Genomic DNA, 462,722 nt, shown 5'->3' on the forward strand with positions numbered 1-462,722 from the left:
ACACACAGGGCTAGCAGTAAAGGGAGTAAAGTTGGAGTAAAGCTGGCGGAGTGAGTAAAGGTGCTTTGTCACAAGCAAACCTGATGGACCCATGTAAAGGTGGAAAGAGAAAACTGATTCTACAAAGCAGTCCTCTGACCTTCACATCCATACCTGAGGCATACACAAATATGTGCACTTATGATATTTTTTAAAGCCAGGTACGGTAACAAGTGCCAGTAATTCCATTACCAGGAAAAACAAAGACAAGGCTTCCTGGCTCCTTAACCTAGCCAATTGGTGAGGTCTAGGCTCCGTGAGAGCTCCTTTCTCAAAGAGCGAAATGAGGGAACTCAGCTGGCAGAGCGCCTGATAGTCATGAAGCCCTGGGTTTCACTTCTCTCCACAGATGGAGCGCGGCACACACACCTGTGCTTTCCGCACTCGGGAGATAGAGGTGAGACCATCAGGAGCTCGTGGCCATGCTCAGCGACAGTGCGTTTGAGGATAGCCTGGAGTGCATGAGACTGTCCCAGAACAAAACAAAAAATAAAGTAGGAAGCAGTGGAGAAAGATTCCTAACACTAGTTTCTGGCTACACATATGAGCATATATCCCCCCCCTCAAAGTACAAAAGAGTCTTCATCTAAGGCAGTGGCTCTCAACCTTCCTAAGGCTGCAACCCTCTAATCCCAACCATACATTGTTTCCTTGCTACTTTATAACTGCAGTTTTGCTACTGTTAAGAATCATAACGTAAACGTCTGCTGTGCAACCCCAAAGAGGTCATGACCTGCAGGTTGAGAACTGCTGATCTAAGTGTCCAGGAATATGCAGACGTGTACTCTTCTCATGTACACATGAGGCATTTACAGACATCGATCAGGAGCCTGGCCAGAGAGTGTGATCCAACCGTTACCGTTCTGGGGGAACTGGTACTCTGCTGATGGCAGCTTCCAACCGCATTGCAGTTAATCTAAATGCCAATAATATGATAGATGAGGCTCATAAAATTGGCTTTGAAAAGTAAAATACATACTCTAGTAATGACGGGTCGAAGCAGAGGTCACGGCAGCCTTGAGGGGTGCTTGGGGGTGCGTCCCAGGCCTTGTACAGCCCGGGTAAGTAGTGTACCACTGAGCTACAGCCCCATTGAGGGGTGCTTGGGGGTGAGTCCCAGGCCTTGTACAGCCTGGGTAAGTAGTGTGCTACTGAGCTACAGCCCCATTGAGGGGTGCTTAGGGGTGCATCCCAGGCCTTGTACAGCCCGGGTAAGTAGTGTGCCACTGAGCTACAGCCCCATTGAGGGTTGCTTGGGGGTGAGTCCCAGGCCTTGTACAGCCTGGGTAAGTAGTGTGCCACTGAGCTACAGCCCCATTGAGGGGTGCTTGGGGGTGCGTCCCAGGCCTTGTACAACCTGGGTAAGTAGTGTGCCACTGAGCTACAGCCCCAACCCCTGTAGCTGAAGTGAGAAAACATTAACATATACTTTACTGTGATCTCACACAGTAGGGAATGTTGACCAATGGAGATTAATAGAGGTGTGTGTGTGTGTGTGTGTGTGTGTGTGTGTGTGTGTGTGTAAAAGAGAGAGAGAGGGAGGAAGGGAGGGAGGGAGAGAGTGTGTCTCCTGTAGCCTAGACTGGCTTCAAACTCATTACATAGCCAAGATGACCTCTTGAACTAATTAATGATCCTCCCACCTTTAACCTCCCAAGCACTGGGATTACAGGAGTGTGCCATTTTGCCAAATATTATGAAAAAATGTATGCCAATAAGCGAAAATATAGAGGAAAACCTCAAATAGAAAGAACCCCAAAGCCTGCAGCAGGACAGCTAATTAAGCAGTCATCAAATATGTCCTTGTGAAGACAAGTTGCTTCGGCGCTCTCACGACGACCCCCAAGCATTCACACAGGGATTTCCACCCTCACACAAGGCAGGGGATGTGGGCGACATCAGGGAAATGGCTGCCTAAGAGCTCCCCAAATTTACCTCTTTGTAAGAGCAACTTGACTTCCGGTTTCCCTGTGAGATCTCACTGGAAAGCCTTCTCTTTAATTTCAACTGACAGAGCAACCCAAGGCTTAAACCTTCTCTCACAGGTATAAAAGAAAGTGTTTATAAAAAATTAAAATGAGGTTGGGTAGTGGTAGCGCACGCCTTTAATCCCAGCACTTGGGAGGCAGAGGCAGGCAGATCACTGTGAGTTCGAGGCCAGCCTGGTCTACAGAGCAAGTCCAGGACAGCCAAGGCTACACAGAGAAACCCTGTCTCGAAAAGCCAAAAAAAAAAAAAAATCAAATGAACAAATACAGTTCCTGGCTGCCTGGCTGGGGATGTGCTCCCATGGGGTTCAGCCCATGATTGGTGTGCGTGAGGCCATTGGTTCAATCCCCAGAACCAAGAAGAAGAAGTGCCCCGGCCCGCCGGGGTTCGACTAACGCTCGGGAGGAAATTTTTCCTGTATGGAGACAGAACACTAGACACGAAGAAGGGGGCAAGTCTGCATTCTGATCAAACCCCGTTCATTGAAAAATTTTGCCGAGTTTATATAGGCACAGAAGCATAGGGTATTTGCGTAAGCAAGGGTTGCTATGGATACCTAACTCTGGAATGCTCCAGCAGGTAGGTATCTACCTTTACAGCTGCTATAATTGCAGGAGAGAAATTCCAGGAAAGTCGTGAAGGAGCTGGTTAGTCAGGAAAAAGCTCCCAGAACTGCTGCTCACAGGCAGCTGGCCTTTAGTCTGCTCTTACCAGTAGTTCCACCGGAAAAGGAGTAGCTCAGGGGTCTAGAATGACCAGCCCCCACAATAAACCACAACAGGTGTCTAACTGCTGACCTACGACAAGGTCAGCTACTTTCTGGTGAATGGCAGACTTCTGGAGAAATGGGAACCTAGGTTCTGACAAGATGGCTGAACATTGGCCGTGTAGCCCATCCCCTACAGAGAAGAAATAAAGTTATGGCTGGCTGATCCTGTGGGCAACAGCAGGAGCAAATAATGGGCTAACTAAAAAGAAAAAGAAAGACAGGAGAATGTGGTGCCGTACGACCTGTCATGCCGTGAATGTGAGGGTCTCAGTTACTTTTCTGTCACTATGGTATAACATATTGACCAAAAAATGACTTATGGGAGAGAAGAGTCCATTGTGGAAGGGAGCAGTGACAGTAATCAGAGGCACAGTAGCGGGACCCTGAAGCCGAGAGCCTGAACCCTCAGCCACTGCCTGAGGAAGTGTTGACTCTCCAAGGCCGACCCCAGCAATGCATTTCCTCCAACAAGGCCGCTCCAGCTAGGCCTCCCCAAATAGCGCCAGCAAGGGAGCAACTGTTAATCAGTCCAGAGAAGTCACTAAACAAACTGCTAACTCCAGAGAGGGTGCAGAGACTGATTGTCACAGGAGCCATAGGTCATGAGCCGGACTCCTCAACTCCAAAAGCTGTTTGTTTCACTTTCTTATTCCTGTCTCCTCACTCCCATGCATCCTTGCTTGCTTTAGGAAAAAAGTATCCATCCATTCTAAAAGAAAAAAAAATTACTGTATTTTATCTTTATGTGTGTTGGTGTGAGGGCATCAGAACCCCTGGAAATAGATTTACAGCAGTTGTGAACTGCCACATGGGTGTGGGTCCTCTGAGGAACCATGGGGTTTCCTGTATATAATGTGATTTTTAACATTATAAAGTATGACTGATAAAGATGATACCCTATATAAACCACAGAGGTATTTGCATATTACCCGGTAAAGCTGCTGTGGGATTTTGATATTTATAGTATTCAGTGGATGTTTACGTCACACAGAACCGTTTCAAATAGTCCTTTACTAAAATAGGGCAGGTGAAAGAAGTGAGCCTATGTTTCTAGAGACTTGTTTGTGGCAATTTTTGTGTAATTATTTTGTATATATTAATTCTGTCTCTTAAAAACAGAGGTGGTTTAGCAGTTAGGGTTTTTACACTGCTCTTGCAGAGAACCTGAGTTCAGTTCCAGCACCCACACTGGGCAACTCACGAAGACTTCCACATGTGCACATACCCGCTGTGGTGGTTTGAGTGAGCTTGCGTCCCATCCCGAAGGCTCCTCTGTTTGAATGTTTGGTCCCTGGTTAATGGAACTGTATGGGGAAGGATTAGGAGGCGTGGCCTTGTTCGCTGGGGGTGGGGCTTCAAGGTTTCAAAAGTCAACAGTAGCCCCAGTATCTCACTTTTTTCTTTCTCTCTTTATCCCGCCACCCCCCTCCATGCTTTCAACTTATGGATTAAGATGTGAGCTCTCAGCTACTGCTCCAGCACCATGCCTGACTGCCCACTGCCATGCTCCCTTCTGCGATGGTCATGGACTCACCCGCTGACACTCTCAGCCAGCCTTGATTAAATGCTTTTTTTTTTTAATTACTTTGGTCAGAGTACCTCTTCACAGCAATAAAAAGAGTAATTAAGACACCCACAGGTATACATATATACACCTAATTTTAAAAATAACAAATGTTCTTGAGAGGAATAACTCATATGCAGTAAAGTACTTAAAATGCTTATTAGTGTGCACTTTGCAACGTTTTGAGCGCTGTAGCTCTGTGTGAGCCCGTCGTCAGACCAGGAACACACCTTGGCCCACCTCAGAAGTCTCCTTCCACGCTTTTGTCACCCTTCCCTTCCGCCCCTCCCCCCTCCCCAGGTCTGCTTCCTGCTTCTATAGATTTGTCCTCATGTTCTAGAGCTTTACATAACGGGGGCTGGACGTTCTCTGCCTTTTTTTTTTTTTTTTGACTCCTTTCAGACAACTCTTTGATGTCTTATACACATTTTGTGGTTGGAAAAAACAGGCTTACATAAGTTATATCCTGTAGTCACAGGGGGGTGGACCTGGGATCCCAACTGATTTTTGCCTCTTACTGGGTATGTGAAAGCAAAGCCTTCGGAGGCCAAATGAATTGCTCAGAGTTACTTACCAGTGAGCCGGCAAAGTAGGACAAAACCCACTGCGCTAGTCGCCTCTTAGCTATTGATGTGGCTTCTGGAAAAAGCATATGACTCATATCAGATTTCTCTGAGACTGTGCTTTCCGAAGTGTCAGCCACTATCTTGACCTTACGAATGGTCTCAGATAGAAAATCTAGTGTGGGAGGTAAGGGCTGCCTCTAACACAGTTGGCTTCAACCTTCAGAGCAGAGAAGTCAGTTTCTTTGGAAACTGTCTTTGATTTCCATCGGTTTCCTGTCTCCTTCGGGAAAGGACAGTTGTTGGGTTGAGTTTGGCCTCCTCGCCCTCCCACATCTCCCCACTTTCTTCTCTCCATCTTGTTTTCCTTCCTTCCTTCCTTTGTTGTATTTTTCTATTTCTATTTGCTCTATTTCTAAATTGCTCTATTTTATTTTTAAAGTACTTATTTTTATTTTTCATTTAAAATTGTGTGTGTGGTCAGACAGTGGTGGTGCACACCTGTAATCCCAGCACTCGGAGGCAGAGGCAGGCAGATCTCTGTGAGTTCAAGTCCAGCCTGGTCTACAAAGGTCAGCCAAGACTACACAGAGAAACATTTTCTGGAAAAAACCCAAAACCAACCAAGCAAACAAAAATAGAATTGGTGTGTGTGTGTGTGTGTGTGTGTGTGTGTGTGTGTGTGTGTGTGCGCGCACATGAGTGCAAGTGCTTGTGGAAGCCAGTAGAGGGCATCAGATCACTTGGAACTGGAGTTACAGGCAGTTGTGAGATGCTGAGAAGTGAAGCTGGTTCCTTTACAGAAACTGTAAGCATATGCCCTCTTATTCACGGAGCCGTCTCTCCAACACCTAGTTTTCTTAAAGAAATTAATCCCCATTTTCTCCTTCATTAGCCCTGCTTTATGCTCTAATTGGCCTAAACCATCAGAGTAATACATGAAACAGCAGCAAAAATATCTGTTCTATGATTCTGTAAAACAGCCGTGTTGTTACAGCTCAATTTCTGATTATTGTATTTGCTGAGCATACACACAGCTCTTTTTTGCTTTTCTATTGCTGCGATAAGGCGCCAGGCCCAAGGCAACTTAGGAAGCGTTTGATTTCGGGGTTAGAGTTGTTTGTTGGCTCAGTTTATTAACAATTAAACTTTATTATACAACCCAACTAGCATATACAAGAAGGAAAAAAAAAGGTTAAAGGGACAGAAGATTAAAACCTCCTGGAATCCTTCGGCAGGACGGGTCCTTAGGTGTCTCTGTCCCACGAGCTGGTCCAGTCCCTTCCTCTCTCTCCGCGCCTCTTCCTTCTCTCCTTCTACCTCTTGTTTTTCTCTCCCCCACCTTCCCAGTCATATGCAAAGGGCGGTCCCTTCTCCCTTCGAGGGTCAATTAGGAAAACAATAGCCACGGTGGAGTTCCTAGGTAGGCTTCCTGAATTCCAAGCCCAGGAAGGCTCCAAACAGTCTCTCACAAGGTATTCATGGTGTGCCCCAAGGGTAAAGCCCGTGAAGACTGCTTCCACCTGAGACAAAGCTTAATCTTTCCTACAGTTGTTTTTCTTGTAACTGTGACCAAATTCTCAATAAGACACTAGTTTGTGGAGGAAGGGTTTATTTTGGCTTACAGTTGGAAGGGATAGTCTATCACTGCAGGAAAGGCACCATGACGGCAACAGGAGGCAGCTGGTCACATTGTATCCACAGTGAGGAAGCAAAATGTGATGACTGAGTTCAGTCCAGGGCTCCAGTCCACGCAGTGCTGCAGCCGCATTTTAGAATGGGTCTTCCCAGCTCAGTTCCCCTAGCCGGGGTAATCCCAGGGGATTCGAAATCTCTGAGTTGACACAGAGTTGACATGGCATATTAATTGTCAGAAAGGTGAGGACAAGATCTCTACGGTGTGTGTGTGTGTGTGTGTGTGTGTGTGTGTGTGTGTGTGTGTGTGTTGTGTGTGTGTGTGTTGTGTGTGTGTATTTCTATTTGCTCTATTTCTAAATTGCTCTATTTTATTTTTAAAGTACTTATTTTTGTACTTATTTAAAGTACTTATTTTGTTGTGTGTGGTGTGTGTGTGGTGTGTGTGTATGTGTCTGGTGTGGTGTGTGTGTGAGGTGTGTGTGTGTGTATGTGTGTGTGTGTGTGGTGTCTGTGTGTGTGTGTGTGTGGTGTGTGTGTGGGGTGTGTGTGAATATATGTGTGTGTTGTGGTGTACTGTGTGTGTGTATATTAGGTGTGTATGTGGTGTGTGTGTGTGTGTGGTGTGTGTTAGGTGTGTGTGTATGTGTCTGGTGTGGTGTGTGTGTGAGGTGTGTATGTGTGGTGTATGTCTGAATATATGTGTGTGTTGTGGTGTACTGTGTGTGGTGTGTGTGTGTATATATTAGGTGTGTATGTGGTGTGTGTGTGGTGTGGTGTGTATGTGTGGTGTGGGGTGTGTGGGGTATGTGTGTGTTGTGGTGTGTATGTTAGGTGTATATGTGTGTTGTGGGTGTGTGTGTGTGTTGTGTGTATGTTAGGTGTGTGTTTGAGCCCACACACTAATACGCCATGCATGTTTGAGGTCAGAGATGAATTAACTCCATGCTGTTTGAGACAGCGCCACGTGTTCACCACTGTGTGCACCCAGCTCACCGACCCATCTTGCTGTAGAAGAGCTAGGATTGTTACAAACGCACATGGCTGTGTTAGGCCTTTTATGTGGGCTTTGGCCATCAGAACGCGGGTCTTCATCCTTTATAGGAAGCCATCTTCCCAACCTCCATCAGGGTGTTTTACACTGTATGTCTTATAAAACAATTTGAGCCATGTGCACCTGTCATGCCCTACATGTGCCGTGTTTAATGTCAGATACCACGTGTTTCAACAGAGCGCCTAGGACTTTAGCTAACTAGCCTGTCAATGATACTCATCGCCACCCCGTGAAGTATTTTAAGGAGCTAAAAGAAATGATGATAGCGCCCATATCATGAAACACAAGTTTATATTCCAGGGGAAATATGTCAGTGTGAACATTAATTGATACATGGAGCAGATCCATAAAAACCTAAGCCAGCAAGGAATCGCAATCGCCCTGCAGTCTGGTTATAGAAGCCTGAGATTCTTAGATTTACGCCCAGTAACTCAACCAAGTAAGAAGAAAGTAATAAAACAAATTTTAAGAGGAGGATGTGTGATAGGGAGCTAAGTCAGGCTCAATCCTTCTCCTGGAAAGTCGCAGGCTATAGAGCTGAGGTTGTATTTATGAGGCAGAAACAGCATTTTAAATCTTATTTTTTGGGGGGCAGGTAAGTGAACTGTATACATAGAACCTGGCAAATTTTAACAAAGAAATAAACAAAATGTAACCTTTGCAAGGAGGCATTTTATGACTCTCACACTTGCGAAACTTGCTTAGTCTCATTTTTGGTATTTCCAGCATTTGTGATATTATCTTTCATTTATTTGTTGGTTGGTTTGCCTTTATGTAGCATGCCAAGGCAAGGAGGTTAGACACAGGGCAAAATGTATATAGGTAACAAGAGACAATCCTATAGGGCATGCTGGAAGGAAGAAGCCAGAGTTCTCTGTTTCAAATACCCAACTGAGAGCCATAAAATCAAGAGATCAGAAGTGTGCTGTGAGCGTTAGGGCAAGAGGTGGGAAGTGTAATGTCCGTCCTAGTTCAGGTGGGATCTCCACTCCGTCTGACTTCAGTGACATTTCACTCCTCCAGAGATATCGAGTTCCTGGGTCTCTCTATTTTTGAACGTCCTACATTCTGTGAACACCAAGAAAGGAAGACACAGGCTGTGGAAATAGCTGAGGAGACCCACAGGCTTTTCAGTTACCTTGGTAATGTTACTTTACCTCCCCGAGTCTCACATGTCCCATGTGTAAAATGCACCTTCCACCCAGGGACCTCCTGGGACTCACGAAGGCCACGAATGTAGGTAATCCTTAGCAGCCAGGGAGGCTGTCCTCACTCCAGAGAAGAGAAAGTTCAGAAAGCAGTTGTAGATTGCTTCCATGGAGCCAATGAAGCCCGCACTTGCTCCAGGCCAACTCCTTTTCTTTATTTATTAGTTTTAAAGATATATTTCTTTTTATTTTATGTGTCTAGGTGTTTTTACCTTTGTGTATGTCTGTGTACTGTGTGTGCAGTGCCCATGGAGGCCAGAAGAGGGTAGCATCTAACCCTGGAAATGGAGTTACAAACGGTTGTGCACCACCACGAGGGTGCCGGGAACCGATCCTGGATCCTCTGGAAAAGCAACAAGTATTCTTAACTGCCGAGCCATCTCTCCAGCCCCAACTCCTCCCCTTCTTGCTTGATCTTTAGGATAGGCCGTGCTTCTCTGACTTCTGCAGAAGCTCTGTCAGGATTCTCGAAGCTTTCTCACAGAAGAACGTTGAATTCTGGAGAGGCCCTCTTCCTTTCTGTTGGCTCGCTCACACTGGCTTCCTCTCTTCTCTCTCTCTCTCTCTCTCTCTCTCTCTCTCTCTCTCTCTCTCTCTCTCTCTCTCTCTCTCTCTCTCTTCCGTGTGTGTGTGTGTGTGTGTGTGTCTGTGTGTCTGTGTGTCTGTGTGTGTGTGTCTGTGTAGAGGGATCCAGGGACACCTGCCCATCTTGTTATGTGGACATGTGAGTCCACCCAGTGCTTACAGCCCTCGCAGTTGCTTGGCACTGAGCAATCTCTCCAGACACTTAGGGGCCCAGATTCTAAGGCAGCAGAATAGGAGACAGGAATTCGATGTTCCCGGATGTATTGACAGAGCAGGGTCCAGGCAAAGCCTTTAAAGGAGGACGGGGGAGCAAAGCAAGGCCAGGAAAGAGCAGAGCCTGGGTGCATCCGTGTAAAGTCGGCCCTTGGCTGTGTCTGTAGAGGAAGGGCTCTTCCACATGTTGGTCACTGCAGGTCTTTCTTCTCTGAGACAAGGTGAGCAGTTTGTTACAGACTGCTTGTGAGGCACGGTGGGCTGTTTGTACCAGCAGACTCAGAGCTCTCAGTAAGAAATGGTTACTTTTACTTGGATTAAGAATTACCTCGGAGCCGGGCGTGGTGGCGCACGCCTTTAGTCCCAGCACTCGGGAGGCAGAGGCAGGTGGATCACTGTGAGTTTGAGGCCAGTCTGGTCTACAAAGTGAGTCCAGGACAGCCAAGGCTACCCAGAGAGACCCTGTCTCTAAAAACCAAAAAAAAAAAAAAAAAAAAAAAAAAAAGAATTACCTTGGGACTTGATAAAGCACACTTCTGCTTGTGTCTGAAAGGGTGTTTTCAGCGGTGGAGAATTACCGGACAAGATTTGTCCTGAATGTGGGTGGCACCATACAGGCTTGGAGCAATGGATGGAACAAGAAGAAAGTGAGGACGCCAACCACTCTCTGCTAGTCACTCTCTGCTTCCTGATCACCATCGTGGATAACTTTGCTAGGCCACAGCTCTTCCTGTTGTGACGTTCTGCCTCACCAGAGCCCAGAATCGAAGCAGCAGCTGATCGTGCTGGGGAGCCTCTGAAACTGTGAGCGGAAATAGAGAAGCCCTCCTTCAGACACTTTTTCTCAGGCAGTGCATCTCAGCAGTGGGAGGGCTCACACAGGGTGTGGGATTCGGCACACAGCCGGTGGATTCTTTTGGTCTCCAGCTCAACCCTCTGTGTGCCCTCTGTGGTGAAGCAGGTGTCCTAGTTTGCTGTGATGATGTGAGAGATCCTGGGCTACTGATGGTGGTGTCAGAGCAAGTCCTACAGGTGTACAGAGCTGGACAAGCAAATCCGTGCCAGAAATACAAGCCCGAGCCTTCTTCTCAGGGTGCCAATAGGGTCTCTCCTCTGAATTTCTGGTTCATGGTTTGTTTCCTTGAGCAGAGCCTTTCCTACATAGCCCTGGATTGAGGATCCCTCCTCCTCCTCCTCCTCTTCCTCCTCCTCTTCCTCCTCAGTCTCCAGGGGGCTAGGATTTTAGGAGCGTGTGCTGCTACACTCGGCTTGTAAGCCATCTCTCGACGTGCCTCAAATCTCTGTTCTCAGACAGTTCCGGTGCGATGGAACACTCCCATTTATATGTTTACATCTTAATTTCCGCCCTACCCTGTGTCTTCCCAAAGTGTCTAGGCTAGATGCTGTGTCCTGCTCACCCACTGGTTCAGTCAGGATGACTCAGATGGGCCAATGGCAGATTGGTAAAACTCCAATGTCTGCCCCCCCTTTTTTTTTTTAAAGGCAGAGATCAAATGACAACCTGTCCCTCTGTCCTTCAACTGTACTATGGTAACTGTACTATTTTTTAGTGTGTGTGTGTGTGTGTGTGTGTGTGTGTGTGTGTGTGTGTGAATCTGTTCACATGCATCATGTTGGGTCCTATGGAGCTGGAGTTACAGGCATTTGTGAGCAACTTGCCATAGGTGCTGTGAACCAACCCAGGTCCTCTAGAACCACAGGGAGAAGTGTTGAGCCAGCCCTCTAGCTCTGTTGTCCTCCATTGCTGTTCTGTTCTGTTCTGTTTTGAACTTGACACAAGCTTAAGTTATTGAGGAAGAATCTTGCTGAGAAAATGGCCCTGCCGTATTAGCGTCCAGGCAAGGCTGCTGTATTGGCATCCGGGCAAGGCTGCCGCATTGGTGTACAGGCAAGGCTGCTGTATTGGCGTATGGGCAAGGCTGCAGGGCATTTTCTTGATTGATTATTGGGGTAGAAGAGCCCAGACCATTGTGGGTGGTGCCACCTGTCAGCTGGCGGTTCTAGGTTTCATAAGAAAGCGGGCTGAATAATCCGTGAGGAGCAAGCCAGTAAGCAACACCCTCCATGGCCTCTGCCCCAGCTTCTGCCTCCAGGATCCTGGCTAAGAGTTCCTGACCTGACTCTTGGGGAAAAAATGGACGACAAGCTGTAAGAGGAAATAAACCCTTTCCTTTCCAAGTTGCTTTTGATCATGATGCTTCATTGAGGCAACAGAAACTATAACTAAGACAATTATGTATTTATCCCATGTATTACAACCCCTGCTTATGTCTGAAGGCTCCACAGCAAGGGCCTGCCTTGCTTTCTTTCTTCAGCAGGATCCTGCCATGGCTTAATGTATTCAGTGGTGCTCAGTAAGTGTCAGCTGGATTAATTTAGCTTCCTTCTTAGCCAGATGTCTGTAGAGGGTGGTATGAATGTTCTTAACTCATCCTCACTTTGAATAATTAACAATTCAATTGTCTTTCCTCATGCTAATTCTATAGTTGGGTTTGTTGCGTGTTTCATAGACAATATATGGAAATGAGACCCTTCACTTACCCCTCTGAGGACTTGGAAACGAAATTTACATGATAATTAAGAAAACTGTGTAAAGTGGATGCATTTCACCTGATGCTAGAGGGAAGCCAAGAGGCTGAGAATAAATATGTGACTGAAAAGTGGGGGTACTCAGAAGTTCAGTTGTACATGCCCCAGGCTCACCCCTGATGAGATCTGAACTTGGTTATAATACAGATGCTCATCCTATTATCATTCAGTCGGGGTTGTGAGAACCTTGTTTCAGCAGGGACCAGGCATCTCCAGGAGCTGGGAGTTTGCAAATTCTCTCCTTGCTTTGCCTTTGATTCCAGCACTTGTGAGGCATGCCAGCCAGATCTGTGAAAGTTCCAGGCCATCTGGGGCTACACAGTAAGATCTTGACTAAAAAAAAAAAGCCCAAAGTACTATCTTGTCAGGACCACAAGATCAACGGGAAAGGGGCGGCTTGCTGTGCAATCTGAAGATCTGAGTTTGGTCCCCAGATCCCACAATGGAAGGAGAGAAAGCAACTCTCAAAGTTGTCCTCTGACTTTCCAATACATACTGTGCATACATTTATACACACATTAATAATAATAATAATAATAATAATAATAATAATAATAATAATAATAGCCATCTTATCTTCTTCTTCTGACCCTTTAAACTTTTGGCTAACTTAAACTAAACATTGCTAGCACAGTAGTGAGCATAGTTATCTTCCATGTTAACTGTTAACTGGATACCTAAATTTTTAAGTTTAAATTGTTGCAAAGGATATAAGTTCCAGTGCAGCAGATAAAGCAAAACTAAGTCCCTCTTTTAAATAAGTTCAATTGAATGAATTGCTGTAGATGCCCCGTGCCATGTGTTTTTAAGATGGTTAAGCCAGCTCTCCATTAACAGTTTGAAATTTTTATATAGTCTCTTTTTAACTATTTCATGTTTCTATCCCATTTCACCTAGAAAGTTTTATCTCAATGTAATGTGTTTTTATGCCTGAAAGTCTTTTACTGGCTGTTCTAGCACAATATGCTGTGATAAATATTCCTCTACTTGTATATTGAAATTAAATTTTGTTTTTATTTCCTGTGTCCTCGGGCTTTAAGCATTTCAAAATATCTTACTGAGTTATTATCTCTAGGACATAATCAACTTATTATAAATATGTTACACATTTCATGGGTAACATGAAAAATAAAATTTTATTGAAAGATTAATGAGGCTACTTTTTAAAAATGGTTTATGCATTTGTGGATGAATAAAAGAATTGCTCTTGCCAGAAGGTTTGCTGTTACTGCTGTTGAGATAGTTATGACATTCACTTGATTCCTGTTTCTCTGCATTTAAGTAGAAGAGTAAGAAAACCTCTGACTCATCAAAAGAGTGCAAGGGACTCCAGAGTGGGTTTTCTGTAGCACGGGTCCTACCTTGTTTACCCCTGAGTTGTATTTCAAATGCCACAAGAGAATTTCACTTGGATGCCTGTCACCTTATAGCTTTTTTGTTCCACCTTCAGCTTTGCTAACAGCAAAGGGCTGGAAACCACTAGGTTTAGGAAATGCAGTCTTTTACTCTCTCACCTCCTCAGCTCTGTCTTGTTTGTTTGTTTGGTTGGCTGGTTCATTGGTTTTTGTTTTTTATTTTGCAAGATAGGGTTTTTCCTCTGTGTAGCCTTGGCTGTCCTGGACTCATTTTGTAGGCCAGGCTGGCCTCGAACTCACAAAGATCTACCTGCCTCTGCCTCCCGAGTGCTGGGATTATAGGTGTGCGCCACCACACCCCTGCTGTCCTGTCGATCTGTAATTTCACTCAGTAGTGTTAAGCTGACACTCAAGGCTTCGAGCTGTGGCCTTTCCTCAGCACAGGGAATGGGGGGAGGCATGGAAAGGAATGGGGGGCCGGTGTGGACTGGCACAGGGGATGGGGGGCACCCATGGAAAGGAATGGGGGGCTGGTGTGGACTGGCACAGGGGATAGGGGGCACCCATGGAAAGGAATGGGGGACGACTGGTAGGGACTGCGATCAACCTAACACCAACAGTTGCCAGGACTGACATTCAGGAAGGAATACTATGAAAAATGAGATCGCTCTTGGGCCAGGTGTGGAGGTGCACACCTTCAATCCCAGCATTCACGAAACAGGGCTAAATGGATCTCTGTGAGTTCGAGGCCAGCCTGTTCTACATAAAGAGTTCCCAGTCAGTCAGGGCTGCATAGTGAGACCTGGAAAAAAAAATTAGTGCCCATATCACTGCCTCTGTTGGAAAGTCTTGACTGTGAGCCCAGGGGTCCATGTTGCCCAGTCTGCAGACTCAGCTTTTATTACAGGTGGTGGTTTGGGTATGAACTGGGTGCTACACACAACAAGGTTTCCTACCAGAACCATTGTAAGTATAGCGTTCAGTGTCATTAATTGTGCAACATCTCCACTGTCTATCTCCAGAGCCCTTTTCATCTTGCAGAGCTGTAATTCTGTATCCACAAGACAGCAACTTACCAACTCCACTTCCCCCAGGCCCTGCAACAGAGTTACGTACATGCTTAATACAGCAGAGCGTGTGAGGCCAAGCCCTCTGGGAGGTTGCTGTTTACCTGATTTGGGGTTCTTTCTACAGACTCTTACAAAACTCAGTACCCAAATAAAATGCACATAGAATAATTCCATGAATCTAGGGAAGATTTTATTCTCACCACAGAAAAGAATGCAACATTTTGTAAGATTTTTTTCTAGGCCCCGCTTAATACTATCTGTGATGCATTTAACAGTCTCTAAAGTTTAGTCATGTTCACTTGTGCTAATAAAAATGTTCCAGATAATTGTTACCTACTTGTATTTTTTATTGGCTAGGAATAGAGCTCCTCCGGGCTGCCAGAAGAAAGTATACACACTGCATAGCTCAAACCACAAATAGATTCCCTTATAGTTCTGGACATTAGAAGTTTAAAATTAAGGTGTCAGCAAGGTCCTTAATTTGTGACGGTCTGTTCTGTACCTCTCTAGAAGTGTGTATGCGTGCCCCCCACACATGTACACCTGTGTGTGTGTGTGTGTGTGTGTGTGTGTGTGTGTGTGTGTGTAGTGTTGGAGCATGAACCTGGGACCTCACCCATGCTGGACAAATGCTCTACCACTGAGATACACCCACTTCCTGTGCCTAATTCTTCTTTTCTATTGATGGCTAGAAATCTTCAGTGTTTCTTGTTTTATAGGTCTGTAGTTTCTATCTTTTCCTCCTAGTAGGGAACAGAATAAGTCCTTAGTGAATGATATGCATGCACACACGCAGTTGTGCAAAAAACATCATTAAAAAAATCAACCCCATAGATTTAAATGTATAAACAAAACAAACTTTAAAAATGACTTTCAATTTATCAGAATAGGAAAGAAATATGATCTGGGCATAAACAATTTCCTTTTCTGACTTTTTCTATATATAGGTTTTTGTTGCTGGCTGGTTTGTTTGTTTCAGTTTTTTGGTTTTTTTGCTCTGTTCTGAGACAGGGTTTCAAGTGGCAGAGTCTAGCCTATAACTTCTGTCTCCCCTTCCTCACTTCCAAGATGCTGGCATTCCTGGCGTGCACCACTGCAACTGGCTAAAAAGGGCTTCCTGAAGAGTTTTTCTCACTGATGGAAAAGCAATAGTACAGAGCAAATGTGCTGAGAAAGTGCCTTGAGAATCTTAGCTTATGCAAGGAGGAAGGCCGCTCCTGGTTCACTTTGTTTCCCCTCAAACCCTAAGCATAGTGCTGCCTAAGGGAGTTAAAGGACACCAGGAAAAGCGTTGTTCAGGGCATTTTTGACTCAGCTCTTTTCTTGTAACAAGTAAGATACATATGGGCTGGAGTGTTGGCTCAGTTGTTAAGAGCACCTGTTCTTCAGAGGGCCCGGGTTCGATTCCCAGCACCCACACGGTGGCTCACAACCATCCGTAACTCCAGCCCTAGGGTGTCTGGTGCTCTCTTTTGGTTTCTGAGGGCATTAGGGATGCACAGACACGCCTGTAGGTGACACGCTTATAGACATACATTAACAAATAAAGCTAAAACACGTTGGGCTGGAGGGATGGCTCAGTGGGCAAGAGCACTTGTGCTTGCAGAGGACCTGGGCTTGATTTCCAGCAGCCACAAGGCAGCTAGCTCTTAGCTCTTTGTAACTTTGAGATTTCTCAAAGGACTCAAAGGCCTCTTCTGGCCTCTGTGGCACACACATATATAAATGCAGGCAAAATACCCACACACATATAAATAAAATAAAATAAAGGTGTTAAAGGTGCATGCGACACTGTATTCCATCTCCTCAAAAGTGTTACCTGGAGTGGGCATGGCGCACACAGCTGTGGTTCTAGCAGCTGAGCGTCTGAGGCCAGGAGCTTACTGTGAACTTGAATTCTCAGCCAGCCTGGGCTACGTAATGAGTTTTAGGCAAGCATGGATTTTATAAGTGAAAATGAGGTCAGCCAGGTATACACATAAAGACCTGGTCTCAAGAAACCAAACCCCAAACCCAAAAAACGTAAAATCAAATTGTTATCTGAGCCAAGAATGCACATTTTTATCATTTTAATGGAACTTGATATTTTTGTCCTCTCATTGATGGCTTTTATTTATTTGTTGTGTATAGAGTGTTCTGCATGTACACCTGCAGGCTGGAAGAGAGCACCAGGTCTCATTATAGATGGTTGTGAGCCACCATGTGGTTGCTGGGAATTGAACTCAGGACCTCTGGAAGAACAGACAGTGCTCTTAACCTCTGAGCCATCTCTCCAGCCTGTCATTGATGACTTTCTAGACAGCGTATGAACCTAGAATACAAGTACAGAAACTGGTTGACTAGCAAATGCGCTGCCCTTACTGTTCTCTATGCTGTACCCCTCCCCTTCACGTCACGGGAACTTTCTTCTCTGACAGTCCCTAGTACACAGGGGAATACAATGCTCTGGGACTCAGTATGTTTATGGGTGCTCTAACTGGGACCTGAGATTTCATAGTCTAAATAAGAGTTAGAATTATGTCTTGCAGAACCATTGGCTTGGAAACTATTTTCATGAGAAGTCATACCTCATTTGATTAAAATAAAGACAGAAAATCCAACCTCAAGGAAAACTCATTTGTCTTCTAAGAATAGCATTTCTGATAGTCAAAGAAATTAGAGGTGGAAAAATCAATTCAAGCTAATCTACCGGCTTGTCAGAAAGAGCTGCTCTCTGCAAAATATACTCTAGTTCTTTGTCCAGGTTAATTTTAAATGTCTCAAGGGATGGAGAACTTCTTACATCTCTTTGGAGTCTTTTCTTTTTTAATCTTATTGAAACTACTACCAATGTTTTCTAATATGAAACCTTCATGTTAAATTCCACTTATATACTATTTCTTTTAATCACACTTTGTTTTCCTATACTAATGCCATGTTCTTCCTGAATACAGTTTCTGTACTTTCAGTTACTCCTGACAAGACTATTTTCTCCTGTCTGATGGGGGGGGGGGGGGGAGGAAGAAAGGGGAGGAAGGGGAGAGAGATTTTCTACATAGTCATGGGCAGAGGCCAGAGGTTGTTTGATTTTTGGGATGGCTTTTTTCTTCTTTTATCTTTTTATGGTTTTTTGAGACTGAGTTTCTCGATGTAGCCTTGGTTATCCTAGACTGGCATTGTAGACCAGGCTGGCCTTGAACTCACAGTGATCTACCTGCCTCTGCCTCCCGAGTGCTGGGATTAAAGGCGTGCGCCACCACCACGCCGGACACCCCACCCCCTTTTTAAAAAGTTGCTTCATCACCTATGATATTCCTCTCTCTCTCCCTGTTCTAAAGGTATTTATATTTTTATTTTGTGTATCTTTTACCTGCATGTGTGTATGTGAACCGCCTGCACGCCTGGTGCTAGAGGAGGTCAGAAGAAGGCGCTGGATCCCAGGCTGGAGCCATGGATGACTGTGTGCCACCACGGGGTGCTGGGAACCAAACCCTGGTCCCGCGCAAGGGCATCAAGTCCTCTAACTGCCGAGCCATCATCTCTCCTTAAAATCCAAAGGAGCTGGGTGTGGTGACACGCTCCGTATTTCTAGCACTTGAGCTACTAAAACAGGAAAAGCGCCTGTCTGGGGAATAAAAACAGAAGCCGTGGTTCCCTCCACCCCCAAAAAAGGAAGAATAAAAAGAAATAAAAGAACATCCTATAAACAAATACGCAAAACAAATCCACGGAAGGTCTTTTTGTCCCCCCATCTTTTCCTTTCTTTTTCAGCCTCTGTAATGAGGTCCTTTGGAGTGTAGGATCTTTGTTGGGGACAGAGAGTGGAGACTATTAGCTTTTTCTTTGGTCAAGGAGGCTCTTAATTCCTTAGCAAATTGGCAATGTATTTCCTGCCTATCTCTAGTAGAAGGCTTTTTTTCTTATAAATGATTCTCAGTTCTTTTTAAAATACATCTTTTCAACGTTCTCCGTCTTAGACTCACCCTTTCTTTTTAATTACCTTTGCATGAATTTAGAATTGAGCATTTTTTTTAGGTCGCACTGTGTGATTTGTATTGTACCCCACTGAATATAAAGGCCATCTCCTTCCCCCCCACCACCCCCACTGACAAGATTCAAAGTCTTGGCCTTATCCAGGTAGAGGATTAGCCTTGAGGCACTGTGCACGCTGGTGCTCCCGACTGAAATTTCTGCTGTCTGCTGATAAGAGAAGCAAGGAACCCAGAAGAGCGAGGAGATAGCATGAGGCCTGAGGTAGAGACTGCGCTGAAGAGGAGAACATGAATTCTTTGCAGCCAGAGTCTGTTCATTAATATGCTAGCTCCTACAGTAACAGCTCCCAGTGACCCCGGGGAAGCCTGATGCTGTCTCGAAAGCTTTTGTACACTTTTAATTGAATTTCTACCAATTCTTGTGTAGAACTGTCTGCTACCATTGTTCAGAAACCAGGGACTTTTAACGACATTTCCTAAATATGTTTTCCAATAGTAAAATTCTGCAGAAGCTTTTGATTCATTTTCTTGCCAGAGTTGATCAGGGACTAAAACAAAAGTGGAAACGAAACAAATGAAACAGCAGAGCAACAACAAAATAAGAAAACAAAGCAAAACAAAACAAAAAAATCCTGCGTGGTCGGATCCCCTAGGAAAAGCGCTGTGTGTGTGATTCCTCGCAGGAAGCAATGCCTCATTGAGAGTGAACTTATCTCCTGCCTTGAAGAGATTTCACCCTGCTTTTGTCCCCAGTAGCTCAGTGACCTTCAGAAAGTCACCTAACTTGTCTGACAGCACTCTCTTCTGAAATAAAATCAAGGAACCACTGTTAGAAATTGAGACCCAACTGAGTTTGTGTTTGCATAATGTTTCAGTATATAGTACTATAAAATCTAACTTCTTGTACAAAAGGTTAAGTATTTATCTGTTCTGTTTGTTTGTTTGTTTCTGATGTGTGTGCACAAATGCTCACCCATGCTATGGGGTACATGTGGAAGCCACAGCACAAGTTGAAGGAGTTGGTTCTCTTGGGGGTCAAACTCAGGTTGTCAGCCTTGGCAATGTACAACCTTACCAACCGAGCCAGCTCACTTGCCCTAACTCCCTTTTATCTTTCTCTCATTTATTGAACAGGTGTGTGTTATCTGGAAAGAGGAGTTTACAGTGCCATGGAGAATGATGCAACATGCGACTGGATGGATAGTGAGCATGCTACAGAAACATTCGGCACACTCTGGAGTTAAAGAGGGAGCAGCTGGCTGGCACGGGAGACTCAGGGAAGAACTGGCCTAGGAGGAGCAGCTGGCTGGCATGGGAGACTCAGGGAAGAACTGGCCTAGGAGGAGCAGCTGGCTGGCATGGGAGACTCAGGGAAGAACTGGCCTAAGAGGAAAGTGACACGAAGAACTGGACAAGGTGAAGGAGGTAGAAGGGGGCCCTGGGCAAAGCCAGGAGTGCATTCCAGGCCCAGGGAGTAGCACAGCAAAGGCCTGTTGAAGCGTGGACGTTCATGGCCTGCTTGCCGATGGGTGATCAAGAACAGGCAAAGCATCATGGGTGAGTGACTGGGAGAGGGACGGAGGAGGCATTCCTTTCTCTTTGCAGGGCCTCACCTACTTAGATGACAACACAATGATGCACATGCTTTGGTTACTAGGGTTACCAGAAAAGAAAACCAAGTTTGAGGGAAGTTACTTGCCCAGAAACACCTACAAAAGGGCATGGTGCAGCGGGCGTTTCAACCTGGGTGGCTGAGTGCAGCATTTTCATTCTGTGAGCCTGGTGGCTTCCTTTCCTTAAAGCCCGTTTAGAGAAGAGATAATGCCTGACCTGGACCTTGGTGGGATGCTGCTCAATAAAGATGTATGCGCGTGAGGTCGGCCTGAGAAGGACGCCTATAAGACCAGACAGAGAGAAGCCATTTGGCGACCAGGCTTGCTCACCGGCAGGTGAGACTAGGAAAGGGTAGATAGAGGCTGTGGGAGAGGCGGCTGACCAGCGTGGGTAGAGGCTGCGGGAGAGGCGGCTGACCAGCGTGGGTAGAGGCTGCGGGAGAGGCGGCTGACCAGCGTGGGTAGAGGCTGCGGGAGAGGCGGCTGACCAGCGTGGGTAGCAGAGAAGGTAGAAACATGCATTTGCAACAAGAGGAATTGGCCATGCAAATAATAAAGAGTTAGAGTTAAGATTTTTATCCCGCGATTTGATCACTGCCCCTTGGTGGAGAGGTCCTGTGGGAACACAGATGTAGGGGATGCAGGGTTTCCAGATGAGACTTGATAGGCTGTGGTCAGATGGCAGGGGAGGAAGACTCCAAATAGAGTGGAAAGGGAGGGAGGCTGGGAACAGGAAGATAAGAGCGAGGGGGTACAATCGGGATATAATGTGAAATAATAATAATGAAGATGATGATGATGATGGTGATGATGATGATAATAATGATAATAATAATAATATCCTAAAGCAACATGAAGTTAAAATGTGCTTTAAAAGAAAATGACACCACCGGGTGTCTTTATTCTATCAGGATCTCTCCGGAAGCTTGAGGGAGGGGCTTAAGTAGAGAATGGTGAATGTCACCAAGGTCAGTCAGCAGGATTCTAAAATGGCCCACAGGAGGCCCAGGAGAACAGTGAGACTGGGGACAGGTATGGGGGCCTAGATCTGTGAGGCGGGCTGGACACGGGAGCACGTGGCGCTCGGTGACTCACGTGCTTAAGGAAACCGGAAAGCATGAAAACCGTTGAAATCTGCGCTTTAGAAACCCACGTAACAGGCAAAGTCATGAACTGAAATGGGAGCAGAAGAAAGGAACTCATCCAATGGGAGGCCTGCTAGGAGCTGCCCACAGGCTTTCATTAGTCCTCAACAGAGCCCCGAGCCAATGATTCAGATGCGCATTATATAGGTTAAAAAGGACACCCTCCCCCAACACAACACAACACAAAACAAAATATCAACAACAAAAAACCCTGTGAAGTCCCGTGGGTCACACGGCTGGTGGGAGCAGGTCTGCAAGATAAAGCCTCACCTCCAAAGTCCGTAATGTTTCCAGGACACTGTTGTGTACTCTGAAGGCAATCTTTACATAGATAAACAAAAGTGAGGCTTGGGGCATAGGCAGGGCACCCAGATATGTCCTCCTCGGAATAGTGCGGCATGAGGAGAGATGGAGGCCGGAGCTCCTGGGTAAAGAACAGTGTGGTCCCACAGCATTTTCTGCTCTGCTGGAGGTGGAGAGGTCGTGTATGTTCCTTGTCCAATACAGTCCTCACTTGAGAGGCTTGATGTGGGCCTGGTGTGCCTGAGGAACTGAAATATGGATTCTGATGGGTTATAATTAATTTTGAGATTATTTTCCTTCCTTCCTTTCTTTCTTTGATTCTTTTTTTTGAGACAGAATTTCTCTGTGTAACTGCTCTGGCTGACCTGGGACTCACTCTGTAGACTAGGCTGCCTTTGAACTCACAGAGATCCGCCTGCCTCTGCCTCTGTCTCCCCAGTGCCTGGATTCAAGGCATGTGTGACCACACCCAACTAAATTTGAGATTTGTAAGCCTATATGGTGCTGCCAGATGTAATCTTAATCTCAGTATTTGGGAGGCAAAGGCAGGTGGAGCTCTGTGAGTTTGAGAACAGCATGGTCAAAACAAACAATCGGTCAAACATCCCACCCCAAGCCTATGACCATATTGACCAGGGTTGGAGCCGCTAGCTGGGCACAGAGTGGCAACGGGGAGGCCTGACCTGGTCCTTGAGACATCAGGAGGTACAAAGATCATCTGCTTCATTTCCGCAGGTTAGACCAGGCCTAAGGTTAACCTCGTAATTCATTTATAGAGGCTGGCTGATTAAAACTTCTGTGAGTTCGAGGCCAGCCTGGCCTACTAATTGTGTCCAGGGTAGCCAAGGCTACACAGAGAAACCCTGTCTCAAAAAAACCAACCAACCAACCAACCAATCAATCAATCAAACTAACAAACAAAAAACCCCCAAACAAAAAACTTCTATGACTGAGGAAAGATTGGATTGTTGCAGTTACATGGCCCAGTTATAACTTTTCTTTTGGGCAATCTTTAGCCTAACAAATGGTCACTCCTTGTGCACCTCTGTGTCTGACCTAACATTCCAATAAACAGATGAAAACCTTTGAAATGCAGCAACTTAACAAACTGGCCCTACACCAATGGGGGAGGGGGCATGCTATCAGCCAGCGTGTGAGACCAATAGCTAAGATTTCCCCGTCTTGCTATAATATAATCACTTCTCTGATATTCTCACCATTGTATTTTGACTTAAAACTTTCTTTATTCTGTTAACCAACAACACAAAACAAAAAACAAAACAAAACAAAAAACCCCAACAACAAAAGAAAACAGTCTTCCCCCCTCCTGCCCCCCCCCCCCAAAAAAAAACCTTCATGAGACTTCTTTCTCATTGGAATGTTGTATTTGGGAAGACTCAAATTGATGTTCCTAGGACATCCTCACACATATTTTAACTCCAGAATAAGCCACCTCTTATTCCCTTTGAGTGTTTGTGTGGACACAGAAAAACAAACAAACCCCCAACAAAACAAAACAAAACAAAACAACAACAACAACAACAATAAAACCCAAAAGCAAAGCAAACCAACCAACCAGCAAAACACAAAAACCAACAGCAGAAAGAAGAAAAAGAGACCAAGAGTGGTGGCGCAAATCTATAATCCCAGAACTCAGGAGGCTGAAACAGGAGGATTGCCATGAATTTAAGGCCAGCCCAGTCTTCAAAGTGAGACCTTGTCTCAACAAACACACACATATGCAAACAAACATAAATAAATAAGAATAAAAATACGAAAGTTACACATCCCAGCCTCCTCAATGTTGAGATTACCTTCTTACATAAAACAAAAACATCAATCATTTTCTCCATACTTCTGTTTTTCTGTGTGTAGTGTTATTTAAGAGCACACGCATAGCTGGACATGGTGGCACACACCTATAATCCCAGGTCTCTAGTATTGGAGGTAGGAGAATGAGGAGTTCAAGGCTAGCCTCAGACACATAGTGAGCTTAAGTCCAGCCTGGCCACTGTAAGACCCTGTCTCAAAATAAAAACAAAAAACCCAACAAACCCCAACCAACCAACCAAACAAGAGTATAAGCACTAAACAAAATGCCTAGTTCAAATCCTAGTTGAACTCAGTTCTGCCTCCACACATGCTATGTCTTTCTTCAGTTAACTCACATGCAAAAGCCTAACTTCTCTATGAGTCGTGTGAGGATACACAGCACTCCTCTCTGGGTAATGTAAGGATACACTGCTCCTCCCTTGAGGGGCACTAACGAGGACTGAGTTAAACAAGCAATGTAAAATGTCTCGCCGGTGTCTGGTACACGCTCAGTGAAGCTGGCTGTTCTATAACCAGCACCTTGCGATGCCTTCCAACTTCACACCTCTGTGTTCTGACATTTATTCCACTCTGTTTTTTTTTTTTGCTTATAAAGAAGGTATTCTCTCAGATCTTTAAATGTCAGGACATCCTCAAAAGGAGCACACACCCATCAAGATAAAGAGGTAGCATTCTGGAGAGCTATTGTCTAGGGACTATTGCAAGCACGCATTTTGCACCCCCCCCCCTCTGAGACAGGGTCTTACTATGTAGCCCTGGCTAGTATGGAATTGCCTATGTAGACCAGGCTAGTCTTCAACTCATAGAGATCTGCCTGCCTCCGCTACCTGAGTGCTGGGCTTAAAGTTACAGTCACCACATGCAGCTTTGTTTTTAGTTTCCACACTGTGAAAGTATTTGGAATCATTACTGAAAGATTTTTGCTGTTTGGCTGACACACTTGGTGCCTAGTGTTTGGCCGTCTTAGAAGTGCTGGGTCGGTTGTTGGTTAAGGAACGTTCAGAACTTAATGGGATTCATTAGAAGGAGCAAGTAACAACGCGGCGTCCTTAGCTACCAAGGGTCTGTATTTTTAAACTTTTGGATTCAAACCCCAGCAGCATATTAATAAAACGCCCTGGTTGTGGATGCCTGTAATCCAGCGTTGGGGAGGGTGAGACAGGAGTTTCCTGGCCAGTGCCATCCCAGGTTTGCTTTTTGGTCTTTTCGACAGTCAAGTCCAGGCTAGTCTTGAATTCAGTGTCCTCCTGCCTCAGGCTCCCTAGTGCTGGGGCTGCTGGCCACTGCCACCACAGTAGGCCACTGGGCTCTTCTGGAAGGTATTGCCATCTCTGGGGCATAAAGGAGCAAATGCTTATGGAATCTAAGGTGCGGTGTAGGGTTGACTCCATAGTGTTCTTGCAAGTGTCCTTTCCACTAAAATTCCTTGAAACACTCACACCTCCCCTTAGGAGGACATCTGACCTTATGGAATTTATAGCGGGCAATTTATTTATTTATTTATTTTTATAGTGGGTAATTTTTTTTAATGCACTGTTCCCAGTGATTATTTCATACTTGATAAAAAAAAAAAACAAGCTCTCAGAATATTCTTGGAATAGTTCATTTCCTAAGAAAACAGTTCACGTGTGAGTCAGCACTAATGGGAAAAACCCACTCACAATAGCTATCAAAATTGCATGAGGTGGTAAAATGAGAAACGATTTTCTTTGTGAACTTAAACCGTGAGGTACAGAGAGGCCAATTACTTATTAATACCATGAATGTGCGGTGGCAGGCTCTCTCCAGCCCTGCTAAGACGCTGCTACACACTTAGTCAGGCAGGGTAGCTGGCAGTCCATTCCACCTTAAAGTTCCTCTCAGGGACAGAGAAGAAAATGTGGGTAGGATGCAGGAAGGAAGCAAAAGTCCAAGGCCTGCTTTCCAGTTCCGCTGGTCCTCCCTGGAAATAATTGAGGGAATTTGCTCCAGCAGCTGCAGGATGCTCCGTGGCCGGCCCTTCACTTTCTGGGCATCTAAGGATTCGGTTTGTCGGGAGGTGACTTCCCGACTTCTCCCTCAAGGGACGACAGGGGGAATAGAAGCCTGGGAAGAGGGAGATCGGGAAGGAGCAAGCGCGGAAGCATTTCCCCGGTGATCCAGGAGACCCTGCGGGTTTCCGGAAGGGTGATTGCATCAGGTGTGGAGCAAGGCGCCTCCTCCGCCCAACCTGGAGCGCACCGCGCCTGCGCGCCCCGCCCCGCCCCGCCGCCTCGGCTGTGGACTCCAGCGCGGGTTTTCCTGCGCGTCGGAGTAGACAGCCTAGAAGGGGCAGGCGCGGTTGACCTCGGAGCCCCAGAGAATCGTGTGGTGGGGTGGGCTCTGGACGTCGGCGGGCAGGGGATCGAGGCGGAAGGGGACTTTGGTATGGTAGCCTGCTGAGATGGCCGCGAGGACGCGCTGGATGGGCTTGGTTCATTTTCTCTGTCTGGGCCTGAAGGACACAGACTAAGAGTCTCAAGGCTCTCTGCAGTTTGTTTTTTCCCAAGTGGGTATTTATTTGGTCTCTAGGTCTCAACTGTCCATGGTTCACAGGCCAATCTTGGGCTGCAGAGGCTCAGTCCCAAGAGTGAACTTGCATAGATTTATGGGGATTTTTTTTTTGGTAGCAGTACTGTTGGCCTTCAGCGGAATCTGAGGGAAAATATTGATCATAGAAGAGGCTATAGGATGCAAGAGCCCAACGCACGGCGGTCCCTCCATTCTCAACTACCCAACTCTTTTACACGTCAACACCTTGTGTATGGAGATGGCAGAAGGGACGTAGAAACTATTCAAGGGATACCGGTCACCCTGCTGGACTGTAAACATCACGAAGGCAGGGCCTGGAATTTTTTTTCAACTTGCTCCTATTCCCAGGTCTAGTACGAGAACTTGCGGAGCTTCAATAAACTCAAGATATATGAAGAAAAAATGCAGGAAAAGAACAATGCCCACCTCCACTGTAGGGAGGATGTAGTCTGAGTTTATTATCTGAGGGAGAAGTGCGTTGGAAAAGAGCCATTACTTAGTAGTTACAATTATTTTCAGAGTTACCTTTCCCAAGGAGATAGTAGGTAACATTGTCTCTGACTATATACTGACACAACCAGTCATTCAGCCCGTGGGAAGGGGGCCTCCTATGTTGCTTCAACAACCTTCCCAGTCAGTCTGACCTAGGCATAAGTTTAACCGCCCTAGCTTGGTGAAGAACAAATTAAGGATGCCCAGGTGCCTGCAGTAGATCCACGTATTGGCTAACAAATCGGTAGCAGGCAGATTACGCATTTCCCTTTCGCAGGCGTGTGTCTCGCCCAGCGTCATCTTGCTGTGATTTTCCAGGGCAGGGATATTCCTGAGTGGCATATGTCTGGGCATGGGGCGGGTGTGTGTGTGGGGGAGTGGGTGGGTGGAAGGAGGTGAGGATACAGAAGGCAGGAGAAGTTTCACCTTTAACCGGTCAGCTGTCCTGGACGGCTGTTGGGCAACTCTCATCTGGGGATATTTTTCCATTCTAAAGGAACGCAGACCTATGGGAGAAGAGCCCCTCCCCCTCAACCCAACTCCCTTTTGGTACAGACCTACGCCCAGGTCACCAGGAGGGGGATACCCGGGCTGTCCCGCGCCCCCAGCCTCCAGGTGTGTCACCCTGGCGCACCCCGCCTCCCTGCTGTGCGGCAACCTGGCCTTCGCCACCTGCAGGGGTCGCCCTGGGAGCGCGGCCTGCCCCTCTTCCGCCGCGGCCCCACCCCCACGCCCCCCCCACCCCCCCCAGCCCGGCCCCGCCTTGTCGGATTCGCCCGGCTCCGCCAGGCCCCTGCGAGCCTTTCCTCGCGCAGCCGCCGCCAAAGCCTGGAGAAGTGGAATCTTGCCGCCGCTGCTCCCTGCGCGGGCCTCGCGGAGACGCACTGGGCATGCTCAGTCGCCGGAGCCAGTGCTGCTCTAAGTAGGAAGCTCGCGTGCTGCAGCCCGCAGCTGATTCCCGGCGCTCAGCGAGAGACGCTGGAGCCGATCGAAACGCCGCGCAGCGCCGGTGAGCCGGGCTTCCTTCCATGCCTTCAACCTGGGGATCCGGTGGGTGGGTGGGTGGGTGGTGAGGGTGGCCCGGAGTGCGGCGCCCGGGAGCCGGGCAGCGGGCGAGCCTGGCTGCTTGGCCCCCGTTCCACCCCCCCTCCAACCCGCAACGCCCCGGCTGCTGCTCGGTTTCTGGCGGTCCCCGCCACCCGCCTAGCCGCAGCCCCAGCCTGCCGCATCTGCAGCCGGCGCCCGCAGAGGAGTCTCCCGCTCGCCCGGCTCCCGCGCCTCAGGGCCGGTTCTCTAGCTGCCGGCTCGCCCTGTCACTCCTCTCCGCAGCCGGGGCTTGGGCTGGGCCGGGGCTGGGACACCGGAGACGCTGGGTTGTGCCCGGGCGGAGACTGCGGAGGGCAAAGTGCGGGTGGGCGCGGGCGACGAGCAGCGCACGCCCCCCTTGCCCTGGAACCGGCCTGTCCGCCCGGCGGCGCACTCTTCCCGGAGACTCAGAGAACCTGGCCAGTGTCTCTCCGGGTACTGAGAGCCCGGCTGGGCCAGAGGGGAGGAGGGGGCAAAGTTCCCGTCCCCTCTTGCCAAGCAGGGAGCATTTTAACTAGAAAATGGCTGTGTGCAGAGGGCCAGATCAGGAAAGCCGGTCATCGGGGTCCCGAACCCCCCAGTGGTGCCCGCTGGGAGGAATGGTGGTTCAGATGCCAGAAATGACATTTGAGCGACCGAAAAACTAGCTGGGCGGAGGGAGGGGTGCGGTGTCCCGTAGAAACAATGAGAGGTGGTCCGTCCTCCCCCCACCCACCCCGTCGTTGGTGGAGAGGTCTGGAAATAGAAGGTCAGACGCAAAAGGCCAAGGGAGTGTGGCGCTTAAAGAAAAAAAAAAATGGAGAAATCAGATGGAGAATTGGGACCGTTTTGTAGCGAGGTTCCGCACACACAGCTACTACTGTTCCACTAGGTTCTGGATGGTTTGAGTGATCGGAGAGGGCTCACATGGAGGAATTAGGTCAGTGTCTGAAGCCCAGTGGGCTCTTAGAGGGGCAGTTTTAAAAAGTCCTGTCACCGGCTTTGCTTTTAGCCTGGTGACTTAAATGAAAGTCATAAAGAAGCAGCGAAAAACCGATAACAACAATGCCATTTTAATTCCAAGAAATAAGAAACTTTGCGAGGCTGGTCCTTTTTGTTATTTCTTCATTTCACCGATTTAAGGATAAATTATGACAGTTGTTTTAGGATTTGGTCTCTTAAATATCTCTCTCTCTCTCTCTCTCTCTCTCTCTCTCTCTCTCTCTCTCTCTCTCTCTCTCTCTCTCTCTCCTTTGTCATGGCATTACAGATCCTTCCCTGAAATGGCCATGGTAGTAGTACCTGAATTTGAGTGGCTGACCTTGCGGAAACAGGACTCTCAAGGGGGTAGTTCATTTTGAACTTAGGAACAGGCTTTGTCTTGTTTTCAGTTTATATCTTGGAAGCGGAATTTGGGTTCCTCAGAATTTGGGGATTCTTAGCAGAATCTTAGAAATGTCACCTGTTTGGGAAAATGGTATTTGTCCTGAGGAGGGGAACCCCTCCCTACGGGGCAGGTAGAAATGTGGGGGGAAGGGGTGATGGTGGCACGAGTGTGAAGTGCTCCCATCTGTGGTGCTCCCGTCTGTGGTGCTCCCATCTGTGGTGCTCCCATCTGTGGGGCTCCCATCTGTGGTGTTCCCATCTGTGGTGCTCCCATCTGTGGGGCTCCCATCTGTGGGGCTCCCATCTGTGGCTGCGCGTGGGGGGTGGGGGGTATAGGGAGTGCCACAGGTGCAAGGTGGCTACCACTGTCCTTCTGAACTTGATGTGTTGTTAGAATGGTAGATGTCTGGAAAAAGTTCCCAGAAACAGAGCGCCACTTCACTTTTGTAAAAGGATTCAGGTTGAGGCCCCTTTTCTGGTGAAAGTGCTGCTGCTGTCCCCAAATGGATACTTTTAAACTATTCACCTTTAAGGAGCCGGCACAATCCTGCTTTCTGAAACTTCCTTAAAGAAGTAGTTGCAAAGCATGTAGAGCTACAATGTAACAGAGTAATATTTTATATTTAGTTTTACTATTATGAACACAGACTACAGCGTTGTCTAGGAAAAGACAAATATTATAGGAACACGTGTGTGTAAACAGTATTTTAGAGCAGTTATTTTGCATGTCATGTTTTTGTTTTATGAGGACATTTCCTGCCGGAGGAGAAACAGCAACAAATATTGGATTCTTTCTCTGTTGCAGCAGGAATGAACACTTCCCATGAGTATTAGAATTGTGTTCTGAAAAAAAAAAAAAAAGAATTGTGTTCTGCTGTTCACCTCGGGTAATGGGCATCTGCATTTACCTAAGAAAAATGGAATCTTTCCACGACTTTAAAAGAGACAATACCTTTGCAGTGTAACACCTTAAATGTCCAGAGACACTACAGTGTTTTATGAGACCTACAGCTACTTACTACACTAACTAGGCTCCTAGGATGTTTTGGAAAAATATTGTATTACTACTTATTATGTGGGTGATACTTTCCCTGCCTGTGTTAAGGAAACTAGCATTTGATTGATGGCTGTTACATGACAAAACTCATATTAAGCTCTTTACATACAGTGTCTTGTTTGTGGTGTGCACATGCATATATGTGCACACACACACACACAGGCTTGTCACGTGCACATGTGATGGTCAGAGGATTCTTTGGTGTAGGTCGTGGTACCTACACCTTTTTTAGATAAAATTTCCTCTTTGGTGTTGACTGCTCTGCATGCCAGGCTAGCTGGCCCGAGCCGTGAGGGCCAATCCTCTCTCTGCCTTTCGTCTTGTAAAAATACTGTGTTACCATACCTGCCTTTAATGACAGTCTCAGGCCCTCACCTTCGCGTGGTGAGTGCTTTGCCAATTGAGCCATCTCCTTAGCCCCTCATGTAGTATCTTTTGCCGATGGTATCTTGTCATGGCCCCTGTCCACCTTTGAGAGGTGGAGACTTTTGCTCTTGTAGCAATTTCACTGAGAAGTTTTCTCTCATAGGAGGAGAGCACTTCAGTGTGTGTTCCATTACTATTCCCTAAGCATTCTCTTGCAAGACATCTTTGATTCGTTGTTTAGGATTAGGCTTGATTAGAACAGCATGTCTTCAGAATGATAGGCACGCGTGTAAGAAGCCTCTGTACATAGTTTTAAAACTGTTTTGTGTTCATTTATTTTCAGCGTTGTTGTAGTACTAGCACATAGAATTAAACCTCAGGATGATAAGCCTGGATCACTCATTTCAGTGTTATCAGCTGGCGTTCTGCGTGATGATATGTGTTGATGACGTGTTTGCAGCTCTAATGGCTTGTCTGAGGCGGAGTGGCAGGCTGTAATGAAGGGTCTGGTAGGACTGGATAGAAAGGCCACCAAGCAGTGACTCCAAAGCCTTTGCTTCTGTGCCCTGCTCCTCCATTTACTCCAACTTTCTCTGTGACTTGGAGAAGTTGGTTTCCCCATTTGTAGAATGAGATTTGCAGTAGTATGTACCTTCCACCTAGTTTACTGAGTCCCTGGCCTGGTCCAGAGGCAGTCAGGGAGGGAGGAGTTCATGTAGAGTGTAGGTGAGGCTGGTTTTGTGCATCTCAGAGCCTGTACTGTCCTTGTTTTGTCTAATACAAGTTTCCTTCCTCCTATTGGGTTTTTTTTTTTCCTTTGCTCTAAAATAGTTTTCATAAACAAACTCTGTGTTCCTGTGTCCTTCTGAGGTAGAGCTGGGGTTAGGCTTGGCTATTAAGTAGATTTGGGGAAGTTATTTTAGCATCTTCTGAAGAGAGACTTTCTTCTTTTAGGCTCCCAGGTCATCTAGAAGATCCTGTGGGCTGCAGAGGCGGCATTCCGTGTCTGGACTGCTGGGTTCTGTCTTGTAGAATTTTAGCAGACCTTTCCATATTTTATCCTTCGCCTTCTGCCCTTAATGCGAGGCACAGCTCTTGGCCTTGGGAGCTGAATGGCACTGCCATGCACTGTGAGCATCTTCGCTGGCTGGTTACAGGTGTTGATGGTTGGCTGTCGCAGTCGTGCCAGCTAGACGGTAGTGGGACAGAGCACGTAGGGGACCTGTCCCGGTCCGAGTTATGCATGCTTTGCTTTCAGGATCCTCACAGAACTCAGCACCATTAATCGTTAAGTGAGGCAGGAGAGGGTGGCCAGAGTTACTGCACCACTTAAGTAATAGTGACGACAGTGACATCAGCGTCTCTGGCCTTCAGTGAGTATCTGGATTCTGAAACTCTGCTAGGAGCAAGGCTGGGACTGCAAACACAGGAAGGACAGGAAGTAGGGCAGACAAGGTAAGTCATCACCGTGTGGTGTGAAGACAAGGTAAGTCATCACCATGTGGTGTGAAGACCCGGGAGCCTGGGTCTCCTTAAAAGCACTGGAGGTCAGCTGACTAGCTAACTTACTAATTAACTGATCAGCTAACAACAAAAGACACAGACAAAACAAAGGGAAAAAAAATACCAATGTATAATTTCCTGGTATAGAGAATGTATAAAATGCAATGGGTTCACAGAGACAAAGGAGAGAGAACGTACGCAGGGGAAAACAATGGGTAGGAGATGCACTTTAAAGGTTTTCTTTATGTTAATGACTTGAGAGTGTGAGGAAGTTAGCCCGGTGTGCTCTTTTCCTCTTGTGGATGCTGCAGGATTTGCCTGCTGGGCAGTATCTGAAGTTTCTGAAGTTTAGTTATATTGGCAAGCCGGCTTCAGGAATGCTTGGAGTGGGAGGAAGTGTGCCTTTGTTATTTTTAGTTGACTAAAAAAAAAAAAAAAAAAAAAAGCAGAGTTTTGAACTGAGCTAACAGGAGGAGCGTGCATCCTGGAGGATGCAACTGGAGGATGCAACTGGAGGGGACTTTGCAGGGTTTTGGAGAGGAAGGGCGAGTTCCTTTGCTGGGGAAGGAAGGCTTGGTGTTGCTGGTGGGACAGGATGCAGCCTTTCCAATCCACTACCCCAGAAATCAGATCTTAATTTGTATGCATTGGAAAAGTGGATGCTTTGTGTATATATGCAAAGCACAGTGCAAGCCTGAGGGCTCAGAGAGCCCTCAGTGACATTTTCATTGTCCTCACTGCAGTGATAACAGTGATGATAAAGCCAGCGTTTTATTGGTGTTCAAATGAGAAGAGCTGTCTCTTTCTTTGAGATTATGCCCTTCCGATTTTGGGGCAAGAATCTTTTGTGAAGGGATGGGAATATTTTCATTTGGCAGCTTAATGATCCATGAAATTGCTAAATCTGGGAATCTGGTCTGGAGACCCAGAGTTCTGCCCTTGGGATTGAGTTAGTAACGAAGCCAGAGCAACACAGAGAGCTTGTGGGTGGGCTGGGGGTGGGGGTGGGGGTGGGGGGGTGGGGTGGGGCTGAGCCTTCCAGGAATGTCCAGTCACCCAAAGTCCCTAGGGCTGTGAGGGAACTCATTTTGGAAGTGCCCTGGGAACCAGCGAGTAGTTTTTTGAATTCTAGCCCAAGAGTGACAAGCAGAGTGCCAAGATGCAAGACAGGGGCCTGCGAGAGCAGACAGGGCGGGCGGCTGAGCCGTGAACTCCACAGGCAGGCCCTGAGATGCAGGCTTGGCATTTGCTTCGTTGTGTACGCAGGCCTCTCTCTGGCAGAACAACGTGCTTTTGCAATTTGGAGATGGTGATTCTAGGAATTGCTCTTGGAATCAAGACCATTGAATCAAGAATTGCTTAACAGTCTTCTTAGTGTGTGCCGCCCAACCCCCCAACCTCTGCCCCCCCAACCCCTGCCCCCCCCCGCCCAACCCCTCCCCCCTCCCCGTGCTATCACACCTTCCAGGATGAGCCTGAGTTGGTTAGAGGAAGGTGAAGCTTGGTTGGCCCCTGGAATTGATGCTTTTCACCTTTTTGGGGGGATGGTAGTGGTGGGATGGGGTGGTGGTGATGGTGGGGGTGGGGGTGGTGATGGTAGGGGTGGAGGAGGAGGTGGTGGTGTAGGTGGTGATAGCAGTGGGAGGGGTGGAGATGGTGGTGGAGGTGATGAGGTGGTGGAGGTGGTGGTGGTGGTGGTGGTGGTGATGGTGGTGGTGGTAGTGGTGTTACTATTTGTTTGGGGCAGAGGAAAAAAAGAGTGTCCAGGTTTGAAATAATAGTTTAACACAGTAAATAATGTGGTTCAGGCAACACTTTAGAAATCTGTGCTCAGTGGGGCTGGGAAGATGGCTCAGTTAGTAAAGTACTTGCCTTGTAAGCATGAGGACCCAAGTTCAGTTCTCAGCACCCACATAAAAGCTGAGCATTGTTCCTGTAGTCCAGCTCTGGAGAGGAGGAGACTGGGAGACCCACGGGGCTTGCTGGCCAGTCAGTCTAGCTGAGTAAGCAAGGTTCAGGCTCAGTGAGAGACCCTGCCTTTAAAAATAAGGGTGAGATCTGGGACGTGGTAGCACGCTTTTGATTCCAGTGCTAGAGAGGCAGAAGCAGGCAGATCTCTGAGTTCAAGGCCAGCCTGGTCCACAGAGTGAGTTCTGGGACAGCCAGGGCTACACAGAGAAACCCTGTCTCCAAAAGCCAGAGAGAGAGAGAGAGAGAGAGAGAGAGAGAGAGAGAGAGAGAGAGAGAGAATGACTGAGGAGCATGAGCAGTGTTGACCTCTAGCCTGCACGCACACATGAACACACGCAAACATGCACATGAAAATCCGTACTTTATCATCTATATGTCACTGATCATAACATTACTAACTTGGCCCCGGACCTCAATGAGCTCAGAGCTTCATAGCCATTGTGCCATCCAACCCTCAGAAAGCCCGCTCATATTTTAGAGGTAAGAAAGCTACGGTCTTTTCCAGTAGAGGCTGTACAGTGGCCATCCTGCTGTCCCGGACCGTCAGTCAGTGCTGAGGAGACCACTGGTTTCCAGGTGTAGGATGGAGCGGTGACATTTATTTATCAGGAGCCAGTTGTGTGCCTGGAGCTCTGACGGAAACATTTCACTGAACTCTTTGGGTATAAGCCTCATCTCCCATTTTACAGTTAACTGTGGTTCTGAAAAGTTAGACACTTTGCCCAGGCCCTGCACACATCTTTTCTTCTTGCCACCATACCTTTTCCCATTTGTTTTCAAAGCCCACGGTTAACTGGAGTCTGCCTGGTGGTGGCACAGCTATTTCGCCCTGGTTTTAGCCCTCAAGTGCATATTTTTCATCCGAACACAAATTGATCAGCAGGATCCAGATGTGACTGGCTGACATGTTGGAAACATGTTGCTCAGTGGACTCTCTGGCCGTATCCCAGGGAAGATTCCTTCTGTATGAAATACAAGGGGATCTGATTGGTCCTCACATGCTGGCACTGGGAAGCTGAACCATTGCATGTAGATTTCAGGGCCTCCTCAGCAGGCCCACGGCTGATCTGAGGTTCTGACTCTTGGAGCCTTGGCCTGAAACCATGGGAGATGGTCTGTTTCTTTGGGCACCCGGCTGTTGTTTACTGCTAACTGTGTTCTTAGCCTGGGGGCGGGGAGAGTGTCTTTGTTTACTTTGTTCAGTGGATTTTTGCTGTATAGAAAGGCCAGGCCACCTTCAACATTGAGTTTCTTGCATGGCTGGGCAGTACCATCTGTAGGTGGAAGTACTGTGCATAGCCAGGCAGTACTGTCTGTAGGTGGAAGTACTGTGTATAGCCCAGCAGTACCATCTGTAGGTGGAAGTACTGTGTATAGCCCAGCAGTACCATCTGTAGGTGGAAGTACTGTGTATAGCCCAGCAGTACCGTCTATAGGTGGACGTACTGTGTATAGCCCAGCAGTACCGTCTGTAGGTGGAAGTACTGTGTATAGCCAGGCAGTACCATCTATAGGTGGAAGTACTGTGTATAGCCAGGCAGTACCGTCTATAGGTGGAAGTACTGTGTGTAGCCAGATAGTACCATCTGTAGGTGGAAGTACTGTGTATAGCCAGGCAGTACCATCTGTAGGTGGAAGTACTGTGTATAGCCCGGCAGTACTGTCTCTAGGTGGAAGTACTGTGTATAGCCCGGCAGTACTATCTGTAGGTGGAAGTACTGTGTATAGCCCGGCAGTACCGTCTATAGGTGGAAGTACTGTGCATAGTCTGACAGTACTGTCTGTAGGTGGAAGTACTGTGCATAGCCAGGCAGTACTATCTGTAGGTGGAAGTACTGTGTATAGCCCAGCAGTTCCATCTGTAGGTGGAAGTACTGTGTATAGCCAGGCAGTACTGTCTGTAGGTGGAAGTACTGTGCATAGCCAGGCAGTACCATCTGTAGGTGGAAGTACTGTGCATAGCCAGGCAGTACCATCTGTAGGTGGAAGTACTGTGTATAGCCCTGCAGTACCGTCTGTAGGTGGAAGTACTGTGTATAGCCAGGCAGTACCGTCTGTAGGTGGAAGTACTGTGCATAGCCAGGCAGTACCATCTGTAGGTGGAAGTACTGTGTATAGCCAGGCAGTACCATCTGTAGGTGGAAGTACTGTGCATAGCCAGGCAGTACCATCTGTAGGTGGAAGTACTGTGTATAGCCCTGCAGTACCGTCTGTAGGTGGAAGTACTGTGTATAGCCAGGCAGTACCGTCTGTAGGTGGAAGTACTGTGTATAGCCCGGCAGTACTGTCTGTAGGTGGAAGTACTGTGTATAGCCTGGCAGTACCATCTGTAGGTGGAAGTACTGTGTATAGCCTGGCAGTACCATCTGTAGGTGGAAGTACTGTGTATAGCCTGGCAGTACCATCTGTAGGTGGAAGTACTGTGTAGCTGGGCAGCTTCAGTTTTGGTGCACTAATGCAGTGTCATTTGTGGACGGCCGTGGCTGAGGCCAGCTGAGTGCTCAGTTACTGGGGCCTGTATGCCACGAGGAGCACCTCTCAGCCCTGGAGTCTCTCTTCCTGCTGTCAGCACACAATTTCAGGTCCTCCCCAAGAAACCAGTTTCATATATGGCTCTCTAGGTCATCAGCGAAGCGAGACATTCCCCTGGTGACTCCCAGAAAGCCCATCTCCGCCTGCTCACTCCTTGTGCAGCAGGTGTTTATGGAAAACATAGTTGGTGCCAGGCACTGCGCCAGGTGCAGGGAGACAGCGTAATGTGCCAGACCTTGGTGGCAGGGTGCTGTCATGGAGGCCAGGTGGGGTTTCGCAGGAGAAAGGAAGCTGTCCCTCCTTTACAGAAGTGGGGAGCTGTGGCGAGGGGCACACCCTGGAACTTTCGGGGCTTGTCTCCACTCAACCCTCTGCGGTACCTGCTTTGGTGCACTGGGGGTAGGGGACACTTTTGCCCTGAAGGGCACATTTGGGCTGGGAGACATTTTGGCTTGACATTTCCGGGAGAACTGCTGGCCTTTGCAGATACAGAGTAGGGATGCTGTCGGCCAGTGTACAACGCACAGGGCAACCTTGCCCTGCAGAGAGTGCTTGGTGCTGAAAAAAAAAAAAGTCATACTCTTAGGGTCCTGGTATTGCTCTGTGTCCAGCAGTGACAGCCTTCTAGCTGAACACTGTAACTGTGCAGCGGGGCCCTGCCCTCACCTGCAGACAGGAGCGCTAAAGGTGTGTAGGTAACGCGGCTTGGGCATTTCAGGGCTCCATAGAGGGCAAAGGCTTAGACCACCACTTGGCAGGCAGCAAGACCTTACCCATCGTTAGTACTTTTGGTTTGCCACAGTTTGCCTTCTGACCCAAAGAGCGCATCTTTGGGGCGTCCCTAGCACTGCCCCCTGTGTGTACGACCTGGCTGTGTGTTTCTCCCATTCCTTTTCTCCTTATCGCCCCCTGTTCCTACCCCTGGATTCTAGGGCTCTCAGTAGCTTCTTCACCTTCTATCCCTTATTTCCCAGGGACCTGAATTTTATGCCCTTGGCAAGCCTTCCCCTAAAGGGCTGAGAGGGATATTTATGATTTTTCCTTAGCTCCATCTATTTTGGGAATGGTGAGAAAGCGGGAAGCAGGTCAGGGCGACTGTCGCGTTGCTCTCCTGATTGCCACCGCTTCCTCCGCCACGGGCTTCGGGATGGGAGGCGGTGGTAGCGCCTGCTTCTAAGCCTTCGCTCCACACCTACCAGCTCATCCCCCACGCTCAGTGCCTACCACTTCCAAAATAATCCAGTAATTGGGTCACAACATTATCTGCCTGCCAGGAATCATTTCTGAAAATCAAAGCAAAGACGCAGACTTCTATCAGTGAGATTTGAAACATCTCCACCTTCTGCTTTTACGGTCGTTCCCAAAATAGAAGTCGAGGAGAGCCGCCTTGTCATCTCGGTTAGGTAGCTGCCTCTTTGTGGCCTATAGCCGTGTCTTATTTTCACTTTTGCTAAAAGTATTTGGAGCCTTTAACAGGGAGATGAGCCTTTGCGGACACCATTCAAGGGAGCAAATTTACTGTTACATTTTTGTAATGGGGGTTCAGGTTTTGGATGCTGTCAACAGACTGTAGACAATGTAAGAAACTACCTCACGTGTCTTAGTTACTGTTCTATTGCTGTGAAGAGACACCCGCGATCAAGGCAGCTTATAAAAAGAAAGTATTTGTTCCCTGGATGGGGAGGAAGGACAGCAGGCTACCAAGAAGAGACTTGATACCCTATGAGTATGTACAGGGGGAGGAGGTCCCCCTCAGTCACAGTCATAGGGGAAGGGAGTAAGGGGAAAATGGGAGGGAGGGAGGAATGGGAGGATACAAGGGATGGGATAACAATTGAGATTTAATATGAATAAATTAATAAAATATATTTAAAAAGACTAAAAAAAAAAAGAAAACATTTAATTGGGGGCTTACTTACAGTTTAGAGGGTTAGTTCGTTAGCATCACGGCGGGAAGCAAGATGGCAGGTAGGTGAGGTTCTGGGGCAGTAGCTAACTAAGACCTTACATCTTTTCTGCTTTTCTGAAAGATGGAGGCAGAGACACAGAGAGACAGACAGAAACAGAGACAGACACAGAGAGAAAGACAGAGACAGAGACAGAGAGACCAAGAGAAACAGAGAAAGAGACAGAAATAGACAGGCGCTAGGCCTGGTGTAGGCTTTGAAGCCTCAAAGTCCACCCGCAGTACACACGTCCTCCAACAAGGCCACACCCCTTAATCCTTCCCAAATAATTCCATCAACTGGTGACCAAATATCAAAATATATGAGCCTGCGGGGGCCACTCTTGTCCAACCCATCACACTAAGGTATTTCATTTCTAATTCCATCCCCACAACTCTGGTCTTCTCTTGAATGAGAGTAATCACCTCTTAGCTTGCATCTCTTTGGCTTCTCAGAAGTTGGGTGCTGGTCGCAGTGCCTTGTGGTGAACCTGACCAGGATGGCCATCCTGCTGGCTCAGGAGCTCCCATTTATAGAGACAAGTTGACAGACAGCTCAGGAACCCGCTGCAATACGGTGTGGCGTTACCATCAGAGAAGCCCTCCGCTTCCCAGGCCAACTTTTGGTTGGGTTTCGGGTGTGTTCAGGCAAGTCCCAGCCCAGTCTGTTCCATGGTGCTCCCGCCACCTATGCCTCTGCTGTTGAAGTCACCACTTGTCTGCAGCCCCTGCGTGGAGCCCTGCCATTCCCCGCAGCCTCCAGTGTCTTCCTTCAGAGTTTGCAGTTGTTCTCCAAGTCTCTGGCTCACTTCTCCTCTGTGCTGTTTTTAAAACTCTCCGCAGGTGTGGGCAGGCCCATTCTGCACCTCCAGGGACTCCTGGCTGCCTGCAGGCTGAAGGTCCAGCTGCTTGGCGCTGTAGCCCGCCCCCCCTGCCCCCCCCCCCCCCCCGCAGTGATCTGCCTTCCCTCTCGTGCCCCGGACTTGCACACTACTGTTTGTACAATGTGCCACACATTCTTTGGCATTCGATAGAGGCCTTTTGTTGGCCGCATGCCTCCCTAAGGGACTGTTTTTCTTCTGTCTGATGTCGTCCTCCTACAGGAAGTCACTTACTCAATGCCCGCCTCACTGTGCATCAGTCGCCCCCGGGCTTGTGAAAACACATCGAACTAACTGGTCCTAGCCTCAGAGTTCCCTGCTCTGAGGTGTGGCTTGAGGAAAGCCTGTCTGCCTTTGTAATGATTTCCCAGGCAGGCTCCGTGCTGCTGGACTGGGCACACACCTGGAGAGCCACGTACATGATTCCGCAGGACGGGGCCAGGGCTTCTCCTGCTCCCATTGGAGGTCCCTCACACCCAAAGCCCATTTTAACCTTCATCTTTTTTTTTGCACCTTTTCCTGGCCTCTGTATGACTCTGTGGATCCTGGTGAGATAGTTCTGAGTCCCTCTGTGGTTGAGTTCCCAGTGTTGGAAGGAACACATTTTTTTTGCATCTGTTATCTCTGTTTGCTCTTCCAACTCCTCTTTCTCCTCCGTTTCCTCTCCCCTCCCCCACCCCTTCCTTCTCCTCAGAATTTATCGGCAATATGCTGTATTGCCTATGAATAAAGAGGTCAGTGGGAGTCTACATAGAAGGCACTTTCCTTTATTGTTACACATTCTAGAATGGTTTGGAGAGAACCTGTTGTTTCTAGAACATAGTTTCCCTTTACTTCTTCAGTGCGACTAATGTAGGAATAAAATTCGTCCAAAGGAAACGCAGAGGACATTTAATTTAGCAAATAAAATTGCACACACAAAGCCCTTTTATTTAAACACAAAACCACCAGATCACACTAAGCTGAAATTAAGTCATATTTTCATATTTAATTGAGAGCATACAGCCAAGTGTTTATCTCAGGTGAGGGGGAGGCTACTGTAGTATTTCCCTTACTTGGTCAGGTGTTTATAGTGCATATGTTTACTGAGCACATAGTCTTTTGATAGTAGGCCCTTTGAGCTGGTGTGGGGATTTATAAGATATTATGCTGTTTTTGATATAGCGGAAGTGAGGGGTACTTCCTTTTGGTACTCAGAGTTTCGTTGATAAAGGCATTTTAAAAGTGAACTCAAATAGAAGCACGGGGACAATTTTTATTAGCGTGCAAAAGAAAAACCCCAGGGCAGGCAAGCTGTAAACTTCATCTGCTGCCTGGAGAGGGGGGATGGGGCTGAGCAGGGAAGAATCCATGCCATTTACGGTGGCATGCAGGTCAGACACATGGCTGACAGGCAGCCACATGGGGTGTGTGTGTGTGTGTGTGTGTGTGTGTGTGTGTGTGTGTGTGTGTGTGTAGGCCTTAGAGAAAGTAAGGAAGCCCAGAAATGTTCGGGGAGTCGGGGGAGCCCGAAGTGTTAGGAAAAGCAGGCCTAGGAAGAAGAAAGGGGAAAATTAATCTTGCTTTGGCTGATTCAGAAAGGAGGGCCGACTTAGGACCCCACGGGTGGGGAGTCTGCGAAGGAAAAGTACAGTATTTCATTCAAGAATGAATTCCACTTGTCTCTTCAGCCTGCCTTAAAGTGAGCCCACCTTCCTAGGTCCTTTAGCCAAAGTGATTAAACTAGCCCACTTGAGGGTTAAGTCTCTTATCCAAGCCAGAGACTCTGTTTTCTTGACTAGGGGTTTTTCCTACTCTGACATCTTGCTAGGAAATGCCATGAAAAAGAAATAGATGAGAGCCTGGGGCCTAGAGTCCCTTTAGATCAGGTGGTGGGAGAGAGTGATGGTCTGTTATGTCCTGTGTGACAGGAAGTGAAGGCCATGTCAAGGGTCTAACCTGTCTATAGCGCACAACGCCGCGCACAATGAGCACACATAGTGCAAATTCAAAAGACCATATGAGAGAACTTAAATGAAAAAGCAAGTGTGACATGCAGAGGAGCCGCTCCAGGGCGGAAGAAGGCTTCAGCAGGACCTCCGCCTTCAGGGCTCCCCAACACACCTCCAGCCGTGCACACGGACTGTTCTCACCGTGTCATGGCGCCTGCTGCCTGGGTCTCAGCCCTAACACTGCTCCCATGATGTCTGAAATAGGCTGTTTCACCACCGGCTTGTTAGAAACAAAATGGTAAGAAACAATGTAACAGGCAAACAAAAGTGAAAGTGGACAGGGCAGTTCTGTGTGTGTGTGTGTGTGTGTGTGTGTGTGTGTGTGAGAGAGAGAGAGAGAGAGAGAGAGAGAGAGAGAGAGAGAGAGAGAGAGAGGTGTCCAGAACTCAGGTGTGGCCAGCAAGCACACTTGGCCAAGATGCTTTCTGTCTTTGCTCCCTTGATGTGGGTGCTGACTGTTTCTCTTCTGTGGCAGCTCAGCCTCACAATCTGATGAGGTTGGCCAAGCAACGGAAAGGGAAAAGGGAAGGAAGAGTTTAGAATTTAGAAATCCCATTTCTCATATACTTTTGCTTCACTTGGTTTAACAGATTGTAGGTTTTGACTTGAATTGAGGAAATGATGATGTCATTTCATCTTTTGGGTAGGCAGACACTGCTCTGGATGGCAGCTGACTAGGGAGAAGGCAGAGAGGAGGTGACCCGTGGCCTTCCAAGGGTGAGCATTAAGTTTGAGAGAACTAATCTTTTTCTCCCATTTGTCTTTTCGACACCTCCTTCTCTGCCTTTCTGTTTCTTTCTCACTCTTTTTCTTTCTTCTCCCCCTTGCTCAGAGCTGCTGGAACTAAACTCTTGTCTTCAGACCTCAGTTCACCAAGTGCCAGGATTACAGGCCGTCGGCTTTTGTATTATGTACCGTGCTCGGCTACAGGAACTGGCTTTTGGATTTGCTTTTAGTTGAAGTATGTTTAGCTTTGGTCTTTCTTGAAGTTAGAGGTGCAGGTGTTCTAAGTCAGCCATTTTGAACAGATGCATTTTCTGATAGCTAATGGTTCTCTGGCACAGCAAGCACAGAAGTGGCCAGGGGAGGGTGAGCTTGTGAGGGCTGCACGGCGAGTCTCAAGAAGAACATGTGTTAAGGTGTGGTGGTTAGCAGAGAGCCTGGAACCTTAAGTAACCTCAGCATTTGGGAGGCTGAGGCAGGAGGATCAAGAGTTACGGGACAGCCTGGCTACATGGTGAGAGTGAAAGAACTCTGGCTCAGTTGTCAGGCAGGTGAAGAGGCCCCGGCTCCTGCTGCACTCTCTTCTGCATAGTTTCCAGAAAGATACGGTGGGGTTTTACTTAGACAGGAATGACAGGAGCTGGAGGGAACAACCAGAGAAATAGTGTAAGGAGGGCAGAGAGGAGCAGCAGGACACAGAGGAGCAGCAGGGCAGAGAGGAGCAGCAGGGCAGAGAGGAGCAGCAGGGCAGAGAGGAGCAGCAGAGCATTGAGGAGGAGCAGGGCAGGGAGGAGGGAGCAGGGCAGGGAGGAGGGAGCAGGGCAGGGAGGAGAGAGCAGGGCAGGGAGGAGGGAGCAGGGCAGGGAGAAGGGGCAGGGCAGGGAGGAGGGAGGAGGGCAGGGAGGAGGGGCAGGGCAGGGAGGAGGGAGCAGGGCAGGGAGAAGGGGCAGGGCAGGGAGGAGGGAGGAGGGCAGGGAGGAGGGGCAGGGCAGGGAGGAGGGAGCAGGGCAGGGAGGAGGGAGCAGGGCAGGGAGAAGGGGCAGGGCAGGGAGGAGGGAGGAGGGCAGGGAGGAGAGATCAGGGCAGGGAGGAGGGAGCAGGGCAAGGAGAAGGGGCAGGGCAGGGAGGAGGGGCAGGGCAGGGAGGATGGAGCAGGGCAGGGAGGATGGAGCAGGGCAGGGAGGATGGAGCAGGGCAGGGAGGATGGAGCAGGGCAGGGAGGATGGAGCAGGGCAGGGAGGATGGAGCAGGGCAGGGAGGATGGAGCAGGGCAGGGAGGAAGGGCAGGGCAGGGAGGAGGGGCAGGGCAGGGAGGCTGGAGCAGGGCAGGGAGGATGGAGCAGGGCAAGGAGGCTGGAGCAGGGCAGGGAGGATGGAGCAGGGCAGGGAGGATGGAGCAGGGCAGGGAGGATGGAGCAGGGCAGGGAGGATGGAGCAGGGCAGGGAGGAGGGGCAGGGCAGGGAGGAGGGGCAGGGCAGGGAGGATGGAGCAGGGCAAGGAGGATGGAGCAGGGCAGGGAGGAGGGGCAGGGCAGGGAGGATGGAGCAGGGCAAGGAGGATGGAGCAGGGCAGGGAGGATGGAGCAGGGCAGGGAGGATGGAGCAGGGCAGGGAGGATGGAGCAGGGCAGGGAGGAGGGGCAGGGCAGGGAGGATGGAGCAGGGCAGGGAGGATGGAGCAGGGCAGGGAGGATGGAGCAGGGCAGGGAGGATGGAGCAGGGCAGGGAGGATGGAGCAGGGCAGGGAGGATGGAGCAGGGCAGGGAGGATGGAGCAGGGCAGGGAGGATGGAGCAGGGCAGGGAGGAGGGGCAGGGCAGGGAGGAGGGAGCAGGGCAGGGAGGAGGGGCAGGGCAGGGAGGAGGGGCAGGGCAGGGAGGATGGAGCAGGGCAGGGAGGATGGAGCAGGGCAGGGAGGAGGGGCAGGGCAGGGAGGAGGGAGCAGGGCAGGGAGGATGGAGCAGGGCAGGAGGCTGGCTCCTTTAGTGCAGGGCCTTGGATTTGGGTGGGTTGTGCTCTCGGGCCTCCAGCTGAGATACGTTTTCATGCTGTGTGCTTCTGAAGTGACAGGGGATCTGTCAGGGAGGACGATGGTGCTGGAGACAGTTACTATGGACAGGGTCCCTGTGTCCCACAGCTCCGAGGAGAGTCCCGCTGCCTTCATAGTTAATGCATTCCACTGATCTGGGCAGAGAAAAACATGAGCAGCGGTGCGGTGAAACGGAACTGCTGCTGTGCAGGGGCGGAGCGATGGGGTCAGTGTCGTTTTCTAAAAATGACTCCTCCCCCCCAGGAGTTGAGGTTATTTCTGCTAAGATAAATACAGGAAGTCCTACATTCCATCCACTAGTGGATCATCGCCTCACGGATCCCAGTCATCGCCGCTGCAGCTAGATTTAGCTCCATGTAAATCACCTCACTTTATCAGGCCTAGGTCCTTCCTGCTAGGTTTTTTTTTTTTTTTAAAGTCAAGTGTGGAGTTTCATTGAATTTTTATCCCCCCCCCTTGGTTCTGAGCACATGGGAATTGCAAGAAGGAAACAATGAAAACAACAACAACAACAACCACAACCACAACAACAAGAAGCCCCCAGAGCTCATTGGTCTATGGCATTATTACCTTTATTCCTATAAGAAAGCAGGGTTTTTGTTCAATGGGATTGTGCTGTTTCCTTTAGAGAGAGATAAGAGGGGATGGATGGCTGCATTCCGAGCTTATATAAAGTTTTGCTTAACAGTTGCTCCCGGGTGAGCATTCCTGAAGGTGTTGCCTTCCTTCTGCAGCGCTGGCCCTCAAACAATACCCGGCCGTCTTGCCAAGAACACGGTCCTGCTATCAGAGTGAAACTTAAGGCAGCTTTCCTTTATTTGTGTCATAGGAGAGCTGGGTGGGTGCAGGTTTTCATTAAAGCAAGCACCTTTATTTTTTTTCTTCACGTTGACCTTGAGATTAATTTAAAAATGCTTGGCTTTATGCCATTTTGATAGATGCTCATGTTAAAGAATGTGGTGGCGTGTCCCCACATGGCTGTTCCAAGGTGATGTAACCGTTAGCAGTTTGTTTGCATGAAGCCAGTGATAGGAGAGTGGATAGACCCAGAAATAAGCTCTGTGTCTGGGGAGGATGGTGGACAACTTAGTTGCCCTTCTGGCTCTTTCTCCCTTCCCAAGCTTTTGTATCCTTTTGATGACAAGAAGAGGAGTTAAATTATCATTGTGTGTCTCTCCTTGTTTCATCTGAAAGGCATGTCCTCAGGACTGTGTCTCAGGGACCAGCTGGGAACCAAAGAGCTAGCATCGTGCTAAGTGAAATAAGCCAACCACAAACCGCTTGTGGTTTTACTTACCTCCTAGAACAGTCAGTTCACAGAAGCAAACAGCAGACCTGGTTTGGATAGGGCTGGTGGACACTGGCGTTCTGTGGGACCAAGGTTTCATTTGGGAGGAAACATTCGGAGGACGGATGCTGCCGACAGTTGCACAGCAGTGGGAATGTACTTAATTCACTTAAAAGTGTGTGAAACAGAATTCTGGGGAGGAGTTAACGTCTTGGACTGAAGCTCCTGGGAGCATGTCCAAATCTGACGGTGGCCTGCATCTGGGTCTGTAAACCCTGAGGGCTGGGGAGGGGACAGATGCCTGCCACTTCGGCTTGACACCAGGTTCTGGTCTTATCACCACCTTTCTTTTGCTTGAAATTCACCATCATCCAGACTGGTCTGGGGGTGGGGGACTGTGATTGAGCATGATCTCATGGGGGCACATTTTGGTTGTATTATTACTAAGGTCCCCTGGAGAAGAGTTAGTTGGGTAAAAAATGAATGTTCATTGGCTCGTCCTTGAAAACCATGACAATTTCCTATTTATTCTGTCATATGCTTTTTCAGAGCCCAGGCTGCCTAAACTTTGGCCCATGTTCTTCTAAGGAAACCACAGGCTTTTGGTGCAGATGGATCTGGCCATCAGCTTGAGCTGTAGGAGCGAGAGCTTCTCCACCTGTGGGATGGATGCTGGCAGGCCGGCTAGGGGCCATGCCGGTGGGCGCGGCTGCTGTGGTCCAGTGAAACGTATGCTTGAGAGTGGCCATCAGCGTGGCCATCAATGTGGGCCATCAGCATGGCCATCACCATGGCCGTCACTGTGGCCATCAGTGTGGCCAGCATCCTCAGCTTCTCTTTTGATTTTTCAAGTTTTACTGTTCACATGGTCGTCAGGTGGATCAGTCCTTCTGTACTGACTGTACTTTTGTAATTGGGCTACCAATGGTGGGGCTTTTATCGAATTTATCCCTATGTAGGATTATAACAAAAGGACAGTTTTCTCTCTTTCTAAAGATTTATTTATTATTGTTTTACACGTATGAGCATGCGTGTCTGTGCAGCACTTTTGTGTTGCGCCTACCCATGAAGGCCAGAAGAGGGCATCAGGTTCCCTGGAGCTACAATTACGGATTGTTGCGAGCTGTGTCGATGCTGGGAATCACACCTAGGTCCTGTGGACGAGTGACCAGTTCTCCTCACCCTGATCAGGATTCCCCAGCCACAGCACAGATCCTTTAAAACGGCTCAGGGAAAGAGGTTTGTAATTGCTTTGTGTTCAGCCACCAGGTTTGGGTTTCTATTGTTTCCCTTGAAGACAATCAGAGCGCTACCACGAGTGTCGTGTCATGTCGTTTGATAGGCTTGGAGGACTGAGGGTTAGGGCGTGATCCTGCACGCTTGGCCAGCACGATGCTCTTGTGCCAATCCTTTGCACACTGTTGCCTTGGCTGGCTGGCAGCTCACTGTGTAACACAGGCTGGTTGTAAACTCGTGCCAACCCCTCTGCCTCAGCGTTAGCAACGTGAGCCACCATGCCCCTCTCTGCTTGTTCCTTAATTAAAATAAAATTACATTTACTTATTTTGTGTGTGTGTACCTCTGTCTCTGTCTCTCTGTCTCTCTTTCTCTGTGTCTCGCTTGCTCTGTCTCTCTCTTGTCTCTCTGTTCATCTCTCTGTCTCTGTTTCTCTGTCTCTGTCTCTGTCTGTCTGTCTGTGTCGTGTCTCTGTCTCTCTCTCTGTCTGTGTCTCTGTTTCTCTGTCTCTGTCTCTGTCTCTCTGTGTCTCTGTCTCTCTGTGTCTCTGTCTCTGTCTCTGTCTCTGTCTCTCTCTCTCTCTCTCTCTCTCTCTCTCTCTCTCTGTGTGTGTGTGTGTGTGTAGGTAGGTAGGAGGGAAGAAAACCTGTGACTGTCAGTTTTCTCTATCTACTGTGTGGGTCCTGGAGCTTGAGTTAAGGCTTTCAGGCTTGGTGGTAAACTCTTTCACCTTCTGAGTCATCCTTCTGGCCTTAATTTTCAAATTTAAAATAATTTACTTGCTGGTTTGTTTTGCATGTGTGCATGTGTACACATTTGCATGTTTGTAGGTGCATGTGTGTGGAGCCTTAAGCTAACATTGGGTATCTTTGAGTCACTATTGAGGCAGGGCCTCTCAGTTGAACTCAGAGCTTGCTGATTCAGCTAGCTTGGCAAGCCGGGCTTCTTGGCCCCATTTGCCTGAGTGCTCGGGATTTGAACTGTGGTCTTCACGCTTGCACAGGACATGCACTTTAGCCACCGAGCCATCTCCTTAGCCCCTACTTGGTTTTTTGAAACAAAGAAAATTCTCCAGTCTATGGAAGGTAATCTGTACTTTTAAAAGATGGAGTGTGTGTTGTGATGTTTTCTCTAGACACAAATCAAGGATTTCTGTAACCACAGAAGATTGTATCCTGAGGACCCGCTCTGCATGTGACAAAGGACAAGCCTGGCTACCAGGGAGAGTGGCTGGCAGCCTCAGACTGTTCTATAAATTTAATATGGTCTGAAAATTGCATTTCCTGTGGCATGGCAGTAAGAATTTACTTGCTGAACTATTCTGTGTTTTTTCCAGAGGAAAGCTGTTGCCCCAGTTACTTACTTATTTACTTTAAATGGAGGTCATGTTGTTTCTTCCAAAACTAATTTTGTTTGCCCTTTAGAATAACCTGTTAGTACTTTCGTTTGCATTTGAGTCAGGTTAATTAAGAGAATACAAGAATGCAAGTGGGAGGGTTGCGTTGAGAATTTGATTTTAGGACATGTTCAGACTCTGTGATGTCTGCTTTGCCTGCTGGCTGACCTGCTTTCAGAGTCCCCCTGTACCTTTCTCTCACGCCCGCAGCTCGTACCGTTCAGGTGATGTTTGACTGGGCTTTTTCTGTTAGTTATGCATGAGGTCAGCCTACAGAACCTTTTCAAAGACAGTTCCTGAGCAGTGGGTGGATTAATGATGATACACATCAAAGAATCCCCCCCCCCCCAATCTGCTTACGTGGCCAAAGTCTGAGTTCGCCTGTTGTAGAAATATTTTACTGTTTTCCTGGTGTCCAGAGAGAACCAGAGCATCCAGTTCATGGTGAATATGTTTCTCACAGTCCACAGTACAGTGGATGTCCAGCAAATGTACAGGTATGACACTGACTTCTCAAAGGACAGGAAAGCTCTCCCATTAAGAAAAAATTGGCCCAGCACTCTGGGAGGCAGAGGCAGTCGGATCTCTGTGAGTTCAAGGCCAGCCTGGTCTACAAAGCAAGTCTTAGGACAGCCAAGGCTACACAGAGAGACCCTGTCTCAAAATAAAATTAAAATAAATAAAATAAATAAAAAAAGAGTCCTGCCTATTTATTTAAGTAGTTGGGTACTTCCCTTTCCCCTGATGTTTATCAGGGTAACAACAGTGCTGATGTGCCGTGCCTGGAGCTCCAGCGTTGTCACCTCTTCTGAAGAAGCACTGGGCACATTGGTGAAGTTTATCATCAGTGTTCACAGAGCCGGGATCATCACAGGCGTGTTAACTGAGTACAGAGTAATCAACCTCTTTTGAGGCTTATGCAGCCCTGACTAGCCTTTCTATGTTGACCAGGCTGGCCTCAAATTCTCTGAGATCTACTTGGCTCTGCCTCTCAAGTGCTGGCATTAGCGGTTGCTCCATGCCCAGCCATCTTGTCAATTGATGAGCAGCTCAGAGATTTAGAGAGCGGGCAGAACCGTGGGCTTCTGTGCTGACCGTTTCAGGTGGCCGTACGTCACAGAGGAGCAAGATGAAAACACAGGAGAGAGAATCCTGGCATCTTTTTCTCGGGATATAGTACATACAAAGGAGATATCTCACCGGACAAAGCAAAATGAAAGATTTAAAGGTCGTGATTGCGCGAAGTAAGATGTGTATCCTTACGGCGCTATGAGAGCTGCCTCAGTTTCTTTTCCGTTACTGTGGATGAGACACCGCGGCCAAGCCAACTTGCCGAGGGAAATATTAAACTGAGTGTACAGTTTTAGAGAGTTAGAGTTCTTGGTGGTGCAGTGAAGACGTGGCAGCCGCTGAGCGCTCATGCCTTGTACGGGAGGCAGAGTGCACACTGGGAGTGGGGAGCCCTCCCTCATTGACACATCTCCTCAGCAAGGCCACGCCTCCTAGTCCTGCTGTCTTAGTCTGTGTTCTGTTGTTTCAAAGAGACACCATGACCACAGCAACTCGTTATAAGGGAAAACATTTCACTGGGGCTGGCTAAGAGTTTCAGAAGTTTACTCCATTGCTGTCATGGTGGGAGGCGTGGCAGCGTGCAGGCAGACACGGTGCTGGAGAGTTAGCCAAGTGTTCCATGTCCGGATCTGCAGGCTGATGGAAGAGAGAAACTCTAGGCTTGGAATACATTTTTTGAACCCACAAAGCCCACTCGCAGTGACACACTTTTTCCAACAAGGCCACGCCCCCTAATCCTTTCAAACAGTGCCACGCCCTTTGAGCCTATGGGGGCCACTTTCACTCAGACCACCACCTTCCCAAACAGTTCCACCAACTGGGACCAAGTATGACATAAAGGGACATGTGGACTTGCGGTGACTAGTCTTGGTTGTCAATTTGATTATATCTGGACTCCACTAAAACAGCAGGCAGCTGGCCGCGCCTCCGAGGGACGTTCTTGGTTGGGTCATTCGTGGTCAGGACTGACTTCTGGTGGCAGCCCACCTAAAAGAGCATGGAAGCAGGAAGCCTCTGCTTCTGCCCCACTTGTTGCCACTGCTGCTGGCGAGTTCATCTATCGGGCTGCTGAGGCATTCCTTCAATGACAGTAAAACTTACTATTTAAAGATTCTTACACTGACTGTAGACCACTTGGAACATCCAGCCCCAAAGACTGAACAACCACAGGACTCTCGGCCTTTCCGTCAGGAGACAGTCATTATTGGACTCGCCACAGCGCAGCCTTTAAGCCACTCCAACAACCCCCCAACACATGCACACATATGTATGTGTATATGTATGCATGCATGTGTAATATAAACACATGGATATTTACACACATGTATGCATATATGTATATGTATATAAACACAGATACACACGCATGTATGCATATATATTCATTATATCAAGTTATGTTCCTCTGGAGAATCCTAATACAGAGGCAGAGGCAGGAGGGTTACAAGTTCAAGGGTTTCCTGGACTGTATAGTGAGACCCTGTCTCAAAAAAAAAAATTAACTTGAACACTTTTTTTTTCTATATGTTGTATATTTTATGATGATGTCTTAAAAAAATAAGATGGAGAGGGACTGTGAGATACCTGGTATTGACCTCTAGTTTCCACGTGCAGGTGTACATACGTACACACATACATACGTACATATATACATATGTGCACATCTGCCTCAGGTATATCCTTACTCAGACACATAACACACACACACACACACACACACACACACACGCACTAAGTCTCAGTGACTCTATGTTGCCATTATAGAATGCTATTGACCACTAGTCACTGATAGAATTTGAAAGTGTCGCCCTATTGGGGAAAAGAGTAGCTCATGGTGACTAAGCAGAGCGGGAGAAGACGCTGAAATACCTCGTGTTCCAGTCGGCTTTCATTACATGGGAATTCTCATGGTGAAGAACATTTCTTATTTACTTAAAGCATGCTATGGTTTGCTTTCTTACTTATAGCGAGATCCCAGTGTCTCCAACCTTTAACACTGAGGTGCCGTAAGGGCCAGCAGATCTTAACGTCAGGAAGGTAACCGATTAGAGAAACAGCCACTTGTCTGGATCCCGGGGCTCATTTTTATAGTTAAACAGTTCAACAGTGTTGAACAGTTCTCTCTCCCAAGAAAATTCTTGGAAATCTGTTCTGGTTTTTGCTCTCTCTGAGCAAAGTATTTTATAGATGTAAAACAGGTAAGATGGGCCATACTGGATTAGCCTGGGGCACAGTGTGGGGTACTGCCTCCATGTGAGACACTGCAGGGGGATGGCTGTGGGGACACAGGGTCATAGTGTGGAGTACTGCCTCCATGTGAGACACTGCAGGGGGATGGCTGTGGAGACAGGGGCACAGTGTGGAGTACTGCCTCCATGTGAGACACTGCAGGGGGATGGCTGTGGAGACAGGGTCACAGTGTGGAGTACTGCCTCCATGTGAGACACTGCAGGGGGATGGCTGTGGAGACAGGGTCACAGTGTGGAGTACTGCCTCCATGTGAGACACTGCAGGGGGATGGCTGTGTGGGGACAGGGTCACAGTGTGGAGTACTGCCTCCATGTGAGACACTGCAGGGGGATAGCTGTGGAGACAGGGTCACAGTGTGGAGTACTGCCTCCATGTGAGACACTGCAGGGGGATGGCTGTGGAGACGGGTCACAGTGTGGAGTACTGCCTCCATGTGAGACACTGCAGGGGGATGGCTGTGTGGAGACGGGGTCACAGTGTGGAGTACTGCCGCCATGTGAGACACTGCAGGGGGATGGCTGTGTGGACACAGGGTCACAGTGTGGAGTACTGCCTCCATGTGAGACAGGCAAGGCAGGTAAGAGCAGGGAGGAGCTTCCCCTCAGGGCCCGGAGGAAGGGCTTCCCTGCCTGCACCTTGAGCCTCTGTAGCCCAGAAGGAAGCCAGCCACTCTGGAAAGGCCCTGGGGCAGGAACCTGCCCTCTTAGGCCCTTTAAGCACGCACTGTTTTGAAAGGGGAATAGTGCACCTTGTGGCATCTGGGTTTTAGAATTCACTCCGTCCCTCCGCTGGACCTCAGAGATGAACATGTCTGGGGAGCTCTGAGCACGGTTCTTATCGCAACTGACCTTGGTTGATGGTGAGATTTTAAAAAACCTTTTCTGCTGCCCACACATTTTCAGCACAGTGACACTGCGGAGACCTTCCTCTGTGGGGTTACTGTAAGGATCAACCGAGTTGAGATACAGTGCCGAGGATACAGAGATCTTGCTGGCTGTCCTCACACTACCAAAGGGATGCAGAGAGTTTCAGATTTGTGACTTCTCATGTCTTGATACATATGAAGAATGGGGAATTTGGGTGTGAATCAGATGTGGCCCTTTCTCGCCGAGATCTTGAGGTCAAGTCAGCAAGGATTTTTGTTTGTTTGTTTTTTCTATGCAAACTCTTAGTGAAATAGTATTTGAACCAAAAATATGGAGGTAGAAAGTAGAGCAGTGTGCTGCGAGTGTCAGGAAAGGCCCTTCAAGGTGGGTTTTGAGGGTTGAGTAGGAGTTTGCCAGGTAGGCAGCTAAGGAGGGCTATAATATCATGAGGGAGGGAACGGCTTCTGTGAATGGAAACCAGCAGTGAACACAATGTCGGGATCTCAGGATTCGAGCTCCGCTGCCTTCTGGGCTTTTCAGGCCTATATATCTTCATATTTTAAATAGGGATAAAAGGCTTTGCCGTGGAGGTGGGGGTCGGGTAGCAGTGTGATTAAATAAGCAGACTAACTTGAAATACTTAGATCAGTGTTTGGCCATAGTAAAATACCAGCTTAAAAAGATACCAGCTTTAGGGCTGTGGTTGTTATGAGAAGACCAGGGTTGGAAAACCACCGTTCACACTTCCGCCGACTTCAGTGGCTCTTGTGGGCTTGGATGCTGCCTTTTGCATCCTCAGCCCAGAGACTCTTCTTTCACCATTTGAATGTTGGTATTAGGAAGCGAAGAATGTTCGCAATGTATAATGTTTAAGTACAAGAAAGAGTATTAAAACAGGGCAGACATTGGCACAGGAGTGTGTACAGATTGCTGATTAGGCAAACAAACAAACAAACAAATAAATAAATAAATAAATAAAACCAACATATTGAGCCAACATGATCTTGTTTGTAAATCTGGCGAACCACCTGTGTTTTCAATTTAAAGGTGGTTTTGGTTTGTTGTTAATTGTCTCCCGATCATCCAGTGACGTCGTCCCCTGTTCAGAACCCAAGTAATTACAGACAAGAAGCACTGTAGCACCTCAGCCACAGGGATGGGGGAGGGGGCTCACCAGCCTGTGTCCAGAGGTGAAGGGAGTGGGATGGGATGGCCTTGGGAGTTGGCAAGCCACAGCGGCACACGCATGACCTCAGCCGTGGTCCCATCCCACACACATTATTTTTATTTTTGAAGAGGATGGCCACTTCCAGTTGTGTTTGCGTGTTTTAGTCGTAAAAGGAAAAATGTGTTCCTATGACAAGACTCAGACCAAAAAAGAAAAGAAAAGAAAAAGAAAAAGAAATCAAAAGTAACCACTATTGGGAATTATAGCATTTGGACCAAATAATTGTTAGCAGTTGGGGCAGCCTCCAGTTCTCCTCAGACTTGTGATCCCTCCTCCAGAGCATAAAATAGAATTGAGAAATTTAGCAGCTTCAGGGGCAACTAAGGCAGCATTGGGCACAGAGCTTGAGTTAGAAAGCTTTGGGGGAGGCGCGGAATTAAAATCACCCCTGAAAAGCAGGAACCACACAATCACAGTAAATTTTTTTACTTAAATTTTGTTGTTGTTGTTGTTGTTGAGACAGAGTCTTAGGTAGATGGGCTCACTTTTAGCTCACTATGAGTCACACTTGACCTTGAACTCTCTAGAACCTGTAGGATTGTCAGGGTCATCATGGTCATGGGGGTTGGGGGTGGGGGTGGGGGTGGGTCGGGGATGCCCGTGATCTTCTGCCTTCACCTCTCAAGGGCTGGGATTGCAGATGTATGGACCATGCCTGGCTGCGAGTGATTTTTCTTAAATTAGCTCACGACATTGGTGGTAGGAAGCAGCCAGGCTGAGACAGCCCATTTGTTCAGCCAGCCAGCTAGGTGCTGGGCATCTAGCAGATGCTTTGTGCAACATGGTCTGGAGATGTTGCCAGCCACAGTGGGCGACACACAGTATGGCAGCACGGGGCAGCACATAACTGAGCTGAAAAGCTGGACCAAGAGGACATGGATGAGCGGTCAGCTGGGAAGAGGAGGAACCATTCTATTTTATTACTTTTTCTTTTAAGAGAGGGTCTCATGTTGTCGCCCAGGCTGGCCTTGAATTCATGATCCCTTCGAAGCTCACACCGCTACATACGGTGAGCTAAGGATGGTACCTGAGTAAACGCAGGAAGTGATGAGCGCAGCCCAGGCAAGGGGCTGGAGAGCTGGTTGGTGATGAAGTTGAGAAGTCGGAAAGGAGGGGCTCAGCTCGTCAATGAGCTTTCCGGACTGTTAAGGCCACTGAGAGAGCCTTGCCTTTGATTCAAGATGGGATGTGAGGCCATTGAGGGTCCAGCAAGGGTAGCAATCCTGAACTTCTCAAGGATCACCTGGCACCTGTGGGGAGACGAGAAGAGGCTTGACTAGCGAGGGACCAGTGTGGGACCCTTCCACCCCCCACCCCCCGCCCCCCGCACTCTGGCTTCAGAGATGCTGAGGACTTGGATAAGGGTGGTAGCTGTGGACATGGTGAGAAATCGTTGTGTGTTGAGCATTTGTTGCAAGTAGAGCCCACGGGGTTTGTGCGTGGGTTGGATGTGGAGGGTGGCAGAAAGAGTGGAGGAGGGGTCAGGGTTTTATCCCAGTGGCTGGAGGAAGTGAGTGGCTACTCCAAATGCAGGCAGAGTGGAGCAGGTGTTGGGGGTCGTGGTGGAGATCTGGGTGAATCGCCTGTGACTCTGAGGCTTCCAGGTGAGGAGCGGGTTGGGAGCAGGAAGACCATTCGAGGAAGGAGTGTGACAAGAGCCCAGCCCGAGAGTCTCTGAAAGGTAGACTTGTGTAGAGCGGAAGTGGGGCCAGCGCTGCTGTGCACGGCCTGATTGCCTTCACTTCCCCGCTGTTGCGGTTCCCACCAGTGTCTTCATCCCTGTTGAGAGTCGCAAACACAGCTTCGCCTGATCTTGCGTGGGTGCATGCATGGGTTTGCTCTCCGTTTCCTTCTCCTTGCTCAGTCAGACTCCTCTACCCCGCCCGTGGCCTGTTCCTTCAGGCAGCTGCTGCAGTGGTAGCAACAGTGGTTCCGTATCCAGCCTGGGGCCCTAAGAGCCCTGCAGAAGCAGCGATGCAGGAAACTGCAGCCTCCACAACGAGCATGTTAGACTCGCTGATGAGAGCAGCCCTGGGGATTGCGGGTTTCCGTGTGGCAGTCGCAGGGACACCAGGGGAGGATGGCGGCCTAAGGGAAGACCCAAGGCTATGGTTGCTCAGCAGGCTTCACCTACGGACCGGACGGAGCCCTTCTAGATGGTGGCTGAGCAGCTTCAGGAGGGTGACGTAGGTAGTACCTAAGAAGGGGCGAGCAAGATGGCGTAGCCCATTAAAAGCACTTGCGTGACAAACCTGCAGGACCTCAGTTTGATCCCTGGGCACCAACGTGGTGAAAGGAGACACCCAACTCCTACAAGCTGTCCTTTGACCACCACATCAGTACTGTGGCACATTTACTACCTCCCCATAATAAATAAGTGAGCATAATTAATAAGAAAGTGCCAGAAACGGTCTGTCAGTCATACACTGTGGGCCAATTCCACCTGTTCTTTTTGGGGGAATCTTTATCGTCTTTTCCTAGGAAGAATGATTATTTTAAACAAACACACACTGACGTCTAGATAGGAGTATGGAGGGCAAACCGTTCGGCTTTATAAAACAGTTGAATGGAAAACCTAGCGTGCACCCAGCATTGCTTTGCTGCCCGACCGAAGCAGCTTCCTGGGGAAGTTTGTTTGGGCTGACAGTTCTAGTCCGTCAGAGTCGGGTGCAGCTCCGTGGCTGTTGCTGTGGTCCATGGCAGCAGGAGGTTGCGGTGGATCATTTAACAGAGTTGGAACTGCATCACATCGCCCTCAGTGACTTGCCCCCAGTGGTCTTTGTCCACCAGGTAGGCCCCACGTTGGAGAAGCGCAGGAGAGTAATGCCGCCAGCTGGAGATAGAGAATTTAAACAGGGGAGAGGTGGTAGAGGATGTTTCCCAGCTTAGTCATGCTGACTAATTCCTGCTTTTTCAAGGTTCAAGTCTGGTCTCTCACCAGTCAGGGTTCGCTGAGCACAGGCTCACTGCCACATCCACCTCTGGAGATTTGGTGATCTTCTGGAAAAGCCGAGGTTAATCATCTCCCATCTAAAGCAATTTCTGCAGCCTCAGGGGAACAGAACACCCCAAAGGCCCATCCCTACACCAGGTGGTGTGGTCTTGGGTGTAACCATCCATGCATCCATGCATCCATCCATCTATCCATCCATCCATCTATCCATCCATTCATCTGTTTATTTACTTGAGACGGAGTTTTATCATATAGCCTTGGTTGGCCTGGAACTCACTATGCAGACCGGATTGGCCTCAAACTCAAACCAAAGAGCCCCTCCTGCGTCTGCCCTCCATGTGCTGGGCTCACAGGTGTGTGCCACCTGTCCCGCCCACACAGTGGTTTTTGACTGGATATGCTCAGCTTTGGGCTGTGTTAATAGCTCCTTAATTGCAAATGGTAGGTAGGGGAAACCGACTTCATCTGGTTTGTTATTTCTGACACCCAGCTCTGCAGATGTTTGGTGCAGGATGCTCTCTCAGGGCCATGTGACCACTCTGAGCATCTGCCATCCCAGGCTGAGCAAGGTTGCGGGTTAGCACGGTGTCTGTAACCTCTTGCGTGCTCCTGGGGTTCCCAGAATCAGAAGTGTTTGGGGATGGCTAGGGTGTGTGATTGAGTCGGGACACTTATCTATCTAAGGCTCCTTGGCTGACCGCCCCACTCACCCAGTGATCCGACTTGGCAGGGCCTATCACATAAACAGTTTAAAAACTTCTGTGGTGTATATTTAAGTTTCCAAGATGATGTTACGGGAGACAGAAATAGTGAAGTGGTTACTATAGTGAAGCAGGTTAATTTCATCATATCCCATCGTTACCCAGTTTTAAATTTTGTTCTTGTGCCAAGACCAGCTTTAAACCCCCCTCCCCCGAAACTCTCGGCAGGAGTCCCAAAGACAGTACTACAGCGTCTTCCATACACTGCATCTCTGGGCTTGCTCGGGCTTTGTACTTGCTCCTTTGTAACCGACCCTTGGCCCACACGTTCCCGTTTCTTATTCCTGCTTCTTGTTTTGTGTCTCTGTGTATCGATTTTAGAAGGTTCCATGTATATAAATGCTATCGTGTAATGATTGTCTTTGTGTCTGGCTTACTTCATTGACGATGATTTCTTTCAGGTTTTATCTGCATTGTGGCGAACGGCAGCATCTCATTTTTAAAGGCTGAATACTATTCTGAATATAGATGCAATTTCTCTATCAGATCTTCATTATCCCCGTTGTGCAGTTATTGAGAGTGATGGAGCAGTGACTACTGGAGTGCAGATGGCCCTATGAAGTGGGGACTTTATTTCCTCGTGGCCATTTGGAAGAGTGTCTTCTCCTTTCTTTTTCCTTTTCTTTTTAAAGTCAGCTTCTCACCATGTAGCCTTGGCTGGCTTGGAACTCGCTACGTAGAGACTGAACTGGCCTCAAACTTGCAGTGGACCTCCTGCCTCTGCCTCACTCACATATGATAGGTTTACAGATAAGTGCCTCCAAGCCCAAATCCGATTTGGGCATTCCATGGATCGGGTGCCCCATACTGAAATTCTTGAGACCAGAACCATCTGTGACTTTGGAATATGTGCCTACGTGCAGGTGGGCTGCAGGGGCACCTTGAAGATAGACCTCTATCCAAACACATTTCTTCTCTTCTACACTTGTATGCGTGCATTGTGAGTGCACTTGCTGCAGACGTCGCATGAGGCTCGATGTGAGATTTTTCCACTTGAGCTCTCATGTCAGTATCCAGATATCCAAAGGAAGGGTGTTTAACCACGCTGTAGAACTTCCTTAGGAACTTCCAGACTGTTTTTCATAACCGTTGCTGCCATCCTCATTTTCAGCTGTACAGCAGTTCCCTTCCCCCACACCCTCACTGACGGTTGCTATCTTCTGACTGGAGACTAGTCGGGATGCACATGCACATTTCTGCAGGAATCCGAATGACGCCCCTTTCCGTACCTCTGGGCATCTTCTGTCTGTGGAGAGCCGTCCACTTGTATTGCTTGCATTTTTGTGAGCGGAATTATTTGTTTTTCTCCAATTGGACTCTTTATAAATATTGGGTATTAACACCTTATCAGATAATTGGATTGTGAATATTTTTCCCTCTCAGCAAGTTACTGTTTTGTTTTGTTTCACTTGCTGTGCACAGGCTATTTAGGATGACATGCCGTGTATTTATTTTGGCTTTTGTAGCCTGAGCTTTTGATTCGAGAGACATAAAAACGTTATTTTGCTGACGTCTAGAAGCTTCTCTGGGCTTTCTTCTAGGATTTTTCTGGCTTCAGGCTTAATATTTAGATGTCTAATCTATTTTGAGTTAATTTTTGTGTCAACTCTCAGACAAGGGTCCAGTGTCGTTCTGTGGCCTAAAGAAATCTCAGCGATTCATTTTCCCTATTGTGGCCTCCTCCTGGCCTCCTTGTCAAAATTAATTGACCATATTAGACGCTGCTGTTTCATCTCTCGTTTCATCTCTGTCTCCTTCTCCTTCTTTCTCCCTTTCCCTTTATCCCTCTGGATAAGGGCCAGAACGCAGTTTATTGGTGAAAGTGGGCAAGGGAGGAAAACACAGCTGTAGGTTGGTTCTCTCATCTCTTCACCCTGGTTTTCTGGTCTGGTGAGTGGCACGTCTCCTCAGTCAGAGCATCCGGCGTCCTGAGCTAGCCCTTAGCCCGATGCCTGAAGCCTCTCTGGTGTGACCTGACTCCGTGGGTCTCTGATGATGAGCACTCTCTAGGGACACATAATGGAAAAGACAATGCTGGGCTCAACCGCTCTATCCTTTACAGAAAGACAGAGCGGTGAGGGAAGGCTCAGGGAAGCCGGCCCACGCTGGCTGAGGCTTGGCCAGTCTTATCCTCTCTCTCCTCTCTTCTTTCTGGTTGTACAAGGATTTAACTCAGAGCCGCTCAGGCATTCTGTTGCTGAGCTACTTCTTCAGCCATTTTATTTTTATTTTGATATGGTTTGGCTAAGTTACCCAGCCTGGGCTTATATCCCAGCAGTAGCTCAGCAGTCACTGAACTTGTCATCCTCCTGCCTCAACTCTCTGAGCGGTTGGGTGTGTATAAGCCTGCACTGCTGGGCTTGTCTAGACTGTTCTCTCTCTCTCTCTCTCTCTCTCTCTCTCTCTCTCTCTCTCTCTCTCTGTCTCTCTCTCTCTGTCTCTCTCTCTGTCTCTCTCTGTCTCTCTCTGTCTCTCTCTCTCTCTGTCTCTGTCTCTCTCTGTCTCTCTCTGTCTCTGTCTCTCTCTCTCTCTCTCTCTCTCTCTCTCCCTCTCCCTCTCCCTCTCCCTCTCCCTCCCTTACCTGTCTCTGTCTCTCTCTGTATGTGTGTGTGTGTGATATTTCTGAAGTGTGATTGTGTTGTATCATCAGGCAGCAGTGACCAGAGAATTGTTTGGGAGAGGCATATTATTTCACTCTTTCTGTAGGGGGAGGCCGTGCTGGGAATCTAGCCTTGGCCCTTGGGAGCACTCTACTTCTAGGCTAACTCAGCCTTTAGTACTGTTTCTTTCTTTCTTTCTTCCTTCCCTCCTTCCTTTCTTTCTTTCTTCCTTCCTTTCTTCCTTCCTTCCTTCCTTCCTTTCTTCCTTCCTTCCTTTCTTTCTTTCTTCCTTCCTTCCTTCCTTTCTTCCTTTCTTTCCTCCTTCCTTCCTTCCTTCCTTCCTTCCTTTCTTTCTTCCTTCCTTCCTTCCTTTCTTAAGTCTGGGTCTCATTCTATGTGACTTAGGCTGGCCTCAAACTCATGGCAATGCTCCTGCATCAGCCTCCCAAAGGAGGCTTCACAACTACTGTGGCGGTTTCTTTTTATGTTGTTAATTTGACACAAACATAGACACAGCTAAGAAGGAACTACAATTGAGAAAATACCCCCGTAGGACTGGCCTACACGCAAGCCTGCGAGGCATAACCTTGATTAGTGACTGATTCGGGAGGGCCCAGCCCATTGTGGGTGGTGCCACACATGCCACCTGGTGGTGATGCTCTGCACATGTGGACCCTGGGGCATTAAAAAAGCAGGCTGAGCAAGCCAAGAGGAGCAAGCCAGTAAAACAGCACTTCTTCATGGCGTCTGCCTTGAGTATCCTGTCCTGAGCTCCCTGTGTGACGCTGTGTGTGACCTGGGAGTTATAAGATGAGGTAAACCATCTCTTCCCCAACATGCTTTTGATCATGATGTTTTACCACAGCAATAGAAATCCTAACGGAGATGACACCGCGTGTTTTTGTTGTTCTGAGCAGGGATCTTGTTCTGTAGCCTGGGGTGGCCTCTGACATCCCCTGAGCTTCCCACCTGAGCTTTCTGAGTGCTGCGATGACTGTGGCTATCAGTACGTGTAAAATGAAGATTAAGCACGCAAACCTTACATGTATAGCGTGATGCCTTTCCCCCTTATGTGTACAACTGTGGGGCTGTTACCCAGGTCAGTATGGCGCAGCGTTCTGCTTGCCCCATCCTAGAGCATACACTTCCCTCATCTTTATCATCAATGCTCAGCTCCCTCCCCCCTTTCAAACTACATCTAAACAGAACCATACCACATGCATTCTTTGTATCTTCTGCGTAGTCATCCATAGTTGTGGAGTTAGTAGTTTCTCCCTTTCCGTTGTTTGTAATACTCCGTCATGTGAATATATTTCAAATCATCCACATTATAGCCGGCGTTCAGTGTCCCAGTTCTGGCTGTTGGGAGAGATTTTCTTAGGGAGTCCCACGCATGCCCTTGGTGAGTGCTAACATGCGTGTCTGCTAGATATGTTCTTAGGAGTAGGGCTGCTGAGTCGAAAGACATGCGACATGCATGGGCCGTTTGCTTTAATCAAGTCACCCAAAGTGGTCTGTGCCAGTTCACACTCCACCAGCTGTGCACGTGGTAGGGCTGGCCGTCTGTCTCCTCTGCGGTTACCGTAAGCACCGCCGTCCTTGCAGGGTCTCTCATGCTGCTGTAGCCAAGATACCACAGACAGGTGACATTTCTCACAGCTTGCAGGCCGGGGCATCTAGGACCAGAGCCCTGGCAGATTTGAGTCCTGCTTTATGGCTCATCCGTGACTGTCTCTGACTCACAGGTGACTGTCTCTTCGCTATCTTCTCACCTGAAGAAAAGGACGGGAGCGCTCCAGCAGGGTTTGTTCCAGGACGCCGGTTCTTTCCATGGGGCCTTTCTGCTTTGAATCCAGTCATTTCCCAGCTGCCGTCTCTCTCGTAACCATTCTGCTGGGGGGTGGCTGGGATCACACGTGTTCGGTGGGGGTGACACAGACACCCAGGTCTATAAGCCTCCAGTGTGGGCCCCTCGGCTCTTTAAGAGCCTTTTACTACAGCTGCTTCTGGGAGGTTGGAGCGGCAAGCGCCAGTCTTTGAAATGGCTCTAGCGTGGCCGGTGTGAACCTGTAGGTCAGGACCTCTCTGGAGGTCAAATGACCCTTTCATAGGGGTCACCTAAGACCATGGGAAAACACAGATGTCTACATTACAAATCATAACTAGCAATTATAGTTATGAAGTAGCTACAAAAATAATGTTATGGTTGGGGGAGGGTCACTACAACATGAGGAACCGTAGTAACGGGTCTCAGCGGAAGGAAGGCTGAGGACCACTGATCTAGCGTCTCTTTTCTTTCTTTCTTTTTTCCCACACAGGTGTCTGTTTCTCCCTCACTTTGTGATGAGGGAGGACTGCTTGCAAATGGCTGTAGTTGGGTCTTTCTCCCTGGTTTTCTTTTCTCTAAGCTAGCCCCCACATGCCCCCCAGGAATGTAGAGATGCATAATTATAAGCACTAGTCACAATTTATAGGCACTCAGTATAAATTAAGCGGGACTCTAACTTGTAACTGCCTTTAATGTACAGTCCAAACTTGTTTGCACAAATGTACGTTGGAAAGAGTTAAGGAGTAATTTTTGTTTTATCGACTTGGTGATGCCATTTGGGGTTTGTGTGCACATTTATACATATCTACACACATGCACATGCATTTATTATACATATCTACACACATGCACATGCATTTGTTATACATATCTACATACATACATATGCATTTGTTATTCACTCTATGGTATAGTTTGGATTTCAAAAGTAGTGCATATGCAGACAGACAAATTTCGTGTCACAGAAATGAATGAGAACATTAGCTAAGACTCAGTTTAGATTTTAAAATTGTGATTGTTACTAATAACTTTTGGATGACGTCATGCCGTGTGTCTTGTGTGTGCTTGTATATAAGTCAACCCGTTTCCCGTTTAACTAATAAGGCATTTCCTGTTTAACTAATGAGAACCCCCCCCCCCAGGCTTATATGTTTGGGTACTTGGTCCTCAGTTGCTGGAAGTGTTTGGCAAGAATTAAGAGGTGTGGCCTTGTTGGGGAAGGTGTGTCACGGGGGGTGGGTTTTATGGTTTCTTTCTTTCTATTTATTTATTTATTTATGTTTTATTTATTTAAAAATTCTTTGGGGAGGTTGTGGTTTCAAATGACTTATGCCATTCCCAATGTGTTGTGTTTTCTGCTTCCTATGTATAGATCAGGATGTAAACTCTCAGCTTCTGCTCCAGGGCTGTGTTCTCACCATGATAGTGATGAACTTTTAACCCCGCGGAACCCTCTGGAAGCTCCAAATAAAACGCCCTTTTCTATAAGTTTCCTTAGATATTGGACTATTATCCCAGCAATAGAAAAGTGACCGTGTTAGCTATGGCCGTGGTGTGGTCTCTGCGGAGTTGGGCGACTTGTTGAAGGGACCGGGCTCTAGCTTCACAGCGCGTGGTCGTTGGACGAGGCTTCAGCTTGTGTACACTTGGCTCCCACTGGGCAGATGCTGACTGCCCCAGGGCCTGGAGGCGCAGCTGTGAGCGGTTACTGCTCCTGTTTCCCACGTTAGAGCGATGCTGCTGGTTTCAGTATAGAGCACAGCAGTGTACTAGAGAGCACAAAATGGCAACGTGAAACGGTCACCCGAAATCCCACCGATCTGACCGGTGTCCGCATTCGAATCTTTTGAAGGCAAAGAGCCGCCTCCTGTTACCCACCACGCCATTTTTGTTTCATTATATCGCCACCTCAGCAGCCAGATTTCTGTTTGAAGCTCATCTTTTTCCTGATTTCATTTCTTCTCTGTAGTTATTTGAATGCAAATACTTGGAATAACCTGAAAGGATGCAGTAAAATTCAAAATACCATTGTGACGTGATGCTGCCTCTGTCTGTGCAGAGTCTCTCATCTCAGTGATGAAACCGAGCCCTGTGCCTCTGTGTGTGTCGAGTACCTATTTATGTCTGTAATGATTCTCTACGACACAGTGCCCCCCGGTGCCCGGGGATCTGGAGTCCCCTGATCCATCATCACCTTGGGTTATGGTGAACACTTGATCCTTACCTGACAGGATCCTGTGGAGACCTACTGAGGTCATGCCGGAGCAGAGACAGTAGCACTTGTTAGCGATAACCGTAGTTATGGCAGTCTGTGTATGGTCTGCAGGAATTTATGCTAAATTGAACTTCAGCGCTGATGTTGATGGTGCTCTTCCAGGGTCTCATGGAATCTTTCGAGAAGGGTGAGGTTGTTGCCTAGTGGTGGCGTGGCGCTTTGATACTTCTTAGAGTCTGCTCGATGGCAAACAGGGTGCAGGACGAGCACATGCACACAGCCTGCAAAGCTGCTGCATACCAGACAGGTGAATAATGTACTAATTGTTATCCTACCTTGGAGAAAGTCTGGTAGAATTGTAGCTTCAGGCAGTAGGTGAGACCTGGCTTTTTAGGCTGGCCAAAAAGCAATTACTATTTTTAGTTCAATTTCTGCCCTTAAAAAAAAAAAGGGGGGGGTGTAGCCTCCCAGCCTCCCTGATCCTGGTTGCTCTTATGCATTTTAATTAGTGTTATCTTACTGCATTTCTGCCCTGAGGCTGAGTTAGTGGAAGATGTAATTTCAGAAAGCTGATGAAATTAGATAGGCCTGCCTGAGAAGACTGTTGCTCATGCTTGTGGTTGTAAAATATTTTGGTTCCATCTATAACAACAGGACATTGCTGTGCTAAGTCTGCTTCTCTTCGATCTGTGTGTCCATTGGTCACACATGGTCACAGGCCACCGAGACAGTGGGAATTCCGGTCCGGGGAGCAATTTTTGTTGGTGGTGTCTCATGCAAAGATATGCCAAAAGAGGAGACCAATCCACACACAGATCGCGCGCCCCTCCGCCAGTTTTACTACTTTGTAGTCAGACCTCACAGAGTCCTGATTGAATTGCTGTGAGAGATTTAACCACCTGACAGTCTGCTTTGCTTGGGTCTACACCAGGAACCAACTGCACGGCATGGAAAATACACTTTAAACCACTTGCCAGAACAGAATGCAGCTAAAGTGTTGGAGTAAAGTGAGAGGGGATTCTCCACAAAAAGATGTGCCCGGAGCACTTAGGGGGCCCAGGCAGGAAAAATGCCACACATTCAAAGCCAGTTAGGGGCTCCAGAGCAAGGCACTGCCTCAAATAGCTTGTCACTTCCCCTCCCCACCATGGGGAGAAAATGTTTAGGTGAGTGTTGACATAGGATAGTCAATAACAAGAAAACAGTGTTGCTTGTAATGATTAAATGCAGAGCAGTTGTCTCTTCAAGAGGACCATATAAGAAGCCACATAGCACTGAGTTGTAAATAGCATTATAATTGTCTTTCCAGCCTTAAATGTCTCGTCTTAATAATACCCCCTTCATGGAAGAAGCCAAGGCTCGGTGTGGGAAGAAATAGAGAGAATTATCAGGCAAGAAAGTGAACAGGGTGTGGTAGTCGCTGAGACAGGAGGAGAGTTCAGCCCGGACTAAATAGCAAACTTCAGGCCAGCCTGGACTACATAGGGAGATCCTGCTTCAAGAAAAACCAGACGCAAAAAGACAAACAGCCCAAAAAGACAGAAGAAGAGGAAAGAAAAAGGAACAGGAAGAAAAAGAAAATAAGTGATCTTCAGGAACTTTGCACACATTATTAATTATTATTATTATTTTATTTTCTTGTTCTCTCAAGTCAATAGCTAAGAGATGCTGGAAGCCTCCCTCATTCTGGTGCTGTGACGGTATGCGTGCCTTTGGCCTGTGATGACTCTATAGAGGCACATTTGTTATAGCGTGTTACTGTCTGCTTATCTGCTGAGCGAGATCAAGCCTTGCTCCCCCAACCCCCGCCTCTCCTTCCAGTATCCCATCCCCTCGTGATTTCCTGTTTCATATCAGATTTAGGCCTCAAAGTTAGAATGCAACATTCCTGATTCCAGTAAAGCTACAATCTGGTAGTATCAACGTTTCTCTAGTTTATTTGGATTTTTCAAATATTTATTGAGAAAATGTAATGGCAATAGCTGGAAAATTTCAAGCTAATAATTGAGAATCGACGTATAATATTTATTTATTCATAGGGCTAGAGGTCCTCACAGATGTCAGGCGAAGGGCTTTACTGCTGAGCTACATCCTTGCCTCTGACTCAGGCTTGAGAAAAGATCACATTGTTCTGTGGATAGCAGAGGGAGTGAAAGTAGAGCCACCATAAAAAGCCAGGTGACATGGGACGGAGCTGGGCTCAGGTGCTAGGGTTGGAAGTGGTGAGTGGACCGCTTGTGGACACCAGGTCCTGTTAGGGTTCCCTTGTTAAGGAGATGTGTAGAGGGTGACTGAGTGCACGCAAACTGGGAGCACAGGTAGCTGGAAGAACGGAGCTGCCCCTCAGGGAGTGTACTACTTAGTTTTTTTTTTTTTTGTCAATTTGACACAAGCTATGTATATAAAGTGACTGCATGATGCTCTCTCCACGGTATGGTTAAGGGGAAGGTTTTTAATGTAGATATGAGGGAGAGAACTGCCAGAGGCATCTGGAAAAGTCCAGAGAAGAGAGAGAAAGTACTGAATGTGGCCAGTAAGACTGGGCCTGGCCAGGGGCGGGGGCGGGGGCGGGGTCAAGGTGGGAGGAGCTCTGAGAGAGGAAGGCAGAGTGGACCCAGAGAGCAAAAGAGAGGACCAGGAGCGCAGAGCTGAACAGCAGAGTTCGGAGGAGGAATGCGGAGCTGGGGTTGGGGGGTCGGGTCGGGCGCCCCAGCTGGAGAGCTTTAGGAGAGAGGACGGAAGGGGCTGAGAAGAAGGCGGACTGTGAAATGTCGAGCAGGCAGGTACCTGTGGTGCTGAGGAGGTAGCCAGCCATGGGTCCCCTCTGCCAGCGATAAGGGAAATGACTCCTTAGGTGGAGGGGAACTGCCTTCGCATGTCTCTGAGGGATGCCGGGCCCAGCAGAATTTGGGGAGATGGCCTTTTCTTTGGATCAGACACTGTGGTCATCCGGGAAGAGGGACCCTCAACTGAGAAAACCCCGTCACAGTGCCCTGCCTGTAGGCAAACTTGTGGGGAATTTCCTTGAATAATGATTGACGACTGAGGGCTCTCGCTATCCCCCTCCCCCGCAGCAGTTCACTGTGGGTGGCGCCACCCCACTGAGTAAGTCAATACTCAGCATTCCTCTGCTTCAGGTATTTTTCTTCCCTCCCGCAACAGGCTGTAAATTGTAGGCTAAAATAAACTCTTCCCTTCCAGGTTGCTTTTGGTCATGGTGTTTATCACAGCAATGGAAAACAAACCAGGGGCGGTGAGGGAGTCGACGATTTGGTCTGTTTTCTGTTGCTACATCATAATTTAGGGTTGAATAATTTGTAAAGGAAGAAAAAAAAAAGGTTGGTAGGTTTCCTTTTATTTTTTTGGCTCCTGATTTTGGAGCCTGGAGTCCAGGACTGCGGTGGCAGCGGCATCAGCTCTGGGTTGGTGACGGCCTCCTGCTGTTTCCTGTCGTGGCGGAAGGGGGAAGGCAAGCCAGCATTTGGAAGAAAGAACTCCAGGGCCATAGAACAACCCACTCTTGGGGTAACTCATCCAGCCCCATGGGAGGGAAAGGTCATTCGCTTATGGAACTCCTCCCCCAGTGCTCACCCTCCTCCCCCAGTGCTCACCCTCCTCCCCCAGTGCTCACCCTGTATGCCCCACCTCCCACCTTGACCACACAGAGAGGTAAGCCTTAATATGACTTTTTTTTTGGGAGGACAAAGTGTTTTAATACCACAGCATCATAGTTTGAGAAGAAAGCATTTGGGGATAGTATAGTTGCACCTGTTAGGCCTTCTTGGAGAAACAGTGTGCAGGCGTTGGGTAGAGGAGGGATTCTGTCCAGTTTCAGCCAGTTTGGGACTTGTGAGTGTGTACAAGTTTTCAAAGCCAGAAGGCTGCCTGAGATCACCAAGGCAGAGAGTGGCCATAGCTAAATCTTCTACACGTGCACAGTGTCACTGCTGAGTCTAGAGGTGGGAGGAGACTAGAGGGGACCAGCAGAGAAGACCTGAGAAGGCGTCAGTGAGGTCCAAAGACAATGCACAGAGGAACCTTAGAGGCCACGGAGTCTACTTGTTATAAGGTAGTTGTCCAGAAAGATGTAGGTTCAGAGTGGCTGCTGGCTTTAGAAATGTGGAGGTCATTGGTGACGATCAGATTTGTTAGGATGTAGTGGTGAAAGCGATGGCAGGGAGGAAAAGTAGAGGCCACACATCTGGACAGCGTAGAGGCCACACATCTGGACAGCATAGAGGCTGTACATCTGGACAGCGTAGAGCACATCTGGACTGCTCTTGATTTCCGTTAGTGCATGGTTCCATGTCCATGCCTGCGAGGCCAGGCAGAGGATGCTAGGGAGAGCAGAAACCCCAGGGAAGCCCCTAGATCCTTGGGGTGGAATGCGTACCCCAGGCTCCCTGGTCCCTGTTCCCGCCCGGATAACTTCTGGCCAAAGTCTGTTCTCTCTGAAGCAGGTTTCCGTGGCTCTCCTCCCAAGAGGATGTTATACTGGGCTCCTGAGGGGTGAGGGAAAGAGCATTAGTGTTACATAGGATTAGCCATGGAGTCAGAAGGGAAGAAATGCATGCCTAAAGGGATTTGTAGCCAGCATTCACTTACACGTGAGAAAAGAGCACTGGGAAACTGTACATACTCAACGCCCCCAGTTAAGGTACTTTTCATTTTCCTTCTTCACATATTTTAAAACCAAGAGTTAAAGCAAACTGACCCACTCACCCTTGACCTTCTCTCGCTGTCACAGTTTTCTAAGGTAAAAACAAAGATCCCCAAAAGTGAAGCTGAACGCATAGACGTTTGGAAAGCTCTCTGCACCCGCCGGAGCTGAATATGAGTAACTATTAAGTTTGCTTTTATTGTCAACTTGACGCAGTCTAGAGTCATCTGAGCAGGAAGTCTCACTTGAGGGGTTGTCTCGATAAGATTGGCCCCCAGGGAGTGCCTGTGGGACATTGTTTTGGTTGTTAATCAATGTTAGGAAGGCCCAGCCCACCATGGGCGGCACCATCCTTAGGCTTGTGGTCTCTCGTGGATTGTAAAAGAAAAGCCATGGTCCTGTGATTGAGCCAGCAAGCGAGTGTTCCCTCTGTGGTCTCTGCTTCAAGGTCCTGTCCTGGCTTCTCTCAGTGATGGACTGACATAAGCCCTTCCCTTCCTCCCCCAAGTTGCTGTTGGCCACAGAGTTTTATCACAGCGACAGAGACGAAACTAGAGCAGTGACTTCCAGGAAGCATCACAGCGTGGCCAAGAGAATTAGTTGGTGATGGATGCTCTCGTACTTTTGGTGAGGGCAGCTATTTTAAGAGCACACCCATTCACTGAGAATTCATTGGAGCTGATTACACGCAGGATGAGAAGGACTTTTGGTATCATCGGTTGATTCTCCCCTTCTGGGTTCAGAGTCGGGAGAAGAGCAAGGGAACAGAAAGTGTTGAGAGCTTTTGGTGGGTGGGTGAACATTCCTATGAGGCCTCTCTCAAGGGTGTTCATGGCGGGGGGTGGGGGGGTGGGGGTGGGAAAGGGAGGAGTAAGAGGCCTGGAGCACATCTTCTGTAGCTCATAGAAGAGGTTTGAGTAGGTTTAACTCCCTCTTCAGAGACTGAAGCAGAGACCTACAGCATGACCTAGACACTCGGTAGCTACAGTGTGTGAAAGCTGTGATCCTGTAGCAGGCCGTGAAGTGGGGGAACCCATTTGCAGCGGTGCCCCCACGGGAACTCCTCAGTTTCCTTCTTTCTGAGAGAGATGTTGTATGTCTCCCTCTTCGCCTTCCCTGAGGTTGGTCTCTCAAATGCCGTATAGAAATTGGAGGTGTGGGCAAGACGGAGGCCCAGGGTCGGATTGTTTCTAGTTGTGTTGGGTGCCTTCCTGTCATGAAGACAGCTTTCTCCTGCTTCTGCAGTCTTATGGAACCAGCCACTAACTCTTTATAGTTCTTTTCTATGCTGTTATATGACTCTCTTTCTTCTTTTAAAGTCTCACTATATAGCTCTAGGTTATCTGGAACTCCATGTAGACCAAACTGGCCTCGAACTCACGGAGATCTGCCTTTGCCTGCCTCTCAGTGCTGGGGCTAAAGGCATATGCCACGTTGCCGTCTCCCACGGGACGTTTTGTTTTAATTATTTTTCCCCCTTGAGACAGGGCTTCATTCTGTAGCTCAGGCTGGCCTGAATTTTCTACCCATGACCGAGGCTGGCCTAGTTCTCCTGCCTCAGCCTACCAAGTGCTGGGATTAAGATATGAGCCGCATGCCTGACTTGGAAATTTTAAATAAAGCCAGCTGTGTTAAATATTTATGGACTCCTTTTTTTTTTTTTACTTGTTTAAAGTCTTTGGAGATTTACCCTTAGAGAATGTTAATATGGCAGTTATTGTGCATTGCATTTCTCGTACCAACACTTAATTGGCACCATATTTCATGAAGATGACTGCAGGTTTATTGCTGTTGTGGGTCTGTGCTGTATAATCCAGAGGCACAAGACCCTTCATCTGTTTCTGCTTTAATTGTGCGTGCTTTGAGGTGACAGGCTGAAGAAGGGCCCTTAACCATCTAGTGGCCGCGGTGGACAGGGGAGTGTTTTGGTAGAGCAGGTCTGGAGATGCCTGTGCCTATGGACATTGCTATGTTTCTTAACTGATGGTAGGTAAATCGAGTCTGTATGCCTTTTAAGTTTGTATGTACGGAGGTGAACGTACATGTCACCCCCAGAAGGAGGAGGAGGGGTCTTCTCATCAACCGCTGTCCCTGACAGTTGTCTCATAAAAGAGGGGGCGGGTATAGGTGGGCAGAAGGGGAGGGTAGAGGCTAAAGAGGCCGGAAGATAACAAGCAAGGCCTAAATATTTAATGGATTTAACTTGGGCAACAGAACCTTCTGGAAGGAACCGCAGACTAGGAATTAACACACTTGGTTCCTTGCCACTTCCTGAGACTGTGACTTTGGGTGACTCAGTGAACTTCAGCGTGTTGTTCCCTTGTCTGCCCTGCAGGCTGGGAGGTGGGGTGGGGGTTGAGGGGTGGGGCTGGGGGGGCAGGGGGAGGGGGGGCTTTATTGGGAAGCTTGGGACAGCAGTGTAGAAGAATGTTTAGCCATCTGTCAAAGGGCTCACGGGGTGTCGTGTGAGCCCTGGTAGAAGGTGAGGCCCCGTGCAGTGGGCCGCTCTCTGCAGCCACAGCTCCTGGCTGTCACTGTAGCACATAAGAAAGAGTGTCTAGTAATCTTCTAGAAATACCTGGTGGGGAAGGAGGCCAGGAGGCCCATCGGTAGTGTGGGGGTGGGGCACGGCTCAGCCGTGGGCTTTGACGTTCTTCCTGGAAACCGGCCTGTCTTTCCTAGGGAGTGAAGCCAAGTCACTGTAGGGAGATTAATCTCTCAGGATAACTATATAGAGATTGTAGTCAGGGGAAAGAGGTAAATAAGGTTATTCTCATAGTTACATTTTTAAAAACCCTTAGACTTTTAAATGTTTTATAGATTGAATGTCCCTTATCTGAAATGCTAGGGAATAGAAGTGTTTCAGGATTTTTGAGCTTTTCAGATTTTGGAATATTTTTATGGACTTTAGTGTTTGAATATTTCTAATTTAAAAATTCAAAGTTAAAAATAAAGCACCAGGAATCAATATTTATACATTTTGGTTATTTTTGGGAGGGTGTATGTTCAACCTGTTATTGTCTAATTGTTCAGTGTCATGTATGTACAGAATTCCACGTGGGGCTGAGATCCTGTCTGTTATCCTTACATGGTAGCCGAGGAACTGGAACCTCCCGGGGTGGGTGCTGGGGCTTGGGTGCCGGCCACGAGGCTTTACTGAGTGTTCCTCGGCTGTGCTCTCAGCCTTCCTTCCCAACACTAAGAGCTTAACCTTGCTAAGCAAGGACAAAGAAGCCGAAGTGAATCCTTTTGTCTAAGCATTCTTTCTTTCTTTCCTCTTTTTGAATCTTTATTTCAAAACCAAGTTTAAAATAATAATAATAATATTATTATTATTGTTGTTGTTGTTGTTGTCATTATTATTATTATTATTATTATTATTATTATTATTATTATTAATGGGGGACATCTCACTATGTCACCCTGGCTGGCCTGGAACTCACAATATAAAAGCAGGCTGACCTTGAACTTACAGAGAGCCACCTGTCCTCTCTACCTCTCAAGAGCTGTGATTAAAATGGAGTTCTCTCATGCCCAGTGGGAGAACCCATTTAAAAGAAAACCAAAAATTTATTTATTTATTTATTTATTTATTATGTCTACAGTGTTCTGTCTGTATGTACACCTACACACCAGAAGAGAGCACTAGATCTCATTATAGATGGTTGTGAGCCCCCAGGTGGTTGCTGGGAATTGAACTCAGGACCTTTGGAAGAGCAGCCAGTGCTCTCAACCTCTGAGCCATCTCTCCAGCCCCAGGCAAACCCGTTCTAAGACAGCAAAGATTTTGTAGTGAAGGCCTTGGCATCAGAGACGGGCTGCGTGGCTCTGTGCGTTCTCCTGGCTCTTGTAACTGGAACAAGCCCCTGTGCTGAGGTGTCGATCAGTGTCTGGTTCTGCTCACACACAGGTCTTAGGATAGTGTGCCCCAGCCAGCTCCCACTGCCTGGGAAGCTTGAGCTCAGGATCAGCTGGGAGTCTAATGTGGGCCAGGCGAGTCATCTAGGGGGTGGCATCTGTGGTGTGATCTCAGATTCGTCTTTGGGGGCCTCAAAAGGAGGTGGGCCTCTCCCACGAGGCCCTGGTACTAATGATTGCCACGGGAGCATTTTGGAGGTGCAGGCAAAGGAGGCACAGCTCCCTTATAACACCCAAGCAGCCTGGAGAGTTCCCTTAGAGTTTTAGGGAACTGACGGAGGCTAAACCATGATTTGTGGCTTTGACACTGAAAAGGATTTCAAATGTAACCAGTTTGTGAAGCAGAGCTGGAGATTTTGTTGAAGATACTGCACAAGGGTTAAGAGTCACGGAGACCCCGGAACATGGGTGTGGGCTTCTCAAGGACGTGTGACAGCTTATTCATCTATGTATATGTTTTAAGTGATGGTTACAGAGATGACAGCAGTTGCTGTCGTGGCCTGGGTGGTTCTGAGGTTGGCATCTGACAGGATTATTATTTGACCTTTGGGCTCGGCTTAGAAAAATGATGTTAACTCCGTGTTGTGTGTTGTGCGTACAGGTCATCCCCCAAGGGCGCTGCTTTAATTTATTTAGTATTGTTGACTGCTAACTGAGAAAATGGAAGTCCAGCCCTCAGGGAACCAAGGGAGGTAGATAGCGTCACCAAAAGCAGTATGAGATTCTCATGTAATGTCTGAGGAAAGAAACGAGACCCTACGTCAGGAGGCCGTGTGCAATGCAGGCTTCCGGCCTGGATCTCTGCTTAATGTAAATCTCCATATATGGAAGTAGTGTTAACTCTCCGTGGCAGCCGTGAGAGCAGACACTGTTGACTGGGCTGCAATCTTGCTTCTTAGCTGTTGAGAGGCTTTTCTCAGGCTCCCGGATGAGGGCCTCCTCTCTCCTTCCGGGCCTGGGCCCGGACCCCGTATAATTTCCTCATGTTTCCATCCTGCCTCAGGCAGAGCCACAGTTTGGGCAGATAGTGGCACCAGGGCATCCACCCAACATCTATACCATAGTTACTGTGAGTGTGAGGGTGTGTGTGTGTGTGTCTGTCTGTCTGTCTGTCTGTGTATTGTTTCCGTTCTAATGAATATGTGCAGTATGACGGACGGGGAAAGTTATATTGTTTTCCTTGTACTTTTAGTTTTCCTCGATTCAGGGTGTTTTAGGAAGAGAGCCTTCATGAGCCTCTCATCACATTTCCCATTTGTGTGGCTTAGTTTTCTTAGGTGCGTGCTGTAATCCCAGCAGTCAGGGAGGCGGAGGCCGGCAGATCTCTGTGAGTCCAGCGCACCCAAGGCTACACAGAGAAACCCTGTCTCAATAAACAACAACAACAGCAGCAGCAACAAAAGTAATCCTAGACTATAGGCCATTGTGGATACTCTACAAAAAGTCTAAAGTCAAACCAAAGTTAAACCCCAGCTTTAGATCAATTTGGTTTATGGCTCAGGGTTCCACATTTTTTGTTTTTGGTAGCAATAGTAAGAGAGATGTTTTCGATTGTGCTTTTGTTTTTTGACCTTCGGGCTCTGTCTGGAAAATGATGTTTTTTTCTGTGCTGTAGCCCAGGTTCACCCCCTGAGGATGGCCCTTTAACTTGTTTGACGCTGTTAACCGCTAACACCCACACTCTCCGCAGCAGAGGCCCGTGGACAGAATGCTACCAAGAAAGAGACACTGGCTTGCGGCTTCACAAAGAAAACAGTTGTCTGCATTTGGTTACGATCTCTTTTTGGACTCCTTATGTTGTCTTGACTGGTGCGGCGCTCCCCATGCATTCTGTTTTGTCTTTGTTTTATCACCAAACCATTTATATCTAAGTACAAGCCAGGGACCAGAGTCTCTTGTATGTTCTGTATGGGATTGTGTATTTGCAGTATGTGCTCTTTTGTCTGGGATTGTTAGGACAAGCAGCTGATCACTTATTCAAAGTGGAGACATGTAAAAAATGTTGCGTTCAGGGCTGGAGAGATGGCTCAGCTGTTAAGAGCAGTTGCTGCTCATGCTGAGGGGCACCCATGACCATCTGTACCTCCAGTTCCAGGGGCCTGATGCCCTCTTATGTAGTACACACACACATGCAGTCAAACACTCAAAATACACACACACACACACACACACACACACACACACACACACACACATATATTAAACATTACATTCATATCTGCTTTGCTGATTTCTGAGATAGGGCCCAGGTACGATAAGAGGTTCCTGTGTTAATTTTTGTGCAACCTACAACAGTGACGAAATGAAGCCTCTTAATTTTTAGTTTGGGTTGTTTCAAGGTTCGGTAAAATGTTAATGTCCCCGGCTAAAGCAGAGGAAGACAAATTTAGGCTAGCCTGGGCTACACAGCCAGTTTAGGCTAGCCTGGGCTACACAGCCAGTTTAGGCTAGCCTGGGCTACACAGCCAGTTCAAAGTCAGCCGCCCCCTCTCCCCCTCCTCCTTCCCTCCAACCAGCAAGCACAAAGTCCTGCTTCTTCAACTCCTAGAACCATAGAAAAAGAACCCTAAGATTCTTGTGAAACACCTTGACGGCAAAGCCTAGGTTCTTGCTTTGTCTTTTAGCTCTTGCCTCTGTCTCTCTGCCTCACACTGAATGTGATGGCAATTATTTTTGTGGTTCATTTTTATTGAGTTATTCCAAATCATTCAAGTGTTCAACTTCATTCCCATAGAAACATTAAATTTCCTGAACTAATATTTTACATCTTTATATAAACTGTACTGTGCTGATATATAATTAAATTATAAGAACAAGAGACATCTTCACCTTGGTTGTGTATGAGCACAGCTGACACAGGGAAGGAGACAGCTGGCTGCTGGGAGCACATTCCTGCTTCCCAACCTGCGTGTAGATCTTCCTGGTTTCCAATTGTCAGGAATGTGTACTTTTATAAGAACAAAACAAAACAAATCAAAGGCACAGAAAATGCAACCAACCTTAAACGTTAACTTTAGAGACAACAAATAAAAATACATTTCAGTAAAAATAGAAGCAGTATAATATTATGCAGAAAGATAACATTTGTTCACGTTCATTAAATGTGTGCAGTCATGAAATCACTATTGCACTGGTTAATTTTTTAATTTCCATTATAACTAAACAAAACGTTAGATCAAAAACAGATTATATCCCTGTCGAACGCCTTTATGCGTATTTCCAACACATGCCATTCTACCAATGAAGTTTTCTTGCAGATTGGTTTACTTCTTGCTCATTAAGCCCGTCTGCTGGAGGCTGGCTGGTTTGTAGCCCATCTCAGGGTTGAGCGCAGTGCACACTTGGGCTTGAGGTTTGGTGTAATAACTAACGTTCGTAGTAGAGGGCTTACAAAGGGACACCGAGGACAGTGAGACGCACATCTGGTGCAGTCAATGTGAAACTTTAAAGCAGCTTCACTCGGGATATCCGTCTGCGGCGCTATAGAGGCCTGATTCTTCCCAGTCCCCCTCAGGAGCCAGTGTCAGCAGATTATAAGGTTAGAAGAGCTTTCATCTTAAAAAAAAATTCCTGGTTTTAATAATTTTAAGTTACGTTTGACAAGCCAGCTTTTAATCTCTTATAATACAGTTGACAAACTAGCCTTACTGTGGTCACATGGTTCTTCGGAGCATGACTAGGTGATGGTTGGCCTCCTAGACACTCACTTGCAAGGTCAGTGGTGAGGGTTTGCTGTTCAGGGACATTCCTCCATCGTGGCTGTGGACCCTTTCGAATGCCCGCTCTCCGGTTATGTGCTTGCTTCAGCTGGTGGCAGTTTGCAGACTGGCACCCACCGGTGGTCCACAGGTGCGAGAGCCCTGTGCTCAGCGAGGGGCTGTTATTGAGGCATCGGTCACTGTTTCTCTCTAGGAAGCAGAGTGCGCCTCCGGCTAACCCGGCAGCGTGGTGAGGTGGAGGTTGCCTCAGAGACCCTGTGTTTTCAGAAGCCACAGCTTCCGCCAGAATGTTCATACCTTTCATGAGAGTCTTCAGCTCAACAAAGATTAGGGCCCTCACTACCAGGTGTGTTTGTATCGTGAGCCGTCTCTCTGTCTCTCTGTCTCTCTGTCTCTGTCTCTCTCTCTCTACCCTCCCCACTAAGGAACTGACATAGCTTTGAACTCTGCAGTAGATTCCCTGATACGTAGGAATCTGTCTGGTCACCTCCTGGGATGTTTCAATGTTTGATTCCTTCCTCCTTTTCCCCTTTGCCCAGATGGATTCCACTTTTGGCAGCTAAACAAACTCTTTGGGGGTGGGGGGCAGCTTCAAGACAGGGTTTCCCTGTGTAGTCTTGGCTGCCCTGAACTCAGTTTATAGACCAGGCTGACCTTTATCTCACAATGATCTGCCTACCTCTGCCTCTAAGCGCTGGGATTAAAGGCGTGCGCCACCGCACCTGGCCCAACATACTCTTAGAACAATTGGAGTATTTTCGTCTCTTATTTTAAACTAACTTTTACTTTTTAAAAGTAAATTAGACCCAATCTTTTAACCTGGAGTTTAAAAAAAGCACTATGAGCAAGGACTGTTTGTGCTAGTGGTAGTTTGTCTTGCTTTATTAGTGTATAGTTTAGACTTAAGCACTTTTAAGTTCTTCAAGTTGGCAAGTGAATCTCTAGCTACAGTTGAAATAGTTGCTGCTGACAGAGTGTTTAATGATTTAAGAAAAGGACGGAATGTCCTTGGAGTGGTAATAAGCAAGATTTTGAAAGAGAGACAGTAAATTCAGGCAGCAGAGTAAGCGAAGCTGTGCTGATGACTGAGTGTAGATTTATCTCTGTGAAAAGGAGCAGTGCGTTAATTTTAGAAGCGTTTCTTTTCTTAAGGCTACACCTTGCAATTGGAAGATTTTCAATACGTATCCTAAAATGAGCTGGCTTTGATAGTAAAAAGAAAGTATCATTGAGAAAAATGACAACTTGGCGTCTTTTGCCAGGCTGTCTTTTTTCCTCTCTCAGGTGAAAGAAAAATTCTCAGCACAGCCGAGGAAGTGGTTCTGATGTGCCTTAGCAGCTCTCCGGTCCTTGGTGCCTGTCCCTGCCTGGAAGTCTGTGGTCCAGCCAAGGCCATGGGCTCATGGTTGCAGCAGCCGAGGGACCCCTTTTGCATTCTGACCTTAGGCTTTCTCGTTTCACATTTTGGGTGGTTGATGGGTGGGCTCTGGCCCTCAGGTGCCTCTCTATTGACTCAGTGCAGAGCAGGGGCTTTATTCCAGTTTTGCAATTTCTGCCTCTTCCTCCTGCTCCTTTTCCTCCTCCACCTCCATGTTGGGCTGTAAATTTATCCTTGTTTGAGCTCTTTTTATGGAAAACTGAACATTTAAAATCTATATGTCTGTCTGTCTGTCTATCATCCATCCATCCATCTTTCCACCCCACTTGTTTTTTATGCTAGTCTTGCATAGGAGTGGTACACTCATGCCATACCTGAATACTGTCCTGCTTCAGAAATGTCTTTGCCAAACACATTAGTGTGGGTGGTTTGAACAAAAATGACTGCCACGGCCTCATGTCTTTGAAAGCTTGCTTCCCAGTTGGTGGACAGTTGGGAGGGATTAGGAGGTGTGGTCTTGTTGGAGGCGGTGTCAGGCCCAATGTCTGTCTGACTGTCATCGCCCCCCCTTCCCCCCCACACTTACTGCTCCAGCGCGGGGCCGGACAGTGCCTGTCTCTTTCCTGGCCTGATGTTCGTGGACTTAACCCTTGAAAGCTGTAAGCAGGCCCTCTCCATTCAATGCTTTCCTGCCTTGGTCATGGTGTTTCTTTACAACAATGCTGAAGTCTTTGAAGTGACCAAGGCTGGCTTAGGGGCTGTGTGCACAAGGGTTAGGGGTACTGGAGGAGGGGTTGGGGCAGCCAGGATGCCAGGCCATAGGAGAGTGTTGGGCTATATTTGATGCAGTGGGAAACTATGATAATGCTTGCAATAGGAAAGACGTGGATAGTTTTATATATAAATGTGTGTGTGTGTGTATTTGTTGTTGTTGTTGTTGTTGCTTTGTTTTGTTTTTTGAGACAAGGTTTCTCTGTGTAGCCTTGACTATCCTGGACTTGCTTTGTACACCAGGCTGGCCTCGAACTCACAGCTATCCACCTGCCTCTGCCTCTTGAGTACTGGGATTAAAGGCATGTGCCACCATGCCCGGCTTAGATTTATATTTTATAAGGCTCACTCAGGATCACTGGATAGAGGCTGTCAGGAAACCTCACAAAATGTGCCCACTTTAGATTGTCAACTCTTTTTTAAAATGGGGTTTCTTTGCGTGTATTAATTATACACATTGGTGGGTTTCTTTATGATATTTCTATAAATCTATATTAGTTGCTGTTCTATTTCTGTGAAGAGAGACTGTGACCAAGGAGCTTATGATAAAAAGCAATGAGTTGCAGGTTTGCTTAGAGTTTCAGAGGTTGCAGGCAGCAGGCAGCAGGCAGGCAGGTAGCAGGTAGCAGGCGGCAGGCAGGCAGGCAGGCAGGTAGCAGGCAGCAGGCAGCAGGCAGGCAGCAGGCAGGCAGGTAGCAGGCAGCAGGCAGCAGGCAGGCAGCAGGCAGGCAGGCAGGCAGGCAGGCAGGCAGCAGGCAGGCAGGCAGCAGGCAGGCAGGCAGCAGGCAGGCAGGTAGCAGGCAGGCAGGTAGCAGGCAGCAGGCAGCAGGCAGGCAGCAGGCAGGCAGGTAGCAGGCAGGCAGGCAGGCAGGCAGGCAGGCAGGCAGGCAGGCAGCAGGCAGGCAGGCAGGCAGGCAGGTAGCAGGCAGGCAGCAGGCAGGCAGGCAGGCAGGCAGGCAGGTAGCAGGTAGCAGGCGGCAGGCAGGCAGGCAGGTAGCAGGCAGCAGGCAGCAGGCAGCAGGCAGCAGGCAGCAGGCAGGCAGGTAGCAGGTAGCAGGCAGGCAGGCAGGTAGCAGGTAGCAGGCAGCAGGCAGGCAGGTAGCAGGTAGCAGGCAGGCAGGCAGGCAGGTAGCAGGCAGGCAGGCAGGCAGGCAGGTAGCAGGTAGCAGGCAGGTAGCAGGCAGCAGGCAGCAGGCAGGCAGGTAGCAGGTAGCAGGCGGCAGGCAGGCAGGCAGCAGGCAGGCAGGCAGCAGGCAGCCAGGCAGCAGGCAGGCAGGCAGCAGGCAGGCAGGCAGCAGGCAGCAGGTAGCAGGCAGGCAGCAGGTAGCAGGTAGCAGGCAGCAGGCAGCAGGCAGCAGGCAGCAGGCAGGCAGCAGGTAGCAGGTAGCAGGCAGCAGGCAGGCAGGCAGCAGGCAGGCAGCAGGTAGCAGGTAGCAGGCAGCAGGCAGCAGGCAGCAGGCAGCAGGCAGCAGGTAGCAAGTAGCAGGTAGCAGGCAGCAGGCAGCAGGCAGCAGGCAGGCAGCAGGCATCCATCCCCTGGGCTTGGATACTTAATTGTTTGAAAGAGCAGTTAGCCAAGCAGTTGGTGTGCATACATTCGGTTCTCCTTGCTCTTGAGCGTGGATGTGATGAGCTGCCTCAAAGTCCTCCCTGCCTTGCCTTCCCTGCTATAGACTCAGATCTGAGCTAAATTAGACTCTATCTCCCCGAATTTGCCTTTGTTGAGGAGACAGGGTCTTACTGTATAGCCCTGGATGGCCAGGAGCTGACTGTGTAGAATAGGCTGGCCTCCAGCTCAGAGATCCCTGCTTCTGCCTCTCAAGTGCTGGGATCAAAGGCCTTCACCACTGTGTCCGGCCCTAAGTTGCTTTTTGTCAAGATGTTTTGTCCCAGAAATAAAACTAGGCCTGTGTGTTTTTGTTTTAATTCAGTAAGTTTTATTAGGGCTCAAACCAAGGGCATGGCTAATGGGTTGTTTGCAGGAGCATGGCTACAACACTGAAGAGCCCCCTTACCCTACACCCCTCCCCAACCCCAGCAAGCATTTGCTGCCTGTCCAGCTTTCTGCCAAGCCTTTTTATTGAGTTGGTTCTAGTCTTGCCTCCTGAAAGCCTTTATTTCGCCTCCTATCATTGTATTTGTTCAGCAAGAGTCAAGAGTTTGCCTCAGTACCCTGCCTGCTTTCCAGGGTGATTGCCTTATTATAGGGCTTTGCTTTGTTTGGTCAGAGCTGTCTTCGTACCTTCGCAAGAAGCTATGAAACCCCAGTGTTCCTAGAGTTCCAGGCTTGCAGAGTGGCCGGTGACCTAGGTATGCAGGCTCCTCACCGCAGGCTGGGATCTGTGCAGAGTGGTCCGTGACCTAGGCATGCAGGCTCCTCACCGCAGGCTGGGATCTGTGCAGAGTGGTCCGTGACCTGGGCATGCAGGCTCCTCACCGCAGGCTGGGATCTGTGCAGAGTGGCCCGTGACCTGGGCATGCAGGCTCCTCACCGCAGGCTGGGATCTGTACAGAGTGGTCCGTGACCTGGGCATGCAGGCTCTTCACCACAGGCTGGGATCTGGCTCTAAGCTCTTTGAAAGCTTGGAAAATTCAGTCGTTTTACCTCAGCTAGCCTACATAATGATCAGACTCTGGGGGACAGGTTCTTGTTAACCTCAGTCCCAAGAGACTCATGTAAACTAAAAGGCCAGATGGCTAATGTCGAGCGAGCGGAGACTGGAGCTGACACGGGACGTGGCCGGGAGTTCCAGGTGCAGAGCTGCACTGGAGGCCAGATGAGGCTGTGGCTGCCTCTGCTGCTGACAGACAGGAACGCTGGGGAGCAGTTGTTACCAGCCTTGGTCAGGTTCCTGTGTCTCAGCCGCTCAGAACTCCCTCTTACTGTCCCGTATTATCTCGTTTCTGTTTCAAAACCTCTTAACCTTTCATTTTGCAAGACTTTCAGGCCTTCAAAGAAATAGCAGAAATAACATGAAGAATTCTGTATTTTTCAACCCAGGTCTTCTAAATGTTATCTTCTTCTTATAGAGCATTACACAGTTAGCTAAAATCAGAAAGTTGGCCTGGACATAATGTAATCATCTGTAAACCTTATTGAAAATCTGGCAGTCAAGCCGGGCGTGGTGGCGCACGCCTTTAATCCCAGCACTCGGGAGGCAGAGGCAGGCGGATCGCTGTGAGTTCGAGGCCAGCCTGGTCTACAAAGCGAGTCCAGGACAGCCAAGGCTACACAGAGAAACCCTGTCTCAAAAAACCAAAAACAAAAACAAAAACAAAAAAAAAAAAAGAAAATCTGGCAGTCATTTAATTATTAATGATGTTTTCCCAGCCTAAGATCTAGGTCAGGGTTAACTGTTCAATTGATCAGTTAATAATATTCATTATTATGTTAATAATAATAATAATTGTTGGTTGTCCTTTTAGTGTCCTATCCTTTGGAATGAGACCTCTGTTGGTCGGTTTACCTTGACACTTCTGAGGAGTACAGGCTAATTGCTTTGGAGAGTATCAGCTTAAGGTTTTTGCCCTTAACAAACATGGTTGTCCATGACCCTATGGACTGAATGAAGGTGATGTTTGTTTGTTTGTTTGTTTAATAGAGGGAGAGAGGGTGTCTCACTCTGTAGTACAGGCTAGCCTGGGACTTTAGATCTTCGTGCCTCAGCCTCCCAAGTACTGGGATTACAACACCTTGTTCCAGGGTGGCTCTGAAGTGATTTGTTTTTCAAACTGGATTGCTATTCTCTGTTTCAAACCATAACGGACTCCTTCTTCCTTCCAAATGGCTCGAGTACAATTGCATAAGGAGACATCGTATGTCTGGGGCCACCAGCGTTTAGGAGTGTGTAAGTGGGCACTGCTGTCATTTTAAGTGCTGCTGGTGCACATGTGCTTATAAAGGCGCATGCAGGGCCTTTGAGAACCCAAGGCAATGATGTGCTTGTTATCCAAATGGGCTAGGATGTTAATTTTCTAAATGCTTATAAAAATGAGAAGAGAAACTGAAAATCCCCACATTGCAGGCAGACCCCAGAGAAACCATCCCTGGATCTCTTTTAGGAAAGTTGGAATGGCTTTACTCATCCAATTACCTCACTATCGGGATTGACAGTATCCTGTTAAGAGCCTTAGAAGCTTCTTGGATTTGAACTGATTATTTAGGGTAGCTATACCCCACGGCCTGCTCACCCCAGTGTATAAATGAGATCCTAACTTAGAATAACCTCACTGTGTTTTAGGAGTGTCTTAGATTAAGAAAAGAAAACGAGGTACCATCTTTTTTTTTTAAATGCTCATTTCTAGTTCTCATTTTTTCCTGCATTCTTAAACCTGCAGTAGTATTTTCTTTCTTCCTATTCTTTTTTTTTTTTCAAATTCACCTAACAAAAGAAATCTGCAAAATTTCAGCACGAATACAGCGGCAGCCAGAGGTTGCCGAAATTCATCTTTGAGAACCATCAGGTGGAGGCGCCATGGAGAAAGTTTTGCTTCTCATCCATGCAGCTGTTTTGAAAGAACTCTTTTCTTTCCCACCTCTAAGCTGTCGGGTTTTGTTTGTTTGTTTTTTTTTTTTTCTATTTCTCCTTCTTGGAAACCGCAGTATGTCAAGCTCTGAGAACAATTTAGGAAAATGCAATTGCTCCTCAGCAGGATATTTGCTTATAGATAACTCATGTGGCTACAAACTGGCAGTCATTGAGAGGATGAACCGATGACGCGTGTGCCTGGGCTCGCTGTGGAGAGGAAGGCAACCCTTCGGGACGGCCATCTAATTGAGGGCTGTGAAGAGCCTCTATCTGATTATGTGGCTTTGAATGGTTTTTCCCCCTTCAGCTTCCCATGGCCGTGTGTGCTGTGCTTGGAGTCCTGTGTTCCCTTAGGGTGTCGCCTCATCGCTCCATTGGTATTCCCTGTGTGCCTGGCTTTGGCCCAGCACTGAGTTCATGTCCAGATAGAGTGGTTTTGACTTCATACGGCAGGCAAATCAGCTATACCAGGTTTAAGCAGTAAAGGAAAGGTGCCATTAGCCAACCTACCTTAAGAGGAGAGAAATGATAGCTGTTGAGTTGCTTGGTGCCCAGGCTAGTGACCTGAGTTCCACCTTCAGAAGCCACATGGTGAAAGGAGAGATCAGGCTCCCCAAAACTGTCCTGTCACTGTAGCACCTATGCACATTGCACACAAATATCGCCCCCTCAAATAAATAAAACATGTTTTTTTTTCATTTCATATATGTGTTTGTACATATGTGGATACATGTGTTGAGTGTATACGCCTGAGTGTGTATGCATGTAGTGACCCAAGGTTGATGTCATGACTCATCTTTGATAGTTCTTCCACCTAATTAACTGAGGCAGGTCTCTCAATCAAACACAGAGTGCCGATTTGTCTAGGCCGAGATCCCCTCGCTCTGTCATCTGAGACTGGGTTTAAGGCGGGTAGTGTTTACTGATCTAGTTGATGGTGTGAACCTGGGAGATCTGGGCCTAAAAATGAGGAGGGCTAAAGTCTCATGCAATAGCCGACTTTACTCAGAGCACCAGGAAATTGATACACTCTGAGGGTTAAGAAGAATCATGTGAGTAAGGTGTCCAGTCACAAGGCCAAACCACACGAGGCAAGAGCATGTTTGTCCATAGAGGCACATGAATCCCATCAGCTGAAGTGGACTCACTCCTATCCACTACACCTGGAGGAGCAAGAAAGTACATTCCAAGAACAATTCCGTGTTTTTAAAGAAACAGAGGCCACAGAACTCTTGTTTTCTTAAAAACGCTCTGACAGAATTTCCCCTTGCGTGCATAACTCCGTTCTTGGGCTGTGTTCCAATAGGCACCATGCCCACCTCATATGTATCTGAGTTCTGGGGACTCTGATGCTTGCCAGGCAGGCGCTGTACCGCCGAGCCATGTCCCCACTTCCCACCATAGTTTCAGAAAACAGAGGAGGACAGCCAAAGGTTCAGGTTCAAGTTTGATCAAGGCTCTGCTTTGATTTCTCTAAGTTTTCAGGTCAGGGCTTCTCAGGCCAGGAGGAGAATCTTCCCCCCTAATCACCTGGATATAGTGGTGCCACAGGCCTGTAATCTCCACAGTTTAGGAGGCAGAGACAGGAAAATGGAATTCAAGGTTAACATGGAATACGAAGTGAGACTTAGTCTCAGAAGAGTAGCAAACACAGTACAGAACACCACTTGTACAAAAAAAAAAAAAAAGGATTGCTAGCCAAACAAAAACAAACAAACAAACAACAAACACAGAACACACACAGAACACACACAGAACAAACACAAAACACACACAGAACAAACACAGAACAGACACACACTACCACCGCATCTGTGCTTCTAGTTCCTAATGTTTCAGTTCCCTACAGTCTGAAATACTAAATGAAAAATGCTAGAGACAGAAATTTCACGAACTTTAAATTATGTGCTGACACGAGTAGGAGACCGAAACCTTGAACAGCCCCAGTTGGTCCTCCTGGACTTGGGGTCGGCCGTGTCTAGCACGTCTACCCTGTATATATGTCCTGCTTGCTGAAAGTCAGCTTCCTGTAGCATGTCCGCACTGTGCGTGCTGCCCACCTGCTATGGGTCATCCCTCTGCTCAGCAAGCCCACATCGTATATGCTACCCGTATACTAAGCACCGAACAGCTTTCTTGGTTACCACGTTGACTGTTGCTATGGTAGGGTTTGTATTCAGGTAGTCCTTATTTTACTTAATAATCATCCCAAGGATGTAAGAAGAATGATGCTAGTCCTTTAGACATGCCACCAAAACACATATAAAGCAGGTAAAGGGGGGGGGAATATTAGCAACTTATTGTATAGAATTAGTAGGAATCACTCCTGTACCCACTGTTTCACAAATCTACTAGAAGTCTTAGAATATGTCCCCTGTGAACAAGGGTGCATTATTGTATAAGCCTAATATTTAGGATTCCTGAATTTAGCAGGTGTAAAGTTATTATGCCACACTACTGTAGGTGCTTCTGAGCCTAACCTTGCTGTAGACTGTTGGGAGGCACTGCATCTCCTGGCGGCTTTTATTCAGTGAGCTTCTCCTCAGTGTTGTAAGTTGCTTCTAGTGACATCCAGAATCGTGTGCAGCTTTCCCATCTGGGGAAAGAGTTTTTCCAGCTATTCCAAAGTGTTGAGTCATCTGCTAGCTCGGTTGTCTCAAAGTCTGGATCCAGACACTAGAAGGAATTGTCTCAGTTGAGGAGTTTTCTGGCCCGTGGACTTCTGCTAGGAGGTATGTGCTGCTAGGGATGGATGGCGAGGCACCCTTGCTTAAGCCTTGTCACTTCCGTAATGTGCTTGCATTCCCAACTTTTGTTTTTGTGTTGGCTCCTCTCAGTGAGGACTGACTTCTCCATATTTGTGAGGGGCTCCCAAGCAAGGAGGTGGTGGCCACAAAGCATTAGGCTGAGGACTGACGGTTGAAAAGACGGAGCCATGGCTCGAAAGTTCTAACTTTGGTCACTATTCTGGGCCTCCAGGAGAGAGAAGAGGGCAGAATGACTCAATCAGTTACCCGTCCATGATGGAACTTCCATAAAAGACCCCCTGAGCATGGGGTTGGGAGAACGTCTGAGAAGGTCACAGAACACCGGGGGCAAGCTCCGTCTATCCATTTGACTGTCCCTGGGTTGTAGCCTTTATGATAAATGGCTACGCCTGTGTTCCTCAGGGCGTGGTGCTGTTGTGGTGGATTATGGAGCCTGAAGAATTGCGACTCTAAATCTGTATTGAAGTCAGAAGTACCAGTGACTAGAGAAGGGCTGGAGCCTCAGTGGGGCTGGGGGTGGGGGCCTGGGGTGGGGGGAGGGGACGGGGAGGGAGAGGGGAAGGAGGAGGTTAGGTATGTGGCCTCACTCCTGAAGGCCATGGAATCTGGTTTCCATTCTAGGTAGTTGGTTTCAGAGTGCGACCGGGGTGGGGATGTCCACTTTAAGATGGAGAACTGGAGAGTCAACTAGGTCTCAGGACGTCCTTGAAAACCCTAGTGTTTAGTGGGGAACCAGGTAAGCGGCTTGCCGCTCTTCACACAGCTGCAAGTTGCAGGAGGGGGTTATTTACACTCTGGCTCTCAGACTGTCTCCTCAGCACGAGCGTCCTGTAGACATCTTAAGTAGTCAGGGAAAACGGAAATGGAATAGGGACTGCAATTCCTGGCTGATTGGCCCCTGGGCCAAACCAATAGGAAGGACCCCAGAGGGAAGACAGCGACAGTGCCAACTGAATGCCTGAAGGCAGAGGCAGGAGGAGGAAAGACACTCACCTGATTTTTTTTTTTAGTTGTGTGAAAAAGAAAGGATTTTCTTAGGATCAGTTATTGCTAGAACGTTGGCTATGGTTTGACCATGTCTCCAATGTCGGTGGTGGGCAACTCTCTACATATCAAAGTGAAAAGAAATGTTCACCTCCAGGGAATAATTCTAGATGTTTTACTTTCCTCTTTAACTTTTACTTTACACAGGACTTCAGGTCCTCTTCTTGCCAGCCCCACTTAGAGAACATTTCACACGGGTGTGATAAGCCACTTCCCTCACTGAAGCTCCAGCCTTTCCTGCCCCTTGCTCTCTCTTCACAAAAATCTTTTACCTAATGGCGCAGCTGCCAATTTTAAATATGCTAGAGGCATTCCGTCCCTAACCTTGTGGGAGCTATCTTTTATGCTGCAGTGATCTCGTTGGCCCAAATTATCTTTATCAACGTCCAGCTTAGGTCCCTCCTCATCCAGAAAATTCTTGAGGACCTTCTCAGATAAGTTCTCACCTTTGTGTCGGAATTGCCCTTATTAAGCGGTGTCTTTTTCACCTTGGGACATGAACCTGGCTTTTACTAGCACTCAGTGGGCACACACTGAGTTAATCAACAGTCCAGCGGGATTTATATTGCAAGGACTTGCAGATGGCATTTGGGAGGCTCAGATTGGGGTCCCTGTCCTTTGCTTGCTTGCCTGACTCAGAAGCAGGGAGGCAGAAGCAGGCAGATCTCTGTGAGTTCGAGGCCAGCTTGGTCTACAAAGTGAGTTCCAGGACAGCCGAGGCTCCACAGGGAAACCTTGTCTTGAAAAACCGGGTGGAGGTGGGGGTGGGTAAGAATTCAGGTCCTGTGGGGCAAGTTCAAGTCCCCCAACCAAAGATGCACCAGTGGACAATCCCTTCCTGACAGGCTTGTCCTAAAGATTAAGGGAGTTAATATATACAACTTGCTTCAAACAGTGTCTAGGACCCATCACCTTTAATTCCTCCACTTAACCTCCTCTGTCCCTCTCTGTCCCATCTTCCTTCCCTTCCTCCAGGCTAGGGTCATATTGGAAAATTCATTCCTGTCCTCTGGCAATAGGAAGGGACCACAGTACCAGCCTGTAGCTCTTCGGAGACCAGGTGCCCCACCCTTCCTTTGAGTGCTCACACAGTTCTTTGTTGGAGGGCTTTGCCTATTGGGGCCCTGGGGGTGGAGCTCCGGGCCTAGAAACCTGCCTACAGGCGCTTTTGGCTGCCCTGTCTAATTTCTAGCATTCTTACTTTGGCATCCTGCTTGCTGACTAGAGTGTTCTGTGGAGAGAAATGCTCTGGTTTCTCTGCTGTGGACCGGAATCAACTCCTCCAGTAAGGAGAGCGTACGGCAGGGGGAATGGGAGTGTGCTTGGTGTTCCTCAGCACTCTGACTAACGCCTTAGCCAGCAGCTGCTGTCATTTCCTCTCCAAGGTCTGCTGAGCTTCTCGGCCAGGCTGGCAGCACCTGTGAGGCCCTCCCTTCCCTTCCTCATGGCAGCCTGTCACCCTGCCATTGTATTCCTGCCCTGAGTCACCTGCTGGTCACCCTTGAAGTTTCCTCTTCCCTGGAGCAGCATCCTGTGAGCCCTTCCTAGTACTGTTCACTCTTAAGCCAGCTGCCTTCCCGTTTAACGCTCTTTCTTGATTCTTTCCTTTTCTTTGCTCACTTCTGTTTATTTTCTATTCATCGAGCTAGAAATCAGCTTGCAGGCTCTTCTTCTTTATTCCAGAATCTTTACACACACACACACACACACACACACACACACACACACACACACACACACTCTGGACAGGTGTGGTCATGATTGTTAGACTGGGTGGGGTGCAGGAAAAGCCAGGGTTCTCTTTTTCATCCCTAAGTGGTGAGTCTTTGGGAAAATTATTTTTATCTTCTTCCACTTTCATTTTTTAATTAAAAAAGTGGAAATCAAATTATCCTTTTCTTGGGGGCTATGAAATGCTGTGTTTTGACACCCATTTAGTCCAGTGAATCTTAGTTACTACTACTACTGTGTATATTGTGGTCTTTGAGCTCCGTAGTAAAGTAGCATTTTTTAAAATGTAGATTACTTTTATCTGACAATTTCTGGGAATTCATTCATATCGTGCCTTTTCTTCTTTTCGTTTTACGGGTGTGTGGGGGAGGGGGAAGGCAGGGTGGGTGGTGGGGATCTGAGGGCCACATCTGTCCTGAGTGTGGGGGAGGCAGGGTGAGTAGGGTGAGCTGAGGGCCACATCTGTCCTGAGTGTGGGGGAGGCAAGGTGAGTAGGGTGAGCTGAGGGCCACATCTGTCCTGAGTGTGGGGGAGGCAGGGTGAGTAGGGTGAGCTGAGGTCCACATCTGTCCTGAGTGTGGGGGAGGCAAGGTGAGTAGGGTGAGCTGAGGTCCACATCTGTCCTGAGTGTGGGGGAGGCAGGGGGAGTAGGGTGAGCTGAGGGCCACATCTGTCCTGAGTGTGGGGGAGGCAGGGTGAGTAGGGTGAGCTGAGGTCCACATCTGTCCTGAGTGTGGGGGAGGCAAGGTGAGTAGGGTGAGCTGAGGTCCACATCTGTCCTGAGTGTGGGGGAGGCAGGGGGAGTAGGGTGAGCTGAGGTCCACATCTGTCCTGAGTGTGGGGGAGGCAGGGGGAGTAGGGTGAGCTGAGGGCCACATCTGTCCTGAGTGTGGGGGAGGCAGGGTGAGTAGAGGTGAGCTGAGGGCCACATCTGTCCTGAGTGTGGGGGAGGCAAGGTGAGTAGAGGTGAGCTGAGGGCCACATCTGTCCTGAGTGTGGGGGAGGCAAGGTGAGTAGAGGTGAGCTGAGGGCCACATCTGTCCTGAGTGTGGGGGAGGCAGGGGGAGTAGGGTGAGCTGAGGGCCACATCTGTCCTGAGTGTGGGGGAGGCAGGGTGAGTAGGGTGAGCTGAGGTCCACATCTGTCCTGAGTGTGGGGGAGGCAAGGTGAGTAGGGTGAGCTGAGGTCCACATCTGTCCTGAGTGTGGGGGAGGCAAGGTGAGTAGGGTGCGCTGAGGGCCACATCTGTCCTGAGTGTGGGGGAGGCAGGGTGAGTAGAGGTGAGCTGAGGGCCACATCTGTCTGGGACAGATGCCGTGTTAAGGCTTGGGGACTGGGAGACTGAACCCAGAATTCCCTCTTGGAGGGGACAAGGAAGGGAGTGGCAGGTCCCTTTTTGCTTCTTAAAGCTCTGTCCCTGGTTCAGCATTCCAAGACTGAGGTGGGCTGGGAAGTGGGCAGGAGTTCCTTCACTCGTGTCCATTGTCCCTCGACCAGGAGGCATGACCAGGCCTCCTGAGCCTGTCATGGACCGGGTAGAATGGTACAGTGGGCAGACCCGCCTGGGATGGAATCTCTCCTCTGTTGGAGAACCTCTCCGCCTTTGTATATATAGTAACTACGGGGGGAAGTGACTGTCGGGAGGGGCGGCCGTGGGGAGCAGGGAAGCCATACAAAGGACCTGGCATGCCGTAGATGCCCATCTGGTTAGTGCTTTTCTGGCATAGCACGCGGGTCTGGGTCAGATTGTGGAAAGCTGCTGCTAAAGGCATTTCAGACAGCAGCAGACAGGTCGCAAAAAGGTGCTTTTTGTGGGTGATGGGTGGGTACCCTTTAGACCTCACCCTCCGTGAAGGCTCGTCTTGAAGAGTTCGGGCTTGCTTCTGTCTAGTTTTCTTATCTCCATTTGGGCATTGGAGTGGAGTAGCATCACTTCATCAAATGCACATTGTGGGCTCCAGACTAGACTGCTGCCTGTCCATGTACCGTTGTGAGAGGCTTCCCAGCCGTGCTGATACCTCTGTAGCTCAGTGTGTCTGCAGCATGAGTTCATGGGCAGCAGAGCTTCAACACGGGTCTCAGCGGTGTCGGTTTGAATGAGAATGAGCCCCGTAGGCTCGAATGTTTGACTCCTTGGTCCTCATTGGAGCTATCTTGGAAGGATTGGGAGGCGTGGCCATGCTTTTCTTCTCTTCCCCTTTCTTTCTCTTGGTTTTTGTTTTGGGTTGTTTTTTTTTTGTTGTTGTTGTTGTTTGTTTGTTTTTGTTTTGAAATGAGGTTTCTCTGTGTAGCCCTGGCTATCTTGAAACTTGCTTTGCAGACCAGGCTGGCCTTGAACCCACAGAGATCTGCCTGCCTCTGCCTCCTGACAGCTGGGATTAAAGGTGTGTGCCAGCACTTACTGACCAGGCTTTGAGATTTTAAAAGGCTGGCACCACCCTCGGCGTCTGTCTCTGCCTCCTGCTTGGGATCAAGATGTGAGCTGCCCCAGCTCCCTCATCATAGACTCCAGCCCTCTGAATCCTCAAGCCCACCAAGCCTTTTCTATTATCAGTTGCCTTGGTTGTGGTGTTCTGTCATAGCAGTAGAAAAGTAAGTAATGCGTCTGTATTCGTTACTCTTTTCTCACTGAGGCAGTACCCCAGGGAACAAGCTGAGGGACGGAGGATTTATCTGTGCTCACAGTTTCAGAGGGTTGACTCCACGGTTGCTTGGCCCCATTCCCTGCAGAGCACCATGGCCTGGGAGTGCACAGCAAAGTGGATTCTTCATGTCATCACTGTCAGAGGGTGGAGACCAAGGAAGGGGCTGGGGCAGCCGTAGCCCTCAAGGCTTGCCCCCAACTGGCCTAGTCCTGCTAGTTCCCACTTAAGGTTTATCAAAACCTTTCAAACGAGTGTCAGCAGCTCAGGACCAAGTGTTTAACATACGAGCCTTTGCTCTGGAGACGCTTCCTATTAGAAATGGATGTCTTCTTGGGTCTGTGGAGTCCTTTTGGGGTAAGACAGGAAGTGTGTACGCTTGTTATCTCTGGCTCAGTAAGAAGATGCAATGGTAGCAACAGCAACTCAGCGGCTTCTACATATGTTAATTTATTTAGTTCTTTTTGTTGTTGTTGTTGAGACAAGGTTTCTCTGTGTAGCCCTGGCTGTCCTGGACTCGCTTTGTAGACCAGGCTGGCCTCGAACTCGCAGAGATCCGCCTGCCTCTGCTGGGACTACAGGCGTGCACCACTGCACCCGGTGATTTATTTAGTTCTTTATAATGGTTCTACAAGTTGGGTGCTGTCACTCCTGTGGGATACACCCAAGGTCGCACTCCAGAATTGGTGCCCTCATCTCTGTTCATGTCCGCCTTTTTGATTTCACGTAGGATTGCCTAGGACATACGCTTTGGGGTGTGCAGCTTCCATCTGTGGGCCGTGGGAAGTTGGAAAAAGCTGGTAGCATAGCTCCTGTCTTATTCCTGAGTATATATACCCAGGCCCAGTCCAGGTTTCAGGAGGATGCTTGCCCATGCCCTAGGGACTGTGTGCTAGTGAGTCAGTGGGGCTGGTAGAACAAGTCTACAGCCTCTGCACTTTGTATTGCCTCTGTCCATTCTCTCACTGGTTGGTAAAGTGTTTGAGGTTAGTTTGTTCTCAGGGTTGTAACTGGGGGGGGGGGGATTTCTTGGCCTTCTTTTGTTGGACCCCATGGATAGATCAGACCCTCCTCACTCCCTTTTAGAAAGCCTAAGGCGAACGGCTCTTATTTTATATTGGGAGAGACCAGAATCTGGCCTCCGGGGCCAGTGTGCTTCAGCAAGCTTGGTGTTAGGCGTCAGTGACGGCATTCCATGTCGAGCCTGGGTACACGTGTATCAGATCTGCTTGCCCACATCAGAAAGCTGTGGAGTCCTCAAGCAGACGCAGCTGAGGTAAAAGGCCGTTACCGGGAGCCCTGGCTGGGTGCTGGCACTGTGTCCACTGTGTGCTCAGGTGTTTGAAGAATTTCATTCCTGATTTTTCCTCTGCAAAATGGATGTCACCGTCCCCATTTAAGTGACTTGGGGGGTTAATGATATAAAGCGTCCAGGACTTGAATCCATTCATCTCCGAATCTGGAGCCTGTTTCATAGTCGGATTCTCTTTCTCTGGGAAAGAACCTGTGTTTTCAGCCTCCCAGGAGACGTTCGCAAACAAATTCTTCCCTATTGTGACATGAAGATTTTCCTCTGGAATGAAATTAATAATGCTAAATGGTTTAAAATGAAAGAAGAAAAATGAATGAGCAAGCGAGTCAACGGATGAGTGAATGAAGACGGGTTAAGCGTTGGCGCAGGCATTACCCCGCCCCAGTGTACTCGTAACGTCATGGCTTTCACTCGAGGGCTTTTCATGTTGGACAGGATTCGTTTTTGTTGAAAATGATGTCACGTGCGGGGCATCAAGTTTCAAAATGTCTATATTCAGCTATGATTAATTCTTGACTTTCTAAGATGCCCCCAGTTGTGTTTCTATTTGCACCGTCATTTAAAGTCATTTCCCCAGCTGTACTGTCTAGTAGTTTTACTTGCAATATTGCTTGGTTTAAAGTGGCTAACGTGTGTAGTTTCTATAAGATTCAGGTTTCTTTGGAAAGGCCCTGAGAAGTCAATAAAGCTCTATGTATTAGTTTCTGAGTTGCTGACATGTGTAAGATGGACTTCCAGCAGGCTTTGCTCGGGAACGCGGGAGCCTGTATTCCCTGCTCGGTCATCGTCTGCGCCAGACGTGCCCGGAGCAGCAAGACCTGCCATACAGACTAGAATTCTACGCTGGTGGTGAAATGGACGAACTTGTCAGTTTCTTGAGTTCCTGCCATGTGCCTGACCCAGCCCCTGCTCCTGCTTTGACTTCACCTGCTTATGAGGCGATGTCTCCATGTCTGTGTTGAGTTGTTTTGAAGCATTTATAGCCACAACTCTCAGAATGGTTTATTAGACCAGAGTTAATATGGTCTCCCAACCGAAGTGTTAGCTTGGGTGGCGGGGTGTCTGCTGTCATCTTTAAGGCCACAGGCAGCTGGTGTCCCCCTCTGCCTCCCCACAGTAAGGCATACGCATGTGTGCTGTGACCAAGGGAAGGAGAGCAGAGTGTGTGTGTGTGTGTGTGTGTGTGTGTGTGTGTGTGTGTGACCAAGGGAAGGAAAGCAATGTATGTGTGTGTGTGACCAAGGGAAGGAAAGCAATGTGTGTGTGTGTGTGTGTGTGTGTGTGTGTGTGTGTGTGTGACTAAGGGAAGGAAAGCAATGCGTGTGTGTGACCAAGGGAAAGAAAGCAATATGTGTGTGTGTGTGTGTGTGTGTGTGTGTGTGTGTGTGTGTGTGAGAGACTAAGGGAAGGAAAGCAATGTGTGTGTGTGTGTGTGACCAAGGGAAAGAAAGCAATGTGTGTGTGTGTGTGTGTGACCAAGGGAAGGAAAGCAGTGTGTGTGTATGTGTGTGTGTGTGTGTGTGTGTGTGTGTGTGTGTGTGTGTGTGACCAAGGGAAAGAAAGCAATGTGTGTGTGTGCTGTGACCAAGGGAAGGACCGCCATAAGGTGCGGGCATATGAGCAAGTATGTTGCAAGAAGTTGCATCTTGGCAGCAAGTCTTTTAAAATGAACCCCTTAGAAGCTAAAGGGACTACAGTCCATAAAGAATAAGACATTAAGAGTTAAAAAAAAATGGTTACAAACTCCTTATACCCATTCAGAAAAAACCCAAACCAAACCAAAACAAAGCCCCACAGTGCTCCTCCATTCCTCCCCCTTCCCCGTCAGTGAGGAGTACTCACTGCTGGGCACATGTCTGTTGCCCAGTTGCCAGGGACGTGTTAGTTGATGGAGTCTAGTAGATGTGGGGGATGGGAGGAGCAGGATAAGCAGTCTTTGCCGTCATCCTTTATATCAGCAAGCACTTCTGTTGGAGGAAAGAGGACCAGTGCCTCCAAATGCTGATTCATGGTACACAAGACACGGAACTGGAGAACTGGGGGTACAGAGGGTACAAGGGGCACAAGGGGCACAGGGGACACAGGGGGTGCAGGGGACACAGGGGGCACAGGGGGCACAGAGGGTACAGTGGTGGAGCTCAGCAAAGAATTCCTTGCTTGAGCCGTTATTTCTCTCGTTTGTTTATGGAGAGTGTGACGAATGTGTCAAAGGAGGTAAAGCATATAAAGACCACTGTTCCCGAAGCCTCAGTAATTCATGCACCTCTTTATTTAAAGAAGAAAAGTCATCTCATAAATCCTCAGCAGTGAATAGTTTCATTATGATGTAGCTTAAACATCCCCGAACATAAAACTAGGTGCGTAGACTCGTGCTTCTGTCGCATATATAGCTATAAACCAACGGAAAATTTATAGAGTAAATTCAAACAAGAGTACAAACCAATAAAATTCAAATTAACATTAACTTATTGTGGCAGATAATTTTGTTTGACTAAATTTAAACCTCTCCTTGAAAGTGTGATTTTTGTTTCTGACCGCTGAAGTGCCTGCTCTGAGCGCCTCAGAGGCCTGGCCTCCCTTTCTTCCTCTGGAGCCTGAGCTTCCTTTGTGCCCTGTGCCTGCACTTAGTGTAATCCGTGATTTTTTTCTTATTTGGCCTTAAGAATTGAAATCATCACAGGTGATTTTAGTAACATCAGAACACACATACAAACCCACTTTTAACCGAGCAAGTATGCTCAAGGTTGTCCCTCAGCACTGCAAGCAGCAACGATGCCTTAAAGATTTATCCTTTTCTTTTTCTTCTGCTTTCAGAATTGTCACTCAAAAACAAAGGGGGCAGGGAGAGGGGCGAACTTTAGGAAAAAAGGCAACCTGATTTTACTATCTCTTGCCTTTACTAAGAAACTTCTTAAAGGGCTGTGTTTGGGGGCGAAGGCAGTGACTGCTCAGAGAAAGGCTGAAATGCAGAAAGCAATGCTGAGCGAGAAACTAGTAAATCTTCTTCAGGAAAATTCAAGTTTAAAAATTCACTTCGTCAGTGAAGTGAATTGCAAGGTATAAGTAGCTGGTGGCTGCTGTAATGAGCAGCACAAACGACGTGCATTTTCACTCAGAGTTCTGTCAGACAGTGCTCTTGTAGGCTGCTGGAGGGGGAGGACGCACTCGGACGGCCTTTAATGTGCGTTGGCTGTGAGACGCAGGTTTTTATTAATTTATTTATTTAAGGCCACCATGATATTTTAAAGAGAAGCAGTGCTATTTTAAAAAGCCAACTTTTCGCAAGACACATCTTGGTGTTGTGTTTAAATCGTGAAGACCGTGTCTGTGAGAATGGGGGTAATACTGAGGGTCACAGAAGCTCCTGAACTGCGGTGTGGATGTGAGGATGCAGAGACGTCAAGGGAGCTCCAGCTAGGTGTGCATAGTGTTTAGACATCTTGATGAAAGATGAGTGGATGTGTGGTGTGCTGATGGGAAAGGGGACTCACCAGAGCACAGGGGCTGCTGGGCCGGGCTGTCATTTGCAGTCACTCAGAAGGTTTGTATGAAGCGTGAGGCGGTCTGGATCTCGGAGACGTTTCTTGTTGGCATGAAGAGATGACTAGTGGAAATGACTCGAGGGAGAAAGATCTTGTTCTGGCTCCCAGTGTGATGGTTACAGTCTGTCTTGGTGGAGATGTCACGGGGGGGGGGGGGGGGCAGGAGCTTGAGGTGGCTTGCCACATTGTATCTCTGAGCTTATTCTGGGTCACAATCCCAGAGTACAACCTGTCATGGCGGGTCACAGTGAGTCATGGCAGGTCACGGCAGGGAGCCTGACAAGCCAGCTCGTTATCACACCAGGAAGCAGAGAGTGAGGAATGTGTGCTGCTAGCCAGCTCTCTTCTCCATTTATCCCTTCCAGATCCCAACCAAGGGGTAGCTACCAACAGTGGCTGGGCCTCCACACCTCAGGCATCACAGTCAACACAATCCCCTACAAGCCCTTCCAGAAGCCTCTCCCCCCAAATGATTCTGTTGCCATCTGTCAAGTTGACAATTCACTATAACCATCAATCACAACAGCCCACAGTTATGGTGTTTCTTCCCACTTCTGTCAGCCTGAACTAGACGATCCCCCTACAGGTGTGGCTGGAGGATAGCCTGATCTAAATAAAGCCCCCAAGGCTTGCCTTCTAGAGAATGGCTCTCAACCTTCCTAGTGCCGAGACCCTTTAACACAGCTCCTCACGTCGTGGCGACCCCCAACCATAAAATGATTTTCGTTGCTACTTCATATCTGTAATTCTGCTACTGTTATGAATTGCAGTGAATCTGATAACGCAGGATGGCTGATGTAGCTGAGCAGGAGTCACAGCCCACAGGTGGAGAACCGCCGTTCTGGGTGGTTCGAGGTCCTGCCAGCTTTACAGTCAGTACTGAACATCACAGGCTAGGCAAGGCTGCTTGAACACTTTCATATCCTGGGTGGCCAGGTGAGACGTTTGGAGAGGCGGTGGAGAACTTAAGGGAGGTGGCAGCTTGAGGGGGGGGGGCGGTGAGGAGGTGAGGTGCTGCAGAGATGGAGGAAGTGAGACCCTTGAACCTTGGGAGTCAGCGCCTGCTTGAGCTATTTAGGGGAGAAACACTGTAGTCACATAGCCCCAGTAAGTGTTCATGCCAGGGCACCTGGGAGCGCTCCGTGAGGGAATTGTATGTGGGCAGGGCTTTAGGGACTAACTCACAGTCTTCCTCTCTCCTCTACCTCAGCTACCCAGCCACTCAGGGTGGTAGATGGGCACTCTACCACCGAGCCGCGCCTCTGCCCACGCAGGGTGGTAGATGGGCACTCTACCACCGAGCCGCCTCTGCCCTTTAGTTAGAGATAACGGAAAGGATTACAGATCTGACTAAATATATCAGCATGTATGAGGTAGTCATTGCTTACTGTAAGGGTAGGATCCAGTTTCATGTAGATTTTCCTACCACCTTAAAGTAGTACTTGTCAGTCAGTACAAGTACTGACTGTGACATGTTAGACTGTGGTAGAAAAGATGGGGTTAGCTGCAAAGAGTTTATCTTATTGGCGGACCAAGAAAACCTGGAGGCTGATAGGACAGTTGAAGACCGCAGGCCCTTGATTTAAAAGCCGTGTAACAGGCAAGTCATCTGCTCACCCCATGCCTCAAAGTTGTTGTTCAAAATAGGCATCGTAATGGTACCCACAGCAGGGTGGGTGTGAATGAGAAACATGGCTGAGCAGCTCCTGTCACTACAGTACGAACAATTCAATACCTTTTTCTCCCACTAGTAAGCGTGGTAAGTTGTGAGGATGCATAGGTTCCCAGACATTGACCTTGACCTGCTGTGTCAGGCGGCCGGTGTAGTTTTGGGAGTCCTTGCTCTGGACTTCAGCAGTGTCTAAGTCAGTTTTTCCTTCCCCTTTTCTCCTCTTCCTTCTCCTCCATTTCTTCCTCCTCCTTCTCTTCCTCTTCCTCCTCCTCCATTTCTTCCTCCTCCTTCTCTTCCTCTTCCTCCTCCTCCACTTCCTCCTCTTCTTTTTTTTCAGTGTTGGGATCAGTCAAACCCAGAGCATCAAAAATGCTAAGCAAGCGATCTCACCCCTGGACCACCTCCCTGCCCTACATCTTGGCCACTTTTACTTGGACGTTTACTTTCTTCCTTGCTGTACCTGTTGAACACTGGCTCTCAGTGTTTCAGGTGTGTGGACCAGTATTAGTTTTAAATGCTAATGTGTGGGCATGTCATACCTTCTTTCTTTTTCACCAGCTCTCTTCCTTCCAACCCATATTGAATTTTTGGACAACAGAAATGACTATGTCTTGGGCAGCCTAGTTCTCAGGACTTTTTTTTTCTTAAATAAATTAAGAAAAACATATTTTTTAAAAATGGGAACTTTGCTAAGACAGCCATTTGGCATGTTAAAAATTGAACTTGAGTTTAGTTTCTAAAAATAAATTATATATATGTGTTTACTCTTTTAAAAATGTTCACAGGAAATGCTTCTAAAATAACTGATATGCCCCTTGTTAAAACTGGGCTTGTTATTGGATGGATTCCAGCTTGCTTTCTTTTTCCTTGGGAATGAGAGAGAGAATTTAGAGGAGTGTTGCACTGCATGTCAAAACACACACACACAGGCACGCACATGCACACGTGTGCACTATATTCTCTCTAATATGCCTTTCATAAAGTAGCAGCTATTTGATATATTGTAAAATGTGTCTTTTTTTTTTTTTTTTTTTTTTTTTTTTTTAAATATTTATTTATTTATTATGTATACAATGTTCTGTCTGCATGTGTGCCTGACCACCAGAAGAGGCCACCACAGATCTCGTTATAGATGGTTGTGAGCCACCATGTGGTTGCTGGGAATTGAACTTAGGACCTCTGGAAAATCAGACAGTGCTCTTAACCTCTGAGCCATCTCTCCAGCCCCGTAAAATGTGTCTTGAAGATTAAAATAAAAAATAAATTAATATCCACATTTTGACCAGGCAGAACATTATTGTTAACACTTTTGTTTGGAGATTTTGGGTTTTGTTTTGTTTTGTTTTAAATCAAGGTAAGCCGGCCTCAGTGGTGCTGCACACCTGTGATCCCAGCACTCGGGAAACAGAGGTAGGCAGATTGTTGTGAGTTCAAGGCCAGCCTGTCTACAAATTGAATCCAGGGCAGCCAAGGCTACACAATGAGATTTTGTCTCGAAAACACAAAAAGAAACAAACAAAAATTATTGTATTGTAACTGAAGCAGCATGTATGGGTCTATGTGTTCAGGACATGTATTTTACAGGTCACACGGATGAGGAGTGCCTGTAAAATTGCCTGTGTTACATGGGAACTATGTGCAAGGCCAAATCCCCAGCACCTACAGTGGTGCACCGTGACTGATAAACTAACGAGTTCCTAGCAATTAAACAACCCAAACTTTACAACCACATCCATCACCTTTTCACTGGTGAATGGTGTTAGGGACTTGTAAATCTCACATGACCCGATGCTAGTCTGGTAGCTGATTAGATACTGCCTGTGGTCACACTTATGTCTGTTTCGTTTGCATTTGTGACCCTCTTGAGTTTCACCAGGGTCATAGGTGTGGCTGCAGATTGGAGAGCATTCCTTGGAACCTGGCAGGTCACATGACTGAAAACAGTAACTCCCCGGTCCTAGCGTTCACCAGTGGCCAATAGTTCAGCAGCAAGGATAGACCCCCTTGAGCCCTTCACCCCCAGCCTGTGACTGATTATCAACAGGGCCAGCCTATGCTGGCCCAGTGCAGATAACGCAGTTGCTGTGAGTTTGTGATTGCAATGGCTGCCTGTGCCCAGAAGGTAGCATTTCATATCCGTCTCCCTTTCTTCTGGCTCTTGCCAGCTTCCCAACCCAGTCCTGCTATGCTCCCTGTCCCCTTTTTAGAGGATGCTATGCATGTCTAGTGTAGAGCTGAGCATCCGGCTGTCACGTATTCTGAGCACCTTGAGAAGACGGAGTCTGCCGTCACTTGCAGAGAGAAGCCGAGAACAGCATCTGTCTGTAGTGTAAAGATAAATAGTTAGCTACTATGCCAGCTCTGTTAAACAGTAGTAAGTTAATCACTGGGACCCATGGCTTCCCTAGCCATGAGTTCTTGACTTGCTTTACAGTACTAGGCATGGTTTCTCTTCTCTGGTGTGGGCCTCAAGTTTAGCCAGAGAGCAGCTGCTTACCCCATCCCGTTTGTGCCCCCATTGCACAAATAGGCTCATCTAGAAGGTTGTATGCTGCCTCGGAAGGAGCTTCATGTCCTTTGCTTGTGGTCATCTCCACGCATCATCTCGGGCAGCACTGGAGCCTCTTAGTAACTATTTGTTGACTGATAACGGTGCGTTACAGTTTCTGCGGTGCCTTCCTAGTTGGTTCCACTAACCAGTGCCTTCAGAGCCTGGCTGATAGCATCTCCCTGGTTTGATGAATGATGGCTCCAAGGGTTGGAGAGGCCGAGTTAGTTTTCTCAGAAGGTCTTGGGTCATAAGTGGCGGAGCTAGAGCTACAAGCTCCGCGGCTGTTGATTTCTGTACTCTTTAACAAACAGCCTTCGAGCATTAGTTAGCAGTGGCTTCCCTCTGCTCCCTGCCACTGGGACCCTCTCTATTTCAAACTGCGGCAGAGAGAGTTAAGACCGGAAGCATTTTCCGACTAGCATGCTGTCGTCACCAGTCACACACTCTTCTGGGTGCCAGGGTGGATCATTCACAGTAGTGACCTGTGCTGGGAACCTGTGATAATATTTCATCCGTCATCATGGTGTCAGAGCATTTAAACTAGCCCTCCTTTCAAACGACTTGTATTCTATCCCCACTCATTGGAAATATAAATTAATCAATACCAATAACCTAAGTCATTCCATCTATCTATCTCTTTATCTCCCCCTCTACATCTGTCTGTCTGTCTGTCTATGTATCTGTCTATCTATCTGTCTATCTATCTATCTATCTATCCATCCATCCATCCATCCATCATGTGTGTTTTTATGTACACATGCCCCTTTATGTACATAGAGGCTAGAGAAGATTGTACGTCCTCCTGTATCCTCCTCCAGCTGAACCTAAAGATGGGTTGGTGGCATCCCTCCTGTCTTTGTCCCCTTGACCCCCAGCACTGTGGTTACAGATGAACATGGCTACACATGCCTTTGCACGGATGCTGGCGATTTGAATTTAGGTCGTCAGGCAATGCTCATCAAGTGAGCCGTCACCCGAGCCCACAATCTTCAGCTCTTAAAAGCAGACTCTCACGGCTCGGAGAAGACTGATCTCTACCTATTCTTTCTTGTCTTGCATGTCTGGCCATTTTGAGATAGAAATTTAAGCAGTGATGAATTGGCTCTGCTGATGGTCCTGGAATCTGGCCCAGGAAGCCGAAATCTTCCATGCAACATCGGATGAGGAAGAGAAAACCGCTGGCCAACCAGTCAGAGAAAACCGCTGGCCAAACATTCAGACCCTCAAAAGAGTAGCGATACCTGGGTATACGTTTTGTGAGAGCTGTTTAGCTGTAGCCAAAAACCAAACGACACATAGCCCAAGACACCAAGCATTCAGGGTCCCTTATCTTACGTCATTCTCATTTTTATTTAATCATCTACTTGAGAAAGATAATGTGGTGACTCCGCCAAGATCCTGTCCGGTTTATGGTTGGCAGGCCAGAGTTCTTACCAGACTGCTAAATTTAAACAGTGTCATCCTCTGATAAATGACTGCAGGGCGTGACCAGAGCATGTCTCATCACACAGCTCTGGTGCTCTTGGAGGCCATGAACAGGAACCTCAGTCCGTTTGCTTGCCTGGGCTTTAGTGTTAGAGCTGAGGTGTTGAAGGGAACAGCCGCCGCCCCACGCTCTCTAGGTGCAGCTGTGGGAATGGATGGTGGTTAAGAGCACTTTTGGGTAGAAGGTAAGCTTTTTTCCCCCTTCTTTTTCATCCAGTGCCTGTCTTCTCAGTCCAGGCTGGACGGGGGAGTCCTTGTGCTCTGCTAGGGCTATGACAAAGCTGGGCCACATCATCCCTGGTGCTGCTCCCTGCTCTTCACAGTTGAGGCCTTTGTTATCCCATGACAAAGGATGCTGGGAAGGGCTCATTATGGGTCTTTCAGGGAGCATTTCTGAGTTGGCCATTGCTGTTCGTCCCCTTGCTCTTCAGGCCAGTCATGCTTGGTGAGACTCTTAGGCATCTGATGCACGTGGCATGAACCTTGTAGGGAGAAGGCTAACAGAGCAGAGGCGGTTCTGTTTCAAAGGCATAATTCTGAAAGAGAGGAAAAGCTACTCATTCTCCAAGATTGCATAGGTGATTTTATTTGTTTTTGTTTTTTTACAATCTTATTTCCTTCATTTTTCAAACTGCTAATGTCTTTCCCTAAAGATTTACATGGTTTTAGAGGTATAGGCCTAGGACTTGTTACCATAAATCACTTAGCCTTAAAACAGGTGAGCATGCGTCTTCCCTGTCTCTTGCAGGTGGCATGGTGCAGGCATGGTTTTATCTTGTTGAAAACCTTGGGTCTTTCTTGCTTTGAACTGGAGGGCTTGTGCTGTTATCAGCAAGGCCAGCACTAGGACCAGCGAGCTCTCAGCTTGACAGGCGGTTTCTGTTGAGGACACCTGCTGCCACTGCACAGTGCGGCCATTGTTCCTCTAGGAGGGCACTGTGGGCAGAACCACGGCATTCAAAGCCTGGAGTTGAGTCTTCTCTTCCTGCCTGAATTGCAATTTCAGTGGACAAACTCCTGTCTGTTCTAATTTTGCTGATCCAAATTTAACAGGTGTGTGTGTGTGTGCTCGCGCGTGCGTGTGCATGCATGTGTGTGCATGCGTGCGTGTGTATACATGTGCGTGTGTCACACACATGTTGCTTCTGAGAGTGCATGCTGAGTTGTCTCAGTGGTAGAAGGCGCTACGTACATGCAGGCTCAAAGTGGAAGCAAGTGAGCTGGGCTCAGATGCCCACTTCCTTGGTGTGTGGCAGAGGAAAAGCATTTGACCCCTCTGGGATGTCTAGAGAGAGATCACCGAGGCCCCTAGGATTAAGATTTTACCACTTTGCTCTGTGGTTTTTTTGGGGGGTGCTTAAGAGCATCCAGGGTAGCTGAAGGCCTTGGTACTGTGCAACAGCCAACACTTCTTAAGAAGGTGTTTTTTCGTTTTTGTTTTTGTTTTTGACCCACTTTGCTTTTTGGTTTTCCAAGACAGGGTTTCTCCGTGCAGCCTTGGCTGTCCTGGAACTCGCTCTGTAGACCAGGCTGGCCTCAAACTCAGAGATCCACCTGCCTCTCCCTCCCAAGTGCTGAGATTAAAGGTGTGTGCCACCGCTGCCTGGCTGAGGTGGTTTTAATTAAAGGACAATTGTGTAGCATACTAGTGAGAATGAAATTTGGATAGGATTTTCTGTCTGTCGTAACTTTGTGGAGTAGAATGAGAAAATAAGGAAGTTCTGTTTGTTTGTCGGCCCTAAAGTGTTACTGGACACTGGGGTTTGAATTTCTAAGTGAACTGCTTCAGTGGACCTGCTTAGGATCAGGAGTATTTCAGGTATCTAAATTTTTTTCTGATTTTGAGATATTTATATAAGGAGATATCTTAAGTATAGGCTTCAAGTATAAACAGAAAATTATCTCTGTTTCATAGTATGGTATCCATGTGCCCTAAAGGCAAATTTATGCAATATTTTGAAGAATTTTCTGCATCAAACAAAGTTTCATAGTGTGGAATTTTCCACTTGTGGTGCCATGTTGGCACTGAAAGCATTTCAGGTTTTAGAATATTTTTAATATTCACATCAGGGATGACCAGGCTGTACAGAGTTTAGATGAATAAATACTTTTATTAGTCTTTATTATTCAGATAAAAGGCAATTTACAGAGAAGGCTGTCCCATTCTTGTTTTGTTTTCTCCTACTCTTTTTTAAAATCCCTTAAAAAATTATAATTGTTGGAACCACATGTTAATCATATAAAACTGGAAAATATCAAAAAAGAAATATAAATATATTCTAGAAATGTCCTTCTTCATGCTTTGGTGTCTTTACCCTATTCCACGAGCTGTTCTACGCTCACACGATTGACTGTCTTGCATGTTTTGGTTTTGGGTCCTGGGTGTCAAGTAAAGTCAGAGCCGAATACGATTCCATGTTTGACGCGTTTGTGATGGGTTGATGGTTACTGTTCTGACTCACAGAAAGGAACTGTAGACTGGTCTCTGCAGCTAGCGTTGGTCCTGTTCCTCCTCGCATAGGCTTTCGGCATTTAGGATGTATAGATGTTGTAATAGCTACTAGGATAATTAATGCCGACACTTGAAGACGTCTTAATCTCTTAACCTCCTACTGCTCAACAATAGCTGTCAGGAAATTGTCTCATTTGCTCTTTCGGGGCCGAAGTCCTCAGTCCCAGCATTACTGAGCATCGGGTATTTTAACACCGTCTGTCCGAGTGCTTCGGCTCTGCAGTGATAGAGTAGATGCTGCCTTGCTTTTACGGAGACTCACATTTGAAAATACTTATGGACAGGGTATACATTTGAAAATACTTAAGGCTCATTTACTGAGGATTGGTTTTGCACAATAATTTCCCCTATTAGGAAACGAAAGATGATTAGTGTTGCCTTTGTTACGCAGCCCATAAAACTGAGGCCCTGTTCACACTGCGATGCAAATACAGTCTGATTCCTAAACTACACAAAGCTCTCTTTATGGCCTCTGCTTTGGTGTCTTTGTTGTGTCCTTTGAAGTTCTGAAATGTTTTTTGTGTTTGATTGAGATTAAATCTGGGTTTCATTTTGCTTTTCTGAAACATATTGAGCAAGTTAATTTTCTGTTTCAGTTCCTAAGGGGAATGACTCCAGGCCTCTGTGTCCCAGGCCTTGCCAGAACATTCCTGTGGTTTTCCATGGGGCAGATCAGCGTGTTCGTGAAATTTTACTTGTAGCTTGTGTCTTCCATGGTTAATTAAAACATCTGGCTTTAAAAATTTCCACAGCCTGGGCATTGCCAGTCAGAGACCCCTTTCTGTAAGGAGTCAATGCTTCATCCTCCTCTGCAGTAGGCTCAGCTTGTGTTTAGGGTACCTACAGGGGCGAACCGGCCTACTAACGGCGTCTTGCCTTTGCCTCTCCAGGTTGGAGTGTCTGTGAGGGAGCCGCCGCGCTCTCCAGTCAAGCATGCTGAGGTCGGATGTGCCCAGCCCTGGAATAGAAACCTTTGCCGGATGGAAAATCCATAAAAGAAAGCTCTTGTGAAAAGCTGACTCCGACGCGGACTCCAGTGCACCCAGGTTGGTGTTAAGGAAGGTGGCAGGAGAGAGCAGGTGTGGTTGGGAGCATGCTTTGTGGCTTTGTTCCCTGGAGCCAGTCCTCAAACCAGTTATCCGAGAGATTCCCAGGGAGGTATCCTGGCTGCTTTCTCAGTGTAATATGTTGTGCTCCTTCCTTTCCTCGTCCTTTGTCCCCTTTGTCCTTTCATCTCCCTTTTTTCTCTGGCAGAGAGGAACATCTTTGGTGCAATTATGGAAAAAGCTGCAGCCCAAGGCCACCCACAGCAGCCTCAGTAGTCTTAGGGAGAAAGCTGCGTCCTCACTCGTGACATTATTACTTCTCTAGGGTCATACTCGGATGGGTGGCTTGTCTCTCTTGGGGTACCTGGCTCTTCACACTTTGTTTGACAAAAAGTGTTAGTACTTTTATTTTTTTTCTCCACACAAAAAATTAATTTTCAGCAATGTGTGCATGTGGCATTAAGATATTCATATAGAAAGGAAATGCCTCCCCATAGGCTCTTAAGTAATAGTTTGTATATCAGGAGAATGGAACAATGTAAAATTCGTTCCGCAGAAGCGCATGCATGGAGGCAGGTACAGCAGGCAGCTGTCACTAGGAAGTGGGAACATGGACTGGCCTTGCTTACCCTGCCTCCTTTGTGAGTCACCCAGAATTCCCCTGGGCAATTACCCTGGCCTCGCTTGTAGCCTCTGTGAGGGGAGGACTCGCTGACTCACTCTGGGCATGTGACATGAGCCTATCCAGTCACCGTCACAGTGGTCAGTGTTTGGAGGCTGCAGCGCTGTCCCTGACACAAACTGAGAAGGGCCTTTCTCTTTTGTCTGTTCGCTGAGCTGCAGCTGCTGGAGGCAACTTTATGAGAAATAAGTGGACGAGGAGGATTCCGAAGATAGAGATGTGGCGAGGGGCAGAAGCTGCAAGCACATATATATATATGAATACATATGTACACAGAAATACATATACACTCGTCTGCAAGTATTCCCAGATACACATACACATGTACCCATACATATCTGCACACACATATGTACATGTATAAACATACACGCATACATATATACACACAGACACATATCTGTACATACCTATGTACATATAAACACACACATACACATGTATGCACACACATCTATATATATCACATATACACTTATACACAATACAAGTACACACGCACACACACACACACACATTTTAACACATTCACATAGACAGACACACATGTGCCTGCCTGCATGCTTGCACACATAACTTCTGCCCTCGAAATTAGTCCCAAAGCAGCATCCCCTGGTTCACTTTCTGTAAAGTGGGTCAGGTGACTATCACATCTAAGATATCCTGAGGTCTGAATGTGATATGACTGTGGGGTAGCCCGTGTTTTCTGAGGTTCGCAGTGCAGAGGGCAGGCCAGTGCAGAGCTGATGGGCACTGTGGAAGGATGGCTGGAGGCTGGCCAGGTTGAAAGCAGGCATGGAGCTCCGTTGCGCTGGGTGCTGGAAGGACAGATGGGACTTAAGTTTCAGGAACAGTTGAAAATCTATTTAACTCAATTACTTGCTTTTTGAGTCTAAGAGGAAGGCTTCCCAGAGCCTATACTTAGAGCAAATTGCTGATAAGGAAGATAATTCCTTATGCTAGGAGTGGTGTCTTATTTACTGTAAATACACCGGCTGGGGAGCAGCCAAATGAGAGGTTGTCAGGAAGCTGCCCAGAGTCTAACAGCCCAAGCTGAGCTGGGATGCTAGCCGGGACCGCTAGCCGGGATGCTAGCCGGGATGCCGCTCTCACCAGAACCTCAGTTGGCTTCCATTCCAGCCGATCCTAGCACGGCAGTGACATTTAAAGCTGTCTCCTCCCTACTCTGGTGAATATTAGACTTTATTTTCATTATTTGATTTTTTCCATATTAACATTACTTATTATAAAATCAGTAGACGTCTTTGGGTGGTAAGTTTAGGCTGTAAAAAAAAAATTGAGCAGAAAATAGTTTCCATATAATGGTTACTGCTTTGTTCCTGTTTATTATCTATGCTGTGTATTGTTTGGCACATTTGCTAGTACTGATATAATTCATTAAAGTCTGACATTTATATTAGGTTCACTCTTGGTGTTGTATCTTCTTCTTCTTCTTCTTCTTCTTCTTCTTCTTCTTCTTCTTCTTCTTCTTCTTCTTCTTATTTTTTGCTTTTTCTTTTTGTGTGGTTTGTATATTCTGCGGTATATTTTTTTTTCTTGTTGTTTTCTTTGTTTTGTTTTTTGTTTTTCAAGACAGGGCTTCTCTGTGTAGCCTTGGCTATCCTCCACTTGCTCCATAGACCAGGCTGTCCTTGAACTCACAGTGATCCACCTGCCTCTGCCTCCTGAGTGCTGGGATCACAGGTGTGCGCCACCGAGCCCGGCTAAGATGTAATTTCTTATGGAGGCAGTTTCTTAACTGAGGCTCTCTTTTCCCTGATGACTCCAGCTGCTGCCAACTTGAGTTGCATGCCCTACAGAGTTGTAATGTACATTTCAATTAATTCTAAATTACATCAATGTAAGAACTACGTATGTGTAATCTTTTTACTGATGATATCCTTAATGGCCAGAAAGTTTTGATTATAATGAAGTTCAGTTTCTTTCTTTCTTTCTTTTAAAGGCTCCCTCGCCTCTTCTCTGTCTCTGAATCTCTCTGTGGCAGACGCTAGCATGAAATTTGGTGTGTAGGGCTGGAGAGATGGCTCAGTGGTTAGGAGCACCGCCTGCTCTTCCAAGGTCGTGAGTTCAATTCCCAGCAACCATATGGTGGCTCATGGCCATCTGTGGTGTGATATGGCGCCCTCTTCTGGCTTGCAGGAGTACATGCAAGCAGAGCACTGTATACATAATAATAAATAAATCTTTAAAAAAAAAAAAAGAAAGAAAGAAATTTGGTGTGTAGTCTAAGCTGGCTTCAAACTTGGGATATTCCTGTCTCTGCCTCCAGAGAGCTGTGTTGCAGGCATGTGCCAGCATGTAAAGTTCACAGCTTTGATGTCATAAAACTCGTTGCTTTATCTAAGTTCACAGATACTCTTGTTGATATACTTTTTAAAGGAACTGTTAATGTTTTAGGCCTTACCTTTTAGTCTTTGATTCATTAGAGGTTAATTTTTATTTATGCTGGAAGTTCCAAACTACTGTTATTTTATTTTTTGCATATATATATATGCAATATATATATATATTCTAGCACCATTTGTCGAAAGAACTCTTTAATCCTTTGTTTGTCAGGATACAGTGTAGAAAATCAATTATTCACCAATGTACAGCTTCTTCTGAACTCAGTCTGTTTGGGTTTGTGATTATCCTGAGGCCAGTGCTTTTTATGGTGCAGCCTTTCCGTGAAAAAGATTTGAGAACTATACTCTTAGTGCAGCCCATTTCCTTAAAAAAAAAACCCAAACAAAACAAAACAAAAAGCAAACAAAACAAAACCCAAAGCAACAATAACAAAAACCCACCTCTTCTTGTCTTGGGGACCTTATTCCTGCATTTAAAAAAATTTTTATACTAGTGACTGTGAATTTTTCTTTGATATAATTATAAGACTCTGAGATGTAGGGGGCAACACCCAGCCCTTCTAGAACGCACCCTCTATACCTGCTGCTCTGTCTTACCTTCCTTTTTGGCACTGGGTATCGAACCCAACTTTTTCCGCATGCTGACCTAGGCTCTGTCGCAGTGCTGTGTTACTGTCAGAGCAGTACTTTGCTTTTCATGAAGGTGATAAGCAATCTGTCGCCCATTTTCTCTTTGATTAAAAACATCAAAATTTCCATGACTGCTACCTTAATCTTTTTTTTTTTTAAGCTGGAAAAAATATAGGCAGTGAGCATAACCCTAACCTGGTCTTTATTTTGATTTTTTTTTAAGCCGGGGGTGTGGGGGTATCTAAAGTCAGGGGTCCAGAAAGATTGATCCATTGAAGTTATATACAGTTACATTTGTGAAGCTTTCAGCCTGTAATAATTTGACCATCAACACAAAATCTGGCCACTGAGCCCATGTGAGAACTAAGAGTGAGGTCCCTTCTGTTCCCAGACAACACACTTGGTAAGCACGCTGATAGAGAGCTTGGAATATTCTATCTTCTGATACTTTGCTTATCTTTATACTTTTCATGTTAAATAATTTGAAATATAGGTTTCCTTTAAAAGCCGTGACAGATACCATATGTGAGTGACACGCAGTCAATGCTTATGTATTTTAATGTAATTACTGATAGAAGAACAAACAGTTCTTTCTGGATCCTGTACATATCTGAGATGAATAAAACATTTAGTCTGATTATACTGTTCCAGTAAGATCTATATTCTTACACGGTAACTATCCAAAGTGGAAATTTACAAATTAATTATGGGCTCAAAGAAGTATCGATTCCTAGGTTCATTCATAAGCAAAAGTAGCCTGTTGAATATTTTCACACGGACAATATTTAAACAAGTCATTGATATATAAAAAAAATGAACACCAGCACCATGCAAGCTTGCATTAGAAAATTGTTCTGTGCAATATGCCTGCCCAACCCCTTTTGAGAATGCAAGAAAATGTTTTTTATTATAACTGTCATGTAGCTGAGGCCATTCTGAGGACGAAATTTAGCGTCTCAGTAAACTATTCCATATTGGTTTCATAAGCTAAATTTTCCTGAGGATACTGAACTCTTGTAGAGTTAGTTACGGCTCTGCCTCTTTTTCTGGTTCAAGTGTCTGAGTGACGAGGGAAGCTGGACAGTAATTAGTGACTTTACCAGGATTCATCTTGGAAATAAAATGCCTGGAATGCCAGCCGCAGCTTTTGGGTTCTCAGTTCCTGACTCTCAAGAGAGGGTTGAAAATGGCCACTGATGTTGAGCAGGCATTTGCTTAGGAGAGATAAGGAAGGGATGCTGACTTGGAGCCAGTTATTAAAGTGTAATTCTTTTAAATTCCAGAGGAATGTGGTAAGGTGCGCTGTGGGAGTTCCAGGGGGGAAACAGAATGAGGCAGCCTTCAGTGGGAGACAGCCTGAGTGCAAACCCTTCCGGGCTTGGGGAGGGTATGCGCATGCTCGGAACATTCCGCTGAGCATGCCCAGTATGCACTTCTCGGTTCTGCTTTCTAAAACCATCCTATGAGGAGACAGCATTACCTTACTTTTTAAATGGCTACAGAAATCCAGCATTAGAGGTTTCAACTTGACTTTGTGGAAATCTTATATCTACTCATTTAAATTTGAATCCAGAGCTGGGCAAGTGGCTCAGAGGGTGAAGAGAAATGCCGCCAGACCTGATGGTTCAAGCCCCGAGAGCCCACGTGGTTGTAAGGAGAGAACTGGTTTCCTGTAAGTTGTTCTTGCTTTTGCTGGCTCTCTCTTTCACTGCCATTCTCGCACTCTCACACGAAGTAATCAGTAATTAAAACCGGGGTTCTTTTCCTCTCAAACCCCACGGCTTACCCTTGTAAGTAGAAGCGCCCTCTCAAAGCCGACTCTAGGTCTGTCTACACTTCTCTTACGTTTTAAAAATGCTAACTAGTGAGGTTTAAAGACTCAATAGCAGAATAAGATACTTTGGAACTTCCAGAGACAATGTTAAACGTGAGTGTAGGATAAGCCTGAAAAACTGGCCTCCTGCTAATTTTGATCAGTTAGCGGAAGGTGGAGGTGTCAGTGGGCGGAGCGTCGCAAGCATTTTTACCTGTGAGAAAGGCCTCATCCGACTCTCGGAGGTAAAATAAAAGCACAGAACGTGCTTAGAAGTCTCCCTGTGTTTCCTGGCTGAGGAGTGTGGCCCAGCCCTGTGCTCCATCAACCTGTTGGGAGGTGCCAGGGCGCCATGGCCATCAGCGGAATCGGATACTCCCAAGTAGCTGCTCAGACAAGGAAAGCCTATTCCTGGCTGCCCCCCCCCCCCACCTCCGGGACCCCACACCTTCTGTGGGGGCCTCAGCTTTCTCTGTGTTGACTGCAGTGGGAGCTGTCTAGAATTTGACAACGGCAGGGACCAAGATCTTTCCCTCCGATAGCCTGGGCCTGCTATGTACTATGTTTCTAGTTTCTAGCAGTTTCTGATGGCAGTGTTGTTAGTGATGTCAATCTCGCCCTTCCTTTCTTCCTGCTTTGTGTCTGCCTTTTAGGCTGTAGAAGCCACTGAAGTGAAAGCCGAGCTGCTTGGGACCCTTCTGGGAGCCCTGGTGACTGGCCACCGGCTCTGCAGGGAGCAGTGCGTGGCCAGGTTGACGGAGTCCTGTCTCTCACCAGCTTGACTTTGATGGCTCTGGCTTGCTTGGCTGTCCGTTTTGTGATGCAGCTGGACGCAAAGCAGCAGAGAGGGGACTGATGTGAGAATAAATCGCCATCGAAAACAGATGCTATGGGACCCCACGATTGCCAGCCATGTTACAAAAACGGGCTTGCTAGACTCCGTGCCAGGGCATTTGTGTAAGCGATACTGTAGCGTGTTTGCAGTGAATGAAGTCGGTCTGCTTGGGTGGTGAGCTACAAAGATCTGTAAGATACAAACACGCACATACAATGGAATGGGGTTTTGTAAATTCATGGGCTGCGAAACCCCGCCCCCTTTAAGGCATATATGCCGGCAATGTGCATTTTCCACCCATTAGTACTCCAGAATGTTTCTCTTTCCTCATTTTCTGTGTTGTTTGGATTTTCTAGCATGGCTACCTACCCCTTCCCCAGCTCCCTCCCTCTCTTCTTCCCTTACCCTTTCCCCTTTTTCTCACTACGTCATAAAATCCCGAGTATTTAAAAAAGAGAAAGATTTTTCCTTAGTGCTCATTTTTAGTCTTTCTTTTCTGTAAGTGCAGAGGAAGTAGGTGTGTGTGTGTGTGTGTGTGTGTGTGTGTGTGTGTGTGTGTAGAGGGGCAAAGTATATGTTAAGTCAGTAAGCATTGCCTCGGAAGCGTGTTAGGCAGAACATCGCGGGCCAGGTAGAATGCTCGCCTGTCTCCCTGACCCTCGCGAGGCCTGCTTGAAATCCTTAGCTCTCACCCACTGGAGCCAAGGAACACAAAGGGAATGGTATTTAGTTAACAGAGCTGCAGGACAGAGGAGCCCCATTGCTAGGCTGTACAGAGGAACCATCCTGCTCTGTTTGCTGTCAGAGCAGCTTAGCTTGAGCCCTGTTTGCTCTCTTGCCTGCAGAGCTTGGCTGGCTCTGGGAGGTCAGTCTGGAAAGCAGCAGAGCCTTTTGCTGAGAAAGGCCTGCCTGTTGGAACTCCAAGTATTGACTGATGCCCACATAAAGCCACTTTGGCTCTAAATGACTTCTGCATCCAGATTTTGCATTTTTCTTAATTAAAATCCCTAGAGAAAGATCCAAGGTCAAAGGGGGAGGTGGTGGCTCCCTTAAACTCCTGCAGCAGCGATGGCCGGACTTTCCTGTCACGAGGGTTCTCTTAACAGGCTGTGTAATTTTTTCTTTGGCATGGTTTTGGTCCTGATTTGAACATTGACATTTAATAATAGGTGTGAGGATGGTGTTTTCAGACTGTAGGCAGCGGGAGTCTGGAGAACAGACCACGGGCTCTCCTATACACACCCACGTGCCAAGAACTAATACTTGATGGTGCCATTTAAAACTCGGTGTGTGAGTTTTCTAATGTCAAAAGAACTTCAGAGACTTTTAAAATCCTAAAGTGGTTTGATAAATAGCTCATGTGACTTTCAGGTATGTTTGTTCATCTTTCTTTAGACTTCTGTATTAATACTTGATTTTTTTTCCACTTTAGTTGTATTGGGAGTTTTCTTTTTGAGGATATATTTATTTATTATTATATAATCAGTGTTCTGTCTGCATGTACTCCTGCAGGCCAGAAAAGGGCACCAGATTACATTATAGATGGTTGTGAGCCACCATGTGGTTGCTGGGAATCGAACTCAGGACCTTTGGAAGAACTGCCAGTGCTCTTAACCTCTGAGCCATCTCTCCAGCCCCCCGTGTTGGGAGCTTTGATCCCCTTGTTCTAACCACGTTAAGCCACAGTGCAGGAACTATAACGCATTAGGGAGCTTAAGGAGGGAGTTCACCAAACTCACGTGCATATAATTATTTGTGGTTATGATATAGAAGGTCACGAACAACACCGCAGCCACCTGAGATCCTGACGGAGAAAAGCTGGTCATGCTTCGGTAAACTCTGCTCTCTGTCATATCTGGTAATTTAAAAAATTCAAGGCAGCCAGTATCTCAACAGAAAATTGACACGTGAGCTGAGGTGTGCGGGAGAAGAGCGAGCGCAGCTTCCCCCGGCTCGGCTACCAAGCGAGGAAGTGCTAGCGTGGTGCAGCCTCCTTAGATTGCAAGGAGGACAGGAGTTTGGATTTTTATGTGACCAACATTAAAGAACACCATGCCGTTGCCAAATGACGTGCTTCCTCCATTGGTGCTCATTCCAAATCACTTCCGGTGCTGCAGGAGTCACGGGGCCTCAGTCTTGGCATGGTACATAGTGTGTGTGGGGTGTGTGTGTGGTGTGTGTGTCAGTCCTGGCATGGTACACAGTGTGTGTGTGTGTGTGTGTGTGTGTGCATGCGCGCGCGTAGTGGGTTAGTTGTGACATGCAGCAGTTGCAGGGGTAACCTTAATGCTGCGGTGGCTCAGGCTGAAATCTGAGCAAGGAGGGCATTAGCATGAGCAGAGCATTCTGGGAAGACTTCACAGAGGCCCACATCTACAGTCAGCTTCGAAGGGGCTGGAGGATCGTAAGGAGAGGGTCGCTGATAGAGGGGCGGACCACTGGAATGCAGAGGTAGGGTGATGGGAAGCTGTCCGAGGTCCTGGGGTGGGGGGAGAGCCAGGAGGCTGGCCTCGGCTTGGGGTCTTGGCAAAGGTTTGTGCTGAGTGAGAGCCATCCTGAGCAGTGGGTGCCACAGCGGCAGCCGCCGGCCACGGGCACTGCTGCTGTGTTTGGTAGTGTGAAGGGGGAGGAGAGAACTGAAAAGGGAAAGAGGCGAAGTGTGGCTCCCATAGCCATCTTGAATGAGAAGAATCTAAGCTGGGCTCAGTCATAGTCAGGGAGGACAAAGAAACGCAGGGTGTGGTGGCACACACCTGCAACCCCAGCACTCGGGGGACGAAGCAGGAAGAGCAAAAGTTCAAGGTTAACTGCACCCCCCGAAGGACGGATTTCCAACTTCTAGTCTGGCAGAAAACCTAGCCAACTTGACTTTCACAGTGTCTCCATACCACCACGGCCTGCCTGATGCCAGTGACCTCTTAGCTGACAGCTCTGACTTGATTCTCTCAATAGAACGGCCCTATCATCACTCAGGGCATGCATGACATTTCTTTTGAAACTTAGGGTAACTCTTCTTCCTCCTCATAGTAAAAGTTCTTATAATTGTCCGGAAGGTTCCAGGTGCCTGTGGCTCTTGACCTCTGACCTGGTCTGTGACACCCTTCCTTCTTGCTGACTGATCCAGCCATAGTGGCCTTGGGCTCAGTGGTCATATTTCTCCTGAGGGCCTTTGCACTGCCTGTTTCTCCTGCTTGCATCCTCGTCTCTGTCTGCACAGTCACACCCTCTCCTCCTTAAATCTTTGTTCTTGTTGAACCCTGCTTTTACTGACGTGTTGGAAACTGTGGACCTTCCTGACTGACATTCAGCCCCAGTTCCTTTCCCCTGTGGAATTTACCCCCTTCTAACACACTGAATTATATACTTACATCTTAAGTTAGTCTCTCTTCCCTCCTTTAAAATTATATGATATGTACTGCACATATTATATATATTTACATATACCCCCCCCCGGAATGTGTGCAAATATACCTTTATACGTATTCTAAAAGGCGGGGATTTTTCTTTGTTTTTGCATGCTGATATATTCCTGCCACCTCGAACGGTGCTCGCTGGGGTGCTCAGCAAATACTTACAGAAGGCCTGAATAAAGAGCTGTCGAGTGGCGCTTGAGGTCTACTGAGTGCTGGGCAGTTAAAATCTGAAGGGGGAGAAAGCCCTGCCTTTAGCCGGGGAAGCTAAGTGTGTTGACTTCATGCAGTCCACCCAAAGTCTGCAAACACAGCAAAGGAGCAAGAGGTTTTCCTTTCTGAGCCAGGTGTAGACAGCCAGTAGGAACTTCCCAAGGCACATGCCTTGTGATGACATAGTTAGAGGGGGAGGAGCCATGGGAAGGGTAGTTTGAAGCTGGGAATGTGCCCCAAGTTAGGTACAGGCCAGCGGGCAGTACAGTCAGAAGGGCGCAGGTGGTAAGGGGTGACTTAACGTAAGGCTGGATGGAAGGTGGGGCCAGGCTGAGGGGCCTTGGCTGCTGTGCACAGGGGTTGGAGTTTTTGCACTTGCTGAGCTCCTTCTGTATGTACGTCGGGTACTGTGCTGGGTGCTGGGGCTGCAAAGGCGAGCTGGCCTTTCTTTAGTCTCTGTGTTCATCCTCTATAGAGGACATGGATTTCTTTGGCCTCTGTGTTCATCCTCTATAGAGGACATGGATTTCTTTAGTCTCTGTGTTCATCCTCTATAGAGGACATGGATTTCTTTAGTCTCTGTGTTCATCCTCTATAGAGGACGTGGATTTCTTTAGTCTCTGTGTTCATCCTCTATAGAGGACATGGATTTCTTTAGTCTCTGTGTTCATCCTCTATAGAGGACATGGATTTCTTTAGTCTCTGTGTTCGCGGATGTGGAGCTAGTGGAGGCACGATAGGGTTAGAGTTTAGAGGAGACCAGGGCGTCCCTGGGAGGAATAGGGCTGGAAGGGTTCAGTGAATGGCAAACAGTGTGGCTGTGAGTGGAAGGCAGAGTTCTCTTGTTCACAGTGGGGACTTGTGGGGAGATGGGTGGTGAGTATGTTGTCTGTATCAGGAGCGACATGGGGAGGAGGCTGGGAATGCCTGTCACATGCCAGAGGGATGCAGAGGAGAGTGAAAAATATGAAATAGCATTTCAAATGTTTTGTCTTCAGGCAAAGATACAAGTACACCAACTGGAATAGGGTGTGCATTTATATGCTGACTAGGAGGGGAAATGATCTGCAGTTCTATAGGATGTGATGAGTGTGTGTGTGTGTGTGTGTGTGTGTGTGTGTAGTGTGCATGTGTGTGCATGTGTGTCAGAGTGTGTAAGTGCGTGCATGTGTGCATGTGTGAGAGTGTGCATGTGTGTGAGTGTGTGTACGCACGTGTGTGAGGGTGTGTTTGAGTGTGCATCTGTGTGCGTGTGAATGTGTGTGTGAGAGAGAAAGTGTGTGTGTATGTGTGAGAGAGAGAGAGAGAGAGAAAGAGAGAGAGAGAGAGAGAGAGTGTGTGTGTGTGTGTGTGTGTGTGTGTGTGTGTGTGTGTAGGTAGGTAGGTAGGTAGGTAGGTAGTGGGATTTATCTTGTGCACCAGGCCCTTTAAAGGATCCCCAGTTGCTAAACTCCTGGCCAGTTAAGTATCCTTAGCCTTTGGAGCTGCTTGACCTTATGACCTTCAGTGTTGGATATAAAAATATTAAAAAAAGGCCGGCAGAGGCCGAGAAAGGGAGATTGAGTAGAGTGAGGAGAGGAGGGAGTTGGGGCAGAAGATACTGAGGTGATGCAACCGAGCCAGGCGCAGCTGAGCTGAGCAGATAGGTTAGCCTGGAGCTGCTGGTGTGGAGAAACCTGGGGGAGGGGCTGTTTAAGCAGACTGTTGGGGGACAGAGGGAGGAATGGTTGGGAGGAACATTTGAGGGGGCTTGGCTGGAAACTGGGAGGGACATGGGCGTAGAACTCAGGGACCCACAAAGAAGCCACAGAGCAGCAAAGATACCTACAGTTGGCATCCAACGTGGGGCTGTTTGTAGGAAAAAAGGAAACATTGAAAAAGAAAGGAAGAAAGAAAAAGAAAAAAAACCCCACATTTTACATGTGTGAGTTTGATCGCTTGCTTCTTGTCTTCTTGAAGGAACGCATTCAGCCAAGAGATGGATGCGGAAGAAGAAAATTGCTTAGCAAGGCAGCAGTTTAGTTAATAAAGCTAAGCGCGACTCCCCCCCCCTCCCAAAGGGACTAGAGTCGCTGCCGGAGGCTGGGAGCAGCCTAGTGTTCTCTGCATTGTGGATTTTAAAGCAGTTTTATGAGTATCCCCAAGGCTCCCGTAGGAGGGAGTCCAAGCCCTTTAGTGTCTGGGGGCTGAACAGCCTGAGTAAGAGTCACACGGTTACCAGCTCTATCCTTGCTCTTATCTGGCCAGTGTGGTCAACCTCTCTGGCTTAGCTCTAACCTTTGAACATGTATTTTAGTGTGTAGGCTTGTTTTTACTTTAAGGCTAGGGCATTGGTTGGAGGAAGGCAACAGCTTTGTCTCTTCAGTTCTGTATCTCTCGGTTCCTACTGCCGCTGCCTGGAACCTGGTACATCCTCAGCAAACGTCTATGGTTCCTGAGGAGCGCAGGCCCGAGGAGAGAACTGAAGTTATGAGCCTATATACATGAGAGTTAAAGACTTTGTGAAAATAAATTTGGTCATCATTTTGATTATGTAGTTGTTCAAGCTTGAGAAGAATCCATTTTCTAGACCGTATTAGTTATTTTTCTGTTGCTGTGATGAAACACCCTTAAGGAAGAAAGGCTGGGGGTAGTATTTCCTTTACTATTGTTGTGACAGAATACCATGGCAAACGCCGCTTAGAAAGTATTTTAACTGGGCTTATGGTTCTTGAGGGCTAGAGTCTGTGATGGCTGACTGAAGGCGTTGGAGACCAGAGCCGCCGAGAGCTCTCGCCTCAACCGCAAGCAGGGAGCACAAGTCTACTGAAACCTCACCGCCTCCCCGCAGCGACTCACCCTCCCCAGTAAGACTGAGCCTCCTAGTCTTTCCCAAACAGTTTCACCAACAGGGGACTGAAGATGGAAACTTATGAGCCTATAGGGGCCATTGCAGACCGCCACAGTGGGGGGACCATTGCAGACCGCCACAGTGGGGGGGCCATTGCAGACCGCCACAGTGGGGAAGGTGTGTTAGCTGGAGTTTCAGGCTGGCCTGTCACATCGCATCAGCCACTAAAGGTTTTATAACTTCCCTAACAATGCCACCATTTGGGGATCAAGTGTTCAGATATACAAGCCTTTGGTGGACATTTCTTACTCAAACCACAACACAGATCCTTGGTTTTATCTCTGATACCATCGTTCGTTGACCCTGGTGTTGTGGTGGGAACACGAAATCCAGAATAACACCATAAAGAAAGTCAATGAAGGGAGCGGCTACAGGTAAAGACGCACGTCCATTCAATGGAGGGAGCGGCTACAGGTAAAGACGCACGTCCGGCTACAGGTAAAGACACACGTCCATTCAATGAAGGGAGCGGCTACAGGTAAAGACGCACGTCCATTCAATGAAGGGAGCGGCTACAGGAAGGCACACTTCCGTTAATGTCAGGCGTAATCCCTGGTAGAGCCCCTTTTGTGGGATTGCCTGAGACTGCCCGGGAACTAGTGCTCAGCGTTCTTTTGGGGGATTGTTCCCTTCTCTCCCCAGAGACTTCATGATGGATGAGATGGGTATGAGAAGGAATATTTCATACGGACAGTGAAAGCCACATTTGCCTTTGTCCTGGCCACAGTTGGAGCCATGTTGGGACATTGTCGCGTATCATGTCTTCTTGTTATGGAAGAATGATGGTGCATTTTTTAAAGGCGTGACAGCTGTGACAGTCGTGCTGAGCCTCGGTAGCCCGTGTGTGTCTCTGATAATAAGCCCAGCTGGGAAGCGCAGCCTTACCATGCAGGGCTGTGTTGTAGCTTCTCAGAACCCCTGCGGTGAAATCCTGCTTCACAGTGGAAGTCTGTTTGGAGGCGGGGTCTTTGAAGAGGTGGTTCAGCTCAAGTGAGGGGAAGGGCCATTGGGGTGCGCTCTGTTCCGGCATGAGAGGGGTCCGGCAGGAAGAAGAGACTGGGTGTAGTGTAACCTTGGGAAGATGAGGTGAAACATGAGGAGGCGACCGCCGTCCACAGGCTGTGCAGAGAGGCCCTAGGAGAAACCAAGTCCATAGAGTCTTGATCTCGGACCTCCGATTTCTGTTTATGACGCTCGCCCCACCCCCGTCAGGGACACCTGTGACAGCAGAAAACTGCAGCTCTTTTCTAGCATCACAGCTCTGGGCAGCCTTGCAGCTGTTCTCCTGCAGAGTTCTCCGGAGCGCCTGTGCGCCTGTGCAGGATTGATGGGCAGCTCTGTTCTGCAGCTTTAGTCCCCTATCTGATTGGTTTTTTTTTTTCCCCCTTGAAGCTGCATGCCAGCGTTTCCATTTCCCTCAGAAACTCCATTAGAGAGTGAGATGAAGCCGAGGTGTTTACCCTCGGGCGTTCTGTGGTGGGAAGACTTTTCATCTGCTCCCATAGTCCTAAGCTCAGCAGAGTGCGTGAGTGTCCTGCTAAGGCAGGGCAGCATGTAGGCGGCTGACTCTGACAAGGATTGGACTACGCTCAGGCGAAGCCAGGGTTGGAGGCCAAGCCTGCTTTCTCAGGAGACTGTCCCTCGGCAGCCTGGCATTTGAGCAAGGCTTAATGGAATCCTTGGTTTTCACAGTGCATCTGTGAGGTGCTCCCTCTGGCCTGCTGATTTGACTTTGATTTACATGGAGATTCTTTAAGAAGTAGAACACTTGAGAGGTCTCTCAAAGAACTTAGAAAAATATTCATTTCACGTTCCAGTAGATTCCACCTGGGTAGGATAAGTAGAAACTGCAGGGCGATGAGGTGCTAGCGTTTAATTCTTTCCTGTTCTGACTGCTGGGAGGCTCAGCACCTAGGTATTTAAAACCCAGAGTGAGGGATTCCTTTTTACTACTGTGTATCCAAGGCCAGACACACATACTTGATGCTAGTGCCCCTGTATTCCCTGTGTGATTATTACCCCAAGGAGTGTGGCTTCCAACTCTGTGTTTTCACATATTTCTGTTACGCAAGAGGAAGGTGACTGCCGTTATCATAGCACAGTGAAACTTTGAAACATCTGCTTCAGGTTCTGAAAGATCATATTCTGGCCGTGCTTTTGCCCAGCCTGGTCTGTTCAGTTAATTTTATGGCTCACGGGAATGGATGACCCTGAAGTTCTGCAGCACCTGTAGTCAAAATAGTTCTTGTTTTGGGGCCCATAGAAGAGGGCACGCTTGGAAGAATTGGAAAGGTCCTGAAAGCAACACATTGCAGCCTTAGCCTATGTCATCCTACAGTCTCCCGTGGCGTAAAGCCTGGGAAGCTGTGTCTGTCTGTCTTTTTATCTGTCTGTCTGTCTCCCTCTCTCTCTCTCCCCCGCTCTTTCTCTTTTTTCTCTGTCTCCCAGATTTTGTTATAGCTCTTGTTTTTCCTTGTGTGTGTGTATGTGTGTATGCATGTATGTGCGTACATTCATGTGTGTTTGTATGTATGTGTATGTTTCTATATGAGCATGTGTGTATATGAGTGCGTGCGTGTGTGTATTAATGTGTGTGTACGTATGTGTTTGTATGAGTGTGTGCTTGTATATGAGTGTGTATGTACATGCGTGTGTGTATGAGCCTGTGTTTGTGTGTGTGTGCTCACGTGTGTGTGCATGTGTGTGTGCACGTGTGTGTGTGTGATATCCACATGCCCTCTGTGGAGTTGATTTCTCCCTCTCTCTATGGGTTATAGCTCAAACGTAGATCATCAGGCTTACGCAGTAAGGACTCTAACTGCTGAGCCATTTGCCCCAGCTCTTCGCTCACTTCTGATAGAAGAAGAACTAAGAGTTGAATTTCTTCACTAGGATAAAAGATGAAGATTCTTGAGTAAGGAAAAAAACGCTATTTTACTTGAAGGGGGGCAGGGGAAGCCGGTGTGTTTCCTCAGTGTGAAGGCCCAAGCCCACAGCTTTGCACATGCTGGACAAGCTCTTTGCCCTCCCACAAAGCCATCTTTAGAATGGTTTGGACCAGAGTTCAGCAGACTAGCTCACACACCCCCGGTTCTGGCTTATCTCAGATGCAGAGGTGATCCACAAAAACAAAACGGTTTCCCTGAGTCGGGCGGGTGGGCTCCTGGAGTGTGAGATGACAGGGGCGCACATCGCAGTGGCTGTAGGTGTACAGTTTACAGGAGCCCTGCTGTGCTGATGCACTCTGTGCATATGGTGCATTCTGGGTACAGCTGCGGACAGTGGTTATAACAGATAGTTGTATCACCCTCGAATCTAAGCCGTTTACTGCCTGGCAGATTACAAGACTTCTTCAATATCATGGTGTGAACAGTTGTTTATATTTAATGTGACTTTTTACTTTATTGTGTCCAGTTCTGGTCCTGATGTGCAATATGGAGAATCTTTGTGTAGATGGTGGGTCAATGGATCCATAAACTAAGTTTTAAATATAAACGATCCCTCTATAGCATCTTTGAAAGATGCCTACAGAGTGTCCTGGCCACAGGAAACACAGATGCAGTCCTTAAGAAAATAGATCAGCAGTTCTTTTCATTTTTTTTCCCTAGACAAATCATTCCTTCAGTGTATCTAAAATGAGTGCTGCCTGACTTATCATTTACCGCTCGAGGCAGTGGGGGTGCCTCCTAACACACACGGCTCTCCTGTTTACCGCTCGAGGCAGTGGGGGTGCCTCCTAACACACGGCTCTCCTGTTTTGGACCACACATTTTCATGAGGGGAGACAGACCATAAGCAAACATATAATAGAGTGGGGTCATAGACACAGAGAAGGAGAACAAGCTGGGGCTGTGAGGGGCCGTGAGGGGCGGTGGGGGGCCGTGAGGGGCCGTGGGGGGCCGTGGGGGGCTGCCTGTGGGGTGCTGTACACAGGCAAGCTTCCTGAAGCCAACTGTAGGTTAGCTGGCATCTATGGTGGAAAGCCAGGGAGCAGGTGTTATAAAGGGACTGTCTGAGGCCAAGGCCTTCTGTGTGGAGCCAGCTTGGCTTATTTTGAGAAACCAGGAAGTTGCCCCCTAGGCACAAGATGCACAAGTGAAGTACACACACAAGTGCAAGGTGAGTTGGAGAGGAGCTGCAGGACAAAGGGCTACATGGTGGTGAGGGGACAGGTTTTGCTGTGGGACAGGGCCACAGGGTGGTGAGGGGACAGGTTTTGCTGTGGGACAGGGCCACAGGGTGGTGAGGGGACAGGTTTTGCTGTAGGACAGGGCTACATGGTGGTGAGGGGACAGGTTTTGCTGTGGGACAGGGCCACAGGGTGGTGAAGGGACAGGTTTTGCTGTGGGACAGGGCCACAGGGTGGTGAGGGGACAGGTTTTGCTGTGGGACAGGGCCACAGGGTGGTGAGGGGACAGGTTTTGCTGTGGGACAGGGCCACAGGGTGGTGAGGGGACAGGTTTTGCTGTGGGACAGGGCTTGCTATGTTATTACCAAAGAATAACAAAGATTTGAAAAGAAGAAAGCCGACTGAGCATAACTAGTCTCCATTTGTGGCTTCCCAGTTGTGGACACAGTGTAAGCAGCTACCTCAGGAGCCAAGCACCACAACTTCCCCACATGAACGCCTGCACCTAGTCAGTCCTTGGTCCCCTAAGCTGCCTTTATCAGAGATTTTACTCATAGCAACTGAAAAATTCACTACCTCACCCTCGCTCCTCTACCCAAAGACACACTCCGCTGTGCACACCAAAAGGCACACCCATGAAGCGGTGCACACACCAAACACGCCCGAGGCCCTCTGGCTATTCTGTGATGACTTTTTTTTTTACTCACTAAAATTAGAGGATTTTTTTTTTCATTTTTCTGTTGGAATCTAGAACTTACTGTTTATTGTGTTACGAGGAGGGTTTGCATAGGGCTGCACGGCCCATTTTCATTCCCTATGAACCCAGGGCACATGGGCGACCGACAGTAGCTACACTTTTCTCTCTGAAACACAGCACCTTTTATGCGGACTCAGAAGGAAAACACTGCTGGTGAGGGAGAAATTAAAGCCTGTGCTGGCTTTGGCTTTTCTGGTTGCAAAGCAACAGAGCAAGGGATGACTTTTAGCCACTCCAGTGCAGATGGCTTCGGTGTGTTTTGCCACTGGCCTTGTTAAAGCTGTGAAGACATGGAGATCTTATTCATGAAAGTGCTTCTCTTTGACAATGTCTGTGATGTCCTGTGCTTGCCCGGCCAGCGGCCTGAGTTAGCCACTTCTGAAAATCGATGGTAGCTTTATATTCTGTACTAGAGACAGAACCGAGTTTTGGTTTTTTTCCCCCAATCATTTCATCTTTTGAACATACTTGAGTTTTCGTTAGATTCTGAGATTGGAAGATTTGAGTAACAAAACAAGTCAGTTTAGCCAGAGTGTCACCAGAGAGAAACATACCAGGCAGAGCCTTATTCTGGGCTATAGTGCCTTTGAAAGAAGCCAATTGGTTGGATGGCAAAACTCATTCCCCACCTTCTCTGAAGCGTGCCCATAAATCGGGGACTGTGGTGCGTCGTCGGGATGGTTTGGCCCCCGTTTGGAGGCTAAAGGCCTCTGGTCATAAAAGCCTCGTTCTCTCTCTCTTTTTTTTTTTTTTTGGTTTTTCGAGACAGGGTCTCTCTGTAGCCTTGGCTGTCCTGGACTCACTTTGTAGACCAGGCTGGCCTCGAACTCACAGTGATCCGCCCACCTCTGCCTCCCGAGTGCTGGGATTAAAGGCGTGCGCCAACACGCCCGGCTACTTGTTCTCTTTCTTTGTGATCACCAGTGTGAATATTAAACACGATCCAAGGAAAAGAACCCCTGTCGTCCCCCCCCCACGTTGAATTTCCTGTAAGTTTTGTAGAGCCAGATTGGCATATGTTTCTTTGTCTTTGTTTTGATTTGTTTTGCTTGTGGGTCAGCCTTGCATGGTAGGCATCCATGTAGTGGACCTGAGGCACTGGAGAGCGCCCTCCCACCGTGCAGGTGGCGCTGGGTTAGCTCAGAGGGGTGGTTTACAGAGCTCTGCTTGGGATGGCTTGCGTGAACTGTTTCTTTAGGTTAGAAATGATTATTTCTTTCCCATTCACATCACAGTGTTTTTACGAGGCCCCCACTGACAAGCAGGAAACGCTGTGCCTTTTGTCACTTGAATTGTCAAATGGTGTCTATTAAACACGTGTGTGTTTCTGTGGCTCAGCTCAGTTCCCAGGAGTTTGGTCTGAGGAAGAACCGCTGTCACTTCACAGTGATTTTATTAGGCTGGCCTCACCCAGGAAAGTCTTTCCAGGAGGAAGCCTAGGGCATCTCGCTGAAACCTCTGGAGAGGAATTTCCTACAGAGAGAGGGCAAAGGACGTTAAATAGGGTCTCTGAAGGACTGAATTGCCTTCCTTTGAAAAAAGGGGGAAAAAGTGTTTTCCAATACCATAAATTAATTATATAAAACACTGGGTTGTATTATGGCATTTTCATATGTGTCTATAATATATTTTCATTGTATTTGTTCCACATACCCTCTCTTGTCCCCTGCCACTCTTACTGGTCCCCTCCTTATCTCAACTAGCTCTCTCTTGTTTCTCCCCTCTCCACCTCTCTCCTCCCCTCCCCTCCCCTCCCCTCTCCTCCCCTCCCCTCCCCTCCCCTCCCCTCTCCTCCCCTCCCCTCCCCTTTCCTCCCCTCCCCTCCCCTCCCCTTCCCTCTCCTCCCCTCCCCTCCCCTTTCCTCCCCTCTCCTCCCCTCCCCTCCCCTTTCCTCCCCTCCCCTCCCCTCCCCTCCCCTTTCCTCCCCTCCCCTCCCCTCCCCTCCCCTCTCCTCCCCTCCCCTCCCCTTTCCTCCCCTCTCCTCCCCTCCCCTCCCCTTTCCTCCCCTCTCCTCCCCTCCCCTCCCCTTTCCTCCCCTCCCCTCCCCTCCCCTCCCCTTTCCTCCCCTCCCCTCCCCTCCCCTCCCCTCTCCTCCCCTCCCCTCCCCTTTCCTCCCCTCTCCTCCCCTCCCCTCCCCTTTCCTCCCCTCTCCTCCCCTCCCCTCCCCTCTCCTCCCCTCCCCTCCCCTTTCCTCCCCTCCCCTCCCCTCCCCTCCCCTCTCCTCCCCTCCCCTCCCCTTTCCTCCCCTCCCCTCCCCTCCCCTCCCTTCCCCTCCCCTCTCCACTTCTCTCCCCTCCCCTCCCCTCCCCTCCCCTCTCCTGTCCTCTCCTCACCTCCCCTCCCCTCCCCTCTCCTCTCCTCCCTCTCCTCCCCTCCCCTCCCCTCCCCTCCCCTCTCCTCTCCTCCCTCCCCTCCCCTCCCCTCCCCTCTCCACTTCTCTCCCCTCCCCTCCCCTCCCCTCCCTTCCCCTCCCCTCTCCTCTCCTCTCTCTCCATCTTCTCTTCTCCCTGCTCCCTTTCTTTCTTTCATGGCACAATGAGTTTATTAGAATTGCTTACAGGAGCACTGGCAGTGGCTATACCGAAGACATCTCTCTCCTTCCCATATCAACTATTACTGCCCTTGAGTCTTTATGGATGGCTGTGTCTCATGAGGTCTCCCTCTTCCGTGACATGATGTTGTTGGGCCCCGTCTCATGCAGGTAACCACAGCTACTGTGAGATCAAGAATGCAGTAGCCGTATCATGCCCAGAAAACATTGTTTCATAAAAGTCTACTACCTCCTCTGGCTTTTCCTTTTTCAATTCTTTTCCACAACATTCCCTGATCTTTGACGGGGCTGATACAGATACCCTATTTATGGCCTGGCACTCCATAGTCATGGATTCTCAGTTAGGAGTCTCCGTAGTCACCACTGACCATGGCAGAAAGCAGCTTCTCTGAGGAAAGCAGACAGCGGGACTAACCTATGGGCACAAACAATTAGTTAGGAGGTCATGTGATCAGCACACCATGTCTATCTAGCAAAACAACAGCAATGGCTCTCTCACCAGGCCGTGACCTCTGAGGCCTTGAGCTTCTTGACTGGGCTTATAGTACCACACATATATTTACTGTAGTGGGGCAGGCCTCAAGCTTAACCACAAAGTAGCTGGTTTCTCCTATAACAGACTTGCCAAGACCAGGGTCTTGTCTGGTGACTTGGTTCTGTTGCATGCATGGTTCACAGCTGAGTAAGCAGCCTGCAGCCTGAGAAATAGCTGTATTGCTCCCCTTTTTAAAAAGGAGCTCTGTATATGTGTGTGTGTGTGTGTGTGTGTGTGTGTGTGTGTGTGAGTGTGTGCATGTGTGCATCCCACATGTGTGTGCATGCCTAGGGATGCCAGAAGAGGGTGTTAGCTATTTCTGAGCTGGAGTTACAGGCGGCTGTGAGCCTCTGGACTGCTAGGAACTGAACTTGGACCCTTTGGAAGAGGCACTGTTAATGGCCAGGCCACCGCTCACCCCCAGTGAGCTGCCGTCTTTAGGGAGGAATCAGGTAGTTTGGGGCATGTGTTAACACCCAGATTCTTACAATTTTAGGCTCCTGAGTGTAGAACTGGGGACTTGGGATTGTCTGTCTGGTTTTGTTAGATTTCCTGCTGTCTTTCTGACACGATGCAGAGGGGGGGACTGGGAGCCTAGCGAACTGAGCTGAAACCTCTTGAGGTTCCGTGAGGGGAGGGTTATAAAAGAAGGAGAGAGTAAGTTTGAAAGCTATGTGTCACACATTCCACTGAAGATCCTAGGTGAAACGTGTTTCCCAGAAACACCCCAATCCCCTGTTTTTGTACCGACCATTGTCTGAAACTCACTGGCCTTTATGCAATTAGTTTAAAGAAGTAATTTAGGACAACATCAAGAGTACTGAACTCACTGGGTGTGGGGGGACATGTCTCTAGCCTGAGCGTGCGAGACTCCAAGGCAAAAGGATCAGGGGTTCAAGGCCAGCCTGAGGTTTCTCCCATCACATGGCAGAGCTGTCGCTGCACATACCGGGACATAAAAGGGACGGAGGATGTTACAGCGTTACAAACAGCCTCCCCCTCACGCCCGTCATCATCACTGTTCTTCCCTATTGGTTTTTAGCTACAACAGACCCTATTTTAAGAAAAGGACCCCCCCCCCCAAAAAAAACCTACAAACATCTAAATTTGTGCTTTTAAAAATTAACAGATTTTATTCAGTCAGAAATGGAGTTTTAGGTTTCTGGAAAGGTGGAGAGAGTTCAGAGAGTTCACGTGTAGCTCCCTTAAGATTTTATCTCTCCTGTTACTGACATCTTATAGTAAATACTATGGCACCTGTGTTAGTGGACTGGCAGCAACACACTGCGAGCGGTCCTTAGTTTGCTCACGTCGCTAGCTTTGACTACAAGTCAGGTCTCCCCTGTTTCACTTCCTACTTTCTTCATAGGAACAACTGTTACTTGACACAAAGTGATGTAGAAAAAGGAAGGAAGGATATTACCCATCAGCCCCTACCTCATTCCCCCGTGATCACCCTCCTCCCCTGGTTGTTTCAGTTGTATAAATGCACACACGTGCGTCATTTTGGTTCTGATGAGCTGTTTTGGAGCCAACTATGGATCCAAGACACAACTGCGTGTCCAAAATCAGGAAACAGCAGTATTTTAGAAACAGCGCCGTTATCATTCCCGACAAAAGCAAATCTGGTCCCTAAATGTTATTTAATATTTGTTCATAGCCAGATCTGACATCCCTTAATGTCTTGAGATAATTTAAAATTAGAGTCCAGACAGACAGAGGACCGTGTGGCTCATTTCCCTTGTTTGTCCGCGCTTGAGCCTCCTTAGCTTGCCAGTCAGCTGGTAAGACCTGAGCCGCGAGTGTGGGAAGGCCGTGGTGGTTCTGCTCCACCCACCCGGGTCTTCTGTCAGTGCAGTTTGTAATAAAATCGAGACCGATTTCACTAAAGCAAGTGGATGAAGTCTGCTGAATCCCGACATGCTCTCTCTCGGGGTGGTGACTGAAGCAGGTTTTGAAATCTCAAGGGATCATCTCCCCCCCTGCCTCTTCCCCCTCCCCCCCCTCCCCCCCCCCAGACTTGGCGAATGCTGCCTTATCTTAGATAACCCTAAGCTAGGCTCAGAATTCAGTATACAGTGACGCATTGTTGGCTGTTGAGCCCACATCTCCTGGGTCTCAGCTTCCCAGATATGAAGCCACATCCTGAGTAAACTCCTGAGTAGACACCACAGAAATGATTTGTGGCTTCGTTGCATCTGCAGGCCTCATGGTCTTGGTTTTAATACTTGGGGTGGAATTTCACAGTGAGTTTCACAATCTTCCTTTAAGGCTGGAAAGTAAGAAGAGGTCTGTGGGTGGAATCACACTTTGAGCACACAAAACCTAGGCGGGAGCCTCACCTGCAAGTGGGAAGAGGACGAAGGGGCAACTGCCGCTTTGCTCCGCTTTTAACCCTGAGAGTCCTAGGCATACGCTAGTGCCTTAGGCTTCCTCCCCACTTTAGCTCCTCCTGGACCATAGACACCTGAGAGGTAGCGAGTGATGGGAACTGTGGCAGGGGAAAAAAGCCCAGCAGCTGGGGATGCGCCTTCTGTGAGTGGTTGCACCCGCTGGAAGCTCGGAAGAGGAGCTGCACACTTGGGGATGCGTCCCTGGGAATGGGCACCAAACGCTTTGCTCGCACTTCAGAGCAGCGGGCGGGTTCTGAGGAGTCCGTGTCTCTGACTCACCTGCAGGTGTGCTGTGAACTTTCCCTCCGTTTGTCTCCCGGAGTCTTGTTACAGAACTCAGCTCCGAGTGGAGCGCTCTTTGTTTCCACTTCCGTGTGGTTCCGTTGACCCACTTGGAAGCGGTTCAGCTGAGCACCTGGTTGCTTTCTCTTCGCTCCTTAGTTTGGATTGCCTTTTATTATTGTTTTCCAACCAATTCTCATTCTTTCTCTTCCCAGGGAACCTGAGGAAAGCAGTGCTCGTACATTGTACCTCTGTATGTTAAGGGTAATTACTGTTTTCTGTCACTTTCCGTGCTCAACGGAGAAGAGAGGGGAATTGCTAAATTCACCAATGTTGTCCCTTTGTCCCTTTAGTCTTCTTAACATCCTTAAATAACGATGTTGTCTTGCTGAATGGAAGCCCTAAATATACAACTTTTTTTTTGTCATATGTATAATTAGCATTTAAATATTTTGTTTCAAGTAGCACAGAGTCATCACAGAGAACTTGAAGACTCTAGAAGAACCAGAGAAGGAACCCAGAGTCGTTTTTGAGTCTGTTTGCTGCCATTTTGGACTACAGGCCACACCTGACAGTGTTAGCATCTCTTGGGAGGTTATTAGAAATGCAGTCTGGGACTCCACTGTGGACACACTGAACCCTAACATGATTGGACTATGCTTACCTGTGCACTAAAATTTGGGGGTGCTGCTCTAGAATGCATCACCTAGGGAAGCAGGTGAATAGGGGCCCCAGCAGCCAGGTTTTGTGCTTGAGTCTTCACATTCCCTGTCACTGCTTTGAGACAATCCCCACCCAGTATGTGGTAAAGATAAAAACGAAGCCATTAAAAGGAGCAGACACATGGCGTTAGACACTTGGCTGTGTCACATGCAGTCACTTCATTCAGTAAGTGTGTTTAAGTGCCTACTGTTTGCCTTGAAGCCAGAGCGGCGCTCAGCATGGCCTGCAGTAGACGTGTGTGAATAGTACAGAGGAGACAGTCGGGTGTGCAGGGATGAAGGGCAGAAAGAAAGATGGTTTCCGGTGACACCCCAAAGCAGAAATCAGTGCGCGTGAGTTATGAGTGCTCGTAGGTTCTGAGAGAGTGCAAAGTCGGGTAAGATGCGTCGCACCCCCCCCCCTTTTTTTTTTTTTCAGGAAGACCTTGTGCTGAGTTTAAGGACAGAGAACTATAATAAAGTATAAATAATGCAACCCGTGTCGGTGTGAGGGAGGCTATAACCAGAAGGTCATGGGCGGAATATCAGCCCCTAGTTCTGTGTCCTTGGACGAGCTTATTTCCAAGTTACTGTCTGGTCGCCTCCTCCTTCTGGGATAGGTAGAAAAGGATAACAATTGCTTTACAGCGTTATGGTACTTTTCTTTCTAGAGCGAGACAACATAACAAAAACATTTAGGTTTTATAGATGTATGCAGTCACTGCTGTGTGTCAAAGGCCTCTCAGAAGTGCCAAAGACAGGAAGGTTCTGAGGAAAATCAGATTATTTGATCTGGGATATTCGAGGCTGAACACCGTGCGGAGGAGGTGGATGAGACGGACCATAGAGGAGGATCCTGCGGTTCTGAGATCGGATGTCTGGGGGATAAATTCTGTTTCAGGTATGCTAAGTTCCAAATAACTACTCAGAGCAGTGCAACTGGGATGCACGTTTGTTGACATGAGGTGTCCCAAGGGAGCTCGCCCTCTGTTCCATGCTCATCCAAGGGTGGGTCCGAGCAGTGTAGACAGGACTCTTTGGAAGGATCCATAGATGCACAGGGTTAGTCACCAGGGAGAGAGGAGAAGGCAGGGCGTTTATGATCTGAAGGCTTGACACCTCCTCCCCATGTGTGTGGGTGAGCCCAGGTGTACCTCCTCCCCATGTGTGTGGGTGAGCCCAGGTGCCACCTCCTCCCCATGTGTGTGGGTGAGCCCAGGTGCACCTCCTCCCCATGTGTGTGGGCGAGTCCAGGTGCCACCTCCTCCCCATGTGTGTGGATGAGCCCAGGTGCCACCTCCTCCCCATGTGTATGGGTGAGTCCAGGTGCCACCTCCTCCCCATGTGTGTGGGCAAGTCCAGGTGCCACCTCCTCCCCATGTGTGGGCGAGCCCAGGTGCACCTCCTCCCCATGTGTGGGCTAGCCCAGGTATTGTGCTGCTGATGGGCACCTGCTGTTTCTATCCTTCCTTGGATTTCTTTTCTTTCACAGGGTTCTTCAACTGTTGCTTCAGATCAGAGATGAGATTTAAAAAGAAAGAAAGAGAGAGAGAAAAAAAAAACTAGAATAATTGCTCTAACATAGGAGAAATTACATTACTATTTGTGTCAGCTTGCTTTCATTTGTGACCTCCATTATAACTCACTTAATGCAGAGTTGAGTATTGAGTGCGGTTACTATGGTTACTGGCTTTTATACATTACAACTAGCCTGCCACATAGTATGTTCATATTTTGCCAAGTTTATTTTATGTCTATTTTTTCTCAGTTTTCAGTACCTCTGCTTGTCTATACATCTCTTTCCTTCTGCTTTCTCCTTGTACATATTCAAAATGTCAGAAACAGATTCCAGTTAGTTATAGAGGTCATGACCCTCTAGCTTTTAAATTTTCAATATATATCTCCAAAGCATAGATCCCATAATATCATCACCACTACTAACAGTAATATTTGAATACCTGTTTAAATATTGCATTAATATTTTTAATACCTTATCCAAATCCAAGGCACAGTCATGATCATTCACTGCTTTTTTTTTTTTTTTCCGAGACAGGGTTTCTCTGTGTAGCCTTGGCTGTCCTGGACTCACTTTGTAGATCAGGCTGGCCTCGGACTCACAGTGATCCACCTGCCTCTGCCTCCCAAGTGCTGGGATTAAAGGCCTGCGCCACCATGCCCTGCTCAGTCATTACATTTTGTCCCTTTATTCCCTTTCATCTAGAACAGTCACCCCAAGTTTGTTCATTTTTTATTGTTCATGGCATTGCTGTCTTAGAACAGTGGTTCCTAATCTGTTGGTTGTGACCTCTTTGGGGGCCAAGTGATCCTTTCATGGGAGTTGCCTAAGCCCATCAGAAAACACAATTTATATTACGATTTATAACAGTGGCAAAATTTACAGTGTTAAGTAGCAACAAAATAGTCTTCTGGTTGGGGGCTGTACTAAAGGGTCGCAGCGTTAGGAAGGTTGAGAGCCGCTCGCCTCGGCAGGTGCCAAAGCATTCATCTGGTAGAACGAGTCACAGCTGGCTGGCTCATTGCTACCTTGTGATGTCAGAGAGCTAGACACATTTGCTACGCTGCTTATCTTCTGACTGGTTTTTATGCCAGGTGTCACTTGGATGAGGTGATCTCCCAGAGGCCTGCGTTGTAGGGGTGCATTTCCCTGGGAAAGCGATAGGCAGCCCTGGTGGGGTGGCAGTCTGGGCTGTGTGAGCGCTGGGTTCCCAGCAGTCTCTAACTGGCTTAGCATGTATTTATGGTCCTTGGCTGAGCCAGTGTCACACCTTGCTGGTGACAAGGTGGGATTTTTGTGTATGTTGGTGTGTTATAATTTATTAATTGTGTGTGTGTGTGTGTGTGTCTGTCTGTCTGTCTGTGTAGGTCTGTCTGTCTGTAGGGCAGAGAACGAATTTAAGGAGTCATTTCTCTTCCTTCCACCCTTATGTGGATTCTGGGGCTCAAACTCAGGTTGTCAGTGCCTTTACATCTTGAACCACCTTGCTGGTACAAAATCACTCTTTTATAATGTTCAAACTGTCCTACATTGGGCCAGTGGGCGCTCCGTCCAGCCAGCTCCAACTTCCTTTAGCCACACCTGCACGCTGTTGGAGCATCCTTCTCTTTCTGGCATAGTGAGATATTCTAGACTAACTTTCTGCGTTTCTTATTCCTGACTTGGACCCAGCTATTGCCCTGCCCCCTGCCTTCCCCCTCCCCCCTCCCCCCTCCCCCCTCCCCAGTGAGCTAAACTGTTTAAATCAAGATCTGGGTGGTTGGATTCTTTTTTAAAAATCAATTCATGTAAGCCAGGACAAGGCCATTAATCATTTGTTTAGGTCGTTTCCCTCACCCCTGGTGAGGCCATTGCCACTGTGGCACTGGGAATTAGAATCTGCTGGGAAAGGATGAAGGAGAAGGCCACCGCGAGCAGAGGCTTGAGCCCTGGGACCAGAGGAGGCAGGAGGATGGCTTAAGGAGAGCGAGCTAGTGCCAGAGACCAGGGGAAAGCACGTTGGAATTCTGCCAGGGTGTGACTAGGGAGCCTCGGAAATACTTTCTTCTTGTTTTCCAGACAGATTAGTAGTCATTTGTCGCCATTTTTTGTATGCAGCAGCAGCAAGGTGCTGAGCACCCCTCACGCTGATACTTACGGCCGTGTGGGGCGCTCAGTTTCCATCCTCACCAAGGATTCTGATCTTCAGTCAGTGTCAGGCCCAGGTAGACAGTGCGTCCTTCAGTGCTTCTTCTTTAACAATAAACAGGGAGAGCTTTGGTTTCGAATACTCATGGCGAGGTTGAATCTGTGGATGGGCTTTCTGATGATAGTATTTGATTATTATTCATCACAGGTGCACACGCGCAGTATTCTAGGCAGTAACTTTTGAAATACTAAAGCCGAGGAACTTCAAAATTGTTTCCCAAAGCAATCAGCATGCATTTGTTGTGATAAAGTCTCCGAGGGAACCCACCTTGGATAGACTGATTTTTCTGGAACTCAAACTTCCTCTAAAGTTCTTTTTAAAAAGTAATAATAGCATAATCAAAACATGTGCTTTACCTCTTCTGTTTTTTAGCATAAACTAAACATGAAGTTTTTTTTTTTAATGGTAAGCTGAACACAGAGCCAATAATTTGACAGGGGAACCCTTGAAAATACTTTAAAAAAACAAAAGTAAGTCTAAAGTATAAGGGTTTTGTTTTTGTTTTTATCTATGCTAGCATCTTAGGTGGCTACCAGCTGTATACTTTGCATAGCAAGGACATGACTATTAATTACTTATGGACCCGCTAAAAATGCCTTGTTAAGTTTGTAAAACCCCCAAACATAGTCAGTAGCTTTATAAAATATTTTTTAAAATGTACTCTTTGACAGTTTTGTGTGTGCGTTTTATTATATTCTCCCCTAGTTTTCTTCCTTTAGCCCCCTCTAGACCCACTCTCCTTCCCAAATGCCCCCTTTACTTTCCTGGGTTTTTTTGTCCCCCTCCCCCACCCCCGCCCCCAGATCCATGGCCCATTCAAGTTTAATCAGGGTTGCTCACTTGCAGTGGGTGTAGGTGGTGGCTTATCTTCTGGAGCATGGGCAACTTAACCAGTGGCTACAGTGCCGGAGAAAACTGACCCCCCTCCCACCCCCCCCCCAGCAGCTTCTCAGCTACAGGAGAGGCCTCTGTGCGCCTGCCCCGTCTGTGCTGGGGTTTTGACTGAGTTGATCTGTGCACGCAGCCACAGTCACTGTGAGTTCCTGCGTGCAATGGCTTCTCCTGTCCATTGTGCGCCCCCCCACCTCACACCCCCCCCACCTCCCCCCCACCAGCCCTTGAGTTCTTCTCCTTATTACTTGAGGGAATTCCCCAAGCCTCCAGGCAAGGTGTATTTACTAGTTTTCAATCCTCGACACTTTCTTAAGCATGAAGAGTTGCTGTGAGCACAGGTAAATGAACTCACTACAGGCGTGGCAGATGGCCCCGAGTTGACCCTTGACCTCACTGTATCTTCAATACCCAGTGCTTATGTGAGGTCATGGTGTGAGATCCAGTTAACACAGTCATGAGTGAAAGGCCACTGTTCGGTGCACAGGGACCATCTTGGAGTTAGCCGAGCGTGGTGGCACATCCTTACCATCCCCGAATTTGAGAAATGGAATCTGGAGGGACTTCACTGCGAAGTGAGACTGTTTCAAAAATGTTTAAAAATTTTTGTTGTTGTTGTTGAGAAAATTTCAATATAACCAGACTAAACTTTGCTTTCTGCTTAAAGCTCCCCAGGTCAGGTGGGCCTCCATCTGGCCTTGCCTTTGTCTGATCCTGATCATATTTGAAGGCACAGATCACAATGCCTTTATTCAGGACCAAATCTTGGGTGCTCGGGCAGCTTGGGTATAGTAAATAGTAATATCCAAATTGAGAAAGACTCTTTCATCTGCACGTTACTAACTCCCTGACTGTCGTGGCCAGTAAAAGCAGATTGTGTTTTGGCCTCTGTGGTGGCTTTATATACTTTACGCACCCCTGCTGGGACTGTGTTTGACTTTGACTGGGAAGCAGAAATGCTTGGAAAGATGTGGCCTCCCTGCTGGGCTCCTTACTTGATTTTGGGTGACAAGAAAGCTCTCTGTGCTCCTTGGCTGGTCTCACAGATGACATTAAGATTGGTGTCCAAGGAGATTTCCCCCAAATTTGAAGAAAATAAAAGTCACCTTGTTCTAATTCTGGTATCTGAAGCCAGCAGGTTTTCAGATGTGTGTGTGTGTGTGTGTGTTTCCCCTTCTGATTTTTTTTTCTAGGCATAAATACTTAAAGGCAACACGGGGACATTTTATGAGTGTGTTTTTTTGTTGCTCGCTTTTCCTTAAGATATTTTCCCATCTTGGTAAGCATTTTTTCACATATTTTTAAAATTTCATCTATTTTTTAATGTGTGTTTACATTTATTAACTTGTTTAAAATATTACCTTAAAATTACTTAAAATGTATACTTCTTTGTACATATTCTTTTGTATGTGTTTTGATACTTTCAAAGAAAATTCATTCTTTAAAAGTATGTATCGATTGTTAAGGAATGAAAACTTATCCTTTTTGGTCTTTCTTTCTGGCAATTACAGTGGAACACTCCTGTCAGCTAGAGTCTGTAATGCCGTTGTTATATTGGTCTGTTCAAAACAGTACATTGACACCCCATCTATCTTAACATTATTTGGAGATTTCTCATAAGTGAGGTTATCACATAACCAACCCTTAAGTGTTCCTAGTACCTATGAACACTGGGAATTGAAATCCTTTTAAAAATGTTATTATAGTACCCTGATGTTCTCTTAAGTATAATGACAAAAGACATCCATCAAAGTTTAATCTCTCTGGATAGGTCGCACGTATTCACGTATGTGGCTGGCATTGCTCACATCTATTGTACATGGCTCTAAAAACCACATACCATGCGCACCCCATAGTGCTTATGGAGTCCGGGTACGGTGCTGAGGAAATTACGTGATTGTTTCAAGCAAGCGAGTAAGAAATAAATAACGCAGTAAGCGTGTGTGCTCGCCGTGCTGTGTCGCTTGCCATTTGTAGTGAGCTTGTGCCTTTAGGTGCTGCGACTTGTGGATTGTTATAAATTGGGGGACAGTGAGCTATCTGAAGTTATATGGGACAGCGGGTATGGATGGGTGTGGCCCACCACAGCTGGCAGATTTAGGTGGCTGGTAGGTGCCTGAGGCTTGAACGGTGCACGTTCTGGGTGCCCTTCCAGCTAGGTACAGTCTCGTGAGGACCTAGTGCTTCTAACAGTGAAACTGCACACACAGGCTGTGCTAGGCAGTTCTTTAGAAACATCCAGAGGTGCTGCCGCAGGAACCAGTGCACCACGTGGTGGAACACAGTGTCAGGGCACAACGGGCATGTGCGGTCCCCATCTCGGTAGAGTGGCTGTACTAAAAGCAGGTGGGGGACGATCTGCTGTAAGGATTGACAATAGATACATGCTGGCGATGACAGTGACAGTAATAAAAGTGATGCTTATGTTGGTATTTATGCAGTTGGCTGCTGTTTTGGTTGTTGCCACTTCCTGTCATGGTGCTTCCTGTCTCTTTCTGATCCCCTGATGTCTCAGGGTCTCGTGGCTTGTTCATACATGTGTTTATTATGCCTCTGGCTTCATCTAGGCACATGGTCCTAATGTGGAAGTGGCCTGCAAAGGTCACAGGCTTCAAGTGTCGTAGGTTACTAGTGTCTTCTGTCTTACCTACTCTGTATGTGGCACTAATGAATTAGTACCTACATAACCCCTCCTGCTGTTGTGGGGGGATGGGGGGAGGTAACTTATGTGCTAAATAAGTGTAAATGTTTTACATTTGTTTATTGTGCATGCGCATATGTGTGCAAAATGTGCCGTGTGTGGCAGACACGTGGAGTCAGAGGACAACTTGGTGGAGGTTGTTTTTCTTCTCCCAGCGCCGTGCACCCTGGGAAATGACCTCAGCCATCAGGCCTTGGTGCTCAGCACCCTCACCCAATGAGATATGTCGCTGGCTCTAAGTGAGGTTACTAGTCACACAGATATTTTTTGTGTGTTTTCTGATTTCAAAGGAAGCATTCAAGACTGTCATGTTCACAACTATGGAAGTGAAGCGTGCTTAAACGTATTCATCGGAAGAACGTTTAGAAGCTCTTTCACCACTTTCTTTAGGTTGTTACCGTTCACTGCTGTTTGCGACCGTCTGTGTTCCTGAGGTGCTCACGTTGGAAGGGAGCTGGCCGTCAGGTGTGGCTTCAGAAGGCCTTCTCTGCTATCCCAGGCACAATATGGTTAGACACGCAGATTCCCAAGACGATAAATCTTAACACCGTCAGCTGCCAAGAAGCCTTAAGAGTTCCTGCTTAAGGGACGCTAATAAGATGACAGATCAAAATGCCACCTAGACTTTAAAAGCCTTGTTAGTATACTGTGAACAGACTCAGCCTGTGCAGCTCATCACTTAGGAATCCTGATGAAATTGAATTTCTAATTATGCAGAGACACTCTGAAAGCATCGGGGCATTCTGATTTTTAATTTCTTATCTGACTTTGAATTTAAAATTTTTGGCTCTACCCAGTTTCTAGATATATTTGGGCTGCCCGGCCTCCTTGGGTGATTTCTATTAATGAACAGACTTTGTGGGAAGAGAGAGCTTGCCTTTTGAGTTCTGTACCGAGGATCTAGGAAAAGCAAAGCCATTTTTAACTTGCGTTTTAAGGTTCTGTGCTACTTCTCTCAGAAAGACTTCAGATTCTTCTGTTTTTATTCATGGCATAGTAGATATCATTTGCTTCACTTTTTATGGATTTTTAGTTTGGAAAGGTCTCAGGAGCCCTTTTTGTGGGGAGAGGGGGCCTCTTTTTGAGACAGGGTCTCTCTGTGTAGCGTTGGCTGTCCTGGAGCTCACTTTGTAGACCAGGCCTCCAGCTCACAGGGATCTGCCTGGCCCTGCTTCTTTGAGTCTGGGACCGAAGGCATACACCACTGCACTTGGCATTCCAGAGACTTCTTAAAAGAAATCGTCAAGTGATTAGGATCTAGACTTTCTGTTTCATTTCTGTTATGTTTTATAGATATATATGCACACACATACATACAGCAGGCATGTGTGTGTGAGGGCATGCGTGTATGTGAGGGCAGGCATGTGTGTGTGAGGGCAGGCATGTGTGTGAGGGCAGGCATGTGTGTGAGGGCAGGCATGTGTGTGAGGGCATGCGTGTGTGTGAGGGCAGGGGTGTGTGTGAGGGCATGCGTGTGTGTGAGGGCAGGCATGTGTGTGAGGGCAGGCATGTGTGTGTGAGGGCGGGGGTGTGTGTGAGGGCAGGCATGTGTGTGTGAGGGCAGGGGTGTATGTGAGGGCATGCGAGTGTGTGAGGGCATGCGTGTATGTGAGGGCAGGCATGTGTGTGTGAGGGCGGGGGTGTGTGTGAGGGCAGGCATGTGTGTGTGAGGGCAGGCATGTGTGTGTGAGGGCAGGGGTGTGTGTGAGGGCAGGCATGTGTGTGTGAGGGCAGGCATGTGTGTGTGAGGGTAGGCATGTGTGTGAAGGCAGGGGTGTGTGTGAGGGCAGGCATGTGTGTGAAGGCAGGGGTGTGTGTGAGGGCAGGCATGTGTGTGTGAGGGCATGCGTGTGTGTGAGGGCAGGGGTGTGTGTGAGGGCATGCGTGTGTGTGAGGGCATGCGTGTATGTGAGGACAGGCATGTGTGTGTGAGGGCAGGCATGTATGTGTGAGGGCAGGCATGTGTGTGCTGCTGCGCATGTGTAGAGGTCAGAGAGCAATCTTTGGTCACTGACGATGTGACTCAGGGATTGAACTCAGAGCCTCAGGTTCGCCTGGCACCAGCTTTTTTTTTTTTTTTTTTTTATGTTCATAGAATATTCTTTTTTTTTTTTTACATTTTTTAATTAATTTATTCATATTACATCTCAGTTGTTAGCCCATCCCATGTATCCTCCCATTCCTCCCTTCCTCCCACTTCCCCCCTACTCCCCTCCCCTCCCCTAAGTCTGTGTCTGAGGGGGACCTTCTCCCCCTGTATATGCTCATATGGTATCAAGTCTCTCCTTGGTGACCTATTATCTTTCCTCTGAGTGCCACCAGGCATCTCCATCCAAGGGACATGGTCAAATATGGGGCACCAGAGTTTGTGTGAAAGTTAGATCTCCTTCTCCACTCAACAGTGGAGAATGTCCATCGGCTAGTCCGGGTAGGGGTTCGAGGTTTACTGCCTATTTTTTCCTTGGCTGTTGCCACAGTTTGCGGAGGACCCCAGGGCCCAGACTCGCCTGTAGTTTTCCAGGACCCGCTGGATCCTTCTATTTCCTCTTTCTCCCAGGCTTCTCACACCTAAAGTCTCAATAGGATGTCCTCCCCTCTTACCCACTATCCTGGTAGGTACAGTTTTTCATGGGGACGTACACCTTGGACTAGTGTCTTGATATAAGTGAGTATATACCATTTAGCTCTTTTTGCTTCTGTGTGAACTCACTCATTATGACAATTTCTAGTTCAATCCATTTGTCCACAAATTTTGGAAATTCCTTGTTTTTAATAGCTGAGTAGTATTCCATAGTGTATATGTACCACAGTTTCTTTATCCATTCTTCTATTGAGGGACACGTAGGTTGTTTCCAAGTTCTGGCTATTATGAATAAGGCAGCTATGAACATGGTTGAGCATATGTCCCTGTTGTGTGGTAGTGCATCCTCTGGGTATATTCCAAGGAGTGGAATAGCTGGGTCTTGAGGAAGCCCTATTCCCATTTTTCTGAGAAAGCACCAGATAGCTTTCCAAAGTGGTTGTACTAGTTTGCATTCCCACCAGCAATGCAGGAGTGTTCCTCTTTCTCCACACCCTCGCCAGCATGAGGTGTCAGTTGAGTTATTGATCTTACTGGCACCAGCTTTTACTAGCTGAGCTGTTTTGCTGGCCCATACCTGCATGGATGCTTTGGCTCACAGGCGACTGTCATTTCAGAGGTTTCAGCTTCCCCTCTGGCTTCTGCAGGTACTGGCACACAGAACACACACATAAATGAAAAAGACATCTTTTTTTGGTTTTGTTTTGTTTTGTTTTTTGTTTTTCAAGACAGGGTTTCTCTAGGCAGCCCTGGCTATCCAGGACTTGTAGACCAGGCTGGCCTCGAACTCACAGTGATCCATCTGCCTCTGCCTCCCAAGTGTTGGGATTAAAGGCGTGTGCCACCATGCCTGGCTGAAAAAGAAATCTTAAAATAGTAATATCAAACTCATAGATTTTATTACATTTACTATAAATTTAATCATTATCAAATTGTGTATTGTTTTGAATAATATTAATAAGGTAAGACTTATAATTATGAGGAGTATTTAAATATTTGTATTAAAATATATCCATGTATATACACACACATCCTATATATATATATATATATATATATATATATATATATATATAGGATGTAATTTCTAATTCTAATTCTTTTCAGATTTCTAAATACAAATCACCAAACCCATTTTTAAAAATTATTAAAATGAAACATTTGCAGTAGTTAAATAATATTGTTGGTGGAAATACAAAACTATAGGAATTCATTTAGTTGAGTATTGTCTTATAATTACGTATTTATTTTAAAGGAAACCCTTTGTGTTGTATTTATATTCCATCGTGGAAGAATAATTGAAAGAAGGCTGTGTTGGAAGGCACCAATCTGGCTGCCGGAAGTAATGAGAAGACAAAGCATTAATTCTGTGTTTTAGGACCCAGGCCTTTGCCGTGGTGTTTTTGTTAGAAGACAGTGGTCCCAGAAAACCATCTCCCAAGGAACTTTGCATTTCTTTAAAAGCTAATACAGTCTCTTGTGAAATAATTTTCCTTCCCTTATTCCAAAACACTCCCCTTTGGGGACGCATCGCGGTGTTGTTGTGAAAGTTTTATTTCCACCTTGTAGAGGCTTCTGTGGACTTTGGCCTGCAGTGGCAAGCTAAAGACACCCTTGTGTTACCAGAGCCATTGTGGGGCGTGCGCATGCGCGCGGCAGGCATCGCGTTCCCAGTTACTCTATTAAAAACAAAGTCAGCCAACCAAAGCCACAACAGCAAGGGAGGCTGTGTCCAGAAAAGTCTTTCTCATGAAGTGAGGTCCTCACACTACTTAAAGACTGGCTAGCTAACATGGAGTGAGCTGGGTGGGATGGGGGGGGGGGGAGGGGTGCCGGGTGGGGAAGGGGAGCTCTTCATTTCGAAATTTATTAATGTCATCATCATCATCTTCTTTAAACTATTTCGAAAGCTATTAAGAGATAATTAAGTGTGCGGCTGCCTTCTTTTGGAGGAAATTAAACAACCCAAACAAATCTCACACTTAACAAAAACCATCTAGCTGTGGGGTGAGGGTGGATGGGCAGGATGGCGCGTTCCTTTTATTCCAGGAACCAGGAAGCGGAGGCAGTTGGAGCTCTGAGCTCCAGGCCAGCCTGGTCTACAGAGTGAGTTCTAGGCCAGCCAGGCCTACACAGAGAAACCATGTCTCGAAAAACCAAACCAAACCATCACCAACAAAAACCCTCCCTTTGTATTTGGCATTTGTTATTATTGTGTTTTATTTTTGAAGGGTTTTTAAGAAAAAGACTTATTTATTGTATATGAGTGCTTTATCTGCAGAAGAGGGCACCAGATCTCATTGTAGACGGTTGTGAGCCACCATGTGGGTGCTGGGAACTGAACTCAGGGCCTCCGGAAGAGCAGGCAGTGCTCTTAACAACTGAGCCACCTCTCCAGCCCCTTGAAGGGTGTTGGACTCTCACGCCCAACTCGGGAAGGGGGGTCGCCGTGAGAGACCACTCGAGGCACAACACACTGATGCAAAAGCAAAGGTTTATTGTTATTGCTGACGCGCCAAGGTCCCTCAGCCCTCGGGAGGTGAAGGACCCCGAGTAGCTGTTACAGACTAGTTTTTAAGGGCAAAACCCGCAAAGCACATGGGGTTCCTTATCAAGCTTAAACCATATGGACATTGGCAGTGGGAGACTTCTTGTGGGGACTTGGGTGTGGGTCCCTAGGGCGGTTACTAGAAACCATATGGGACCTCTGATACAGGGAGCTCGCATGTAGCTATTCTGGGAACTAGGGTGGAACTCTGAGGCTAGTAGTAACGAGAACTGGGAGAAGCCTCTGGGCAGGGCAAGCAAGCGTCTTACATTTTATAATTTTACAATTTCTCATTCCCTCCTTTTTTTTTTTTTTTTGTATCTGGCCTCAATCTTGAGGCTCTTGTTTAAGGTCTCTCACGGCGACCCCCCTTCCCGAGTTGGGCGTGAGAGTCCAACAAGGGTTTTTAAAATTACTTTTTATTGTTGTGTATGGGGTGGAACAGGGCTGGGAAATGCATGCACCGTGGGAGGTCAGAGGACAACGTCTGAGAGCTGGTTTTCTCTTTCCGGGGTGGGTGCCTCAGGGATCCGCCACAGGTGTCAGACTTGAAGGCAGGCCCCTTTACCCGCTAAGCCATCTTGCTGCCCCATAGATCTGTTTGTAAAGCCTTCCTTGTCTACCTGAGCATGATGACTGAGTCACGAGGTCTGGGAGTGAGGTCTAGCCTGGACTAGGCAGAGCAGCCTCGAGTCAAAGAAACAAAAAAGAACAGCAAGCCCGAAGCAGGAAAAAAAAAAAAAAGGTCTTCTTGGTTTCAGTATTTAATTATTTGAGAAAGCGCCTGCCCTGGTGACAGATGGAGACATGTTCAAAAAGTTTCCATGGGCTCTTTGAAAGAACTGAAAGCAAAATTGTTGTGTCATCCTTTTAATACGTATATTTCTATTTTTATGTTAATTAAACAATGTGTGTACTACACCTTGTCTATATTTCCCATGAGGCTACAAACAGTGCCCATGTTGGTGAACATTAGTGTTGTTGAACATTAGCTCCGGCATCATCTTCAGTGAAAGGGAAACGGATCTCAGCCTCTTGTTTGTTTGAAAGCTGCCTGGCCTTCAGAAAGAAGCATGATTATGGGAAATACTTGTTTATTCAGAATAGGGTTTATATTCCAGAGTCTCTACAGTGTTTACAGTAACCAGACACATTCTCGCCTGGAGGCTCTCAGGACTAAGTATGTGAGCAGAAGTGTGTCACTGGCTGCCACGTACTGCGTCTGTTTCTTTTAGCACCTTCTGTGGTCTGTTTCTCACAACGGTCTAGGTCATTGCTTTGCTCCCCTAAGCACTATACTATAGCTAAACCCGTTAGATACCAGGGTGTCTCTCTCTCCCAGCACATCAAGCCTCAATATGCATTGTTTTATAGATGCTGTGCTGTCCCAGCACAACACACCACAAGGTCATGTTTGGGACTCTGCTTTGTGCTCTGATACCCTAGGAAAACAGAAAAGTGATAGGTTTTTTTTGTTTTGTTTTGTTTTCTTGTTTTTTTGTTTTTTTTTTTAATGAGGATGGAAAATACTGTGTTGCTCGGTGCTTTGGAAAACTAGGGTTTCCTTTATCTACCAAGGGAGCAGCCGTGAGCAGAGACTGGAAAGTGGCCTCTGGGAGAGCTCTAGCTTGTCTGTGCTGCTGTCCTGGGAAGGGGGAAGGGAAACAGCTTTATATAGCTTCCTGAGCTCAGGTGTTCCGGAAATAGAAGGCCAGGAGCTTCTTACTCCCATGGGTCGCCGAGGGCCCAAAGGGGAGAAGCAGTGGCCGAGTGGGGCTCAGGGAACATGGTTGTGTCCCCACCACAAAATCAACCAAGCAGTGGCCAGTGCCAGATTTCATTTTCTTCCATAAATTTCAGTTTGCACAGACACCATGATATATTTCTTCCAATTTGATTTTTTTTTTTTCTCTATGATAGATTATTGGACAAACCAGTAGCACTGAATGGGCTCACCATGTAGGTCAGATCTTACTCTTACGGTCTGTGGCAGCTTAATTTTGCTCTTCTTTTAAATGAAAACAACAACAACACAACCTTGTCTTACGCATCATTGATCGTGAACAAAGCAAGTTGAGACTGCCTAGCACTCACGTAAAACTGGTGTGGTGATGCAGGCCTGTCATCTGAGCACTGGGAGAATGGAGACAGGAAGAGCCCTGAGCTCATTGGCCAGTCCAGCCAGCCAATCAGTGAGCTCCAGAGGCATGAGAGACCCTGTCTCAAAAAACTTGTCAGGGAGTGGTAGAGGAAGATGCTCAATGATTGACAACACACACACACACACACACACACACACACACACACACACACAGAGACACACACACACACACACACACACAGAGACAAAGAAAAGGAAGAACTGCCAGCACTTGTAGACCATGAAAACCGTTTTCAAGTTGCCTTCCTCCATTGTGAGGGTCATGCAGAAAAGCTCCTGTGTGCTGTATCTGGTAATCCTTTAATGCTTTGATGAGAAAATAAGATTGGATTGTACACTTCCCTCCTCTCCGTGAGAACTGATTGTTGCTTTCCTGCACTCACAGGCAGATATTAAACTATTCCTTTGATGCTGAGCAGCAAGCCGACTCTAGTGGTATTGTCAGCGCCTGATGCATATCTGTTGCTTGAATGAACTCTGCTTTGGCAAATTAGATTTTGATAGTTACATTTTGGTCTGGAGCTGCAGAATAGAATGGCAGATGATTTCATTCAGCAAGGTTTCCTGTGTGGCTCTTTATATAACTTGTTTTCAAATCTCACAAGTACCGCAGAGCATTGCAAACTGTTATCTTGTTTATTGATAAGAAAAGTAGTCTATAGAATGTAGGTAGGAATCGTGCTCAATATCACATTACTATTAAGTATCTGGGGGATTTGATTTGGGATGTTGATTGTTCCCTAGCTGTTTTTATAATGGGGTTGCCTTTGTGTGTATGTGTGTGTGTGTGTGTGTGTGTGTGTGTGTGTATGTGCTCTTGTGTGTGTGTGCATGTATGCGGGTGTGTGTCTGTGTACCCACATGCATGCTGTGCCTGCATGCAGAGATTTCAAACTTTGGTCCCAGCACTTGTACCCGAATGAGATGCTTTTAAAGGTCCAATATTAAGGGGGTAAGAACCTTGAGGAATTGGGATTAATTAAAAAAAAAAAACCCTGATTAGCCAGAAGCCCCTCAACTGTCATTTACTCAGTGGATATTTAGTGACTGGGTGTTTGGTGCCAGATGCTCTGCAGTGTGCTAACAATTCCCTGGTAAGTACGACTTTACAGTCAGCCCCTTGCCAAGGTCTGCGGGGCAGGAAGTCTCAGGAAGGCCACATTGTCCCGGTTCAGAGAATTTAGAATGCTGTATGCAAAGATCACATCCTTAACAACAGCTTTTGTTTCTCATTCTTTTGAGTCAGGTCATAAAATAAATGGGGAGACCATGTCCTCGCTGTGGCTTCAGCTCCTCTGTGGAGATCAGAGTGACACTTGTCTCGGGGATGTAAAATGTCTGGCAGACAAATACTCTGGACAGCTAGCCCGCAGGAAGTGCCCTGAGCGTCCCCACTTTATTGTGGTAACTGAGCCTACTGCCTGGTATATAGCTGGTACCTGAGGACTAGTTTTGGTGGCTCAGATGAGCAGGAAAATGAGGAAGTAAGAGGAAAGAAAGAAAACTCAGCACACTAGGAGAGACGGTTAGGCTGGGCAAGGGAGGAGCTGGGGCAAACACATGAGCAGATAGACACAGGCAGCACATGGCGTGCGATGGCAGACTACACATTTACAAACCACATCTCTGCCCACAGGGGCAGGCGGGGCAGTGGTCAGCCGGGTCACTGGGAAACGCCATTGGCTTTCAGTCCCGCAGAGAGACTGCAGTTTCTAGAGTGGCTCTTCTGGTCTTCTGCCTCTGCAGAGCCCTTCAGCCCCCCAAAATGCACAGCACGCTCTTTATGGTAGTTTCCCAGGCTCCTGCCTTGAAGGGTGCTGTGTGGTTTCTCGGCGTGCTGGGTGACCGTGCAGGCCATTTCTCTGGTGCAGTCCTAGCTGCATTTGCTCATCTGGTGTAATTTCTGAATCTGCTTTCGATGATATGTTAAAAAGCGCCTTGCTGATAAAGCCCCTGGAGTGCTTTGTATCTTAAAATCTTCCTGGCGTACAGACAGTTAGCTTAATGTGAATGTATTGTCAGCACAGTGGCATCAGACTAGTGTCTAATATCATATAACAAGTAGAAAAAAAAAGGAAAATGCATAGAGCTAAAAGAGTCCGATGTGAGAGAATCAATTGTTTAAAAGAGAACTGTAATTGCAGCTGGTTGATGGCGGAGCCTTCAAGAAAGGGCATCTAAAGGTTATGGGGGCGGGTGGGGGGTGGGGGGTGCGGTGTTGTGTGTAGGGACTTAGACCCACTCCTAGAAACCTTGATTGCCGGTTTTGATTTAGTTTTAGTGTTTCCACACCAGTGATGATTTAATGCAGATGCATTTCAAAATATAACATTTTTTAAAAAAATAATTTTTTAGAACAAAGGTTTAGTCAGGTTCAAAGAAAATGACTGGAAGGAAAATATTTAAATTAAAATTTTTCTCCTTAATGTTATTTTAAGTTGTTGGGGTTTGTGTCAATATCTCACTCAGTGAACTATGCAATAACTCCACGAGCTTTAACAGACTGTATGTTGGGGTTTTTCCTGCTAGTGAATAAGGTTGAATTGGACTTACAGCTCACATACGTGACTGTGAGCTTTTGTGTTTAGGTAGTGCTTGAACCAAAATTGCAGTATAAGGGTTAGAGAGATGGCACAGTGGTTGTACAAGCACTGGCTGCTTTTCCAGAGGACCGGGGTTCAATTCTCAGCACTTACACGGTGGTTTGCCACCATCTGTGACTCCAGTTCCAGGGGAACCCACACCTTCCTCTAGCGTCCTCTGTGAGCACACATGAGTGTTGTGCACAGACATGCATACAGGCAGACACCGTACACATGAAATAATAACAGATCTTACGAGATTTTTGTATTGGGTTAAGTGTCTGCTTTTGATTAGCATTTTCATCTTGGTATTTTGCATTTACTTTTAGGTCCTGTACTCACCTGTCCCCTAGGGGCTGCCTTCTAATATGTAGAGTTCAGCTTCTACAAGAAACATTGCGATTTGAATAGGAATTACATTGAATTCACACTTCATTTGCGTAGTACTGACATGTAATTAATATTAAGTCTTCTAATCTGTGAGCATAGGGTGCCTTTCCATTATTTGGCTCTTCCTTAATTCCTTTTGACCATGTAGTAATAGTTTTTAGAGTTCAGGCTTCCCTTTTAGGAAAATATTATTTGTTGTTTTATATAGAAATAAAACTGATTTTTGCATGTACATTATTTTATACCCTGCAATTTTGTTGAATTCGTTCCTCCTACCTTTTTGGACAGGAGTGTGTGTGTGTGTGTGTGTGTGTGTGTGTGTGTGTGTGTGTGTGTAAATGTTCAAGATATTCTACATGTAAGATAGTGTCATTTGCAAACAGAGCTAAGAGTACAGCTTGAGTTGGGTGTTTTAATTGTTTTTCCAGTGTTGAAAGACACACCTAGGATGATGTTGCTGTTGTCTTCCTGAGCCTTGAAGGAGTGCCTCTCAGCCCGTGTCATCAGGTGTGACATGAACTGCGAGCTTCTCATCTATGTTCCCATTATGCTGAAGTATTTTTCCTTCTGTGCCAAGTGCGTTGAGTATTTCTATCATGAAAAGGAGTTGGATTTGTCAGTGCCTTTTCTGCATCGGTCAAGATGATTGATGTTTTTGTTTTTTCTGTTAATTTATGGTGTAGTACTAGTACATTAATTGATATATCATATATTAATTGATAATGCATATGTTGAGCTATCCTTGCATTCTAGAAATTAATCTAGCATGGTCACGGTGTATAACCTTTTTTATGTACTATTGAACTTGGCCTCCTATGCTGTTGAGACTAATTTGCATTGATATGTATAGAGGGGCTGGAGGTGTGATTCAGTGATAAAGTGCTTACTTAACACACATGCGCACATACACACACACACACACACACACACACACACACACACACACACACACACGGTCCTGGGTTTAATCCTCATACATACATACATACTTATGTGCATATGCATCTGTATGCATGGTTTATAAAAGATAATGAGGACAATGCTATTCGTAGGACAAATTTGGAAGTGGACATGCTAATTCAAAATGACTTCGGTCCTCTCTCTCACCCCAGTCAGAATAGCTGTCATCAGAGAACAAAACTGAGTGAAGCAACGTGTGCTGGTGAGGATGGAGGGAAGGACAGGTTATTCATCACTCCGAGAGGAAATCGGTGCAGTGCAACGGCTGTAGTGCTCAACATGGAGATCTCTCAAGGGGAAAAACATTAGAAGTAGAGCTACCCTACAGCCCAGCTGTGCCACCCCTGGGCATATACTCAACGTCCTGTCCCTCCTCTCACAGAGAGGGCGGGGCGTCTGTGCGTGCTGTGTCCATGCTAGCCAGGAAGCAGAACGACTGCAGACTCCCACCAGCAGATGAGTGATGGGACATATACTTATCGGAATTTTATTAAGCCACAGAGAAAGTTGAAATGGTGAAACTTCACAGGAAAACAGGCGGCTCTAGAAAGGATTATATTAAATGAGGTTATCCAGACTCACAAAGATACCTGCTGCCCTCTATCACATGGAAATCTTTGCTTGTAACTTTTACATATAATGGTGTGATTGTGGCTGTTGGTCATGAAGCTAAAATGGGGACCGTAAGTGGGGAAGGAGGGGTTCTGAGGAGGTGGGATGGTACAACACAGGGGGGTAGAGACAGCTGCCTCTGTGGGAGGGCGCAAAGATGCGAGGGAGGAGTAGCAGGCCAATAAACAAAAGGCATATATGGAAATGCCATAATGAAGCGCATTACTTTATATACTAACTTTAAGAAACATGAAAATTTAAAAACACACAGGGGAACTCGGGAGATAGCTCAGTTGGTAAAGTAACTGCTGTGCTAGCGCCATGGCCTTAGTTTGGATTCCCTTAATACCCATGCAAGCTAGCTGTAGCAGCCAGTGTCTGTAACCAGAGGAGTCCGGACCATCCAGAAGCTAGCCAGCCACTGCAGCCATCAGTGTACTCCATTGAGAGGCCTTGCCTCGGCAAATTAGTGTTCGAGGAATACACCTGGCATTGACTGATAGTCCCCACATGCGTGCCCATACATACATGCACACACACAAACACTATTCAAGCACAACATTAACACATTTGGTTAACTACAGAATGAAAGTGTCTAATGGCTGTTAGGTATTCTAAGAGGACTCACAGCGCAAGGAATATATAGTGAAGATAACCTGGCAGCTGATGGCATTTAAAGTAGGATTTACATCACCATCCAAAATAAAACTGTCCCCTCGCACCCAGGATGATTTTCAGCCTGACTGCTGGAACTGGGGAATTGATCTCTTGGCAAGTCTTTCAGGAAAACACCCCAGTAAAGAAATTTGGATGTGTTCACTGAGCTGTTCATTTATCTGCAAACTGTCTTTATAGAGTATGTTGCCTTTGCAACCAACAAAAATTAGCTCTTCTTTGCCACAAAAGGCTTCCTCAGTTTCCAGAGACAAGTGGTTACCACAGTGAGTTGTTTTCTTTCCCTGTGTTCTTGTCTCTATTTATGTTATTATGGCGTTTGCCTCTTTTATGAAGTCCTTTCAGTCACATCAACAGTTTGTTCTGAGATGTCTATCTGCACTTCTAGCTTGGTCTGCAAAATGTGCATGGTTAGCCTAAGACATGTTCAGATAAGCTGCCTGCCATCAGCATCCTCGAAGATGCCCTGCACTGCGCTGATGGATGCAGCTTTTCAGTGGTGTTGATGGTTCACAGCTGAGTGTCGATCTCTGGATGGCTTGGTTTGCATTTTCATTGTCATGTGTAGTTCTTCACCACTGGTTCCAAGCAACTTCTATTCAAAGAAGACTGGGCCTAAGCAGAAAAGCAAAGAAAACTGTGCTTCCTCACCCACTGTTCCTCTGCCCTCCCAGTAGGATTCTTGAGTGTGACTCTCTGGCTAGCAGGGAGACTCCCATTAGGTGTGATTCAGGGTGCTTCTTGTACAGTCAATCAGAGAGCTAGAACACGGAGTGTGGTGATTAATGGAAGAAACAGGAGAGCTAATGAAAAAAAAAAACGCCCTTTACTTACAGCATTCCAGAAACAAAGTTTCATCTGTTTTTTTAAAACATGACCTTCCCTCTTGGTCCTCTTTTCTGCTCTGGAATGTTAAGAACCACACACGTTTCATCCTTTCCTTCAGAAGACCAGTACCACTCTGTGCCTGTGTCTTGTAGGCCGTACAGTAGGCAGACCTCTCACGTAGAAGTGATGGAGACTGGCTGAGGGCTTGAAGAAGAGAGGAAATGTATTACGGATCCCAGGTAGGCTCCGGGTTAGAAGACCAGCTTATAGCCAAATCCATACACTAGTGTTAGTGTCTGCAGGGTTGCCATTGCCGAATACTACGCATTGGTGTTTATAGTGACAACCCCACATAGACCAGACAGCCAGGGCCAGCCATGTCCCTCAGCTCTTGCTGCCTCTGAGCACCGGATGTTGCTGTTGCTTGTGTCATGTTGTATCCCTGCCGCTTTAGACAGCCTCCTCATACCTGTGACTCTAAATTCCTGGGTTGGTTTAAGGCAGAGAGAGTCATGTGCTTGTGCCTTCGTTGCAAAGGACTCTGGGAAGATGCGTATCTGGCCATTTTTGCTTTTATGTTGAAAAGTAAGTTTCTTAGCAAGACTTGCATAACAAGGAATTTCCTTGAGCCCCAAGGAATGGGGCTCAAATGGACATTCTCTCTCCTTTGCCCATCAGATCTGGTCCACTGCAGGAAGCTGCAGCGGGGCTTGGTAGAAAAGGAGACAGGCAGTGGCTGGACTGTTCACCCATCTGGAACTATAGTGGGTGAACTCGTGACAACAAAGGTGGCTGACTTTAAAATTACATTGATTGATTTTTGTTGGTGTGTATGTGTGGCTGCACACAGACAATGGTACATGTGTGCAGGTCAGAGACTACTTGTAGGAATCAGATCTCTTCTCACTAAATAGGTTTTGGAGGCTGAACTGAGGTTGTCAGATTTGGTGGCAAGTGGCCTTACCCACTGTGAACTGTCTTGCTAGGCAACCCAGTTCTCCAGAGTGCACTGGTATCCAAGGGACCCTTTTGCTCTTGCCCTGGTGCTAACTGACAAAAACTGCAACTGTGAAGACCGGTTATCCTTGACTTCTTACCGTGTTTCCCAAAGTAATAAAGTGAAATAAATAAAATTGATATAGCAGCTTGATTCACCAGAAGGAGCTAACTAGGATTTATTTGTTTCTTTGTTTGTAACCAGACAATGAACTTCCCCATCAGTTTGTTTTGTACTTGGGTGATTTTGTGCATTTCATTGGTTTATTTCCATTTTTTAAAAAATAGATGTGTGTGTTTTACATGTGTGTGTGGGTATATATATGTCATTAAAGGCACAGAAGCCAGCAGAGAATATTAAGGTGTCTACTTTTTCTCTCTGCTTTATTTCCCTTGAGACTGGGGGTCTCCTTGAACCTGTAGCTTTCAGTTTATCATCTAGGCTGCAGGCTCTCAAGCCACAGCTAGCTTCCTGTCCCCCATCCAACCCTTCCTCCTCAACACCGCGGTTCCAGATGCTCGCTGCTGTGCCACCACTGTTACAGATGCTCACTGCTGTGCTACCATGGTTACAGATGCTCGCTGCTGTGCCACCATGGTTCCAGATGCTTGCTGCTGTGCCACCATGGTTCCAGATGCTCGCTGCTGTGCCACCGTGGTTACAGATGCTCAGTGCTGTGCCACCACGGTTCCAGATGCTCACTGCTATGCTTGCTACCACAGTTACAGATGCTCGCTGCTGTGCTACCGTGGTTTTGTTTGTTTGTTTGTTTGTTTTTTGTTTTGTTTTGTTTTGTTTTGTTTCCGAGATAGGGTTTCTCTGTGTAGCCTTGACTGTCCTGGACTCACTTTGTAGACCAGGCTGGCCTCGAACTCACAGCCATCCACCTGCCTCTGCCTCCCAAGTGCTGGGATTAAAGGTGTGCGCCACCACGCCCGGCTGTGCTACCATGGTTACAGATGCTCACTGCTGTGCCTGGCTGGAGATCTGCACTCTGGTCCTCCTACTTAAACCACGAACCTTTGACCCACTGGCTCATTTTCCAGCCCTAAAATCTGATTTTTAAATCGCAGCCATAAAGCTTGTCCATCCCTGTGTACTCATTTACACCATCGTCTGGGTAGTTGCTTGTTATAGCTGTTTAATTCCTCCAGTTCTTCTTCTGTTTTTAACAGACTACTACACTTATATTGGAGTTTCTCTTGCTTGTTTTCAGTTTGTGATGGTTGGAGTTAATTGCCATCTGCACAGGATCTAGACTCCCCCGTGAGGTTGTCTTATGCTTATGAAGGTTATCGTGATGCTGATGCTAACTGAGGTGGAGCAGAGCAGCCGTATCCATTGATCATGTGCCGTTTCCTGGTTACGGGTGAGATGTGTTCAGCTTCTTCAAGCCCTTGCTGCCTTGACCTCCCTGCTGAGTTGCACTTGAATTATGAGCTAAAATAAACCCTTTTTGTCAGGGTATTTTATCGCAGCAATAGGAAGAGAAGCCAAGACACCGGTTTCCTCTCAAGGAAGGTTTGGTATTAAAGGTTTAGATCTTTTTATTCTTCCTCCCTTTACCCTCTGCCCTTTATTCTTCAAGGTAGTTATATACTTTCTCGGGTCGGCTCTGTGCTGTATTATGGCTTTTTATTTATTTATTTATTTATTGTGTATCCTACTAATTTCTGGGTTTGCTTTATGTTTTTTTTTTTCTACCCAGTTTATTTAAAGTCAGTTTCTCAAGTAAGGTCACATAGTGGCCCGTCCTACAGGTTTCTGTGAATCATTTTATGTGACATTTTCCTGGCGTCCTCAGCTTTTTGGCTCCTTCTAGACTGTTTACCCTCGAGGCATTTTGCTCCGTGGTTGGCCTGCAATTTTCCTTCGCCCTCATGTGGGAATTCTTGACTGACGTGCTCATTGGGTACCATCTCTATACTGTGACCCTTTGAGTAGGCACATTGCCCAGCGGCTTCTTCAGAAAGTGTGACTGGTGTAATTTTCTTCAGTCTGGCACATGTGAAAATATAATTTATTCCTCCCTTTCATTTGATGTTGGATAAAAAGTAGGAATCACTGTCCCTGAAAAGTTTGGAGGGCTTCTTCCATTTTCTTCTCTCTCTCTCTCTCTCTCTCTCTCTCTCTCTCTCTCTCTCTCTCTTTCTCTCTCTCTCTCTCTGTGTGTGTGTGTGTGTGTGTGCGTGTATGTGTGTATTGTATTGTGAAGTGCTGTTCCTTACCTTTTTCTTGTATGTGACTTTAAAAAAAAAACCCAAACATTTAACTTTATTTTCATTTTTATTTATGTGTATACCTCTGTGTGTGTGCCATGCACGCTCAGGTGCCCATGGAAGCCAGAAGTGGACATCAGATGGCCAAATCATCTCTTTGGCTGCTGGGGTTGGTTGTGGTTTTCATTGTTTATAGATGGTTATTGATGTGTGTCTTTGAGCTTTGCTTCTGAGGTTGACTCTGCTTCCTTCCTGAGTTCTTGACTCTCACCTCTGCTCCTCTACCACTTGCCTGCTAGTTATGTCCCATCACTTTTCTGTATGTGACAGTCCTAGGGCGAGGCTTCATAACTGGTGACATTGGCATGGAATGGCTTTCAGGAGCCTTTGCCCCTAGCCTGATAACTGTGGGCCTTTGTCATGTTTCTTCAGGGAACTCCTCTCATCTCCTCCCCTGCCAGTGCTCTGGGAGCCTACGAGTGTTGCCCCTGCACTCTGTGTGGCACCACTACTGTCCGTTGTTCCTGGTCCTTGAGTCTGTACCTTCTCTGGGTCCTATGCCAAGAGCAAACATGTATTTTTCAACTGAGGGTAGAGAGGGTAGCCAGCTTCACGCTTAGGGAGATATGTTAGCTAGGGTTTCTGTTGTGTGAAGAGACACCATGACCATAGCAACTCTTAAAAAGGAAAACATTTGATCGGGGATGGCGTACAGTTCAGAGGGTCAGTCCATTGCCCTCATGACAGGAAACATGGCGGCCTGCTTTGCCAGCGACGTTCCAGTTTCCACAGCCAACCCCCGGCCCCTGCCCTATTCTCACAGCTGTACCGTGAAAGTTAAAAGGTCCTGTTCCCGGCGTTTTGATGGCTCTAGTGGGAGACATTTACATTTTCTTTGCCCTGGCTTGATGAATCACTCGTTAGAGGCCTGTTTGTTTTCTGTGTCTTCTAAATTATTTCCACTGCTTTCATCTTCTTCCATTCTTTGGCACATTCTGATTTTATTTCTGGCCCCTCACTTTATGTCATTTACGAGGGACTGGAGATGCACACATGACTATAATCTGCCACATGCAGCTGAAGTCACCGGCCAATCGGCTTTTGAGGGTTAAGGTTTCTTGGGGACGTGGCTGTCCTGCCCACTGGAGAAGGATTCTTGTGGCTCTTCCTCTTCTCAGGTTTATTCAGAGATTGTTCTGCTACTTTCAGAATGACCTCACTGGAGCATCCTGTGCGGTTGGTGTATGTGATGGGGGATGTTGGTTAACACTTCAAGTCTGGTCCAAAGCTGTAAGAGTAATGCCACAAGTGTTATTTTCCAACATTATAGACTATGGCTCCTTCACCTTAGGGTCTCAGCATCAGTCTTGCTGAGTTTTCTCCATAAGATGACTTGGGTCATATCTAATCTGGAAGAAATACTGTTTTCTGAGGACTACTGTCTCTATAGTCCATGCTCTGCAAGCACTGAACTCCCATGAGAAACACCTCTGTAGACTCAGTGGAAGAATGCTGGGGAATGCTTCTCCAGTACTCAGGTAGCGTTCATTCAGAATGTGGCGGTGCCGTAGGCGTGCATCTCTGGAGGTACAAACACAACTCCACAGTCAGGACCAAATATCTTCTCTCATTCAACCTTCCTCATCAGCCTTACACACGTGAGCAACAGGAAATGGACTCAGCAGGGTGTGTGTGTGTGTGTGTGTGTGTGTGTGTGTGTGTGTGTGTGTGTGTGTAAAACTAATAATTGAAGAAGAGGTCATGGATTCAAGATGGAGTAGGGAGATATGTAAAGAGTTGGAGCAGGACCAAGACGAGACTTGATAGCCTATGACCATGTAGTGGGGGAGGAGGCCCCCTCGGTCCTGTACCTAGGGGAGGGAAATAGGGTGAAAGCGGGAGGGAGGGAGGAACGGGAGGATACAAGTGGTGGGATAACAATTGAGTTGTAATCTGAATAAATTAATTTAATTAAATTAAAAAAAAGAATGGAGCAGGGAGAGGAAAGGGTAGAAATGATGTAAATTTAGTACTCACATAGGAAATTATAAAAAAACAAAATTTGAATTAAAAAAAAAAAAAAGACCCTGGCAAATTCTAAGCCTGTTATCACTACGTTGTTCTAAAATTTAAAAAAGAGTGATGAATTTCCTGCAGTGCTGAATGTAATTAAGTTGTATCAAGGATTCTTTGGCCTTACTCATCTGTTGTAAAACAAAAGGGCAGCCGGTTCCAATTTTAAACGCTTTGAGTCGTGCAGAGTCTTGAGTGGCTATAAAGCAGGCTGACCTATGACCTAGCTTCCGATTGAGAGCTGACAGCACCTTAAAGACACTGAGCTGCGCATGGCGGAGCTGCCGGCTTCCGCTTTGAACACCTTGTGGTCCTTGTTGGTAAGTCAAGGTTGAGGTTCTGGGAGCTTCTGGGAGGACTCGTGTTGTCGTCAAGATAGACCCACTCTCGGGGCATCTGTCACAGGCTGAAGGCTGCTAGAAGCATCTCTGCACTGAGCAGCGGGCAGGAAGCACTTCTGTCCTTAAAAACCAAAATAGATGTTGTTCCTCGTTATCGAGGCTCACACATGCGTGCGGTTTTTAATGAGCCGGGCACATCCCTTGTGGTTTTCACAGATTTAATGATCAGATTATTTAATTCAGAGCTTGGGGGGAAGTGGCCTTGGTAAAAACAGATGATGGGGATGTTGCTGGAAGCTACGATAACAACTTTATTCTCTTTCCTTACTTTTTCCCCCAATGTGTTTTTTTTTTTTAATTTATCATTTTTTGAGCACTCTTAAAGAGATTTGCTTGCCTTACCTTAGTTTTGGTAGATTCACACTTTTCTCCCTGTTTTATTGCACGGGGGAAGTAATTATTCACAAGAGGAGTTGGGCTGCTGGGTTTCAGGTACATGGAAGTCAAGCTGGTTTGTGTGAGAAATGTCTGTGGAGCGTTGGATAGCATGCGTCAGGCTCCTTTGCTAGTTCTGGAATGTTCTGCCTCTGTTTCTGAAAGGGAAGTAAAAGCAAATAAAGAGAAAAGCCGGTCATTTAAGGGGAATACGGGGTGGCCCTGGAGTGGTGTGAGTAGGGATGGCCAGGGGGCACTCATGGGTTTGATGCTTGGCCACAGGGAGGTGCAGCCTGACTGTAGTGGGTGTGGCCTTGTTGGGGGGACAATGTCACTGTGGAGGTGAGCTTTAGGTCTCCTATGGTCAAGCTTCGTCCAGCTATGACCCACAGTCTGTTTCTGTGGCCTTTGGGCCAAGATGTAGAACTCTCAGCTCCTTCCCCAGCACCATGTCTGCCTGCACACTGCCATGTTTCCTGCCATGATGACAATGCACTAAACCTCTGAAAATGTGAGCCAGCCCCGATTAAGTGTCTTTTTTTTTTTTTTTATAAGAGCTGCCTTGGTGTCTCTTCACAGCAACGAAACCCTAACTAAGACAGCCCTCCCCCAACAAACAAACAAATAAACAACAGCAACAAATCCCACTATGGCTGATAGAGGATCAGTTTTCAACAGGCAGGAAATCAGGCTCAACAAGACTCAGTGAGCCAGTGCTGGGTCACACTAAGAGAGTCTGACCCAAGCAATTTGTCTTTGACATCATTAGAGCACAGTACAACTTTGGGAAAAAGTTTCCTTCTGACAGTTATCAGAACAAAAGTTTAGACATGAGCACATGAGCACATGACCGCATGACCGCATGACCACATGACCATGTGACCAGTTGACTGATGACTGCCTGTGGCCTCTTCATAAGAATGGGTTCTGTTGACTGAGGAACAGTACTCGGAATAAGAGGCTAGAGAGGAAGGGTCTGGAATAAGGAGAACAGTAGCCTCTTGCCAAGCACCAGGGACCTCTTTCATGAGATGGGCACTACTAACTGAGAACAGCCAGCTCAGGAGCCTGGGGATTCGGGCGAAGCCTGGAGCAAAGGACCCACCAGGTTGGTAACTACCTCCACTTCCAGCCTTCCCGGCGGAGACAGGAGTAAATCCCGTCGCTGAGGGGGAAAGCCCGAGAATTTATCACCCCTGATTTCTTTGGTGCTGTCTTTGAGAACCTTGTGCCTTCTATATGAAAATGTTTCACACACTGCTAGGTAGCAGACCTGTTCTATAACAGTTACTGCAAGGACTATACTTACAAAGAGAAAAAGCCCATTCTATTAAAAAGAAGAAGAAGAAGAAGAAGAAGAAGAAGAAGAAGAAGAAGAAGGAGAAGGAGAAGGAGAAGGAGAAGGAGAAGGAGAAGAAGAAGAACTTAAGCTGGATGTGAAAGAAGAAACACAACCCATTTCTTTTTGAGTAGTTAAGGACATTTTATTTACTAGCCAAAAAGCAGTGTTTGATAACTATTTGGCTCCGGCCAGCCTAGACTACATGAGACCCACATCTCTTATACTACTAATTAAAATCATTACTGTTGATATTTTGAGAAAGAACGTTGTTAGGTCTGTGGCTTATGCACTGTGTTTCTATTTAATTTTTTCATTCATTTTTTTTTCTCTCTCTAGAGCCTTTTGTTCTGTTCTCAGTGGGAGCTTTATAGAGGAGGCATGGGGGGCCCATTTTACAGATGTAGCTTCAAAAGCTAGTTGATCCCCCGCCTCCAATCTCTAACTGGTCCAGTGACAAAGCCCTCCCATCTGCAGGTTTCAAGTATGTTCGTGGATTTCCAGCGACAGCTCACAGGGAAGCCACTATTTCTATTGTTTCTAGAGGCTCTGCTTGCTAAATTTCTCTAAAAGAAGGCTTGTGGACAAACAGGGGTCACTCAGCAAGTACCATCACAGGGCCTGTGTTAGACCTCCCTGTGTTTGCACTGTTACTTCAAATGCTTAAAGACTGATACTGGAATTTTCTAAGAACTAATAAAGTAAGAAAGAAGGCATCTCAGCAACCTCGTGTGTTCAGTCAGCCTTGTACACTTCAGACCTTGTTTGTAACTTGGTATGTTAAGTTTTGTTCTCTTATGCTTCAGTACTGTGGTTTTTAAAACCATTGCTGAGTTGAAGAAAAGGAGAGGTTCGTACTGCAGCTGCTGTGTAGCGGGGGCGGGGTGGATGGTGGCAACAGACAACTAACCCCCAAAGCCTAGCTGCCATAGACAGACGGCGGACCAGAGGACAAAAGCTCTGTGTGCCCCAAAGGTTCGGCAAACCATTCCCCGTTACCTCATCCGGCAGCACACGCGTGAAGTCAAGCCTTACATACTCTGGCTCTGTGGGAGCTCGGCTCTAGGCTGGGGCAATAGCTTGCCTTCTCCTCTGGTTTTTTTGTAGTGTAGTTTGTAGCCTTCTGACTGTCGATTCGTGCTGTGCGCCTCATGGTAGAAGAAACACAGCTCCCTCCTGGTCACGCCAGACCTGTACCTTTTCCTTGGAGCTGCCTATGTTCGTGTCCCAACACAGCAAAATAATTAGTGGTGTCATCGATGACCGTGCGCTACCAAACAATGACTAATCATACTTTGAATTCCCCAAGAAAAGCATTAATCCTCCGTGGTTGAAATTAAACCCATTTGCTGCTGAGACAGATAGTCATTCAACTACAGTGGAAATCTGGACCGTTCTCAATGGTGTACTTATTGAGATTTTTAAACAGCAGAAGTCTTGCCACGTTCTTAACAGCAGAGTATTTCTGGGTTGCGATTTAAGGTCAGTAACTCCACGTACTTACACAGGAATACTATCTTGAAATAGTTAATCGAGGACCAGCAGTAGCTAGGCCTGTTGACATATTTACTTTGAAGAAAATTCTTAGCATTTTTGCCCCACATCAGCACAATAAGAATTTGCAGGAGAGGGGGGGACACATTAATGTACTTGTCAAGGATTAATGACCTGCTAGAATGTTTGTGGTGGGGAATATGTTATGGGTAGTATCATAAATATGGTAATTAAAAAGCTGCACACTCAACACTCTGGACTGGCGGATAGATTCCTTTCACCCCTGCCTTGCGTTCAGCAGAGCAGTGGGTGTTTCTCCTGCTCCCTTGCCTTTTGAGAGCGGAAAGGGGGAATGGCTGTCTCAAAGCCTTGGTTCTGTGCTGCCGGTGAGCACCATGGTCAAAGCGCAAGCCCACCTGAGCACTGGAGAAAAGTGTGTGTGTGTGTGTTGTTGTTGTTGTTGTTGTTGTTGTTACCAACGTGGCAGAGTCAGACTAGAAAGATCAAGTTACTTTCTCACAGTTTAGGGAAAACAACAACAAAAACCAAAACCTCAAACCCAAAGAACCTATCCCATAGTGCATCCAAGGAAACGACCCCTCACCTTTGAAAGCTCTGTCACTGAGGTCATTTCTGGACAGATACTACAGTGTTCTGTGCAGTATGTGAGGCATGCGCCATGGGATCTGTGATGTCTCGGAGGTTATGTATTGTTAGAAGGGAAACTGTACTATAATCGCACACATATTAGGACAGAAACACAGCCTGCACCTGGGGTGAATTTTCAGAACGTACGGGGTAGTGGGTGGTGAGGCTTGGTGCTCTCCTCGCTGTTTTATCTTGTGGTCCCCATGGATTAAAGCCAGGCAGCGTATGATGAGGGCGAGCATCTGGGAGGAGAGGCACCGGAGCGCTAGTGATGACCCTGCCCTGCAGCAGGCAAACAGATGTAGCCTGCAACTCCTGTCCCTCTGTTTGCTCAGAATCTTTGCACCAACTTGTTTCCTGTTTAAAGAGCATCTCTCCATGATCTTGGAGAGCAACCTTGTGCTATTTAGTTATGAATTCATAAAAACTCTCTTTTGTGTAAAATAAATGTAATTGGATGTGATTTACAGTTTTCCTTTGAGTCAGAGAGGGTAGGACAGCAGCCTGTTTCTCTTCTCACTGTTTAATTGGCCTCCTTGCCTCTTAGTTGGGAATATTATTCAGTCATATACTGGTTTATTGATTCATTCTACATTTATTGCATGCTGACTGTCTTTCATGCTCCAGGGATTTAAAAAAAAAATGACCTAGTTAGTGGCTTCTGCTGGCTTTGGTACCAGTTCTGTGGTGGCTGAACCTAGTGAGGAGCACATGGAGGCTGTCACTGCAGTGGTGGCCTGGATCTCATGCCCGTATAGAATAGGCAAAACCATTAGAAAATCCCCAGGGTGTCTGAGATCACAGAGACTGCACATCTGCTCCTCAAGGTATTTTCCGTTGTTTGGTTTCTAATGAACATTCCTGCTTTGGCCGTTACTGGGATTTCTTCCAGCAGCTGAGTTGCTCCTGCCGTTCCTATTCCGCAGGGAAAGTGGGACTGTGTGTGGGCAGTGCCTTGGTTAGGGTTTTATTGCTGTGAAGAGACAGTGTGCCCACAGCAGCTCTTACCAGGGAGAACATTTAATCAGGGCTGGCTTACAGTTCAGAGGGTTAGTCCATTTCCATCCTAGCAGGAAGCATGGCAGCGTGCAGGCAGACATGGTGCTGGAGGAGCTGAGAGTTCTCCATCTGGATCTGAAGGCAGCAGGAGGAGACTAGATTGTCCTATACCGGGTGGGACTTAAGCATATATATGAGACCTCTAAACCTCCAGTGACACGTCCTCCAACAAGGCCACACCTCCTAATAGTGCTACTCCATATGGCCAAGCATTCAGACACAGGAGTCTGTCGGGCCGAACCCATTAGAACCAGCGTAGGCAGTTTTAAGGGCGTTGGTCTGGGAAGGCTCCAGCAGGTGCCACTGTCCGCTCTCCCTCCCCACTCTTGCTTTTATTTGCCTGTGTCTGCCTGCTGCTGCCAAGGCTGGTTGTGCTTCTAGGTGTCAGGATCGGAGTGGTTCACAAAGACAGGCGGATAGTGAGCCATAGCCACGGCTGCGGCTAGTGAGACTAGAAGCAAACCTTGAACATGGAGACACTAGCACCCAGAGCCTAAGGTTGTTTTAGGGAGCACTTTTGCCCACGCCATTCGCCCACACACTGCGTTAGTTCTGCCAGTAAATGCACTTCCCTGCTTCCATAGATACGGGCACGTGTGTTTGTTTACCTTTGAACGGGGTCGAGTGGTTTTCATTGGGGGGGAGGGATGGGTCGAGTTCCAGAGACCAATAATCACATAAAGAGGCAGAGACAGTGTCCGAGAACCACTGAAGGGCAGTGGGCAGAGAGAAGATTGCACCCTTAGTGCCAAGAGACAGGCTCCAGCAACAACAGAGCAGGAAACAGAGACCAGGCTACAGAGGTGGAAAAGCACCTTGGGATTCAGAGGCGAATGAAGACAAAAATGAAAAAAAAAAAAAAAAAAGCTTTTGACATTTGACAAGTCACTGGCCACCTTGACTGAGGACTGGGTGGGTGGCATGAAGGACACAGATGGAGGACAGCATCAACCGAGTAAGTGGACGAGCACACAGGGTAGGCTGCTTTGTAAGAGCTCGGTGCTGGCAGCTGCACACTGAAGGAATCAGGAGCGAGGAAAGGCACAGAGGACCAGACCAGAGCAGAACTTTTTTCTTTAACTGTTTTTGTACTTTGTTCTGTTTTCTTTCACCAGGCCACGAATCCTCTATACCTCAGTTTTCAGTGCTGCATACTGGCTTTTTTTTTTTTTTTGGTCTTTTTATACCTTCTCTGGCATTGTACACCTCAGCTCTACTACCATTGACCTGCAGGCAGTTGATCAAGTTGTCCTCCCTTTAGTATCTAGATCAGCGGCTCACAGCCTGTGGGTCGTGACCCTTTTGGGAGATTGAAGTGACTCTTTCACAGGGGCCACACACGGGGAATCCTGCACATCAGATCTTTATGTTACAACTTGTAACAGTAGCAAAATTAATAGTTATGAAGTAGCGCCGAAAGAGTCATAGCATTAGGAAAGTTGAGAATCACTGATCTAGATGTTTCTAACTGCTTACTTGTCTCCTCCTTTCCCTGGTCACTTCCACCATCTTGTGTCGTCATCACCCTGCCTCTCCTGCCCGGATGTTTAACAAGCAGGCTGGCTCGCTCTTCTGACTGCTTCCACCCCGGCCGTTCCAATCCATACAGAGAAAGTGTAATGCGTCTGACACCTACATCTTAGCTATCTGCAACCAGTTCTAGTGAGAGACCTCTGACACGGACGGGTACAGAGTTGCCAGCTGGCTCCAGTCTTTTTCCCTGGCCTGGTGACTCAGGTGTCACTCTTGAGTGAGACCAAGGACAGTAAGACACATGGTGTAGTTTCTCCCCACTGCCTTTTCCATCGACTTGTCGCCCACAAGGCTTGGCTAATTCAGTCCAGCCTTAGACACAGCAGATACCCTCTGTTGCTGAATGCCTTCCCTAACCTCTTCTTGTCTGGGCCAGAGGCCTCTGCTGGATGGCAACCAAATCATCGCACTTACTACTGCTCTGCAGCACCCGTTCTGTGCAAGACCATCAGTCAGCCCAGGGCACCACTGTCCTTAGAAATGGAGGCGCCATTTTATTCATTTTGTAGCTGAACATTTGAGTTCGAATAAGGGTGCAGCCTGTGTTTTTGGTAATTTAATGTGCACAAAAATTGCGTAAAAATGGCTTGTGCATATGTGTTACCTTTAGAAGGCAGCAGAGAGTGGAGTTGATGAGTTTAGAAGTGTTTCTCTTCTTTTTTTAATCGCTTTGAAATGTAGCCTCTCCAATCTAATAAATTTTTTCTTCTTTTCTTTTGAGTTTTTAGAGCATTATTGGCAAGATGTTAGTTCAGGAGTCACGGTGAAGGGCCAAACCAATACCATCCATGCCATTGATTAAGAAGATGCATATTCATGAGCCTAATGTCCTGGGACTGCTGGACTTTACGTCCCTGACCAGGGATTCTCAGGGGCGTGTTCTTTTGTCATAGTTGCTGCAGGGGCCACATGGTGACCCTCTGCAGGCTCCGTGCCTGCCTGCAGGGACAGATTTCTCATCCTGCCTGTGACAATGAATAATTCATAAATATGGTTATCTAGAAGGTGGTGGCTATCATTAGCATTTTAATGAAAAAAATGTGATCATTATCCTAAGACTTTTATTTCTACCTTTCCTCCTTCTCCTTCAACAGCTAGCTATCCCACTGTTTCCTGAGTCCCCTGCTAACACACTGACTGTCGCTATGGGCAGAAGGTACCCAGAGGCCAACGGATGTCCAGGCAGCTCATGTACGTATCTGTCAATGCCTGCATGCCTCTCCTCCTCCTCTTCCTCCTCCTCCCCCTCTCTCCCTCTGTCTTTCCTTCCTCCCACTTCCCTTCTCGCTTCCCTTTCTCTCTCTTCTCTCCCTCTCTTCTCTCCTTGTAGAATATCACGGGACACTAACCTAGCGAATGCCTATAAGATATAAATAAGAGTATTTAGAAATGTAAGAGAATGTTTTGTTTTGTGCTGAAATTTTGTATCAGAAGTGGGGGAAAAAAGGTTATCTAAATTAGTATTTTTATAACTAAGTACGAATATAAGACCAGATGGCTCTTTTGTGTATCCATTCACACATAGCCTTTCAAGCAATTTTCTCTTTTTGATTACAATGTATGAAACAATGTATTAAAACAATAAGAATGCCACAAACTAAAACCACTTCCCAGTGAATGTTTTAATTCCAGTTTTAAAAAGACCCAGTTTAGAAAGATGGTCCTAGAGTGGCACCATCGAGGTTGGCCTTTGTTCTGTGTGCTTTGGGTAGGGTGGCTTGGTTCTTGTCTTAGCCCTGCAGGCAGACACTGTGGTCTTCCCTCTGTCTTTCAACACTGGAGCTCACGTGGGTTTTGAGAACAGTATGCCTGCTCTTCTGAAGGTCCCCACCCCCTGACTAATGTGATGTCGTCACAGGTAGAGAATTTCACCTCCCATGTAGTGGTCTCCCCCTAGGCCGATGTCCTCGCCTGTCTTACTTTCTACTCCCTTTGGCCTTCCAGCTGTGTGGATAATCCATTTACTTTTAGCACTTCCCTATGGATTCGCTAGAATTTTGGTCTCAGGTCAGGGTCACCCTGGGTATTGGGTTGTCTTCCCCTCAGCACTTGCTTTGCTCCTGAAGTGCAATTTATTTATCTTCACCTTGCAGCCCCATTTCCCAGTGCAGCTCAGGCTTTGTTTTCTCCCTAGGAAGGCCAGACTCCCCTTCGAGTGCTTGTGCAGTAAAGCCTGCTCATTAGAAGCATGGAGCACAGGCTCCCGTCAAAGCAGCAAGCAGGCAGCACCGGGGCAAACAGGGATATCTCAGAGAGCTCTGCTGTTGCCGGAGAGACGGCTCAGTGGCCAAGGAGCTGCTCTTCCAGAGGACCCGGGTTTGCTTTACATCACCTACACATGGTGGCTCACAGTGAGCTGTAACACCAGTCCCGGGGTATCTTTTCCTCTTCTGGCCTCTGATGACACCGCACACATACACAGGGTGTCCGTGCATGCTTGCAGGCAAAGCAGCCATGCACATGAAATAAAAATAAATGCACCTTTTAAAACATAACTAAGACAGAAGTTAAGATGAGCTGCTTTCGCAAAGAGGCGTCACCAGGGTAACATGGGTACCTGGGTACTGTAGAGAGAAAGGGACACACTGTGGCCAATGCCCGTGGGAGCTGAGGGTGGATCTCTCTATATTTTTAAACTTTTAACATTTTAAGTAGTTATGTAAGTACCTATGTAATCTCTATTTTGTCTCTTGGCCCTCAAAACTTAAGTAATCTGTGATCTGTCTCTCTGTCTCTCTGTCTCTCTGTCTCTCTGTCTCTCTGTCTCTGTCTCTCTGTCTCTGTCTCTGTCTCTCTCTCTCTCTCTGTCTCTCTCTGTCTCTCTCTCTCTCTCTCTCTCTCTCTCTCTCTCTCTCTCTCTCTCTCTCTCTCTCTCTCTCTCTCTGTGTGTGTGTGTGTGTGTGTGTGTTCCCTACTCTTTCTCTAAGGGAAAGCCAGAATAGCACGAACCACTGTTGACCCACTTACTTTGGCAGGATCTGACCTTTTCCTTCTTGACCTATAAAAATGCTAGTTTTGCGGGATCCACCCAAAAGTGCTGTGAGGGGGATTCTTTCAAGATACTTACATTTCTATTGCTTGGGCTCTCAGGAGAGTGGAAGAAGTCAGTCTGTACAAGAGACGCGTGTTTGTGGACATGATGGCCCTTCACCCCCACCCCCTCAAATCTGGGAACAGACACACCACCTGCTAGCCACGCGGTTTTCTAGAACGTACTGAGGGCCTCTAAGTCGCACAGGACCGTGCTGCCAATGGCTTTCAAGGAAACATCCCTTTCTCTCCTGGGGCACTTCCTGCTGAGCGCTCTCTGAGAGGAAACTGCTTCTCCTTCCCTTTCACTGGGCCACGCGTATGTCCAGCTGGCCTTGGAGTGGAGATGGCTTCCAGTTGCTGTCCCAAGGTTTCTGCTGAGGCGACCACTTGTATCTGTTTGTGATGGAAGGACAGTGAGTGGCCTCCTTTTCCAAGGGTTCTGTGTCACCTGGAACTGTCCTTCCTTGGATCTAGAAGGTAGCTCTCACCCTCTTGTTCCCATCTTTGTGGTGTTGTGCCCCCACCAATCCCTCAGCCTCCTGCCTCAGCAGCCTCCTGCCTCAGCAGCCTCCTGCCTCAGCAGCCTCCTCCCTCAGCAGCCTCCTGCCTCAGCAGCCTCCTCCCTCAGCAGCCTCCTGCCTCAGCAGCCCCCTCCTTCATCTCTGTAGCTTCTTTCCCGTTCTCTTCCTCCCTCTTTTGTTTCTCATTTGTTGCTGTTACTCCACAAGGTTTGCCTGTGGAGATCTGCAGCCTAGCTTCTAGGAGACCTCAAACTCGGTGGCCCTTTCTGCTCTCACACAAGACGAGGAAGCTAAGATGACTTAGGGCTCCAGTGCCAGGACTGTGTCCCAGTAGGGTCAGACTGTTCCCTGGGTAACATTTCACAGAAAAACAACAACAAAAATATCTCTTCTCTTTATAATTTTATCATCCAGTGTGATCAGAATAGCAGTCAAGGGTTGGCAGTGTACACGGCTGTACTTTGGGTTGTTTTTTGAGGCTCTTGTGTCGAATCGGAGTTTTCGTTTTCTTTCTGTTCGGGGCTCTGCCTCTCAGCAGTGTCTTTTTACATGGGAGGTTGTTCTTCTGTAATGGAATGTAGAATGGCATCCTCTGAGCTGCAGAATAAGAAATGAAGTAGGCATGGCTGGCCTTTCTAGGTTTTTTTTTTTAATTTATTTGTTTGTTTATTTATTTATTTATTTAAAATATTGAGTTATTATACATACAGTGCTCTGCTGCATGTACACCTGCATTCCAGAAGAGGGCACCAGATCACATTATAGATGTCTATGAGCCACCATGTGGTTGCTGGGAATTGAACTCAGGACCTCTGGAAGAGCAGTCAGTGCTCTTAACCTCTGAGCCATCTCTTCCAGCTTCTCCCTCCCCGCTCTCCACTCCGCTGTGCCTTTTTAAAAACAAAACAAAACAGTTATTTGTGCTTTTGTTAATACCACAGTTTGAAAGTATTCCAGACATTGTTAATATTTATGCCTCATAGTTTATTATTGTTTGTGTCCCTCTGTACGGCTGAAGCCACCACAGTAGCCATGGACATCGGGGCCTGAACTCTCGGATGGTTCCCCAACCTCAGGCTCTGAAACCCCTGTGCCTTCTTGTTTGCTCACACATAGTAGCCAAGTCAGTCTCAGGGCAGTGTCCCTGATCGTGCCACTCCCCTGCTGACAGGGCTGTGGGCTTCCTCACCAGTCAAAGGTCGCCCTGGCGTATTTGTGTCATCTCCATTTTCTTTCCCTCTGTCTTCAATGCCCATTCGTCATAACCAGCAGTCAAGACGGTTTGTGTTAGTATTTTTCTTCAGCCAAAATCATATGCCAGGGTTGGAACAGCTCCTTGCAGTAAGATGCTCTTTATCCTTTGGCCACTGTGTTGGTCCTCCTCAGAGCCCTCCCCGGAATGACAAACCATCATGTTGGTACCCTGCTAACGCCCTGTTCTTTTTAGGGTACAGAGAGCTTCCTGGTTTCCCAGCTAGAAGTCTGGTCTCCTAGCTCCACTTTCCCTCCAGGAACTGGTATCCCCATTTCTTGTTATCTCAGCATAGATGTGTCTTCTTTCTGGACACGATGCAGCAGGGGTGAGGCGGAGCAATATCGCTGTCTCTAGCTGTTTCACTGTCCCTATACAGCGTTTCCAGAGCCAGATTCCCAGATCCTGTTCAGGCCCGGGGTAGCAGTCAGGGCTCAGGTGCAGTGCTGGCTTCTCCCAGCTTCACTCTCACTCCAACATGGCTGACATCTGCCTTGCATTCCTTCTTGTCCCTGACTAAAACCTAGTCGGCACAAGTACCCAAGAGTACCTCCAGATAGCGTATAAAGAAAGAGGAACAGCCATGGGACCGCCAGACAAAGGGGTTCATAAAGAAAATGCAAACAGAAAAGAGAGGGCAAGAAGTTCAGAATGCTATAAGCCACAAAATAACTTTTAAACACATTGTTGAGTTATTTTCCCTACTTTAAGAATGTAAATATGGAGCCCGGTGTGGTGGCGCACACCTTTAGTCCCAGCTCTCGGGAGGCAGAGGCAGGCGGATCTCTGTGAGTTCAAGGCCAGCCTGGTGAATCCAGGACAACCAGGGCTGTTACACAGAGAAACCCTGTCATGAAAAACAAACAAACAAACAAACAAAAACCCAAAAAGAATGTAAATGTTTCCTTGTTACTTTCATAGTAAACCAGCACAGCCAGGGTCAGAGGTCATGCTTGTAGACAGCATTGACTTTTCTGCTGTGGAGGGGGAAACTTCGCCTGGTTAGGAATTGCAACCAGGCTGTTAAATGCTTTGATCTCAGCTCCCATTTTGAAAGCATGGCCTAAGTACCCAGAAATGCTAAGGGGTGGACATGAACAGAACCGGAGTTCTCAGTCAAGCGACCTGTTCTCTGCTCAGCCCGGGTTTGAGGAAACATTAGAATTTCAGCTAAAACCGGGAGACTGGGTACCATGTTCAAGATTGGTAACAGCCAAGTGGGTCTCAATGCCCAGAACAGCCAAGACAGGATGTGGTCACCAACAGAGGACTTGCTAAGACAGTGTGCCCTGTGCACGAGGGAGCCACATAGAATTCTGAAGATCAGCAAAGCTTGGGGTCCCTGGGGGGAAGCTCGTGACACACAGAATTCTGAAGGTCAGCAAGGCTTGGGGTCCCTGGGGAAGCTCGTGGTTTTTAGTATGAGATTCCATAGATGAGTGGGTGTGAGAGTTGGGAGAAGTTAAAGACAGCAAAACTTAAAGTGACAGCAACACTCACCATGCCTACGTTTTAAAACTGTGTACGTAGCAAACAGCCCAGGGAGAAACCATGACGAGGTCTGGCATGGCCCTTCCTGGTCTTGGGTGCGTCCTTGATCATACAGCATTTCACAAGGATCTTCCTGGTGATCCTAGGTTTTCCCCACGTGTAATTGTGTACTTCATTACCTTTTGTGAATAAACCCAAAATTAACAGAAACCCATAGTTTAACATCAAAAGAATTTTCCTTTTGTCCTTTGAGATTAATCACTGCCCCGAGTTCTTATAATATTTTCTTTAAAAAAGGAAAAGAAAGAAAATGGCTTCCAGGCCACACTGGGCTGAAACCCAGGTAGGTGTCCGGCTCATCACCAGAGCCTCTTCCTGCTGCAGGAGACAGGAACTAAAACAGAGACCAAACCCAGACAGTGTGCAGAGCGTGAGAGACCTCAAACACTCAGCCCACACCTCCCCTCAGGGCTCAGGGAGCTATGCGGAAGAGAAGGCAAAAGGATTGTGAGGGCCCGAGGGGATGGGTGACACCAAGGACACAGTGTCTTCCAGACAGAGCGGGACCGACCCACTTGTGAGCTCACAGAGACTGTGGCAGCGTGCATAGGTCCAGGCCAAATGGGGTTCCGGCACTGAGAGAAGTGGACGCCAGTCCCCGTCCCTCACTCAGAAGCTGTCGCCTGCCTACAACCCTTGCAAAGGAAAAATTGGTTATAGCCAATGAAGTCAATGGAGTGTCACTGGGCATACAAACCACACTTGAGGGTGAGCCTCATGCCCAGAAGTGGATGCCCAGCACAAAAGGAACCTGAGGGTATTTTTGGAGATTTTTTTTTCTCATGATGTGTGTGTGTGTGTGTGTGTGTTGTGTTTTTAAAAAAAGATTTATTATTATTATGTATACAGTGCTCTGCTTGCATGTGTGCCCACAGGACAGAAGAGGGCATCAGATCTCATTATAGATGGTTGTGAGCCACCACGTGGTTGCTAGGAATTGAACTCAGGACCTCTGGAAGAGCAGTCAGTGCTCTTAACCTCTGAGCCATCTCTCCAGCCCTGGGGACATTTTTTAACCTTACGTGGTTTTTTGCTTATGTATTATAGTTTCTTATTGTGTATGTGTGTGTTTTCTTCGTTTTGTTTTATTCTGGTTTTTTATGGGTAATTTTTTTGTTTGTTTTTGTTGTTGTTTTTTTGGAGGTTTTTTTTTTTCGAGGGGGGGGGTTGTTTGGGTTTTTGGCCAGTTTGTTTTCGAAAGAGAGAGGAAGTGTGAAGTTAGGTGGTGAGGATCTGGGAGGAGATGAAGGATGGGAAACTGGGACCAGAATATGTTGTATGGAGGGGAAAAAAAAAGTACTCAATGCCTGAGAGTGAAATTGTTCAGCTGAAAGGATTACTTGCAAAAGAAGCTGCTGAGCGTGTGCAGGTGCTGCTGCTGCTGTGCGTCCCTCCCAACTGTGGGCCCACCTCACTTTAGAAAGGAGAGATAGGGCGGTCCCCAGCAAAGGGAATCTCTTAACTGTCTGCATAGCCTTCGTTTCCTCATATTCCCTAAAATAGAGCATCCTGTTGCTGTGAAGAGACACCACAGCCATGGCAGTTGGAAACCATTTCACTGGGGCGGGCTTACCTTTCAGAGGTTTAGTCCACTGTCGTCATGGCAGGAAGCATGGCAGCGTGCATGCAGACATGGCAGTGTGCATGCAAATGTGGTGCTGGAGGGGCAGCTGAGAGCTCCACCTCCGGAACTGCAAGGAGCAGGAAGAGAGAGTGACACTGGGGCTGGCTCGAGCATCGGAATCCTCAGAGCCCATGCTCAGTGACACACTTCCTCTAAGAAGGCCACGCCTACTCCAACAAGCCCACAGTTCTAATCCTTTCAAATAATGCCTCTCCCTACAAGCCCGTGGGGGTCATTTTCATTCAGATTGGCTTCACTTTCCCCCCTGTCCAGTAGCAAAGAATCAGTCCCATTAGGTAACTGTGGTCCTGCATAAAAAATGTCAGTGTTGGGTATGTATCAAAGGTGTGACCTGCTTTCATTATTTCTGGTGTATCTTAGTTTGCTAGTTCAAATCGGTCTTTGAAGAGACAAGTGGTCTGACTTTCCATGTGGCAGCAGTGTAGGGAGGTGAAATATAAGATTCCTCAGGGTGAGGTTCAAGAGCAGCCGCCTGTGATGGTAGGAGAGGCTCTCACTGGGAGGTGGGCTATAGTCCTAGCCCTGTGCCTCTTAGGCTCAGAGCCGTGGCCAAGTCACCCAACCCAACTTGAGTCTCCCTTTTGACATCTGTAGGCTGAGGAGCTGGACTGGCTGTCAGGGAAGTGTTGGCTAAAAACATTTTTGCTTTCCAGAGAGAGACCTACAAATGAAGTTTGGCTTTAGGGAGAACCAAGTCCGAGGGAGAAAATCTGCCCAAGGCATAGAACTCAGGATGATGATGGCTAGGGTCTTAGTCAGGGTTACTATTAATGTGATGAACCAGGACCAAACACAAGTAGGAAAGGGAGGGTTTGTTTGACTTAGACTTCCATATCACTGTTCATCACTGAAGGAATTCCGGGCAGGAGCTCAAACAGGGCAGGAACCTGGAGGCAGCTGTTGATGCAGAGGCCATGGAGGAGTGCTGCTTCCTGGCTTGCTCCCTCTGGCTTGTTCAGCCTGCTTTCTCATATAGCCCAGGACTCCCAGCCCAGGGATGGCAAGTGAGCTAGGCCCTCCCTCTCGTAGGCTTGCCTATAGCTCAGTCTTTCAGAGGCATTTTCTCAACTGAGGCTCCCTCCTCTCCACAGATTCCAAAACTTGTGTCATGTTGGCATAAAACTAGGCAGCACAGCTAGTAAGTCGTGTTTAACATGGGGTTTTTAACTGCTTAAAACAGCTGCAGATAGGCCAAGACAAAGACCCTTTAAGTGAGAGCGATCACAGTCAGGTACCTGCAGTAATTTGAGTGGTAATAGCAGTTAACAGAAATAGAAAACACTCTTATACTGTAGTGTTTGATTTTCAAAACATGTGGATTGGCATCCATTTCCTGGTGCAGTTGTACAAATACTTCTGATAGTGGAAATTCTGAGGAGCCATTCTGAATGTGATGAGAGAATAGGACCTGGCCCGTGAGTAGAGCTCAGGAGAAAACTACTGAGTGATCGGATGAGTACTTTCTGACTTCACACAGCAAGAAGAAGGGGGAGGGTTTTTTGTTTTCTTTTCTTTCTTTCTTTCTTTGTTTTGCTTTTGCACACTCCAACTTTCTCTGTGTCCTTCAGTGCACTGGGTTCCACAGCGTTGTTTGTGTTCAGGGATGTTTCTTTGTTCTGGCCACAGCCCTTTGGTTTTGCCACTGATGGGATCCTGAAAGGGCTGGCCCAGTTTGTCTCAGAGTCATCAGGTGGGGCAGCTTATGGCTAGCATCTGCTCTTCTAGAGCTTTCTGCATGAACATGTGAATAATAAATGAGCGCATACTACCTAATATTCCACAGAATACCTAGTTTCTAGTCAGTTCTCTTAGGTTTATGGAAAATGAAATCCGCAAGGTTTTGCTTGTTTTCTCTGTGACTCCTCCCCTTCTGTCCTCTGGTGTCTGGGGAACTTGGTCCCTGTCTCCCAGAGTGCAGAGCTACTCCCAGAAAGCTTAGGTTTCATGCTGCCATTTTGGAACTTGATGCCATTAAAGTCGGCAGATGCTGGCCCACACTGAAACCGTGCGTCCTGCTGCCATCCAGTCCTGGCACTGGAGCTTGGTTGAAGCAAAGGCCATTTCCTGTTGTTTTGGGAGGGACATCAGAAGACGGAAGAAGCTTTCTGTTTGGGACGTGACTGTTTTGCACGTTGAAGGGTCTAGATGCTTAAGGGGAAGAGTGGAGCTTAGATCACAGGCTGTTTACATTCAACCCGCCACAGCCCAGGGCTTGTCCTGACGTCCCTGCGAGGCTGGTGTTTACCTAATAACGATGAGTTTTCAACTGTACCTGAATATGGTCATTTCTGATCAAATTATGTCTCATGTCAGCTTAGAGGCGTGGTAGGCCAATAATGGGGATAGAGCATCTCCCTCTAGTGGAGTGCTGTACTGTAGGAGTAGATGTGGCTCAGGTCAGCTGGCAGATGCGGGAGCCAGAGTGCCATGGATGGCCCTTGAATGTCACATGAAATGGGATGCTGTAGAGGGACCTGACACACTGGATCAGATGAAAGAGGGCCAGCAGGGCACATGCCCAGTTAACATTCATGTCTAATACGTAGAAACAACTCATAATTCTTCATGTATAATATTATTTCCATCTCTTTCGTTCTTCCCGCTGCCCTGCCCCCCCTCCCCTGAGACAGGGTTTCTCTGTGTAGCCTTGGCTGTCCTGGTCTCACTTTATAGACCAGGCTGGCCTCAAACTCACAGAGATCCGCCTGCCTCTGCCTCCCCAAGTGTTGGGATTACAGGCGCGCGCCACCACACCTGGCTTATTTTCATCTCTTGACATGGTTGATACTGTCATCCCTCAGTGTCACATGAAGAAACTGAGGCACAGAAACAATAAACATGTTATTTAAAGGTATACAGATAGTGAAGGATATAAAATTTGGATGTAGCTGAAAAATTGAAAATTTGAATGCAAACCACAGTGTGCCACCTCCTGTAGATGGGAGAAGAGTGAGAACTTGAAAATCGCAAAAGCTCCGAGGTCGGGATCTGGTGGGATGATGTTACCCCATCACTACTTCCTGTTCCACTGAGATGTGAGGAGGTGAGGAATTCCCGCTGCTAACTCCCACTGCCACAGAGCTGCCTGGCACAGTGGACTGTACCCCTCAAACCAGGAGCCAAAATAAGCCCTTTCTCCCTTAAGTGACACTGTCGGCTATCTGTTTAAAGCCATAAAAACAACAGGACAGGCTGTTCTCGGGGGACAGTGTCGCCAGAGAAATTAGAGGTGAAGGACGTCGAGTCCTAGGTGATGTGAGTGGGCTTGGCGCTGGAGCTGGGGAGACGAGGACAGGGAAGGCCTCCGGGGGGTGAGAACCAGGCTCACACAGCAGTGGGCAGCCACGGCCGATCTTACCGAATGATTTCAACTCAGATCCGAAGCCTGGGAAGCTTTGTCTCAGCTGGAGGAACTGTGTGTGTGAACAGTGTGTGTGAACTGTCTGTGTGGACTGTGTGTGTTCATGGCTTTCTCCCAGAAGGTGGCCAGAGCAGCGTGTGAGCGGTGGGTGGGTAGGGGAAGTTGGAAAAGTTGTCAGCGTCATAGTCGAATGGGACTAAGGGGTCTCTTTGAGGAGTATTGGCTGTTTCCTGTGAGTAGTGGGAAGGCACCAAAGGTTAATGAGGCACACAGCTTGCTCCGATGGGAGAGGCAGGATGCTAACTGCATGCATCTCCTTGGAGGGGCTGAGGACGGAGCGTGGCTGGGGTAGAGCCTTTAGGGGGAAGTCCTTCTTGCCTAAAGTCCTAAGCATCAGCGTTGCAGCTCACATGCTCTCCCTGCCTGTGAGGTGGGAGGAGCCTGGCCCCAAGCAAAGGTTCCTGGTGCTCAGCTTTGTGTCAGGGTTCACAGCAGCGAGACTTCATGCCCCTGTGAGCCGCTCGACCGCCAGTTTATGCCTGTCTGTGTATGCAGAGGAAAACCAAGATGTGTGCTTTCAAAGACTTAACTGTTCCCCCTCCTCTTCCTATTATTACTATTGTTGTTTTTATTGGCATTGATATTTACGACGTATTCTCTTCTATGTAGTAGGTGCTTTGAGACAATACCTGGAAATACTACGATTGCGTGCCTTGTTGGAGGCATCTTTTCCTCCCAGAAGGAGCCTCAAAACAGGAACATAGTAAATCATTTATTCAGTGCCCATAACCCATCCCACTTTCCAACAAAAACTTGGCTGGATTGGGCGTGGCATGTTCCGAGCCTGGCAGTAGATAGTCTAAGTAACACCACAATTCCAAGGCTCAGTTCCACAGATTTCCCTGTAGTGAACACAGCTATGTGACTTGATTTTAACCATTCAGGCCCTAGAATAAGTCCACTGAGATGAGGGTGGGTTTTCAGGCAAAGTGGTTAGCATCCTGATAAAACAAGACAAATTAACCTATGTCACTCTTCCATTCTTTTTTTTCCTGGATGCTGATGAAATGACGGAATCAGAGCAGCCATCCTGTCATCATGAGGGGGAACAAAAATAAAGGAAAGGTTGGGCTGTAGAGACGGCTCATTGGTTAAGAACACTGACTTCTCTTCCAGAGGATCTGGGTTCAAGTCCCAGCACCCACATGATAGCTTACAACTGTCTGTAACTCCAAGATCTGACATCCTAATACGGCCACACAGGCAAAAAACAAAACAAAACAAAACAAAAACAAAAAAACAAAACAATGCACGTAAAATAAAAACAAAATAAAATTAAAAAAAAAAAAAGGAAAGGCAAAGAGCATATAGAATTGGCTGCCTTTACATCATTGCTGCTTAGCCACCAGCAGCCCTGAGCATTCCAACTCCTTATTTGTTGAATCTGTTCTTATATAGGTTTTCTGATAAAAAAACAAACAAACAAACAAACAAACACAATGTTAGATGTAGTAAATTGAAAGCTATTACGAGCCTTTTCCTATATGCTGTGATGGGTTTGTAAATGTCCGTGATCTTCAGGATGACCTTTAGCCTGCTTGAAAACAACTTCTGAAAGGAGAGTTTAATACCTTGTATTGAAAAATGTTCACAGTTGGGAGTGATGAGTTGTGGACTTATAAATGTAATTTTCAGGATAAATGAACTTAGGTGTATGAACTCTCCGTAGCAACTACCGCCGAGCTACTGTTCACGGGCAGTATCTTCTTAGGGTCTTTTTTATGACAGTCTCAGTTTCTGAGTACATTGTGTGTGTGTTTATGGCTGTGGCGGAAATGATAGCTACACTCAGGGTAACAGCATAAATAGTCTGATGTTTTGAAAATGTGGAGCTCCAACAGGCTTTATTGGATTTCAGGGTAATAGCATTATTAAATTTTCTACCTCTTTCCAAAATGTGCTGTGGCCGGGATCCAAGCTGGTGTCTTAGAGAAGTCTCAGGCTCTGGACATCGATGGGGGAGGTTTTATCTTGGGTTGCTCGGTCACTCAGGTGGGGTAAAGAAAGTAACTGGATTTTCTTCTGTGTCCTGTTAGACTGTGTGCCTTGTGCAGGGGTGGACGGCAGGAACGGTCAGTGACACGCCTCCTGGAGAAGGGGGAGGAGATGGGGACTGTGCACGGGACCATGGGGGAGCGAAGGTTCTAGACACGGGGGAGACACATTTGAAGAGAAAGGGACTTGGAACTTCATCTAATAAAAGTCCTGCTTTTGGTCATGGCCTTGTGATTTGAGGCCTAGAAGGATTTAAGTCGTTTACTGAAAAAAGAAACCTTGGAGTCACTTCCTTTTTGTTTTTGTTTGTTTGTTTGTTTTTAATTAATTCATTCTTTGTTTCTTTTTTGAGATTAGAATGTAATTGCATCATTTCCCCCTTTCCTTTCCTCCTCCAAACCCTTCCCACACCCCTCTTGCTCCCTTTCAAATTCATGACCCCTTTTTTCACTAGTTGTCATATATATATATGTACTTATATAGCTATTCCTAAATATATAAATCAACGTGCTCAGTCTGTATAGTGTTATCTGTATGTATACAGGGCCGGCCGTTTGGTTTTGGGGAACCAGTCGGTTTGCTCTTCCGTGGGGAGGCCCGCTTCTCCTGCTCCCAGCATTCCTTAGTTGCCTGTAGTTCTCTGTGTTGGGTTGAGGCGTCCTGGGCTTTCCCCATCCTTGTGAGCATGCCGTTTGCCCTTCCTTGACCAGCTCACGGTTAGGCAGTCATGCCGGTGAGAGACTTGATGGGTATAGCTTCTACCATTCACAGAAGAGCACCTCAAAGAGCCGGAGCCCAGAACCTCAAGGCTCAGTCCTGCGTTTGGACCGCCTCATTTTCCCCACTGAAAAGGGAATTTCTTGCAGCCCCAGGCACTTGTGGGCAGCATCAGAGAAACCACTGGGCTCGCTTCCGTGCCGTCTGGAGAAGTCATGGCGCTCTTGCGAGGAATCACAGGCACGTAAACTCAGGACTGTGTGAGAGGCTGGCCAGGCTGAGCACAGTAGACCAAGACCCTTGGGTGTTGCAAGCGTTCAGTGGGCTCCTGGGAGAGCGAGGTGTCAAGTCAAGGCCCTGTGTTTTCTGTCAGGTGGCAGAAAACAGATCATGGGGCTACGTACTCAGGGTGAACTGGGGTGAATTGGTTAGTTTGGCAGATTGAGCCAGGACTAAGATGTTCTTAGGGGTCCACAATAGGTTTTGTTTTTTAAGTGGTAGGTGAAAGCTTTTAAAATAATTAATGATGTGATGATAGTGGTCTTCTTCTTTTGTTGTTGTTGTTGTTGTTGTTGTTATTATTATTATTATTATTATTATTATTATTATTATTATTACTACTACTACTACTACTACTACTACTACTACTACTACTACTTTGAAAACTAAAATATAATTACATCACTTTGCCCCTTACCTTTCCTCCTCCTCCTTTGTATCTTCCTGTGCTTTCTCTTGAATTCATGGCCTCTTTTTCTTTCATAGTTACTGTTACACACACACACACACACACACACACACACACACACACACACACACTCCCCTACATACAGAAATACAGTCCATTAGTGTTCTTTTGCTTGTACATACATGATTTCAGGCCTGACCTCTTGGTGTAGGATAGCCAATTGGGGGGGTCTCATCTTCCCCAGGGAAGACTGTTTCTCTTGCTTGCAGCACTCTAGCCTGTAGTTCTTTGTCTAGCGATGGACTATGTAACGTGGCCCCTACATAGACATGTTAGCGTGTAGACATGTTAGCATGTCTGTTGGTGTTCTTCCTTATTCAGGTCCTGTTTAGGAAGCCATGCCCTTGAGGGATCATGGGTGATGCTTCCCTGTCGTTTCTAGGAGACATAGTCTCACAGCAGGTTACCTGGCCCTTTGGCCCTTAAGCCGTTCCTCCACCTCTTCCAGAATGTTCCCTGACTCTTAGGTACAGGAGTTGTGTTGTAGATGTATCAGTTGGGACTGCATTTTGACTGGCTAGCTGTTTTCTATAATGGTCTACATCTGCAAAGGGAAGTTTTTTTGATGAGGGGTGAAAGGACAGATGTTTGCGATGCAGCTAGGAATTGGGCTGAGCTAGTAAAGTGATGGTACTGGGTCCCCTCTCGGCTCAGTTAGTAAAGTGATGGTACTGGGTCCCCTCTAGGCTCAGTTAGTAAAGTGATGGTACTGGGTCCCCTCTCGGCTCAGCTAGTAAAGTGATGGTACTGGGTCCCCTCTCGGCTTGGTTAGTAAAGTGATGGTACTGGGTCCCCTCTAGGCTCAGTTAGTAAAGTGATGGTACTGGGTCCCCTCTAGGCTCAGTTAGTAAAGTGATGGTACTGGGTCCCCTCTTGGCTCAGCTAGTAAAGTGATGGTACTGGGTCCCCTCTCGGCTTGGTTAGTAAAGTGATGGTACTGGGTCCCCTCTAGGCTCAGTTAGTAAAGTGATGGTACTGGGTCCCCTCTCGGCTTGGTTAGTAAAGTGATGGTACTGGGTCCCCTCTAAAATCCATGACCTTACTATCTTCAGGTGGTTGCCGAGGGTCGCAGTATCAGGCATGATTTTCTTCCTGTTGAATGTGCCTTAGAGAGCTCTTGGTTACCTCGCAGAGGCAGTGCCACTATGACAGGGCTAGTATGCCATGCTGGTTGTAGCGCATGGTCTTCACTGTGCCTCCACCACTCTGAGTGCTTTACACATGCTGACCTGTGTAATTCCCTCACAAGCCTTAAGCGCCAGGCACTCTGTCTCTTATTTTCTAGTAAGGAAGCTGAGGTGACGTGACTCACCCAGAGAACTAACTGCTCCTAGAAAGTGGTGAAGTGGAGGTCAGGAGAGATGGTGTGCCCCCCAAGTCCAGCTCATGGTGGCCTGGGGTGTGTGCCTGTGGTGGTGATGGAAGATGCAGGGCGTGTGTGTGGAGGGGGTTGGGGAGACAGTGAGGGGAAGGCACATTACAGGCTCAGTGGGTATCAGTGACTGCATATGGTGGCAGTGGAGGTGACAGCAGGGAAATTCAGCTTAGAGCTTTTCTCAGGGCAAGTTGATGGTGTTAGGACCCTGGCCAACTGTGGGGGCTCAGGAGTATTGGGGTGACAGATGGCAGGGATATGCAGATGACTTGGGATAGTAGTAAATGAGACGTATTGGGAGAGTGGTTGCATTAGTTACTTTTTTCTTCACTGGGACCAAACACCTGACAGAGAGCAAGAGCTTATGGGAATAAGATTTAGCTTGGTTTGCAGTACAGTCCACCATGGCTGGCAAGGTGTGGCAAGTGCTACACAGCTAGCCTAAGCTGTCACCCCTCTGCCAGGCCTTCCAGCTAGGTCCAACACCCTCAAAGGTTCTATACCCCAGTACCAGCTGGGCAGCAACTGTTCCCACATACAAGCCTGTGGAGGACCTTTCACACCCACGCTGAAATAGATTTTAAAGAATCTTATCTTCTTGCTTTGTGACCAACTAGTGCAGGAGTCTTAACCCAAGTTTGGGGGAAACCACCGAGAAAGAAGCTTCTCAAGTGGACGCTCTTTAAACTGACAGACTTCCCTAAGCTCTTCTGCCTTAGCGTAGTACGTGGCATGAAAGGGTCTCAGCGGCTTTTTGTGTCTCTGTGTGAACAAGACACGGAGACAACTGCTTGCTGTCTACCTTGAGAAGCAGTGGAAGGTGAGGAGGAGGATTGTGTGTGTGTGTGTGCCCTAGGTCAGCCCTAGGTGTCATTCCCAAGAAGCTATGCGGCTTGTATTTTTGAGACAGGGTGTTTCTTGGGGTCCAGGACTTGCTGGCAAGGCTGTAGCTGCCTCCACCTCCCCAGTGCACAGACTGTACATAAGCCCACATCACGTCACCCAGCTTTTTATGTGGGTGTTGGGGACTGAGCTCGGGTACCTATGTTTGTGTGGAAAGTGCTCTCTGCTGACTGAGGTACCTCCCCAGCAGCCCCTTGAGTAGAGTTCTCATGAGGAAAACCAGTGGTGGCCAGGCGGAGAAAGACCTAAGGGTTTCTCTGTGCACTCATGCTCTATGTTAGGACAAACCCTGGTTCTTTTCTGGGTCCTTAGCCCAGGTCAAGACTGGACATCATTTTCTTCCGTCCTGCTTCCCTCCCAAGGACTGGTCCTGATCCATGCATCCTCTCTAAGCCCAGGCCCAGACACAAGGCTAAGAAGAGGCAGCTGATGCCCTTGGGCAAAAAAACCTTAAAATGCCCTGAAGGGGACTAGAAAACATAGGGTTTTCAATCAGAGATGTATTTCATTGCCTTTTCTCTGGGTGGGACAGTTTCTTCTGTCTCCTCCCCCTTTCCCCCACCTTTCCCCCTCTCCCAGCATATCTCTCTCCCTCTCCCTCTCCCTCCCCCTCCCTCTCTCTCTCACACACACACACACATCAGGCGAGTTTCTGGGTGTGTGAGGTTGGTCGGTGTGACTGCACTTATTTTCGCCTTCAGTTATGGCCCAGGGAAAGATGATGTTGCCGAGTCCCGTGGAGCTGATGCAGCTGCACAACTGCTCCAGGCTCAGCGTCCCAGGGAGCTTGTAGGGAACTAGCTGGTCGTCAGCTCCCATCACAGCATCTGGAAAGCAGTTTGCAGTGTGGGTTTTGATCCTGTTCTAGCGCGCGCGCGCGCGCACACACACACACACACACACACACACACACACACACACACACACACACTAACACAGTGGGTCCTTCGTGCTAAGAGAGCAGCAGCCGCAGCAGCAGCCGCAACAGCAGTTTATTATTCTTGTCCATCCCAGAGTTCCAAAGAGCCTTCTTATAAGGCAGCAAAACAGGAATCCTTCTCCCAGGTGAAATCCCTCAAGAGGTGATTGCACACAGGAGGAAAAGTCTCGAGGAAGGGAGGGGCGTGTTCTCAGAGCAGTAAACATGACTAGCTAACCAAGATAAACACAGACATGGAAGCTGCTAGAAACAGGACATGAAACAGCAAGACAGGCAGGCAGCCCAGTCGGGCCTGGTTCCTACAATTGGAATCCTTCTTGTAGAAGACTGAATGAGGAAGCTATTGACTAGAATCTGTATCCTTCATTCACCGATGTGCTTATGTAATAAGTAGTACTTTATGATCTCTGTGCCTGGCTCTCTTTGTGGTCCTGTTGCCTTTAGCTTAGCCTTGGTTAATAGCATCAGCGCCATCATGTCAGGGTAATGGACCTCCATTAATGAGACATTGAAAATATTGTTCGAGGGGGAAATGCCCTTGCTAAATTGTTTTGTCTTCAGAGCCTTTATGCTTCATCCCAGAGGCGCAACCGTGTGTGTGTGTGTGTGTGTGTGTGTGTGTGTGTGTGTGTGTGTGTGTACACATACATGCATAGGAAGGCAGAGGGCAACTTTAGTGTCATTCATCAGGAGCTGCTTTTAGAGATAAGCCCCGGGCTTTCTCGTTAGGCTTTGCTGGCCGTCCAGCGAGCCCCAGGACCTACTGTCTCTGCAGCACATAACACTCACTATGCCTGGTGCCTCTTTATTGAGTGCTGGAGATAGGAACCCACATCTTCATATTGACTGAACATCTCCCTGGCCCCCACAACTATAATCTTAATGCAAAACTTGGAGTGGCTTGGCACCAAGCCCTGAGTTTTTGTTTGTTTGTTTGTTTGTTTGTTTTAAATATCAGTATGATTTTACGGAAAGCTGGGCACTTGCAGTGAATGCTGGCCCAACCCATTGCATTACCTACCGCTGAGGTGGCATTTCTGCCAGTCTTTATTTTTAATATTTTGATTAATATTTTCTTCAAAAAATGTTACACAGCCTACATAGGTTGCTCGAAATCCCCAATTTCACATTAAGATATAAATGAAGTTAAGCAGTTCTACACTCAACAACACTGGATTCGGTTGCCCAACACGGATCGAAAGTACTTGGTTTGTGTTAGATTTCATAAAATGCATTTGAAAAAGTACACTCATCTATACACAGAGTCACAACCCTACTTAAATATTTCCCACTGAGGGTCAGATGTCAACTTATGAGATTGTATCTACATGTAAAGTCAAAAATTCAGCTCTTAAGTTGTACTGGCCGTGTTTTCAACTCTGTGTTGCCAGCAGCTGCCCTGCTGTGTATACAGCCCTGCTGTAGGTTGTTCTTAAAAGCATACACATAGGCAGAAAGCTGCTGCGCTGCTTTTGTGTCCTCTTAGGCTGCTGTTACTGTAGAACTGGTCTAACTGGTCTAACTGGTCTACCTTCCGAAGGCCTTTCGGAAACCATGCTGTTAGATCGGTCCATTCACTTTTCTATTGCTGTCATAAGACACCGTGACCAAGGCAATTTACGTAAGAGTTTATTGGGGCTCCCAGTTCTAGAGGGTGAGTCCGTGACCGTCATGGTGGGCAGCCTGGCAAGAAGCAGGCAGGTATGGCACTGAAGCTGAGAGCTTACGTGTGATCCACAAGATCACACACAGAGACAGAAAGCTGGAGGGCTAACTGAGGGTGGGGTGAGGCCACACCTCCTAATCCTTCCCCAACAGTTCCACCAACTGGAGGCCAAGTATTCAAATATAAGAGCATATGGGGTGGTGGGGGTGGGAGGTGTTCTCTTTGAAATCACTACGTTACCAAGGAGAAATAGTTCATAGTTCGTGTTTCAGCTTCAAGGCCAGGGGATGCCTTGCTCATTGTAGGGTTGGATAGATGTTTTTCCAGCTAAATCCTGTTCCTACCTCATTCTGTCCTACCTGCCACCTCTTCTGTCCTTCATTCTGTCCCAGAGCTTGGTTCTTCGCCCCAGCTTGGTTCTTCGCCCCCAGAACACACACATTTCCTTGACTTGAGTACTTTTGTATTAAAACCCCTCTCTCCCTATGCATGTTCTGTGAGAAGAAGAATTATTTTTGTTCCCTAGTGGATTTCCTGATGAATTCAACATACATGGCACAGGCACCTGTGCAATGGGCAATGGGTAATATATAGTTACCACCTAGGACAAGTAGGGAATATGTAATAGATAGTAATATAAACAATGGCATATGGATACACACACACATCCATACACAACACACACACACACACACAATTATAAATGGTCACAGTGCAGGGCAAGTTCAAAATATGTGGTAGATACTGTTGCTAGTGGCACTGGCTAGGAGTATCTGTATTAATATGGAGTTTGTTCAGGTCAAGGGAACAGGAATATTTTAGGGGTTCTGTATACTAAAAGTATGCAGCGGACACTCAGGCACGTCACTCTCTTCTTGACCCGCTGCATTACTTTATCTGTTTACTTTCAAGAAGTATCTATCACCTCCTCTTTGCCTGCGCATGTCATATGAAACACACTGAAGACAAAGAAGCAGAGTGAATTGTGAAATGTTTTAAGGAGCTGCGACACGCGAGAGCAAAGACAGTTGGGTGCAGAAGAAGCACCTCCTGGTGTTTCAGGACAGCCAAACAAACCCACCCCTTCAGTTACAGCGGAGTAATGAGCCCAGTCCCCAGCATGTGGAGACATAATTAGGCCTGCGCTGTGGGCCAGCGGACCAGGTGTCAGCTCATTATCTGAATCATAAAGTCGAAAGTTAGGCCATTAAAGGGTTACTAGTTTGGAAGCAGTTAGATTAGAACATAAGAGTCTTGGAAAATAGGAGTTTTACCAATTAAATTATACTTTAGAAAATATCCAGCCTTTAACTGTTCTCTTGGAACTTTCCATAGAAGTGCAATGTGCATGCAGAAATGTGCACGTGAGGGCACGGCTCATGACAACACAACTTGAATTTCCTTGTCGGTCAAGACTCGCTCCGTCGCCTTGACCAGCACCCCTGGGGCCACTCTCATGGGGCTATTTCCTTTTCCTCTCTCAACCCCTGCGCCCTGTCCTGGCACACAGAAGTTTTTCCTGTCTTTGTACTTTATATAATGGAATCGTGCAGTCCCACTCCTAACCTAAGGCATTGGGTTATCATGTGGGGTGACATTTCTGACAGTGACTTCCCTGAAAACAAATCCTGTCTTTAGATTTCCTTATGACATAATTAAGTTGGTGTGTGTGTGTGTGCATGTGTGTGTGTGTGTGTGTGTGTGTGTGTGTGTGTGTGTGTGTGTGTGTGTGTTTAGGCCAGTGGTCAGCCTTGAGAGTCTTTTTGAGAAACTGTACACCTTGTTTTGTGAGGCAGGGTCTCTCCTTGGGGCTTGCTAATTCGGCTAGGGCGGCTGGCCAGTGTTCTTTGGTCTTCATCTCCCTGGCACAGAGACTAAAACATACACTGGTGATCATGCCTGGTGTGTGTGTGTGTGTGTGTGTGTGTGTGTGTGTGTGTGTGTGTGTGTGTGTGTATTTAGGGGATCCGAGCAGACTCTCATGCTTATGGCAAGCCCTTCACTTCCTGAGCTATCTCCTCAGCCCCTGTTTAGGGAAGCTCCTGTGAAAATGCATGTTTGTGTGAGTGTGCATCTGTTTGCTTGCACTCCTGTGTGTATGTGTGACCCAGGTTCAATCCCCAGCACCCACATGGCAGCTCGCAACTGTCTAATTCCAGTTCCAGGTGACTCGACACCCTCACACCAACGCACATAAAATAAAAATAAATTTAAGAAGGAAAAAATAGTTTTTACTTTATCTAGGCATTGGGGAAATGGATCGATGGGTACTGTGCTTGCCCTGCAAGTATGTAGACCTGAGTTGAGATGGCCACCACCTACGTAAGAGCCGGACGTGACTGAGCATGTCTGTAGCCCTAGCGTTGGCAGTGGGCTGGTGGGGAGGGGGAAACACACTGGCAGAGGCAGCAGAGGTGCAGGGCAACCCCTGGGGCTCACTGACCGGCTGGTCTAGCCAGATGTTGAGCTCTGTGATGACAACCTGCCTCAGAAGGAAGGTGGAAGGCAATCGTGGGGGACACCTGATGTCAACCTCTACACCGCCTCCCACACTAATGTGAAAACACACCTTTTACTCAAGTGACGTCATGCCATGGTACGCATAATATTCATTTCTCAGCCTTAGCGTGCTTAGGACTTTCCCAGAAGTGGGGTCCACCACCTAACAGTTTCTCAGACGTTCATAAGTAACCCTCCCACAGTCAGGGAGATGGGTGTGTCTTATTTCCTGTGCCTGTGCCGTGCTCCCTGCGTGGTCTGGCTTCTGCGTCTTTACACAGCAGAGCCTCTGTCACTCAGGCTGCCGTTCGCTTACTTTGGACTGATGTTTTTAGGTTTATTGGACACTGTTCTTCTCTGGGAACTTATCCCGATCCTTTGCTCACTTTTCTACAGACTTATTCATGTTTTTCTTAATGATTTCAAGGAACCCTTTCTGTATATAACGGTCTTCTAATGGGAAAAAAATTTTCAGGTCTTTAAAAAACTTTTTTACCATGATTTTTGCCACTTTTTAATTTTCAATCTAGTTTTAATTTTTACAAGGCAAAGTTCACTAGATTTTTTTTTGTCCTTAGTGGCTTCTGCTTTGCTTGTCTGGCAGGAAAATGCATTGGGAGCTTGAGACAGACAGACTTGCCTGGGGCAGACAGAGATCTTAGTGTGGCAAATGCGGTTCTACAGCAATTGGAAACCAAATGCAAAGTGGTGTGAGCAGTTCTGAATCAGTAATGCTTATACGTAATCTAACCTTTTTTTCCCCCACTTTGGACTGTATTTGGAAGGAATGTTTAGTTCTGTGCCTTTTCTTTTTATGCTTTGTTATTTGAGATTCTAACTTCTGAATTTTTTTTTTTCAATTTTAGATCGCAAATTATAACCCATCCCCTGTACCATTGCTGACGCCCAGCGATCCATGTCAGAAGTACTTTCAGGTCAGATATGGTTTTATATACCTCAGTACACAGAAACGATTGAATGTAAAAGCTTGATAATATGTATGGTAGATGGTTATTTTAATGTTAAACTCATGATTTGCTAAAATAGCATTTTAAAATTTTCATTGTTATTTATACGCAATAGAAAAAGTAAGCATATAGAAAATAAAAGGTCATGCGAACTTAACCACGTGTATGTTGTTGCTTACCGCTGATGTCTTATGAAAAAACCATAGTTGACTGTGGCAAGAAACTAAAGCTCAGTTTTCAGCACTGGAATTGTGGTCGCCTGTGGACTGTTGCCCCACAAGTAGAGGAGAAGGGGGTTGCTGTTGAGTCTTTGTAAACAGCATCTCATGCCATGGGATTTGTCAAGACTAGAGGTTTCCAATTCAGTGTTCCCTTGGTTCTAATTCTGATTAATTCCAGGCCTGAGGACGACTGCCGTGACTTTATTGCACGCCCCGCTCTGTGTCTGACGGATGCTAGTCTGTACACAGTGTGGTTTGGGATTTGATTCTTGACCTGGCAGTAATATGAGAAAAAGCCAATTGCATAACCCTTTGAGTTAAACTCTAGGACTAAGTGGCAAACAGTGCCTAGCTTCTCTGTTTCCCTGGACAAGCACCAGTTCTGAGTTTCTAAAACACTTAGACTTAACCATGTGTCAGTGTCTTTAAATTCCAAAGTTAACCTTATCATTAAATAGTCTCAGCCCTCTTTTTTTGTTGCATAGAATTCTGCATATTATGTTTTCCACAAAGAGGTTTAAAAAAATAAAAGTGAACACTGAGTTCTTGGTATTAATATATGAAAGGCAAGACAATTACTTTAAAAATATATTAATTTATTATAATTTATTCAGATTATATCCCTATTGTTACCCCCTCACTTGTATCTTCCTGTTCCCCCTCCCTCCTTCTTCTGCCCTATTCCCCTCCCCTAGACCTCTGACAGAAGGGGACCTCCTCCCCCACCATATGACCACAGCCTATCAGGTCTCATCCAGATAGCCTGCTTCTCCTTCCTCTGTGTGCCACCAGGCCTCCCCACCAAGGGAAGTAATCAAATCAGGGCACCAGAGTTCATGTCAGAGGCCGTCCCCTCTCTTCCCACAACCATGGAGAACGCACTGTCTATTGGCTATATCTGAACAGGGGGTCTAGGTTTACTGCGTGCCTTGCCTTGGTTGGTGCAACTGTTTGTACAGGACCCCCTGGGGAAATTTATTTTAATTTTTAAAAATTGTGTATGTGTGTGTGTATGTGTGTGTGTGTGTGCGCGCGCGCGCGCGTGCGTGCGTGCGTGCATGCGTGTGTGTGTCTCACATATGTCCCTGGTGCCTGCAGAGGTCAGAAGAGGACACAGAATCCCATGAGCTAGAGTTACGGATGGTTGTGAGCCACCACGTGGGGGCTGGGAATGGAGTCCAGCAGGTCCTCTGCACGAGCAACGCGTTCTCTTATCCACCAAGCCATCTCTCCAGCCCCAAGAAATCCACTTTTACTAAGAAAATACAAACAAACAAAAACTGTTGGGGGGAAATGTGATAGACCTAAGCTTATGTGGGACAGTCAGAAGTGCAAATCTGATTCTTAGAGACCCAAAAACATGCTACAATGGTTTGAAGAAGGATTAGATTTTAAATATATATATGGTGCATGTCTTTAATACTAACACTTAGGAGGCAGAGGCAGGAAGATCTTTATGAGTTGGAGAACATCAAGGTCTACACAGAGAAACCCTGTCGCAGATAGATAGATAGATAGATAGATAGATAGATAGATAGATAGATAGATGGATAGATGATAGATAGATTAAATAAACAAATAAAATAGACATTTTAGCTAATCTTAATGGGATTGTTGATACTCCCCAGTGAATTTGGGGTAGGGAGGGTCATTCTACACCCTTTTAGGGTTCCACCACCCTATACCCTGCTTGAGTAGATGGGAGGGTGGAAGCTTCACTGAAGTCTGGGTTCCATCACATAGCCCGTAGGGTAGGCTGTGACCCCTGATGGGGTGGGACTCCTCCAAGCTGCAGCTGTCTTAGAATTACACACATTCCTGTGCACAACCCCCTCCCATGTTCCTGAAAATACGCCTAACAAACCCACTAGTTCACTGAATAAATAAAGGATCAGTACATAAACTGTACATTTTAAGTACTGAGGATAATTCCTTTTAGAATTCTTTTGTTAATGTAATGAAATAGATTCATGATCAAAACAATAAAAGAACAAGGCCAACGAGTGCATAAAATAATGTGCTTCCGTCTAAATGGAGGGAGAACAGTCAGTCCCTTCTAGAATTCTCTCTTCTTTCAGATTTATCCATCCCCTTTGAAGTTATTCAAGTTGCTTTATTTCTTGGTGACTGTAAAGGTGTCTTAGTTACTGCTCTATTGCTGTGAAGAGACACCGTAACCACAGCAACTCTTATAAGTTTCAGGGGTTTAGTTCATTGTCATGGCAGGAAACACGGTGGCACGCAGGCAGACAGGGTGCTGGAGGAGTGGCTGAGAGCTCGCCACCCAGACCCACAGGCAGCAGGGAGACAGACAACCCCAAATCCCACCCCCAGTGACACACTTCCTCCAACAAGGCCACACCTCCTAAACCTTCTCAAGTAGTTCCACTCCCTGATGACTAAACACTCAAATATAGGAGCCTGTGGTGGCCATTCTTAGTGAAATCACCACTTTAAAAGAAAGCTACTGCTGTTGGGTGTGGATGAAGCTCGTACCAAAATTTATAAGAAAAGCAAAAAAGAAAAAGTGTTGTTTCCATGGCGTATCTTATTCTAAACACCTACTCTACCCTCAGAAATTCACATGGAATCCACTAAAAGGCGTTCTGACCGGCCTCTGGCATGAGGTCTGCCTTCTTCAGACCCCGAGGAGCTGTGATCACAGGCAACCTTCCACATTTTGTACCGTCATCTGTCTAGAAAATGCCTGCCCGTCCTTGAAGGTTGGGCTCAGGCTTGCCTTCTGAGCCTGCCGCAGTGCACAACAAAGTAATCTTCCTGTTTCGTAGATTTTTGCTCTTTGCTTTTTTTCTTAATGTTATTTCTCCTTTTGGAATTGACTTTCATGCCGGCTTGTTGGTTGCTCAGGAAAGCAAGTAGTGTTTCCTTTCAGTTCCCACGCCTGAGCATTGACTGTGTTCCTCAGACATGACCATGGAAGTCTAGAGTGTCATTAAAAATAGATTCATCTCTAAAAGACAAAGAGGCTTTTCCAAAGCGAGGATGTAGCTCAAAAACGGATAGAGCAAAGTATCCTTGGGGAAGGGGTCCCATCTGAATAATTTCCTAATTCTCACAAAGACGCGCCCACTCCACTTTGTATTTCCCAAGTGGCCACTCAGTCACATGTGCCGGGTGTGGTAGTCTCCCTCTTAGCTACCGGTGGCTTTCTGCCTGTCCCTCCATCTAACTCAGCTTTCCCTCCCTTGAGACGCCTTCTCCGAACTGGTGTATTCATCTCAAATACTGTGTTTTGATAAGATCCATTACCCAGTTCTGACACTGTGAGTTTGTATAGTAACTTTGTCTCTCTGTCTCTCTCTGTCGCTTTCTCTCTCTCTCTCTCTCCCCCTCCCCCCCAGATCAGGTTAAGCTTTAAAAAAAAAATCTCATGTTCATTTTCATAGCTGACAGAAAAAAGTTTCTCTGTTCACTGTGTGGAACGTGCTGTTTGGAATGCGTGTGTGTAGTTGAATGGCCAGCCTATGCTAACTCAGGATCTCTCTCTCTCTCTCTCTCTCTCTCTCTCTCTCCCCAGATCAGGTTAAGCTTTAAAAAAAAAAATCTCATGTTCATTTTCATAGCTGACAGAAAAAAGTTTCTCTGTTCACTGTGTGGAACGTGCTGTTTGGAATGCGTGTGTGTAGTTGAATGGCCAGCCTATGCTAACTCAGGACTCAGTTTCCTCATCGGCTCCCTGTGTCTCGGCTCTCCTCAGTTCCCTTGCACTGTCAAACAGAGCTAGCCCAGGGGCAGTTAGGGTGCAAAGCGCACAGGAAGCCCTGAGGTAGGTTGAGCTTAGGGGCTGAAACAACTTTCTCATGGACCGTGGGAGCCAGCCTGTGAAGCTGCTTCCCGCCCTGGACTGTCCCATGGAGCTAACTTGCAGTCTCCCTGTGGCCAGGTCGCCTTCTCCTGACATCAGCCCATGTTCTTAGAGGACCTCTTATCAGCCCCGGCACAGTGAAGGTTTGCTTCTGTGCATAATACCAGGAAACCTACTTTATTTTGCCTCTCCCTCCCTAAAAGGAAGGGGGGGGGGAATCTGAGTTTATTTCATTTCCTTTATACTTTGATATGTGGATCAAAGGTGACATTTCTCGGAGTAGAAGTTTTGCAGTTAACTCCTCAGTGGCAATAGAATTTCATGGTAGAAAAGGGAAAAAATGTGCAAGTTTTCTTCGAGTGTGGGTTACACTTTGGGCCTCCATGGCCTGTTTGTTAATCCCTCATCCTCAAATCATGCAGGACAGAGACAGGGACAGAGGGGGGGGATTTGCTATCTTGGGTGGACATAGAGGTCTCCAAAAAGGAAAGGAATACGGGCAGACGGGCAGCCACCCTGGCTGTGGGATCCAACCCCGGTCTTCCCCAGTGGACCCTTGAGTTAAAAGGGCTGTGTGGCTACACCACCCCTGGCACTGGGACCCTTGTCACTCACTGATGGAGGAGGCTGCCTTTATGGGATTAAAAAGGCTCTGGCCTACTTAGTCTTGGTGGGCTTTATAGTGAAGATACTTGTGCTTTGGCCAAGGCTATTTCAGTTGCAAAAAGTTCAAGACATCAGTGTGTCGGCCTGAGAGCCACATGGCTATCAGATGTAGGCTCCGTCTGTTGCAGGGGTCTGAGCGATGTCTTCTGTCTGTCTCTGGGCTCTGCCTTCTTTCTTAGATTGACGTCCAGGCAGCCTGCCTCCCTTCCTGGTGAGCGGGCTGCCTCCCTTCCTTTGAAGCTGTGGGTTTAAGCCTAGTAGAGAGACGTGTGTGCATCTTTACCTGTTCTTCCTTTCTTCCTCCTCCTTGTTGTCTTGTGAAACTGAGCCTCACTGTTGAGCCCAGGCTGACTTCTAACTGGTGGCTATCCCCCTGCCTCGTTCTCCCAAATGCTGGGTCACCTTTGGCTGCTTCCTCTCTTCTAAGCACTGTGTGGAGTCTCAGAAATAATGTTGTGTGGGTGGAAAGATGAGCCTTAACCAACCGCTAGAACTGTGGAGATTTGCTGCTCTGACTGGTCGTGTAACACACTGTGTATACACACGTACGTGCGCACGCGCACATACACAGGAGGTACAAGCTTGCAACATTTGTGCTGAACCCCTGACCCCGAGAGTCATAAGGGACTCTTCCTTCTTCATCAGTTTTGTTCACTGCTACAGCCTCAGCTTAGAAACGTGTCTGGTACAATGGAGTGGGAGCGGTGTGTGTTGTGTAAATGAGTGAGCAGATGGATGGCAGGGGAGCTTTGTTCCCCCGAGAAAGAGTGACACAGTATTGACAGAAAAGGGAGGAGTGCATGCCAAGAGGTAATAGTTATTTTTCACGTACGCAGGAGAATCGTGACACTTGTTTTTGTCATACTTTTGAAATCTGAACTCGCTTGCACCTCTGAAATAGGAATTGATCCTCTTGACTTTCTGTCAGGCCTTTGCATTAGTGCTTTTTTTTTGTGCTGTGATGAAATGACTGGGGAAAAAAAAAACAGGGGAAGGAGAGGAGGCTTTATCCGGCTCACAGTTTTGAGGGGACTGCCTCTTGCAGCCTGGAAGTCATTGTGGCAGGTGGCTGAAGCAGCTGCTTGGGTGGCCTCTACTGTAAGGAAAGTGACAGGGCTGAGTGTTGACACTCGGGCCACTTTCTTTATTCAGTCCAGGGCTGCAGTCCCTGGAATGGTAATTAAATATGACCACCCTTACTTAGTGTAGGTCTCCCCCACCTCAATCAACACACCTGGGCCAGTCCCGTACAGATCTGTACAGAGGTGTCTCCTAGGTGAATTTTAGACTTTGTCAAATTGACAGTAATACTAAGCATCACAGTCTCAGTAAGCCCACCACGGAAACATGGAGGCACACGGGGTTGACCGCTGAGGACCAGTCATGTCTGAGAGAATGCACCAGCCAGCTGCCACAAAACACCCACCTGCAGCTCTGAGTCTCATGCCTTCTCCAGTGTCATGGCCGACTTCAGCAAGAATTTCCTCAAGCAGAGACTAAGAAGCAGGACAAATTGACCTAGATATCAATTTATTTAACTCCAGCTCAGGCTCCGTGTGTGGGCAAAGCTGAGATAATGACCGTTGATCTCCCTTTCTGGAAAAAAAAAGAACCTTCTGTTACGGTCGTGGCAGTCTGCGTGGACTTTTATTTAGGGTGGGAGGTGTTAAGACAGGCTCTCACTGTAACCCAGGCTGGATTGAATCTCACCACATAGGTCACGCAGCTCTCAGACTCATGACGATCCTCCTGCCTCGTCCTTTGAAGTGTCCATGATTACAGTTGGCTCACATTGTATGTGAGTTAACATTTTATGTTCATGAAACACTTGCTTTCTTAATGCTTTTACTACCTATCCTCCATACATCCATTGTCGTGTGCTGCTGTGCCGGTTTTGGATGCCACCGTCCGGTAGGAAAGTACAGCATTCACAACTCGGTGACACTGTAGGAGAGCTGTTTCCATAAAGGTGAAGGGAATGGAGGCCAGGAGCCCTGGAGTCAGCCTGGGGGCGGGAGAGGCCTTCACAGTCTACCACGCCTCACAGAAGAGCAGTGTCGCTGACAGGAAAGGACACCGAGAAGTGCACAGTGAGAGCATAGTGCTCACCTCTGGCCTTGGTGTGTCAGGTCTAGATTGTTCATTTCTCCACACCTAGGGCCTCCCGACTCCACCCACCCTTGGCTCTGCCTAAGAGCCACCCCACAGAATGCTGCAACCTCACAGTCCCAGAACTGGCCTTAGGGAGTCCAAGTCTTTGGGGGTCTCTTAGGAGGTAGAAAACACTTCTCTGGCCCTTTATTTATGCTTTGTACCTCTAATCCCCATGCTCTTCACCCTCTCGTGACTTTGTCCCACCCTGGAGCCCAGAGGCCATTCCCCTCTGTCTGTCTCCCCCGCCCCCACCTGCTCCTGTATCCACCCCTTAAGGGATGGCCACCGTTCCCACCCGCCGTGGACCAGACTCGTTAGCAAACGCTGTTCTCTGTTGCCACCGCTGCCCACCTCCACCGTAAAACATGCCTAGGAGTCCCCCCACCCCCCCACCCCCCCACCCCACCCTCCACCCCCCCCAACTTCCTAGACCTCACCCCATCCTCCAGCAAGTGTTGCTCCCACTTGGCTCTTCGGGTCAGTTTCCACCCACCTGAGTCACTGCTCTGGGGCTGATGTGATAGAACTCAGCAGATTGCTCAGGTCACTGGATTCAACTCAGTCTTGTCCCCTAAATCCAGGTGGCTGACTACGAGCACTTATCGATTTATCAGCATAGCCTGGCCGAGGGGTGGGATGCAAACTGAAAAACAGCCAGAGGTTTAAGTGAACTTCCTCAGCGCTTGTGTCTTCTCTCTGCTGTCTTGACTGTCCCGTTGCAACGACCTTTGGGGTTTTCTGATTGCCCACCTGAAGTGGAACCTCATAAAGCCCAGCTGCTTAGTCTCTTTGCTACCTGCTCACTCTCCCCGGTGTCTGCTTATTCCTACCGCATGGAACCCTCAGACACAGACGTGAGGGGGCACAGGTGCGTTGTTACACACAGTGCTACACTCTCCGCAGTCACTCATCAGAACTCTCGGTCAAACAGGCAGTGGTATCGAGCTCATTTTTCAGAGAAGCAAACTTGAGCAATTCGTTGTCCTAGACTCAGCTAAAACCCCAGGCAGGTTGTTAGTGGTCACCTCACTAACCCTGGGGCCTGTTGTCCTTGACCTCCTTGCCTCTCACTTTGAGGCCCTCCTTCCTGTAGCCTCATGCATCCCAGAACTTTGCCAATCCTACTGATAATGATATGCCCTAGCTGATGCTAACTCCCAGAAGCAACCCTCTACCTTCCCCCGCCCCCTACCTCTGGGTTTAGCCTGTGTGTGTGCTTAGTTCCGAAGCCATCTCTTCTGTTTTGCCTGTGGGTGAGTTGGGGTCCTCAAGCAGATAAAGAAGTAAGAGAGGAGGCGTTTTCTCAGGGACCCTTGCCAGCTTTTGGAGACTGGCATTTCAGCAAGGAATCCTCAAGCTGCTTGTCGCTTCCTAGTTAAGGTTGAGCCAGTAGAGCAGCTTGGGGCTTTAAACTACCCACATAGCTGAAGGACAAACTGATGGCAGTGAATACAATTAGCTGTTTCTTCCTGACAGGAGATAAAAGATGAACAAATGGTACAAATGCAGTCAGCCATCTCCTGTCTGTCTCAAACAGCCAGCCTGAGTTTGGGACCACACAGAATAAACAGCCTTTTACTGACTGCGTAGTTAAACCAGCAATATTAGCCAGGTGTGGTGGCGCACGCCTTTAATCCCGGCACTCAGGAGGCAGAGACAGGCGGTTCTCTGTGAGTCCAAGGCCAGCCTGGTCTACAAAGCGATTTTTCAGGACACCTAGGGCTGTTACACAGAGAAAACCCTGTCTCAAAACAACAACAACAACAAAACCCAGCATATTAAAATATGGCTAATTATTTCTTCTCCTGTTGGCTGAGAGACCCAGGACGCAGGTCATTTCAGTGGAAGCCTCATGTCCTTTCTTTCTCTTTTTTTCCTATTTGCCCACTTTGTCCGCTGTGGCAAGGTGTGCTCTCCTTTCCTTGATTCGCCTTGCTTCTTGTCATCCCTTGGTTCCTTGTCTGGGAAGGGTCTCTGTGGGATGCATCCCTAACCTTGGGCCACCTCAGCAAGGGTTACATCACTTTCTAGTTCTCCGGTCACAAATGATACCACTATTTAATATCTAAGAGGTGCCCTGTTATAGTAACTCATTGATGTATAAAGATACCATTAAAGGCGATGCCTTTGACTTTGTGTGTGTTAGCTAGGCCTGTGTGGAACCTTGCCCATGCTATATAGGCACTCTACCACTGAGCTAGAGCCCAACCGAAGTCACTCAGAAATTATGATGACATTCTGTCTAAAAGAGTTATGGTTTTAAGTAAAGTAGACTAGAATGTCCCCCCAATAGCATTGTTAGGGTATGACACTTAAACATTATGAAACGGCCTCCTAGAGACTTCTACCGTGCCTTTTGGGAAACCAGCTAGCTTCCACCTTCTCATAATATTGCTGTGACCTTTCTGTGCTGTAGCCAAGCTCGGGGAAAACTTTATGTGCGTCCAGAGTATGACCTGCTCATTTCAAATGCCACTCTTGAATAAGACTCAGAAATATACATTTTCAATAAGGTTGCACTAGTAGCCTGGCACTTTAAAAAAAAAATTAACAGAATAGTTTTTAAAAGGAAAAAGAACTATAATTTTTATTACTTTAAAACAAGACAGGATTGGACTGCTGAGGAAGCAGTGATCTTTATAAATAATAGCTTCTTAAAGGAGAGGACCCAAGGTCTAACCCGTGCCTGTCTCATGGGCCACATGGGTACCTGTTACTAATAAGGATGCTGCCTGCGGTGAACGGATACTTCTAGAAGCTGTGAGAGGCTCTTTCTGAAATGGCCAGCCCTGTATATTCTGATGGTACAAAGATGCCTCTGAGCTCCCCACCATGGGTTATGCTTGTCCGTTTTCTCTGTGAGGATTCTTGTTTGCCTGGGAGGGAGGGGAGGGAGTGGCCAGAACACAATTTCAAGAATGGAAAAAGCTGTGCTTGGTCCCTCTGCGGGTGCTGTGGCTATCATGGTTCTGCGGGGCGGAGGATCAGGGATCAGATGAGAAGGAAGCCCTTGCTCTTCTGCGGGGCCGAGGATCAGGGATCAGATGAGAAGGAAGCCCTTGCTCGTAGACAGAGGCCTGAACCTCAGGAATTCTTGCTGATGAGTTTCATTCACTTCCGGCCAGAGAAGCCTTTCTTTCTTCCTAGCAGGAGACACAGGAAACAAACCTCCAACGCTACAAAGGGTGTTTGAGATAAATGCACCTGTCAGATGGTTTCCTAGGCATCATTCGTAAGGGCACATGATGGTTGCAAACAGCTGAGCCTTGTCTTAACAGAACACAGTCTGCCACCTCGGGGGGTGGGGGGCGGGCAGGGAGGGCTCTAACATGTTACCCATAGCCCAGGGCTGCAGTAACAGTTTTGCTTGTGTGTGCATGTACATGTGTGCTTATTTGTGTTCTTGAGAAATGAAGCTATTTATTCAAGGCTTCCCCCACCCCCCCAAATATGAACACTATGCCCAGATCAGAGATTTCCACAAAGACGTTAGCAAATGCTGATGGAGGTTCAGAATACATTTCAAAACATGACTGTTTTGAGGGAAATTACCTCAGTCATGAGGGACATCGCCGAACAATGACTTTTTGGGTCAATTAAGAGTACCAGAGTTCAAAAAGAATGCCGGAACAATTTTGTTGTTGATAATGATGTTGCCCAAAGGGACTATAGATTTAAAACTAAAGATGTGATATTGCTGTTTAGAAAGGGGATAGTTTTCAAAGTTGTGAAGATTAAAGACCACTGACCAGAAGAAAATGCTCATACATGAAAGTTATTTATGCTAAGTAAAAGGTAGGACCCTAGGACTTCTTGACTTCTGTGTAAATTAGCTTTTGGGTTTCCACAATAAAGCCTTTCTTTGTTCCTGTTTAACATACGAATAAATTATAAAATGAAATGGATCATTTCTATGAGGAGGCTTCATGTGACAGAAGCGTTTGTTCTTACAATCCTCTATTTAGAAGTGGTCACTCATGCTGTGCACTAAGTTATTTGATCATGGCCTGTGCCTTACAACCGACTTCCTTTCTGCCCCCACAGCTGACTCAGGTGCTGACACCGTGGCAGTGTTTATGGCTAGCAGCCGAACCACAGACCTTGCAAATCGGAACAGCCCAGCCACCCCACCGAACACCCTGAATCTCCGTTCCTCCCACAATGAACTGTTAAATGCTGAAATCAAGCACTCGGATGCCAAGAACAGCACACCCCCCAAGTGCAGGAAAAAATATGCACTGACTAATATCCAAGCGGCCATGGGCCTCTCGGATCCAGCCGCACAGCCTCTGCTGGGAAACGGCTCCGCCAACATCAAGCTGGTGAAAAATGGTGAGAACCAGCTCCGCAAGGCTGCAGAGCAGGGGCAGCAGGACCCCAACAAAAACATCAGTCCCACGGCGGTCATCAACTTCACGTCTGAGAAGCTGGAGGCCAAAGAGCTCCATCCGCAGGAGTCCTCAGGCTGTGAGATTTTGCCCTCTCAGCCCAGGAGAACTAAGAGTTTCCTCAACTACTATTCAGACTTAGAAACCTCAGCTAGAGAGCAAGGGGAGAGCCTGGGCCCCTGCCAAGGGACCGGGGAGGAGAAAGCCCAGCCAGGCCCAGGCCAGGCTCCAGGAGTCATTGGCAATGGTGACTTGCTCCTCCAGAAACCAAATAAACCCCAGTCTAGCCCAGACGATGGCCAAGCAGCCACAGTGTCATCCAGCCCAGAGACCAAGAAGGACCACCCTAAAACAGGGGCCAAAACCGACTGTGCACTCCACCGGATCCAGAACCTGGCCCCAAGTGATGAGGAATCCAGCTGGACAACACTGTCCCAAGACAGTGCCTCCCCCAGCTCGCCAGATGAAACAGGTACCCCTGGGATCAGGACAGCCCCACCTGGTACTTTTCCATTGGTGTTTTTAACCAGCAGTGGAGTAAATCTCTCCTGGCTGAAAGTAGCCGTCTCCAGCCGGCGGAACACCTGGGTGAAATCAGGCAGTGTATGGAAACTCTCACCAGGTGTCTCAAGCACATTGTGTGCTCACGTCATTGTGGGCCGTCTTTAAGTTGTTCGGGTACACATTTTCACAAAAGAAATAGCCATTGGTTGTAAGCATGGCAAATTGTCATCTCTGATATAGACATTAGACTACTGGTGTTTGGGAGAACCAGTTTTGGGTTTTGTTAAGTAAAAGAATAAAAGAAAAATAGTTGCATGGACAGGCTGTACTTTAACCAAAGCAACCAATTATTTTCAGAACTTTATTATGCTCGAGCTTATAAAAACTTAAAAAGTTCAGAACATTAAAAAGTCAGGTCTTTAAAGACATTTTTCTTTTGACCTTTACTGGGCAATATTTTATTAGCCCATTCAAGCAATATTTGGAAGTGAAAAACTCAAATGTGTTTAGAAGTTCAAGATTTTAAGAAGTATTGGTGATTTTGGTCTGTAGCTGTTTGTCAGGAGTGGTGGATTGTGATGGCAGTGAAGAGAGTCCTAAGAGTCAGCCACTCTTCCACCTCATTTTTTCACAGTTGCCACTCGGCCAATCAGAAAGTTATAAGCTCTAGGGCGCTTTGTGCTGAGTGAATTCAGTGTAAATAACATCCACACACATGGCCCAACATCTGCACTAGTGGCTCCTGGAGTCAGGTAGACCAGATGGCCCACTAAGGAGCAAGATGACATTTTTTCAACAGGTGAGGCAGAGAAAGCACAGGGAGCAAATTTTTAAAAAGAGGAGAAAGTTACTTGACTTGTTCAAAAGAGGAAGGGCACAGGAGTGGTTTGCAGTGCCCTGTAGACTCTGGTTTTTTTCTGATAGGTTCCGTCAGCCTGCTGGAGCTGGCTGTGGCAGGCATGGAGGTCTGTGCGAGGGACTCCATCTCTCCATTGCCTGACCCTGCACATAGTGGCAGTCATGCTTATGTCTAGTAATGTCATTGTGCCCATAGTGCTCTGTGACTTTTTATCCACTTAGAGAATTCCTGTCCTGTACCTGATGGACATTGTCACCTGCTAGTGGTTGAATCTATTCAAACTGCTCCTCGAGTATACGGCTAGACTCAGGGCTTTCTGTGGTTGCCACAGCCTTTCTGCTGCTCTCTCGGGCATGGTGTGTTCTGCTGCAGTTAAGTTTAAAAGAACTAGGAGCTAGTGAGTGAAGAGTGAAGCCTCTGTCCCCCGCTCTAGCCTCTTTTCCATAATGATGACCACCTTTTAGGGAAGCTATTTCCTCTAGAAGACATTTTCAGGCATGTGGCTACATTTATAGTAATTTAAAAAAATTTTTAATCAAGTTTTTAGATACTGTTTGTAGAGATCTTACCTCTTAGAAATATAAACTAATGTATGTAATCACATAACCTACATGATACAGATGACCCTGCACAGTCATTAGTTCCACAGCTGTGGATTCAACCAATGGTGGATTGAAAATGTTTGGGGTAAAAAAAATTAAATTTAATTTAAAAAAAAGAAAAAAGAAAATGTTTGGGGTAAAATTACAGCTGTGCTGAACATGCCTGGATTCTTTTGGTCATTGTTTCCTAAAATAGTATAATAACAATTTACATAGCATATGCATTGCATTGTTACATGCAGCCTCTAATCTTGGTGTCCATGGGGGTGCTGGGACCAATTTCCCTGCCGATGCCAAGGGATATACTTGAGGTGGGGTCGAATGTGGGGGCATGGGGGTGGGCTGTGAGATGGGGATTTAAAAATACCCACACAGAAATACATGAACTACTAATTATTAAAACTGGTTTTATTGTTATAAGGACTGGTTGTTCTGTTCTTAAATTTTTGTTTTTAAATTTTTATTGTAAGAAGTTAAAACAAAAAATTTTCAGATTAGACTGGCGGCGCTTTGCTTTTTTAGGAATGTGTTTTATATGTGGCCTGCAGAGTTAGCTCAGTGAGAGATCGCTTGCTTATCCTATGCAAGGCTCTGGGTTTGGTCCTCAGTGTAGCAGGCACTAAGGGAGGGAGGGAGAGAGGGAGGGAGGGAGAGAGGGAGGGAGGGAGAGAGGGAGGGAGGAAGAGAGTTTGGGATCTAGCCCATCTTTCTAGTCTACTGGTTTTTTTTTTTTGGTGGGGAGGTGGGTTGTTTGTTTTTGTACATGAGTATTTATTGCAATACTGTTTTTTTCTAGCAGCTAAGTTAAAGAACTTTAATTTGTTATTTTAATTTTTTGGTGTGGATTTGTGTGGGGGGAGCGTATGTGTGCATGTGGATACGTACATCTGTGTGTTGCACACAAAAATGTCTTCTATCACTCTCTACTGCTTAGGAAGAAAATTGTTTACTCACTCATTATTGTTTGTGTACACAAGTGTCTGTGCTCACGTCGCACGCCACCGTGTATGTGTAGAGCTGAGGGGAGTCAATTCTCTCTTGCCACGCAGGTCTGAGGACTGAACTCAGATCTTCAGGCTTGGCAGCGAGCGCCTTTATTTGCTGAGCCATCTGCTGGACTTTTTATTGTATATATTTTCGCTTTTTATTTGAAACAGGGTCTCTTGCTGAGCCTTGTCTTCACAGTGGCTAGGTTGTCTAGATTGGCAGTCCCATAGGCTCCAGGAATCTGCCCCTGCTCACCCCAGTGTGCCATCACACCCAGCTCTTTACATGGGTTCTGGGGATCTGAACTTCTGTCCTTGTGCTTGTATAACAGATGCTTTATCCACCAAGCACCACCCCAGCCCCTGCTTCAGTGACAAGTTCACGAATACTTAACATAAATTCTGCCCCTTTGTGTATTGACTGTCGTGTCAGTAAGGAAGGGCCTGTGATGAGGGGCTGGTTTAAACCTTACCTCACCTAGTTGTGACTCCTGAAATGTGTCTTTTATTCCTTTTCCAAGAGGACATGTTGGGACTTCTGTGTCTGAGGTGTGTGACGTATTTGCCCCACATCCTTTTCCCTTTCTCTCCCGGGCTCAGTTCAGCACTCGGAGGGTAGTGACAGTGGGTTAGGGTTTTCTGATCTGGTGAGAAGGTGGGTTCAGTAGTCGAGCCCTTCAACACAGTGGAATCAAGTGAGTATTGCTCGGCATCCGTGCAGTTTGATTTCATGACTATGATGGTGGCTCTGATGACTCTCCTACAGTAGACATTCTAAATCAGAGAGACTCAGAAGAGTGCGTTAGCTGTTGTTCAGTGTGGTGTAAAACAAACGAGGACTGAAGAAAGCGCTGCACGCTGAGGCTGGGGAGCTGATTGCACAATTAAATGCACTAACAGTTCTTCCAGAGAAGCCAGGTTCAGTCCCCAGCACCTACACAGACGCTCACAACTGTCTGCAGTGTTGCTTGCGGGTGACCCGGTACCCTCTTCCCTGGCCCCATGGGCACTGCATTCATGTGTGCACAGAAGCAGATGTAGGCAAAGCACCCATACATGCAGGTTTGTTGTTGTGTGTTTGTTTAAGGTAAATAAATAACCTTTGTAAGAACTACAAGCCAAACGTGTGCTTCCCTTCAAAATGGGCACTTTGGGATCCTGGCCCCCACTTTACTGGGCAGTCTTTTATGTCTCTAGTATAGTGATATTAATAATTGGAGTGACCCTCTTAGGGTTGCCTCAGAGCTGATTCCTGCTATAATAGACACTCTCTCTTTTCTAGCCGAGAGTTTCTAGGAGTGAAGTGGATTTAGTGAAATACAGTGATTCTTCAATTCTCAACTGATTCTCAATTTCATGTCCAGTGAAGCAATATTCTTAGTGTTTTAAACAATCACAACATGATTTAAATTAGGAATCATATTATTTCTCTTATAAAGGCAAGATTAGTATTCATGTTTCCTGTGTTCTGTTTGCTCAGGGTAGTCGTGATAAATGTGAATATTACGTGTTGAGAGAAAACAAATAGTGAATATTCTTGAAACACTGGCAGGCACTCCCCTAGTTGTGTGTAAAAAGTGTGCATTGAAGGTGTTGGTTAAGTGCACAGGCATCACAGCAGGGTGTGTTTTATGGATTTTGAGCTGTACTTTGGGGAGCCTAGGAAAAATCAAACAGCTTCATATATACCTTAGGGTGTCCTTTCTGAGTTAGAGTGCTATTTATAAAATAAAATACATCGCCTAGGGGGCTGACCACCCTGTATTTCCCTTTGTTTCTGAATTGCCCTCTCCAGCTTTGCAGTGACATTTTTGCTCAATCAGTCATGTGTACAATATGTTGTTCCCTTTTCCTCCTGTGTCGTTTGTCCTTTGAGAAAGAAGCTGTTTGCAAAAAAAGAAAAGCGCCTGTGACATTACTGGGCTTTGGGAACGTTAAGTGTGCCTTGACTGGGGTTCTGGAACAAAGGGTTGCATTGTCTTGGCCTTTTAAAGTGAGGACTTCCGGTCTAGTTGGAATTTTGTCATAGGCCTTTTTCCCTAGGTGGCACCAGGTAGACAGGATGACTCAGATAAATACATGCTGCTCACACTCTGTGTAGTCCCTTTGTAAATTGCTTGGCACCCTGTTGGGTGCTTCATTTAGACATGACGTTGTAACTTGAGATTTATTTGAGCCTCACAGAGGTGGAGACATAGAATATGGATCTTTGTTCCTGTCCTCGTCCCCTCCCTGGGGTCAAACCTCGCACAAGCTAAGCAACTGTCTCTACTGCTGAGCTATACCCACGGTCCGAGATGGAACTTACATAATGGCTGTTTAATTTAAACTCACTGCTCAGGTGCACAAAGCCAGGAGTTTTCAGCTGGCGGAGCCCAGAGGGTGTGGCTATGCTCAGCTCATAGACAGCGCCGGCCCCAGGGTCAGCTTCCCCAGTTCATTTTCCAGATATGCACATGCAAGGCTGAAGCGTGGGGTGGCCACAGCTTCTGCACAGCCTTGATGCTAAAGAGGAAGAGGGAAGATCTGGGCTAGTGTGCCGCACAGGCCAGGGCTCACTGAGCGCAAGTGCTTTGTCAGTACAGTGCTGTGACATGGCTTAAGTTCACTTTTTAAATACTTTTAATTTTTAAAATTTATGTGTCATGTGTGTTTTGTGGGCATATGTGTACGTGTGTGTGTGTGCGCGCCTGCCCACGGAGGCCAGAAGAGGATGTTGGATACCCTGGGGTTGTGAGCTGCCTGACATGGGTGCTGGGAACTGAACTTGCAAGAGCAAGAAACACTCTAGCCTCCAAATGTTTCCTTTTTAATTATAAATTACCTGTATATTGAGCTGATTTAAGACTTTGTAACCCTGGAAGACAAGGATCAGTACATCTTTCTCCGTGTGTTGTCAGTACCTGGAATACATACAGGTGAACTTGGGAAATAAGTTGTGATAAATCCAATAAACATGGAGGCCATCTGCATATTCCCAAATGACCCCAGTGTGTTGGATGGGCCATTTGATATTATGTTTTTAATCAGTATCTGATTCTGGTATGGTCTTAACTGACCACATGCCTCATAGGAGTGATGCTGAGTGACTAAGGTTATCAGGAAAATGTGTCCGGTCCAGTTCCTGTCAGACATAGGTGACTCTGCTGGCATTTTAAGGCAGGTCTTTGAAGCCAGGTCTTTGGTCACATGATCCAGAGTTTCTGTTGTTCCACGGTTTGGGATTCAGGTGTGTAGAATGTGTCCCCAGGGCTAGATACCTCTGACCTTATCCTGTCCACAGGTGTTAAAATGGTCAGAGTAGTGATCCACCTTGTAAGATTAGCTACAGCCCTAAGCACAATTCTGAGTCTCCAGAGAGCATTTTCACGGGGTTTTGAGAAGCCTGGCAGCCCAGGTTCAGTCTCTGAGTCCCCACGTTGTGGAAGAAAGAACCCACTTCTGCAGAGTGTCCTCCGACTTGCTCTGTATGCCTTGGAACATATGCACATGCATGTGTGTGCACACACAGTTACACATACAAATCGACATAATCGCACACCTTTAATCCCAGCACTCGGGAGGCAGAGGCAGGCGGATCATTGTGAGTTCGAGGCCAGCCTAGTCTACAAAGTGAATCTAGGACAGCCAAGGCTACACAGAGAGACCCTGTCTTGAAAAACAAAAACAAAAAACCAACCAACAAAAAAAAATACCCAAAAGCTAAATGGATATAATTGAAAAGTTCTTAAATAGAAAGCATTTTCAGAAAATATGACTGCCCACAATTATTTATGCTATGAAACCTCTAGACTAGGTTTATTTTACTTTTTAAATCTATTAGCATATGTTCATTATATGCGATAATGTGACTCATTTTGAACAATTTTACACATGTATGTAATTTGATCATTTTCACTCCCAAATACCCTTTCTAGCCCCTTTTGTTTTTGCTTTGACAATGCTGAGGACCGAGCTGAGGGTGTCCCTTGGCAGGCAGTCACTTTGTCTACTGTGTTACGTCCACAGTCTTGTGTTTGGTTTGTTGTTGTTATCATTTTTATTTTCCTTTTAATCCCAGGAAATGAGTTTATATCATTATGCTTGTATAAATGAATGACTAGCACAATGATTAAGCTGTTATTTCATACTAAAAAATACTGGCCAATTCATGGCGATTGATTAGCTGCTGAGATATTCACATTAGTCAAGGAGATGCAGGATCCCTCAGCTTCTCAACCTCTGTGCTGCAAAATCTCCTGTGCATCCTTTTGAAACACAGATATTAAATCACTGCGACTAGTCTGGTGCCCGAGACAATTAAAAACAAACAGCAAAAACCTTCAACATCTTTATTGTGAAACCTCGATGAGTTTTTTGTTTGGTCGGTTGTGACTTTTTAGCCTTGAACTTGCTGTGTAGACCTAGCTGTCCTTGAACTACATTACAAAGTTCTGCCTGCCTCTGCCTCACGAGTGCTGAGATTAAAGGTTTGTGTCATCGTGTCTAGCCTGAAATTGCATTTTTAGTGATTCTCAGTTGATACTGATACTTTTGCTGAATTTGAAGCAAACGTTAATTAAATTCTGGCCAGGTCCACTACGAGATTCCCAGAAAATGGCATCCAGTCAAATGTTGCATAAGCTTATAAAGTCAAGTCCACAAGGCCGCCATATTTTCCATCAAGTCCAATCAGGGGCAAACATGCATCTCGATGCATTTCCTTCCAACATGTGATCGGGCGCATCTGGTGCTGTCGGGTCAAACAAATTTGCTTAGGGGAGTGAAAGCATCTGGCTTGTTTTCTCCCAAGAGCCTCGGCAGCCAGCACTGCAGGAAGTCCTCCGACCTTAGGCAAGTGAGGTTTACATGTTAACTCGGCCCTGCAGTGGCCGCTGAGTGGTGAGAGAGGGCTATGGGCTGTAGCAGAAAGGACGCCTGCTTGCTTTGTTCCCAGCACCTAAAGAGTGCCTTGTATACATGCCTGCATTCAAAATACAGTTGGGAAAAATACACTCACCTCAAAATTTAAGAAATTTTACCAGGTAGATTTGAGTCACACCCTAAATAAACAGAACAGAAAAAGGATCATGAAGTTCCAGATAAGTGATTGCTTTCTGGATTCATGTTGAATCAGAAAAAGAAAAGAATTGAATGTATGTGGCGTTTAGGGAAATAAAAGAGTTAAGATGGTCACCAGGTAGGTAGAGGCCAGGATGGGGAATATTAATGCCTTCTTTTTTTTCTTTCACTTTTAGAAAAAAGTTTACAGATTCATGGGTAAAGGAGAAAGGAGAGGGAGGAGGAGAGAGGGAAGGAGAGAAAGAGGGAGCTCGTGAGCAAGAGAGAGCTGGGCCATTTGAGCTATGGGTGAAGGCCAGCCACTTGGGCCGCCCTTCAGCTGCGTGGCAAGTTAAGGAGGGGGTGGGGGGCTCTTCAAAGAATAAGCGGTGAAGTCCAGAAAGCCAGGAAAAGGATACTTAGCTCTGTCCAGCACCTAAAAGAGAAGGACATAAAAGAAGGAAAGAAAGGAAAGTTACATCTCCCACGTCAGAACTCAGAATGTTAGCCAACCCAATGGAACCTCACGGTGGCGTCTAGGGGCTGCCAGAGTGATAGTGCTTAACTGGGGCATTTTAGTTGTGGCGATCCCATTGTAGTCTCAAGTTTTGTATTTGTAGATTTTTACCTACTAATATTAACTGTATCACAAATTAAAACTAGTATTTATAGCTAGCATTGCTCATTTAAAAAGAAAGAAAGCCACCAAGGCCAACATCACAAGTTAATTTTTATGGAAACTTATTTTCTGAAATTCAAGGCATTGAGAAAAGAGACATCGATATGTATTTGATGTACTTCAAGGCAACTCAGCTCTCCTATCTGCTGCTGCCATTCTATTTAGATGGCTGGCTCTGTGTGTGTGTTGTCATCTCACACCGTCCTCTCCTGGAACTGGTTCAAACCAAGGGCCTTGCACTTGCTTACAAGCACCGTGTTGCTGAGCAGCCTTCCCAGATCCCTTACCCCCAGCATATCCTGATAAATAATCTCAGTAGAAGCACATGAAGAAAGACCTTCCTTTCATATGGATATATAGGTAGAAAAGAGAATATTATGATAGCTTTTCACTGTAGATGATATTGTATCCTAAAGTTACATGACAATTGAACAGCAGATGGTTCCTTAACAGGTCAGGTATAGTCTGGAATCTGAAAGGCTCATGATAAGCCTTTTGGTACTGTTACTTTTAAAATCTGTTTTTGCACCACCCATTTTGTACAGATGTTTATTCCTACATAATTTTTTAAAGACTCTTTTAATTTTGTGTGTCTGAGTGTTTTGCCTGTATGCGTTACTTCATGAGCATGCATTGCTGGCAGAGACCAGAAGAGGGCGGTAGAGCTCCCTGGAACTGGAGTCAGAGATGCTTGTGAGCCTCAGTGTCAGTGCTGGCCACCAAACCTAGGGCCTCTGCAAGAGCAGCCAGTGTTTTAACCACAGAGCAATCTCTTTAACCATTTTCCAATCACAGTTTTGTGGTACGCTGGCTGTTTGGAATGTTGGCTGTGTGAGTCAACACATTCCATATTGTGCCGTGTGAAAATGCCACCATTTGTTCATCTCCCATCTCATCAGAGTCCTTGCTGGGAAGCCAAGCGCAATCTCAGGCGCAAGTTTTCCTAAACCCAGAAAGCTGGCATTTCATCACTGGCAACAAACAGACTCAGCTGTCTTCCTTAATGACAGGTACAGTGGGGGCAGCGTTTACAAATGTCTGCCCAGTGGACACCTCTGGGCAGCTGTACATTTTGGCTGTCAGAGGTGCTTTGTGAAAAGGCCAGGAGTTCATGCATACCTTAGTCACAGGTGCTCTATGTGCACTGTCATTAAAAAGATGGGGTTTAATGACAGTTTAGTGACTGTTCTTGCATCCTCCGTGGCTTTCTTACTGGGACCGTGTGGCACCGTGGAGCACAGTAGCTACTTGTATGGTTTGTGCCACTGTCTTGCTGTGTGCTGAGATACCCCAAAATTACCATTTAAATGGCAACACATGAAAGAAGCCACTAAAATCTTAATATTGTTAATATAACTTGTCCTTCCATTGCCTTGGGGGGACTTCAGCTCCCAACACTTTGGTTGCAGAAGAGAATCTACAGAGAGGTGATTGACAGGTACATGGAAGCCAGATAGGTGGATGCTGATGTTCAGCTGAGCTCACCTCTGTGAAGTCTGTGAGAAAAGATGTCTGTTTTGTTTGTTTCATTGTTGTGCTTTGATTTTATGAGGAGGGGAATCAAACCCCCAAAGCATGCTAGGACAGGACTCTGCTGCCCATCCTCATCCCGGGACACCGTTTATTAGAGGAAGTTTGTTGAAGATGTGACCAGCATTAGTAAGTTACTGGGACAGGAAGGCGGGGAGCTAATGACAGTCTTATGGTAAAGTGTTTGAGATGCCAGGATTGTTGGCTAAATAGGATGCAGGATGCAGAATGTCCTTATGAGGTGAGAGGGCAGTCTGTGGGGCTTGGTGATTGGACAGAGAGTGAGTAAGGAGAGCTGTAAATCAAAGATGTCACTTTTCAAGCGTTTCTTGCTTTCTTTTTCCTCGAGTATTTGTCTTCATAAACCTGGTTTGTGCTCCTGTGGCCTGAGCCCCAGAGCCTCTGCTTCGCTTCTAGGAGAGGAAGGCAGGCTGCTGTACAGTTGGGAATACACCAGTAAGAAACCACTTCTAAACCGGCGGAGTCACTTGAGGTGACGTATGTCACGATTTCATTTGTGTTCCTTGGCGCGTAGGGGCACCCTTGGACCCACCACCCGTTTCCTGTATGAAAGCATGTTTGGTCTGGGTGCCATCTGGGTGAAGCTTTTCCTCCATGATTTTTTTTTTTTTTTTTTTTTTTTTTTTTTTTTTTGCAGCTGTTAGTTCTGACGGATTTGAGATGATGTTTTATGGAAAGGCTGGGCCTGTCCGTCCCTCTCTCCCTCCCTCCTTCTGGTTATGGCTCTAGCTTCTTTTCTTTGGCACTGTCACACACAAAAAAGAACACCTTTTTTAGGCTGCCCATGTGACGTAACTGGAAGCAGAGATGTAAAGTGTCAGCTTTAGGCTAAGTATTTTATGAAACATTTTTACAGTTGGGTAAATACTTGTGTATTTCCTGGATCATGGTAGAAAACTGTGTTTCTTATTCTGACCACATTCCAACCATATAAAGTGGGCATAAAAAATGTATTTAGGATCAAATCTATCTATAAATCTGCTTAGATGATCTGGGTCTTTGGAAAGTCATTAAACATCTTTGAGCCTAAGTTTCCTCATTTAAAAAGTCTACCGTGTGTGTGTGTGTGTGTGTGTGTGTGTGTGTGTGTGTGTGTGTGTGTCTGTGTCTGTGTCTGTGTGTGTGTGTGTCTGTGTCTCTGTGTGTGTGTGTGTGTGTGTCTGTGTGTGTCTGTGTGTGTCCGTGTGTGTGTCCGTGTGTGTGTCTGTGTCTGTGTGTCTGTGTCTGTGTGTGTGTGTGTCTGTGTGTCTGTGTGTGTCACTGCGCATGTGGAAATCAGGGGACAAGTTTGAACTCTTTTTTTCCTTCTTGTTTTGAGGCAACATCTTGTTATGCTCCTGTGGCCACGCATACCAAACGAGCTGGCCCACGGACGTCTGGACAACGGGCCCGTTTCTCCCTCTGCTGGCCATAGGTGCGCCTGGCTGCACACTGGGGTGCTGTGTTGCTGTTGTGTATGTGGACTCCAGAGGAGCAGAGCAAGTGCTTTTACCCACTGAGCCATCTCCCCAGGCCAGAGGCCCAGGTCCCAAGTTCATATTGCCCCTCCCCAATGTGTCTGCAGTGATTGGATGAGCTTATTAGATATGCAAAGGAGCCAAGATAGATGTAAAGTGTATGTTTATAGATCGATGCAGACAGGCCTAGCACAGAAACCAGTGGTCTTGAGTCCCGCCCTCCGTTGTCTGTGGGACCCTTGTGGGACAGCATAGTTACTGTTTTGCATGGTTTTTGTTTGTTTGTTTTTGCCTTCTCACAATTCCTCTTCCATTTTTCCCCCCAGTTGATTAGAGAGTCCACTGCAGATCCCCTTTAGAGCCAGACTCCCTTTTCTGGAAGCTTCCGTGATTGGTGCCTTTGGATTCCTGATATTTAGTCTCCCAGTTCAGCAACTAGAGCAGATGCCTTCCCCTCTCTCTGTGCTCTTGAAGCCTTGATGACAGGATCCGAACTCGGCACAGCAAAAGCGCAGTTCAGCATGCTTTAGCCTGCACAGTGTGCACACCTGTAAGTCTCTCCAAATCGGAGTGCAGAGAATAGATGATCAAACAAGCAAATTAACAAAGTAAATACGTAGCTGGTTTGAAAAACTGATCCCTTTGAGAAAAAGTGTACTTTCTGTTATCCTCGGGGGAAATTAAAAACTCTTGTGTTTTATTGATTTCCACTAATCTCATCTGAGCGTCGTTTTTATAAAAAGCTAAGTGATACTGGAGAGACTTTAATTTTTGGAGACATAGATATTTAGATGCAAAAGATTTGGGTTTTGCTTCCAGGAAATGAACAGTGCCTTCAGAAGTGTCCACCCCGGAAGGAGCCTTCATACCCACCCCAGTGCTGCAGCAGTCGGGGAGATGGGGGGGAGGGGCGCCACACATAGCCTCCCTGAGCTCCCCCAGCCTTGGCTTCTGCTAACGGTCCCTGAAAAGTATCAAGGAGGCAAGGCACTGTGGGTGGCCGCCCCTTTTGAGAGTCCAGGTCAAGAAGTAATGATTACCTACCTGTTACTGCTGCCTATCAATGATTAGAGTAGAAGTTGACAGGGTCAACTTTCTCTCTCTTCTCTTCCTCACCAACAGATCCACTTTTTTTCTCACTCCTTGTGTAAACAGTGAAAAGTGCAGGGGGAAAGGAAGACTTGGGTGGACAAGGACAGTGTCTCCTTCTACAGAGTCACTTGTCTGCCAACCATTTATAAGTCCCTGACATTTGAGAAAGAAAAATGTTGTTTGTTGAGAAGAATTAAGATTTAATTCATTGGAACTTTTGTGTGTATGGAACAGTGTGTATCAAAATGGGACTGACATCTTGGGTCAAGTCTTCATGTCCGGCCTCGCAGCTGTTGGCATTGTATGTGTGGCCAAGATAGGGTTTTGGAACGCTCTCTCTCTTTTTTAAAATATGTATTTATTTACATCAGTGTTCTCTTTGCATGTATGACAGAAGAGGGCACCAAACCTATGGTTGTGAGCCACCATGTGGTTGCTGGGACTTGAACTCAGGACCTCTCGAAGTGCAGCCAGTGCTCTTAACCACTGAGCCATCTCTCCAGCCCCAGGTTTTGGAACTCTTGTGTCATCTTTGATGACAGAGGCACATTCAGTTAGTCCTGTTGACCATTTGGTTCTCACCCACTTTATGAACAGTCTCCTCACACCTATTACCTCTTTTGGCTCTCGAAACAATCTTGCATAAAGTTGCTCATATTTTTCATAGAAGGAAACTGAGGTTTGGAGACACTGGTTTCATCTGATGAACATTGGTATTTGGGTGTAAAATCCCCTTGGTAAGCCATGGGAGACGACAGAGTGTTAGCATTTGAAGGGGCCTTGGGCTTTTATCCGATCTCTTCTCCCTCTGATTCTTTTTTATTACATCACAAAGAGATGGCCATGTGGCACAGGCTTACACAGATGGCCATGTGGCACAGGCTTACACAGATGGCCATGTGGCACAGGCTTACACAGATGGCCATGTGGCACATGCTTACACAGATGGCCATGTGGCACAGGCTTACACAGATGGCCATGTGGCACATGCTTACACAGATGGCCATGTGGCACAGGCTTACACAGATGGCCATGTGGCACAGGCTTACACAGATGGCCATGTGGCACAGGCTTACACAGATGGCCATGTGGCACAGGCTTACACAGATGGCCATGTGGCACAGGCTTACACAGATGGCCATGTGGCACATGCTTACACAGATGGCCATGTGGCACAGGCTTACACAGATGGCCATGTGGCACAGGCTTACACAGATGGCCATGTGGCACAGGCTTACACAGATGGCCATGTGGCACAGGCTTACACAGATGGCCATGTGGCACAGGCTTACACAGATGGCCATGTGGCACATGCTTACACAGATGGCCATGTGGCACATGCTTACACAGATGGCCATGTGGGCACAGGCTTACACAGATGGCCATGTGGCACATGCTTACACAGATGGCCATGTGGCACATGCTTACACAGATGAAAATGCTAGGTTCTTAGAAGCTCAGTGGTTGACATAATGGCTTAAAGGGTTCTAGAAGGTAGATACAAACAGGGTAGTATCCATCTCCTTTCTACTCTTTCCAGTTGGTGGTCATCAGCCCAGAGCATCATGGGAAATGTCATACCTGCTTAAGAGAATTAGGCACAAAGAAACTGCACAGCTCTTCATTTTGTGGAGAATACGCTCTGTAACTTTAATACATTTCAAGAAATTACTCTTTGGATTGAAATGTTAGATTTTTTTTAATCTTCTGAAATATTAAGTCATGTCCTTTAGGGCACAGATCAGTACCTACAGAGAATGAGGCACACTGAAACAACGAGCCGGTTCAGTATGATTTGCAGGCAAACCATCGTAGAATCCCACTGATGGTGTTGTAACTTTAGGTGAAAACGTGCTAAACTGAAGAAGCAAATATCTTATAGTTGTATTACCCGAATTCTGAATTTGTTGTCTCAGGTACAACTCAACATAAATTTTTGACAGCAAATCAAATCTCTGAATAATAAAGTGTGGGATTGATACTTTTGATACATATACTTGGCTATTGTGTTGTTAATACTTTGAGCTTCTAAGTTAGTAACGTGGCAAACTGGAAAGGACTTAAAATTTTTAAGTCAACAATTCTCTCAAGGGCGGCATCCTAGAGATACAAAGTGAATTTTGCCTCTATACTGTATAAAGTTTTGGCTGATGTGATCTGGGGCTCTGCTTTAAATTATCGATTACAGTTTAAAAGGGGAGGGGTTTCCTGATGAAACCAGCACTCTCTTTAATAGCCTCTCACAAAGTCAGTTCTCACCAGTCCTGTACATCTTTGGGGGTATTGATGCTTCCGGACCTTGGGAAGAATTTTTGTGTCTCCTAAATTCAATCTTAATATTTTGTCATGATTTGTGCCCTCCCTCCCACCCATTTTTGTTTTTTAAGTATACAGTGTTCTGCCTGCGTATACATCTGCAGGCCAGAAGAGGGCACCAGATCTCATTATATATGGTTGTGAGCCACCATGTGGTTGCTGGGAATTGAACTCAGGACCTTTGGGAGAGCAGCCAGTGCTCTCAGTCTCTGAGCCATCTCTCTAGCCTAGGCATTATGTCTCCAGCCCCTACCCCCACGTTTATCCCAACCCTTTGAAGCAAAGTTCTATTTAAATGATGTATGTGGTACTTGAAAGAGGGATGTGTGAAGGATGTTGGCATTGAGGTGGTACTCACCCATGATGGATTAGTTCAGTAGACACGGGGTCTGCACCTTATCTCTAGGCTGGATTGAGGAAGATTATGTGTCAGTGTCATTCACACCGGAGGCACATCTGGGGTGAATGCACCTTTGATAGCTGCCTCGTTCCAGTGAGTCCATACGCCCGAGGGGTGGGGGTGCGCTGCGAGAGCCTCAGCAGTGTTAGGAGACGTGGTTGCATTCTCCCCCATGCAGTCTGAGTCTACTGGGCCACTGAGCCGGATTCTCGTTTTTCCGAAGCCGTATGCCTTGCTTCCCACAGGAGGCTGATCTGGAAGCATGTGAGGAGGGTAGGCCACTCCTGGGACAGGTAGCCCAGGGATGCTGGTAGCAGGGTGGAGAGCAAGTTGTGCTGTCATGTCTCTAATCATGGGCAGTGCTTCTCTGGGGTTGCTTTAGAACGTTTCCTGAGGGTTATTGCTGTAGATAGGTCTATTAGGCTGCCATAAGTACACCCCACACAGGATTCCTCACACAACCAACATCTGTTTCCCCACAGTTCTGCAGCCTGGAATTCCAAGGTCAAGGTGTGGGTTGCGCAGGTTTCCTCCGAGGCCTCTGGGATTGGCATGAGATGCTGTCATGCCATGTGCTCTCCTCCCTGTGTGCATCCCTTTATGATGTTTCTTCTTCTTCTTTTTCTTCTTCTTCTCCTCCTCCTCCTCCTCCTCCTCCTCCTCCTCCTTCTTCTTCTTCTTCTTCTTCTATTAGTCATGGCAGAATTGCACTCTAACCATGAAGACGGCATTTAACCCAGTGGTTCTCAACCTGTGGGTCGAGACCCCCTTTGGGGATTGAACACCCTTTCACAGGGGCCGATCGCCTAGGACTATTGGAAAAGACGGATATTTACATTATGATTCATAACAATAGCATGGTTACAGTTACAAAGTAGCAGCAAAATAGTTTTATGGTTGCGGTTTACCACAGCATGAGGAAACTGTGTTAAAGGGTCACAGCATTAGGATGGTGAGAGCCACTGACTTAACACCACCAGCCTCTATAATGGACCTGTCTCCAATTACAGCTGTATTTTGTAGTCGTGGGTTTATATACTCATTTCATGTTAGAATCTTGAAGGGACACAGTTTAGCCGGTATGAGGTGGGGAAACAGAAAGTTCTCCTAGGGTAGATTTTGCTCTGTCTCTTCATCTTCATGGAGGAGGCTAGCCCCGGGGTATCCTGGTATCCCCAGTGCCTGTGGACAGTAGCTGCCACCCACGCAGCCCGAGTGATGGAACCACAGGCCATTGTAAGTAGAATTTCTTTTCCTAATGTGTTTGCATGTTGGCAAGCACAACAAAGGCATTGTCTTCAGTGCTTAATTATCTGTGTTAATGGTGGAGAATATTCATGTGGAAAATGGAAAGACGATGAGTTTTCTTCAGCTTCTCTATCAGTGTCAGTTGGTTTTACAACTGGATCCAAATTTAACTCTCTCCCTTGCCAAATCCAGCACTATAAACAAGTTGCTTAGGCTCACATGCCTCATCTATCTATAAAGGAAGGTGTTACAATAAGTTGTATTGGTTTGGCCTAGGATGAACAGAGACTGAAATGTACTTTAAAGCTGCAAGCACTACGCGGGGCAGAATCTAAACTGATACTGATCTACTTGTAAACTAAAATAAACTACTTTAAACCTCATAACATACATATATCCCAAGTATTTGCCAATCTGCTTCTCAGAGGCTTCTCTCCTTCTTCTCCCCTCGACCCCCCCAACTGATCAACTATCAACAGCCCTCCCTCCACTGTCAATTCCTGGCTCCTCGCGCTCTCAAGGAAGTTCCACCTTCCATTTCCTGTCCTTCTGCCCAGCTGATTGGCTAAACTGCTTTATTGACAGTTGTTACATCCACTCAAGACATTCCTCCACAGGATGGGATCATGCAAAGGGAACATTGACATTTGTTTATTTTTTGTTTGTGTGCACCTGCCTGTGTGTACGTCACAATGTGTGTAGTGGGCAGGGGTCAACTTTCTGGACTAGGCTGTCTCCTACTGTGTAGGTTCTGGGATCGAACTCCCGTCTTCAAGTTTGCTGGCCAGTGCTTTTAACTGATGCACCATCTTGCTGGATCTGCTTGTAAATTTAGTGTGCAGAGATTGTGATGAAAACGTGCAAACCCTGGGTCTTAGTCATAGAGAGTCCGGCTTGGAGGGTCCAAAGACTCTTCCTTGTTAGTAAATACCCCACAGTGAATCCGAGGCTGGTGGAACTCCATTGCGTTTTGAGAAAGGAATCAGCTCTCTTCCAGTTATGAGGAACCTGGGAGGTGGGGTGCATTTGATGAAAAAGCCCTCCTTGGATAAAGAGTACATACACATAGACTTTGCCTACTTCCCTCTTCCGGTCCTTGTCCCCAAAGCTGTGTGTTCTGGTTCATTTGTTTTGACACAAGCTACAATCATCTTGGAAGAGAGACACTCGCTTGATTTAAAAAAAAAAAAAACCTCCATAAAATTGGTCTCTAGGCACCTCTATAAGGCATTTCTTTGATTAATGATTGATGTGGGAGGGATCATCCCACCGTGGGCGGTGCCCCCTTGAACAGGTGGTACTGGATTGTATTAAAATAATAAATAAATAAATAAATAAATAAATAAATAAATAAAAAGCAGGCTGAGTAAACTGCCACGAGAAGCGAACCAGTAAGCAGCACTCCTCATGGTCTGTGTTTCAGTTCCTACCCCTAAGTTCCTCACTTGGCTTCCCTCAGTGTGGACTACTTGCTATAGGATGGAATTAACTCTTTCTTCCCCAAGCTGCTTATAATCAAAGTGGCGCTTATCATAACAACAGAAAGCACACTAAGACACTACCCAGCTGGAATTCCTTATTGTGTCTGTCTGCTGCAGAGCGCCATCCCACCGTGGACGCCTTTCCTCCTGGGGCACCTCTGCTGTCCCCTGTCAGGGCTTGCTTGATTAGACCAGGCTCAGCCTGCATAAGCCGTGCCCATGAACTCAGAGACAGCCGATGAGAGGACCCGATCGAATATGCAAAACATTCTTTCCCTTCTTAATGCAACATAATCGCAAGATATCACTCATGGTTCTTGCCCGTGTTCAGGGGAAGGAGGACATTCCGAGCAGTAATTCAGGAGGATTCTGCTCCATGTTCAAGGATGTGTCCTGTATATTAAGTATCAGATCTTGATTTATATTTTAAGAGGTGCGCGCGCATGTGTGTCTGTGTTTCTTTGTGTGTGTGTGTGTGTGTGCATGTGTGCGAATGCCCTTGGATACCAGAAGAGGGCGTTGGACCCCCTGTGACTGGAGCTACAGAAGGTTGAGAGCCTCCTAAGATGGGCGCTGGAACCAAATTCGGGTCCTCTGCAAAAGCAGCAAGTGGTCTTAACTACTGAACCATCTCTCCAGTTTCACAATCTTGATTTTTTTTTAAACCATTGATTTATAACTCTCTATAAAAATTAACCTCTGGGGAATCTCTAATTTAAATGATATGGATTCTAAACTGCAACTTTATTTATCTTTTATGTATTTATTTATTTTTCAGAAATGTGTTTAGCAGATTAAAGTATGGTGCCTAATCCTTTGGTAATTTAAAACCAAAAAGCACTAGAAAAAACTAGAGCCCACTTAAGAACCTGTAGTCATGATGCAGTGAGAACCGGCCTGACAGTCCCAGTGACACAGCAGAGAAATCCTGGGTGTCTGCTGGCTCTTATCCCAGGCACTTTCTGCCATTTATTTTTCTGTGTAGCCCTTAAATTTTTTTTAAAGATGTGCTCCAAGTATTCTTATTAATAAATCCAGGGCTCATTGAATTAATGAGTAATTTTCTTATTTGCCATTATCATCTTGAAGCAGAGCATTTTCTTTCTAATGTGTTATGAATTAGTTACTGAGTGAAATGGAGTCCTTGATAAAATGAGATTTTTGTTGTTTACTCATGAGTATAAAATCTCAGTGATCTTCATAATAGCAAGCACAGTCAGGGAACTGCAGAGCTGAGGGCAATGTTGGGACCAAAGAGAGCTAACATGGTTCAGCCGCCTTGCCAACGCGCCTTCTGCAGCTGACAGTTGGATTGATACCCATTAGGTAATTTTCAATGCTTTTTCCCAAATGGAAAGCATTCATTGATGCTTGATAGTTTAAAAAAAAACAACACTTAAGTATAGATATGACTGGCTAGCCACCTATCTCTTTTGTAAAATCTTTCTCTGGCAAGGCAGTGCTTTTATAGCGCTTCATCTTCAAGGCTCCTCTCTGACTCACCAAGTGACGTAACAGGCTGACAGAGTCACATCAGTCTGACGAGATGATTCTTACCAGATGTGGTCAAGAGAGACCAAATGTCCTCCGCCGGCCAGTGTGACTGGAGTAAGGTGCCGTTTGTTCCAGTTTCAGGGCTGTGTGCTGGAGATGAAGCACACTCTTGCTGTACTCCTTTGGCAGTTGTCAAGGCAGGCTTGTGGCCTAGGTCCCCAAGGTCAATGCAGTTGTAGCAAGGAGCCATTTCTACCCATCTTTCCTGCCATCTTCTGCATCAGTACTCGGCTACAGATACAGAAGATAGACTCTCCTTACAGTCATATGAAAATATCTGGCCCACTTTGCCACTGTTCTGCCCTGAAGCCTCTCACTGAACCCTGGAACATGGCGTTAATATTTTTATCTTCCATGTTACATGGAGCTCATCTGCACAGCTCCTTTGTGTCCATCAGAACAAAGGCTGCGGTGGTTAAGGACATCGTGGCTGGTCTTTATGGCAGTCTCGTTTATTCATTTCTGGACTGGCTGAGATAGGGCCTTATCCCAGGCTGTCCTCAAACCCCCCGAGGGTAGCCTTAAACTTCTGATCCTCTTGCCTCTGCTTGCTAGGATATCAGGTGAGTACGCTCACACCCAGCTTAATGGGGTGATGTGAATGGAACTCAGGGCTCTGTGCATGCTGCAACTGTAGCCATGAGCCACCACACCCTGATCAAAGACTTAAAAATGAAGTTTATCATTCCTTTGGGATAAGATTATTAGGAAAACTGTCAGCAGTCGTAAGGCTTATTTAAACATAAAAAACTAATTTTAAGGACATTTTTGTTTCTGTTATAACTGTCATCATTCTTTCTTTCATCTATAAAGTTCAATGGTATGGAGTTAGCAATCAATAAAAATTTACTAAAATTAGACTCTAGTTCTAAATTGCCAGTTAGGCCTAGAAAAACAAGAATGCGGAATACAAAGAAAATAAATTGAGCTGCACGTCTGGAAGTCATTTAAATATCTATTACACACTTTAGCTGAGCTTAGACCTCAGGAATGAGACAACATCTCACTCTATGTGCGGCACGTGTTTTCCGTGTGACAACACACTTACATGCTCTTGACACTAATAAGCCCCAAGTGCCTTTTAAAAAACATGCTGAGTTCATTGTAATTCAGACTGTTTCCCCATCGATACTTACTAAGAGCACAGCAAAAGACACCCTGGTGTTTGGGTGCTGAAGGCTTCTGTGCTCCATGCCCTGGTGAAGGGCTTTGCACCGTGAGGCTTGGGGACAACGTCCACACCTCAGAGGATGGGGCTGGTTTGGTTTCATCTGTGAGGTGTGGTAGAGGTCAGGCAGCAGCCAGGCCTCACTGCACTCCAGACTGTTTTACTCTTTGGTTATTTCAATAAATGTCTGTGGGCATTTCTCTCTGACCCTGGACCGAAAGCCCCCAGCCCCGGAAATGTGACGCCCTTACCCCACTGCCTGGTTGTGACCACCCTCACCTAGTAGGTTTGCTGCCTGCCTAGTAGTCAGGGCTCCGTCATCACAGATGGTAAGTGTGCGCAGCCACTCCAGCAATCGGAGGCTCTTCTGCTTTTTAAAACCTGGGAGCTTCTACAGTAACATTCCCCAGGGCTTCCCAAACTAAATGATAACATGCATTGGTTAATTTAATGTTGAAACAGAAGCCTGCCCCCTGGTGTTAGGTGAAGAGCTAGCATCTTGGCTAATTTTCTAACTGAGTCTTACTGACTTTGTTTTATGGTTAAGCTGGGCTTTTCATATGTAATGAGTACCATTTAAAATTGCTGTTGAACTGCTCTTATGAAAATGGATTGTCCTTATATTCGACGTTGTTTTTTTCCAAGTCTAACTAATAATTTAGAATTGAAGTCTTAATTTTAGTAAATTTCTGTAGATTGCTAACTCCATAATAGAGGAAAGAAAGAATAATGGTTATAATAGAAACAAAAATATCCTAAAATTAGTTTATCATTAGTTTATATAAATCTTATTATTGCTGACAGTTTTCCTAATAACCTTGTCCCAGAAGAATGATAAAACTTTATTTTAAACTCTTTGAGCTGGGTATGGTGGCTCATGACTATAATCTTAGCACCCAGAAGGTGGAGCCAGAAGGACCAGGAATTCAAGGTCATTGTCAGCTATACAGCAAATACAGCTGTGCAGCCTACCCCTGTGAGTCTCAAAAAAAGGGTGGGGGGGAGGGGCGGACAAAAACCCTAAATGCAGTCTTTTGAGTAACTTACATTTCCTGGGTGGATTGAACAGGATTCATAGACCTGTGAGAGTCCCTAGAAGCTGAACCCGTCAAGTCTTAGCGAAATAAAGGTTGTGCTCCCTGGTTCACGAAGAGCAAGGCTCACCAAGGAGAAGGTGGCCTTTCTCACTTCTTTCCCTTGGGTTCCCTTACCTGAAAGTCATTTACACCCGCAGGAGCCCTCACCTTCTGGTTTCCCTTCTCGGCAGACTCTGGGCCGTGTGACCTGCAGCATGCGGTTCACACTGTATGCAGAGAGGTCGGGACTTACAAATATTAGAAGATATTTTTTAATGATAATTTAGCTGAGGGAATGTAGAAACTATACATATTTGTGAAAGGCAAGGTAATGTGCCAATATATGTAAATGTTACATAATGCTTTTTTTTTTTCCTGTAACATTTAACCTTTCTATAGGGGGGAGTGTTTTTTTTTTTTTAATCTCTTTTTTTTTTTTAAGCTTTCAGCAATCTACCCTGGGTTATCATTGCCTGTGGTCACTGTAGTGAACAGCAGCATACCAGAATGTCTCATTCCTCCCTAAATATAACGCAGTACTGTTGTCACCCCGTCCCATCCCATCCCATCCCTGAAGATACTCATCAGTAACAAATGGCACGTTCCAAGTACTGTGTTGGAAGTACTTCCGTGAGGGCGACAGCTTCAGGGAGCTACAGTTCTACCGCAGGAATCTGACAGTAATTAAACATATAATTAAACACTATTAGTGGTGGTTACTGTTCAACATAGAAAACCACCATGGTGTGGAGAGTAGGGAAAACTAGAGCAACAGCTACAAGCTGAAGGAAGGGCCGAACCTTCTGAGAAACCAGCGGAGATGCACTGTAGGGATGGAAGAGCCCCGCCCATCCCCTCATCAGCCTAGGCCCCGCCTATGAGGTAGCAGGCGCCTCCCACTTGGCACCGTGGCAGCCCTCAGCTGTCCTGGAATCCAAGATCATCAAAAAGAGAACCAAGTGGACAAATGGATTGAACTAGACATGATCATATGAGTGAGTTAACCCACAAGCAGAAAGACTCAAATGGTATATACTCACTTATATCTAGACACTAGCCCAAGGGGCATGTCCCATAAAAGACTTTATTTACCAGGAAAGTGGGTCAGAGGGGAAGACATCCTATTGGGACTTTAGGTGAGAGAAACATGGGAGAATGGGGAAATAGAAGGATCCAGAGGGTCCTGGAGACCTACAAGAAGAACATTATGATGGGCGGATCTGGGTCCTGGGGTCCTTCCTGCTCAAACTATGGCACCAGCCAAGGAAAATATAGGCAGTAAACTTCGAACCCCTACCCAGACCTAACCGACGGACAGGACATTCTCCATCGTTGAGTGGTGAGTGAGATCTGACTTTCATACAAACTCTGGGGCCCCATTTCTGACCATGTCCCCTTGATGGGGAGGCCTGGTGGCACTCAGAGGAATGATAACAGGTCACCAAGAAGAGACTTGATGCCCTATGAGCATATACAGGGGGAGGAGGTCACCCTCAGTCACAGACAGAGGGGAGGGGAGTAGAAGGGAAGCGGGAGGGAGGAATGGGAGGATGCAAGGGATGGGCTAACAATTGAGATGTAATATGAGTAAATTACTAATAAATTTTTTAAAAAAAGAGAGAACCAAGTTCATCCAGCACCAGTCAAACCAGCATTCAGAACTACATATAACTGGAGGAACCCCAGAGGTGTTGGGGCACAGAGAGGATTCAAGGGCCAGAGCTTGGTAGGCATTGATCATAGGACCCAGAAAACAGAGGCCCTACTGCCCTTGGGCTCCTGCGACCTCCTGGTCTAGCATCGAGGAACTGGAAGCGCTGGTGATGTAGGAAACTAAGACGGCCCACAGTGTGTCTTCTAAGAATGATCCTATTTGGAAATAGAAAGTGCAGCTGGCCGTTCTCAGTCCTGGGATATGTGTTGGGTTAATAATGAAAAATAAAAGAAGACGGAAGAACCTTCAGGCCCGTTTAGTCTCGTTGCTGCCATTTAGATTATATTCCTAACATAGTTTAACGGGTCTCACTGATGGGATGCGGCAGGTGAGAGGGAAGCGATGGTGGCGGAAAGGATGGAGGGGCTGATGCTTACCGATAAGGGCATACCAGCAAGGGCGTAGCCCAGCTTTGCATCAGGTAGGCAGAAAGGGACTTAACGCTGACCTTGACAGCTCTGAGAGCATGTCAATTACAGACAGTTGTGGTAGCAGCTGGGATTTAGAGTAATAGCCTTGTGTCTCTAGAAAGAGGTTGGCTCCAGGGACATTGGAAAAGCAGAGGGGTGAGCGCCCAGCTCCAGGGTACAAGCCTCCGCCGTCTGCATGGCCTCCGCCGTCTGCATGGCCTCCGCCGTCTGCATGTGGAGTTGCTCAGGCCTCTCTATCACTCTGAGTTTCCTGAAGGCAGCAACCCAGCTATATTTCATTTGTTTTATGTATTCTCGGGAATGAGCCGGAGGCGCAGCCCAAGTTAGCACACTGTTCTCAGATCATGCTAAGGAAGTTTGCTTCTCCGGGGTTCATGGAGACGTGCGATTTGGATATGACTTAGCCTGAATGTATAGGCAAAGTGCATACTGCCTTCTTCTTAACACTCTACCACCTGGTAGCTAGGCACCTGCTGGCTTTTAAGAGTCTGTTTACTATAATAAAACCACAAGGCTTTTCACAAAGGCCTTTCATGAATTGGTGTGATGGTCTGTTTGAGCATGCGTGTATTGAATCTGCTCTGTGGTTGGACAGAGACAAAATCCTGAACGTACATTATGGTAACTGCTTCTCCCTGTGCTTAAACAAGTCTGGACATAAGTATTTCCAGATACAGTAATGTATGTTACTGTTGGGTTGTCACAGCTTTGAATTATATCCTCCAAAAAGTTATGTTGAATTTGGAATCGCTCATGCCTGTGAGTCTGACCTCATGATGATATTGTAGGTTTAGTCGTTGCTATAAAGGCTTTAGGTGGGCCCTAATCCAGTACGACGTGTATTCTTATAAGCAGAGGAGGCTCTGGGACCAAGGAGACGGCTCTGTGATAAAGTGCTCATTGCAGAAGCCTGAGAACCTGAGTTCAGTCCCCACATAACTAGCCAGGCGTGCGGGGATGCCCATTAGCCAGAGCAAGGAGGCAGGGGCAGGAGGATCCTGGGCCAAAACAGCCAGCTCCAAGCTCAGCGTGAGACCTGTCTAAAAAATAACGTGGGAATTGATTGAGGAAGATATCTAATGCCAGTCCCTGGCGGAGAGGGTACAGCCGCTTGAGGGTACAGCCATGTGAGGGTATGGCCACATGACGGTACGGCCCCCGAGAGGGTACAGCCACATGAGGTTACAGCCACGTGAGGGTACAGCCGCATGAGGGTACAGCCACGTGAGGTTACAGCCATGTGAGGGTACGGCCACATGAGGGGTACGGCCGCATGAGGGTACGGCCACGTGAGGGTACAGCCACGTAAGGTATAGCTATATGAGGGTATAGTCACATGAGGGTATAGCCACGTGAGGATACAGCCACGTGAGGGTACAGCCACGTGATGGTACAGCCACATGAAGACAGAGGGTGATGGCTATATACAGACAAAACAGGGCTGGAGTTGTGCCACTGCCCATCAGGACGCATCAGGGCTGCCAGGAGGTGGTAAGGCAGTGAAGAAATCTCCCTTAGAATTTTTCAAGCCAGCCCGGCTCTGCCAAAGCCTCCATCCAGGGTATCTAACCCCTGGAACTAAAGGGTAATACATTTCTGTTAGGTTAAACCATTCAGTCCGTGGTACTTTATGACAACACTCCAAGGAGACAGATACAACCGCGATGTGTTCTTTCGTAACTAAGGGTACTAGGGTGACATAACCATCCTGGAGGGGTGATGAGCTGAGTTCTAAAGAGGACTTTTAGTATAAGAGAAAGTTACTAGTTGAAGGAGAAGTTAAGGGTGAGGGCAAGATGGAAAAGATTGGGTGAGCGTCGAGAGGTGACAGCAGCAGGCCTCCAAGGACCAGGTGGCACAGAGGTCCTGGAACCCAGGCAGAGCTGGACCTGTACACATGGCTGGAAGAAGGCGTGTCCTGACTCTAACCCCCCACCCCCACCCCGGCTCACCCACTGCCGGGTCACGTGAGCGTAGGGATTAGTGCTCTTCTTCCTGACAATTCTGCTGATTCATGGAGTCTCACATGGCCCAGGGACATGGGACACAGGGCAGAATGGAAAGAGGAGTGAAGGAGGACCCGTGAGGGAAGTGGAGAGACTGTGGGCATATGCCATTCGGATAGGCTTAGAAGATGAAAGAATTAATTTCTAAGTTGGTATTTCATACAGTGCTGGTTCTCAGCAAGTACATGCAATTTTGGGATACAAGCCTCCTGTAGGCAGTTACGTTGGAGACTAAGATCCAGGGCTGTGGGATTCATTTTACAAATTGCCTTTAAGCACCTGATAGAATGGTAGACCCTGGGCATGCCCTGGGGGAGGAAGCATTGAGCAAAACTAAATCTGTCCTTGGGCTAATTGGACTTACAGCCCAGTGGGCGCCAACTAACTGTGTTAGCCATGGCTCAGACGCCCTCAGGACCTGTGACTTCTTTTAGGATGCTCAGTGTGACTGCAACCTGCTAACTAGATGCCAGTGTTTTCCTGCGGGCTGTGAGCTCCACGAAGCCAGTGTAGGGTCTCCTGTGCTCACTACTATGTGTTCCATCACTTAGACAGGTGTTCCTGAACTAAGCAAGTCAATTCAATGATGTTTACTGTCTAAACGATTCTAAGAAATTGGAGGTGGCTTACAATATATAAAGTTGGAAATTTTAGTTCTATTAGGGATTTATCTGTTTGTTTGTTTAAGGATTTTTCCAGTTGATCCTTTATAAAGCAAGCATGCTTGAAGATAATGTCAAAGTACAGATTTGCATTTAGGGAGGTGTGTTTAGAGCTCTCGTGCTTTTAGCCCAGCAGTTCTTAACCTTCCTGACGTTATGACCCTTTAATACAGCGCCTCATGCTGTGGTAACCTCATAACTGTAATTTTGCTACTGTTATGTGTTACGATGTAAATATGTGGGCCCCAAAGGGGTCACAGCCACAGATTGAGAACCACAATTTTAGAGCCTGAAATTGGATGTTGTCATTGTATCTTCTTTCCTCTGGCCTTTTTCTTTTTTTAAGATTTTATTTATTTATTTTATGTATATGAGTTCTCTATTTATATGTATGTCTGCATGCCAGAAGAGGGTATCACCATGGGGTGAGCCACCATGGGGTTGCTGGGGATTGAACTTGTGACCTCTGGAAAAGCAGACAATACACTTAACCACTGAACTATCCCTCCAGCCACATCCCCCCAAAAAAATCTTTATTGAAGTGAAAACCCAACTCTGGCATAGGCACGGTAGCACACACCTTTAATCCCAGCACTTGGAGGCAGCAGAGGTGGGTAGAGCTCTGTGTTCCAGGCCAACTAAGTCTATGTAGTAGGACCCTGTCTCAAAAAAACTCTCAACTCTGACCATGAATGGCGCATTATATGTGGTGGCCTGGCCACACCTAAGCCGTCATTTAGCTATAGGGGAGTAACTCACCTAATTTGTTTCTCTGTGTAGCCCTGGCTGGGATTAAGGATGTGTAACAACACCACCTAGCCCTATTTTATTTTAAAACATAGGGCCTGGTCTGGAATTAAATCTTCCTGCCTCAGTTTCCCCACCACTGGGATTATATGTCCCAACCCACCTAAGAGCCTGAGGGTGTAGAGGGAAGCAGTGCTGTAATGCATTGTCTTTGTGTGCTCTAAGGCATTTTGCCACTATTAAGTTGGAGCTGTTGACTCTTTGGGGGTTTTTCAAATGTCATTTACTGAAAAAGAAGCCGCTGCTCCTGGGAATGACCATATAAGGAAAGCATTTTGAGGAAGCCTATTGCAGAATCGTGGAGCAGTTGTGGGTCTAATGGGCTGAGAGCGGGGAGACCGGAAGAGAACCAAGGCCTCCGAGTTCGACATTTCCCCATTTCTGCAAAAAGATGTATAATGTATTCCTCGGAGGCCTCTCTCCAGTCTCTGCGTCCTTAATTCAGAGAAGCAGAGAACTCACTTTCTGTGCTTGTCAGTGGTATAAAATGCCTTCCCAGCTCCAGAGTGGTGGAGGAAATTACTTGTTTTAAAAATGAATTAATGAAGGAAATAAAAAAAAAAATGTGGAGGCAGGTTTGTAAAGACAATGGAGCGTTTCTCTACACTGGGCCTAATTTTTTGGAATAAAATCTTGCCCTCCTCCCAGACCTAGACACTCACAGGGAAGAACTGTGTTAACAGCCCCCTTTGTCAGTTTTCGCTGGCGTCTGTCAGTCTGTGGAAGTATACTGAGCAGTGGGATGCTTCATCCCTCGGATGGCTATAGCAGTTATTCTCTGACAAACCAAGCCAGAAGCCTCTGAGGTGAGAGGTGAGTGTGAGGAAAATCCTCTACCTCAGAGACACGAGCGGCAAACAAATGGCACCATCAGAAGCACCCGTGAGCTCTGAGCCAGAGACTTCTCAAAGGCAGGGGGCAAATGGGTATTTGCTCTTCTTAAGAAAAAAGACACTTCAGTGTTTGACAAGAGACAGTGCTTCATTTGTGCTGAGCTTAAGGTGACAGCTGGCCTGGGGCTGAACGTTTTCCCAGAACGTCGTGGGACTTGCAGTGTTAAACTAGCTCAGACTCACAACAGTTACGTGGTTGCCCTAACTGTATCTCTGTCTCAGTCCACCAAGCCTGCCTTCTGCTCACCACTGGTGCCTCTAGTGAACGTGAGAACCCCAGATGCTCCCCACATTGAAATGCCTCGTAGGATGAAGTCTGCTCTGTGTTTAGCCCATAGCACTGGGATGCTCTGGTCCCATTGACAAGACATCACAGAAGCATGGTTGGACACCTAACATCATCCTTTGTCTTAAATGAACAAACATAGGTGGGGCGCACTTATAATCCATGTTATCTCTGGGCCTCAGGGTCAGCCAGCCTAGCCTACTTGGTGAGTTACAGGCTAATGAGAGAACCCGTCTCAATAAAATGAAAGGAAATTAATCATTTTTTTTAAGCACCTGGAATCTGAGCAATGACATCAGCTGTGGTTGTCCTGACTGCCACATGCACACGTGTGCATACACACATGCATTTATACACACATGCATTTATACACACATGAACACATGGCAGGGACACACAGACACACATAAACGATGCAGAGCCCTCCAACTCATTTCTCTAAATACTTTTGGCTCAGAAAAGGTGGAAGGGAAAGAGGAGTCAGTGTTAATTTGAGAATTTAATGCACAGGAGAAATGAGAAAATTGGTCCGATTTATAAACGTTTACACAAATACTTATCTATTTGTGGCTCCTGTTTATGAGTCATTATTGGCTGTTACATAGTCTCCAGATTAATTTATAATGCTATTATGGCGATGTCCAACATAAAGATAATTTGGGAGGGTTGGAGAGATAATGCCACTTTAAGGATGATGAGCCCACATTCCCCCTTCCTCTTTTCATCTCCTTTGAACTGGGGGATGCTTTCCTAATGAACACACCCTTTAGAAGGGGCGAAGCTGGGTGGCCCACCTTTGAAGTCGGCAGGTTTGGGATAATAGCAGTGAAGGTGTACAGCGGTGAATAGTGTAAAGGTGGGGGTGGTTTTGGAAAACCCCTCACTAATTGTAGGACTGATCTGTGAAAACTAAACATGGCTTATTCTTATGTGTAAGAGATTTAGATGCTAAGCGTAATTTAATTGCTTTCACAGAAATCCATCCTGATTCTATAACCTACAGGGATTTCGAAGGTGTCTTATCGGGTAACCTGGTTAAAGAACGTTCCCTTCCTATTTCGGAACTGGTCAACATATTCTTTATTTAATCTGATTGAGCTTCTCTTCCACCCCCCCCACCCCCCGCCTCACTTTGAGGGTGTGCTTGTTCACAGAGATATAGCTGGATGTCATGTTGTCATGGCAACGGTTACATGCTGGGAGGAAGGACTCTTTTAAATGGCCAGTGACTGGGGTTTTAATCTCCAGTATATAGATAGCTGAACAATATAGGGATACAAGAGTTTATAATCTTATTTGGCTGTGTATTTTCACTTCTGTTGCTGATGCACAATATTTGAACAAGTGTTATGATGCATAATTTGTACGTAACAACACACAACCCCAGCTCATCTGTTCTCTCCTGTCAATAATCTCAAAATACAGGAGTTTCCCTGCTCAGAACTTTTGCTAGCATCTTGTTGCCTATATGTTAAGTTCTGAATACACGAATGTGGTACACAAAGCCCATGCCAAAACAAAAACGAACAGCAAACCATCTTTCATTCTCCCTGATGTCTGTTACAGAGGCAGACATATAGACTCTTTGGCTGTACTGTTTAAGAGATGGGAGAAAATTGTCTCATAATAGAAACTATAGTCTTAAGTATAAAATTACCTGAGAATTTGTCTGTCCTGGGCAAGGGCGGGGGGGGGGGGGCTGGCAAGAAGAGCTTCTTTCCTTTAAAGGAGCTGGGGGTGGAATTAAGAACTGTTTGCAGACGTGACCCAGGTTTTAGTTTTAGAGAGAAGGAATCATTCCAACCCACAGTACAGACACAGGCTTGGGGAGCAGAAACATGGCATTACCTAAAACTAATAATATCTAGGTGACCCTAGATTAGATTAGAGGTGGTCTGAAGGAGTGAGATGGCAAAAAAGGGGGGAAACCATGGAGAAGGAGCCACTGAATGCTGTGTTAATGTGAGTCCATCCAGTCTAAGCAGAAAATCAGAAGCAAAGCTTGATAGAAGCGAGTCTTGTCTGAGAAGTGTTTAAGCAAGAGTACAAAGAGCGACAGGGCAGGGCCATAGCAACAGGTTGTTTACCGCCCATAGCAACCGGCATCGTGTGCGTCGTGGCCGGTGCCTTCTTCAGAAGTGTTCTTGCAGTGCGCAGCATTGTTTTCAGAGAGTGGGCAAAATTTACTTAAGGGGTATCTCCCCCGTATACGCCTGTGTAACTTCCATCCACATAGTGTATGGACATCAGCGCCTGGTTTTTAACTGCGAGATGGTACCTACAGGGTCCGACTCCTAGGCGATGTGGTTTTCCTTTGTGTAACTGATGGGCTCCTCTGGGTTCGGCTTTCTAGGAGCACCAACAGTCGTGCTAGGAGTTCCGTGGCACACACCCTCCATAGAACTGATTATGTGCACAGGCGTGCGTGTTTGTGGCTGCTTAGTCTCCATATATCACTAGGGGATGTATACTTGACACTTTTCTTTAGAGAAGAAAAGATGTATTTTAATTCACAGATGCATGCCCACAAAGCCTTTTAGATTTTTACAGTGAGAATGTGACTGTGCTGTTGTTGGTCGAAGTAGAATGTCCTGATAGATGGGCGGAGCAGCTTATGTCTTTGTTCTTTGTTCTTTTTCTTTTCTTTTCTTTTTCTTTCTTTCTTTTTTTTTTTAATGGTGTCTAAATCAGGGTCCTGATCCTTTCACATGATGCCATCCCTACGAGCCTGTGGGGGGCCGTTTCCATTCAAACTACCACATAGGGGTAGCTTACCAATTTAATTCTTATCTATATATTCTTCAACAAACCCAAAGGCCACAAGACACAGGTAAAGCCTCCCCTGGGTGAAGGTAAAATCTGAGCCAAGTGCAAATAGATACAGTCTTTATCTGTAGTAAGAACTTTTGTAGTTCTCGCTCTGTCAGCAAAGTAGAATGTAGTTTTTGGAATGAATTAGTCATTGAGGCAGAACACTACAAATAAACTGCTTTTAAAAGCAGTCTGTACTGTTTCCTACAAAGAGAACTGACAACCACAAAACTGTATTTCTTCTGTAGTTCTTCTGCGTACCTGGCCACATGGTTGGGTCCTCCGAACTGTACAGTCTCCTAAAGGGGTGGCTGAAAGTGCTGTCTGCTCAGTCACTGAAGCTCTGCTGTAGCAAGACAAACGGTTTGTCTCTCTGAGGAAGGAAGCACACAGCTGTGGAGGGCAAAGCTTTCCCCATCACCAGACGCTTGGTCCCCTGTTCTGTCTGACACAGGAAAGACTCTGATAACGTCATCTGCTTCATTTGCTCCCAAAGAGTGTCACTTAGTCCCCGCTTCTGAGACATAAGGATATGTTTGTGTGACAAGCCATCTTCTCTCAGAAGCTTTTACTTGAAGGGATTTCTTTCCTAGAGGAAAGTAATGGAGAGAGCCTTAAGGTGAAGATGCTTAGAACCTGCCAGATTCAGGGACACAGAAGCCATCATTTATAAATGGATACTCACTGCCCACATATCCAGCAAGAAGAAGAAAAAAAGAAAGGAGGGAAGGAGAAAAAAACTGGAGCAAAATAAGGACAAAACCTTGTATAAATCAGTTTTTACAAGTGAAGGGATGGGTTTCTAAGATGGGGCGATTAAAAAAAAAGAGCCCACAAGCTATTCCTGTAGTGCCATAAATTTAGAATCCCTCCCAAAGACCCTGCAGATCAGAAATCTCTTCACGCCTGCCTCAAGAACATTTTTTTCCTGGTAGATGTATAATTTGAGCACATTGGCTGGAATCAGAAACTAGTGGGTTCACTGGTCCATCTGTGGGCGGGTAGAAAATAGCAGGCGCGGATCCTGGCTCCTTTTGGGCATCATAGCTAACTAAGGAGGGCTCAGCTCCGGCAGGCACACTGAATGCCCCTCCCCAGCTATTTCCCATTTTCCTTTCTTACCTTCTTGGTCCTTCAAGATCCTCCCCTTTTCTCCCAGTGCTCCCATTCATACAGATGTTATTTTGACATCCCCCTGGAATTTCCAAAAGTGAAATATGAAAAGGAGGAAACTGTTGCTAACCTGCCATTCACTTCTCTTCAGAAAATTTACCTTGCACCTCTGCAATGTGTGAGATAGGTTTGGAACAGAGCAAGTTCAGTCTTTTCACTAGGGAGTTTAGATTCCTTTTTAACTTTTTACTGTTAGTGATTTGCAATTTAAGCCCTAACTAGCTCCTTAGCTTGATCTACATTAAAAGAACAAGCTTATCAACTCGGAGCACAAATTTGTTGTGAGAGTTTTAAGAATAACCATTTCGGGTTTTTTCTCTTCCTTGAATTCTGGCTCGGCTGCCTAATACTGTATTATACTACAATCTATTTTGAGTCTTAAAAAAAAAAGAAAAAAAACCTGATGCTTTGTACACGTGTGTCCCTGGCAGATGGGATCTGCAAATGCCCCTGCCTCTTTTCTGCCAGTAACCTGGCATCTCTGAGAGGATTTGGAGTTTTGGGTGCTGTTCTTTCATTGCTAGAAAAGAAAAGCCAAGCTCTTACATTCCCATTTTCCCCTGGGGAATCTTGACTTTTCTCTCTTGATCTGGAATTGTACATTCTGGGGGAAGAGGTACAGATTAAAGAATTAAAATCATTGAAGGAAGTGGATGGATGGCTTGGTTGGTTTCAGTTGAATCCTTTAAGAGTTGAGACAGATTAGGCTAACTCATTGTCTACACTTGCAATGCGTGGCAGTGTTTGGAGGTTAAAGCTGGGACAGGGGGATTGTGGAGAATGAATGAGTAGTAACTCTGAAAACTGTGTTTCAACAGCTCAGTGTTTCAGAACAGTTACTCCATAAGTTAGGATTGAAAAGACTATAATTTACCTGGACAGTAGTGGCGCACGCCTTTAATCCCAGCACTCGAGAGGCAAAGGCAGGTGGACCGCTGTGAGTTCGAGGCCAGCCTGGTCTACAAAGTGAGTCCAGGACAGCCAAATCTACACAGAGAAACCCTGTCTCAAAAAACCAAAAAGAAAAAGAAAAAAGAAAAAAGAAAGAAAAGATTATAATTTAGATGGCAGCAGGTTTGGGTTTGCCCATGAGAGCAGGAAGCAAATCTCTTGAGAGTTGTGTCTTTCCTTGGTGAGAGGATTGCTTTCATTTTCTCACTCTTGAGTTAAGATCCGCTGCTAATAATTCTAATTCACGGCTGTAAGATCAGTGGAACTTTCTATAATATAAATGTGTTCCCCTTTACCATAGCAGCAGCAGTCTGTCAATAGGATGGCTTTGCTCCCCCAAAGACTTCATGGACCCTTGGTGCTCCATATTTGACCACCTCCCCTTGGTTGGGAGGCCTGGTGGCACTCAGACAAAGAATAAGCAGGCTACCAAGATGAGACTTGATAGCCTATGACCATATAGTGAGGGAGGGGGTCCCTCTCAGTCTTAGACCTAGGGGAGGGGAATAGGGTGAAAGCGGGAGGGAGGGAGGAATGGGAGGATACAAGTGATGGGATAACAATTGAGTTGAAATCTGAATAAATTAATAAAATCAAAATTTAAAAAAGACTTCATGAACCATTTTTTCTTCTGCTCTCCTACTATCCTCAGGTATAACCTGTTTTTTATGGTTCAAAGCAACAGTGATGTTCCAGGCGACAAGAAACATGTGCCTTCCAGATCCTTCTAAAGGCAAGCTCTTAGAAACTGTCATGGAATCCCTCAGCTTCACATCTCAATAATGTTCCCCAGCCAGGCAAACCTAGCCGCAAGGGAGGCTGGAAAATGCAGTGGTCACGTACTGTAGAGAAGATATTAGAGGTGGATAAACACATTTCAGTGTCTGCTATGGGTTGCTTATATTTAAAAATGTTTACACTTACTTAACCCACTGTATAATGTGATTGTAAAACAGAACAGCTCAGATATAATGTGTAGCCTTTACTGTCAGTTACTGCCTTTCTTACAGCCAGCACTATGTCCCGTACAGAAACTTCTAACTTCCTTGTTGATTTGATGAGGAGGGAAATGTTTTTTTTTTTTTAATGAACTTCTTTCACTAGGTAATTAGGACTTCATGAAGTTTTTTAGGAAGAAATTAAAATTCTTATTGCCAGGCCTTTAATCCCAGCCCTTCTGGTCTACATAGTGAATTCCAGGCCAGTTAAGGCTGCATGGTGAGACCCTGTCTAAAAATAAGAAAAAAAGAAAAGAATTCATCACAAGTTTAAGCCCAGATTGAGTAATATCACAAGACAGGTCCATAAGAAAATGAAAAACAAAACACAAAATAAAGAGGTGAGGGTTGGAGGGGGGGGGAGAGGGAGATAGGTTTCTTCTCAACTCTGTGGACTATTCTCTCATGTTATTTTATTAATTGGAATATTTTTATGCTTTCCATATATGACAATTTAAAGTCTATGGGTGTAGGGAATAAATATCTCTGAAAAGAACAAAGGTGTGATGGTCCATGCCTTTTATTCCATTACTCACTTTTAATGTCCGCACTCGAGAGGCAGAAACAGGCAGATTTCTGTGAATTCCAACCAGCCCTGTTTGCCTAGTGAGCCTCAGTGCAGCCAGAGTGTCACATAGTAAAGATCCTGGTTGTTTGTGTGCTTTTCTTTTTGTTCTTTAAAAAAACAACTCAGAAAATACTTTGTTTTATGAAGCCCTCATTTTGATCCCTGTGTGTTTTTAACCCTTTCATTTCAGAAAAGGTTTTTTTCCGTGTGCTCTTCTCCATCCATACACTAAACCCAGTCTTCACATCAAATGTTAAAGGTTGTCCACTGAGCCCCTGGCAGCTGAACAGTTTTACTTTGGTGCCACCGAGTTCTTGAACAGGCACGTGTCAATTCACTTTTAAAATTCACTCAGCATGTAGAGCGGGCAGGTCTCACACTGGGATTCCCTGACTGGTTCACACTGAAATTTTCCTAACTGGAGAACTGGTTTCTAAAGTCTGTTTCTTTACTTAGAAAATAGTCACTCCACCTTTGTCCCAAGTTTCGTGGGCTCAGATGCGGGGATTAGGACAGCACCCAGGAGGCGTCACTAGGCAGGAGAAGAGCAGGCATTACCTTGTATATCAGAAACACAATACATGGAGCCATTTTGATTTTTGAGAGCGCAGTGCTGTAATGTCCCCACGTGTAGGCCTTGATTGTAGAGATCACGCAACATATGGCAGCTCACTCTTTTAGTGTGCTGACAAAAAGATGGCTGTTGTTTTGCTTCCATTCCCAAGATTCTCCAGGCATCGTTATTCCAATATTTAGCATAGGGCAAATCCCGGTATGTTGCGCATCACGGTAGTACCAGCTTTGGGCGTGGTCAGTGCATCCCTTGGTGTCTTGCCGTCACTGCTGTTGTGCTTCAGCCTGAGGACTGCAACCCAGAGAGAAGACCTTGCCGTAATAACAGAAAAGGAAATTGCCTCCATTAAGCATACCTTCAAATCTCTGGGGCCAGTGGGCAAACGCAGACTCCTCCATAGTGTGAAATGAGGAAATGTGTTTCTAAGGATAGGCTGGCAAAGGAGGTGGCCGCTGGACACGGTCTCTGGATGGGATTTGCAGGTGGCCTTTGCTTGACTTCTGCCACCCGAGCTCTTCCTTACACCCCGTATTAAATACCCGAACTTGAGGACAAAGACTCGAATGCAAACTTGCTGGTCTCCCTCATGCTCGTGCCTGGTGTTGAACAGGGGGTCCTGCTGTCAGTCACTAGGTGTGGGGGCTGGATAGCAACAGGGGAAAAAATGCAATGTGGATGGCCTGGAGCTGTTATATAAATGTGGCTCAGCCTTTGACTTTTGAAAAATTACCAACATATTGCTGATTTTAATAGTGTGGTCCCTGAAGTGCGTTTTGTATCCATCATCGTGACTAGACTTACAGATCCTGGACGTTTGTTGGCGCCAATGCAGTTTTCCCCCCAACACTTCTCAAAGTAAAATAATGACTCATCACTGGTTCAAGGCTTGTATTTTAACAGTTAGGAGGAAAGGGAGTCCTTAAGCCTGAGGCTTCTCAACAGTGGTCGTAGACTATGTCTTATTAGACGCTTTGCATACAGGAAACAGAAATCACGCTTTTAGCTTCTAATTCTCACTGGCAGGGCTGGCTGGGACCACTGAAGATTCCTCTATGTGCCCCACTCCCACTAGCCAGGCCCCAGCTCCCTGAGGCCGCACAGTGTGCAGAATCACACCACAGGCTAAACTGTGAGCTTCGGAGGCCTTCAAACCTTAGCACACAGCGTCTCAGGACTTTATTTGCCCATCCCCTTTTCTGACCAGTAGGAAAAATCTACACGTGTTGTATTATGTGTTTGGGGATTTAGGACTTACTGATGATCATAGGTTACATACATATTCAGGTCAATATATTCAGATGTGTACGGGTTTGGTTGGGTAACTGAGTATTCACAAATGTGCATTATCCTTTTGGATAATTATTAGCTCTTACATTTCATACCTTTATTCTTGAAGTTTGGGGAGTTCCCCTGGACGTGCGGCTTCGGTTTTCATTAACAACCTGAGACTAGAAAGGATCACTTGTTTTCTGTCTTGCACCAGCGTCAGGCGTCCTGTTCTCTCAGACTCTCAGGAGCAGGAGATAAGGACAGAGGCGTCCTCGACGTCAGGACATCTTAGGGATGAGGCGGACACACTGTCCCACCCAGCTCATTTCTGCTTCACTAAGGACTTAGCTGCATGGCATAAGCAGCCACCCACTGGTTAAAGAGACATGGGGTGGGGTGGGGGGTGGCTTGGTGGTAGGAAGGAAGGAAGGAAGGAAGGAAGGAAGGAAGGAAAAGGAAGAGAAAAATTGTCGAGCCAGTTGGTTCTCAGAAGGTTTATCATATCTGAACTTCCATGAGACTCGATGGATGATGTTATCTAGTTACCTTAATTTAAAGGAAATTTGACTTTTTAATTTTGGGGAAAAAGAGAAAGCAGAGCTTGTCCACGGCTGCCTTTCCGAAGCCTTATTTTCATGAAGGAGCACACTGTTTGGAATAGTCCTTCAACTTCAGTGGGAAAACCCTCAACTATAAAGATCCCCCTACTTCAGACACTTAAATATATATATATATATTCCTGGTAAATATTTGAGGGAAAATACGCAGAAAAGCAAAGGACATTAATACCCCCCGCCCTAACTGCTAAGGGTTTTACTGTAACTTGCAGTACTGCGGGAGAGCTCACTTCAGTTCAGAGTGGTTGTGATGGACTAACTGTGGTCTCAACGCTGTCTTATAAGTTGATATCAAGAAATATAAGAGGCTTGAAACCATTTAGAGGAAGCTTTCTTCCGTGTCAGTGGCTGCTGCGTGGGCAGGACTCTGGAGAGTCACAGCTCTTAGACCCTCTGGGGCTCATTCCCTGCGGTGGCCAGTCCTTCTGTCAGTCTCTTTGACTAACAAAAGGTTTCACACCAAACTCTAAGCAGTGAGTATTGGCTGCTTGGAACCTCTACCAGCCGTGGCTTGCTCAGCCTGCTTTCTTACAGCGCCCAGGACCACCTGGCTAGGGGTGACGGCATCTGCAGTGAGCCCCTGGCCCTCCTGTATCAATCATCAATCAAAAAAATGCCTGCAGGCCAGTCTGGTAAGGGCACCGTCCTCATTCCTAATGACTCTAGTGTGTATCAAGCTGATATAAAACTAGCCAGCACAGCCTGCTTTGATAGGGAGTAATGGCTGTGCTTCCTGGTTTCCTAGGCCAGTGATTCTCAAAAGCCTAGGAATCTGGGATAAGTGGCGGGGCTGTTAGAGATGTAATAAATCCTCAGGCCTCCTCCCACGAGGCCTGGAAACTCTGGCCATAGCCCCAGGCCACCAGGTAAACTGGATGTGTCAGAGGAGTCTTGGCTTCTGTCACATGGGCAGGACCCTGTCTACCATAATAATATCTGTGTCCCGGGCTCTAAAGCATAGCCTGGCTCGGGCTACGCAGGAAATGGTTGTGGGATACCTTCATCCGCCTTCCCTCACCACCACACACAGTGGAAGCACTGGGCACACAGTGGTAGCAAAGGCCGTCCTAAGACCTCAGGGAAATGGACTGTGCCCAGCAGTGCAGACCTTGCTAAATATAGACTCCCCGCTCCGCCATCCATGCTTGCTCTGTCCTCTGTACAAGAGAGGATGCTTCTAGCTACGGTCCATGCTAATTTGTTTTCCTTTGGCTCCTCCCTGGGCTCCTGAAAGAGAGGATAGGAGAAAGGGATGCCAGGCAAGTGTGCTCCTAGCCCTGCAGGTCCTTAGGGTTGGGAAGACTCTGGAGGGGCCCAAGTGGAGCCGTGTGGCCTAAGTGTTAGTGTTGGTGCCTGGGGTGGCTGGGATGGGTGGGTCCTCGCTGCTCATAAATGGGTTTCTTGTTCCCATGCCAAGCATGTTACTTTTGGGCCAAGAGGGACTTTGTGGGCCATCAGCCTTGCTATTTTTACTCTCCGACTTCCAGTTCCTGTTTCCTGTTGCTTGGGGGAAAAAAAAAAAGAATAAAATACAGGCAAGGGAGAACCACGGACTCACTCTGAAAAGAGACCTGTGGCTTCTCAGCTCTTGCCCCGCTGTGTCTCCTCTCGGCATGTGACTGACTGCAGTGAGCGTCCGTGATGACAGGAACCCAGGAACTGGGAGAAAGCATCGTAGGTACAAGCTCCAGTGGGGTGGAGGGAGGGAGGGACAGACGGACGGAGGGACGGATGGAGGGGTGGTGGAAAGGAGAGAAGCATCACAGGCGTCAGCTTCCTGGTGTGTCTGAGGGTGGCATTTCTTCTTAGCATCTAGCAAGATGTGCCAGCTGGAGTGGCCTTGCTGTATTGCCAGGACTGGGCGAGGGAGGCAGGTACTTCAGGGAGGGCCGGCGGTAGAAGAGTGTTCATGTCCATGGACCCAGAATGCTTGGTGGTGGGGGCTCGGGCCAGGCATCCATGGAGAATCTTGCTGTCCCACTCGATTCCTGACCGTGCTCAGGTGGGCAGCTTGTTTCATCATCTGAACCTTGTACCACTGTTTTCTGGTCTCTTTTCTGATCCTTTTGTTTTATTACCCTTCCCCCCTATGCTATCAGTGCTGGAGGTTTTTGTTTTTGGTAGTTTTTTGTTTTGTTTTGTTTTTCAGGTCTCTAAAAAATTGATCCTGTTCTTTATCAGAACATACTTTTTCCTTGGTTTAAATCCGTCTCCTGTTCTCTGCAAGCCTTTGAGATAGGGATAACAATTCTACCTTCCTCTGAGGGCAGCTGTGGACATGCCCAGAGCCCCTGAAGTAAAGGGCACACGAGCCACAGCCAGCCTGCCTCAGTATCCTCGGTAATCTTAGCATCTATGATGTCACAGCAGCTCCATGCCTGAAAGGCCCGAATCTGGCCTTGCCCTCGGGCTGGGTTTGCCTTGAGCACTAAATGCAGCCAAGTCATGTTTTATGCAGTGGAGAGTGCAGGACTTTTCACCAACGGAGACTGCAGACCATAGAGGAAACTAAAACACGGACAAAGCAACTGCCTTCATTTGAGGTTGATCTGTGTTTGAGAGAAGCTCAAGGAAGATGCAGCACACGCGTGGACTATGCCTTAAGTGAGACATGTTTGTTTTAAAGGTTATGAAGTTATTTTTTTCCCCATTGGCAGAGAGAGATGAGAGAGAGACAGAGACAGAGACAGAGACAGAGAGAGACAAAGAGAGAGAGAAAGACAGATATTTGAAAGCCACGAGAGGCTCTGGCTTTGTCTCAAGCAGCCCTCACTGGAGTGAACTGGGGTGATTTCTCCACTGACAAGTCCCAGGAGTTTAATCTTAATATTATCCTCATTCGTGGAACCAGTGATTTCTGTAGTAGGCATTTTTCTTTGTGCTGAAGTGGGGAGTTGGGTCTTTCTGTGTTGCTGAAGTACAGCGTGTGAACAAGAGAGGCTGCAAGGTCACGCACGGGTAACGCTCCTGTGTGTGTGTGTGTGTGTGTGTGTGTGTGTGTGTGTGTGTGAGTGTGTGTGTGTGTCTACTTTCTGGTGCTGAGATGAGGTTGCAAGCACACACTGCCACACCCACCTCTCGTGTGCTTACTTTGAGTCATGCTCCAGGTGGCAAGCACTTTACCAACTGAGCCGTCTCTCCAGCCTCTATTTCCGCTTGTGAAAAATATACATTCAGAAATATCTGCTAAGCGTACAGATTAATAGATACCCATAAAGGGAACATCGTTGTCACCACCAATGGAATTTCTTAGACTATAGAAGACCTGGAGTGTGCCTTTCTCCAACACCTCAGGCACCATACACACTCACACCCACCCACACATACACACACACTCACACATACACACTCACACACCACACACACACCACGCACACACACTCACACACATATTCACACACCACACTACACATAGACATCACACACACCCGCACATACACACACACTCATACACATACACACACACACACACACACACACACACTCACACCACACACACACACACACATACTCACACACCACACTACACATAGACACCACACACACTCATACACATACACACACTCACGCACACCTGCACACACACACACTCACACACCACACACACACTTTCGGCTGCTCATCAGCCTGTGTTTTTTGTATGTGATAACTGTGTGTTTGCATTTTCGGCAGTTTAAGCCATTTCTGTCTATCACTAGATAATTAGCGGTTGGACTCTCTCTGAATGGGGGTGTAGTGGGACTAGTGTCTTTTGTTGTCCTCCTTTTCATCAGTGGCATGCCGTGAACTTTGTAGTGCTGTGTACAGCTGTACGTGGCTCATTTTTGTTACTTATTTATTCTGCTGTAATTTTCTCATTCTTCTATAAAAGGAGGTCTGGATTGTTTTGAGTCCGGGACCATTTTAATGTTGCTACTGTGATCTGAATACACCTAACACACATGTGTGGGTTCGCTAGGAAATATAGCACAGGTGGAATTGCTGGGCTATGACATAGCGATAACTTCTTTATTAGTTAATAATATTCTTTTGTCTTCATGCTTATGTTAAAATTACCCTCCAATGTATACAAGTGTATATAATGTATACAAGGTCTTGTTGCTTGACCCGCCTGCCCTGAGTGTAGTGCCTTTTAATGTGTGCCATGTTGAGATGCTAGAAGTCCTCTGGACAGTTCCGGTATATTCTGCCAGGCTCACTGTCATACCCATCTTCCACTGAGACATCCCACCCACCCACCCACACGCAGTTGGTCTTGGTGCCAGTTCTGAAAGCGAGAAGCAGACAGCATCCCCTGGCGTGACATCCAAAGTTACTGTGGCATGTGACCCATCCAAGGAAAAACAATTTCTCTGTTGCTGGCATGGTTTAGGATACTCTCCCCCTGGAGACAAAGAGCATCCCTTTGTGATCTCAAACCTCCCAGCAGATCGATCAAAGCGAGTGTGATTCCCAATCACTTTCACCCACAAACGTGGAACCTGCAGGAGTTGACGTGGACAGCTGGTTGACTCTGCTGTTCCCTGTGAGGACAGTCATCTCTGCCACTAAAGGGCACAGACGCTGACCCTGCACAAATACCAGCGGTCTGCTTTGTGGCAGTGTACAGAGCTGGTTTCTTCAGAGTTCCTCTTTTGTTAGATGCCAAGTTTACTATTGGGAGACCTAATTCATTCAGTAGGATTTTTTTCTTCTTTATTTGTTCCTCCATCCATCCAACCACCATTGAGAACCTGTTTTGCGTGTGTGGGAAATAGGCTGATCCATGAGACCAGCTCACTGTCTTCCTGCCTTCCCAGCACTTAACCCTTACACTAGTTTGGGGTGCTTCTGGACAGGGTGCCATCGATGACTGTTGGAGCTTTTTCCATCATCGTCGTCAGCCATTTTTAGCAACAGGATAAGAGCCCCGCCCCCTTTCAAATACTTCCCCAACACGATCTCGGCAGAAATTGTAATACGAACCAATGTAGTATGTTTGGGTCAATACAGAACAGCTCTGTTGCTGTCATCTAGTGCACAGTTGCCCTCACACACTCTAGGTAGCGACATGGCTTTAAAGCCACCCACCTTGCGCTCTGCCCTTGGCCTAGCATGAGTTCATAGTCTGATGATGTGCGTGCCTGTTCCTCACTCTCAAGTGTAAGTATGTAGACCTCACAGACCGCAGAGGCAGAGCAGGCGCCCTTCCATCCCCTCCCATGTTTACCTCAGACCTCTTTGTGTGGCAGCCATAGAATGAGACCCTTCAAGGCCGTTCACACACTCCAGATTTTTCCAACTTAAGTCCTCTGCGTTTTACTTTCCCTGCCCCAGTTGAGATGCTAAAAACAAAGGGATGTCAGAAACAGCCCATTTACCCCTGGGGGCAGGAAATAGGGGGGAGGGGATATATTCTGCGAATTTTGTTAACTTGGAATGACATAGTTATGCTCAATTTCCCGGTGGGTCGAGGGCAATGTTTCCACCATAATTTGAAACTTGAGGCAGTTTTGCCTCTGGCAAATTGAAATGAAAAGAGTAACTGCCGAGGCACCAGCAACAGTGTGGGTGTCTGTCTGTGCCCATGGGCTTGGCCGGCCTCTTTTGTTTGCCTCCTCTTTTTCTTCTGTCCTATAACAACAGTTTCAGTGATGCATGCCCACACCACACAGTGATGCTGTACTGAGCTGGGCCATGTTCTCACTGTGAGTGCAATAAAGCAATCTGGCTTTTTGTATGGCTGTATGAGAGAGGGGGTGGCGAGGGAGCGCACAAGTGCGCCTAGAGCCGGGCATGGTGGCGCACGCCTTTAATCCCAGCACATGGGAGGCAGAGGCAGGTGGATCACTGTGAGTTCGAGACCAGCTTGGTCTACAAAGCGAGTCCGGCATGGCCAAGGCTAACAACAGAGAGAGAGACCCTGTCTCGGAAAAAAAAAAAGAGCCTAACCCTTAGGGACAGAACAGGGCTCATGTCTACAGACATAGTTAGCTCTGTGGCTTCTCCCTGGTATTTCCACCTCTGAATTTCTCACTCTACTTCTTCTCTCTTATACTTTTTATTTAGTATTCAACTTAAGAACAAGAAGTGCTGTTTGGGCTCCATCCTATCCCCCCCCCCACGCCAACCCACCAAGCCAACCCACCCCCACCCCCACCTCCCCATTCATGTGCAGTTGGAGACCTCAGGTGGCAGTGAGTGCAGCAGAAATAGACTTCTTGAGAGACAGGCTCCAGTCAGACAGCTTGTTTAACTGGGAGGAACAAAGGTTCCTTGAATCTTTGGGGAGTGAGTAGAGGCTATCTGAGGGAGTGTACATCACCAGGACCAGGGTGCTGGGAATGCCTTATTTGAATAAGGAAGAATTTCAGATGCTTAGGGACATGACCTTTTAAGGGAAGAAGAAGTTTAACCTTGCTATGTGGTCTCCTCAGGAGGGCAAAGATGGGAGCACAGGAATACTTGGGCCTATGCATGCAGGCCCCAGGCAGGGGAGGGTTGATCCTACTGCTGCCAATCTTAGGATGAGATTCCCAGGGTTTGGACATGCCTCAACCCCACTTTTGCTTTGAGCCAGCTTCTCCCCTCCCCCACCCTCACCCCCACCCTTACTCCCCACCAATGGTTCCCTGGCCCCACAAAGAAAAAAAAATTTTAAGCAACTAATTACTCAGTAAACTGAGTAAATACTTAGATAGGTTAAATGTGCCTGAAATTGTGCCGAGGGGAAAATGTTACTTGGCACCAATGGTGCTTAAGAGTTATTGGGTTTGAGTGTCTTTAGGCTTTGCAGATGCTTGCCCGTTTGCCTTGCTCATAACCGTTCTGTATCACCTGTCACTCCCACCGTCTCTCATGTGTTTACATTACTGGCCCGGTTTTAAAGCCAGTCTGGTCTTTTTTTGAGTTCCACAGTTATTTATCTCAGTTTGCTTTTCCTAAAAGTATGCAATTCAGAGTCCTAGAGTCCTGAAAAAGACACTGCTCCTCTGTGGGTGTCTAGATGCAAACACGGCGCTTAACTATAAAAAAGTGGTTGCAGAAACTTAAGACTTACAGCCAGGAAGGATATGCCGTGCCAACCAGTCGGGCTTCCTGATTGACAGCATCCAGGAGGCTCTGCGTGTAAGCGTGTGGGGTGCGCCTGCGCGGTTGCTTAAAACTCATGGAGCTTCGGCTTGGGGTTCTTGGAGGCGTGGGGTGACTTGATAATGAGGCATCTACACCCATCTTCACATGGCAACCACCCTTTCCAGCTCTTTCTGTCTCCTTCTATCTCACACACTTCACCATACTTTATATAGTAAGTTCTTCTCAGCTCAGTGTAGGTGTCTCTGTGCGCGAGGTTCACCTGACTGCTGGAAGCGTCCTTCCTGTTTCTCTTTTAGTAAAATCCTCCCTTCTTTCCCATCTCCCAGCAGATATCTGGAGCGATCACTCGTTTCAGACGGATCCGGATTTGCCGCCTGGCTGGAAAAGGATCAACGACATTGCTGGGACCTATTACTGGCACATCCCAACAGGAGCGACCCAGTGGGAGCAGCCTGTCTCCATCCCCGTGGACCTCCAGGGCTCTAGGAAAGGGTCCCTCAGCTCCGTGACGCCATCTCCCACCCCAGAGAGCGAGGTAAAACGGAGTGTCTTCTCGCATGTTTAGTAGGCGTAACCCAACTTCCTTCTAGACTGGCAGCTTCTGCCCCAGGAGGTCCCTGACTGAGGTAAGCCTGGTGATGGCTGTGCATGTTGGGTTGAGAAGCTCAGGAATGCTTCCTCTCGGCAAATAGTGCCAGTGTCTGTCGTTCAGGGCTGTTTTTACTTCTAATGGATGCTGGTCTCTTGAAGCACCATTCAAGGTACAAAAGCAAGAGGTTCTTGTTAATGGGAAGTGGCTAGGTTCCCCTAGGGCTCATGGAGACAGTAATTTACTCTGCAGGTGTCACTGCATGGTGCTGGGTCCATGGAACGTTTATGCATAGAAGAACAGCTCTTGGCCAGGAGTATTATAATTACCATGTATCATATTAGCCTTCGGTTCGTTTGCTAGCATGCAGAAGATGTCTCGTAGGAGTAACCCTTGAGGGCACTTAAATGCTTAATTCCTATTTAAGGAGAAGGAAAAAAAGATGTGTTTATTTAGCTGAAGTGACATTATTTTGGAAATAATTAGCAACATAAATTCCGGATATCCCCGGGGAAGAAATCAGAATGTTTAAATAAAGAATCGAGGCCTTAAAATCTTTTTCATTGTGGTATTCATTCACGTAATGATTCCGGCAGCAAATATTTGTCAGTCCTGATAACAGCACACTCAGGAGAATTATCACTGGGAAAGGTCACAGTCAAGTGACAGCTTATTTATTTTCTTATTTATATCAGTGGTTTACCTAGCAGACTCTCTTTTCAGCCCCTCCACCCCTCACTTTTTTTCTGATGATGAATCCTTTGTTTCTTTAAACAAGCCCGTTTTCTTTTGGTTTGAGGAGTGAGAACAACTCAAGCTTTACCCCTAACTGGGCCGCACTTTTCTATATTTGCCACTGTTACCACCCATCCTGTCTTTACAAGTGACGTTCTGATTGGTGACCTGTTCTTCCCCCGGGAGGCAGTGAGACTGGTACCCTGCTCTGCTTCCGGCTTTGGAGAGCTTCAGCATCTCCCTTCCTGGCCCCAGTTCTCCATCTTTAGAGAGATGTGTTGGAGTTGCTCTACCCTCTTGGGTAGATGCGAGCCTTGGCTGGTTTGGTCTTTGCCCTGGTCAGTGGGCATGTAAATCAGCACCACTGAACTCTGGAGGGTTTTTATTGTTTAGCACTAGATGATCTGCTAGCTTGTCACTGAAGCCCAACAGTTCTGCATCTTAAGCAGTTTCTAGCCACTGATTTGTTCACCTCGTAGTAGACGTGCTTGGAATAAAAATAAAGGAGTGCAGCTCCAGCCTTCAACACGTCTGATGGGGAGCAGTCTACTCCACACCCCTGATACAAGTGGCCTCCCTGATACCGAGCCAGTGTCCACCTCTGATCTTGCTATAACAGGGCCGTGCTACTCTGTCCTATTTAGTTGTGTGCAACAATAGAATGCCTACAACCAGGAAGTACATTATAGATAGGAAAATTGAGGCGCAGAGCTGTCAGTGACACAGTGAATCCCTGGCCAGGCCCTGCTTTAGGTTTTTCAGTGTCCTCTGTCTCCTGTTGTCCCTGAAGGAAGTTGGTCTAACTTGAGACCCACTCCCTATCCCAGGTGTCTCGTGTCCCTCATGCTTAGAAGACATTAAGTCTTTCTTTGTGCCTGGCTGGTAGAGTCCAAGAGGCACAGTCTGGGGTTGCGTAGCTTGTATTTTTTATTTCTTTGCTTTATATGGTAGAGTTTTGTTTCCTTGTTTCTGTGAGTGTCTTGGGCAGAATTCAGCATGACTGGGCACTGGGTAAAACTGCCAGGTTGTAGAGGCCTCTCCCACCCCTGGGGCTCTCAGAGCCCCACTCTGGCTGTCCTCCTGCCCCCATCCTGGTGACTGCCTCCTACCTACTCTTCCCAGGCTCCAAAGGACTTATATTCTTTGTCCTTCAGAGTTTCAGCCTCCTCCTTGCTTTGTGAAGCTTTGTCAGGCCTGAACGAGTCGCTCAGTGACAGCACACTTACCTAACGTGCTCAAGGACCTGGGTTCAACCCCCAGAACCACAAGGAACAAAATTAAAGCGTTTTTCACAAACGCTACCTGTGACCCTGACAGGATTTAACCATGCCAAAGAAGATGGCCTCTGAGAATCAGGAGTTGTGTGGCCACGTGGCTGGTGTGACAGGTCCCCTGGCCCCACCTGAATTCTGCCCATCTTTCTTATACTTGTGCCTACTGAGTTTTCTCACTCAGTGGACCTTTAAAAGATGAATAGTTTTAGAAGTTTCACACATGCAGTGACTGACTCATACCCAGCTTTTATTTGTTTGCTGTCTTATTTATTTATCTTATTTATGTTTTTACTTCAGTGCCAGGGCTCAAACCCAGAACCTCATGCCTGCTAGGCACACACTTTACCACTACCATTTATTTGAATACTCATTTGTTCATTCATTCACTCACTAATTCATTCATTCATTCTCGTACCAAGAAGGGGAGCCAGGGCCTCACGCACACTGGGCAAATATTCGGCTACTAAGCCACATTCCCCAGGCCACCAGCCTTTTGATAGGCAGATGGGGTTCCGCCTTTGGATTGTTTACTTCAGGAACAATCTCCAGGCACAATCTCCCCCCCACCCCCCGCCCCCATTCATGAAAGGTGAGGAAAGAGACAGCTGGCCACATTCCCAGGTCAAGGAAACACCGAGAATGATACCAAGCCCTGGGCCCCGACAGGGTGCGCATGTTTACAGGGCCAGGCTAGCGTCTTGTCTCTTTAATCCCACCAAACACTTACCTGTTACCAAGGACGGATGTCACCACGGTTTTGACACAGCAAAAACTCAGAAGGCCTGAGCGACTCATAAGATCACAGAGCCAGCATGTGGCAGAGTCAACCTTGAACTTTAACCTGTTGACCCCTGTTTCCACCCCAGACCTGACACACTACATTAGGAAATGTGGAGACTCTCAGATCCCTTCATCTCACCGGAAGGGGAGGGCTGTGTCACACGCAAAGCTATCCAGAAAATGACTACTTAATAACATCGTCGCAGGTGCCGACGACAGCGGGAGAAAAATGATTATTTCTCTAGCTCCAACTCTTTGATCCTTAAATAGAATGTATTTCAACTAATTTCAAAGCCTGGGGGAGGGGGGGAAGGCAGAATGTTAAGGGAGATAAGTAACTTGTAATGTGTCGTGTCAGAAATGCGTGTTCTTATTGAGCTCTCTCGTGAGCTGGCTTGAAAAGAAAAATCAGATAAATAAGCGCCAAATCTGTTGATGGCACAAAAAAATGTAGGACTGCAAGCTTCCTTACAGTTTGAAAATTTCACATTTCACTTTCCAAAGTTCACCCAGAAACTGTTAAGCACAGTGGATGGTGTTTCTAGTGCATGCGCCAGCGAGTATTTTTGAAAGTTTTTGAAAGAAGTCTTTGCTACTGAAACTTGGCCCACAGCCCTGCTCCTCCCCTCCCCCTCCCAAATCATTCATTTGTTCCAAATTACCTCTGAAATTATGTGGATGTGGAGTTTTAAAAAGAGAGAAAGAGAGCAGGCCATACAAGATATTTTTTATGAGTAGCTCTTGGCCCGTGGCCAAGACTTGCTTAGACTCTTCATGTAGAGATGGCCAGGCTTTCTCGAAGGAGTGTGGAAAGTGGGATCCTCAGAGAGGATCCTGTGTCCTGACGAAGTCACTCTCTATTTGCTAACGTCCTTGTGGCCATTGGCTGCCTAAGCAGCAAACACCACAGGAAGAGCACAGTGTCCAAGCTCTAAAGCTGCATCCCTAGAGTAAGGTTGCGACATCAAAGGATGGTTCTGCCATTTCGCCAAGTTACACGGCCCTGCCTAGTGAGCAGGACATTCAGAGGCAGGGCGGAGCTTCGGAGATGGGCCTTGCAGATGCAAAGGTTTCCCAGCCTGGGAGCAGAGGGCGGACTCCTGGCACTTGTAAAGCACACTGGCTCCTCGATGCCACCTGAGGCAATGACACAAATGCTCCAGGATGAGGCCTGCAACTCTGCTCTGACGTAGGCTTTCCATGAGGTTTTATGCTGACAGCCAGGCCTATAGGGAACCATCGCTGCCCCTATCTTTATTCCTGTATCACTTCCTCAAAGGAAGGGCCACGCCCTGGCATCTCCCAGGAACAGTTACACTCACTCTTCTTTGGAAGCCCCTTGTAGTATTATTATTTGGTGCCTGTTAATCTTATTCTAGAAAGTTCCTTGGGCATTATGACCCATCCCCATACTCAGCACAGCTCCTGACATGTGGTGCATGAAGTTCACCCATCACGTGCTGAGTGGAGAAGAAGCCCATGGTTGTCAGAGTGGGTGTAGTCAGTTGAGTTCCTGGAGCATCAAAGCCAGCTGGAGCCTCTGTCCCCTCTCCGCTCTGGAATATCAACTGCACAGTGCACTGCTTGCCCGAGGAGCTCACTTCATGGCCACGCTTTTGCCAGTCTGTTTCCAAGTTTGGTTTGTTTTGAACTTCTTTGAGTCATTTTCATGTAATAGACCACAAAGCCATACGGCAGCACTCCTGGTCTTCTGGAACTACGTTCTAATACCCTTTAGTCTCTGTCCTAGCTCAGAGCGAGGTCCCTACTACAGTAGCACAACAGTCAATGCAGGAGCCAGGATGGCCACATCACCAGCGGAAGGGCAGCACATAACGTCAGGATATGCTGGGCAACAGGGCAGTTCATGTCCTAGTGACACGGTGCAGATTGGCACAAAATACCACCGTGATGTTCAGGATGGCAATTTAAAAGTTGTAAACAGTTTTGTAATGTAATTTTCCATTTAATATTTTCGGGCCACAAGTAACTTAAGCAAGAGAATCCAAAACCATAGTTAAATGGGAGGGCCACTATACCTTTCAGATCATATGACATCCACTAAAACCCCCAGAGAGGATTTAAAGAAAGGAAGGCAGTGCATCCACACCCAGATGTCGAGGACACAGATGCCCTGCCCTGCCCTGCCCTGCCTAGTTCCTTGCTGTCTCAGAATCCCAGGGTTGCATCTTCCCCATGTTCCAGGGTTGAACATTGTAATTTGAACTTTATGATAACTGAGAGCTTTTTTTTTTTTCTCCTCTATCAAAAGAAAGTGGAGGGCAGGGACTGCCATCTTTGGCACACCTCTAGACAGGCAGGCCAGGTGCTAACAACATCTCACTCCCTCATGTCACCATGCCACACACACCCCCAGTGGGAGGCCTCAGCAGCATACTCAGCCAGAGATAGGAGCTGGGGTGTGGCCATGGCTTGCTATAGCTGTGCTGGCTTCAGAACTTCTGAGGTACACACAGGGGCCCTGACAGCCCCCACCAAGGCCACATGAAGCACACAGGTGTTTTCCCAGAGGCTTCCGGTACCCACTCCCCCTCTCTGCTTTCGATAGCACTCTACGGCGGCACCCCTAGCTCCCTCCGCTCTAGTTTGGTTGAGCGCTACAGTGATTTGCTTTGAATGAACAGAAACGTGTTACCTCCTCCACTGGTGGGTCCAGGTTTGGGGAGCTGCCTCACCCTCTGAGCAAAGTGGGGACAAGAGGATGAACTTTCAGGATTGAGGGCATTGGTAGTTAGCACTAATCCACACACAAGAGTGGAGCCCTGATGACCTTAGCACCCCCGTAGTCTCCATCCTGTCCCCTACACTGAGGTCATGGGAGTGTTTCCCACGGGGGTTTTGAGAGGACATATTATTCCAACCATAGTGCATGGTAAAGACCCTGAGATCATCTTCAGTGAGACCCTGTTGGATTTGTTGAAGAGGGCCTTTTCCAGCAGAAGGTCGTTACTCCATCTCTCGTTATTTGCAGAATTCTTTTTCCAAGATCACCACCACCACCACCACCACCACCACCACCACCACCACCACCACCACAACCACCACCATCATCACCATCCACCACCATCACCACCACCATCACCATGATCACCACCATCACCATGATCACCACCACCCACCACCACCACCACCCACCACCACCAAGGGGAGTTAGACTGAAAATGTTCAGTCACATGCTTGGCCTTCCCTAGCAGACCCGCCCTTGCACAGCCCCTGGTCTAGAAGGGCAGGCACTGTGCTCCTGGCACTGCGTGGGCCAGTGGCTCAGTACACACCACGGAAGCCAGAGCTCTGCAGCTCTTCCCATACCTGCGCGTGACCATCATATTTAGAGCGATGGATGCTGCACTCTGAGCAGGGCCAGGATAGGCACCAGGACGGGGCAATTCCCACTATAGCTCTGGCCCAGGACATCTCGTGGCCACAGCAGACTTTAGCCACTCTGCCTAGAAGGTTCCCGGGCAGGTGGCTGCTTATGGGAGATGTACTCGGCCCAGCCCTGTCGTCTCACCGTGTCTGTGTGTCACTTCCTATCTGAAGCAGAGAACCCACCTGCTGTTTCCTTTTTTTCCTCCTCCTGTTTGTCTCTCCCTTTATCTTGTCCAGTCTACACACTACAGACCAAAGTGACTGTAGACTTTCTGTTGAGCCATAGAACTTCTGGTAGGTTTGGCTTTTTTTTTTTTTAATTTTTATTAGCTAACAGTATTTACTAGACCTGGGATTGGGGGCAGAGTGCTTGGCATGCACAGTCAAGGCTTTGGGTTCGAGCCCCAGCACTATAAAAATAAATAACCAAAGTATTAAATAGTTAGCTAAATGTAGAAAATATTTTCTCTTAACTAAAAATAATTAAATGAATATACTCTGTTGTTCTTCTTAAAGTTTAAGAAAAAAATGTTAATCTCTGGTTTTTTTTAAAGAAAAGAAAAAGAGAAAGAAAAGTTATGGTCATTTTTACAAGAAAGAAAAATTGTTTTATCCTTGATATCAGTGAATTCTTTTAAAATAGGGTTTAAAAACAAATGCCTTCGGCCAGGGCGTAATGCAGTTGCGATTGCTCCTCACTTGAGCTTTGCAATAAGCACTCATTGTCCTTCGATCCTGTTTATGTAGATGTGGGTGAGCGCTGGGGAGTTGCCAGCTGCCTCCACAGCTGCACAGCTCCACAGCTGCACAGCTCCACAGCTCCACAGCTGCACAGCTCCACAGCTGCACAGCTCCACAGCTCCACAACTCCACAGCTCCACAGCTGCACAGCTGCACAGCTCCACAGCTGCACAGCTCCACAGCTGCACAGCTGCACAGCTGCACAGCTCCACAGCTCCACAGCTGCACAGCTCCACAGCTCCACAGCTCCACAGCTGCACAGCTCCACAGCTGCACAGCTCCACAGCTCCACAGCTCCACAGCTCCACAGCTGCACAGCTGCACAGCTCCACAGCTCCACAGCTCCACAGCTGCACAGCTGCACAGCTCCACAGCTGCACAGCTGCACAGCTGCACAGCTGCACAGCTGCACAGCTCCACAGCTGCATAGCTCCACAGCTCCACAGCTGCACAGCTCCACAGCTCCACAGCTGCACAGCTGCACAGCTGCACAGCTCCACAGCTGCATAGCTCCACAGCTCCACAGCTGCACAGCTCCACAGCTCCACAGCTGCACAGCTGCACGGCTCCCACAGCACAGGAGCTGCGTTCACGGCCTGGTGCCACAGTCCGCATCTCCCTCACAGGCTCTCCTGAGTCCAGACGGCAACTATATAGAAAGGCATAACATTTGACACCCATGCAGAGGCTTGATTTCATTAAATCCTCAAGTCTTCTGAATGCTCCATTTAGAATGTTCTTCCGGCCTCTCCTGCCCCAACACAGGGTAATTTCTTGGGTAATTTCTGATTTCAGGAGTCCGTTTTTCAGACACCCCTCCCATCTTTTTTTCTCTCTTCCTTTCCTGCCTTCCTTCTTTTTGTTCTTTTTGTTCTTCCTTTCTCTTCTCCTTCTCTCCCTCCCCCTTTCCACACTCTCCCCCTGATTTCACTTCTCGTCCCCTCTTCCTTCCGTGTCCATTGCTCTTTCTGCATAGTTATCTTGACTATGGTCTCCCATCCCTCATCTAATGCCCCTTCCCAAAGTTCAACCTGAAGGAAGGGCGGAAGCTGCCCACCTGGCCGCCAGCGTCCTGATGTGAAATTGTGGGCCTTGCTTGGAAAAGAAACTCATAGCTTTCTGGGTTTTTCTTTGCACTTGCCGCTTGCTCTTGACAGGAGCATTTTCTATAGTGGAATGACTAAGTCGGCCCACCTCTGGCCCCTAGGAGAACAGGAACAGTGGGACTGGAGAGATGCCCCAGCTGTTCAGCCAGCTTCCTGCTCTTGCAAAGCAGCTGGGGCTGCTTCCCGGCACCTACATAGCTGCCCACAATCACCTGTTCTAGGGAATCCGATGCCCCGATCTGATCTCTACAAGCCCCTGTATGCATTGGGTGCACACACATACTCTCAGGTTTATACGCACACATACACAAAATAAAGTTTTAGATATATGTTAAAATAGGAGCAAAACTTAATGGCTTTTCCCAGGAAAACACACATACATTAAACAACAAAAACAAAAAACCCTGCACCCATCTCGGGTTCCCAGCCCCTCTGACGTCACAGGCCCCAGCTCTCTCGTTACACTCAGTGGAGGGTGAACACACTTGGAGGGGTATGGAGGGAGGCGATAGCCAGGATGGACAGCATCCCAGTTCTTAAATTCATGAGAAGAGATTATTTTTCACAATTAGTTGCTGATCTGAATTCTCTTGTATTCCGTATATGGGTTCAGACCCCTAATCCCTCAAAAGAAAGCCAGTTGTGTTGACACTGGAAATGAGGCGCAGCACACCCACCCTGCCAAGGCCACACAGTTCATCAGCTCACCTCTCCACAGGGCATCTGGGCTGAAGTTGATTTGCTCTTAGTGAGAAGCTGCCTCGGTGGCCCTGATTGTAAGCTCTGGGTCGCCACGGGCCGCTCGTTTTCAGGGACTTCAGTTGAAAAGTTAGCTGGCTGAGAACGTTCCTGTTGCTGATGTTTCATCTGAGGAGAGAGCCTCCAGGCCATCCTTGCATCTTAGCAGTTTCATTTAGTCCCATAAATCAATGAAAAATGTTTTAGTATTTGCCTGGCACAGTAGAAGGTAAAAAGTTTTCTCATTGTCTAGGAGCGGTGGAAAGAGTTGCCTCCAAGCCGAGGTCTGCGGGGAGAGCTTTCCCAGCGCAGCATGGCTCTGCGCTGTGGTCTGTAACCGTTTAGAAAATCACTTCCCTGTCAGGGGCGAACCCTGGGCAGACTTGTATAGCACAGGAGTCGAGCGCTTTTATGAATCCGTGGTTTACGTTAGGTCGTGTGGGGCTACCTTTTCTTACGTGCAGTGGGCTTCATCGAGACGATACTGTCGGTCTGTGTCCCCGACTACGCCCCTGTTCCTGCGTTGGCCTTCGCCCCCTTGTCATAACAAGAACTTCACTCCAGATTCTTGTACTCTTAGATATGGACACCCTCCAACCCCCAGTTTCCAAGCCAGCGTAGTGACATCCCTAATTCCACCTCTATCTCTAGAAAATGTGTGTGTGTGTGTGTGTGTGTGTGTGTGTTTGTGTGTGTGTGTGTTTGGGGTGGCAAGTGTCTCGTGGAACTGTGTAGACTAGGGACCGAATGTGTGGGCCACATTTAGGAAATAACTGCACTTCGCTCTAATAATGTCGAGTCACTTACTTTGGTAGGTAGTTAAGTATTATTTCTGCCTTGTCCTGGCCAGGTAATAATGTAGCTTTGAGAGAGAGTGTGCTAACAAGTTACTGTTAGGCTTAATTTGTTCCCTAATCCGTCCTGTGAATATCAACGCTAACAACAGTGTCTTGTGTTTTCCCCGCCCCTTTATGTTTTTTTTTTCCTTTAAATCAATGTGCTTTTTTCCCCCCCTGTGTGAATAATTATATGTCTAGAAACAGCCATGGACTGATTTTGCTGTTCTCAATGGGGGAAAGATTAATAGTGACATTTGGAAGGCAAGTATATTGTCAGATTTTTAGATCATCTAACATTTTGTTGTTGTTCCTTTCTGCATGGCTGTGGCTGTTTTTCTTTTTGTTTTTGTTTTTTGTTTTCCCTTCCCTCATGAGCATCATGCATTCTGCAGGGATGGAGTGAAGGGGCTTCTTGCCAGGGAGGCGCCACTCGCGTTCACATTGTCTGCTTTTATTTACTTGTTTACTTACTGACGTCTCCATTGTGAGTGGCCTCAAGCTGGTGAGCCCGGGGGCCCTGCTGTCTTATAAGAGCCGGAGCTTGTAAGCCTCACGCAGCAGCCTTGCATGCCGTTTTCCGCCTGCGCTCCCTCCCATCCTCCCCCTCTTGCTGGGCGCTTTCTCTCCCCTTTGGTGTTTGAGATAAGGTGATGACGGGCCTCTCCGTTGTAACTTAACAGGATTTATTTCCCTACTCTAGGATTTGCACGCAGCCACAGTTAACCCAGACCCCAGCTTAAAAGAATTTGAAGGAGCCACGCTACGTTACGCATCCTTGAAACTCAGGTAGGAGGATGGAAGGGTGTGCCGAGAGAGGCGGCTTCTGCATCTAGTCTTCGCAGCAGAGTTCTAAGACCAGTTCTATGTTCTTCTTTTTAGAAACGCCCCTCGTGCTGATGATGATGATTCTTGTAGAATCAACAGTGACCCAGAAGCCAAGGTTTGTAAGGAAGACGCTTTGAGCAGCTGGCTTGTATTCTCCTCTCTGAGTAACGGTTTTGAATAATGCCCTTCGTCTCCCTGTTTTTTACAAATGTTTTAAACAGATCATCAGCCCTGAACCACTTACTAAGGAATTGTCCTTTCATTGTCTGTCTTTCTCAGTCCCTCTGACACTTTAAGAAAAACTTCTGTTCCAGTTTAGGTTCGAGATTTGTCCGTCCGCATCAGGACAACCTGCGGCCGTTTGTGCGGTGTGCTAAGTTCGGTTTGAAGGGCGAGCCCTTCCCTGGGTTGTTAGCAAGATACAGTGCAAAACCCTCACTGTGCTGGGCAGCCCAAAGATGAGAAAGAGGAAACAACAGCAATGTGACAGTAGACTGTGTAGCCAGGCTGCCGGGGCTCTGCGGGTTGAGTGGGCGAAAGGCACGTTCATATCCACACGGCCATCAGCACATCGGCCACTGTGAGTCAGCCCATCATTCACTGCCGATGACTACCGTCAGGGGTGGGGCTCAGCCTTCAGAGGGCCAAGTCTACAAACTTAAACCTGCTTCAAATTACTCCCGTCCCACCCTCGGACCAGACGGGGCCTTGTGATGTAGATGTAACTCAGTATGAAGGTCAGGGAGCTTCTGTGTCTTTATAGTTAACACAGGGTACATTGGCCGTCTGGCTTCTTACAGCCTGGAACTGTTTTTCTTGTGCTTTGTCATGCAGTCAGGGCCGTGTCGATGAGGTGCCAGCCTTTTGAGGGGCGTGGCCCTCAAGGCTTTCATGCCACCAACTCCTCTTCACACTTAGCTCTTGGCAGTAGTCTAGCATGGTCTCTGTGGTGCAGGTGAGGACACTGGGGTCTAGGGAGTTAAATAATACCTCAGAGTGACGAGAAGAATATGTCCTCAAGCTGAGGTCTTTTTAGGGGCCAAAAGATGTGACCGGTGTCCTCAGCCACATTCTGAGTGGGTGTAGATACAGAGGAGTTTTGGGGTTTGCCCGCTATAAGCGTCGGGCAAAATACAGACACTGCAGGCTATGAGTAAACTAAAGGAGGCTTGGCATGGTGTGATGCTCCCTTGAAACAGGGCTCAACTCCAAGCTCTTTGAGTGGAACGGGTGGTTCTTGCAGTCCAAACCTCAGTGGGCTAATGTCAGCGTGGCTTGTGATAAAACATCAGTCTTAAGAGCAGGCTGAGGCTGTAGCAAGAGAACCTGGTGCTGATGAGGAGCAGTCGGCATCCACGTGACGGGCTAGGCAGGGACAGAGGATGCCATATTCTGTGCAGATGCTCGGGGTGCGTAACAGCCAGCCCTCCGTGGAAGTGGACCTAGGGAAGCCGCCCAGAATTACAACATGCATCAAAAGCCAAAAGTGTCCTTTGAGCTCATTTTGAAGACATCGGCGAATTTAGAACTAACGTTAACGATGCCGGTCTGTAAGAGCCCTTTCTCTCTTCCGCTTCCTCACTGCTGTTTGCCTAGGGACCCAGAGCCACTACCTGAGAAGTGGCCCGGCCTACAGCGTAAAAACAACTAACTTTGATAGAACCTACTTTCAGTTTGGTTGGGATCAGGGAACTAGTCCCCCAGATAAGCAAAAATAACCCTTCCTTGGAAACTGTAATTCTGGGCTGGTGAGATTACGACATGTATAGTAAAGTACTTGTCATGCAAGTATGAAGACCAGGGACTGGCATTTGATCCTCAGCCATGTGAAGGTTAGGTGTAGTGGCGTACATATCCAATCCCCCAGCTTGGGAAGCAGAGACAGGGGCATCTGTGTAGCCCGCTGCCCAGCCAGCCTCGCTGCACTAGCAAGCCCAAGGTCTCAGTAAGACACCCTATCTCAAAACAGAAACATTATGGCTCATGAACAACGTCATCAAAGGTTGGCCTGTAGCCTGCACATGTGTTCTTGTACACACATGCATAAATGCACGCACACACACACACACACACACACACACACACACACACACACACACACACACGAACAAGCCCATACACTACAAAAACCATTTAATTCTATGTTATATAGAATGCTAACACTACAAGGAGTGAGTGACCATGAAAAAGATCTCTATGAAAATGTCTCCCAGAGGCTGGAGAGGTAGCTCAGTGGTTAGGCGCACTTGCTGTTCTTCCAAAGGTCCTGAGTTTGGTTTTTTATGAGCTAACAACCACCTCTAATTCTAGCCATCTGGGGGGACCTGGCACCTTCCTTTGGCCTCTATGGGCACACCTAAGCAAGAAGCATATACTCTCTCATGCACATAAATTTAATTTTTTAAAAATATCTTTCTTGTAGCCTATATAGAGCTTACATGCTAGGAAGAGAAGAACAATTACAAACATCTTTGAAACCCCATGTGTCCTCAGTGAATCCTGAAGATCAGTTGTCTGGTGAGCCCCACATAAACAGATGGCAGCATACGTACAAGCACCCTTGGCCACACATGCACAGCAAAGGGGCAGAGTGTATTTATAACTCTTTAATGATTTTGAGGCTTCATAACATTTTAGGTGTTAAATACATTTTGCAGTTGGTGGTGATCTGTATGTGAGCGTGCATGTGATTCTTAAACCTTCATCCTGTATTGAAGTAAGTGTGCATTCACTGAAAAGTCCTCAGGCGTGCGTCCCCGGACGCCCTTCACGTTGCTCCCCTCAACGTTATCATCCCCATCATCACGGCGCCATTAAGCAGTTTCTCACTAGTGTCCTTTCTCTGTCCTGCATCCAAGGAGTCTATGTGTAAGTAAGGAGCGCTTTGAAAGTCATTTTACATAGCCCTTTCAGCAGTTCTCAGGCCCGTCCTTCTTAATTCCATTATTGCTATTTAATTAGTAGCGTGCACATGCACACGCACACACACACACACACACACACACAAACACACATTTAGGCAGTCGCACCATAGGGCTGCTCAAAACACTACACAGCGGAACTGCAACTTCCTAAAGATGGGTGACCGTTTTCCCTTTTCAATTACTGCTTTGGTAGAGTAAGCTACAACTGCCATTGCCAGGTCAAAGGCCGTCAGCCTCACAGCTTCTGTCGCTTACTGTAAAATTGCTTTCTGAAGGCCTACCATAACTTACAATCCCGTCAGTAATATTATAGACCCCCACCTCTCACCCGCATGCCAGGCAGCCCCCAGGCACTGCCACTTTTTATTTATTTGTCTGAGTTTTGTGGCATACAGACTCTTTCTTTCTAGTGTTAAATTTCTCCTCCTTCACCTCTCTGCCTTCCTGTCTAGGAGATTCAGCTTCTGGCGTAGGCGTGCCAAGTGCCCGCTCTACCGCCGAGCGCCATTGCCAGTCTTAAACATCCCCTGTTAAATGATCAGCTAGCTAGGGGATTTCTGACGGAGGAATTTAAAGTATTAAGTGATCATTTCCTTCTGGTTTGTTCAGGTTTTCTGCTGTCCCCTCTCTGTTCCAGGGTACAAGCCACAAGGCCACTTACTTCTAGTCCCTGGAGGACTAAATGCAAAACTGTCTGCTGTGATGCTCTTAAATGGTTCTCTCCAGTTACTCCTTTTTCTCCAGTTACTCCTTTTTCTCTTCCTGACTTTTATGAAAGAAGAAAACATTTTAAATGTCCCTCCACACCCAGGCCTTTCACAGATGATCACAAATGACCACTCTTCACTGTACTGAGGTGGCCAGATAGGAAGCTTTGACGGAGACCCCAATATTTCCAAGCTTTGCTGGGCTCGTTCCGTTTTCCTGCTTTGAAATCTGAGCTGAGTCCCTTCCATGACACATGGTGCATTGCTGACTAAACCCATTATTAGCACTACAATAAAATCAAATGTAGAAAAGTTAATGCTCTAAGGGGGAAAATACAACAATTCTTTCTCATCCTTTGTTGTAAGTGTTTGGGTTTCTATAAAGGAGATTTTGTGCCACCTGGTGGAAAATATTGAGAATTTCTTTTGGAATCATTGGATTATATAAAATTAGAAGTGATTTTAAAGTTTGTTGTTGTTGTTGTTTTGGGTTTTTTTGTTTTTTGGGTTGTTTTGTTTTGTTTTGTGTTTTGTTTTTTCAAGACAGGGTTTCTCTGTGTAACAGTCCTGGCTATCCTGGACTCTCTTTTGTAGACCAGGCTAGCCTCGAACTCACAGAGATTCGCCTACCTGTGCCTCCCAAGTGCTGGGATTAAAGGCGTGTAACACCACACCTGACCTAGATTTTTTTTTTAAGTGAGTGCATTGTCTCTGCGTGAGTGAAGGAGACAGCATTGGCCATGGGTCTCCTGGGCCTCTAGCCACCCAATTCTACTACCTTTGTCGTAGCTTATACCAAATAATTTTTGTGATATTTATGACCAGGGGTTTTGAGTTCAAAGACATCAGTCTCTGAGTTCACAGAAGGAGAAACAAGTCATGTTTGTCCAAAGCATCATGTCCTTTTGGATTCAAATTCTTCATCTGTAAAATGAGTGTGCCTTGTATTAGGAGCCCCTCCTGATTCGGAGGAAATTTAAGATTGCACATGAAGCGTAGCAGCCCCACTCTACAGCACCTGGAGATGAATTGGTCGTGTCTGTTCAAGTCCAGAGAGAGAGATATAGTGCCGGCTCCCGTGTCACGAGTCCTGTGCTCTGCTCATGAGCTTGTCCTGCAAATGCACCAGTTGCTCAAACTGTAGATAAGAAAGTGATGCTTTGAACGGGTTTAATAATCCATCTCATCCCAGTGTGCTCGCTCACCCAGTGACTGCTGGAAATGAGACTTGAACGCTGGTACATATGACTCCGAAGCCCAAACAAGTGCCAGGCGTCCCTAGCTACAGTTTCCCAGGCTTATTGTCACTTGGGCCATCCGGCTAGGTGGGGTTGGGGCAGCAGAGTTGCCAGAAGAGGATGAGAGTTATGGGACCGGGAGCTCATAGCCTGCAGAGGGGCTTCTCAGCCTCTTCTGGACTCCTGTGGCCCACTGCTTTGTAGCATGCTGTCCTTGTGTACTGTCCTTGGCGAAGGGTGCTGATTGTCCAGCGGTGGGACAAGGGCTCACTGCTGAGTCCAGGAGCCGCGTAGATGCAGCAGCCCTACAGAGAACACGGCGTAGGTGACACGGTTGAGTTTGAAACTTGATCAAAACAAGACCCAGCGTTTCTGTGTCTTCTGCAGGGGTGTACCTGGCCTTGCGCTGCAGTCCCTTCCAGTGCTATGGGCACTGGCAGTTAGTGCTGGGTTGCCCGGCCAAGTCAGTATCCAGGCTCTGGATCTTATGAGAGCTTTGCTTGTGTTCTGCTCATGCTACAGCCTGCCCCACATGGAGAAAGGAAGGAACGGTGCCAGTCAGGGCTAGGGACGCCTGACAGAGGAGCTCTCAAACGCATGGGATATGAGCACGTGGCTCTAATACTTCTCCTGAGGAATATTTATTTATCTGAGCCTCCCCCGGTTCTATTAGCATATATTTCCATGGGGTAATTATATTAGCCAGCAACTGACTAGATTAACTCTAATAGATAAACAGGAAGTTGCAGGGAGTGTCTTCTCTGGTTTGGATCTATTTCTGGTTGGTAACAAATTCATCATCGTTGCTTTAGCCTCTCTGTGAGATTTCATAGCTGCACAAAGTTTGAAACCATTGGAAAATATTCCCACGGTCTAGATTTAGTTTTCCTCGGAAGTTCTGAGCTGTGAGAGACACTTGATTTGATTTGCATGGTTGACTCATTACCTGGGTGGAAAGGCATCTGTTGAATGCTTGATGCCAGAGAAGCAAGGTATTTGGTGTACCACACTTTGCCAAGGACAGTCGCCACGGACTCTGGACCTGGCCCGCCTAGGTTCACTATCAAGACCTGCTGCTTCTTAGATGGTTGATTTGGGGATCTTGTCCTCTGTTTACATAATAACCTGCTCCAAAACTCGGCAGCTGGAAACAGCTTTATTTTGCTCATGACTGCAAGTTTAGGAATCAGTACAGAATTCACAGCAACACAGCCATGCAGTCCCCCCCTGGTCCACTAGGAGGCAGCAGACCCTGGAAGATCTACTTCTAGTCCCTTCACAGGCCTCATCTCCGAGGTCCACTCCGTGCTGCTTGGGCTTTTAGGAGGAAACAGGAAGGCAAGGCTACCAGTCCAGAGAAACCCTTTTTGGGGATGGGGGAATGGTGCCACTATGTTCTGTTAGTCAAACTAGGTCTCCAGTTCAGGAGGTAGAGAAATCGACTCTTGATTGGAGAGTGGTGGGGTCACAATACAGGGAGTTGGGAAGCTTCATTGTAGCCAATTTTGAGAGGAAAAAGCTCATCCCCCAGGCACTCAAAGAGAATGCCCTTTGTGAAGGGCAGCACGTAGCTACCACAGCTCAGTCAAGAAGGCGTGACTTCCGGTGGGCATTCATGGAGCCCAGTCAGGGCTCTGCTCGGGCATAGTTGGCTGCAGAATAGTAAGACACAAAACCAGCCCTGCCTGGTCTGGCCCATACCCTCCCCCCCTCCCAACTCCCCCCCCCCCAACCACCCCTGGGCCAGCAGTGCCGACACGCAATGTCATTGGCTCATTTCCCTCTTAGCCCAGAGGACAGATTTTGTATTTCTAAAGCTGTTTTCCTACCTTTCTTTGTCAACATGCCAGGCATAATACTGAGGTCCCAGCAGAAGCCTGGCTTCTCCCCTCCCTGCCCCCCCCCCACCATTAACTTCTGGTTACTACCCTTGCCCAAGTGAGCAAGCCAGGAAATGGGCTGCCATGGCCGAGTCTCTGAGTTCTGCAGGATGCTGTTGGGACAAGAGACATCGTCACTGACTATTAATGGCTGAGCCTGGTGGCAGGTGCCTGAAGAGGCTAATCAAAGAAAGAGAGCCTCACCCTCTTCCCTGGAAGGGGCTCTGTAGGAAATCAGGTGAAGGGGTGAGCAGCAGCCAGTAGTGGCTGTCCTGACAGAGTGGGCCAGCAGGTGCTCCAAGCCTGGTCCCATGGGATTCTGGGATAGAGCGCTGGGTTACGGGCACTCTGAGAAATATGCAGCCTCAGGCAAATGCAACTGTAGGTCCTTCATCCAGCAGGGCGGGGTTCCTCATGGACAATCCCTTGGGTGCAGATGTCTTTCCACGGTTCCCCCCAAAAGAACCAACACATCTCCAGCCTTGTTCTCGAGGCCCCCCAGCTCAGCGCGGGGAGCACAGTCTCAGTTCTCCCTCTGCCTCTGGCTCGGGTGCTTGTAGGGAAATTATGTCAGCAGCCAGGCTTCTATATTTCCCATCTCTGTACTGACCCCAAGAGTTGGGCCTCTCAGCTGTTGCCTCCAACACCCACTCACTGGGCGTTTGTTTACTCAATGGCAAGTGTGTGCACGTCGCCAAGGTTACTGATCAGACTCGGTAGGAAAGCCTGGTAACCTGTAAGAGGCAACCGTGACAGGGTAACGGTTTCAGTGTGAAACGTCCCCCCATGGGGCCGTGGTCTCTCCACTTGTGGAGAACACGGAAGGAGCTGAAAGCATAACTGCCCTTGGCGCTGGTGGGCTGTGGGCCTTTGGGAGGGGAAGCCTAGCTGCTGAAGGGAGGTCACCTGGAAAGAAGCTTCGATGGTTGCTGCTGTGCCTTTGGTTTCCACGCTGCTCTTTCGAGCCTGTACCACAGCCCCACAGCCATGCACTTCCTCCTCTGACGGACTGAAATCTCTGAAACCATAGGTCAAAACAAACCTCTTAGGTTGTTTCTGTTAAGTACGATGGTCACAACGGGCCCAAAGTAACTACTATACTGGCTAGGGAGATGGCTCAAAGGTTTTGAACAGAGCTTGCTCTAGCAGAGAACCAGAGAACCGGAGTTCAAGTCCCAGTGTCTGAATGGCTCTTCACAAGGACCTGAAAGCCTGGTTTCAGTGGATATAATCTCTCAGAAATTCAGGGGAAAACCAATATACAGACAAGGAGGAACAACAACAAAGTAACTACAGTAAACAGCTACCATGTGGCTGGAATTAAAGAAGAGATCAGTTCACTAAGCTCAAACACACTGATTATTTCAGTTGGCTTTGAGAGACCCTTACATCAGTGGTTCTCAACCTATGAATTGCAGCCCCTTTGGGGATCAAATGACCCTTTCACAGAGGTCACCTAAGACCATCAGAAAGCACAGGTATTTATATTGTGATTCATAATGGTAGCAAAATTACAGCTATGAGGTACCAATGAAAATAACTTTATGGTTGGGGTCACTATAACATAACTATGTTAAAGGGTAGCAGCATTAGGAAGGTTGAGAACCACTGCCTTAGATGAGACTCCTTCATCAAAAACACATGCTCTACCAATAGGCCTCTAGCTAAACCTAGCTTAGCTTACCCTCTGCTGTTGGCACTGCCACAGGCCTCACCTGCTTTGATCTCCCAGAAGCCCAAGAGATGCACACTCATAGTTTTAGCTGCAGGGACCCAGGCAGTCTGGTTGCTGGGCTGCGTCTTTGATCCCTCGGGCCGTCCTTTGTCTTGGTGTAGGTACAGGGCAGCCCTTACAGTGTGTGTTTGGGTCACTCCTCTGGTTCTCTCCAGGGCTGCAGTGCTGGGAGTTTCATACCATAAGCCCAAATTCACCTATGGCTGTACAACTGTTTTGGAAATTACGAAGAAGCCAGATTGTATAGTTCATGCCTCTAATCCCAGCACTCTGGAGCAGAGGCAGAAGGGTTGCCACAAGTGTGAGGCTACTGGGCCTACACAGAGAATTCTAGACTAATCAGGACTACATGGTGATAGTCTGTGGCCAAAAGGAGTGATAAACTGGGTGGTGGTGCACGCCTTTAATCCTAGCGCTCGGGAGGCAAAGGCAGGCGGGTCACTGTGAGTCTGAGGTCACTGATCTACACAGCAATCCCAGGACAGCCAAGGCTACACAGAGAAACCCTGTCTTGAAAAAAAAAGAGGGATGGGTAGAATTTAGTGGGGTGTCTGTCTGTCTGTCTGTCTGTCTGTCTGTCTGTGTCTTAATGGCATACTTAAGTTTAGAACAAAAGAAGGGAGAAATACAGCCAGGATTTCTGTCCCCGGTACACTGTGCTGTCCGAGAGGAAGGAAGGTGAAGTAGGAATTGGAAAAGCTGAATTCTGCTCCGTGATGGTGCTCTGCGTGACTTTAAACAAGCCACTTAACTTCTCTGAACTTCAGCTTTCCCATCTATAAGATGAAGTGATGCTTATCTTAGCCTGGAGACCTCCCAGAGTCAGTGTGCGGACTGAAAGGATGGGTCTAAAGACAGCATAAAATGTTACTGTCTCCCAAATTCTTCCTAGAAAATAGCCCGATGTCACAGCTTCCCAAAGTGGCATTTGTGTGTGTTAGCTGTTTGTGTGTGTGTTAGCTGTTTGGGCCATTGTGGGCATCCAGTCTCTGGTGGTATTGTGCGGCTTAGTCTAGCCCTTATGGCCAGTCTCTGCCACCTCTAAGGCATCACATGCACACAGTCTCTGAGCCTGGAACTGATGACTTCAACAGTTGTACTATTCATTGTCTTGGAGAGCTGTAAATAGCATGGAAGCAGAGCAGGGGCCATGCAGCGTACACTGGCTTTAGTGACAAACGCTGACAAGCGTGTGAAGTGCCTCCTTGTACACAGCCTCACAGGAAGTTCTGATCTTTGATGCAGACAGGAGTCAGCGACGTGAAGAATTCCCTGCTCCCCTTTAGTGACCTGGCTCCCTGCTCCCTTTAGTGACCTGGCTATTTGCTGGCATGTTTTATAGACGCAGTGAGCCTGGGAGCAGTTTTTGACTGGCTGTATTTAGCGTATGTGTCTACGTGTAAGAGAGAGAGATTGTTCGCTTTACATGGAGTAGATTACTCTCCCCTTTCTCTTAAGGAGCACACTTGTTAAAGCAGTCGTCGTCAATCCAGAGTTCCAGAGTGGTGTAGCACGAGGCGGGAAGAGGCACCCAGCCTCAGAACACGGACTCTCCTTTTCTGGGACCTCCGGTTCAAGGCCAGTCCAAGCTGAGCTCCCAGAGGTCTGGTGGGAAGATTTAACCTTAACACATATGGCTTTAGATTGGAGGTTGGGGGTGGGGAGGGCTGTTGCTGATTTTGTTATTTTGGTGTGCTAGAGACTGAGCCCAGACCTTTGGTCATGCTGGGTAAATTTGCTACCACTAAGTGCTTTATTAATTTTTTTTAACAAAAAATCAAAGTTCTACATAATTACCAGTACTATGGATGATGCTAAGATTGCCCGGCTGCACAGGAGAATGCGGGCCCCGTACTTTGCGTACACCCTTCCCCAGCGTTTACATTGATTCGATGAGGCATTGTGGCCAGCTCTGGCCCGCTGCCATTAGCAGCATTAAAACTGAAGAGATGGGCGTGATAAGTGATGGAACACCTATAGAACATTTCCCCCCAATATTTTTTCATTTGTTTTTGTGACTTAAAATGTTAACCTTGGAGGGAAACTGACATAGGAAGCTGAGGTGTTTAGCTGACTTGGGAGCAGGTTTTAGTGTGTTATGCATAAATTCCATCCTGGTCCTCTGAGCTTCATGATGAGCCTCTCCATATTGAAGGCTCACACATGGCCACAGCAGCCCTTGTAAAGGAAAACATTTCACTGGGGCCGACTTATAGTTCAGAGGTTTAGTCCATTGTCATCATGGCAAGAAGCATGGCAGTGTGCAGGCAGACATGGTGCTGGAGAGGGAGCTGAGAGTTCTACATCTGGATCAAAAGGCAGCAGGAAGAGAGTGACAGAGGGCCAGGCTTGAGCTTCTGAATCCCACCCCCAGTGACACACTTCCAACAAGACCACACCTCCCCAACAAGGCCATGCTTCCTCCAGCAAGGCACACCTCCCCAATAAGGCCACACCTCCCCAAGGCCACACCTTCCCATTCAGGCCACGCCTCCTCCAACAAGGCCACACCTCCTCAAGGGCACACCTCCAATAACGCCACTTCCTGTAGGGGCCATTTTCATTCATACCGCCACACTGAGCCTAATCCTTGCCCTCTCTTTATGAGTCTTTGCCAGCTTTAAGCGGTTCACTGCTTCCTTCTCTCCTCATTGTCATCCCCGCTCTCGTGATCAGATCAAATCTGTAGTCACATCTCTCAGAACCTGGGGGATCCGTGGGTCCTGTTGCCACACAGATGCTCTATCCATCTATCTCCTTGTTGCTCTGCTCACCCGTAGAGGACTTTCTAGTTTCTAGAACTATCAGGCTTCATAGGGGCCCGCAGCCATCTCCCCAGGCCTACACTTGAGTACGCAAACACATTATCATACAGAATCAGGGTAAAATGTAGTTGTGTTAAGACTAGGCACAGCGCCTACGTGAGTCTACAGGGGCCACAACTGTTCCTTCCAGCTCAGCCAGCACTAGGTGGGAGCACCCAGTCAAGCACCAGGTGGGAGCACCCAGTCAAGCACCAGGTGGGAGCACCCAGTCAAGCACCAGGTGGGAGCACCCAGTCAAGTGACCAATTGGGAGGCGACTGCGTGAGGAGCTCCATTCTTACCTCCCAGACTAGCCTGTTCATAGAAGCATCTACTCTGTGGTTTTGTTGTTGTTGTTGTTGCTTTATTTTTGTTTTGTTTCTTCTTGTAAGGATGTATAGGGAGTGTCTTCATTCCATCTGTCTATCTTCAGGTCAAGCGTGAGATGCATCTATACCTCTGGAATTTGCCCTTAAAGGTCTCCTTTTTACTTTTTACATTTGTTTATTAGCTTATTGATTGATTGATAGGGTCTTACTACATAGCCGTGACTGACCTCAGCCTCAGGCTGGCTTTGAACTCACAGAGATCCACCTGCTCTGCCTTCTGAATGCTGGGATTAACACTATGCCCAACAAACTTCTCACTTACAAATTCATGTATTCCTACTCTTCAGAACTCACTGTGTCTAATGCATAAAGCAAATTCTTAAAATGCCCTGGTTCTAAGCTGACCTCCCTCATCTCTGTGGGGCTGGGGAAGCCCCCAAGGCTGGGAGTGTTTTGGTGAGAGGATGTACGGACAAGGATGCCTTTCAGGATAGCCTTCCACCCTCGTTGCCCTGTCACTCACAGAAATACCCATGGTCCTTAGCGGCAGTCCCCGCAATGCTCTCGGGACTTGGGTTGACTGGGCTATGAAATGAGGCGGTCAGGTTCTGAGATTCCCCAGAGCCCTGTGTTCGAGGACCCGTGCTGTGGTTAAATGCATTTCCTGAGTGAGTAGCAAGTAGCTCGTTCGGAGTCAGCTTTGAGAACTAAATGGCTCCTAAATGCGCCTTGGGGCTGGCAACAGTGCTGCTTTTAATTGAGCTCTTTGTAGGTCTTCACATGCTATGAACTCATTTCAGAAACTTCATAAAAAGTTCCAGATTTTTACGTTTTTGATGAGGGGTACAACAAAACCTTTCTTGAAGACCAATAGTAAAAGTTAAAATGAGTCCCTTGAAGGACAGTAATTACAGCTAAAAGTTGGGCTGGAGAGATGGCTCAGGGGTTAGGAGCACTGTCTGCTTTTCCAGAGGTTCTGAGTTCAATTCCCAGCAACCACATGGTGGCTCACAACCATCTATAATGTGATCTGATGCCCACTTCTGGCGTGCCGGTGTACAAGCAGTTAGAACACCCATATGTACATAAATAAATAAATCTTAAAAAAAAAAAATTACAGCTAAAAGTTACCGGGCGTTAGGGATTGCTGTAAGCCCGCCTTCCTATGCATGGACTCGATTAACCTCTGCAGCAGTCAGGCTGCATGCTAAGGAGGCTGGGCACACTACACTCCCACTCCCAAGCCCTTCGGGTAACTTACCTTCCAGTCGAGGGAGGGGCCAACCACAAGACTCACAAGTTCAAGGCAAGCCAGTTAAATGAAAGTACTAGGTGTGGGGGGAAGTGACGAAAGGGAAAGAGCTGAGGAGATGCTGGATGACGTGGCTGCCCGCACCGAGTTAGTGAATACGGAAGCCGGGCAGCTGGAGCAGGCCTGCGGTCACGTTTGTGTTGTGGTCAATAGACAGCCTTGTTTTATGAGTTTTACCTTATTTAGCATGCATTATTGATTCACTAATGTTAATATATCACTATCAGTGTTGACCCCTCATCTGAACTACATGTCTAACACATGTTTTTCTTCATTAAGTCTTCTTGGGTTTAGGAGCGTTTTTCATGGTGTTCTTGGGGATTGGTGGTGGCAGCAGTGGTGGTAGTGGTATTTGTGTGTGTTGTATGCAAACATATAGGAATACATCCAGATATGCGCGCGCGCGCGCGCGCACACACACACACACACGTAGGCCAGGGCGTATAATGTCAGGTGTCTTCCTCAATTTCTCTTGCCCTTTTTTTTTTTAAACCTGAAACTCACCAGTAAGGTTAGGCTGGCTGACCAGTGCACAGCCAGGGATCTGCCTGTCTCTGCTTCCCATGCCCTGGGATTGCAGATTTCACCTCCGTCTGTTGGTCCCTAGCTTTTACATGAGTTCATATACTTATAAATAGACACTGTTGATGAGCCTATCACCCTAAACCCTTTGAGGACCGTTTTACATAGGAAAATCCCAATGAAGAGGTAAAAACATATGGGAAAACAAAGCACGGGGCAGGCCAGGGAAAGGACACTTGTTTAAAGCGTGAGAGCTGGAACAAGAAGGCGAGGTGTCACTTGGCTGCACTTCAGCTGGGGACATGCAGACTGGCCGCTCACTTACAGTTTCAATTCTGAGGTTTCAAATGAGTTAGCAAGTGAGCAGACTTGAAAATGTGGTCTGTGCCCTACCAAGTATTGAAAGCTTTTGCACGTGAGTTGCTCAAAAGAGGAACTTTAGTGAAGCTCCCCCCCCAAGGGGAGGGGGGCATCATTTGTGGTGGGATCTCCTGCCAGAGCACATTCCAGGGTAGAAGAGCAAACAGGTTCTGAATTGCCTCAGACACTTCCTAGAGAGCATGCTTATGTCAAACCGTTGGCTAGAATAATAGTAACAGTCTTGTTTGTAGTATGGCACTTTTCTTTGCAAATTCACTTGCTGCTTGAAGATGAACTATACATAACGTTCCGCTTTTCCCAGGGTCTGTCGTGCTGTGCTTCCTCAGGCTAGCGGTGATGATGGGGACAGCCTGTCTCTCTTGGTTCCAGGCCCTCTATGCTCCTTTCCCCTGGCCCAGCATCTCCCCTAAAGCTTACGTGACAACCCTGCTTTCCCTGGCAGAACAAAACATTCCACTTCTCACATGCATTGTGGCTTCACTCTGTGCTTACCCTATGCAAAACCTCCTCAGCTCTGCAGCCAAAACACAATCTGTAGTGTAAATCAGCCGTGTGGAGCTGGGAGCATGCCCCTACCCCCACCCCCGGTCTCTTCCAGGGCTCCTTTGGGGGACAAAACTGAGCTACACGCACACTTGTGGGGAGTAAGAATGGTTTCCCAGGCACGCAGGGGTCTGTGCTTGGGCAGGAACAAAAGCATGATTCTGCGAGGTGTGCTCCTCGGCCCACGGTCCTCGTCAGCCAACAGATACCTACTGAGTGCCCACCTGTGCCTGGGCTTCCTCGGGTGGACGTCTCTCTTCCTAGAGAAGCAGATACAGAGATCAGAATGGTAGAGCTAATGCTGCAGCTAGGCTGCCTCTGTCCCTCCGTGGCGTCCCTGGCTTGGTTTCCTGTCCGGTGAGATCCAGGTGGTGACCCCCGCACACACCATGAGAGTTGAAGCTGGGCGGAACGTTATGTATAGTTCATCTTGACCTCAGAGATCCGCCTGCCTCTGCCTCCCGAGTGCTAGGATTAAAGGCGTGCGCCACTACGCCCGGCTTCTCGGTTTCTAAATGAGAGGCGGAGACACAGGGCGTGCAGCTACTCAGCTTTCTGTGCAACCTTAGACAGTGCAGCTGAGTTCAAGGCCAGCCTGGTCTACAGAGTGAGTCCAGGACAGCGAAGGTTACAAAGAGAGACCCTGTTTCGAGAAATAAATAAATAAATAAATAAATAAATAAATAAATAAATAAAAAGAAAATGAGAGATATGGCACCCAAGTTGCTGGTGTTGTAAGAACATGTTTTGCTGCATCTTATCAAGCACGTAGCACTTGGACTGTGGTCTGTAAGTGGCACAGAATAAGCCTCTAATAAACTATCCATCAATATGAAGATGAACATTGTAATATACCTGCAAGTGTGTGCTTAAACACACACACACACATTCCATGAATATTTCTGAAGCATCAGGCCCCATATCAAAGTTAAACCTACCTCTGTTCAATTTTTCCACTAATTAAAAATAGTCCTCAAAGCCAGGCTGGTTCCTGGGCAGGAAATGACTGATACAATTAAGTACGCCTATCCTAAGCCACAACCCAGAGGGCCTGCCTCTGACACATGGGGTGGGGGGAGAGAATCTCTAAGATCCCAGCCATAAAAATGCCGGCAGGGGCAACCTCTGCACGCACCTCTGTTCAGCTACTGTCGGAGCAAGCTCTCATCAGCCAAGGCTTGCCTTGAGTCAGAGTGACACTTGTGTTTCTCTGTGTAGATTAACAAGCTGACATTCTGGCTTTTACTTTTAAGTTTATATGACTTGCTCCTGGTGCGATGTTCAGCCCACTCCACAGCTTAGCAACAGGGCCAGGTCTTTTAATGATGTATAGGCAGAGTTGACCCAGGCTGAGAGCCGTCCCAGTGGTGCCATAGCAGGGGTGTATGAGCAGGCAGCCTCAAGGACGGATGCTGGAGACATTTCCGCCGTGTGTCACCCTTACCAAGCGGCATGGTATAAGTCCTTCATAACCATCACCTTCATAGATGGTTCTGGCAGCTACGAGTGCAGCACAGACTTTCACCACAGAGCCGTCTTGCTCTGAGAATCAGAAAGAGTAAGATTTAAATGAATGGCACTGGTCTGCCCGGCGTCCCCGAGGGCCCTTGAGTTGTGTTTTCTGCCTGAATGCTCGCAGGCCGTCTACGGTGGCAGCAGAAGCGGCTGATACAGAACGTGTTCTGGGGCCTCCCCGGCCAAGGTCGCTGCCACGGTGAGTGAATAATTCACCAGGCCAACGACTTGTTTCCTTCATGAGGGAAAACTGGGTCAGGCTCCACTCAAGGGAGCCCCCAGACACCTGTCCCCAACAGAGCCCACAGCATCCTGGAGCTGGAAAGCATTTTGCTGTTTCTACGCTGTGACGAATCCTGATTTCTTTTCTTTTCTTTTCTTTCTTTCTTACTTTCTTTCTTTTTAAATATTGTATACAAATACTTTATCTGCTATTCTCATAGCATTTGAAAAGGGTGATGATTGCTGGGCATGGTGGCGCATGCCTTTAATCCCAGTACTCGGGAGGCAGAGGCAAGTGGATCGCTGTGAGTTCGAAGCCAGCCTGGTCTACAAAGCGAGTCCAGGACAGCCAAGGCTACACAGAGAAACCCTGTAGAAAGAAAGAAAGAAAGAAAGAAAGAAAGAAAGAAAGAAAGAAAGAAAGAAAGAAAGAAAGAAAGAAAGGAAAACGAAAAAGATGATGATGGTATCATGCCTTCCTTCCAAGAGATACACAATTTGGATGTCGAAAAACGTGGGACTTCCCAAAATCTGCCATGGAACTTGCAGGTCTGCCAGCCTTCTTAAAACGCCTAAAGCCAGGTAATTTGGCCTTCTGCAGAGGGTGGGGCATGCCACCTCCTTTCCCTTTCTTCCCACCCAGAGTGTGTCCTTAAGGATGGCCCATCTCTAGTTGGAAAGACAAAACAAGCGTTGGCACCGTTGCCATGGGGAGTGTTCCCTAGTGCCAGCACCTTTGACTTGGAGCAAACGCTAGCTCCCCGTTCTCCCTGGGCCCCAAGTGACTGTGCTCCTTGCTGCACTCTCCATAGAGCTGTATCCTACTGAAGTTGCCAACCCCTTGGTGTGGCAGCCCAAATGAATGTGCCCTTGTAGAATTCTTTTTTTTTTTTTTTAATGTGTGAGTGCTTTGCTTACATGTGTGCCTGGGGATGATGGCGGTAAGAAAGAGGCGGTGGACTCCTCGGCACGGGAGCTACTCATGGCTGTGAGCCCCCGTGTATGTAGTTGCTAGGAATCGAACCTGGGTCCGCAACAAGAGCGGCAAATGTTCTTAGCTGCTGAGCCATCTCTTCATCCCTCACTTGCTGAGTTTTGAAGCACTGCTCAATGGAGTGTTTATTGAGGCATCCCTCTTCCTTGGCATGCAGTAAGCATAAAAAAAAATGCTTATAAATGAGTAAATCCGTTGTCTTAGGAGCTCAGCGCAGCACCACACCCTTCAGGAAGCTGTCTGACTCACTCTGAGTCAAAAACCCTCAATGGGCTCCCAGCCGATGCAGCTTGTTGCTGTTATTTTAATGTTAGGGCCTATTAAATGCTTATTATTAAGCTATAATTATTGTAGCCGTATTCTTTAACCTGCCTTCACAATCACAATATTTTAGAACAGCCTTGTCACTCGGGGCAGAGCAGACATTAACTTCTGTTATCTCCCAGCCTCTATCCCATGCCATCTGCTTCTGGTAATTTCTATCTGGGATACCTCCAACCCATAATCCCTAAATGCTTGCTAATGTTGTTTATCTGGGCCATTTCTTTCTTTGTAGAACTTCACAGTCCCTCCTCTGGGCCCACCTGGCTCTTCCCTGTCCCGTGGCCATCCTCCTCCTCCTCCTCCTCCTCCTCCTCCTCCTCCTCCTCCTCCTTCTCCTCCTCCTTCTCCTCCTCCTCCTCCTCCTCCGGTACCTGTCTGCTTCTCCCTCCCAAGATCCCATCTGTCCCCCAAGCCCGAGAACTTTCACTCCGTCCCTTCCTTCTGCCTGCCCAGGTGTCTGCTCAAGGTTAAACACCACAGTTTGCTTGTAAAAAGTAAGAATCTTGTTGGACAAGCAGTTAACAAATACAAGGCACCAGACCCACTCCTACAGCGACTTGTGCTGTTTCCTGCCCTGGGCGTCTATTCATTGGGAGCCTCCAGAGAGCAGGGGCTGGGCCTCCCTCACCTGTATAGGTCTCCGGAGCTAATTGGTGCTCAGTGGATGTCATTTTCCTAGATACAGTTGTTACTGTGGCACTCGGTAATCAGGCTAAAATGGTCATCCCTACAAATGGGTATTTTAGGATTACACTGGTAGCATTTAACCTTTTAACTTTTTAACTGTCTGTTAAAGTCTCTTTACTTTGTATCCATTTATCTTTTTACTTTGTAACTTGTGTGGTAAGTCTCTTTAGTTTGTATCTATTTTGAGACCAGAGTCACTTTCCCTCAGCAGTTACAGCCTTACTCACTATGCTGTGACCAGGGTGACACTTGGTGGACATTAGTCACTGTCTTCTTTCTACATGGGTGGACTGGCTCACTGGGCTCGGGGCAAAGGCCTGCATGGTCCAGGGATGACCTGCAGGGTTCTGACAGCACTCCCTCATCTTGCTAATCTGCATTCAAAGTCAGAGGAAGAAAAAAAAAGACCTGGAACTTGGCTGAGGAAGGAAGAAATGATCGATCCTGGGAAGAAAAATGATTGCGAGAGAGAGAAAGAGAGAGATGGAGTCTTTTGGAACTGTAGAGAGGAGGGAAAAAATGAGCATGCGATGTGCCCTGCCATATGCCAGACAATATGCCAGCCGTTTTGTTTCTTTGGAATCTCCTGGTGGCCCTAGGAGCTTACGTGGTATCACTTTGCAGCAAGCCTAGAGCTGCAGTGGCTGAGCACCTGCTGATTGGACTAGAGAAACTGAGACCTCGAAGGGCGGCATAATAAAGCACAGCTTAGAGCTGTGTTCTTTACCACCACACAGAGCTTCGGAAGAGGTCGTGTATGTGTGTGTGTGTGTGTGTGTGTGTGTGTGTGTGTGTGTGTGTGTGTGTTCTTTACCACCACACAGAGCTTCGGAAGAGGTCGTGTGTGTGTGTGTGTGTGTGTGTGTGTGTGTGTGTGTGTGTGTGTGTGTTGGATCCTGAAGATGGGATTCAGAGGTAACTAACATGGGCCGAGAGACAGCTCAGTCAGTAAAGTGCTTGCATGAGGAGCTCAGTTCAAACTGCAGCAGCCAGGTGGAAAGCTAGACATGTGGCAGCACAGGGCACAGTGACAGTGCATGTGTCTGTCCATTCCCAGCACTGAGGAAGCAGAGACAGGTGGATCCTCTGTTCTTGCACTCAAGGGACAAAGGGTAGACAGTATTCTTTTACTTTCTGTATTGTTAATTTAGAGCCACCCCTTATGGCCTCAAAAGTGGTGGGTTGGACAACGAATGCGTATTTATCTTGGTCAGAGCCCTAGTGAATTCAGCCTCTGTGTGGATGCTGAGGCCTGGCCAGGGGCCCTGTGATATGCTGAAAGGGGAATGAATGGTCTTGGGCATGGACAGGGGCTGGGGACCTAGTCGGTGGCTAGCCATCCTGATTTGGTGAGCTCTAGGTTCAACAGGATATCCTGTCTCAGGAAATAAGGTGGGAAAGAGTGAGGAAGGCACCCAACATTTACTTCTGGTGTCTACATACATGCACCTGCATACACCTAAGAGTAGTACCCAAAATCCAAAGAACACACACACACACACACACACACACACACACACGTAAGAATGCATAATAAACAAAGTGTGTGCAATGCAAGGAAAATATCATACAGACGACAAGTCAGTTCTTCAGAGGCAGGAGGAAATTGACAAGGTCTAAAGGTCAAGGCCATAGGCTGGGCTGTGACCTGATTTTACTAACAAGAGCACGTGTTGGGAACCAGCGGGAGACACATGTTTGAGTATCCCTGGCTCCCTGGAGAAGTAGTGGGATTGGGCTGCCTATGAGCTCAGACCCAGGAAATAGGTTTTAATAAAGCAGGGTGTTTGGTGATGTGTGCCTGGGTGTTTTTGACTAGTCACCTGGAAAAAGAGGGTTTGGTTTGGGGGCTGACAAAGCAGAGCTGCAGGAGGGGCAGGGCAGCCAGCAGACAAGTGTCTTCCCCTCCCTGCAGCTCACTCACACATGCGGAACAAACGCCTGTGAGGGGCTCACCACAGCTGCCTCCCGGAAGGCAGACAGCCAGGGAGCTCTTACAGTCCCTGGGACGGCCTTCTCTTAGGGATTTATTTCTTGTAGACGCAGCTCACGCATGCGCTAACTGCACAGCAGCAAGCAGGCATTACCCAGCCCTCCTTCCCCTCTAGGCTGAGAGTGTCTGCGAGCGGTGTGCGTAATGGATCGCTTCTGTGTTTAACATTTTGTTGAATTTTCCCCTTGAGGAAGTGTGATTAGCAACCCGGGCAGGGGATTGCACACTCTGGTCACGGTGCTGGACTGGAGGAGGTTAGACCAGACTTCATGTTGGTCACACTGGGATAGACTGTCACGTCTTTGTTTCATTTTCAAGTTGACAACTTCTTGAGAAATTGTCTCTTGGCTTTCAAGGCAGAAGGTAGCTGTTTGTCTGTCCAGCCTGGCGCTGGAGACAGGGTGACCTTGGGGTGCAGGGAGGGGTGAGAGAACATAATTTGGATCATCTGGGACAGCAAATGCGGGATCAAGAGCATTGCTCATGCTGTGTGTTGTGTTTCATGTCTTGGGAGTAAGAATGTAACTGATTTTTTTTGGTTTGTGTGTAGATGATAGATACATACATACACACATACATACATATATACGTAAGTAGATACACACATAGATACATACATACATAGATACATATATACATAAGTAGATACACACATATATACATACATGCATAGATACATATATACATAAGTAGATACACACATATATACATACACACATCAATGATAGATATGTAGATAGATACATGATAGATAGAAAGAGATACATAGATAGATACATAAATATATAGATAGATGATTGATAGTTTTTTTCATACAGTATCTTCTGATTACAGTTTTTTTCCTCCTCTTAACTCCTCCCAGATCTTCCCCATGTACCCACATCCCCACCCTATCTTCCTCTCTCTCATTAGAACACAAACAGGCATCTCTTAAAAATGAATATAATAATAATAAAAAGACAGAATAAAATAAAAGCACATAAACCTGAATAAGATAAAATAAATGAACAGAAATTTAAATTTTAAATACGAGCTGAAGAAAAAGCACAGGAAACACATATAGACACATGCACACACAGATGCACACGTATACACACACACATGCACACACACATACACACACACAAATCCCAGGAAGACACAAAATCCAAAACCATAATGTATAAATACAATACCTATAAGAGGGGGTATGTCTAAGGCATTATGAGACAAAGAAAAAAACCCTCCAAAACAGATCTGTTGGCATCTGCTGCAGGGCATGGGGCCTGCCCTTAAGTGTAAACTGGGACCCATCTGGCTGAGACCAGTGCAAGCCTTGTGTGTGTTACCACAGTCTCCATGAGTTCAGATGGGAGTCAGCCCCGTTGTGTCTAGAAGCCTTGTTTCCTTTGTGTCTTCCATGCCTCCTCTCCCGCAGAGTTCCCTGAGAGAAGGGCTTTGACAGAGGCACCCCATTTGGGACTGAGTGTTACACGGTCTCTCACTCCCTGCATACTGTCTGGCTCGGGGTCTCTGTATTCGTCCCCACCTACTGCAGGGAGAACCTCCTGTGATAACGGCTAAGCAAGGCACTGTTCTATGTGTGTAGTAGCTGGGTTAGTGTTTGCGGTTCTCCTCTGGTAGCAGAAAATAAGTACATGGTAATCTTATTTACATTAAAGGGAAACAGTGAATACTAGAACTTTCCAAAGAAGGACAGGGAACAATAAATGAAATACCTCTAAATGTTAGAGAGTACATGGGATTTGTGCTTAGAAAATACTGCACCACGCCACACGAACCGTAAGCATTTTGGGATTGGATGTACAAACCGTGACAGTCTCATCTTCCAACAGCCGCGGACTTGCTACCTGAGTCGGGAGGTCAGCCACAGCGAGACGAACGAGGGCGCACTGAGCAGACCCTGCAGTAACAAGATACAGGTGGCCCCAACTGCTGAGTCACCTCTTCTGACTTTGTCTTCCAGTGTTTTGCTGTGCGCTCTCTGGGCTGGGTAGAGATGGCAGAGGAAGACCTCGCCCCCGGGAAGAGCAGTGTCGCTGTCAACAACTGCATCCGGCAGCTTTCCTACTGTAAAAATGACATCCGAGACACAGTCGGCATCTGGGGAGAGGTAGGTCACCCATGGAAACGGTCAGTAGCTACTTTTCTACGTCGTGCCATGTCTCCTGAAACCCGAGGCTCCGTGAGGCCTTGTAGCGAGGGGCTCCATGTGTTTGCCAAGGGCAGTGGGCAGATATTGCCAGGGTAGCTAACAGTTTGCCCCAACCACATGCCACTCAGGACGGTGCCCCTAGGAAAGAGCATTTCTCAGTGGCCGAATGAGTTCCCTGACCTTCTAATCCTCAGAGATCCATCATTGACCTTTCGTAGCTCAGAAGCCTTCGCACTTATGTGTGCACAATGAAATGTCCACCTTGTAACACTTTTGGGGCAAGACAAACCAGGACTCTCAGAGTGACATATGATTCCCACACCTGCGCTCCTGCTCTGAAAGGTGACCTACTTCCCTTAGCGTTCTTGGTTTAGAACCTGACAGTCACTGCTCACGAGCTGTGGAATTAGTGCCTCCGTGTTGTCTCACTTTTAATAAAGCAAGTCTACTTTGAACTATTAGTTGAGATAACATATAAGGGCTCACAACCAAAAAGATAAGAGATAATATCCGAATAGAGAGTAATGAAGAAATACCCCCGCATTTGCATTAGGAATACATCAAACAAACAGGCTGGGTGGTGGTGGCGCATGCTTTTAATCCCAGCACTCAGGGAGGCAGAGGCAGGTGGCCTGCTGTGAGTTCAAGGCCAGTCTTGTCTACAAAGGGAGTCTAAGACAGCCACGGCTATACAAGGAAACCCTGACTCAAAAAACCAAAAGAAGAAGAGGAAGGAGAAGGAGAAGGAAGAAGGAGGAAAGAAGAAAGGAGAAGGGGAAGAAGGAGAAGGAGGATAAGAAGGAGAAGAAATAATCATTCAAACAGGGAAAGCCATATTCATGCTCTATGGCTTGCAGAACATAGCGGGAGCGTCTTAACTAGTGTTCGGCACGTGTCTCCCCAACAGAACATAGGTAGGAAACTTTGCTTTCGGACTGGACTGCTTACAGCTGTGCTGTCAGTCTTGCCCAGCAGTACATCATGATGAGAAGCAAGTTCCCACATGTCCCCGAGGTCGTCTGTCCCGAGGAAGAGCCTTGCCATGGGCTGGGCTACGTTGCTAACCAGACTGTCTGATCTCATGCATGGGAGAAGAGACTTCACTGTCTCCCAGGGGCTGTCCCAGGGGCTGTCCAGTCAGGCAGGACAGACTCTGACACTGAAGTGTGATGTCACAACACATCTCTGGACAAGAAATGTAATAGCCTTTGCTCTCCTCCAGTCAAAATACTGGCTTTCCTATCCTTGGCTAGGGTTTACAAGAAAGTTTTCTGCGATGTACACTAACATCATTTGCAGATAGCCAATCCATCGTTCGGGCTCTGTGGGGAATGCTTTGGCCACACGAGTCCGTGCAAGTTGCCATTTTGTTAGTGATTTCAAGTACAAACTTTATCTGCTCTTGAGGGAAGGCTCTGGGGCATTCTGCATCCCAGCTGCAGACACTGGCCACAGCTTAAACACTATCCCACAGAAGCACTGTCTGCCTGCCCCTGCACTCCAAGCGTGGCAGCTCGGTCAGTCTAGGAACCTTTGACATCGTGCTCAGGAACTATACCAAAAGCAGCCCATCTGTCCCTTTGGGACTGGAGCCCCTCCCCACCCCCCAACATGAGGCCTCATGCTCAACTCAGGCTGGCTTCCCTGGCTTCAGTGTGGCCGCATGGGAGCTACCTTCTGGAGAGAGCATCTTTCAGCCGCCCAGCAGACGATTAATAGCTCTTTTACAGTGTGCAGGAGGATTGCACAGGGAAGAATAACGCTACATAAGCTAGCGTGCCTGCCCTTAGAGAGCACACACCCTACAAATCCAAGCCGCAGCCGAGTCTCCCTCTCGGGATTAGGGCAGTGCCTGTTGCAGCCTCTGCATCAGCTCTTGGGCAAGTACTTAGCCCTCAGCCTCAGTGTGCCCAGCTGCTAGTTGGAGAATATAAGCCAAGCTCCCGCAGGGGAGTTGAGGGTTCTAAGCACCTCAGACATTCGTTGTAACACCCAACATTCAGTAAACAAGCAAGGGGAAGTAGTGAGAAGCACTGCAAAGCCATGCTCATCCTTTGCTGGCCACATCCCATGGACGTAGGGTGGGAAAGGGGAGGAGCTAGACATCGCTGTGGGTCAAGGAAGGGGAATGGGTCCTTAGCATGAAGAGTGGTGAGGGGGGAAATTGCCAGAGACTGGGGGGATGGGGGGGCTCGTAAAAGAAGATTCTCTGGCATATTCCTGTTAGTGATTTGTCTAGATCCAGAAGTGTAACTAGTTAAAGATAGGAGCTGGCTAGAAAGCAGGCTGGGACGCGTCAGATGCAAGGCCTCCGTGTTTTCTCATTGACTCCCAGGGCAAAGACATGTATCTGATCCTGGAAAACGACATGCTCAGCCTGGTGGACCCCATGGACCGCTCCGTGCTACACTCGCAGCCCATCGTGAGCATCCGCGTGTGGGGTGTGGGCCGAGACAATGGCCGGTGAGTACCTGGGCCCGCCCAGCGCCGAAGTGTGATGTCATAGCACCTCTCTCTATAAAACTCGACAGAAGCTGGTAATAGATGTGACAGAGCAGAGTGGGCCTCCATTCCTCCCCGCCCCCACACCTCCCAAGCTGTCCCAGCCTTTTCCTCCCTGGCTTCTGTCCTTTCGTCCTTTCCTCCGCTCTGAGTCCTGCCTTGGCGTCTCCATGCTTCTCCCCCATTTTATCACGTTTCCCACTCATCGGACAACCTGAGCCCCTTTACTTCTCGCTTCTCCCCGCTCTTTTCTCTAACCAGTGTCATTGTGCTTGGTTGCGTTCTGGCTGCTTCACATTCAGCGTCTCTTCACGGGGGGCTGGTTTGAAAGGATGAGGTCACGCACAAGCCTAAGCCTTCAGTTCTTAAGTCATAAGGATAGGGGGCCTGCATTTGGCTAAAGCCTTTTTTGTTTTTAAACACTTGAAATGTTTGGTTATAACAATTGCATGCCATGTGTGTGTTTTTATGGAATTCTACTGAAAATGAGTTTCCTCAAGTACTGTGAATCTTCTGTGCTCCAAGGTGACAGGAAACTGATGTTCTGATTTTCAAGCCATGTCACAGCTAACTTTAGCCAACTTTGTACTCGGACCCCATTGCAAAGCAGCCCACAGACAGAGTGACATGCAACTGATGTTTTCCATTGTAGTCTATTTCTGGCAATTCCCAAGGTACAGGGGCATCTTCTAGCATTTTGGGTCAAACAGTTGGACATTGAAAAGGGACAAAATTGCTACACAAGTAGATAAAACTCACAGGTGTCAAAGAGATGTCTCTCCTGTCCTTTGTAAGGGGAGGGTTTGCCTTGTCTCACACAGCCCTCCTGTACACGAAGCACCAATGCATCTGTTAGTCCGTGACCAGTTCCACATCCTAGACCAGAAAGAAAAGATTGTGGCTAAATATTTGACAGTCAGGGAACAAGCATTTATGCTGGAAGCAGATGTGAGAAAGAATTCTCGCTGGGCAAAGTGGCGCACCCCTTTAATCCCAGAACTCAGGAGGCAGAGGCAGGCAGATTGCCATGAGTTCGAGGCCAGCCTGGTCTACAAAGCAAGTCCAGGACAGCCAAGGCTACACAGAGAAACTTTGTCTCGAAAAACTAGAAAAGAAAAAGAAAAGGGAAAAAAAAAGAAAGAAAAACCAAACAAACTAACAAAAATGAAAGAAAAAAAAAAAAGAATTCTCTGAGTATTGATTGGGTTGAACCTTCCTGGGAGCAGGGCACGTCTTTGAGCTATCTATACCGCAGTGAGGAGTCCCAGTGCTGTCGTACCAGAGTTCTTGCCTTCACTCCGGTGAATAACTCTTACAAACAAACTCTGAGATGGCCGTTACTCATCTACGAGGGCGTGGCACCTCGGTAGAGAGCTCTTACTTTCCTGATTTCTGTCCCCTGTGGCTATCTGAATAGCAGGAGCCAAAGTAGATGCCATTATATATCTGCATGACTAGAGATGAGTACGGGTCTGTCATTTGTTTTGGTTTTGTTTGCAGTGGAGCTTGACCGACGGCCCTGAGCATGCCAAGCAAGGGCTCCACCACCGTGGCACATCCTTAGTCCTGTTGTGTATTTTTGAGGTTAGATTGTACTGATGCAAGTTTTCAGTCTACGCTGTTTCTTTAAAAATAAATCCGACCACTACATGTGCACGAGAGAACATGATTTGGGTTCTAGATGGCAAAGTTGTTCAAGTTCTTTGTGCCTGGTTTTCTCTCATCTGAGAAACGAAGATCCTGCCGGGGACAACAGAGCATGTGTATGTGCGCCAGCCAGTGTGTATAGTAATTAGCACAGTGATGAAAACATGTAAGTGGCTAATGAATATTTACTTTTGATTTTTTTTTTAATGCAACATGTACTTAGCAGATGCAGCTAATTACATGGCTTCCATTTCAAAGTGCTGTGGGTGGGGAGGGGCAAGTCACACTTCCGGTGGCTTCAAGGATCATCACAGGAGATGGTGGATAAGAAGCACTTGCAAGCCCTGATGAGTTCAGTTGACCTATTGAGCAGGAGCAGCTCCCTCCCAGCCCCACCCCCACCCCTACCCCCACCCCCAAAGAGTACAGTGTAAGCCCTAGATGGTTAGGGCTTCCATATGACTCTGTGGTTAGGGGTGGAGGTGTCTTTGAGCCTGATACCTTTTGGAGTAGTGAATCAAGAAGCAAGTTTGCCTCTTAAATGTTCTGTTTCTTCCCATTCGTCCCCTGAGCTTTTGTGCCCTGCAAGAAGGAGCCTTTGTATTTTGGGTGTGTGTGTATGTATGTGTGTGTGTGTGTGTGTATTCTTTTTAACTTTCCTTTGCTTTTGATTCTTTTTTTCCTTAACAGCAATTTACAAGAGCAAATTCAATTTGTAATGCTGCAAAGGAAAGGAGTTTTCACTTTGCATGAATAAAACATAGCAGCGTTTCATTTTGCTGGGAAAAAAAAAAAAGCAAGGCTATTTCGCATTTCTTTTTTGTACCTTTCCTTGCTGAGAAAATGGCATCTCTTGGTGGGTGGGGGAGGAGTTCTTGATGTGGTTAAAACGAACAAGACATGCATGTGCAAGACTGAAAGGACACAAACCTTCCCCAGCAGCACGCTGCACCCCACTGAGCCACGAAACCTCTAGAGTTTCTGCAAGTGTTTTGGGTTTAGTGTTTTTTCTTAAGGCATTCAAGTGACTTCATTTTTCCTTGGAACTCCTTGCATAGTAGTTGTTTTCCTTTGGATGAAGAGGCCGTCTGGGGGCGGTGCATGTTGAAACCCCGCCCACTGCCTTCCTGGGCTGAGTGAGCTGGGGTTGCCTCTGGTGTTGGCTCTTTGGGGTTTGCTTATAGGGTTTCAGTTCTGGCTGCAGCCTTGCCCTGGCTTAAGCAGGGATGCCTTCTTTGTTAGGTTGTTGGGTTTTTTTGTTTGTTTGTTTGTTTGTTTTTTAACCCATTTACTTTACTGCCCGGCAAAACAAGGCTGCCTCTTCCTTCTTGGCTACACCACGCCAGGCTCCTTTAATCACAGTGAGACAATATGGAGACCCCCAGAGTCGAAGGCTGAAAAGGAACTTTTGAGTTGTAGAGGTCACAGCAGCCAGGCTGATTGTGTTGAGCCCTTGCCACTGTGTAAAGGAGGGCGTCCTCAGGTGTGTGGATGCCACTGAGGCAGACGACCAGAGAACCACTGCTCATTTGGTCTCTGTGGGCCCGCCAGGCCATCGTGGCAACAGTAGGTGGGAGGGCTGTCACGTCCCTGTTCCAGAGACCTGTGTAGACTTTATACTCAGCGTTTTTACATCAGGGAAGCACCTTTCTCTTTATTCTCCAGTAGAAGTGTCGTACATAAACGAACCCAATCTCTCAACCTAAGGGAACATTAGCAGAGACTCCCGTCCTCTTCCAGTGAAAGATATGTAACTCATCTTCTAGGATGGGGCACCAAGATCCTGTCTCCGTTGGCCAAAGGCCATCGAGCCTGCTAAGCCCTCTTGTTTCCCTGCGAGGAAAGGTGGGAGATGCAATTGTCAGGGTTTCCGGGTTATCACGTAAGGTATCTATAGGAGCAGGGGCTAGAGCATCGGTTCTCAACCTGTGGGTGGCAACCCCTTGGCAAACATCTGTCTCACACATTTGCATTCTGATTCGTAACAGTAGCAAAATTACCATCCTGAAGCAGCAATGGAATGATTATATGGTTGGGGGTCACCAGGACCTGAGGAGCTGTATTCAAAGGCTGCAGCATTAGGAAAGTTGAGAGCCCATGGTGTAGAGACAAGTGGGAGACTGTTAGATGAAGGGACAGGCCCTATTTGCACTCTGGACTCGCCTTCTCTGAGGCGTTGTGCTGCGGTCTACACGGTCATTTAGCACAGTTGCTGATGGGAGAAAGAAATGGGGCCAGGGTCCCACCATGTCCCCATGTGCTTATATGGCCAGAGTGCTTCCATCCAGACCCTACCTCTTAAAGGTCCCGTCTCCTCCTAGCAGGTCTGTAAGGTGAACACCAAGTCTCTGCATGGGCTGGGGGTGCGGGGTGGGGGGTGATGTATCGGTTTCTTTCATGGGAATATATTCAGATGAAACACTCTTTGGAAAAGGCTGCTCAGGGTTGTAAACTCATTCGTTTACATTAGTGGCAACACTAAATTGCTGGGGTTTGTTTATTAAGAAAAATTTGATTGCATCCAATAAATAATGATTGTAAGTGGCGACCCCACTGGGTGTGCTCTAATGGAGATAAAAAATCTCCCCGCAATTAGTAGCGCCATCAACATTGCGTGCTCGAGTTTGCTGGTCCCTTCTTACCCAGATTGCCCATGTAGCCTGTGAAACGATGTGTGTGTGAATCATACAGCAGACCGTCTCTTCCTGGGAAGTGCTTTGTGTACCTCTTCCCTGACTGTGATGCTAATCATAATATCTTTGTGTGTCCCAGATCATCCTGAAACTGTTGGATGATTTGTCTTTGGCTTAGTTGTTTTATCTGGCTTTGATCTACAGGAACTTTTTGATCCAGCAAATATAGAGTAAAGAGTTGTGCTGGGTGTTCTTAAATAGTCTCCCCAGTAGATTTTACAAATGACTTTGGCTCAAGTTGCTTTTTATGAGTGTTCCTGTTTCCGGTTTTGCTGTTCTGTTTTGGTGCCTTTTGAAAACACTGCTGACTTTTGGTTGGATCGTGACAATACTGCGATTATTCACTTAGGAAGAAAACAAACCAAACAACTCCAACTAACCTCCACCCCCCCCCCATTCTTTTGCAGCACTAAGTATTGGAACCTAGGCACACACACACATACACACATACACAGGCACATACACACATACACACATAAACACACAGGCACATACACACATATACACACACACACACATATATACACAGGCACATACACACATACACACATAAACACACAGGCACATACACACAGACACACATAAACACACAGGCACATACACACATACACACACACACACACACACACACACACACACACACACACACACCATGCTAAGCAAGCACATGAGCTGTACCCCAGCCCTCTCTCCACTCTTCCCTTTGGAACTGGTATCAGCTACTTGCTCAGTCACTGGCCTTAAGCTCACTCTTCGGCCCAGACTCCACTCCTGTCCAGCTATACCACATCAGCCCCACATCTGCTCTACTGGGAGAAGGGGTGTCGGTCAGCTTTCTGTCACTGTGACTGCTCTCGGGAGAATTTCCTCATGTTCTCTCCATGGCCTTTGAGTTGCCAGCCACGGGTCCTCTGCCTCACTTTTCAAACAGCCGGCATGGCTTCTGCTTTTTAAATGGGGCTGCCCGGCCTTTGCTAACGCTTAGAAATGAACTGGCACAGACTAAAGGAGGCAGCTGCTTGTCCAGTCTGTTATGTTGTGAGGAAGGTGCCAGTCAGCTTCCTGTCACTGTGACAAAATGCCTGAAGTAATCACCATTTAAAAAGAAGAAAGGTTTACTTTAGCCTGTGACTATCTGGTTCTGTTGCTTTTACTCCGTAGTTACGCATTCGTGGTAGGAACATGTGGTCAGGAAGCAAAGAGGGGCGATGAGGAACCATGGTCTTCAGACCCCCTTAAGCACATGACGCCATGACTGTACTTCCTCCCACTAGGCCCTCTCTTAAAGGTACCACCACCTCCTACTAGCCCCCGGGTGGAATCTGAGCCCTTAGCATCTGACCCTTAGGAAGACATTCCATATTCAAATTACGCACAGAGCGTTTAAGAGAGTTGTTTTACATGGGTGACCTTGGCTGTTCTTTTGTTTGGCCATACCAAACTGGGGGTGGGCTGTCAGTCAGCGGTCAATCCCAGAACAAAATGGCGTGAGATAGTCACCTTTACAGGGTGGGGAAGGGTTTGCTTTAGCCCATAGTCACTAGTTTCGATTGCTTTCAGCCCTACTTTCATAGTATAGCATGGCAGCCACAGCAACACGTGGGCGGAGGAGAGCGCCTTTATAGATAGGTAGGGATTGCCAAGGAAAGAGGGTATTTCTGCCTGAGATGACAAGGAGTTAGAAGCAATGAGCCAGTTGCTCTGTTTGTTTGCTTGACGGATTTTTAAAGATTTTTAAATTACACGTATGGGGGTGTTTGTGTGCACAATGTGTGCAGAGCCTGTGGAGGCCAGAGGCTGCCCTGGAGCTGGAGCTACAGGCAGTTGTGAGCCACTTGATACAGGTGCTGGGAACCTAACTAACTCAGAGCCTACGCAAAGCAGTGTGCACTCGTAACCACTGGGCCATCCGTCCTATCCCCGCCCTACCCCACCGTTAGCTTTTTATTTTTATTATTTTTTTAATAGCTAATCTGAAAATTGCCTATATTTTCTCTTGTCCACCATTGCTTTTCCCAGATGTAATTTGCTGGGTCTCCTACAGGGCATAGTTACCCAATGCCATCATCCAGCTGAGGAAGCAGTGAGCCAGGCAGTGATGAGACATTGATGGAACCCCAAGCTCTGCTGGTAAAAGTTTAATCTGGGGGTGTCTATGACCATGCCTCAGGGAGAGAAGTCTTTGGAAAGAGAATAATGAGTCTGTCCCACCCCAACTCCCCCCCCCCCCCCCCCCGCCACTCCCCGACACACACACAGGATTATCGTGCCCTCTAGAGTGAATTTCTTTTTAACACAGCCTCAGGATAAGCAGGTGCATTCGGAGTTACCTCACTGCCCCGCTGACTTACAGTGCAGGGGTTGTGTATCTCTTCGTAAGGGCCTTCCTGGCCTCCTTTTAATCACGCTGAGGTGCTCGGCTGAACTTTGAACACAGAATAACCTTTAAGGAAAGACATTTTAAGTGATGGCCTAGAAAACCTCCCAGGGATTCAGGTGGGCATTTTCAGTCACATCAGTCACAGTGGCACTGTCGTTAACAGTGACGATAGGAGCCAAATCCTTGTGGAAAGTGCCTCATCCATCTTGGCGGTTCTGGCTCTGCTCTTTGCCCAGTGCCCTGTGTGGGGTTTCAACACCGGCCAGGGCCTTGCAGTGCTGTTTCTAGAGGATGCAAACAAGTCTGGGGATCCCTGAAAAATGTCCATCTTCCAAATCCTGAGTCCTGAGCCAAGTGATGAGTTGGCCGTGGGGAGACGATGTTCTTGGCTCGTCGGTTCATTTCCTGAACCCGTCTTCAAGGCACCATCTTGGAGCATTCCAAGAAGTAGTCTCGACTGGAGCAGTGGCTACACAAGTCACATGAGCAAGGGTGAGCGTGTAAGAGCAGTGAAGGCTGGAGCTGTTGTGAGCAGAGCTTCTCTCTGTTACAGCCCGTGTCCCAGATGTTCAGCTAGGAACTGGGTACTTGAAGGGCTGTGCATGCCCTAAGCAAAGTCAGCTGCCGCTTCTCATAAACCAGTTAGTTGTCAATGGGATTTTTTTTTTTTTGCTTCCTATTGAACGCAAGGAGGCTTGGGAGCCACCTCAGAGGGGACCACTGTGGGGAATTAGGGAGTCCTGGGAGCTGGAGCAGGTCAAGAGAAAGAACTGGGGTCCCCGGGAGTCCCCATTTGCAAACCAACTGTGGTTCTTTGCTTGCACTGTTAGGGTCACTTTCTCAGTGTCCTGGTCTCCCCAGCCCTGCATCAGGGGTCATTCCTCTGGTAGCAGAAGTGCAGGGGGATTGCTCACAGTGCTACTATATTAACACACCTCACCTGTGACCAACAAAACCTGAATGCAGCAGTGCCCGCCCGTCTGCCCGCCCTGTTTCGTTGTTTGCTTTTTCTTGCTAGTCTGTTTAACTCATCCATGTTACTTGTGGCCACTAAGGAGTCATAGCTCGAAAAACACAGATTTTAGTCAACTTCTCGAAGCTGGACCATTGTACATCTCAGTCTTGGTGCTCAAGGAAAAAGCAGCTTCACGATCAAAAGACTTTAGAAGCCACCGCCTGCCTCGTCCTTGGAAAGGGCCCCAACATCTGCCTCGGTTGTTTGAAACCTCTGAGATGTCCTATGCATGATATCTGTCAACACAAAACACCTTTGGCTTCATAACAGTGAAACCTAATCAGATCCAAATTTCTCTTAGGGCTAGAAAAATGCCAAAAACTCTGCTTCTGCAAACAGTCCTGTGCTGTCACAAGGAAATCTTGTTGAGACTGACTGGCTGCCACCTTGCCCCATGCCTTCCGTGCAAAGCATTGCTCCTTAGGAACAGGACTTAGATGAAGAAAGTCCCTACTTGTTGCATAGAGTCATCACTGAAGATGTCCTTTCACATTGCAAAATGGCCCTGGATCTGAAGACTTGCAGGCACATTTCTTTGGAATGTTCTAGAAGACACTGTCTCTTAAAGAACTTGCACACAAGGAATTTGATTATTAGTAAACAATTATGTAGTTTTCTGTGCTTCCCTCTCTACAAGGACATTTCACGTAAAGGTGACTTCTCATCCATAGTAACTTTTGTGCATGGAACCATGTGATGTGGCTGTCTCTACAAGTCCAAAATAGTTGGATGGGTTTCTAGTATTCACCCATCCTTGTTGGTTTTTAGAATTACTTCCTCTGCCTTCAGCTTGATTTTAAGTTTACTTTTCTTTTTATGTGTCTTTTATTGTAAGCCACTGATTCATTCTGGAAAGCAAGTAGAATATAAATTTCAATAAATAAGCAGAGCACCATTATAATGCCCATCCTCCAATGGGTGTTTAACGCACAGGCTGCCCTGACCTCCCCCTTTATTCCAGGCCGGGCAGTGGGAAGCGTTCTGAAACAGGAGTGTCTCCAGATGTTGCTTTCTTCCCCTGTAAAGTCCCTCAGAGGTAAAGCACACAGCAAAGTTAAAAAATATCTCCCTACAGCGGGCTAGTATTTATTGACCAATCCAAGTGACACTGCGGGCTTTCTACATGAATTAGAGAACACTAAAGTGTGACAGGAAGCAGCCCACCTCCAGAGGTGCCCGCTTGCCGGTCTAGTCTCTGCTGCCACCAGGAGCGCCATTTCAGAGATAAGCGGTGATTACTAAAGACGTTACATGTTGCACGTGGAGGGAAATTTCTTAATATATCTCCCCTACAAATTCAGTGGCCTGGAGCCATTGTCTTGCGACCCTTTCATGCCTAAAGGAAATGGTCTGATTTATCTCCACCTACCCCCAGCTTAATAGTCGCTTTGTCTTTTTTATTGACGTAATGGAGTCTGTAGAAGATATTTATAAGAAAGATAAAGCCTAACCCTTTTCATTAAATTTGCCAAGCTGGGGGATGAAAGTAAAAGAAAAGGTTTCTTAAAATCAGATAGGGTCGGGAAGCTGCCCGCTCTGCACAAATGACAGGTGAGGGTGGATAGTATGTGCCGTGTCTTCAAAATCTTGTCCCCTATTAGGCAAGTTTTTATTTTGGTTTCACTTTTGTGGTACCGGGGATTGAACCCAGGGCTTCGAGCGTGCTGGGCAAGTTCTACCACTGAGCTCGATTCCCAGCATCATACACTGGTCGCTTTTAGCCAGAAGACTGCTGACCATTCTCCTGTCAGAGACTATACCAAAGAAGTATGCTAATCTCAGAGCTGGGGACCAAAGATGCTTCATGATCCAGAAGGGGACGCTGTATACCTTGTGCTTATATCATCATACTTAGCCGTCTGTTCCTGTACACACTGAAGTGATATGACGTGATGTGGAGTTGGTGTTCTTCACGCCTCTTTCCTACCCCGAGGCGTTACCCTGTGTAATTCCCTTTTCCTCCCTATCTCCCTTTGTCGAACATCTAAATCTCTGAGTATTTTTTAAATACGTTAATGTGTTTATTAAGCCCTCACAGTAGATGGGCCACTATGCTTGGCACCAAAGTTCAGGCGTGAGCGAGAATGTCACAGTCCTGGCCTCAGAGGATGTGTTACACTAAGTGGCTGAGGCAAGTAATTCTATGAGTCTGTGAGTCCCATAAAGTGCTTTGTGGTCTGGCTCTTAAGTTCTGTAGAAGTGTTATGTGACAATGCTGTTCATGTGACTTTATCCTATTCCCATCTCTTCCATAGCCTTTTTGTTTATGAACTTCTATAAGCATCAGTCAGTGCAGGTTAGCTTGTGCTGCAGTAACAACCAAGCCAAATATCTCGATGATCAGATTCGCAACATCCTTTCGGTTGAGTGTCCACTGAAGGTTGGATGGACGAGCCACTTCCTGCATTTGTCCTCATCCCGTGCACGGTCACTAACATATTGCTAACTGTCCTCAAAACTTCTGCCTAGAAGCGATGGGTATTCAGTATCACGCCCTGTGAAGTCTTTCTTCGCTGCAACCATGTGATTGCTTTCAGCCTCCTGTGTCATGTAGCACTGCAGGTGTGGCGCCTTCCCCGGCTAGACTGTAAACTCCTTGACAGTCAGAACCATGTCTTATGTTGCGCTGTGTGTGACTCAGCGTGACACAGTCCTTTAAAGTCCAGTGAAGGGGAGAGGGAATAATCGGGTCTGTGGTTTTGCAGGTTACTTCATGGGCTCAGGCTTACAGGTGACTTCGATTCTGTCTGTTTGGTTGTTTTTGAAACCTTACAGGAGCTTAGCACATGTTGTACCCCGGGATAGATGAAGAAAGTAAAGCCTAGGATTTTACATGAATTGTTCAGCGTTGCACCAAACCTGCTCTGAAGCCTTGACTTCTTACTGCTGGTCCAGCGCTGGACCCACATTTATTAGTTATCAGCATGAACACAAAGTTGCCTTATGCTTAAGACCATATGCAAGCATCCTCGGATGAGGAATTGGGAGTCCCTGCCCAGGACAGGGCAGAGCCGAGCGGCACAAGGCATATAGACAGCAAGTCAGCGTGTGTATGTCCCCTGAAGCTGCCTTCATCAGAGACCCTCTGCCTGAAAACAACGGGAATTCACTCACCCACAGTCCAGAGGCCAGAGGGTTAGTCACAGCCTCACCCAGCTGAGGCAACAGGTGCACAGGGTTTAGCTTGTTCAGGGGACTCACAGGAAGAACCTGTCTCTGACCCCTTCCAACTGCCACCACAGTACCTGAATCCGTCCAGTATGTCCCCTCCCTGTGTCTGTCAGTCAGGACACTTAAGATCGGCCTCTGGGCCAACTTGGGTAACGCCCCCGCCCCTGCAAGAATTCTCAGCATGACCACATCTACTGCTCCTGTCATGTAGCACCTTCCTACAGGTGCCAGTGGTGGGGAGCTGGACTCTGGGTCACGGCTGTGGGTGGTGGGGAGCTGGACTCTGGGGTCACGGCTGTGGGTGGTGGGGCCCTCACGCTCCCTTTCCCAGTTCTTACCCGCTCTGCACCTCCACTTTCTACTCCCTCCCTCGGGGTGCTGAGCCTCCTGGGAGCATCACTGGAGTGAAATGCAGCCCTGGTAGCTCCCACAACCACCCTTTCTAGGTAGGGGCAGAAGCCTTAGAACCAACACGCAATGGGTTGTGGAGAATGAGGGAAATTCCAAACTCCCCAAAGTCCTGTCCATGTCCAGTGCTGTGCTCCTCTGCCCTGTGGTGGTGGTGCAATGGGCTGGAGACCGGATAGAGTTAAAACGTACAATGTTTATGAACTAATTTATCACCCTCTCCCAGCAGGGTTATTTCATTTCACGGGTGAACAGTTCTTGCTAGAAAGCTATGTCTTCTTCCAGATGATGTATAACGTGATGTGGCGTCTTGCCTGATGTGTGGCCCGGGAGCCTGGGCAGTGCAGTGCACATTTGCTCACAGCTGCTTCACCTCAGGAGGGACAGGAGCCCCCTTCCACCTCATGCTTTTCTGTTTCTTTCATTTTATTTTATTTTATTTATCTATCTATTTATTTCGAGGCAGGTTTTCTCTGTGTGGCCCTGGCTGCCCTGGAACCTCATTCTGTAGACCTTGCTGGCCTCCCAAGTGCCACGACTAAAGGCGTCCACCACTATACCCACCTGTACTTTTCTATTTCTAAACTAGCATGCAGAGCCTAGTATATCAGTACTCAAGAATTAAAATAAACTGTAAGTAATAAATACTATAGACAATGCATCTTTATAGGAAATAGGTCCAAGAAGAAGAAGAAACAGTTGTGTAACTGGCCAGAAAAGACCACTCAGCAGGTCACGGTGACATCTAGAACAAGACTGTTCTGGCTACATAGTAGCTTCTAGGTCAGCTAGGACTGCACGGTGAAACCTGAATAACAACAACAACAACAATAATAATAGGGGCCTGGAGAGATGGCTCAGAGGTTCAGAGCACTGTCTGCTGTTCCAGAGGTCCTGAGTTCAGTTCCCCCTAACCACATGGTGGCTCCCAACCATCTAGAATGAGATCTGGTGCCCTCTTCTGGCATGCAGGTGTACATGCAGGCAGAGCACTGTATACATAATAAATACATCTTTATTTTAAAAAATAATAATAAGTCATAAAAAAAACTGCACAAAGGCACAAGCTTTGAAACATGAAGCCATTTTTTTTCCTCAGAGGGTTGTCAGTGTATCCACTTTACAGAACATCTACTACCTGCCTTCAGGATCTAAAATTACAGCCTATGGTCTCTTGTGACACTTCCCTTAGATTTTAGGACATTTTTTTAGCCCAATGTTAGACTCTTGATATAGAAGACACTCCGTCACTGACATAGTGACGTTAGTAGTGTGAGACCTTGAAAACTGAAACTAAAGCTGGCGTGTTCTGCTGTGAGTCGTGTCCCCCACGGTTGTAGACTAGGATGACAAATGCGGCGCAGCGTAACCAGCATACCGCTGAGCATGCGTTGTGGCCTCGTACTTCATTTAGGCTGTTACACTCTTTGGCTGCCGAGCTTCACTGGATGGAAATACTTTACATGGAGGGGAAAAAATTAAACTCTTGAATCACTTGAATCACTTACTGCGATCTTGGCTAATCTTCACTGTCACCTTGCCTAGATTTAGAATCACCATGGAAGCAGAGCCATGTCTGTGAGAGTGTCTCCAGAGAAGTTTAACTGGATGTGGGCAGGACCGTCCTGTGTGCAGGGTGTGGGCCAGGCTATCCCGTGGGCAGGGTGTGGGCAGTACTGTCCTGTGTGCAGGGTCCTGGGGCGTGAACTCCAGCATTCACCATGTCAGCTCGCTGCCTGTGGACACAGTGTGGCCAGCTGCCTTTGCTCCCACCACTGTGTGATGTGCTGAGTCACAAGCAGCTAGTACACTCACAGTCCAAATGGAAACTGTAGTCCTTTCTGGATGAATAGCTGCTCCATGAAGGATACATACTGACAGTCGGATTTTCCTAGACCCTTGTGGCCATGCTTGCAGAGGGAAAATGTTCCACTTGGAACTGGATGTGAACCAGGAGGGCCTTGATTTTGTAGCTCCCAGGGTGCAAAGGAGTGCACAGTGTCAAGAGTGACCAAGAACACCCTGTACAGCCTTTGGAGGGGAACAGTCTCAGAGCAGTTTTGAATAATAAGTCTTTAAAGCACGGAACACTTGTCTAAAGGCCCATTGTGTAACAGCAGATGTCGTCCCTGCAACAATGTAGCCTTTTGTTTTGTTTGTTGGTACCTAAGAGGACCAAACTGGATTTTTAAGGTCTGAATTCCAGCCTACCATTATTTACTGTGTTGTCGGGCAACTTACTTGACCCTCTCTCTCCATCCTTGGTTTGCTCAACAGATAATAGCATTGCCAGAGCTGAGGTGACACAGGCCTGGAGCACCGGCGCCATGCCATGTCGGACTCTGGACTCCTGCACACTGTGTGCAGGTTCAGCCTTGGTTAGGCCAGTAGAAGAGACTTGAGCCTGGATGAAGGAGATAAACTTCCTCGCCCCTCTGTCTGCCTTGGGTGGCCTCCCCCACCGCAGCTAGGTCTCCTCAGCGCACTGATGCCATCTTGCGCAGGCCAGCCATGGTGTGCCTGATTGGATTAGTCTAGAAGAAGCAATGGCCACCACTGCCTCCTCTTCCTCCTCTTACCCCCTGCTCCTGCTGCCGCCGCCACTGCTGCTGGTGGTGATGGAGGCGGTGGTGGTGGTGATGGAGGCAGTGATGGTGGCAGCGGCAGCAGCAGTGGCAGCGGTAGTAGTGGTGGTTGGCTCTAGGAACAAGTGCTTTACCGCTAATCTACAAACCAGGTATTTCTTATCTTTTCTTTTTAGACAGGACGTCACTAAGTTGCCCAGATTAACCTTAAACTCACTCCATAGCACAAGCAAGCCTCGAACTTGCAATCCTGCCTGAGTAGCTGGGGTTTCAGGCCTACGCCACCAGCATGAGCTCTCGCTTGCTTTTCAACTCCTCCCTCACCCTCAACCAGTCCCAGCAAATCTCCTTGTATTTCAGATTCTTAGAGCAGTGTTCCATTTTCCCAGTTGAGCCCTCACTGATAAACACTGTGCAGGCTCAAATTGTTGCTGTTGCCATTGTCCCAAAGGAAACCGAGGCTCACGGACGGGACGAACTTGGTGGGATCGCACAGCTAGTCTCCCAGCGTTATGCCCTGTTTACCAAGTCTCTCCTACCAGCCTTTGGGTGGATTGCGGTCTATGACTCACTAGCCTAAACTTACAACCGTCAAGCAGCTCCCTTATTTTTTGCACCCCCGCTTCTCAGAGGCTCAGCTGGACACGGCCGGGGTAGGACTGTAGCCGCTCATTTTGGTGTATGCTTTTGGAGTCCTTTGCATTTCAAGTTGAAGAGAAACCCCAGACACAAAGGGCTTTGCCATCTTGGAGACTGAATAAAGCTAGGATCCTGCACAATGTCTCTGAAAGGCCAGTGTGCTAAGATTTGATCCCTGTGGTGGCACTAGTGGGAAGTGGTGGGGACTTTAGGTGGTAGCACTTACAGTGGGAGTGGCTTAGGTCATTGGAGGTGTCCCCTGAGGTGGCCTGATGGGCTCATGCCCACTCTTCCCTCTGTTTTGCTTGCTGGTCATGAGATGAGCAGTTCTGCTCTGCCACGCCCTCCCACTATAATGTCCTGTCTTGCCACAGACCCAATTAATCATGGGCTGGAGTCTCCAAAACTGTGAGCCAAGCAAGCCCCTTCTCTTTATCAGTTGACCGTCCCTGGTACTGTTATAGGTAGCAAAAGCCGAGTAACACAGAGGTCATTGGGTAGGTAGCAAAAGCCAAGTAACACAGAGGTCATTGGGTATAAGCAACAGAAGACAATTTGAGCAGTCTTAAGCAAAAGACACCTCGAGTGTCTTCTGGGACTCCAGAACTCAAACACAGTCAAGCGGGGTGCTGAGGTAGTGTGGCGTGCACTTCTGCGTTTCACCTGATTCTCTCTGCTTGCTCTTGGTTCCTGAGACGAGATTGGAACCTAACATAGGCGAGTATCAACCCTGATCTCACGACTGTACAAAGTCCACCTCATAAGAAATACCAGTTAGGGTCTGTCTGTGGTCATGTAGATTAGGGTACTGTGGTATTTCCCAGAAAAGGGGGCCAGGGCAGACAAGCCGGCCAGTGCTTGTTGAGAGACCCACTTCAAGACTTCAGCCAGCCCACGAGAGCCTGTAGGGTTAGGTTGCTGGGTGGACACCTGCCCATCACCTGCCAAGTGCTGTATTAGTTAGGGATGTTTCCTGTGTTGGTTGTTTATTGGTTTGTTTTTGTGGGTTTTGTTTGTTTGTTTGTTTGTTTTTCTCTTTTTTTTTTCAGTCTTCACTGCAATGTTTGGAGGCAGATTTTATTATTTACATTTTGCAAATAGTACAGCAACGCCAAAAAGGGCGGGGGCGGGGCGCGGTGCTCATATATCTGTGCAACATAATCCTGCAAAGCCAACCAAAATGTTAAGGATTTTTGCTTCTGATAAGAACTACAGTCCACTCAGGGTTGAAGCTCTGTTCAGCCAGTACTGGTTAGTGGCTACTCAGTGCACAAACATCCTTTGGGCTAATATTAAAACAGAGTGGGTGTACTTAGAGGTACCATGTATAAAAAAAAGTGGCTATGAAAATTAACAGTGTGGCTGACCAAAAGAGTAAAATCGCTCTTTGGTGGTTAAAAGACCAATTCGGTCTGACCAGTACTCTGTAAATGTACAGAATTTTCCTTGGGGTATGTAATTTAGCTCCCTTGTGACATTCCTTCAGCTTCTAAGATTATTGAGACTTTAGGATTACTGATTCAGACTCCTGAATGTATCAGGAGTGTTTAAATATACATTTCCCTGCCCATCCAGTTAATAAGTCATGAGCCCATTTAATTCATCATCTTTGCAGTCAGAAGTCATCAGAGCAGACGGGGAGCTGCGAGCACTCCTGTCCCTCCTGTGAGTTAATCTTGACTCATTGCACATGCCATGTTTTTCTAAAATTCTGAGGTTAAAATTGCTTGCTGTTAAAAATTAGTCACTGGATTATTGTGTTCCTAAAATGAAATTCTAAGGCCTTCTTTTCTTCCAGAAAAAAGAAATCAGCAAAAATGGAGAAGGAATGGGGGGGGGGGGTGTTAAAGAGATTGCTCTGCTCTTAGGAGCACTAGCTACTGTTTCAGAGGACCCAAGTTTGCTACCTAGTACCCACAATTCCCCCGAAGGGCCAGGATCCTGGAGGATGGCACACAACCAGCTGTGTTTCATCAAGGCCTTAGCTAAGCATGATGTATACGCTACCCTGGCCAGACCAAAGATGCTACCTTCTCCCCTCTTTTTTAAAAGCTTTGTTTTTATCATTTTAATTATGTGTAGGTGTGTATGTATCTGCGTGTGTGTGTGTGTGTGTGTGTGTGTGTGTGTGTTTTCTCATGATTGCACTGTCTATAGAGGTCAGAGACACCAGAATCTCCATGGAGCCTAGAATTACTAGTGGTTGTGAACCAGCTGATGTAGGTGTTGGGAACCAAGTCCTGGGCCTCTGCAAGAAGAGTATGCACTCTTTACAACGGAGCCATCTCTCCATCTTTTTTTTTTTTTTTTTTTTTTTGAGACAGGGTTTCTCTGTGTAGCCTTGGCTATCCTGGACTCGGTTTGTAGACCAGGCTGGCCTTGAACTCACAGCAATCCACCTGCCTCTGCCTCCCGAGTGCTGGGATTAAAGGCGTGCGCCATCACGCCCTGCTCCTCCATCCTTATGTTCTTCTTCTTTTAACATAAACTTCAGAAATTGCCCAAGCTTTACATCTTGCACAGCGGCAGCCAACCTCCTGATGAGGGATCAGTCCATTTAGAAGAACACGGGTTATAAGGAAGAGCATCATTTTTATAGGCTAAGTGTTGATGGGGAGTACCAGCTCAGAGGACATGAGTCTCAAACTTGAACTTGGTGGGGAACTTTCGTTGAATGAGCTCTGTAGATGGGCACATGAGGCCTCGAGTTGATGTTAGCGTGCCTGCTCGCTGACAGGTTGCTCTCTGTGTGGGGTGGTGAGAGATGAAGGGAGGAAGAGAGTCACTATTTATGGTAGGAACAGAACATTGGAGAATAAAGTCGAGATTTTTGTTTCAGTCTGTATTAATTCATTTCACTCATGGTCTCTGAACCTCTGTTCAAAATAGGGGGTTTAATAAAATAGCCAGGGGATGGAGACACAGCCCACTGTTAAGAGTGTATACTGCTCTTCTGCGTGCACGTGTGTGTGCATACACACAGTATATGCTTGCACAGACACGTACACATATGTATCAATAAATATAAAATTTAAAAAGTGAAGCAAAAATTAAAATCAGATAACTAATGTAATGTAGCTGATAGGATGCTATTTGTAATGGCACGGCAGGAAAAACCACTGGGAAAATATAAAGTGTTACAGAAATTTTACTATTTAGTAACTGCGCAAGGCTAACAGGTAGTGTGCTAATAGTCACAGTAGTAGAATGAAGAAAATGACCACTCTGCTAGCTCAGGGGCCAGGACCAGACGGCAGAGTTTCAGGCTTTGTGCGCTGTTCTGTCTGGGTCTCCGTTATTCATCTTCATCACTGTATGATGGCAAAGACACTGTTAGGCAAAGACAAGCATTAAAAAAGACACAAAGGCACATGTCTGCACTGTCATAAATCCTTATTTACAAAGTAGGTACGGAGTGGCGCTGTACCAAATTGATCCCAAATGACACTGCCCCACACAACTGGAAACTGGCAGTGAGCTGGAAAGTAAGATGAGTCAAGTAGTTATAAATAATGTCTTCATTCAAACAACGTTGAAGGGGCTGGAGAGATGGCTCAGCAGTTAAGAACACTGTCGACTCCTCCAGATGACCTGAGTTCAATTCCCAGCACCTACATGGCAGCTCACAACCATCTATAACTGTGGTCACAAGAGATCTGGTGTCCTCTTCTGGCTTCTGTGGGCACCAGGCAAACATATAGTACACAGATATAGATGCAGGCAGAACACCTGTAAAATAAAATAAAACCTACACACTCAGAACAGCCCAAACCTAGAGCTGTTTCTGCTCTGGTTTCTGCAGTCAGTGGTGCAGCTGACATCAGGTCCCTGAGTGGACAAGAGAAGAAAAGTGGAAAGAAGACAGGTTATGGGCAGTTCTGGCCTGAAGCTTTGGCTTATTTTCTTGTGTGTGTGTGTGTGTGTGTGTGTGTGTGTGTGTGTGTGTGTGTGTGTGTGTACGGGCACGCGTGTGCTTCTTGGCAAAGGAAGTGACAGTAACAGGCCATGCTAACCTCCTTCCAGAACTGAGCCAATGCAGCAAGCTCCAAAGAACAGTTTTGTGACCACTGAGAAATTAAAGTGGTTCTATTTCACAATCTCACAACTATTTTTTAAAGATTACTAATGTGGCCATGTTTAGGAATGCATAAAACTGTGACAAGCCTAAAGTTTTAAGAAACCTATTTATAGACAGTACTTCTTTAAAATCTCAAGCCTAAGTGATGCTTCTCTGAGCGTTCATGGACACATTTGTTCTCTCTCTCTCTCTCTCTCTCCTCTCTCCTCTCCTCTCTTCTCCCTCTCTTCTCTCTCATTTTGTTTGATTGTGACCCTGCTTTTACATCTCTTAACAACACAAGAGTGGGGTTGATGGTTGATGGTTGACGATAAGTGTTCCTTGTGAAGTAACTGCCGTAGCTGTTCATGTTGCATTTTCTGCAGCCAACTCGGGGTTCGGTTGCTCATAGTCACTACGAGAACTTAGTATTTATTCCCTGTGTTTGTTTGTCTGGGCGGTAGGGGGTTGGAGGTGTTGTTTGTATTTCTAGCAATCTAAAATGTGACATGGAAACTCCTGTGGTTCCTTGGTTGGTTGCAGTGTTGGAGACTAGGCCTGAGACCTCCCACATGCTAGGACCTCCCACATGCTAGGACCGCCCACATGCTTGGACATCCCACATGCTAGGACCTCCCACATGCTAGGACCGCCCACATGCTTGGACATCCCACATACTAGGACCATCCATATGCTAGGACCGCCCACATGCTAGGACATCCCACATGCTAGGACCGCCCACATGCTTGGACATCCCACATACTAGGACCACCCATCTGCTAGGACCGCCCACATGCTACGACCCACATGCTAGGACTGCCCACATGCTAGGACATCCCACATGCTAACACCACCCACATGCTAGGCAAACACTACCACTGTGCATCTCCCCTGCCCATCCTGTGGTTTTAATCTGCATTTACGTAACAACTCAGGATGCTACAAACTTTGGTCTGCATTTACGTAACAACTCAGGATGCTATAAACTTTTTATGTACTTATGAAAACCGAATACCTCTCTTGGTATTTGTTCAGATTAGTTTTTATTGGTTTTTCTTTTCCTACAGTACTAGAGATTGAACCCAAGGTTTTACCCATGCTAGGCACCCACTCTTTACCACTGATCTACAAACCCTGCCTCCAGCCCCCACCCATTTTTTTCAGAAGGTCTCCCTATGTAGCCTAGGCTGGCCTTGAACTTCTGATTCTCCTATCTCAGCCTCCCCAGAGCTTAGCTTACAGGCATGTGCTGCCACACCCACTTGTTTGTTTTATTAATATTATTAGCTTCACCTAAACTTGTCCAAACTGGAAGCAATACAAATATCCAGTCACCGATAGATGGATAAACTATAGTACAGCCAAACAATAGAAAACGGAATGGAATATTTTGCAAATAGAATTCTCAGTAGTGAAAATAAATGAATTCCTAACAGACTTAGCCATTCAATAAGTGACAGAAATGACTTTAAAAGCCATATACTATATAATTCCATTTGTATCGCATTTTGGGAAAAGTAAAATTACTGAGACAGAGATCAGATCATAGTAAATAAGGTGGGGAAATATAGCTCTCTTTCATGCAAGCATTTATCTTGGTGCTAGAGAGATGGCTACGCTGTTAAGAGCACTGGCTGCTCTTTCAGAGGACCTGAGTTCAGTTCCCAGCACCCACACTGTGGCCATCTCTAACTGCAGTCCCAGGTACCCTCTCCTGACCTCCTGGGGTACTGCAGTGCTGCATGCAGGGAAGGCACCTGTACCCACACACACAAAAAAAACTAATAAAATATCTTTAAAAGAATGCCTCTTAAGATGGACATGGTGGCACACGCCTTTAATCCCAGCACTTGGGAGGCAGAGGCAGGTGGATCAATGTGAGTTCAAGGCCAGCCTGGTCTACAAAGTGAGTCCAGGACAGCCAAGGCTACACAGAGAAATCAAAAAATCAAAAACAAAACAAAAGAATGCCTCCTGGCTTCACTCCAGTGCTCTATCCTCGTCCTCTGTCGCACATCTTCCCATGCAGGACGCAAACATGGATGTCAGCCAGCTGTTTCCCTGTCTGCTCTGTGTGAGCTGTGAGTTGAGCTTGAAGGGCACCTGGCTTTCTCCCCAGCCTTTCCTTGTAATGCTGCTTGTGAGGGTGGTGGGGTGGGGCATGTTAGTGTCGCGAGCAGAGAGTTTACACTCAGAATCCGGAACAAAAGAGTCAGGCCAAGAGCAAGTGGTACGATTAACAAGAGAGGTTTATTAGCAATACAAAGGCAACTACAACAAAAGGCAGCGGCTAAAGCTCCAAGGCCAAGCCACCAATACCATTCCATTACACTCTTAAAACTATCCTAATTCTAATAGGAGTAGCATTTAGCATCTTATAATATCAATGTTCTGGGAGCTTATGCCATTAGGGTATACAACCTGATATCGCGAAGTTCTGTTAAACAGGTTCGCTGCTGCGACTTGATTCAGTTCTCGGGTTGTTTTCTGACAGCATGTCTGTCCGCTCCGTCCGGGGGGGGGGGGGGGGGAGCGCCCCGTTGGCTGGCAGCATTTCAAGTGATCATGGTGACAGCGAGAGAGAGAGCTAGAGCCAGAGAGCGAAGAGAGCTGGCTGCTTCTTCTCAGGGTTTTTATACTTACTTTAACCTTACCCTCTCTAATTCACACATCTAGCTTTCTGCGTCACTCTTATCACTAACTTGCAGTCCTGGCTGCTCCTAGGTCAGAACTTACTACTAAGGTTTTATCTATCACTCACACATCTGGTCAGACGTCAGCTTTTTGGGCTGTCAGCTATTTTCTACGCTGGGCTTTGAAACAAGCCCTGACATGTAGCTGCTTCCTACACTGGGTTTTGAAACAAGCCCTGACATGTTTATTACAGTTAGCAGGTAGGGGGCAGTGTGGAGTAGATAAGGAGGGGCGGGGCAGGGAGGGAGGGGGTACCGAAGCGGCAGAGCACCTTGGGAATTGAGTGCTTGAGGTGGTTGTTAGGATTGTGAGTCATGGAGGATGATGACCCTCTGATGCCCTCCTCCTTCCAGTCCCCCAGCTGTTGGCCACGTGGCAAGTGTTGGGTAGAGGGGCTGGTCAACCTCTGTAGGCAAGAGGATGTCAGTGAATTGCCCGAGGCCTTTGGTCCAGTCGGAGGTTTTGTGTGCTGAATGTTGCATAAAGAAAGTGAGCTGAGCTGCCTGCCTGGGGCCTGAGACTCTTCCCCACACAAAGATTCCTGTTGAAAACACGCACTTACTATAACGAGCCTCTGCCATTCATAGGTCAGGACAGGCAAAGCCTAGACCACTGGGCTGGGGAATATCTTGGGGAGGGCGCAGACTCTCCGTGAGAGAGCGGAGGAGTCAGAGATACAGCTGCTAAAACCTGGAGGTCTTTTAGGTAAAGGTCATGCTCTAATCCAAACGCAAGCCACGCTTCTGTCTCCTGGGCTTGGTGTGGCCCAGTGGGGGTTTCTTCTGCATTCTCCAAGAATGAATGTCTTGGGGGGAGGGGGAAACAGGTTCCTGTAAGCTGGGAATATCCTGGCCCTGACTCAGTCTTTGGCATTCATTGTCTGGGCCCATGGCAGCTTTGAACTGAATTCTTCTCCGCGCTTATGATCACTGTTTGCATAATTTGCACTAGGATTCCTGCCTTTCAGAATAGTATAAGCCCCTGAGAAAGGACTTCCCATCCCATCATCGTCGTGGTACCAGCCCCCACCCCACCCCTCACCTCTGCCTTTTAGCCAATCCCAGATGATTGATGCCTCCATACAAGGAAGTTTGAAAGGTGTTGATCCCTGTAGCACCGAAGACCTAAAACCAAGGGAAACGGTTACCTTAGTCTGAGCTCTGAGTGGAGGTGGGGGCAGCGGGGAGGGGCAGGAGAAGCCTGCATGTGGTGCTGACACTTAGCTCCTGTCAGCCATACTCGGTACATACTCCAGCACCGCCTGGAGCAGTGCACAAGCCGCCTGCCCACGGAGCTTTTGTCGGGTCCAGAAGGGGGGCTGCTTGCATGATACGGCAGGCACCCTAGCCCAGGCCTGCTCACCTCACCACACACACACCACGCATCTGCATTGTAACAGTTGTGATATACATCCTAATGTGAGAACAACCGGCCTGGGCGGGGCTTTGATTGTGCGGTGTGATGGAAAGGGAATACTTAAATACCGTCTCAAGGGGACATTCAGGGCTTTTCTCCTCCTAATTCGGGCATGAAGTTGAAGTGACTGCTGGTTCAAAGCCGTTTTGCTCTCTGGCTGAGGCAATATAAACATCTTTGTGGATGGTACTTAAGGATAGTTCAAATTCATATTATATATTTCCTAGTAGCTCTCTTTCCAGGAGCAAATGAGATGCTTTGTTCTGTAATGAGCTAAGAGTGTAAACGTTGTTATGACAATCCCTTGCCTTTCTTGTTTAATGTTTATACTCCTCTAATCAAACAAATTGAAATTGGATTATGTCTGTTGCACATTACAGCAGTTATTATCCAGTTTAAATGCAGGTCTGAAAGAAATAAAATTGATTTTTTTTTTCCACTGTGCTTCTTGGGGATGTATTCTGGGTTATTGGTATGCTGGCTGTATTTTCAGTCAGCTTTGTACGAGGGAGGGAAAGATAAGTAGCTGTGGGTTTTTTCCCCTTAATATATTATGCAAATAAGCTGCAATATTTCATTCTAATTAGGAAATACGGTGACTTCAGAGTTTGGTGATCTGCTTTGCTTCCCTGTTTTTATAAATCATGTCAGGTTTCTTTTCGTGTCAGGTTTTTAAAGAGGATAATAATTTTAAGCAACATTTTTATTTTTAGAAAGAAAAAAACCCCAGAATAATGGTGTACACCCTTGTAACACTCGGTTACTATAGTAACAGCTTCCTTATTTATCAGGGAACATATTAGGATAAGCACCGAAATGTTATATATGACTGAACCTATATTTCTATGAACTTGGATGATGTCTATTGTACATTACAGCAGTTATTATCCAGTTTTAATGCAGCTCTGAGAGAAATAAAATTGATTTTTTTGTTGTTCTGCGATGGTACTTGGGGAAAAATTTTTTTTGCCTTCATTCTGGAAGTTTGTCTTGTTGGGCGTTATAGGGTGGGTACTGTGACTGATGCTAGGGACTTGGAGTTGATCTAACTAACATATGTCACACACGAAAGCAAATGTCTCAGTACAGCTGACCACTACCAAAAGCAGGGTCACGGGCCAGAGAACACAAAGGCAAGGGTTCAAGCTCTTTCAATAGAGGAAAAGGGCTTCTGAGAGAGGTGACCCCTGATCTGGGCACTAACCCATAATAGGTGTTTGGGAAGGGAGTCTGCCCTTTAACTTGTGAAAGTGTTGCGTGCTGGCTGTGAGGTCATTGAAAAACCAAAAAAGGACTAAAGCCCTTGAACATAACACAGCCCCCAGGACCCCGACACCACCCACTTCTGCTTTCTACTGCCAGAAGGATGCTCAGCTTACACCGATCGGTGTTTATTATAAAGGAGGATATAAAAGTAGACGGCATGACTGTATTATGATTACACAGAATATTGTCAACCATGAGAGCTGTATCCTGGCCTGCCGGGGGTGGGGATGGGAGGGTGGGGGGTGCTGCTCTCAGTCTCTGGCACCTGCGAAGGCAGAGCTAACGCTACAACACCCAAGGTCTCCAGCAAACACCACCAGAGGCATGGCCTCCTGAGATCTTAGATAACGAGGGATGCCAAGGCTCTCTGTGCCCAGGCTTATATTCTTTACCACACAAGAACAACAGACTACTGTTTACCTGTAAAGCTCACGGCCAGGTGGAGTGAGTGAGTAGTGAATGATGATCCAGGTGTGTAAGGCCAAGCCACAGCACAGGCTGTGGGGGAAGGCCGCTAGTAAGCTGTGAAGGTGCTGCCAGTGGGAGCATATTCCTTTTCTTTCTTTCTTTCTTTCTTTTTTTTTTTTTTTTGTTTGTTTGTTTTGGTTTTTTGAGACAGGGTTTCTCCGTTTAGCCTTGGCTGTCATGGACTTGCTATGTAGACCAGGGCCTCAAAGTCACAGTGATCCACCTGCCTCTGCCTCCTGAGTGCTGGGATTAAAGGTGTGCGCTGCCATGCCTGTCTTTTTTTTTTTTTTAAAGGTTTATTTATTATTATGTATACAATGCTCTGCATATACACTTGTAGGCCAGAAGAGGGCATCAGATCCCATCATAGATGGTTGTGAGCCACCATGTGGTTGCTGGGAATTGAACTCATGACTTCTGGAAGAGCAGTCAGTGCTCTTAGGCGCTGAGCCATCTCTCCAGCCCTCTTTTTCTTTTCTTTAAAAGATTTATTTACATATTATGTATATGGGGCTCTTCCTGCATTTACACCTGCAGGCCAGAAGAGGGCACCAGATCTCATGATAGATGGTTGTGAGGCACCATGTGGGTGCTGGGAATTGAACTCTGGTCCTCTGGAAGAGCAGCCAGTGCTCTTATCTCCTGAGCCATCTCTCCAGCCCCTGGGAACATTTTCTAAAGCAGTCGACGTGTGGGCTGAGATCTGAAAAGTGGAGGGAAGACTGGCCAGGCAGGTGGCATAGGGAGGCATTTCAGGAGGAGGAATCCGTTAGTGCGGAGGTCCTGGGGGGCGGGGGGGGACGACTAGAAGAAGACAAAGGCAGAAGAAAGAGCAAGAACCGTTTGATCAGAACCCATGAGACCTCAGAGGCCCCGGGAGTATCTGTGGATCTTCATTTCCACTGCAGAACAAGGCGGGGGTGGGGGGGGGGCAGTTTAAAAGCAAGGGCCATGGATGCTCGTAATTATTATTTATTTTTTCAAGATAGGGCCTTATGTAGCCCAGGCTGCCCTTGAACTTACTGTGTAGCTGAGCCTGGCCTTGAACTCCTGGTCCCCCTGCCTCCGGCTCCCTAGTGCAGGGATTACAAGCATGTGCCACCACGAGAACACGTTTTTAAAGGGACCCATGTGTGATTGTATGAAAACTGTTAGGGACAGTAAGGAAGGCGGGGAGACTTGGAACATTACTGCGGCCATCCTAGTGAGAGAACATGAGAGCGAGTGCCGGGGTGGTAGCGCAGTTAAGGGGGGGGCACAGTTTGGAGAGTAGTAAGGGAGAGCAGAACCCCACTCTAGAATGGTGTGTGACAGAGGAGAGCCGCCTTGGAAGTGGGAGCAGGTGCAAAGCTGTGAAATCAGTTCATCTGCTCCAGCCTTGGCGACGGTTCGTCCTGGCTGCTGAACCCGCAGCACTCCCGCCGCCGCTTTCAGGCTGGGCTGCGTCCAAAAACCTTGCGGTGGCTGTAAGTGATTCTGAGTTAAGCCTTTTAGATAACAGAGGTAGCACAGGTTGTAGACACCAGATCACTGTGCGTTAAATAGCGCCCTCCCTTGGAAAGACACCTGCTAACCAGAAAGCGATCTTTTCAGCGCAGATCGTGGCGCGCGTGCTTAGCAGGTGCACGCCATAAATATTGAAAAGATAAGTAAATGTTTGGTCCTGTTTTAAAACGTGAGCACTGAGAAGAGATCCCAAGCACACCTGTTGTGGTGTGCTTCTGCAAATCAGACAGACTTCCTAGTTTTAACACACTCCTTCATTCTATGTCTGTTTCCTATTTCCTGCTCTTTTCTCTGCACAAGGAGTGTGTGGGAGTTTGAAGGGAGCACAGCCAATGTCATCTTCTACTTCATTTTGTTAATAAATCAATCAAATAACTTACTCTTGCCAGCCCAATTAGACAAAGGAATTATTCCATGCACACGGTGTAATCAACAAATGAGCTCGCCTTTTCCTTTCAGACTTCCGTTTTGACCTCCAGTTCCATTTAAAATGCTGTCACTTGTCCAACTGGACACGTTTCTGCTTCCATGTAAATGGGGGAGGGGGAGGAGGCTGTCAGCTAGAAAGGGTGACGTGAAGAGTGCCAGCGTAGGCTTGGCTCTTAGCCCTTCGTAAGAGGTGCCTTAAGCAGGGTTGGAGCGGTGAATCGCTGTGGTGAGGGCTTTGTGCAAATTAGCAGGTAGTCGGTAGCGTTGCTGTCCAGCTCAGTTTGCCTTGGGCTCGCTTCCGAAATCTGTGCATTTCCTTTACTTTCTGCTTTGTCACGGAGTCTGTTGTGAAGGCTCTCTTACTGTGCGCGCGCGCACACGCACACGCACACGCACACGCACACGCACACGCACACACACACACACACACACCGGGATCTGAATTAACTTTCTTTACAAGTCCTGAGGTGGTGTAAAGGGGAGTGTTAGTCACAGGCCTGAGGGTTTGCATGACCCCGTAGCACGAAAGACCCTTTGCATCTGGAGTACTACCTGCTCAAGCACCTGCCCTGAGCACCTGGCTGGAGCCTGGAGCGCCGCAGAAGAGCCCAGTCTCGGCAGCCAATGGGCGGCGGCGGCCTCGCGGGCGGGGCGGGGCGGCGCGGGAGCTGCTTGGCTTGAATTTGAGACGCGAGGACCAACCGCGCGCTGCTGCCGCCGCCGCTCGCTTAAGCCAGTGCCCCTAGCGGGCTTGGCTAGGGCACCTGGTCCTCGTCCTAGAATCTCGACGGCGTCTCCATCCTGCCCCGGTAACTGGTAGACCGAGAACCCAAGGTGAGGAAGTTGGGGAGGGGTGGCGCGCCTTTGTCTGCAGGTGCATGGGGTACGCGGCTTGGCGGGTAACGAGGTGGGTCCCGGAGACACGCGGGACAAAGGCCGCAGCCTCCCTGCCCACGCTGCGCTGAGCGCGATGCCTGGAGGAGGGCGGCCAGCTGGACCGAGGAGGGGTCTCCCTGCCACTCCGGAGGGAAGACTCCCGGCTGTATGAAATGAGTGGGAGGCATTCCTTTGATCTCACTTAACCGTCGCGGCAGGAAGTGTTGAACTAGAGATGGTCAGTGCTGGGCATCCCTGTTATGGCCAGTGTCCTGTGGATGAGTGTATTTATCTAACATGTGCCCCCCCCCGGAAATGTTCATGTACGTCTTTTCTAAATTAAGAGTAAAAAGAAATACAGGTTTTTTAAAATTGCAGTTATTTGAATTAAAGGCAATATCCTTTGTGTAGAAAAACCTCATTTCCAAGTAATTTTATTTATGTGGTAGGATATTGGGTATGATTCCCGTGGGTAGAAAAATGCCTCAAATTCCCAAAACGTAGAAACACGGCCAACTTATCGCATGCATGTCCTTGGCATTGAAAAAGTAGTGTTTCTGAAAGAGAAAAACACAACGGTTTAAATATTGCTTACAACAACTTGATTAAATTCCTCAGGAATCTGCGCCTTTTCTAGCAATTACCCATTTCCCTGTCCCAGTATTGTAACCAGGCACGTCTATTGATCCCCTAATGAATGTGTAGCTGTGAATCTTCATTACTGCTCTGGGTGGGAGGAGGCGGCCCATTAGTCTTTCCTCCTTTTGATAACTCCGCAGCTACAGCGGCCTGTCACTTGGCCGAGGGGGGGGGGGTTGTTAGTGGGGACTCTGCCTGCTTTCTCCTGCTTTTCCCAGACCACTGAGCATTCTCGTCTCTCCTGGAGCCTTGTCCTGACACAAGGGCATTTTGTAAGTTCTCTACCTAACACACAGATCTTTGCTACTTCTGTCTTAGTTATTTGCCTTTGGAAAGCTCTTTTCCTTTGGAGGAGATGTCTTTCACAAGAACTTGGGAGGCAGAAAATGGTGTCAGGAAAACCAACCTGAAATTTGTAATTGCCCATTTTTATGAATAATTTTGTAAAATTGCCCTTGACCGTGTCCCCAAAACTGGGATGGGAATTAAGCCTACTGGAGGAAAATTTCCGTCAAGCATCAACCACTGTCCAGGAAAAAAGGTGCCATGGTTCTTGGTTCTTTGCTCCGCAGCGGGAATCCCGCTTTGTAAAGAATGACATTTTTAGTTCTTGTAGCACTTAAATGGTGGGGGAGTTGTTTATTTCTTTAGCATGCTGAGCCTTAGTCTCTGGGATGGAGTGCTAAGCATAGGGGGTGCCTCCTTGCATTCTTGGGGCTCCCCCTGGCCTGGCATGGAACCTATTTTAGGTCTTCTGAACTGGAACATACTGGGAGAGCAAGGTGGATGACCCTGAGGCCTGACTGCTGTGCCCCGTGAGGTGAGCTGAGGCTACCAGGGCTGTGGGTGAAAACAGCGCCACCCAGGGAAGGGGTGGGAGACGCCAGCCAGGTCCGTGGGCCTCTCAGTCTTCGACTCCTCTCAGAGCAGCCTGGGCTGTGAACAGAACCAGGGCCGAGCACTAAGGCTGTGAGCAGAACCAGGGCCGAGCGCTAAGCCTGTGAGCAGAACCAGGGCCGAGCGCTAAGCCTGTGAGCAGAACCAGGGCCGAGCGCTAAGCCTGTGAGCAGAACCAGGGCCGAGCGCTAAGCCTGTGAGCAGAACCAGGGCCGAGCGCTAAGCCTGTGAGCAGAACCAGGGCCGAGCGCTAAGCCTGTGAGCAGAACCAGGGCCGAGCGCTAAGCCTGTGAGCAGAACCAGGGCCGAGCGCTAAGCCTGTGAGCAGAACCAGGGCCGAGCGCTAAGCCTGTGAGCAGAACCAGGGCCAAGCGCTAAGCCTGTGAGCAGAACCAGGGCCGAGCGCTAAGGCTGTGAGCAGAACCAGGGCTGAGCGCTAAGGCTGTGAGCAGCAGCGTTGTTCACTCAGCGTGATGATTCTCATCTGATACGGAAACTACCAGTCGTTCGGTCTCTTACTGTCACCTTGCAGCTTTCATCTTGAACAAACCGTGGGAAAAGTGAATTCCATCGTGCACCACTGACTGAGCAAGCCTTACATCTCCCACAGTCCCCAGTGTGCTGGGATGGGTTTCAGGGTGGGGACCCACATTTGTCTGGATTTTTGGTCTCCCACCAACTCAAGCTCCAATAGACTGAATGGATGCATGGTTTCCTCTTTGTTAAACGTCTATATTAAACGCAAACCGCGACTTTTTTTTTTTTTTGAGTTCTTAGGCCATTGGCTCTTGTGCCCTAGCATGGTACCTGTGTCTCATAATACACTGAACTTTTGGATATAGCAGTGAACAAATGTAGATAGAAATTCTCCAGTGTCTGCTTTAGAGTTTGCCTGTAATCATCCTGATGGTTGTAATCTGTAGGTTAATCTGTTTGGCAGCTCTAGGAAGTCTGTGAGTCAGACACTTGAGGAAGCACACTGAGATTGGGACAGCCTGTGCTCAAAGGCGCACAGGGAACACCGTTCTGGACGCAGGATCACATAGACTTAGACGTTCTTGAAGACTGTCAACAGTGTGGCATAACAGACTGTAGGTCAGTGGGGAGGGCTACCAGGAGGCAGCCCACCCCAGGAGATCAGGCTTGAGTTGGGCTTGAAGGCCAGGATGACAGAATGAGGAATAAGGAGACCCAGTGTGTGTGTGTGTGTGTGTGTGTGTGTGTGTGTGTGTGTGTGTGTGTGTGTGTGTGTGTGTGCGCGCGCGCGCGCACAGACAGAAGAGACCAGTGGGGATAAGATCACACAGGGTCCTTGATTGGTAGTTGCAGATCTGACTTTTGTTTCTATCGTCACGAGACCTCTTGGAGAGTGGTAACCAGGAGAATGCCAATACCTAATCTACTTCGTACAAGAAGATTCTGGAGTGGGCTATCAGAAAGGATACTGGGAGCCAAGGGTCCAGGCAACCAGCCCTGGTCCAGCTGGCATCAGTACACGGCAGAGGGCCGTGAGGAGATGCTCTAGAGAGTGAACTGACAGGTTGGATGTGGAAGATGTGGGAAGGCGGTGAGCTGCATCCCTTGGTTATTTCTGTGGGGAATGCATGTTAATGGAAGTAATGATTGTTCAAGGGCAGAGTTATTAAGCAGTGGAGTGACTCACTTCAAATGTATGCTATGTCAAGACCTTGACTTCATTTTGTTGTCTCCTGCAGTGTGTCTCCTGCAGCCCACACGTACCCAGTGGACTCTTAGGCATTTGACTACTTTTCCAGGACACTTTTACCCTTCAGCGTTCTTAACTGTCATTTTCTACTTGTTATCAGACCTCAAGCATTTTTCCCCTCTCTGCTCTTGATTAAAAATAAAGGGGGTTCAGAAATAGACGGGGGTAGAGAGAGACTTAAACCTACATATGAAATTATTCGCCTTTGCTCCTGGTTTTACAAGAAACCATGATGGTTTCTCACTTTCTATGTTTCTATTAACAGATAATTAAAACTCTTCTATAGGTATGTCAGATGAAAAGACTGGACTCCTGTAGCATCCTTGCAGAAAATTCGGTAGCATTTCGGAAGCTAGAAGGATCATTTTTTTGTATGTGAAAAACAGGGAAATAAAATACAGAAGTTCTTTGTCTTAAATTGGGCTTGTATCCCTATGAGCCCCTGGTAAATTGAAAATATTATAAGTATAAAATACCGTTAAAGCCCATAAGTGACATTGTGGCCTAGCAAACCAACACGCTGTACAGCTAGTTGCTTTTTCTCTTGGTCACATGGCCTACTGTGAGCCACAGCTCACTGCCCAACATTGCAAGAGACCTTTGTACCAAGTATTGGTAGCCCGAGAATAGATCAAAATTCAAAGTACAGTTTCCACTGGTTTTATCACTTTTCCACCTTCAGGAAGCTGTAAAAATGGTCAAGTTGAGTCACTTTAAGTGAGGGCAGTTTGTATTTAGTTGCTGAAGAGATTTCCCTGTCATCTCCTTTTCACTACAGAATTATGTACCCAAAAGCTGAGGGCACCTGTGACAGGAAACATGGGTCTCAAGAGTAATTTTAGTTTTGCAAAACTATATGGATACAAAAATATTATATCTTCAGTCAGAGTGCCAGCAGCGGGGAAGGGGCAGGAGTGTGTAGGGCTGCCAGCCTTCCTGATCTGGAAGCCTGGGCTGGTTACCCTACAAGTTGTAAGCTTGTTGGGGGATGAATAAATTATGACAGTTGAAATAATTATGATAGAAGGAAAGCAGAAAGCAGCTGCCAAAAGCACAGTTGTCAATAGGGGCCAGGTTGGCCTGATTCTGTCATGTTGGAGTACACATCTATTTGCCGAGCTACCTGCACTTGCTGTTTCCGAGGGTCGGCTGTGTTCTTGTCTTCATCTCTACCCCACTGACAGACTCTAAGAGTCACAGCCTGCTAGGACATTAAAAAAAAATGGCTGAATTAAAGATCCATATGGATACTGTCTTTCAGGGTGGGCATGTAGGGTTACTATAAATGCTTTCTTTTCTTGGTATTTGTTGGGAGGGGTAGAAGGAGGGAGGGGAGGGGGAGAAAGGAAGGACAGACAGACAGACAGACAGACAGACAGATAAGGATAGAAAAATGAGAGAGACAGAGACAGAGACTGGCATTGACCCCAGGGCTTTGTGTCTACCACTGAGCTATAATCCACACCTGGACTTTTTTGGAGTCTGGAGGATTTACAAACGGGAGACTCTCCTCTTCCTACATTTTGGTTCTTAATGACAGTCGAACCTTGAGGTCATCCCCCAAAGCTGGAAGCTTGGTCCTTGCTTGGCTGATGTTAAGGTGACAGGCCTTTAAGAGCTAGGTTCTAGCATAAAGAAATTAGGTTGCAGGGTAGCGTCCTGTAAGTTATTAGTGCAGGGACGTCTCATGAGAGCTGAGTTTTAGAGGGGAGCCCAGCAACTCTCCCAAATCTCTTTGGCTTTCTGTTCTGCCAAATGACCCTATGCTTACCCTGTGGTGTCGTCATCATATTTAGTGTAGCCAGAGACTGTCACCAGAGCAGAGTTGGAGCAAGGCTTCTGGGCCTCCAGTAAGTTAAATAGACTTCTTTTCTGTGAAAAGTACCCAGTCTCTGGTATTTTTGTTACAGTCACCCAAAATAAGCTAGTGCCCTGCTGAAATAGTGGCCAGCCAGTTCTGGAGTCTCTCTCTAATAAGAATTATCCTCCTGCCTCACCCTGCCTCCAGGTGCCGTACCTGGTCTGCTGGTACCATCCTGATTTTTCTCTTCCCTTTGGTGAAGCTAGGATCAGATACCATCTTGAAACGTTGAATGATTTCTTCAGGCAGCTGTATGCTTCTGTTTTGCACTGGGCACTCTACAAATTATTCCGCTCATGCTTGACTGCCTCGTGCATTGTGCTGCTGGGTCAGGCCATCTAGGACAGGGGTCAGAGTCATAGGTGTCTCGGGCAGAGGCCAAGTAGTTGGTGTGTGATCCTCTGCATGGCTAAGCTGCCTTGCCCATAGCAAATACAGCCTTAGCCTACAGCTACAGGCTTGATGTCACGGGTTCCATACATTTGAAATATGCTTGTGGAAGGCCTTACTTGCTAAGCCCTGATCTGAGACCACATGAGTTTAAAAAGGAGGAGGAGGAGGAGAAGCTGCCACAGTGAAGCTGAAATGAAGTCCTGTGGGAAGTTAGAAAGTTTAGTGTCCTTTATCTAGTTCTGCAAAACCCTCTCAAAAGAAAATTTCTGTGGGCCAGGCTGTTTAACCTCACACTTCTTCTTAGCATGCTATGCCTGTTTGAATTACCATATAGCACCATTGCAGACAATTAACAAAACGGCCGACTCAGGCAGCAAAACTGAGCTGACGCATCGACAGCACTGCAGTTTTTATTTTCTTAAGATATATTGATTTTGTTTGATTGATTTGATTTACTTTAAGGACAGGTCTAGTGATAGAGGCCTGTAATCCCAGCTCTCTGGGAGGCTGAGAAAGGAAGATCCAAAGTCTAAAGCCAGCTTGAGCAATTTAGCAAGCACCTATCTCAAAAGGAAGAAACAGCTTGAGAGTGAGGCCCATTTCTAGCCTGTGCAAGGCTCCAAGCCAAACCTCAAATATAGCTACCTCCCAAAAATGTATGTATGCTTTTGTGTGTACATTCCCATAATAGAAACGGTGAGCAAGCATGTGTACACACACACACACTCACGCATGCATGCAAGCATGCATGGGACCTGAATTCAACCACCCCCCCCCCCAGCCCACATAGCGGAAGGAGAAAACCAACTCCTACAAGTTGTCCTCTGACTTCTGCACACACGGACACATATCGCACACGCGCACGTGCACGTGCACACACACACACACACACACACCTTAAAAATAGTAGGTAAATTTACTATATAGGAAGAGCATAAACACGTCACACTGTCAGAGTGACTCTTGCCGGGTGCCATGCCCGTCCAGGGACACTCTCGGGGTCTCCCACAGCTTCCCGCCATCTGCTCTTTCAGCACGCGTGTTATCTTGGGTCTTTCCCCTGAGTCACAACCTAAAGTTTATTTCTCAGAGCACAATCATAAAGAACATTATCTGTGGAGCCAATAAATCTTGATAGAAATCTATATATGTGTGCTGTGTATTTGTAGGAGCAGAGGAACTATTTTTCATTTAGACAAATGTCCCAAAGAAGGAATCTGGTTAAGGACCCTAGAAACATCGTTGTCGATGTTGCTGGAGATAGCAGGAGCCCAGGTGCGCTTTGCTTTCTGATAGTCACAGGAGATTAATGAGCCTCCAAGAGCGCAGGTCCTGCCGCTGCAGTGAAGTGGGGGGTGTCGTCGTTGTCTTTTTCTTCTTCCTCTTCTCCTCCTCCTCCTCTTCCTCCTTCTCCTTTTTTTTTTTTTTAAGACTTATTTATTTATGTATATGAGTGCCCTATCTGCATATACACCTGCAGGCCAGAAGAGGGCATCAGATTCCAGTCTGGATGGTTGTGAGCCACCATGTGGTTGCTGGGAACTGAGCTCAGGACCTCTTGGAAGAGCAGACAGTGTTCTTAACCACTGAGCCATCTCTCTAGCCCATCTTCTTAACATGACTTCAGATGACATGAATTTGCAAAATGAACCTATGTCATTTTTAGAGGACCATCTGTGATGAATAACAGTAAGAGAGGAAGCAACCCAGCCAGCCGGAGGCAGAGTTCCCAGGCTTCTCAGCAGCCCTCAGTTCAGCTATTCAATCATTCCGAAGGGCTGTTCACTGCGTGCCCCACGCCAGCCGGAAAGGCTTCGCGCGCACCGACTTTATTTTCTGGTTGTAGGACCTGGGGGGGTGGGGGGGGGAGAGAACTTATGAGCCATTCATTCATACAGTTCGAGTTAGCTCTTAAGTGGGGACAGTGGAGCCTGTTAGAGGCCATAGTGACCAAGGGGGACCTGCACAGAACATGTGGCGATGGGCAGTAGACAAAGTTCCAAAGCAGGAAGAGACTGGTATGTTTGGGAGCCTGGGGTTGTAGGGGTTGGGAAGGCAGGGACTTTGGGGGTGATTGTAGACTGGGCGTAATGGGAGAAGAAGGAAGGAAACTAAAGCCAAACACAGCAGCTAATTACTGTTGTTGGCATCAGCAGTAAAGAACCGTAGTCTGGTTGGGACAGAGAGCCAGAGACAGGGAGAAACAAGAGACGAGGGAGAAGAGGAAGGGGGAGAGAGAACAGTCACAAAACTAAGGCCACGTCTCCTGCAGGAGAGGGAACGTAAGCAAAGTCACCTAATGAGAGCGTGCTTGGTGCTAGGTTCCCACAGGGCACAGAGAATGGGGACAGGGTAAGGGTGAGCTCGGGAAAGTGCAGCCCAGACTCAGAGATCACCATCTGCCAGCTGTGGGGTTACAGCAGGTTTGCGTAAGCTCCCCAGACCTTGGATTCCCATTCATAAAACACACCCCACAAGACTGCCTGTGCTTCCTTCAGCCGCAGGAACCATTCTTTCTAATGCTGTCTAATGTTCTTTAGACACTATTGAATTTATAGATTACCAGGAATACCTGCGTCTAAGTGGGAGATGGCAAAACCCATTTGATGTCTTATTTACCCTAACATTCTTCCCATCCGCCCAAAGAAATGAGGTCCGGCTATATAGTAATAGCCCCAAGTTACCTTGAAAACTCAAAAAGCGACTGAAGGCATGGCTTACCCAGAAGAGATCTCTAGGTAGCCAGGTTTACAGCCGAGGGAATTTACCCTCAGGCACAGCGTGGCTTTGCTTCCTGGGTTTTGTGTTTGTTTTCCACTATCTAAGCATAGTGTCGCAGAGTCACATGCCCAGCAGGTCACCTCTTTTTCTTTTTTTACCAGGAGTTTTGTTTTGGTCCTTGCCAGAGACTTTAACGCTCCAGGCACTTCTTGGCACAGTTAGGAGAGCTGCCGTCTTTCCTACAACAGGCGTGCCTCTGTGCTGTCAGGTAGAAGCACGTGCCTCTGTTTTATGGTTTCTGCTTTCAGAAGGAAAGCCACGCCGTCCGTGTCCATGTATAATCTACATAATTGTATTCCTTACTGATCTCACACTTTTCCCTCCAAACTGTAGCACAGAGTGAGTTCCCCGCGTCGTTTGGAAACTAAATGTTAAATTTCCTCTTTGTCAGAGAGACAGATGTCTGTGTTTCACTTCTGATCTGTAACGCCACACAAAGGGGAGCTGGGACCCCTCAACTCCTCACAGCATGGACTTTTTCCGAGGGAAGGAAAAAAAAAGCACTCAGGGCTCACGGCTGCTTTTCAGAGTATGTCCCCGAGCTGCCTGCTGACTGTTGTGTCTCTTCGATGGTATCGTTAGAAGCCCTTTGCTGAGAAGAATGTGCCTTGAATTTTAATAGCCCTACCCCACAGTAAATCCTCAGTCACTCTCTCCTGTTCCAGCTAATGGCTGCCACTGGGGCTGGCCTGTAGCAGGAGCAGGTAGGACGGTGGAAAGGACGGTGGCATCCGTGGCTCAGGGCAGGTGTTTCTGTCATCCTCAGCTGTAGGGAAGAAAAACATGTGAATCTCGCCAGAAACCAGATGGGAAATTTGCATAAACTTGTTATGCATTTCAGTTCCGAGATTTGTTCCCCGCCCCCTCCCCACCAGCAAGGTGGAGGTTCCGCAGGGCTCTGCTGGACCTTTTCAGCTCTGTGCCCCTCTAGAACTGAACGTAAAAATTGCAATGCAGGCCCTCCTTGTGGACTGTCTCTTCAGGTCACAAAAGAGGTCATGATTCAAAGCAAGTTATGGTGGGGCAGACCTGCCTTTCATAGATTCACATCAGACTGACACCGCCACCCACGATAGCTCAGGAACTCTCTGTTGATCAACTCAGACATAAAGCCCCCAGCTGTTAAGATGTGTGTCCTACTGGTTTGTCCATGTTACAGATGGAGTTGGAGAAACCAAGGGCCCCAACCAAGAGCAAACAGCTAATTAAAGTCAGTTGTTACTAAGGCTGTGAAGCTCATCAGAAGAGTGGACTTTCGGGTGCAATAGCAGGTGTAAGACAGTGAACTTGGCCAGGCATGGTGGCACACACCTTTAATCCCAGCACTCAGGAGGCAGAGGCAGGTGGATTGATGTGAGTTCGAGGCCAGCCTGGTCCACAAAGCAAGTCCAAGACAGCCAAGGCTACACAGAGAAACCCGGTCTCGAAAAACCAGTGAACTCATCATAGTTCACTGTCACGTGAGTGATGGTGACTCTGTGCCCAGAGGGTCCAACGACCCACAGTGATGAAGAAAAGTATTTTAGAAAAGCACGTGTATAGGTTCCACAGCAGTGGACCTAAGCAGGGCGTAGCAGAAACCTCCTCGTGAGCTCAGGGTGTGAGAAAGGGACAGCTGTGTTACTGCTTGAGTAGGAAATGGCTCAGCCAGGGCACAAATGATGATGTCCTCTTCCAGAGAACCATACTATATACTGTGCCACTCTGGTGTGCTGTTTCTGTTGTCTTTCAGGAATTTTCAAGAGTGCCAGTTGCGCGTGCCAAGTAGTTCTGTTGTCTCAGGTTTACGTTAAGGAAAGCATGGCCAGTTTTCCTGCGTTTGTTTTTCCAAGGGGCTGCGGCAGGAGCGTGCTGCTCAGGGCAGCCCTGGCAAGCGGCTCTGCTGGAGCTGACCTCGGGGCCTGATGCTTCCCCCTGGCATCGTTACACCAAGCAGGGAGTGGGCTTACGGGCTGGCGACTAAATTTAGCCTCCTCCACTCTCATCTTGTGTAACAGCCCAGCTCTGGGCTGATGGGTGTTGTTGTTGTTGTTGTTGTTGTTGTTGTTGTTGTTGTTGTTGTTGTTTCACGTGAGGGCACCGAGTGGTAGAGCAGCTGCTGCTGGCTGGGACTCTTTGGGGTGTCTGAGTGGCATTTCATCACTTCCCTAACATCTCTACTTATGGCTGGTTTTACTTCAATACTTAGAGCAGACAGTATCTCTTAAGCCTCCAAAGAATTAACTCTATTTAGACGTTCCCCAGCTCTTTCTGCAGGGGGAAGCACGGAGCTGCGTGCTGGTGTTTTTTGTTCAAATGAGTCCCTTGCCAAGGTTACACACAGAAGAAACTTCCTATTCTAAGTCTTTAGATTTAGGGCCGCTGGGCAAAGTTGTCATACACCAGACATAGGCATCTGTGAAGGGTGAGAAATTAAAAGCTTTTTGCTGTAAATCATTTTGAATCAAGGAAACATCACTTGCTTGTTCTTCCTAAAGAACATTTTGTTGTTCTTAAAAAAAGAAACTGACCATAAGGATGCTGACGGAGCGCTGAGAGTTGTACGGAAGAGTGCGTGGATAGAAGGCCCTGGAGAGGTCAGGAACTCCGCAGGGACCATCTAGACACGGGGGGTGGGGGGGTGGGGGGGGGGCACCAACCAAGGGCAAGGCATGCAGAGAACCTAGACCCCTGTGCAGATGTAGCGGATGGACAGCTCACTCTCCACGTGTCTGTGTTGGTGGGGCGGGGAGGACGGCCTCTGACATGAGCTGGTTCTGAGGTGGCGTGTGATGGCTCCCTTCACCTCCCTAGCTCACCGTCTGGTGTACTTGACTACATTTTAACTACCCATCCTCAGGGCCTTGCTGGCCCGGGTGACAACAGCTGCAGGGCTGGCGTGTAGGAGTGAGTGGGTCCCTGCGTCTCTTCTCATGGCTTAGCTATCTGGCCCTCGGCCTCCTCAGAATGCTGGTGTGCAGAGTGCCTGCGTCACTTAGAGGACACTGTCTTTGGACCCTTTTGTACTGCGTCTCACAGCAGAGAGGAATGGAGGACTCAGTGACATCTCTAGGGTCGACTGGCAACTCAGGGTAGCTCTGAGAATGAAACTCAAAACTTGCTGCTGTAGTGTCTGTCCATCCATCCGTCCGTTGGTCTCCACCTCCCCCTGTCCCTGCCACACACGTGCTCCCAACTCCCTTCTGCGTTCCCTTCCTCCCTTCTCTAGCATTTCTGTGTACCCGTACCCCTTCTTGGCACTGCTCTGTACCCACACCCTGGAAGTTTTCATGTCCTGTCTCTTTCCTGTCCCACTTCTGCTCCATGCCCCTCCCTGTCGCCCCCTAAGGGCTTCATTAAAGCACCTGGGCATCATGGCCGCACCTGGGCGTCATGGCCACACCTGGGCGTCATGGCCGCAGCTCTAATAGAATGTCCAGGTGCTGTGACGCAGGTAAGGCTGCAGCTGCCTCATCGGTTCTGTATGTTTGTTGGTCCCTTTTTTTTTTTTTTTTATTGTGAGAAGCTGGGGCTGGACAGTGAAGCTACATTCCCTAGCTCCCTGCCAGTGTTTCCCTGCAAACAGCCTCCTGTATTTGACGGTGATATTTTAAGCATGGTTACCTCCCCCGGCTGATCTGTTGCCTCTGCAAATTCAGCTGGCAACTCTTGGCTTCATCGTACGGTGGCTCGAAATACACTCTTCTGGGTGATAGGGCTCGGCTAAAATAAGCACAGAAAGGCTATTTATGGCTACAGAGTTGGGGAATCCGGAGGGATGCCGGTGCTGAGCGCTGCTGTTGTAGACTGGGTGCAGTGTGGATGCTAACCTGCTGTTTCTGCTCTTCCCTCATGCCTTCCCGGACTCAGAGAGAGGTAACCAGTGATTTTTCACTTCTCCCTTTCCTGGCATTCCATGTGTCTGGCACAACTCACCGCTTCTTCCATGGCGTCACCATCCTCACAACCTTCTCTGCCTCAGAAGGCAGACTTTATTTTGTTTAACCTTTTATCACCATCATTTTATACCCGAGCCTGGTTGCATCTGGGCCCCTAACCTACTTCTGTGTTGGTCCTGTTTGGGGAAGGGATGGGCTGGGTGGCAGAAAATAATGGTCACCCCACCGGGTCTCTCTCACTAATGGCTGAACAAATGACTCAGCATGCTGGGGAGTAAATGTGACAGCCATGTTTGAGTCCCCTGCCACATTGTACCTGTTTCTTAAAGAGTGACAATTTGATACTTTGTTGTGTTCTCTTAAGTTTCCTGGGTAACAAGCCAGAATGCAGTCATCTTTGGTATCCCTTACAGCCACAGCACAGCCAGGGAGCCCTCCCTCCCTCCTGGAGGGGTGTTATCCGTGGAGAGGCCATACCCATGAAATTCAAGGTGTTTATACAGTTTTTAAAATCTCTGAATCGACAGTGTGGACACTTGACACTCCAACATTCTTCAGTGCTGTCACTTTAAAAAAAAAAGGCTGTTCTGTAGAGGAAATGCCATTTTGAGAAGAGCCAACCGTAGTGGAGAGACAGACCCAAGGATGAGCTACTCTTTGCTTTGGGCTCACGCCTGGATACACTTCCGGTATTGTGGCTAGTGACCATTTTTTTCTGCTTGCCCACAAGCTTGGTGGGTGGGCCAAGCATGGGCCGAGCAGGTCATACTTAGGGGATAGTCTAGCAGAGGACATGATGAGGAATGGCTCCTTTGGAGGGGACACATCCCAGGCCTGAGCATGGGGTGGAGGCTCTCTTACCTCTGTGGACCACAAGCCCCATGGGAATCCACGGTGAGGAAGTGTCCAGACGTTTGCTAGCTCCTCCCTTCCCTATGCATCCAGATCTCCTTACTAGGGCCCAGCTGTGACAGCTGTTCTCGGTATTAACAGGAGAGTGCTCACTAGAGACTGTTACCCTTTCTGTTCAAGCATCCTCGCTCACAGCAGACGGTAGAACTCAGGCGGGCTGTGTACACAATCCACATCTCAAGAAAGCACCTGGAGAGAACGTGGCTGTCTGCTCACCCCAGGTAGAGAGGTGCTGGGTTGCTCCTTTCTGCACTTAGCATCTTCCTAGAAGAGGCAGAAGGAGGGTTAAGTTTGCTTGATGAGACTCTGACACCCACATGTGGCACAGGTGATGTCGTGGGAAATGAAACAGAAAACCAAGACCCACAGGCAGACAGATGCTCTAGATTGGCCGTCCGCGGTAGTGACATTTCTCACGCCCCTTTCTCCCTCTCTCCTGTTCCTCCCATCCCCCAACTATAACCTGAAGATAAGAGCAGACAGTCTTGGAAGCAGGTTTTTCCCTCGGGTTCTGGAGTTACTGTTAGTCAGATTTTGGTGTGCCCTGGGAACCCTGTCAGCACTCTGTGTTCTGGCATGGGCCCACTTTCCAAATTCCAAAGTCCTGTGCTCAGCTCTGTAAGTGAAGCAGAGGGGAGAGAGAAAGCCTTTGTCCAAAGGTGCTACAAGTATAGAGGCCAAATCCCTCTGCACCTGCCTCACTCTGACGTGGGGCCTCACCTCACACTCTCCCAGGGTCCACTCTGCTGCCTTGTAGCTTCCATCAAAGGACAGACAGGGAGGAAAGGTAGCTGCCCGTGGCTTAGGAAGCTTTCACGTCTTTCAGTTGATGCAGGCATTGGAAAGGAGCCTGCATCCCAATGTGGGCTTTCCTTTACTTCCTCCTCACTTACAGTGGCAACTACTACTTACCAAATGTCTGCCATAGGTCAGCTTTCGCAGCATCTCTGCATAAAAACATGTATTTGACCTGAAAAAGATGAATTACTGGATAAAAGATGTCACCTAGTCTGTGGAGGCAGGAAATGCCAGTCGAGGAGATTTGGTGAGGCAGGAAATGGGAAATGAGTCGAATAGAAAAGAGGAGGAGAGAGAGACGGCCATCACACACACAGGCCATCACACGGGCCGTCAGTGTAGCTGACAAAATCGTCATGTGTTGGATCTCCCCAGAAAGTAAAACCAGTTCAACCAGCAAAAGGTAAAAATGAAAGAGATTCCAGTTTCTCATTAGAAGTGTGCACATATACACACACGTGTGTGTGTGTGTGTATGTGTGTATGTGTGTATACATGCACACAAGCGTGCACACACACACTTTTTTTTTTTATTCAGTCACTGGAAGCCTTCCAACAACAAAGCAAGCTGGTTCCATAAGAAAATGAGATTTCCTATCTGGGCACCACTTATCACAGGGGTTATAGCAGGGAGAGTTAATGTGTGTAGCAGCCAAGAGGTCTTTAGACCCCTTCCATTCATCTGGCAGAGAGAGAAAACTGTGTAAGTAAATTCCATATGTCCTGAGAGTTGCCAGAAGGAATGAAAGCGTAAGCCAAGAGGCTGTTTTTAATAGAAGCCATTTGAATAAAGAATTGTTTACTCGTTCGTCCCATAAAGACGGAGCAAGCCCCAGTGGGGTGGCTAGGATGCCGGGAGCAGAAAGTAATGAAAGCAATTTTTGGTTCTTCGCTTTGCCATTAAGAAATTTGAGGCTGTCAAAGATGTCTCAGCGCTGACATTTTCCTCTCAGGCGGAACCCGAGGCTCGTCCTCTGGGGGAATAATTACCAGCGAGAACAGCAAAGGGACAAGAAGGAACGAGCTGTAGGCACACGGGTTCAGTAATCAAGCTGCCAGCGGGACGTGAGTCCTGTCACTAACGTCTGCTAGAGTTTAAGGAGACATGAGGTTACAGCTGCAAGCCTGCTCTAGAGAACAAGAGCCCGCAGTTCCCGCGACGGTGGGGCTCTGGGCACGCTGGCCTGCCCTGCATCTGCTTTGACAGATGGCCACCGGTCCAGCCTTGTACAGGGTGTGAGCTCAAGCAAGGAGTCCTGTCGTCAGGCAGAGCATCTCCGACAGTTACATGTCTAGAAGAATTTATGGAACGACAGAAACCGTGTGACTGGGGCCTGGTGACCTGTTAGACAAGTCCCTGGAAGATGCCTGGCTGTGTGTCCCCACCAGGGGGCAGCAGAGGAGACCATCTCTAGAGCTAGGACACTGCTCTCTCTGTAAGCTAATATATACAGACTCTGGATAGCTCTTGAAATGTCCCTACTGCAAACCAGCCAGCTACCTATCCCACTGAGCGGTGGGGACTCATACCCTATGTCATAGGCCACATAGTGTCCAAGCTGCTGCAGAACAACTAGGTCGTAACTCCTGATTTTCTCCTCCTGAGTTCAAGGGCCTATCACTCGAATGATCATTTGCCCAACTTCCAGGGGTCCTGTGGCCATGGAGGGGGGTGTGTGTGTGTGTGTGTGTGTGTGTGTGTGTGTGTGTGTGTGTGTGTGTGTGTGTGTGTCCCTGTCCATATACTTGATTTATTTCCTTGGAATATAGGATATTCACTAATAAACATGAAAGATCCCCTAGGTGTAAACATAATGACCTATAGGATCATGGTACTGGCAGGGGCAGTACAATTTTATATCACTTGAGCTGCATTTGAGTCGCCTTCTCCTTTCTGACCCTGGCGAGGACATGAGGACACAGCTCACGTGGCTCTGACCGGTGTGTGAAGCTTGGCAGCAGGCCTCCTGGCTGCAGCCTTGTCTGTCTGTGTTTGCATTGTTGATGCATCACGGCACTGGCACAGAAGAAAGCTGTGGGAGTGGACTGACTGTTTCAAATATATATATACAAATTCCAAATGCCATACTGCACTCTGGGTAAAGTCCTGGGGCAGCTAGCTGTATAGTTTCCTGTTGCCACTGTAACAAATTACCACAAGCTGAAGTGGCTTCAAGCAGCAGGAGCGTTCTCCGAGTGCTAGAGCTCAGAGGTCTTCCAGAGATAATGGGGCTGTGTTTTTGTAGAAATCTCAGAAGAACACATGTGCTTGCCATTTTGTGTGCGCCTCGCTCACGGCCCTGCTCCTGGCCTATCGCCCCTAAGGCAGGAATTGCCTCCCTTCAGGATTTCCCTGAGTTGGTACATCTGCAAAGACCCTTTTCACAGAGTCTGTGAGTTAGGCCAAGAACAAGACTTACACTTTTTTACACGTTCTACTCAAGACCCAAGGGAATCTGAAGAGATTTGGCCTCAGGCGCATGGCGGCCAGACCTGGGACCTGGAAGGAGAAGGGTTGTAAGACGTTGTGTGCCTTACTGTGTGAACCATCCGGGGCAGCCAAGAGCAAGGCTTCCCTTGAGCAGGCTCCAGAAGCCAGGTGTTGCTTTTTTTTTTTTTAGGTCACCTATTGCCTTGATGCCATGTGAGACTAGGATGTGCAGGCTCTGGGAACACAGTGTGGAGAAAGACCGCATGTGCTTGCCTTTCAAAGTCTACCCACACCCCAAAATCTGTGACTCCCCACTCACCCACACCTGTCCCTCCACCCAGCACCATGGTATCCATCCACATCCCTGGGTAAATGCCACCACTCCCCGTAGGCACTAAGGACGTGTGGCGCAGACTGATGCTTCAGCCCATAACATTAGAAGGCTCTGTTGTGGCCAGGCCAGACCAGGCACTGGGAATCAGCGCAAGCCATCTTCATGGGGCTTCATGGACGTGCAGGAAGCCCACGGATGAGGGCAGTACATACCAGGGACCTGGGGGCCCTGCCGAGCCCAGCCATGGTGACAGAGACGGGACAGCGAACAAAGGCAGGGATAAAATCCTGTTAGAATGCTGAGTCCTGGAAGAGGGGCAAGCGAGTCAGAGGACGCCCAGGTGGTGAGAGAAGCCAGGACGCTGGGATTGAGTGCAGGGCTGCGGCCAGCAGGCTATGGAACATTTGATTCCAGCATGGAAGGTGCCAGCTGAGATGACCGTTAGGACAGATAGCGAGGGCAGGTGCGGGCAGAGCCTGTGAGGTAGGCAGGCAGGGATGCCCTAGCCTGGAGCCTCCCTTTAGGACCAACTCCAAGGCTTCCGCAGACACACAGGCAAGGAGGCAGCTGTCTCTTGCCAATCCCTCCAGCTCACCAGCCTTCCTTCATCCCTCATACAACACTTCCGCCTGAGCGCTCATGTGGTCGTCTGTGAGGATGCCACCGGTTCCTGTATTAAGAGAAGCAATCTAACCCGCATGGCAGCTCACACTCTGTAATTCCGGCACTTGGGGAGGTAGAAGCAAGAGAATTGCTGTCCTTTTGCGGCCAGCCTGGCCCACGTCATGAGGCCGTGTCTCAAAAACCCACTAATCGGAGCTGGGGAGGTGGCTCAGCAATTAAGAGTGCATGCTGCTCTTGCAAGGGACCTGAGTTGGGTTCCCAGAATGCACCTCACCGCAACAGATGAAACTCCAGCTTCAGGGAGATCTGATGCGCCTGGCTTCAGGGGGGACCTGCACACCCATGTATATACCCTCACAATACATACAATAAAAAAAGTAGAATATATCTTTTAAAACTTTTTTTAAAGGCTAGATATGTATTTATAAAGAGAAATTCAGCTGTACGGAAGCTGGAGAGATGGAAGAACTGTCTGTTCTTCCAGAGGTCCTGAGTTCAATTCCCAGCACCCACATGGCAGTTCACAACTGTCTGTCACTCTAGTTCCAGAGAATCTGACACCCTCTCACAGACATACATGCAAGCAAAAGACCAATGCAAATAAATTAAATAATTAAAAAATAAATAAAATGTAACTAGTCTACATCTGAAACCGAAAATAATAGGGAGGTTTGTTTTTAAAAATAAATAAATAAACAAACTCAGCTGTTGCGTGGCATACCTTGCATCTACAGCCTCAGCACTTGAGAAATTAGGCAAGAAGACTGAAGTTCCAGGCCAGCCTGGACTATTCATTGAGGCCTTTTCCTCTTTGGAGAGCCACTGTCTCCATTAACAGCAGCAGGAAACTTAATTGTGTGGCGTGGTTGCTTTGAAACCAAGGAATGCCATAGTAGGTGTGAGCAAAACAGACACAGCGATCCGTAGGCCACTTGCCCGAGCTAAGCAGATGTATAAGACATGAGGCCAGGCCTTGCCCCAAGAGCCAGAGCGCGGCAGTTTAGCAGTGTCACATGCCTTTGGTAATGTTCCCATGCACAGGGTCTGTGTGTGTGTGTCCCCCCCCCCCCCCCCCGTTGCCCGTCAGCTTTCTCAGGCAGCTGTGGGGCCGGCCCATCCTCTGTGCGCACACCCACACATCACAGCCCATCGTTTCGCGTCCGCTGTCTGCTTGCCGTCATATCATCTGCCATACACCTGCTTCCCAACTCCCTGTTCATCATCTTATTTGTTAACTGCCCCGGATGGCCGCTTTCTGCGGAATTCAGTGATCCCTCTGCATAGTTCCCCACCCCGAAACTCAAGGGCCTGGGCTTAGAAGACACTCTCATGTTGTAGGGTAACCTATCCCCAGTAGCCACTGAACCCCGCTTCTGCCGTCCGTGGCTGTGGACGTGTTGGATTTTGTTTCTAATCTGCATTCCCAGTTCACCACTGACATGCTGGCTGTGAGCTCGGTTAACATTCACAAGCAGAGAGCGTGCTGGTGGAAGGCTCCCTGTCCTGACATCAGGGTAAAATTTCCTCTACACAGGGACTTTGCCTATGTAGCCAGAGACAAAGACACGAGGATTCTGAAATGTCATGTGTTTCGATGTGACACACCAGCAAAAGCCATCGCCACGAGTCTCCACGAAATCTGTTCCAAGGTAAGATGGGCCAGGGCACGGGGGCCGCCGGAGCAGATGAAGGCAAGAGGAAGGGCGGGGGTCGGGGGGCTTGCCTGTGAAACCAAACTCAGGAAGACGCAGGCAGAGTGCTGCTCAGGCCTTGACACTAATGTGCAGTGGTCCTCGGAAGTCCAGGGCGTCAGTATCAGCTCCTTCAGGGTCACCCACATCCTCGGGTGCTCCAGTCCCTCACAGGATGGAGGGAGGCATGTTTGCGTGTAACTCACGCATTTCCTCCCATGTAGGTCAGATCACCCCTAGTTTACATCCGACACCTAGAGAAATGGTGTTTATCATCTTGCGATGAAAATCTTGGGCTGGGATTGAAAGGGGGTTATTTGTAGGCCCGCTGGTGAGTGGTGACCAGGCTTCTTTTTTGTTTTTGGTTTTTTGAGACAGGGTTTCTCTGTGTAGCCTTGGCTGTCCTGGACTCACTTTGTAGACCAGGCTGGCCTCAAAGTCACAGGGCTATACCTGCCTCTGCCTCCCGAGTGCTGGGATTAAAGGTGTGCGCCACCGAGGAAGTGTGTCACTCTGTGCTTCCCTGAGCTCAGGGGCCAGAAGGACCAGATGTCGCCCAAAGGCGTGTGCTGGGTTATTGTCAGCAGAGGTGAGAGCCAACAGACGGATGAAGTGAATTCTGAGCACTTAAGAGAAATGTTGCATCTGAAGAGGCGCTCCGTTTCCCCAGTGGGGGGGGGGGCGGGAAGTGACGTTCTCACTTAATACATAATGCAGAGACTGACAGGGAAGGAAGGCAGAAGATGGCGCTAGCTTAAATCCCAGTGGAATCAGCTCCTGACACTTCGCCGGCAGCACTGGCTGGTGACATGGGGATCTGTAACCGTGAACCCAAGCTGCACTTTTATTTCATTTCTAGATTATGGCTGAACGGAAGAATGCCAAAGCACTGGCCTGCAGCTCCTTACAGGAGAGGACCAACGTCAGTCTTGATGTCCCTTTGCAAGGTATGTCTGCAGTAGCTCCTCCTCCTCTGCGGCTCGGGCCAACCTGGCAAGACTGCAGGGTTGCACGGGCTCGCTGGTGTGTCGGAGGCCGAAGAGATGGGGGTACCGTTGCGATTCCCAGCACCCACATGGCTGCTCACTGCCATCTGTAACTCCATTGCTAGGGCATCTGTTACTTTCTCTGGCTTCCACAGTCACCGTATGCATGTGGCACACATATGCACAAGCCAGCAAATGTTTCATATACATAAAATAAAAATACACCTTAAAGTTGAGCAGGGTGGTCCCCAACCTTGAATCCAGTCTCTGGAATTCGGGAGGTAGAACCAGGAGAACCGTGAGCTAGCCTGGGTCCTGTGTGATGACACCCTGCCTGGGTGGTGGAGGGGAAGCTGAGCATGTGCTCCAGGCCTTCCGAGGGACAGAGTTGCATCTGTCGGTGTAGAACACAAAGGGCAGTTGTTTGTTTCTGTTGAGCAAATTAAAGACTATTGTCAGCGGAGAATTGTTGTTGTTTTTTTTTGTTTTGTTTTTTTAAGTCATATGTGACCCTGGGTAAGGACTCTCTGGTTTGAAAATATGTAAGGTTATGAGTTGGGGTGAAAATATGTAAGGTTATGAGTTGGGGTGAAAATATGTAAGGTTATGAGTTGGGGGGGTCTTCATTACTTCTACTTTGTATTTGGCCTTTGATTGTACCTCATGGTTAAATTTTAATTGGGCACCAGACACGCCTAACAAATAGGGCGAGAGAAGCTGTTTCTTAGCACATGAAAGACTTATTATACCTAGTTTTTGTTAGGGTTTTTTGTTTGTTTGTTTGTTTGTTTGTTTTTGTTTGTATCAATAGGGTTTAGCCTGACAAGACCCCTACATCTGGAGTCCTTACAGAATGTCCAGGAATAAGGCATCCTGGTGTGGGTGGCCACCTGGGAGTGCAGATCCCGGCAGACAGCTGGCTTTCAGTGTCTCCTGGGACTACTGAGAAAAACGCTGCTTTTGTTCCCTGTAGTAGATTTTCCAACACCAAAGACGGAGCTGGTACAGAAGTTCCACGTGCAGTACCTGGGCGTGCTACCTGTAGAGAGACCTGTCGGTAGGTAAAACTTCGCAAGGCTTCCACATACAAGAGCTGTTTGTCCTCCCATGAGGGCGAGGGCCACTGTATCACCCCTCACCTTATCCTGAGTCATGCCTCTGTGGTGTCAGCATCCTGGATACTTACGTGATCATCCTGACCACATGGGTAGTGGAGGGCAAGCTAACCCGGCTTGACATATGATCCCAGCCTACAGGGACTCTAAGGGGTTCAGATCTGATTTCCTGCTTTCCCAGCATTCCAGAAGATGAGCAGCCCAGGACTGTAGAGTGCTCTCTGCTGTTCCCCAATGGGACAAGCTCCTGGCTCGGTTCTTACCCACTGGGGACAAGAAGGAAAAACAGTTGGAGCCCCATGTCTTTACACTCTGACTCAGAAGTGGTGTCTCCGGTATTCGGGTCCTAGCCCAGTGGAACATTCTTCTTACCCAAGCTCAACTGCGAGGCTGTAGTGTCCACGTGGCTGGGAGACGCCATGAGAAACCAGGGCCCTGCGCTCTGCTGGGGATGAGGTGAAAGGATCTCTGGGATCCTAAAAGGGTTAAAGATTGTAACTTTTAAACCCCTGCCCCTAACATAAATGAAAAAGAAGAAGAGCGATTGTGACTGTCGTCTGACGCAGGACTTCTGACCCTGTGTTCTTACCCAAGAAAAGCAAAAGCACCACCTCCCCACAAACTGCAAAACATTCTGCTGTTCGTGACAGTTTAAAGCTAAGATGCTCCAAATGCCCATCACCTGGCTAATGGGCAAACTAATACTTGCAGATAATGGGATTTTATCTGGCAAGGGGAGGAAAGGGTTAAAAAGTACTGAAACAGGCCACAGCGCATATGACCCTTGAAAACATTGAGATAAATGAATGGCATCCCCTTAAGAAAAAAATAAAAGTCCTCTGTGTGGGACTTTTAACATGAAATGCTAAGACTGGGCATGTAGCTAGAGATAGCAAGGAGTTGCTTTGAGGCTACAGGGACCATGGAGAGTGGGCCCCCTAAAACTTTCGTGGGTGATAGAAATACTCTAAAATGGATGTGGTGACTACGCTGTGAATGTAGTGAAACCCCCAAGTGGGATGCGTTGAAAAGAGTGGATACCCTTTGAGTTACACAATAAACTTACTTCTGGGCAGGCAAGATGGTTCAGTGGGTAAGGAGCTTGCTGTCAGGCTGCCTACATGAGTTCAATCCTTAGGCCCCACATGGTGGCAGGAGAGAACTGTCGCAAGTTGTCCTCTAACACACACAAACAGAGAGAGGGAGGGAGGGAGGGAGGGAGGGAAGGAGGGAGGGAGGGAGGGAGAGAGAGAGAGAGAGAGATTTTGTTTGTTTTAAACTTGTTTGTTCTACAGCTAGCAAAGGAGCCCACTGGACAGCCCATAGTGTGTCTATAAAGGGGCCATCGACCTTGGCCTGACTAAGTGTGGTAGAGGAGGTTTAGCACTCTGGCAGGTGCTGGTTCCTGTTGCCTCTTCTTCCCCAGGCTCTCCAAGGCAACACCCTGGAGCAGAGCAATCTTTGGAGCAGGTTTGAGGTCAGAGTGTCACAGTCTCAGAGACAGGACCCAGTGAAACACACGCTCATACACCCATGCCCTGCCCCGCCCCACCCCTCCCCTCCCCTCACACATACATGCACGCTTGTACAGACTCACAGGTGCACCGGCTCCCTGGGGGTGCTCGGACTCTCTTTCTGTCAGAAAAAGCTGGCTTTCTTCTGAGCAAATGAGAAGATAAGTCAGCCTGGCTCCAGGAACCACAGAGGTCTCAGCCCACACGTGGCTGTTACTGAATGGTTGGCCTTTTATTAGAGGGTTCACTGTCAATGACCCTTTCTATCTGTAGGCATGGACACCCTGAACAATGCCATAGAAAGTCTTATGACCTCATCCAGCAAGGAGGATTGGCCTTCGGTGAACATGAACGTGGCGGATGCCACTGTGACAGTCATCGGTGAAAAGGTGAGGGGGTTGGAGAAAACCTTGGCTTGTGTGGGCTCTGGGGAGGTTGTGGATACAATGATTTTTCATAGGCCTTGGAAGCATGACCTCTTGGGATTTGTACCGGCATGTGATAAAAATGCCCTATGTTGATAGAAGATTTGGGTTCTGTCTGTATGTAATTGTGCCTTCCTCAGGGCCTGGAACCTTCCATCCCGGTGCCCTGATTCTGCCTTCCTCACTTGCTCGTAAGGTGGAAGTTTTCCGAGGTGATCATTGGTACCGCCATAGCTTACTGCGGGTTTTAGTTTCGTTATGAGGGCTCCGGGGTGGACTGTGCCATGCTATCGGGGTTAGGGGAGTATGGTGTAGGGAAGCCCAAGAATGTTAAAGCTTGGCCATTGGTAATCCTAACCAGCAGCGTTAGCTTCAGCCCAAGTTACCCAGTCATGGGGATTAAACAAGTTTACTTGGCTAAGATCAAGTTGGAGACACAGGACCAAGTTCAAAGCCAGGCAGTCTCTGGGAAGCTCGTGTTCTGGGAAGACCTCGGGTCATAAGCATGTCCCAGCTTCTGCCACCAGCAGGTCACCATCAGAACCACTTCGCCCGTAGCGGAAGGCAGGATCCTCCCCAGCCTGCCTGCCTCCCTGCTCGCTCATGCAGGCTCCGTGCCACCCTTACTCCATGCTGCCGTACCCTTCCCGTTGCGTTGCCCCAGCTGGTACAGCTCCCTCCATCCGCCACCTCTGTCCTCATCCTCTCTCCCGAATCCTAGCTCCAGCATTTGTTCCCCTTCCCCCCTGACCTCCCCGACCAGGGCCTGGGAAGCATGTCTCATTGCCAAACAAATATTTAACAAGTCAGGATGTTACCACTTAAAAGCCAGTGGTATTCCAGCAGTGCTCACGTAAACCCACAAACCGCCTGCGGTTGTTACCCTGGGTGTCAGCCATGCAATGAATTCCACACACATCTTTACACAGCCTTGGGGTGTGGAGGAGCAGGAGGAGGGTGATTTGGCAAATGTGTTGATTAGGCAGCATGTGTCTTCCACGGTGTGAGACGTGATCTGGGGCACTATTTTGTTTGCATGAACACTGATGGAGACAGGCTTGCGAATCTTTTTCTCCTGGGCCCTCGAAGGTCACCTAGACAAAGAGGTCTTGAGGCACCGGCTGTTCTGCATTGGGTGGAATGTGACGCTGCTCCTCCCATAGTGAGGAGCGGATGTGGGGTACGGTGAATAGAGAATGGGACTCACATCCCATTCCACAACAGCAGTGTCAGTCACGGTGAGATCAGCCAGCAGGAGGCACCCATGACAGCGGTGGCCTCTCCGGCCACTTGAGCCACATCTGGACTTTCTAATAAGATGTGAGTCCTACGGGGCTGGGTTCTATGAGATATTTAAGGAGTTTTTGCTGACAGCTGTCTGGCTTCCCAGAGAGCACTGGTGCTGAGTGGCGTCTCTTTACAGAAGGAAGAGGAAGTCCTGGTGGAGTGCCGGGTGCGGTTTCTGTCCTTCATGGGCGTCGGGAAGGATGTCCATACGTTTGCCTTCATCATGGACACCGGGAACCAGCGCTTTGAGTGCCACGTGTTCTGGTGTGAGCCTAATGCCGCCAACGTGTCGGAGGCTGTCCAGGCTGCCTGCATGGTGAGTGAGCCCACCTGTGCCCGGCCCTCCTGCTCTGCCTGTTCTGTATGCTGTAAATTAAAGCAGAGATCCTTATTTAGAAGGCTAAAGTACCCCTCTGAAAGCCCTGAACTTTACAGCACTGTCATTTTTGTGGGCAGAATCCACAATCCTGAGTCATCTCAGGAGTCAGGGCTCTATAAGGAATCAGTAAGGTTTACGGGTCACATATTCTGGATCCCAGACTAGGTTTAGTATGTGACTAAGGAACTGTGTGAAAGCCGTGTGAGTTATTCAACTCGGTATTTTAAAAAAATAATAATTAACAAGCAGTTTTTATTTCTCAGGCTGTTTTCAGTGCATTGCTATACTAGCTGTTTTATTATTTATCTCTTAATCTTTATGACAACCTATCCAGTCGTTGGTTTTATTTTATTATTAGATGAGAGACCGGGCATAGAATCCGTAAGTGACAACAAGGGTCAGCCGCATGCTGCTGGGTCACAGAGCCAGGGCACTTCACAGAAAATCTAATATGAGACAAAAGCATCTCCTCATTGAGCAGGCGTGCTCAGGGCACCAGAGCCTGAGGTCCCGGCACAGTCCAGTGAGAGTGGCTTGGGTCAGAGGAACTGGTGGTAGAAATAGGACCCCTGTGGTGAAAGACAGTGAAGTTCAACTCCTCCAGCAAAGATTGTTGGGTGGGAATGGGTAATGTCTAGCTTTTGAGCTTTTTGGGTTTGGGTTCAGTGGGGTGTTTGTTTGTTTGTTTGTTTGTTTAAGATTTATTTATTTTATTATGTATACAGTATTCTGCCTGCTATACACCTGTGGCCAGAAGAGGGCACCACATCTCATTATAGATGGTTCTGAGCCACCGTGTGGGTGCTGGGAATTGAACTCAGGACCTCTGGAAGAGCAGTCAGTGCTCTCAACCTCTGAGCCATGTTTCCAGCCCTGGGTTCAGTGTTTTGAGATAAGACCTCATGGTACCCCGGGCTGGTCTGGAACTCACTGTGCAGCCTAGACTGGCTTCAAACTCAGCGTTGTGATGCCTCAGCCTTCCAAGCAATGGGACTGTGAACAAGCATCCATCCTTCTTGTGATCTTTCCTAGTACGGTGATCAACCCAAGGGCTCGTCGTATGAGGCACATGATATACGTGGCTCCCTTAGGACAAGAAAGCACGCAGCTTGCCCCCATCCTAAGTAACCAGCCAGTGCTGTCCCTCAGACAACCCCGTGACAGGCTTCTCTCCTTGTCCAGTTCTTTCTCAACACAGCGCAGCCTCCTCCTTCCATCCCCATCTTCATGTCTCTCCCTCTGTATCTGAGATCCCTGACTGAGGAGTCACACTTGGGCTCCCTAGCATCTGTGCAGCCCATGAGCACAGCAGAGGGGACCCCGCCACCCCGCACGTCAGGACGTGCTGCATTGGCTCACTGCCTCCTTAGCTGTCCTCTAGATGCCCGCTGCCAAAGACCCTTCTCCCACGAGTTGTCCTCTGACTTCCATCTGTGTTCTGTGGCCCAGGTTACACACACACACACACACACACACACACACACACACACACACACACACTTTTTTTTTTTTACTCTCTAAGACACTATTAGCCTGAGGGGGAGGAGAAGGAAAGAAGAGAGACCTGGAATTCACACTCCATCTGGCTCTAACTCACTAGTCCTCAGTTATGGGGCTATTTTCTCTAAGTTCTGTGGGTCCAGAATTCTGATGTTTTCTCACGAAAGCCTTGGTGTCGAGGAGCAGAACCGAGGGGAGAGGAGCAGGGTTGGTGTGACCCCGGGGCCAGGCGTAGAGCATCCACAGGGGAGGCAGAGGCTATAGGAAGTAAACAAGTGCTGATTCGAGGGAGCAAGAAAACTAGCTATGTTACGGAATTGAAATGGAGCGTAACAGATGGTTTGGGTCTAAAATGAATGGCTTTCACTCTTAATTACACATTTTAAATGCTAATGACAGTTAGCTAATTAGTTTTATCAGTGGCTACAGTTTTGTTTTTCTCCCAAATTCCCGGACTCATTTTTCTGCTTGGAAACACTTTTTCAAATTAAAAAAAAAAAAAGAAAGAAAGAAAAATTACTAATGTGCCCAGCTGGAGTAGCTCAGGCAGCGTGGTAGGCACGTGGGCACAATCCAAGCACTGCCCCCCCTACTCTGAGTTCAGCTCCCAGTGCAGCGGTGCCCTTTGTTCAAATCCATGTCTCTCTCCATCTGGAATACTTAATACACGGATTTGTACTATCCGAGAGACAAGAGAGTGGCATATTCTTTTGAATTTGCTTTTAAGAAATATTTCATAGCTGTGTTGTTATAGGCCTAAGTAAAGACACTTTAAGTGGAATTTATAATATATCAGAGGTGGGATTCTCTACTCATGAATTTCATCAGTTATGCACAATTTTGATTCATGCTTATACATAAAAGAAAATGGGAATTTCAAGTCCAGGGTTCGATGTTGTCACGCTTGCCTGCAGATAATTTCATGCTATAGATATGTGTGACACAGACTTAGCAGGATGCCTTCCACGGAGCCGACATGTGGGAAACTGGTTTTCTGGCCTGCGGGATGTGAGAGGACATACTAACCGTCCTGCCCATCTTTTTTTTTTTTTTTTTTAGGGTATTTCATGAGTTTTGAGGGGAAAGCAGCTATAGCTATGCTGGGAGCCTGTTAACGTTTGACTTGACTTTTGGAAGTCAGCTACAGGGTTGTTGAGTTTTAGGTCAGAAGTAAATGATAAGGCTCACCCTTTTCGTCGCACTGTGAGGAACCACTTAGCTCTCTGCTGGTACAAAAGCAAGGGGGCACTGTTTTTTCCCAGTGTGTTTTTACGTATTATTTAGTAGTGTATTTTAGTGTGTTTAAAGTGTTTATTAGTGCATGTGTGTATACGGTGTGATGAGGAAAGTGTCAGTACACAGGTGCCACATGTGGGGGGGTCAGCAGACAACACTGGGGAGTCTGCTCTCTCCTGCTTCAGGTTCCTAGGGTTGAAGTCCGAGTGTTACCTGCCGAGCCATCTCACCAGGCCTGCGCTGTTGTATTTCTGAAGGACAGCTATGCCCATGCTGCCCATGCTAATGGAGGCTTTTTTTTTTTTTACCTAGTAGGGCTCATGCTTGAACACGAAGTATATACTGACCTCTCAGTAAAACATTTCTATTAAAATAGGAAACAGAGAAAGGAACAAATAAGTGTTGCCAGGCCTATCTTAGGCTCTCTACGACTTGGCCACATAATTCTCAACCACTTGGTAGTCAAGGAGCCTGAAGGCTGGGGAGATTTACCGACCGGCTCAGATGCGCTCACTGGTAGAGCACCCGCCTTGCACAGACAATGACACGGATCGGTCTTCCCCACCACACAATAGTAACGGGAGTAGTGATGGTGGAGCCGGGTACTGGGGCAGCAGCGGTGGTAAACTCGACTTAACGTTTAGAAGTCAGGCCATTAACTTTTGAGAGTCAACATACTGGTAGTGACTCGCAAGCACAGCCGCCGAGAAGAAATAGTACCTAAAACGCTGCTCGCTTGTTTTGTTCCAGCTGCGGTATCAGAAGTGCTTGGTAGCCAGGCCACCGTCACAGAAGGTTCGACCTCCACCCCCGCCCGCGGACTCAGTGACCAGAAGAGTCACGACCAATGTCAAACGGGGGGTCCTATCGCTCATTGACACTTTGAAACAGAAACGTCCTGTCACAGAAACGCCCTAGCGGCCCAGGGCTCAGGGATTCTTTCGTTTGTACCTGAGGACCAAGTAGCTACACTAAAGAAGCCGACACCTGGCCTTCCTTGCAGTTCCTGACGCTTCGTCTCCAGAGAACTTACCCATCACCACACAGTGTTAGACAAGCATGTGACCGTCTTGCCACCACCATGTGATATGAAAAGAAGCATGAGTTGTTGTTTTTTTCCTTTCTGTAATTACATCATGAGCAGTGGAAGGTCTTTTCCTCACTGTAAATATTGTGAACAGGACTTGGTGCGCGCACATGCGCGTGGCACACACACACACACACACACACACACACACACACACACACAAGAATGTGGCCACACCCTTCCTAGAGAACCAACCCTTCATCCGTGGAGTGTCACTGTCCTCTGGGCTGGATCTGTCACAAGCAACCTCGGGGTCCCTCGGCGCTTTGCCCTGTTTTCAGCTTTTAAGGCATCCGGACCCTGAGTAACAGATGCTATTAAATTGCTGTTAAAAAAAAAAAAATAGGGTGCCACATTTGGGTTTTAGTTCTCATGAAAGTGGATCTGTCAATTGACAAGAATTGGCTGTTGGCACCAGTACCAGTCCAGACATCAGCGAGCCAGCTTCCTCGGCAAGCTCTCTGGCACGTGGACGCCACCGGCTCATGTCTACAGCTGTTTTGGATGCTGGGCAAAGGAAAACTTTAAAATTGATAGAAAACTAAATTTGAGGAATTAAAATCAAGCAAAAAAAAATTAGCCTTTCTTTTCAGATGGTTTTCAGACCAGTTATTTAAAAAAAAGAAATAAATAATGCATTTGGGATGGGACACATCTCCAACTTCTGCCTTACATTGTACATCGGCTAGAGAAGTACACCATGACCATTCCTGCCCACACCTGAGAGAGAAGCTGCTCCTCCATCCTCCATCCTTAGTTTGGTAACGTGCTAATATGCAATTTAGAGTGGAGGAAATGTCATTTGTATCTCCGTCGCCCACTGTTGTTTTAGACCCTCCGCCGTGTGGTTCTCGTTAGTTCGCAGTCCTGGAGCTAAGTGGACTCTAAGGCCCCCCCACTGCCCCAGCCTTTCTCTGTGCTTTTTGTCCAGAAAGCTGTCTTGCCTATCATACGTTGTCATGGCAACACATTTTAAGTTGTATTTTTCTCGAATTTATGTGTTTAATGTTGGGAATTTGGTAAGACTTGACTATATATGCTTTTACATTTCTATTTTTCCATTTTACCTTCGAGATTTATTTTTTTTTCCTATCAGAGCAAAGTATACTCAGAAATAATGGGTTGTTTGATAGTGTCCCCCACGTATCATTTTCTTGCCTCTTTTTTACGTAGCTAAGAAACCTAGCCATAAAGACATACAAATTTAGACTTTCGTTGACATTATTTTAAAAGGTGGTTGCAAAGGAGAGCAGTCTTACTAGTCTTGTTTACTTTTAATGTCAAAACTAATATCCAGTTATAAAAGTAACGTTTAAGTTTCTACACTGCTCTGTGCCTGTCAGAACGGGGTCCACAGTCTTATCACATTCGAGCCTTACACGGTAGAAAAGGCGCTAAACTCACTGAAGAAACCAAAATACACGGCACCGAGAGACTGCTCCATGGCCTGGGGCCTCGCCAGAGCGCAGGGGGCCAGAACCGGGGACCACAGCTCCCCACCACGTTATGCCTCCTTCTCCACACAGTCAGGAGAGCCCTTCACAGTTAGGTCCACACAAGGAACAGATCATGCAAATACCTATCAGGTGATTCCAGAATTTCCGAGGGAGTTAAGGGAAGCATCCGACTTATGTACGCAGTGGCATCCTACTGTAAGACTGTTGTCCTTCCTCGGTCCAGGACTGTGGGCCTCAGATGTGATGTAGAGGACATATGTCCATCCTCAGAGCTCGTTCCTGTGAGATTTTCTAGAGATGATGTTACTTGTGGCAGAAACATTCCCTTCTGTGGTGCTGGCTTAGCCACCGCAGAGGGTGACGGAGTGACAAGTCCTCCGCCTGTGGCTCTGGTGCAGAGACCCTGGAATTGTTCACCGGCATCTTAATGCCACAGTAAAAAAAATGCTACTTGAGAAAATGTGTTACACTTGGTGCCAACTTGCACATTAGCTGAAGTGACCGGTGCCACCTGAGAAATTTGTGAATAAGAAAACCATACTGTGCCCAGAGAAAAGCTGCTCAGAGCCCAGTTATCACGGTCTCTCATTCTGAGCTCCACAGTGAGATATTTTAGTGCGCTCAACTTCGAAACTCGAAAGAAGTCCGCATTTCTATAGGAAGTCTCTACCCAAACCCTGTTCGTTTTTTTTTTTTTTTTAAGACGTATGTTTGTTTGTTTTCAGGATCAAGAATATTGAGCTAGCTTTAAGTAGCAAATGGATTTATATATGCAATTTCAGGATGCAGTAAGATAAACAATAGCCTTTACATATGAAATACTTTTACCGCAGACGTTCTGTTTTGAAAATAGCTTTGCGTAACTAAATGCAGGTTGATTTTGTAAAATTATGTTAAACAGTATGTTCAGACACTTTCTGCCAAAAAGTATGTATGAAAGTATGTTTGTATTTGTCTGTGAAAGGGTGCCAATGTTTTACCTGAAACTTAGTGATACTTCAGTTATCTATGCATTCTTTATATCTGTGGTTCGGTAAACAGGCAGCCATGTTCACTACGCCTTGTGTGTCTTACCATTTTTTTAATTAACCTGTTAAATACAGCTTAAAATATTTTTATTTTATTTATTCTATTTTTACTGAAATATACTGCATTGTTGTGTTGATGTATTATCTTTGCTGGGTATAATGTTGATGTATCCAGGCTAAGTAATCTCAGTGAACTATACATTGCCTAAAAGGTGGTTTTGTAATGAATCGTAGTCACATTTCTACTGGAATATGTAGAAGAAAAGGCAAAATGCTTAAAGTTCTTTTTATTTTTTAAAAGCAGCTAGCTAGATGAGCTCTTACCACCTCACCTGCGTGCTCCTTGGCAGTGCCAAGGGGCAGCCAACATGCCTGTGGCTAAGAAATTTACTTTGCAGACTAAGGCACTGTGCGGTGCTTCATTTTTTATATCCTTCACAACGCGCGTGATTTCATAAAAAAGATACACATATAGCCACGTGCCCTTTGTTTCCACCTGAGTTTAAGACCACCCATAGCTAATTTAGAACCATTGTTTTGTTTGTTTGTCTGTCTTATTGCATGAAGGGACGTCAGACCCATTTCCATTAAAACAAATTCTTGGCGATACAACGGTTGGCATGGCTGCTTTTTCTTTTAGTCCACATTAGACGTTTAAGAAGGACACAGAACAAACCACTCAAAACCGGGCCGCTCACTTGTACCACCAAAACTCCCCTTGGTGTACGGTGCACTCGCTTTGTGAGCACTGGCAACACAGGATTTCAAAATCCACGTGGAAAAAGGTCTCCCCGACATTAGCACAAGTTAGTCAACCCGAAAGCTCTCTGGTTGGCTGGGTGTGACCTAACATCTGATGTGTTTACAGCCAGTAAGCGAGTAACTGGACTTGTTTCAGCATACTGGGGGTGTGGCTCAGTGGGTTAACCCTGGAACTGCAGTGGGGGGAAAGGTTTACACTTCTAGGCAACCGTCTTGGCTTTCGCCAGGCAGCCACCTTGGCCGCATGTTCATACATTTTCATGTAAAATGCTGTGAGAATAAATGTAGCTGCACACACACACAAAACCTTTGTCTCACATATCTGACAGCACGGCCACACCCTTAGAAGACGCGGAAATGCGGACTTGGTGTCTCTACGGTAGTTATTTTATTTTTGTATTATTCTTACGTCAAATTAAACATTTTTTTAAAAATCATTTTAGTAATGTAACATTCTGCTTTCATCATTAGCGTGGCATTTTCCCAGTTGCTAATGACTGGGGAGGAGTCGCCTTGACTCTTTTGGTTAGTAAAGAGAGCTGGCGCACACCGGACACAGAGCCCCTCCTAAGTCATCAGTTGGAATTTTCTGTAGGCAGTCTTTTAGGATTGAGGTATTTCAGCACACATACAAAAGTCTCCTTCTCGTTCTGGTGAGGAGGGGACCAGGGGTGGGAAGTGGGTTAAACCCAAGGTGGAAGGCTCCTGCATTAACCCCCTGGCAGACGGAAGACAATTAAAAGTACCTGCCTAAGTTTTGCTCATTTATTGTGCTGTTGTGTTGTCTTGTCTTTGAGAGAGATCTCACTATGTAACCCAGACTGGCCTTGAACTCATGGCAATCCCCCTGCCCTGGCCCCCTGAGTCCTGGGATTACAAGTGTGTGCCACCACACTGCACCTTCTCACATGCTGTGAGAGACAACTCCCCGGGAGCAGGTTCCTTTCCTCCTGCTGGCAGAGGCTTTACACTGGCAAACAGTTTCAGGTAAAACTCTGAATTTTTGTGAATGAGGCTCTGGGTTCAGTTCCCAGCACCACAAAATAAATAAAAACATGGGTTGTTACTGCAATGTTTAATTAAATACTAGTGGCTTGATTTTTTTTTCCTCTTTGGCAACACTAAGCTCAAGAAAATAAAATACCAATTAAAAGACAGTGTGGTCAGCAATCTTCACTAGAGTTTTGTTTGGTTGGTTGTTTTTGTTCTTGATTTTTTCAAGACAAGGTTTCTCTGTGTAGCCCTGGCTGTCCTGGACTCACTTTGTAGTCCAGGCTGGCCTCGAACTCACAGTGATCTGCCTGCCTCTGCCTCCCGAGTACTGGGATTAAAGGCCTGCGCCACCACGCCTGGCTGTTTTCCTTCTTCCTGTATCAGTAAATGCTTGAGTGCGTCTTCTCTAGAGACCTTCCAAAGGAGAGCACACAGGCCTAATGGTGGCGACGCCGTCCAGAGCCTCCGTGAACAGTGCGGTGCCCGGATACAGTAGGAGACACTGACGTGGCTACAGGCGGTACCAAAAGTCACGTGGTGCTAGAGATAAGAAAATACCCTGAGCCTCAGCAGCATCGAGGGTTAGCCCAGAAAACACGCTTGAAAATAGTCATTTCAAACCCGTTCGGGCCTAGCTCCCACTCTGGGCTGCACCTCAAAACACGTTATTTGGAGAAATTTGTAGTTTATATCTTAGTAAAATATCTTAGCACCGGAAGCAGTGTGGGCTTAACTGGCGCCCCGTCCAGGCTAAGCGAGCGCTGAGATAGGGACCCTGCTGTGCAGCTCAGGCTAGGGAGCCCGCAGCCGCCCTGCCTGCTTCCTACAGCCTGGCTTCTTAAGAGTCAGCTAACAGGAGTTCTTTGGAATATGAGTTTAAACCTCTTGAAGTATGAAACTTTTTCTTCTCTCGCGGATTTTAAGGAAAGTGTGCTATGGAGAACCAAACCCACCCGTTCTTTAAGTGAGACGAGCGAGACCACCAGGGCTGAAGCAGACCCCGGTCTGCGACCCGCGCAGAGCGTTTAGAACTCGAAGTTCTACACGACTGAAATCTGAAGATAAACCTTGACATTCAAACTCTGAATGTTTCTGAACTTTTTAAAAGTAAGATTTGTAGTCACAACTTTATTTAATGTCAAACAGTTTCTGTTGCCATGATGAAAAAAAATCAGACCCAGAAATGATAATTGTGTCAGTATTTGTAAGCAATTGTTAATATAGCTAAGAGTAATTGACATTTAATGTAATTAACATAGTACTACAATATATTTTAATTGTGCATCGGAAATGAGTTACCAAGGTTTGATCACTGTGTGCTATTGAAATGACTTGTACATTTGGCTATGTCACCTGATCTTTGCATAGAATCAGAAACCTTTGAGTTTCTTCAATGATACGTCACTTGTGTTCAACAGTTAAACCTCTTTCTCAGAATAAGCCTCCGTAGGTAGAAACCTGTCCTGTCTCCAATGATGTTTGGCGTAAACAGAAGGCAAGGTTACCCTGCTCAGTCTACGCGGGATTCTGCAAGTTCTCTGGAAACGTTTCTTCTTGCTTGTTTTGGGTTTTTTGTTTCTTGTTTTTTTCTTTTTTCTGAATGCACTTCTGGACTGTGCACACCTGGCACTGGGGATTTCCTGTGCTTCCTCCTCCTGCTCGAAGCTCAGTGTGTGAGGGACCTCCTGGCACACCACGCCCCGTCTCAGAGACAGTGGGGTGCTTAAGGAAAGAGCTGGCCTCTACTGGGATTCAAGAGGTTTCCACTACCGTAAAGGCCTGGCTAAGGAGTGGTCTCAGGCTCCTGGCTAGAGCTCCCACGGGCAGGGAAGGCCAGCGTCCTTTTGTGTGTGAGAACTCTGTCCCAGGCCCCGCCATGAAGTTTGCAAAGGGAGCGGGTACTGTGTTCCCTGCAGGTGAGACAGTCCACACTTGAAACTCCCAAGACTGAGACAAGTTCTAACAGCTGACCCAGTCTGCAGCCGGGGCATCCTAAAGCGTTAGCACTGAGCTGATGACGACGGAATTCTGCTCACTCGGTCCCCTCCATTATCATCCCCCACCCGTCTTCAGTCTCTGGAGGTTATTGCATTAGAAGATACCAAGTGGCCAAAAGCACTCGTATCTTGTGAAAAACAGCATCCAAACGTGAGGAAATCCCAGCCGCCCTGTGACAAGGGCCACACAGTCAAAGCCATGGTCGCGGGTGCCTGAGGAGGGAGGAAGGCACGCTTCCCTTGGGCTTCTCCCCTCTTCGGGGTACTGCCGACGCCACATAGGCGGGCCCACCGGCCTTCGAGCCAACGAAGCGGCAATAAAAATGGTTTACTGGCAGCTGCGATCTAAGCCCCTGAGGATTTGAGAACGGGAACATTACTGGGGGCAAAACGATTTCAACGGATTTCAGAGGAACCACTTTGCCTTCTGGCCGAGGCCTCCCCAAGTGTGTGGGCCTGGAAGGCATAGTGCTCTTCACCAACGCGGTGGTCGTGGAAGGGCTGGCAGCAGGCTTGCTGGGCTTTCGAATCTGGGAGGGCGCTCCCAGCTGAGGCACGGTTTTCTGTGGGGGAGGGGTTTTGGCTGTTAGCATCTCGCCCCGGGTGGTGCTCTCATCCTGGCTGGTGCTCTCGCCCTGGCTGGTGCTCTCGCCCCGGGTTGTGCTCGTGCTCGCTTTACTTTCTCGATTCAGGAACTCGGTGATTTTCATTTGGATGCTGTTATCGTTGCCAGAAGGTTTGGGCAGTGCTGTTTTGGATTTCTTCCTCTTCTTCTCCCGTTTGGATGACTTCCCAACCTCAACCCCATCCAGGAGACCCTTGGCTGCAGCTCGGGCCAGAACGTCTTTCACAGACACTGTCTCAGATGGGTCTCGCTGCAATGAAAGCCACAGTCATTAATATGGGAGGTCGCTATCATTGCGAGGCTTTTAAACATTTATCAGTGACTTAGTGAAAATTAAAACATATTAAGGCAAATGTTTTTAGGCCTTACTCCCTAACACAACTCATAAACCCCAACAAGTGATTTTTTTCCTTAGTTCAACTTCCCCGTTTATATACCTTAAGAATTACACTGCTGGCCTGGAGAGATGGCACCACAGTTAAGAGCACTGACTGCTCTTCCAGAGGACCCTGGTTCGGTTCCCAGCACCCACATGGCAGCTCACAACTGTCTGTAACTCCAAGATCTGACACCTGCAGACATACATGCAGGCAAAACACCAATGCACATAAAATAAAAAGAATTACACTGCTTATTTCTTATATGTTATGGAAGAACACTGGACAGTTGGCGGGCTGCTGGGGGAGCTGGAGTGGAGGGCAAGCCAAAGAGGAGACGTGTGAGGAGTGGGGCTTTGCTGGACAGTGACAGTCCTTTCTTGCCCTTCAGTATTTGTGAGATACAAGCAACCACTGTCAAATGGTCACGGAGTGGCTTCCCATGGCGAGAGTTTGTTGTTTTCAATTCCAAAGCATGTCATGAGTTGGGAGTTTTCTTCCTTCTTACCTCTCTTGTTAAAATAGAAAGAAAACAACCGTTGGTGAGGTTGGACGGTTCCACTCTAAAAAATTTGTCTGTAGAGAGTTGTATTTCTCTTAAGGAGCACAGTGGAAGGACAGGAGGACTGAGCCTGCAATAGAGAAAAGAAATTCAGTGGTAGAAACGGCTCTTTATCCACTGGGGGATGCGCCTCAACTCTACCCACTGGGAAGTACGCCTCAACTCTGCCCACTGGGGAGTGCGCCTCAACTCTACCCACTGGGGGGTATGCCTCAACTCTGCCCACTGGGGGGTGCACCTCAACTCTGCCCACTGGGGAGTGCGCCTCAACTCTACTTTCTGTCTCACCAATCCCTTTAAGTAAAAATTTCAAATAAGAAAAAAGGCTGAGGCTGGGCATAGTGGTGGCGCACGCCTTTAATCCCAGTACTCGGGAGGCAGAGGCAGGCAGATCTGTGAGTTTGAGGCCAGCCTACAGAGCGAGTTCCAGGACAGCCAAGCCTACACAGAGAGACCCTGTCTCAAAAAAGAAAAAAAGAAAAGAAAAAGGAAAAAGACTGAAGCTGTCTTCATAATTTATTATACTTCCAAAGTCTCTAAATAATGGCACCAAGAATAACAACCTTTTTACAAACTGAAAAGCTCCCTAAGGATTAATTAATGTGCTATCAAACTAGGCAAGTATAGCAATCACAAATGGCTAATTCTGGGACTACAGATGCAGTGCAGGCAGTCATAAGCGTCCCTAACATACAGGAAGCCCTGGGTCGGCCGATGCCTTAGCACGGCATGAACTGGAGACCATGGACTTGGGAAGTAGAGGGGGGGGGCAGAAGTTCAAGGGCAGCTCCTGAGCTACACAAGACCCCTATCCCAGCCAGGTGCGATAGTGCACTCTTTTAATCCCAGCACTTGGGAGGCAGAGGCAGGCAGATGGATGAGAGTTCGAGGCCAGCCTGGTCTACAAAGTGAGTCCAGGACAGCCAAGGGCTACACAGGGAAACCCTGTCTCAGGAGCAAAAAAAGACCCTGTCTCAAAACAAAGAAACAACCACCAAGGCTGGGGAGAGACTTCAGCAGGTAAAAGCACACATCTCATGACCTGCCTTCAGTTCCCAGACACACAGACTGGAAGAAGCAAACTTGTCTCCCACGTTACCCTCTGACGCCACATATGCTCTTATGCACACAGAGTTCAAGGTCGTTCTCAATGTCATAGTGAGTCTGAGGCCTAAGATACAGCTGGGCCACAAAAGAAACGTGTATAAGAAAGACTTTCTAGAGCCAGGCGCACGCCTTTAATCCCAGCACTCGGGAGGCAGAGGCAGGTGGATCACTGTGAGTTTGAGGCCAGCCTGGCCTACAAAGCGAGTCCAGGACAGCCAGGGCTACACAGAGAGACCCTGTCTCGAAAAACCAAAAGAAAGACTTTCTAACACAAATATAAAACTTTTAATTATTCATATGCTTATAATTTTGTGTTTCATGTTTAATTTCTCAATAGCAAGTTTATTTATAAATAAGAGATACTTGTGTTCACATTGTATTATCAAACATTATGATTATGATGTCATATATTTTGACTGTGGTAATCACCTATTTTGATAGTGATACTTAATATTTCCATATTTGGAGGTTGGAATATATTTAACCAAAGGAATTTCCTAGCTCTACTGTGGAGTTGAAAACTAATCTTAAACTTATATTTATTGCATTATTTGCCAACTAGGTGCACGTCCTTAATCACCGCTGATGAAGAAAACCATAACTCAGTTAACACATTAGGCAAATAAATCAACTTACGATAATAGAAATAAGGCCAAGGATGAATGCTGAGGGACGCAGAGACAAAGCTTATGGGCAGACAGAGTTTAGGTGCAGCTAACAGCAACCATGAGAGCGAGCAAATTGAAAGGCTTCGCAGGAGTAGGGGCGCCAAAGCTGCGGCCAGGAGATTAGAAGTTTCTGAAACAGTGGGGAGAACGAGGAGGAAGAGCGAGAGCCTGAAGTCCGCCGCGTGTCCCTCTTGTGGCTGGGCAAATGAGGACGTGTCACCTGGGGAAGGGCCAGACATGTATGACCTGTAATGACCCACCAGAGAGCCGTGGGACGCGCTCTGTAGGCGAGAGACCTCCGTGCTCCTACGGACCTTACGGCCGGTGATGGTTTCTGAGGCTAAGCATCCTCCCCAGATCACCTGAGATCCACTGTGAAGACAAAGCCATTGTGTCTGTTTTTGAGACAGAGTCTCACTATGTAGCCCTGGCTAGCCGAGAAGTATGTAGACCAGGCTGGCCTCAAGCTCAGAGATCCATCTTCCGGAGGTTATTCCTACAAAGCGCCTTCTGGGTTCCGGTTTATCGCCTATTTCTTTAAATATAAAATGTCTTCACACCCCACAGTCTTCTCCTCTGATCTGGATGGTGACATATCAGAGTGAGGACTGATGATTGACCCTGGGGTGGATAAAGGCTCCTGGAGGTGCTGAGCAGGGTGAGTGGCTTTGCAAGTGAACGGCAGGATGGCCTGTTCTGCGAGGGACAGCATCACTCCCCAATCTAAGTTCACTCAGCGCCTCAGGATGAGACTTTGTTGGAGAACAGATCCACTTGACCTACAGAACCCTAAATCTAACACTGAGTCCTGTAAGAAGAGAAAGGCGCCAGCGTGCAGGGAGAGGCAGTGAGAACAGGAGCAGAGACTCAACTGTGGGCTCATTGCCGGGGATTGCCAGCAACTGCCAGAAGCATGGAACGTTCTCCATCACAGGCTCTACCAGGACCAACCCTGACACCACCCTCACAGGACGCCGGATCTCCAGAACCACACATGAGCAATTATCTGTAAAGGAAAAACTTCAAGGGGTTTTTGTTGTTGTTGTTGTTTCCTATTGTTTTTGTTTTGTTTTTTGAGACAAGGTTTCTCTGCCTTGCCCTGGCTGTCCTGGAACTTGCTGTAGACCGGATTAGCCTGGAACTCACCTGACTCTGCCTTTCTGAGTGCTGGGATTAAAGGCGTGTGCCACCACACCCAGCTTTCAAGTTTTTAATAAAAAAAAAAAAATTCAAATTATATTACATGGGAGGTGGAGGTGTGGTGGCAAGTGTAAAGCCCCGTGTTTAATCTCCAGTAATGGAAAGGAAGGGAGAAAGTGAGGAAGGAGAGAGAATAGAATAAGAAAAAATAAAAATAAGCAATAATATGAAATATGTGTGATTTATATAAAGATGTTCATACTCTTACTATGTAACAAAATGTTAAAAGATTAGTTATCTAGTTGGAAAACAGCTAGGTACATGAAACATGCAAATTACAAGTTAGTTACCATGGTAATTTTAATTATTGGATATTTTCTCTGGGTCAAGTACTGTTCATGCTATTCATACTGTTCAGTCCCAACAAAGACCCACTGAGGTAAGTAAGTAACCCAAGCAATACCAGTGACTGTATTACACCCACATTTCCCTCCTCTCTGAGGTGGTTTCTTTAAAAACCAAATGTTTTGGTTTTAATCCCAATATGAGGCTGTTTCAGATTGTCCATGGAAGCTGACTATAAAGTGTCTCATGCTCTGGCAGGGGCATAATTTGTGCCAGATGCAGATTGTTTAATTCTGGGAGTACTTGAGAGGGGCTAAATGGGGGAGCCATGAGAGGGCCTGTGGCAGCTGCTGCTGGTACCCGCCGTTGTTGTGACGCTGCGTTTGCTATTGCTGGTTTGCTGGACTGCTGGGCAAAGATTGGACTTTCCCCTAGGAACCCAATGGCCCTAATCATCAGGAAGTAGTCCAAAGAGGTCTATGCCCGCTTTTCCCTCTAACCTTTTTTCTCGCCTACCTAATGTTGGCTGGTTGAAAGGCATTGGGGTGGAGAAGGGTGGTAGATATAAGAACCCAGATAAAGTAGACTCTTAAAAAAAATACACCCACTCACAATGCCCTTGTTTAAGTACACATGTTTAACATCACCAGGGAGGCAAACAACCTCAAGAGTGTGGCTAACTTATCTCACACCAAAGCAGAACTTGGGTAATGTCCTCATGGACCGCCAAGCCAGCTTTTGGTAAGACTTTTTATTTGAATGGTGTGTGTGTGTGTGTGTGTGTGTGTGTGTGTGTGTGTGTACGTACACAGGTATGCACAACACTAGACTTATTATGTGTCTGCTGGGATCTGAATTCTGATGCTTGTGACTACACACCAAGCACTGGTGACCACAGAGCTATCTCTCCAGCCCAAGGTGGGTTTTTTTTTTTAAAGATTTATTTATTTATTATATATACAATGTTCTGCCTACATGTACAACTGCAGGCCAGAAGAGCGCACCAGATCTCATTACAGATGGTCGTGAGCCACCGTGCAGTTGCTGGGAAATTGAACTCAGGACCTTTGGAAGAACAGACTGTGCTCTTATCCTCCGAGCCATCTCGCTCGCCTCCCAAGGTGGGGATTTTTAAAAGGGTCTCAGATTCTGCAAAGTGCTGTTCTTGAACAACGAACCCATCCATCCTCTCTCCACTTCCCTCTCCTGGTTGGTACTGTAAAATAGCTGACAAGATGTCCACTTTCATAATGGTGTTCCCACAATTTCAAAAGTGTTTGCTGAGGGGCGGGGAAGGCTGTTACTGTTGGTTACACCCCCTTTTGGAGAAGCGAGTCTCTGCTGCTTCCTGGCTGCCCACAGCAGAAAGCCTGGCAATGAGTGATGAGCAGGGGTTTAGCAGAGATCTCTTCAGATTTTCTCAACTACTCCCCAAAGAAAGAGTTTCTTCTACTCATTGGTATTTCTATTCATTTTTAACTCTATTTCTATGTCTCTTAGATTAAAATTTATAAGTCACAAGATCATACTAACATGTTCATTTGAATCAGAATAAGACTTCTTTGACATGGTAAATTTGATTTTGAAAATAAAAGCAGGTTTTACATTTTATAAAACAAGTAATAAATGTATTGTTTTTCCACAAGTCAAATTATGAAGCTTACTGTAAATCCAAATAAATTAATAGAATTTTTGTATTAAGAGAAATGTATTCAAAACCTGTACATAATATTCTTAAAATAATAAATATTCTAGAAAATTGTTTTTACAATTATATAAATTTACACTGAAAATGTTAGATATTAACTTTAGAGTTATTTTTTAAGTTATGGTACATATTTGTTTTTGTTTTTGTTTAATGTTTGAAGGCTTCTATTCTAGAATCCCACTCTTTACTCCCTGCACCATGTGGCTCAGTCAGTAAGGTGGACACATACGCAATGTCAGAAATAGGTAAACACAAGTGTAACCAGCAAGGACAATGAATCTTCTCGCCCTTCAGACTGGGAAAGGTGTATGTCCAATAACGCCCAGCACTTATAGAGCCACAGGAAACAGATTTGTAAAAGTGACTATTTGGGGGACTGAAGAAATGATTCCGCACATTTGCTTCTCCTTCCCCCCCCTCTCTCTCTTTGTCTCTCTCTCTCTCTCTCCCTCCCTCCCTCCTACCCGCCCACCCCCACCCCCACCCCCACCCCCACCCCCACCCCTCTCTCTCTCTGAGACAGGGTTTCTCTGTGTATCCTTGGCTGTCTTGGACTCACTTTGTAGACCAGGCTGGCCTCGAACTCACAGTGAACAAGATGCCTCTCCCTCTGCCTCTTGGTGTGCACCACCACCATCCAGCACATTTGCTGGTCTTGAAGGGGACCTGGGCTCGGTTCCCAAGACCCACATATCAGCTCACAAATATTCACAACTCCAATTTCAGAGAATCCGACCCTCTTGTGGCCTCTGCAGGCACCAGCACACATGTGGTACACATACACACGCAGGTAAACCCCCATATACATAAAATAAAGTTTTAAGTGACTATTTGTTGGATAACTTGGCAATGACAATTAAAATTTAAACTATGAGCCAGGCACAGTGGTGCACGCCTATAATCCCAGCACTTGGGAGGCAGAGGCAGGCATATCTCTGTGAGTTCAAGGCCAGCATGGTCTACAAAGCGAGTCCAGGACAGCCAAGGCTACACAGAGAAACCTTGTTACAGAAAAAAAATTAAACTAGTCACATTCTTTTGAGCCAGAAAAATCTAGACTATAAATCAAACTTTAAACTGGTTATATCTAAGAGGTTCTTCAAAAAATACTTTTGTGTGTATGTGCATGAGTGTAAGTGTGTGCACCACATTCATTCTAAAGTTCACGAAAGTCAGAAGGCGTTGAGTCCCCTGGAACCAGAGTTACACTTAGTTCTGAGCCATTATGTGGGTGCTGGGAACAGAACGTGGGTCTTAAATACAGAGCCATCTCTCCAGCCCTAAGACATGCTTTTTAGGCTAATTCCTCTAACACGTTAGATTGCTGTGTGTATACAGGCTGGCGCATGTATGGAGAGAGGTGCGTGTGTCCAAACACGCTTCTATGGAGGTCAGAGATTGACACTGGCCTATGTTGCTCTCAACCTCCTTTTTTTGTTTTTCTTTGAGATCCAGTTACTGACTAAACCTGGAGTTCCTTGGTTGACTAAGACTGGCTGGCTAGCAAAATCATGGGATCTTCCTGCCTCCAACTTGCCCTCCTGCCGCCATACCTGTACTGGAATTGTGGGCACGTGCGGCAGCTATGCAAGTCTTGTTACAAGGGCACTGGGGATCCAAACTCGGGCCCTTAGGCTTACATGTCATCCACTTTACCCACTGAGCAATCGCTCAGCCTACATGTGAGATGTTAATAAGTAAAGCGTTTACATGGGCCGATAGCTCAAGTCTAAAATGAACTAAATAAGTTTGAGCTAGTAAAAAAAAAAAAAAAAGGACATATGCCAGGCGGTGGTGGCATATGCCTTTAATCTGAGCACTCCGGAGACAGAGGCAGATGGATCTCTGTGAGTTTGAGGCCAGCCTGGTCTACAAAGTGAGTCCAGGACAGCCAAGGCTACACAGAGAAACCCTGTCTCAAAAAAATCAAAATAAATAAATAAATAAATCAGGAACTGTACATGTGCAACCACTGATTTGGTGATGCCCTTGCCATAATGGTGGCTCTTTGTTGACAGGTGGTAACTTAGCTACTATGATACTCAGGACTCTTGGGACATGAGGTTGACTGTCAACTGTTCCGGAGTCTAGTGTCAACTTGACACATGCTAGATTCATCTGAGTGGAGGAAAGTGTTTCCATATTATTCAGCTGTAGGACGTTCTCTTAATCAGTGATTGCTAAGAGAGGGCCCAGCCCATTGTGAGTGATGCTAACCCTGGGCTAACAGGAAAGCAGGCTGAGCAAGTCATGAGAGCAAGCTACTGAGCAGCACCCCTCCACTGCCTCTGCAGCAGCTCCCCTTCACGGCCTCTGCAGCAGCACCCCTCCACGGCCTCTGCAGCACCCCTCCACGGCCTCTGCAGCAGCACCCCTCCACGGCCTCTGCAGCAGCACCCCTCCACTGCCTCTGCAGCAGCACCCCTCCACGGCCTCTGCAGCAGCACCCCTCCACAGCCTCTGCAGCACCCCTCCACGGCCTCTGCAGCAGCACCCCTCCACTGCCTCTGCAGCAGCACCCCTCCACAGCCTCTGCAGCACCCCTCCACGGCCTCTGCAGCAGCACCCCTCCACGGCCTCTGCAGCACCCCTCCACGGCCTCTGCAGCAGCACCCCTCCACGGCCTCTGCAGCAGCACCCCTCCACAGCCTCTGCAGCACCCCTCCACGGCCTCTGCAGCAGCACCCCTCCACGGCCTCTGCAGCAGCACCCCTCCACAGCCTCTGCAGCACCCCTCCACGGCCTCTGCAGCAGCACCCCTCCACTGCCTCTGCAGCAGCACCCCTCCACTGCCTCTGCAGCAGCACCCCTCCACTGCCTCTGCAGCAGCACCCCTCCACTGCCTCTGCAGCCCCCCTCCACGGCCTCTGCAGCAGCACCCCTCCACTGCCTCTGCAGCAGCACCCCTCCACTGCCTCTGCAGCAGCACCCCTCCACGGCCTCTGCAGCAGCACCCCTCCACGGCCTCTGCAGCAGCACCCCTCCATGGCCTCTGCAGCAGCACCCCTCCATGGCCTCTGCAGCAGCACCCCTCCACGGCCTCTGCAGCACCCCTCCACGGCCTCTGCAGCAGCACCCCTCCACTGCCTCTGCAGCAGCACCCCTCCACTGCCTCTGCAGCAGCACCCCTCCACGGCCTCTGCAGCAGCACCCCTCCATGGCCTCTGCAGCAGCACCCCTCCACTGCCTCTGCAGCAGCACCCCTCCACTGCCTCTGCAGCAGCACCCCTCCATGGCCTCTGCAGCAGCCCCCCTCCACGGCCTCTGCAGCAGCACCCCTCCACGGCCTCTGCAGCAGCACCCCTCCACGGCCTCTGCAGCAGCACCCCTCCATGGCCTCTGCAGCAGCACCCCTCCATGGCCTCTGCAGCAGCACCCCTCCACTGCCTCTGCAGCAGCACCCCTTCACGGCCTCTGCAGCACCCCTCCACTGCCTCTGCAGCACCCCTCCACTGCCTCTGCAGCAGCACCCCTTCACGGCCTCTGCAATACCCTCCATGGCCTCTGCAGCAGCTCCTACACACACACACACACACACACACACACACACACACACACACACACACACGTGCGCGCCCCCATTGCTGCCTGTTTTGAGTTCCCGCCCCAACTTCCTTCAATGACAGGTGATGAGGAATTGTACATCAGAGACACCCTTTCCTCCCCAAGTGGCTTTTGGTCATGATGTTTCAGCACAGGAATTGAAACCTTAACTAGGACAGAAATTGGTACCAAAATAATGTGGTGTTGCTGTGACAGGCCTGACTGTATGTTTGTGGAGGGACTTTGGAACTTTGAGCTGGAGGAGCCGTCAAAGCTTATCCAGGCGTGGTGGTGCACGCCTTTAATCCCAGCACTCGGGAGGCAGAGGCAGGTGGATCTCCATGAGTTCGAGGCCAGCCTGGTCTACAAAGAGAGTCCAGGACAGGCAAGGCTACACAGAGAAACCCTGTTGGAAAAAAAAGTATTCAAAGCTTTAATGAACTGTTCTGTGGAAGCCTGGAAGAGCAGAGTGTTGAGAGAAGTGCAGACAGTGAAGGCCTGGCCTGTGAAGTTCCAGAGCGATGTTTGAGAGTAACTTACAACTATCAGGGCCCTCGCACACTTACTGTTTTGAAGTAAGATTCTGTGGCTCTGGTTATCTGAACAGATGACCAAACATCATGACCAAAAGCAACGTGGGGAGGAAAGGGTTTCCCCGACTCACACTGCCACATCCGAAGGAGCAGCTGTGATTAACAAGAAACTGGTGCTATAACGTGAAACTTGTGTGGCACTGAGATAGTTGATGCCCGCTAGCTGGAGCTGAGGAAACAGTGGTGATTAAGAAGAGACCAGCATCACTGATTGATGAGATCATCTGAAGTGTTTCCTGGGCATCAGCACACGGAGGCTGTCAGAGGTGGCCAACATTGCACGGCGAGCTGGCAGACAAACTTGGTAGTGAGAGAGTCACCTGGGGGGCGGTACTGGTTTTGAAGGCATGAAAAGGGTTGATAGAGAGCAGCTGAGGCCCTGTGAGAAGCCAGGAGAGGCCTTTGGTGAGGCTGCAGCCTCAGCAGCAGTTGAGGGCCCAGGATTAAAGAGGACACATAGAGAGGTTGAGGTTGGCGCCAGGAAGGGAGCCCAGGCGAGGCTATTGATGAAGAAGCCTAGTTGCAGCAGAAGACACCAGCATTTTAGAGATGCCAGCACCATGGGACGACAGCCAAGAAGGCACCGGCAGTGGAGCGGAGCCTTCCTGAGCGTAGGACACACGCTGTGTGTGCTGCCGCGGTTAGAGGTGGAGATCAGAGCCCCGGGGAGGAGCCCGGAAGATGCGAGTCCCAAAACATTGGACACTGAGTTGTTTACACTGCTGGAGTTCGATTTTGCTTCGTTCAGATTGTGACTGTGCCTGGTTCTTCCCTCTTGAAGTGAGAAGGTATTTAACTTAATTTTTATTTTAATGAAACTCACAGTTGAGAGACTAACTTTTCAAGAGATTTTAGAGCAGTTGGTTAAGAGCGTTGTCTGCTTTTCTGGAAGACCTAGACTCAATGCCGAGCACCCACATGGCAGCTCACAACTGTCTGTGACTTCCAGTTACAGAGAATCCGACGCCCTCACTCAGACACGCACAAAGCGTCAATGCACATAAAATTAAAATTAATCATTAAAATTTTTTTTCAAAAGAGATTTTGGAGTTTTGCAAAGATTTTGTATTTTAAAAGAAACAATATTTTAAAGATTTTGAATATTTTAAAAAGACTGACATTTTAAGTATTTAATTTTTTAAAATTTTATGTATATGAGTGCTCTATCTGTATGTATGCCTGTATGCCAAAAGAGGGCATTGGTTCACATTATAGATGGCTGTGAACCACCATGTAGTTGCTGGGAATTGAGCTCAGGACCTCTGGAGGAGCAGTCAGTGCTCTTAATCACTGAGTCATCTCTCCAGGCCCAATATTTAAATTTGTAATGACTTGGAACTTCTAAATTTTAATGTATATATTGTAATGTTGCTATTCTTGTGTTATCTTTGAGATAAAGAAGAAAGGGAAAGTTATAGCTTAGCAGCGGTAGACTTGTGTGTCAAACTGACAAGGGGTCAGTTATGCTGGCTACTTTTATGTCCGCTTGTCACAAGCTAGAGTCATCTGAAATGAGGAAACTTCAATTGATAAAACGTCTCCATAAGAGCCAGCTATTGGGCATTTTCTTAATCAGTAACTGAAGGAGAAGGGGGCCCTCTGATTGTGGGTGGGGCCATTTCTGGCCTGGTGGTCCTGGGCTCTATAAGAGAGCTGTCTCAAGCCATGACGAACAAATGGGTGAGCAGCGCCCTACCCTGGCCTCTGCATCAGCTCCTGCCTCCTGGGCTGTGATGTGGAAGTTAAGGCAGATAAACCCTTTCCTCCCCAACTTGCTTTTGGCCATGTAGTTTCCTCACAACAATTAAAATGCCAGCAAGGACAGCTATCAACAGAAGCATCTATATAAGAAAAGACAGTCACAAGGGGGAGATGTTGGCGTGACTAACTTGTCAGATGGTGAGATGAAAAATGGGAAAATATCGAGTTGAGAGGACAGGGCAGACTGTGAGATGCTGAAAAAAGAATCACAGCATGAAAATAGACATTTAATTCATCATCACAGTCTTGACAAACTTATCCTTAGAGTTCTTGATCTCCACAGCGCCTGCTCTCTTTGTTTTGAATTACTTAGTATTTGTTTGTTTGTTTGGGCAGTAACTGGAAATTAAACCAAGAACTTGTATCCTAGGCAAGCATTCTACAACTGAGCTGTATCCCCAGACCTTATATTGGCTTTGTGAGAGAGGTCTCTCTATGTAGCTCAGGCTGGCTCAGACAGCAGCCCCCTCCTTCCTCATCCCCACAAGGGCTGGAGACTAAGCTGGGAGTCATCATACGGGCCCAGGCTGTAATATCAATGCGTTCTCTCTCTCTCTCTCTCTCTCTCTCTCTCTCTCTCTCTCTCTCTCTCTCTCTCTCTCTCTCTCTTCCCCACCCCTTACTTTACTGCTACATTTTGCTTGGAAGCTGCCATAGGTACCTATGTCTTTTTTTTTTAAATGACTTTCTCAGTGGGTACAAAATACTAAAAGTGCTTAAGGTAATACACATGCAGATTTCTGCCTACGTTCTACAAATATTTTGTACACTTATTTTTCCTCTACTTAGATATATGTATCTAAGAACAATCTGAAATTTGGACCCATTTTATCTAGGAATCAACCAAGCCAAAGCCAGATGCCTCTAGCTCTAACAATAACAAAAATGAAAGAATCTTTTATGTGCAATACAATGTTCATAGACTAGTTCTGTGGCTTGCTGGACAAAAGCGCTGGCGCCAACCCAGTGGTCTCAGCCCCTGAGACCCACACGATGGCATGAGAAGTGAATGACTCCTCCTACAAGCTGTCTTTCAACATCTGCACATGTGCACACACACATGCACGTGCACACACACACATGTGCATGCACACAGATACACGCAAACACATGTAAAACTACTAAAGTATTCATTCAAAAGCTCTCAAGACTCCACTTTAAAGCTGTAAGATTTGGGGCTGTTTGGTCATATTAAATTCTAACAAAAAGCATAATGTATTTATATAACTCTAAAAATCATACTTGTCATTTCAAGTCTGTGCTTGGTAGTAGCTTGGTGTCCTTCCCTTACCTGTAAGGTTGTATTTTAATCCCTTGGTTTTGACATTCCAGTGCTTTTTTAACAACAGCTTCGTTTTCTTCTGTATAAACAGAGCATGTGCAATAGACAACTGCTTGAGCCTTAGGAACTGTATTGAAAGAAGATAAGGTTAGCGTGGTGGCCCCGTGCACACTTGCTGTTGTCAGAAGGTCAGCATGGTGGCCCCGTGCACACTTGCTGTTGTCAGGTCAGCATGGTGGCCCCGTGCACACTTGCTGTTGTCAGAAGGTCAGCATGGTAGCCCCGTGCACACTTGCTGTTGTCAGGTCAGCATGGTGGCCCCGTGCACACTTGCTGTTGTCAGAAGGTCAGCATGGTGGCCCCGTGCACACTTGCTGTTGTCAGAAGGTCAGCATGGTGGCCCCGTGCACACTTGCTGTTGTCAGGTCAGCATGGTGGCCCCGTGCACACTTGCTGTTGTCAGGTCAGCATGGTGGCCCCGTGCACACTTGCTGTTGTCAGGTCAGCATGGTGGCCTCATGCACACTTGCTGTTGTCAGACTCTCGTTTGTTAGTAACGCCCAAACACGGATGGGAATGATTTCTACGGATGTGTGAGTGCCTCCCCTATATTTTATTTTTAACTCAAAATTATATTTGTTTGTGTGCGTGTCATGGCACACGTGTGGCAGTCAGAGGACAGCTTGTGGGCGCTGGCCCTGTCCTGCTGCTGCAGGAGTCCAGGCATCAACCTCAATTCCTCAGGCACAGTTACCTGCTGAGCCGCCTCACTGCCCCCTTGGGTGGCCTCCTTAAAAAAACAAGAGCTTGCCTTAGTAAAGGAAGCAATGACCGGTAAGCAAAGTAAAGCCAGCTAGACTGTTCCAAATCAATGAGAGTTCGGTCGATGTGATCAATCTAGTTCCACTCACAAAGAAACATATGCAGCCCATTGTCCTCCATACATTCTATCACTGAATGAGTTTAAAGGACCCTAGAAATAGACAGTCATGGGAATCGCGACTCTGCTTCTTGCTGTTATGTGAACCTGGAAAAATTACTCAAAAGACTCAGCTCTCTTGTCCATGAAACAAGGCGCTGCGATGAGCTGTGGTCCACTCATTAGTTCATGCTCACTGAGCACCTGCCGCATGCCAAGGACTTTCCTAGCCTTCGAGATCATAGATGAAAAACAAAGACGGAAATCCTGCCACTGTGGAGATGACTTTTTAGCAGAGGATGAGCAAAAGTGAAACATGACTAGGAAACCCATTTGGGTGATGGATGAAGTGGGGTGGGTAATGTTTTTGGAGGAGAAGCTGTTGGTTAAAGTAGCAAACATTGCTTATCGAGAAGACTGTGGGCAGACAAGGAGCCAACTACAGAACTATCTAAGGAAGGGAGAGCCCAGTACAGGGGCCCTGAAAGGGAGGTGGGGCTGGCAGTCTGACCAGGTTACAGGGGGTGAGGAGAGCGGAGCAGGGGGCCAAGTTAGAAAATGCCATCTTGGGCACAGAGAGATGGCTCAGCAGCTTAGAGCACTTTCTTTACTGGGATGTTTAGACCACTGTAATTGCTTTCAACAACGTCACTCCACCTGCTGAGACTGTAGAGGACAGCAGTGGAAGTGAGTGGACAAATTAAGGCCATCAGGTTATGGGCAAAATAACAACAGGAGAATTATATCATGCGTAAGAAATCAAAGTGCAGAGTGAAAAAGTTGAAAATGTACAGTCATGAACTGGGAAAGCGGCATGTACCTACAATGCTAGCACTTGGGAAACTGAGGCAAGAGGAAGATGAGCTGAAGGCCTACGTGGGCTCCCCAGCAAGACTATAAACAAACAAACAAACAAACAAACAAATGTAAAGTTATAGACACACTTAATTATCTTCCTCCAGCATTAGTAATTCATTAAATTATGCTAAATAACTGAATTTACATTGGCAAATTTAGTATAGTTTTATATCTACACATAGATGGTATATTTTTAAAACTAAGTTGATTAGAATGAACATTATTTGAGGGCATTAGGATTTGAAATGTTGCTTGTGGTTGACATGTTATCGCTGTATTCTAATAGATAGGTGAAGTGTGTACACTCATGATTCAGAGCCTGACACTCTCTTAATAAACCAGCACTAACAGTGAACTTACATTTCATTGCATGTGTTAGCTGTTCACACTGCTGCTGAGCCAATATCTGAAGCTTACCCTCCGGTGGACCGCCTTGAGAAAGGTCTTGAAGCAAGCCTGTATCTAAATTTTGGAAAGAAAATATATACTTTTAATATATGACACTATAGGTGCTTTTCAGAAATTGCTATTTTCAAATTATTTTTCAATTGTCTAATCATATAAATTTTCATAGGAAATTCCTACTAATGCAATTGATAATATTAAAATATTGACTGTAATCGAAACATCAATAAAGGTAATTATGTTTAGTTTTATTACTGTTTTTCAAAAGGAATATAGAAAACATTAATATTGGCTTTCTCCAAGTCTCTATGAAATAATCACTCAAAGAACTGTATAAATCCCTTTGACAATTAATACAACCAACCTGAAGAGAAATACAGAAAACTTAAAAATAAGATTTAGTCTCCAGGGCTGGAGAGCTGACTCAGAGGTTAAGAGCACTGACTGCTCTTCCAGAGGTCCTGAGTTCAATTCCCAGCAGCCACATGGTGGCTCCCAGCCATCTAGAATGAGATATGTTGCCCTCTTCTGGCCTGCAGGTGTACATGCAGCAAGAGCACTGTGTACATAATAAATAAATCTTAAACAAGAAAGATTTAGTCTCCAGTGTTGAAATTGATGAGTTATAACGAATTTCATTAATTTATAAATCAGAACAAGTACCTTCATGTTCATTTAAAATAAATTCCACTGGGTTACTAACGCCCAGCCCTGAGCAACGGGGCAGCAGCAGGATGACCTTAACGTTCTGCAGCCTTTGGTCCCTTGCTTCAATGCTAACAAACGTTTCATGAAGTATTTCAACATCTGGGAAGGAAAAATAGCAAAAGAAAGAGACAAATACCTTGTGTTAAATATGAAAACTCGGAATGCAGCATGTGACCGTAGCTTCCAAATCCTCAACCCCACGGAAACTAAATACAACATAGTTAGAAATGGGAGCTGTTCTCTGTTAACCTCCTAAAGTTAATCAGGTGATTTGCTTTCTTTTTTAAGATTTATTTTTAAGCACGTGTATGTGTGCAGGTGTGTCATGTGTGTGGCTACTCACAGGGGCCAGAATAAGGCATCAGGTCCCTCAGAACTGAAATCATAGGCTGCTGTAAGTAGCCCAACTTGGGAGATGGGAATTGCTCAGGTCCTTTGCAAGAGGGATACAAGCTCTTAACCACTGAGCCAGCTCTGCAGCCACAAATCCCTTTAATTAAACACTTGTAAATATTACTTATTTATCCTGACTGCTCTGTGTGTATGTGTGTTGTTGTTAGTTTTTGTTGTCAACTTGACACAACCTAGATAACCTGGGAAGGAGAACACCAGTTGGAAAACTGCCTCCAGTAGATGGGCTGTGAAGTTGTCTTTGCGGCATCTTGATTGATGTGGAGGGCCCCGCCCACTGGGGGTAGCAGCATCCCTAGGCAAGAGGACCTGGGCTGTATAAAGAAAGCTAGCTGAGCACGAACCAGTAGGCAGCCTTCCTCTGTGGTTCCTGCCTCCAGAGTCCTGCCCTAAGTTCCTCTTCTGACTTTTCCTCAATGATGGATTGTGACCTAGGAGTATAAGCTAACAATGAACACTTTCCTCCCCAAATCGCTTTCTGTCAGGGTGTTTAATTACAGTAATAGAAGTCAACTAAAACAGCCTGTGATCCTGGCTTTTGGTAGGTTGGGACAGGAAGACGAAGGGTTTAAGGACTGCCTGATTTGTGTGTGTGCGTGTGTGTGTGTGTGTGTGTGTGTGTGTGTGTGTATGTGTGTGTGTGTGTGTATGTGTGTGTGAGAGAGCATGTGCATGTGTGGGGATCAGAAGGCAACTTATTATGGGCACTGGATATCTTTCACCTTTGTAAAAGTTCCAGGCATTGAACTCAAATCACCAGACTTGCACAGCAAGTCTTTTTAACCAAGAAGCCATCTTGCCAGGCTGAAGTATGTGTCTTTTATTTTTTAAGATTGATTTATTATATATACAGTGCTCTGCCTGCATGTAGACCTGCATGCCAGAAGAGGGCATTAGATCTCATTATAGATGGTTGTGAGCCACCATGTGGTTGCTGGGAATTGAACTCAAGGACCTCTGGAAGAGCAGCAGTTCTCTTAACAGCTGAGCCATCTCTCCAGCCCCATGTTTTTTTGTTTGTTTGTTTGTTTGTTTTGTTTTGTTTTGTTTTTGCTAATTCATAAGAACTTTTAAACATTATTGATAAAAATCAATTGATATACTCCTATAATTTAACACTTTATTTTATACCAACCTGAAGTGTGTGGTTTTTATTGTTAATTCATATGAATATTCAAGTATTATTGATAAAATTGACAAACTGTAATTTGTCATTTTATTTTATTACTACACAGAATTTTTACTTTTTTCTGGTGTCCAGTTAATCAATCTCTTATGGGCAGTGTGTTACACATTCTACTGAAGAACTGTCAAATCGTCTCCCGGGGTCATAAAGTATTTCTCCCATAATGTATTCTAGGAGGTTCTAGATGTGCACATGAAATGAAGTATCAATTTTCTTTCTATTGGAGTTAATGAAAAAGATCACATGTTCCTCAGCACTCTGCGTTGTCACCTCAGCCACAGCTGAGGCACTGTCTGTGCAGGCCTTGTGGAGACTTTGCCCTTTGCGGTACTCGGCCACCTTCGCGTTGCTCAGCCACCTTTGCGTAGCTCGGCCACTCTTGCGTTACTCGGCCACCCTTGCGGTACTCGGCCACCCTTGCGTGGCTCGGCCACCCTGGCGTAGCATCCATTGTTCTAGATCTTTACACATTATCAGGATTTCCGGTGAAGTAAATCTTACCCCTTGGTTTTTCCTCTTCAGCCTGTTCTGGTACGTTTGGCCTTCTCTTTTAGGATTTATTTTTTATTCATGTGTATATGGTGGGGAGCGTGTGCATGGATGTGTGGGCGTATCCCTTCTTGGCCTGACATTCTCAATTCTTTTCCCCTCTTCCCTTTCTTTTACTTGGTAGTGGCAATCCAACCCAGGGCGTCACACACGCTCCGCTGACTGAGCTCCCCAGCCTATTCAGTTCTCAATTGTGCTCACTGCATTTTTTATTTCCAGAATTTTCTTTTGGCTTATGTAATGGTTCACATTCTACAGCTTACCGTCAGTCTCTAGTTCCTAATGGCAATCCTGGCTGCTGACCTCTGCGCTGTGTCTTGGTTTTCAGCGCTGTGCTGCCTACAGTATTTACTTCCTGACTTTTGCAGGCTGCTTAGCATAACCTTTAGTCCTAGTTAGAGTCCACGGCTGGCAGGGCTGGCGTCTGAATCCTCAGTGGGTCTCATCCTGTCTAGTGTGGTCTCTTTTTTATTCATATCTATCACTCTTCAGGGTTAGGGCTAAAATAATAGTCTCTTTTCTTTGCAGTTTAGTATTTTTTCAGTCACACCTTTCCTTCTTTCTTTCTATTCTTAGCTGAGTGCTAGATATTGCATTTGGAACTATTTAGGAGGTAAGTGGAAAGTTAGAAATTTTTTCCAGAGAGAAGTTACCTTGATTCTGGAAGGTAAAGTGGGCCTGCCTAAGACTGGTTATCATAAGTCCCAGGTCCCCTTAATTCAATTAAAGATTAAGATGGAAGAAATCTGGGACTCAAGTTCCTTGAGAACCATGGACTGGTCACTACCCAGGCCATACTTCTGTGTTCCAAACGAACTCCTGGATGTCCAGGCTACCTTCCCTGGTCAAGCCTGCAATTACATACTTTTTGGCTTGCTGGCTCTGTGAGTCTGTAAACAATTTTGTTGACTTTCTCATCTTCACTGAACCTCTGTTAAAATGTGGTCATTTCTTTTCATGACCCAATGAGAACTTAAAAATAAAACAGAGGGCTGGAGAGATGGCTCAGAGATTAAGAGCACTGACTGCTCTTCCAGAGGTCCTGAGTTCAATTCCCAGCAACCACGTGGTGGCTCACAACCATCTATAATGAGATCTGGTGCCCTCTTCTGGCCTGCAGGTGTATATGCAGCCAGAGCACTGTATACATAATAATTAATAAATAAATCTTTTTTTTAAAAAAGGAACATAAAATACTCCATTTCTATTCCCCTGTGTTCCCTTTGTTAATTAAGCATCTATGTTAATGTCTTTTTATCTACTAAGTGATAAGCCTTGAATAAGGTGTTATTATGTCAGAGAAAAAATGAAACTCAATTCCAAAATACCGAGGTGCTAATTACTTTAACTTAAAGCTATTAAACACAAACAGCCTGATACCAATTTGTGAGGGTTTTAGGAGGATAGTTCACATATAGCTTTCACTACACAAACATAGTAAATTCAAACATGTTTAATGTTTCTAAATTCTTGTAGAACAATACTCATCAAATAAATATTTGCACATACTTTGACATCCCATTCTTGTGAAAAGTTTCCTCACATCAAGATCCTTCTTTTGTGATTGTATTCCACATACAAATATTTTTGAGGTGTTGTTATTTGTTAAGATTGCCATGTGGGCTACTGTGTACCATGAGCCTGTGTTGACCATTAAGATGTCGTCATCCATGTTTAATAAAGCTTTCACAGAGTGGACAGCAAGGCTTCGAGACTTGTCCTACAAAGAACAGTACGATTAGAAATTCAAAGTGTGTAACAGAAAAATAAGCTGACTTGTTTTTACTTCAGATGAAAACAAGTGCTTGGTAGGAATTCTGAAAGGATTTCTGATCCATTTTAAGTAAAGCATATTAATATATGTCTAAATGAAACTTAACAAAGATACCTGACAAACATTTAGAGCAAAGGGCTTTCTCATTTAACCTAGATTATGTCTACCATTTATCCTCTGTACAGTGACAGGCCAATTCTAAGTTCTCAAAGTGTGGTTTATAGGTTACTATGGCTTAGCTTCCATTCTTTTGTGTTGTGAACGTTTTTTAGTTTTGTGTGTGTGTGTGTGTGTGTGTGTGTGTGTGTGTGTGTGTGTGTGTGTGTGTTATGAACATCAATGCAGTGCCTACGGAGGTGTCAGGTCGTCTGGAGCTGTAGTTACAGGCAGCTGTGGGAAGGCTGATGTGGGTGCTCTCTTAACCCTGGAACTCACTGTAGACCAGGCTGGCCTCAGACTCAGAGAGACCCACCATTTAGATTGCTGCTGGCTCAGACTGGGCAGAAATGATATGTGGAAAGTGGGCACAGGGGTACATATAACCCCACAGCCGCAGCACTGTGAAGGCTGAAGCTGGGCACAGGGGTACATATAACCCCACAGTCGCAGCACTGTGAAGGAAGCTGGGCACAGGGGTACATATAACCCCACAGCCGCAGCACTGTGAAGGCTAAAGCTGGGCACAGGGGTACATATAACCCCACAGCCGCAGCACTGTGAAGGCTAAAGCTGGGCACAGGGGTACATATAACCCCACAGCCGCAGCACTGTGAAGGCTAAAGCTGGGCACAGGGGTACATATAACCCCACAGCCGCAGCACTGTGAGGGCGGAAGCTGGGCACAGGGGTACACATAACCCCACAGCCGCAGCACTGTGAAGGAAGCTGGGCACAGGGGTACATATAACCCCACAGTCGCAGCATTGTGAGGGCGGAAGCTGGGCACAGGGGTACATATAACCCCACAGCCGCAGCACTGTGAAGGCGGAAGCTGGGCACAGGGGTACATATAACCCCACAGCCGCAGCACTGTGAAGGAAGCTGGGCACAGGGGTACATATAACCCCACAGTCGCAGCATTGTGAGGGCGGAAGCTGGGCACAGGGGTACATATAACCCCACAGCCGCAGCACTGTGAAGGCTAAAGCTGGGCACAGGGGTACATATAACCCCACAGCCGCAGCACTGTGAGGGCGGAAGCTGGGCACAGGGGTACATATAACCCCACAGCCGCAGCACTGTGAAGGAAGCTGGGCACAGGGGTACATATAACCCCACAGTCGCAGCATTGTGAGGGCGGAAGCTGGGCACAGGGGTACATATAACCCCACAGCCGCAGCACTGTGAAGGCGGAAGCTGGGCACAGGGGTACATATAACCCCACAGCCGCAGCACTGTGAGGGCGGAAGCTGGGCACAGGGGTACATATAACCCCACAGCCGCAGCACTGTGAAGGAAGCTGGGCACAGGGGTACATATAACCCCACAGTCGCAGCATTGTGAGGGCGGAAGCTGGGCACAGGGGTACATATAACCCCACAGCCGCAGCACTGTGAAGGCGGAAGCTGGGCACAGGGGTACATATAACCCCACAGCCGCAGCACTGTGAGGGCGGAAGCTGGGCACAGGGGTACATATAACCCCACAGCCGCAGCACTGTGAAGGAAGCTGGGCACAGGGGTACATATAACCCCACAGTCGCAGCATTGTGAGGGCGGAAGCTGGGCACAGGGGTACATATAACCCCACAGTCGCAGCACTGTGAAGGCGGAAGCTGGGCACAGGGGTACATATAACCCCACAGCCGCAGCACTGTGAGGGCGGAAGCTGGGCACAGGGGTACATATAACCCCACAGTCGCAGCACTGTGAGGGCGGAAGCTGGGGTACTGCCACGGGTGTGAGGCCAGCCTGAGCAAGAGAGAGGGTTCCAGGGCTGTATAAAGAGTACCGTGGAGCCTGGCAGTGGTGGCGCACGCCTTTAATCCCAGCACTCAGGAGGCAGAGGCAGGAGGATCACTGGGAGTTTGAGGCCAGCCTGGTCTACAAAGTGAGGCCAGGACAGCCAAGGCTACACAGAGAAACCCTGTCTCATAAATACCAAAACAAAAACAAAAAACAAACAAACAAACAAACAAAAAAGAAAACCAAAGAATATAGGTATATTTAAGAGTACACCTTAGAGCTGGGCGTGGTGGCACATGGCTTTAATCCCAGCACTCAGGAGGCAGAGACAGGTGGATCACTGTGAGTTCGAGGCCAGCCTGGTCTACAAAGTGAGTCCAGGACAGGCAAGGCTACATAGAGAAACCCTGTCTTAAAAAAACAAAACAACCCAAAACACCTATTTTCTCTTTTTGTCAAAACACCTATTTTCAAAGGATAGAAGTGTAGTCCTCCACGTCAATACCCTCCTGTACTGACAGCCATAACAGGCCTCTTACAGACTGAGGTTGTGACTCAGAGATCATGAGAAAGTATTACACGTTGCTTTTTCTACGTAGACTGGCACTGTATCTTCCCAGAGACTGAAGGAAGAAAAGGTCTCGTTGTAGTTTCTCCTGAACCCTCTCTTAGGAGAAAAAAACAAAACAAACAAAAAACTCTTTTAAAAAATAGCTGTTAACAATCTCCCCATTTATGACTATAAAGAAGAGATATATTATTTTACTTTTTCAGGTTTATTATAAGCCTGAGTGTTTAGCTTGCATGCATGTGAGTGCACCATGTGTGTGCCTGGTGCCCATGGAGGTCAGAAGAGGGTTCTAGATCTCTGGGCCTGAGTCACGGACCATTGTGACCTGCCCTGTGGGTGCTGGGAATAGAACCTGGGAGCCTTCTCCGTCACAGCTTCACACGGGGCTAGGAGGAGGCTGAAGTGGGCGACAGTGGTGGTGGGTGAGGTGCTGCTCTTATCCACGCAGATTTCTAAGCCTCCCTGAGGTCTCCTCTGCCCATGGAAGGGCTCTTTGGGTAAACAGGATTATTCAGGTTCACAATGAGAGTAAATCGTGGCTTACCTGAAAAATGAGTTTATAATCTTTGAAAAGATCTATGTTCATAAGATCTTTTTTGAGATGCGCTGGGAAAATTAAGACATCATAGCAGTGCTGATCCACAGCAAAGACTTTGTCATCAAGGTGTAGTATAGACTTAACTCTATTATAACCTTTCCTCCTCAGACTGCTATAAACTTCTTCAAGGCTGTAAATGTAAACAGAATCACAAACAGAATGCTTTGAAATATATTTAAACATTAATACTTTTGTCCCTGCAACAATGAAAACTATCACTATACCTATTGCATCTGATAAAATGATTTTAGCAGAGTTAAAAGATAATTAGAAACAGAATATATAACACGCTAATATAATTTTATCAACAATTTAGTAAATTGATGGTCAGATCTAGAGTTAAACTCGACTCGAATAACTTCCCTAAATGTGACCTCAAAACTTAACAATTACAACTATTACCTCAAAGGTAATATTTATTTATTACATTATCTTTTTGGGGGGTTGGTTTCGAGACAGGGTTTCTCTGTGTAGCCTTGGCTGTTCTGGACTCACTTTGTAGACCAGGCTGGCCTCGAACTCACAGCGTTCCACCTGCCTCTGCCTTCCGTTATTACATTATCTTAAAAGAGTGGGATTTTGAAATATGAATGAAGAATTGGATTGAAACGCATACCTGATTTTACCAGTATTTATCCAAGCATAAAGAGGCAAAGTGGAGGCCCTTTGTTCCTGTTTCCTAACCGTCTCTGGCAGGATGTGGTAAATTGAAAGGGCATCGTGTTTGATCCGACATCTTGCCAGGGCTGCAGCCAGTTTTGTCTTAGAGCTAGAGACAGAAAACCCATTCTTGATGACCACGAACTTGAAACAAGACTATCAATTCTCCATTTGAAACATTTTTTAAATCACTTAAAATTTTAACAACTTTGTCATTTCATTTCAAGATTTTGAAGCTTAAAATTAGAAGTTGTAATATTCAAAAATAGAAATCCAATAGTCCCAATCTTTTGTTCCATTTTTGCTGCCTCTGGATAGCTACATGCTCCTCAGATACTTACAGCATGGGTAGTTGAGAGACAGCCATTCACAGGATAGACACAGGACTTAGTGTCAGGTGAAGCAGAGGCTGAATGCAGGTTTTGTCACTTACCAGCTGTGTGACCTTGAGAAGGCCACTTATCCCCTCTCTTGGCCTCAGTTTTCCCATCTGTACAGGTAGCCAACTTACCTCAGTATTAGTGTGTGCTTGGTTCCAAACAAAACATTAGCACAGGGCTAACACACTGTAGGCAGCCATTGTAGTCTGGTTAATAATATCAAGATAGCAACAGTACATGGTTGATAACAATCAAGTGATTTTTATTGATCTCTATCAAGTCCTGATTAGTTCTGAATATCCCATGTCTCAAAGTCCCAAAACAAGAGAAAAGAGAAACATTAATATCCACTGTGAAGACCCAACATGTTAGGAGTGCAAATGAGATTTTTGTATGGCTCTTTCAGAGCTTTCTCAGTAGGAATATAGCTAAAATAAAGGAAAAACAAGAAACAGATGTCACAGAAGAGTCAAGTACAAGTTGAGGTCTGCTTGATGAGTATTAATTTATTAATTAATTAATTTATTTATTTATTTATTTATTTTGAGACAAGATTTCTCTGTTACACAGAGCCTTGGCTGCCCTGGACTTTCTTTGTAGAGAGGCCAGCTTGAACTCACAGAGATCATCTGCCTGCCTCTGCCTCCCTTTAATCTCTGCTGGGATTAACAGAGTGTGCCACCACACCCAACTCTTGATGCGTATTTTAAAAGGGAAGACATCCCTGAGGAACTGCTGTGAGGCCCAGCAGCGCTGTCTGAAAGAACCAGATGCAGAACTCAGTGATAAAAGAGCTACCTGCTGAGTCCCCATCTCAGCACCGAGTACTGGACACTGCTTTCTTCTCCGTGTGCCACTCAGACTCCTTAGTCTACATTTCACATCCACGGACCAACATAGAACTTTTAATCAGCAGGTCTGGGGAGGAGATTAGGAGACACCTGAGGAGGGAGGGGTTAGCAGGCAACAGACTTATTAGAGCTACAGTTGTATCTAATTTTATGTGTAAATATTGTAGAGTTATAGCAGGAGACACTTAGAAAATGATAGCTTATTAGCACACACCAAAGAATCCACATATGGACTGTGAATTACCGCTCTATACTACACATATACAGATGATTGATTACAGAATATTCTGGTGAAAAGATTATTTCCAAATACCAACTTAGTTGCCATAATAAATGTGACTGAGTGAATTAAGTGATAATTTCTGCTATCACAGCTTCCCAACTATCTCCTGTTGATTTATATGTAAATCCCAAATGCTCTATTTTATCTGTTTATCAGGAGCCAGATGCTGGGGTGAGAACTTGCTAGCTCAGAGAGGCAGAGAAAGCACCCAGCTGACCTTCCTACCCAGCAAAAAGGTCCAAAAGGCTCATAGCTCAGCTGACATGCCAGGAGGAAAACGCAAAAACAACAACAAAACAGAACAAAACAAAACAAAAACAAACAAACAAAAACAAAGCCAAAGCCAAAGGCTTGCTCGCTCAAATCCCAAAGGCCAATGAGCTGAAGTGCTGAAAAGCTAAAAGCTAAAAGGCCAAAAGCTAAAGAGCTAAAGCCCTTCTACTTCCACACGCTGTCTGAAACATCCCTCAACCCAAAGTCCCTCTTACTTTTTAATCTCTGTCAGGTGGTTTCTTGCTCCGCCTCTTGACCTAGGGTTAACTTTACTAAATCCTGTGTACAGGAAGCTCTTGGATTAAAGGTGTGTGCTAGAGCTGGCTGAATCATACCTTGCCTGTTTACAGTAAACAGGTCTTGGGTTAAAGGTGTGTGCTAGGGCTCAACCGTGCCAAACAAAAGGCAGGTTTTGCGGTTCACAGTCTGCGGGGTCGCGATGGGATCCAACATCCTGCAGCACTCTCCTTTATCAGCATTCCCATTACACAGTCAGAGACTCATTTCTAAACAGCATCATACAATTCTAAAGCTTAAATCTTAAGGGAATCCTATTGGCCATAGAACAGAATCCTTCAGCTTTATCATGAGATGTTAGAGTAATTTAGCTTCTGCCGCCACAGAAATCTGTCCTTACATACATAACTATTTGCAGGCCTATAATCTGCATGTTCCCCAACTCTTTCCTCACCTCTTTATCTCCTTCCCTTCCTCCTCCTCTCCTCCTCTCTCTTTCCCTCCCACGCCTCCCTCTCCTCTGCCTGGCCTCTGTATCAAATTACTTGAGTTCAAACTTTCGTTCCACCAATTATTAGAAGCATGCCTTTAGACAGGTTTTCTAAGCTATACAAGTAAGCAATTACTTTAGTAATTAGTATCTAATGAACAAGGTTGTTGCAAAGATACTTACGAAATTTTTCTCACAGTCAAGCCAGTCAAGAAAAGATTATAATTAGTATGCTTATTCTTTTACAACTCTCTGGACCTATAAAGACTGAAAGATCATCCAGGCCTGCTGTAACACCTGCCCGTGATGCCAGCGGGAGAGATGCAGACAGAAGATCACTGCACATTGAAGCTTGTTCTGCTTATCAGCTTTCAAGCCAGCCAGCACTACCTAGCAATACCCTGCCCCACCCCCCAAAAAACTGATTTCGATCCTTAAGTAAGTGATAGCTTGGTGCTATACATAAAAACAATCCCAACACAATATGATGATTGCTGAGAGCTACATAAAGAATAGAGCAAGTGTAGTAGAAAGAAATATATCAATATTGGTCCCAAAGGGAGTTAGTTCTAAGACTGCAAAAGGAGTCTTGCCAAAAAAGGAGGCAAGACAGAGAGAGCAAGAGTTTTCCAGAGAGAAGACGCACGCAGAGAGAGCACAGCGCCACAGAAATGTGCAGACATTAAACAGCATTTACTGAGCAGAGGTGGAGAGAGACTGGGTGTGGAATCACAGCGCATCATGCACACTGAAGACAGAATGTTGCAACTTTTTTGTGCAGAAATTAGAGGGATACTTAAAAGAAGACAAATAGTAATGAATTCATTGAGCAAATACGCTTTTCTTACTATATATTGCAGGCATTGTTCTAAGTTCCAGCAACCAGTGAATGGACCAGGAAGAAGTTGCCCCTGACATACAAAGAGTCAGGCAGGAAACAAAGAGACTTTTGAAATTTCCTAAACAGTAATAACAAGGAAAGGTATTTCATTGTGCTGTGTGTGGTGTGACAAAAGGTCCTTGCTGTGGGAGTCAGGGGACATTTCCTAGGAGCTGCATTCTAACTAAGCCATGGGAAGAGTGGGAGGGAGGCAGGAGTAAAGGGGAGCTGTAAAGATATAAAGATGTAGAAACTGTGAAGACGTGCTGCCGACGGACCAAGCAGAGGGAGCCTCAGACCAGGCGCTCGGAGGAAAGGGAGCAAATGAGCTTGGAGCAGCTCAAGCTTATGCGAAACCTCCTTATCAGCCTAGGTTACCTCACTATGTATATATATTTTTTTAGTTCTATACATTTTTTTCCTGCAAGTTTCATAAGTTAAGTTTCCTTTGTATCTGAGTAAAAGTCCACTGTGTCTCTGTACTACAATTTTATTTACCTAGTCATCAGTGGGTAGACACCAAGGCTCGGCCCATTTCCTAGCGATTGTGAACCAAGCAACAATGAACATGGGTGTGTAAGTAGCTCGTTGAGGGTAGGTTAAGTCTTGTGGAAATATGCCCGGGGTGACATCACACAGCAGTTCTATTTAGCTTCTTGAGAAACCTCCACATGGATTTCCACAGTGGCTGAGTCAGTTTAAGTTCCCACTAACAGTAAATAAGTATCCTGTGCCTTCACGTCTTTGCCAGTATTAGTTCTCATTCGTTTCCTTTTTAAAATTTTTATTTATTATGTATACAGCATTTTGAGTGCATGTGTGCTTGCAAGCCAGAAGAGGCTAGATTTCATTATAGATGGTTGTGAGCTACCATATGGTTGCTGGGAATCGAACTCAGGACCTTTGGAAGAACAGACAGTGCTCTTAACCTCTGAGCTGTCTCTCCAGCACATTTGTTTCCTTTTTAAAGGTTTTATTTTTGTTACAAGTATGTTGTCTGCACGTATACATGCATGCCGTATGCACACTGTGCCTATGCAGTTCAGAAGAGGGTACCATGTCCCCTGGAATGAGTTCCAGACAGTTGTGAGGGGCTGTGTAGGTGCTGGGAACTGATCTGGGGTCCTCTGGATTGCCTTAACTGCTGAGCCATCTCTCAGCCCCTCCTTTGTTTTCTTGATGAAATGGTGGTTCTGTAAAATCAGTTAAGAGATCTCACGAATCTCAGAAGAGACTCAGAAGATAAACAGATTTCACTCTACTTGCCCTATGGGACAGATCATGAGAAAGAAAGAATTATAAGCAATAAGCAGGGAAGCCAATGAAGACTCTTTTTCACCATTTATGGTTTTGGACGCTGGTAGTAAACCTGGGAATGAGTGAACAGACCTAGCGTGTGTTTTGGAATTGGAGCCACAGGATTTGATACAGTCGCTATCACAGAGTGTATCAGGGACAGGGGAAATGAGGTAAGACAAATATTTAGGTTGGCCAACTAACTGGGACCCAGAGGGGCCTGCTGAGACTGAAGAACCAGCCAAGGACTTTAAGTGGACTGGACCTAGGCCCCCTACAAAATGTAGCTGATGGCTACCTCAGGATTCATGTGGGTCCTCTAGTGAGGGGAGTGGGGGCTGTCTCTAACATGCACTCTCTCTCTTTTTAAAAATTTATTTATTTATTATTATATATGCATTGTTCTGCCTGCATGTACCCCCGCCGGCCAGAAGAGGGCATCAGATCACAGTATAGATGGTTGTGAGCTGCCACGTGGCTGCTGGGAATTGAACTCAGGACCCCTGGGAGCGCAGACAGTGCTTTTAACCTCTGAGCCATCTCTCCAGCCCACATGGACTCTCTTGTCAGCTTTTCCATCACTTCCCCCTGGTGGGACGGCCGTGCTAGGCCACAGGGGAAGAGGACACGCTCAGTCCTGACACTACTTGATGAGCCGGGGTGGATGGGAAGGGGGCTCCCCTCTTCTGAGGAGCAGGGGAGGGGGGGTGGGGCTGGGAGGTGAGGAGGGATATGATCAGCATATAAAATGAATGAATAAATAGATAAATAAACTCGTGTGTGTGTGTGTGTGTCTGTGTGTGTGTGTCTGTGTGTGTGTGTGTGTGTGTGTGTGTGTGTCTGTGTGTGTGTGTGTGTCTGTGTGTGTGTGTGTGTGTGTGTGTGTGTGTGTGTGTGTATTTAAAAAAAAAGAATTTAGGAAAAAAAACCAAAGCAAACAAACAACTTCAAAGGAAGAGAGAATGGCGCAGAAACAAAGAGAAGTGGTGGAAAAAGTAAAGAAATTAAATAAGCCAGACTCCTCTGTCCTTTCTAATTCATAATTCTGTTTCCTCCAAAGTCCTTGAGCTGTGTGAGAACTCCCTTTAACATTCTCCATTCTTGCTCAAGCTAGCTGACGGCGCCCTCTCGAAAGCTAAGACCCTTAATTAAAAGCCTTTGGTTTTACTGGGGCTGGTAGCACTTGGGGGCTGAGGAAGGCGGATTGCTTGAGCTTAAGACTTTGAAACCAGGGACTGGAGAGATGGCTCAGTGGTTAAGAGTGCCACCTGCTCTTCCAGAGGTTGTGAGTTCAATTCCCAGCAACCATATGGTGGTTCATGACCATCTATGATGAGATCGGGAGCCCTCTCCTGGTGTACAGGCATACATGTACACAGAATGCTGTATATGTTATAAATAAATATTAAAAGAAAAAAAGACTTTGAAACCAACCTCTACAACACAGCACCTGGAAAAATACTGTAAGTGTATCTTTTCAAAGATTTTGGTTTTGAAATTTTTTATTGTTTGTACATGTGTTTGCAAAGGGGGCATTGGTCACATGAGCACGGTGCTGGCAGAGGTCAGAAGATGACATCAGATCCTCTGGACCATCCAAGTGCATTGTGGGAACCGAGCTCAGGTCCTCTGCAAGAGCAGTATGTGCTCTTAACCGCTGAGCCATCCCTCCAGCCCCCACATCTTTATCTTCATACATATGTCATCTGTTCTGTGCAATACAGTTATTAAATACAGGCATTTCTTACATATATTGTGAGTTGGATATGATAATAAATAGAGTATAATGTGACTAATTTTGGATAAGGTTGCATTTTATGAAGGTTTTTCAAAAATAGAGTCTTAAGCCGAGCATGGTGATGTACACCTTTAATCCCAGCACTCAGGAGACGGAGGCAGGTGGATCGCTGTGAGTTCCAGGCCAGCCTGGTCTACAAAGCGAGTCTAGGACAGCCAGGCCTACACAGAGAAACCCTGTCTCAAAAAGCCAAACCAAACCAAACCAAACTGAACCAAACCAACCAAACAAACAAAAAAACAAAAACCCCCAACAACAACAACAAAAACCAAAATCCCTGATTTTGAATCCTGGCCACTCCCCTTTCTGTGCGTCTCTAGGCAGATTCCTTGACCTGTCTCTCAGTTTTCCCATGTGTAAAATTACAGGCCATTTATAGCACCCAACTCATAAAACTGTTGTGTAAAGAACTTCTTAGATCAGCGATTGAGACAAACATTCCCCCAGCATTTAGGAGGATCAGATGCTCAGAGTTACTCCCAGCTCCATGTGAGCAGCAAGATAGCGGGGAAGGTGAATGGCATATTGGCCAAACATGAGGACCTAAGTTCAAACCCACAGCACCCACATGAGCAAGCCAGGCGCAGTGTGCCGTGCCTGTAATTCTAAGGCTCGGTAAGTAGAGGCAGGAAGGCTGCTGGCCCAGCTGCTTTCACTCAATCAGTGAGTTCTGGGTTAAGTGAGGAACCTGGTGTCTAAAAATAAGGGAGTATGTAAAAGGAAGTTTTATTGTCCTGACTCAATTGTCTGGGAGGCTTACTAGAAAGCCTCCTTCTGCTGACCTAGGCCTAGTCCTGGAAGCTTCTAGCCTCCGTACAGTCTAACCTAGGCCTGGAATGTTTTCAGCCTCTGAGACTTCCTGCTTAATGAGCTCACGCTTACCCGTTCTTTCTGAGCTCTGGGCTGGCCGGCTCAACTCAGCTGTTCTGGATCAAACTCTTCTCCCAGCTGACTTACTCAGTCTGCCTTCTCTCGGCCTGGAATTGCTCTGCTTGGCCTCAAACTAACTCAGCAGTCTGCTCTAACCTTCTGGCTCCTTCTCATTTTCTGGCTCATTCCGTCTTCACCTGAGTTCTCTCTCTGCAACCCATCTCTCTATTACTGTCCTGGTAAAAACTGCCTCCTCTCTCTGTCAAACTGCCTCTTAAGTAGCTTCCCCTTCCTCCCTCTCCTCATGAGAGTTGTGCATATCCTATTCTGTCAGATCTTCTCTGATTCGTCACCTTTTCTGCCACTCAATTAGACATCACTTTCAAACATGGATGCTCCCTTCTACAAATTAACTTTACCTTCACTTGGGATTAAAGGCTTGTACCACCACGCCTAGATCTAAGCTTTTCTTTACCTGACACTTGCTCTATACCAGGCTGGCCTTGTTTGCTTCTGTCTCCTGGATTAGAGGCGTGTTTGTATTCCAGGCGATCACACAGACCTAGGAGGTCTTTAGATGTGATCTCTTGCCAGAACAGCCACATTCTGAATTAACATTCCTCTATAGGAGTAATTGAAGAAGGCACCTGAAATTGACCACTAACCTCCACATGTATGCACCTGTACCAACACATGTGCAAACACACACACACACACACACACACACACACACACACACATTCAAAAGAAAAGAAAAGGAAAAAACAGTAAAAATAAAATAATAGCATTAATACACCAGCAGGGCAAAGCCCATGTTTAATGTACCTCTCACTACGATCACACCCACAACACTGCCACATGAGAATTAAGTTTTCAGCATCTGAATTTTTAGGACACCATTAACACAAGTAATATTTAGCATGTGTTCAATTAAACTGTACTATTAATGTGTTATATTTTCTAACCACCCTTTGAGATAAATACTTCTTTATTATCCACATGGCATTCTCCTGTTGACATCTAGGATAAAGAGGAAGCTAAAACACATTAGTTTGTTCTTAACTAAACAGATTTTTCCCCCCAATTTGGCAGAACAGTGAATTCTAGTATACTGTTGGAATTTTCTCATTTGTTACATGTTAAATTTTTTTTTTGAAGCTGTCAATTAAGGAAACAAAAGTAGCTGTTTCAAATTAAGTTTAGCTTATGTATTAGAAATTCGTAATGACTTCCCACATGTTTATACATTGGATCACTCAATTCCACATCTTAAAACAATTTGATTTAAAGTTAGATATTTATACTCTTCAAAAGTGTTTGCAAAGGAACTCAAGACACTTTTATATTTTTCCACAAATGTTTGCAACGTAGGTATCTATAAATTAGACTACATAAAATGTTGAAAATCAAATGCTAATGTTGGTTTCATATAAATGCCCTTTTTACCTGTTAAGAAGGTTCTCTACTTCTTGCACTTCTGATATGGGCTCTTCACTGTCGGGAAGGACACGAGGCTGAAATTTTCTATCTTGGAAATCGTACAGCATCACAATAATGAGACTGCTCAGACGATCTGGCTACCAAGGGGAGACACACACAAAGAAACTAGAGAAACGATACCCAAGGGTGTGAGCTGTAGCTCGCCTAGCCTGAGGGAAGCCGTGGGTTTGAGTCTCTGAGGCTGAGGCTGAACATGGATAACAGCAATATTTTATGTTCCATTGTTTTTCATAGAAATAGAGAAGCGGGCTGGAGAGATGGCTCAGTGGTCAAGAGCACTGGCTGCTCGTCCAAAGGTCCTGAGTTCAATTCCCAGCAGCCACATGGTGGTTCACAACCATCTGTAACGAATCTGATTCCTTCTTCTATTGTGCATGAAGACAGAGCACTCATATACATAAAATAAATAAATAAATCTTTTTTAAAAAAGAGAAAAGAGAGAAGATCTTCAAAAGGAAAAAAAATCTAGTTTGAGATGAAAAGCTTCTCAGAAAAGATGATTTGTGGTATATGAATCAAAATGCTAGGGCCAGGGTCAGCTGCGCGTATGAGAAGTAGAAGGAGGCGTTGATGTATGATTTGAAGGGGCTCTGCATAAGGCAAACTGTTCCTTAGATCTAAGGGGGTTTGCAAATGTTCTCAAAAGTAATAATGAGGCTGACTAATTCTAAAAGTCGTTTACTTACTATTGTGGTACTTGGGAATATATAGCTGTCTACTAATATAGTTTCCAAAATATCTTGATCTGCAAGACAAGGGGAAAGCATATTACTCAAAATACCAAATCTGAAAATAAAAACTCTGAATTAAATATACTTTAGATAATGTTGTAAAATTAGTTTCATATAGGGGATTGCTAGATGGGAGACTCTGCAGGCCTAATGTCCTGTAGCTACTTAGGAAAAAACAAAACAAAACAAAAACCAAAAAAACAAAATTTGTTTCATCTGAAATGTACCTTGACTCCTCAGAAAGACATAAATTACAACATCAAAATGGAATATTTATATTCTTCATGAATCCTGAGCTTTTACAGTTCGGGCTCATTATAGACTCATGGTCAAGGCAGCATATGAATAATCAATCAAAGTAGTCGTAAAGGAATTCTAACTTTTATTTTATGACCTTTGAAAGACAGTAAAGAAGATATAATTAATAGTGTTAAACAGCAGGATTGGAGAGTTGGCTCAGCATTTAAGAGCCCTGGCAGCTCTTCCAAAGGACCCTGATTCAATTCCCTCACCCAAATGGTGGCTCACAACTGGCTGTAATTCCATTCCCAGGGGATTTGGTGCCCTCTTCTGGCCTCTAGTGGCACTGTATGCACATGGTGCACAGTCATTTATGCAAGGAAAACAACTACATACTTAAAAACTGAAAAAATAGCTGGGCATGGTGGCACCCGCCTTTAATCCCAGCACTTGGGAGGCAGAAGCAAGCGGATCTCTGTGAGTTCAAGGCCAGCCTGGTCTACAAAGCGAGCCCAGGAAAGGCAGGGCTCTGTGAAACAGAGAAACCCTGTCTCAAAACAAACAAACAAATTAATAAAATAAATAAAAATGTTGAGAACCTTTCTCTTTTCAATTTTAAGTATTGCTGATATATTGTATTAATTATTATGTATTATTAATATTTTGTTCTGGATTTTTGTTCTAAGCAAGGTTAGTTTCTTTTAACATCCTTGCTGGGGTTAGTTGTCAGTGCTATTGCTAGCCTTGTGAATGGAAAGTGTGAATGGGAAGTGTCTTTTACTTGACTTTTATAAAGTCTATATTTATTATGTGTTTTGCCTGCATGTACACGTGCACGCCAGAAGAGGGCACAAGATCTCATTATAGATGGTTGTGAGCCAAGATGTAGTTGCTAGGAATTGAACTCAGGACCTCTGGAAGAGCAGTCAGTGCTCTTAACCTCTGAGCCATCTCTCCAGGCCCCTATTAGGCATACTTTTAACTGGAGTATCTGGTAAATGTCACTAGTGAAGACACAGAGGAGACATTTAGTCCAAGACACAAATGGCAGGGGTGTCCATGGAAGGGCCTGCCGGAGGACCCCGTCCAGCCAGCGGAGAACGGAGATGTGGCGGCATGGGCAGAAACAGGCAAGCATGTTCTCAACGCTCCCCTCTGCTCATCAGTGTTTTTTGATACATTTAAGCTATAAACATCACATATGTTTTACTTAGGCAAACAGAAAGTAAAGAACTAGCTTTGATTCATTCAATATTCGTGGGGGAAAAAACCCTATTATTTATAATGTAGACACTGAATTTTAACCTATATTTCGGAAATGAGAAAAAAATCAAAGAAGAATCATTTTGAAGTGGAGGCTATACTTCTTACAGGAAATCTTTTGGGAAATGTTACATATATATTTAAGTCACCGGCTTTGGAATATAAAGTGCTGGTCTCATTTATAAGGGAAATGAAGCTCAGGGTTTTAAATCCTTATGCTTGCAAACTAATTCCTAGTAACTTCATAATCTCCTGGCATAAATCTTTTTGTCACAGAAAATGTACCTTTCATAGCCATGGAAGATATGTGTAGACCATAAAACAGTAACCACTGGAGTCACTGTAAAATCACAGGAGCAGAGTGAAGGAAAACAGACTGTGATTTTTGCCAATGCTATGCTTGTTTTCTATGACTCTTGCAAAAACAATCACCTCTGGCTGCCTTTGGTGCTATGCAGGAAGGGTTAACTTTATGTAGCTAAATTTGTGTATCATTCTTACTTTGAAATGTCAACTTACATAATAGCTATACTTTATTCAATGCATTCTTTGTTTTTGGCAGGGGAAGGAAACTTGACACCCATATAGATAAAATAAAAATAAATCTATTTTTAAAAAAAAACCTGCACATCCTTTGACAGCTCGCCTCAAAGTAGCAATGTCTAGTTATGTCCCACTTACAGTTAACCTTACACTCCAAAGGTGACACTTAACTACCATGAAGGGGCTCTGGGAATTTGAGCCTAGCACTTTGGAGGCAAATTAAAAAGGAGAATCCTACTTAAGTTCGGCACTCCAGATTAAAGCTATTGGCTAAGAATTGGATAATCTGGATTGGGATAATTTAATGTACTATTTATTTACTGGTTGGCTTTTTGTTTTTTGTTTTGTTTGGTTGTTGGTTGGTTTTTGGTTTTTGGTTTTTGGTTTTTCAAGACAAGGTTTCTCTGTGTAGCCTGAGCTGTGCTGGATTCACTTTGTAGACCAGGCTGGCCTTGAACTCACAGTGATCCACCTGCCTCTGCCTCCTGAGTGCTGGGATTACAGGCGTGCGCCACCGCCAAGTGCTTACTTTTTAAAGACTGTCCTTCCCTCCTCTGTCTTTTTCTTGCCCCAGTCTCCCTTATGCTTGGGATACCCCGTGAACTTAGGTAAACACACGACCTATCTAACAGAGCTATGTCAGGAGAGGGAGGTGATTAAACTGTGGGTTCTTATTCTCCCCACTAATGGGATATTTTTCCCCTTTGGTTTTGCTGATGTTCATTCTTTCTTCTTTCTGTTGTCGAGGAGGCCTTGTTATGTAGCCCATTCCAGTCTGGGACTCTAAATCGTTTAAGCTCAGCCCCTGGGATTGCAGGCCTGTCCAACCATGCTGCCTCCTGTTCCTTTTAATGACCCCACTAACCCATCTAGGGACAAGAGCAATAAAACTGCTACTTTCCCTAAGACGCCTTCATTTTTAGACTCTTGGAACTGACCAAAGAGGCGCACACCTCCCTACCCCCACCCCCCACCCCTACCCCCCACCTCCCACCTTTTGGCTTCCCTGAAACAGAAGCTCACTTGTGGCCCAGGCTGGCCTTGAACTGAGCATAAGTCACCCATGCCTGGCTTCATTATTTTCTTTTAGCGCTGATCTTCAAGACTGGTTATTACTCACACTTCAGGGCACTGAAAGCCAGCTCATAGGACAATCGCTGGAATGATTCATCCTCGTACTGCGGCCAAAACGACAGAGGTTCGTTCCCGTACTTTATTATGACTCTGTCTGGTGGTCTTTCGATTCGAATACCCTGAAAAATGTTCGCTGCCATAACGTACACGGAGTCTGGATAGCTAGGTTTTTCTGAAACAATAGGTGAAGATTTTCCCTTGCATACTACATCGCCTGACATCTCCAGGGAAGCGAGTTGGGAGGTCTCCTCCATATTTTCTTGGCTAAAATACTCCAGTTCACTTTTCGGGTCCAGCATGTTTGCCCCTGATGTTATAGCTTCAAGTACAATTCAGGTGGTCCAGGAGTTTGCTATCCTTGTAGCATCGTCTCTGTGAAAAGAAAAAGTTATCATCTCGGTAAGTCAGTTTCTGCAGCATCTTTTGGTGGCCCCTTTGGCATGTACTAACCCATCACAACATCCCATACTTTCAACTGCAGGGCAAGCTTGCACTCAAGGATGGGAGGGCCGGCTGGAGAACTGACTCCCATCCGCTCCCACCCCCCAGAAGAGTGAGTTTTGCCATACACCCTTTTCGGGACAGGCCACCACAAGTGTCCTAAAGTCTCCATGGCCTCGCATCCTCAGCATCCAAGGGAGTGAGCGCCCTATCACCTTCTCCGCGAGTCCGCCTTGATCTGCGAGAGGTGGTGGGATGTTTCCCGGGGCTCTGGGGCTGAAGACGAGGCAGCTGGGAACCCTCGGGAGCCCCGGGAGGCGGCGGCCCGCGGAGGCCGTTTGGTTCAAGTGCAGCCACACCACCGGCCGGTTCTGGCAGGAGGGTATGCGCTAGGCGCCCGTGCCAGCTCGCCAGCTACGCTCGGGGGCGGGGGGAGGGTCCCTTAGGGAGACGCTGCTCCTCGGGACCCAAACCACCCTCGTGGTCCCGGAGACACTCCTCAAGCCGAGCCCTCCAGCTCTCTCCCGGTCCCCGAAGGGACGCTCCCCAAGGGCACGCCCTTACTCAGGGTCCCAGAAAGGAGGGTGAGCCTCTGGTGTCCCTAAGGGGACACTTCTTGTAACCGTACCTGAGCTCGTGCGGCCACCTTATGGGTTCGGCAGGAGACAGCGAGGAACTGGGTCCTGGCCTCAGCTCCTCCGGGAGGCGTTGGAGGCCCAGAAGGGCCCAGATCTCCATGGCAACCCAGAGGGGCGGGAGCTACGCTCCAAGCTTCCCCTGCAGGCTGTGGCACAGGTGACAGTCACCTGTTTTCCTGTGCTCTCCAGGGCGGTGACATCCATTCAGTCTCTCTTGGGCGCTCAGGCCAGGCTCCTGAGCATTCTGCCTTGGTCTCTTTCATGAACACTTAAAAGATACTTTGAATAGGTGGTGTGGTTCGGTGGCTTAACTCTCCGCCCTCCCACACCTGAAGCCCGGATTAAGATGCCTGGAGCCATCATCGGGGGCTCTGTAATTTGGGCATGGCACTCAAGATTTTGCTTTTTTTTCGGGGGTGGGGGGCAGGGAGAGGGGAGAGGCTGTAACTCTTGTAACCCCAGCGCAATTAGCCCAAAGGCCACGGCATGAAAGACTCTAGTATAGTTCCTACGCGGCTTCCTTTTCCTTGGAAAAGCCCTTCAGCTTTCTGTCCCTTCTATTAGAAAGATTGACGATCCCTTGCCTGCTGGTAGTGACAGGGTTGACTCCTCCGTTCTGCTGCGCATCTGCCATGCGGCGGGGCGGCAGTTTACCTACACCGGAAATGCCAAACCTTTGAGAAAGGCAAGGTCTTCTGGGAGGTGGCCCCTGCCACTTTTCCATCTTTAATTGTTTGCAATATTTAAGCTTGCCTACACTTGTGTGTGTGTGTGTGTGTGTGTGTGTGTGTGTGTGTGTGTGTGTGTGTGGTGTTGCTTCCCATTGATTGCGGTTTCCCTTTCTTCCCTCCTCCCCTCCCCTTCCTCTCTCTTCCTTTTGTCATCATCTCCAAACTGAGATCCTGACTCTTCTCCCCCCCTCCTCCACCCCCCAGTGCTGGGATCAGAGGCCTGCACCCCCACGAGGATCCTTGATGCCTCGAAAGGACTATCTTCTTTTTCTCCCTGAGAAACGCCCACAAACTCTTTGAAACTTGGTCTTTGTTGGAAAGTAAATTGAGTTGCTGAGACAGATCCAAAATAACGGTGACTTAAACACAAGGGAAGTTCTCCCTCAAGATCCTGTTGGCACTGGCTGGTGGCGCCGCCTTTAATCCCAGCACTTGGGAGGCAGAGGCAGGCGGATCGCTATGAGGCCAGCCTGGTCTACAATAGGGGGTTCCAGGCTAGGCCAGGCTACATAGAGAGACCCTGTGTTAATCTTCCTCATCCTCATCTTGTTGGTTTAATGACTTTGATTCACAAAGTTATCAGGGACTTAAGCTGCTTCTAGGGTTTGGCAAGTTAGTGCAAGACGGCTCATCTGGCGCCCATTTGAGTACTAAAGGGTGAAAAGGGTGCTCGCAACACCTTTGCGTGATTTCCACTCCAGAATTACTCCCAGAGTATGCTTCATAACAAAGGTTGGGAAATGCATCCAACTGACACTCAGGAGAACTATTACTGTAAGAGAAGGAGAGAATTGGTCATGACAGAAACGCATTCTCCTGTTACACACACACCTACCACCCTTGACTTGGACAAGGATACAGGAAATCTTACTTTGGGCTTGTCATCATTGTATTCAGCCCTGAAAACAAAAAGCAAATACACAGACACGACTTGGGACCTACCTGCCTTCAAGGAGTGATGGGAGTGAGGAGAACACATATTTTCACACCCTCCAACTTTTATTACAGACAGTTGTGTGCATACATATGCTGACCTTCCTTCTTTCATGATACAAAGCACACACTCTAATATAGTTTTACTACATCTTTATTTTCTTTTTAAAATTTTATATATACATTTATATTATTACACATATATACAATAAACTACATACAGCAAGAAGAACCACTAAACAATCAGAATTATATCAACGTTACATTCATAGTGTTTTGGCTATTTGTATTTGGCAACCTTGAAGAAAACATCTTTCCTATCTTAATGAGTCTAAAATTCTAAATGTAAATCAATATCTATCATATTTCATCTCTATCAACTTGAAACATCTGTCTAGACCTAAAAACATCTTAACTCCTAAACAACTAAGCTTAATTGTAGAACTAAACTATCTGGTCTTCAACCCATCAGAGACTTGAGAAGGAATAAACTTGATTACCTGAAATACAGGGAGGGGAGGTTAGCACCTTCCAAAGTGAAGGCCTGAACAGTTACCTCAAACTCTCTATAATGTTGGAGCATCATCTTCAGCCTTCTGGCCCAATATATCTGACAGACATATTTGTGAGGCAGGAACTATTGAGGACTTGCTTACCCTGTCTTGGCAGAGTTTGGCCATCATCTCTGCCTGCATAAATCTTTATTTTCATGTTATTACATAACTTGTCCCCCCTCCCCCCCCCCCCCCGAGATGCTAGCAAAATGCTACAGTCACAGATTACAAATATGGAAGATATGTTGGGGGTCATGGAATATTTTATTGTATATCACACAGTGCATAGTATAATCAGTAGGGAATGTGAGACAATATCAATTCCATGATAATTTGAGGAACTTCTTTTTTTATTCAGTGTGTGACACTTAGCTATATGGAAAGTGAGACTGAAGAAGAAAAGCCACACTCCCAAAGTAGAACTTTGGCAAGCAGCTGTGTTAGTAAAGTCATGGTTACTAGTTACTTTAATCATGTGTGCAAACGCTTATAATCCTGTGTCCTTAGCTCTTCTGGTTTATGGCCTCATTGTGGACTTGCTGTATTGGAAGTGAAGGCTACAGAAAAACATATTAAATTTCAGTGTACAGTGCAAATGAGTAACCATAGTGATAAATCTATGGATTCAATTGTAAAGGTTGGGTATTAAAAATAGGTAGGCTTTGTCTCGGTCACACTCTGTAACATGAGCAAAACATTAAGGTGGAGATGGTATAGAATTCAAAGTTACATACCTGGAGCTCTCTGCCTGCCAAAGGAACTTAAAGAATGGTTTTCCCCAGGAGGAAGAATATTTGGAATATTTATAAATTAACATTTCTTACATTTGGCTTAGAGTACTAGTATAATTTAGCCATGTAATATTTATGTGCTTGCTTAAATTTAACCTGGGCACAGAAAACTATGTTGAGGGGCTGGAGAGATGACTCAGTGGTTAAGAGCACTGGCTGCTTTTCCAAAGGACCCAGGTTCAATTCCCAGCACCCACATGGCAGCTCACAACTGTCTGTAACTCCAGTTCCAAGGGATCCAACACCCTCACACAGATATCCTTATAGGCAAAACACAGATGCACATAAAATAAACCTTTAAAAAATGTATGAGATGCAAAGGGTTTAGATGAATCATCTTAAACATTGGGTCTCAATTTGCTACTGATTCTTTTTTTTTTTTTTTTTTTTTTTTTTTTTTTTTTTTTTGGTTTTTCGAGACAGGGTTTCTCTGTGAAGCCTTGACTGTCCTGGACTCACTTTGTAGACCAGGTTGGCCTTGAACTCACATCGATCCACCTGCCTCTGCCTCCCAAGTGCTGGGATTAAAGGCGTGCGCCACCACGCCCGGCTTGCTACTGATTCTTGAAGATAATATTATTGTTTCTTTTTCCCAATATAATATTTTTGATGATTAGTTGGAATTTCACATAATGCGCCCCAATCACATTCATCCCCCAGTCCTCTCAGGTCCTCTCCTCCGCCTTTGTGATCCCTTCCCCCAAAAAAGAGGAAGAGGAAGAAAAATGAGAAGGAGGAAGAGGAGGAGGAGGACGACGATGACGACAACAACAACAAAAATGGCAAGTCAAATTTGTGTTGTACATATATTCACTGGAACATGGTCAAACCCCCAGTGGCCAGCCCCTTGTAAAAAAAAAAAACTGATTCTTTCCCCCACGGGTACCCTGCCAGAGCTATCACTTGTGGAGAGCTACACTTCATCATCCTTGTTTTTTACATATACATTTATATTTTTTACACACATATATAATAAACTACATACAGCAAGAAGAACCACGAAACAATCAGGAATTATATAAATGTTACACTCATGGTGTTTGGGCTAATTGTATTTGTCAGCCTTGAATAAAACATCTTTCCTATCTTGGTGAGTCTAAAATTCCAAATGTAAACCAATATCTATCATATCTCGTCATTATCAACTTAAAACATCTATCTAGACCTAAAAACATCTTAACCCCTAAGCAACTAAGCTTAACTGTAAAACTAAGCTACCTGGTCTTCAACCCCATCAGAGACTTGAGAAGGAATAAACTTGATTACCTGAGTATGCTGGGAGTGCAGGTTAGCAGCTTTCCAAATGAGAAGATGACAGAGACAGTTTTCTACCTGAATAGTCACCCAAAACTCTCTATAACTGAAGCATCATCTTCAGCCTTCTGGCCCAATAGATCTCACAGACATATTTGTGAGGCAGGAACTATTGAGGACTTGCTTACCTTGTCTTGGCAGAGTTCGGCCATTGACTCTGCCTGCAACCAAGCTTGTCCTTTTTTAAGGCAGAATTCTGTCTGTGGTAGAAACAAGGACATTTTCCCCAGTGGCTTGTTTGCCACATTTGAAGCCATCTCCATAAGGAGGTTCTTTGATGCTCATCATCCTCTCTGAGGTAGGCTGGGTGTTGCCAGGAGTTAACCTGTCTCATTGAAAATGAATCCTTAAAATAATAAAAACATCTTTAAATGTTATATTCTGTACATCTCTGAGGTTTTTTAAAAGACCTTATCTTTCTATAGAATCATATCTATCTGTTACATCTAGGATGTATATTCTTGTGATAAAAATAGACTAGTAATTGACATGGCCATGATTTGATCAATTAACAACTAAGTTGTATAACTTACTTATCCTAAACAGCCTGCAGTAGCACCACTTCACCTTTATTATCACAGTTTTGAAGAGTTCTTTTCAAGCCTGGCATGGTGGTGCAAGCCTTTAATCCCAGCTCTCAAGAGACAGGCAGCTTGCTGTGAGTTCAAGGCCAGCATGGTCTAAAAAAGTGAGTCCAGGACGGCCAGGGCTACACAGAGAAACCCTGTCTTGAAAAACAAAAACAAACAAACAAACAAACAAAAAAGAGTTTTTTCCTATGGCTTACTATCTAGGCAGTTACTTTTTTGAGAGTGTGGAGGGTGGATGTAGGGGTGACCACCGAAGCCTTCTATGTCTCTCTCATCTGTGAGTCTGTGGTCATTGATAACACTTCAAAGCGTTATTGTTTTGTTTTGAGACAGGGTTTGATGTAGCCTGGGCTGGCCTTGAACCTGTTGTGTTGCTAAGGATGACCTTGAACTTCTAATCCTCCTGCCTCCATCCTCCCAAATGCTGGGATTACAGATGTGTCACCATATCCAGTTGATGTGGGGTTGGGTATTGAACCCAAGGTCTCATGCATGCTAGACAAACATTCTGCCAACTGAGCTATATCTCCTAGGTACATTTTGGTTAAAAACAAAAACAAAGAAACAAACAAAATATTCTGCCATCTACATTTTATTCAATCTATGGAAAAGGTAAGACATGATATTTAATGGTGATCCTTGCCCTAATACCCAGCATGTATAGTCTAATGGATATAGAATTCCTTCGTGAAATGTTGTATCTTATCATACATTGTCCTAGCATTTAAATACTTTTATAACTATAGAAAGGAGACATGGAAAACCAAATTGTTTTTTCATTTGAATTTTAAGTTTAAAGATCATGTGGCTAAATAAAGAAGATGGGACACAGAAAAAGGAAAACAAAAACAAAAGCAAAAGGAAGATGTGATACCTCCCCCCCACACATATACCACATACCCAGAATGGAGTGTGATTAACCGTATGGAACCCTTTTGTTTGCACCAAAATGGATAGAACCATATAATATTATGTTAAGTGAAATGAGCCAAGCACAGAAAAAAAATATCCTGAATATTCTCTCTTACATTTGCAATCTAAAAAAACAAAATTTATTTCTACTAAAGAGTAAAGTAGTGGTTACTAGAGGCTGGGAAGGTTTGGTGAAGAAGGCCACAGGCACCAAAGGACAGTCAGCCAGGCAGGAGGCCTTTGCAATTCTGCAGCACAGTAGGGTGACTATGCTGTGTAACAAGCTATTATGTATTTGAAAAGAACTAGAAGAGAAACCTGGTGTGGTGGCACACTCCTACAAAGCACTGAGGGAGCAGCCGTAGGCGGATGTCTGTGAGTTCAAGGCCAGCCTGGTCTACAAAGCAAATCCAAGACAGCCAAGGCTTCACAGAGAAACTCTGTCTCAAAAAAACCAAAACAAGGCCGGGTAGTGGTGGCACACACCTTTAATCCCAGCACTTGGGAGGCAGAGGCAGGTGGATCTCTGTGAGTTCAAGGCTGGTTTGATCTACAAAGTGAGTCCAGGACAGCCAAGGCTACACAGAGAAACCCTGTCTCAAAAAACAAAAACAAAACAAAACAAAAAAAAGAAAGAAAGAAAAGAAAAGCAACAACAACAAAAAAGAAAAGATAGAAGGAAAGAATAGAGGCTAAGATTACAAACATCAATGATTTAAAAAAATAGAAATCCTTATTACCAGGTTAGAGAGATGACTCAGAGGTTAAGAGCATTGACTGTTCTTCCAGAGGTCTTGAGTTCAATTCCCAGCAATCATAGGGTGGCTCACAACCATCTATAAGACCTAGTGCCCTCTTCTGGCCTGCAGGTGTACATGCAGGCAAAACATTGTATACATAATAAATAAATCCTTTTTTAAAAAAAATCCTAATCACCCGGATTTGGTCATTACACATTATATGCATACATTGAAATATCAGGGGAGGCCTTAGGAAGGGAAGGGTTCCAGAGAGAGTGGAGGGGAGCAGGAGAGGCGCACAACAGCTGCGCATGATCAGAATACATTATGTACACAAGAAAAAGAAATAGCACATCGTGTTCCATAAATATGCATCTTTTGTTCTAGCATGTTAGTGAAAACAAAAAGTGAAAGATCATGATGCATGATATGAATGGCAGGGAGGAATATTTCGCTTTTTTACTTAACTAAATAAAAATCTCTATTTCTCTAGCTCATGAAAAACTGGTTAACCCAAACTAAACAATAAAAACCCTCAATAAGATTTGTTTCTAGGGCCAAATGCATGTTTTATTATAAACTGGATTCAGGGAGCCATCTGCTGGCAAATAGTTGTCTTTGATTCTCTCTCTCTCTCTCTCTCTCTCTCTCTCTCTCTCTCTCTCTCACTCACTCTCTCTTTCTCTCTTCTTTCTTTCTAATGGACTTACTATTTGGGTTTCTAGAAAACTGTCCAGTTGCCCAGACACCAGATATATAATTTCTCAGCATTTACGTGCACTAAGATAGTACAATATTTGTCCCACATCCCTTTACCACCTTGTTTTAAACACTTGTAAGTGACTCTGGAAAGGTTTTGTTTGTTTGTTTGTTTGTTTGTTTGTTTGTTTAACTCCAAGCAGCACAGTCACTGCTTTTTGTTTGTGTTTTTAAGACGAGGTCTCACTTATGTGGTCCTGGCGGCAAACAGCGTAATGATTAGGCTTGCTCCGCTCCTTAGGTCCGTGCCGGCTGCTTCAGCAGAAAACGCTGCCCTCCCCATTCTGTTCCGAATCTTACTTCTTGTCTGTGCTTTTTCTGTTGCTGCTGTTGCTGCTGCTGCTGCTGAGGTGTGGTCTTTTGTTTGTTTTATTTTGTTCTGAGGACAGGGTCTGGCCTCGAACTCCAGGCCCTCTTCTTTCGGCCTCGCCCTCGTTGGAATTGCAGGTGTTCTTAGCTGAGCTCTTTCTTGTGTGTGTATGAACTTCCTTTTTCCCCGCTATAGAGTTGCATTTAAGCAATGTGTATCTACTAATTTCAGTGACTGGAAACCACAGGGAAATTCACTGTCGTCTCTGCAATCCCTTAGCTGAGGCCTGTGTGGGAACACTAAAAGGGATCTGCATGCATGGTTTACAATTTACACATTCCTGCTTTGGTGCTAGAGGTCACACATACCTGGGGCTCTGCCCATGCTAACTGCACGCTCACACCCAGAGCCCCAACCTTTACCAAAACTAAGATGCAAGAGGGTATGCGCTGAAAGGTCACCCAGCCCTATCCTTCAGGTACCTGGAAATCCCTGTGTGCAGAAGAAAACAAAACAAAACAGGTTGAGATCTTGACTTACTATGACAAAAGACATTAATGAAAACAGAGGGTACGGTAAAACAGATGGCAGGTCTCAACACCTCAGCTTCATTATAGCTTGTAATTCCGAATTAAAAATCAGCATACCTTTTAAGTGATCTATAAAATTCCTAATTATGTTAATAGTAAAAATTAAACATTTGGAGCTGGAGAGATGGCTCGGAGGTTAAGAGTACTGTCTATTCTTCCAAAGGTCCTGAGTTCAATTCCCAGCAACTACATGGTGACTCACAACCATCTACAATGAAATCTGGTGCCCTCTTCTGGCGGCCAGGTACAAATGCAGGCAGAACATGTATATGTAATAAACAAACACACATTTGAAGGGGCAATGGCCTCCTCCATTCAAAGGCCTGCAGGACAAAATGTGTGCAGTTGAACAAAGCAGGTTTGCACACAACATCCTGCTGGAGAACATGCGTTGTCAGCAGAAGTCTCCTACTGACTTCTCAGTAGGAGAATATGGGACAGACCTGTTAATGGATTCAGGTCTGCAGGAGCTTGCAGGACGGTCCAAAGATGCACGGGTTTGCTCTGGGTTAAATGTTCTCAGAAAGCAAAGGCAGGGCCAGGCGTGGTGGCACACGCCTTTGATCCCAGCACTCAGGTGGATCTCTGTGAGTTCGGGGCCAGCCTGCTCCTCAAAGTGAGTCCAGGACAGCCAGGGCTACCCAGAGAAATCATGTCTCGAAAAACAAAAAACAAACAAACAACAAAAAAAAAGCAAAGGCAATCTATGACCGTGTCCCATTATTAATTATACCTAGGTAGACTAGGGAGAGGCTGAAAACTTGAAAACTTGAAGGGACTCTGGGCTCAGGGCAGAGTCAGCTGGTGTTGTGAGCGTGCACAGCGAAGATGTCTGCCCTTTGTAGACTGGTCTTTTTGTTTCTTTGTTTGTTCTTTCACTTTGTGACCTCACAGTGACCTTGACTGGTTTCAGTGCTCGGTGAGATTATGTCTAATAGCAGATGCATGGCTGTGAGCACCCTTGGGGTTAGCTGTATGTACATTTATTAGGCCAGGCTCTGCGTACCAAGGGCTGCTGGTTTCTTCTTTAGAAAGCAACGTTGGCTCTTAGCAGAATCTATTAGGTAAACCTTGGTTACATTCAGATTGTAACTGAGTGTTTGATGACATTTCATTCTTTTATTCCCTCTAGGCAATGACCTTACAGAGGACAGAGAACATAGCTCACTCAGCTTTGTATGCCCCTTACCGTGACATAGGTGCCCTGCATTACTGGAGGAAACCCGTGTCCTCTGCAGCCTGCTGATGGCTTCTGCTTGTCATTTCCCTGTGCTCTAACGGCTCTCTTAGCCAGCGATTGCAGCTGAGTACAGAGGTTTACGTAGCAGGGACTTCCATAGATGACCACAGATGGCGCTGCAGCATAAAAGCCACTCTAAAGAGAAGCTTTACTGTGTTCTCTCAAACATTTAAAAAGCTCCTTGGGCCGGCAAGAGGGCTCAGTTGGAAAAGGTTCCTGCCACCAAGCCCGAGCATCTGAGCTTGATCCCTGCTATCCACTTGGAGGAGGGAGAAAATGGACTCAGACGAGTAGTCATCTGACTGCCACACTCATGCTGTGGCGTGGACACACACACACACATACACACACACACACACACGGAGAGAGGGACAGAGACAGAGAGAGACAGAGAGAGAGAGAGAGAGAGAGACAAACACAGACAGAGATAGGCAGACACAAGTAAATAAATAAATGTAATAAAACGTTAAAGGCTTCATGTACAATGCATACCATCTCTTCTGCAAGCCTGTTTTAAAACTTTACGTCACACTGTGTGTACACAGACGCCAGAGGGCAGCATTTTTATGTGGGTTCCAGAGAACAATCTCAGGTCACCGGGCCTAGGAAACAAACACCTTTACCCACAGAGCCATCTTGCCAGACCCTTAACGTCTTCATAATTTACATTTTTCCTGGACACAGACTCTCTTACGCCTGGAGCTAGGCCCACCTCATAAGCCCCTCTGTTTTCTCCACTCTGCCCAGGCAGCGCCACACAGTACACTCCGAAGGACTTGCCGCGTGGCCTCCAGGAGGGTGAAGTTACTTTTCTGCTTCAAATCTTCCTCTCAGAAGCGATTATTTTTCTGGTTTGATTTCTCTCAAATAGTTGGGGATATATGTTAATGGATTTGTGCTTTCCTTAATAATAGTTTGGAGTTTTGGGGTCAGTGATCCCAGAGGAGAAATGGTTCTGGAAAAATACGAGAAAAAAAATCATAAGGGAGCCGGGCGATGGTGGCGCACGCCTTTAATCCCAGCACTCAGGAGGCAGAGGCAGGAGGATCGCTGTGAGTTTGAGGCCAGCCTGGTCTACAAAAGTGAGTCCAGGACAGCCAGGACTGTTACACAGAAACCCTGTCTGAAAAAAAACCTAAAAAAAAAGTCATAAGGGATATAAAAACTGTCAGAATTAAAATTAAATCAAGGGCTGGTGAGATGGCTCAGCGTGTATAAAGGCACCTGACGCCAACCGAGCTTCATGGACCCCAAGTTCAGGCCCTGAGATCCACCGCGTGGGAGGAGGGAACCATTCCAGCAAGTTGTTCTCTGGTCTCCACGTGTTCCGTGTCACACACGTGCATGTGCAAGCATGCACACAGGCAGATAAATGGAAATTTAAAAAATATATATAAATTGCTTATTACACACATGTTAACCTTAGAAAAAGGAAAAGGGAAAATTGTAACGGTTAGAAAACATCTAAAAAAAAAAAAAGAAGAAGAAAAATATATCTGTTGGTGTTCCTAATACAATTTTATCAAGTGGAAATTAATTTCATAACCATATTAAGATTCATTAAACCTTTATCATTTGCGAGAGAATAGGGTAAGCGTTCTGCTGGATCACCTGCTGAGGCCCCACTGTGAACAGACATCTAAACTCTAATAATTCAAACCATTACAAAAACGAGAATGAGAAAGCTCAGCAGTGTGTAGCATGCATTATGGGAAGGAAACTAGAGGCAGAGATTTCACTAATCCGCTAAGCCGGTGAACAGCTCTCCCTCATGCTGAACCTCCCTAGCTCTGTATGTCCTGTGATCTGTCACATTAGCACCGGGAGGAAAACCAGGGCATTTGTGGTTAGGAAATAAGCGTCTTTCTTGATGGACTCTCATAAGCACATTTTTATTTTATTTATTTTTTATTATCAAGATATCCAAAAGGACTGTGTGGATGTTTAAAACAGATTTATTGGTATTTTTTTTGGGGGGGGGGTAGATATCATGGGACTAGCTACTGTTTAGCTTCACCATTAATAACAAAACTGTGGGTTCTAGGTGTGGCACTCAGAGGCCAGCCTATTGCTTGCCATCACTGTTAGCTGTGTGACTTTGGGAACACCATTTATTCTCTGCTTTAGTTTCCTTGTCCAGTTCAAGGTGAACTTAGAGGCTTTGCTTATTGCAATAGAAAAGGACATTCAGCAGCCAAAACCCTGTCTCAAAAATAACCAAAAACAAAACAAAAAAACAAAACAAAAAACATTCATTTTCTATTTTGCTAAATTGTCTGAGCTGCTTCTTCTTCTTCTTCTTCTTCTTCTTCTTCTTCTTCTTCTTCTTCTTCTTCTTCTTCTTCTTCTACATGTATTTATTTATTATGTATACAGTGCTCTGCCTGCATGTACACCTGCAGGCCAGAAGAGGGCATCAGACCACATTATAGATGGTTGTGAGCCACCATGTATGTGGTTGCTGGGAATTGAACTCAGGACCTCTGGAAGAGCAGCCAGTGCTCTTAACCTCTGAGCCATCTCTCCAGCCCATGTCCTGGGTTTTAAATACGATAATAAAGCTGCCTTAGCATTGTACAATAGTCTTCTGTTAACATTAAATATGATGTTTAAGGGAAAGATTAATTGTTCAGTCTTTCTTTCCAGCTAAAATTCACAAAACAAGCATCAAGTTTTGACAATAATGAGTGTCAATTCTGTCAAATAATGACTTTGTTTGTTTGTTTGTTTGTTTTTTGAGACAGGGTTTCTCTGTGTAGCCTTGGCTGTCCTGGACTCACTTTGTAGACCAGGCTGGCCTTGAACTCACAGAGATTTCCCTGCCTCTGCCTCCCAAGTGCTGGGACTAAAGGCATGTGGCACCACCGCCCAGCTATAAGATATGTTCTTAAATATTGTTTGGCAATGATGCCAATTCTTGAGATTAGAGTGGAAGAAACTCAAGTTTGGAGAACAGGGAAGATTTGGGGCTGGAAGGCAACGATTTGAAGAACCAGTCACAGTAGCTGTGGAAGGTTCTTCAAGATGAATTCAGAGGCTTTGCCTAGTGCAATAGAAATTGGAAATCCTATGAACTGACCAAAACAGTAAGAGAGAAACTAAGAAACATGAAATTTCATATGAAAGTCAAATTATATACAGTTGATTTATTAAAAACTGCAGTCCAACTTAGGGCCAGGGCCCTTAGATGATAGGCATCCTTTCAAAGTTAAGGAAAATAGGTACCAAGACGCTCTAAATTTTTTCCATAGGTTACTCAGCATTCTTACTTTAAAAGTTAGTAGCAGAGCAAGGAACTGAGGGAGATAAACGTAGACTAGAGGTTGTCGCCAGCTAGTGGCAGGCGGAATGGGGCATGATTGCTAATAAACAGGGATGGAGCGGTGCAAATCAACTCAGCTCCTGTATCCATGGAGACCGCTGTCTACGAGGCAGACAGACGGGAGTAACCATCATTCCGGTCCAGTTTGCTACCTGTGACGGGTGAAAAGGACGGAGCTAGGCCTGTGACATTTTCAAAGGGAACTTTTAGGGCCGAGCAAGTGAGTTGGAGGAAGGGATCTGGGGAGGGGCAGGAAATCAACCATGGTGCCCCTGTTAAACAGCGTTTTGAGGGGTTAGGGGGCCTGAAATGAAACAGCCCATGGCGTGCTTAGAATGCGGGGCGGGGCGGGGTGGGGTGGGGAGGGGCGGGGCGAATGAGGAGAGGAGGGGCGGGGTGGGGAGGGGCAGGGCGGGGGAGGTGATCAGGGGGAACAGTGTCAGAAGCAGGAAGAAGCGAGATGGGGAGCACACATTTGACCTTAGGCGCTGTCAAGAGGACTCTGGGAGGCAAGTGACATGATCTGGTTTGACTTTCTGCAGAGCAGAGACTAGATTAGAGTGAAGTGAGTCTAGGGGCAGGAAACCAGTTAGCAGGCAGAGAGGGCGATGTTGGGGACACTGGGTGCCTTCATCAGGGCGGTGGCACTGGAGTAGGTAGACCAGGGAACAGATGTGTCAAGGACTGAATCCGCAGGACCCAGAAAGAACAGCTGGAGTGTGACATCAGAGAGGAGCCAAGGGTTCTTACACGTTTCTGCCAGGAGCTACATTCATTATCTTAGGAGATTTCAGCTGTAAACATATTAGGCTTATGATGCTTCTGGAAATGTCTAATTGGATATGGCAAGGAGCCGATGAGTAGGTTAACATGGCGCCGTAGACAAATGAGTCACTGTTGAAATGTTCCCCAAAGCCCATGTGGTGAGAGTGTGGTCACTGTCAGGCGTGATGGAGCACGGCTTTGATCCCAGCATTCGGGAGGCAGAGCCAGGCAGATCTCTGTGAGTTCAAAACCAGCCTGGTCTACAAAGTGGGTCGAGGGCAGCCAGGGTTAAGTAGAGAGACCCTGTCTCAAAAACAAACAAACAGAGCATAGTGATGAGCCTGCAGTGGTATTGAGAGGTGACAGAACTTTTTAGAAGTTGGACTTAAGCCAAGTGCACTGGTGCACACCTATAATCCCAGCACTCTGGAAGGCAGAGGCAGGGGGATCTCTGTGAGTTTGAGGCCAGCCTGGTCTACAAAGTGAACCCTGGACAGCTAAGACTACACAGAGAAACCCTGTTTGGAAAAACAAAATAAAAGTTGGACTTAGTTGAAGGGAGCTAGGTTGCATACTCGGGGCACCCCCTAAAAGATATTGAGACCTGAGATCTTGGCCCATTTGCTTTGCTTTTGTTTCCTTTGCTTTCCAGCTGCCTTGAGGCACACCAGCCTCCATCTCTGTGCGTTTTCATTATGAGACACTGGACCATCTCAGGCCAAGAGGCCGTGACCCTATGAATCCCAGAGCCTAAATGAAACGTTCCTCCTCTGAAGTTGGTTTAGATGGTGGCACAGGGACAGGAGGCTGATCGCGGAGTGAAGGGACATTGGAGCCATAGTTGTGGGAGCACAGAATGAGAAGAGAAGGCATCGAAGGGCAGGACCATGAGGAAGAGCGTTAGGCTAGAAACAGATGTAAGGCCGGGCGTGGTGGCTCACACCTTTAATCCCATCACTCGGGAGGCAGAGGCAGGCAGATCGCTGTGAGTTCGAGGCCAGCCTGGTCTACAAAGCGAGTCCAGGACAGCCATGGCTACACAGAGAAACCCTGTATTGAAAAAAACGAAACAAAAAGAAAGAAAGATATGTAAGAAAAGAGCCTGAGGTGCAGCAAGAGGAAAGAGGAGGAGCATGGGGCCATTGTGCCGCGGGAGCCGGGAGAGGAAGATGTGATGAAACAGGTTCAAGGCCGAAGGGAGGTGGGGGTTCAGTAGGGCAGAGATGAAATCTCTTTTGAAATTCTTAGTAATAAGGGAATTTCTGGTAACTTGAAGACTTCAGTGGAAACCTAAATTTCAGCTACGCTGTTTTGAGGGACCAGTTAAAACTGGAGCCCATGGGTTGGTGGAGAAAACAATGTTGTATTTTCCTGAGCTCTGCAAACCGGGAACCAGCAGAGAAATGGTCAAGTGATTTGGTTCAGACCTTTTGTTGTTGTTGTTGTTTTTTGGCAAGGTCTTGCTATGTAACCCAAGTTGATTTGTGACTTGAAAGACTCTCTGCTTCAGCATGCAGAGCCATTTTTTTTTTTTTAATTTCATTTTATTTATTGGTGGTGGTGGTGCTGGTATTTGGTTTGGATCTTTTTTCTTTCTTTTTTTTTTATTATTTACTTCTTTTTTTTTACATATACATTTACATTATTACACATATATAAAATAAACTACATACAGCAAGAAGGACCACAGGACAATCAAGAATCATATTCCTGTTACTTTCATAGTGTTTTGGCTGTTTGTATTTGGCGACCTTGAAGAAAACATTTTCCTGTCTCGGCGACTCTAAAATTCTGAATCAGTATCTATTGTACCGCATCTCTATCGACTTAAAACGACCTATCTACATAGATGGTTTGGGTCTTTTGCCTGGCAGTCACCTGGGAGGGAGGAAGGGGTATGAGAGAATGCCGCAGTACTGTCCCACAGAGCTAAAATGAGAAATAGGCGGAACTCAAGGATACAGTGAAGGGAAGACGAGGGAGCCGCCCTCCCTTCACCCAGTTTCCTGGCATCATACACTTTTAGTCTTACTTTTCATCTCTCTCTTCTCCCCCCCCTCCCCCACGAGACCATTACCTGGTTTCCTTGTTTTCAGTTTGACCTCCCACCTTGGCACCAGTCCTTTCAGAAGCTGAAAGGCCCCTCCCAAGGCCCCTCCACCTCATACCATGTCCCAGCTTGCTCTGGTGACCAAGTGCCATTCTATTATTTTTATTTTAGGTATCATCCTTTGAGGATCGAGATGGCCAGTGTCATCAGAAGGACTTAGAGTCCTCATTAGCCATGCAGGATAAATGAAACGAAGTAGGGGCAGGCATGTTTTTAACTTGTTTGTTTATTTTTCTAGATAGGGTCTCTCTGTGTAGCCTTGGCTGTCCTAGACTCCCTTTGTAGACCAGGCTGGCCTCGAACTCACAGCGATCCACCTGCCTCTGCCTCCTGAGTGCTGGGATTAAAGGCATGCACCACCACACCCGTGGCTTTGTTTTTAACATTTTAATGTGAATGATCTCTTAGTAATCTTCTGCTCTGTATTAGAAACTGATCGGCAATAAATGGTCACTCCAAAACATCAATAGCAAATGTAATTGCTGTGGATATTAGTTGATAAATGTCATAAAAGCATAAAAGTGCTAAGTGCACGGGAGCTTCATAGAGTCAGTGGGAAAAGTCGAAATGGCCGTCAAATAAGCTTGCTTTCTCAGAGTCTTTTAACCAACTGCTGGGAGAAAATCGTTCCTCTATTATACGAGTTTGTTTATGAGATTCAGTTGCACACTGACCTAGTGATGGGTATTAATGATGGCAGAATCTCAAGGAGGCACAAACTCGCTATTAAAGGACCAGTCTCCAAGGCATGGGGACTCTTACTTTTAATTTCAAATAACAATGAGTTTTTTTGGCAGATGCCTACTTCCACCTCCCCTAATATTCTCATGAGCATTCTGTCAGAAACCCGTGTAGCGCCAGCCCATCCTCCACGGGTCACTTTCCCATCGGATTTAATGACTTGACTGTACTATCAGTGTTTTAGTGCCTGCAAGTAGGCATTTTCTTTCTGAAATAAAACTGTCATCTCAGTGAGATGACTGAATTGATAGCATTCTCGCATGTGAAGTTTATCACAGTTAACGCCAGACTCTACAAATAGAATTCGTTTTCCGCTTGCTACTCTGGGATTAGCTGGGTGCCGCAGACTTGACAGATCGAGGCTCCTCAGGGCGGTGCTGATAAATCTTGCAAGTATAGCTCTGCCCTTTCTCACAAAGGAAATGAAGGTGAATGGCGCCGCCGTTTTCATGACAGGGAGGGGTTCATCATCCTGATGATGATGTCATTCTATTTCCTGTGGAGTAGCCGACTTCCCCTGCTCAAACAGAAGACAAAAGCCATCAAACTGCTTCCTTCCGTTTTTCCTTCCTTCCTTCCTTTCTTTTTGGTTTTGGTTTTTTGAGACAGGGTTTCTATGTGCAGCCCTGGCTAAACTGGAATTAACTCTGTAGACCAGGCTGACCTTGAACTCACAGAGATCCACCTGCCTCTGCCTCTGAGTGCTGGAGTTAAAGGTGTGCTCCACCACGTCCTGCTTTTTTTTTTTTTTTTCCTCCTTCAGTGCTGAAAATTGATCTCAGGGCTTTGCACATGATGGGCAAGTGCTCTACCGCTGACTATGTATGCCTCTAGCCCCTGGTTCTTCTTTGTTTGTTTTTCTGACCTTGGATTATTTGGACCTGAAGGTACATATTGTAGGAGTAGGAAGAGGGTATTTTTGTTTTCCTGTGTCACTCTTTACACTGGCCAGCAAGGGGCGCTATAGGCACAATTACAGCTGTCTCTAACTAGAGACCTGTGAGTAGTCCTCTTCCGGTTGGTGATTAGTTGCACTGGACTTCTGTAAGATGCAGCTTGTGCGTCACTGCCGTGCACTGCTCTAATCTGCCTTTCTTGTAATAGTCTGCTGACGGAAAGTTAACTATGGGGCTGGAAAGATAGCTTAGCGCGCAGGTCGCTCTTGCAGAGCACTCAGGTCCAACTCCCAGAACCCAACAGCGGCTCACAACCTGGAGGCTCACAACCATCTGCAATTTCGGTTCTAGGAGCTCTGACACCCTCTTCTGCCTCTCTCGGGCTCCAGACACAGCAAGGAAAATACCCACTCACATAAAAATACTTTAAAAAGAAAATTAAGTTAACCGTGAACTTCAAAGTTGAAAGCTACTGTAATGGTGGGACATGGGAAGTGAACTGTGCGTCTCTGCTCAGATGGGATAAAAAAACAAAAAACAAAAAAACAAAAAAACCTCATTGTAGCCACGAGTCTCCCCAAAACCCTTAATGCGGATAAGACAGCATTCAGCTGCCTTCAATAAAAAGGGACTTAGGTGGAAGGGAGGTGGCCTTGAGGCGAGCCAACACAAATGCCAGCACTGAGGAGGCCATTGTTACAAGGTCTGCTGGGACTAAGGGAGATTGACACGGCACTGCTGCTTTCCAAAACTGAACAGCGCAGGACAAGGACAATCTCCCGTCCCGTCCCGGGGCTCTTGGCCCCCAGCCACGCAAAAGCTGGAGATTCAGAGTGCAGAGAGAGTGGAAGAAAGAGAGGCCTTAGGAGGGAGCTAAGGAGAGACTTTCCGCCCTGTGAGCTGCTCGCCTGCTTCTTGCTCCAAGCAGGGCTGTCTGTGTTCTTTCCTGGAGGCCTGTGCTGCTGCGGCTGCCATAGTAACCGCTCTTCACCCATCATCCAGAGGCAATGATCATGTCCCTCAGCCCTGCAGGATCCTTCCTGGCTACCAAATGTGACACTTGGCTATTGATGGAAAAAAAAAAAAAGGACTGTAGGGCGGTTAAGAGCACTGTCTGCTCTTCCAAAGGTCCTGAGTTCAATTCCCAGCAACCACATGGTGGCTTACAACCATCTATGAGATCTGGTGCCCTATTCTGGTGTGCAGGCACAACACTGTCTGTATATGTAATAAATAGCAAATAAACAAATATTTTTTAAATGAACTATAAACCAATAATCGTTAGTTTTCTCTTTGTGTAGGTTAGGTTTACATTTCTATCATCTGTCTGTCTATCTATCTATCTATCTATCTACCTATCTATCTGGCAAAGCCTCACTAGGTTACCCTAGACTGGTTTCTGATGCGTTATCTTCCCACCTCTAAGTACCTCCTGGTCTTACCAGGCACTTGTCACTGCACTCAGATAATTATGGTGATTTAAATATCCCATACCCTAGGGACCGGAGCGATGGTTCAGTGGTTACAAACAAGCACTGTTCAGTTCCCAGCACCCTCATCGGGTGGCTCACAACTACCTATAGCTTCAGCTCCACGGGACCTGATACCCTCTTGTGGCCTCCATGGCCACATTTGCAAGCCCATATACATACACACACACACACACACACACACACACACACACACACACATAATAATATAAATTTTAAAAACAATCTGGGCTGTGGATAAGCTCAATGGTAGAACACATAGTGAATACATATGATGTCCTGGGTCTGGTCCCTAGCACTGATAAATAAATAATGAGTAAATATTGAAACAATTATGTGTCTTGTTCTTCACTTGCATATAGACTGTGTTATAAAGGCAAGAATCCGACCCTCAGAGCCAGGCATGTAAATTTTAGTGTCAGTCTGCCACTTGCTAGCTGTATAGTCTTGGGTAACTCATAATTTTTCTGAGTTTGATATGTTTTACTTTTTAAAAATTTCTATATTAAATTTAAATTTTATATGTGCAAAATATATCATGTATATGCTAAGGCCAGAAGACCCCTTGCAGGGGTCATGTCACTTCCCAGCATGGTCCTGGGGACTAAATTCGGACAGTGAGACTTGGCAGTGGATACCTTTCCTCACTTTGATCTGTTCTTGTTATAAACACGGTGCCACGTGCCAACAGAATGGTCTGAGGAGGCAGCAGAGGAATCACAAACCTGGGGAGGGCTGATCTAGGCTGTGTGTTGTATTTACTGTCCTCACTACAGGGCAGAGCTATCTGATCAGGCAGCCACAGGCCACGTGTGTCTACGGAACCCGTGAACTGTGTCTGGCCCAAATGAAATGTGCACACACATGCAAGAAGGTAGAATATATCACTAGCAATTTTCATATTGATGATACATCAAAACAATATTGTGGGTGTAAATTAAATTTACAGATTTTGGCCGGGCAGTGGTGGCGCATGCCTTTAGTCCCAGCACTCAGGAGGCAGAGGCAGGCAGATCTCTGTGAGTTCAAGGCCAGCCTGGTCTACAAAGCGAGTCCAGGACAGCCAAGATGACACAGAGAAACCCTGTCTTGAAAAGAAAAAAATGTTCACAGGCCAGAGAAATGTCTGAGAAGGTAAGCACACAAGTATACACACACACACAGACACAAACACACACCCACACATACAGACACAAACACCACCAATAACAACAACAGCAGCAACAGTAATAACACTTTAAAAGATATTCAACATTACTAATCTGGGAAATCATACAGATCAAAAGTTACAATGAGATATTTCCTCATACTCACTAGGATGGCTACTATTTCAAAGCACAATCAAATTACAGCAAAAATCCAAAGAAGAAAATATTGGCACAAACCGGGCATGATGGCGCACACCTTTAATGCCAGCACTCAGGCGGCAGAGGCAAGCAGATCGCTGTGATTTCGAGGCCAGCCTGGTCTACATAGTGAGTCCAGGACAGCCAAGGCTACACAGAGAAATGCTGTCTTAAAAACACAACAACAATAACAAAAATATTGCCAAGAATGGGAAGAAGCTGAAATGCTTGTGTGTAGTGGGAATGTAAGATGAAATCACTACTCTGAAAAGCAGTATGTTCGTTCTTCAGAAAAAATTTAATTAGAATTAATATATGATCTTAAGGATTTTTTTTAAAAATCAGGCTCTTGAAGAGGTATGTGTGCACCCGTGTTCATGATGGTGTTATTATTCACAATAGTAAAGAGACTATCAACGGGACAGACTCAGCCAACTAAACTCCGTTCCTAGCTCCTCAAATGGTAATGACCAAGATTTGCTTTCCACAGCCCCACACCACCTTACGTTCCCACCAGCAGTGTTTTACGCTTTTTCTGCTTTCTTTTGTTTTTCTGTTTTCCAGGGAAGACTTGAGGCGAGGCCTTACTGTTCTCAGCATTAAAAACAAACAAACAAACAAGAAAAACAACAACAACAACAAAAAGTAAAATATGGCCTGGGGGTGGGGGGAGGCAGATAGCCCCGTTAGTAAAGGGCTTGCTGCACAAACACGTCTTATCCCCAGAACCTATGTGAGGACGCCAAGCCTTGGGTGTGTTTATAATCTTAGTACAGGGGAGGAAACACAGGAGGGGCCCTGAGGCCCTGAGGCAGCTAACAACCACCCTGTCTCAAAAATCAAGGTGGACGGCTTATGAGGGGTGACATCCAAAATTGTCCTCTTGCATATGTGTGTATGTGTGCACATGTGTGTGCACAGATCTTCACTTGAGGCACACACAGTGCATTAATTTGATAATGACCGGGAGATGTATGGTACAAAAACCATGATTTAAAACCTGCGTTGTGTAGGCTTAGATTTAGTAGAACCTGAACCATGGGCTGGACAGGATGGTCACTGCAAGTGCCCTGTCCTGTGAGGGGATTCCTCCTGCCAGCCTGAGGCTAACTGGAAAACTTAGATGAAATGCCACAGCATCTCAGGGTCCCTCCAGACTAGAGTAAAGCAGTGCTCCTTGGCAGCCCAGCTTCGTCTGAACGTCAGGTTTTTTGTTTTTTTGTTTGGTTTGGTTTTTTTGTTTTTGTTTTTTTGTTTGGTTGGCTTTGGTTTTTTGAGACAGGGGTTCTCTGCGTAGCCTTGGCTGTCCTGGACTCACTATGTATACCAGGCTGGCCCCGAGCTCACAGCGATCCGCCTGCCTCTGCCTCCTGAGTGCTGGGATTACAGGCATGTGCCACCACACCTGGCTGAATGGCAGGTTTTTGTCAGCCTTCATTCAAGCAGGCTTTAAGGTTAAAGGCGTAAGTGAGAAGAACTGAGTGGGGTCTGGCGCCCTTTCCCCTCGTTTTACCACTCTCGGTATCTTTAGCCTTTATTTTGTACCCAAATGCTCTTGGGAAAGTATTGACATAGTGGCCACTCCATACTATAAGGCAGAAATAGAAACTATATCTGGATAAAGGCGTGGGCTTTACCAGCAGGGTCATTTTCATGGTCAGAGCAGGAGATGGTGGGACATAGCTGTGGAAAGACAAAATGGTCACTCATCGAAGGAAAAGCCACCCACCCCTCTAACGCAGTGGCTCAGCTGAATGGTCACATTTCAGTTGCTGTTGTTTACAGCCCACAGATAGAGGCCTTTCAGGTGAAAGGTTCAGCTTGCTGCGTAGTGATTACTCCAGGTCTGTCTGGTATTTCTAGTTTGTTATGTTTGTAGAATAGAAGTTTGAAGAAGGGATGGGGGTTTCCTTGGTTTTGCTTACTTTGAACACAAATGCTATGGATGAAAAAGAGTTGGTGCTCAGGCCAGGCATGGTGGCACATGCCTTTAGTTCCAGCACTCAGGAGGCAGAGGCAGGTGGATCGTTGTGAGTTCAAGGTCAGCCCAGTCTACAAAGTGAGTCTAGGAGAACCAAGGCTACACAGAGAAACCCTGTCTGAAAAAAAAAACAAAACCAAAAAACCAAAAACAAAACAAAATAAAGAGTTGGTGTTCAAAGCTGAAGCTACCTTTCTGATTAATAGTTTATTTGATTTTTTTAAAAAAAGATTTTATTGATTGATTGATTGATTGATTGTGTATACAGTGCTCTGCCTGCATGCATGCCTGCAGGCCAGAAGAGGGCATCAGATCACATTATAGATGGTTGTGAGCCACCATGTGGTTGCTGGGAACTGAACTCAGTACCTTTGGAAGAACAGTGGAACGGTCAGTGCTCTTAACCTCTGAGCCATCTCTCCAGCCCTTGATTTTTTTTTTTTTACAGAAGAAATGATGGGTAAAGAAGGACTCTAAAAAGTAGAAGACATAGCCGGGTGGTGGTGGCACACAAGTTTACTCCCAGCACTAGGGAGGCAGAGGCAGGAGGATCTCTGAGTTCAAAGCCAGCCTGGTCTACAGAGCAAGTTCCATGGCAGGCAGAGCCACACAGAGAAACCCTGTCTCAAAAAACCAAACCGAACAAACAAAGAAAAACAAAACAGAGATACCATAGATTCTAGCCCTGATAATTTCATTCCAACCATCCTACCATCACCCGCGTCCCCAAACACACACCCTCATGCCAAGCATCCTACAACCACCCTTGACTTGTACTAAGTCTGGGTCTATCACTTGACATGCTGTGCGGTTTCTTTTCTGTAGATCAGGCTGGCCTTGAACTTGGGATCTTCTCAGGTGTGTGCCACTGCACCTGACTCTGACTGTGACTTTGGTTTTTGTTGTTGTTGTTGTTGTTTTGTGGGTTTTTTGTTTTTTGTTGTTTTTTGTTTGTTTTTGTTTTTCGAGACAGGGTTTCTCTGTGTAGCCTTGGCTGTCCTGGACTCGCTTTGTAGACCAGACTGGACTCGAACTCACAGAGATCCGCCTGCCTCTGCCCCTCAAGTGCTAGGATTAAAGGCGTGCGCCACCACACCTGACTGCACTGTGACTTCTTCTACCTCTTTGACACAGGGATTGTGGAGGGAAATCAAAAGAAGTTGAGTAGGAGAAAAAAAAATGAAATATTTTAGTTTATTGAAGTTCAGCAGATAGATTGTTAGTGTTGAGAGGATTTTTCCTGTATGCTGACAATAGCTTGCCTTACAAAGGATCAGTAGACGGTTGTCTGCATTTGCTCAATAGCTTCCACCCCTGTGTTGGGAGTGGTGGTGGCACACTCCTGTAATCCCAGCACTCAGGAAGCAGAGGCAGGTGGATTTCTGTGAGTTCAAGGCCAACCTGGTCTACAGAATGAGTCTACAAAAGCCAAGGTACACAGAGAAACCCTGTCTCAAAAAAACAAAACAAAACAACCAAACAAAAGAGAACCAGCTATCTGGGTGTGGTGACACATGCCTGTAACCCCAGCACTGGGGGATGTGGGTAGTCAGAGGCAGGCAGATTGCTGTGAGTTCAAGGCTAGCCTGGTCTACAAATTGAGTCTAGGACAGCCAAGGCTATACAGAGAAACTCTGTCTTGAAAAACCAGAGAAAAAGGGGGAAGGAGGGGCACACACCTTTAATCCCAGCACTCCAGAGGCAGAGGCAAGATTGTTGTGAGTTTGAGGCCAGCCTGGTCCACACAGCAAGGCTACACAGAGAAGCCCCGTCCAAAAAAAGAAAGAGTCAGTTTACCAATTTACTGTTGTTTTTAGGGGTTTTGAGACAGAATATTTCTGTGTAACAATCCTGACTGTCCTAGACTTACTTTGTATACCAGGCTGGCCTTGAACTCACAGAGATCCACCTGCTTCTGTCTCCCGAGTGCTGGGATTAAAGGCATGTGCCACCACCACTGCCACCACCACCATGACACCCAGCTGATAATGAATTTTTACGTCAAATATTTTGAGTAATCTAGAACTGATTTAAAGTACTAGATATGAGTGCATGTGTATAGATTATGGGCAAATATTATGCTGTAAAGGCCTTGAGCTCCTTAGATCGTGGACTGATCCCCCATAGATGTCAGGGTGGTTTGAAGGAGAGCGGCCCACATCAGTCAGGTCTCAGCATGTAGCTTAGGATGCTCCTCCTGCCTCTGCTTCTCATGCGCTGGGCTTGTAAGTGTGCCACCACACCCAACCGCAGTTTGCACTATTAAAGGTCTGAAACTGTAGGCAGAGGGAAGAAAAGATCGCTACTAAGGACTGTATTGCATTTTCACCACTGTCTTAAAGCTAAAGCAGGAAGTAACAGTAGATGTTCTAACTTCTATTTTGTTTTAAAATGTTTCAAAATCAGTGTGGTGGTTCAAGCTGGTAATCTCAGTACTGGGGTGGTGGAGGCAAGGAGGATCAGGAGTTCAAGACCAGCAGTGGCTGCGTAGTGAGTTCGAGGCCAGCCTGGTCTACAAAGTGAGTCTAGGACAGCCAAGGCTACACAGAGAAACCCTGTCTCGAAAAAGAAAAAGAAAACTGCTAATCTCCCTGACAGACGTGGATCCCTCATCCTTTCCTAACGTCCAACATACTTCTCATATGGAATCGTGGGGACTTGCTTTTCCATTTTCTAGTCTTTTCTATCTCACTTGGTACTTTCAGATACCAAAGGCTGAGCTAACTTGTAAGGAGGTGTTTATCAACTAAATTAAAAACATCTCCTGTCTCATTCCTATCTGGCATGTCTGTGTGATCACCTGCACCTGCTGTGTGCATGCTCAAAGCAGACCGGATCTTAGGAAATGAACTGGGGGAGGCTGAACAGATGGCTCAGTGGTTAAGAGGACAGACAGTGCTCTTGTAGAGGACCTAGGTTCTGCTCTGAACACCCATATTGGGTGACTTGGGCTGCCTGTAACTCCAGCTCAAGGATCCCTGACAACCCTCTTTTAGACTCTACACATACCTACTAACACATATCCACACACATGTACATACACACACTAACACACACACAAGCATACACACATACACATGCATGCACACAAGTATACATACACACATTCATATACAGACATACATGCACACACATACACATGTATACACATGTACACATACATATACACACATGCACAACATACACACACATGCACATAACTGAAAATAAAAATTAGCCTTGCTGTGGTGGAGGGTCCTTTTAAGCACTCAGGGGGCAGAGGAAGGTGGATCTCTGAATTTGAGGCCAACCTGGTCTACAGAGTGAGTTCCAGGACAAAAAACGAAAATAAAAAACAAAAATTGAAAAAAAGAAAAAAGAAGACTGAAATAAATGAACAAATAAGTCTAAAAAAATATTTAAAGGAAATGAATTAAGGATTTTATAGTTTAGTTAACAAAGAATAAATTTAAATAAATTTCTTTTCTTTAGAGAAATGAACACAATGCTCAGACTTTTTTTCCTCCAAATTTCTATCTTTATCCTGTGACACTTGAATGTACAACCCCTCCAGACTCTGAAAAGGCATTGAGCTCATGAGTTTTTCATTCCTACAGTTAAATACCTGAGGCCGGGTAACTTTATAAAGAAAAGCAGTCAGTTGGTTGTCAGATGTGGAGGATCAAGAGCACGGTCTCCACATCTGTTTGGCTCTGATGGAAGCCGTGTGGCAGATAACACTGTGGTGACAGGAATTATGTGCAAGAAGAAAAAGTCACACGCAGAGGTAGAAAAGCCCAAGTTGGAACATAGCAAGAATTAATAGAGTCCCCCACAAATCTTTCTCGGAATATCCCCAAATGCCCTAATCTACTACCACTAGAGCCCATCTCTCTGGTACCTGCTAGTAATATGAAACGTACAATATGAAACATACACCACAGCAGATACGGCATGGAGAAGTTTATTATATGAGCATGGGGCGAGAAGGGGAAGGGGCGGCCCAAAGAAAGACGCAGACAGACAGACAGACAGACAGACAGAGGCAGAGGAAGAGAGAGGAAAGAGGTAAGAGAGCAAGAGTGAGAGCCGAGGTGGCTTTGTTCTTTTATACACTCCTGGGTGGGATACGCCTAGCGGTAGGTAGGCAATGATGTCATCGGTTGCTAGCCAGACTGTGGCAGTATGCCAACAGGAAACACATTTCCAACGCGCAAACTATTAGAGGAGACATTGCTCAGAACCTAGCCGTTGGTGCTGAGGCAGCACTGACAAAACTGTCTATTTTATTTTATTTTATTTTATTTTTTGAGACGAGGCCTCATGGAGCCCAGCCTGTCCTTGAACTCTCGCTTCTACTCCATTTGCCTCCCGAGTTCTAGAAATTATAGGAGTGTACCACTGTCACCAATTGAAAAGCTTTTTAAAAAAAAATTTGTGTGTGTTTTTTTATTAGCAGTTTTTGTATGGTTTGATGGGGTTGGAATCGACTTCTATTTTTAATGAAGGGGGCATTAGGTGTGGAGACCTGGGTTAATGGCCATCAGATTTGTGATTTTTCTTTGCAGTGATTATAGACTGACCTCCTTGCGCTGGATCGTGGTTTAATCCTCTAAGGGTTGGAAGAGAACATCACATTCTCAACAGGTACACCCTTGCAACACTGCTTGGCACACAGTAGGCACTAACAGAAAGGGGACTGGCGGGCTCACTGTCATCCTGTGATCGGCATCTCCTTAGGAGCAGAACACTAGGGAGACGCGGAAGGCACAACACTTCTGCAGGATAAGAATGTTCTATATCCACAGCAGGCTCCAAAGCACACTCCTTTTCTTTTAGCTCTGGTGGAAGCTTCATGGAAGATGAGGACAGCAGTGGTGGGAATGCATGAAAAAAAAAATTTTTTTTTGAAACAGGGTTTCTCTGCCTAATATCCCTGGCTGTCCTAGAGCTTGCTTTGTGGACCAGGCTGACTTCAAACTCACAATGATCCACCTGCCTCTGCTTTCCAAATGCTGGTATTAAAGGCGTGCGGTGCACTACCACTCCTGGCTCAAAAATTTAAGAACTAAAATTTCGACTAATGAATATTTAAAGCCACGTGTGTGAGTGGCCTCCCGCATCACACTGAGCAGCCTAATTCCAGAATTTAAAGAGATAACAGCTAGGCCTGATGGTGCACACGTGCAATAATCCTAGTGTTCCGGAGATAGAAGTGAGAAGGTCCACGGTTCAAGGCCAGCTTCATCTACTTTGTGAGTTCAGGGTCAGCCTGAGCTTTACGAGGCCCTGATTCAATAAAACAACACAATGGGCAGAAAGAAGGCTCAGCAGGTAAAAGCACTTGCTGAGAAGCTGGACAGCCTGACTTTGATCCCAGGAACCCATAAAAAGGTAGACTGACTTCACAAAGATGTCCTCGAATGTCCACCTGTGCACCATGACAGATACGTACCACACACACACACACACACACACACACACACACACACACACTCACACACACACACACACTCACACACACACTCACACACACACACACACACGACATAATAATAAGTTAAATTACTAGATAATGTGTGTGTGTGTGTGTGTGTGTGTGTGTGTGTGTATGCGTGTCTCACTCACGTGTGTGTGTGCACTGTGTGTGCCCGGTACCTTCCCCATGGAGGCCAGAAGAGGGCACTGGATCCCCTGGAACTGGAGTTCTAGAGTTCTACACAGTTAAGAGCCACCACCACGTAGATCTTGGGAGCTAAACCAGGGACATCTGGAAGAGCAGCCAGTCCTCTTAGCTGCTGAGACATCTCTGCAGCCCCGGTAAGAAATCAATCTTTGCTGGGCATGGTGGCACATACCTTTAATCTCAGCATGTGGGAGGTAGAGACAAGTGGATCTCTGTGAGTTCAAGGCCAGCCTTGGCTACATAGTGAGTTCCAAGATTACAAAAAGAAACCCTGTCTCAAAAAAAAGAAAGAAAGAAGGAAAGAAAGAAAGAAGGAAAGAAAATAAAAAATTTAAAAAGCAAAACAAAAATAAGATAAATTAAAACATAGCAACAAATTAACAAAATAACAGACACTAAATTTAATTGATTAATTAAAGTTAATTACCATAATGGTAAACAAGTATTATATATATCCAAAGAGAAACATCAACTAATGACAATTTAAAGCAGTTTTAGATTCATAGCAAAATTAAGAAAAAGGCCTAAGATACAATTCCACTGCTGCCATTGTCAATGTCTTATTAATCCTCAACCTTGACTAAGGTCAAGCAAAGCCTTTCCCTTCACAGCGGTACATTTTTTATGACTGATGTCTGACCCTGACACAGTGTCACTCAGAGTCCACAGTGTACATTAGGGTTCACGTGCAGAGGTGTGCATTGTACTGGGCTGAGCAAATGAGGAATATGCCTGCCATTGTGGTATCTTACAGGGTGTTTTTCACTAACCTGAAAAGCTTGTGTTTTCTAGTTTCTGTTCCTTTTCCCCCCCAACCCCTGGGAGCCGTACGTCTTTTTTATGTATCCCTAGTTTGTCTTTTCTGGCATGTCACATAGATGAAATCATATACATGTAATCTTTTTAGATTTACTTCTTCTCTGTTTAGTTTGTATATACATATATTTATTTACCTATTTATTGGTTTTCTGGAGACAGGGTTTCTCTGTATAGCCCTGCTGTCTTGGAACTTGCTGTAGACCAGGCTGGCCTCGAACTCAGAGATCTGCCTCCCTTTGCCTCCTGAGTGTTGGGATTAAAAGTATGCTCCACCACACCTGGCTAGTTTGTACATTTATTAACTCTGTATACGCATGTGTGTGAGTGTGCATGTGTGTGTGTGTGTGTGTGAGTGAGTGTGTGAGTGTGTGTGTGTGTGAGTGTGTGTGTGTGTGAGTGTGTATGTGTGTGAGTATGTGTGTGTGTGAGTGAGTGTGTGTGTGTGTGTGAGTGTGTGTGTGTGTGTGAGTGTGTGTGTGTGTGTGTGTGTGTGAGAGTGTGAGAGTGTGTGTGTGTGTGTGTGTGTGTGTGTGTGTGTGTGTGTGTGTGTTGGTTCTCTCCTTCCATCATGTGAGTTCTGGAGACTGAACTCAGCGTACTTTGGTAAGGAGCACCTTTACCCACTGAGCCATCGCATTGTCCCCACAGATTGATCTCATTCACTTATGAATATGCATTAGCACTTCTCCACATCTTCTGGGAGCAAGCTTGTGCTGGGTGGGAATGCTCATGTATCTGTCATGATGCAACGGTATGAGAGGATGAGTCAGAACTAAGTCAGGTGTGCTGGTGTATGCCCATAACCCCAGCATCTGGGAGGCTGAGGGAGGAGAATCGTGAGTTCAAGACCAGCCTGGGCTACTAAGTATCAAAGCTGTCTCTCAAAAATAAATAAATTGGACCAGACAGTTTGCTCAACAGGTAAAAGTGCTTGCCATTACTAGCCTGAGAATCTCAGTCCCAGAACCTGTGGTGGAAGAACAGAGCTGACTCCTGAGAGTTGTTCTCAAACTTCTACACATGTGCCTGTAAACACACACACACACACACACACACACACACACACACACACACACTAATAATAATAATAAAATAAAATTTAAAATAAGTAAATAATGGCTGGAGCTATAACTTAGTGGCAGAATACTTGCCTAGCATATGCAAGGCCCAGGGTTCACTTTCCAGTACCACCTATTCCCTCAAAAAGAAAAGACACAATAACAAAAAGTATTATAAATCATAATTTATTAGCCAGGCATGGTGGCACACGCCTTTAATCCCAGCACTTGGGAGTCAGAAGCAGGCGGATCGCTGTGAGTTCGAGGCCAGCCTGGTCTACAAAGTGAGTCCAGGATAGCCAAGGCTACACAGAGAAACCTTGTCTCGAAAAGCAAAACAAACAAACAAAATCCACTGATATAACCTAAAAGAACGCTAAATAGAATTTCTGTATTTAGTCTCTCCAAATAATTCCAAACAGTGGATTCAGCCATGACTTTGCTTTACCGACCACGGTTGATGGGTGGCGTAGATGGAGCCGATTAGTCCAGCCAGGTCATCAAAGGAGATTCACTGGCAAGACACACAGTCCCAGGAAGAGCGAACCAGGAAGGACCGTGGTCAGGGGAACACTGTATTCTAAGAAGACCTGAAAGGGGCCTAGTGAGACAGCTGGAGGGAAAAAGGAAGACACGCAAAGCACAGTAGGAAGCAGAGGTGGCCAATATTTTTGTTATTGTTGGTTTTTTGTTTTTTAGACAGGGTTTCTCTGTGTAGCCTTGGCTGTCCTGGACTCACATTGTAGACCAGGCTGACCTCGAACTCACAGGGATCCACCTGCATCCGCCTCCCGAGTGCTGGGATTAAAGGTGTGCGCCACCACGCCCGGCTGCACTTTCTCTTTTGAGCAAGTGAAACCCATTAAGAAATGACGTGGAGGTTGGGAAAGATCAGTGACGTGACAGGATCAAACTGCTCTTTTTTAAAAATGATCTGATCACGCGAAGTAGGCAAACCGACTCGGAAAACACCAGGGTCACTGAGTCATGCAGGATCCCCGCCAGGAATAGCTTCTCGTCGCAGCGGATGATAGAACCTCGAGGTGTTTTCCAACATGGCAGCCAGGAAGAACCTACCACTTCCCTGCCTAAAGACCTCCCGTGGGCCCTGGGTCACCTGAGCCTAATGCTGGACCACAGGGCCCATAATCTCTCCTACCTCTTCTTTCTTTCTGCCTTGTGCCTCCTAGCTGTGTTCCTTAAATACGCCCTGCATCTCCTCGGGGTAAAGTGGTCACTTGCTGGTCTCTCTGCTTAGGCTTTCCTTTCTCCCAAGCACCCCACCGCTCCTTCCCTCGTTTCCAACAGGCTTCTATTCAAACGGCTTTGTCAATGGACGTATATAAACTTCATCTGCCTGGCAGCATTTATAGGATCCTAACGCCAGCCTCGCTGTGATTTGGACGTGTCTTGCCTTCGCTTACCCCAAAGACTCAGGCCCTGGAGACAGGCCGTGCTGGCAGGTGAGGGGACTCCTAAGGGGTGTAGCATGGTGGGACTTGGTTTGGTGATTGGGAGCTGCTGCTCTGGGAAGGGACTGGTGTCATTATCTTGGGCCTCTGAGTTCTTATGAAAGAGTAAGCCAAAGCTGGGAGGGGAGCTAGGTGAATGAGTATTTGCCAAGCATGCATAAAGCCCTGGGTTCCCTCCCCAACAACATAGACTCAGCCATAGCGATAGCCATAGTGGTAGCCATAGCAATAGCCATAACGGTAGCCATAGCAGTAGCCATAGTGGTAGCCATAGCGATAGCCATAACAGTAGCCATAGCGATAGCCATAACAGTAGCCATAGCGATAGCCATAGTGATAACCATAGTGGTAGCCATAGCGATAGCCATAGTGGTAGCCATAGCGATAGCCATAGTGATAGCCATAACGGTAGGCATAGCAATAGCCATAGTGGTAGGCATAGCGATAGGCATAGTGGTAGCCATAGCAATAGCAAGCCTCACCTTGAGTCACACTCTTGCTCCTTCTCTCACCCTGTGACGTCTCCCTCACACACCTGTGACAGCCATTTTGATGTCAGCTACCATGAAGTCAGCCCTTCAGAAATATGAGTAAAGCAAGCCTTCTTTCTTTTTAAGGTTTCTGAGCCCGAAGGATTTCACTACAGTAACGGAAAACAGACTAACGCATGTCAAACTCTCCCCTTTTCCCCACGGCACGTATCTCCAGCTGGCGTACCACTTATTTTATTTTCGTGCCTAATGTTTTTCTTTTCCTTTTCCTGCTAGTGTGCAAACTCTGCAGAACAACTGTGATTTGTTCCCTGCTATGTCATCAGCACTAGTGTTCAATACTTATTTGCTAAATCAATGAACGGATGCCTTGACTAAGCCCTCAGAGTTCCCCCGTCCGCACCTTACTGACTGTAGTTTACTGAAGCAAGACCAGCACTTCATGTTCTGGTCCTTTACGCAAAAGCTCCCTGGCTCTCTGCCTTGGGGCAAGTTCCAAGAACTGTGTCCAATCTCTTCCATCTTCTGCCTCACTCCCCACCTCAAGGATCTACGCCAGGCTGTGCCAAGCCTTCACTCCCGGGTCACTCTTGTGCTCTGTCAGACCATAAGAACATGGCAAACATAGCTGGGAGCCACAGGGCTGGAAGGAGGTTTTGTGGCTGTGGCCCAACCTCAGAGCCTCGGAGCCTCCCTGAGGATACGCACAGGGCAGCCGCTGCCGCCATCCCATAAAGCTGTCCTTTGCTTACCACATGGGCTCCATCCTGCAGTCCGATGCACAGGACCCATAGCATACATAGGTGGAGACCCATTACCTGCTGAGCTGCTTTGTTTTTCTTTTGAAAAAGGAACCTAGCAATGAAAGGTTTGGGTCTATCCTAAAGCACATCAGCATCTTTTTTTCTTTTTTCTTTTTTTTTTATGTTGTTCAGTTACTGAAGTGCAAGAGTGGATTAGGTATGAGTTTGTGCGTGCCACAACTCTGAGCTAGTGACAAGTGACTGAACCTTTCCTTGCCTCGGTGTCCCAGCTTTTAAAAATCCCAGTTGCTGCTCTCCTCACCTCTCTGGGATCCTGAGACAGCATTAAGTCCATATTTCGTGAGTTGTATAAACACCACTCTGAAACAAAACCACTGTTGTGAGTGCTTCTCTCGGATGCCCCGTAGACTGAAAGCATGGGAGGACAGCCACGCCCAGCTGGAGGGTGTGCGGGAAGCTCTGCGTGCATTGGAGCTTTTCACTCCTATGGAGACCTTCAGCCCACTGCCTGACATCTGCAGAGAGCTCCCCTTACATTAGGGCAGGAACAAGCTGACTACCAGCAATTAGTTCAATTTTCCTTTAAAATTTCTTATTGGGCCAGGTGGTGGTGGCGCACGCCTTTAATCCCAGCACTCCGGAGGCAGAGGCAGGCAGATCGTTGTGAGTTCAAGGCCAGCCTGGTCTACAAAGTGAGTCCAGGACAGCCAGGGCTACACAGAGAAACCCTGTCTTGAAAAACAAACAAACAAAACAAAAAAAATTTTATTGGAGATGGGCACTGAGGAGATGACTCTGCAGTTAAGAGCACTGGCTGCTCTTCCAGAAGCCCCAGGTTCAGTTCCCAGCACCCACAGGGCAGCTCACAACTGTCTCTAACTCCAGTTCCAGGGTTTTTGACACCCTCACACAGACATACATGCAGGCAAAGCACCAATGAACATAAAAGAAAATATAAATTATTAAAGAATTTATTTTTTATTTTATGTATATGACTGTTTTACCCACATGCATGTAAGTGCACTGCATGCACGCCTAAAGAGAATGTTGGATCCTCTGGGACCAGATTTTTTTTTTTTTTTTTTTTTTTTTTGTTAGCCCTGGCTGTCCTGGAACTCAACCAGACTGGCCTCAAACTCAGAGATCCACCTGCCTCTGCCTCCTGAGTGCTGGGATTAGAGGTATGTGCCCATGAGTCATCTCTTTAACCCCTAAATTATCTTCTTAATACTAATAATAACAATAATAATATTGATAACAATAATAATAAACCAATAAAAAGATGAAACCATAGCTGTGATGACTATTCAAAAGTATCTCTAGAAAGCATTTCTTTTGACTAGGCATAGTTTCGTGCACCTTTTAATGTATGAAGAGAGAGGGGCAGGAGAGAGAGCGAGTCTTGCTGCGTAGCTCACACACTTGTGATCTTTGTGAATGGTGGTGTTGCGGGCATGGGGCCAGGTGCTCATGTTGTGGATACACGCGTGCTTCCAATGAGTGCAGACGCACAGAGTTACACAAAGCAGTCCCTTTGTCTATTTGTTTTGGTGCTTAGATATTTTACATTTGTTTATTGGCCGTGTGTATGGGGGTGCACATGTCCGTGTGTAAGGGGGTGCACATGTCCGTGTGTATGGGGGTACACATGTCCGCGTGTATGAGGGTGCACATGTCCGCGTGTATGGGGGTGCACATGTCTGTGTGTATGGGGGTGCACATGTCCATGTGTATGGGGGTGCACATGTCCGTGTGTATAGGGGTGCACATGTCCGTGTGTATGGGGTGCACATGTCCGTGTGTATGGGGGTGCACATGTCCGTGTGTATGAGGGTGCACATGTCCGTGTGTATGGGGTGCACATGTCCGTGTGTATGGGGGTGCACATGTCCGTGTGTATGGGGGTGCACATGTCCGTGTGTATGGGGGTGCACATGTCTGTGTGTATGGGGGTGCACATGTCCGTGTGTATGGGGGTGCACATGTCTGTGTGTATGAGGGTGCACATGTCCGTGTGTATGGGGGTGCACATGTCCGTGTGTAAGGGGGTGCACATGTCCGTGTGTATGGGGTGCACATGTCCGTGTGTATAGGGGTGCACATGTCCGTGTGTATGGGGTGCACATGTCCGTGTGTATGGGGGTGCACATGTCCGTGTGTATGAGGGTGCACATGTCCGTGTGTATGGGGGTGCACATGTCTGTGTGTATGGGGGTGCACATGTCTGTGTGTATGGGGGTGCACATGTCTGTGTGTATGGGGGTGCACATGTCCGTGTGTATGGGGTGCACATGTCCGTGTGTATGGGGGTGCACATACGTGCATGCTGTAGTAAGTGGGTGGAGGTCAGAGGACAACTTGAGGCTCTTGGTTTTCTCCTTTTACCAGGGATCAAAGTACCTTGGCAGCTTTTACCTGCTGAGCATCTATCTCACAGGCCACAAGCTTAAAGTTTGTTATTTCATTTTACTCACTAGTGCTGGAGTTCAAACTCAAAGTTCCAAGCACACTAGGCGAGCATTTTACCCCTGAGCTGTATCCCTAGCCCCTCCCCAATAAATTTGTTGTTGTTGTTGTTGTTTGGGTTTTTTGTTTGGTTGGTTTTGGGTTTTTTGTTTTGTTTTGTTTTGTTTTGTTTTTTAAGACAGGGTTTCTCTGTGAAGCCATGGCTGTCCTGAACTTGCTTTGTAGACCAGGCTGGCCTCCAACTCACAGAAAATATACCTGCCTCTGGTTGTTGGGGTTTTTGTTTGCTTGTTTGGTTTATTGTTGTTGTTTGTTTGTTTTGACACTGGGCTGGCTCACTGTGTAGTTCCTACTGGCCAGGAACTTGCTATGTAGACCAGACTGGCCCCACACTCACGGAGATCTGGCTGCCTCTGCCTCCCTCATGCTGGGATTAAAGGCCCACCGCCCAGCCTAAACGAGGCTTTCTGCTGCACTCTGATGTCAGTTGCCCAGTAGTTGTGTCCAGCCTGAACCGTGGCCTTGGCATCTGCACCCCACACCCCATGACTCAGTAGATTTATTTGTGGATTGTAGTTGGGAAAGGAGTAGAAAGCTGCCTTCAAGGTGGGCCTTGGCTATGGGGTGCCTGGTTCACAGTTTTGGTGAAATAAATGTATTTCCATTAAACGGCTATCATAAGGGGGCTGGGGGTTCTCTATGAATCCAGGCGCCAGCTTTCCCTGAATAGCACGGAGCCACAACACGGGTCCCTCACCGAAGCCAAGGCACTCACCATGCTTTCTGAGAAACCAAAGAGAGAGGAACTTCTACTCTGCTTGAGAGGGACACTTCCTGTAGCTGACAAGGGCAGAACATACCTGATGGTCCTGCCTCTGTCACCTGAGGCCATCACTCTGTCCTCAAAGGGAACTGGAAACACCCTGAGGCCTAAGCCTTGGGTCCTGGTCACTCCTCTGCTTGGCAGCTGGGCGACTGTGCTGCCTTTCATGCATGTTTTAACCATGCAACACACGGAGCCTGTGAAACGGAGCAGCCACATTACAGAAACTACAATAATCAGCCCTTGATGAAGTTCTCCAAAGTGTCTGTGGGTAACTTCCTTCAGTGTCCTGAGGCATTTCACAAAGAATCACTGTCCGTGCTCCAGAGAGAAGGAGAACCCGACACTCATCTGTAGTATTTCCACACTGTGGTATTGCATGTGCCTGGAAGCCAACCAGATTTCAGATAGGGTTTAGCATGTCAGCCAGGATGTACTGAGTATATAGCAGAGGCCCAGATTAAGTTTCCCTTGGCTTACTGAGATAAACTGGGCTTGGGGTGAGTGTGGGAAGAGGGAACAGTGAGTGTGTTTAATGGTATAATTCCTTGCCCTCTAATCTTTTCTTACGTTCTCCTTCAAGTTGTACCCTTCTGTGCTTCCCTGGCCCCCCAACCCTGTGTGCAGAGAGTTGGGCAATATTCCAATCTTTTAAATAGTGTCTTGTTTGAAGTTTCTCTAAATAAATAAATAAATAAATAAATAACTGTGAAAAGAAATAAGTTATCAAATCATATACATTTCTCTATACCATAAGGGGGAGGAGGGGGGCAAACGGGGAGGGAGAAGGGGGGCAAACAAAGTGATTCTTCTCATACCCTAATTCACAGTTAGAGGTTGGTTGGGTTTGGTTTTCTTTTTTCTTTTCTTTTCTTTTCTTTTCTTTTTTTCCCCTTGAGATTCAGCAAACATGTTGAATTCCCCTAACGAGAACTAATTATTTAAATCATCTTTGAGAGTATTGCTTTGTTTGGAGCTTCAGAACGTGAGAATTATTTTCCGTCTGAGGAGTGCAGCACCGGCTGGCTGCACGGCCCAGACCCACCTGGGTGGAGCGGCTGAGCGTTCCACACTGTGCTTACAGAGTGGAGGGGGAAGGGAAAGAGGGGGGAGGGGAAGAGTGGGGGGCAGGGCTGAGGGGGTGGACGATGACAGTCCAACTGAAGGGAACCGCAGATGACTGCCCGGGGCCTTGCTTGCAGCAGTTGGCAGAAGAGAGCTATCCACTGCTCTGACATCCCTGCCCACCCCCAAAGAAAACCTGTTTGTCAGTCTTTGGGATCAAGCCCCACCATCAATGGAGCCCCATTTTTGCTTCTTTCTTGTGATTTGCCACTGAGAAATAGCCCCACGTTTATGTCCCCGGCGTCATTTGCACGCAGAATTGTATATGTGACTGAGCTGCAGTCAGCACACAGTCACACATCTGCGTGACAGCTGATTGGCCAGTTGATAAGGATAAAGTATTGAGAGGCTTGTGAATATAGACTTACAGACCCAGGCTGTGTGCTGGAGACAAAGGGATTGTTGGTTTCTATCTGGCAATGTTATTTTATTTTTAAAGAAACTAGTCTCGAGCCGGGCGGTGGTGGTGCACACCTTTAATCAATGCCAGCACTCGGGAGGCAGAGGCAGGCAGATCAAAGTGAGTTCGAGGCTAGCCTGGTCTACAAAGCGAGCACACATATGTGAACATATACACACCACACACGTGCAAACTAATAACTAAAAAACAACCTTTTAGTGATGTATTTATGTATCTCTACTAACTTTAGAAAAAGTAGCTGGGCAGTGATGGGACACACCTGTAATCTCAGCACAAGGTGAGGGAGGTGGGGGGGGGGGTGGGAGGAAGAGTCAGAGGCAGGCAGATTGCTATGGGTTCAAGGCCAGCCTGGTCCACAAATAGAGTCCAGGACAGCCAAGACTACACAGAGAAACTCTGTCTTGAAAAAACAAAAAAAAAGAAAGAAAGAGAAAGAAAAATAAAGAAAAAGTAAAAACAAACCCAAAATTGGACACATTTCTAAAAAAAAAAAGATGCCCCCCCCATTTGCTGTCAAGTTGACTCTTCCCCCCCCCCATGGGAAAACAAGGTAGTTACACCAGCTCGCGAACACCATTCCCCTAGTGCAGACTTACCTAAAGATAATTTAATCTAACCTCTGCTCCATAGAGAGCAGAGGGGAAACTGACAGACGTTCAAGAATTAACTTGGTGTGTGATGAAAACCAGAGGCCGGGGCCTCCGTCTCCCCGGGGGGGAGCTCAGGCTTTTCGCATTGCGTGTCGCACTTCACATGAAATCAACTTGGCACCCAAGCCATCCCAGACTCACCTGACCTCTGGGCCACAGTGATACCTGTCCCTCTCTGCAGTGTGTGGACAAGGCGTCCCCAGGCAAGCGGATTCCCTCAGCAACTAGGACATGTCTACACTGCAGGGAGATGTGACCAAGAGGGAAGTAGAGGCTAGGGCACTGATTGTTAAGTGCCTTTCTCGGCATTCATAGTTAACACACCAAAACCAAAACCAACCTTACATGCCATGACCTACCTTCCACATGTAGGTATTTATATGTATGCACATATACACACGCAACAAAAAAATCAAAAGGGAAAAACAATCTCTTGTCCATGCAGTTGCAATGAATCCTGAGGTTTCATTAAAAAACTGTTAGTGACCCACTGAAAGGACTGTAATGTCCTCCTTACGCACAGGACACGTTTCTGTGGCTGTACTTCCTGGGCTCTGCCGGGCCTGCTGCCTCGAGCTCTTCTGCCCCAGCTCCAGCTGCGGACCTGTTTGTTCACAGCAACGCCTTGCACAACACTTCACTGATGTCACCCAGGCACATTCTCATGGTCTTAGCTGTGATGCTTCCCACAAAGGCAGGTGCGATTTGAAGACAAGGCTTGTATCTTCTCTTCTAAGACGGCAAGTTGTCCTTTCAGTGTCGCCTTTAATTCCCTTCTCAAACAGGAGTGGCTAATGAACAGGAGTGGCTAATAAATAGTTGCAAACCAACTCATTCTTCCAGCGGCTTTGGGCTGGGCTAGTTGCTTACACTCAGATCCTTAGTCCCTGGATTCATTAAATTTGTTTAACTCCTGTTGCTGTAAAACAGAAAAATGATATTTAAATGCAAAGCAATTGTGCAAGACTGAAAATAATATTTCAATTAAAGAGCCGGGCCAAGTGGTGCACGCCTGTAATCCCAGCGCTTGGGAGGCAGAGGCAGGCAGATCGCTGTGAGTTCAAAGCCAGCCTGGTCTACAGAGCGAGTTCAGGACAGCCAAGGCTACACAGAGAAACCCTGTCGGGTGGGTGGGTGGGGAGCAAGTTTTAGATTTGGGGTGGAGCTTAGCGGGTTCAGCTTCTCTCTGTCCGTTGTGACATCTCTTGGAACAGTGTGACAAAGGGTATCCTTGTTTGTTCTGTGGGTGGCTACTCTCAGCAGAAGGCCTCTTCTTCGCTCTCTGTGGCTAGATGGCTTAGACATTTTTTTTCTTGGCTTCTTTATTCTGTGCAATGCTGGGAGCCCGTCCAGGGTTTGGTGCATGTAAGTACTCCACTTCTGAGCTACATTCTGACTTGGGTTTAGATGCTTTATAAGGCAATTAGAATCTAAGAAAAATGAGACGCTCCGGACCTCTTAAGGCTTAGCTTCAAGTCCCATAAAATCAATTACACCACATCTTCTTGGTTTAACGAAGCCACTGACTCCACACGGGAGCAAATGACTCCAGACTTCAGATGCCAGCCGTTCCTGTACAGCTGTTATCTGAAAATCCACATCCTCAGTTTGTTATCCTGTCTCCTTACCTGACTAGCAGGGTCCTGTCTGTGTGGACGGACTCAACACTTCAAGCCTTAGCTCTGCCATTTGTCACAAGACCCTGATGTGACAAGGTATCTGTCCTCTCTGTGTGTCAGCTTCCTTGTTGAATGAAAAGAGAAAAGAAAAAAGAAAAAGAAATGAAAGGAGGCAGGCATGACTACTCCTAAAGCATGGAGAGGACTTTAATTGTAGATATAAAGGAGAGAGCAGGCAGATGGAAGAGTCCGGGCTGGACACGGCCAGCGGACTAAACTGGACCATGGGAGAAGAGACGGGGAGGAAGAGCAAGGGAGGAGCTGCTAACCAGGAGAGCTGGGTCAAGAGACAGGTGTAGACAAAATGGCTGAGTTATATGGGGATTGGGCTTGGGGAAGAGGAGTTAAGCCCCGCCCCTAGGAGGGAGAAGTTTAGGGCAGGAGGTGGGGTGAGCAGTGCTCGGATGAGCCACAGGCATCCCTCAGGTTTCTCCGAGACATAACCCTTGTCTATAAACCGAGTCTGGTAATAGTGTTTATGTCGTCATACTGCTGTGGAGGTTGAAAGAGTGGATATGAATTAAAGACAGAACAAACAGCAACAAGACCTGAAAACAGTGCCTGAGCCAACCATGGCAGTACAGGTCCGCAAGTTCAAGACCAGCGTAGGCTACATAGTATCACGGCAGCAGGGGGCTGCTACATAGAAAGACTCTCTCAAAATCAAAACAAAAAAAAGAGCAAGCCAGTGAGCAGCACTCCTCCATGGCCTCTGCATCAGCTCCTGCCTCCAGCTCCCTGCCCTGACCTCTGTGGCCACCACCACTATAGGACTCTGCTTCAGTCAGCCTGCCTATGATGACATTGTTTACCTGCCCCGGGGGCGTGGCCCTGCCCAGGGCCATATAAAAGGACAAACAGTCAGTGTGCCCCCCCCACCTCTTTCCCCCCTACTCTGCTCCCTCGCTACTCTCTTCTTACTCTTCCTGTTTCTGTGTGTGTCTCTCTCTGGGGTATCCTTCCCCCTTTTCCTTCTCCCCCCCATGCTCATTTAATAAACCTCATATAATGTAATATCTGGTACCTTGTATCTATCATTATCTTATTCTTATATATTTAAAAAAAACCTACAAACCTATGCACAAAGAATGAACTATAATAATAGCATTTGCTATAATAATATAACAATATTATATGACTGTACTATATATAAAGTATATTCATGTATAATATATATTAATATATAATACTATATACATACTATAAAAATAGCATTTGCTATAATAATATTATATGAATGAACTATATATAACATTCATGTATCATATATGAATATATAATGTATATGCCTATATAATATATAACACATGAATGAACTATAATAATAGGATTTTTTGTTATTATTGTTGATGTAAATAAGCATAAAAATAAGTGTAGTAGGAAGGGAATACTTAAAAGCTAAACAAGACAGAAAGGCTGGAAACGACCCAGGACCTCCCTGCCTCACAGAGGTCTCAGTTACGTGCAAATCTCTCGCTGACATTTAAGCTTCTTTCCTTTTGTTCTGCCCACAGGCGACGGGGAGACCAGCTGATCAACATCCCTGCACAATAACCCTCGGAACACCTGCAGACAGCTGTGCGCGCTTAAGGGTCTGAGGAGCCTAATCTGCACTCGGGTAATTGAGTGGATGATAGATTTAAATGCATGTAAATCTGCACTCAGTGACTATGAGGTTAGAAACAGGTGCTGCACCCCATCCCTACCCCGCCAAACTCCTTGGATCGCTGGAGCCTTAGGTCTTGTTTTCCTTGGATCCCCAGGGAGGAAGTCTTCCCTTTGTTTGACCTTAAAGCTGAGGTTCCCTAATGCTAGGTATATGGCTCCTCTCCTCTGGCTGGGGTCAGGAGCCAGCTGTGGTCAACAGCTCATTAGCACCTTTTGTTTACTACAGAGTGCTTAGTGAGCTTACCAGGGGCTCTAATTCTTAGTCTAATGAGCACCTTGCAAAGCTCAGCTTCCCGGACTGTCTGCAGTACTAGCCTGCTAGATTGCTATAGAGGCTGGTTTTTAATTAGAGCCAGAATGCCTGGGTTTGAGTCCCAACTCTGCCATTTACCACACACGTGACCTTGATGGAGTCACAAGGTTCTCAGTTTTTTCATCTATAAAATGGGCTTCGTCGTAATTTTATGTTATAGTATTGACTGAAATTTTAAAAATGCAAACCTCAAAATATTTTTTAAGCCTGAAAATTTTTTTTAAAAGGCTTTATTTATGCTCTATCTGTATGTATACCTACATGTCAGAAGAGGGCATCAGATCACATTATAGATGGTTGTGAGCCACCACGTGCTTGCTGGGAATTGAACTCAGGCCCTATGGAAGAGTAGGCATCGCTCTTAACCTCTAAGCCATCTCTCCAGCTGTCAAAACATTTTTTAAAGAGCCTCCTGGGGGCGTGGGCAACAAGATGGTTTAACAGATAAAAGCATTTGCCACACTGGGCCTAAAAGACTGAGATTGACCTCTCAAAGTCATACAGTGGCAGAGAATTCACTCCAAGTGTTCTCTGGCCTTCATACCTGTGCTCTCCCTCTCTGTCTCTCTGTCTCTTCTCTTGTTCTCTGTTTCCCTCCCTCCCTTTCCTTCCCTGCTTGGCTCCTGTTCCACCTCTTGAACCCTGTCTCTTGCATGACTTTTCCATCATCCAGCTATGAGTCTGATGGGATCCCTGTGGGGTCTTTGATCCTAGATTCTTCATTTTGTGTTGTTACAAGAACTCAGCCATAAGGCCTGACTATGGGTCCAAACTCTCATCAACATTAATAGAAAAATAACATAATATGTAAACAGATGGGAAAATAAATGTATTTACAGTTTTACTCAAAAATGAGTAAAAAGAAATCCTCACCCTGTCTTCACCTGCAGATGGAGAGTTTACAGTAGAGCTGCCACAGGGGCCAGGGGACACCCATATGCAGACTGTCGTCTCCCTGCTGTCAGGGCCCCTGCAGGCAGCCCATTTTCTCTCAGCATGGAATTGTCCCAGAGGGATCCTGGGTCCCCCAGTTACAATGTTTCCATATGTTTCACACTCTATGATCTAATTACTGCTGCCTTCCAACTCTCTCCCCTTCTCCTCCTTTTCTTCTTTCACCTCTATACATTTCTTCATCTAGATGGTCCAAGTTTCCTAACTTTCAAAAGGCCTAAAGCTTCTGGCTGGACTATAACACTAATTAATAGACGAGTCACCCATCATAAAAACATCACTAGCCATTGCTTCAAACCAGGTTGGGCAAGGAGGGGGAAGGATGGGGGTTGGGCGTTATGGAAACAGCAAAAAGGGGGAAGTGGACACAATTTCACTAAATTAGAATATGCGATTCAACTCCTTGGGAACTGACCTACTGGCAGGACACACCTCTGGTCCTTGAGAGGAGAGCAACTCACTGCTGCTCTTTATCTGGGGCAATTTCCTGGTGGAAAAGCCTGCACTTGAGCCCAGGGAGGAAGAAGAGGACTGCTCAACTCCAGACTGGGAGCCTTGGAGACTCCCCGATGCCTGCTGACCCGGGCACGGGCCACAGACCCCAGCTTCCACGCACTGAAAGCTGACCAGGGCTAGTGGGGCTAAAGCAAGGATGGCGACACTGAACTGTGGCTCGGCGTGAGTGGAAAACCACGTCAACACTTCACCGACAGACACCCCCGGCATCCAGTTGGGATAATGTCAGAAAGTGTTTGTCTTCATCCTCAGTTGTTGGATCAGGATCCAAAGCAATTTCAGGAAAAAATAATTTATTTGGCTCCCAGTCCTAGGTTGCACTCCACATGCCGGGAAGTCAAGGCGGCAGGAACCGGAAGCAGCTGGTTATGCCATATCCATAAGCAAGAGCCGAGGGCAATGAATTAATTAATGAATTAATAAGCATGCATGCCTATTGCTCAGCTCCCATTTTCATTCAGCCCAGAGCCCAGCCCATGAGACAGCTCTTTTATCTGGGGCAGTTTCCTGATGGAAAATCAGTGAGCTGGAGTCCAAGGAGGAAGAAAGGGACCTACTGAATTCAGCGACAAAGACTTTATTTGTTTACACTGTTGATGGCCCGTCCCACCCCTGGCAGCCCATGTTACACAGGCATGTTCGAGGCTCATCTCTTAGACAGTTCTGGCTTCAGCGACCCGATAGCCGACACCAAATGTTCTACAGCCACGTTTCTTGCCTTGCTACCCCTGGAGTGGCGGTGGCATCATCACCAGATGGACTGTTGGCAGGGCTGCAGACTTAGCTCTGCGGGTAAAACCTGCTCCTGCAGAGGACCGGATCCAGGTCCCAGCGCTCACATGGTGGACTGAAGCCATTGGTGTCTCTGGTTCTAAGAGGTTCAGCACACCTCACGTCTGTGGGCACCAGGCATGCACATGGTACATATACATACACGTAGGAAAAGCACTCATGCACATAAAATAGATAAAGATCTTCTTTCTTTTCTTTCTTTTTTTTAATTCAAGGACTCTAACTCAATCCCACCAAATCAGACCCTTAAAGAAAAAAAGGCAGGAAGCATATGATGTAAGAACGTTTGCACACGACTCTTTGGTGTTCTGTTGAGAAGGCTTCTTCCTTTGTGGCCGAGGATAGTCTGGAACTCATTGTATAGACTGCTGATAACTTATATTAATCCTCCTGTCTCAGCCTCCCAAGTGCTGGGATGATAGGTAAGTGCCACTGTACCTGGCTTTCCTATTAGAGTCTGACACAAATTAAAGTTTAGGAATCGTTGCTCTAGAGAAAAGCCTAACATACACTAAATCTGTGCAATCAAATTCTAAAACTATGGGGGTGGTGGCACACTCCTTTAATCCCAGCACTCAGGAGGCAGAGGCAGGTGGATCTCTGTGAGTTTGAGGCCAGCCTCGTCTACAAAGGGAGTTCAGACCAACCAAGGCTACACAAAGAAACCTTGTCTCAGGAAAAAAAAAAATCTAAAATCAAGCCTTGAAGAGATACACAGAGCAGAGGCAGATACAGCAAGGTAGGGGGCCATGATCTGGAAGCCAGTGTGGAGAGCAATCTTAACCCAGCACCATGGCTACCCTGGCAAAGGATCACATTCAAAGACTTGTGTGATCTGGCTAGAATACAGACACACCTTTAGTACATACCTGTAATCCCAAACAATGCCATCTAATTGAGGGACAGACAAAGTGGCGAATCAGAGAAAGATTTGACAGAGTGAGTTAGAGATAGGATAGGCCCACCTCTCCAGAGAGAGGGGTGGGTGTTTGCTACTTCCGAGCAGCACGCAGAGAGACAGACACGCAGTACAGTACGGAGGGGGAATTCTGGAGTTCCGGAGTTCCGGAGGTTGGTGCAGTTTGGTGTAGTGCAGTTGAGTTCAGGCACTTCAGTTTGTGGAGTTCAGATGCAGTTTTTCCAAGCAGGGCAATTCAGTCAGAAGCAGAGAGAAGCCACTTTGAATCAGCCAGCTTGGAGAGGAGTTTGAGCCAGAACACCTGAGTTGAACCAGCCAGCCAGAGCTCAGAAAGAACTAGAAAAGAATGAACTTCTTCAGTCTCAGAGGCTGAGAACATTCTAGGCCCAGGATAGCAGACAGAAGCTGGAAGTTGAAGCCTTAAAGATCCAGGCTTACAATAAAGATTAGATTGTATGGAATCTAGAAGCTTCCAGGTCTAGGCACAAGCCATATATTTGTAAAGCTTGGGTATGGCTCTCATCTTATCCTCTCCTCTGAGGAAATAAAAACACTGTCTACACCAGCACAGGCTGCACAATGAGACCCTGCCTTTAGGGAAAAAAAAAAAAGGTTCCTGGCACATTTGACTCCTTTTCTACCTCGTGGGCCACCTCTCTGTCTCTTTCATGCCTTTTCTCTCATTCAGTCATGAATTTGGTGGTTTCCTCAGGAGTGTTTGAGTCTGGATTATTCATCATTATACAAGAGTCCAGCCGTAAGGTCTGGCTCTGTGTCCAAACTCTCATCAACATAAATAGAAAAACAACAATAAATAGAAATAGGAACAGAAGGAAGGAAGGAAATACAGAAAATGAGTCAGTCAGAGATTAGATTTAGTAGACAAGAACACTAAATGAACTATTATAAACCTACCAACAAGTTAATAAAAAATATAATCATATTGAACAAATAGGCAGAGGCTTTGTACTACCACACTTGACTCATTGAAGGAGTAGGTGGGATTGAAATAGAGTCTCACTTTGTAGCCTGGTCTTGAACTCGCATGGACCTTCCTACCTTAGCCTCTGAAGTGCTGGGATTGTAGGCATGAGAGCCTATTCTGGCTTGAATCACTTTTTTCTAACCCTGTCTCATAGGAACTCTGAAGAGCTGTGAAAACCACACCAACCAGCCTATATGCAGTATCCCAATGAGCTAGTTACATCCCAGAAAGTTCTGCCATTTCCCAACACTGCTACACTGAGGAGCAAGTGGTCAGTGTGTAAGCCTTTGCAGGCATACTCAAGTCCTGTCTGTAAGCAGCTTCCTTATCTCATGCGCATCCTGATGCTGAGCAGGGTCAACTCTCCACAGCCCAGGCTGTGCTGCTTTGCCAGCCTCACCCTCCACTGACACTCAGGGGTCCTGAGGATTCAGTCACATTCAGGACTCACTTAAGAGTAACAGAATGCACCAGGTGTGGAGGCTGGTGTTTGTAATCCCAGCACTTTGGAGGCAGAGGCAGGTGAATTGCTGTAAATTTGAGGATAGCCTAGGTTGCATGGTAAGGTTCAGGCATGCTTGGGGTGTATAGTGAGACCATGTCTTAAAACACACGCACACACACACACACACACACACACACACACACACACACACACGATAGAGAGAGAGAGAGAGAGAGAGAGAGAGAGAGAGAGAGAGAGAGAGAGAGAAAAGGACATAGAAACATAGAGACACAGAGACAACCATGGTTAGAATACAATTTCTTTTTGTTTGTTTGCTTGCTTGTTTCTTGATTTTTGTTTTTTTGTTTTCCAAGACAGTTTCTCTGTTTAACAATCTGGCTGTCGCTGGCCTGGATTCACTTTGTAGACCAGGCTGGCCTCAAACTCAAAGAGTCTCACTTGCCTCGGCCTCCCAAGTGCTGGGATTAAAGGCATGAACCAAGAATACAATTTCTTTTCTTTTTCCTTTTTCCTTTTGTTTTTTCCAGACAGGGTTTCTCTGTGTAGCCTTGGCTGTCTTGAACTCACTTTGTAGACCAGGCTGGCCTCGAACTCACAGATATCTGCCTGCCTCTGCCTCCCAAGTGCTGGGATTAAAGGCGTGCGTCACCACTGCCTGGCTCAGTTTCTTTTATAGGCTAAGGAATGTCAGTCAGTGGCAGAGTGCTTGCCTGGGTTCAACCCCTAGAATTAGCAAAAAAGAAGGAGAAGAGGAGAGGGGAGGGGAGGAGGGAGGGGAGAGGAGAGGGGAGGGGAGGGGAGGAGAGGAGAGGAGAGGAGAGGGGAGGGGAGGGGGGAGGGGAGAGGAGAGGGGAGGAGACGGAGAAGGCTTGAAGAGCCACTGCTCTGTCTACAGCACATCTCCCTTCCTCCTCTCCAGCTAAGGCTGCCCCTTCTGTTGCATTCTCAGAATCTATTACCTCAACTTCACTCCCATCTTCAGACTGAGATTCTCCAGCTAGCTTTCCCTCTGCAGCCCATGACAGCTTCCAGCTAGCTTTCCCTCTGCAGCCCACGACAGCTTCTAAAGCCTGTATTGTCCACTGGCACCAGATTAGCGTGATTCTACATCGAAAAGCAAACTTCTAAATAGAACTTGAAAAGCCCTAATGAATAATGAACAGATTCTCTAAGATTCTCGGAGACCAGATGGGCCAAGGGTGATGATGAGGGTGGCATGTAATAATTGAACCTTCAGATAGGGGTTTAACATGACCATGATTTGTTCAACTAACAATTACCCTGTATTACTTAATTATCCTAAATAGGCTGCAGCACCACTTTCAAGGTTTGGAAGTAAACATTGTATTATAATTGAGTTAGGTGGGTATAATACCTCATATTAGAGTAGAAATACACACATACATACACACACAGTATGTGCGTAAAGAATAATCTTAGATTTGAATTCTATACCAATGTATCAGAATTACACTTATTTTGGATCAATATACAAAATTCTATGCCAATGAATTAAAAATAACCTTATTTGTGAGTAACAATTAAGGCTTTGAGTTGAGGAGTAGATTCAATAATCCCCCTTTTGTTCTATCCTCCCTCTATATTTCTATATCCCCCTTTCTTTCTTTTCAGCTCCTATCTCCTTACCTATGAAAGAAAGATAAAGGAAAAGAGAGGTCTAACATGTAGACATGATTCTATAGATATATAAAGTAAAATAGTTAAATAAGGTCTTCAAAAGCCTCAGAGACCTACAGAGACCTGGCGTTTAAAGATGTTTTTATTTATTCTAAAGATTCTTTGACAAGACAAGTTAGCTCCTGGAAACACCTGCGTACCTCAAAGCAGATGATGCGCATCAAAGAACCTCCTTATGAAGTTGCCTTCAAATGTGGCAAACAAGCCACTGGGGAAAATGTCCTCATTTCTACCACAGACAGAATTCTGCCTAAAAATGGGCAAGTTTTGATGCAGGCAGAGTCAATGGCTGAATTCTGCCAAGTCAGGGTAAGCAAGTCCTCAATAGTTCCTGCCTTGCAAATAAGTCTGTCAGAGATATTGGGCCAGAAGGACAAAGATGCTCCAACGTTATAGAGAGTGTTGGGTGACTGTTCAGGCAGTAAACTGTCTCAGTCATTTTTTCATTTTAGAACCTGCTAACCTGCACTACTAGTTTAGTCAGGTATTTAAGTTTTATTCCTTCTCAAGTCTCTGTTGGGGTTGACAACCAGATAGTTTAGTCTTACAATTAAGTTTAATTGGTTAGGAGTTAAGATGTTTTAGATGAGATATGATAGATATTGATTTTCATTCAGAAATTTAGACCCGTGGCTGGGCGGTGGTAGCACATGCCTTTAATCCCAGCACTCTGGAGGCAGAGGCAGGTGGATCACTATGAGTTCGAGGCCAGCCTGGTCTACAAAATGAGTCCAGAACAGCCAAGGTTAACACAGAGAGACCTTGTCTTGAAAAAACAAAAAATAAACAAACAAAAAGATAAATTTTCCAAAAACTAATAACTTTTGCCAGAAAGGCTGGGAACAGTCAGCTCTGGCATATAGGTATATTGGGTGTATCTATATGCAATGCATGTATCTATATATAATACATGTATGTATACATAATTCATATAACTGTGTCCAATGTATACATTTATATATAATGTATGCAACTATATATACACAGCCAGCACAGAAAAGCAGTAATTTATTTTATGTATTTTTAAAATTATGTTATATTTAATTTAATTTTGGCTTTTGAGACAGGATTTCTCTGTGTAACAGCCCTGGCTGTCCTGGAACTTGCTTTGTAAACCAGGCTAGCTTCAAACTCACAGAGATCCACCTGCCTCTGCCTTCCAATGCTGAGATTACAGGAGTATGCCACCATGCCTGTTTGTTGTCGGTGTTGTTGTTTTTAAGATTTATTTATTTACTATGTATACAGTGTTTCACCTGCATGAACACCTGCACACCAGAAGAGGGCACCAGATCTCACTATAGATGGTTGTGAGCCACCAGGTCTTTGCTGGGAATTGAACTCAGGACCTTCGGAAGAACAGCCAGTGCTCTTAACCTCTGAGCCATCTCTCCAGCCTGAAAGGCTGTAATTTATATCTTTAAAGTTTTTATGGAGTAATTTTAATCTGGCATTGCATGTTTTTTTCCTTTTCTTTTAAAAAGCATGCTTTATTTTATGTATAGCAATACAATTTTTACATTTGATAACACTATAATAGAATGATTTCATTTATTTAAATAGAAGGAAAAAAGGAAAGAACATTTCAGATTACAAAGCATCCTCCCCCAGAACAAATTATTTTTAAAATCGCCTTTTGTAAGTGGGTCAGTGTGACAGGTGTGTCCAGTGCCCAGCGTTGTCCAGTGCCTGCCAAACTGATAACTGAAGAAATAAAAAAGAAAGCCCAGTGTTTAAATCACTGTCTCAAAGCAATAGCACATGTGGAGGGTTTGGAATGCAAAGTACACTGTTGAGCCAGGTGACCCCAACTCAGAAACAAGAAACCCCTGTCCCCCACCTGAAGACCCCAGCCTGTAATTCACATGTATATGTATGTGAACAAGTGCTCAGCATAGGTGCCCTCGGGAATTTAGAAAGGAGACCTTGCTAGACGGTGCGGATGGTGGCGGCAGAGGCCTTTAATCCAGGCAGAGGCAGAGGCAGGCAGATCTCTGTGAGTTTGAGGCTAGCCTGGTCTATAGCGTGAGTTCCAGGACAGCCAGGTGACACAGAGAAACCCTGTGTCGAGAGAGAGAGAGAGAGAGAGAGAGAGAGAGAGAGAGAGAGAGAGAGAGAGAGAGAGACTTTAAGAAGAAGACAAAGGAAGGACCAATCAAGTATAGACAAAAGCTGCATGAGTCACAAAGGAGGATATAAACCAATTTTCCCCCTAGTTGCAACTTCCTCATACTTGGTTTTGTTTCATTTTTCATGGTGGATTTGTGAGCTCAACTTTCTGTGCGTTAAAGTGTCAAGAACCATTTTTACATTCCAAAAAGTATCCCACATGCACTGCTGTTTTGAGGTAGTGATTGTGGACATTGGTCCAGGCTGGCTTCAGGACTCTCTATGTAGCTGATGCTGACTTTGAACTGCTGACCCTCCTGCTCCCGCTCCTGGCCGCTGAGATTGCAGGCGTGCATCACCGTGCCATATTTGGCCTCACGGTGCCTTTAGCCCCTCTAATTATATGCCCAAACTAAACAGAGTGTTTTTATCCTGCTACGTAAGATCTCTCTTCTAGCATTAAATTATCACACAAATAATAAAAAAAGATAGCATAGAGTACCCTACCAGGAATGACCAAGTATTAATCCAGGAACCTCTTCGGCTAGTCTGTGTCCTTGCAGCTTCCAGGCTTTCCCGGGCAAAAGCACAGGTTGCTTCCTAGTAGGAGGGACGGATGCTGGAGCTGCCGAGCTGTCCAGCGTAGGCAGCAGGGAGACACCAGCTGAGGCCAGCATTTGCCGGTTGCCTCTCTGCCCGGCTGGCTAGATGTGCCTCTGACTTCTGAGTGGAAAGAATTTGCTACACCTGTCGGGAACACCTGAGAATAAAAGAACCGGAAGTCCTTGTTCAAAACCAGCAAGTTTCCACCTTTGCCGTGTCCCATGACATCAGATACGGCTAACATCCACGGGGAACGATTTTTGGTTTGTTTGTTTGTTATTTTGTTTTTGTTTTTTGGTTCGTTCGTTTGTTTTTTTACTATTTTGATGATCAGGCACTCACATGTTGTTGTTAAGGATGTAAATTGGTATGATATCCCAGAAGGAACTACATATTCAACCACAGATCTCTCTCTCTCTGTTTTGTTCCGTTTTTCTGTTCTAATTATCACCGTGCCCTCGCTCATTCACTTTCTCCTTTCCTTCTCGCTGGAGATGTATATTCTATGAAAACCGAGTGTGGAGTACATGCCTGTGCTCTCAGCACCCGGGAGATAGACACAGGAGGATCAGCAGTTCGAGGCCAGCCTTGGCTACATATCAAGTTTGAGCCTACCTTAGGATCATGTCTAAAAACCAACAACACCAACCAAAACAGAGAGAGAGAGAGAGAGAGAGAGAGAGAGAGAGAGAGAGAGACAGACAGACAGACAGACAGACAGACAGACAGACAGACATCAGAGGACAGGAAGGCTGCTGCTACACTGTGATACCCACTGTGATGTGGATACCCACTGGAGATGCGGCTCATAGCAGAGAGTTTGCCCAGCACGTGCCAGGCCCTGGGCTTAATCCTTAGCACCACAGAAAACTATGGTGGAAAGAATGCATTCACTCAGCCAACACTTAACCACTTCTGTCCTCCACCTGCCCCCACTGTAAACACTTTAACACATTTAACTCAATCCGCACACCTGCCCAATGGGTAGGTGCTCAGAAGAGGAGAAAACTGGGCCACAGAGATAGATGACGTCTGAGGTAGGACTTGAACCCTGGGAGAGGGGCTCCAGAGTTTAAACTCTTTACAGACGTCATGTTGCCCTCCATGAAGCAAAAACCATACAGCTTGGTTGGTAGCTTGTTTGCATAGCAGGCATGAAGTTTGGGGTTCCGTAACCAGCCACTGCGTAAACCATAATGTGGTGTTGCATGCAAGTAACCCCAGGACTTGGAAGGTTGGCTTGGCCCATGCTCAAGAGGGTCAAGGTCACCCTTAGCTACATAGGGAGTTTGAGGTCAGCCTGGGCTACAGGGGACCCTGTCCTCAAAATTAGAGGGCCTGGGCTATAGATTAGTGGCAGAGCACTTGCTCAGTACTGTGTGTGTGTGTGTGTGTGTGTGTGTGTGTGTGTGTGTGTGTGTGTGTGCACGCATGTGTAGATAACAGAAGTCAATGTCTTATTTCTCTCCATGTTATTTTTAGAGAAAGGGTCTTTCCCTGAACGTAGAGCTCACATTTTGGCTAGACTGCCTGACCAGCAAGCCTCCAGAATCCAACTGTCTCTGCCCCGCCAACGCTGGGGTTTAAAGGCATGTCCTGGTATGCCCCACTTTTTTTCCCCCCTTAACATGGATGCTGGCCATCTTCACTCAGGGCCTCATGCCTGCACAGCAAGCACTTTACCCCAGTGAGCCATCTCTCCAGGCCCTCACTACGTAACCCAGCCTGTCCTCCCTGGCCTCCTACCTCAGTCTTCTCAACTCGGGGGTTTGACAGGAAGCATCATTCAAGGACATTTGAAGGATAAGAAGGAATGAACGAGTTGTTGCTGCTGAGAAGATGGAGGGAGGAAGGAATGTGAGCACCTAACAGAGCAGAGAAAGGGCCCTGCCAGCCAGCCTGCCAGCCAGGACACAGGCACCTTGGTCCTACCCTGTAAAGGACGACACTTGAGAGTATCTCGGGGAGACCCGGAGGGGTCAACCCCTTGTAAGACTGAGTGCTGAGCTCCTTCCGGGACCAAGGAAACACACAGGCGCTGCTGCCATTGTCCCTGTATTGCTAGCTGGCTATGCCGCAGGGAATCGCCGCTGTAGCGTTAATACTCTCGTGGAGGAAGACATTGGGGCTCAAAGAACTTGACCGGTTAGAACCATCCCACGAACCAACGCGGTGAGGGTGAGATGTGCCGTCGGTAGGCAGACATGCCTGCCCACATCACTAGCAAGCGAGGAAAGAGAAGCAATGCGCTCCCTGGCTGGGGAAGAGGGTGACCATCCCACTTATTTTCACACATGTGAAGCTGTCTTGTACAAGAGCTTGGTTTTCTGCAAGGATGAGGCCCGGTGGGCATGGCCATGTCAGCTTGCTAGGGTGTGTGAGTCATCTCTCTTTTTAACTAAAGCGCGAGGGTGACTGGCTGTCTACACGTGAAAAGCTGGATGGATTTAGGTAGATTAACAGCAAGAAGAAGTTCGGGAGACAGATGCTGTGGCCTTATTCACACACTCAAACACACGCAGACACACCCCATAAAAAGCCCTCTCATCGAGGCCTTACCCTGTCAATCTTGGGCATCATAGAAACCTGTCAGTTTACAAAGGAGTCTCTGCTCTCCCCACCCACTCCTGTGACCTTCTGGCTGACTGCCCTCCGCTCCGGTCACATGGCCTCCCTGCCCTCCTTAAGTAGTCAAGCCTTACCAACCCAGGCACGGAAGGAACGTTCTCCCTCTAGTTCCTGTTGTGCCTTCAAATCTCTACTCAAGGGATGCGTGCGTGTGTGTGTGTGTGTGTGTATGATATAGGGTATGTATCCTATGGATAGTGCTGCCCTGCCTGTCTTAACCCTTCATCTTATTTTTTAATGTGTGGGGGTTGGGAAGGGTGGTACAAGTGTATACAGCCATGCGTGCCTGTGTGTGCAGAACAGAGTGATGTTGGTACCTTCCACCACTCCCCACCATAGTTTTTGAGGCAGCGTCTCTCACTGCCACCGTTTTGCCTAGAGTGGCTGGCCAGTGAGCCCCAGATCGTCTGGTCTCCCTCTCCTAGCACTGGGATCACAGAGGCTTTTTAGACCGGTGTCGGGAATCTAAACTCTGGTCATCTCTTGGCTCATTGAGCGGTCGCCTCAGCCCTATTGTTTCTATTTTTATTTTTTATTTTTACAATACTGGGGGGTTGAAGGCAGGGCTGACGCTGGCAGGCACACACTCTGCTGCTGAGCTACATCCCCAGCTCCCTGTGTAATTTTTCTTCCCTAGCACCTTGACAACCTGATGTGCTTACATATAAAAATGTAGAGACTAGGGGTAGCTTAGAGGTGAACCTGAGCTTTCGGCATATGTGAGGTCCCAGGCTTCATTCCAGCAGCAAAAGTGCATGGCTGTGTTGTTAGTTATTGCATTTCCCCATAAGTGTAACATAAGCTTTAGGACAACAAAGAGACACCCCTTCTCTCTCTCTCTCTCTCTCTCTCTCTCTCTCTCTTTCTATGTATGTGTGTGTGTGTGTGTCTGTCTCTGTCTATCTGTCTCTGTGTGTGTGTGTGTGTGTGTGTCTGTCTGTCTGTCTGTCTCTGTCTATCTGTCTCTGTCTGTGTCTGTCTGTCTGTCTGTGTATGTGTGTATGTATGTGTGTTTGTGTGTGTGGTGTGTGTGTATGCGTGTGTGTTTGTGTGTATGTGTATGTATGTGTGTGGTATGTGTATGTGTGGTGTGTGGTGTGTGTATGCGTGTGTGTTTGTGTGTATGTGTGTGTATGTGTGTGATGTGTGTATGTGTGTGGGGTGTGTGTGTGTGTGTGTGTGTGTGTGTGTGTGTGTGCGTGCTTTTTTGATACTGGATCTCATTATGTTCCCGTTCCTGCCTCAGACTCCTGTCAGGGGCTCAAGAGCTCTCTCTGCCTTGGCCTCTGATAAGCTGAGACTGTACACACAGGCCACCATGCCTTCCCTATTTTCTTCATCCTTGCTCCTCCTATGTCCAGAACAATTCACAGCTAGTGGTAGGGGCTCAGGATACACCGGACGAAGAATGGCTCGTGAAGAAAAGGAGCACTTGTATCTCTTCAAACAATTCATGCGGTTTGAGCTATTTTTCTTCTACCTCCCTCCACTGCCTCCCGCCCCCCCTTTCTGGCAGTATTTGCTAACTAGTCCAAAGTAGAAAAGCTACTCTGCTTGCATGCATTCATAAAATTCAGATGAACGAGATTAAACTCTAGAGACAGCGTGGTACAGGAATGAAGTCCCTTCCTGCCTTCAGCGCTCACGTGACGGGGAGAGGCCCAGCCAGCTTGTCTTCTCAAGGGAAAGCTGATGAGCCCTGCATAAAGGGGCTGCAGCAGAGGGGGCTGGAGAGGTTGGTTCTAGCCCGACAGTAAAGGTACACTAGGTGTGCACATTTAGGGAAGTCTTGTAAACATACCCATACCCCAGGCCTCCAGACACACCAAGATTTCTTTGAGGTCCCTTTGAGGTCAGATCTCAGCTCTTTGAAGGAATTGAGTAGGAATCAGGTTGGTTAACATCCTGGTACTTGTGAGCCCTTACTTAACCTCTGCCCTTTTAAGACCTGGATCCACCTGTTCTTCAATAGGGTGAGGCTTAAGATTAAAATATTCGTTTCAAAAAAAAATGTTTTCAGAGTGCTTTCTATGTTCCATCTGCTGGGAACACACAGTGAGCCATGCAGACCAAGGCCCTTGCCCTCATACATTCAAAAGATATCATAGGCAAGTAATGGAAAACAAATCAAGACTAGCAAGGCACTGTGATATAATAAAAATATGAGTTAGGTATGCTGGCACATACCTGTAAGCACAGCACATAGGAAGTGAGGCAGGAGGATTACTATGAGTTTGAGATTGGCGTTGGCTACATGGTGAGCTCCAGACCATCTGGGCAGCAGGGTGAGGCCTCGTCTTGAATGAAGAATGGGAAGAAGGACAAGTTTTGGTTTTGTTGTTTTTAAATTCATTTATCCTTATTTTATGTGCACTGGTGTTTTGCCTGCATGTATGTCTGTGTGAGGGTGTCAGAGTCCCTGAAAATGGAGTTACAGACAATTGTGAACTGACATGTGGGTGTTGGGAATCGAACCCGGGTCCTCTGGAAGAGCAGCAGGTTCATGCTCTTAACCACTGAGCCATCTTTCCAGCTCCAGGAAGGAGATTTGTAATCCTAGCATCCAGGAGGTAGAAACATGAGAACTGTGAGTTTAAGGGCAGTTTGAGCTATATAACGAAACTCTGTCTAAACAAACCAAAGAAAAGGAGAGAGGAGAGACTGTGTGTGTGTGTGTGTGAGAGAGAGAAAGAGAGAGAGAGACAGAGAGAGAGAGACAGAGAGAGAGACAGAGAGAGAGAGAGAGAGAGAGAGAGAGAGAGAGAGAGAGAGAGAGAGAGAATGCTAGCAGAGGTGATCAAGGCCCAGATCTGGGCTACAAGAGGGAAGGAAGGCCCCGCACAGCCAGGCAGCACAACTCCTGTAGCACCTGCACTCAGAGGAAGCAGAAGGACCACTAACTGGGGGGTAGCCTGAGCTACATAGTGCATCTCAGTAGAGTTGGGCTTTATGATGATCCTTGTCTCAGAAAGACAAGAAAATAGGCTACAGCAAGAACAGACAGGCCAAGAGAAGTAAACCGGGTGTCAGACGTGTTCTTTCTGTGAGAGATGAAGTTTTTCTTTCAACTCGTGATAGATGCCGAAGGAGGAACCAGAAGGATGTTAAAAGATGGCAGGTAGGAAATACTACGTTAGGCTTTCCCAGGGAAGGCCTTCCTAAAGCTGGTCCTTAGAAGAGGAGACACATCCAGCGTGGACAGAGCATTTGGAAGGGTGAGCACCCTTAAGACCTCTGCATGGGAAAGGCCAGAGCACTGTTGCATCTGGCAGAAAGCCGGGGTGTGTGTGTGTGTGTGTGTGTTGGGTGTGGCTACTGAGCAGACAGTGTCAGGAGATGAGTCAGGGAGACAGGACTCTCAGAAGTCATGGTTAGGGCCAACAACCAACCAAGTTTATCCAGAACTGGGGGAGGGGCAGGCTTCTGGGCATGTGGGGCTGCAATGGGCAGTCACTGAGGGGTCTTAAGTAGGGACTACAAAGTGATTTCTGTTTGTAAAGAACACACTGGTGTGAGTGTGGGTGTGGCTAAGGCATAGAGGAAGGACAAGAAGAAAAGGAGAGGCCACCTCGTCAGACGCCTCGGTGCTCTGTGCAAGGTGGATGGGACGGCATACGACATGGACTGAGATGGTGAACAGATAGAGACAAGACACATTTTAAAGGTAGAATGAAGGCAGGCTGGAGAGATGGCTCAGAGGTTAAGAGCACCATCATCTGCTCTTCCAAAGGTCCTGAGTTCGGTTCCCAGCAACCACATGGTGGCTCACAAGCATCCATAATGAGATCTGGTGCCCTTACTGGCATGCACGTGTACATGCAGGGAGAACATTGTATAAATAATAAATAAATAAATAAATAAATAAATAAAGGTAGAATGGAGGCAGCTCAGGAATGTAGGTGCAGAAAACAAAGGGTTAAAGATGATACTTGGACATGATACAGTCAGACCTTAGAAATCAAAACATACTAAGTGGGTGGGTGTAGTGACACAGGGCCGGTAACCCCAACATTTGGCAGGTGGAGGCAGGAGGATGAGGAATTCAAGGCCACCCCAGCTACATACCCTGTCTCAACAAACTTACAAAACAAAGCACTGAGGGGCAAAAAAATGTGTCCGTAGTGAACATGTACAGGGTTTTGGCTAGTCTCTAAACACCACAAAATGGTGATATTTGCACAGCATTTACACTCGTTTGAGGAGTTAAGAAAGGCAGCTGTGGTGGTGTATGCCACCCTGTTCTCTGAAGGTAGAGGTACAGGATTAAAAGTTGTTGGGCAGCCTGGGCTGTAGATGAAGACCTTTCCTCAAAACAAATAGGGTGGAAGTGACTTGGGCAGGCAAAGGAGCTTGCTGCCAAGACCCTGGGACCTATGTGGTAGAGGAAAATAACTCACTTCCAAAAGTTGTCTTCTGGCATGTATGCTTGTGCTATGGCTGGTTATAGTGAGCAAACACACACACACACACACACACACACACAGACACACACACACACACACACACACACACACACACACACACACACACACACAAATAGGAAACAACAATAACAAACAACTTTCCTATTGGGATCGTAAGCAGATGTCCACAGGTGTGGATAGCCATGTCCACAGAGGTCGTGAACCCAACGCCCAATAGGCCAGGGAGAAAGTACCTTGAGTGCTGCTGACAAAACAGGTATTACTCAGAGCGAGGTCGGCATTTTTATAATTGTGTTAGCTTCCTGTTGCTATAACAAAATACCCAAGAAAATAAACTTGTAAGAAACAAAGGTGCCGGGCATGGTGGCACATGCCTTTAATCCCAGCAATTGGGAGGCAGAGGCAGGTGGATCGCTGTGAGTTGAAGGCCAGCCTGGTCTACAAATCGAGTCCAGGACAGCCAAGGCTAACACAGACAGACCCTGTCTCGAAAAACAAAACAAAACAAAACAAAACAAAAACCAAAAAAAAAAAAAAAAAAAAAAAAAAAAAGAAAGAAAGAAAGAAAGGCTAAAGTAAATAAAAGCAAAGGTAAGACAGGTGGTGGTAGTGCTGGGAGCAGCAGACAGCCCCTAAGGGCATGTCCTCCAGGACCCACTCTTTCCAGTGTGTTCTATTCTACCTTCTACAGTCCCAGTACCTCCCAGTAGCCTATGAACTGACACCAGGGCCCCACTGATCTGCCCGGCACTCCGGCTCCGCACCAGACCAAGCCTTCAGCATAGGAGCTCTGGGGAGCGTTCCCCATCCAAACCTGAACCTGAGTGTTCAGAGCACTTCGAAAGCAGCTAATTAGTTTTCATAATGATTGTTCTCAGCTGTTAATTGCCTGAATCGACTTTTACGGGCGCTGGGGGAAGAACAGGTGTCCATAATTTGCCTAAAGCTGTAGTAAACTGCAGAACAGCTGCACCAATTAATTCCTGGAGTCTCGTGCTCTGCTGGTCTGTAAACGAATATTCACTTATCATGTTTGTGTGTCTTTAGGCACACCACGTGTGTGCAGGTGTGCTCAGAGGTTAGAGGGCATTAGATCCCTGAAATTGGGATCACGGGTAGTTGTGAGCTACATGGTGTGGGTGCTGGGACCTGAGGTCCTCTGCAAGCGCAGTCAGTGCTCCTAGCCACCATGCCATCTCTCCAGCCACCCCTCCCCCATTTCCTTTTAAACAAATCTCATTATGTAGACCTGGCTGGCCATGAACCCAGAGATCTGACTGCCTCTGTCTCCTCAGTACTGGAGTAAAGGTGTGTTTCAACACACTGGGTGTTTTTGGTGGTGGTAATGCTACCCTCTTCAAAAGCCTTTTTGGGAGCTGGCACACGCCTTTAGTCCCAGCACTAGGGAGGCAGAGGCAGGCGGATCTCTGAGTTCGAGGCCAGCCTGCTCTACAAAGAGAGCTATGTCTCAAAAAATAAAGATAAGCATAAATAGGAGCCAGAGAGATGGCTTGCTGCTATTCCCAAAAGACCTGAGTTCAGTTCCCAGCTCACGTATAAACATACACACACACATACATACACACACACACACACACACACACACACACGTGTGTGTGCTCAAACAACAAAGGATATTGAAAGATATTAAGTGTGAAAATTTCTTAGGGTGGTCATAAACCTAGAATATTATATAGAGATTTGTTGATGCCAAAAGTTTTTTTTTTGTTGTTGTTGTTGTTGTTGTTGTTGTTGTTGTTGTTTTTTGCTTTGTTTTGGTTTTTGAGACAGGGTTTCATGCCGGGCCAAAAGATTTTTTTTTTTTTTCATTTTAATCCTACTAACAATAAGAAATATGGGGGCTGGGCATGGTGGCGCACACCTGTAATCCCAGCATTCTGGAGGCAGAGGCAGGCAGATTGCTGTGAATTTGAGGCCAGCCTGGTCTACAAAGTGAATTCAGGACAGCCAAGACTACGCAGAGAAACCCTGTCTCAAAAAACAAAAACAACAACAACAACAACAAAAAACCACACACACAAAACAAACAAAACCTAAATAATTATGCAAATATCAAATATCATCATTAATAAGCGTCTTAGTTACTTTTCTATTGTGATGATAACACACTATTATCAAGGCAACTTAGAAAAGAAGGTCTTGGGCTGGGTCTGGTGGTGCATGTGGGAGGCAGAGGCAAGTGGATCTCTGTGAGTTCAAGGCCAGCCTGGTCTATAAAGTGAGTTCTAGGACAGCCAAGGCTACACAGAGAGACCCTGTCTTGGAAAGGAAGAAGAAAAGAAGACGGTCTTGAGTTTAATTTGGGGCTCCTGATTCCAGAGAGTTAGCAACCATGACCGTCATGGTGGGGGGCGTGGCGGCAGGCAGCCAGGCATGGTAGTGGAGCAGCAGCTTTGAGCTCACATCCAGATCCACAAACAGAAAGCGGAGAGCTAACATGGAAACCTCAAAGCCTGCCTCCTCCAACAAGAACGCATCTCCAAATGCTCCCTACATAATCCTATCAACTCTAAACCGAAGATCCAGTTGTGTGAGCCTGGATCTCACTCCAGGCAGCCGTTCTCACTCAAAGCACCGCTCTGTGACACTGGCATCCAGTTTATCATCTCATTCTTCTGTGGCTGTGACAACACACCATGACCAAGACAACTGCTGACAGAAAGAGTTTGATTGACCTTACAATTCCAGAGAGTTAGAGTCTAGGATGGCTGAGCAAAGACATGACAACAAGGCTCCCGGAGAGGCAGCTCAGAGCTCATGCCTTGATCCGAGTGCACCAGGGAGAGAGAGACACACACACTGGCACACACCTCCTCAAATAAGGCCACACCTCCTAAACCCTCCCAAACAATTCCACCGTCTGGGGACCCAGTAGTCAAACATGGGAGTCTACGAGAGCCAGTCTCACTTAAACTACCACACACATCTTGAAATGATGTCCCTAAAGTCAGCATCACTTCCCTGGACAGCACTGCTGCTGGGAAGGCGAGTGTCAGCCAATGAGAAGTACTACACACCCCAACTGTGACACTTCTACCAAACAGCGAGCTGTCACTGACCAACAGCCTCAGTTGTGAGGGTCAACAGTGCCATGGTCTCGGAGCCAATGAACAGGCTGATGCATCAGGTAAATGCAGTTGTAAGAGCCAGTGTGGGATCATGGACAGTAGCAGAAACGGATGAAATTCATACAGAGTGTATAGCTTACCTAATAAACTTGTATCTAGAGCTGGTCATGGTGGCGCACGCCTTTAATCCCAGCTCTCCGGAGGCAGAGGTGGGCAGATCACTGTGAGTTCAAGGCCAGCCTGATCTGCAAAGTGATTCCAGGACAGCCAAGGCTATGCAGAGAAACCCTGTCTTTAAAAAAATCCAAAAATTAAAAATTTTAAAAAAACAACTTCTACCTATGTTGACTTCCTGACTTTCATCATCAAATTATAGTTATATAAAATGTGAACATTAGTGAAAAACAAGTAGAGAGGACTCTTTGATGAGCTTTTTTTGTTTTTTAAGATTTATTTATTCATTTTGTATACAGTGCTCTGCCTGCATGTACATCTACAAGCCAGAAGAGGGCACCGGATCACATTATAGATGGCTGTGAGCCACCATGCGGTTGCTGGGAGTTGAACTCAGGACCTCTGGAAGAGCAGCCAGTGCTCTTAACCTCTGAGCCAGCCCCCCTTTGATCAGTTTTTACATCTACAGTTACTTAAAGGAGATCAGCGAAAGTGGGAAGTGTCAAGAGATGGAATGGGGTAAAAATGATCAAAACACATTATATACATATATGAAAATGTCAAGATGAAAGTTATTATTGTTGCTGCTGTTATTGTTATCTTTTTGAAACACATCTTACTCTGTTGCCCAGTCAGACTGTGGTGGTTTGAAGAAAATGCCCCACAGGCCCATAGAGAGTGGCACTCTTAGGGCGTGGTGTTGGAGAAAGTTTGGCGCTGTTGGAGCAGGTGCGTCAGTAGGGGGCAGGCTTTGAGGTCTCCAATGCACATGCCAGGCCCAGTGTGGCTGTCTCTTCTGGCTGCCTGTGGATTCTGATGTAGAACTCCCAGCCTCCTCTCCAGCACCATGTCTGCCTGCACGCTGCCATGCTTCCCGCCCTGATGATAATGGACTAATGTGGCTGTCAGCCAGCCACAGTTAAATGTTTTCCTTTATAAGAGTTGCCATGAAGCTGGGCGTGGTGGCGCACGCCTTTAGTCCCAGCACTCCGGAGGCAGAGACAGGTGGCTCTCTGTAAGTTTGAGGCCAGCCTGATCTACAAAGCAAGTCCAGGATAGCCAAGGCTAACACAGAGAGACCCTGTCTCAAAAAACAAAAATAAACAAAACAAAACACCAAAAACAAGACTTGCCATGGTCATGGTGTCCCTTCACAGCAAGGAAGCCCTAACTAAGACACAGACCTTGAGCTGTCACTCATCCTGCCTCAGCCTGCCATGTTGCTGCCAGACCAAGCCTTTGATTTAATACAGGGTCTGGGCCTGTAATCCAAGCCAGCCTCAAGCTTGAGATGTCCCTGCCTGCTGGTTCTAAGAACGGGTATGACAGATATGTGTCCCCAGATCCGGCTAGGCATGGATTCCTCAGGCCCTAAGTAACTAGGGTGGCCTGGCGAGCAGTTCAGTGCCCCCACGCAGTGCCTTGGGCCTATGAAAGGCTTGCGTGGCTCACTGTCATTGTCCCAGAAACCTACAGAGAAAAGCCTCCTTCTGAAGCCAGGGCTCAGTTCTCTGTTTTGGGAGTGGGTTTCTTTTTCTCTAAACAAAAACAAACAAACAAAACAAAAACAAAAAACAAAAACCAGAGGCTAATGTATGCTATACAATCAGCGAGAGTACAGAGCAGAGAGCCCAGCTTCCTGTCAGAAGGAAACAAGCAAGCAAACTAAAAGGCTCGTCAAAGTGTTGGCGAGTGAACTCAACTAGAAAAGCAGAAAAAGCGCTAACTGACACGACTGGGGAAAACTACATGTCTATTCATAAAGTCTGATTCACTTGAAAAAGGAAGTCACATGCCATCAGCTTGGGATTTGTGCTCGCTGTGCTGGCCTCAAGTCAGAGCCTCTGTGGTGTCAGGGGTGACTAAGCCGTTATTTCAATCTGAGCACAAAGCCCTCCTGCTCTACATGCCCCCCGCTGTAATTAACTCTTGTGAGCGGAAGATGAAGAATTGGACCTGAGAGGTCCTTGGCTACTGGCCAAGCACTCAGAGTAGGAGCAGTAGCCTTCTACATCAGACGCGTGGGCTGGACAGCAAGGAGAAGATAGTTGTGCATTTTTCTATTGCAGAGCAAAGGGAACCTTTCTTCAGGAGACCCACAGGGATGGCGCACACCATCTTAGCGGGTGGGATGACGGTGAACACTCAGCCAGCAGCTTGGGTGGATGGGAGGGCTGGTGTTTGTAGTGTGCATGGGTTTCTGTGGTGAGCTTGTTTCTCTGTTGCCACCATGGCCAGTTCCAGGCTCCTCACTCACACCGCGGCACACCATTTCACACTACTCACACCGCAGCACACCATTTCACACTACTCACACCACAGCACACCATTTCACACTACTCACACCGTGGCACACCATTTCACACTATTCCCACCACGCGCCAACAATGGATATCAGTCCCAGAAAAGCAGATGACTGGGGTAAAATAACAGGGGGTGCAAACAATGAAATATTTTCCACTTTGTTTTAAATGTAATTATTCTATTGAGGTTTATGTAATTTTATTTTCAGAATATCTGTGTTCAATTACTGGCTAATCAAATTCCTGGAAAATGTAAAAACCAGCTATTCACAGTCTGTCAGAGCTAATAGCAGCCTGGCATGGTAGTGTCACTATATATGGTTAGTAATCCCAGGTAACAGGAGAATGACCAGTTTGAGCCCATCCAAGGCTACATAGCAAGTTCCAGGCCAGCCAGGAAAACAGTGAAACCCTGTGTGTTAATTGCTTTTCTCAATGCTGTGATAAATTACCTGACAAGAAGCAACTTGAAGGAGGAAGGTTATTTCGGCTCACACCGAGAGGGTACAGCCAGCCTGTCACAGCAGTTGTGCATGGCGGCAGGTCAATGAGGCGGTTGGTTACACTGTATCTAAAGCTGAGAAGCAAGCAGAGGGAGACGAATGCTGACACTCAGCTTTCTCCTTTCTTTCTTTCTTTCTTCCTTTTTTCCTTTTTTTCTTTTTCTTTTCTTTTCTTTTTTTTTTGTCCAGGCCCCTAGCCCTCAGGACCGTGTCACCCACATTAAGGGTGTGCCCTTCCTGCTCAGTTAAACCTTCTGTCAATACCCCCATAGACATGCCCAGAGGTATGTTTCCACAGAGCTCTAGTTTCCCTCTGCACCTGTGATTAAAACACCCTACCAAAAGCAACTGGAGGGAAGAATAGGCTTACTTGACTTAGGCTTCCAGGTCATAGTCCGTCCCCAAGAGAAATCAGGGCAGGAACCTCAGACCGAGGAATTCGTGGCCCAAGGAAGCACATCGGAACCCATGGGGGAACACTGCTTGCCAGCTCGCTCTCCTGCTTTCTCAGGCTCATGCTCAGCTCCCTCCCTTGTATAGCCTAGGTCCACACGCCCAGGGAATGGCACCCCCTCCCCCGCCCCGGAGTGGGCCGCGTCCTACTGCATCGGTTGACAAGACAATTCCCTAAAGACATGCACACAGGCTAACCTAATCTCTATGCTTCTCAACCGCAGCTTTCCATTCCAGTGGCTCTCGGCTGCGTAAAGAGGATTAAGGCTAACCGGGACACATGGCGAGTCTAAATTCAGTCAAGAGACAATGAAGTTCACTGTCACTACCACCCAAAAAGAGGTGCAGCCCAGGGAGTTCCAGCACGGGAGTTCCGGCTAGCGTGGGGGGCAAGCTGAAGTGCGCATGCATCAAGGGCTCCCTTCTAGCATGACAACACTGCCTCTGGCCATTGGTTACTGTCCGACCAAAAGAGGAGACCCACGCCCACTACTTTGTAGGCTACCTTCCCTAAATGTCTGATTTCATAAATGAGGAATTTTATAAATTTTATAAGTTAGGAGAGGCAAATAATAATAGTAACAACTGGGGGCTGGAGAGATGGCTCAGAGGTTAAGAGCACTGCCTGTTCTTCCAGGGGTCCTCAGTTCAGTTCTCAGCAACCACATGGTAGCTCACCACCATCTATGATGAGGTCTGGTGCCCTCTTCTGGCATGCATGGTTACAGGCACAACGCTGTATATGTAATAAATAAACAACAACTACATGCCAGCTGCTGAACCTCACAAAAAGCATATGCATATGAGCTATTATTAATATTCTCATTTGTTTTCCTTTTTAAAAACCAGTTTATTTTTAATTATATATGTATCTGTGGGTACAGGTGATACAGGGTACAAGAAGGCCAGAAGAGGGTATTGGTCCCCTGGAGCTGGAGTGACAGAAGGTTGTAAACTGATAAAGATGAGTGTTGGGAAGAATTGAACCGCTGGTCCTCGAGGAGAGCAGGAAGTGAAGATGTGTGGACAGAGGGGTGTATTGTGCGACACACTGTGACACACTACAGCTGCCACAATGAGATGGTTTTTTTGAGACAGGGTTTCTCTGTGTAGCCTTGGTTGTCCTGGACTCGCTTTGTAGACCAGACTGGCCTCGAACTCACAGCAATCTTCCTGCCTCTGCCTCCTGAGTGCTGGGATTAAAGGTGTGTGCCACCACTGCCCAGCCATGATGGGATGTTTTTTATTCTTTGTTGTTGTTGTTGTTGGTGGTGGTGGTGGTGGTGGTGTGTGTGTGTGTGTGTTTTCTTTTAAAAGAGAGGTTGCAAGGGCAAAGGGCAGATATGAGGGGACTGGGATTTGTCATGTGAAACTCAAAAGGAATCCATAAAAAGTTTTTTTTATTTAATATTATTTAGGAGGAAAAAAAAGAATAAAAGAGTCTACAAAGAGAGTCCAAGATGGTCAAGGCTAACACAGAGAGACCCTGTCTCGAAAAAAAAAAAAAAAGAATAAAAGAAAGGCCAGGTGTGGTGGTGCATGCCTTTAATACCAGCACTGCAGGCAGATTGTTGTGAGTTCAAGGCCAGCCTGGTCTACAAAGCAAGTCTAGGACAGCCAAGGCTACACAGAGAAACCCTGTCTCGAAAACAAACAAACAAAGGAATAAAAGAGAAGGAGGGTGGCCCAAAGAAAGACACCAAAGCGCTTATCAAGGGTGCTGCTACAATGGACAAATGTGTAGAGCGATGGGAAAGATAGAAGAAAAAGCAAGCCAAGGGATTTGTATGTATACTCTGGATAAAGATGGAACTGGAGCATTGAGAAATAGGCAGATATAAGGAGGCCATAGTGAGGTCCTGACCTGGCTGTCACCAAGGACCATGTCTGGGACCATGGTTTTCCCTCAGCTAGGTCTGTGTCAATGTCTGTGGCCTAAGTTACCACCAAAGGCCAAGCGGATGTCTGTGGTCTGGGCTGCCACCTGAGACCATGTGGATGTCTAAGGGCCATGCTGCCTATCTGAGTGGCCTGCATGGCCACCTAAGGCCATGGGAACGTCTGGGACCATGCTGCTGGGTCGAAGGGCAGTGCTGGAGAGCTCACCCTGGTGGAACAGAGGCAGGAAGCTGGTGGGATGACCAACTCAGAGCTTTGAGTTGGCCCACCCCAACATCCACCCCATCAATGATCTGCTTGGGCACGTGAAGGGGCCAGTCCTGCAGATCCAAAGCTGCAGGATTTTCATGACACAGGGCAACAACAGGATATCCAGGAGGAGGCCCCTTGAGGACCCAGTATTGATAGTGTAGCAGAAGCCAGTGGCCTCTAAACAGACTGATGGTTCATTGCAATGAACATTTGCAAGTAAAGTGGACCAAACAGTAGCATACTATGAGACACACTACAGCTTCCATGACAAGATTTATTTTTCAATTCTATCTTATTTCCTCCGTGGGGGAGGCCTCAAGGGCAGAAGGTCGTTATGAAAGGAAGGATAGGGAGATGATGTGAAATTCACATAATGTGAAATTCATAAAGAATCAATAAAAAGTTAAAAAAAAAACTCTCTGTCTGTGTCTGGTTTTCCATTGGTTTTTACCTGAGGCAAAACAATATTAATAGAGATAATAAAGTGAACAAAATACCATCAGAAGAGAGAGAGACAGAGAGAGAGAGAGAGAGAGAGAGAGAGAGAGAGAGAGAGAGAGAGAGAAGGGTAGTGATGCGGGTCAGGGATTAGGAGCCTTGATTTTGCAGAAGACCTGGCTTCAGTCTCATCCCCCACGTAGCAGCTCATAGTTGCCTATATTTCCAAAAGATCTGACACCCTGTTTTGACTGCCACAGGTACTAGGCGTGCACGTGGTGTACAAACACACACACAGGCAAACACTCAGACACATAAAGTAAAAATGTTTTAATCTTCAATTTAAAAAAAAAAGTATGCCTTTAATCCCATAATGTGGGAGGCAGACCTTTGTGAGTACAAGGTCAGCCTGGTCAAGTTAGCAGGGTTCCAGAAGAAAGAAGAGAAGAAGTTCTATGTGCTTTCTCTCATTTCTTCACTTGCTATAGATTGGGCAGATGTTTGTTTTTGTTTTTGTTTTTGTTTCCAGCTAAGTATGAGAAAATAGAAGATTAGGAAAAAAAAAATAATTGGGCTTAGTGAACAAACGGCCAAGATCAGGTGGAAACAGCCTGTAGCTGGTAAGAGTGGGTGGGACTGAACTCTGGAGAGTTCTAACCTTAGCCTTGTCTTGTGACTTGATCATTGATTAATAAACAGGGAAGTTATCTAAATCTGTCCCAAGGCCATTACAAGCAGAAACTCTAGAATCAGGCAGCCTGGCTGTAAATCTGGTTGAGCTACCTAACTTGATTAGGACTCAGGTTGCGTAGAAATCAAACCGTAGGTATAGACCAGATATGGTGGCAGCGGAGGCTGAAGGACCACTGTGCCTAGAGGCAGACATGACTGTTGCAAAAAAATAAAAACAAGCAAAAGAGAGAGAGAGAGAGAGAGAGAGAGAGAGAGAGAGAGAGAGAGAGAGAGAAAGGAAGGGAAAATGAAGAAAAGAAAGAAGAGAGAGAGGGAGGGAAAAAGAAGAAAAGAAAGATGGCTGACTGGTGTAGGTGGAGGCCACCACATTTCAGCTAAAGATACACCTGCAGTTTTGTTCTAATTGGTGGGTTTGGTTTTTGGTTTTTTATTTTGTTTTGTTTTGTTTTTTTATATAATTTTATTTTTCCTCTTTCTTACTTTCTTTTTTCCTCCAGTGAGGGGCACTGAACCCAAAACTTTCCCTGTGCCGTAAGTATGACCGCAGCCCAGCTTCCTCACGTCTATGGACTCCACTGTATCATATATAGGGCATTATACCCAATAAGTACACAATAAGCATTTGTTGAGCTAGCTTTGAATATTTACTTTAGCCCCAAATATACTGTTTGAGGGGTTGGAAAACACTATCCCAATAACCTCTGTCATTGCAATAGGCTTTTAGAGCTGTATCTCCTCTCCTCTCCTCTCCTCCTCCTCTCCTCCTCCTTCTCCATCTCCTTTTCCTCCTTCTCATCTGCCTCTTTCTTCTTTTCTTTCTTCTCTCTCTCTCTCTCTCTCTCTCTCTCTCTCTCTCTCTCTCTCTCTCTCTTTCTCTCTCTCGTAAAATATACACAATAATAATTACTTGATACTGGAGGGATTTCTCAGCAGTTAAGAGTGCTTGCTGCTCTTGCAGAGAACCCAAGTTCAGTTCCCCAAGATGGTGGTGGTTCACAATTGTCCCAGATCTGATGTCCAATTCTTGTTTTTTTTTCCCCCCTTGAGACAGGGTTTTTCCCCTCCTTTAGTGGGCCAGCAGTCAGTTTTGCTTCGGCATATAGAGACATGCACATGGCATTTGCGTGTCCCAAGATGGAATCTAGCCTTTGTGAACGTCAGGCAAGAGCTCTACCACTAGGCTATGTTCCTGTTTCAGTCAGGGTTTGTACTGCTGTGGTGAAACTCCATGAACAAAAAGCAAGTTGGGGAGGAAAGGGTTTGTTCAACTTACACTTCCACAGCACTGTTCATCATGGGAGGAAGTCTGGACAGGAACTCAAGCAGGGCAGGAACCTGGAGACAGGAGCTGATGCAGAGGCCATGGAGGGGTGCTGCTTACTTGTTCTTCATGGCTAGCACAGCCTGCTTTCTTTCTTTCTTTTTTCTTTTTGTTTGTTTGTTTGTTTTTTGAGACAGAGTTTCTCTGTGTAGCCTTGACTATCCTGGACTTGCTTTTCAGACCAGGCTAGCCTATAACTCACAGAGATCTGCCTGCCTCTGCCTCCCAAGTGCTGGGATTAAAGGCATGCACCACCACCACCCGGCACAGCCTGCTTTCTTACAGAACCCAGGACCACCATCTCAGGGCTGGCATCAGCCACAATGAACTGGGCCCTCACACATCAGTCACTAATTAAGAAAATTCAGGGGGAGGGGGTGGTGGCACACACCTTTAATCCCAGCATTCGGAAAGGCAGAGGCAAGTGGATCTCTGAGTTTGAGGCCAGCTTGGTCTACAAAGCAGGTTCCAGGTCAGCCAAGGCTACACAGAGAAGCCCTGAATCAAAAAGAAAAAGAAAAAGAAAAAAAAAGGTGGGGGCAGGAGTCCTTGGCAGCCTTGGTGACTCATAAGGACAGTTTGCCACTTAGTTTTTTCTGACCACAATTTAGTTGCTCGGATGGTTAAGTGACTACATTGCTTACGTTTCTGACACAGAGCCTGCCAGCTGCTAATCTCTGTTAGATTTCTGATTGCCTGGGCCAGATGGCACTTTCGGTCATAAAATTGTTCAAAGGGATTTCTATGTTTTCTCTCTACTGTTTCTCAGATATGTACATTTCTGCTCATGAACACTTTGTTGTTGTTGTTAAATCCTAGATGCATAGACATTGTATGATGTAACTGATGTCGGTCACTACCAACTTCGCAGTAGCCTGGACTCTTCCTGTAGAACAGGTTTAAACAGTCGAATAAAATTATACATATTTCCCTTAGTAGTGCTCGCATATTATGGGAAAGAAGGCAAGAAAGGGTCTCACTGACTATGTAGCCCTGGCTGGCCTAGAACTCACTACATAGACCAGGCTGGCCTCACACTTGGAGCCGATCCTCCCTGTAACCCATACGTTCCTTGGTATAAGAACAAAGACTCTTTTTGAAGGCACTCCACCACTGAACTAGCCCCAAACTTGGCCAACAGATCCCTCTTCCTCCACAGTTGCAGTGTCTACCTTACAATGCACCCAAGGGCAGTGACTTTGACACAAGACCTAAATCTAACAGTGGGAGCTATCGTGTGTTTTGAACTGCCTATGAATTATGATGATGATGATGATGATGATGATGATGATGTTTGGGTTTTTGAGACAGGGTTTCTCTGTGTTAGCCTTGCCTGTCCTCGACTCGCTTTGTAGACCAGGATGGCCTCGAACTCACAGAGATCTGCCTGCTTCTGCCTCCTGAGTGCTGGGATTAAAGGCGTGGGCCACCATGCCCGGCTCACCTATGAACTGTTTTAACTTCATCCCTTACTTCCTGGGATGTAGTAAAGCACCTGGGGCAGGTGCTTTAACCTCTGACCCCCCACCCCCCGCTTTTTTTTTCATTTATAGGATAACTACAGGAACTCAGAGGGTTGATTCGTGCGACAGATGGGTGCCACTTGTTTGTCATGTGACAGCACCTCTTCCCTACACAGCACCTTGCACTATTGACCCCATGGCTTCTTCTTCTTTTCACCCTTCCTGGTTCTTTCTTCACGGCCACTGCCAGCATGTCTGAACTCTGGTCCTTTGGCTCAGCCAGCTCCCATTTCATATACCTCAGGCTGTCTGCTCATTCCCGCTTCCGCCCAGCAGGGAAGGCCCACTTTCCTTCTCCTGGCTCTAGAAGCATGGTGTTTGTTTGTTTGTTTGTTTGAAATCTCACGTGGCAGGGATGGCCTGGGCCGTTCCTTCCTCTCGCTTGAAGTCTGCAGAGGGCATCGCGTCTTCCTTGGCAGCAAATGTTTAAAACAACCCCACGGTAGAGTTCAGAAAAGTCAACTGAAACCAATGTGTAACACTCTTCCCACACACCCCCATGCCCCCCCATGCCCCCCCATGCCCCCCCATTCCCCCCCAGCCCCCACCCCACCCAGCTGCTTTGGATTCCTCTACAGGACTGCATCCCCTTGGGGCCTATTTACTCAGCCCTCAGCTGACACCAGGGCTGGGGTTTTACCATCGTCCAGTGATAAATACTACAAATACATCAGCTCCCTTAAGGACTGATAGCTTCTTTAGATGTCTAAGTCTTATCTACTGTCATTTTCATGAGGCCGACCCACTGGGTTTGTACCAACCCTCAGGCCTAGCTTCTTTCTCACACTTGCAATTTGTTCCTTGGATTCCTGGGCAAGTCAGCCAGGAGACCAGCCCTGCAAGGAAGGGCAGCAACCCAGTTCTCTAAGGTCACAGCGGCATGCCCCTGAGGGCCAGAGCAGGAGCGATCTCCTAACCTCCTCTCCAGGCATGAGAAGAATTCCCCTGGCCCAGGACTGTGGGGCCTCAGACTCCTTTCTGTGAGTGTAAGGAGTCTACAAGGAAACCAGTGACGTCAGGAGAGTCACGTATTCATCCATCAAATATTTATTGGGCTTCTCCTCTGTCTAAAGCACCCCTCTGAGGCTTTGGTTTACAAAGATGAGTAAGTCATAGTTTCTAGTGAGAGCAAAGTCCAACACGCCCACATACAGCTGCAGCTAGTAAGTAATCTGTGTGAGGGCCCAGGACCTGAGAGAAGGGAGGTCCCCATGACACAGGTTGTGGAACTTGGTGGGTGGGACATGACATCACAGGAAAGGTGATGTCTACAGAGCCTTCCAGAAGGAGAGGCTCAGCCTCTGGAGGTCCATGGCAGGTACAAGGGCCAGGCTGGGGAGAATGGGGCTGTTGGTGTAGACCCCCAGAAGCAGGTCTGGGAACCAGGGGCTGAGTGCAGTGGCTCATTCGGCAACCGCCCCAGGAACAGCAGTGCAGAGTTGCCATTGGGAGGTGGTAGGAGGTCGCCGTCATCAGGCCTCTTGGGGACACACTGCAGAGCACATCTGAGGATCACCGAGAGGGCAGAGAAGCTGGGTAGGAAGTTGCTTCCAAGTGTACTTCCGCTTTGCCCTGCCCAGGGCACAGAAAAGCCATAGGAACAGCATATTGTCATTTCTTTCCTTTCTGTCTTTTTGGGTGTGGAGTGTATGTGGCTGCTACTACGTGTGTGAGTGGAGGCCAGGGGACACCAGGTGTTTTCCTCTCTGTATCTCCGCCTCACTTGCTTTTTGAGATTGACTTACTTTTATGTGTATGTCTGTGTGCCTACATGAGTTTATATGCACACACCAAGTGTGTGCCTGCAAAGGCCAGAGAGCATTGGATCCCCTAGGCCTGGACTTAAAGGGGGTTTGTTGCTCCTGGGTCAGTCCAGACCCTTTGCAAGAACATGTAATGAGGCCAGGCGTGGTGGCGCACGCCTTTAGTCCCCCAGCACTCGGGAGGCAGAGGCAGGCAGATCGCCGTGAGTTCAAGGCCAGCCTGGTCTACAGAGCGAGTCCAGGACAGAGACAGTGTTTCTCTTTGTTAGCCTTGGCTATCCTGGACTCACTTTGTAGACCAGGCTGGCCTCAAACTCATAGAGATCCGCCTGCCTCTGCCTCCCGAGTGCTGGGATTACAGGTGTGTGCGACAACGCCCAGCCTCCCACTCTTGTTGTTAATTTTAACTTTTTGTTTCTTTTTTAGACAGGCCATGCTGGTTGTTGATTTTACTTTTTTTTCTTTACTTTTTGAGACAGGCCGTGCTGGCCTTGACCTCACCAAATGCCTTCTGACGCCTGAGTGTTGGTGTCACAGATACGCACCATCCATCACACCTAGCTTGGATTGTGATTTCATTTCCCCGAGCCCAGCCTGTGTTGAGGGGACTACGGAACTAGCTAGGAGGTGGGTCCACACTCACAGCTCCATTCCATGCCACGTGGAGTCCCTCACCATGCCCTTTAAAGGATGGTTACGATGCCAGAGAGCGCTAGGTGACCTAGTGTGTGCGTTTTGGAAATGCCCTGGAAGGGTGAGGCTGGTAGGATGTGCTGAGTATTTTGTAGCTCCTGCTCCTTAGGCCACAGCTGGACACAGGTGGCCACGTGCTTCCTTCTCCTGTGTGGCTCCATCGAGCCTTCAGTGCAACTCTGCCTGGCTGCCAGCTCCCTGCAAGGCCTTGTACTGCAGCTTTGGCATCATCGGAGGCGCCTGGACTTTCCCTTTGGCCTCGGCCAACCGAGTGCCTAACCCTCTCTTCACGGACGGACAGCGGCTGCTCTGGCTGCCACTGAGCACAAGAAACATCCCTGTCATTCAACAACAGGATGGTTTTCTGAAGTGGCTGTGTGGCCTTTCCAGAAAATCCCCGAGGAAAAGGAAATAGCCTGATGGTAAACAAGGGAAGACAGAAGCATCCAGCGAGAATGGAACGACACGCCTAGTGGTCGGGGACACAGACCTCAAGGTCAGGGGAGTCTGGGTACCGGGATTTTACTGTCATGAGTCCATGAAGGTTGTCATGGGGGTAGGGGGAGGTCACTCCACTCTGTTGATGTAAGTGCAACCAAACGTAGCTCACTAAGCAGCTGTACTTCAGTGATTTCAGAAAAGGCCCCTCATCGCCTCTCTGGAAGGATGAGAAATGTCTTCAGGTAAAATGCCCTTCTTGGAAACAACAGGATGCTTCTCCCAGGAAATCATTTCACAACTGAGGGAACAGAGTCAGAGTCAGCACTTAGATGCGACACCCCCTGTCAAGCAGCTTTCCTCAGCTGCTCATCAAGTGCCCCTTTACCCCAGTGGTCCTTGGGTGCAACTGGGGAGAAACAACTTGATAGGACAGTGTCTGTATCCCAGGAGGGGCCATAGTCCTGCTGTGTAGAGATACTGTCACCTAATTAACTAGAAGCCATTGTCACCAATGCTACAATAAAGGCATATTCAAATGGAACTCGAAGTGTGACCTAGGGCTTTTTTTTTTTTAAGATTTATTTATTGTATTATCGGCAGAAAAGGGAATCAGATAACATTATAGATGGTTGTAAGCCACCATGTGGTTGCTGGGATTGAACTCAGGACCTCTGGAAGATCAGGCGGTGCCCTTAACCACTGAGCCATTTCTCCAGCCCCCCCCCCCTTTTTTTAAAGCAAGCAAACAAATAAATAAAACAAATAAGGTCCCAGGGCTGGGGGTGTCGCTCAGTGTGGAATGCCTTCAGGCAGGCACCATGCCCTGGGTTTACTCCCCTGTAACTCCATCAACAAGACCGTGCTAGGACGTGGCTGCAGGAGCTTCTCCTGCCTCCGTCTTCTGCTCACTACCCTGCCTTACTACCCTGCTTACTTCGGCACGCACTTTATGACGTCATGTAAATCCCTGGATTTTATTGTCAAAACAGAAACACCTGTGACTCATTGCAGCGTCAGACTATTACTCCAAAGAGTTCTCAGGAGAGGACGGAGGCCCCATTTCCCTATCTGCTGCAGCAACTTGGACACATAGACACCCAGCTCACGGCACATGGAACCAGCTACCTTAAGAAGAGCAAAGAAAGCTGGGTGTGATGTTGCCCAAGTGTGTGCCTGCAAAGGCCAGAAAGCACTGGATCCCCTAGGCCTGAGCTTAAAGACGTTGTGGCTCCTGGCAACTCAGTCCAGACCCTTTGCAAGAACATGTAATGAGGCCAGGCATGGTGGCACACACCTTTAATCCCAGCACTCAGGAGGAAGAGGCAAGCAGATTGCTGTGAGTTCAAGGCCAGCCTGGACTACAAAGCAAGTCCAGGACAGCCAAGACTACACAGAGAAACCCTGTCTTGAAACGTGCCCCCCACCCCCAAGAAAGGAAGAAGAAGGAGAAGAAGAAGAAGAAGAAGGAGAAGGAGAAGGAGAAGAACAAAGAACGCAGAAAAAGAATCTTACTATTTATTCAAGTTTGTTGCAATATTACTATTTTTATGGCATATGGATGTGTGTCACTGTTGGAATAACTAGTTATGTTTATAGTCTGAGGGAAAGAGACCCTCAGGATAGACGGTAGATGAGAATAAATCCGCCTCGTATGACTGAGGCCCCGGATGAGTTCTCCAGAATGGGGTTTGAGCTGACAGTAGCACACACCTGAAATCCCAGGATCTCTCTCTATAGACTGGGCTCTCCTTGAACTGGAAATGCCACCACTTTTGACAGGTGTGTGTGTGTGTGTGTGTGTGTGTGTGTGTGTGTGTGTGTGTTGTTTTGTTTTGTTTTTTAGACAGGGTCTCACTATGTAATCATGGCTGGCCTGGAACTCCCTAGGTAGACCAGGCTGGCCTTGAACTCACAAAGACCCATCTGCCTCTGCCTCTTGAGTGCTGGGATTGAAGACGTGTGCCCCCACCCGTGGCTGCTTTGTGTATCTGTGATGATCCACGCTGGAAGAATCTGGAAGAATCGCAGAAAGGTCCAGGAATCTGGTCTCCTTACCACCTTTATCTTCCAAATCTTCAACAAGAAACCATGCTACATTAGACACTTTAACTGCAAAGGCTTTTGGGAAATGTGGATTTTTGCCTTCCAATCTGACAGTACGGGAAGGCATGTGGAAGGGAAGTGAAATAAATCACTCACAGTGGCTAGCACCGCCGGCGTTTCTCTTTATTTATTTTATTTGTATGTATATGTGTGTGGGTGTTTGAGTACATGTATGTGCACCATGTGAACCTTTGGAAGTCAGCAGAGACGTGGATTCTTTAGAACTAGAGTTAACAGGCAGTTGTGAGCTGCCATGTGGGTGCTGGGAACCAAACCTGGGTCCTCTGCAAGAGCAGCAAGTGTTCTTAACTTAGGAGCCATCCCTCCAGCCCCGCACCGCCTTTTTAAAAGTACACTTTTACATATTATGTGCGTGTTCACGCTCTGGCACCTGTGCCACAGTGTACGTGGGGGTAAGAGGACAAGTTGGGGGAGCCTTTTTAAAAATAATGTATTCGCCTTTAATCCCAGCACTGGGGAGGCAGAGGGAGGCGTATCTCTGTGAGTTCGAGGCCAGCCAGGTCTACAAAGAGAGTTCAGGACAGCCAAGGCTACACAGAGAAACCCTGACTCGAGAAACCTAAATAAATAAATAAATAGTTCAACCTTAATTTATGTGCTTTGGTTTGAGGGTGTCAGATCTTGGAATTACAGTTTTGAGCTGCAATGTGGGTGCTAGAAATTGAACCCAGGGCCTTTGGAAAAGCAAGCAGTGCTCTTAACCATTGAGCCATCTCTCCAGCCCCATGGGGAGTCTTTTCCCCCTCCCATCCTGTGGGTTCGAGGGATCCAACCCACGTCCTGGCCTCAGGCTTGGCATCACATGCCTTCACCTGTGGAATTATCTGGTCTGTCCCCTCTGCTATCCCTTGAATTACTGCTGCCCTGTGGCCTTGGGAGCAGCCCAGCAGCCCAGCAGCCCAGCAGCCCAGCAGCCCAGCAGCCCAGCAGCCCAGCAGCCCAGCAGCCCAGCAGCCCAGCAGCCCAGCAGCCCAGCAGCCCAGCAGCCCAGCAGCCCAGCAGCCCAGCAGCCCAGCAGCCCAGCAGCAGCCTGGAAGAAGCAGAAACTGGCTGAGCCGCCTGGAAGAGGCTTACACCCGCGTTTCTTAGGAAGGACACTCTCCAATCTGTGCAGTGCGCTTCAGGTTTTCCAGATTTCATGAGCTGTCGCCCATGCTGGGGTGGGTCTTGGTGATGCAACTGTCTTTGAGTCATTTCTGTTCCTGTAAGCAACCCTTCACCCAAACTCCCCTAAGTAACGCCAATAGAACTCCAAGTTGGACTCCAAGTTCACCAAGTTGGCCTCTGGTGCTGGCCATGCTCTGGTGTGCTGTGGGCTTTCTATCTGGCTGGGTAGATGTGTGTTGAGTCTCCCCAGGGAATGTTTGGCCATTCAACAGTTGCACCCTTCGTCATGGTAGTTCATACTCAAAATCTTGTCACTTGTAAGAATAAGGATTATAGCCAGGCGTGGTGGCACACACCTTTAATCTCAGCACTTGGGAGGCAGAGGCAGGCAGATCGCTGTGAGTTCGAGGCTAGCCTGGTCTACAAAGCGAGTCCAGGAGAGCCAAGGTTAACACAGAGACCCTGTCTCGGAAAAAAAAAAAGAAAGAAAGAAAGAAAGAAAGAAAGAAAAGAAAAGAAAAGAAAAGAAAAGAATAAGGATTATTTAAAAAACAAAACAAAAAACAAAATAAAAACCAAAACAACAAAAAAAGATTATTCCTTATTAAAGGTGTGTGCCACCACTACCCGGCTGTGTGTGTGTGTGTGTGTGTGTGTGTGTGTGTGTGTGTGTGTGTGTGTGTGTGTGTGTGTTTCACTGTGTAGCCTTGACTGTCTTGGATTCTCTTTGTAGACCAGGCTGGGTTCGAACTCACAGGATCTGCCTGCCTCTGTCTCCCAAGTGATGGGATTAAAGACATCCACCGCATGCCCGGCATTTTTTGGTTTTTCAAGACAGGCTTTCTCTGTGTAGCTTTGGCTGTCCTGGACTCACTTTGTAGATAAGGCTGATCTGGAACTCACATCAATCCACCTGTCTCTGCCTCCCGAGTGCTGGGATTAAAGGTGTGTGCCACCACATCTGGCCTTGATGTCCTTTTGAATTCCCAGTACAAACTTTTCCACTCGATTGGGAAGCAGATGTGGGTTTGTAATCACAGCACTCAAAAAGCTGAGGCAAGCCGGGTGGTGGTAGCACACACCTTTAATCCCAGCAGGCAGATCACTGTGAGTTTGAGGCCAGGCTGGTTTACAAAGTGAGTCCAGGACAGCCAAGGCTACACAGAGAAACTCTGTCTTGAAAAGCCAAAACCAAAACCAACCAAACAAAAAAAGCTGAGGCAGGAGACTTGAGTTTTAGGCTAGCTTGGGATATATATATGTTCCATGTCAAGAACAAAAGCATGTGTTACTACTCTACGAAATTTAGCTCACTTCCCCTTTTCCCACAGGCAGTGCTACAGTGAACAGTCTTCCATGTGTACACTCACATACACACACACCATATATACATACAGCATACACACATACAGCATACACACACACACACACCATACACACACACACCATACATACATACACCATACACACACACACCATACACACACACCATACACACATACAGCATACACACATACAGCATACACACACACACACCATACACACACACACCATACACACACACACCATACACACACACCATACACACACACAGCATACACACATACAGCATACACACACACACACCATACACACACACACCATACACACACACACCATACACACACACACCATACACACACACACACCATACACACACACACCATACACACATACACCATACACACACACACCATACACACACACACCATATACACACACACCATACACACACACCATACACACACACACACCATACACACACACCATACACACACACACCATACACACACACCATACACACACACCATACACACATACACACACACACACCATACACACATACAGTATACACACATATAGCATATACACATACAGCATACACACACACACCATACACACACACCATACACACACACACCATACACACACACCATACACACATACACCATACACACATACAGCATACACACATATAGCATATACACATACACCATACACACACACACCATACACACACACACACCATATACACACACCATACATACACCATATACACATACACATACACTATACACACATACATCATACACACACACACACCATACACACACATGTGCCCACACACATGCACTTACGTACTATATAAGAACCCCCCACCTCCATGCCCACACACATGCACTTACATTCTATATAAGTACCCCCCACCTCCACATGTGCCCACACACATGCACTTACATACTATATAAGAACCCCCTCACCTCCACATGTGCCCACACACATGCACTTACATTCTATATAAGTACCCCTCACCTCCACATGTGCCCACACACATGCACTTACATACTATATAAGAACCCCCCCACCTCCACATGTGCCCACACACATGCACTTACATTCTATATAAGTACCCCCACCTCCACATGTGCCCACACACATGCACTTACATTTTATATAAGTAAATAAGGAGGTTAAAAAGAACGCTTCCATTAAAAAATATTTTATTATGTATTTATGTATATACACAGATATGTATATGTATGTGTGTATGCAGGACCGTATAGATGAGTGCTCACTAAAGCCAGAAGAGGACTCTGGATCCCTCGGAGCTAAAGCTGCAGACAGTTGTGAGCCGTGTGAACTTGGTTCCTCTGGAAGAGCGGCAAGTGCTCTTCCCGGCTGAGCTGTCTCTGGAGCTCCAGTTTTTTTAAAACTTTGAAACTGGGTCTCTGCTTCATAGACAAGGCTGGCCTCAAACAAACTTCCAATCTTCGTGCCTCAGTGTGTGAGTGCTGGAATCACAGGCATGGTGGCCTGTGGCTTCTCTGTGTAGCCTTGGCTATCCTGGACTCACTTTTCAAAAAATATTTTATTAATTTATTCATATTACATTTCAATTGTTAGCCCATGCCTTGTTTCCTCCCATTCCTCCCTCCCTCCTGCTTTCCCCCTCCCCCCTCCCCGTGACTGTTCCTGAGGGGGACCTCCTCCCCTTGTATATGCTCATAGGGTATAAAGTCTCTTCTTGGTAGCCTGCTATCCTTCCTCTGAGTGCCACCAGGCCTCCCCATCCAGGGGACATGGTCAAAAATGGGGCACCAGAGTGAAAGTCAGACCCCACTCTCCACTCAACTGTGAAGAATGTCCTGCCCATTGGGTAGATCTGGGTAGGGGTTCGAAGTTTACTGCACGTATATTCCTTGGCTGGTGCCATAGTTTGAGCAGGACCCCTGGGCCCAGATCTGCCCGTCATAATGTTCTTCTTGTAGGTTTCTAGGACCCTCTGGATCCTTCTATTTCCCCATTCTCCCATGCTTCTCTCACCTAAAGTCCCAGTAGGATGTCCTCCCCTCTGTCCCACTTTCCTGGTAAGTGAAGACTTTCATGGGACATAAGCAGAAAGAGTCAAATGGTATATACTCACTTACATATGGACTCACTGCAGACCAGGCTGACCTCGAACTCACAGAGATCTGCCGGCCTCTGCCTCCTGAGTGTTGGGATTAAAGGCGTGTGCCACCCCCGCTGCCACCCCCACCCCTCGGCTTAATGTGCCTTTTATGGCCTTATCTGCAACTATTCTTTTCTATAAAATGGCCATTTCCTATAGTCCATTTCACATTAAAACCTTTGAGAACACACACTCGTCATGCTGAGTCGAGCTGAGCTGGCCTCCACTTGCCGGACACACTGTTCTGAACATCTCGGATCCTAATACTTAGACGTGTATCTGCACTGTCTACCAAGTGATAGGCACTATCCTTGTTGCCTGCCGCTCCAAGGGCCTTCCATGCACTTGGCCTTGAACTTGCCATGCAGCCTAGGCCAACCTTGACCTTGCCTCAGCCTCCTGGGAATCAGGATTACAAGCATGTGCCACCACACCTTGCTCAGACGCTGTTCTTGGGCCCATTTGGATAGAGCCAGGAGGTTAGCCACACAGATTCATATGAAGCAATGCCAGCCAAACATGACATCCTGTGAGAGGTCATGGCTCTGCCTAGCTCTGCCACATTCTGGCTGTGCATCCTTAGCTGTGTCACCTACCTGCTCTGCGTGCCAGTCGCCTCATCACAGTGACCGCCATCTCACAGCATCGCAGAAAGGTTTACATAGTCAATACACGTGAAGCACATGGTACTGTCTGGCAAATACCCTAATAAGCTGTTAGTAAATACTAGCAAATTCATATTGGCAGTCTTTTCTGATAAGTTTTGCCAGCTCTTTGTGCGAGGCTGTTTTCCACTATTAAATAAACAGAAATCTGGAGATCTGGTGGAGGAATAAGTCTTAAAGAGATACAAAGGAATTAATAGCATTGGTGCCATAACAAAACCACTTCTTGGTCCTGAGGGGGCCTTTAAGGGCCTATAATTTACATCAGTGCCCCCTCCCTCTCAGCGGGGCAGTCTTTGGCCAAGCTGTTTGTGCAAGAGGGACGAAGGCCAAGGGACTCCTGTATTGAAGGCAAAATGAAGGATTTGGCTTCTGAGATTAAATGTTCAGAGGGAACCCCTGCCATACTTAATTCCCTTTTCTGTGAACTCAGGACATTTTTAAAATTCAGTTAGAGGCCCTCCTACAGCGTGGCGTGGAAAGTGCCAAGGCCGACTCCTTCTAACAGGTTTCTGAATGGCCATCCTCTCCCTATGGGCAGTGACCGTGGTCTGGGTTTGCTCACTGTGTTTAATCCTTCGGATTAGACTGCCTGGGGGGGTAACATGTCCTGCATTTGCACATATTACATCCAGTGGAGGTTTAATATTAAAGCTGGAAATGAAAAGTGGTTTTTGGTTGTGTGTGTGTGTGTGTGTGTGTGTGTGTGTGTGTGTGTGTGTGTGTTTCTTAAGTCCTCTATGAGTGAGGCCCTCAGTTAAGGAAACTCAAGATGTTGTAAAAATGACGGGGAGGAGAGGACTCTCTGAGTCTGGTTGCATGTTCTGGGTCTTCCTTGTTTTTTTGTTTTTTGTTTTTTTGTTTTTCCTGAGAAAGATTTTTTTTCTGTATAGCTAGGCCTGGCTGCCCTCGCTGTGTAGACCAGGCTGGCCTCCAGCTGACAGCTTCTGTCTCCCAAGTGCTGAGATCAAAGGCGTGTGCCACCACACCTGACTCTGGCTGCACGTTCTGAATTAAAGATAAATTCAATTTTTGAAGGATTTCTAATGAGAAAAATAGGGTTTTGGACCAAGTGGGTGGCTTTAGCTCATCTACCATACTTGTTCTAGTTCAGAGAAAATATTAAAAAATGAAGGAGATAAGAAGAAAATAAATAACACGTGTTTCTACCTTACCCCAACCAATAAACTGGGCTGCTTATCATGACCTCACCATGCTCATAGCAAACCATTGTTCTGTGGAAAAATAAGAGCACCAAAACCATGTTCCAGGCATAGGTTGAAGCTCTTTGCCCATGTCCCGGTTAGACCTCCCAAGGGGCATTTAAGAGACATAACTAGTATACATTGAAAAGGTGGCATGGCTGAGGGGTGTCACTCTGTGATGGCAAGGCTGAGGGGTGTCGCCCTGTGGTGGCATGGCTGAGGGGTGTCACTCTGTGGTAGCGTGCATGTCTGGCATCGAGGAAGCCTTGGGCTTCATTCCTCAACAGTAAGAGAAAAAATTAAAAAATAAAAAAACCAAGTGGTGGGTAAAAACTCTGTGTGCAAGTGTGTGTGTGTGTGTGTGTGTGTGTGTGTGTGTGTGCGTGCATGTGTGTGTTGCCATTCAGTGCTCACAGTGAGTGGAGAGGCACTGGTGTGTGTGTGCGTGTGTGTGTGTGCTGCCATTCAGTGCTCACAGTGAGTGGAGAGGCACTGGTGTGTGTGCGTGCATGTGTGTGTTGCCATTCAGTGCTCACAGTGAGTGGAGAGGCACTGGTGTGTGTGTGTGTGTGTGTGTATGCTGCCATTCAGTGCTCACAGTGAGTGGAGAGGCACTGGTGTGTGTGTGTGTGTGTGTGTGTGTGTGTGTGTGTGTGTGTGCTGCCATTCAGTGCTCACAGTGAGTGGAGAGGCACTGCTGTGTGTGTGTGTGTGTGTGTGTGTGTGTGCTGCCATTCAGTGCTCACAGTGAGTGGAGAGGCACTACTGTGTCTGTGTGTGTGTGTGCTGCCATTCAGTGCTCACAGTGAGTGGAGAGGCACTGGTGTGTGTGTGTGTGTGTGTGTGTGTGTGTGTGTGTGTGTGTGCTGCCATTCAGTGCTCACAGTGAGTGGAGAGGCACTACTGTGTCTGTGTGTGTGTGTGTGTGTGTGTGTGTGTGTGTGTGTGCTGCCATTCAGTGCTCACAGTGAGTGGAGAGGCACTGCTGTGTGTGTGTGTGTGTGTGTGTGTGTGTGTGTGTGTGTGTGTGTGTATGCTGCCATTCAGTGCTCACAGTGAGTGGAGAGGCACTGCTGTGTGTGTGTGTGTGTGTCTGTGTGTGTGTGTGTGTCTGTGTGTGTGTGTCTGTGTGTGTGTGTATGCTGCCATTCAGTGCTCACAGTGAGTGGAGAGGCACTGCTGTGTCTGTGTGTGTGTCTGTGTGTGTGTGTGTCTGTGTGTGTGTGTATGCTGCCATTCAGTGCTCACAGTGAGTGGAGAGGCACTGCTGTGTCTGTGTGTGTGTGTGTGTGTGTGTGTGTGTGTGTGTGTGTGTGCTGCCATTCAGTGCTCACAGTGAGTGGAGAGGCACTGCTGTGTGTGTGTGTGTGTGTGTGTGTGTGTGTGTGTGTGCTGCCATTCAGTGCTCACAGTGAGTGGAGAGGCACTGCCATCAGCAGTAAGGTGAGGCTTGGAGAAGCAGATAGTTTATAACAGAGCACGCAGGGGACTCACTATGCAGCTTTGGCTGTCCTGGAACTTGCTGTATAGACCTGGTAGACCACCCGACTTGAACTCCTAAATGTCCACCTGCCTCTGCCTCCCGAGTGCTGGGGTTAAAGGCACTGGCCACCACACCTGGCCAAAAAGCCATCCTTCTTAGCTCCTTTAGTCTGTTCCTCAACTAAGTGCAGGAAAAGCAGCCATAGCTTCAGCAGCGTAGAATACCGAGACGCCACAAAAACTCTATCTCTGTCGCATATTAGGGATGTGGAGAAACTGCCGAGGACTTCAGTTCCCAAATGTGAGCTGTGGGGTAACGTCAATGGTTTGGGCCTTACCCATCTTACTACATACAGTGTTGACGGTCAGCACTGGTAATTAACATGTCTTTGGAATGCTGCATGCGTGAGTAGTTCCTGCTGTATTGTGGTCCTTTACCAAGGTCAGAGCCTTGTCTCTTTTAACGAGAAAGCCTTGGCACAGCTAACGTTGGGCTAAGATTTAAATATAGGAAAGGCAATTCTTTGAGAGTCCTAGAGTAGACTCCCCCTCCCCACACCCCAGGAATCAAGAGAAATACCATTTCCTGTCTATTTCCTAAGTGCCAGGAACTGTGCAGAGAATTCACCTTGCATTTAACTCTTAAAAATCCCGCAGAGTAGATGTTATCCCACATGTGGGGAGGTCAGAGGACAACCCTGGGTGTTGGGCCTTCCCTTCCAACCTGTTTGAGATGGGATCTCTTTGTTGTTCGCTACTGTGTGAGGCAGGCCAACTGGCCCATAAGCTTCCGGGGCATTCTCCTGTTCCCGCCTCCTGTCTCGTCACAAGAGCCCTGGCTCTAAGCAGCTCTCACGAGCTCTAACTCAGGTTCTCACGTTTGTGCAACAAGTGTTGACCCGCTGAGTCACCTCCCCAGCCCAAAATTCAAGTCTTCACCTTCTCTGTAGTCTTTCTGGACCACTGCCTCCACCGAGGCAGAAGAGGACACAAGCAGAAAGCCCTAGGCAGAGGGCTCGAGGGACAGGGGGACTGAGTGGGCAAGAAGGCCCACCACAAAACAGAAACAACAAAAGCATGCGTTTATTATTTCCACAGTTTGTTTCTCTTTCTCTCTTTGGTTTTTCGAGTCAAGAGTTTCTCTGTGCAGCCCTGGCTGTCCTAGAACAAGCGATGTAGACCAGGCTAGCCTCAAACTCACAAAGACCTGCCTGCCTCTGCCTCCTGAGTGCTGGGGTTAAAGTGAGCCGCCGCAGCCACCACCTCCTGACTCATAATCTGTCATTTTAAACGTTTATTCTAGCTATTATGGTTGCACTGGTGCAGGAAGATGGCTTAAGTATATAAGTTCAAGACCAGCCTGAGCAACATAGTCCAAAATCATCTTTAAAAAAAAAAAAACACTATTATTTTTGTTATATTCCTAGGAAGAGGAGTGGAAAGTAGGAAAACCAATTATACATGTTTTTCTCTGCCAGGCTGGGCTATATGTAATCTTGTCTTAACCCCCTTCTTACCCCTTTTACTGTGGGGTGGTGGGGGAGGATCCACAAAAAACAAAAAACAAACTCACCAAAGAGGAATTGTGCCTACTTGGAAACTGGGTGTGTTGATGCAGGCCTGCAATCCCAGGACTTGGGACTTGAATCCAGAAGATAGCAAGTCCTAGGGCAGCCTGGGCTACATTGCTACACTCTGTCACACAAGCAGCAACAGTAGTTAGTACCCAGTTTACCGTGCCAGTAGGTAGGACGCAAAACTGGCACTGAGGAGCAGCCTGCAGCTGAGCATTTGAGGGAAAGCAAGGAGTTGAAAAACACTTAAGACGATGAGCTTCCTGGAGCCTGGGTCTTCGCTGGGGCATCTACTCCCAGGTGCAGCTAGCTCTAGGAGTCACGTGTCTTCTACATATTTGCATTGATTCTAGGCAAGTGCTCAGCCGCTGAGCTATACCTCTCACGGCTTCCCTCCCATCCCCCACTTCCTTTCTTGTTAACACGGGGTCTCACAGTGGGCCGCGCTGACTTAAAGAGACACCTCGCTCAACTTCATCTAATGTGCGTGCTCCCTGCTCCTCCGGGCTGGGCCTAGATCTTCCTATGGAAAAACCTAGTCAGAAGAAGAGGGCTGTGAGGGCCTCCAGCTCGGAAGGTTCCCTTCAGGCTGAGGTCTGGACCGAACGAAAGGTGAAGGCATGCAGGCTCCCTCAGAGCTGGCTTCCAAGCCCCAGGAACAGGGGGTGGGGGTGGGGTGAGGACCCGGAGTTCCTCATAAGCCACCATTCCTGGTGCACAGGGGCACCTGTTGACAAAGGCTTGCT

At 47.0% G+C, this 462,722-nt stretch overlaps 2 protein-coding genes and 1 long non-coding RNA gene across 18 annotated transcripts; 2 read left to right on the top strand and 1 right to left on the bottom strand.

The window, feature by feature from the left end:
• Nucleotides 1–27,318: 27,318 nt before the first annotated feature.
• Nucleotides 27,319–335,919, top strand: APBB2 (amyloid beta precursor protein binding family B member 2). 13 transcript variants are annotated; one of them, XM_084799070.1, is made up of 17 exons: nucleotides 27,320–27,570; nucleotides 104,846–105,001; nucleotides 163,054–163,150; nucleotides 185,092–185,160; nucleotides 196,105–196,920; nucleotides 241,622–241,830; nucleotides 251,686–251,748; nucleotides 252,188–252,273; nucleotides 252,367–252,427; nucleotides 274,389–274,535; nucleotides 276,913–277,040; nucleotides 323,137–323,251; nucleotides 324,153–324,240; nucleotides 325,253–325,336; nucleotides 327,182–327,297; nucleotides 328,757–328,936; nucleotides 332,486–335,919. In XM_084799070.1, exons 4-17 carry the CDS (start codon nucleotides 185,142–185,144, stop codon nucleotides 332,651–332,653), a joined length of 2,280 nt encoding a protein of 759 aa, XP_084655196.1. In that variant the 5' UTR covers nucleotides 27,320–27,570; nucleotides 104,846–105,001; nucleotides 163,054–163,150; nucleotides 185,092–185,141; the 3' UTR covers nucleotides 332,654–335,919. The 13 variants fall into 13 exon arrangements, with proteins under 13 accessions (XP_084655208.1, XP_084655196.1, XP_084655204.1 ...); XM_084799078.1 differs by having other exon boundaries at nucleotides 241,625–241,830; XM_084799079.1 differs by having other exon boundaries at nucleotides 27,322–27,570; nucleotides 325,256–325,336.
• A 2,393-nt stretch (nucleotides 335,920–338,312) lies between these two features.
• NSUN7 (NOP2/Sun RNA methyltransferase family member 7) lies at nucleotides 338,313–377,262 on the bottom strand. 4 transcript variants are annotated; one of them, XM_084799084.1, is made up of 12 exons: nucleotides 377,152–377,262; nucleotides 376,069–376,454; nucleotides 372,858–372,916; nucleotides 372,118–372,248; nucleotides 363,270–363,422; nucleotides 362,600–362,783; nucleotides 359,316–359,526; nucleotides 355,616–355,759; nucleotides 354,908–355,009; nucleotides 352,780–352,897; nucleotides 340,570–340,693; nucleotides 338,313–339,934 (listed from the first exon to the last, which is right to left on the bottom strand). In XM_084799084.1, exons 2-12 carry the CDS (start codon nucleotides 376,379–376,381, stop codon nucleotides 339,251–339,253), a joined length of 2,223 nt encoding a protein of 740 aa, XP_084655210.1. In that variant the 5' UTR covers nucleotides 376,382–376,454; nucleotides 377,152–377,262; the 3' UTR covers nucleotides 338,313–339,250. The 4 variants fall into 4 exon arrangements, with proteins under 4 accessions (XP_084655210.1, XP_084655209.1, XP_084655211.1 ...); XM_084799083.1 differs by lacking the exon at nucleotides 377,152–377,262 and adding an exon at nucleotides 376,739–377,086; XM_084799085.1 differs by lacking the exon at nucleotides 377,152–377,262 and having other exon boundaries at nucleotides 375,972–376,079.
• Nucleotides 377,263–390,395: 13,133 nt separating this feature from the next.
• Nucleotides 390,396–409,946, top strand: LOC311607422. Its single transcript, XR_014782591.1, has 4 exons — nucleotides 390,396–390,456; nucleotides 403,824–403,902; nucleotides 408,127–408,281; nucleotides 408,908–409,946. It is a non-coding gene; the product is annotated as an uncharacterized lncRNA (long non-coding RNA).
• The last annotated feature ends 52,776 nt before the right edge of the window (nucleotides 409,947–462,722 follow it).

This window comes from Acomys minous (assembly GCF_964271855.1).
Source record: "Acomys minous genome assembly, chromosome: 10".
Taxonomy (NCBI): domain Eukaryota; kingdom Metazoa; phylum Chordata; class Mammalia; order Rodentia; family Muridae; genus Acomys; species Acomys minous.

What these genes read in the sequence shown, in the direction of transcription:
- APBB2 (XM_084799070.1), top strand. An exon ending in CAGCTCGCCAGATGAAACAG is followed by an intron (nt 196,921 to 241,621) that starts GTACCCCTGGGA and finishes CCCATCTCCCAG; the next exon opens with CAGATATCTGGAGCGATCAC. An exon ending in TGACAGTCATCGGTGAAAAG is followed by an intron (nt 327,298 to 328,756) that starts GTGAGGGGGTTG and finishes GTCTCTTTACAG; the next exon opens with AAGGAAGAGGAAGTCCTGGT.
- NSUN7 (XM_084799084.1), bottom strand. Translation starts at nt 376,381, where the DNA reads ATGCTGGACCCGAAAAGTGAACTGGAGTATTTTAGCCAAGAAAATATG. An exon ending in ATAAATACTGGTAAAATCAG is followed by an intron (nt 362,784 to 363,269) that starts GTATGCGTTTCA and finishes TTACATTTACAG; the next exon opens with CCTTGAAGAAGTTTATAGCA. An exon ending in ATTAAAATACAACCTTACAG is followed by an intron (nt 340,694 to 352,779) that starts GTAAGGGAAGGA and finishes TCTCTATTGCAG; the next exon opens with GCTCAGTCCTCCTGTCCTTC.